This window comes from Myotis daubentonii, chromosome X (assembly GCF_963259705.1).
Source record: "Myotis daubentonii chromosome X, mMyoDau2.1, whole genome shotgun sequence".
NCBI lineage: Eukaryota > Metazoa > Chordata > Mammalia > Chiroptera > Vespertilionidae > Myotis > Myotis daubentonii.
The window spans coordinates 7763847-8339373 of record NC_081861.1 but is presented as its reverse complement, the minus strand read 5'-3'; the positions used below and the strand labels follow the sequence as shown (position 1 = coordinate 8339373).

Below are 575527 nucleotides of genomic sequence, written 5' to 3'. Positions count from 1 at the left end.
GCTGGTAGAGACAATGGGACCAGATATTGCTACACAGGTACACACAGACACTGGGATACACAGGCAGAAGGACACATAGAACCTGGAACAGACATACACACACACACTGGGATACACACCACTGGGACACAGGAAACTGGGGTAAAGAGGCTAAAGCACACAAAAACGAAGCTTAGAAACATACAGTAATATGCTGACACTGGGAAACGAACAATAGATTCAGACACTGAGGCACACAGACACTGGGCTACAGATACTGAGGTACATGGAAACACTGAAACTAAGAGACACATGCAACATGCAAATGGCTACGGGGGTACACAAATGCTAAGACATATAGAAACTGAGGAACACAGATAATAGGACACCCAGGCATCAAAGTACAGAGAGGCTATGATCTACAACAGCGGTCACCAACCTTTCGGACCTCACGGACCACCAGTGGTCCATGGACCACCAGTTGGCGGCCACTGATCTACATTATAGATACTGGGAAATACACAGACACTGTGACTCACAGTCTTTTCAACACACAGATACTGGTGCACAGTTGAGGTAGACACAGAAATTGGGACTTATAGTGAGGTTCAAATACACTTGGATACATAAGCATTGAGATACACAGACACTTGGGTATATAGACATTGGGAGAAAGCCCCTGAGACGCATAGACACTTGGAGGTACAGACACTGGGATACCCCGTCACTGAAACACCCAGGCAGAGGAAAACAGGGTGCACAGACACTGATACAAACAACCACTTGGACATGCAGACACTGAGACACATAGATATTGACACATACAAATGTTGTACACAGATAATGGAACACACAAACACTCGAGTCCTCAGAAATTGGGACATACTAGTACAGACTGAAAAGCACAAACACTGAAAACCACAGGCACTTGTAGCCAACACTTAAAACTACAGATACTGGGACACACAAACACTGGGAAATAGTTTCTGAGGCACAGAAACACTGGACTAGGGCAGTGACAATGGGTTAAAGAGGGCAGATTGTCCTGGCCAGCGTGGCACAATGATTGAGCATCCACCTATGAACCAGGGTATCGTGGTTTAATTCCAGTCAAAGGCACATGCCTGGGTTGTGGGTTCGATCCCCAGTGGGGAGCGTGCAGGAGGCAGCCGATCAATGATTCTCTCTCATCATTGATGTTTCTCTCTTTCCCTCTCCCTTCCTCTCTGAAATCAATAAAATATTTTGTAAAGAGGGCAGATTACAGAGATAATAAAGATGTAGAAGGGAGAAATCATGACAACTGATTTAATTGCAGGTGAGAGAGAAAAGAGTCTAGCATGACTTCCATGTTTATTTCTACCGTGGACAACTAGGTGAATGATGCAGCTATTTCTTAAGATGAGGGAACATAGGAAAAGAGGTAGGCTTTGGTGGGGAGCCTACGTTAGTTTAAGGTGTCTGTAAGCTTCCCAAATATCTATTCATTAATTAATCTCACCTCTTTCTCCCAATGTCTTGAGATTTCATAGATTTCTTTGTTAGGATGATTTTGGTTACAAGCAGTAGGAAATCCAACTCAATTGCCTTAATAAAAGGAAGTTGTTGGCTCAACAACTGGAAAAAAAAATCAGCAGGGTAGATTTTAATCCGGCTGGCGTGGCTCAGTGGTTGAGTGTCAACCTATACACCAGGAAGTCAAGGTTCAATTCCCAGTCAGGGCATATGCCTGGGTTGCAGGCTCGATCTCCAGTGTGGGGCATGCAGCCGATCAATGATTCTCTCTCATCGTTGATGTTTCTATCTCTCTACCCCTTTCCCTTCCTTTCTGAAATCAATAAAAAATATATTTATTTTTTAAAAATAAAAAGAAGTAGGGTAGGTTTCAGATGAATACTGAAGCAGTTTACCAAGGCAACATCCAGCTTCTTTCTATCTCTCTACTCTGCCTTCCACAGAGTCACTCTACCCTAAGCTTGGCTCCCCTAATCACAGGATGACTGCAGCAGCAATGATCACTAAACAAAAGTCCTGAGCTTCACTCTAACTTGGTTCCATACCCACTTTAGAACCAATCATTGTGTCTTGGGATACAGGGTGTGTGCTACCTGGCTTAAGCCAAATCTGGGCCCATTCTTGGATGTAAGGGTTGGGGCAGCTCCACAAGACTACATGGCAGCTCCTTATTGGATTAGGGGTGAAATGGCTGCAGGAAAAATCACCAGTCACATCACTACATTAGAATAAATGGTATGGCTATCATAAACACTATAAACCAGGTCAAAGGAATAAGGACCCAGTAGTAATTGTACCAGAAGACCTATGCAGGATAAAGCTACTGCAATGCAAGCAAAAAGCTAGAGCTTCCTAGAAGCCATGACACAAAATGACAACAGTGGTGAGCTCTGAAGGTGATCATCATGTAGCTGTTTCTTTGTAGTAGCAAACGACTGCTGTCATAACACTCAATCCACTCTATCCTTTATGTAAGTTGGGTAGAATCAACAATTTGGCAATGCTGCTATTAACAGAGGATAAAAGTGAGACCAATAGAGTGTGCATGATTTACTCTGAAGGACAAAGCAAGTCAATGGCAGAGCCAGGACCAAAACTCCCAATGTGTCTTAGCTGTAAGGAATAGAAATAAACTCTGGCTGATCTGAGTAGAAAGGAATTTGTTAAACAGGTATTAAATAGCTTACAGAGTCTGAGAGAGCTGGAAAACCAGATACAGAGACAACATAGCCAGGAATGATGCCCAGAATACCACCTCAGAATTTTCCCAGGGGAGACACTTCTCATGACACCAACGAAACTGGATACCACCGTTTGCACTTCCCACCCAACTGACCCGTCCACTGCCTCTGGAAACAAGATGTAGCTACTGAGACGGCACTAACCCATCACCAGAATAGATTCCATGCAGCTCCTTAAGCATTAACTCCTGATTACAAGTCTAGGGTGAGCCTATGCAATTGGTGGAGCCTAGCCATGTGTCCAAGACCTAATTGCAAAGGAGGCTAGGCAAGTGAGTAGGTGGCTTTTACAGCTTTCATGGTGGCAGGTGGGTTCTGCTCATAAGGCAGGGAACAGGAAAGGAAGTGGTAACCAAAAATAGTGGTAAATACCCATTATGCCTGGCTTACTGCCACCCTACCCAGGGCTTCTACAATGGAGCCCCTTATTCTGCAACTAATTGCTCAATAAGTATTTCCCAAGAATGGTAAGCTAGCAGCACTAGAAAGAAAGCGTAGTGGGTGGGAGAGAGATTTCTTCCCTGCCCTCCTTCCAGGCTGGTTGTAGTGCTTCCCAAACACAAGAGCCCTTTGGAAAACAGCACCAAAAACCCTAGAACAAGGTTTAAGGATGAGAGGGATTTGAGAGGAAGTGAAGCTTGGTCTGTACCTTCAAAGATGGGTAAACTTCAGAGGGAAAGACCAGGAAGAGAAAATTGCATTTAGTCTCTACCCTTAACTCAGCTTTCTTATCTGGTTCTTACCTGGTCACTGGCTGTCTGAGTACCTATTCACATTGGAGCCAGAAAACCCTTGAGATGTCTAGAGGGTAGCTGACCATCACCAGTGTCTCTGGGATCCCAGACTAGAACTCGAGGGCCACTCTGAGGTCAGCAGCAGACAGACACCTAGTACAAATGGCTGGACAGTGCAGATTGATTGAGGTCTTGCAAGGGTTTCCTCCACGGTTACCCACTTGAGGGGTGATCACACACACCATTTCCTTCTCCCATGTTCTATGACCTCAAGTCAGTCAGTTCCTCCTTCTAAGTTTCAGTCTCTACTCTGTACATTGGATGGAATTAATCCTATTTTGCAGGGCTATGTGATTAAAAAAATAAGTATTTCTGTATGTGTGTGTGTATTTACATGTATATTACACACACTTTTAGTGCCCAGCTCAAGGCTTGACACATACATGGTACCCGATGTTATTATTTTTCCCCACAGAAAGGCAAATGTAGAAATAACTTTTGAGATTACCCTCTCCACACTTCAAAGGAATAAAATTATAGGACAATATCTCCAATGAACATAGAGATGCAAAAATTGTCAACAAAATATTAGCAAACTGAATTCAGCAAATACATTAAAAATATCATGTACCATGACCAAGTGGGATTTATTCCTAGGATATAATATATATAAATCAATGAACATGATATATCTCATAAGCAAAATAAAAGATAAAAATAATATGATCATATCAATAGATTCAGAAAAACATTTAACAAAATTCCCCTATTTATGATAAAAACTCTGAGCAATATAAATAAATGGGACTACATCAAACTAAAGAGTTTTTGCACAGCAAAGGAAACCATCAAAAACTGAAAAGATGACCTACTGACTGGGAGAATACTCACCATGATACATTTGATAAGGGGTTAATACCCAACTTTTATAAAGAACTCTGACTACTCAACACCAGAAAAACAAACAACCCAATTAAAAAGTGGGAAAAAGACCTGAATAGACCCTTCTCCCAAGCGAACATACAAATGGCCAACAGACATACGAAAGATGCTCAACTTCACTAATCATAAGAGAAATACAAATTAAAACCACAATGAGATATCACCTGACTGCTGTCAGAATGGCTATCATCAATAAATCCTCAAACAACAACTGTTGGCAAGGATGTGGAGAAAAGGGAAGCCTCGTGCACTGTTGGTGGGAATGCATATTTGGTGCAGCCACTAGGGAAAACAATGTGGAGCATCCTCAAAAAATTAAAAATTAGCTTGCTTTATGCCCCAACAATTCCACTTCTAGATATGTATGAGTGGGTAAAGAAGAGATGGTACATATATACAATGAAATATTACTGGGCCATAAAAATGATTGAAAACTTACCATTTCCAACAGCATGGATAGACCTAGACCCTAGGTCCTAGAGCAGTGATGGCAAACCTATGACACGCGTGTCAAAGGTGACACGCGAACTCATTTTTTTCAATATATTTTATTTATTTTTTACAGAGAGGAAGGGAGAGAGGGATAGAGAGTTAGAAACATCGATGAGAGAGAAACTTCGATCAGCTGCCTCCTGCACACCCCCTACTCAGTATGTGCCTGCAACCAAGGTACATGCCCTTGACCGGAATCGAACCTGGGAACCTTGAGTCTGCAAGCCAACGCTCTATCCACTGAGCCAAACCAGTTAGGGCGCAAACTCATTTTTTGGGTTGACTTTTCTTTGTTAAATGGCATTTAAATATATAAAATAAGTATCAAAAATATGTCTTTGTTTTACTATGGTTGCAAATATCAAAAAATTTCTATATGTGACACGGCACCAGAATTAAGTTAGGGTTTTTCAAAATGCTGACATGCCGAGCTCAAAAGGTTCGCCATCACTGTCCTAGAGGGTATTATACTAAATGAAAAAAGCCAGCCAGGTGCCCTAACCGGTTTGGCTCAGTAGATAGAGCGTTGGCCTGCACACTCAAGGGTCCCAGGTTCGATTCCAGTCAAGGGCATGTACCTTGGTTGTGGGCACATCCCCAGTGGGGAGTGTGCAAGAGGCAGCTGATTGATGTTTCTCTCTCATCAATGGTTATAACTCTCTATCCCTATCCCTTCCTCTCTATAAAAAATCAATTAAAAATATATTTTTTAAATTCAGTCAGGGAAACACAAGTACCATATGCTTACACTTATATGGGGAATCTACAGAACAAAACAAAATAAATGAGCAAACAAAACAGAAACAGACTCGTAGATAGAGAACGGACTGATTGATGGTAGCCAGGGGGGAAGATGTTTGGGGGGCCAGGTGAAAAAATGAAGGGATTAAGCAGTATGAATTGGTAATTATAAAATAGTCAGGGGATGTAAGTATAGCATAGGGAATACTATCAATAATATTGTAATAACTAAGCATGTTGCCAGTTGGGTACTGGGAACATCAGGGGGTGTTGCTTTGGAGAGTATATAATTGTTTAAGCAGTATACGGTACACTTGAAACTAATGCAAGTTAATATTGAATGTAACCTGTAATTAAAAAATAATATTTTAAAAAAAGAACTGCCCAGTCAATGTGGCTTAGTAGTTGAGCATCGACCCATGAATCAAGAAGTCTCTGGTTCAATTCCGGGTCAGGGCATATGCCCAGGTTACAGGCTGGATCCCCAGTAGGGGGCGTGCAGGAGGCAGCCAATTAAAGTTTCTCTGTCATTGATGTTTCTCTTTCTTAGTTTTTTATCTTTATTGTTGAAAGTATTACATATGTCCCCTTTCTCTCATTGATGTGTCTATCTCGCTATCCCACTCCCTTCCTCTCTCTCTAAAATGAATAAAAATATAGTTTAAGAGAACTGAGTTTTCATCTTAAGTATTTACTTGTGTATCTGTATTGTTCTCTATTTGTGGCATTTAGTCCTATACCTATACCTATATTCATTTGTCCATTCCAGTTGATTGAGGAATGGACAGAAAGTTCTTTTGAATGTAATCAATGTCAATATGGATTATCAAGAAAGGATCATCTAAGGCTGGTAAATCAAGCCTGAAATTGTGCCTCTTGGACTGGATCATTTTTGCTTGTTTCCCACCCTTCTTATATCTGCTCACTGGATAATGAAGACAGGTTTGAGGTTTGAAATGCTGAATATATCCCATTTCTACGGGAAATTAGAGTTAAGGGCCAAATAGACTAGCTTGAGAAATTAAAACTATCCTCAATGGCATAAAGTTGTTTAACATTAACATGTCTCAGTATAACAAGATTCTCCTGGTTAATCAAATATTTTTTAATATATTTTATTGATTTTTTACAGAGAGGAAGGGAGAGGGATAGAGAGTTAAAAACATCGATGAGAGAGAAACATCAATCAGCTGCCTCCTGCACACTCCCTACTGGGGATATGCCCGCAACCAAAGTACCTGCCCTTGACCGGAACCAAACTTGGGACCCTTCAGTCCACAGGCTGACACTCTATCCACTGAGCCAAATCGGTTAGGGCTTAATCAAATATTGATGATACACTCACTCTCTTTTTCCAGATAAACAAAATGCTCACTTGTATCTCATGTTCAGGACTTCTCACTTACTATTCCACAGACAGTTGCTTGCAACAGTAAGCAACATTTGCATAGCAAGAATACCCCAAGGGATAAAGTTGAATTCAATTGAATCTGAAGAACAACAAAACTTTCTATAATTTTTCACTTAGTTTGATTTACAGGCTGGCCTTTTTATCATTCTCATACCAACCATACATGGGAATGCAAATTAAGGTAGAACTTATAAAATAGAGAATCTAATAAATTCAGAGAAACACTAAATTCCCAATTCAGCATTTTTCTCACTATAACTGTTATTATATTTTCCCAACATTTTTGTGCTCTCTTTGAGCATCAGCATCATTCCTTGACTCAACTTTAGTAACCTATCCTTGTCAGGCACTCTGCTAGGCGCTGCAGTTGCAGAAGTTGATTGGACCCACTGCCTACCCAAGACAACTGAGCATGACAAATATCATTCCCAGGACCAGTGAGCTCTTCAAAGGGCCCTGAGAGCATTTGAGACCTGAAAATAAGTGTGTTGGTTCTAATATATAAAAAGGAAAAGTGCAGCTCTAGCCAGTTTGGCTCAGTGGATAGAACGCTGAATGTCGGCCTGCGGACTGAAAGGTCCCAGGTTTGATTCCAGTCAAGGGCACAGGCCCAGGTTGTAGACTCGATCCCCAGTAGGGGATGGGCAGGAGGCAGCCGATCAATGATTCTCTCATTGTTGATGTTTCTATCTCCCTTTCTCCCTCTCCCTTCCTCTCTGAAATCAATAAAAATATTTTTTTTAAAAAAAGAAAAGTGCAAAATTGAAAATAGTTCATGTGAACTCGAATGTCTACAAAATACAGTATTTGGTCAATTTTATTAACTATTTAATTCAGAATTCATAAAATTTGGAGTATCCATTACATTTGAAAACAACTTTTAGATTAGACTTTCTCACATCACAAAAGTTCCCAAGTCAGCAGAATTTATTGCTGGGAAATCTAACCCAATTATAAATTGAATGAGTTACTTACAGTCAAATGTTTTCAAAAAGCAAAACTATATCAATCCTTTCAAAATGTGTTACAGAAGGAACATATATTTAACTAGAGGCCCAATGCACAAAATTTGTGTAAGAGTTGGCCTTCTTTCTCTGCTGCAGGCACTGGCTTCCCTCCGGCCACCAGCAAACACCCAGGACTTGGGCTTCCCTCACAGCCCGGGCTTCATCTGGAAGGTTGTCCGGAAGGACATCTGGAAGGATGTCCGTTCTAATTAGCATATTCTGCTTTTATTATTATAGAGGAGAGATGTGGAGGCATTTTAGTTTGTTTGAAAAGTTATGCAGTGAAGTCTCCAAAAGTAAGAGAGCACAAAGTCCTCTGTAGAGATCTTAGGGCCTGGCACTAACCTTCAAAAGAATCACGGGCCTCAGGCAAGCATGACGGCCTTTTATCTTTTTGCTTACATCCCATTTAAAAGGATCTTGGAAAACTCTATCGCCTTGTATATTTTTCAGTTGACATCTGAAATGTTTTCATCATATTTAACAGCTTTCAAAGGCTGTCATTTTCAGCTCACTGTACACATTTCCATTCAACTGTCGCATCATTCTTTTAAATCTATCCAATGGACTCTAAATACCATAGCCATGTGACTATCAGAAATTTTATAGCATTTCTCCTTCAACTGGATTTACATTCCACTTCCCCCATAGAATTTTATCTTCCTAAAATATTTTTATGTTTTAACATTATTTCTTGATCACCCTGTCACCACATATCTCAGCAGCAACAATGACAACAACTACTATAACATTTTTTATCTTCTGGGACTATAAGTCTCAAAGTATTAAATTTTTCCTTCAAGACTGAGTTGTTATTTCTGTGGACACAGACAATGGGGTGGTGAGGGCCTGGGGCAGGGGAGAACAGGAGGTTAAAAGAAGGACCTATGAAATACTTTCAACAATAAAGAGTTTTTTAAAAAGACTGAGTTGTTACTATGATGATAATTGTTAGTATATAATTGATTTAAAAATAACATAAATTACCATTTAAAATAGCATAAAAGGTAAAAATAATTTGGACATGCATCCCTTAATGAGATAAATGGAGCTTTTTAAAAATTAGTTCATGTATCCACGGATCAATATAATTTACTGCTAGAATGAAACAGCATTAAGCAACACTCCTATTCCTGTTTTTAATTTATACAGATTTAAGCACTGATAAGTAAGTAAGTAGACGGAAATGGAAGAGGCTGTGTTATAACAATGTCACTCAATTCTTTGAACTCCTTATAATTATATGCTAAAAATTACATACTGATCCACCATCAAAATCATTTAGAATGATTTACCAACTGCCAAATCCATTAGGTTCTTCTTTTCCATTTTGTTGAAAGTAAAGAATTGGAAAACATCTGGTTCACAAAAAGATGTATTTCCTAGTAGTACAGTAACTCAGTTTCTCAACACTAAAACAAGTATTTGGAATTCCCCCTTTATTGGATACCCAGAAGCTTTTTGACACTCCAGGGATAGGGCCCTAGGGTAAGAGTTTGGATGTGTGTGAGATCTGCCCTTCTTTGTAAAGAGAGAGAAAGAGGATTGTTAAAGGAGAGGGAATGAAGAAGAACTGGTACTCAGGAAGATCAGTGCTAGAAAACAGGAAATATTGAAGTTGAGGATCTGAAAATTAATTCTCTTAAAACTATGTGCTTCTATGAGCCCCTTATAAGGCCTTTGTGTGACACCAGGAGTAATTTTATCCATTTAATGGCTGTTGGCCTAATAGCCTCAATGTAATTCCCAGATAATCAATACACTGTTAAAGAAAATGCATTTGGCTTTCCAAAGCAATCTCTCAAATAGTTGCTTTACCACTGCTCAGGGAGCTGCAGATGGCCGGAAGGATTGTGATTGCCTATGGTAGATAAAGAAGCTGTGGCCTAGTCCGGCCAGTATGGCTCAGTGGTTGAGTGTTGACCCATGAACCAGGAGGTCATGATTCGATTCCCAGTCAGAGCACATGCCTGGGTTACAAGCTCAATCCCCAGTAGGGGGAGTGCAGGAGGCAGCCAATCAATAGTTCTCTCTCATCATTGATGTTTCTATCTCTCTCTTTCTCTCCCTTACTCTCTGAAATCAATAAAAATATTTTTTAAAAAGAGCCTGTGGTCCAGAGAGAAGGAAGCCTTATTTGTACAAGAGGCACAGCCAATGATTCTAGTTCCCTATCGCCAGCATCAGAGCTGAGCCACTCCACATTGCCTCTCAAGCTCATGTCCTAATCAGTTGGGCATCAGTAACTACTTATTAAAGGCTTATTGGGTGCCCAACATTATGCCCCGCAGCCCCATCTCTGTCTTTTTATTCCCCGCTAAACCTTTTACTCTGGGTGACTAACTCATCCTAAGTTAATTTGCTGACATTTATTGAGCATTCATTGCCAGTCAATAGTGCTTATAAAATCTCATTAGCAAAATCTCTTAGCAAATCTCATTTAATCCTCATAAAATCACAATGGAGTAGGCACTACTTTTAGAGTGTTTTAAAGGTCAGTCCTTATCAATGGGGCTGCCTTGGGTGAGATAATATTTAATTGTTTTCACCACCGTAAAACAGAAATGACAAGATATCAGGAGACCAAGGCTGGGTAGTGGTTTTCAGTCACGTCTCTTCTCTATTTTGGCAATTCCAGGTATTACCTTTATTCAAGCCCTTTGCCTTGAGATAGTCTCAGGCCCCAGACCTGGATTAGATACAGAGAACACATTTTCATATTCAACCTGTGTCTGAACCCCAGCTGACCCAAAGGGGAGATGTTCAGGGCGGCCACATAGGGCTGTGAAATTGGTGCACAGCACGAGGCGGGGGCGGGGGTGTGCGGGGGGAGGGGAGATAAGAGATCAACCAAAGGACTTTTTTGCATGCATATAAGCATAACCAATGGACACAGACAGTAAGGGGATGAGGGCCTGTGCTGGGGGGTGGGAGCAGGCTGGGAGAGGTCAATGGGGGGAAAAGGAGACTCATGTAATACTTTCAACAATAAAGAATTTAAATGAAAAAAGAAAGAAATTGGTGCACAGCACAAAGTTGCTGAGTCAAAAGAGCAAGTGGGGGCTATAATCCAGGACATGCTCACTTGTCAAGTCCCAACTACAGGACTGCAGCCACCCAGTAACTGCTTGAATGGATCACCTCTCTCTCATGTACACAGGGCATCCTATAGGCTGCCATATGTCCTGAACATGTTCTCTCTGTTGATTCACTTAGTCACAATAATGTAAATAGTGTGTAGTAATTTTCAGTTTTAGAATCAATCTATATGCAAAGCCTGGAAGACTTAGTCATGCTTTTGGATCAGAAGAGACATGTCTTCAACATTGAAAATGTAACAACAGAGCATAACAAAATGCGGAGACAAAGAAACAGGACAAAATTGTCAATGGAAGAAATAGAGTTCAGAACCACACTTTTAAGGTCTCTCAAGAACTGTTTAGAAGCTGCCGATAAACTTAATGAGCTCTACACAAAAACTAATAAGACCCTCGATCTTATATTGGGGAACCAACTAGAAATTAAGCATACACGGACTGAAATAACGAACATTATACAGACGCCCGACAGCAGACCAGAGGAGCGCAAGAATCAAGTCAATGATTTGAAATGCGAGGAAGCAAAAAACATCCAACCGGAAAAGCAAAATGAAAAAAGAATCCAAAAATGCGAGGATAGTGTAAGGAGCCTCTGAGACAGCTTCAAGCGTACCAACATCAGAATTATAGGGGTGCCAGAAGATGAGAGAGAGCAAGATATTGAAAACCTATTTGAAGAAATAATGACAGAAAACTTCCCCCACCTGGTGAAAGAAATGGACTTACAGGTCCAAGAAGCGCGGAGAACCCCAAACAAAAGGAATCCAAAGAGGACCACACCAAGACACATCATAATTAAAATGCCAAGAGCAAAAGATAAAGAGAGAATCTTAAAAACAGCAAGAGAAAGAAACTCAGTTACCTACAAGGGAATACCCATACGACTGTCCGCTGATTTCTCAACAGAAACTTTGCAGGCCAGAAGGGAGTGGCAAGAAATATTCAAAGTGATGAATAGCAAGAACCTACAACCAAGATTACTTTATCCAGCAAAGCTATCATTCAGAATTGAAGGTCAGATAAAGAGCTTCACAGATAAGGAAAAGCTAAAGGAGTTCATCACCACCAAACCAGGATTATATGAAATGCTGAAAGGTATCCTTTAAGAAGAGGAAGAGGAAGAAAAAGGTAAAGATACAAATTATGAACAACAAATATGCATCTATCAACAAGTGAATCTAAGAATCAAGTGAATAAATAATCTGATGAACAGAATGAACTGGTGATTATAATAGAATCAGGGACATAGAAAGGGAATGGACTGACTATTCTTGGGGGGGAAAGGGGTGTGGGAGATGTGGGAAGAGACTGGACAAAAATCGTGCACCTATGGATGAGGACAGTGGGTGGGGAGTGAGGGCGGAGGGTGGGGCGGGAACTGGGAGGAGGGGAGTTATGGGGGGAAAAAAAAGGAACAAATGTAATAATCTGAACAATAAAGATTTAATTAAAAAAAATAAAAAAATAAATGTTATATATACAAAAAAAAAAAAGAAAAGAAAATGTAACAACAGCCTGGCCAGCATGGCTCAGTGGTTGAGTGTTGACCTATGAACCAAGGGGTCATGGTTCGATTCCCAGTCAGAGCACATGCCTGGGTTGCGGGCTGGATCCTCAGTGGGAGTCCTGCAGGAGGCAGCCGACCCATGATTCCCTCTCATCATTGAGTTTCTATGTCTCTCTCCCTCTCCCTTTCTCTCTCTAAACCTCAATTTTTTAAAATGTAACAAGAAAAGAATGCCTGCCGGTAGGTGGGAGGTAGAAGAAAAAATAAATTGCGTAGTTAGGGTGGAGATATTAAATACAGGTAATGGAACAAACATAATCAAATTAGGCTTTTAACTCAAGAAGTTAGAAAACAGAGCCAAAAAATAAATGAGGAAGCAGAACAGACTGGTGAAAACCACAGCATAAATTACTTACTTGAAAAATGAAGAAATAGAGCTATAGAATCCATTGTTACAAAGGTAACCAGAAGAAAAATGAAAAATAATAGTATAACCAGGCTACCGCCACTCCTCTGTGCAGCCTGGGCCCCAGGGCACATCTCTCCACTGGCTCTCTGACACCCTCCTCCCCTCCCCAAAGTCTCTCCAGCCTCCTGGGGAGGGGATGAGCCCAAACAATGCAGACAGGGCCCCTCTCCCTGTTTTGCTCTAATTCTCTATCATCCATCTTAGACTCTGACTCTAAATCTTTTTATCACTCTTTATATCTCTGTCACTCTTTCCATTTCCCTCTGTCCTTCTGTAACTGGCTCTGCTCCCCTGGCTCCTTCCCCATACATTTCAAACCTGCACAAGTCTATCGTATTAGTAAAAAGAAAATACTTCTCCCTGGACTATGCATACCACACCAGCATTTTCCCCTCCTCCAACCTCAACCCACAGCACAGCCAAGCTTCTCACAAGAGGAATGTACACTCTGGGGACTGGCCTGCTCATCTCATCTCCCCTTCGACCCTCACCCCCACTGCAAGCAGGCTCACCCTGGTCCCTTGCTCAGTCTATTCTAGGACTGGTAAGAAGGGCTCCTTGCTCTCATCTCCAGAATCCTGTCTTCCTGAATGACCCTCTCCTCCTACCCCTTCTCCCTAACTCTGTCCTCTCCCCACCCTTCCTTCTTCCCCCTCTTTTTTTGTTTTGTTTTGTTAATCCTCACCCAAGGATTTTTTTCCCCATTGATTTTTAGAGAGAGTGGAAAGGAGGGGGAGAGACACAGAGAGAGAAACATCGATATGAGAGAGACACATCGATTGGTTGCCTCCTGCACACACCCTGGTGCCTCCCACACATGCCTCGACCTGGATGGGGGATTGAGCCTGCAACCAAGGTACGTGCCCTTGACCGGAAATGAACATGGAACCCTTCAATCCTCAGGCCAATGCTCTAACCACTGAACCAAACCAGCTATCCCTTCTTTCCCTTCTACCCACTCCACCTTGCTCTGTCTCCCCAGCCCCTCTCATCTGTACAGCCCTGTTGCTAAAGTTCCTCAGGGCCAGGCCGGAGCCCCTTTTCTTCTTTGTTTTCCTTACTCTGCACAATTCCCCGGGGTAATCTCATTTGCCCTTGTGGTCTCAACCACCAGTCCCAGCCAGATTCTTACTCTTCCCGAATCTGAGGAAGCTAAACCCCAGTCCTCCCCTGAAATGTACACAATGGGACATTCTCCTCACAATTTGAGGGGATCATGACCTCCTGGACGTCTGTCTGTCCATGGCCACAGAACCACTTTGCCAGCTACTTCCTCAAAACCCTGTGTCCCTCCGGTTGCTGAAACACCATTCATTTCTGCCCTTCTCCCACTTTTCTGGTCGCTCCTTCTCAGACTCAGAGCTGGCACACTCCTCTGCCTCTCTTTCACCCTTGCCCACCTGAATCTTCAGGGCCCTGACCTCTCCCTCTCCAAACACCCTCTGAGAGAGGTATTGCCATCTATGCCCCTGTCTTGGTAGAGGAGGAGTCCTTGGGGTGGGTCTTGGGAGATGAGCAGGAAATTCCTGTGGCAGCTGTAAGACTCCAGAGTATAGGCAGATGACCTTGCTGGGAAGAAGGCCTAGTTGCTGCCTCCTGGGCTTCAGACATTGGACATTAAATACATGCTCTGCACTTAACGATTTTATAGTCTTCATCCTGTACTGACTTTATCAGGATGCCCTAAATGTGCCATTTTAGCTTTTTTTTCTCTTTTTATATATATATATATAGGATGTGTGACTTTATTTTATTTTATTATTGTCTAAAGTTTTACATATGTCTCCTTCCCCCCCCCCCCTTAAACCACCACACCCCCAGCCATTCCCACCCCAGGCAAGCCCCCACCGCCCCAGTGTCTGTGTCCATTGGTTATGCTAATATGCTTGCATACAAGTCCTTTGGTTGCTCTCTAAACCCCCCCCCCTCCCCTGCCATTTGTCTCTGGATCTATTCTTGTTCATTAAATTATGTTGATCATTATATCCCACATATGAGTGAGATCATGTGATATTTATCTTTCTCCGACTGGCTTTCAGCAGTCACTGATATTTTTCCACAACAGTCATTGGCTCATAAATCATCTGAATGGTGTCGGGGGAAAGCCTCAGAAGTTTAAATTCAGGATTGACTCCAAAGAACTGACACGTAGCCTTATTCAAATTCATAAGAGTTTTAATAGGAGAAACTTACATACACAGGCAAAGCAGCTGCACTCCCAGTGGTGGCCAGCCAGGAATTACCCACACCCCTCCCAGGACGGGGTCTCTTTTTTACAGGGGTAATAGTAAAACCATATGGTGGGTAGTCACGTAGACCACCAGAAAGAACAATGCATTCCTAAGTTAACAGTTTCAGGCAGTTATCATACTCTATACATTCATTAACGTCCTTCCTAGGGGTATGACGTTTATCTTGAGGCGGCTGTGTGGGTAGTCAGCCAAGCCTGAGGCTACAGAGAGTCAAACAGTCACAGGAAGGTTAAACAGAGAGGCCAACATTTCCCAGACGCCTTTCCTGATGAAGCCATGTTGCGTTTCTGAGTTTCCCTACAAATGGTAACAGTTACTAAAAATCCTACCTCCACAGATACAGACAAATCCACAAATTGTCCAGAAAATTTCTTGTGCAGGTTTGGCTGAGGAAAGACCAAAAAGGGTGACACCATGAACGGGAATGTTTCCACAGCAACAGGATCATGTACTGGGCAAGAGTTAAACAGAATGAGATAGATCTACACATACCGACAAGATTAGAACTCAAGTCTATTGCTGACTGAAGCTGCAGATAGATATGTAAAGTGGGATTCCTGTAATGAGAAGGGACTGAGGATGGAGCATATAGAAAAGGGAAGAATTGCATTGTGGAAGGGACTGAGCAGAGGAAAGCCTAAAGAGAACACTAAGAGTGGGCAGGACAGAGAGACCCAGGTGTGGGTAGGACTTCTTAGATCAGCCTATTGGGAAAAGAAGGTCTTGATGTGGGTGGGACTCAGCAGGTCACAGGTCTATAGAGGAGAATGTCCCTAATGAAGGTGGAACTGAGTAGAGGCCTACGGATAAAATGATGGCCCCCTCTGCCTGACTTGAGGCTTGCTTACAGAGAAGATAAGAGCCCTGTGTTAGGAAAAACTAGTGAGAGAAGTATTGTTGAGAAGATCACCAGTATAGACAATGCTGAATATAAAACTACCTGTAGAGACTAGAAGACTCCCACCTGTATATTGGGAAGGACCCTGACCTGGACGTACTAGTAGAGGATTCTGGGCTGGCTTCCTAGAATGGAAAGGATCCTAATGTGGGTCAAGGTAACCATAGTTATTCCTATTCTGTCTGTAGGGGAGAAACAGATCTGGACTAGAGCATGGCTGACCAGACGCTTGAGAGTAATGAGGAAGACTCTGGGTTCTGGGTAAGGGTTTCTGCTTAAATAAGTGGGGGAATGGCAGGTGGTGTGGCCCAGGATGCACCAAGCAACATCAGGTTGGAGGTTGTCCTCACATGTACTGAGTAGATTAAAGGTCTTGGTGTTTGACAGGCATGAATGCGTCTCTGAGTGTGACTTGAATAGGTATAGAAATGAGCAGAGCAGAAGCGGGGGGCTCCTGATATGAGAAAGGACTGTCCTAATGCATGTGAAGAGCACTTCAGGGTCAGATTTGTATTGATGAGAGCCAGCTCAGGGACTGAGTGATGGGAAGGAGGGTTCTGTCCTGGGCAAGGCATTACCAAAAACGTCTACTGTCTGGAATGGAGATTTTTTTCAAAGATCTCTGTAGGTCGATGATATGGTGTAAGTCCCAATAGTAACCAAAGCCAAGAAATTAATCACAATCAGTAGTGAACTGTGGCTTTCTCTCTCCACAGTTCACTACAGTTGCCTTACAAAGACCTTTATTACTACCTGTAGGGCTGAACCTTTGTAAGCCAATGCTTCTCAAACTCCCAGGTAAAGAACTCTTTGTGACAGGATTTAGTAAATAGTACATAATATTTTCCAAGATTATAAGCATGTTATGCAAGCTGTGTTTTCATAAATGATTGAATGCTATTTATATGGGTAATCATATTACTATGGTACTAAATCTCTGGTGTGTGAAACAATTCTGTGCCTGTGTCATCCAACCTGGTGGAAAGTGAGGAACCACATCTGGCCCAGCCCTATTCACATGCAGCTCAAAGACATTTAAAACAGCATAGCAATGATCACAATGCAGCAAATTTAACTTTCTGTGTAAATGAGGTTGCTATCAACATAGCCACATGATCAGTTTCCATAGAAATACAGGATGTCAGAGTTGCAAAGAACCACCAGCTTGAATTCCCTGAGTTTTCAGATGAAGAGATGCGCCTGTTTCAGCTTTGCTTATAAGCATTTACTGACATCTCCTGTGTTCTGGGTGCTGTTCAGGATATATGGGGGAACACAGATGATGCAGACAGGGTCCCTGCCCTTGAGTGGCTCACAATGTTGAGGGGGAGACACATGCACAGACCATCTGAATCAAACCTCTCTATGTGGTGCATGTGTCACTCCACAAAGACCCCACGACATAGGTCAAATCCCTTTATATCAATGCAGACAAGGCTGATGGTGGTTTGGTAACTCATCTAGTAAATGGTAGAGCTTGGAATATACACTCAGGTTTGCAGTCCTCTTCCCATTCATCATGGTAACACTTCACTTGTTTTGTAGATGCTGGGGGGCAGGCGTCATTCCTAATGACACAGCCACTCCTTCCCAACATGGTTCACAGCAGGACAATCCACGCATCCATCAATGCAGGGAATCCCTGTAAAGTGCTAGGTCTGGGCACTGGGTCAGATCTAAGAAGATCTGTGTGAAAACAATGGGACTGGGGTACTGCTTTCTAATCATTTATTAATCTGTAGGACAGGCATCTTAGAAAGTGACAGATTCAGGAAAGATGGAATCTTTAACAGCATGAAGGGTTACCCTACTGTCCCTGCCCTTTAAATGGAACCTATTCCTAAGATAGTGCAGCTTCCCAGAAACTGCTGTTACCCTAGAAAGAAGAAGCGAAAGGCCTGCCTCAGATCTCTGTACCTCTCTCAGCTGGGCAATTTCATCTTCTAGGGTCCCTTGTGGGGTGGAAAATACTAAAAGACATCTAGTAATCTTTCCCTAGAAGTTGTCTCCTGGTAACAGTCTGGACAGTATTTCACAGATTTTAAGAATAGAGAGGCAGCCCGACCAGCATGGCTCAGTGATTGAGCATCAACCTATGAACCAGGTCACGGTTCGATTCCTGGTCAGGGCACATGCCCAGGTTGTAGGCTCGATCCCCAGTGGGGGTGTATAGGAGGCAGCCAATTGATGATTCTCTCTCATCATCTCTCTCTCCCTCTCCTTTACTCTCTGAAATCAATAAAAATATTTTTTTTAACAAAAAAAGAATATAGGGGCAAATAGAGCCACAAGAAAAGAAGGTGGAGTCTGTGAAATAAAATACACAATATCATTATGAGAGAACTTGGTTTAATGAAAATAGCATGGGACTGAGGAATCAGACATACCTAGGACCTTGTGACCTTGAGCAAGTAATTTAACCTCTCTGACTCTCAGTTTTCTCATTTGTAAAATGGAGCTAAGGAGTTTAAATTTGTAATTGGGACCAAATATTAATCAAAGGCTGCATAAATGTTGATTGCCAACATTTGCTAGACTTATGCATAGTATAATAAGATTTGTTGACTGACTTTAAAAGCTTAAGGGAGAACTAGGACTTGACACTTTAATAATTTAAGTATTAATCTTTAAAAAGTAATCTTTGAATAAGCTTTTCTAAGCCCCCCATCCACTCTGAAGGCACCAAAATAATTAGTGAACATTCATTTCTCACCCAATCCAAACAAACCCTTTCAATCTTCATCTTACTTGATATTTCAGCATCATTTAACACTATTAGCCACTCCCTCTTACTTACAACCTTCTATTCCTTTGTTTGCAGAACAAACATCTTCAGGTTTTTCTCTGACCCTGCTACTTTTTTCTTCATACCTTTGTGGGGTAATCTTCCTTAACTTGACCATTAAATGTGGTTCCTCAAGACTCAGTTCTAGTCTTCCTCTTACACTCTCTTTTCTTAGGAATTTTATTACTACTGATGACTTCAATCACCACCTATTTCTATGTTTGTCACTGTGTCAAGAGTCCTTAAGATGATCTCCAAATTCAGTAACATTAGGAGGACTCATAGACTCAGCATATAGTCATACTTTGGGCTAAAATTTGTTACAGTAAATGGATACAAACAAAAGAAGCAAACAGAAAGGCGGATGGGACAAAGTCTGGAGGAAACCAGGCACAATCTTCCAAGATTCTTCTACTGGTGTCACACAGAACATGCTTAATTCCTCTAGCAACCGGTGTGACAAGCCATGTGAAATCTTGTCTACCAGAGTGGTTCATCGTAGACTCAGCACCCAGGATTTTTTACTGGGACTAGTCATGTAGATACCTTCTCCATAGGTCCCCTCTGCCTAGCACAGTGATAGCAAACCTTTTGAGCTCGGTGTGTCAGCATTTTGAAAAACCCTAACTTAACTCTGGTGCCGTGTCACATATAGAAATTTTTTGATATTTGAAACCATAGTAAAACAAAATATTTTTGATATTTATTTTATATATTTAAATGCCATTTAACAAAGAAAAACCAACCAAAAAATGAGTTTGCATGTCACCTCTGACACGCGTGTCATAGGTTCGCCATCACTGGCCTAGCATGTACCAAAATTCCAGACTCCCAGAATGAAAGCAAGTGTTCAGAATAAATTACATGGTTTATTACAGACATTTTAGGCACAGTGAGCCACTCATGTCAGTTCTGGGAATGGTAACAACCCTCCTGAGAGCCAAGTTACAGCCAACAGCCAACCTTGCAATCAGGCACTTCAAAGGATAGCTGCCAAGCCTGCTATGTTAAATCTTCTCTGCACACTTATAAGCTGCATCTCCAGCCCTGATGCCTCCTCTGAACTCCAGACCTATATTTATAATTCCACTAAGCTTCCAGTTATTGAACATTTACTCTGACCCTGGCACCATTATAAGCACTTTAAATATACTAAGATACTTAATCTTCATAACAACCATATGAAGTAGCATAATTATCTGCATTTTATAAGTAAGGAAATCAAGGCACAGAGAGGGTTAAGAACTGACTTCTAGATTATGGAGTTAGTAATTCAATCCCAGTCACTATGACTTCAGAACCCATTTCTTAATAACTACTCAGTATTGCCTCAACATACCCAAACGAAACTCAACTTCATTTCTCTTCCAGGTTCCCTTATCTCTATGACAGTCATCATCATCTATCCCACCAGGTAGGACACATACTTGGTAACTTTCCCTCTCTCACATCAACATTCCCTATAACCAACTTATCACTAATTTATGTCTATCTTTCTTTTACACATTTCCTGAATCTATCCAGGTTTCTCAATCTTTGCCTTCACTAGGTTAATCTGAACTCCCATCAGGTGGATCACTGCAATAGCCTCTGCATTGATCGCTAATCCTATGGAGCATATGGATGTAAGCAACCACTGAGTGATTGTGGAGTAACAAGATGGAAGAAGCCCGGGCTGTGGACAGAATTCACAAAGCCAATCTGACATATCAGCTTGGAACTTGTATATAAAGAGAAGTCCATTTCTGTCTTTTTTAAATGACTTATTTTGAGTCTTTATAAAATACAGCCATATTATAACTGATATAAAGTGTTTCTTCCTTATGGAACATATGCTAAGGACAGACCAGAACACTGTACATTGGGAGTCATTAGAAATATTATTTTACTTGAAAATACTGGTAACAGATATATTATGGAGAATACAAAACTCAAATGAATTTTTAAATATGTTTTTATTGACTTTAGAGAGAGAGGAAGGAAGAAAGAGAGAGAGGGGAAAAAAGTGATCAGCTGCCTTCAGCATGCCCCCTACTGGGGATCAAGCCTGCAACCCAGGCATGTGCCCTGACGGGGAATAGAACCAGTGACCTCTCAGTGCATGGGGCGACACCCAACCAACTGAGTCACACCAGCCAGGGCAAAACTCAAATGATTTTTTAAGATAAAGCATAGGATGTCTAAGAAATCTAACTTCCCACTTGCAGCAGGTTTATTCTAGCCCTGTCCCCTAGATTCTCCTAAATATCAATTTACTCTCCTCACCCACTATGTTAATAAAATGTGAGCACCCCTTTCTGGGGTACATACCTGAAGGCCACATAGTCTTCTCCTTCTACTCACTGATTTGGAGAATAGCAAGCCACTCAGATAAGTATGGTAACAAAGGGTTTTCATGGGTAATACTGCTCGGGAAGGAAAATATCATATTAAAGTCAGGAGAAATTGTTAGAAACATGTATGCAATGAATACTTGTAAGATATTCTATGTAGTCAAGGATTTTGAGAATATTTTGTACATTATGTGTTGCTGGTAGAAGGATTTGATTAATATTATTTTGATCAAGAGGATTAGATTAATATTATTTTGTCACCAAAAACATGTATCAATATAATAATATGTTTGGAAATATAGGAATAATAAAAAATAAGAACCAGTCTATTATGCAAGGAGCTTGGAAGTCTTCACTCAATCCTAACAAGTAAAAAGCAAAACATTTTGTCAAATCAGTACCTCTTCTTAGATCCATTAGAAAGGTTAGGTTACAGAGTAAACCACTGCCCCCCAGACTGGAGACAGACAGGCAAATACAATCACAACTTACTAAAGCAGAAACCCATGAGCAGAAAACTGGGTAGTTCAGGGTAGGAAAACCTGACCTATAATTTATAAATTGCTGGAGGCTCAGTATGGCTCAGTCTGAGAGATAAAACTTCAGGGGGAGGCAGTCAGAGGGACCTCACACATTTGTGAGTTTTACTTTCAAAAGCTCAACCAAGCTCTTACAGTGAGTATCAAAGTCCCCTCACTTCCAGCAAGGGGGAGGGAAAAGGAACCATGTTGAAATATGCCAAAGAATGTGGATCTTTTCAACAAGGCCTGCTCTCAAGAGAATCTCTTTTACCTGAGCCTAAACTATTGGGGTTTTATTAGAGCCTAACCAAACTAGGACAAAAGAAATACCCAACTCCATCTGCCTCTAGACATCCCATCCCACCTAAGGGGAGAGAAAAAAACTGAGAAACACTTGTTAAGTTCACAGTCTAGAAGTACAGGCTCGCTAAAAAACTTAGACCTAGTCATAGACCTACTAGAGGCCCAGTGCATGAAATTCGTGCATGGGTAGGGTCCCTAGGCCTGGCCAGCGATCAGGACCGATCAGATTCCCTGCCTCCCTGCCTCCTCACCTCCCCACCTCCTCCTTCCCTTGCTCCCTCAGCACCACACCACCGCTACTGGTGGCCCACCATGTTCCGTGCCGCCCCCTGGTGGTCAGTGCATGTCATAGCAAGTAATCAAACTCCCGGTCTCCTGGTCAAACTCCCAAAGGGACACTTTGCATATTAGCCTTTTATACTAGTATAGATAGATAGTTTCCCCTCCCCACACCTTACTACCACATTACTAAAGGCCTATTTACAGCAGTTCATTTCACCCAGTACATGATGTCTGGCTATTTTTTTAAAACCTATAAGGCAGTGGTTCTCCACCATCCTGATGCCGCGACCCTTTAATACAGTCCCTCATGTTGTGGTGACCCCCAACCATAAAATTATTTTCATTGTTATTTCATAACTGTAATTTTGCTACTGTTATGAATCATAATGTAAATATCTGATATGCAGGATGTATTTTCATTGTTACAAATTGAACATAATTAAAGCATAGTGATTAATCACAAAAACAATATGTAATTATATATGTGTTTTCTGATGGTCTTAGGCGACCCCTGTGAAAGGGTCATTCGACCCCCAAAGGGGTCGCGACCCACAGGTTGAGAACCACTGCTATAAGGCATACTAAAAGTAAAAAAAAAAAAACAGTTTGAAGAAATAAAGCAAGCATCAGAACCAGACTCAGATATGGCCATCAGACCAGGAATTTAAAACAACTATAATTAAGACTTTCAGTCAAGCTGTAACCGATTTGGCTCAGTGGATAGAGCATCGGCCTGCGGACTGAAGGATCCCAGGTTCGATTCCGGTCAAGGACATGTACCATGGTTACGGGCACATCCCCAGTAGGGGGTGTGCAGGAGGCAGCTGATCGATGTTTCTCTCTCATCGATGTTTCTAACTCTATCCCTCTTCCTTCCTCTCTGTAAAAAAATCAATAAAAATTTTTTTTTAAAAAAAAAGACTTCCAGTCAAGGTGGCAGAGTACATAAATGCTGTGCTTGCCTCCTCCTAGGACCACATCAAAATTACAATTAAATTATAGAACAACCATCATTAAGAACCACCTGAAGGATAGCTGAACAGAAGTCATGTAACTGAGGATATAAAGAAGCCATGTCAAGACTGGTAGGAGGGGCAGAGATACAATGTGGTGATTAAGAATCTGGAAGGATTCCTGACCGATTTGGCTCAGTGGATAGAGCGTCAGCCCCATGGACTGAAGGGTATTGGGTTCAATTCTGATCAAGGGCATGTACCTTGGTTGCGGGCTCAATCCCCAGTAGGGGGCATACAGGAGGCAGCTGATCAATGTTTCTCTGTCATTGATGTTTCTAACTCTCTATACCTCTCCCTTCCTCTATGTAAAAATCAATCATATATCTATATATCTATCTATATACACACACACACACACACACACACACACACACACACACACACACACACTAGAGGCCCGTTGCAGGAAGATTCCTGCAAGAATAGGGTTTCCTGAGACCACAGCGAAGCAGAGAAGGGAGCTCCCGTCTCCGCTGCCTCGCTCCCTCCCTTCGCCGCTTAGCCCTCGGCTCCCTCCCTTCTCTGCCACCTGGGCTCTCTCCCTTCTCCGCCGCTTTGCTCCCTCGCCAGGTCACGGATCCAAGGCCCAGATACCCTGGGCAGCGTCAGGCGCTACAGGCCCTGCCTCGCCGGGTCAGGGGTCCAGGGCCCGGGGCCCACGGGCAGCATCGTGTGCTGCCAGCCCCGCCTGCAGTATACAAATTAGCTGCCATCTTTGTTGGCTGTTAATTTGCATATCGTGCTGATTAGCCAATGGGAGGTGTAGTGAAGGTATGGTCAATTGCCATATTTGTCTATTATTAGATAGGATTTTTTTTTAAGAATCAGGAAGAAGCCTGGCCGGTGTTGCTCAGTGGTTGAGCATCAACCTATGAACCAGGAGGTCATGGTTTATTTCCTGGTCAGGGCACATGTCTGGGTTGCAGGTTCAATCCCCAGTAGGGGGCATGCAGGAGGGAGCCGATCAATGATTCTCTCTCATCATTGATGTTTCTATCTCTTCTCTCCCTTCTTCTCTGAAATCAATAAAAATATATTTTTAAAAGAGAGACAAAGGAGGACATTGCATAATGATAAAGGAGTCAATGAAAGAAGAGGATATAATAATGGCCAACATCTATACACCCGAATGGAAACACTTAAATATATAAAACAAAAATTAGCAGCCATAAAGGGAGAAATCGACGATCTACAATAATAGTAGGGGACTTGAACCTACTTAAATCAATGGACAAACCATCTGGACAGAAAATCAAGGCAACAATGCCCTTTACCCTCACATTAGCCGAAATTGACTGAATAGATATTTATAGAACATGTCTTTCAAAAACTGCGGAATACACATTCTTTTCAAATCTCAATAAAATTTTTAAAAAAACTGAAATCACGTCATGCATCTTTTACAACCACAAGGCTATGAAACGAGAAATCAATTACAAGAAGAAAACTGGGAAAAAACAAATGCACTTGAAGACTAAACAACATGCCACTAAAGAACCAAAGGATCAAAGAGTAAATCAAACAGGAAATCCCAAAATACCTTGAGACAAATGAAAATGAAAACACAACTCCCCAAAATTTATGGGATGCAGAGAAAGCATTTCTGAGAGGAAGTTCGTAGCTATACAAGCCTACCTCAACAAACAAGAAAATCCAAAATAAACAACCTAACATTATGCCTAAACGAACTAGAAAAAAAGCCAAAGTAAGTAGAAGGAAGGAAATAGTAAAGATCAGAGCAGAAATAAACAAAATAGAAATTAAAACAAAAGAAAAAATCAATGAAACAAAGAGCTGGTTCTTTAAAAAAATAAGAAAATTTGACAAACTTGTAGCCAGAATCATCAAGAAAAAAAAGAGAGAGTGCCCAAAATATATAAAATCATAAATAAAAGAAAAGTTACAACTGATACCACAGAAATATAAAGGATTATTAAAGAATACTATGAATGCCCTGGCAGGTAGTTGAGCAGTGGTTAGAGCATAGGCCAACAAACAATTTAAAATGATTGCACTTCAGAAGATACAATTAAGGAAATAAAAAGACAAGCCATTGACTATGAGAAAATACTCGCAAATCGTATTTCAGATAAAGGACTTATATCTGCAATATATACATAATGCTTACAATTCAATAATATGAAGACAAACAACCCCACTATATAAATAAACAAACTATTTGCATAGACATTACACCAAAGACAAGAATGGCTAATAAGCACATATGAAAATTCTCAACATCATTAGTCATAAGGGTGATGCAAATTAACCACAATGAGATACTACTGCACAGCTGCTAGAGTTGCTATAATAAAAAAATAGAGCCTGGCTACAGTCACTCAGTGGTTGAGCATCGACCTATTATGGTTCAATTCCCGGTCAGGACACATGCCCTGGTTGCAGGCTCGATTCCCAGTAGGGGACGAGCAGGAGGCAGCCGATCTATGATTCTCTCTCATCATTGATGTTTCTGTCTCTCTCTTTCCCTTCCTCTCTGAAATCAATAAAAATATATATTTTTTAAAACAGACAATAATAAAAGTTTAATATAAATTGAAGAAATTTTCATTCATTGCTGGTGGAAACGTAAAATAATGCAGGCCCTGGAAAATGGCCTGGCCATTTCCTAACAAGTTAAAGAAAACAATTTTATCATATTATGCAGCAACTCCACTCTTAGTAGCAAAGCATGGAAAATGGAAACATATGTTCACTCAAATTTTGGGCATAAATGTTTATAGCAACATCACAATAGACATGCTATGGAAAAAATTCAAGTATACATCATCCAGTGGCTAAATAAGCAAAATGTCATAGGGCCCTAAAATGGAGCATTATTCCATATTAAAAGGAAAGGACTACTGAAATATGCAACTTTATGGAGGAACCTCAAAAACATTATGCTGAGAGAGTCCAAAGGCAAAAGACTCCATATCATATGATTTTCTTTATATGAAACGTTTGGAAAAGGCAAATATATTAGAGACAGAAACTAGGTTAATGGTTGCTTAGAGCTCAGGATGGGAATTGGGATTAAGGGTCTATGACCGAGAATAATATAACTGTTCTAAAAATAGATTGAGGTGATGAAACCACAATTCTGTAAACTTACTAAAAATCATGGTATTAGACATTTTATTTAAGTTGATATACAATATCACATTCATTTGAGGTATACAAAAGAGTGATTTAATGTTTTATATTCCTTATATATGAGTTATGATCACCATACTAAGTCTAGTAATCATCTGTCACCTTGAAAAGTTATCACAAGATGGACTATATTTCCCTCTCCTCTGGCAACCATCAGTTTCTATGAGTCTGTCTTTTTGTTTCTTTTGTTTTTAGATTCCACATATAAATGAAATCATATGGTATTTGTCTTTCTCTGTCTGGCTTATTTCACTTAGCATAATAGCCTCTAGATCCATCCATGCTATTGCAAATGGCAACATTTTGTTCTTTTTATTGCAGAGTAATATTCCATTGTATTCTATTAATGAATACCTAAGTTGCTTTCATATCTTGGCTATTGTAAACAATGCTGCAATGAACATGGGAGTGCGTATATCTTTTGAATTAGTGTTTTTGTTTCTTTGGATAAACACCCAGAAGTGGAATTGCTGGGTCAAATGGTAGTTCTATTTGAGTTTTTCGAAGGAATCTACATACTGTTTTTCATAGTGGCTATAGCAGTCTGCATTCCCACCAATAGTACAAGGGTTCCCTTTTCTCCACATACTCACCAACACTTGTTAGTTCTTGACTTTTTGATAATAGCTATTCTGACTGGTACAAGGTGGCATCTCCTTGTGGTTTTAACTTGCATTTCACTGATAATTAGTGCTGTCAAGCATCTTTTCATATGTCTATTTGCCATCTGTATATCTTCTTTAGAGAAATGGCTCTTCATGTCCTCTGCCCATTTTTTTTTACCAGATTGTTTATTTTCTGGTTATTGGAATACATGAGTCCCTTATATATTTTGGTTACCAACCCCTTATCAGATATATCATTGACAAATATATTCTCCCATTCAGTAGGTTGTAGGGTTATTTTCATTTTGTTGATGGTTTCCTTCACTGTGCAGAAGAATTCTAGTTTGATGTAGTCCCATTTGGTTTTATTTTTGTTGCCCTTGCTTGAGGGGACATATCCAGAAAGATAATACTAAGATTGATGTCAAAGAGTTTACTTCCTTTATTTTCTTCTAGGAGTTTCATGGTTTCAGGTTATAAGTCTTTAAATCCATTGAGTTTATTATTGTAAATGGTTTAAGACAGTGATCCAGTTTCATTTTTTTGCATGTATTTCTGGGCTCTCTGTTCTGTTCCATTGATCTATGTGTCTGTTTTTCCTTCCAGTACCATACTGATTTGATTATTATAGCTTTGTTATGTAGCTTTAAATCCAGGAGCATGATAGTTCCAACTTTCTTCTTTCTCAAGATTGCTTTGGCTAGTCATGGACATTTGTAGTTCCATATAAATTTTAACATTGTATTTTCTAGTTCTGAGTAGAAAGCCACTGGTATTTTTTAGGGATTGTATTGACTGTAGATTGCTTTGGGTAGTATGAATATTTAAATGATATTTATCTTTCCTATCCAAGAGCACAATATATCCATCCATTTATTTATGTCCTCTTCAAATTCTTTCTTTAGTGACCTATCGTTTTCAGAGCAAAGGCCTTTCACCTCCTTTGGTAAGTGTATTCCTAGGTACTTTATTCTTTTTCATGTGATTATAAACGTAGTCTGAATTTCTCCTTGTTATAAGTGAATAAAAATGTGACAGATTTCTGTATATTAATTTTGTATCCTGCTACTTTGCTGAATTCATTTATTCTTATAATTTTTTGTGCAGTTTTTAGGGTTTTCTATATATAGTATATGTCATCTACATAGAGTGGCAGTTTTATAGCTTCCTTTCCAATTTGAATGCCTCTTATTGCTTTTTCTTGTCGGAATGTATTGAATAAGAGTGATGGGAGTGGGCAACTTTTTCTTGTTCCTGATTTTAGAGGAAAAGCTTTCAAGTTTTCACCACTGAATGCAATGTTAAGTGTGGGTTTCACATATTATGTTGAAGTAAGTTTCCTCTGTACCCACTTTGTTGAGAGTTTTCATTACAAATGAATGTTGAATTTTGCCAAATGCTCTTTCTGCATCTATTTAGATAATCATATGAAATTTTTCCCTGGTTTTGTTGATGTGGTGTATCACATTTATTGATTTGTGGATACTAAAACATCCTTGCATCTCTGGGATAAATCCTACCTGATCATGGTATATAATCTTTTTAGTGTATTGTTGAATTCGGTTTGCTCATATTTTGTTGAGAATTTTTGCATCGATGTTCATCAATCATACTGGGTTGTAATTTTTTTTGTAGTGTCTATATCTGATTTTGGTATCAGGGTAATGCTGGCCTTATAGAATGAGTTTGGAAGCATTCCTGTCGTTTTAATATTTTGGAATATTTTGAGAAGGATAGGTATTAATTCTTCTTTAAATGATCGAATTCAACTCTGAAGCCATCTGATTCTGCACTTTTGTTTGTTGGGAGCTTTTGTTTTATTACTGCTTCAATTTTGTTGCTAGTAATCCATCTGTTTAGGTTCTCTGTTCCTGCCTGATCCCATATTGGAAGGTTGCATTGATCAGCTGCCTTCTATACTCCCCACACTGGGGATAGAGCCTGCAACCTGGGCATGTGCCCCCTGACTGGAATTGAACCTGGAACTCTTCAGTCCACAGGCTGATGCTCTATCCACTGAGCAACACTGGCCGGGCTGGAGCTTAGTATGTTTAGAGCAGAGTCAGAGGAGCTGACTGAGGGTCAAATACATCATGTCTATATTGATTATTTTTCTTTTATTTTTTTATAACAAGTTTATGGTGATTTTTTTTTAATATATTTTATTGATTTTTTACAGAGAGGAAGGGAGAGAGACAGAGAGTTAGAAACATCAATGAGAGAGAAACATTGATCAGCTGCCTCCTGCACATCTCCCACTGGGGATATGCCCGCAACCCAGGCACATGCCCCTGACCGGAATCGAACCCGGGACCCTTCAGTCCGCAGGCCGACGCTCTATCCACTGAGCCAAACCGGTTTCGGCAGTTTATGGTGATTTTTTAAAAAATAACATATTAATGTCTTAAAAAGACCGTAAGAGAATCAATAGACTAGCTCCATCACCTACTGGTTATGTTACCCTTAGTCAACTTAATCTCACTTAGCTTCAGTTTCTTCATTTATAAAATGAGGGAAAGTATACTCACCTCAGAGAGCCAAAGTGCAAACCTATATAAAGGGTTGTTTGGATTAGGGCTCTTTTTGATTCAAGGAACAGAAACCTAGTCGAGCTAGATCAAAAGTCAGAAATGCAAGGGCAGGAAGTCAAGCATGTAAGAGCTCATTAAGCCTGGAGCTGCAAGAAAATTCTGGATGAGCCATGGACCTCTGCTCTAGAGCTTTATCATTAACATGGCTCATCTACACTACATGTCTGCTTCTCTCTGCGCATTTCCCCCATGCTCCTCACTCAACTCAGAATGTCAGCTTGCACTTCACCTGGTCCATAATGGCCACTTCTCATCAGCACCCTGGTCTACTGGACCTGTTGGCGCAACTCTCCACAACTAACTGGCAACTTCCCTCTGGAGCTCTTATTTCACAATCCCAAAAGAGCAATCTGATTGGCCCACCTCATCCTTTCAAGTGGGTCATAAAACTCACCGGTTGTGGGGCTGGTCTTGGATCAGGTGCAATTGGCTGTACCCATAGTTAGGCCTAGCTTGACCATTCAGCAGAAGCTGTAAGTAGAACAGATTATCCCAGAGCGGGTGTAAGGATGGCAGGCAAGAAGTGACATTTCTGGTGCGTGCATGTGGCAGAGGGATTGGCACATAGTAGGTGTTCAACAAATGGTCATAATTATTAACAGTAACATTATTCCACCTCTTACAGGAAGTCTTCTCAGAGCTCTCAAGCTTCCCAAACTTTCCCCTCAGAACAGAACATAGACTGCAGGAATCATCATCCAATTAAGAAATCAATGAAATTCCTCCATTCAAGATAGACTTTTAAGGCCTCATAATTATGAAGTACTATGCTGGGCACTGGCAAGAGAGATACACAAATGAATCAGGCCCTTATCCTGGCCTCAAGGATCTTCCAGGACAGTGCAAGAGAAAAGGGAACCTAAGGCATGAGATATTCAAAGATAGGGAGATCTGGGAGTTCAGAGAAGGGCAGGCTATTGTTTATCCATATGTATGCCTGTCTCCTGGATACCTCCCCTTAGATGTCCCAAAGGCACCTCCAACTAAACATATTTAAAACTGATCTCATCTGTCCCCTCCCAAACATGTTCCTCTTCTCTGATTCCTTGTCTCAGTGAGGCAAGTTCATCCACTCCAGTTGCCCAAGCTTGAAACCTGAGCTGCACCCGCTTACAATGTCAGCTGTTGCAGTTGCTAAAGTTGTCCCTGAACCTTTGGTGCGAGTTTGTCTTGCCCCAAAGGTCAGAACTAATAATAAACTTGAGCATTGCTGCAGGATGGAGACAGACAAGACCCGGAGTTCGCTAGGGTTGATTTCGGATTTGGCCTCTGGTGTCAATGGGTACCTTTCAGGAAAGCGGGTGGACAAGAGCCTAAAATATGTTCGTGCCATTCTCCCAGTAATTCTGCTCCTAAATCAATAGTCACCCGCTCTCGCTCAGAAACAAGAAAATCTCTAAGCACAAAAGTATTCTTTGCAGGATTATTTTCTGATGGCCAAACACAAGGAAGTCGTCTTAATATCCAAAAAGAGGGAAGGGTTAAGTGAATCGTGGCACAGCTGTCTGATGGAACATTCTACAACCATTACTGAGGGATGACGGCTGTGGAGATTCTATAGCAACAGGGAAAAATTATTATGCTGTAACTAAGGATACAGGGTTATGTGTACATTCCAATTGTAACAACGTAAAAACTGTGTGGGCTCAGGATCTGCTGGTGGACACTTATGTCTTATCTATGAAAAAAAAAATCCTAAACTTTCTTTATGTAAACTATGACCATCTCTCAGCTTTTTTTTTTTTTTTTTTGCTTGCTTTTTTTCATCTTTTCCGTCAATCAGTCAACCGTCTTAATGATGTGTCTTTTTTGTACCAGGCCCTACGTTAGGTGCTGGGATTCAAAGGTGAATCGCCCACGGTCCTTTTTCGCTTGTAGGTTAGGGCAAAAGAGGAAAGAGGTACAAAAATAAACGGTTTCAAAATTTACAGGCCAGACTGTGGGTCCACTTGAGGACGTGCAGGCACGGTCACCCCCTGGCGGCCACCTGACTACCTGCCCTGGGGTGGCGCTAACTACTTTCTAGGCAGCGACCTCCATTCCAGGGGGCCCAAGCCCAGGCTAAGTTCCCAGCTCGTCCTAAACTCCTCCCTCTCCCCTCTTCTGGGACTCTCCATCTCTGAGTAGGCGCTTCAGTCCGGAATGGATCCAGCTCTATCCCATATTCTACACTCGCCCAAGCTCCTCCCTCCCCCAAAGCCTCGCTCCCGCTCAGATCTGCAAGATTATGTCATTCTCACTGGTTCGCATGCGCCCCCACCACTGGCCAATTGGAGCGCCTCTGCAACAAGTAGGGCGGGGCTTCGGGCTCCGGAGTTGTCTCTCTTCCCTTTTCCAGTGTGGTAAAAAGTGGCAACATACTACTCGTAAGAGACAGATGGAGGCAAACTCGTGGTTCTGAGATGGCAAAACCCCAGAAAAACTTCGGACCCCAAAGCTCCGCTTTTGTCCCACCTACTCCCGAGATAGACACCGCCCCTTTCTGGCTCCGCCTCCCGCCTTGGAGCGTGGGAATTGAAGCCCCGCCCCGTGTGCGTCTTATTCGTCCACAGACACACAGCGCACGTACCCCGGGGCGGGGCCAGCGGAAGGCTGATGCAATCTAGCGGGGCAGGAGGGCGTGTTGGATGAGAGAGGACCTGCGATGGGAGAGGGATATTTCAGCCTGCTTCATAATGCTAGTCACAGTGAAACCCTAATATATTAGTAGAAATTTGTGCCCTTTTGTGGACGGCTGGTTGACTGTGTCTATTAAAATTTTTAAATGCGTACTCGTACATCCTATTGACTCAGCCATCCCATTTCTATACATACTAGTACACCCAGGACTCCTAGAACAGTGCATTAGAATCACCTAGGGGGCTTGTTAAAAATGTGGTTGTTATAAAAATTATTTTTTTAAAAAAATGTGGTTGTTGCAACCCACACACAGAGTTTCTCATTCAGTAGGTTTGGAATGGGGCCCGAGAGTTTGCATTTCTAACAAGTCTAGGGTAATGCTGATGCTAATTGGTTGGGGGAACGCACACTTCAAGAACCTTTGATCTCCAGTGATAGCGAACCTATGACACGCGTGTCAGAGGTGACACACGAACTCATTTTTTGGGTTGATTTTTCTTTGTTAAATGGCATTTAAATATATAAAATAAATATCAAAAATGTAAGTCTTTGTTTTACTATGGTTGCAAATATCAAAAAATTTCTATATGTGACACGGCACCAGCATTAAGTTAGGGTTTTTCAAAATGCTGACACGCCGAGCTCAAAAGGTTCGCCATCACTGATAGACAGTAAAAAAAAAAATGTGCAAGGAAGCATGTATGAACAAGTATAAGCCTTGCTAGTTGTTTGCAAGAATGAAAAATTTAAAACATCTCTAGGAGGGCGATTTCATTACTTTAAAAATGGGCTATAACTCACCCTGGTTGGTTTTGCTCAGTGGTTAGAGCATTGGCCCTAGGACTGAAGGGTTGTGGGTTTGATTCCTAGTCAAGGACACATACCTCTGTTAGCAGGTTCCATGCTCAGGGTTGTAGGTTTGATCCTGGCCCTGGTCAGAGAGGCAACCAATCCATGTGTCTCTCACCTCTTGTTTCTCTTTCTCCTCCACCTCCTCTCTCCCTTCTACTCTCTCTGAAAATCAATGGGGGAAAATATCCTCCGGTGAGGACTTTTTTTTTGTAATGCACTATGTATTTATAAACTGATGTGGAAAGATATTGATGATGGTAGTGATGATAATGATTATAGCTAATATTTATTAAGCACTTACACTGTCCCAGGCACTGTGCAAAGGATGTTATACTCATTTACTTCTGCAGCAATGCTCGCTGGTATGTACCATGTCTAATTAACCCTATATTTCCAGTCCAGAACCAGTTCTGGCACCAAAGATCTTGTCAGTAAATGTGTGTGGCCTCATATAATCAGACCCACCCCCAGTTTGATGGATGAGACAACAATACAGGCAAAAGAAGGATCTAAGGCAGTGATGGTGAACCTTTTGAGCTCGGCGTGTCAGCATTTTGAAAAGCCCTAACTTAACTCTGGTGCCGTGTCACATATAGAAATTTTTTGATATTTGCAACCATAGTAAAACAAAGATTTATATTTTTGATATTTATTTTATATACTTAAATGCCATTTAACAAAGAAAAATCAACCCAAAAAAATGAGTTCGCGTGTCACCTCTGACACGCGTGTCATAGGTTCGCCATCACTGATCTAGGACAAATATGTCACAGGCCAAAGAAATGAGGCATGCGGCCAGCAGGCTGCAAGTTTAACATACTTGCTCTAGGAGCTCAGGGGAATGTATCAGTCAGGATTTCAGGAGGAGATAGAACTTGAAAGGTATGTAAGAGTTTGCCAAACGAGAGGAAAAGGTCATCTCAGACAAAATGCGTAAGTGGCGAAACATCCCATTCCAGACTTTAGAACTTCAAAGGCAAAAAAACATTTTAAAACATTGTGAGGTGACCGCAAATGCTGGCGAGAATGTGGAGTAACAGGAACTCTCAGTCATTACTTGTAGGAATGCAAATGGTACAGCCACTTTGAAAGATAGTTTAGCTATTTCTTACAAAACTGGAGATGAGTGGAGGGGCAAAGGGTGAGGAATGGGAGACATCTGTAATACTCTCAACAACAAAAAATAAATTTTAAAAAACTAAACACCCCTGGCCAGTAGCTCAGTGGTTGGAGCATTAGCCCATGGACCAAAGGGTCACAGGTTCAATTTCTGGTCAAGGGCACCTACCTCAGTTGCAGGTTCCCCAGCCCTAGTAGGGGCGCATGCAGGAGGCAACCAATTGATCCCTCTCTCTCTCTTACCCTCCCTCTCACTCTCTCTAGAAACCAATGGAAAAAAAATATCTTCAACTCAGGATTAAAACAAAACAACAACAACAAAAACTAAACATACTCTTACCATATGAGCCAGCAATCACATTCCTTGGTATTTACCCAAAGGAGCTGAAAACTCAATGTCACTGACAAAGAGTCGTTGCTCAACGAAACTTCAGCCAGGCTCCCTGAACTCCCTCTCCAACAAGGCCCATCCATGTAAGTCCTTGAAGAAACCAGTTCTAACAAGAATCCTGATGGGTCACTTTAGTGTTAATTCCCCACCCTTAATATCTGACCAACTCCTTATCCCCACTATCCCACAAGTGATAACAACACACTGGCCTGCCTTCAGTAAGAATCTTTTACGTCAGTTCACCCAGAATCCTCCCAGACTTGATGTTTCCTCTTAGTAAATTTCTATGCACCTCTCCCCTCAACTTGCTACTTAGCTATACATAAATCCCCACTTGTTCTGGTTGTATTCAGAATTGAGCCCAGTTCTCTACTGAAGTCTCTCTTCCCATATTACAATAACTTATTGAATAAAATCTATCTTCACTGCTTTAACTTCTGTCTGGCTCTGGTTCTCATTAACAGATTTTTTTGCCACAACTCGATCACAACCACCATCAGACCCTCAGGTGAGGCAACCAGGCCTCCCACCTCCCACCAGTTTGTCTCCAGTCTGCTTGCTCATTTGGGTATCCAGTGGTGAGTCTGACACCAACCAAAATCCAGTGTTCCAGATAAATGTCCACTGAAGCACAATCAGGATTTATTTTGACTCTTGAGATTCTGCATATACTTTAGAAGCCGGGTTTACAATCCCAGTCAAGCCGAGGCCAGTTAGAGTCCTAAGTCTCTCTGTCTGTAACAAGCTGGGTTAGGAAAGTACCTGTTTCTAAGTAGCTGGGTTAGAGTCTATTTGTAAGAGGCTAGTCTCTGTAAGGAACAGAGCCTCGGTTAGAATCTCCAGTATAAAGCTGCCATTACTCAATAACATAGGAGTTTTTCTATCGTTGCCTATATGCTTCCCCATCAAGGCCCTAATACTGTCCATTCTTGTTCTCACTGGCAAAACTTCACTAAAAACTCTATTTTTTATTGATTTTTAGAGAGAGAGGATAGAAGAGAAACATCAACTTGTTCTATTTATTTATGCATTCATTGAGTGGGGATTGAACCCACAACACTCTAACCAACTGAGCTACTCAGCCAGAGCTACTAAAAACTCTCTTGAGTTGCATTGGCCCTCTGGGGTTCCTGGAATATGCCCAAATTAGTCCACCTACAGGAAGTGCTAGAGCAAAAAGGAACAAAAATCTCAGATGCACGATGGTCTATTCTATTCTTTTGGTATGAAAAACCCAAAAAGCTGCTAATAATTCAAACCTCATTCAAGCTATTGAGGTTCTTAAACAATGTCTTCAGAAAAATTCTTATGACCCAGTGAACCTCCTAACATTCTCCATAGCATCTTCATATTCTCCTCCAAGCTCACTTTTACTTTTTTTTTATTTCAGAGAGGAAGGGAGAGGGGGAGAGGAAGGGAGAGAGGGAGGGAGGGAGGGAAGAGAGAGATAGGAACATCAATGATGAGAGAGAATCATTAATCAGCTGCCTCCTGCAGGACTCCCTACTGGGGATTGAGCCTGCAACCGGGGCATGTGCCCTAACCAGGAATCAAATCGTGATCTCCTAGTTCACAGGTCAACGCTCAACTATTGGCAACACATTCTATTCTTAACACCTCCTTGTTTCCTGATATACTTCCTTGGAGTCACCAAACTTTGCCAGTGGTGGGTTTTGGTAATACACTTCATGATTTGCCTCTATCACAGCTCCTTAAAATTTCTACAAGACCTCTCAGTTTTACCACTTTCATAAACCTCTTAGGAAGGGATCTCATAAATTGGGGCATTAAAATTCACTGTACCCCTGAAGTACTCCTTCTACAAGCCTCTGACTCCTCCCTTTCACATCCATGTAATGTTGTCTGACTTCTCTGAGTTCCTTTACTCCCTTCAACCTACTTTCTATTTCTCTGAAGATTTAAATAAACTATTAAATAGAATTCCCTCTTTTTTGTGGACAAAAAACTCCACAGATATTAGATGCATATGGGAGGCAGAACCCTTTAAGGCAGTGGTCCTCAACCTTGGCTGCACATTAGAATCACCTGGGAATCTTTTTAAAATCCTGATTTCTGGGCCTCATCCTCCGGAAATTCTGTTTCTTTGTTATGGGGTGGAGCCACAACATTAGTAACAAAGACACAGGATGAGGCCCAGAAATCAGGATTGATTTTTAAAAGATTCCCAGGTTATTCTAATGTGCAGCCAAGGTTGAGAACCACTGTTTTAAGGTAAAAGTAGATCCTTCCATGATTCTCCCCAGGATTTCTCAATATCATTAAAGCCAGAAGTATTTTTTTTAATTTTGTTTTATTGCTTAAAGTATTACAAAGAGTATTACATATGTCTCCTTTAAGCCAGAAGTATTTGAAGGGCTCTGCTAAATAATTCATTTTATAAAACAAAACCTTCTAGTCCCCACCACTAGTCCATGCAATAATCCCATTTTGACCATCTAAAAAGCAAAGTGGAAAGGAAATCAGGCCAAGATCCAGCAACAAAATTGTCAAATCCAGATTTCCCTTGGTGCCGAATCCTAATGCTATCCTGTCTGCTATCCCTTCCAACATCCAATATTTCACAGTCATCTCTTTGCATTTGACTTTTTAAATATTCCCCTTTGTAGGTAATCCCAATACTTCTTTGCCTACACCTGGGATAACCAGCAATACACCTGGACTGTTGAACCCCAAGGATTTACCAAGACATTTAGCTACTTCTTGTGCACCCCAGATGCCAATTTGAGGCAACTTAAAATTACCAGGAGAGCCCTGGCCAGCGTGGCTGAGTTGGTTTCTCTCTCTCTCTCTCTCTCTCTCTCTCTCTCTCTCTCTCTCTCTTCCTCTCTTTCAAAAAAAATCAATAAAAAATAATTTCCAGGAGACTCCACTTTAATCCAATATGTAGATGACTTCCTTCTATGTTGCGACAGTTAAGGCCATTTTGACACTGAATACCTTCTTAATGCACTAGCAGGAAAGGGCCACAAGGTGGCTAGAGAGAAAATTCAATTATGTTCTCTGAGTCATGATATTTCAGCCAAAAATAAAACTATCTCCACAGACTGAGACTTTACTATCAACATTTTCCTCTCCCTGAAACAACACGACAAGTGGGAGGTCTCAGGGTCTTGTGTGGCATTGTAGGATATAGATACCTAATTTCTCAGGGATTGCTTCACTTCTCTATGCCCTGACTGAGACACCCTCAAACCCAGTAGTCTGGAGCCCCCATCCAAAGAGGCTTTTGATTACCTAAGAGCTCTCTACTTTCATTTCCCACCCTTGGACATCGCAAATCCTCCCTCTCTTGTTCCTTATTTTTACGTGAATGAGAGGATAATGTCCTTGGAGTGTTATCTCAGAAGCATAATGGATACCAAAGACCTCCAGGATGTTATAATTGGGCCTTAGACACTGTAGCTGAAGCATATCCCCCTTGCCTGTGATCTGTTGCTGTAAATGCTAAACTTGTCCAGGCTACTTCTGATTTAGTAGTAGGTCATCTGCTTAACATACATGTTTCTTGTGCTGTGCAGACCCTATTGCTTAATGAAAACACAGCACTTTTCTGTGTCTCGACTTACTTCATACCACTCTCTCCCTCTTGTTAAAACCTTAACCTTGCCCCCTTTACCCACTAATGGAACTTCCCACAATTGTGTCATTAGTGCTAGATAATTCTCCTCTTAGGCTAGATTTGTCAGACAACCTCTCCCCCAAGTTAACCTCACTCTTTGTGTTGATGGCTCCTACCTCTGAAAGGAAGATGGGAGATTCCAGATTGGATATGTGTCACTAATCAATATGAAGCTCTAGAATAGCAAGCCCTGTCAAAAGTTATACCAGCCCAGGTAACCAAGTGCATTGCTATTGCTGCGACTTGCTTGCATAAGAGCAGAGGAAATGAAGGTTAACATTCATGTGTCTTTCGGGTAGTACATGATTGTGGCATGTATGGAAACAGAGAAGATTCATGGTAGCAGCTGGTACCCCAGTCAAAAATGGTCCCCAAATAGCAGAACTTCTACAGGCATTGTTATTACTCCAGCATATTATTATACTTAAAACTGGGGGACAGATTATATAAAAATGTAGACGAGGACCAGGGAACTAAATTTGTTGATAAATATGCTAAATTAGCAGCTTGTTTCCCAGCCACCCAAGTAGTTTCTGAGCCTTGGACTATACCCCTTGATCAGAGGTCTATAGTTTTTACTGTCTCCATAGTTTTGCATTTCCTAGAATGTTATATAGTTGGAATCACACAGTATGTAGCCTTTTCAGATTGGCTTTTTTCACTTAGCAATATACATTTAAGGTTTTTTCTATGTCTTTTTATAGCTTGATAGCTCATTTTTTATTATTGAATAATTTTCCATTATTTGGATATAGTACAGGTTGTTTATCCATTCACCTACTAAAGGACATCATGGTTGCTTCCAAGTTTTGGTAATTATTAATAAAGCTTCTATAAACATCCATGTACAAGTTTTTGTGTGAACATAGATTTTCAACTCCTTTGAGTAAATACCAAGGAGTGTGATTGCTGGATCATATGGTCAGAGTATGTTTGGTTTTGTAAGAAACCACCAAACTGTCTTCCAAAGTGGCTGTACCATTTTGCATTTCCACTAGCAATGAACAAGTATTTCTGCTCCACATCTTCACAAGTATTCAGTGTTTTCATTGTTCAAGGTTTTAGTCATCCTAATAGATGTGAAGTGGTATCTCATCATTGTTTTAATTTGCATTTCCCTGATAACATATGATATGGAGCATCATTTCACGTTCTTATTTCATAGATTTATTTACTTTCTTTGGTGAGGTGTCTGTCAAGGTCTTTGGACCATTTTTTAATCAGGTAGTATGTTTTCTTCTTGGTAAGTTTTAAGAATTCATTGTATATGTTGGATAACAGTCCTTTATTAGATGTCTTTTGCAAATATTTTCTCTCAGTCTATGGTTTGTCTTCTAATTCTCTTGACATTTTCTTTCACAGACCAGAAGATTTTAATTTTAATGAGGTCCATCTTATTATTTCTTTTATAGATCATTCCTTTAATGTTGTATCTAAAAAGTTATTAGCATACTTAAGATCATCAAGGTTTTTTGTTATCTTCAAAATTTTTATTTTTATATTATACATTTAGGTCTATAATCAATATTGAGTTTATTTTTATGAAGGGTGTAAGGTCTGTATCTAGATTCATTTTTCTGTATGTGGATGTCCAGTTGTTCCAGCACCATTAGTTGAAGAGAATATCTTTTGCTCCATTGTGTCAAATATCAATTGACTGTATTTATGGGGGTCTATTTTGGGCTCTCCATTCTGTTCCATTGATCTACTTGTCTGTTCTTTCTCACTGTCTTGAGTACTGTAGCTATATAGTAGGTCTTGAAATCAGATAATACCAATCCCCCAGTTTTTGTCTTCTCTTTCAATGTCTTGGCTCCTCATATCAACTTCTGAATTACTTTGTTGATATCCACAAAGTAACTTGCTGGGATTCCATTGAATCTATAGATCAATTTGGAACATCTTGAAACTATGGAGTCTTTCTATCCATGAATATGAACTATCTCTCCATTGATTTTGCTCTTCTTTGATTTCATTCATCAGAGTTTTATTGTTTTCATCAGAGATCGTATACACATTTTGTTAGAATTATACCTAAATATTTACTTTGGGGGGGGGGTAACAAGGTAAATAATATTGTATTGAATCTTTGTATTAGGATTGTATCCTGCAACCTTGCAATAATCACTTATTAATTTCAGGTTTTTTGCTAATTCTTTCTGATTTTCTGCATAGGTAATCATGTCATCTGTGAACAAAGAGTTTTATTTTATCCTTCCCAATCTGTATACGTTTTTTCCTTTTTTTTTTCTTATTGTATTAGTAAGGACTTTCAGTATTATGTTTAAATGGAGTGGTAAAAGAGAACATCCTTGCCTTGTAGCTGATCTTAATGGGAAAGCTTAAAGATTCCCAGCATTAACTAGCTGTAAATTTTTCATAGGGAGTCTTTATCAAGTTGAGAATGACCCCCTGTATTCCTGGTTTACTGAGTGTTTGTCATGAATCAGTTATGAATTTTGTCAAATGCTTTTTCTGCACCTTTTGATATGATCAGATGATATTTCTTGTTTAGGTAGTTGAAGTAATGGGTTTCATTTATTGATTTTCAAATGTTGAAACAGCTTTCATGATTGAGATAATTCCCACTTAGTCATGGTATATAATTCTTTTTATACATTGTTGGATTCGATTTGCTAATATTTCATTGAGGATTTGTATATCTGATAACCTAATTTTAAAAATAAAATTTAGGTGACATCAGCATCATGGTTGATAGGAAGACCTCTCTTTGCATCTCCTTTTAAATTTACAAGTTGAACAAAGATAATCCAACAAAGGTTTCTCTGTTCAACACATAAACATGAATGAGAGATACATGCATTGGTACATTTGAAGATAGGGATATCTGAATGAGTAGAAGCAGGGTGGGGGGAAGGAAAGGGTTGATGTCCAGACGCTTTTCGGCACCTGGAGCAGCCCAAGCTAACAAGGTAGCAATTGGAGGCGTTAGGTTGTTGCCTTAACACTCTAGCTTGGTGGAAGGTAAGAAGGGCAAAATCAGCCTCTATGCCTGAGAAGCTGGCTCCCTTCGCCCACCTGTAGCAGCAGCATAGCTGCATCAAAAAGCATAACAGTACCAGCAAGCCATTAGTAACAAGGAGGCAGTGTTACAGGCTCACAAACCTGACTTCCCCACACGCCATATCCCCCTATCATGGTGGTGGTGACCCAAGATCAAGGCAACCAAGACACAGCAAGGACACCCACCCCAGGGTATGCAGCAATTTCAAAAACCAAAGCAACGTCCCTACCACCATGACCCTAGGGGTATGACCAGAATAAGTAAGACAAAATCTTGTACTATAGCACCATCTACTGGAAAACAAAAGAAGGCCACATCTTATCAACCCACTGATATAAGAGCAAAACTGCATCTAAACAATAAAAGAAATCAGTACCTCAAATTCACAGGCAAAGAAACAATCCATCAGTTACCATGCATAACCAAGGTAACATGATAACTCAGAAAGGAAAAATCTCCAGAAACCAAACTCAGAGTCATGAAAGACTGTGATTTAAGTAATAGTGAATTCAAAATTTGAGTTATGAAGAAATTCAATGAGATATAAGAAAACTCAGAAAGACAGTTCAAGGAGCTCAGGAATAACAAAAGGAATGCTTTACAAAACAGATGGAAACTATTTAAAAAAAGGAACCAAACAAATTCTGGAGCTGAAGAATTCAACAAATAAGATAAAGAATACACTGTAGAGCATTGAAAATAGAGAAGAGAGAATTAGCAAGCTCAAAGATAGAAACCTAGAATTATTCAAATAGAAGAAGAGAGCGTGCTAAGAACTTTTTTAAATGAAAGAACGCTATGGGAACTATCAACCCCATTACAAAGAGCAATACAAGAATAATGAGTACCCCAGAAGGAGAAAAGAGGGAGAAAGGAACAGAGAGTCTATTCATACAAATAATTGATGAGAACTTCCCAAACCTAGGGAAGGAGCTGGACGTTCAAATGTAAGAAGCTAACAGAACACCTAATTATCTCAAGGCAAAAAGACCTTCTCCAAGACACATACTAAAATTATCAGATTTCATGATAAACAAGAATTCTCAAGTCATTGGGGGGAGGGGACTAAGACAGCAAACTACAAAGAAAATATCATGATTATCATCAGATGTTTCAGTAAAAACCCTACAAGCCAGGAGAGTGGAATGACATGATTATCTATGTAGAAAGTTCAATTAAAACTACAAAAAAAGCTAATAGAAATAAATTTATCAAAGTTTCAGGATATAATATCCATATACAGAAATCAATTGTATTTTTATACACTAGCAGTGAATGATCAGAAATAGAAATTTTTTTTAAATATATTTTATCGATTTTTTACAGAGAGGAAGGGAGAGAGATAGTTAGAAACATCGATGAGAGAGAAACATCGATCAGCTGTCTCCTGCACATCTCCCACTGGGGATGTGCCTGCAACCCAGGTACATGCCCTTGACCGGAATCGAACCTGGGACCTTTCAGTCCGCAGGCCGACGCTCTATCCACTGAGCCAAACCTGTTTCGGCAGAAATTGAAATTTTTAAAAGTTTTTATCTATTTTAGAGAGAGTGGAACATAGAGGGAGAAAGAAAAACATCGATCAGTTGCTTCCTATATGCACCCCAACCCCAGAGACCAAACTTGTAATCTGGGCATGTGCCTTAACCAGGAATCAAACCAGCGACCTTTTGGTGCATGGGACAACACTCAACCAACTGAGCCATACTGGCCAGGATAGACGTTGAAAGTTTTAAAATATCATTTATAATAGCATTCAAAATATAAAATATTTAGAGATAAATATGAAAAATGTGAAAGACCTTTACAAAATATTGCTAAGAAAATTAAAGAAGGCCTAAATAAATGAAGAAATATATCTTGGTCATGAGTCAATGACTCAATATTGTTGTCAATCCTCCCCATGCACTGATCTATAAATTCAATGCAATCTTAGTCAAAATACCAATAAGCTCCTTCGTGGAAATAGACAAGCTGACTCTAAAATTCACGTGGAAATGCAAAAGACCCCCCAAAGAGGTGAAACAACTCTGAAAAAGAAGAAAATTGAAGGGCTAAGACTATCTGGTTTCAAAAATTATGAAGTTACAATAATCAAAACATTGTGGAATACAGTCATGGGGATATAAAGTATAGCATAGGAAATATAGTTAATAATATTATAATAACTATATATTGTGCCAGGCCGGTACTGGAAATATTGGGGGGAACACTTTGTAAAGTATGATTGTCTAACCACTATACTGTATACCTGAAAGTAATACAAAATAATATTGCATGTAAACTGTAATCGAAATAAAATAAAACATTGTGGTATTGGCATAAAGACAGACAAATACATCAATGGGACAGAACAAAGATTCCAGAAATAAACTCACACATATATTGACAACTGATTTTTTACAAAAGCACAAAGGCAATGTAATAGAGAAAGAACAGCCTTCTCAACTCATACTACTGGAACAAGTGAGTAACTAAATGCTAAAAACAAAACAAAACAAAAAAACACTGATCCATACCTTGTGCAATATACAAAAATTAACCCAAAGACCTAAATGTAAAGCCTAAAAGTATAAAAACCTCATAAAAGGAAACATAGAAAACCTTTGTAATCTTATGATAGCTAAGATTCAATAGATAGGACACCAAAAGCATGATTCATAAAAGAATAAAGTAAGTTAAATTTTATCAAAATTTTAAAAAATTTCTCTTCAGAAGACACTATTAGATCAACAAATAGTGTTGTGAAAACTGGATATCCGTATGCAAAAGAATGAAGCTGAACCCTCACCTTACACCATATATAAAAATTAATCCAAAATAGATCACAGACCTAAATGTAAGAGCTAAAACTATGTATAAAACTCTTAGTAGAAAAAAAAACATGGGGAAAGCTTCATGACATTGAATTTGGCAATGATTTCTTGGATATGACAGTAAAAGTACAGGTAACAAAAGAAAAAAACTGGACTACATCAAAATCAAAAATTATTCATTAAAGGACAAAATCAACAGAATGAAAAAGCAACCCACAAGTGGGAGGAAATGTTTGCAAATCATGTATCTAATAAAGGGTTAATATGCAGAATATATGAAGAACTTCAACTAAACAACAAAAATCAAACAACTCAACTTAAAAATGGGCAAAAATACATTACTTGAGATTTGAAGATGGCGGCATAGGTAAAAGCCTGTACTCACTGCCTCCAACCACATAAAAATTACAACTAAAATACAGAATAATCATCATTCAGAACCACTGGAATGCTGGCTGAATGGAAGCCCTAAAACTAGAGAAATAAAGAAGAAAGCACACTGAGACTGGTAGGAGGTGCAGAGGCACTGAACAGGCTGGTCTGGCACCCATGTGGGCCGCTTTTTTAATCAGGAAGGAGATAGTCTCTGTGGAGGCCGTCTGGAGGAGCAAGGGGTCCCAGCCCCACACTGGAAGCCCAGCCCAGGGTCCCAGAACTGGGAAAAGAAGTCTCTACAGGCAGTAAGAACAACGGGCTGTAAAAACCAGTGCGGATTGGGGCTGAGTGACACAGAAGCTGCTGGAAACCCAGCTGTTCCTCTTAAAAGGCCAGCAAAAAACTGAACTTACAAGGTCCTGCTCCCTCTGAGCTCCAGCATCAGGGTGAGGCTCTGTGGAATACAGACACCAGGGCAAGGAGGAACTAGATTTTCTGGCATCAGGGCAGGAATTCATGGGGTGGATTTCTTCCAGATAAAGGTGCTTGCAGGGATCATTGTTCCTATGCTGGGATCTCCCCAGTCGCAGAGCTGACTGGCAGCCATTTCTGTTTGCTCCACCCTGGTGATTCCCTAAGACCCAAGCTCATCCAATTTACAACCCCACCGAAGCTGTTAACTATTATGGCCTGACCTCGCACAAGCTAAAATCTCTCAAACAAGCTTCAGCTGGGTCAGGAGGCCCCAAGCCTATCAATAAAAGGCTCAACACCTGGCACGTGCACCAGCCTGCCTTGCTTCATAGATGGGCCTCATCTGGGCACTTCCAAACGTGATACAAAGAGGAGGAATCTGCAGATCTCTCTATAGCTCCTGCTGGGTGGCCCCAGGCAGTGGCTGACTTTGCACCTCCCTGGAGTCCCAAGAGCCAGTGTTCCCAGTGGTAAGTGTCAGACCATACCAGATTACAACTCTACACATCCATAAGCAACACACTCAAGGGGCAGACTCAGTGAGCATGAAAGCCCCACTGAAGCAAGTCCTGCTCCATAGGAGTGTCTCCTGCACAGCAGCTCTCCCACTGTAGTCACAGCTGGTCCTCACAGCTAATTGGCCTGGTGGGGGGTAAATTCCTCCCACTGACACCAACAGCAATCAAGTCTCAACTACAAGACTATGCTTACAGCCCATAAAGGGGTGCACTAGAGCTTCCAGCTCAGGTGACTGGGGAGGTTGGGCCATTGGAACCTCTACAACACCTACTACACAAGGCCACTCTACCAACTCAAGGAGACATAGCAGCTCTACCCAATACATAGAAACAAACACAGGGAAGCAGCCAAAATGTGGAGACAAAGAAACAGGTCACAAATGAAAGAAATGGAAGAAAGCAAACTACTGGATATAGAGTTCAAAACCACAGTTATAAGGTTACTCAAGAATCTTCTAGAAACCTCCAAAAAGATGGAAAAGGACCAGTCAGAAATTAAGCATACACTGACCAAAATAAAGAATAATATACAGGGATTCAAAGTAGAGTAGAGGATTCTGAGAAATCAATGATTTGAACTATGAGGAAGCAAAAAACACCCAACCAGAAGAGCAAAAAGAAAAAAACAATAAAAAAATATGAAGATAATGTAAGGGGGCCTCTGGAACAATTTCAAGTGTACCAACATTCACATTATGGGGGTGCCAGAAGAGATAGAGCAAGATATTGAAAACCTATTTGAAGAAATAATGACAGAAAACTTACCATACCTGGTGAAAGAATAGACTTACAAGTCCAGGAAGTGCAGAGAACCACACCAAGAGAAAAGCAGCGAGTTACCTACAAGGGAATGCCCATATGACTGTCAGATGATTTCTCAACAGAAACTATGCAGGCCAGAGGGAGTGGCAAGAAATATTCAAAGTGATGAATAGCAAGGACCTACAACCGAGATTACTCTACCCAGCAAAGGTATCATTTAGAATTGAAGGTCAGATAAAGAGCTTCACAGATAAGAACAAGCTAAAGAAGCTTTAATATAATATCAAACCAGTATTATATGAATTGTTGAAGGGTATTCATTAAGAGGAAGAAGAAAAAGAAAAAAATATAAACAACAGGGCAACAAATACATACCTATCAACAATTGAGTTAAACAAATAAGAAATCTAATGAACAGAATAAACTGGTGAATAAAATAGAATCAGAGGCATGGAAATGGAACAGACTGATGATTCTCAGAGGGAAGGGGGATGGGGGGCCAAGAAGAGATTAAACAAAGATCTTATATGCATATATGCATTACCTATGGATACAGACAATAGGGTGGCGAAGGCCTGGGGTGGGGTGGGGCAGGAACTGGGTAAAGGGGGAAAATGGGGGGGAAAGAGGGACATCTGTAATAATCTCAATAAAGGTTTTTTTAAGAAGACATTACTCAAAGAAGATATACAGGTGACAAATAAGCACATGAAAAATATGCTCAAATCGTTAGAAGGGAAATGCAAATCAAAACAATGAGCCCTGGCTCATTGATTCCATCTCCAGCCCTGGTCTGGGAGTGGAAGGTAACCAATTGATGTGTCTCTCTCACGTTGATGTTTCTTCCTCTTCCCCGCCCCCCCCCCCCCCCCGCCATCCCTTCCACTCTGTCTAAAAATCAATGGAAAAAAATATCCTTGGGTGCCTGGTCAGCATGGCGCTGTTGTTGAGCACCAACCTATGAACCAGGAGGTCACGGTTCAATTCCCGGTCAGGGTACATGCCAGGGTTGCATGCTCGATCCCCTGTGTGGGGTGTGCAGGAGGCAACCTAACAGTGATTCTTTCTCATCATTGATGTTCCTCTCTCTCTCTCCTTTCCTGAAATCAATAAAAATATTTTTTTAAAATATCCTTGGGTGAGAATTTTAAAACACACAATGAGATAACATTGCATCCTACTAAGAATAGCTCATGTCAAAAACCTGACGATGCCAAGAGCTGCAAAAGATGGGGAGCAAGTGGAATGTTCACATACTGATGGGAATGCCAAATGGTAGAGCTTCTTTAAGAAACAGGTTAGCAGTTTCTGAGAATGTTAAACATATACTTACCATATAGCCCAGCAATCCAACTGCATGTATTAACTCTAGAGAAATGAAAACACAAAAGATTCGCATGCAGATGTTTGTAGCAGCTTTATTTGTAATCATTCAAAACTGGAAGCAATCCAATGTGACTTCCACTGAGAAATGGATATACAAACAGTGTTACATCCATACAATAAAGTACAACTCAGAAACATGATGAACCTCAAATGTATTATGCTTAGTGAAAAAAGTCAGTATCAGAAGGCTATAGATGGTAAAATTCCACTTACATGACATTCTCTACAAGACAAAACTATAAGGACAAAGAACAAATCAGGGCTGCCAGGAGTCAGGGGTAGGGAGGCTTTTACTATAAAGCAGCAGGAATGAATTTGGCGGTGATCAGAGGGTAAGAGAACTGTTCTATACCTTGTGTTGGTTCCATAATTATATGCATTTGTCAAAACCTATAGACCTGTACACCAGAGCAAATTTTATTCTATGTAAAATTTTTTAAAATGTAAAACCTATAGATAAAATCAGCCTACATGCCGTATGATTCTTTTTGCGTGACATTCATGCTAAAGCAAAACTATAGGGACAGAAAACAATCAGTGGTTCCCAGGATCTGAGGGTGAGAGTGGGGGTTGACTACAAAGGGGCCTGAAAATTTGGGGGGCGATGTTAACTATTGCGTATCTCAATTGTGATGCTAGTTCACTACTGTGTATATTGTTCAAACTCACAGAAGTTATAAAGAGTAAACTTCTAAATATCTTTAAATTTTGTTTTTCTATTACAGTTGACATATAATACTAGATTAGTTTCAGGTGTATAACACCATGATTAGACATTTATATAACTTAAGAAGTGATTACCCTTATAAACCTCATACCCATCTGACACCATACATAAGTTAATCACAATATTATTGAGTCTATTCCCTGTGCTGTACTTTACATCCCCGTGACTATTTTTATATTGGCAATTCACTTATTGAATGTAAATTATATATATTCTAAAGGTAAAGGGGGAACTCAAGAAATGGGTTTTTTTTAAAAAACTTGATATGCTGTAGAGAATCAGGAGTCCCATATTCTTACCTCGACAATGACTATAGTTCTTCTGTCTGATTTTGGCCAATTTCTGTTCCCATGCTGTTTCTTAATCAAGATACCGCCTATTTCTAGTACTTAGTAACCAGCATCTCCTAGGAGTACTAGAAAATATTTTAAATGCTAAATTATGAAATGCCATATAGTTGTAAAATGGCCTTAGCTGTCCTGACACCCCAATTTTTCATTGTAACATACATCTACCAGGAGATGACAGTGTGAAATAAGCTGTACCTCATCCAAGACTCAGTGAAACGATAGAAGGGCCCTATTTTTTTAAAACCAAAAAAGATAGAATATATTTAAAGGGTTGATATCAAAGGCTGGCACACAGCAGGTGCTTAATGGATGCTGAGGAGGCAGAACAATGTAGAGAACGTGGCCTGCTGCAGGTTATCACACCTGGGTTCCAATGGCACTACTACTTAATGTCATGGGTGTCCTGACAACTACATGAGACTGTTTATTTTTCCTACACGGGGAGACTAATCCCTTCCTGGCAGAGTGGTACTGAGGGTTGATGGAGGTGAACAGGTTTCCAGGGTTTGGGGGTTTGTGCTCAAGCAGTACATAATTCTCTGCCCTGGCTGCTCCAGGACTTGGGAGCGGCCCGCGCTTCCCTATTAATCAGCCTGCAGCCAAGGGCTCGCCAATCCTTCCTATGGTTACTAGGATTTGAAGAGGTAAATTTTGGGGTGACAACATGAGAGGCAAGGCTAAGATATGGCTCTGGGTCCAGAGATGGTATGGAAGTTTGAGGTGGGGGGGAGGGGCAAAGACTGAAGCAATCTAATGCCCACTCCCTTCAAATGTGTCTAGTCTCAGGTAGATGGCTAGGAACTGAAGTCATGTGCTTAACCCAACACATGGAGTAAAGATGGTGTTTCTGCTGCCATCATCCACCCAGTCCCTTTGCAAGGGCCCCTGACACTAACTGGGCTTCTCTGTCCTTGTCTGTCCCCAAAGGAGGTGGCTTATTATATTTTAATGGGATATAATGACTTTGGACACCAGAAAAGGAGTTGGATGGTGTACCCCCAATTGACACCTGTCTTGAGGATGCAGCCTGTGAATAAATGGTACTAGAACCCTTTTGAATCACAAATTCAAATGCTGGTGCTGGGTGAGCCATGGTCATACAAGGAAGGGCGCCCCCCCCCCCCAAGAATGCTTCAGTCCAAAGGATTCCTCCAACTCAGTCTGCCCAAATATGCCCTACGGTGAGGTTTGCCCCTAACACACCTAACAGCCCCCCCAATTGGTGCCTTGTTTTCCCTTTGTGTGAACAAGGTGGCACTTACACTTCAGCACTAGCCAGGCTTGTGTGTTGTCTCCTTCCTGTCCTATCCCCAGAGCCTTCCAGACACACAAGGCTCATCGCTGTTCACTCTACTCCCAGTGCAACCCAGGTGAAGAGCTGTGCATTTGGGTGAAAGATGCGTGGTCTGCAGCCCATGTGGGAAATGTCCTGCAGCCAAGCTCTGTTGTGGACTGGTAAAGAAATCATCACCCTCCAGGGACCACCAGGTCTACCAGCAGCCTAGCCTCTAGTTGCATGCTTAGCTGTCCAAGAGAATTTGGTGAGGGGTTGGTCCCCCTCTATCCTCAAGCAGCCCAACCTATAGGGTGGGGGATAAACTGTTAGCATCAGATGTTATGATAATTTATGTCTCTTGTCAAATATGATGGGGGTTAAATAAAAGGCATTGGGCTGGTCAGTTCCAGCCACTTGGGACCCTTTTTATTCCCTGGAGAATGAAGGGAACAATGTGGGGGAGGTATGGTGGAGGGATTCTTTTCATGTGTGTGTGCTTCAAGGAGAAGCAAACCATTTTATTTCATCTGTATCCCCCATCCCACTGGAACCAGTACTTGGAGAGTGGAGGGGGTGAGATCAGCCGATCAGTCACCAGCACTGTCATCAGTGTTGCCAGAGAGGTCGAGGGCAGACATCATGGAATCGGACAGCTTACTGGCGAGTTTATCTGCAGATGGAGAAATACAGGCAGTCATTTGGTGGCTGGCTTGCCAACAGGAGGCCTGCAGGAGCTAGCCTACATTGACCTTGGTCTGCACCAAACTCCAAAACTGGCTCACTTACCCCCTAACACTACACAAAACACCCGGTGGGCTGCAAGCAGCCACTGCTCAACCTCTGAGGCAGACCCGTTTGTCTACATGTGAAATGATCACTCCAACACATCTTCCATCTTAGAATGTCAGACTCACTGGGCTCTAAGAATTTTTATTCCTTCCCAGTATCAAAATATCAATTTCCTTTTACTGTGTTGAACTTATTAGCACTCTGTCATCACCCTCAAAGTTCTCACAGCAAAGGGACACTAGGTACACTGAGCCTGAATTCTCACCTCCCATCCTCGTCACACCCTATTGTTCTCTGGAAAGCCTTCTCTGACCACCCTTACCCCACTACCACCTCGAGACTGGGTGTCTTCACAGTGGTCACCCTGTGTTGCCAATGTCTGTTTTCCTGTTTCCTCCTCACTCCCCAGTAAGACCAGGAGTTCCAGGGCAATCCATCTCTGGATTCCCAGGCCTCAGTGTGGAACCAGGCCAAGAGTGAATGGTTAGGGACACAGTCTGGTTCAAAGAAAAGAGCTTATGGGGTCAATGAATCCTAGGTTTTCATTTTGGCTCCATTAAATACTAGTTGTCTTGCCTTGAGTGTGTCACTTCATGTCTCTGGGGCTCAGTTTCCTCACTGACCAAATGTGGGTAAGACTATTACAAAGGGTTAGTGAAGGCTGGCATAGCATGAAGACAAAAATGGGCCAGCCACACAACAGACCACCACTAAAATGAAGGAGTTCTTTTGTGAATTGACATGGAAATAATCTCTAATATGTATTAAATGGAAAATGAAGTATTTGTATAGAAAAAGAGAATAAAGAATATATAGATATTTTCCTGTGTACCTAGCTCAGGAACGAGATACAAGGAATTAACTGGGCCCGGCTGGTGTGGCTCAGGGGTTGAGCGTAGACCCATGCACCAAGAGGTCACCAGTTCAATTCCCAGTCAGAGCACAGGCCTGGGTTATGGGCTTGATCCCCAATAGGGGGCATGCAGGAGGCAGCCAATCAATGTCTCTCTCTTTGATGTTTCTGTATCATTGAAGTTTCTATCTCTCTTTCTCCCTCTCCTTTCCTCTCTAAAATCTATAAAACATTTTTTTAAAAGAAATTAATTGGTTGCTGCTGGGAGGAGGCCTGGCTGCTAGGGGATTGGTAAGACATTTTATTGTATATTCTTTTATGCCTTTTGGATTTTGAGTACAATGCCTATTGATAAAGTAACCATTATATATAGCCTATAAGCTTCCTAATACATAAAAAGCAGCTGATAAATAAATGGTGGTTATTTGATACACAAACTAGGCCAGTGTTCTCCAAGTGTGGTCCCCAGACGAGTACTAAAAGCATTTTGGAAGCAGTTAGAATCACAAATTCTCAGTCCCCATGGCCAACCTATTCAATTAGAAACTCTGGAGACAGGTCCCCAGAAATATGTTTTTTAACAAGCCCCCTGGCAGTTCTGAGCTAGACTTTGAGAACCACTGTGCCTATAGGTGAGCCTCCTAACCCATCCCTGGCCCTAACCCTTGCCTAGGGCTGGACACATGGAGGTGCTCACTTAGGAGCCCCTAATCAAGGCCCCAGGTGAGCCCTTTTAAGACACGGGGGATGGTCAGGTATCCCCACCTGTACGCTTCTGCATCTTCTTCTTATTCTTCAAAGCACATGCCAGAGCCTGGCCCTGCTGCAGGGGGTCTGTCTCCATGATCTTCTGTACCATCGGGCGGCGGTCCACTGGGCAGATGTTCCTGGGATAGGAGTCCGCATTGCGCTTAGCCCACTCCTTCTGATGACCATTCGAATTCATGCAATACTCAGTGAACTCTCCATTCTGGTGAGACAGAGGACAGCAGTGAGTTCTGGACCCCCCAAAGTTACCTGCAAAGACTTCTGCAGAAGAGGCAAGGTAAGAACAAGGAGCCTGGAGCCACTCCACCACTGACTAGCAGGTTCTTAGTTAACCTCTCAGCCACAGCCTGATCATCCGTCAAATGGGGGTGGATAATGAGTAGCTTGCATGGCTTTCACAGGGAGAAAATGAAAAAGTAGAGGTACTTGATCAGTGACAATTGTGTTACAATGATTCTTTGCTCAAGTGACCCTTCAAGGTCTTAGTCAATGTAACAAATATTTTCTGATACCTATTTTGTGCCCAGCTCTGTGTAGGGACATGCTGGAGAAATGAGCCAGATGCAGTTCCATCCTTGGGAAACAATCAGACTAAAAAGGTTACAACCAACCATGCAAGACAGAGTGTGTTAAGTGCCCACCAGAGAGACACAGTGTAAATGACAGAGGTTGAGGGAATAGTGGTGGTCAACATACTTCTGATAGGAGTCATTCCAGAATGAACACTGGAAAAGCACAGAGTATAACTGGGCACCCAAAAGGGTGTCTGTTGGCTAGAATTGAAGATACATGTGGGGGGAGGAGGCTGGAGGAGGTCAGTGGGTGAAAAGGGGGACATATATAATAGTTTTCAACAATAAAGAATTACTCAATAATAAAATAAAGGACGATACATGTGGCCCTAGCTGGTTTAGCTCAGTGGATAGAGCGTCGGCCTTCGGACTGAAGGGTCCCAGGTTCGATTCCGGTCAAGGGCATGTACCTGGGTTGCGGGCACACCCCCAGTAGGTGGCGTGCCAGAGGCAGCTGATCAATGTTTCTCTCTCATCGATGTTCCTAACTCTCTATCTCTCTCCCTTCCTCTCTGTAAAAAATCAATAAAATTTTTTTTTTTTTTTAAAAAGAAGATACATGTGGGTAGTAAAAGCTAATGACAGAAAGCTCACTATGTGTCAGGCAGGCACCATTCTAAGCACACATATTATGTGTATGTGTACAACAGATATATGTACATGTACACATACCTATTAACCCATTTAATCCTTACAACAATGCTATGAAAAACAAGGGCATGTATGACTACCTGCTACACTACAACGGGGAAAAGGCCAGGCTATCGGGCACACTGTGCAACTCTGGGGTTGTGGGGGCGGGGGGCACCATTCACAGTATAACACACCCAAATGGCATCTCCCTGAGTCAGGCAATAGAGTGGCCCTGCTCAAGAGCCTGAGCCTGAGTCTGGAGGTTATAGTAAAGAATGGGGACCTACTATAGGTCTCCGAAGGAAAATGCTATGTTATGGGGCTTATGGGCTCAGTGGGAAACATTATCAGGGGATGGCCTTAAACACACAACTTGATACTAATTTTCCTGTAAGCACCAGGGGAACCTAAGTGAGGATGGGAATGGTGTGAAACCCTGCCGCTGCCCCAGTGCAGGCCTCACCATCTCTTAAGAGTCCAGGTGACAGCTTCCTTCCTGGACTCCTTGCCTCCACCCTGGCCCCTTGCTTTCTAATCTGATTTTTACCCCAGCTGCCAGAGTAATGTTCTAATATACAAACCTGGCCATGTTGCTTAAGAAACCCTTCCAGATATTATGTAGCCATCAAAAAAAAGGACAGCTCTTGGCCCTGGCCGGTATGGTTCAGTTGGTTGGAGTACAGTCCCGTACAACTAAAGGTGGCAGCTTCCATTCCCATCAAGGCGCATATCTAGGTTGAGGGTTCAATCCCCGATCGGTCATGGTGCATACGGGAGGCAACTGATTGATGTTTCTCTGTCATCCCTCTCTCTCTCTCTTCCTCCCTCCCTCTCTCTAAAAAAAATCAATAAAAACATATCCTCAGGTGAGGATTAAAAATAAATAAATGATAGTTCTATGAAGTAATCATGTGGGACAATCTATATGATGAATTTGTAAGTGAAATAAGCGAAGTGGAAAGCAATATGAATAGCATACGACTATATGAATTAAAATAGATCTCTGTACCTGCTTGTATGTATATATGTGTGTATATGAAGCTGAAATAGCTCTGAAAGGACACTCAAATCTGCTAATGGTGACTGCCTCCAAGGAGGAGACAGAGTGGCTGGGAGATAGAAGCAGGAGAGAGATTTACTTGTCACTGGAGACCTTGTAGTTCCTTTTAAATTTTACCATGTACATGCATTACCTAGTCAAAAAAATAATAAGAAAAAAGAATTTTTAAAAATATACTTTATTTATTGATTTCAGAGAGGAAGGGAGAGGGAGAAACAGACAGAAACATCAATGATGAGAGAGAATCACTGCTAGGCTGCCTCCTGTACATCCCACACTGGGGATTGAGCCCGCAACCCAGGCATGTGCCCTTGACCGCAATCGAACCTGGGACCCTTTAGTCCGCAGGCCAACGCTCTACCCACTGAGCCAAGTCAGCCAGGGCAGAAAAAAGATTTTAAATAAACAAAATGGGGGAAAACAAAACCCCTTGACCAACCCGCATCTCCCCACCATTATAGGCAGACGTCATGAGGGGCCAGGCAAAAGGGACTGACCACTTCCCAGAGCCGTGGGTAGAGAGGGTTGCCATAAAGAAAAGGGACAGGTACCTTATACACGGTGGTTTTATTTTCCAAGGCATCTACTATTTTCATCACTGGAGAATGGAGCCATTTGATCTCTGTTTGAAGCGAATCGATGTCACCCAAGAGCTGATCAGATTCTCCATTGGCCAAGCCTTTAACATAAGCAACAGCACTGTCAGGGCCCTGGCTCCTTCCTGCTGCTAGGCTCCTGGTCAGGCCTCAGTGGATAAGATATGTGGACACCGCCCAGGGGAGTTGGGAGGGAAGGCTCTTTCATTCCTTCTGGGAGGCCCCAGGACAAAAGATTAAAGGCATGGGTTTTGCAGGAGGGCACTCACCTGCCTGAAGCTGGCCTCCCCTGCAAACCACAAATGTGCCCAATGCCTGGGCCCACACCACCCTCACACCTGCTTCTCAACTTCCCTTCTATCCCCTTCCCTGAGCCTATAATCCCTATTCACTCTTCAAGATCCAACACTAGGGCCAACTCCTTTAGTAGAAAACTCTCACTGGGAACCTCCCCCTCTTCTCAATTTCCCAGACCTCCAACTTTTGCTCAGTGCATTCTCAGTGACGGAGCCCCTGTTGCCCTCACATGCAGCTAGGGCCAAGCATCATCCTCAGAATGAGAGTGGCAATTCCTCCCAACTGCCCACGTGATACAAGAGGAAAGTAACGTTCAGAAAGGGGGCTGACTTGCCCGAAGCCACGTGGGAAATAAACTCTAAAGCAGGCAAGTTCTCTTATCCTCATTTGGAATCCAAGGACACCAAAAGGCCCAGAGAAGGACTACCAGTCCTCCAAAAAACAACAACAGAGAACTAGAAGGCAGGCCATCCAGGGCTTTCTCTACTACCGAAAGTGTCCACAGACTGATCCAGAGAGCACTGGGTACCTTTCTAGGGTAAGATAGAGAAGAGAGGAGGAGCCATAAGCCAGGGCTGCAGATGGTAGTATCTGAAGACAACAAACTTCCAGAGTTTTGGAAAACCATAACAGCTCATAGTTACCAAAAATTACTACAGCCCAGCCAGTGTGGCTCAGTGGTTGAGCATCAACCTATGAATCAGGAGGTCAGTTTGATGCCCAGGTTGTGGACTCCATCCCCAGTAGGGGGTGTGCAGGAGGCAGCCAATCAATGATTCTCTATCATCATTGACTAGAGGCCCAGTGCATGAAATTCGTACGGGGGGGGGGGGTCCCTCAGCCTAGCCTATTGAGGGTCCTTCACCCTCTCCAATCCAGGACCCCTCAGGGGATCCCTGCGGGATCAGGTCTAAACCGGTAGTCAGACATTCCTCTCGCATTCTGGGACCACTGGCTCCTAACCGCTTGCCTACCTGCCTGTCAGCCTGATCGCCCCCTAACTGCTCCCCTGTTGGCCTGATTGCCCCCTAACTGCCCTCTCCTGCCAGCCTGATTGCCCCCTAACTGTTCCCCCCTGCCTGCCTGATCACCCCTAACCACCTCTGCCTGCTGGTCTGATGCCCTTAACTGCTCCCCTTTTGGCCTGATTGCCCCTAACCACCTCAGCCTGCCGACCTGATTGCTCCTAACCATCTCTGCCTACCAGCCTGATCGCCCCCTAACTGCTTCCCTGCCCCACCGGCCTGATCGCCTCCTAACTGCTCCCCCCTAACAGCCGGATCAGCGCCTAACTGCTCCCCCCTGCTAGCCTGATTGCCCCTAACTGCCCCTGCCTCAGCCCCTGCCACCGTGGCTTTGTCTGGAAGATGTCTGGTCTAATTAGCATATTACCCTTTTATTAGTATAGATGTTTCTCTCTCTCCCTCTCCCATCCTCTCTGAAATCAATAAAAACATATATAAAAAAGAGAAAGCACTATATACATGCCAGTCACTGTTCTCAGTGCTTTTATGTATTAAATAACAGGTGGATGCTATAGTCCAGTGGTCGGCAAACTGCGGCTCAGCAAACCACGGCTCACGAGCCACATGCGGCTCTTTGGCCCCATGAGTGTGGTTCTTCCACAAAATACCAACTTCTGCGCATGGGCCACGAAGTTTCTATCGCACTGTACATGCGTGCCTGCACGTATGGAAGAGCCACACTCAAGGGGCCAAAGAGCCGCATGTGGCTCGCGAGCCGCAGTTTGCTGACCATGGCTATAGTCCGTCTTACAAATGATGTCGAGACATGGAGAAGTTAAGGAACATGTGCAACATCACACAGCTAACAAGAAACAAAATTTGGATTTGAATCTGGATGGTCCCTTCTTTTAACCACTCTGAAGTGGGAGAGTCTTCGACAACAGCAGAGGAGAGCTGCTTTGAATGCCACCTCTGCCTCCACTGACTATGCATCATTCAGCAAATGTCACCCTTCTGTGTCTCAGATGCCTCACCCATCAATGGAGGTAAGAATGAAAATCTAGGAGTGGACATGCAGTGGCTGAGGCGAAGCCTAGGGCATGAGAGGAGAGGTTTTTGAGAGAAGTGTCTCCATCCTCGCCAGGTCCCAAGAGACGGAGGAAGGAAGCTTACATTTCCTGAACACCTCATGGTGTATAGTACTTTGCAGATTTTCTTCCTATCTACCAAGAGTCACAACCAGCCCCATGGCCCAGATGAGAACTCTCCACCTTGTGGGTGAAAAGCAAACTTGGAGCTGGTTAACTAATTTTCTCAAAGCCAGAGCAGGGCCAGGGAAGGGGGAGGTCAAACATGGAATTTGTTGTCAGGTCCCTGTGGCTCCACTAGGGCAGGACCAAGTGCGGTCAGGCCAGTCCCCTCGCCCTCACTTACATTCCATGGTGTCTTCATTGGCCTGCTCGGTGTCCTCAATGTCAAAGACTTCGGTCATCTCCTTAACAATCTCAGCGCTAAGATGGGTGGGCAGAGTGTGCGTGGCGGGTGGAAGTGTGTAGAAGCTGATCTTCCCACTACATTGGGAGGTTGGAGGAAATTGGTGGTGATGCCACTGAGAGAACAATTGACCAATCACAGAAAGAATGAGTTCCCGAGTCAGCAACAGTGAGGGACAATGAGCAAACCCAGCCAGTGGCTTCTGAATAAGACGTTGAGTTGCTAGATAATCACTGACCCAGGGTCCTATAGCCCAGTCCCCTTTGTGGAGCCTCACCCCTACCCCTACCCTCTCCTCACCTCACCCAGTCAGACAGGACTGCTTTGGCTGCCTCCTCCTGATTATAGATGCCTCCCTTCTTCTTTTTACCCAATCGCTGGGCCACCGCCATCAGAAAGTGCTCAGTGGTCTGGAAGCCAGAGACGCCGTAATAGTTGGAAATCTGGTGACGAGAGGAAGAGGAGAAATCAGGAAAGAGAATGAAGGGTCCTTGGAATGGGTTAGGGCATAAGCAAAAGCCCTACGCACCTCCTCCAGGTTACAGCGTTGCAGGATGGTCTCCACCGGGGTCACGGGGTCCGCCAGCTTCTGCACGTGGATGCAATTGCGCAGGATGGTGCCCACCTCCGAGTTGGGGCCTGGGACAATGCCTGGGGCATCCAGCAGCCTGATAAACTTGTCCAGGTGGACCTCCTGCATGAACCTGGGCAGGAGAGGAGAAGATGCAGGACACTGATGAGGCCAGATGTGTCTGGCATCCTCTAGGCTCCAGGCACACAGCTGAGAGAAGGGGTGAGGGGGTGGGGGGGCAGATGGCACACAGATGAAGGTGGAGAGATGTAGGGCCAGGGGTTCGGAGTCCTACAGAGCTGGGACTGATCTAGTCTAGCCTCTGCCATTGGGGACTGAGCTGCAGGACCATGGTCAGCTTTTAACTCTCTGAGCCTCAGATGCTTCATCTAGGAAGCTAAGCTGCTTATTCATAGCCCAATCCTGCATGGCTTCAAGGAAGCTTCAAGGAGCTAATGGAGGTGAGAGGGGACACCCAGCTGGGAGCCTAGACCACACCTAGGGTGTACCAGGTAAACGCAGGCTGTTAATGAGACGCCCATGCCCAGGGAAGAATCAGAGGCTGCTCCGATATAAGGAAAGGAGCAGGGGCTGAAGGAGTGAGAGTAGAGGGAATGGTGAGTCAGTGGAAGTGGGAGAGCAGGCAGATGCTTACTTGGTGATCCCAGGAACAGCTCCCACACTGCAAGCACGGCTGCGTTTCAGACTGTTGATCAGGCTGCTCTTCCCAACATTAGGAAGGCCTACAAAAGAGCAGCAGGTGGCTCAGGGCAGGAGGGGCCCTTAGAAACATTTGGGCCACCCTGTATGGGGGAGGCCCAGGTAGGGACAGTGACCAGGCCACGAGGAAGCAAAAATCAAGAGCCTGGCCTTTTGCCTTCCCACCCCCAGGCCCTGACCAATTCCCTGCATGGCCTTTTTACCCCTCCCCTCAATATGTAAGCACACTGGGTAGATATGTCCCTCTCTCTAGATGTGACAGTCACCTCCCATCTACAACCAGCCTGGGAAAGGTGCTCAATGCAAGTACTCTGCAACATGATCCAACAGAAATGGACAACGGGAAGCGTCCATAAAACAGACAACCGTCTATCCTGGTGTGTAACTAACCAGGATGGGGGACTCATCTCCAGCTGTCCCTCTCTCTGAGCAGCTGTCAACTTGTGTTTTTCTGTTTGGGCATCCATGAGCACCTCTAGGTTTGTGGATATCTTTGTATTTCTCCCTCCCTGGCTCTCTCATTATCACCATTTTCCTTCTGTGTCCTAGACGTTACATATCTACTGCTCTTTTTTAAAAAAAATATATTTTTATTGATTTCAGAGAAGAAGGGAGAGGGAGATAGAAACATCAATGATGAGAGAATCATTGATTGACTGCCTCCTGCAAGCCCCACACTGGGGATCGAGCCTGTAATCTGGCATATGCCCTGAGCAGGAATCGAACTGTGACCTCCTGGTTCATAGGTTATCGCTCAACCACTGAGTCATGCCGGCCGGACTATGTATACTGCTTTCACAGATATGCCTGTGTGTGTGTGAGTGCACATGTGTGAGTGCATGCGCATATGCATGTATGTGTATGTTGGTTATTCTCATTCTAAATATTACTGCTTTTGCCATGTTTTTACTTTCCTCAGTCTTTCTATCACATCTCTTTCTCTGTACATCTCTGTATCTAAGCATCTTTCTTTGCCGGTTTGTCTCACTGTCTCTCACTCTAGCCATTGTTATTTCTTTTTTTCACCCCACCCCACCAATTCTGCCTCTTTGTAATCACATTCCTTCCCGCAGTGGGCACCTCTGCACATGTTTCACAGTGTCCCCTTTTCTCTCTCCCAGTCTGTTTCTCCCAAACCACCTCCCTCCTTCCCCCGTCTCTACCCCTCTCTCTATGCATATATATCTCACTGCCGGGGTCCAACCCCAGCAGGTCCAGGGGTCCCCAAAGGCGTGGACGGAGTCGGCGAAGAAGGAACGATACAGAGATAGTGTTCAGTTGATCATCATAGCCGGGTTCGCTTGTCAGGGTCTCCAGCCAGGTTCTGTACAGGTACTCCAGTCAGGTTCAGTGTCCAGGTTCCAGTCAGGTTCTCCTGCCAATCTCTGTAGTCAGGTTCAGTCCAGGATCCCTTGCCATGTTCTCCCGCTAGGCTCTGTCTCTAGGCTCCGAGGCCAGTCCCTCTCCAGGATCCTCCGGCATGCTCTCTCCAGCAAAGTTCTTCTGTCTCTAGGCTCCGTGTAGATTCTGTCTTCTTGATTCTGTTCTAATTTCTGAGTGTTTCTGTCTTGTTACAACTGTATTTATACCAGTTGATTGAATCCTATCAATCTCTATTACAAAGGTTAGGGCGTTTCTTATCTCCATTCCAGGGAGAAAAGATTATGTAGTTTAAGCATGATTGTTTGTAGTTAAAGGGATTAATTACCCGCCTGGCACTTAGTTGAGGGGTTTTATTCCCTCCCTAACTTCAGGGGAAAATCCCTACCTGGGGATTCAACCTTTCTCGGAGAGGTGACTTTGGTTAAAACACAGCGCCAAGAAGGTGAGCAAACATATTAAGAACCGTATGCCATATATGCCAGGTCCCTTGAAACAGCAAGGATGGACCGGCTCCCGGCATCTCACTATAGACATGTCTATATATCTGTCTCTGTGTGAACCAGGGTGTGTGCCTGTGTCTGAGAGTCTAGTGGATCTGGGCACATGTGTCTCTCTTTGGCTCTATATGTGTGAAAGAAGCAGAGTTAGGGTAAGCGTGTAGGAAGGGCTTGGTTTGCGTGTAATCTGCCCCTGGGTCTGTCTGCCTCTAAAGGTGCCTTCTCTGGGTCTATACATGTCTCCACACATGCACATCTGCACTTGTTTATGGATCTGTATGTGTGCATAGGCCTGTGTGTGTGTGTGTGTGTGTGTGTGTGTGTGTGTTCCTCCGTGTCTCCATATTTGTTACTGCTTGTTTCTATGTGTCTCTCTAAATCTGTCTCTCCAGCCCTGTGTTCATTTCTCTCATTCTTTCTTTGGGTATGTACACAGGTCTGCCTCTCCATATACATGGGTGCCTCTAGTCCTCTTGTTTCTCTCTGCAGGACTCCGTGCATGTCTGTCTCTATGCCCATTTGGTATTTCTTTCTCATCACATATCCATCTCTCCACATGCCTCTATCATTTAAATGTCTCTCCTCTCCACTGCCCACCAACTCCACCCCTTGGCTTTCCAGTTCCTTTTCTGTCTATTCAGATATGTGTATCTACACCCTTTTCTCAATGTCCACTCTCTCTGTCAATGTCTTTCTCTGCTGGCTTCACTTCCTCTCCCTGCTGCTCCACCTCTGCCTCTCTCAATTCCCCTGTTCCAAACCCACCATCCTCCCCTCGGTGCCCTGAGATACAGACAGGCCCAGGTTTGAGCCTCAGCTCTGCCTTGTCTCACACAGAGCTGAGGCCCTCAAGTCTCCTTCCCATCTCTGGGCCTCAGTGTTCTTATCTGTGAAAGGGAGATGTTCACCACTCCTTCTCGCAGCTTGGGTAGGATAAGATGGTACCAACTCCAAGCCTAGCCCTATGCATTTGGTCCATGGTTCTAAAATGCAGCACATGGCCTGGCTGTGTGGCTCAGTGACTGGGCAGCGCGACCCGTGGACCAAGAGGTCCTGGGATCGATTCCCAATCAGAGCACATACCTGCATTGCAGCTTGATCCCCAGTAGGGGGCGTGCAGGAAGCAGCCAATCTATGTCTCTGGGGGATGTTTCTATCCCTGTATCCCTCTCCATTCCTCTCTCTCTAAAATCAATAAAAACATATTTAAAAAATAAAATAAGATGCAGCGTATGGTGATGTTTCTGAGTATGTGTTCCCACGCCCACCAATCCAAATTACAAAGCACAAAACCCTTCCCCCCCAAAAAGGTGACACCAAGTTCCCAGGATCCTTTCCCACAATGAAGCCCCTGTCCAAAGGAGAGCCTGAGCCCTGTGACCTCTTCCCAGGGGCGCCTTACCCACAACACCCACACGGATATGGGTGCGCACTTCACCGAGGCGGCAATAGTTCCCCAGAACCCTCATGAGGTTTTCAGCTCCAAAGCAGGCTTTGCTCTTCAGCAGTGACTCGGAGGCCTGCTCCACGGGCACACTGCAGCGGTTCTAGAAAATGAGGAATAGTACAGCAGAGGCATCAGGAGGGAGATGTGATTTGAGCCCTGAGTTTCAATTTTCAGGGCCTGCCTGTGATCAAGGAGATCCTCAGGCCAAAGTGGGAGACTTCTCACACAGGCTCCAAACCTGCCGTTTCTCTGCCCGCCTTGGAGACGCGCGGTTCTGGTTTTCCAGTCTTCTTTGTCCCTGTCTCTGCCTACATGTCTCAGCAGGGACAGTATGGCATCCTAGCCTCGAGACAGGCCAGACTGGACTTCCAACTCTTCCTCTCACAGGTGTGTGCCTAGCAAATCCTGCTTCCCTTCTCAGGACCTTGGTGCCCTCGTGTGCACAACAGGGATGCCCGCCATCCCAGCCTGCAAAGGGAAAGATAATGCCTGGCCCACACACAACCCACCTTCCCTTGATTCCTCACACAGAACAAGGCCATTCCAGCCTCTCTTTTTCTTAAATATGCTTTTATTGATTTTTAGAGAGAGAGGAAAGGAGAGGGATAGAGAGAGAGAAACAAAGATGAGAGAGAAACATCATTGATCGGCTGCCTCCTGCATGCCCCTCACTGGGGATTGAGCCTACAACCCGGGCATGTACTCTGACTGGGAATCGAACCTTGACCCCTTGGCTCATGGGTTGATGCTGAATCAACTGAGCCACGCCGGCCGGGCCAGCCTCTATCTCTTTATTCCTGATGCTACCTACTCTACCCAGTATACCCTTCCATCTCTTCCTCTTTCCTTACTTACCCACCACACTATTGCAAAATAGAAATTAACCTAAATATCCATCAACAAGAAGCAGGTTAATGAGATATACCCTTAAAGTGGAATACAAATGAAAGAGAGCTAATAGCAAAGGATTCTTACCACATTTCTGCCATGAAAAAGGTCAAAACATTTTTAAATAAGATATCATGTGTCTTCCAGATTAGCAAAGATGAAAACATTCAATGATATCAAATGTTAGCAAAGGTGGAGGGAAATAGGCCCTGTCACACATTCATTACCCCATTGGCGGGAAGATAAATGGTGCAGCCCCTTGGTGGTGGGGGGGGGGTGCAATTTGTCTGTGTCTAGGAAAATATAAAATGCATCAAGCCTATGACACAGCCACTCTACCTCTCAATTCCTAACCTACACAAACATGTGCAAGAGTGTGTGTTGAAGTACTGGTTATAACAATAAAAAATTGGAAACTAATTTTACTTATCATCAGAAGATAGATCTCAGTAAAAAGATATCCAAGAGGGGAAAAAAGCAAGCCGCAGGATAAGATATGATACCCACAAACACAGTTTTCTCTTTATATACACTTCCCTGTGTATATATAAAGTACAGAAAAACATCTGGATCCTTCCATACTTACAATGATGGTTACTTCTGGTTAGATGTGGATAAAAGAGACTGGAATTAAGGGTATTGGTGAAAGAGTAATTAAGCTTTATATGCAATTGTTTTTATTTTGGTTTTTTTTTACTTTATTTTTTAATAAAATTTATGCTGGTGCAAAATTGAAAAAATATCCCCAGCACCAGTTTCTCTCCCTAGAAGCAACCAATGTTTCTATATACTTTAATATTTTATGATGAAAATGTATTTCTATGTTAATGATCTATTAGAAAGTAGTGTGATGTTTTAAAGAGAAAAACAGAGGCATGTATTTTAAAATGGAACAGTTCTCTATATTTTCCAATATGTATTACCCTTACATCTGGAGAAAATGCTTCCTAAAGAGCAGTAATATAGGAAGAAATGAAATGAATATTAAGTCATCCAGTAAAGCAAAAAGCTCAAAGCTGAAGGCCTAATTCAATTACCAAAGAGTTGGAGACCCAGTCCGAGGCATCCCTGGCCCCAGGCTATCCTGAGTCTAGATGCCCCTTGCCTCTGCTTACCAGGTTTTTGACCTGATGCTGGGTGCTGGCCTTGAAAGCCACAGTTGGCAGCTCATTCCGAAGGTAATCCAGCCACTTTTCTACAATGTCCTTGGGGACCAGGTCTGGGGGAAACAGGAACGGATAGAACAGGTAAGGAGAACATAACTTTGACAGCTCACTCGGAAGATGCATCTACCCATACCCGAGGCTAGGCCCACCTCCTGACAAAGACAGCTCCCTGGCCCTGGCAGTCCCTGTACAGTCCCTAAGTTAGAGTTAGAAAGGACACTGTATTCTAGGGGAGCAGTTGGCCCTCCCTGAGGCGATCTCTATTCCCTCAGGGAGAATGGGAAAACTAGCTATTAGGTCCCAGGTCTCCCAAAGATTATGTTTCCAATCCCCTCTCTGGATCATTCTAATTTGAACCAAATGTCAAGAATAACGTGGGCAAAATGGCTACCATTTGTGAGGTACTGACCACACATATACCAAGCACTTTATTATTAATTCTCACAACAACACTGTGAGTTGGGACAATCACAGCCCATTTTAAAGCTAGAGAAATGGAAGCTCTTAGGTGATAGGACTTGTCCAAGATCCCAGACAAAAGAGCACAAGTGAGATGAGAGCCAGACCCGAGTGACTTCTGAGTCCATGTGCTTTTGTGCCCTAGTCTCTGGGTTCCAGCTTGGAGAAGACACTCTCCAGGGATGGCCAGTCACAGATAAGGCTTAAAATAGCAAGAATGGAGGAATCAAAGGCAGCCGGGCTTGCACACCATTCCAACTTCTGCTGCACTGTGTCTTTAGACCAGGGGTGGGGAACCTTTTTTCTGCCAAGGGCTATTTGGATATTTATAACATCATTCTCGGGCCATGCAAAATTATCAACTTAAACATCAGCCTGATTTATTTGGTCAAACATTTAATTAACTCACCCCTAATGCCTTGGCAGGGCCAGACCAAATGACTTGTTGGACCTTGTACAGACGTTCCCCACCCCTGCTTTAGACAAATGATTTCACCTCTCAGATTCCTGGCTAGAAAGACTGTAACAAGAATTCCTACGTTGCACAAACTGTTAGGAATACCACTGAAGTTGCTGCATCTCAGGATCTGGTCAGAGCTGGTCTTTCAAGAAGGCCTGCCCCCTGCCATGCCCCCCCCAATGCTTCTCAATACTCACCAATCTTGTTCAAGACCAGGACCAGCTTCTTGTTGCCCTCTGCCCGCAGGACAGTCTCCTCCATCTGGAAGCAGCGGCAGCCCAACGGGTCCCTGGCGTCCAGAACTTCCAGAATCACATCAGAGTATTCCACTACCTGCAGGGCAGAAGGTGAGGGATGGAGGCAGGCAGAGGACTGGGTAGCAATCGCAGAGGCCCATGAATGAAAAGGCCTCCATCTCCGTCAGGGAAAACAGAAATGGAGAGGAGATGGGACTGGATTGGTACCCTCCCTGAAGGGCCTTAAGAAGAGTCCCACCCTAGCTGGTTTGGTTCAGTGGACAGAGCATCGGCCTGTGGACTGAAAGGTCCTGGGTTTGATTCCAGTCAAGGGCACATGCCTGGGTTTCGGGCTCAATCCCCAGTGGAGGGTGTGCAGGAGGCAGCCAATCAATGATTCTCTCTCATCATTGATGTTTCTATCTCTCTCTCCCTCTTCCTTCCTCTCTGAAGTCAATAAAAATGTATTCTTTTTTTAAAAAAAGAAAAGAGTCCCCATACCTTACGGAACTCCTTGTAATAGGCCTTTCTTGTGGCCTCATCATCCAGCTGAGGAAACATATTTAATTCCTGTAAAGCTTCCTCCTAAAGGAAAAAAGAAGAGAATGGTCCATGGGAGGAAATAGAGCGAGAAAGAGCCAGGGCATTGGAGACCATGTGAAGCTGGGGGAGCCACGTGAGTCCCAGCCACCAGAGCTGGGAAGTGGAAGAACACACGGGCCCAGGTGGTACCTATGTGTGCCTATGTGTATGTGTGTATTCGAGCACCAGAGAGAGGCCTGAGTGTGCATATGGGTGTGTAAAAATTAGCCTGCTATATTTAGTCAAACACTTAAGTAACTCACCCCTAATGCCTTGGCAGGGCCAGACGAAATAATTTCGCGGGACTTTTATGGCCTGCGGGCCAGAAGTTCCTCACCCCTGCCTTAGTCCTCCCAACCCCACTCCACCCCCCGTCTTTGGGTTCTAGCTTGGGAGAAAGGACCTATCCAGGGTTGTCCAGTCACACACAAGGCTCAAAATGGCTTTTTACCTCCCTCTCACCCTCCATCCCTCTGTCCTGTCTTCCCATCCTTTCTCCACAGATTGCCTACTTCCCTTCCAACCATCTCACATCGTTTCTGTTTCTCTCCCTTTCGTTTCTCTCCCTTTCACAGAGCAACGGCAAAGATGCTATTGAGCAAACCCGCACCAGGGGCAAAATTACTCTCTTACCTTGGACTCAAACTCCTCCTGGCGTCGCAGGACATCCTGACAGTAGCTCTCCATGGTTCTGCGTCTGTGTCTCTCTTGCTCCCTGGCAGCCTGCTGCTTCTCCCTCATCTCCTCAATCTAACAAGGGAACACACACCAGGACTGCAGCTGACTAGGTCTGCAGCCTAAGGGAGGGACAGGAGACGGAGAGGAACAGGGAACGGGTGACAGTGGGAGGGAACAGCGTGGCATGGCAGAGGTGGAAGGAGCAAGGATACAGGGGGAAAGCAGATATGACAGCAGGATATAAGGGGTTTGAGAGAAAGAAAAAAAAACAAAACAGAGCCCTGCAGGAAGGGAAAGTGGGGCAGAGAACAATAAAAGAAGGTCAAGGGGACCCAGCCAGTGTGGCTCAGTGGCTGACCATCAACCTGTGAACCAGGAGGTCAGTTCATTCCCGGTCAGGTCACATGCCCGGTTTGTGGGCTCGATCCTCGGTGTGGGGCCTGCAGGAGACAGCCGATCAATGATTCTCACCATTGATGTTTCTTTCTCTCTCTTTCTTTCTTTTTTCCTTTCTTTCTCTCTCCCCCCCCCTCTCTCTCTTCCTCTCTGAAATCAATAAGTATATAAGAAAGCTATGGGAAGCTGAGAGAGAATATGTTCCTGGCAGAGGAAACAAGAACAGAGGGAGAAGAGGACAAAGTCGTGGGATGCCCCACCATTTAGAGAGCAGGGAGACCGGCAGAGAGGAAGGAGGACATTTAGGAGTAAGATGACAAGAAAGTCACAGTGAGAGTATTTCAAGGAAAGCAGGTCTCAAATGCAGAGAATTCAGATCAAATTAGATGAGAACTCTCCATCAGAGAATGCACTGGTGAGGCTGGCAAAGACCATTTCGGTGGAGCCGTGGGAACACAAGCCAGACAGCAATGGACTGGGAGGTGAGCAAATGGAGACACTAAGTCCAATAGCAACCCTAACCATTCTGGCCTTTGCCCTTCCATTCACCACTCCTGAGGAACTGGCAGTCCAGGCAAGCCCTCTCCCCCCCATGGTACAGGGCTTACCCTCTTCTTCTTTAATTCAGCCTCCCGGTTGGTATGATCATTGGAGTGAACCAACTGGGGGGTGGAGACCAGCTTGAAGGCTGCTTTCTTCCCACTCTGCTTTACAGGATGGTCACCACACGAGAGGAAAAAAAAAAATCAAACAGAGCTAGTGAACCCATGAAAATCACCCTCCAGGGAGGGGTTAGAGCTTCTTAGAAGTGTTGTTGCCAAGGGAAAGGGAGGAGAAAAAAAGGGCTTGCCCCAAAGGTATGCCCATCTTGCTAAAGAGAGACCCTCCCTCCACTACCCAGGCAGGAACTGACTGAAGAGCCCCAGGAAAGGGAGATGCAACTCGGAAGGTTTCCCAAGTAAAGGCAAAGGGAAAAGCTAAGTAGTTCTCAAAGTGTGGTCCTTAGGCCAGCAGCATCATCACTTGGCAACTTGTTAGAAATACAAATTCTCAGAAGCCACGACAGACCCATGAATCAGAAACTCAGGAGTCGGGGCCCAGTAATCTGTGTTTTAACCAGCCCTCCAGAATTATCTAGGCGGGTTAAACATGTCCAAAGTGTGAGAACTTTGCCTGGCTGGTTTGGCTCAGTGGTTGAGCGTCGACCTATAACCAGGTCAGTTTGATTCCCAGTCAGGGCACATGCCTGGGTTGCGGGCTCCATCCTCAGTAGGAGGTGTGCAGGAGGCAACCAGTCAATGATTCTCTCATCACTGATGTTTCTATCTCTCTGTTTCCCTCTCCCTTCCTCTCTGATATCAATAAAAATATTTTTTAAAAATAAAATAAAGTGTGAGAACTTTAACCATCTGCTACAATCTGACAACCACTGCTTTGGCCCAAGTCTGACTTGTCCATATCTTTCCTAGCAGGGCCAGGAGATCCAGGAGCTGGAGCCAATCATTATGTTTCAGCCTTTCTCCAACCCATGAGTGACAGGGACTGGGACTCAGACAGACTCAAGTCCCAGCTGCACTACCCCGAATCTAGGAACTTTCTCACTGAGCTCAGTTTCTCCATCTAAAAAATGGGACCACAGCAATCCCTGCCAAGGTAAATCAAGCACTAAGGAGCGTGTGGCTTGTGGTATAAACTTAATAAACGCTGCTGATTCTCTGCTGCGGCCACCCAGACAGAGAAGGAAAGCCAGCTACACTGAGTCCGATGTATTACTCTGTCTAGAGCAGCGGTTCTCAACCTGTGGGTCTCCAATCTGTGGGTCGCGACCCCTCTGGGGGTCCAATGACCCTTTCACAGGGGTCGCCTAAGATTATAGGAAAACACATATATAAATACATATTGTTTTTGTGATTAATCACTATGCTTTAATTATGTTCAATGTGTAACAATGAAAATACATCCTGCATATCAGATATTTACATTACGATTCATAACAGTAGCAAAATTACAGTTATGAAGTAGCAACGAAAATAATTTTATGGTTGGGGGTCACCACAACATGAGGAACTGTATTAAAGGGTTGCGGCATCAGGAAGGTTGAGAACCACTGGTCTAGAGTCACCCACCATCTCTACTGGGTTTTATGGGCTTCTTCTAGGGCAGGTAACCCGTTCCTAGCCTTACCCCAACAGTGGGCACACCTTACCTGAGGGTTGGGCCAACTTACCTTCTTGCAGCCTTTGGAACCTTTACCTGGTTTCTTATTTTCTACAAAAAAAAAGAAAAAGAAACAGGCATCACTCACCTACACAACATTTCTTGATACCTTAAGGTCTGGTCGCATTGGGACCTAAGGATGCCTATGACACCATGTTTGTCTAGGCCAGTGTTCGGCAAACCGTGGCTCACGAGCCACGTGTGGCTCTTCCACAAAATACCACATGCGGGCGCGCACGTACAGTGTGATTGAAACCTCGTGGCCCATGCGCAGAAGTCGGTTTTTGGCCTGGGCGAGTCTATTTTGAAGAAGTGGAGTTAGAAGAAGTGGGGGGGTGTCAGGCGGGCCGCAGGATACGCAGTGCGGGGGGGGGGTACATTGTTTTGAGGTACGTTCGCTGAGGTCGACCCCTTCCACCTCTCCCATCCACACTGGTCTATCTGAAACAAGTATACAAGACGAGTGTAGATGGGAGAGGTGGAAGGGGTCGACCTCAGCGACCGTACCTCAATCAGGCTGAGGACGTTTTTAGCAAAGGCCAGCTTAGGAGTACCCTAATTAAGTTAATAACAATGTACCTACCTATATAGTTTAAGTTTAAAAAATCTGGCTCTCAAAAGAAATTTCAGTCGTTGTACTGTTGATATTTGGCTCCGCTGACTAATGAGTCTGCCGACCACTGGTCTAGGCCAGTGGCCGGCAACCTGCAGCTCGCGAGCCAGATGCGGCTTTTTGGCTCCTTGAGTGTGGCTCTTCCACAAAATACCACATGCGGGTGTGCATGCACAGTGCAGTTGAAACTTCGTGGCCCATGCACAGAAGTTGGCATTTTGTGGAAGAGCCACACTCAAGGGGCCAAAGAGCCACATGTGGCTCGCGAGACATGTGGCTCCCTAGCCGCAGTTTGCCTACCACTGGTAGGCCCAGGACAAAACAGACAGGGATATGGCATCAACACTGTTAGAAAGACTACTGAATATAATGCTCAGGGCATCGTTTCAATGCAAATTGAAACAATTGTTAAGGAATCCTGTGAAGAGAGTGAGCTGAATATCTCCTTGTAACTCCTCCCCCACCCCAACTTCTGGTAGGAGGAAACTCAACAACAAAATTTTTTTTTTAGTTAATCCTCACCTGAGGATACTTTTCCATTGATTTTTAGAGAGAGTGGGAGAGAGAGGGATAGACAGAGAGACACATCGATTAATTGCCTCCCACACACGCCTCGACCAGGGCTGGGGATCCAGCCTGCAATGGAGGTACATGCCCTTGACCGGAATTGAATCCGGGACCCTTCAGTCTGCCTGCCAATGCTCTAACTGCTTTGCGAAACTGGCTAGTGCCGGGGTTCATGTCCCAGCATCAAGAAGGGTTCAGGAATCTGGAAAAGGCACTGTGCGTAGATGACATTAGGAATCCAGAGACTAATAAAGAGTCCGGAGATGAGATATAATTTTGAAAGGCATTGGGGGTCAGAGGACCTTCAGCTAAGGAACTGAAGACTCCCTCCTAGTCTAGGACCCTTGCTTTTACTAACACAATTTGTCCTAAGGCAAGGTGGAGATAATACACTTCAAAGGGTAAGGTTTCAAAGGGTACAGAAGCATTGTCAGTTTGGGGAATAGCCTACGGCTGTTCAGGTGTTTGGCCAGTAGGAGGCAATAACATGTAGATTAAGATGCCCTTTAGCTGTCTGGCAGCCACAATCAGTTTCCTATTCAGGTTTGGGGAAATGCCTTTAGCCATTCCCAACAGGTGACTCCATGTGTGACTCAACCCTGTTGAGTCCCAAAGTTTCATCAACCTTTTGATGAAACTCTTGAAATGATGACATGCTGGCATTGGTTCCCGGCAGGCTAGGGCTCAACACTTTCAGCTCCAGGCTGAGGTGGGGGCTGGCAGCATGGGAAGGTGATCTGAGGAGTCCCAGCTGGTTAAGCCAGGATAGATGGCCTCAGCACATAAAGAGAGAACTAACTGCCCCTTCCTGCCCACCCTGCTCAGGCCATTGCCTCCAAAGGGACTTGCCCTATTCAGCTAAACTGCAGCCACCGCTGCACCCCTCCCCCCCCCCCATTTACAAGGAGGAGAGAGCTCACCTGCCTCAATCCCACCTTAACAAAGCCCAGGAATTTAAGAGGCCTCTCCACTGTCAACGAGAAGTCCCACCTGCCATCCCATTCACAGCTGAGCTCTTAGGGAAGAATGACTTTCCTTAATTCTCACCACCTGCAAGAGGGCTAAAGGAATTCCTAGAGGGGGTGATTCTGGAAGTTCAGGGCACAAATATAGGAGCAGCTTGAGATTACCACCACGGGGGGGGGGGGGGGGGGGCACTCCCATCGCAAGTGGTTTTGCACCGAAGCAGAGTTAATGTAGAAAACAAGAAAATTTTTTAAAATATATTTTTATGGATTTCAGAGAGGAAGGGAGAGAAAAAGAGAGATAGAAACATCAATGATGAGAGAGAACCATTAATCCGCTGACGCCTGCACACCCCCCCACCAGGGATCGAGGCCACAACCCAAGCATGTGTCCTTGATCAGAATCGAACCGAGGACACTTCAGTCCGCAGGCCAATGCTCTATCCACTGAGCGAAACCAGCTAGGGTGGAAACAAGAGAATTTAAACACTACAGTAGTCCTCCCCTTATCTGCAAGGTATTTGTTCCAAGACCCACAGTGGATGCCTGTAACCACTAATAGAATCGAGCCCTATATAATACTATGTTTTGTCCTTTACACACATACCTTTCCAACTGAAGGAAACATTTTTGGGGTATTATTAAGTAAAATAATGGTTACTTAAGTACAAGCACTGTGATACTGGGATAGTGGATTCAATTCCTGGTCAAGGCACAAGGCTCAATCCCCAGTAGGGGGCGTGCAGAAGACATCTGATCTGATGTTCTCATTGATGTTTCTATCTATCCCTCTCCTTTTCTCTCTCTCAAATCAATAAAAACATTTTAAAATGTGGTATTTCCTAATGAAAAAACCCACAAGTTCAAAAACAATAAAAATAATAGATAAAAAGTTCCTTTAGTTGAAAACAGGCTTGAGGTTTCAGATTAGAAAGGCTCATGTAGCGCCAAGATTAACACAAAAGATATCCTGGGCAGATCCTGGTGAAATTTCTGAACTCCAAGGGTAAAGAGAAAATCTTATAAACTTCCAAACAGAACAAGTTTCCAACAAAGGCCAGAGCAGAGGACAGCCTTCTCAAATCTACAACTCTGGACACTGAAGACAGAAGAATAACCATTACAAGTTCTGAGACAAGGGACTGTGTTCCAAGCTAAATGCCTATACCTGACCAATAGATTACTCTGAAGTTTAAAATAAAAATAGATGTGTGGAGATTACCACTGCTCTTCTCTTTCATTTTTTAAATTTTATTTATTTATTTTAGAGAGAGAAAGAAGGGGAGAGGGAGAGGGGGAAGAAGGGGAGGGGAGGGGAGGGGAGGGGAGGGGAGGGGAGGGGAGGGGAGGGGAGGGGAGGGGAGGGGAGGGGAGGGGAGGAGGAGACTGATTTGTTGTTCCACTTACTTCTGCAATCACTGCTTGATTCTTGTAAGGTTCCCTGACTGGGAATCAAATCCACAACCTTGGCATATTGGGACAGTGCTCCCAATTGAGCTACGTGGATAGGGCACCACCTCTATTCCCTTTCTGGTAAAACTACTTGAGGAAGTACACCAGCTAAAAATTAAATCAGAATAGAGATCTCAAGCTGCCCTGGCTGGCTGTTCAGTGGTTAGAGCATCAGCCCGAAAACTGAAGAGTCTCGGGTTTGACTCTAGGTCAAGGGCACATCCCTCGGTCGCAGGTTCAATCCCAGGCCCCAGTCAGAGTGCAAGCAGGAGGCAACCAATTGATGTGTCTCTCTCACACAGATGTTTCTCTCTCTCCCCCTTCTCCCCCCTCCCTTCCACTCTCTAAAAATCAATGGAAAAAATATCCTCACTCCTCAAGTGAGGATTAAAAACACACGCACACACACAAAGACCTCAAGCTAATGGAAACAAATAATGGTGGGCAGGAAACCTAGTCCCCCCTTATGTGCAAGATATTCATTAAATCTCTTTTAAAATGCTAGTAATGTAGCTAAGAATTATGATACATTATTAAGAAAGGATTTTTTAAAATCCAGGAAGCATAATAGCTCAGAACTAAAATACCAAATTATTTCAACAAAATCTAGGAATCAAAGCAACAGGGGTTGGAAAAGCAAAAGCACAAAAGCATGCTAAAAGTCTCACTTTGAAAGAGTAAGATAAACAGAGTCATTATTTAACTTTGGTAAAGTGATAGAGAAATTTGAGTTTAATTATGTTTGCTATCAGTATAAATGCAACTACCAACATAACTTAATTACCGGTAGATTTTTTTTAGACTTGATCAATTTCTTCAAAGTAAATAAATAAGGGAATAAGAAGAAATAAACAGAAAATATACAATAAGATGGCAGAAATTAGACCAAGCATATTAGTTCTCATAATGACTGTGAATGGGTCGAATTTCCCAGTAACAAAAAACAAAACACACACACACAAATAAACAAAAAACAGACCCCTGTGTCTCCTTTTCTTCCAAAGCACTCATGTCGCAATGAAAAGAATGTGAGGTCTGGAATGAACCAGGTCTGGCCATTTTACTCAACAATTTCCATCTGCCTAACTTCCCTGGAAACAGAGCTTGCACTGGATACAGGCACACATTGAAAGAAAATACATCACGTAGAGAGGGGGGAAAAACATCTGCTTCAGAGGGAGGGAGGGGAGAAGGGGAAGGAGAGACGTGGGGTAGAGTACGGCCATCACTTGCAGCACTGCAACACCCAGGAGTCACTGTTAATCTGTGTGGGAGGGGTTTTAACAGCCTGAGAGAGAAAACAGCTTCCATTTTGTTGCCAGCCACACGTAGATTCCTATTCTGGCTCCATAACTGCCTACCTATATGACCTTAAAGAATTTTCTCAAATCTCTCTGAGCCTCAATGTCTCCACTCACCAGCTGTGACATCAATCAATATTCAAAGGCAGAGCTCTCCATTCACCCATCATCTCCCACACTCTCACCCTGCTATATCCCTGTACATCCAGCCTGGCACTGACTCTACCACCATCCTCCCTTTGTCTCTGCTTAAAATTTCCCACAATGCCCTCTGACGCTCCCATTGGGGAGCTCAGCACCCCTAATTCTTCCATCTCTCCTCGGGAACAATTCCCAAACCTCTTGCCTTGGTGGAGACACCTGTGAGGACACTGCTTCACCTGCAGGCCTCTGGAAAGGTGGCTGTCGTTTTCTCTGGCACATGAATGAAGACCTTGGGGCCAGTAGGTAGAGATGTTCTCTGGACTCATCATTGCCAAACCAAGACTATTTCTCCCTCTTGTTAAAAAAGAAAAATAGCCCAGCTGGCATGGCTCAGTGGTTGAGCATCGAGCTATGAACCAGATCAGTATGTTTATTGATTTCAGAGAGAGGACGGGAAAGGGAGAGATTAGAAACATTAATGATGAAAATCACTGATCGGCTGCCTCGGGCACACCCCCCACTTGGGATTGAGTCCACAACCCAGGCATGCGCCCCCGACTGGAATGGAACCCAGGACCCTTCAGTCCACAGGCTGACGCTCTATCCACTGAGCCAAACTGGCTAGGGCAATAAAATATGTTTTTTGACAAGAAAAATAAAGAGGGAGGAAAATCCTGCTCTTTAAACTGTTGCTATGCCTGTCACCTATAAGTCACTTTTCCTCATTTATGGAAGCACAGGGCTCAGAGCATTACTTTCAACCCAACTCCTGCCACCATCAATCTGGGTAACTTTGGCAATTTCTGGGCCCCTTCCAACACTCCAGTTTCCCACTTCCTCAACATTCTCACCTCCAGGAACCAGCACTCCATGCAGCCACCTGCTCATCCACTATGGTGACATCTATGATCATCTCCTCTAACTGCTTCAGAAAGCAGTCTCAGACACCCCTCTCAACTATCCTCAAGCTCATTTGTTCAGCCTCCGTTCTGTTTCTTATCCATCAGCCACCCCCTTCCCTTCCTGTGCAGCTTACATTCACAGTCTGTCATTACAATGGATTATATATCTGTGCCACCAGTCACTGATTGGTGTAAATCTTTTCAGTGACAAAACACACCTTCCTTTTTCTTTTTTAAATATATTTTTATTGATATCAGAAAGGAAGGGAGAGGGAGAGAAAGAGAGAAACATCAATGATGAGAGAGAATCATTGATCAGCTGCTTCCTGCACACCCCCCACTGGGGATGGAGCCTGCAACCTGGCATATGCCTTGACCAGGAATCGAACTGTGACCTCCTGGTTCATAGGTCAATGCGCAACCACTGAGCCACACCAGGCTGGGTGCACTGTGGGAAACTGTTTATTGCCTTCACTATCTGATAAGCATAGACAGAGAACCCCCCGAAGGCTGGGTGCCTTTGAAGCCCTCCCAAAAGTCAGAGCTAGGCGCCACCTCTGTTTGTCCAGACAGTGGTAGCTGAAACTACTCCCCCATTTATTATTATGTAAATCCTTGCTGATGGGCTAGTCTGCCTGTTGCAGGGGGTCACCTGCCTAGGGCTATGCTATGGGTGCATCCCAGATCAATAAAAGCTTGGTGAGGCCTGAGCACAGAAGAGGAAGTCCTTCGGGACTTGTCGCCTGGTCCCCCAATATTGCAAAATTATCTCGGTGTCTTTTTCTCTCATTTGTTGTGCGGCTCCTCTTTCAGATACTGAACCCTACTCCACGCGAGTCGTGGAAGGAAACACTCGACAGTGCACCTTCCTTTTTCTTAACCATTCAAAAACATACAACATAAACAAAACATAAACACAAAAAATGTACAACAGCTGAAACCTTATTTGAACACTCTTTGTAGGGCTCCTCAATAACATTCCCAGATTTAATCACTATAATCATAGTGATTTGGATCCATGGTATCTCTAGCTACACCACCCAGCATTGCCCCATCTACCACTGTAATTGTCCAAGTTACTCATTACATACTTTATTGCCAATTCACCACTGAAAGCCTTTGTGTTGTGTGCACATGTGAAGTTTTTCTATTCAATTTAATATTCACCATTTCCCCCACTAATATAAATGTGTATGATTGCTCTTAAACAGGTCATAACATTCCAAAATAAAAAGGTGCACTTTGAGAGGTCTTCCTCCCAAACTTGGCCCTAGCCACTGTAGTCCCCTCACTGTAATAAGAAACCACTGTATGCCCTAGCCGGTTTTCCCAGTGGTTAGAGTGTTGGCCAGTGGATTGAAGAGTCGAGCATTTGATTCCAGTCAAGGGCACATACCTCAGTTGCAGGGTCGATCCCTGGCCCGTCAAGGAGTGTGTGGAAGACAACCAATTGATGTGTCTCTCTCACATTGATGTTTCTCTCTCTGTCTCTCCCCCGCTTCCACTCTCACTAAAAATCAATGGAAAAAAATATCCTCCAGTGAGGATTAACAACAAAAAGAAACCACTGCCTAGCCCGTGTGGCTCAGTGGTTGAGCGTCGACCCATGAACCAAGAGGTTACCAGTTCAATTCCCGGTCAAGGCACATGCTGGGGTTGCAGGCTTGATCCCCAGTAGAGGGTGTGGAGGAGGCAGCCAATCTTTGATGTTTCTCTCATCTTTGTTTCTATCTCTCTATCCCTCTCCCTTACTCGCTCTCTCTACAAAAAAAATCAATAAAAATATATTTAAAAAAGAAACCACTGCATGAGTTTATCATGCATCATTGTTTCTTTATGCAAATACATATTATTTCCCCCTATTTTCTCCCAAGAAGGTAACATACTCTTGTCAGCAACTTGCTTTTTCACTTAACAAATTCTGGAGATCTTTTCATCTAATGGTTTTTCCATACACTACAGTCTTTCCACATAATATTCCCATATACTACTTCCTCATTATTTTAAACTGCCAGGGTTCTTTTGTATGCATATACTCTCTTTAACTATCTAATTATGATCTTTATCACTACCGATAATTTTATTATAACCTGGTATTTGATGTTCTTAAATATAGTTGATTTTGTTCATTTTTCTGGTGTTACTTGAGAAAATGATTATTTGCTTTTGGTATTAACATACACATTTTAGGATTATATAAAGTAAATGTACTGACATTTTTTTCATCAAGCCCCACATAGGCAGGGCCACCATTCACACAGAATACGGGGCTCCTGGGGTGGTACAATTCTCACCCAGTCTATCCAGTGTGCTATCCACAGTGCCAGACACTGTTCTAAGTATCTTACCTATTTTAACGCATTAAATCCTCATAAAAACACTATTAGGGAGATACTATTTTTTTTAATCCTCACCCGAGGGTATGATTTTATTGATTTGAGAGAGAAAGGGGGCCAGAGAAAGAGAGAGAAAAACATCGATCACTTGCCTCCCTTATGCACCCTGATGGGGGATTCAACCTGCAATTTGGGTATGTGCCCTGACTGGAAATCAAATCCACCACACCTTTTAGTGTAGGGGATAACGGTCCAACCAACTGGCCAGGGCTAGGTAGATACTATTATGCTATTAGATAAATACTATTATTATCCCACTGTGAAACTAGAGACTGAAGTTAAGTATCTTGCCTAAGACTACACAACTAGTAAGTGGAAGAGCTAAGATTCAAACTCAGTCTGACTCCAGAGTCCATTCTTTTAGCCACGGGTACAATATATGGTACCAACTTAAAGGTACAACTTAAAAAGAAAAATGTTAGGGTTCCAGACAGTGTGATACAGTATTTACTGCTATCCAACTCAGATCAAGTCACTTAACTTTGCTGACCCTGTTTGTCATCTGTAAAATGGGAATGGGAGATAAGGGGAATCTTACCTCACAAGGAAGTTGAGAGACAACACTGATCCTATATAATAAAAGCCTACGTGGCATCACACGCAACATCAGCACAAGATGGCCACCACAAGATGGCCACCACAAGATGGCCAGCACGGGAGGGCAGTTGTGGGCAATCAGGCAAGCAGGGAAGTTGGGGGCGAACAGGCCAGCAGGGGAGGGCAGTTGGGGTGATCAGGTCAGCAGGGGAGGGTAGTTGGGGGTGATCAGGCCGGCAGGGGAGGGCAGTTGGGGCAACCAGCCTGGCATGGGAGGGCAGTTGGGGGGGACCGGACCGGTAGGGGAGGGCAGTTAGGGGCGATCAGGCCAGCAGAGGGGGGAAGCTGGGTGCAACTAGGTCGGCAGGGAAAGGCAGTTAGGGGTGATTGGGCCAGCAGGGGAGGGCAGTTGGGGGTGACCAGCCAGCAGAAGAGGGCAGTTGGGAGAGACAAAATGGAAGCGGTATAGACGGACGTGTCCCGTGCCTTGTCCCAGAGCAGATAGGGTGAGCAGCTGAAACGAGTAATATCCAGCCTGAATTGGCAGAGGAAATTCAGCTGGGAGACAGTTTGCAGTCAGGAAAGGCAGAGGACTCCCGGAGAAAGGGAAGTGTTGGAGACTGCTGGATCAGGCTCCCCTAACCGGGCAGCCTCCACTGCTGCTGAAATCTCTCCCAGAGCAGCCAGCTCAGCCACAGAGACCGCGCCATCTTGAGTGGCTGTTATCAGAAGCATATATATCCAGAGACCCTGCAACCATGGCACCCAGGGACTAGCTACGAACCCACGAACACCGATCTCAAGCAGCGCAAATACGTGGACTCAGACGAGCCCTCCTCCTCCTCACAGAAAGGTCAGATTTCACCTAAAGGTGCGGTTTGTAATTCAGGTTGGAGAGAGGAATGCGCGCGGGAGAAGTCTGCGCCCCACAAAGTCCGCAGCCATTGGGGCCAGCGTGATCTGCGAGTGTGGAAGGGGTCCTACAGGGCTGCTGGCAGAAGGGAACTCTAAAAACAGCCCATAGCTGGACTGGGTGCACAAAGGTAGCCTCGGATTTTGCCAGTGCGCCGGCTGCTTGGTGCCAGGGGAGAGAGGAGTGCGGAAGAGACTTTGGGAGATTTGTGCACAGAGCTGGGTGGTGCAGGGTTGCGAGCTCACGCACCTACTCAGGCTCTTTTTTTTTCCTCCTTAAATCTTTGCGTTTGATTATTAAACCCAATACATAGGATTGCCCAATTGGGTTCACTCACAGAGACTGCAGGGAAAAGTTGTTTTTGTGGAACCTGAGAATCAGAGCGGGGAGTAATGATCAAGGAACCGGCTCTGGGGCAGTCAACTCTCCCAAACCAGTATTAAGTGCGATAGGAAAAACAAAACCTAAATACTGGCTAAAGAGGACTTATAGCCTCGGAGGTCAATCCAGAAACACTGCCAAGCAGGGGCTGAACCACAAACTGACTCTTCTGTAAACACAAATAAAGGCAGTCTGGGAAACAAAGAAATACCGCATGCTTTAAAATTAGGACTGTGGTTTACAACACGGAGGAACAGTGTATCGCAGGGAACTTCAACACTCTCCTGAATACCTGACAGGACTAAGGCGTGCCAAACAGAAGAGTAGAGGAAATGAAGGACCTTCACTACTGCACAGTTTTATTTTTTTCACCTTTTACTTAAGAAACTAAATTTTTTTCTTTTTTCATCACCTGATTTTTCCTTTTTAATTACTGCATTTTTATTTTTAACCAGTATTATTACTACTACCATTTTACCTTTTTTTAAAGTGTCATTTTATTTTCTCTTTATTTTATTTTGGGATTAGTGTTCTACATTCTATTTTTATCTTTCCTTTAGCATCATTTTACTCCATCTCAACTTTACCTTTATGCCAAAACTCTCTTCCTCACTTTTCCCCTTTTGTTGTCCTGTTTCTCCTACCCTATTCCTGCTTTAGATTTTCCTAATTCCTTCTTTTTACCCCCTTAAAATTTCACCCTACTTATATATCTAATTTCCAATCCCCTGCTCTAAGTCCATATACACCTCTCTCTTCTCTTTCTTCACTATCCAAATTTTTTTTCTTTTTTCTCTCTGCCGTTTTGTTGTTGTTTGCTTGATTGTTGATTATATTGGGGTTTTTTATGCTTGTTTGTTTCGCTTTTTCTTTTTATTTTTTGTTGCGTTTTTTTTTTTCCGGTTATTTTTTTGCTTCTGTTTTCCCTCGCCTCGCTTGATATTAGTTGTTGTTTGTAGTTTGCATTCATCTCTAGGTATCTGTTCCTGAGATTTGTTGGGATTAGTGGCTGCTCTATTGGAGTTTTCTCCCCATATAAGTAGTTTCTTCCCCTCTTCTATTTCATTCTCTTTCTTTCCTCTCTTCTTTTTTTTTCCTTTTCCCAATTTCATTTTTGCACTCCTTTTTTTTTTCTTTTTCTCTTTTTTCTTCCTTATCCCCTAATTCTCTTTGCTCTGGTGGTCACCTTTATTTGGGGTTATTAGTATGGTGAATACATTTGTGTTCAGTGCCTTGTGCGTTGTGACTTGTTGTGTTGTATTTTGTGCCTTTAAATCAACGCAGCAGAGAGAACTACATAACCAAACACCTGGAGAAGAGAGATCATGGAGAGACAAAGAAACAGCCTGCGTATGAAAGATAAACAGGCAAAACCAAAAAAGGAAGTAAACGAAATGGAGGCAATGGAGGCAAGCAACCTGTCAGAGAAAGAATTCAGAGAAATGGTCATAAGGTGGATGAAAAGAATGGAAGACAAATTCAACAATGTGTGTAAGAACCAAGAGGAAATGAAGAAGAACCAAGAAAAAATGAAAAATGACATCACTGCTATAAAGAAGTCAATAGAAAGCATCAACAGTAGACTAGAAGAAGCAGAAGACCGCATCAGTGAGCTGTAAGACAAGGTAGGAAAAAATACCCAAGCAGAGCAGCTTCTAGAAAAGAAAATTAAAAAGCAGGAGGAGAGCCTAAGAGAACTTTGGGACAACATCTGCATAATAGGGGTGTCAGAAGGAGAGGAAACTGAGCAAGGAATAGAAAACCTGTTTGAAAAAATGACAGAAAACTTCCCTGATATAGGGAAGAAAAAACTCACACAAATCCAAGAAGCTCACAGAGTCCCAAACAAAATGAACCCCAAAAGACCGACGCCAAGGCACATTATAATTAAATTGGCAAACACCAACGACAAAGCAAGAATCTTAAAAGTGGCCAGAGAGAGACAGAAAGTTACCTACAAAGGATCCCCCATCAAACTAGCAACTGATTTCTCAGCAGAAACACATCGGGCAAGAAGGGAATGGAATGAAATATACAAAGTCATGCAAAGGAAGGGTCTGAATCCAAGAATACTGTACACAGCAAGGCTATCAATCAAAATTGAGGGTGAAATCAGGAGCTTCACAGACAAAAAAGGACTACGGGAGTTTATTACCACCAAACCAGCAATGCAAGGAATGCTAAAGGGTCTGCTGTAAAAAGAAAAAATAGGAAACGAAGAAGGAACACAGGGGTAAAGAATAAAAATGGCGACAAACAAGTATCAATCAATAATAACTTTAAATTTAAATGGATTAAATGCCCCAATCAAAAGACACAGGGTAACTGAGTGGATAAGAAAACATGACCCATATATCTCCTGTCTACAGGAAACCCACCTCAGAAAAAAAGACACACACAGATTGATGGTGAAGGGATGGAAAAAGGTTTTTCAGGCGAATGGAATGAAAAAAAGCTGGGGTAGCAATACTTATATCTGACAAATTAGATCTCAAAGTGAAGGACATAAAAAGAGATAAGGAAGGCTACTTCATAATACTAAAGGGAGCAATCCAACAAGAAGAAATAACTCTGGTAAACATATACGCACCCAATATAGGAGCACCCAAATACATAAGAAAACTTCTGGAGAAGATCAAGTGAGAGATTGACAGCAATACAATCATAGTAGGGGACTTTAATACCCCATTATCACCATTGGAAAAATCTTCTAAACAAAAAATCAGCAAAGAAACATCAATCCTAGATGACTCACTAGATCAGATGGAATTAATTGACATCTTCAGAACATTTCACCCCAAAGCCACAGAATATACATTCTTCTCAAGTGCACATGGGTCAATTTCAAAGATAGACCTTATATTGGGTCACAGGCAAAGTCTCTTCAAATTCAAGAAGACAGAAATCATATCAAGCATCTTCTCAGATCAAAATGGCATAAAACTGGAAATCAACTACAATAAAAGCAATCCAAAAAAATCAAACACATGAAGACTAAATAGCATGCTATTAAACAATGACTGGGTTACCAGAGAGATCAAAGAAGAAATAAAAAACATCATGGCAACAAACAACAATGAAAACACAACCCAAAACCTATGGGACACAGCGAAAGCAGTCTTGAGAGGGAAGTTCATAGCTCTACAAGCCTACTGCAAAAAAACAAGAAACAATGATAATAAATTACCTAACCCTACAACTCAAAGAGTTAGAAAGAGAGCAACAAGAAAAGCCCAGTGTAAGCAGAAGGAAGGAAATAATAAAGATCAGAGCGGAGATAAACGACATAGAGACCAAAAAGCAATACAAAAGATCAACAAAGCCAAGAGCTGGTTCTTTGAAAGGATAAACAAGATTGATGAACCTCTAGCCAGGCTCACCAAGAAACAAAGAGGACCCAAATAAACAAAATCAGAAATGAAAGAGGAGAAATAACAACAGACCCCACAGAAATACAAAGGATTGTTAAAAAATACTATGAACAACTCTACACCAACAAACTAGACAACCTGGAGGAAATGGACATATTCCTAGAAAAATACAACCTTCCAAAACTTAATCAGTAAGAATCTAAAAATCTCAACAGGCCAATAACTATGGAAGAAATAGAAGCAATCATCAAAAAGCTTCCAGCAAACAAAAATCCGGGGCCAGGCGGCTTCACAGGGGAGTTTTACCAAACATTAAAGGTAGAACTAGAACCTATCCTCCTCAGACTACTACAAAAAATTCAAGAGGAAGGAACACTTCCAAGCTCATTCTATGAAGCCAGCATCACCCTCATACCAAAACCAGATAAAGACAACACAATGAAAGAGAATTACAGGCCAATATCCCTCATGAACATAGATGCCAAAATCCTAGCAAATCGGATCCAGCAGTACATCAAAAAGATCATACACCATGACCAAGTAGGATTTATCCCAGGGATGCAAGGATGGTACAATATCCGCAAATCAATAAATGTGATACATCACATAAACAAATTGAGAGAAAAAAACCACATAGCCATATCAATTGATGCAGAAAAGGCATCACCCATTTCTGATAAAAACTCTCAGCAAGGTGGGAATAGAAGGATCATACCTCAACATAATAAAAGCCATATATGACAAACTCACAGCCAACATCATACTCAATGGGCAAAAACTAAAACCATTTCCCCTAAGAACAGGAACAAGACAGGGATGCCCACTCTCACCACTCCTGTTCAACATAGTACTGGAAGTATTAGCCATTGCGATTAGGCAAGAAGAAGAAATAAAAGGCATCCAAATTGGAAATGAAGTAAAACTGTCCTTATTTGCAGATGACATAATATTGTACATAAAAAACCCTAAAGACTCCATAAAAAAACTATTAGACTTAATAAATGAATTCGGCAATGTAGCAGGATACAAAATTAATGCCAAGAAATCTATGGCATTTCTATACACCAATAATGAACTTACAGAAAGAGAGACTAAAAAAGCAATCCCATTTACCATCACACCAAAAAATTAAGATACCTAGGAATAACCCTAACTAAAGAGGTAAAAGACCTCTACTCAGAAAACTACAGGGCATTGAAAAAAGAGATAGAGGAAGACATAAACAGATGGAAGAACATACCATGTTCTTGGATTGGTAGAATCAACATCATTAAAATGTCCATACTACCGAAAGCAATCTATAAATTCAACACACTCCCCATTAAAATACCAATGGCATATTTCACAGACCTAGAACGAACTCTCCAAAAATTCATCTGGAATAAAAAAAGACCCCGAATAGCTGCAGCAATCCTGAGAAAGAAGAACAAAGTAGGTGGGATCTCAATACCAGATATCAAGCTGTATTACAAAGCCACTGTTCTCAAAACTGCCTGGTACTGGCACGAGAACAGACATATAGATTAATGGAATAGAATAGAGAACCCAGAAATCGACCCAAACCACTATGCTCAATATTTGACAAAGGAGGCAAGAACATACAATGGAGTCAAGACAGTCTCTTCAATAAATGGTGCTGGGAAAATTGGACAGATACATGAAAAAAAATGAAAGAAACTAGACCACCAACTTTTCACCATACACAAAAATAAACTCAAAATGGATAAAGGACTTAAATGTAAGACGGGATACCATAAAAATACTAGAGGAATCCCAAGGCAACAAAACCTCAGACATATGCCAAAGCAATTTCTTCACCGATACATCTCCTAGGGCAGTGGTTGGCAAACTCATTAGTTAACAGAGCCAAATATCAACAGTACAACGATTGAAATTTCTTTTGAGAGCCCAATTTTTTAAAATTAAATTATATAGGTAGGTACATTGTTATTAACTTAATTAGGGTACACCTAAGGCTTAGGAAGAGCCACACTCAAGGGGCCAAAGAGCCGCATGTGGCTAGCAAGCCCCAGTTTGCCGACCACAGTCCTAGGACATTGGAAATTAGAGAAAATAAGCAAATGGGACTACATCAAAATAAAAAGCTTCTGCACAGCAAAAGAAACCATCAACAAAACAACAAGAAAGCCCACTGCATGGGAGAACATATTTGCCAATGTTATCACCGATAAGGGTTTAATCTCCAACATTTATAGGGAACTCATACAACAAAAGGAAGATAAATAATCTAATCAAAAAATGGGCAAAGGACCTAAATAGACACTTTTCAAAAGAGGACATTCAGAAAGCCAAGAGACATATGAAAACATGCTCAAAGTCACTAATCATCCGAGAGATGCAAATCAAAACAACAATGAGGTGCCATCTCACACCTATCAGAATGGCTATAATCAACAAATCAACAAACAACAAGTGTTGGAGGGGATGTGGAGAAAAAGGAACCCTCGTGCACTGCTGGTGGGAATGCAGACTGGTGCAGCCACTGTGGAGAACAGGATGGAGTTTCCTCAAAAACTTAAAAATGGAACTCCCATTTGATCCAGTGATCCCACTTCTAGGAATATATCCCAAGAAACCAGAAACACCAATCAGAAAGGATATATGCATTCCTATGTTCATAGCAGCACAATTCACCATAGCTAAGATCTGGAAACAGCCTAAGTGCCCATCAGCAGATGAATGGATTAGAAAACTGTGGTACATCTACACAATGGAATACTACACTGCGGTATAAAAGAAAGAATTCTTACCATTTGCAACAGCATGGATGGAACTGGAGAGCATTATGCTAAGTGAAATAAGCCAGTCAGTGAAAGAAATATACCACATGATCTCACTCCTTTATGGATAATAAAGACCATTATAAACTGATGAACAAAAATAGATACAGAGGCAGAGCAGCATTAAACAGACTGTCAAGCTACAGCAGGAAGACTGGGGGAGGGTTGGGAGTGGGGGTAAGAGATCAACCAAAGGACTTGTACGCATGCATATAAGCATAACCAATGGACATAAGACACTGGGAGGTAGGCGAGGCTGGGGAAGGTCAAGGGGGAAAAAAAGAGACAAATGTACTACTCTTTGTAATATTTTAAGCAATAAAAAAATAGTTAAAAAAATAAATAAATAAAATAGGTAAAGCAGTCAAAAAAAAAAAAAAGAAGAGGGTAGTTGGAGGTGACCAGGCCTGCAGGGGAGGGCAGTTGGGGGTGATCAGGCCAGCAGGGGAGCAGTTAGGCATCAATCAGGCAGGCAGGGGAGTGGTAGGGGGCAATCAGGCTGGCAAGTAGAAGCAGTTAGGGGCAATCAGGCAGGTGAGCAGTTGGGAGCCAGCAGTCCCAGATTGTGAGAGGGATGTCCGACTACCGGTCTAGTCCCAATCCCACAAGGGGTCCCAGATTGGAGAGGGTGCAGGCTGGCCTGAGGGACACCCCTGCGCTGTGCACGAATTTTGTGCACCAGTCCTCTAGTACCATATATAAAAGACATTCAGCCCTAGCTGGTTTTGCTCAGTGGATAGAACATCAGCCTGGGGACCAAAGGATCCCAGGTTTGATTCCAGTCAAGGGCACATGCACAGGGTTGCAGGCTCGATACCCAGTATGGGACATGCAGGAGGCAGCCGATCAAGATTCTCTCTCATCATTGATGTTTCTATCTCTCTCTCCCTCTCCCTTCCTCTCTGAAATCAATAAAAATATATTTTTTTTAAAAAGACATTCAGCCGAAACCGGTTTGGCTCAGTGGATAGAGCATCAGCCTGCGGACTGAAAGGTCCCAGGTTCGAGTCCGGTCAAGGGCATGTACCTGGGTTGCAGGCACATCCCCAGTAGGAGATGTGCAGGAGGCAGCTAATCGATGTTTCCCTCTCATTGATGTTTCTAACTCTCTATCTCTCTCCCTTCCTCTCTGTAAAAAATCAATAAAATATATTTTTAAAAAAAAGACATTCAGAGTGATCTGGTACATTCTGGGCAATTTTTTAAAGTTGCCATGAAACATTATGAATATTCACTACAATTTAGAATTGGGAGGGGTGATCAAAGAAACTCACTGTGTCTAAGTTTCATCATGATGAGCAGCTTAGGAGATAGGTTCAAATCTGCAGGCTTTCTTCCTGTCAGAATGGAAGCAGAACCAATTTGAAGACAGGAGTTGGGAACCACAATGCCACAAGCCTCCTCTGAGCCTCCAAAAGGCAAAATGAAACGTTAAAGAACATAAGGAAGCCTTCACAATTTGAGGAAGGGACTACACTGAAGCTGGGGCCTGGTATGGCTGAGTCCGCACAGGGAAGGCAGGGTCATACTACCCAAAGGAAGACTCAGTCTAAACCTTTCTTCCTGGGTGGAGTCAATGACACAATGCATTGGATGGGGTCCTTGGTCCTTACCACTCTACCCTGTAGGTAAGGGAGCAGCACTAAGCATTTCTACACTGAGGGAAGGAGTATGCAAGAACAATTTAGTTCTACATTAGGTGTTTATAGTACTTCTTTTCCCAAGTAGGGGGTTCTGTGTCTCATCTACCCTAAACAGGTTGGTAAAAACAAGTCCCAGGAAAAGGGGCCCCAGAATAGGTTTTATATGTCTATGTGGGCTGAGGTCAGTGCAAAACCTTGGGGGAGGGGAGAAAATCTGCTTGCATGTGTGGTTGGGGGTCTGTTTCTTGGTGACTGGGGTGGACAGAATGTCTTCTGTCCCTCAACTCCCGGGTGCAGAGGAAATGGGGAAACTGGTACTGTGGCTGCATCTCTGCAGCCTGGGGGAGAAGGGTGGGTCTGATCATCTCTAAGTTGTACAAAGGGTGGTCCTGGGCCTCTTTGCCCTAGGGTGGCCTGTGGGGTGGGACTGATATGCCTGTCTTTACTACAAGGTGACATTATTGCCACACTAACAAAGGGGGGACTTATGCTGCTTTGCATGAGTGGGGTCTGTACCTTGCCTGCTGTGGGCTATTCCAGACCTTTCTATGGGAGGTGGAATGGGGAAGATCTATTTATCAGTGTACTAACATTGAAGGGAATAGGACATGTTTCCCAGCAGGGGGGTTGCAACCCAGCTATAAATTCAATGGACTGGCCCTTACTCTTGGGAGGCAGGGGGTGTTCCTGTGTTTTAAACTTGGGTGGTCCTGTGTTTTCACCCAGGATGGAGATTACACTCCTCTACCTTGGGTAAGTGGGGAACCCATATGCACGAACTGTGGGTGATTGATCAGTGGTGTCATTGCCTCTCAACACTACAGAGAAGGGGAGCTCTCTGGTCCCTTGGAGGCTCTTCTTGCTACATGATGATTCTAAATCCTTGGGTGGGGGGTGATCTCTGTCTACCTCAAAAGGAGAACAAATCTAAACCCCTCTACCCTGGGAGCCCCACAAGAGACAGATCTGACAGTCTCTTCATGGTGTATTGCAGTTTGTTGTGGGGCATTTTGGGGGTCCTTACAAATTCAGTAAATTGGCACCTCCTTCAAGAGTGGTCTGATTTTCCACAATGGGTACTGACGCTAGCCTAGGAGGAGGAAATCTGCAAGGTTCGGTTCCCCCGTAGGCTGAAACTTGTGCCTCCCATCATTTGGGGAGGGGTGATCTACAATCTCTGCAGAAGTGGGGGCGGGCGTTCCATCAATTAGCTACACCGGAGCGAGGTTAGGGCGGAGCGAGGTTAGGGCGGAGCGAGGTTAGGGCGTCTCCAGGTCTTGCCTGGAAGGGAAGGATTGTTCCCCCCGCCTCGGTATATTAAGTTCCACTTTACTGGTGGTCGGGCGGGGGTAGGGGGGGAAAACATCAAAGTCCCTCTCCTAAGGGAAGAGGTGCGTTGAGGCGGATCTGTGTGCCTTAGTGCCCATAGAGGTTAGCGCCGGTCAGCCCCATGAGGTCTCTACAGGGGTGAGGTCGATGTCGCCACACCTTCGGGCAGGGAGACACCTGTCTACACCCGGAGAGTGCGGAATGGAGCCTCCCTATCGTGAAGGGAGGAGAGCCCTCGACGCTTTTCCCCACAAGCGGGGTCTATGACTCTACACAGTGTGTACCGTGTCCACAGCAGTCTAAACGGGGCGGGGCCATGCTCGTCTGGCCCGCACGAGTGCATTGGGCGCACGTCCACGTGCGCAGCGATCCCTGACTGCATCCGGGCCCTTTACCCTGAAGGGAGCCGGCTGTTTACCTCTCTATTCCCGGGTGGAGGGCACCTCTTGCTTCACCTCACACAGCCAACCCTTACCGCGCGGCCGGCTGGGCGCGTGCTCAGCGCTAAGAAAGAGAATCGTCCCTTACCTCCACTTCCGGCGGGGAGCTGAGAGGAGAGGCTGGAAAGACAACGCAGTTGGCCCAGAGGCTGCGCTCGCGCCGCTGGGTTCCGACTTCCGGTTCCCAGGCTCCCGCCTCCAGCCCCGCCCGCCGCGCGCTGCGAGGGGCGGAGCTTCAGATTGACAGCTCGCGCCCGCCCGTCCCTTCCCCGCGGCCGGGATGGCCCCGCCCTCCGGCTGCCCCGAAAGGAAAGGAAACAGGCTGAGGGGGAGGAGGGAGGAGGGGATGCGGAAGGGGACGGCGGGAGGGGCTCGCGGCGGCCGGACTGGTGTGGTCACCTAACGAACTTGGAAGCCCAGGTTTTCCCCGCGGTCCTCGGCCGAGGCCAGAGACGCGTGTTCCCGAATCGTGGAGGCCAGGCGAGAACCAGGACGGCATCAGACGAGGGTGGAGAGCCGTGCCTTTGTCTTCAGTGGAAGATGGCGACGGGCAGGGTGTGAGAAAATGGCCGCCTGAGTCACATGTCTTCCCGAGTATTCCCCACCTGGAGCGACTTGGTTAGCTGTTTGCAGCACCCTTCCAGACTTGTAGGGCCCGGACAGACCCGTTGGCAGCCATTGCCAGCTCTCTCTGCAAAAGCTAAGATCCATGGTCAGGCCCAAGAGCCAAACAATTGGAAAAGCCTCTCCCACCCGTTTGCCCTCTTCCTCCCCTTTCCCCGCTTCCCTCAGACCCCGGAGCCGTGTCTGCAGAATTCATTAATTTATATCTCGAGTTGGGGCAGGTTAGGGTTTCTCCAGAAACTCTCTCTAGAGGAGCTCCTGACCTGGCTGGAGAATGTCTACCCCTAAAATACGTAAATGTCAGTCTGAAAATGTCTTCTGACTATTTTATTGCAGCCCCTCCTCTTCCTGTAGCCTACCTAAACTTTACCCCGAGGATATGTCCCTCCACCTCCACCTAGTCCTACTCCTTAAACACAAAGGACTCGCTGCCCCAGCAGGGGTGGGAAACCTTTTCCTGCCAAGGGCCATTTGGATATTTATAACATCATTCAAGGGCCATACAAAATTATCAACATAAAAATTAGCCTGCTATATTTGGTCAAACATTTCATTAACTCGCCCCTAATGCCCAGACCAAATGATTTCCGGGGCCTTATCGGCTGCAGACTGGACGTTCCCCACCCCTGCCCTACATCATGGAAGGATTCTAATCTCTCACCATAGACACACACAAAACTCCTTTGGACCTCAAACCAGCCCTGGTCACCTTCACCTTTACCCCAGCATTAGCAAATCCTTGCTGTTTCTTTAATACCCGACCCTTGTCACGTCTAAGAACTTCCCCAGCTGAGTGAGAAACCCAGGACACTTTCTTACATATCACTTAATACTGTTATTGTTTACTTGGATATATCTCAACAGACTATGGGCCATATAGCTTCGAACCCTCAACAAGACTGGTACAAGCAGGCTTGGGCAAATGTTTGTTAAATGGGTGAAATTTTAGGCCTGTACCACAAAACAATGGGGAATGGACATTTTGGTAGATAGCATTGGGAAATTTGGCTCACCATAAGGAGAAAAATAAAACTGGGTACCTACTTATTTCCCCATAAGAAGGTGGGAAATATTTTTGTAACCTAGGACAGGTATGGGCTTTTTTAAAATTGATTTTAGAGGGGGAGAGAGAAAAAAACATCGATTTGTTGTTCCACTTATTTATGCATTCATTGGTTGATTCTTGTATGTGCCCTGACCCGGGATGGAACCTGCAACCTTGGTGTATCTGGACAACACTCTAATCAAATGAGCTACCCAGCCAGAGCCCAGGTATGGACTTTTTAAACAAAGTTTCAAATGAACAAACTATAAGGAAAAAAATTTTAATGAAATATTTGATAGAAGTGAAAATTGGTTTTACTACTTTGGAAAACAATTAGGAAGTATCCAGACCCTGGGATCCAGCAATTCCACTATCATAGATGTATATTTGTGTGTGTATATAAATGTATATCCATCCCCTAGACCAGCCGTGGGCAAACTACGGCCCGCGGGCCGGATCCGGCCCGTTTGAAATGAATAAAACTAAAAAAAAAAAAAAAAAAAAAAAAAGACCGTACCCTTTTATGTAATGATGTTTACTTTGAATTTATATTAGTTCATACAAACTCTCCATCCATGCTTTTGTTCCGGCCCTCCGGTCCAGTTTAAGAACCCATTGTGGCCCTCGAGTCAAAAAGTTTGCCCACCCCTGCACTAGACTTTTACATTCTAGAGAAATTCTTATACATATACACAAGGAGGCATGTGCAAGAATGTTCATTGCAGAGCTGTTTGTAATAGAGAAAATATATGAACAATCTAAAAGTTCAACAGGAGAATGAAAAAACAAATAGTGGTACAGCCTATAATGGAATACTATACAGCAATGAAAAGTGAATCAGCATTGCATGTATCAACCCAGATAAATTTCAAAAACAATGCTGAAATAAAATACAAGTTGTAAAAGGGTACATGAAGTATGAGACCATTTATTCGTGTAGATTTTTAAATCTAGAAAATAATGCACTAGATTACATAAAACTATAAACAATGTTTTTAAAACAAGGGAAGTAAATACCAAATATAGAATGGTGATTACCTCTGGGGTAGAAAACAAAGGAACTATTTGTCTAATAGTTTCTCTGGGTAGTAGGTAGATGGGTGTGTCTTATATTATTCTATATACTTATTTGCATGCCTAAAAGATTTCATAATATTTTTAGGAAGACTACAAGGATCTACAACAAAATTAACAGTGGTTAAGTCTAGATCACTGGTCCTCAAACTTTGGCCAGTAGCAGAATCACCGGGCTTGTGAAAATACCAATTGCTGGGCCCCAGAGCCAGAGTTGTATTTTGGTAAGTCTGGCTTAGGAATTTGCATTTCTAACAAGTTCACAAGTGATGATGATAATGGTGATAGTGATGATGATGGTGATGAAGCTGCTGCTGCTAATTCAGGTGCTACATTTTATTTTTATTTTTTAATATTTTATTGATTTTTTACAGAGAGGAAGGGAGAGAGATAGAGAGTTAGAAACATCGATGAGAGAGAAACATCGATCAGCCGCCTCCTGCACATCTCCCACTGGGGATATGCCCGCAACCCAGGTACATGCCCCTGACCGGAACCGAACCTGGGACCCTTCAGTCCGCAGGCCGACACTCTATCCACTGAGCCAAACCGGTTTCGGAAGGTGCTACATTTTAAGAACTGACAGAGAAAATGAGAATATCAGTGAATTTCGGGGTTTTTTATTGTGCCTTTCTGTGTTTTCACATATTCAATGAATATCTATTACTTTAGGGAGGTTTTTGTTATTTGTTTAATTCATTTTCATCTCTACTTTCCAGTCTTATTTCCCTAATGTACGCAACCATTCTAAAGTATATTATGCTTCTCTTTTGTGTATATGTGTCCTTGCAAAGTATGCACTGTTGTTTTATGTGCAAGTATTTCCCCCAAATTTTTATTTTTCAATTTTTCGAAATTCAGAACAGCTGAAAGAATAGTACAATGAAAACCCATTTACCCTTAATATTTTGCAAAATTTGCTCTACTTCTATTGATATGTGTATGTATACATTTCCTTTTTAATGAACCAATTGAAAGTTGCAGGCAGTATAACACTTTACCCCTAAATTCTTCAGCACACATCTATTAGAATAAGGACATTCTCCTACAAAAACACAATACCATTACTACACCTAAGAAAATGCAACAACAATTCAATAATACAATAAGAAATGCCCTATATTCAAATTTTACAGTTGTACCCAAAATGTTTTTAGACCTGCTCTTATTTTTAATCCAATGATCTAATCAAGGTTTATGCATTATGTGTGGTGGTTGTATTGCTTTAACCTTTTCAATCTAGAACAATACCCCTGTATTTTTTGAGTTTTTTATATTACACTGATTTTTTTTTTCAAATATATCTTATTGATTTTTACAGAGAGGAAGGGAGAGGAATAGAGAATTAGAAATATCAATGAGAGAGAAACATCTAACAGCTGCCCCCTGAACGCCCCCTACTGAGGACCAAGCCTGCAACCAAGGTACATGCCCTTGACCAGAATCAAACCCAGGACCCTTCAGTCTGAGGGCCGACACTCTATCCACTGAGCAACACTGGCTAAGACTACACTTATATTTTTGACAAGTTTTTTTGTAAACTATCCCCCATTCTGGATTTATCTGCTCTTTCCACATGATTAGATTCAGATTAAATATTTTCAGCAATAATAGTACATAGAGGATATTGTTTACTTCATACTATATCCCCTCAGGAGGCACATAAGATCAGGTTGTCCCACGCTGAAGGATGCTTTGTGTGTGTGCAATTGTATTTCATATAAATGGTATCTCATTATGTTTCTCACTTTTTTCATTCAGCCATGTGTTTTCAAGTCTGTCCACATTGCTATGCATACATCTAATCTATTGCTCCTGACTGCCCATGCTAACCAGTGTGCCTTCACCACATTTTCCCTGAATTTCCATAATGACTGACAGCAGGATTACTTCTAGCTCCCAGATACCACAAATAATACTATGATGCAAAGTCTTGTTCCTGTCCCCTTAGTGGCCTATATGAGAATTTCCTTTGGCACATGTACCCATGAAGAGAATGATTGCATCATAAAGTATGCACAGCCCTAGCCGGTTTGGCCTGTGGACTGAAGGGTCCCAGGTTTGATTCTGGTTGAGGGCCCCTCCCCTGGGTTGTGGGCCCGATCCCCAGTAGGGGCATGTAGGAGGCAGCCGATCAATGATTCTCTCTCATCATTGATGTTTCTATCTCTCTCACCCTCTGCCTTCCTTTCTGAAATCAATAAAAATATGTTTTTAAAAAGTGTACACATACTTAGTCTGACTAAGAACACTAATACTGCTAGATGGCTCTCTGAGATGGCTACACCAGTCCAGTTTTACCATCAGTGTACAAGGATTCCTGTACCTCTACATCCTCACTGACACTTGACATCTTCCAGATTTCTAGTTTTTGCCAGTCTAACAGGTATAAAGTGATATTTTGTTTCAGTTTGCATTTCTCTAATTACTAATGAATTTTTGAGCATCTCTTCATATGCATGTTAAACACCTCTGTATAAATTGCCTGTTTGTATAGTTGGCCCATTTTTTTTCTATTGGGGTCCCTCTTTCCTGTTGATTTGCTAGAGTTCCTTATATAGTCCAGCTATTAGTCCAGTCAGTTTCAGACATAGTGAATATCCTCTCCCTCTTTTTTTTAAAATATATTTTATTGATTTTTTACAGAGAGGAAGGGAGAGAGATAGAGAGTTAGAAACATCGATGAGAGAGAAACATCGATCAGCTGCCTCCTGCACATCTCCTACTGGGGATATGCCCGCAACCCAGGTACATGCCCTTGACCGGAATCGAACCTGGGACCTTTCAGTCCGCAGGCCGACGCTCTATCCACTGAGCCAAACTGGTTTCGGCCTCTCCCTCTTTTAACTTTACCCATGATACACTTCTTTGAAAAGAAATTGTTAAGAAAAAGAAAGAAAGTTGTTAATTTTATTGTATTCAAATTCATAAAATGTTTGATCTATGGTTTCTGGTTTGGGCAATTTTATTTAAAAGTAGTTTCCTCTTCCTGGGTCACAAAGAGGTTTGCCTAATTTTATCTGTTAACTTTAGAGTTTACCTTTCACCTTTTGGTTTTAATCCATCTAGAATCCACTCTCATATGTGGTAATAGGTAAGGATACAATTTTATTGTTTCCACACACTGAGCCACATTTCCTACCAACAAATACTAAACAGTACTTCCTTTTTTGTTGATTTGCCATACTACCTTTATCATATACTAGAAGCCTGGTGCAATTCACTGTTGGGGTCCCTCGGCCTGGCCTGCGGGGATGGAGCGGAAACAAGCTCTCTGACATCCCCCAAGGGGTCCCAGATTGCAAGAGGGTGCAGGCCAGGCTGAGGGACCCCACCTGTGCACGATTCGAGGCCGGGGAGGGACTGCAGGAGGGCTGCAGGGCGTGTCCGGCCCTTCTCACCCAGTCCAGATCAGCTGACCCTAGCAGCAAGCTAATCTACTGGTCAGAGCATCTGCCCCCTGGTGGTCAGTGCACATCATAGTGACTGGTTGAATGGTTGGACACTTAGCATATTAGGCTTTTATTATATAGGATTATGAAACACACACACACGTCTGTTTGTGTTCTTGCACTTACACCACCTTGTTTTTACTTTGTAATGTATCTGTGTGTGTGTGTGTGTGTGTGTGTGTGTGTGTGTGTGTGTGTGTTTCAAATGTCATACTTTAACACTTTGAAACAGAATCCAAAGATAAGGGCTATACAGAGAGATTAGTTGCTATGTCTTTTATGTCTCTTTTAATCTCTAAATCTCCCTCCCTCCCCACCTGATCAGTTTAGTTGTGGAAAAAAACACATTGTCCTGCGGAGTTTTCCACTGTGCGGATTTTTCATCATTCTGTTATAGTTTAAAAAGTTCCTTGGTCATATATATAACTTGTAAGTTAGTATCTAAAGCAGGGGTGGGGAACCTTTTTTCTGCCAAGGGCCATTTAGATATTTATAACATCATTATTGGGCCATACAAAATTATCCACTTAAAAATTAGCCTGCTAGGAGGCAGCCAATCAATGATTCTCTCTCATTGTTGATGTTTCTATCTCTCTCTCCCTCTCTCTTCCTCTCTGAAATTAATAAAAATATATTTTTAAAAATTAGCCTGCTATATTTGGGCAAGCATTTAATTAACTCACCCCTAATGCCTTGGCAGGGCCAGACCAAATGATTTCAACAGCCCTCGGGCCAGGCATTCCCCACCCCTGATCTAGAGGCTTGATCAGATTCAGGTTTTTGCTTTGTTTTCATGACCACTTCATAGGTTTTGGTGTGTTCTCTCATCAAGAGGCTCATAGGCCCTGGCCGGTTTGGCTCAGTGGATAGAGCGTCAGCCTGTGGACTGAAGGGTCCCGGGTTCGATTCCAGTCGAGGGCACATGCCTGGGCTGTGCGGGAGGTAGCCGATCTCTCCCTTCCTCACTGAAATCAATAACAATACATTTTTTTAAAAAAGAGGCTCAGAGTGTATAGATGTCCCTCCTTTTGTGATGTTAGCAGCCATGGAATTTCCTTTTCATTCTCATCTTACTGGACTTCAGTATGTCTCCCATTCTTGAGTATATTCTCTGTAACATCTTTCTTTGTCTACTATGATATCACTTTCCTTGTTTGCCTCATACCTCTGACCATTCCTCAGTTTATTTTGTCGACTTTTTATATCTCAATTTTATTTTATTTAAATCTTTATTGCTGAGAGTATTACAAATGTTTCCCCCTTTCCCCCATTGCCCCCCTCCACCCAGATCCCGCCCTGTCCCCCGCTCCAGGCCTTCACCACTGGATTGTTTGTATCTTAACATCTGATAGGGCAAGTCCCTCCTCTTTAGTCTTCTTTTAGGCTTGTCTTAGTGACATCTCCACATAAATTTGAGAAAATTTTTCAATCTCTTCAAAAATCCAACTGTAGCATTGGTTAGGATTGCACTGAATCTATAGATTAATTTGGGGGATTTAACATCATCAAAATATTAACTCATACCATCCAAGGACATGGAATAGCTCTTTATTGTTCAGTTCACCTTCTATCTGTGTTTTCTTTTTAAATATATTTTTGTTAATTTCAAAGAAGAAGGGAAAGGGAGAAAGAGAGAGAGAAACATCACTGATGAGAGAGAATCATTGATCGGCTGCCTCCTGCATGCCTACTACTAGAGATCGAGCCCACAACCCAGGCATGTATCCTTGATAGGAATCAAACCCAGGATCCTTCAGTCTGCAGGCCAACGCTGTATCTACTGAGCCAAACCAGCTAGGGCTGTGTTCTTTATTTAGAGTTTAAAGTTTTGCCCAGCCGAAATGACCCTAATTTTTCATGTGTCTCAGTATCCATACCCTTTGGTAATTCCTTCCCATACTGACTCTGAATTTGACCATATAACTTGCTTTAACCAACAAAATACTATCAAACTATAAGCAGAGACTTGAAAAAGCTCTTGCATATTCTGCTTCCTCTCTTGGATCCCTGCCACTGCTATGAGAACATACCCAGGCTAGCCTGCTGGAGGGATGGGAGACACATGTAGAAATGAGCCTGGCCCTCCCAGCCAAGGCGTCCTATAGCAGCCAACCTCCAGCCAGGCCACCAACTCATGAGCTAGCCACTTGGGATCAACAGAGCCTGATCCAGATTGTAGACCCTCCTAGGTGACCCACTGACTCGATAAGTTACATAAATATTTGTTTTCTGTGTTTTGTTTTGTTTTGTTTTGTTTTGTTTTGTTTTGTTTTACATAGCATATTGTGGCAATAGTCCCCCATCATTGTTCTTCCTTTTCGGAACTATTCTGGCTGTGCTTACTTGTTATGTTTCCATTTGAACTTGAATTCAGCTTGTCTAGTTTCAGAAAAGAAAAAAGTGATATTTTTAATGAGCTTATATTAAATTTCTAAATTATTTTGACATCTTCATAATTTTGGGTTTTCCTATTTAAGAATGTGAAATGGCAGGCGCTATTTTGAGGCTCAGCCCATTTGGTTTTCCAGATGACCTAATAAATTTATAATCCCTTAAAAAAAAAAAAAGAATGTGAAATGCCTTTCCATTTGTCCCTTCAGAGTTTTATAAATGTTTTCTCTTAAAGATTTTGGACATTTCTTGTTAAGTTTGTTTCTAGGTATTTGCTATAAACTGAATGTGTGCCCCCAAAATTCATACGTTGAAATCTAATCTCCAATGTGATAGTAATTGGTGGGCCTTTTGTGAGGGGATTAGGTATTGAGGGTGAAGCCTTCATGAATGGGATTAGTGCCCTTGAAGAGTTCCCAGAGAGCTCTCTAGCCGTTTCCACCATGTGAGAACACAGCTAGAAGAAGGCAGTCTGTGAACCAGGAAGCAGGCTCTCAACAGACAGTGGATCTGCCAACACCTTGATTTTGGACTTCCTAGCCCCTAGAACTGTGAGAAATAAATTTCTGTTGTTTATAAGCCACCCAGTCTATGGTATTCTGTTACAGCAGCCCTAGGAGATGAAGATAGCATTTTTATCTTTTTTGTGGCTCTAATAAATGGAGCCGTCTCTTCCATGATTCTTATATATTAACTAGAGGCCTGGTGCATGAAATCATGCACTTGGTGAGGGGGGGGGGTTCCCCTCAGCCCGCCTGCACTCTCTCGCAGTCCAGGAGCCCTTGGGGGATGTCTGATTGCCAGCTTAGTGCTGCTGCGGAGGCAGGAACAGCTCCCACCACCGCCACTGCGCTTACCAGCAGTGAGCCTGGCTTCTGGCTGAGCAGTGCTCCCCCTGTAGGAGCACACTGACCACCACAGGGCAGCTCCTGCATTGAGCGTCTGCCCCCTGGTGGTCAGTGTGCATCATAGTGGCCAGTTCCACCATTTGGTCGATTTGCATATTAGCCTTTTATTATATAGGATTTTATATCCTGCTACCTTACTGAATTATCTTCTTTATAGTAATTTTTCACTTGGTTTGCTTGGGTTTTATAGCTATACAATCTTATCTACAAATAATGATAGCCCTAGCCAGTTTGGTTCAGTGGATAGAGCATTGGCCCAAGGACTGAAGGGTCCCAAGTTCGATTCTGGTCAAGGGCACATACCTTGGCAGGCTCGATCCTCAGGCCTGGTCCAGAGACGTGCAGGAGGCAATCAAATAAATGTGTTTCTCTCTCTCTCTGTGACTCTCTCCCTCCCTTCCATTCTCTCTAAAAAAAATAAAATAAAAAATCATAGCTTTACCTCCTCCATTACAGTTGTATACTTCTAATTTCTTTGTCCTTGCTACCTCCAATATGAATGTTAAATTGTAGTGGAGAGGAGATACATCCTTACCTGGTATCTGTTTTAGCATCTAGTGTTTCCTGGTTAAGTTAAATGCTGAATAACTGGATTTGAAGACATGTAAAAACATGCACACACACGCATAATTATATCAAGTGACAAACTATGTATTTTTCTTTTGCACTTTAAAAATAACAGCTGTTGAATTTTGTCAAGTGATTCTTTTGCATCTCTGAAGATGATTTTTTTGATTTAATGATATGTTAGATTTTATTAATAGACTAGAGGCCTGGTGCACGAATTTGTGCACTGGTAGGAAACCCCAGCCTAGCCAGCAATCAGGGTCAATCAGGGCCAGCTGGCCAGGGGGAAGGACCATGGGAGATTGGCTGTGGGAGTGCACTGACCACCAGGGGTCAGCTCCTACATTGAGCATCTGCCCCCTGGTGGTCATTGTGCATCATAGTGACTGGTTGTTCTGCCATTTGGTCACTGGGCTTTTATATATATAGATTCATACTATTGAATGAGTCTTTTAAGGGGATTTTATTTTTTATATATTTTTATGTTTTTATTACAGTTGACATTCAATATTATTTTATATTTGTTTCAATATTGAATGCTTCTTGCATTCTTGTAATAAACCCCACACAGTCATGGATTCTGTTTGCTAATATTTATATGGAATTTTGCATTAATACTCACAAGTGAAGCCCTAACTGGTTTGGCTCAGTGGATAGAGCGTCAGCCTGCGGACTCAAGGGTTCCAGGTTCGATTCCGGTCAAGAGCATGTACCTTGGTTGCAGGCATATCCTCAGTAGGGGGTGTGCAGGAGGCAGCTGATCGATGTTTCTCTCTCATTGATGTTTCTAACTCTCTATCCCTCGCCCTTCCTCTCTGTAAAAAAATTAATAAAATATATTTTTTAAAAAATACTCACAAGTGAAGATTGGTCTATATCACTTTCTTTTTCTTGTGGAATCCTTATCAGATCTTGGTATCAATGTTATACTCATTTTATAAAAAGAATTTGAAAGTGTTCCTACTTTATCCAAGCTTAGGAAAATAGAAATAACATCCAGATTATCTACTTTTTAGTACTTTCCCCTGTGAAAGCATCATGGTATGGTGCTTTAGGGAGGAAGTAGATCTTTATAACTATTTCTGTTTCTTCCTTGGAAATTGGTCTATATCAGTGGGTCTCAACTTTCCTAATGCCGCGACCCTTTAATACAGTTCCTTATGTTGTGGTGACCCCCAACCATAAAATTATTTTTGTTGCTACTTCATAACTGTAATTTTGCTACTGTTATGAATCGTAATGTAAATATCTGATATGCAGGATGTATTTTCATTGTTACAAATTGAACAGAATTAAAGCCATAGTGATTAATCAAAAAACAATATGTAATTATATATGTGTTTTCTGATGGTCTTAGGCAACCCCTGTGAAAGGGTCGTTCGACCCCCAAAGGGGTCGTGACCCACAGGTTGAGAACCGCTGGTCTATATGAACTTTTCTCCTTTTTTCTTTAAACGTTTGTATTTTATTCATTTTTTAAAATATGCTTTTATTGGTTTCAGGGAGAGGGAGAGAGAAAGATAGAAACATCAATGATGAGAGAGAATCATTGATCAGCTGCCTCCTGCACGCCCCCTACTGGGGATCGAGCCTCAACTCAGGCATGTGCCCTGAATGGGAATCGAACCGTGACCTCCTGGTTCATAGGTAAACACTCAACCGCTGAGCTAAACCAGCAGGGTGCAGGCTAATTTTTAAGTTGAGAATTTTCTATAGCCTGAGAATGATGTTATAAATATCCAAATGGCCCTTGGCAGAAAAAAGGTTCCCATGAAATTTGGCAATTTTGGTTTGAGTTTCCCCTTTGACCCAAGAGCTGTTTGATAGAGACTTTTTAACATACTCAGATGGAAGATCCATTTTACACTGATTTCTAGTTTTATTCAGTCATATCAAAGAACATTGTATTAGTTCCACTTTTGGGAATTTTCTGAGATTTTCTTTTGGCCTAATATTGATTTTGTTGTTTAGGGTTTCTATATTCTTAGTAGTTTGTTGTTGTTGACGTGACCTGTCCTGGAATGAGAAAGGTGAGTTAAATTTCTCCTGCTTGTAGTATGTTTCAATCTATTCTGTATTTCTCCTTGTACCTTTTCTATTTTTATTTTATTTTTTCCATTACCATTTGTCCCTTCTATGCCCTCTTCTACCTCCACTCACTCCCCTCATCCCTTCAATCACCACACTGTTGTCCATGTCCATGAGCTCTCTCTCTCTTTTTTTCCTTTCTGCTCAATCCCTTCTTGTACCTTTAAACATTTCACCTTTGGGAAAGTTACTGTTATTTGGTACAAAAATGGTCATGCTTGGCTGGCATGGCTCAGTGGTTGAGCGTCAGCTTATGAACCAGGAGGTCATGGCTCAATTCCCGGTCAGGGCAATTCCCGACCCTTAGTTTCGGGCTCGATCCCCAGTGTGGGGCATGCAGGAGGCAGCTGATCAGTGATTCTCATCATTGATGTTTCTATCTCTCTCTCCCTCTCCCTTCCTCTCTGAAATCAATAAAAACAATTTTTTAATGGTCATAACTTTATATTCTCATTGTGAATCATGGCGTTTTTTGCCTCCATTAATGCCTTTTTTATAATAAGCTATTTATTTTGGAATAATTTTAGATTTACAGAACAGTTACAAAGATATATCCTTCACCTAATTGCCCCTCATGTAAATATATAACTTCAAAACTAAGAGATTAGTTTTGGTACATTGCTATTAACTAAACACCAGACTTTATTCAGATTTTACCTTTTTTTTTTCCTGTTCCAGTTTCCAACCCAGGATCCCACATTGCATTTAGTCATCATATCTCCTCCTGACAGTTGCTCAGTCTTTCCTTGTTTTTAAGGACCTTGACAGTTAATTAATGCCTTTCATTCTGAGGTTTTAACTTGTCTGATAATTAAGATTGCAGCCTCTGCTTTGTTTATTTGCATTTGACTAGTATCCCTTTTCCCTTTCTTAAATTTTTAATCTTTCTGAATAAATTTGTTTTATTTTTTTAAAAATATTCTTTATTGATTTAAAAGAGAAAGGGAGAGGGAGAGAAAGAGAGAGAGACATCAGTGATGAGAGAGTATCATTGATCAGCTGCCTTCTGCATTACCCACACTGGGGATCAAGCCCACAACCCAGGCATATGCCCTAACCAGGAATGGAACCGTGACTTCCTGGGCTGAATAAATTTGTTTTAGTTGAGTCTTTTGAATACAGCAGTTTTGCTCAGTGATCAAATGGAAAATATTTTTCTTCAAATAGATGAGGTAAGACCATTTATATTTATTGATACAAAAGCAGTTCTGTTATTAATATAGTCTTAATTTTGTTTTTTTCTTTTTTCATTATATGTTTATATATGAAAAGCATTTGACTATGCAGTCTGAGTTTCTGTTTGTTTTTAGTTAACCTGACATTTAAAAAAGTTTTTATTTTGGTCTAGTGATTCATTTTAGGTATTCTAAAAATATATTTTTTTAATTTAAATATATTTTATTGACTTTTTTCAGAGAGGTAGGGAGAGGGATAGAGAGTCAGAAACATCGATCAGCTACCTCCTGCACACCCCCCACTGGGGATGTGCCTGCAACCAAGGTACATGCCCCTGACCGGAACCGAACCTGGGACCCTTGAGTCCACAGGCTGACGCTCTCTCCACTAAGCCAAACTGGTTAGGGCTCCAAAAATATTTTTATTGATTTTTAGAGAGAGAAGAAGGGAGAGGGAGAGAGAAACATGGAGGTGAGAGTGAAATATCAATCAGCTGCCTCTTGCACACCCACTGCCCACAACACAGGCATGTGCCCTGACTGGGAATTGAACTGGCAACCATGTGATGCACAGGAGGACGCCCAACCAACTGAGCCACACCAGCCAGGTTGGTATTTTAAATTTTATTACTTTTTTCTAGTTGTTTATTGCTATTGTAAAGAAATACTGTTGAGCCCGGTCGGCGAGGCTCAGTGGTTCAGCGTCAACCTGTGAACCAGAGGTCACGGTTCGATTCCGGATCAGGGTACATGCCCGGGTTGAAGTCTCAGTCCCCAGTGTAGGGCATGTGGGAGGCAGCCGACTGATGATTCTTTCTCATCATTGATGTTTCTATCTCTCCCTCCCTCTCCCTTCCTCTCTGGAATCAATAAAAATATTTTTTAAAGAAAAAGAAATACTGTTGATTCCTATAATCAACCTTGCCGAATTCTTTAATTCTAATAAAATGTCTGTTCAATCTGATTCATTTTATTTCTTCTCTTCTAATTCTTACACTTCTCATTTCTTTTTCTCCTTTTATGGCATTGACCAAGACTTCCAGTCGTATGTTAAACAGTAGTTGGGGAAAGTAAATATCTACTTTCACTCTCAGTCCTCAAGGAAATGCTGTAAAGTTTGGGTATGTAAACTTCACCAAGTTAAGAAATTTGCCCTCTATTCCTAGTTTTCTAAGAGTTTTTTTTATAAGTAGGCATGTAACAAACTTTTTCTAAATTAATTGAGATAATCATATGATTATTCTCTTTTAGTCCCTTAATGTGGTAAACTACATTAATAGATTTTCTGAGGTTGAACAAATCATCTTTACATTCTTAGAATAAACTCCCTTTGATTATGATGTATGTTTAATATACTTTTGGATTTGATTAGCTAATATTTTATTTAATATTTGTACATCTATATTAGTAAGTGAAATGAGCTTATAATTTTATTTTCTTTCCTTGTCCTTATTTGGTTTTAGAATCAAGATTTCAGGATTATACCAGACCTATAAAATGAGCTGGACAGCTTCCCCTCTTTTTCTATTTTCTGCAATAATGTGCATAAGAAAAGTAACTGTTCCTTGAGAGTCTGGCAAAATACACCTGTAAATCCATCTGGGCCTGGATTTGGGGGGGAGGCAAGGTGCTTGCCTACTATTTCCATTTCATTAATACTTAGTATTCACCCATCCAGCGTGGCTCAGAGGTTGAGCGTCAATCTATGAACCAGGAGGTCACAGTTAGATTGCTGGTCAAGGCACATGCCTAGGTAGTGGGCTCGATCCTCAGTGGGGGGTGTGCAGGAAGCAGCTGATCAATGATTCTCTCTCATTCATGTTTCTCTCTCCCCCTGCCTTTTCTCTGAAATCAATAAAAATAAAATAACAGTCAAGTTTCTAGTTTGAGTACGTGGTGGTACCTTCACAGAGAGTGGGTGCTGGGAGACAACGGCATGTCTGTCATTTGGGGGCCAGAAAGAGCTTGCCCTTCCAGCAAAGCGATGGCTACGTGCGATTCTGTTGCTTTGGATATTTGTGATTGTATATGAATGTGCACACTTCTATAAATATGTGTTTATACATGATGTTCTGGTATGCTTCTGTTTATACCAAAATATCAGACTGAAAAAGCAGTTTCTCAAAGGGGATTTAGCTGGATGATTCTCTGTGTAACTATTTTTCTGTGTCTGTTTTCCTGAGCCCCTGAGCTATGAGGGGGTCATTCCATGGGTCTTGCAGTGTCCCTGTGTACATCTGCATCTCTGCCGGGGGTGATTCGTGCTGTGCGCTTTTTCACGTCTTGGAGTATCTGCAACTGTGAAGGTTGGTGATTCTCTGTGTCTCCGTGGGTCTCTGCACAGGTCTGCATCTCTAAGGACAGCAGATTCTGTATGCATCTGTGTTTCACTGTAGAAATATATGCATAGACTGCACATGCTACGTGGCAAGTTCAGACTTTCCAAGTCTGGAAGAAGCATTACAACAGGAAATGCTCTGGATTCCAGCTTCCGGATGGAATTTCACTCAGAAAAATACCCCTTCCTGGTCCTCCCAATAACTGCAGCATTCTTTGTCTTTCTTCAGGAGGCTGAGTTGAGAGGGTTTATGTTAACCTTGACCTCAGAGGCCACGTCGTTCAGGAGGAATTGGCAGAGCCATGAAATTCCACACCCTGCCACTCGCTTCTTGCCAGGCCCACTTCTTCCCCCTAAACCTTTTTATAGCTCCACATTATCTACCAGACCAATTCCGATCTAAATAGTCCAGGGAGGCCAGAGGAAGACCCAGGGAGATGAGGGCGAAGAAACAGTGTAAGATTTTTTAAAGGGAATAAATGAATAAAGATAGATATGGGGACAGAGGAACAGATAGAGACATGGGAACAAAGAGAGACCAAGAAATAGGGCCTGAAAGGTGAGAGCAGAAAAATCAGAAACGGGGATAAAGAAACAAAGAAGCCCTACCTGGTTTGGCTCAGTGGATAGAGCGACAGCCTGCCTGCGGACTGAAAGGTCCTCGGTTCCATTCCAGTCAAGAGCACATGCCCCGGTTGCGGGCTCGATCCCCAGTGGGGGGCTTGCAGGAGGCAGCCGATCAATGACTCTCTCTCATCCTTGATGTGTCTATCTCTCTCTCCCTCTCCCTTCCTCTCTTGAAATAAATTTTAAAAATACATTAAAAATAGATAGAACGACTGTCTTTTTAAAAAAAGAAAGAATGAATGATAGGACTGAGCAATATAGACAGAAAGACGGAGTGGACAGTGTAGAGCAGAGGGAATGACAGAAATAAGACAAGAATGTAGGGAGGAAGAGAGAGAGAGAGAGGAGATGGGGATGGAGACAGACAGATTGGGGCCACACAGGCAGCTACATAAAAGATGAGGAGAGCCCTGGCTGGTTTGGCTCAGTGGATAGAGTATCAACCTGCTGACTGAAGGATTCCAGGTTCGATTCCGGTCAAGGGCACATACCTCGGTTGCAGGCTTCATCCCCAGTCCTGGTCAGGGGAGGCAACCAATATATATATATACATACATACATATATATAAAGATTCTGTCTTTAAAAAAAAAAGATGAGGGAAGAGAGAGACAGAGATGATAACAGCTGGGTGGAGGGGGGGGGATGACTGCGATTATATAGACAAAGAAAAGAGAAGGTGATGAAGATTAGGAGGAAGAGATTAATGATGTAGAAACTAAGACTTCTAAGCATTTGTTGTGTCTGAGGCATGGTTCTAGGAGCTGTACACGTGTTAGCTCATGGAATGCTCAGACACATGAGGAGAGCAACCCAACAAGATGGTAGCAAAGATATAAAAGGGTGGTAGGGCCCTAGCCAGTTTGGCACAGTGGATAGAGTGTCAGCCTGTGGACCTAAGGGTTCAAGGTTCGATTCCGGTCAAGGGCATGTACCTGGGTTGCAGAATCCTCCCCAGCCCAGGCCCTGGTCAGAGCTCGTGCAGGAGGCAACCAGTTGATGTGTTTCTCTCATATCGATGTTTCTCTCTGTCTTTCCCTCTCTCTCCCACTCTCTCTAAAAATTAATGGGAAAATATCCTCAGGTGAGGATTAAATACTTAATAATAATTAAAATAAATAAAATATTTAAAAAAGAAAAGGGCTGGTAGAGAAATGAGAATCAAATAGGGGAAAGGCAGAAAGAAGACCAACGTATGGATGTGTGTGTGAGAGAGAAAAAGAGACAAAGAATGTAAATATTGAGGGGGGGGGGGCGCATAAGGACAGAGGTAGAATAGAAAGGTGAGCATAGAGCAAGATAGGTGAGGAGCAGAGACAGATAAACGCAGCAACGCAGATCGAGGAGGCCTGGGAGATAGCCAGAGATCAAATAAATAGGAGTTGAGTGATGAAGACAGAGAGGCAGACAGAACAGAGGCCAAGGAGCCAAAGGAAATTAAAAGAGAAACAGACAAGACAAATTCTGGAACACACAAATTCAAAAACAAATGAGTTCATGTGGTCTTACATATGTGAGGACGGAGACACGGACCAAATGAGAACTATAAATTAGATGCAAACATAGGCAACGTGGTGAAAGTGAGAGCGGGATCAAGAAGGGCAGAGCTAGCCCAGCTGATGTGGCTCAGTGGTTGAGCATCGACCTATGAACCAGGAGGTCACGGTTCAATTCCTGGCCAGGGCACATGCCCAGATTACAGACTCGATCCCCAGTGTGGGGTGTGAAGAGGCAGCCAATCAGTGATTCTTTCTCATCATTGATGTTTCCCTCCCCCTCCCTTCCTCTCTGAAATCAATAAAAAAGTATCTTAAAAAAGAAAACGTGATCTTAAGTGAAAGAAGGCAGGCACAAAAAGATACATATCGTATGATTCCATTTATATGAACTGTCCAGAAGAGGCAAATCTATAGAAAGTGGATCAGCTCTAACTGGTTTGGCTCAGTGGATAGAGTGTTGGCCAACAGACTGAAGGGTTGATTCCAGCCAAGGGCACATGCCCTGGATTGCGGGCTGGATCCCCAGTGTGGGGTGTGCAGAAGGCAGCCGATCAATGATTCTCTCTCATCATTGATGTTTCTCTCTCTCTCTCCCTTCCTCTCTCTGAAATCAATAGAAATATATTTTAAAAAAGGACACACAAATGTCTATCAACCATGCTATTAAGAAAGGCTAATATTTCTGTTCTCTCTATAGAAAATGACATTACCTCATGCTTCAGTGATACAAATAGAAGCCCTCACACTTTGAGAATTGTCGCAAGGCCCTCATCTACTCACCACCGCATCTCTAAACCTCCTAGTGTCTGCAGGGCTCCTTGCCTCTTTCCTTCCTGTTACAAGGAGAGGCCCCAGGACCTCTGCTCCTCTGAGGCCCAGTGCCCCAGATCCCAGCCCTTCCTTTCCTTGGTGTTAGTCCCTTTCTCTTCTGGGCCTTCATCCTCTACCTCTCTACTGGATTGTTCCCAGCAGCAAACAAATGTGGTCTAGTACCTCCCATCTTTTTTTAAAATATGTTTCCATTGATTTTAGAGAGAGAAGAAGGGAGAGGGAGAGAGAGATGAAACATCAAGAGCCCTAGCCAGTTTGGCTCAGTGGATAGTGTCGGCACACGGACTGAAGAGTTCCGGGTTCGATTCCAGTGAAGGGCACATACCTAAGTTGCAGGCTCAATCCCCACCCCCACATCGGGTGTATTCGGAAGGCAACCAACCTATGTGAGAGAGACACATGGATGTTTTTCTCTCTCTGTCTCTCCTCCTCCCTTCCACTCTCTCTAAAAACCATCAATGGAAAAATGTCCCTGGGTGAGGGTAAACCAAAAAAAAAGAAAGAGAGGAAGGAAGGAAGGAAGGAAGGAAGGAAGGAAGGAAGGAAGGAAGGAAGGAAGGAAGGAAGGAAGGAAGGAAGGAAAAAGGAAAGAAAGAAAAGAAAGAAAGGAAGGAAGGAAGGAAGGAAGGAAGGAAGGAAGGAAGGAAGGAAGAAAGGAAGGAAGGAAGGAAGGAAGAAGGAAGGAAAGAAACATCAACGAGAGAAACACCAATCGGCTGCCTCCTACAAGCTCTCATTGGGGATGGAGCCTGCAACAGGGCATGTGCTGGGATTGATGCTCAACCACTGAGACACACCGGTCGGGCAAGTATCTCCCATCATTTAAAATATTATTCTTTGACCATCCTCCTATCATCACGTTATCTCTCTGAACTCTGTGCCCGTGCCCAGCCAGGTTCTCAAGGGCACTGCCTACACACCTGGCTGCACTAAAGTGGGGCGGGTGGAGTGTTCTGTTCCCTCTGACTTTGGGGAGGGACCTTAACAAACTACACTCCCACCCGCACTCTAACCAATTCTTCCTATCTTTTAAATTGATTTTATTTTTTTCTCATCATATACATTATGCATTTTAGAATACACACACACACACACACACACACACACAGTTTGAGTAAATAATAAAGGATAACCGGTATACCCATCACCCAGCCACAAAAACTGATCATTTCCAAGTGGCAAACCCCCCTGTGTAGTCAGCTCAAACCAGTCACACCTCCTTTCCCTCCCTGAAGAACCATTATCCTAAAATATTTTATTAAATATATTTTTATTTATTTCAGAGTGGAAGGGAGAGAGAGAGAGAACATCAGTGATGAGAGAAAATCATTGATCACCTGCCTCCTGCATGCCGCCCCACCCTGGGGATCGAGCCCGCAACCCAGGCATGTGCCCTTGACCAGAATCGAACCTGGGACCCTTCAGTCTGCAGGCTGATGCTCTATCCACTGAGCCAAACTGGCTAGGGCTTTATTTCATTTTTTAAAATCCTTATCCGAGGATATTTTTCCATTGATTTTTTAGAGAGTGGAAGAGAGAGGGAAAGACAGAGAGAAACATAGATGTGAGAGAAACACATCAATTGGTTGCCTCCTTCATGCGCCCTGACCAGGGTGGGGCCAGGAGGAGCCTTCAACCAAGGTACATGCCCTTGACCGGAATTGAACCTGGGACCCTTCAGTCTGCAGGCCAACGCTCTATCCACTGAGCCAAACAGGCAAGGGCATTCATATTTTATTTTTCATTCCTTGCTTTTCTCTATAGTTTTACAACATATGACTGCATCCATAAATTGTGTAATTTTACTCGTTTTTCCACTTTAAACATTTTAATGACTTTTTTGCATCAGCATTGGGTTTTCTGAGTTTCATCCATGTTGATACATATAGCTACAGTTCATTCATTATTTCCATACAGTATTCCATATATGTCTCAATTTATTCATCCCATACTCTTGCTTGCATTTCTTGCAGTTAAAAACAGGCTTTGGTGAATATTCTTATAGTGTCTCCCAGTAAACACGTGCAAGATTTCTCTAGGGAAGTGTTTCTCAGACTTCTTAGTCCAGGACTTCCTTTAAGGACATTCTTAAAAATCATTGCAGCCCTAGCTGATTTGGCTCAGTGGATAGATGGTCAGTCCGTGGACTGAAGTGTCCTGGCTTCGATGTATCTTGGTTGCAGGCTCCCAATTGATGTCTGTCTGTCTGTCTGTCTGTCTGTCTGTCTGTCTGTCTGTCTGTCTCTCTCTCTCTCTCTCTCTCTTTCTCTCTTTCTCTCTCTTTTTCCCCCTCCCTTCCACTCTCTAAAAATCAATGGAATAATATTCTTGGGTGAGGATCGACACACAACAAAAAAATACTGTAGAACCCACAGAGCTTTGGTCTTTGTGGATTATATCAATTGATATTTGCTGTATTAGAAATGAAAACTGAGAAAGCTTAAACATATTTAAACATTTTAAAATATATTTTATTGATTTTTTACAGAGAGGAAGGGAGAGGGATAGAGAGTTAGACACATCGATGAGAGAGAAACATCGATCAGCTGCCTCCTGCATACCCCCTACTGGGGATGTACCCACAACCAAGGTACGTGCCCTTCACCAGAATCGAACCTGGGACCCTTCAGCCCGCAGGCCGGCGCTCTATCCACTGAGCCAAACCGGTTAGGGCTGTATTAAATTTTTAATAACAATAAAGCCTGTTACATTTAACACAAATAACACGTTCATGAAAAATAACTATATTTTCCAAAATGAAAATAATTTAGTGAGAAGAGTGGCAATGTTTTACATTTTTTGCAAATCTCTACTGTATTGCTTAATAGAAGGCAGCTGGACTCTCATATCTGCTTCTGCATTCGATCTGTTGTGCTGTCACATGCCATAGCAGTCTCTGGAAAACTCCACTCCACATTCTTGAGAAAATGAGAGTAAAAGAAACAAATAACATCTTACCAGTATCATGGTTTGAGCTCCCTGCCTTACCACCCCTTCCTCGTTCCCAGGATCCCCAGACCGCACTGTGAGGACTACTGCTCTGTGGTTTATACCTATAATTGCTGGCTCATAGCGTACGTGCATCATTCAACTTTACTAGAAAACATCCAACTATTTCTAAAATGGTTGTATCAATTTACACTCCCATCAATGGTGCATCTGTTCGGTCTTCATTCATTCTGGTGTTTACCCTACCACTCCTCCAAAACTACTTCTATCAAGATCATTACCAATATCCATACTGCCATATCCAATGGACCCTTTTTTAAAATATATTTTTTTATTGATTTCAGAGAGGAAGGGAAAGAGAGAGAGAGAAACGTCAATGATGAGAGAGAATCATTGATCAGCTGCCTCCTGCGCACCCCAAACTGGGGACCGAGCCCGAAATCTGGGCATGTGTCCTGACCGGTAATAGAACTGTGACCTCTGGTTCACAGGTCAACGCTCAACCACGGAGCCACGCTGGTTGGGCCCAATGGACCCTTTTTAATTCATCTTGTTGACTTCTCAGCACTCTTGAAACATCACCAACATACCCTCCAGTGCAGCAGTCGCCAACCTTTCGGACCTCAAGGACCACCGGTTGGCAACTGCTGCGTCCAGTGTGTCCTTATCTCTTTACCTCTTTCTCAGTCCCTTTGCCACCTCTTGCTTCTCCGCCCAACTTCTAACGTTTGAGTTCCTTGGAGCTCAGTCAAGGATCCTCATCCTTTCTCTGTCGTCTGTTTCCGACTAACCTCTCATTAATATATGAAACCCTGACCACTCTTCTGGGATGTACTGTTACTGGCTTGACTTCCCCACTTGGCTATCTCAACAGCATGTGGAACTAAACTCTTGGTCTTCTCTGAAAACCTGTCCCTCTTTCTCTCTTACTCACCTCAGTGAATGACCTGGCTCCACGTGACCAGAATCCTGGGTGGCATCTTTCATTTCTCCCTTTCTCTCCCACCCCCAAGTCACCACACCAAGCCCTTTCAATTCTAAATAGCTCTCAAATCTGTTTATCCCTCTCCATCTCCACCAACCCACCTTATTCCACTCACCATCATCTGGTTGCAGTAGGGTCCCAATGTTGTCCACTTCCAGTGCATTTCACAGCAGCCAAAGTAATTTTTTAAAAATATATTTTTATTGATTTCAGAGAGGAAGGAAGAAGGAGAGATAGAAACATCAATGATAAGAGAGAATCATGGATCAGCTGCCTCCTGCACACCCCACACTGGGGGTCAAGCCTGCAACCTGAGCATATGCCCCAACCGGAAATCGAACCATGATCTCCTGGTTCATAGGTCGACGCTCAACCACCGAGCCACGCTAGCCGGGCCAAAGTAATTTTTTTAAACATTAACTATACCATGTCAATCCCAAGCTTAAAACCTTTCAGTGTAGTGTATTCGGCATTTATCTATAAAAGAGATACTATTTCATTGTGATTCACTTCACCTATGATACAAACTGAAACAAAAGTTTCATAAAACATACCCTTCCTGAGAAGACTATGATACATTTTGATATTTTCTCAAATTGACTTAAGTACCTTCTGCAAATTGATCCACATTTAAAAGCACTGTTTGTCTTTTTAAATATATTTTTATGGATTTCAGAGAGGAAGGGAGAAGGAGAGGGAGACAGGAACATCGATGAGAGAGAATCATTGATTGGCTGCCTCCTGCATGCCTCACACTGGGGATCCAGCCCACAACCCAGGCATGTGCACTTGCCTGGAATTGAACCCAGGACCCTCTAATTCGCAGGCTGTCGCTCTATCCACTGAGCCAAATAAGCTAAGGCTAAAAGCACTGTTTTAATAGCTTTTGGTTGCTCATAGAATAAGACCCCTTCTTCTTTACCATGTCAATAAAGCCCTATGTAATCTGGCTCCCGCCTACCTCTTCTACCTCATATCCTACCCCTCTTGGCCTCAGCTCACTATGCTCCAGACACACTGGCCTTCCTACAGTTCCTAAGTATACCATTCCCCAGGGCCTTCCCACTTGCTTTGTCCTCTGCCTGCAACACTCTTGCCTCCACTCATCATCTGCTAACTCCCACTCCTTCGTGTCTCAGCTTAACTATCTCTTTCCTATCACCTTGTTCTGTCCCTTTATAGCCTTACCAGAGGCCGGCGCACGAAATTTGTGCACGGGTACCGTCCCTAGGGCTGGCCTGCGATCAGGGCCATCTTGCCCAGCTGCTGGCAGCTGGCCCTGCCCCCTGCCACCACCCCCCTTCCCCATTCACCACGGGGCAATTGGAGCCTGCCAGCCAGGAGGAGGGACTGAGATGTTGGCCATTCCCACCCACTCACCAGCCCATCCCCCGACACCAGTTGCCCTCTGTGTGTGGGGCAACCAGCAGGGCGGGGTCCTTCTGCCACCACCCACCCCTGGTTCCCCGTTCCTCATTGGGCAATCAGAGCCTGCCTGCCAGGGGAAGGGGCTGAGAGGTTGGCCAGCAGGCTTCAATCAGGCAATTGGGGCCTGCAGGCTGGGGGCAGATCCTGCATTGAGCATCTGCCCCATGATGGTCAGTACATGTCATAGCGATTGGTCATTCTGCCGTTCAGTCAATTTGCATATTACCCTTTTATTATATAGGATCACAATTGGTAATTATGCATGTTTATGTGTTATCACTATGTGTGTTTACTTCATGGTCCCTCCAGCACCAGACTGTAAAATGCAAGGGCCAAGTTTGTTCACCACAGTCTTTTTTTAAAATATATTTTTATTGATTTCAGAGAGGAAGGGAGAGGGAGAGGAAGACAGAAACATCTATGATGAGAGAGGATCTCCGAGCCCACAACCCGGGCACATGCCCCTGACCTGAATCAAACCTGGGACCCCGATGCTCTGTCCATTGAGCCTAACCTGCCAGGGCTTACCACAGCCTTTTAAAATTTTATTTTATTTATTGATTTTAGAGAGAGATGAAGGGAGAGAGAGAGAGACATCAATTTGTTGTCCCACTTATTTATACATTCATTGGTTGATTCTTGCATGTGCCCTGACCAAGGATCGAACCCACAACCTTGTATTGGGACGATGCTCCTATCAAATGAGCTATCCATCTGACCAGGGCTATTCACCACAGTCTTATTCATGTCTGTCTTATTCACTACCGTGTAACTAGCACTACACATGGTTCCTGGCCCATACTGTGTGCTCAAAAGACACTCATAAAATGAGTGGTGCCCAGTCAACATGACTCAGTGGTTCAGCATTGACCTATGAACCAGGAGGTCATGGTTCAATTCCCGCTCAGGGCACATGGCTGGGTTGCGGGCTCGATCCCCAGTGTGGGGCGTGCAAGAGGCAGACTATCAGTGATTCTTTCTCATCATTGATGTTTCTCTCTCTCTCCCTCCCTCTCCCTTCCTCTCTGAAATCAATACAAAGATATTTTTAAAAATGAGTGGAGATCTGAAGAACAAATGAAGTGGAGATGTGGAGAGAGTTTCACGCCGAGGCAACAGCATACACAAAGACCCAGAGGCTAGGGAGACTAAGGCAGTCTGAGAATTTTAGCTTTCACTTGCTTGGAGTCTAGACAGCCTGGCAGAGGCCAGACCATGCAGGGCACAGCTTAACCTTCCCTGTTGTGGAAGGTAACTTTCCTTTTGAGTCAAAGGGGATCATTGAAAGGTTCTCAACATCAAAGTGATATGATTTGGTTTAACTTTTCAAAATATCAACTGCCTACAGTGTAGAGAATAGATTGCAGGCAACAGGCGTGCAATGGGAAGGCAGGGACAGCATTGCAGGTTAGAAATGATGCTGGCCTAGCCTCGGGAAGTGGCAGCAGAAATGAAGAGAACTATGGAAATAAATTTGGGAGATATTCAGGAGGTTAAAATGATGAGACTTGCCATTGCCAGTTTGGCTCAGTGCATAGAGAATTGGCCTGTGGACTGAAGGGTCCCGGGTTCCATTCCCGTCAAGGGCACCTACCTCAGTTGCAGAATCCATCCCTGGCCCAGGTCCCAGTCCAGGTGCGTGCGGAAGGCAACCAATTGATGTTTCTCTCTCTGTCTCTCCCCCTCCCTTACACACTCTCTAAAAATCAATGGAAAAGATATCCTCAGGGAGGATTTAAAAGAAAAGGTGGGACTTGGTGATTGCAGCAGATGGAGCAGAGAGAAGAATCAGGAGTATAGCTCAGGTTTTTGCTTTGACTAGGATCAGTCACTAAGGCAAAATACAAAGAAGGACAAAGGTTGGGAAGAGAATGCGTTAAGTTGGGGAGAAACTAAGGTTTGGGGTGTCCCTGAGGTATCAGGTAGAGTTGTCTAGTAACTAGTTAAATGCATAGGTCAAGAGAAATATCTGAGACAAATATCACATGATCTCACTTATTTGTGGAATCTAATGAACAAAAGGAATTGACCAACAAAATAAGACCCAAAGCAGGGAGGTATAGGACAGACTGACATACCTCAATGTGGGTTTGGGAGAACAAGAAGAGATAAACCAAAGAACTTCTATACATAGCCCATGGACACCAGCAATTGGGTGGTGAAGACCTGGGGTGGGGAGGGGCTGGGAGCAGGGGAGGGGAGGGGGAGAAAATGGGAGATATCTGTAATACTATTGACAATAAAAATATTTTTTTTTAAAAAAAGAGAAATATCTGGCCCTAACTGGTTTGGCTCAGTGGCTAGAGCGTTGACCTGCGGACTGAAGGGTCCCAGGTTCGATTCCAGTCAAGGGCATGTACCTTGGTTGCAAGCACATCCCCAGTAGTGGCTGTGTAGGAGGCATCTGATCGATGTTTCTAACTCTATTCCTCTCCCTTCTTCTCTGTAAAAAAATAAAATATGTATTTTTAAAATTGACTATCACTGGGTATTGAAAGAAAAAATGAGTTAAAAAAAAGAAAGATCTGCACTTGGGGCATCAATTTGGGAGTCATCTACAAAGAGATGATCATTGAAGCCATGGGAGCCGATGTGAAAGAAGACAAGAGCGCTCAAGCCAAAGCCCTAAAGAGCACCATCATTTCAAGGGTAGACGAAGAAGATCCTAGAAAGTAAAAAGGAATTACAAAAAAGTAGGAGAAAAAATGAGACTGTGGTGTCATGGAAGTGGCTTAAGGAGGAAGGAGTGGTCACCAGGGTCAAATGCTACCAAAAAGTCAAGTAGGATTACCTCTGAAAAGATTGTTGGGACCCAGCGGGTGTGTCTCAGTGGTTGAGCGTTGACCTATGAACCAGGAGGTCACGGTTCGATTCCTGGTCAGGGCACATGCCTGGGTTGTGGGCTCGATCCCCAGTGTGGGTCATGCAGGAGGCAGCCGATCCATGATTCTCTCTCATCATTGATGTTTCTATCTCTCTCTCTCCCTCTCCCTTCCTCTCTGAAATGAATAAAGATACATATTTTTAAAAAGATTCTGTTGGGTTTAGTGACACAGGCCACACAGACCTTGATGAGAGAGCAGTATCAGGCAAGTAGTGGAGGCAGATTGGAGTGGGTTGAAAGATAAGTGGGAAGTGGGAAAATTAAGACAGTTAAGTGTAGGCGACTCTTGAGAGAAGAGAGGGAGGTTGTTGGAGAGGGAGACTTTGTGGTAATTTATTTGTTTTGAGATGGAAGAGACCTGGGAGGTTGTTGGAGAGGGAGACTTTGTGGTAATTTATTTGTTTTGAGATGGAAGAGACCTGGGTATGTTTAGATGCTGATGGGAAGGAGCAAGGGACAGACTCGGTAGGTTTGGTGGCAAAAAGTCAAAAAATTCCTTTTTGGTGACTCTGCGAAGAAGGAGGGGTGGTCATCTGCTGAGAGTCAGGGGGCTGATGAAGAACTTGGGTGTGTGAGGAGGGGAGGTTTGAAATGGCTGCTACAGAAAGGGAGGGAGAGCTGCCTAGGGACACAGAGTTGTAGGTCAGCACTGAGGGCCTACTGGAAGCTAGGGACCAAGAGTTTATAGTGGCGCAAATTTATGAGGTTGGATGCTTTTCTCCAGCAGTGTTTAGCTGCCTGGGCACAGACATGGAAAAGGCGGATAGTTGGACTGACCCAAGGTTGGGATGTTGCCAGGCGTATGCGACAATCCTGGGAACTGAGGCTATTGGCAAGAAAGGGGCGAAGTAATCGACCATGAGGTCCGGTCCTCTAAGCAGAGTGAAGAGTATCAAAGACAAGCCCTCTATGAGCCAAGCCATAGGGAAACTCTGGAACATGTGGCAAAGCTTCTGGAAAAGACATTGAAGGACAAGTGGAGGGGAGGAAGACCTGAGATGGGACAGAAAGGCAGATTTGGGGGGTTGAGCCAGGAGACTTGCCTGTGTGGGACCAGGAGCGGATGGGGAAGACAGGCAGAGGGGGGAATTTTCAAGGGGGGGGAGGAACTTGGAGGCGGTCTCTGCGAGAAGTGAGGCGGCCCCCAGTGAGGGGGCGTGGCCAAGAGCCAATCCCAGCGAGGGGGCGGGGCCCGGGTAACTGGGTCCCAGCGCCGCTGTGCCTGCGGCTGCCTCAGACGCTGCTCCCGCCTCCCCACCCCCCTTCCCCGGGCTCCTTCCCGCCCGCCGCCGCGGAGACCCAGGTCGAGGCTGGGGAGGACGGTGGAGCCAGGCCCTGGCCTCTCCCCTGCCCCCGCGGCTGGAGCATCTTCCGGACGGATTGGCCGAGGGCGAGCCCCGCAGCCTGAGCGCGAGGCGCACACGCGCGCCCCCCGCCTCCGCCGTCCTCCTCCCCCTCCCTCCCTCCCCCTGCCCGCCCCTCCGCCCCCCAGCCTCCGCTGCGGCGGGAGGAAGAACCCTCTCCGACCAGCCAGGGGAGCCCAGATCGATTCCCATTCGGGGAGAAAGAAGAGACCCCGCTCTCCAACCAGCCCGACTCGCCCCGGGGCCTCGGAAGTGGCTCGCCGCCTGCGGGGGAGCCCGCGCCCCGCGCAGCCCCGACCCTCGCCCGGCCGCTGCCGCATAGACAGCGCTCCCCCGCGGGCCCCCGGCCCCGCCGAGCCCACTCCCAGCGCGGGGCCCGGGCCGGCGATGCCAGGCACGGCAGCGGCGGTGGCCGCGGCTGCTGCTGGTACTGCCACCGCTGCCACGGCCGCTGGCCCGGGCCCGGGCTGGGGACTCGAGGCTCCGCAGTGGGGCTGAACCCGCAGCCCCGCCCCCCGAGCCTGAAGCCGCTGCTTTGCCGGGCGCCGGGCCTCCTCAGCCCGCGCCTCCACCCCAGGAGCTGGAGCCAAGCGGGGAGCCCGGGCCCCGCGCCCAGGCCCGGACCATGCACGGCCACCGAGCCCTGGGGGGCGCCGGGCCTTCTGAGCCCGAACACCCGGCCGTGAACCCCCCCGGCGCCGCTCCACCGGCCTGTGCCGACTCGGACCCCGGAGTCTCGGAGCCTGGACCGCCGGTGCTCAGGGACTCGGGCTTGGCTCTCGGCGGAGCCCTGGAGCCCCCGTTTGCCGGACCCTCGGACGCTGGCCTCGGCGCGACTCCAGGCCCCCGGGTCTTGCCCTGCGGCCCCAGCCCGCAGCACCACCGGGCCCTGCGCTTCTCCTACCACCTGGAGGGCTCGCAGCCCCGGCCTGGTGAGTGATCGAGAGAGCATGGGAGCCCGGCCGCGGGCCTGGTGCTGGGAGGGGGTTCTCGTTCTCGGGCTCTCCAAGCTCCACCTCGGGGCCGGCCCGCTCACCCTAAGCCCTTGGAGTCTTCTCAACCTCCAACCCCTTCCCTCCCTCCTAGGCCTTCATCCAGTCCTTTCAACCTCTGTCTCCAGTCTTTTCTCTGGCCCCTGTGCCCCCTCAACCCCTCGGACTCCCTTCTGTTTTATCTGGTGAGGCTAATGGGAGAGGGAGCACACCAAGAAAAAGGGGCAGGATGGCAAGGCAGTAAGGGGGGTTGGTTGGGGAACCGGGGTTTGGGGGAACAGGAGAAAAGGAGTCTCCCATTTGCCAAGCGCCTATATTGTGCCAGGCACCGGGCTGGGTGCTTTACATGGATTCGCATTTCATCTTCAGGAGCCTCCTGTGAAGTAAGTATCATTAGCCCCATTTCGTAGGCGAGGCTCAGAGAAGTTTAAGTAACTTGCCCAAGGTCACACAGCTAGTACGGGGCCAGGATTCCAAACCAGATCTATTTGAGTCCAAAGTCTGTGCTCTTTCTGCTTCCCCCAAACTGAGGTTGGAGACCATGTAAGTAATGCCAAGCCTTCTGCTTATGTGATTTTCTCCTGTACTGTTAGAGCTCTGGAGTATGAGTGGAAAAAAAAAAAAAAGGATGGCGGATTGATCCAGGGTTGGGGTTTTGCCAGGTGTGTGTGGCGGGAGGACAGGGGAAGGAGGGAATGGAAGGTGCTGATGAGAGAGAAAGGTGTACGAGGTGAGCCTGGGGCTCGGGTTGGAGGGGCTGGTGGGTAGGGAAACAGCAGAAAGGTAAGGGCAGGAATGAGCCAGTTGCACCCAGCTGGAGAGCTGCAAGGCTCCAAGGTTGTTTGTGAGGAGAAATCAGGATGCTTGAACTTGGATTTTCGGCAGTGGAGCAGCTCTTGGGTAGGTCACAGACCACTGCCTGGGGATGCCTTTGCACTGCCCAGAACTCAGTGCCCGAGGAGTCCAGCAGGGCCTCCCCATCTGGGAACATCCCCGTAGGAACCTGAGTTTCCAGGCTCCACAGGTCTCTGGGATTGCGACCCAGCACCAGGTAGCAGTAGCGAAGCATCAGAACCCAGGCAAGAGCCCTTAGGCGATTTGGCTCAGTGCATAGAGCAGCGGTTCTCAACCTGTGGGTCGAGACCCCTTTGGGGGTCGAACGACCCTCTCACAGGGGTCGCCTAAGACCATCGGAAAACACATATATAATTACATATTGTTTTTGTGATTAATCAGTACGCTTTCATTATGTTCAATGTGTAACAATGAAAATACATCCTGCATATCAGATATTTACATGATGATTCATAACAGTAGCAACATGACAGTTATGAAGTAGCAACGAAAATAATTTTATGGTTGGGGGTCACCACAACATGAGGAACTGTATGAAAGGGTCGCGGCATTAGGAAGGTTGAGAACCACTGGCATAGAGCATCAGTCTGTGGTCGAAGGGTCCCAGGTTCAATTCCTGTCAAGGGCTTGTACCTCCCTCGGTTGCAGGCTCCTTCCTGGCCCGGGTCCTTCAGGGTGCATGCAGAAGGCAACCAGTTGATGTGTTTCTCTCACATCGATGTTTCTCTGTCTTTCCCTCTCTCTCCACTCTCTAAAATCTGTGGAAAAATATCCTCAGGTGAGGATTTAAAAAAACAAACAAAAAAACCCAGGCAAGTTGGAGTCCTTGCTACTGTTATGACCTTGGGCTAGTCATGGAACCTCTGGTATTTTTCAGGGGCTCCCTGGGTGTGGGCTAGAGATATCCAGCTGACAATGGCCTTTAACCCCCTTCCCTACATGTGGCTCCTGCCACTTTCCAAACTCCCCCGATACACTGGGTGGAGCAGGCTACTCACCCACTTTACTGCAGCACCTTCTTTCCAATCCCAAAACGTGCCACAAGCACTCCCACCTCAGGACCTTTGCATCTGCTTTTCCCTCTGCCTGGCAGCTCTTACCCCTGCTTTCCACCTGGCTTGTTCCTCATCTTTCAGGTCTCAGCTCAGATGTCACCTCCTCCGAGAGACCTTCCCTGACCACTTAAGTAGGGGCACTTGTGAGTCTCCATTGCCGTTGCCAGCGCACTCCCGTCCCTGTACTCAGTACAGTCCGCGGTGATCTCATTGTACTACTTGTTTATTGTCCATCTCCCTCCACTAGAATGTGAGCTCCGTGAGGGCAAGGGGATCGGATCTATTTTGTTCACACTTGTAGCCCCAAGACTAGTGCAGTGCCTGGCACACAGTAGGCGCTCAATAAATCCTTGTTGAACAAATGACAACAAATTCCAAGGGAGCACATGGAAGACCCTCAGTAACTATTGTCTAAGAGAAGGACAACGGAATTCCTGCCCTTCAGATATGCTTGGTCTGCAAGTCAGTAGCTGGGCGGCGTCTAGAATGCTGGTCCCTGACCTCTGATCAGTACACAGTGGTGATTCTGAGTTGCCTTCACCCTCCACCAGTCCTTCCAAATTACCCATCGTGATACCCACCCTGAACTGCTCCCTTCCCCCCCCCCCAAAAGTTTCCAGGATCCTTTTCCCAGTGAAGTCCCTGCCTCTGTCTTTGGTGGGTGTCTTTTTTTTTAACTCCAAGATGAGGATTGGGATTAAGAAGGGTGTCAGGGAAGGACCTAGCCTCCCAGCCAGCCATCCATAACTGACTCACTGTGTGGCCCTGGGTGAGTGACTTCCTTTATCTGAGCCTCGGTTTCTTCATGTAGAGCAGCGGTTCTCAACCTGTGGGTCGCGACCCCTTTGGCGGTCGAACGGCCCTTTCACAGGGGTCGCCTAAGACCATCCTGCATATCAGATATTCCATGACAGTAGCAACATGACAGTGATGAAGTAGCAACGAAAATAATCTTATGGTTGGGTCACAACATGAGGAACTGTATTTAAAGAGCCAGAAGGTTGAGAAGCACTGATGTAGAGAATGCCATGAGGCATCTAGGAGATACTGGTTTGCAAGGCCTGCAGAATGAAATTTATTTTTTTTTAAATAAGAGGAAAACCTAAAGAGGAGGCGGAGGAATTACTCAGGCCCTGGCAAGGCGGGTGCTGGGCCATGTGATTCACAGCAGCATGAGGCGTGAGAGGCCCGCCTCCACTGCCCAGCCGGCTCAGGGGTAGGCACAAGTGACTTGCTTCTCTTTGCATAGTACTCGCCTATAATTGGCCCAGAGAGGACAGGGTTGGTAGTTGTCAGGGGAGTGTGTGTGTGTGTGAGAAAAGGGGGGGTGGAGAGTCCTGAGCTTCAATTAAAGCGTTGAAACATTTTAGTCCACATGTTAAGACTTCTGTGTGCCCTTCTGTGTGCCTGTCAACTTCCTCAGACGGCTGAGGCCTTTATTGAATCAGCATCCTTAGGACCCAGTGGCCCATTCTGGGCAGAGGGGTTTTAAAAAAATATCTGTATCATCCATGTGAAGAGGCTTGAATTGCTTCGAAGTGCTTTCTCTTTTAGCTATCCGGGTTCCTGGTCGGGGTGGGGCCATTGTTTATGTGCCCATTTCCCAGATTGATAAAACCTACAGCCTCCCCAGTGAGATGCCAGAAAGGGCTTTGAGAGAGTCAGAGAGGAGTTCCCAGGTGTAGGATTGCTCATAGAGATTTGGGGGGAAACCTACCCTATTTCTCAGGCCTAGAATATCCTTCCAGATGCTGGGGACGGGGTGGCGCTTGGGACCGGACTCTCCCTCAGTGGAAAGAGTTGCACCTGATGATTTTTTGTGGGTAGTGCAAGGACTGAGCCAGTTGAAGGGGCAGCAAGTGGAGCTGGCTCTCTCGGATTTGGAGCCTGGGGCACCCTCAGAGACCCTAGGGCAGTGATGGTGAACCTTTTTTTAAAAAAATATATTTTATTGAATTTTTACAGAGAGGAGGGGAGAGGGATAGAGAGTCAGAAACATTGATGAGAGAGAAACATCGACCAGCTGCCTCCTGCACACTCCCCACTGGGGATGTGCCCGCAACTAAGGTACATGCCCTTGACCGGAATCGAACCTGGGACCCCCTCAGTCCTCAGGCCAACGCTCTATCCACTGAGCCAAACCAGCCAGGGTGATGGTGAACCTTTTGAGCTCGGTGTGTCAGCATTTTGAAAAACCCTAACTTAACTCTGGTGCCATGTCACATATAGAAATTTTTTGATATTTGCAACCATAGTAAAACAAAGATTTATATTTTGATATTTATTTTATATATTTAAATGCCATTTAACGAAGAAAAAATCAACCCAAAAAATGAGTTCGCATGTCACCTCTGACACACGTGTCATAGGTTCGCCATCACTGCCCTAGGACTTAGGATTAGAACTGGAAAGGCTCTAGATACATTTCCTGGGTTTCCCAAACTGGGTGAGTGTCAGAATCTCTTGTGGACTTTGAAAAAATAAATGTTTCCCAGACTCCACCCCAGAGCTCCAGAATCCTGGGGTTGCAACTCAGGAATATATTTTCAAAACTCCCTCAAGTGATTCTGATGCACAGCCTAGACTAGGAACCTCTGGGCAAGCCCATTTCCCAGTTGGAGCAGTGGAGGCCCAGAGAGGCAGTTTACCCATGGTCCTACAGGGAGTCGGCATCATTAGGACCAGAATGCGCCGGGCTCCCCTCTGAGGTCTTCTCCCTGGGGCCTCTGTGGGCTTCCCTCACTCCTCCCAACCCCAAAAGAAGGCATGGACCCTGGCCGGTGGGACTGAGTTAGTTGAGTATCATCCTGTGCACCAAAAGGTCGCCGGTTTGATTCTAGGTCAAAGCACATGCCCAAGTTGTGGGTTCGATCCCTGGTCAGGGCGCATACCAGAGGCAACCCGTCCATGATCATTGTTTCTCACATGGATGTTCTGTTCTCTCTCTCTCTGCCCCCCCCCTCTCTTTCAAAATCAATAAAAACATTTTCAATAAAAGGAGGTATAAGATCTAAGCTACAAAACTTGAGTCAGCCCCTCACCCACATACACACAAACCCTGGCTGCCTCGGTTTACCCCCTGTGCCTGCCATTTGGCAGTTCAGGCTGGAAGGCACTTGCACTTCTGGGACTCTAGGCATCAGCAGCGCCCAGCACAGGGCCTGGTCCTAAGGAAAGGCTCTGGAGGGGTGTCAGCAAGGTTTGTAGAGCTGGGAGGAGCAAGGAGGGCGTTTAGGTAGGATGTTCAGTGGGAGCAAAGGCACTGAGACATGGGGCATCCTGGGCACGGGGGCTGGTATTGAGAGGAGCGGACAGATAAAGCTGGCAAAGGGACTTTATGCTGAGGGCAAGAGGGGGCCCTTGGGGGTTTACCAAGCAAGGGAATGATGCGCTCAGATGGGAGTGTTTGAGAGATTCCCACAACTGTATGTGCAGAGTGGGTGGTAAGGGTGCAAGAGTGGGAGCAGGGAGAAAAGCAGGTAGCTTCGGTTTGAGCAGTGGCAGGTGAGGAGGGTAAGATCTGAGAGATGTTTTGGCGCTAACCTGGGCAGGCCCTGGTGGTGACTTGGGTATAGAGGCTGAGGAAGAGGGAGAGGTCAGAATCCTCTGGTGGGTGGTGGTGGAACCATCTAGAACAGCGGTTCTCAACCTGTGGGTCGCGACCCCTTTGGGGGTCGAACGACCCTTTCACAGGGGTCGCCTAAGACCATCGGAAAACATATATCATTACATACTGTTTTTGTGATTAATCACTATGCTTTAATGATGTTCAATTTGTAACCATGAACTGTATTAAAGGGTGGCGGCATTAGGAAGGTTGAGAATCACTGATCTAGAAGTAGGTGCAGGTGGGGGGGGGAAGACCTGAGTTGTGTTTGAGATATGTTGAGTCTGAGAAGCCTGGGCGGGGGGCTGGCATCGAGATGGAGGTGGCCAGTCGGGTTGGGAAGCTCAGAAGAGAGATATTGGCCAGAGATATTTGAGCGTTCTCACCACCAGCGCTTACCCCGGACCACACAACCGCTCATGGTTTTGGGGGCAAGTCCCAGCCTTGTAGACATGGATAGCGAGGTGGCAGTCATGCTTGCTTGGGTACATCTTGCACTACCTGCCCAGACTTTGCTTCAGCGATGCCTTTAGAGGTCCGTTTTTAAAGCATATTTGCATAAAGCAAAGACCATTTCGCAGACACCCAGGGTAGTGGCTACTGCCAAGAACTGAGGGGGTACTCCTGAATTCCTGTGGCTCTGTAGGGGTTCTCTCTGTGGAGGGCCTTCTGAGAGGCATAGAAGGAGGCTGCTTTTGGTAAGGAGAAGGGGGGACTCAGCACAGGAGGGGGTGGGCTCTGCTGGGATTTTTGGAGAGCAGCAGTTGGAGATTCCAGGGGAGTGTCTTGAGAAAAGACCAACAGCCGGGGCCTTCCAAACACACAACAAAATGGAAAGCCTCTGGGTAGCTGGGAGAAGGACTTCCCGGGACGAGACTAAGAGAATTGAAGTGTCCAAGTTGCAGGTGGTTCGCACCCCCATTCCTCCGCCCCTTCAGGTGCCTCTGTCCCCGGGGCAGGGCCCAGCTGGTGCTACCTGCTGCCCCCACAGGGAGTGGCAGCTAACAGTTCCCCAGAGGGACTCAAACCGGGCCTTTCTGGGGGCCAGGCCGCTAAATGCCTTAGGCAGATGTGGAGCTGGCCAGACGCTGGCTGGGTGGGGCTAAGACCTGTCTGGAATGGGGGCAGGAAGCACAATCTGCCACTGGCCTGCCCCTCAGAGCTCAGTTCCCGCATCTGGAGAGAGCAGATACCCTTGGGGCCGTGAGTCCAGCTGCTCCCGTCTCCAATACCCAGTTCTTTGGACCCAGGAGGTATCACACCTCCAAAAGGTGCCTCAAACACACACGCAGGGCTGGAGACAAGGCTGCAGGGCAGCAGGGAAAAAACCTCAGTGCTCCTGGCTCTGCCATGGATTCGCTGCGCCCCCAGGCTTCCCTTCTCCCCTCGGGGCCTTCGTTTCCCCATTTGTAAGCCTTGCACCCGGTCATCGACTCTGATTGGCATAACAGTGTGTGTGTATGTGTATATATATACACACACACACTTGGGGAGTGGTTAAGCAAGAGTGACAGAGGGGAGCAAGGAGGGCATGGCTTCATTTAACAAGCGTTTATTGAGCACCTACTATTTGCTTGGTCCTGGGAGAGGTAATGGATGGGCAACGAAGGCAGGCGCGGATCCCTAGCCTGGTGGAGCTCTTCTCTAGCAGGGACGACAGACACCACGACTAATGGCAAGCGCAAATGCTGCAGGAACGTAGGAGGGGGCAGGCCAGGACACAGGACACTTGTATGCGACCTGAAGGGAAAGTAGGGGTCCAGAGGTAAGGAGAGGCAGAAACTGCTGCTCGCTTGGGCCACGGGAGCCACATGTGCCAAAGCCCCAGGCGGAAGAGAGCACTTTCGAGGAACAGACAAGAGGCCATTGTGGCTGGAGGGTGGGGGTGGGGAATGTTCCTGAACTGGGCCTTACTGGTCCCCAAGCTCAGGAGTTTGGAGTTCACCCTGGAGGCGAAGCAAAGGGAGCCCTTCGCGGGGGGCTGCAGAAACGGGAGAGGGCCTTTTGCACAAACTGGCTGTGGTGTTGAGTGCCTTGCAGAGGGCTCTAAGGATGGGAGGGAAAAGTGAGTTAGGCTGGAGTGAAAGAATATGTATGGATTGTTAGAGTGAGGCGAAGTCCGGTCTCCAGGGTTGGGGTCTCCAGGTTGGGGTCGGGCTGGATGTATGACTAGAGGGAGAGGGAGGAGTCATGGAGAAAGCCAGCCTGTGGCTTGGGGAGCTGGGTGGATGGAGGTGCCATCCCAGGATGGGGCAAGCCATCCAGGGGCTGGGGCAGGGCTGGGGCTTAGGGTGCAGAGCCTGCCGAGCCTGGAGATGGGCATTTAGGTGTCAGTGTCCAGTGGGCATCAGCTGTGCCCATTGGGGCCCCGGAGTCAGGCAGTGAGGGGCACAGGTGTGTGGCAGAGGCCCAGACAGGGAGCTGCAGGTTCCGCCTGGTGCTGGGAGCGTCTAGCCATCGGGGCGCTTCCCCGTGGCCCGTGCACGGAAGGGGTTAAGTCATGGACGGAAGGCGTCTGGAGAAAGCGGGAAAGGCAGGACTGGCAGGGCTGGCCCCAAGGAGCCGCAGCTGGCATGGGAGCCCTTCCGCCCGGGCCGGCCTGCTAGGCCCGCGCAGCCGCCCACGCCGCCGCCGCCCTCGCCTCTACCTCCACCTTCCCTGCTCCCCCTCCAGCTCCGCCGGCTCCCTGAGGCGGGGCCTCCGCCTAATGCATTCCAGGTGTGGACCCGGCCCCTCCCCCACCCGGGCAGCCGGGAGGGGGCAGGGACGGTGTGGGTCTCGCTGTGCATCTCTCAGGGCCTCCAGCTTGCACACCTCGTAGCTTGCTGTCTCGGGGAGAGTCCCTTCAGAGATCTCTGTGTGCGCCCCGTGGGTCTGGCAGGGTCAGGCAGTGGGGAGAGCCCCCCAGGTCCGGCCCTGCCACTTTCTTTCCAGCTTCATGGGACCTCACCTCTCTGCGCCTCAGTTTTCTCATCTAGAAAATGGGGTGATCATCCCCACCACCTAGGTGTTGTAAGGATTAAATGCACACTGTAGCCACCACGTTCAACAGATGGCCCCCCGTCTCCCTCCGACTTGCCCCTGTGATGCCTGTCTCCCTCTCTAGCTGTCCGGTTCTATGGTTCTCTAGTTTTCCTATCTTTTCCCTCCTTGTCTTTGTCCCAGTCTCTTGCCTTCATAATCTCTCTTTCGCCAACTCTCAAGTCCGACCAGGCCTCTGGTGACAGGGGAAGGAGGGAGGGAATGGGTGGGGGTTGGGGTCCCTGGGGTCACACACAGCTGGGGTCACAGGGGCCATCCCCTAGTGGCTTTGTCCTCACTGGGAGGGAAATCCCAGCCAGCGTGGCAGCCCCAGCACTGGGTAATTACTGCCCCCAGTGCTCCCAGCTGCAGCTCCACTCCCTTCCCTTCCTGTCCTCTGAAGTCCCCAGCCCCTCCCGGGGGTGGAGCAACCACCCCCATGCTGCTCTGGCCTTAGGTCCAGGGACACTGGGAGGAGGTAGCCAGGCCCTCACAGCAATCAAGGAACTGGAAGAGGGAAGGGCGGCCTATATTCCCATGTGGTTGTGGCGTGTGCGTGCGCGCGCGCATGTGCCTGGCTGTTCGGTCCCTGTGGGTCTGTGTTTTGTGCATCTTAATGTTCTTGTTTCTGTTTGCCCCCGTGTATGTTTCAGTGTGTGTCTGCATATCCATGTGTCTCTTTGAGTCTGTATGTGTTGTATGTTGCTGTGTGCCTGGGTGTGTGTCACCTTGGCTCTGTCTAAGCCCCTGGGGGTTTCTAGATGTGTCTGCATGTGGGTGTCTGTATGTAGATCATGTGTGTGTGTGTGTGTGTGTGTGTGTGCTGTTGTCCATCTCTGTATGCCCCCTAGTACCTTAGCTGGTTGATGTGTGTGTGTGGCAGGGGCCTTTTGGCCTTTCCTGACCCTTTCTCCTGCTCTGGAACCTTCTTGCAAACCCAGCTTCTCTGTTCACTGTGCCCTCAAACACTCTCTTCTCCTCCCCACCGCGAGTATCTGCACATTTGCTCACTTTTCTTCCCTTGCCTGCATCCCCATGCTCAGTCCGGCTACACCTGTAAAAACACACCCATCCTGGACAGCTGAACTCAAAACCACCTCCTTTAGAAAGTCTCCCCCCACCCAAGTGTGATTTCTTTCCCAACTCAGCAGACATTGACTGAGGGTGTGCTCTGTGGCTCTGGACATAAGCACACTTGGGATCATGTCCCAGCTCAAACACTTCTAGCTGTGTGTCCTCAGGCAGGTTTTTTTGCTTCTCTGTGCCTTGGTTTCCTCATCTGTAACATGGAACCAATGGGCTTGTTAGGGGGGTGCCACACAGGAAAGCGTCAACACAATGCCTGGCCCAGAGTAGGTGCGCATCGAACAGTTGCATCCCCATACCTTATATCCTCCACTAAAAAGTGAACACCTTCAGTTCTGAAAGTACCTCCTGGACCAGACAGAACAAAAGGCAGATTCTAGTTCAGGGAACTGCTGACAGGTATTGCATGAGCCAGCACTCTGAGCCTTCTCGGGTCCAAAGGAGACTGGGCCTTCCAGTGGCTGGAAGAGGGGACCTCCAAGGCTGCCACCCAAGAGCCACAACACATAAGATAGAGCAGGAGATAAACAGCAGAAATGGAAGGGGCTTTAAGGACCATCTAACTGAGGTCTTGCAAAGTGGTGGCCCACAAGTGGAATTTGACTTACAAGTTTCATTTGGCCTAGTCACTGTTTTTAAAATTGGGGTATTTCACATAACAGTCTGGATTTCTGATTCTCTCAAAATATTGGAAGATCTGAAAATAAATAGAGGGCCCCGTTAATTCAATGCAACAATTAAATGGATGGGAGGAGGAGCTGCGGTTCCCATTTTAGGAGAGGCATGTGCTGTCTAGTTTACCCCAGTCCTCACCATTCCCTATTGCCCTACACTCTCCCATTTGACAGAGATGTCCTCACTTTACACAAGGGTCCACACTTTACAGAAACATCCTTCACTTTAAGAAGGTGTCTCACTTTGCTAAGAAAGTTCCTCCATTTTACAGAAGAGTCTTCTACTTTGTCAAAGAGTCTTTCATTTATAGACAGGGCATCCATTTTACACAAGGATCTTTTTTTAAATATGTTTTTATTGATTTTTTAGAGAGAGGAAGGGAGAGGGATAAACACATCAATGAGAGAGAAACATCATCCATTGTCTGCCTCCTGCACGCCCCCTACTGGGGATCAAGCCCGCAGCTCAGGCATGTGCCCTGACTGAGAATCAAACTGACCTCCTGGTTCATGGGTGGATGCTCAACCACTGAGCCACACTGGCCAGGCTACACCAGGGTCTTCATAGAACTCTTTCTCACCTTGCAGAATGCCCTTCCACTTTGAGGAAAGTGCCTCCATTTTCTAGAAACTTCTTCCCTTTACTGAAGGGACCTTCTTTTTATCAAAGAGACTCCGTTTTTTTTGTGTGTGTGTTTTTTTTTTAATATATTTTATTGATTTTTTATAGAGAGGAAGGGAGAGAGATAGAGAGTTAGAAACATCAATGAGAGAGAAACATCGATCAGCCGCCTCCTGCACATCTCCTACTGGAGATATGCCCGCAACCCAGGTATATGCCCTTGACCGGAATCGAACCTGGGACCTTCCAGTCCGCAGGCCGACGCTCTATCCACTGAGCCAAACCGGTTTTGGCAAAGAGACTCCGTTTTAAAGAAAATGTCTCCATTTTACAGGCGGGATCACCCGGGTAAGCTCCTTATTCAATAGCTCCCATTTTCCAAAGGTGCCTTCACTCTGAGGAAGGTGCCCCCGTTTTTATGCAGAGTCTTTATGTTTCAAAAGACCCATCTGCTTCAGGGAAGGGACCTTCCAGCTACCCACAGCCCCCCCCCCCCCCCGGCTCACACTTGACAGAGCTTTGTGATTGAACTTGCAGAGGACATCTGCCAGGTCCAGCGAAGCTGGGTGCAGTCTGGCCACAAAGGTGGAATGGATGTCATGTGCAAAGGGCCAGTGGGAAGAGGTGGGGGAATGCTGCCTGTATCCTGCTTTTTTCTCAAGCTGGGGAACTCCTCTGCCCCACATGGAGCTGGCTTCCCAAAAGGCACTTTCTTATTTACTGCTGTTCTTACTTCTCCACTCCCTCTGTTCCCTCTCCCCCACCCCACCTCAGGAATTCCAGCAGTCCCAGGGGCCTACCTCTCAGCCTGGAGAGGCCAAGATCTGGGCGTGCATTGGGGATCAGGAGGCCTGAGCGCTGGGGCCGGCTACTTTCTAGCATCTCACCAGTTCCTCACATCGCACATCTTCTCAACATTTTGCAAATGGAGAAATTGGGGTCCAGGGCAGTGACTCCCCAGGTCACCAGGGAGTTAATGGCCTGGCCAAGGTCCAGTCCGAGGCCCTATTAGCTGTCTTGAGATTAAGCCAAGGCTCCAGCTGGGAAAAGGAGCAGGGGGTGCTTTTGGCCAGGGAGGGGGAAGGCTGAGAGCTAAAGTTCCCCGAAAGAGATGAGGGAGAGTCCAGCCCGTGTGGCTCATTGGTTGAGTGTCGACCTATGAACCAGGAGGTCATGCTTCGATTCCCAGTCAGGGCACATGCCCGGGTTGCCAGCTCAATCCCCAGTAGGGGGTGTGCAGGATGCAGCTGATCAATGATTCTCATTGATGTTTCTATCTCTCCCTCCCTTTCCCTTCCTCTCTGAAATCAATAAAATATATATTTGAGCCCTGGCCAGTTTGGCTCAGTGGATAAAGAATTGGCCCACAGACAGAAGGGTCCTGGGCCTGGGTTTGATTCCGGGCAAGGACACGCACCTCGGTTGCAGGCTCCATCCCATTCCTGGTCCGGGCACGTGTGGGAGGCAACCAATTGATGTGTCTCTCACATCGATGTGTCTCTCTGTCTCTTCCCTTCCTTTTCTCTCTTCCTGCTTCCCTTGGGAATGGGCAACCGAGGAGTCCTGATCCTCAAACTCAGTTGGAGGGCAGACCTGCTCTGCCTGTAAGCCAGAAGCATGTGCTCAGGGCCCCTACCAAGCCTGGACTTGCAGCAACCAGAAACAATTTTTGGAATGATTCTGCTATTTCAATAACAATAAGGTGTCATGGGAAAATTCAGACTTCTGTTTTAACACTTACTTCACTGTGGTTTACAGCTTGAGTTGAATTTGAATGGAGTGGGGATGGGGCACCATAGTCTTTTCATTGCCACCTGACTCTAGTGGGAATCCAGGCTGATCTGAGGAGCTGTCGGTAGAGAGTGGGGCTGGATTCCGAATCCATCTCTGGCTGGTTTGCTTGTGTTTGCAGTATCTCCATAGCTTTGTGGCCTGTGGGTCTGCGTATCTGTGTGTGCAGTTTCGTGTCTGTGATGTGCAGTTCTGTTGGCTTTTTAAAAATATATGTTTTATTGATTTTTAGAGAGAAAGGGAGGGAGAGGGATAGATAGAAATAGAAACATGGATGAGAGAGAAACATCATCGATCGGCTGCCTCCTGCACACATCCCTACTGGGGATCGAGCCCAAAACCCCGGGCATGTGCCCTGACCGGGAATCGAACTGGCGACCTCTTGGTTACTGGGTCGACACTCAACCACTGAGCCACACCAGCTGGGCAGTTCTGTTGGCTGTTAAGCCCAACACACCCACATTGCTCGGTGGGTGGGGGACACTATGCCCTTTCCCTTCATTGTTTCACAGACTCCCCAAACCAGGGAGTTGTGGTTATTATCCTATTCTTCCGATGAAACTGAGGCTCAGATAGCTGGCGAGGCTTGCTTAGGGTCACACAGCTAGTGAATGGGGGTATTGGGATTTAACTGCCACGCGACCCCTGAACCAGCTGTTCCTAAGGTGTTGCGACACCTTAACTCATGCCGTGCGCTCGGCAAGTGTGGTCACACCACCCTTCTTCGGAATCACCAAGTACCACAGGTTTCTAATATTGACTTTGGTTTTTAATAAATAAAATGAGCCCGGCTGGCTTAGCTCAGTGGTTGAGTGTTGAGGTCACAGTTCGATTCCCGGTCAGGGCACATGCCTGGTTGCAGGCTCGATCCCCAGTGTGGGGCGTGCAGGAGGCAGCCAATCAACGATTCTCTCATCACTGATGTGTCTATCTCTCTCTCTCTCTCCCTTCCTCTCTGAAAGCAATAAAAATATAAAGCAATCAAAATAAATAAATGAATAAATAAGACAAGATTTAAGGCAATGCCTGAAATAACGGCACTGTCGCAAGCATTCAGAGCCGGCTGCTGGGTCATAGGGTAGGGAGGGGGCTGGCTCCCAGGTACCACCTTGGAGGCCTGGCTCTGCTTCATTCACCGGAAGCCCTCCTTGTCTGGGGTGGCTGGAATTCACCCCCAAAAGTCCCCTTAGGTTTGCATTTCAGGTAGACAACCAATACTTTTTTTTGTATAGCATAGTTAAGTTTTTAGTAAAAGGATGCATGAGCCACACTTCCACTCAGAAATTATTCATTGTTTTTCTGAAATTCAAATACAGCTGGGCAGCCTGTATTTTATCTGGCCACCCTGTGGCTGGCCTCTCCCTCCCCAGTCCCGACTGGCTGACTCCCTTGCACTTCCTGAGCCGCACTGAGCTCCTCCTGAATGAGAGTCTCTTGTCTTTGAGATCCGGATCCTCCCTGAAGGTCAGGGTCAAGACTGCCCTCCAGCCTGTCCGCCTGTCCGGGTGCAAACCCCCACCGCCGCCCCACAGCAGTGGCGGGGCAGTGCCAGGGTGTGCTTCCCATGCATAGCAGCAGCGTGGCTGTGTGTGTGTGTGTGTGTGTGTGTGTGTGTGTGTGTGTGCGTGCACATGCCAAGCCTGCCACACACGGACATGTGAACAGCTCTGAGGTTCTCACTCGGTCTTGGAGGACAGTGCACACTGCTGAGTGGCTGGGTGCATTTTCACAGAGAGCGATGAGGTTTAGTGGTGTGACAGTGTGGGGGTGGCCTTTTTGATCTCTGCTTCAGGGGACACTGGGGACTCCGGCGGGCGAGCCCAGTGGTGGAGGGGCCAGTGCTGGTGGAGGACCTAGTCAGGTGTGGAGATGTGGATGTGCTTATGTGTGTGGGAGAAAATGTTGTGGATTATTTAAAAAACAGGCCAGTGCTAGCCGGTTTGGCTCCGTGGATAGAGCATGGGCCTGCAGACTGAAGGGTCCTGGGTTTGATTCTAGTCAAGGGCACGTACCTGGGTTGCAGGCTTGATCCCTGGCCCTAATCAGAGCGACCAATCCATGTGACTCTCTCACATGGATGTTTCTCTCTGTGTCTCCCCCCCTCCCTTCCATTCTCTAAAAATCAATGGGAAAATATCCTCGGGTGAGGATTCACAACAACAACAATTTTTTTAAAAAAATAAAATAAAATAAAGTTTAAGACAGAAAGGAAAAAAAGTACAAAAACAAGCCAGAGAAAAGCAATGCAGGCTGCTCCTAGCTGGGTGGGGAGGAGATGGAGCAGTGGGCAGGGCTGTGGTATCTAGGAAGGGGAGGGCCTCCAGCTGGAGCTCCCATAGCGCAGGGATGGGATTTTTTTATCCTCCGGTTCCAACTCCACCAGGCTCAGAGCAGAGCTCAGAAATATTTAGGGGATTAAATGAACCCAAGGGAAGCCAGAAAGTCCAGCAGGTCATGAGGGGCCACCGAGGCCTAGCTGAGAAGTTGCTATTCTCCCCGTGGGAGCCACAGAAGGTTCTTGAGCAGGTAAGTGGCAAGACCTGGGACCAAGGAGCCACTGAGGGAAAACAGGAGACAGGGACATGTAGGCAGAGGGACAGGGAGGGGAGCACTGAAATGGGGGAGGGGGATGTTCAACCTTTCCCTCAATGGAGCCTTGCCTGGTTCTTGGTCAGGCTGAGGCTCCTGAACTGGAACCCCATTGTTCATCTCCGCATGGGCGGGTTTGGGGGTGTTGCTCTCTCCCTAGCCACACTGCAGCTCACCTGTCTCTGAAGCACCAAGGTACACCCCTCTCCCCCTGGCTCCCCTCTTCTCCAGCCTCACCTTAGAGAGCATGCTTAAGGAAGGAGTCCAGTCTGTGGAAAGTCTGCATGGACTTGCTGTGTGATCTTGGGCAAGTCATTGCCCCTCTTTTTTGTGTGTGTGTGTGGGGGGGGATTAATCCTCACCCAAGGATATTGTTTCTATTGACTTTTAGTTAGTTAGTTAGTTTTTCCATTGACTTTTTTTAGAGAGTGGAAGGGAGGGAAGGAGGGCGGGGGGAGAGAGAGAGAGAGAAACACCAATGTGAGAGAGACCCATGGATGGGATCAATAGAACTTGCAACCCAGGTCAGTTCCCTTGTCTGGGAATCAAACCTGAGACTCTTTGGTGCATGGGCTGATGCTCTAACCACTGAGAACACCAGCCAGGCCTTTTTTATTTTTCCTGTTAACCCTCACCGGAGAATATCTTTTTCCATTAATTTGTACAGAGAGTAGAAGGGAGGGAGTGAGGAAGAGGAAGAAACATCAATGTGAGAGACACATCAATTGGTTGCGTCTCGCGCACGCACCCTGACAGGGGCTGGGCACAAACCTACGACACTTCTGTGTGGGGGGCGATGCTCTAACCACTGAGCTACAGACCATGGCTCATTGCCCCTCCCTCTGTCTTCATCTCCTCATTAGAACCTGGGCTGAAAATCCCTGCCCCTCTTCACCTGGGAAGCCAAGATGCCCCAGAACAGCTGAATTTCATTCAGCTTCCCATGCTGTAGGGCTGCCAGCACAGTGGCTGAGAAAAAGGAGAGGCTGGGCCACAGCAGAGCCTTGGAGGGTGGTATGGTCACCCTATCCCCAGGATAAGCAAAGGGAGAGGACCCCCAGCGAGGGCCCCGCTGCCCTGTGCAGAGTGGGTGGGGGGGACTTACCCAGGGAGGCCTGCCTGCTTTGAGGTGGAGACAGGGCCAGGTCCTCCAGGCCAGAGGAGGCAGACAAGGGGCGCCTGGGACCCCAGCACCTACATGTGTACCTCCAATCGGGGTCTCCGCATGGCAGAGCGCCCGGCTTTACTCTCTGGATCCCTGGCCCTGATAGCAGCTCCTGTCTGTGTCTCTCACTTTCTCTGGCCATGTGTTTCTCGAACTGTGTCTCTGCGTGTGCCACCCTCCAGGTGATTCATCCTTCTCAACCCCACACCCAGGGGGAGGGGAGGGCAGGGCAGGACCAGGCCAGGATGTGCTGAGCAGGGCAGGGTGAGCAGCCCAGCTGAGCTAGAGGAGCGCCTCCCCCCTCCCAGCCAGGGCCCTGCCTGCCCAGGTGGGAAAGGAAGTGAGGAAACTGCACCCAAAGCAAGGTACGGGGTGGGGGTGGGGGGCTCAATCTGGGCCCTGGGGCACCACGTTCCCTCAGGACTGGGAGGGCACCGTGGCCTCAGTCCCCTGGGGCCTATCTAGCTGGATGGACTGTGGCCAGGGTGGTGTCAGGGACTCCGGGAAGCTGCGGGAACCCCGGGGGTTGGGCTAGTCCTTCTCTCCAGGACCCGGAGACCTAAAATTCCCTGGGACTCCTTTATGCCAGTGTGACCCTGTAGGCTGTCTCTGTGTGTGTCTAGCTGTGTTTTTGTAACACAGGCCACATGACCCATTAGACCAGGAGGCAAGTGTTGTGTGTGTGTGTGTGTGTGTGTGTGTGTGTGTGTGTGTGTGGCTGAGCCCCTAAGAGCCGGGGACATCATGGACATGCTTGTTTCATGTGTATGACCTAGTAAGTTATGATATATGTGTGTGTGTGTGTGTCTGTGTTTCTGGGCACATGGCAGTGTGTGACTGTGTTGAGGTTGTGTCTCACATGGGATACTGACCCTGTGTGGCTGTCGTCTTTGGGACACCATGTTACCATGTGGCCCTGCAATTGTGAAACACGGTGTGAGTGACACTGCGTATGTTCGAGACTCAGTGGAGCCATGTTCGAGGAGTGTATGCGCAGGTATATGATGAGGAGTGTTTGGGTAACTGTTGTGCAAGGCTGTTTGTGAAATAGCAGGCTTGCAAAGTGTGACTGCGTGATCATATGTGACGCTGTGACTGGGGGTCTTTGTGGCTGTATGTGACCGGGTTTTCAGGAGCGTGATGGCATGTGATTGGACGTTTGAATTTATGTGGCTCTGCAGTCATGTGACACAGTAAATAACACCTGTGTCTCTGCGACAGGGTGGGCCCATTGGTGACCGAGATGGTGTGACACAGGGTAACAGACCCTCCATGGCTGTGAGAGGCCACGTGGCTGTGGCATAGACACGCTGACACCCTGTGTGTGGGTGGTAGCTCTTTTTATTTTTTTAAATATATTTTTATTGATTTCAGAGAGGAAGGGAGAGGGAGAGAGAGAGAGAAACATCAGTGATGAGAGAGAATCGTTATCCACTGCCTCCTGCACACCCCACACTGGGGAGCAAGCCCACAACCTGGGCATGTGCCCTTGACCGGAATTGACCCCGGGACCCTCAAGTCCGCAGGCCGACGCTCTATTGGGTGGTAGCTCTTTGACTGCCGCTCTCTTGTCCTCAAACCCTTCTGCCCACAGGATGGTCATCCGGCCCCTCAGCCTGCCATCCAGCCTTGCCCTCTCTGCTCCGGCCTCCACTGACTTCTGGATCATCTGAGACCCCCCCCCCCACACACACACACATTCCTTCCCTGAGGGCATGTCATCTCTAGGGGGTCCCTTGATACCAGACAGACCAAATCTTCTCTGCCAAGTGTGACCATCATCTCGCCCAGGGCCAAAGGCAGAGGTGGGTTTAGGGAGCCCACTTCGAGGCAAGAGGGACAGTACAAAAAGGCCTCCCATTTTCTGAATGTGTTACTGTCTTAAAGCTGTTCACATGACCTGAACTCTGGGTGCTGGGTATGTGGATGTGGGTGTGGGTGTATGTAAGTGGAGGAAAGTAGTGCAGATTAGTGAGAATCTGGAATTTTAAGAAGCAAAACTTTTGCTCATGAAATACAATCTTATCATTTGCCAGACACTTAGCTATATAAAGTTGTCGGCAAGGAAGTCCTTAGATCCTTAGAAAAAGGGTTAAGAATGGTTTATGGCCCTAACCGGTTTGGCTCAGTGGATAGAGCATCAGCCTGCGGACTGAAGGATCCCAGGTTCGATTCCGGTCAAGGGCATGTACCTGGGTTGCAGGCACATCCCCAGTAGGGGGTGTGCAGGAGGCAGCTGATCGATGTTTCTCTCTCATGGATGTTTCTAACTCTCTATCCCTCTCCCTTCCTCTCTGTAAAAAATCAATAGAATATATTTTAAAAAATAAAAAAAGAATGGTTTATGCTCAGCCCTAGCTGGTTTGGCTCAGCGGACCAAAGAGTCCCAGATTCAATTCCAGTCATGGGCATGTACTTCAGTTGCAAACTCAATCCCCAGCCCTGGTCGGGGGCATGTGGGAGGCAACAGATCGATGTGTCTCTCTCACATCGATGTTTCTCTCTCTGTCTCTCCCCCTCCCTTCCACTCTCTCTAAAAATCAATGGAAAAAATATCCTTGGGTGAGGATTAACAAAAAAAGAGAATGGTTTAGGCTCAATGTACCCACTTTGGTCAAATAAACCAGGACTACAGCTAAGCAAACTATAGGGTGCTCGCTCCCACCCCCACCTGGGTAAACTCCCAAGTAAATAATGACATGCAAGGGATCGATGTATTGATCACAAAGAACTCTTATCCTGTTGCCAAAGGTCTTCTCTAGTGGTGAAAACTCCCAGCCCCAGCTCTGGGCCTGGCTCCCTGCCTGAGGGCTGGGATAGGGGCTTCCCAGGATGGCAGTGTGGCCAAGAAAGGGGTGCAGGGAAACCTGACACCCCAGACACCTGCTAAGATGTGCTACGCCCCAGCCCCCTTTGCAGTAACATCAGTTGCTTCACACCCAGTCTCTCCCTTCCTGCAGGGCTGCACCAGGGAAACCGGATCCTGGTGAAAAGTTTGTCCCTTGACCCTGGCCAGAACATTGAGCCTCATCCAGAAGGTCCCCAGCGGCTTCGCTCAGACCCTGGCCCCCCCACCGAAACCCCCAGCCAGCGTCCTTCGCCACTGAAGCGGGCACCAGGCCCAAAGCCACAGGGTAAGTTGTTCCAGAGAGTGGCAGGGAAATGGCCCAGGAGAGGGGAAGGAGGAAGGGAAAGGCTGGCCAGGGGCAGAGGAGAGGTGTGTTAGGAGAACACGAAGCACCATGGTCTCGGGGCAGAGGCTGTGGCTTGGAGCTAAAGAGCACACACTGGGATCTCACCCCGGGCCTGCTCGGTGCCTACCTCAGGGGGTGTGGAGGGGCTGGTGGCTTGGCTGTGACAGCCCCATCCAAACCCAACACATTGGGATCTCCTCTCTTTGTCCCCTGTCATCCAGTCCCCCCAAAGCCCAGCTACCTGCAGATGCCCCGGATGCCCCCTCCACCTGAGCCCATCCCCCCTCCACCATCACGCCCGCTGCCTGCAGATCCCCGAGTGGCCAAGGGCCTGGCTCCCAGGGCAGAGGCCAGCCCTAGTTCCGCAGCCGTATCCTCACTGATCGAGAAATTTGAAAGGTGAGTGTGGTGCCTGGGGGACCCTCTAGGGGTGGGGGTGAGGGTGAGGGTGAGGGTAGGCCCAGGGTAGGCAGGACAGTCGTAAGACAGGCCTCGCAGTCAAGCTCACACCTGCCTCCATGTGTGTCCACCACCCGCCTCAGGGAGCCTGTGATTGTCGCCTCGGACAGGCCAGCCCCTGGCCCCAGCCCAGGTCCCACAGAGCCAGCCATGCTGCCACAGCCACCCCCGCAGCCTCCGGTGCCCCAGCTTCCCGAGGGTGAGGCCTCCCGCTGCCTCTTCCTGCTGGCTCCTGGGCCCCGGGATGGCGAGAAGGTACCCAACCGGGACAGCGGCATTGACAGCATCAGCTCACCGTCCAACAGTGAGGAGACCTGCTTCGTCAGCGATGACGGACCCCCCAGCCACAGCCTCTGCCCCGGGCCCCCTGCCCTGGCCAGTGTCCCCGCGGCCTTGGCTGACCCCCACCGGCCCAGCTCTCAGGAGGTGGATAGTGACCTGGAGGAGGAGGACGAGGAGGAGGAGGAGGAGAAGGACAGAGAAATCCCAGTGCCCCTGATGGAAAGACAGGAGTCTGTGGAGGTACTGACCTGTGTTCGCTGACCGGCAGGACCCTTTGGAGAAACCAGGAGCCTGGCTGGTTCGCTGGGTTCTTTCTCTAGCTCAGTACTTCTCCAAAGAGTGTGTTTCCACTTTGGATGTTGGGCTTCCCTGGTCCCCTGGTACTAACTATGAGTAGCAACACCCTGTCCCATCACCACTGTGACTACCAGCCTGACCGTGCACAGTTCCAAATGCCCACTTGGAAAATGGTTCCGCCCTCATTGGAGAAACACTAGTGGGGCCTCAGTTTTTCTTTCTTAAAAAAATATTGTTATTGATTTCAGAGAGGAAGGGGGAGGGAGAGAGAGAGAGAAGCATCAATGATGAGAGAGAATCATGGATTGGCTGCCTCCTGCACGCCCCACACTGGAGATTGAGCCCGCAACCTGGGCATGTGCCCTGACTGGGAATTGAACCGTGACCTCCTGGTTCATAGGTCGATGCCCAACCACTGAGCCATGCCGGCTGGGCTGTGTCTCAGTTTTTCCATCTTGAAGATGGCCATCCTAGTTGGGGACCTTCAGAGTCTTGTTCTAGCTCAAAAATCCCATGACTTAACAGCTGGCCTCCAGAGGGGCACAGGGGCTGGAGTGCCCCAGGTACCCGAGGCTCTGGGGACGAGGGCTCTCGGCCACAGGAACCTCTTTCTGGGCATCCTTAGGTTGCAGCCAGAAGTTGGGTCGTGGCCAGGATGCCTGCTCCACCAGAATCCAGCTCAAATGTGGGAGCTGAGGCCAGGGACTCTCCAAATATATGTCCAGTGAATAGGAAACTGGGCCAACAGGCAATGCGTTTTATACATTTTTAGATTTCTGTCTTTTCCTCCCACGCCAGGTACTCAGCAAGCCTTTGCTGACAGTGAACTGAGTGGGTGAATAAATACTAACATTTATAGACTACTTAATCTGCAGTCTGCTCTGTTTCACTTATATGAAATCATTTGTCTCGATTACAAATGGACGTAGGCGCTATTATTAGCTGTATATGTAGATAACGGCACTTAAATACAAAGCAGTTACACAATTTATATAAGCTAACGAGTGGCACAGCTAGGATTTGAACCCGGGAAGTCTGACTTCCTGACCCACAGGCCTAACCACTGCACTATGTAAATGAATGGAGAGAGCCGACCGCTGTGTGAATGACTGGCCTAGTGAAGGAGTGCATGGCATCTGGATTGTGGGGTGGCTTTTTTAAAATATTTTTATTGGTTTCAGAGAGGAAGGGAGAGGGAGAGATAGAAACATCAATGATGAGACAGAATCATGGATCGGCTGCCTCCTGCACGCCCCCTACTGGGGATTGAGCCTGCAACCTGGGCATGTGCCCTGACCGGGAATCGAACCGTGACCTCCTAGTTCATAGGTCGACGAGCAACCACTGAGCCATGCCAGCCGGGTGAGGGGTGGCTTTTATGATATATTGAAGAGTCATGGATGAAACTAGGGGGCTTAAAGGTCTAGAAATGGGATGGAGGGTTATCTCTGACATTAGACTTAGACTAGCCTTTGAGGTATTCTGAGAATTCTGGGGGCTTGGGTAAAGGTTAGAGTACAAGACTGTGGGTCAGGTTGCCTCTTCTCCTTTCCAGTTGACCGTGCAGCAGAAGGTGTTCCACATTGCCAATGAGCTCCTGCAGACCGAGAAGGCCTACGTTTCCAGGCTCCACCTCCTGGATCAGGTGACTAGCCCCTCGGGGTCCCGGGGCCCTGGGATCTGGTAGGTGGATGCCCAGGAGGAAGAGATAGGACCTGAGCCCAACCCTTCCATTGGGGCTAGAATCTAGAGGTGGTAAGGCTCCTCTCTGACCTTGACCCCCATCCTGTCCCTAAAGTCTACTTTGATTATGACCCCAAACTTGATTTTTATACCAACCTTCATCCCTAACCCTGGGTGGGTACACCAGCCCTAACTGCAACTCTGACCCAGATCCTGAATTGACCCCTGCCTGTAAACCAGACCTTGAACCTCATTCTAACACTGACCCCAAATCCACTAGAATCACTAAGGGCAGGGACTTTTAACTGCTTTCTTCACCGCCTGGCACACAGTAGGCACTCAAAAATATTTGCAAAATGAACAGATCTAATTCCAACCTTCTCTCTGACCCTGAATCTAATTCTGACCTTGACCCTGATTCTGACTTTTCATTGTTCCAGTGCCTACCTCTAGGTCCTAACCTTGACCACCTGATCCAACCCCACATGGAAATCTAATGCCATTCCCTCTCTCCTCAGTCTCAAGACCATGCTGATTCTAAAGGTCCACAGTGCTACCCACAAACACTGCCCTCACCTGCGAGCCACCCCTCCCCTAGCCAAACCCCAGGCCCAGCTGGGCTGAGCCTTCTGCCCTGCTCCACAGGTGTTCTGTGCCCGGCTGCTGGAAGAAGCCCGGAACCGCAGTTCCTTCCCGGCCGATGTTGTCCATGGCATCTTCTCTAACATCTGCTCCATCTATTGCTTCCACCAGCAATTCCTGCTGCCTGAGCTAGAGAAGCGCATGGAAGAATGGTGAGGGGCCCCAGATCTAGGCTTCTGTCCTCCTGTCCACTTGCCTGTTGACACTCAGGCCAGATGTGTGCACAAGTTCATTGCTGCCTGCCCTCTGCCCTTACCACCTGTCACAGAAAGAATCAAGCCCAAGCTCTGCCTTCTGGGCCTTCCCAGACTAATAGGAAACACAGTCCAGGACTCAGAAAATTAGAACTAGAGGCCTGGTGCACGAATTCGTGCACCAGTGAGGTCCCTCGGCCTGGTCTGTGGGATCAGGCCAAAACCAGCTCTCTGACATCCCCTGAGGGGTCCCGTATTGCAGGAGGGTGCAGGCCAGGCTGAGGGACTCCACCAGTGCACGATTGGGGCAAGGAAGGGACACGGGAGGTTGGCCAGCCGGGGAAGGACCACGAGAGGGCTCCAGGGTGTGCCTGGCCCATCTCGCTCAGTCCTAATTGGCCAGACCCCAGCAGCAAGCTAACCTACTAGTCAGAGCGTCTACTGCCTGGTGGTCAGTGCACATCATAGCAACTGGTCAATCGGTCAACTGTCTGCCCCCTGGTGGTCAGTGCACGTCATAGTGAGCGGTTGAGTGGCCTTAGCATATTATGCTTTGATTGGTTGAACAGCCGACAGGATGACCGGACACTTGGCATATTAGGCTTTTATTGTATAGGGTAGCAAAGCCCTTAAGATTATGAGGTTAAGAGCCAAACGGGCTGGGTTCATATTCTAGCTCTGTCATGTGTAGATTTGTGACATTAAGTTTCTTAAATTACTGTGGTTCAGTTTCCTCTCTGTGGAATAAAAGTAGTAAGAATAGGCTCACTTGTAATGCTTTAAGGATTAAATTAGCTCATTCATGTAGAGAACAGTACCTGGTATATAAGAATTGCTCAATGAATGTGAGCAGTTGATATTTTTCACCGGTGCTATGACAGAGCTCAGAATGGGAGGCTGCGGGAATCCAGACAAACGGACCAAACCAAGCCTAGCGGGGAGGGGTTAGAGAAGGGTCTAGGGAGGAGGTGAGGCCTGAGGTAGGAGGGCAGGGGTGATAGTCTCCCAACCTCCAGGCTCTCCTCTTCCAATCCATCCTTTAGAGCAGGAGTGGGGAACCTTTTTTCTGCCAAGGGCCATTGGATATTTATAACATCATTTGCGGCCATACAAAATAATTAACTTAAAAATTAGCCTGCTATAGGCTCAATCCCCAGCTCTGGTCGGGAGACAACCAATCAGTGTGTCGCCCTCACACCAATGTTTCTCTCTCTCTGTCTCTCTTCCTCCCTTCCACTCTTTCTAAAAATCAATGGAAAAAAATATACTTGGGTGAGTATTAACCACAACAACAAAAAAATTAGCCTGCTACGCCCTAGCCGGTTTGGCTCAGTAGATGGAGCCTGCAGACGGAAGGGTCCCGGGTTCGATTCTGGTCAAGAGCACATGCCTCCATGGCAGGTTCTTCCCAGGCCCAGGTCCTGGTCAGGCACATGCAGGAGGCAACCAATTGGTGTGTTTCTCTCACATCGATGTTTCTCTCTCTGTCCTTCCCTCTCTCTTCTACTCTCTCTTAAAAAAAAAAATCAATGGAAAAATACCCTCAAGTGAGGAGTAAAAACAACAACAAAAAACAAAAAAAATCACCTGCTATATTTGGTTAAACATTTAATTAACGCACCCCTAAATGATTTTCCCCACCCTTGCTCTAGAGCAGCGGTTCTCAACCTGTGGGTCGCGACCCCTTTGGGGGTCGAACAACCCTTTCACAGGGGTTGCCTAAGACCATCGGAAAACACATATATAATTACATATTGTTTTTGTGATTAATCACTATGCTTTCATTATGTTCAATTTGTAACAATGAAATTGTGGGTCACCACAACATGAGGAACTGTATTAAATGGTTGCAGCATTAGGAAGGTTGAGAACCACTGATCTAGAGTCTACACCAACTGCCAGAATGGTCTTTCTGAAGGATAATCAGACCATGTCACTTCCTGTTTAAAATCATCTCTACACTCCCCACAACCACAGGATAAAATATATCCCCCTCACCAGACAGGGACCAAAGAGGGCTGGCTGAAGCCAATTTCCTCAACTGGCTGTGACCCTTGAAGGCTGAACCAGGCATCATCCTGTGTGTCCCCTAGCTGATAGAGACTACTGAGGAGTGCTACCAGGCCTGGTCACTTTGCCTCCCCTACTAGACCATTCCCATCTTGGGGCTCCACTAAATTTGACTCATTTGTATCCCCAGAATCACCCAGCACAAGACTGGGTGCAGAATCAATAATCATTGTATTTCCCAGCCAGTGGGGGGCATGCAGGAGGCAGCTCATCCATGATTCTCTCTCATCATTGATGTTTCTATCTCTCTGTCCCTCTTCCCTTCCTCTCTGAAATCAATAAAAATATATTTAAAAAAATAATCATCACTGTATGAAGTGGCCCTTGCACTGAGGCCAGGGCAGTTATCCAGGGCATGTCACTCCTGGTGTTGAGCAGGGCAGCATTGGGGTAGGTGGCAGCCCAGGCCAAAGTTTCACATCAAGCTGAGTGTCTTGGCCTAATTAGCTGATAATAGAAGCAGAACTTCCAAAGGAGCAGACTGGCCCGGCCGGTGTGGCTCAGTGATTGAGCGTCAACCTATGACCCAGGAGGTCACGGTTCGATTCCCGTTCAGGGCACATGCCCGGGTTGCGGGCTCGATCCCCAGTGTGCAGCATGCAGGAGGCAGCGAGTAATGATTCTCTTTCCTCACTGATGTTTCTCTCTCTCCCCCTCCCTTCCTCTCTGAAATCAATAAAAAATATATTTACAAAACAACAACAAAGGAGCAGACTGGCTGAGAAGTAGATGTCCAGGACCAAGAGACCCCATGGGTCTCTGCCTGAGGCTGGTAGGGGGCAGCGGGAGGGCTGGGGACAAGGATCAACAGGACCATGCCAACCCCTGCCTCCGTCCCAGGGACCGCTACCCACGCATCGGAGACATCCTGCAGAAGTTGGCACCCTTCCTCAAGATGTACGGCGAGTATGTGAAAAACTTCGACCGCGCCGTGGAGCTGGTCAACACCTGGACAGAGCGCTCCACCCAGTTTAAAGTGATCATCCACGAGGTGCAGGTACGGCCGAGAGGGATGGGGCAGGTGGGAGGAGAGGTCTGTGGGGGCCCAGTGTGGGGTCTGGCCGGTCCTGAGCCCCTGTGCCTCTGCCCATCACAGAAGGAGGAAGCCTGTGGCAACCTGACGCTGCAGCACCACATGCTGGAGCCCGTGCAGCGCATCCCCCGCTACGAGCTGCTTCTCAAGGACTATCTTCTAAAGCTACCCCACGGCTCCCCGGACAGCAAGGATGCCCAAAGTGAGTGCACACATCCGGGCCCAGCCCCCTGCCAAGACTTCATTCATGGGCCAGCCTTCCTTTGCCACATAGTGGAAATCCCAGAATGGGATCTCCAAGCCGAAAGGCCCACCTGGAAGCTCTGGAGTGAGGCCCGGGTGAACCTCCAGGTTGAGGACTCTGCCTGAGGACACACACAGAACATTCAAGAGTCCCCACGTCTGAAGTTGCCAACTGGAATGCCAGAGTTGGAGGCGCATGCCCAGAATGATCCCCTAAAGGCAGACACCTGCTTCCTAGGCCAAGACCCCAAAGCTGACCCTTAGACTTGTCCTCAAAGGAAGTTGTCCAAGTCCAGAGGCACTGAGCCACTAGGCCAGCGGTTCTCAACCTGTGGGTTGCGACCCCTTTGGCGGTCGAACGACCCTTTCACTGGGGTCGCCTAAGACCATCCTGCATATCAGATATTTACATGACGATTCATAACAGTAGCAACATGACAGTTATGAAGTAGCAACGAAAATAGTTTTATGGTTGGGTCACACCATGAGGAACTGTATTTAAAGGGCCAGAAGGTTGAGAACCACTGGGCTAGGCTGAGAGTCCAGACTGACCCGCAGGTCGGTCTCCACAGCTGAGCTGAGATTTGTCGGATTGTCCATCCTCCACGTTTAGAGCTCCACTCCCTGTCGGCCAGCCCCCACCCAGAATGAACCTCCCCAAACAGCCTCCGAGTCTGATCGGAGCCCCCAAGCATAAGCTCTCCAGAATGGAGCCTCCCAGACTGAACTCGTGTTTTCTGCCTCCAAGATTTAGATCTCTAGGCTGAGATGCTGCCTCCCCACATTGAACCACTAGAAAGTGTTTCATTCTGATTCCTCCAGTATGAGACCCACCCCCCGGGTCACACCCCCAAAAGTGCTCCCCAGAGTCTCCCCTGCTTTCTCCCAGTCTAGTCTCCTTGTTCACCATTCTATAGAAGGGTATTGCCAAACTGAGCACCCTGGATGAATCTCTCCATTTACTGCCCCTCAGACTGAGCGCAAAAGACTGACACTCAAGATCCATCCCGCCGACCAAGACCACTGAGTCCTCAGACTGGATTCCTAAAGTTCCCCAGTGTGAACCCCAGAGAGAAGCCTGAGACTGAGCTACCCAGACTGAGCTCCAGACAGAAACTCAGACTCTCTTCTCCCTAGCCCAGGTCCCCCAAATTAGGCTACTTATGCCAAGCTCCAAGTCTGACCTTCTGTCTCAACTCCCAGACTAACTTGCCCAAGACCAAGCTCCCCCATTTTCTTTTTTAAATATATTTTTATTAATTTCAGAGAGGAAGGGAGAGAGAGAGAAAAATATCGATGAGAAAGAATCATTGATCAGCTGCCTCCTGCAAGCTCCCCACTGGGGATCGAGGCTGAAACCCAGGCATGTGCTCTGACTGGGAATCGAACTGAGACCTCTTGGTTCATGGGTCAATGCTCAACCACTGAGCCACACTGGCCAGGCTGTTGTGGTTCTTTTTAATGGTAATAATTATCTTGTTAAGCTTGCATTGTATAGGCCGCCAGCTATCCCATGTATTACGATTCTGCATTGAGACAGTTTCTGATTTTGTGTGATGTTGCTATGGACATCTTTGAGGCTGGTGCTTTCTGGGATGGGGAGGGTGTAGGCAGGCCAGGAGGAGGTATTCAGGAAGCAAAGGAGCTCCCAAGAGCCTCTTCTCTGCTAGGCCTTTCTCCATCTGACTTCCCACTCTGCCCACAGAGTCTCTGGAGCTGATAGCCACCGCCGCGGAGCACTCTAACGCTGCCATCCGCAAAATGGTGAGTGGCCTCTCACCCTGCCCTTCCTTGGCCACCACCCGCCTGTGCTGTCTCTGTCCTGGAGGGCTTGCTCCTCGAGGACATCGGTGGGGAGTCCAGCACCCCAACCCTGCCTTTTGCTCACTGTCTCTTGCCAGGAGCGAATGCACAAGCTGTTGAAAGTATATGAGCTGTTAGGGGGTGAGGAAGACATCGTCAGCCCCACCAAAGAGCTCATCAAAGAAGGCCACATCCTTAAGCTGTCAGCGAAGAATGGGACCACTCAAGACCGATACCTCATATTAGTAAGTGCCAGGTGTGGGGTTGCGGGTGGGCCAGGCCCTCCATACATGTTGGCCTGGTACTCACTCAAGACTCTACCTCCTGCTAGTCAGTCTTTCCTCCATTGACTCATTGCACTTTCACTACCTACACTAGGAATGGTTTTCCCTCTACTTTACAGATGATATAACTAAGACCAAGAGAAGTGACTTGCCCAAGGTCACTCACCTAGGAAGTGACTCCCATGCCTAGACTCTTCCTTGCAACCTTTATCTCTCTATCTATTTATCTAATCTATCTATCTATCTATTTATTGTTAATCCTCACCTGAGGATATTTTTCCATTGATTTTTAGGGAGAGTGGAAGGGAGAGGAAAAGACAGAGAGAAACATCATGTGAGAGAAATACATCCTGCATGGGCCAGGGAGAAGCCTGCAACCAATGTACTTGCCCTTGACAGAAATCAAACCTGGGATCCTTTGGTCTGCAGGTCGACGCTCTGTCTACCGAGCCAAACCGGCTAGGGCTCCTTGCGACCTTTGTGTCCTGTCTAGGCCATTGTCTCCATCTGTTGCCTTGACTCCCCAGTCATAAAGCTTCGGGAGTCCTATAAGATTGTAAGGATCTGGGCACAGCTCTCCTGGGTCCTGCGCTCCTACAGCCCAATGTTTTCCTTCCTAGTTCAATGACCGCCTCCTCTACTGCGTGCCCAGGCTGCGGCTCCTTGGCCAGAAGTTTAGCGTGCGGGCACGCATCGATGTAGATGGCATGGAGGTAAGTGCCAGGGCGTGGGAAATGGGGCCTTGGTGCTGGGAGGTTGTAACAGAGGCGTCTGACTTTGCCCCCCAAGTCTGTGTGCGCATGCGTGCAAAGGATGAGGGATTCAATAGCCCTCACAAAGCTGCTTTCTCCCTCCATTTCAGCTAAAGGAAAGCTCCAACCTCAATCTGCCTCGGACCTTCCTGGTGTCAGGAAAGCAGCGCTCCCTGGAGCTCCAGGCCAGGTACCTGCCCTTGCCTGTACCTTCCCTTCAGATAGGCTGAGGCATTCTCTGCCTAGGGCCATGCGCAACAGGCTGCCTCCCAAGGGCGGGGATGTTCCTGGGAAAGGGTGGGGGATGTTCCTGGTGGGTTTGAATAACAACACAGAGAGTTTATTGTAGATTCAGAGATTCAAGAGAAATACCAACTACAATGCTTGATCCCTGGTGTGAGAAAAACAGCCCTAAAAGATATTTGCAAGACAATTGGGAAAATGTAAATGTGAATTGAGCTTTTGGGAAATGACTGCTAAATTCCTCAGGGAGTGGATGAGAGAATGGTCTTGTTTTCTGATGGTGCATGCTGAGGAGTTCCTATCATATGTGTAATTTCTTTTTAAATGACTTATCAACCAAAAATACATACATATATACGCTTTTACACACACACACATATCAATAAAAATGGAGCAAATATAGCAAAATATTTTAAATTTTTGCATCTATATAGTGGGTAGATATTTAATGTACTTGTGCTGTACTGTGTTTTTCAGTATGCTTGAAATTTTTCTTTTTTATTTTCTTTTTAAAATATATTTTTATTGATTTCAGAGAGGAAGGGAGAGGGAGAGACAGATAGAAACATCAATGATGAGAGAGAATCATTGATTGGCTGCCTCCTGCACACCCCCTACTGGGGATTGAGCCCTGATTGGAATCAAATCCAGGACCCTTCAGTCAGCAGGCCGATACTCTATCCACATTGAGCCAAACCAGCTAGGATGAAATTTTTCTTCCTTTTTATTGAATTTATTGGGGTGACACTGGTTAAAATGATAGGAGTTTCAGGTCCACAGTTCCACAACAGATCATCTCTACACTGTGTTGTTTGTTCACCACCCCAAGTCAAGTCTCCATCTATCACCATTTATCCCCCCCATATCCTCTTCCACCTCCCTCCACTCCCCCCTCCCCCCAGCAATCCCACACTGTTGTCCATGACTTTTGACATTTTTCAAACAGGAAAACAAATTTAAATAATAAAGTTAAAAGTAATGTCCAGCCATTAAACAAAGAGGCTTCTTTCTTATCTATCCTCTACTTGGATGGTTATAATAGTAGCTCACATTTAATGAAGACTTATTTGCTCTTACGCCAGGCACTGTTTTAACTTAATTTTAGCTTCAACGATTTAAGTGTAATCAATCCTTAAAACAACCCCTTGCCTGGCGGGTGTGTCTCAGTAGTTGAGTGTTGACCTCTGAACCAGGTCATGGTTCCATTCCCATGGGTGCAGGAGGCAGCCAATCAATGATTCTCTCTCATCATTGATGTTTCTATCTCTCCCTCTCCCTTCCTCTCTGAAATCAGTAAAAATATGTTTTAAAAAATAAAACAGTCCTTGAAACTGTTACCATCTACCCCATTTTACAGATGAGAAAACTGAGGCACAGAAGAGTTAGGCACCTTGCCCAAGATCCCACAGCTAGAAAGGAGCAGAGTTGGGATTGGAGCTCCTGCTGCCTTCTGAGGGCCCAGGTGATAGGTACCAAGGTCATGGTCGAGGTCAGAGAATGGATGCATATGGCTAGATCCATGGCCGGCAAACTGCGGTTCACGAGCCACATGTGGCTCTTTGGCCCCTTGAGTGTGGCTCTTCCACAAAATACCGACTTCTGTGCATGGGCCACGAAGTTTCAATCGCACTGTACGTGCGCGCCTGCACGTGGTATTTTGTGGAAGAGCCACAAAGAGTCGCATGTGGCTTGCGAGCCACGGTTTGCCGACCACTGGGCTAGATGATCTGCTTCTGGCAGACTGCAAAGAAGTGAGAAATGAGAGTCAGAACCCTCATTGCTGGGGCTGCTGAGAGGCAGGAGAGAGAGAGAGGTGAATGTGGGCTAGAGGGTGTTTGAAGCTCTGGGAGACAAAGCATCCTGGAGGCCTGCGGCCAGGAAAAGAAGAACAAAGCCTACTGGTGGGGGGGGGGGCAGGTGTGGGGCCCTGCAGGGTGTATAGTCTACTGGGGAAGAGAGGGGGCTGCTGAGGAAAGCTGGGCGAAGAATGGCGCGCTGAGCAGTGCAGGGTTTCCTCCTAGTGGCGGGAGGAAAGCATGGAGGGTTTGCTTTGCAATCCTGCCCTTAAAAATATATATTTTAATGAAAAATGTCAAATATGGAGAAAAGTCAAAATAAAACAAACACCCATATGCCCACCATTTATTTTTTTTTAAATATATTTTATTGATTTTTACAGAGAGGAAGGGAGAGAGAGAGTCAGAAACATCGATGAGAGAGAAACATCGATCAGCTGCCTCCTGCACATCTCCTACTGGGGATGTGCCCACAACCCAGGTACATGCCCTTGGCCGGAATCGAACCTGGGACCTTTCAGTCCGCAGGCCGACGCTCTATCCACTGAGCCAAACAGGTTTCGGCATATGCCCACCAAGGTTTAGAATCTCAACCTTGGTGCCAACCTCACCTGGGGAGCTTTTAAAAAACCTGATGTTTGGCACCCTGCCCCCCAGAGACCCTGATGTAATTTGTGTGGGGTGTAGCCTGAACATGGGGAGTTTTAACAGCTCCCCAGGTGTAGTAGTGTGTGCAAAAGGGTTTAGAACCACTGACTTAGAAGTCAACAACTATTGACATTTTGCTTTATCTTTTACTGAATCATTTCTTTAAATGTCTTTTTTTTCTTATTTCGGGGGGGGGCGAGTGAGATAGAAACATCAAAGATGAGAGAATCATTGATAGGCTGCCTCCTGCACGCCCCCTATTGGGGATTGAGCCTGCAACCCAGGCATGTGCCCTGACCAAGAATCAAATAGGTTGACACTCAACCACTGAGTCATGCTGGCCAGGCTTACTAAACCATTTAATTAATTAATTAATTTATTTTTTAATCCTCACCTGAGGATATTTTTCCATTGATGGAAAAGAGAGGGAAAGACAGAGAGAAACATGGATGTGAGAGAAACACATCAATTAGTTGCCTCCTGCATGCGCCCTGACAAGGGTGGAGCCTGCAACCGAGGTACATACCCTTGACCGAAATCAAACCCGGAACCCTTCAGTCCACGGGCCAATGCTCTATCCACTGAGCCAAACCGGCTTACTAAACCATTTTAAAGTAAATTACAGACATGGCACTTCACCCCTATATACTTCAGCATGCATTGCCAAAAACACTATTGTGGCTCTTAAAAATCAAAAGCAATCTTTTCTATTGCAAAAAATTAGAAAATATAAACAAAGTAGAATTTTAAAAAATAGTACAATCAGAATAAAGTAAAATTCCCTAGAATTGTACCACCTAGAGAAAACCAGTGCTGCTGTGTTGGCAGATCCCCTCTGAGGCCTTTCCTCTATTCACATATGTGCGTGCGCACGTATATGTGTGTGTGTGTGTGTGTGTGTGTGTGTGTGTGTGTATGCATACTCACATATAAGCACACAATGTTTTCTTTCTGTATTTAACTATGAAAAATTTCCAAGATACAGAAAAGTTTAAAGAATTGTACAATGAACACCTAGAAGCCCACTGTATAGATTCTGCAAATCTTTTTATCCATCTACCAATCCATCTGATTTTTAAAATGCATTTCAAAGTCATTTGTAGACATTGCTACACCTCACCCCTAAAGACGTTCATGGGCATATAATCAACTAAAGTTCAATATTTGTTTTAGGTACCCTCCTTCTCCTGAGGCAAAATTTTCAAACAGTTAAATGCATACGCTTTAAGGGGGTCAAATGCATTGATGAGTTTTGACAAATGTAAACACTCATGTCACATATATATTTTTTAAATATTTATATTGGTGTTTAGAAAGAAAGGAAGGGAGAGAGAGAACCATTGATGTAAGAGAGAGAAACATCGATTGGCTACCTCCTGCTCGTTCCCCACTGAGGATCAAGCCAGAAACCTGGGCATGTGCCCTGACTGGGAATTGAACTGCAACTTTTTGGTGCATGAGACAACTTCCAACCAACTGAGCCACACTGGCCAGGGCTCACATATAATTTTTAAACAAAAATAGAATGCTGGCCCTGGCTGGTGTTCAGTAGTGATGTACTTTTTTTTTTCTTTTTCTTTTTTTACCTGATTCCCTATTGTCAGAGACTTAGGCCACTTCCAGTTTTTTCACTAGCATAAACAGCATTGCAGTGAACATACTTGTAGCTAAATATTGGCTCACATCCTTAATTTTTCATGAAGTGGTTCTAAAAATATAATCACACTTTCATACTAGAAAAGCGCTTTTTAAAAAATTTGTTTATTGATTTCAGAGAGGAAAGGAGAGAGAGAGAGAGAGATAGAAACATCAATGATGAGAGAGAATCATTGATTGGCTGCCTCCTGCCTCCTACTGGGGATCAAGCCCGCAACCCGGGCATGTGCCCTTGACTGGAATATAACCTGGGACCCTTCAGTCTACAGGCTGATGCTCTATCCACTGAGCCAAACCAGCTAGGGTTAGAAGAGCACTTTTGATGTCTGGAGTATGCATATGAAGGTCATTAGAAGAGACCAGGAGGAAATCAGCCAAGAAGCTGGGCTGAGTCCTAGTGAGCACATGATGGGGCTGCAACCAGGGCAGAGGCCTGGGAAACTGCGGGGCAGACAGGAGAGTCAGGGGAGAAAGGCAAAGGGAGGGAGGAATCCACATTAATTGAGCATCTAGTGTACCAGGGATTGTGCTGGGCATGTAAATGTCACCCCAGTTAAGTAATGATCATCTCCATTTTCCAAGTGAAGAAAAAGAAACTGCTCTTCTGTCTCAAACTTGACATTCCTGCAAGAGGGAACTTGCTGGGGTCCAACCCCAGCAGGTCCAGGGGTCCCCAAAGGTGTGGACGGAGTCAGCGAAGAAGGAATGACACGGAGACAGTGTTCAGTTGATCAGCAACCTAGCCAGGATCTCTAGCCAGGATCTCCAGCCAAGTTCTGGTCTGGATCTCCAGCGAAGTTCTGCCTCTTATTGTCTTGTTACATCCGTATTTATACCAGTTGATTTTAATCCTGTCAATTTCTATTGCAAAGGTTAGGGCATTTCTTATCTCCATTCCAGGGAGTAAAGATTATGTAGCTTAATCGTGATTGTTTGTAGTTAAAGTGATTAACTACCGGCCTGGCACTTAGTTAAGGAGTTTTATCCCCTCCCTGACTTCAGGGAAAAATCCCTACCTGGGGAAACAACCTTTCTCGGAGAGGTGACCTTGGTTAAAACACACAGCGCTAAGGGGAGCAAACATATTAAGAACAGTATGCTATATACGCCAGGTCCCTTGAAACATATGCTGTGCAGATGTTTCTTTCCTGCAGCGACTGTGTCAAGCAGCAAGGATGGACCGGCTTCCGGCAGGAACTATTTATGGTTCTTTGTATATCCCTACTGTCACACACATCTCATCTTTACCTGAAGCTTAGCACCTCCTTAAGGGAAGCCCTTCCTTAGCAACCCCCACCCAAACTGCAGACGGGGCTGGTCTCCTCTTCTGGACTCCTCAGCCCGATTTCACTGTCGCAGCACTAATACCCTTGTATTGTCCCTGTTTGTCCCCCCCACCCCCACCCCACCCCGCAGGCCACTAGTTCCTTGAGGGTAGGGTCCCCTCTGGGGCCCAAGTCCCTAGCACCAAGTCTGGAAGGTATTAGTAATTACTGGATAAATAGCTCAGACAGGTTAAAGGATGTGCCTAAGGTCACATGCGTTATAAGTGAAGGAGTAGAGGGTCAAACCCAGGTCTGACTCCAAAACATCTGCTCTTTACCTCTCTGATCGCTTTTGCTTGGCCTGCCTAACCCAACATCTTTCTTTTTTTGCCCCCAAGGACTGAGGAGGAGAAGAAAGACTGGGTCCAGGTAACATCCAAGAAGGCTTTGTGGTAGGGGCAGGAAGAGTATTCACAGGCTCCCAAGGGGTTGGTGAACTCTCCCCTAAAACTGACATCTGACCACTATGAGCCTGGACAACAAACTTTCCCAGCCCCATTTTACAGATAAGCTCACTGAGGTCAAGGTAAAAACTCACAAATTCTTCCTTTAGAGACCTGCCTCCTCTGGGAGTGTGAGCCCAGTGAGTTAAGCCCTGTAAAAGCGTAATTAAGCCCAGACAGTGGCTAGGAAGGCCTTTTGAGGTTTTTCAGCCACTGATACCCACCCTCATTTCACAAATATAAGAACTGAGACACCTAGCAAGGGGCAGAGCTGTGCCTAGAACGCAACTTTTCTGACCTCGGGCTAGGTCATAGGAAAGTGAGGTGAGGGTGGAAATGGACGGTTGTGAGGTGATCTGACCTTCTTCTTACACCTCCTCCACAGGCCATCAACTCCACCCTTCTGAAGCATGAACAGACGCTGGAGACCTTCAAACTGTTGAACTCAACAAACAGGGAAGATGAAGACACACCCCCTAACTCTCCAGTAAGAGTCCCACCCCCTCCCTCTATACTGGACCTCCAAGTCCCACCTTACCCAGGGAGACCGGAAGCACAGTCTTGTTGGTAGGGCCGCAGATATCACTGGGGAAATGCAGGCCCAGAGAATAGAAATGACTTGTGTTCAGTAGCACAATAAGGTAGGGATACAGCCGGGACTCAAAGGCAGGTCTTTTATTTTTTCAGCAATGTCTTTAACATGCATACATGTAACATGTAATACAGTAGCAGAAAAACGGGAGTTAACAAAACTATATAGCAATATTAATTCTATATCTCCCGGAATTTATTTCGTATAAATCAGAAGCATATACTAAAGAGTAACTATGCTGATTATGGCACAACACTCTGAACTATTACCACTGACTAGTCATTGAATATGGGAATATTTTACAATACTATGTTAGGTTTTTTTAAATATATTTTTATTGATTTCAGAGAGGAAGGGAGAGGGAGAGAGAGATAGAAACATCAATGATGAGACAGAATCATTGATTAGCTGCCTCCTGCACACCCCCCACTGGGGATCGAGCCTGCAACCTGGGCATATGCCCTGACTGGGAATTGAACTGGTGACCTCTTGGTTCCTGGGTCGACGCTAAACCACTGAGCCACACCCAGCTAGGCTGTTTATTTTCTTTATATATTTTTATGGATTCAGAGAGGAAGGGAGAGGGAGAGCTAGACACATCAATGATGACAGAGAATTACTGGCCGGCTGCCTCCTGCACACCCCCCACTGGGGATGGAGCCCGCAACCCAGGCATGTGCCCTTGACTGGAATCGAACCCAGGACCCTTCAATCTGCAGGCCAATGCTCTATTCACTGAGCCAAACCAGCTAGGGTTGTTATATGTGTTTTAAAAAACAGCTTAGGTAGCTTTAAGAAGGATGGGATTTTTTTAAATGCTTAACAGCTCTGATAGGATTTTGTGAAATAAGAAAATTATGAAAGGCAGGTCTTCTGAATGTGTCTGCTGCCTCCCAGTGATGATCCAGGCCTTGGGGCAGGGGTGAGGGTTGGCTGGGCTGGCTGGGCTGGGCCTAGAGAGTAGCTGCCTCTGAACCAGGACCTGGCCCTCTCTCCAGAACGTGGATCTTGGGAAGCGTGCACCGACACCCATCCGAGAAAAGGAAGTCACCATGTGCATGCGCTGCCAGGAGCCCTTCAATTCCATCACCAAGCGCAGGCACCACTGCAAGGCCTGCGGGCACGTGAGTGTTGGGAGGCTGGGCAGAGCCAGGGAGGGGCCAGGCTGGCCACCAGAAGGCCCACTTCTGAGAGGGCAGGGTGAGGAAAGGCCGGGAGTCCATCATGGGAGTTGGGACACTGAAGGGGAAGGCTTTCTGGAAATCAGGCATCTCTTGCCCATTTGCCACTTCAGGTGGTTTGTGGGAAGTGCTCCGAGTTCCGGGCCCGCCTCATCTATGACAACAACCGCTCCAACCGTGTGTGTACTGACTGCTATGTGGCCTTGCACGGGGTGCCTGGGAGTAGCCCAGCCTGCAGCCAGCATACACCCCAGCGCCGGAGGTCCATCCTGGAGGTAAGAGCCAGGCCTATGAGCACTGACCCTCACACGCCAAGCACATGGGTCCCAGCCACCCACCCAGTGATTGAGGCCTGGGTAGCTCTGAAACTGTAGTGCCACGTGCATCCACTGAACAAGTGACTGAAGCCTGGAGCTCGTAAAATGAATGCAACTGGATGAAAGCCAGTTGGGTCCTTTCGGCCACCTGGCAAAACCACCTGGCTTTTTATTTCAGTGCTTTAGGCATTTATCTTCATAGTAACGAATCTATCCATGCTGTTACTATCCCTGTTTTACAAATGAGGAAACTGAGGCCCAAGGAAGTTACTTAACCAAGTGACACAACCAGTGAGTGGCAGAACTTGCATGTTTTTTAATTAACAAATGATCTCTTCTTATTACAAAGTCGGATATGTGCACTGAAGAAAACTCGACAATCTAAACAAGTAATAAAAACACCCTATTTCTTCTACCCACTAGAGTATCACTAACACTTATGCTTCCTATCTTTCTAGGCGCGTGCACATTTTGGTTTTGTTTCTTAGCCAAATCGAGGTATTTATTTTATTTAACATTTAAAGAACTCTTACTCTGTGCCAGGCACTATTCTAAGCGCTTTGCATCTATTAATTCATTTAATCCTTACAATAGCTCTATCTGTTTTCCTTCCGAGTCAATACATCATCAAGAGCTGGAATTCTGAGCCTTACCCACCCCCCCACCCCCCCATCCCCTTAACCACAATGCCAGGTCGCCTCTTGCTGAGTGTAGGGGATGGATATGACAAAAGATGGAAAAAATAAAAAGGTGAGGTACAAATGCATAAAAGGACTTGAGGAATAAATGAACTGAGGGAAGAACGCCTGACTGGCATTTAGGTGCCTCTCCCACCAGCTCTTAGAGGTAGTAGCCATGGCCTGTCTGACTCACTACCGCCGCCTGAGCTTCAGCGTCCTCATCTGAAGTATGGGCACAGCAATACCTCCGCTGAGGGGTACTGAAGCCCAGAGGAGCCCGGCCAGGCCTTCTATCAACACTGATGCCCTCTATGTCTCTGGCCACAGAAGCAGGCCTCAGTGGCTGCGGAGAACAGCGTCATCTGCAGCTTCCTGCACTACATGGAGAAGGGCGGGAAAGGCTGGCACAAGGCATGGTTTGTGGTCCCTGAGAATGAGCCCTTGGTGCTGTACATCTATGGAGCCCCTCAGGTGTGCATCCTCCTTCGGGTCCCTTCAACCACCTGGCAGAGCCAGGCTACCCCCCTTCCCCTTCAGTCCTTGGCCTTGGGGATTGCGTGAACCTAAGTAGAAATCAGAACCCCCACCCTTGTGAGACAGACTGGCCAGAAACAAGGATTGTGGGCCAATGTGAGGGGTGGGGGTGGGGGGAGGGGCTAGCTTCCCAGAGAAAGCCAGGGTGCAGGTGGGGCACTACTAGATCCAATCTGGATGGGGAAGAATGTGTAAATGGGGGCAACAGCCTAGACAGAGGCCTGAAGACATTACTTGGTATACACTAAGGAAACTAGCCCGGCTGGCTTGGGGTGTAGGAGGAAACGGGTATTTGAACCCAGCCTGCGTGCCAGCCCCAGACAAGTTTCTGTTGCTACCAGTAGAGCCTTGGAAGGTTCTTGAGCAGGGGAAGGAAAAGAGGGGGGTTAGCAGATGAAAAAGCAGTGAGAAGCGCAGCCTCCGGTGACCCTGGCTCTATCCGTTCCCCAGGATGTGAAAGCCCAGCGCAGCCTGCCCCTCATTGGCTTTGAGGTGGGGCCTCCTGAGGCCGGGGAGCGGCCCGACAGACGGCATGTCTTCAAGATCACCCAGAGCCACCTGAGCTGGTACTTCAGCCCCGAGACAGAGGAGCTGCAGCGGCGCTGGATGGCTGTGCTCGGCCGGGCGGGCCGTGGGGACACGTTCTGCCCGGGGCCCACACTGTCTGAGGACAGGGAGATGGAAGAGGCACAGGTGGCAGCTTCAGGAGCCACCGCTGAACCCTCTGAAGCCCCCCAGACCCGAGACAAGACCTAGAGGGTTTGGGGGGACTTGGGGCCCCCTGCCCCACACTCTAGCTGCCCATGTCCGACTGGGGGCCCCAGCCCCCTCCCTCCCAGCTCAGTCAATACTTGAACTCCCATCATGGGCACTTTCAATCCCGAATGCTGGGTCTTGGGTTTTTTAATTCATCTTTTCACAAAATGGGGGCTTTTAAAAGAAATATTCCTACAGTGATGTTCATTTTTTTTAATCCCCGTCCCCAGGGAGGGTGGGAGCTGTTGCTAGACCTGCCTGAACTAGGCCGTTTCCCCATCCCCTCAATACCCCACAGATCCTGCCTCTACCCCATCCCCCTAAAAGCACCAGAGGCAGGAGAGACCTGGATTCAAGTGCCAGTTCACCCACTGGGGCCCTGGCCCACCCCCGTCCCCTCACCCAGTGTCTTCACACGTACGATGCGAGGTGGGGCAGTGACCAGATCCTTCCTGCCTCTCCATAGCTTACAGCTTCTACCCAACCCCAAGGCTACCCAGTATTTTATCGTCCAGACCCATGGCAGGGCCACCGGGCAGGACAGGGGAACAGGGGGGAAGAACAATGGATACTCTCGGTTTTGTTTTGTTTTTTAAAGAAAAAAAAATACAGTTTATTTCAGGCTTACGGAAACTTTCAGGGCACTGCTGTGCTCTGTTCGCCCATCTGTGTGTTTGTCCAAAGTACCAGGCTGCTCGGGTGGGCCCAGAACCTGCTCCCTCGCCGAGCTCGGTGTCTCAGCTCCCCAAAGAATGATGCCAAGGCTACTCACAACAGACCAAGTGACAGGTTCAACGTTAAGGTGTTATTTATTCTTGTCTTTTAAGCCTCATCCCTGGACATGGATGGAATTGGATGAAGAGTTTGGAAAGAGGTTGCAGGAGACAGAAAACAAAGCCCAGGTCCCCCAAGCTCACCACCTTGCCAATGTCTTAGACTTCCTGAAGGAACCAGGGCTGGAGGCTGGGCTGCAGGATGGGGCGGGCTGAGCTGCTGTGTGTGTGTGTGTGTGTGTGTGTTTACGGGCAGCAGAAAAGTGGGAGAGGTAACACAGCTACTTCCGTTCACATTGTCAATGACTCTCTTCCAGCTGCCATGTTCACCTCACCGTTCCTGACCCAGCAGAAGTATTGGTTCTGCTGGTCCTCTCTCCCTTCATAAATCTACCTGCCCACTGTCAACCAGCATTCAGCGTTTCCAACTGCACCCACACCCACTCATCCTACTCTTCACACTGACTGCACCCAAGGCACTGTGCTGGGAAACCAGGCCTCTCCGTTCAGATAATAACTTACGGCCCAAGGGGGTGTGGTCAACCAGGTCCTACCACCCCAAGGCCAAGGACCCTAGGGCTCTTCTTTCCCCTGGAGGGAGCTAGACAGGGGAATAGGGAGAGGATGGAGATGGGATAACCAGTCCAAAGATCCACAATCCTCCAAAATAATCCTTAAAACAAGGGCCCAAACCATTGGCAGCCCCACTCATTTCTTTCTCCGGACAATGGTCCAACCATCCTCCACTATATCTTCTTCCTTAATAGTCTGGGGGTCTGGACCAGAGGGTTCAGGCTGGGGGCAGACCCCACCATTAGCTGTCCCATCATTCGTAGCTGTGACCTGCAGGAGAAACACAGGAGAGAGCTAAATACAACGCCTCCCAGTTGTGGCCATTGGGAGACCCAGGCTCTCCTGCTTTGCAAAGATTGGCTGTGTGACCTTAGGAAAGTTCCTTCCCCTCTCTGGATAATACAGCCACTACCACCCCACCCCCCATCATTTCCCTAGAAAAGTAGCTGATCTCCCAGAAAATTGAAAATATCTACATCTTGACCAGCCAGCATGGCTCAGTCATTGGGTGCTGACCTATGGACCAGGAGATCACCGTTCGATTCTCGGTCAGGGCATACGCCCAGGTTGCAGCTCAATACCCAGTGTGGGGCGTGCAGGAGGCAGCCAATCAATGATTCCCTTTCATCACTGATGTTTCTATTTCTCTCTCCCTCTCCCTTCCTCTCAAATCATTAATAATCCTACCTAATAAAACAGAAACATGGTAATTGGCGTATGACCGCTACCCTTCCCATTGGCTAATCAGCGAGATATGCAAATTAACTGACAGCCAAGATGGTGGCCGGCAGCCAGGCAGCTGGAAACTAACATGAGGCTTGCTTGCTTTAGTGACTGAGGAAGCCAAAGCTTCCCCGCCTGCCTTGCCGGCCTCTCAGCTGCACTCTAAGCAACTATGTTACAAAAATAGTATGTTACAAAAATAGAAGCTAAACAAAACCCCGGGCTTCAGCCAGCAGGACCGCAACATTGTTTCAGCAGGACCGCAACATTGTTTCAAATACAGAAGGGTAAACAAAGGCCAGAAACCTGCTTTCAGGAAGTCTCATAGCTGGAGCTGAGCCTCAGAGCTAAAGCTGGCCCAGAATGAAAAAAAAAGGAAAAAAGGACAGGTTGGGAGCTTCAGTCACCCGTCAGCCTGAAAACAGCCCTCAGCCCCTCACCCAGGCTGGCCAGACACCCCAGTGGGGACCCCCACCCTGATCCAGGACACCCTTCAGGGCAAACCAGCCGGCCCCCACCCGTGCACCAGGCCTCTACCCTATATAGTAAAAGGGTAATATGCCTCCCAGCACCGGGATCAGCGGAGCCTCGAGGCCTCCCAGCACCAGGATCAGCAGTGCAGCGAGGCCTCCTGGCACCGGGATCAGCGTGACAGGGAGCAGCGACCAAACCCCCCTGATCGGCCCTGCTCTGTGTGTGACAAGGTGCGGCACCCCAATCCCCCCTGACCCCCACGGGCCCTGCTGTGTGTGTGATGGGGTAGAGCCATAACCTCCCCATCGGCCCTGCCCTGAGTGTGACAGTGGCAGTGCCCCAACCCCCTGATCCGCCCTGCTCTGTGTGTGACAGGGGGAGCTCCTCAACCCCCTGATCAGCCCTGCTCTGTGCGTGACAGGGGGGAGCTCCCCAACCCCCGATCGACCCTGCTCTGTGCGTGACGGGGGGCAGCGGCCCAACTCCCCAATCGGCCCTGCTCTGAGCCCGACCAGGGGCTGCACCTAGGGATTGGGCCTGCCCTCTGCCACCCGGGAGCAGGCCTAAGCCAGCAGGTCGTTATCTCCCGAGGGGTCCCAGACTGCGAGAGGGCACAGGCCGGGCTGAGGGACTCCCCTCCCCCCCGAGTGCACAAATTTTTGTGCACTGGGCCTCTAGTAATAATAATAAAAGTTTTTTGAAAATCTACATCTCCCCCACCCAAGGGCACCCCTCTCACCTCCATCTCGTCCGCGCTGTCCGCATTATCATCATCCGTCTGTCTGTCTGTCGAAAGTGCAGTGGCTCTAACCCTGCGCTTTCTTTGGGTGATGTGGGAGGCCAACTCCTTCATAGTGGCCCCATCCCCCCTCTGGAAGTGGTAGAACATGGTCTGCAGCTGCTGGCTCACCTATCAAGAAAACATTCAACCAGCTTGGGTTTTCTAGAGAAGCTACAATACAACAGGCCATGTTTGCAGCAAGAGTGGGGAAGGGTTTGGAATTTCCCAGAGGAGAATGGGGCTCTTTCCTCCCCCAAGGAGTTCACTAATGAAGGAACCACATATGAAAAGCTCGGGTAATGGCCTGAAGCATTGAAGGAAGGCCTCCTAGCTGGGAAGGCACTAAAACTGGGTTTGAAAGATGGAAGATGTAAAAGGGAAGGCAATCCCAGCAGGGGAGTGATGTTAACCAGGGGAGGGGCGGAAATGTACCTGGCCTGACCTGCCCTTGCGATGGGGGTGAGGAACAGACCTGGCTGGGAATGGCATCTCAAGAGAAAAGAGAAGCCCTAGCTGGTTTGGCTCAGTGGATAGAGCGTCGGCCTGTGAACTGAAGGGTCCCAGGTTCAATTCTGGTCAAGGGCACATGCCTGGGATGCATGCTCGATTCCCAGTAGGGGGCATGCAGGAGGCAGCCGATCAGTGATTCTCATTGATGTTTCTCTCTCTCCCTCTCCATCTCTGAAATCAATAAAAAATTTATTTAAAAAAGAAGAGGTAGGATTTGGAAAGGCCTTGGAAGACTAGGCAATAGGGAGTCATAAAAAGTTCTTGTGCAAGGCTCAATGGTTAGAGCCAAGAGTCTTGGCCTAAAATAGACACTTGGGGAAAAGAAAAACTATAGGCAAGGAGGAGGCAGCTGTGCCCATGACATGCTCACCTGCGGCAGACTCCCATCCTCCACAACTGTATCAAACTCGTTGGTCATGAGCTCCCCTAGGAAGTCCTCCACCTCATCTAGCTCCAAGTCAGCTGAATAGGAAAGGACAGAACCCTTTGGTCAGAGACAAGCCAACTTCACCACTCCTGCCTGCTACTCTTCAATGCCTACTAGCTGGGGCCACATCTGGTTGGTGGGTAAGGGTCCACACAGTGAGCCTTTTATTCACTGATGTGCTCTGCATTCTGGGTTTGAACATCCCTTTTTTTGAAATGGAGAAACCCTTCATATAACTGTGGCTCCCTGGATACAGGAGGCCACACACCAATGGGATAGGTAAGAAATGGATATAAATACTTGCAATGATGAAATATCATAGCCTTGACATCAACATCCTATTGCGTGGCTTTGGCTAAGCTCTCCTCTGGGTTTCTGTTACCTTATGGGCCCGTCCTCTTGTTCTGAATTGGAGAATTACTCAGTCTTCCACAAAGCTCCTCCCTCTCCCGCTACCTACCCCCCACCCCCCAAGGAGACTTCATTCACCCCCTTGGCTTTCTCAACCACTCTAATCTAATATCCTCCCAATCTGTCTCCAACTCAGACTGCTTCACCTATTTCACAGGTGCCTCAGACCCTCCATATCTAAAGCCAGACTCATCACCTTACTTACCCTCCAAACGTACTTCTCACCCTCCAGGGTTCCTCTGTACCATGAAAGGCACCTAATCCACCAGGTCACTCATACCAGAAACCTGCCTCCTTTTCCTTCCCCCTCTACAGCCAAGCAATCTCCAAGTCCCTAACCCACCCCTTATTTTCCATGACTATCACCACTGCCCTAGTCCAGGCCTCATCACTTTCTAGAGACAGCCTCCCATTAGTCAGCAAATCCCATCCTATTACTCACCTTAGAACCTGCCCATGAATTTCTCACCTACTGCAGTGTTCACATTGTGCTTTTGAGAAATAACTGTCCTGCTCGGTTTTAAAGGAATCTATTGCAGAAAGCTAATGGGAAACAAAGGTAAACAGGCTTCTTTTTACTAGTTCTTATCTTTATCCTGGCCCAGTGATGGCGAACCTTTTTAGCTCGGCGTGTCAGCATTTTGAAAAACCCTAACTTAACTCTGGTGCCATGTCACATATAGAAATTTTTTGATATTTGCAATCATAGTAAAACAAAGACTTATATTTTTGATATTTATTTTACATATTTAAATGCCATTTAACCAAGAAAAATCAACCAAAAAAATGAGTTGACACGCGTGTCAGAGGTTCGCCATCACTGTCCTAGCCTCTACTATGTTCATGATTATTGTGACTCTTAAGGAGGAGCTAAAGAAAAGAGCTTTTCTTACATAATTTGGCTGGAGAAGTTTTTTCTTCACTGAACATCTAACAGAACTATGCTTCCATAGCATGCATTTTGGTGAACACTGGCCTAAAGGACAAAATCAAAGGCATGTAAGGCCATCAGCGTCCTACCCTTTTCCAGGGCCTCCCCACCCGCCCCAGCTTCTCCCTGCCACTCCTCCACACACCCACAAGCAAGCATATGAACACACACACACACACACACACACACACACACACACACACACTTACTCCAATGCTGAGCACCCTACCACTTTCCAAATATAACACATAATCTCCTCATACCACAGAATTTATGTGTTGCTCTCCCTGCCTCCTCCACCTAGTAGTTAACTCTTTCTCATCTCTTCAGACTCAGCTCAACCACCCCCAAAGAAGCCTCCTCCCAAGTTTCCTGTTACCCACGCACCGAGCTCCTCTTTATTAGAACACCTACCACCCAGTGTGTGAATGTCTATTTAATCATCTGGATCCCTCGCTAGACTGTAAATTTCCTTGAGAGAAAGTCTCTGCCTACTGTCATCTCGAAGACTAAAAAACTGAGTGAAGAATTTTCTAAAAATCTTACTATGCAAAAGGCCGTCTGCAGGGCCCCTTATTCTTCTATGCCCTGAAGGCACAACAAAGGTGTAGATCCCTGTTGTTCAAACAGCCAGATGTGGTTATTGAGCACTTAAAATGTGGCTAGGCCAAACTGAAATTTGCTAAAACTGGCCCTAGCAGGTTTGGCTCAGTGGATAGAGCATACGTCTGGGTTGATTCCGGTCAAGGGCACGTAACTCAATTGCAGGCTCCTCCCTGGCTCAGGCCCTGGTTGGGGCGCCTGCAGGAGGCAACCAATCAATGTGTTTCTCACATCATGTCTTTCTCTGTCTCTCCCCCTCCCTTCCACTCTCCCTAAAAATCAATGGGAAAATATCCTCAGGTGAGGATTTAAAAAAAAAAATTTTTTTTGGAAAAACTAAAATACCCAGATTTTGAAAACGTAATGTTAAAAATGATGTAAAACAACTGCAGAATTTTATTTAACGTAATGAGACGTGACTCGCATTATATTTCTATTGGACAGCTCGGGGGTGGCTACTTTGATGCCCATTTTAGGAAACTGAGTCTCAGGGAGAGAAAATGACTTGCCCAGAGTGATACCATGAGTAACACCCTCCCGTAAGGCATCTGACCTCAGGATTCTGACTCCAAAGCTGGTAATTCATTCCACCTTGCCCTCAGGTACCAGCCGACAAATTGCTCAAGAGGAAGTGCGGACTCTCCACCCCCCAGCCTTCTGCTCCCCACCCTCCGCCCCCTCGTCCCCTCCCCCATCGACCCCACTCCACAGTCGCAGCACCTGACATTCGCTCACCATTGCGGAAGAAGTACTCCTCCACTGCACCTCCCAGCCACTCGGCCTTTTCCTGGCTGTGCACACCCCCGAAGCCATTCTCCACCGCGATCTGCGAACACAGGCCCAAGCCGACCACGTCAGCCTGACAGCCCGACAGCCCGACAGCCGGCTGGAGGTGACGCAGGAGTCCGCCACCGAGGCCGCCAAGCCGCAGCGCCAATGCCGGCCGATCCCTGGTCTGTTCCAGGCCCTAACCATTCCCGTCCCGGACCCCACTCACCTGCAAGGCCGGCCAGGCCTCCAGCGCTGCGTGGATGCCGGCCCTGAAGAGAGCTCTCAAATCTTCCCTAGCCCCCGCCATCATCGGGCTGCTGAGCACATGATGCGTAGGCGGACCAATTGGGTCGCAGTGCGGACCAATCGGGGCGCAGGACGGCCCAGGCAGAACGAGCCGATACCTGAGCCTGAGAACTCAGATTCAGCTTTCCGCTGACCTGGCACAAGACTAGAGCAATAGAGAAGTCTGTCAGAGCAACAGATGACACCATCACAGATACTGGCCTGCAGTAATTAAACCAAAGGAAGCCAGAAGTGGAGGAGGATGGCGTGCGGCAGAAGGTTCTGAGCCCCTGGGTTCGGGGCCAGGGCCATGTATACCGCTCAGAAAAGATGTGGAGAGCCCTGGCTGGGTAGCTCAGTTGGTTAGAGCGTGGCCCCAATATGCCAAGGTTGTGGGTTTCATCCTGGTCAGGGCACATACAAGTATCAACCAATGAATGCATAAACACGTGAAACAGGAAATCGGTGTTTGTTTCAAATCCTTATCTAATAAAAGAGAAACATGGTAATTGGCGTACGACCGCTACCCTTCCCATTGGCTAATCAGGGGCGATATGCAAATTAACTGTCAGCCAAGATGGCAGCAGGCAGCCAGACAGCTTAAACTGAACATGAGGCTTGCTTGCTTCAGTGACGGAGGACTGCAACGTTCCCGCCTGCCTTGCCGGCCTCTCAGCCTGCAGTTTAGGAAACATTGTAACAAATAGAAGCTAAAAAAAAAACAACCCAGAAACCAGCTTTCAGGGAGCTGGGATCTCAGAGCTGGAGTTGATACAGAGTTTCCATTGTAGTACCGAAACAAACCAGATACATGCTTTCAGAAGCGGAAGCCTCAGAGCTGGAGCCAGGCTAAAGCTGGCCCAGAATAAAAATAAAAAAAATTAAAAAAGGAGCAGTTGGGAGCTTCAGTCACCTGTCAGCCTGAAAACAGCCCTCAGCCCCTCACCCAGGCTGGCCAGGCACTCCAGTGGGGACCCCCACCCTGAAGGGTGTGTGACCAGCTGCAAAGAGCCATCATCCCCTCACCCAGGCTGGCCAGGCACCCCAGTGGGGACCCCCACCCTGATCCAGGACACCCTTCAGGGCAAACCAGCCAGCCCCAACCCATGCACCAGGCCTCTATTCTATATAGTAAAAGGGTAATATGCCTCCCGGCACCGGGATCAGCGTGACAGGGGGCAGCGCCCAAACCCCCTGATTGCCCTGTGGCTCTGTGTGTTACAAGGGGCAGGGCCACAACCTCCCTATCGGCCCTGCTCTGTTCCTGACAGGAGAAGGCGCCCCAACCCCCTGATTGGCCCTGCTCTGTGCCTGATAGGGGGGAGGTCCCCAACCCCCTGATTGCCCTGCGGCTCTGTGTGTGACAGGGTGTGGCGCCCCAACCCCCCCCACCCCACAGGCCCTGCTCTGTGTGTGACGGGGTAGAGCCATAACCTCCCCATCGGCCCTGCCCTGAGTGTGAGAGTGGCAGCGCCCCAACCCCCCGATCGGCCCTGCTCTGTGGGTGATAGAGGGCAGCGCCCCAACCCCCCCCCCATGGGCCCTGCTCTGTGTGTGATGGGGTAGAGCCATAACCTCCCCATCGGCCCTGCCCTGAGTGTGAGAGTGGCGGCGCCCCAACCCCCCTGATGGGCCCTGCTCTGTGTGTGACAGGGGGCAGTGCCCCAACTCCCCTATCGGCCCTACTCTGTGAGCGACAGGGGGGAGCTCCCCAACCCCCTGATGGGCCCTGCTCTGTGCGTGACAGCGGGTGGCGCCACAACCTCCCTATCGACCCTGCCTTGAGTGTGACAGGGGGCGGTGCCCCAACCCCCCAATCGGCCCTACCCTGAGTGTGACTGAGGGTGGCATCGCAACCTCCAAATCTGCCCTGCTCTGTGCATGACAGGGGAAGGCGCCCCAACTCCCCAATCGGCCCTGCTCTGAGCCTGACCAGGGGCTGCACCTAAGGATTAGGCCTGCCCTCTGCCACCTGGGAGCAGGCCTAAGCCAGCAGGTCGTTATCTCCCGAGGGGTCCCAGACTGCGAGAGGGCACAGGCCGGGCTGAGGGACCCTCCCTCCCCCCCCTCCCCCCCCAGTGCACATGCACCGGGCCTCTAGTAGATAAATAAATAAATAAATGTCTCAAACATAACCTAACCTCCACTCGAGGAAACTAGAAAAAGAACAAAATAATCGCAAAGCAAGCAGAAAGCAGATAAAAATTGGAGAGGAAATAAGTAGAATAGAAAAACAATGGAGAAAATCAGTGAAACCAAAAGTTGGTTATTTGAAAAGATCAACAACATTGACAAACTTTTAGCTAGAGTGGCTAATGGGGGGGGGGGGGACTCAACTTTATGGAAATCAGGAATGAAAAAGGTGGTATTACTTCTGACTAGTCAAAAAAGACCACTTTGTATGATACCATTTTTTTGTGCTTTTTTTGTATGATACCATTTATAAGAAATGTAAAGAACAGGCAAATCTATAGAGATAAAAAATAGATTAATGATTATCCAGGGCTTAGGGAAGGGAGAAATGAGGTCTGACTCCTAATAGGTACAAGCTTTCTTTTGGGGGTGATGAAAATGTTCTACAATTACATGCTATAGGGGCTAATTTGTAACACACACACCCCCAATTCATATGTTGAAGACCTAACTCCCAATACCTCAAAATGTAGAACTATATTTGGAGATACAGCCTTGAAAGTGATAATTAAGGTAAAATGAAGCCATATTAGTACATTCTAATCTAATATGATTGGTGTAATTGTAAGAAGAGATTAGGACACACAGAGAGACACTAGACACAAGCATGCATGGAGAGATGACCATTGAACACAGAGAGAAAGTGGACATCTGTGAGCCAAGGAGTAAGGCCTCAAAAGAAACCACACCTGCTAACACCTTGATCTTGAACCTCTAGCTTCTAGACTTTGGAGAAAATAATTTTTTGTTGTTAAAGACATCAATCTATGGTATTTTGTTATGACAGCCCTAGCAAACTAATACAGTTACACAACACTGTGAATATACTAAAAACCATTGAATTGTACACTTTAAATAAGTGAAACAAATATTTCAATAAAGCTGTTCTTGGAAGGGTATTGTAGATGACTTTCTCTCACAACAAAGATTGTTAACTTAGGACTAGATCCTTGTTAACAGTCTGATGATTCTGTGCCTGGCCCTGTGCTGAATGCATTGGGTCATAAAGTTTGGTCAGATGCTCAGGGACCATAGAGTATGATCAGTGCTCAGGGTGAATCTAGGTTTTGAAGGTTGAAGCAGATAGAATTTTGCAAGCTCTGTTTAAGAAAAATAGTACAGCCCTGGCCAGTGTGGCTCAGTTGGTTGTCACCCCATGCACCAAGAGGTCCCTCCTGGTCAGGGCATATGCCCAGGTTGCAGGCTCAATCCCCAGTAGGGGGCGTGCAGAAGGTAGCCAACAGATGTTTTGATCACCTGAATAGAATTGAATTCTTTTTAGACTCTCTAGGAAATGTTATTATAAAATAGATGTTTCTCTCTCCCTCTCCTTTCCTCTCTCTAAAATCAATAAAAGCATATTTTTTAAAATATGTTTTATTGATTTTTTACAGAGAGGAAGGGAGAGAGATAGAGAGTTAGAAACATCAATGAGAGAGAGAAACATCGATCAGCTGCCTCCTGCACATCTCCCACTGGGGATGTGCCCACAACCAAGGTACATGCCCTTGACTGGAATCGAACCTGGGACCCTTCAGTCTGCAGGCCGACGCTCTATCCACTGAGCCAAACCGGTTTCGGCAATAAAAGCATATTTTAAAAAAAGAAAAATAGTACCAGTTTAGGTATGATAGTAAACATTGCTTTAGATTTACAAAGAAATCACAAATGATACAAATACAATTTTTAAACTGCATTTATTAAATAAACATCCTCAAATCCAGAAAAACAAAAGACTCTTATCAATTGCCTTATTCACCCCTCTACTAATGTTTCCATTTTTATATTCTCTTATAAATAAATAGGACAATTATTTTAATAATATCATTTCCTAGAGAGAATAAAAAGAATCTAATTCCATTCAAGTGATCAAAACTTTTATTATTGGTAGTTTAGAAAAGTTTCAGCCTTGCAACTCATTATAAGTAATGTGAATGTTAAGATTGTTGTCAAATTTGGGGAAACCTCTAGTTTCTTTTACATGTGAGCTGTAAAATTTCAGGGTATTTTAACTATTCTTGTGCCGTGACAAATCTTAGATACGTTTCAAATTGACGATGCTCAATAAAACAACGAGGGACTTGGAACTGGGCTGTGTCAGTGCGGGGCGCTGAGGCTGAAGCTTGATTAGTTCTCCAGCTCTGGGCAAAGCCATAGGAGAAAGGAGGCCAAGAGAAACCAGCAGGGGGGGTCCCTGACCCAGTCGTGGGGGTTGTGGCAACCCTCTCAGAGATGATACCAGCGGTGATACAAAGTTTGAGTGGCATTTTGCCAGGCGATGGGCAGTTTGTGCTTATGAGGGTGGGAATGTCACTAAAAGAAAGAAAGAACCTTTCATGCTGTGGCAACAATGTATATACAAAGACTCGAGGCAGGAAACAGCATGGTAAGTGATAAGAAGAGTGAACATTCCAAGACTGATAAACTCAGGAGGCATAAACTCCTACCAAGCTCCAGACACTCATTCCAGCAGATGGAGCAATTTAAACTCGGCAATTTAGATAGAGTTCAAAGAGGCCCAAATGAAGAAACATTAGGCACTTCTGCCTGAGTTCCTAGGGTCTGAGACCTCAAAGGTATATGGAGGGAGTAGATTAGATTCTGGTCACCAGTCCCAGTGTGTGCATGGGCGGGGGGTGGATTTCCCTCACCACCAAGCAATTCTCCAACATCAACTGGATGTTCTACAATTCAGCTCAATTCTGACACTATCTAGGTAGTGTCAGATCCCATAGGTTAAGGGCTCAGTCCTACAAAACTCACCGCCCCCCCACAACACACATTTCAGATTCCAATAGCAAATATATATATATATATAATCCTTGACCACTCGTGCTTGAATTCAATCTCCAGCCTCTCTCCCCTCCCAGGGGCTTGTGGGATAAGACTGAAAGTCCCAACCCTCTAATCACGTGGTTGGCTCCACAGGCAACCAACCCCTTTCCATATGGAGGGAATTTCCCAAAGTGACCTCATTAACATGGCAAAAGAACCTTTACCACAGTCTTCCTTAGGAAACTCTAAAGGGGACTTAGGGGTGCTTTGCTAGAAAAGGGGCTGGAGATTTAGCCTGCAACTGAGGCACGTGCCCTTGACTGGAATCGAACCCGGGACCCTTCAGTCCTTGGGCCGATGCTCTATCCACTGAACCAAACCAGCTAGGACACATTTTTTATTTTTTATTTTTTTTAATATATTTTATTGATTTTTTACAGAGAGGAAGGGAGAGAGATAGAGAGTCAGAAACATCGATGAGAGAGAAACATCGATCAGCTGCCTCCTGCACATCCCCCACTGGAGATATGCCCGCAACCCAGGTACATGCCCTTGACCGGAATCGAACCTGGGACCTTCCAGTCCGCAGGCCGACGCTCTATCCACTGAGCCAAACCGGTTTCGGCAGGACACATTTTTTAAAGTATGTAGTTAATCTGTGCTTCCTTTTCACAGGTCACAAACTTGTATGAGTTACATTATGTAATACCAGCAGCAGCAAGAAAATCAAAATGACAAATTAAAAATAGATTCCCGCCTGGCCAGCATGGCTCAGTGGTTGAGTGTCATGATTTGATTCCCGGTCAGGGTGCATGCCTGGGTTGCAGGCTTGATCCTCAGTTAGGGGCATGCAGGAGGCAGCATTGATGTTTCTTTCTTATCAATGTTTCTAGCTCTCTCTCCCTCTCCCTTCCTCTCTGAAATCAATAAAAACATATTTAAAAAAAAAAAGATATTAGTAGCCCTAGTTGGTTTGGCTCAGTGGATAGAGCGTTGACCTGCGGACTGAAAGGTCCTGGGTTTGATTCCGGTCAAGGGCACATGCCCGGGTTATGGTCTCGATCCCCAGTAGGGGTGTGCAGGAGGTAGCTGGTCAATGATTCTCTCTTATCATTGATGTTTCTATCTCTCTCTCCCTCTCCCTTCCTCTTCAAAATCAATAAAAAATTATATATATATATATATATATATATATATATATATAAAGATATCAGTGCCTGAGCCCTCTAGAAGCAACCATGAAATACAGGGTCCAATTTCTGGACTAAACTCCCAAAATGATACCCCCAGAGCAAACACCCTGCCTGAGCCCCAGGCTGTGTACAAGAGACTCCATCTGCAGAATGAAATTTCAGATCTCCATACTCAGGGCATACTCTGAGCCTCCCGGAATGAAACTCATGGCCCTGTCCCGCACCCTCACAATGAAGCCCTGGATGAAAAAGTGCCAGTATGTCACAGCCAGAGTGAGCCATACAACTGTGCTAGTAGGCAGAAACCCATTGGAGGTCCAAGCTGAGTTCTGCAGGGTGAAATTCCTAGCTGGAACTCCCTGAAACGGATCTACCAAATGGAGGTCCCGAGACTGAGTCCCTCAGGCTAAGACTCCAGACTGACTTCCCTGCAGTGATAGCCATAGGCGAGCCACTCAGATTGAACACACATATAGGCCCCCAGAGGGAATGCCTAGACCAGGCCTCTGAACTGATTCCTCAGATTGAAATCTTCAACTCAAGCCCCTATACTGAAACTGAGATTACCAGTGACAATTTTTTGTTTTTGCTCATCCTCACCCAAGGATATTTTTTCCATTGTGTGTTGTTGTATTTTTAATATGGAATGCTTCACAAATTTGTGTGTCATCCTTGCACAGGGGCCATGCTAATCTTCTCTGTATCGTCCCAATGTTAGTATATGTGCTGCCAAAGTGAGCACTACATTGATTTTTAGAGTCAAAGGAAGGGAGGAGGGAGGAAGAAGGAGAGAGGGGGAGAGAGAGAGAGAGAGAGAGAGAGAGAGAGAGAGAGAGAGAGAGAGGAATAGCAATGTGAAAGAGACTTTGATTGGTTGCCTCAACCTGGGCTAAGAATTGAACTTGCAAACTAGGTACATGCCCTTGATCAGGAATCGGCCAGAGCTGCCAGTGACAATTTTGAAACTTTTGTGAGCCCTGTGTTCTTGGAAAACAGCCATGGTCAGAAATCTTCCCATCCTTTTGTGCTCTGAGAAAGGGCTAACTGCAAAGGACCTCCTGCTCCCACATATTGCAAGATAAAATGCAGTTCCAGCCCTGGCTGGTGTGGCTCAGTTGGTTGGCCGTTGTCTAATGCACCAAAAGGCTGCTGGTTGGATTCCTGGTCAAGGGCACATGCCCAGGTTTCAGGCTCAATCAATCCTTGGTAGGGGGCATGCAGGAGGCAGCCAATTGATGTTATGTTCTCACGTCGTTGTTTCTCTCCCTCTCCCTTCCTCTCTCTCTAAAATTCAATAAACTTTTTTAAAAATAAAATGCAGCTCCACCTTTCTTCAAAGACTCAGATAAGACCTGCCTCTATCTTTCCTCATCACAGCATAAGACTCTGAAAATGTCTACCCTTATCTGCTTGCCTCCATAAAAGCCCACTCTTCCTTCTTTTTCTTCAAGGTAGTTAAAATCACCCCCTTGCCCTGATTGGTTTGGCTCAGCGAATAGAGCATCGGCCTGCGAACTCAAGGGTCCCAGGTTCGATTCCAGTCAAGGGCATGTACCTTGGTTGCGGGCACATCCCCAGTGGGGAGTGTGCAGGGGGCAGCTGATCGATGTTTCTCTCTCATCAATGTTTCTAACTCTCTATCCCTCTCCCTTCCTCTCTGTAAAAACTCAATAAAATATATTTTTTAAAAAAATAAATAAAATCACCCCCTTAATTGTCTACTGCATTTGGTCTTTCACACCAATCTCAGTCCTCCCATCAATGAACATTAACCTCAGATCCTCAGAGAAACTGCCTCATTCATTCATTCATTCATTCATTCACCAAATATTGGTGGAGTGCTGCATATGTGCCAGGCACTGCGCTAAGCACTAGGGAGCTAACAAGACAGATAAAGGCTCTACTGTCACAGGGTTTACATTTGAGTAAACATAATAGGAGAGAGAGGGACAGTTTTTAATAGGGCAACCAGGGAAAGTACTTCTAAGGATGGAACATTTAAGCTGTACTCATAAGGAGGAAATGGAGGGCTGGAGGAAGAAGGTTCCAAGAGAAGAGAATGACAAATGCAAAGGCCAGGGTAACAGAAATTATTATGAAAGGAAAAGAGCTGGAGGAGATGATTGTGTGACACAGACAAGGGCCTTGTTAGTCTTGGCAAGAAGCTTGAATTTTACTTGAAATACAATGGAAAATGTTCTATGCAGGGGAATGAAATGACTTGGTTCACTTTTTTTGAAAGACCACTCTGGCTACTGTATGGAAAAGGAAATATAGAGGGGCAAAGTGGAAGCAGGGAGACCATTGGGAAGCTATTATAATAGTTCAGACAAGAGACAATGGTGGTTTGGTGTAGGTTAGTGATAGTGGAGAGAGGGAGATGTAAACAAATTCAAGAAAATTTTAGAGATAAAACTAATCATGTTTTGTAATAAGTACTACTGAGTGTGGAAGAGGTGAGGGGGAGGGATGATTCTCAGTTTTCTAGTTTAGGAACTGTTATAGAGGAAGGTGGCAGGAGAACAGACTTGGAAATATTAGGATTTCTGTTTTAGACATGTTCAACCTGGGGGGCCTGTGAGATATTAAAGTGGAGATGACAAGGGGCAAATAGGTCTACAAGTTTAGAGAATGCCAACATTTGGAGGTCAGCAAAGGAAAGTGAGAAGAAATAGACATGTTTCAAGAAGGAGGGACTGCTCTGGCGGGCATGGCTCAGTGGTTGAGCATCGACCTATGAACCAGGAGGTCACAGTTTGATTCCCCGCCAGGTTGCAGGCTCCATCCCCAGTGTGGGGCGTGCAGGAGGCAGCCGATCAACAATTCTCTCTCATCATTGATGTTTCTTTCTTTCTTTTTAAAATATATTTTATTGCTTTTTTTTACAGAGAGGAAGGGAGAAGGATAGAGAGTTAGAAACATCGATGAGAGAGAGAGAAGCATTGATCAGCTGCCTCCCACACACCCTCTACTGGGGATGTGCCTGCAACCAAGGTACATGCCCTTGACCAGAATTGAACCTGGGACCCTTCAGTCCACAGGCCGACGTTCTATCCAGTGAGCCAAACCAGCTAGGGCCATCATTGATGTTTCTATCTCTCCTCCCTTCCTCTCTGAAATCAATAAAAGTATTTTTTTTAAAAAAAAGGAGGGACTGGTTGTGTCAGATGCTACTGATAGGACAAGTAGGATGAGAAAAGTAAAGGACCTGTCGGTTGGATTTGACAACATGAAGTCTTTAGTGATTTTAGCAAGATCAGATTGCATGGAGTGGTACTAAACTAGACTGAAATTGGTTGAAGAGTGACTGCGAGGTGGAGAAAGAAATGTGTAACCTATGTCTTGAAATAGGCAGTAGCAGGAAGAGCTCCTGGAATTCACAGGGCACTCTTAAAGATGGCAGTCAGTAAAGCATATGCATGCACTGATGGGAATAGCCCAAAAGAGGAGAAACTGGTGAGGCAGGAGAGGTGGGAGTAACTGAAGGAGTGAAGTCCTGGAGTAGATGGGAGGTGTCTAAAGCAGAAGTCAAGGCACTGGCCTTCAATATGAGGAGGGACAGTTCTTCCATATGACAAATCAGAAGAGGTTGGGTCCAAAGAGGATTGTAGATCTGGTGGTGAGATAGGGAAATTCCCATTTGAATTCATCTATCTTCTCAATGAATAGGTGACAGTTGAGGGTGGGACCGAGGCTGAGATGTGGGAGGTTTGGGAAGAGAGGAGAAGGTATAAAATAATTAACTCTGAGAGGGTGAAAGTGAGCATCGCAGGATTGCTATGTTATTAAGGCCCATTTGAGGTCTGCCATCAATAATTTAGAGTGAAATCAATTGACTTGTGTGGTTTTTGGTTTTCTCTAATAACATTCAGCTGCTCTGATACATGTGGAGTAGGTGGGCATTGTGATTCGTCTGGGTTGTGCTTGGCCAGGCCAGTATAGAGATGGGGGTCACTTTATGTCCTGTCGGCCACAAGAGCTAGAATAGTTCAGGCTCTCACAGGCTGCAGTCAGGGTGTTGGCCAGGGCTGCAGTCTCATATGAGGCCATCTATTACTTCTTTTTTAAAAATATATATTTTGCCCTAACCGGTTTGGCTCAGTGGATAGAGCGTAGGCCTGTGAACTCCAGGGTCCCAGGTTCGATTCCGGTCAAGGGCATGTACCTTGGCTGCTGGCACATCCCCAGTGGGAGGTGTACAGGAGGCAGCTGATCAATGTTTCTCTCTCATCGATGTTTCTAACTTTCTATCCCTCTCCCTTCCCCTCTGTAAAAAAATCAATAAAAAATATATTAAAAAAATAAAAAAATATATTTTTATTGATTTTTTACAGAGAGGAAGGGAGAGGGATAGAGAGTTAGAAACATCAATCAGCTGCCTCCTGCACAGCCCCCAGCCCCCACCAGGGATGTACCCGCAACCAAGGTGCTTGCCCTTAACCAGAATCGAACCTGGGACCCTTCAGTCCGCAGGCCGACACTCTATCCACTGAGCCAAACCGGTTAGGGCCATCTATTATTTCTTACTCTCTTCCAAGCTCATGTGGTTGTTGGCAGAATTTAGTTCTTTGTGATTATAGAACTGAGGCTCTCCGATCCTAGGGTTTGCCTCCAGTTCCCTGCCATGTGGCCCTCTCCATAGGCAGCTCACAGCCTATTCGGTTAGTTAAAAGCAAGTCACAAGCCCATACTCCAGGGAAGGGGATTACACAGCATAACACCAGCGTGGAGCCTCAGCTCTGCCAGCTCCTAGCTAGCCACCTCCCTCTCTGAGCCTCAGTTTTGTGTTGTGTGGTTTTTTCTTTGTTTTTTACAAATGGGGCATAATCATACCTATTTTATAGGGTTGTTATGAGGGTTACAGGAGCTAATTTATGCAAAGCATTTGATGGGAACCCCTAAAGAGGAAAGTGGGACCGGGGTCCTGCCCTAGGGAAGAGTCAGCCTGATAGTGTATGTGCCCTGCTGTGGGCAGGGACCACCTCTGTTCATCTAACACTCATTCCTCCGCTGTGTTTTCTTTTCTGTGAAGGGTCTGTTCAAATTCCATCCTTATTTTTTTTAATATTTTTATTGATTTCAGAGAGGAAGGAAGAGGGAGAGAGAGATAGAAACATTAATGATGAGAGAGAATCATCGATCGACCGCCTCTTGCACACCCCACACTGGGGATCAAGCCCACAACCTGGGCCACAACCTGGGCATATGCCCTGACAGGGAATCGAACCGTGACCTCCTGGTTCATAGGTCAATGCTCAACCACTGAGCCACACTGGCCGGGCCCATCCTTTTTTTTTTAAAATTGGGATGTCAGGGCTTTGTATCCAGCAATGCAAAGATGGAAATGATTATTGATATTCACTTATTTATTCACTTGTTCATTCCAGAAGTACTGTCTGGGAGAACCTGTTAATCATTTTCTGCTATTATCAAGTTCCCTTGGGAGCTGAGGGACTTCTGTCTGTCCAGCCTTCCTTTCAATCCTGTGAGTTCTCCCCCAACCACTTTCCGTTACTTGCAACCAAAGAATCCTGATCAAAACCCACAGTTATAAGTAAGGAGATGAGGTTGAGCTGGCCTTTTGCCAACCTTATAAGAATGATTTTGAAGGGATACCCTCAAAAAGCACTCTGAATACTAATGAATGAAGTCTCAGGGACTCAAGTTTTGCTTTCTATGTGCAGGCTCTAATACATTACTACGTGATAGGTGATAAGCCTGTTGTAAACCAAAGTGTGAGTAGACATAACACCCCGGGCTATTTGCTGTTGGAAAATTTCTGGAGCCTTGAAGACTTGAGTCATTTGGTCAAAAGGTTGGGCAGGCTGGGACCACCACTTGTGAGAATAGTGTGGACAAGCAAAGCTCACTCAAATTTTTGCTTTCTCCATTATGGAATCTGCTCCATACCAAATATGACCCTGGCGGGAAATCCCATAAGAGTGTTTCATTACCTTGCCTGGGAGAAACCAGAGCTGAATAGTTCCTGAAATTCCCAGCTGCTGGGCCTCATCCACAATAATGTCTATGTCCTCAGGCATTCATTCCATCTCTGGAAACCAGGGCTTCAGATGAGGGCTTTATTCAAAGATTAACCCTCACAGAGATGTGAAGTCTTTTTTTAAAAACATAATTATCTATTCTTACTTGGCTGGCGTGGCTCAGAGGTTGAGCATCGACCTATGAACCAGGAGGTCACGGTTCAATTCCTGGTCAGGGCACATGCCCAGGTTGTAGGCTTGATCCCCCCTGTGGGGTGTGCAGGAGGCGGCCGCTCAATGATTCTCTCTCATCACTGATGTTCCTATCTCTCTCTCCCTCTCCCTTCCTCTCTGAAATCAATAAAAATATATTTTTAAAATTATTATCTAGTCTTTAAAGGAGGAGCTTTCCAAGCTGTCCTTACCAGCCTGATTAAATCTCCCGGTACACCCTGAGAAACTTGTACTTTGTGTTGCATCTGTAATCGTGAGAACACTGGGTTTGGGACATCAAGCTCAGATCACCCATAACCGCATCTCCCTCCTACCTCCCAGACTTTAATAAAGTTCTGCATTTGTTATGCCAAATCTTTTGAACATGGCCTTCCAGCAACTTGATGAGCCAGAATAATTATTAAAGGAGACTTTGGCATCAATGCAAAGACTCACAGTGATGTGCTGACCTTCTTTCTTTATGAACGTAATAAAACTTGATGAACAGTCAAACATCTGTGCACATTGTTCCCCCAAAGATTTTTCCAGTTGTTGCTGGACAAAGAAACTTTCTTTATTTTTTTTCCAATGTTTTTCGTGATTTTATTTATTTTTCTTTTTTCTTAAATATATTTTTATTGATTTCAGAGAGGAAGGGAGAGGCAGAGAGAGATAGAAACATCAATGATGAGAGAGAATTATTGATCAGCTGCCTCCTGCACGCCCCCTACAGGGATCAAGCCCAAAACCCAGGCATGTACCCCTGACTGACGTCAAACCTGGGAACCTTTAGTTGGCAGGCCGACGCTCTATCCACTGAGCCAAACCAGCCAGGGAGAAACTTTCTTTTTTAAAAAAAATATTTTTTTAATTGATTTCAGAAAGGGAGGAAGAGGGAGAGAGGTAGAAACATCAATGATGAGCGGGAATCACTGATGGGCTGCCTCCTGCACACACCCACACTGGGTATGGAGCCTGCAACCCAGGAATGTGTCCTGACCAGGAATCAAACCATGACTTCTGGTTCATAGGTTCCATGCTCAACCACTGAACCATGTCGGCCGGGCAAGACCTTCTATCACTTTGAAGATGCCCAAGAGCTGGAAACCTAGAACTAAAGCTGAGAGACTGAAAAAATGCAGACTACAGGGGCCCTACTCATCCCCCTGGCTCTGATCCGCTGTTGTACCACGGGTCTAATCAGGCCTGTCTCTGCCTCCTTCCTGAGAAGGCCAGAGATCCCATCTGAACAGCCTTCCTACAGCAGCTCCCCACTCCGGGTGGCCAGACCCAGACCAGAGCTCCAGACCAGTGGCGTCTCCTGGGACATTGCCACAGCGGCCAAGTTTATTGGTGCTGGGGTTGCTACAGTGGGTGTGGTTGGTTCAGGGCCTGGAATTGATCATTGGCTATGCCAAGAACCTGTCTTTCAAGCAGCAGCTCTTCTCCTATGCCATTCTGGACTTTGCCCTGTCTGAGACCATGGGGCTCTTCTGTTTGATGGTTGCTTTCCTCTTCTTAGTCATGTGAGGCTCTGGGGGATCACCTACCCATCCCTGCTGCTTCGTCTCCAGGCCATGCCCGGTGCTGGAATGTGCTAAGCTTTACCAGTAAACACAACATTTCTCTAAAAAAAGAAAGAGGCCTTGGCCCGGTAGCTCAGTTGGTTAGACAGTTGTCCTGATACACCAAGGCTGCAGGTTCGATTCCTGGTTAGGGCACATACAAGAAGCAACCAATGAGCCCAGCTGGTGTGGCTTAGTGATTGTCAACCCATGAACCAAGCGGTCACCGGTTCAATTCTTGACCAGGGCACATGCCTGGGTTGTGGGCTCAATCTCCAGTGGGGGGCATGCAGGAGGCAACCAATCAATTATTTTCTCTCATCATTGGTGTTTCTATCTCTCCCTCCCCCTTCCTCTCTCTCTAAAATCAATAAAAATATTTTTTTTTTTAAAAAAAGAAGCAACCAATGAATGTGTGGAACAACAAACCAAATGTTTCCCCCCTCTCCCCCTCTCTCCCCTCCCTTTTCCTCTCCCTTTCTCTACTTCTGAAATAAATAAGTAAAAATAAATTTTAAAACATGCCTATGAGCCTTATTAGTCTCACAAAGGGGCTTACAAAATAGAATGTCTTTGATGACATCAGCAGCATATAAAGGCTGAAAACTAGGTGCTGGCTATATGGAGACAATAGTACTTTGACCCAGTTGTATACTGAAGGGAAATTTCTCTCTTTTCCACCCACCCTCCCTACCTCTCTCCCTTTCTCCTTTTTCCCCTCCCTCTCCTCCTACCTTCCTCTGGTTGCAAGCAATAGAAATCAAGTCTGTCACCTTGAATACTAAAAATAATTTACTGTAAGTATGTAGGGAACTTGCAGAATGGAGGGAAAGGCTAAAGATTCTGGTCAGAGGACAGGATCCAGAGCAGCTCTAGACTGATGATGGTCTTTTAAAAAATATATTTTTTAATTGATTTCAGAGAGGAAGGAAGAGGGAGAGAGAGACAGAAACATCAATGATGAGAGAGAATTATTGATCAGCTGCCTCCTGCACACCCCCTACTGGGGATCAAGCCCCAAACCCAGGCATGTAACCCTGACTGTCATCAAAACTGGGAACCTTCAGTTGGCAGGCCGATGCTCTATCCATTGAGCAAAACCGGCCAGGGAGAAACTTTCTTTTTTTTAAAAAATTTTTTTTTATTGATTTCAGAAAGGGAGGGAATCATTGATCAGCTGCCTCCTGCACACCCACACTGGGTATGGAGCCTGCAACCCGGGCATGTGCCCTGATTGGGAATTGAACCATGACCTCCTGGTTCATAGGTCGATGTTCAACCACTGAGCCTTGCCAGATCAGGCTGATGATGGTCTTTTAAGGTTGTGCCATCTGGATCAAAGTACTTCAGATGTTTGCTCACTCTACTGCCTTTCTACTTAGAACAGTGGTTCTCAACCTTGGCTGCACATTGGAATCACCTGGGAATCTTTTAAAAATCCTGATTTCTGGGCCTCATCCTGTTTCTTTGTGACTAATGTTGTGGCTCCACCCCATAAGAAAGAAACAGAATTTCCGGAGGATGAGGCCCAGAAATCAGGATTTTAAAAAGATTCCCAGGTGATTCTAATGTGCAGCCAAGGTTGAGAAACAATGACTTAGAGGGTGGTGGTCTGTGGATCAACAGCAATGGTATCATCCAGGAGATACAGGCTTTTAGGTCTCACTGACTCAGAATCTCCATAGTAACAAGACTCCCAGGTGATTCATACATACGCACATTCGAGTGCAGAGAGGCACTGCCCTATTCAAGATCAAGCTGATCTAGTTTGGGTCACATGTCCATCCCTTGACTAAAGGAGGTATGATACCAACATTGACAGTCCTGTCAGACTGTACCCAATGGAGGAAGATCATTCAAATCTCCTGTCAGGGTGCTATTACCAAAAGAATGGGAAATGAATATTGGGTGGCCAAGTGTGCAATAAATATCCACTTCAACCCTTGGTCCTGTTTGGAAAGGTGAGGTTTGGAAGGTATTTCCCCCCAGGAAGGGGTAACAAAGCTTTGTGTATTCATTAGATCTGGGCCCTCCTTTGAGGCCATGGAGTTATTAGCCCACGAAAGGGAATTTCAGGGGCTGGAAAAAGAAAGCCTCTCAAAGCCTGGCAGAAATCCCTAGGGAATGGAAAGAAGGAGGGTCTGTGATGGACAAATTCCTGATTCAATATGAACCCTGTACCTCTGAGGCAGTGAGGTCTTGAAGGAGAAGAGCTGGGTGTATGCCCAGAAACACTGGCCCCTTAGAGCTGCAATTTGGGAACTCTTTGAAGGACCACGCTGACACACGCTGGAAGGTGCAGTCAGCAAGGCTTTGCTCCGGAGTAGACCAGCAGTGCCAGATGGAAGCAGGCCAGTGTTCAGGAATGACACATTGTAGCAATGAAACACAAGGAAGGCTTGGAAGTAGAAGCTTTTCTCTACTGAGGAGTGGACATCAGGTCAACTTCCTTTGAGGACTATGTAAGCTCCTGGATAAGCCAGAGGAGGACAAGAGCCAAAGAGGGTGGCATTAAACTTCTTGCTAATCTGGTCCATGAGGCTCAAGCCACTTTGGATTTAATTTGAAGAACTACAAAAGATGTGACTATACTTGCACCTCAAGAGTTGTAAAGTTGACCATATTTCCCATGCTGCACTGCAGCCCCCCTCTTCTCTTCTGGTCCCAGGCACTTTGGGAGCCATGGGTTTTAGTGCAGACATGGCAAAGTCCAAGAACCATACCAGACATAACCACTCCCCAAAATGGCACAGAAATAGCATCAAGAAACCCTAAGCAGCCCAGCTGGCATAGCTCACTGGTTAAGCATCAACCAATGAACCAGGAGGTCACGGTTCGATTCCTAGTCAGGGCACATGCCTGGGTTGTGGGTTTGATCCCTAGTAAGGGACGTGCAGGAGGCAACTGATCAATTATTCTCTCTCATCATTGATGTTTATATCTCTCCCTCTCCCTCTCTGAAATATATATATATATATATATATATATATATATATATATATATATATCCTAAACCACAAAGATATGAATGTCTTAAGGGTGTGGGACCCAAGTTCCTGACGAATATGCTCTTTGCCAAGAAGCACAAGAAGGCCCTGAAGAAGATGCAGGCCAACAACACAAGGCCGTGAGTGCACATGAGGAGGCTACCAAGGCCCTCATAAGGCCCAAGGAGGCCAACCCCAAGATTCCAAAGGGCAGTAGCCACATACAGAGTCAACTTGCCTACGTTGCTCACTCCAAACTTGGGAGACATGCTCATGGATATAGCCAAGGGTCTCATCTTGGGCTCTGCAGTCCAAAGTCCAAGTCCAAGTCTCAAACCAAGGCCCAGGCTATGGCTGTGGCTGCAGCTCCAGCTCAGGCTCCCAAAGGTACCGAGGCCCCCACAGAGACTTCAGAGTAGAGCCCTCTGTTTGCCGATGTGGGGACGAAGGAATGGTGTGAGCCCTGGGCTACTGTTTGCATGGGGCTGGTTTCCTCCTGTGCTGTTTGTACAAAAAACCTGAGGCAGGAGCTGTCAAAAAAATTGTCAAATTATTCATATAGTCTACATCCTATTTGTATGTAATTATTAGTTCAGTGTCTCTCTTCCCAACCAGAAAACACCAGGAGGACAGGGACTTTGCCTGCCTTATTTATCCCTGCATTTCCAGAACCTAACACATAGGTGCCCAACAAACGTTTGTTGAATAAATGAATGTGATAGGGGTGCCAATGTTGTAGTGGCTTGAAGGCAAGGCATTGATATTGGACAAATCCAAAAGGCATCTACATGCCTTCTACCTGGATGCACCCAAAAAGTACAATCTGATATGGTCTCCTAGTTCTTTAACATTCACATCAGATGGCTCAAATCCTAGCCACCTGGAAAATTCAGTATCTCCCATAATATCTTTGAAGATTCTTGGCAGAATCTCATTTATCCTGACCAGACTTCCTACTTATTCTGGGGCCTTCTGCTACTATACACTGCGCTGCTAGGTGTCATGGCCGCATTTGTTGCTACATACACCAGGGGCAGTTCTTTTCACTGGGGGCTTTACTAGGCTGCCATCAACAGTGCTTGGTCCTGTTTTCCCCCTGCTCCTGCTCCTCTTCATGATCCCCTTATTCAATCCTTTCTTTTCAGGTCTCTTGACCTCCTCTAAGGTCACTGTCACTACTCTTTCCTCCCTCTTATCAGATCAAGTGACTCTCAAGCAGTAATTGGTGGTCTCTATTTTCTTCCCTCTCTTTCCAATATTTATTACTAGAGGCCCAGCGTGCACGAATCATACGAGAGTAGCTCAGCTGGCCGCCCTGCCCATCATCGCTCGTAGCTCTTCACCTCTAGTAGTTCGTGCCCCACCCCGCCCACCACGAGAACCGCTGCTCTTTTGGTCATGACGGTGTTACAGCGTGATGGCCACAGACCTTTTATATAAGAGATAATACTAGTGCCCCAGTGCACAGATTCATGCACATTGAAAGGAAATTAATTATAAGGTGGCCGGTGGGGTGGGGCTGGGTGAGATGGGCTGGACACGCCCTGGAGCCAGCCTCCCTCGGTTCCTCCCTGGATGGCTGTAACTGGGGCAGCAATGCGGCTCGAAGGGTGTCTGCGAAGTGAGCGGGTCCCTCTAGCATGTGGTGTCCCTCCGCCTGGCCTGTGGGGATCGTGCTGAAACCAGCTCTCTGACATCCTTTGAGGGGTCCCAGGGCACTCTGCAAAGTTGTTGTCGTACAGGGTGTGTAACACAAACACAAGTGTGCAGTAACCAGATTTGGGGCCGACAGTGCCCCAGCAACAACATAACCCATGGTCAAAGGTGGAATCACAAGGCCCACAAGGAATTGGGATCCCTCCTCTCTGGTTTCAGGGTGCATCACTGTAGCTTGGCAGCTCCTGCATTGAGCATCTGCCCCCTGATGGTCAGTGCACGTCATAGCAACCAGTCAGACGGGTGGAGGGACACTTAGCATATTAGCCTTTTATATATATAGATATTCTGCTCCAATTGAGGATTTCTTTTTAATTTTTTTTTATTATTTTTGTTGCTGAATCAAAGATTTCTCTTTTTTAAAAAAATACATTTTTTTTATTGATTTCAGAGAGGAAGGAAGAGGGAGAGATAGAAACATCAATGATGAGAGAAAACCATTGATTGGCTGCCTCCTGCACGCCCCCTACTGAAGATCAAGCCCACAAACCTGGGCATGTTCCCTGACCAGGAATCGAACTGTGACCTCCTGATTCATAGGTCGATGCTCAACCACTGAGCCATGCTGGCCAGGCAAGGATTTCCCTTTTTCACAGTCAAAGTGCATTAAATAGGGAGCAAAACAAACCAAAAAAATTGAACATTATCTTCTCTTTATGTTCTTTCTCTAACAATCCTAACTGTAAATTCCTTTAGAAACAATGTACTGCATTGAATAGCGTCCTCCCCCCAAATTTATGTTCACCTAGCACCTATGAATGTCACCTTATTTGGAAATATGGTCTTTGCAGATGTAATCAAGTTAAGAAGAGGTCACACTGGATTACGATGGGTCCTAAATCCAATGACTGGTTTCCTTATAAGACAAGGGAAGTTTAGACACAGAGATATAGAGACAGACACACAGGGAGAAGGCCACGTGAAGATGCAAGCGAAGATTGGAGTGATGGATTTACAAGCCTAGAAACACCAAAGATAGCCAGAAACCTCCAGAAACTAGGAGAGAAGCCTGGATCAGACTCTCCCCCAGAGCCTCCTGAAGGAACTAACTTACCAACACACTGATTTTGGACTTCTGGCCTCCTGGACTGTGAGAGGATAAATTTCTGTTGTCCAGCCATCCCGTTTATGGTATTTTGTTCTGACAGCCCTAGGAAACTAATACAGATATGTATACTCTTGTTTCCTAGTGGAAGAGTTAGGAAATGTAAGGCAAATAAGAAAAGCACAAAAATTAAGAATTCAAGATCTTATTCTGAGATTTTGAGCATGGCCTGCAACCTTGCTAATCAAAGTGGGTCCAAGAAGCAGTAGGATCACAGTTTAAGAAGGGCTGCCCAAGGAAATTCTGACACATACTATAGCTGGATGAACCTTGAGGACATTCAGCTAAGTGAAATAAGCCAGTCACAAAAAGACAAATACTGTATAATTCCACTAATATGAGGCACATAGAACAGCTAAATTCATAGAGACAGAAAGTAGAATGTGGGTGCCAGGGGCTAGAGAGGGCGGGGGAATGAAAAGTTACTTTTTAGCCTGTCCAGTGTGTGTCAGTGGTTGAGCATCCATCTATGAACCAGGAGGCCACGGTTCGATTCCCAGTCAGGGCACATGCCCTGGTTGGGTCTCGATCCCCAGTGTGGGGTGGTCAGGAGGCGACCAATCAATGATTCTCTCTCATCATTGATGTTTCTCTCTCTCTCTCTTTCTCTCTCTCTCTCTCTCTCTCTCTCCCTTCCTCTCTCTGAAATCAATAAAAGCATAATTTTAAAAGTTACTGTTTAATGAGTACAGAGTTTCAGTTTTGCAAGATGAAAAGAGTTCTGGAGATAGATGGTGGTGATGGTTGCCCAACAATGTGAATGTACTTAATGCCACTAAACTGTACATCTAACTTAGTGGTTAAGATGGTAAATTTTGTTATGTGTGTCTTACCACAATTAAAAATTTTAAAAAAGAAGGGCTAGCTCAGCCGGTGTGGCTCAGTGGTTGAGCGGTCAACCCAAGAGCCAAGAGGTCAAGGCACATGCCTGGGTTGCAGGCTTGATCCCCAGTGTGGGGCACGCAGGAGGCACTAATCAGTGTTCCTCTCTCATCAGTGTTATCTCTCTATCCCTCTCCCTTCCTCTCTCTCTAAAAATCAATAAAAAACATTTAAAAAGCCTTAACTGGTTTGGCTCAGTGGATAGAGCGTCGGCCTGTGGACTGAAGGGTCCCAGGTTCGATTCCGGTCAAGGGTATGTACCTTGGTTGCGGGCACAACCCCCCAGGGGGTGTGTGCAGGAGGCAGCTGATCCATGTATCTCTCTCATCGATGTTTCTAACTCTCTATCCCTCTCCCTTCCTCTCTGTAAAAAATCAATAAAATATATTTTTTAAAAATATTTTTAAAAAGAAGGGCTAGCCTACAAAGTCATTTCTGGCCCCTGCCACCACTCTATTCTCTTTTGGCCCCATTCTTCTCCTCCTTTTGTGGTCCAATAACCAGGCATTTCTTTCTGTTCCCTTAAAGTACCAATATGGACCTTGACAAGATGTTGTTCTCTCTGCCTGGAACACTTCCCCCACCCTTTTGCCTAATGTTGAATGCCCCTTTCTCACAGCAAACTATCCCTGACAAAACAGGACAGCTTGAGGCCTAGCTGCACATTCTCAGGGCGCCCTGTACTTTTCCCTCCTAGTGTTGATTGCAATTAAATGCCTTTACAATTGATTGTTTCACATCTGTCTCCAATTAGAATGTCAACTCCACAAGGACATGCGTTCCGCTGCAATCAAGGAGTGTCTGTTTTGTTTACCGCCCTATCCCTAGCCTAGAACAGTTAGATATTCAGTAAACACTTGCTGACTGTCTGAATGAATGACCCACTCATTGCTGATTCAAGCGCCTCACCTTCTACAGTTTAAGGCCCCCGAGCCTCAGTCATGCTGGTCTAGAAAGCTTACTTTGAAGAGCACACAAGAGTTGATCGAGCTCAGAGCTGGATGACACAAGCAAATAGGGCACTCAATTATTCCACAAAACAGATGCCATTTAATTAATTTATGGAGCAGCTGCCTGGTTGAGCAGAGGACCAGTGCCAAGAGAGATGGAGAGTCTTTTTTAAAAAATATTTTTATTAGTTTCATAGAGGAAGGGAGAGAGAGAGAGAGAGACAGAGAGAGAGAGACAGAGAGACAGAGAGAGAGAGAAATACCAATGATGAAAGAGAATCATTGATCAGCTGCCTCCTGCACGTATCACACTGGGGAGAAAGCTCGCAACCCCGGACATGTGCCTTGACCTAGAATTGAACCCGTGACCTCTTGGTTCATGGGTTGACTCTCAACCACTGAGCCACACCGGCCGGGCGAAATAGAGAGTCTTGAGAGATATTTGCCTGATGAAATAAAATGAGGCAGAGAGCACCTCTTAGTGAATGGCATTTTTCTCTCTTTGACTTTGTGTCTCTGTGAAAGTTGTTGGTCAGGAACAAAAGAAATCCCCTCTGGGTTAGTACAATCATTGAGTGACTGGAGGATCAGGCTGAGGACAGGGCAGAAAATAATGGAGCCACAGGAATGCTGGGGAGTGGACAATTACATGCTCTTCTCTCATCCTTGTATTCTTTGCTTATAATTCAAAGACTGCATCCGGCTGGCTAAGCTTAGGTAGCCCGTTCAGGTTTTCACAGTGGGTTTCATTGTCCTACCAAGATGATATACCATGGGTATATTAATTAATTATTAAGCTGCAAATAACTTCGAGCCATACTCAACTGGCTTAAATAACAAAGATATGTATGATTTTACAAAACACAAAGTCCTAAGGTAAGGGGGATCCCGGGTTGGTTAATTCAGGACCACAAGGACCCGGTCCTTTTCACCTTACCATTCTGTGAAACTCAGTGCATTGACTTTGCTTTAATTAATTAATTAATTAAATTTTAATTTTTTCCATTGATTTCAGAGAGGGAGAGGGAGAGAGAGATAGAAACACCAATGAGAGAGAATCATTGATTGGCTGCCTCCTGCAGGCCCCACACTGGGGATCCAGCCTGCAATTCAGGCATGTGCCTTGACCGGGAATCAAACCGTGACCTCTTGGTTCATAGGTCGACACTTAAGCACTGAGCCACACCACCCAGGCTGCATGCCTCCTTTGGAAGGCTGGGCACACTTGCCTGTGGAACCATTTTTCCTTCAGATGTGTTGTTCACCGCCTTGATGAATTTGTGTAGACATTTGTCAACCTCCCATTACATATTGATTTCATTTAGATCAGTGTTTCCTAAACAGCAGCCACCGGAGAACCACCTTAGAATGTTTGCCAAGACCAAGTACCACCTTGGCTATTATTTACTTAATCTTCATCGTTAAATCAAGTCAATTTATTTCTAAAAGAACATTTTATTCACTATCCGCCCCATTGATTGAAAGTCTCTTTAAGCTTCTCCAAGGAGTCGCAGGGAAAATGATCCACCAGACTATTGATTCTTCCTCAGAATTACATTTGTGTGTGGGTTAAATTGGTTTTAAAAGCCTTTTCTGTTTTCATTGTCTTATCAGATGCTGTGGTCCAGGCAAACCTAGTGTTTAAATGATGTGGTTTCTTAGAGGAGTTTTCTTTCCTAGAAAGTCAAACCAAGCTCTTAGACCATCACTAATTGCATGTGGGGCAAGACAAAAGAGGAAGTTTTAAATCCCTCGTTGTTGTTTTTTTTTCACCTGTCCCCTCCAAAATGAAGGGCAGAAAAGGAGACCAAAAGTGTAACAACGCCCCCTTTTTCCTGCTACCCCTCCCCCTTGGCCCTTCCTGAGGGTCAGCCTTACTAAGGCCTGGGAAGGGGGAGGCCCCAGTGGCTCAGAACAGATGCGGAAGCTGCGGACTCTCAAAGGTTGGTCATCCTTAAGCCCGGGAGGAGGGAGGAAGGATAGAATGGGGGGAGGGGCGGACACAGAAGACAGAGCTGGGGATGGGGTGGGGTGGGGGTGGGGGTGGGGGTGGGGATGGGGGGATGGGTGGAGACTTAGATTGACCCAAAGAGCAACCCACTGAAGAGAAGAGAGAGACTGAGAAAGCGAAAAGGAGAAATTTGAATCACAGAAAAGAGAAAGGGGCAACACAAAGGGAGGCTGGGAAGGAGAAAAGGTCTGAGATAGACAGAGGGAAGGAGAGACAGAAATAAAGGAAGACCAGAAAGAGTAAAGAAAGGTGGGTAGAACCTGCTCCTCTGACCCCCTTCTCCCCCTGGGGGAATGATGACCATTTCCTGAGTACCACTCCACTACATGTTTAGGGCAATCTCGTTTACGTCATGTCCAAGACCTTGCAAGGCGCCTAGCTGTCGCCTCCCCCTGCAGATCCAGTGGGCTTTAGGGAGCCAATGTAGGCTTGGAACAAGGGCAGACATACCTACAGCTGAGGTTCAGGCAGCAAGGAGATCAGAGGTAGAGTAACAAGCGAGGTTTTTTCAGAAGTCCTGGCAAAGGGGGCAAGAACCAGACTTTGTGGGACAGTGAGGAGAGAAAGAAGGGCTGCGACATCAGGATGCCACCAGGGAGCACACAGCCAGCTTGCCAAGAGCTTCCCTCACACACAGGATTTGGTTCTCTCGGCTCCATCAGCTTCCTCGTTGCAGGGAATATTCATTGTACACATGAAGAAGCTGAGTTTTAGGAAGGGAAGTGATTTGTCTAAGATTCCAGCTTAGGACTACTTAGTCCTGGTACCTACTGAGTGCCAGGTCCAGGTTAGCTGCTTTGAATATGTATTTGATCCTCGCAACAACCTTATAACATTAAAGGAATTCATATCCTCATGTCTTCCTTTTTTTTTTTTTTTTGGTCTCATCATTTTATTTATTTTTTATAATATATTTTTATTGCTTTCAGAGAGGAAGGCAGGGGAGAGAGAGATAGAAACATCAATCATGAGAGAGAATCATGGATCGGCTGCCTCCTGCACGCCCCCAACTGGGGATTGAGCCTGCAACCCAACCCAGGCATATGCCCTTGCCCAGAATTGAACCTGGGACCTTTCAGTTCACAGGCCAAGGCTCTATGCACTGAGACAAACCAGCTAGGGCACTTGATTTATTTCTTAATATATTTTTTCTTGTTGATAGTATTACAGATATCTCCCATTCTCCCACTCCATTCCCCCCCCTCCTACCAGTCCCTACCCACCTCCCACCCCCGGCCTTCACCACCCTATTGGCCGTGTCCATGGGCTATGCATATAAGTATATAAGTTCTTTGGTTTATCTCTTCTCGTCTCTCTCACACACACACACACACACACACACACACACACACACACACACACACATTGAGGGATGTCAGTCTCATTTCTCAAAATTTGCACACACAACTGCTCCTGGACTCCCTTGGGAGGACAGCCTATTGGCTGTCATCCTTCCTGGGGGCCATAGCTCCTCCCTCCCTCACAGTAACCACCCCCACCCCTGCCTTGGGGGAGTCAGTTAGGGCTGGAATGAGTCTGAGCCCACATGTTTGGTGGACATTAGAGCTGCTCTTAGAAAAGCAATCACATTCAAATTCTTGCTAGGGCTCGGGCTGGGAACCAGGGCAAAGGATGTCCTCAGTGTATGCCTTGTGCATTTTTGTCCCCCTACCCTGCACTCCCTGATCCAAGCCATCACCATCCCTCCTCTGGATTACCGCAACAGCCTCTTCCCAGTCTCTTTGATCTGGGCTGTGGACAGTTGTGTGGTTTGTGCACCGAACAAGAGTATCTGGCTGAGGGGCCCAGGAGGGCTGAAGTCCAGCCTGAATTCTGGTGCTGTTGTGCACTCTCGTGTGGGGCTGCACCTGCAGGAAGAAGGGGCATCTTTCTCTTTGTTTTTTTAGAAAGACTCCTAGATACATACCCTTGAGCAGAATCAAACCTGGGACCCTTCAGTCCGCAGGCCGACACTCTATCCACTGAGCCATACCACTCAGGGCTCTGTTTTTTTTAAATCTTTTTATTGATTTCAGAGAGGGAATGAGAGATAAAAACATAATGATGAGAGAAAAATCATTGATTAGCCGGCCACCTCCTGCATGCCCCACACAGGAGGTTGAGCCTGCAACCCCTGTGCCCTGACCAGGAATCGAACCGTGACCTCCTGGTTCGCAGGGAGGTGCTCCACCACTGAGCCAGGCCGGCCAGGCACATGTTTCTCTTTAGATAAAGGTCCTTTTCCCCCAAGCCAAGTGCCATGGGGCTATGCCTACTTGGAGGAGGCAAATGTTTTCAGTCATACAGCCCAGCTGGTGTGGCTTAGTGGTTGAGCATCGACCTATAAACCAGGAGGTCACGGTTCGATTCCAGGTCAGGGCACATGCCCGGGTTGTGGGCTCGATCCCAAGTGTGGGGCGTGCAAGAGGCAGCTGATCAATGATTCTCTCTCATCATGGATGCTTCTATCTCTCTCTCCCTCTCCCTTCCTCTCTCTGAAATCAATAAAAATATTTTTTAAAAATCCTCCCACTTGCCAAAACCGGTTTGGCTCAGTGGATAGAGCGTGGCCTGCGGACTGAAAGGTCCCAGGTTCGATTCCGGTCAAGGGCATGTACCTGGGTTGCGGGCACATCCCCAGTAGGAGATGTGCAGGAGGCAGCTGATCAATGTTTCTCATCGATGTTTCTAACTCTCTATCCCTCTCCCTTCCTCTCTGTAAAAAATCAATAAAATATATTAATAATGAAAAAATCCTCCCACAGCTCCCCCTTCACTCAGCATTAAAACCAAAGTCCTTAAAGGAGCCTAGGAGGACCTGCATGAGCTGGCCTCCCAACTCCTCCTCCTCCGCCATCACTCTATCCCAGCTGCACTGGCTTTCTTTCAGTTTCTTAAACACACCAAGCCCATCTCATCTCAGGGTCTTTGTACTTGCTATTCCCCCCTGCCTGGAATTCTTTGCCTCCAGGTACCCGCATCACCAATCCCTCATCCTTTAGGTCTCAGCTCAAATGTCATCTCCTTAAAGAGGCCTTTCCTGACTACCTTACCTGATGTGATCCTTCCTACTGCAAATAGGAACCAGTCTCATGTTATTACATTTTTCTGTTTTATTTTCTTTAGCATGCAGATGAGTGTGTGTGTGTGTGTGTGTGTGTTGAAATATATTTTTATTGATTTCAGAGAGGAAGGGAGAGGGACAGATAGAAACATCAATGATGAGAGAGAAGCATTGATTGGCTGCCTCCTCCTGCACGCCCCACACTGGGGACTGAGCCCACAGCCCAGGCATGTGCCCTGACTGGGAATCGAACCATGACCTCTTAGTTCATAGGTGGACACTCAACCACTGAGCCATGCCAAATGGGTGTTTTAAATTCACTGACTTTAGAGAGAAAGGAAGGGAAGGGAGAGAGAGAGGGGTGGGGGGTAGAAAAAGAGAGCGAAAGAGAGAGAGAGAGAAACATAGGCCCATTGTTCCACCCATCCATGCATCTAACAGTTGGCTCCTTTGTGCACCTGATCAGTGATCGAACCCACAAGCAGAATGATGCTCCAACCAACTGAGGTACCTGGCCAGGGCAACATTTTTCTGTTTTATTTTCATTATGTAACTTGTTACTCTGAACTTATCTTGTTTAGGAAGTATCTGTCTTGCCCCACTGATAAGCAACCTAATTTGAGCTGGGCCCCATGTCTGCCTTGTACTTCATTGTATCTCCAGCATCTAGAACAGTGCCTGGCCCAAAGCAGATGCTGAACAAATGTATGTTGAATGAATTAATCTATGATTTTCCTTTGGCCAGAGGGTCGCATATAATATCCTCACCCCTACAGGGGAACAAAGCTGATATTTAGGGAACAGACTTGGGATATTCTCAGTACCCAGAGCACAAGTTTCTTTGCTTATTGATTCTGAGGAGTGGAAAGAAAAAGATTTGTGACAACAGACAACAGGGGGGTGAGGGCATGAGTGGGGGGGATGGGGGTAATGTGGGGATAAGGACACATATATAATAACTTAATCAATAAAAAAATTAAAAAAATAAACATGTAAAATAAAGATTTGTGACATCATTTGAGTTGCAGCAAACACTCTCCCTTGATCATTGCATTACTTATTCAGGATTCAAAGTCCTAAAAGAGACTCAAATTCGGGTCAAATGCCTACATGGTGTCTATACCAAGGGGGGGGGGGGGTAAAAAAAAATAGATCTGGCCCCACTGGCTTTTGTAACAGGAGCCAGCAGTGGGAAGCAGGTGTTGGGAATTCCCCTCCTGCCAGGGCTACACACAGTGGAAAGTATGAAACTGGATAGCCCTAAAAACAACAACTGTCATGTTTTTAGGCAATGACGTAGGAGACTCTTGCTGAAGCAATCACTTAACAATTGCCATGAGGAAGTGGAAGGGAGGTGGTGAGGTCCTTAAAGCACTGGCTGGTGGGGCTATGTTGGCAGGAAATGCCACGCCCAAACCAGAGCAAGTATTAAAAAGTGTGCTCAGTGGTTAGAGCACTGGCCCAAGGACCCACCTGGGGACCAAAGGGTCTCTGGTTCGATCCCCAGTCGAGGGCATGCACCTAGGTTGCAGGTTAGATTTCCCAGCCCTATTAGGGAGGCAACTAAGCAATGTGTCTCTCTCATATAGATATTCCTCTCTCTATCCCTCTCCCCCTCCCTCCCTCCCTTCCACTCTCTCTAAAAATCAATGGGGAAAAGTATGCTCAGGTGAGGATTAACAGCAACAAAAAGTGGTCAAGGAAGCAATGTGCCTACAGAGTCCTCCTGCCACCACACTGAAGACAGGTCTCCTCAGGGGAATTTTTTTACATAAAATTTTAATTTTCAAAATCCTGTTAAGTCTTGGCTCTCTGAGGCCCAGAATTGGATTGGTTTACTCAATCGTTGTAGCAGATAGACTCAAGGATAATCCCCACAAATCCCCACCTCCTGCTGTCTGTGCATTTGTTCAGGCAGAACTTAGAACTCGCTTCTAACCAACGGGACATGGCAGAGGATGGGTTGTCACTCCCGTGGAGATGTTACCCAGGCCGCTGCCTTAGAAGACTGAAGCCAGAGAGATTCTCCCTGTTGGTTCCGGAGAAGCCAGCACCTGCAGGGCAGCCTGGGGAGACTGAGGCAGAGAGCCCAGCTTAGCTGTGCTGCGACTCCCACCCACAGACACTGGAAGATAAATTCATGGGTTGTTTTAAGCCACTAAATGTATGGTCATTTGTTACAGAGAAACAGAAAACGAATGCAGTCCAGCCAGCGGGGCTCAGTGATAGAGCGTTGACCTATGAACCAGGAGGTCACGGTTCAATTCCCGGTCAGGGCACATGCCCAGGTTGTGGGCTCGATCCACAGTGTGGGGTGTGCAGGTGGCAGCCGATCAATGATTCTCTCTCATCATGGATGTTTCTATCTCTCTCTCCCTCTCCCTTCCTCTCTGAAATCAATAAAAATATATTTAAAAACAAAACAAATGCAATTCTACTCCTTAGTGGCTTCATCATCAATCCAGATATGGAGATAAAAACAGCACTTTCCTCATAAGGTTGTTATAAGGTACCACGAGTTTAATTTTGTTAAGGGTTTGGAACAGTTCCTGACACATACATATATCAGTGTTTTTATTTTTATTTTTTATTTTATTTTTTTAAATATTTTTATTGATTTCAGAGAGGAAGGGAGAGGGAGAGAGAGATAGAAACATCAATGATGAAAGAGAATCATTGATTGGCTGCCTCCTGCACACCCCCTACTGGGGATCGAGCCCGCAACCCAGGCATGTGTCCTTGACCAGAATTGAACCCAGAACCTTTTAGTACATGTAGATTCACAGGCCAACACCCTATCCACTGAGCAAAACCAGCTAGGGCAAGTGTGTTGTTTTTTTTCCAATCCTCACCTGAGGATATGTTCACTGAATTTTAAAAGGAGGGAAAGAAAGAGAGAGAGAGAGAGAGAGAGAGAGAGAGAGAGAGAGAGAGAGAGAGAGAGAAACATCAATCGGTTGTCTCCCATAAGTGCCCAGACCAGGGATTGAACCGGGGGTTGAACGCCAACCTTCCTATGCTCTGAACTCCACTCCAACCAACTGAGCAACAGCAGTCAAGACTATGAGTGTTTTTTGGTGGTTACTTCTTCCAGATAGCCTTAAAAATTGAAACATGAAGTTACAATAAGACTTCATTTATCTGAGCAACACAGGACATGATGTAACCTGAATTCAACAAAAAGCTGGGAGAAGCTGCTTTCTCTTGACAACATTCTCATCTAGCAAACCGAGCTGGGGGAGCCCTGATCTGTTTGTTATATATGTAACCAGGCTTCTATTTTTCTTCTTGGGAAAAAAAAGTTAGAATGGCTTGCCATGTCGAAGATCACTCCATAATTTGACAAATAACAGCAGCGGCATTGTTATTAATTTTATTTTAAATATTTTAAAATTGAAGAATGTTTTTACATGATTGTAGATTCACATGCAACTGTGAGGAATAATACAGAGAGACCCCTCATACACTTTGCCTAGTTTCCCCCAATGGTAAGTAACATTTTGCAAAACTATAGTATAATAACATCACATTCAAGATATTGATATTGATACAATCCATTGATTTTTATTCAGATTTTCTCAGTTTTGCTAATACTCACTTGTGTGTGCGGGCATATTAAATTCTATACAATGTTGCCCAGCCAGCATGGCTCAGTGGTTGAGCATCAACCCATGAACCAGGAGGTCAGGGCACATGCCAGGATTGTGGGCTCAATCCCCAGTGTGGGATGTGTAGGAGGCAGCCGATCCATGATTCTTTCGCATCATTGATGTTTCTCTCTCTCTCCCTCTCCCTTCCTCTCTGAAATCAATAAAAATAGTTTTTGAAATTCTATACAATCTTATTACCTGTGTAGGTTCATGTGACTACCACCACAAAGTACAGAACAGTTCCATCACAGGACCTCTCATGTTCTCTTTTATAACCACCCCCACCTCCCTACCGTGCCCTTCTCCACTCCCTCAACCACTAACCTGTCCTCCAATGATAAAATGTTGTCATTTGAAAAATGTTTTATATTGATCAAATCACACAGTATGTAATTTTTGGGGATGGACTATTTTCACTCATCATAATTCCATGGAGATTCATCAAAGTTGTTGCATGCATCAATGGTTCATTCCTTTTTATTGTCCCACAGTTAGGGTAACCATTGACCTATTGAAAGACATCTGGACTCATTCTAGTTTTTGGCTTTTACACATAAAATTGCTATGAACATTCATGTACAGGTTTTGGTGTGAACATAAATTTTTATTTCTCTGGGATAAATGCCCAGAAGTACAATTGCTGGGTCATATGGTTATTGTCTATGTAGTTTTGTTAAGAGATGGCCAAACTCTTTTCCTGGGTGACTGTAACATTTCACATTCACACAAGCAATGTAGGAGTGATCCAGCTCCCTCTGCATTCTCACACCACTTGGTATTGTCACCATTTTTATTTTAGACCTTTAATAAGTCTGCAGTGAAACCTGACAGTGGCTTTAATTTGCATTTCTCTAATGGCTAATGATGTTGAGCATCTTTTCATGTGCTTCTCTCTTATCTCCATGTCCTTTAAGTGAACTGTCTCCTCGCATCTTTTGTCCATTTTCTAGTTCAATGTTTTTTATTGTTTTTTTTTTAACTATTGAGTTTTGAGAGCTCATTACTATATTCTACATACTAGTCCTTTGTTGCATATGTGGATGACAAATATTTTCTTCCAGTCTATAACGTGTCTTTTCATATTCTTTATTATTATTTTTCAATGTTTTTTTCTTGATTTCAGAGAGAGGGAGAGAGGGATAGAAACATGAATGATGAGAGAGAACCATTGATCTGCTGCCTCCTGCAGGTCCCACACTGATTCCCAAGATTTCTCCGTGCAGATGGTGAGATGTTGACAGATTTAGGATATATTTGGGGGATGGGGCTGAGAGGACTTGATAATGGATTTGATGTAGACTGTGAAGGAAAGGGAGGTATCAAGGATGACTCTTGGGTTTTTAGTCAGAAAAACTGGGAAAGTAGGGTTGTCATTAACCAAGCTGGAGAAGACTACAGGAGGAGAAGGGTTGTGGTGGTGGGAAAACCAAAATTCTATTTTAGATATGCTCAATTAGAAACATCCAAGTGGGAAGTTCAAGTAGGCAGCTGAATTTACAAGTGTGGAGTTTAGGATATGAGGCAAGAAATGTCTATTTGGGAGTAATTAGTATAGATGATGGTAGTTAAAGCGTGAGGAACAGATGTGATTATCTGGAGAAATGTCTGAGGACATTTGGAGGCTGGGGGAAAAACTGGAGTCAGCAAAAGGTAATGTGAAGGAGCGGCCAGTGAGATTAAGAGGAACACTATGAACTTTCAGTGTCATGAAGACTAAGAAAAAAAGTATTGTGAGAATGGAAGGGTTAACTCTGTTGAATGTTGGTGTTTTAGTTCCAACTGCTATAACAGAATACCATAGACTGGGGGACTTATAAACAACAAAAATTTGTTTCTTTTAAAATATATATTATTGATTTCAGAGAGGAAAGGAGACGAGCGAGAAATATCAATGATGAGAGAGAATCAATGATCAGCTGCCTCCTGCACACCCCCTACTGGGGATCAAGCCCACAACCCAGGTATGTGCCCTTGACTGGAATCGAACTCAGGACCCTTCAGTCCGCAGGCCGATGCTCTATCCACTGAGCGAAACCAGCTAGAGCAGAAATTTGTTTCTCACAGCTTTGGAGGTGTAAGTCCAAGATCAGAGTGCCAGCATAGTTGGGTCTGGTGAGGCTCCTCTTCCAGGTCACAGATAGCCATTTTCCCCTTACATACTTAGATGGCTGAGAGGGCAAGAGCGTTCTCTGGGGTTTCTTTCACGAGGGCATAAATCCATTTATGAGGGCTCATAGCCTAATCACCTCCCAAAGGCCTATCTCCTAATATCATCACATTGGAGATTAGGATTTCAACATATGAATTTTGGGAGGACACCAATATTCAGCCCATAGCAGTTGATAAGTTATTGAATACAATGAGGATAAAGAAATCTGGTTTGATAATTTGATGAACAAGAATAGATCCAGAGCCCTAGCCGGCTTGGCTCAGTGGATAGAGCGTCAGCCTCTGGACTGAAGGGTCTCAGATTGGATTCTGGCCAAGGGCACATGCCTAGGTTGCGGGCTTGATCCCCAGTCGGGAGCGTGCAGGAGGCAGCCGATCAATGATTCTCTCTCATCATTGATGTTTCTATCTCTCTCTCCTACTCCCTTCCTCTCTGAAATCAATAAATACATTTTAAAAAAAGAGAATAGATCCAGAGACAAATGGTAGGGGAGGGGGGTTTAGAGAGCAAACAAAGGACTTGTATGCATGCATATTAACATAAGCAATGAACACAGACACTGGGGTGGTGAGGGCTTGCCTGGGTGGGAATGACTGGGGAGGTCAACTGGGGAAAAATAGACATATGTAAAACTTTAGACAATAAAAAAAATTGAAGAAAAAAATAAATAAATATGGTTTGGCCCAGCTGGCATGGCTCAGTGGTTGAGCATCAACCTATGAACTGGAAGTCACAGTTTGATTCCTGGTCAGGGCACATGCCCGGGTTGTGGACTTGATCCCCAGTGGGGGGCGTGTAGGAAGCAGTTGATCAATGATTCTCTCATCATTGATGTTTCTATCTCTCTCTCCCTATCGCACCCTCTCTGAAATCAATAAAAATATAAAAAGAAAAAAGAGATATGGTGTGCAGTTGGCAACCTAGAGTTCACTAGTGACTTCGCCAAGGACAATTTCACTGGATAGGTGGGGACTAACACCTACTTGCAATAAGATGAGGAGAGAAAAGAGTGTGACATCAGCTCTACAGTCCCACATGGCAGCATATGAGATCAGTGCATATTAACCAAGATCTTGCTTCTTCTTGAGAGACAATGCATAATGCCATACAGATTAAGAAGACAGATTTTCAAGTCAGATTGCCTGGTTCTGACTTAGCCAATTGCTAAGTAGTGGGATATTCCTAACATATCACACTCAAGCATTAGTAAAATAATCAACCCATAACAACATTCACTGAAAGCTCTCAAAACAGGGAGTTAAAGACCAGAAATTTGGCAGTAAATAACAGTGAGACAACTGGTTATACATAAGAAAAAATAAAATTGGAGGCTTATATCTCATTTGCCATATAGAAAACCCAACTCAAGGTTTATTAGACACTTGCCGAAACCGGTTTGGCTCAGTGGAAAGAGCGTCGGCCTGCGGACTGAAAGGTCCCAGGTTCGATTCCGGTCAAGGGCATGTACCTGGGTTGTGGGCATATCCCCAGTAGGAGATGTGCAGGAGGCAGCTGATCGATGTTTCTCTCTCATTGATGTTTCTAACTCTCTATCTCTCTCCCTTCCTCTCTGTAAAAATCAATAAAATATATTTTTAAAAAAGGTTTATTAGACACTTAAAAATAAAGGCAAAACTTTGAGAAAGGAAAAAAAAAAGCAGCCCCTGACATTCCGAAGTTGACCTGGCACTCACATCTAGGCCATGTTATTCTCTTATTTAGACATAAACACAGAATACCAACCTCAGACAAGGTTACTCTGAGACCATAATAAATTGAGACAAAACAAGGTCACTTCATAATTTTGTCTAAGCACTGTGCCACCCACAAAGTACCAAACACCACCTCTCGTGGCCAAAATAAATGACTTCTACTTCTTTACCAATTACAGCTTTAGCCTTATATTTTTCTCTCCTTCCCATAAATAAGATTTATTGAGATACCCAATCATAGAATTGTCCCCACTTCTAATGGCATCCAATCTAGACCAAACTTCCACTTTCTCAGACCCTCTTCCAAATCTCTCAGCCAAGGTTCAATTCCAATAAAAGGCCTTTCTATGCAGTCTTACTTAGACACCCCTTGGTTCCTCTTGGTGTGTGTTCTCCCTTGTACAATGAGTAATGAACCCAACTTGTTCAATTACAGGTGTGTTACCGGTGGTCTTTGGCTGGAGAGCACTGATAACTTACTAGTAAAAACATTTAGAGGAGCCTGGTCAGGTGGCTTGGTTGGTGGGAGCATCGTTCTGATCCCCAAAAGGTTGCAGGTTTGATTCCCGGTCAGGGCACATACCCAGATTGTGGGTTTGATTCCTGGTAGTGGCATGTATGGGGAGGCAACTGATCAATGTCTCTCTCTCTCTCTCTCTCTCTCTCTCTCTCTCTCTCTCTCCCTCCTCCCCTCCCTCCCTCAAATCAATAAAAACATATCCTCAGGTGAGGCTTAAAAAAACATTTAGAAGAAAATATTAAAGAATATATTTTTACTTTGGGGTAGGGAAGTATTTCTTAATACTAGATCCAGAGACAAATGGTAGGGGAGGGGGGTAAAATAATCTGCTAACCATATAAGATCAAATTGATATATTTGAATGTGTGGTAAGCAGCCTCTGAGGGTCCCAATGATCCCTCCCCACGGTTTTTACACACTTGTAGAATCTCCCTCCTTGGGCCTGGTTGGTGTGGCTCAGTGGTTGAGCATTGAACTATGAATCAGGAGGTCAGAGTTCAATTCCCGGTCAGGGCACATACCAGGGTTGTGGGCTTGATCCCCAGTCGGTGGTGTGCAGGAGGCAGCCGATCAATGATTCTCTCCCTCTCCCTTCTTCTCTGAAATCAATAAAAATATGTTTAAAAGAAGGAGGAGGAGGGGGAGGAGGAGGAGGAGGACAAGAAGAAGGAGAAGGAGAAGGAGAAGGAGAAGGAGAAGGAGAAGGAGAAGGAGAAGGAGAAGAAGAGGCATTCATGACAAGACACCAACGTCCATTGAGCACCACAAAAATGAGTTTGGAAGTGCATCCTCCCTTAGTCAATCCTTCACCTGAGCCCCAGTCCACAGCTTCACTGCAACCTCCAGAGAGACCTTAGCCAGAGGCTAAACCATGTGTAAATTCCTGACTCTCAGAAAATGCAAGATAAAAGTTTGTTGTTTTAAACTGTTACATCTTGAAGTAATTTGTTACATGTTGATAAATAACTAATACAACCCACATTAAAATTAAGAACTTTGGTTCATCAAAAGACATGTAAGCCAGCACCGGTTTGGCTCAATGGATAGCTGCGGACTGAAAGGTCCCAGGTTCGATTCCGGTCAAGGGCATGTACCTGGGTTGTGGGCACATCCCCAGTGGGGGATGTGCAGGAGGCAGCTGATCGATGTTTCTCTCTCATTGATGTTTCTAACTCTCTATTCCTCTCCCTTCCTCTCTGTAAAAAAAAAAATCAATAAAATATATATTTTTTAAAAAGACATGTAAATTAAAGTGAAATCACAATGCTGTAAATGGTGAAGAGAATATTTGCCAAATACACACTTGATAAAGGACTGGTAGCTAGAATATCAATCAACAACTGCACAGATCAAAATGGAAAAAAAGGAGTCAGTAGAAAAATGGGCAAAAGACAAGGACAAGCATTTCAGAGTATGGGGAACAGAAATGTCAAATAAATGTATGAAAGAACACTCAACCTCATTAGTTATGAGAAGGTGGTGAATTCAGACCTTAATGAGATATCACTTTTACTCATTAGATTGCCAAAAGTTAAGAAGTCCACCAATACAAAATGACGGGGAGGGGAATGCTTATACACTGCTGGTGGGAAGGTAAACTGGGACAATCACTTATCAGAACACTGGTATTACCTAACTAATAAAGTTGAGCGTACCCATATCCTACAACCTGAACATTCCAACCTTACGTATATGCCCTGGAAAGTCTTTTATGTGTGCACTATGGGACATGTTCATAGCCACATTTTTGGTGAGAGCAAAAACAAGGAAACAAGTCAAATGTCCCCTGAGAGAAAGATAAATTGTGATAGGTTCACAGTAAAAACTATTACATATCTTTGGAAATGAGTGAACTACAACTATATATAACAAAATAGTTGAATCTTAGAAACATAATGCTGAGTGAAAAGAGCAAGATGCAGAAGACTTAGCTAGAGCACATTATATTTATAAAGTTAAAAATAAATATAACTTTATAAATTCAAAATAAGAAAATATTAAGCAATGTATATATTTTAAAAACTTGTTATTTATTGATGAGAGAGAGAGATCAATTTATCATTCCATCGATGCTCAACCACTGAGCTGGGCAGAACTTTTTAAACAAATGACAAATATAAAATTCAACACAGTGGTTAGTTATGTAAAGAGGCAAGATATGGGATAGACAGAAACAGTCAGATAAATGCAAGTTACTAATAATATTCTAGTTTTTAAGTTGGGTGGTAGATTCATGGTTATTTATTTTATTGTTAAGCTTTACAACAAACATAAAGTTACAAATATTATTCTGTATGCATCAAATGTTACTTCATTTAAAATATTTTACAGATGAATTAGTATTTTAATCTGTTATAATGGAAAATTAAGAGCATTTTTTTTTTACATCTAAAGAAAGCAACAAAGTTCATTTTGTAATCGAAAGGAAAAACACAGGAGGAAGAAAAGTTTGGTGAGCTCCTAAGAGGATCAAGAAAAGGAAAAGAATTCAGGGAAAAAGAAAAAAATATCTCCCATTTTAAGCCATGTTATTATTTTAATCCTAGATCATTCAGGAAGCTATGCTGGCTAAAACTGGAATTTATTAAGAAGATTATACTTTCACCTGCAGTTCACTTCAAGTCATTTCCATCCATGTTCTGTATCTAGATCTTTAAATAGTTCATAATGCTCTCCATTCTCAAATTAATCTCAAACTTCAGAAACTGCCATATAAGGAAGTAGATAGAGCTACTTCTGTGGGGGCTAGAGCGGGGGTCAGTCTAAGTTATACTCTTGGTCTTCCTTGACTGGCTCTGGGGTCTTATGCAATGCCAAGCCTTGGGGAGGAATTGAGGAGGATTCTCACAGTTACTACTGAGGAACATTGTCCAATGGGCAGCTACAATCTATAGCTTCTGTGGCAGCCTTGGGACACAGAAATTTCTTATAATGTTTGAAACCCCAGGTCTTACATCCCTGTCCCTCAAGTTCATTAAAGCAGCCATTCCTCTCTAGGGCCTCACCAGGAAGGAGGCTGTGGGAAGCAAGGCCCAGGTCCCAGCTGACTTCTCTCACCTTCTCTCCCCGCAGCTCAAGGGACATTTCTTTTGAATTTGGTCAGAGTCCCATTTGGTGGAAGAACATAATTCTCCTCTATGTGCTTGGGCTTTTAGAAAAGAAAATTCAAATATATGTATATATATTTTTTATTTTTAAATATATTTTATTGATTTTTTACAGAGAGGAAGGGAGAGGGATAGAGAGTTTGAAACATTGATGAGAGAGAAACATCGATCAGCTGCCTCCTGCACACCCTCTACTGGGGATGTGCCTGAAACCAAGGTACATGCCCTTGACAGGAATCGAACCTGGGACCCTTCAGTCCGCAGGCCGATGCTCTATCCACTGAGCAAATCGGTTAGGGCTCAAATATATTTAAAAAAAAAAAAAAATATATATATATATATATATATATATATATATATATATATTTTTTTTTAATTGATTTCCGAGAGGAAGGGAGAGGAAGAGAGAATCACTGATCAGCTGCTTCCTGCACGCCCCACAATGCGGATTGAGTCCACAACCCGGGCATATGCCCTGACCAGGAATCGAAGCGTAACCTCCTGGTTCATAGGGCGACGCTTAACCACTTAGCCATGCCGGCCAGACAAGTTCAAATATCTTGCAAGCTTATCTGCTTTCAGCTCAGCCACATACTTCCTAGAAAGCAATGAAGCACAGAGTCTGCTATTTGTCAGAAAGGGAGAAAAGGAACGGGTGACATTCAGGGAGAAAAAAATCCCAATACTTCAAACTATTATCTAGAAATGAGCAAAAGTTTTAAAAATAGGACTCAATATGTGCTGACCATAGAGGCAAAAGTAATTGTTACACTTAAGATATGTGTACTTTTAATATTTATGTAATACTTCAATAAAATTTACCTAAAAACTTTTACCTGCCGTAACTGGTTTGGCTCAGTGGATAGAGCATTGGAGGTTCCCAGGTTCGATTCCAGTCAAGGGCATGTACTTTGGTTGAGGGCACATCCCCAGTAGGGGGTGTGCGGGAGGCAGCTGATCCATGTTTCTCTCTCATCGATGTTTCTAATTCTCTACCCCTCTCACTTTCTTCCTGTAAAAAATCAATAAAAAATATATTACAACAAAAACAAAAAACTTTTACCTAAAATTTATTCAACCACATTGAACTGCAAGTCTTGAGGGCCAGACTCTGAAATGTGATTCACCAAGGGAACCAATGTCACCAAGAAGCTTCTTTTTTTTTTTTTTAAATCCTCACCTGAGGATATTTTCCCATTGATTTTCAGGGAGAGTGGAAGAGACAGGGAAAGACAGAGAGCAAGAAACATCGATGTGAGAGAAACACATTGATTGGTTGCCTCCCACACGTGCCCCGACCAGGGCCCAGACCTGGGAGGAGCCTGCAACTGAGGTACGTGCCCTTGACTGGAATCGAACCCGGGACCCTTCGGTCATCAGGTCGATGCTCTATCCACTGAGTCAAACTGGCTGGGGCACCCCTGAAGCTTAAGTACTGCCCTTCCACTTGTCCTGGTGATATCCCTGTTCAGGTTTTCCTGGAACAGAGAGGGCTCAGCAAAATTTCTTCTATAGGTTCTGTTACCAGAATCCTGAATAAAGTAATCTAAGTACATATGTAGATTTTTATTAAACATGGTGGGCTGTCACCCATGGGAAACTTGCTCCATACCTACCTCAGCTGAGGGGCAGCAGTTCATGAGCCTACTTGTCCAACTTTACTTGAAGGCAAATCTTACCCAGTCCCCAACACAAATTGAAAATATCTTTCTTTTTTCCTTCTCTAGATTCTCAATTCACACCTTCAACTAAATAGGAGAAGTAAACTTTATTGCTTTTACAAAAATCATGTGTACTTTTAATTTATTTTTTTGTTAATCCTCACCCAAGGATATTTTTTCTGTTGATTTTTAGAGAGAGGAAGGGAGGGGTAGAGACAGAGAGAAACATTGATATGAGAGAGACACATCGATTGGTTGCATCCCACATGTGCCCCAACCAGGGCCAGAGATCGAGCCTGCAACCAAGGCACATGCCCTTGACTGGAATCGAACCCGTGACCCTTCAGTATGCGGGCCGATGTTCTATCCACTCAGCAAAACAGCTAGAGCTCATGTATGCTTTTTTCTTTCCAGATTTTTTTTAAAAATATTTTTATTGATTTCAGAGAGGAAGGGAGAAGGAGAGAGAGATAGAAACATCAATGATGAGAGAATCACTGATTGGCTGCCTCCTACATGCCCCTACTGGAGATGGAGCCCACAACCCAGGCATGTGCTCTTGACTGGAATCAAACCCTTCAGTCTGCAGGCCGACGCTCTATCCACTAAGCCAAACTGGCTAGGGCTCATGTGTGCTTTTTCTAGAAAAGTTAAGCAATAGAGACAAGGACAAAGAAGAAAGCAACAAGTGCTCTAAAATCCCACCAACTAGGAATAACCAGAGTTGACAGATTAATGAGTCCCTCTACAGGATATATTCAAACAGCAAGAAGGATATACTAGTATAAATGAGTAGATGGGTAGTGAAAGGATGGAGATAATTTTGTGAGCATTTAAGCCACAAATTGGGAGAAGAGAAGTTGTCATAAATATAGTAGCAAAAGATTAATATCCAGTGTATATAAAAAAAACTCTTATAAATAAAAAATAAACAACTCAATTAAAAAGTGGGAAACTGCCTGGCCGGCATGGCTCAGTGGTTGAGCATCGACCTATGAACCAGGAGGTCATGGTTTGACTCCCATTCAGGGCACATGCCCGGGTTGTGGGCTCGATCCCTAGTGGGGGTCATGCTGGAAGCAGCCCATCAATGATTCTCTCTCATCATTGATGTTTCTCTCTCTCTCTCTCTCTCTCTCTCTCTCTCTCTCTCTCTCTCTGTCTGTCTCTCTCTCTCTCTCCCTTCCTCTCTGTAATCAATAAAAATATCTTTTTTAAAAAAAGTGGGAAGCTAATATGAAGACAATTCACACAAAGTGAATCACAAAAGAGGCAATAAACATGAAAAGACAGCAAATATTACCAGTAATCAGGAAAATTAAAAGTAGAGTGACACAAGTGAAAGAGATGGGACTTATTCCCACATCTGTGCAATCTGGTTTGTAATACTTTACACCCACAAGGTTGGCAAATTTAATTAAATTAAAAAAATTAATTAGGTCTGGTAATATCAAGTATTGGTAAGAATGAGAATAAAAGGGATCTCAGACATGAATGGTTGGAGTATAACTCAGTACAAGTACTTTGCAGATTAATTTGAAACAGAAAATGGAACTTATCCCTACTATAATAACATAACCTCCTAGTATCTCTTTAGCACCTCAAAGACTGGAAGTAGCAAGAGACACACCCATAATACAGATGTTGTTCTCATGATGTGTTAGCCTCTCTTGTGAGTTGAATTGTATGCCCCAAAAGGATATGTTTAAGTCCTAGCCCCCAGTACCTGTAAATGTGACCTTATTTGGAAATAGGGTGTTTGCAGATTCATTCAAGCTAAGATGAGGTCACACTGGATACTCCTCTCTCTTGCCCTTGCATGTTGCTAGGCATGTCAGAGAACAGTCAGAACTCTGATGACCCAAAATCCTTGGCTTACTACCTCTGCAGGCTCCTAAAAGAGTTATGCTAAAAGCCCATTCCAAGTAACTGTACCTCTATGTGCTCTTTTATAGCCATATACCTAATGCAGTGAAATTAAAAAAAATTATCCCCATCTCTTTGATGTCATGAAAACTGTGACTCACTCTGGGCAGATTTTTTATTCTAGAAAAAATAATTTGGCTAGTTCCCTAAGTCATAGACATGAAAGGCAGGAAGGCACTCTTAGCCAAGGAACAACGGGATCTTTTTTCTGTGTTTTCGCAATGTTATTCAGAGTTCTGGAGAGTCCTGGGGAAGGGGCAGATCAATTTGCATAAGAAGACAAGAGGATTTCTAAGAATCCAATCAGTGCTTTCTTCCCTAGATTTAAAGTTTTAAAATGCTGTTGGAGTGGCAAGAAAGGATGCCAGTGGTCCCCAAAGAAAAATTACCTGCCTGGAAGGCAGCAAGGAGCTGGGCAGCTTATCCGGACTCAACACCAGAGCCTAAGGGTTCTTGGGGGTTGGGCTGGTTCTAAGGTTTAAAGCCCCACTACTGAACCTGGAAGGCATAGTGGTATGTTTTGAGGGTCAACAGCTAAACATAAAGAATTAACTCAAAGAATCCTGGCTGGCATGGACCAGGAGGTCAAGGTCCGATTCCTGGTCAGAGCATATTCCTGGGTTGCAGTGGGGGTGGGTGGGTGGGTGGTGGTGGTGGTGGTGGTGGTGGTGGAGCATGCAGGAGGCAGCCGATCAATGATTCTCTCTCATCACTGATGTGTCTATCTCTCTCTCCCTCTCCCTTCCTCTCTGAAATCAATAAAAAATATAATTTTTTAAAAAAGAATTAACTCAAAGAGCCATAACCTTGGTACTCTGAACTCTTGCATTGCGCAGGACCAAAGAAGATGGCAAGGGAGCTATAGGGCTAGTGGACTGACTGGTATTTCCAGTTCTCTCTCCCTCTGCCTAGAGTTTTGAAATAGGACTCATCACCAGGGAATGAATAGCTACCTAGGTTATTTACCAAGTTAGGGGGGAACAGGGACTTCCTATTAATAAAGGCAGATGATGCCTTACACGGTTAATTGAGAGAGAAGACAGCCATTATTTATTCTCTTAAGTGGTAAAGCTGGCCATAACTTCACTAGATGACTATTTATTGACTTCTATTATGCACCAGGTACTACCAGAGTCTAGGACTACTGTGGTGTGCAAAGGAGACATGGTTCCTGTGCTCTTTGACTTTATAATCTTGTAGAGGAGACAGATACTAAACAGACCAGATGAAGACTCAGTACCTCTGGCAGCTCATCAGTCAGTCCATGTAGCCCAAATGTGGGCTGTAAAACTCCAAATGTATATCCTTATCAGTCCAGAACCTGTAGCTAGCTAACTGGAGTGTCTGAGTTCCCTTCCAAAATCTTAGGGAAGAGAAGCTGATCAGCTCAGCTTAGGTTAGGTGTCTACCATAGTCTAATCAGCTGCAGCCTGGAATGAGGTGACAGTGGCCTACTGCCCACTCAGTGGGGCTGTTAGAAAGTTCTGTGAGGAGCATGGGGGGGGAGGGCAATGGAAAACAATGGACATGGAACAGAGTGTGGAATCTCAGAGGGAAGGTGGGGGAGGGTGGATGGTAGGAGGTAATCAACCAAGGACCTTGTACGCATATATGCATGGCCCATGGACACAGATGAGGCCATGCATATATGGGACAGTGAGGGCCTGGGGCGGGGGGCGGGCTGGAAAGGGTCAATGGGGGGAAAAGGGGGACATGTATAATACTTTCAACAATAAAGAATTATTAAAAAAAGAAAAAGAAAACAAGGACATGTTGCCTAACTCTAAAACGCAGCTCTACATATTGGATTTCACAATGTGCATCAAGTGATTACAATGACCTATACAGTGCTCAGCATAATTTAATAATATCAAGTCCTTTCCATCAGCAAGAGAAAACTTTCTTCCCAAGGAAAAATTAAAGCCCAAATATATCCAAAACATCTTATCTCTTCTCTCTCACTTTTTTTCACTTAGAGGAAACTCACATGGGTACCTGGTGGGGGCCTGAATTCCTAAGTCTGTTGCTCTGGCCTGGGCTTTCTCCCACTGTAGCTGTGTTGTTTGGCTTTGGGAAGAAGTCCTCAGGAAGAGGATAGGTCTGGCTCTTGTTGAAATGAAGCTGGGGTTGCCCTGGTCTTCCCCACCCTGATATGTGCCAGATGGCAAGATCCATAAACTGGCCAGTGAGAGGTCATCACACCCCTTTCCATGATCTCTGCCCACCCTCTACACCTCCACAGGATACTGAGAGGCATTCACTTACCATTTCCCAGACAGTAAGCAGAAATATTGACATCACCACATTGCATGTATATGTACTTACCACAGGTGGCTGAGTCACATTATATGTTAATTGTGCTCTATGAGTAGAAACTTTGCAATGCAAGATCAGGAAGATCTCTAGATATAACTCCAATAAGAGGAACTAGAGTATGTATGAGCAACAAGGAGTCTAAAAGGAATGATTCTTTCCAGGTTAAAATCTAAACTAGATACTGGCCTGTTATGTTCCTTGGTCCTTCCCTCTGGACTCATACTCTAGGTTCTGTGCCTCTCAATCGTACTAACCAGACTATGAGCAGTAAGAGGCATAAAAAAACTTTCAGAAGTCAACCGGGGGCAATTTTGTCCCTTTCCCCCATGTCCAGAGGACGTGGGGTAATGCCTGGAGATATTTTTGTTTGTCACAATTGTGTGTGTGTGTGGGGGGGGTGGGGGGGCGGGGGTTGATACTGGCATCTACTAAGTAGAGGCCAGGATGCTGCTAAACATCCTACAATGCAAAGAATAGTCTCTACAACAACAAAAAATGTCCATAGTACTGAAGTTGAGAAACCCTGGCTTATCTCTTTAGAGCAGAAGATGCCTCACTTCCACTCCCCATTAACAGGCCTCCAATCTCTTGGAATCCATCTGAATTCCCACTTAGTTTGCTCAGTGAAGGATAATAGTCTAGGAATGGACATTTCTGTCCCACGACCTGCACAGAAAAAAAAGCACAATCCAACAACTTAACTAGAGAGAGAAAGATGTCCAAGCAAGGGGAAGATCAAGATATGCCAAAGGAGCCCTAGCCGGTTTGGCTCAGTGGATGGAGCCTGCGGACTGAGGGGTCCCAGGTTCGATTCCAGTCAAGGGCATGTACCTTGATTGTGGGCACAACCCCAGTGGAGGGTGTGCAGGAGGCAGCTGATCGATGTTTCTCTCTCATCGATGTTTCTAACTCTCTATCCCTCTCCCTTACTCTCTGTAAAAAATCAATAAAATATATTTTTAAAAAAGATATGCCAAAGGAGAGATCTCCACAGCAACATCTTTTAACCTTTCAGTTCTTACCCCATAAAGTTCCACCCTCAAGAGAGTGATTGACTAATGTGTCCTTGACTCTTATCACAAGACCTTCATTTTGGAAGTCGGTATGCATAAAGAAAATGTGAATGCTTCCCACTAACCCAAGTCAGTTGCAAACTCTCAATATCCAAGTCTTTGCTTCCACCTAGAATGTCTTTTCCCAGCATCTTGGCCTGTCTAAAGCTTATCAATCTTTCAAGGCCCACATCAATGTTGCCTCTACCTAATCCCCCACAACTCCCCTTGCTCTCTTAAGCTACATATCTTTTTATAGCACACATTATTTTCTACTTTGTATTAGGGTTATTTGATTTCACAGGAGGTTTTCAGCTTTTATACATTCGACTTTTATAAAATATCCAAACCATCTTTGGATATATTAATATATCTGAACCATCTTTTTGGGGCTGAATTTTGACTTGAATACACCAGACAACAAACATTTCAAGCTGTTGCCTGCTGGCCAACCCTCCAGTTCCTACAATGAAGCCATCTTGATAGAGTAGATTTTGTGATTCAAACATTTTATTACATTTTTCTTGTCCTATATAATAAAAGGCTAATATGCAAATTTTCCCCACTGGCAGGAGTTTGACTGACTAGGAGTTAGATGTGAGCTGACCGCCAGGATGGAGCGCAGAACATGGCATGGGAAGGGAGGCCCTGCCTGGTGGCGGCAGCAGGCAACCAGCAGCTGCTAGGGATCCTACCCGTGGATGAATTTTGTGCATTAGGCCTCTAGTTATTTTATAAAAATCCAAATGGGAAGCCAAACAAAGTGAAAGGGCTAATACTATAATTTAGACAAAGACCAATAACATTAAATGTATCAAAAGCAGTGACTCTTGATATAAGCATACTAGAGCAGCTGGTCAACAGGAGATTGAATTGGGAAGAAAAAAAGGTAAAGGAATATGTACAGATGACTGAAAATACATCAGTGAAAAATGAGTCAATATATCTTTATGAATATATATTTCCATCACTTCTTGGCCTTTTGGCTAAGATCAAGTGTAGTATCTGTTCTGATCAGTTTAATATATATTTCCAAATTTTTCAGGTAGATACCCCAAAGAGGGATTTCTAGGTTATATGGTAGCTCTATTCTCAATTTTTTTTTTTTGAGGAACTTTCATACTGTTAACATAGCGGCTGTAACAATTTACATTCCCACTAGCAGTGCATGAGGGTTCCCTTTTCTCCACAACCTTGTCTCATTGAGAATAGACATTCTAAGAGATGTGAGGTGGTATCCCATTGTAGTTTTGATTTGCATTTCCCTAATAGCTAGGGAAGTTGAGAATCTTTTCAAATACCTGTTAGCCATTTGTATGTCTTCTTGGGAGAAGTGTCTGTTTAGGTCCTCTGGCCATTTTTTAATTGGGTTGTTTGGGTTTTGTTGTTGTTGAGTTGTATGAGTTCCTTATATATTTTGAATGAGGGATTGTTTGCAAATATCTTCTTCCATTCAGTAGGTGGTCTTTTTGTCTTGTTGATGGTTTCTTTTACTGTATGGAAGCTTTTTAGTTTGATGTAGTCCCATTCATTTGTTTTTCTTTTACTTCCCTTGCTTTTGGGGTCAAATTCATAAAATCATTTCTGAGACCAAGTTCCATAAGTTCAGTATCTATGGTTTTTTTTCTATGTAATTTATTGTTTCAGGTCTTATATTTAGGTCTTTGATACATTTTTGAGTTAATTTTTGTGTAAGCTATCAAATAGCAGTCTAGTTTCAATCTTTTGCATGTGGCTTCCCAATTTTCCCAGCACTATTTATTGAAGAGGTTTTCTTTTCTCCACTATATGTACCCCTATGTTTATTGCAGCATTATTCATGGCAGCCAGGACATGAACATAACCTAAGTGCTCTTTGATGAATGATTAGATAAAAAAAGACATAGTACATATATAAAATGGAATAATACTCAGCCATAAGAAAAGATGAAATACTGCCATTTGTGACAACATGGATGGATCTTTAGAATAATCAAAGTAAGTCAAATGGAAAAGGACAAGAACCATATGATTTCACTCATATGTCGGATATATAACAGAAAGCAACAAATGAATAAACAAAACTCATAGACACAGACAACAAAAGGGAAGGAGAGTTGGTAGAGATTGAAGAGGGTAATGAGGGTCAAATATATAGTGATGGAAGGAGACTAAATTTTGGGTGGTGAGCATACATTGCAATATACAGATGGTGTATTATAGAACTGTGCACTTGAAACTTATATAATCTTATTAAACAATGTCACCCCAATTAATTAAAAATTGAGTCAAAAGTTATAGTGTAATGACAAAGGAAACGGAGTAATTTTGTTTAGATTTTGGACTGATATATATATTTCCAGAATCAGAGAAGCTCACAGCTTCACGAGTATTGATTGGGGTACAATTTATACTACGCTATCAAACGAAAAAGAAGGATGGTGTCAGACTTCCTTTGGACAAATTTGTCAAGAAAGTTGAAAAGATACCTCAAAATCAACATAAAAATGTCCTGTTTAATCTTTTGAAAGCCATCATCTAACAAATCCTTCTTCCCAACATTAAACTAAAAAACATTTGAAGAACAGTGCTCGCTTCGGCAGCACAGATACTAAAATTGGAATGTTACAGAGAAGAAAAAGAAGCTTGAAGAACTAATTGCCAACATTTTTCAAAATATGTTGAAAATTATAAAATCACAGATCTTTTTGGGAGGCCCCTGACTAAACTGCAAGGTCAAATGTTGGGACTTGGATTAACTTAGCCTTCTGTCCTGGCTTCTCACTTTAGTTGAGCACAGAATGTGTTAAATTAATGAATGTAATAAATAAATGAACTTCATTGTTTTCCAACAAATATTTGCTAGGTCTATAGAAGAGAGAGCACAGTTCTTGAAAGTAGAAAATGTAAGGCTTACTGGGAAGGGAGCTTCTGTTCCCAACAGGTTTTATTGTTTGAAACAAGAAGTCTGCTAACATCCTTATCATTGTTCTTTACCTAAAGAGCAATGTTTAAAAACAAACTTCCTGGGCCCTGTCCCTCCCAGGAGCACACCCTCACTTTTCCCCTCCCCCTCTCCCACCCTTCTCTCTCCAGAGCTCCAAGGAGCCTTCTTTTGCCTCTGTAACTGGTTTCCTGAGCTTATGTCTTCTACAGCTCATTTCTACCCCTGTGACTTTCTAAATAAACTTTCTCTTATAGTTTGAAAAATATTAAAATATAAAATAAAAACAAGCTTCCTGGATCTCCTCTTTCCCAATTTTCAACAAATTTTGAAAAATTTCAGCCAATAGTTCTTTTTTTTTTTTTAAATATATTTTATTGATTTTTCACAGAGAGGAAGGGAGAGAGATAGAGAGTCAGAAACATCGATGAGAGAGAAGCATCGATCAGCTGCCTCCTGCACATCTCCCATCGGGGATGTGCCCGCAACCCAGGTACATGCCCTTGACTGGAATCGAACCTGGGACCCTTCAGTCCGCAGGCCGACGCTCTATCCACTGAGCCAAACCGGTTTTGGCTCAGCCAATAGTTCTTGAATTTTTTTTATGTCTCTCTTTCTGGGACTCCAATTATATGTATATTAAGGCCTCCTGAAGGTTTCTCACAACTCACTAATACTCTGCTCATATTTTTCAGTCTTTCAGTGTGTTTAACTCTGGATAGTTTCGCCCAGTTGGTATGCTCACCTGTGAACCAGGAGATCAAGGTTCGATTCCTGGTCGGGACATATGCCCAGGTTGCAGGCTCGATCCCCAGTGTGGGGCATTCAGGAGGCAGCCGATCAATGATTCTCTCTCATCATTGATGTTTCTATCTCCCTCTCCTCCCTTCCTTTCTGAAATCAATAAAAAAATATATTTTTAAAAATTCTGGATAGTTTCTATGACTGTGTTTCCTAAGTTCATTTATCTTTCTTCTGCAATGTCCAAGAAAATCTTAAAGCAGCTTGTTTTTAACAATATTTATGAACAGAACAACGATAAGGGTGGTAGGAGACTTCTGATTGAAAAGAATATAACCTACTGGGAACAGAAGCTCCCTACACAAGTAAACCTTACAATGAAAAGCATTCTACTTTCAAGAACTCTGTTATCTCTCCTATGGACTTTAGCAAATATTTGTTGGAAAATAATGGGGTTATTAATCCCATCTACTGTATTTTTCATCTCAGACAATGAATTTTTTATCTTTAGAAGTTTAAGGGGTCTTTAAAAAATATCGTTAATCTTTCTCCTTAACATGCTCACTCTCTCCTCTACCTCCTTCAACATATAGAATATATTTATAATAGCTGTTTTAATGTTCTTTTCAATTAATTTTATCTTCTGTGTCTATTGATTAATTTTTTCCCCTTTTTGGTTGCATTTTTCTGCCATTGTGCATGCCTGATAATTTTTTTGTTTTGTTAATCCTCACCCAAGGATATTTTTCCATTGATTTTTTTAGAGAGAGTGGAAGGGAGAGAGAGAGAGAGAGAGAGAGAGATGGAGAGAAAGAAACATTGATGTGAGAGAGACCGTGCCCCGACCACGGCTGGGGATTGAGCCTTCAACCGAGGTATGTGCCCTTGATCAGAATTGAACCATGCCTGATAATTAAAAAAAAATATATATATATATATTATATAATTTTATTGATTTTTTACAGAGAGGAAGGGAGAGGGATAGAGAGTTAGAAACATCCATGAGAGAGAAACACCAATCAGCTGCCTCCTGCACACCTCCTACTGGGTATGTGCCTGCAACCAAGGTACATGCCCTTGACCTGAATGGAACCTGGGACCTTTCAGTCTGCAGGCTGATGATCTATCCAGAGCCAAACCGGTTAGGGCATGCCTGATAATTTTTTATTGGACCACAGACATTGTGAATTTTACCAAGCTGGGTTCTGGATTTTATTTTTTTACTAGTTTAAGTGATTTTGAGCTTTGTCTTAGGATACAGGTAAGTTACTTGGAAACAATTTTATCCTTTTGAGGCTTGCTTTCAAACACTGTAGATGGGACCAGCATAGTTTTTAGTCCAGGGCTAATTTTACCTTACTATTGAGGCAATATGCCTCTTAGTACTTTTCCTGATGTCCCATGTATTTAAAGTTTTCTCCGCTCTGACCGTAGGGAATGCAAATGATTCCAGCTCTATGTGAGCACCAGGAATTTTCCCCTATGCTCTTTTCAGGTGATTCTTTACTCAGCCTTGGGTAATCTCTTCACATGCATGTGCTGACTAGTAGTCCGTTGAAGATTAGAGAGGAATCCTCTGCAGATCTCTGGAGTTCTTCCTCCATGCAGCTCTTTACTCTCTATGCAGCCCCCCCTTCTCTGGTATTTTGTTCTGTAAATTCTAGCCATCCTGTTTACCTGAATCCTCAGCTCCGCCCCCTCAGCTTAAGGAAAAGAACATCCAGCTCCATTTGAATCCCCTTTCTCTGTACTGTGGTCTGGAAGCTCTCTTCAGGGGTAAGCTGGGGCAATTGCAGAACTCATCTCATTTGTTTCCCATCTCTCAGGGCTTACTTCTCTGTCCTGCTTATTGTGGAACACCTGAAAACCTTTTTGTCATATATTGTGTGTGTGTTTTTAGTTGTTTTAGGCAGAGGGTAAATCTGGTCCTTGTTATTTTATTGTGGGTGGAAGTCGATTGAAGGGTTTTAAGCGGGTTAAATGACATGGATGGGTCTGTGGGTTAGAAAGATCACTGATGGCTGATGTGAGATGGGCTTGGTGGTAATGGAACATAGGCAGAGATATGTACCCCTACGTTCATTGCAGTGTTATTTACAATAGCTGAGATATGGAAGCTATTAGGTTTAATAGCCCATTGATAGACTATTGGGTAAAGAAGATGCACAGCCCTGGCTGGGTAGCTTAGTTGGTTGGAGCATCATCCTGACAGGCCAGGGTTTTGGATTTGATCCTGGGTCAGGGCACATACAAGAAGCAACCAATGAATGCATAAATAAGTAGAATTGATCTCTCTCTTTCTAAAATCAATATATCAAAAAAATGATTTGGGACATATATACAATGGAATATTACTTGGCCTTAAAACACAATGAAATCTTACCATTTACAATAGCATAAATGGACCTAGTCAAATAACGGGCTAAGTAAAATAAGTCAGTCGGAGAAAGACAAATACCATATGAATTTCATTCATATGTGGAATCTAAGTAACAAAAATAAATGAACAAACAAAACAGAAACAGACTCATAGACCCAGAGAACAGGCTGGGGAAGGAGGGGAAGGAGGGTTGGGTGACTGGGTGAAAGAGGTGAAGGGATTAAGAAGCACAAATTAGTAGTTACCCAGTAGTCATGGGGATATAGAATACAGCACAAGGAATATAGTTAATAATATTGCAATAACTATGTAAGGTGCCAGGTGGGGACTGGAAATATTGGGGGAACACTTGGTAAAGTATATGATTGTCTAACCACTATGCTGTACACCTGGAACTAATAGAAAATAATACTGAATGCAAACTGTAATCGAAAATAAATAAATAAAATTAAATGGAATCATAGACAACAAAGAAAGATCTAGCAAATGGTTAAGAGCATGAACTTTCAATTAAACTAACTGGATTCAATTCTAGCTCTGCCATGTAGTTGCTGTGCTACTCTGGGCAAGTTATTTAACCTCTTTCTGCCTTGGTTTACCAATTTTAAAAATGGTGTTAATAATCGTACTTACCCCACAGGGTTCAATGAGTTTGTATAAAGCACATAGTAAATGTTACTTAATTATTAGCTATTATTATTAATTTTTTATTATTCGATATCTTAGTGGTAGACTCTGATTCATTTCCGCTACATGAAGGATTTGTAGCAAGACTGTTTTGAAAGATTATTATGGAATGTTGGAACAGATTCAGAGGGATTAGTGGAAGGGAGGGAGAGAAGGAGAGATAAGGAAAGAGAGGCAGGCAAAAGCAGCCTGTTGCTATCCCAGGTGACTGAATTCTCTAATTCCCAGAAGAATATACTATGTTAGACTGCATATTTCTTAAAGAACTGATCTTCTGGAGAGGGGAAGGGCTGTTCTAGCAACCCCAACTCAGGCTCTGTATTCTGTCCACACAGGGACTTGGAACAGGAACCAAAATTCCATACACTTAGCAAGTTTTAGAGAAATGATGTGTGTTTACTCTTTTAATGTTTTTATTCTTTTAAATATGTTTTTATTGATTTTTTAAAGAGAGAGTGGACAGGAAAGGGAGAGAAACATTTGATGTGAGAGAGAGAAACATCAGTCGGTTGCCTCCTGCACCCATCTTGACTGGGGACCGAACCCACAACCTGGGCGTGCCCTGACTGGAAATTGAACTAGCGCTCGCTGGATGCTCAGGACAACATTCAGCTGACTGAGCCACACTGGCTGGGGCATGGGCTTACTCTTTGTAGGCTCCCCAAGATTCAGTTGCCCCCTACAGCACATGAGAAAAGACTGTCTAGGAAGAGGAGATCAGACTCCATAGTAAGGCTTGAGAAATTCCACTGTACTATCTGAAAGGTGAAGTGTCTCTGAGTCAGTCACTAAACCAAAGGCAGTGGCGCACTTCTGAGGTAGGAGATACTAATTCTTACTCAGGGGGCACTCATGTTGGAGGAGAGAGCCTCCTGGGAAGACATTAACAGCCCATAGGTGATACAGGTGGAAGTTCCCCCAGTGCCAAGTCTTGACTGGAAAAAAGATCACCCAGGTACCTGAGCCCTGGGAGTGACTGTCTTGAACAGGGGAATCTGGATGAGAGGTACATTTTCTTTGCTGAGATGCTAAGACTTAATAGAGGGAGAATGTGGCTGCCATATTACTTCGAGATAGAAATGGATTTTTGTCTTTCCTGTCTTTCCCCCTTTTCCCTGCACCCCCCCCACCATCTCAAAGTAGTCAGCTTATGGTGTATCTCAGGAAAAGGAGGTGGCAAGTCAGGAAAACAAATACACAGCCAGGCTCTTGCTTTTGTTTTCCAAAAGTATAAGCCTGCCCGGCTAGCATGGTTCAGTGGTTGAGCCTCGACCTATGAACCAGGAGGTCACAGTTCAATTCCCAGTCAGGGCACATGCCAGGACTGAGGGTTCAATCCCCAGTGTGGGGTGTGCAGGAGGCAGCAGATGAATGATTCTCTCTCATCATTGATGTTTCTATCTCCCCCTTCCTCTCCCTTCCTCTCTGAAATCGATACAAATAGATATATTTAAAAGTATAAGCCTTAGGGAAGGGGGATTAGGGTGCAGGGGCAGAGACAAAGTATCTGGGCCAGAAAACTAAAAGGAAGAAAGATTTGCAAAGCCTAAAAAGAGATTCTTGTCTTTATCACTCCCCTCCCCTTTGAGAAAAGAGGCAGAGAGAGTTCTGTGGGATCCCAAGTGGCATATACTCCTAAAAGTTACCCTTGGCTGGCAGGAAGACTCAAGAGAGGAACGGCTGTGGGGAATGTCTAGGTAGTTGGACCAACAGGTGACCTTGGCAATGAGTTCCATACCCTAAGTGTGGTAGAGATGTTAAAGAGGACCACAGCACTTGAAAATACCCATGTGGGCAGAGGGCTCAGCAGTAACTGACAGAATCTAAGGACCTGTAAATAGATACTTTTAATCCACCCACATGCCTGAGCACTACATAAGATCCCCCAAATATGGCATCACCTGGGATAAGGGAAATGAACATCAAGAATGACTTACATTTTTCTTGAAATATTAATGTTTATTGCATGTAAGTGGCTAATTATTTTGTATCTACAATTTGGTAATAAATTTATTTTGTATATTGTAAAAATAATAATAAAGAATGACTTACATTGTTTTCCCAGTAGCTTAGTCCAAGGAGGGATCAAGGTCACAAACTGAGTTCTAGAAATAGTCACAACTCTACTGATGGCTGCGGTAGTCAGCTAATTGTAAACTTTGAGGTTCATCTTGATCGAAGGAGTTACTATCCTGTGGGGTAAGGAAAAGATCAACAGCTAGCAGGGCCATGAAACTACCCCCATCCCCACTCCTGCAGAATATGGGGTCTAAAAATGGATCCAGTGCCAGGGTAGCATGGCTCAGCAGTTGAGTGTCAACCCAGGAACCAAGAGGTCACAGATTCGATTCCCAGTCAGGGCTCATGCCCGGGTTTCAGGCTCCATCCCCAGTGTGGGGTGTGCAGGAGGCAGCCAATCCATGATTCTCTCTCATCATTGATGTTCCTATCTCTCTCTCCCTCTCCCTTCCTCTCTGAAATCAATAAAAATATATTTAAAAAGAATACATAAAAAATAAAAATGGATCCAATGAAGGCTTTTGTAATTTCTTGGCACCAGAGCCTTCAGATAAGTTGAAGTCGATTATTGGAAGGATGTTTTCCTGGAATAATGTAAAGCCAAATATAACTGGTTAATATAAGTCAAATTTTCTATTTGATGAATAGAAACAGTACACAAATTCCATTTGAGAGTCAGGGGAAACCAGTGGGTAAGAAGGAATGTTCTCTGTTTTATGTTTGTTGTTGACTAGATATAATTGCCCATGCCCTTTTCTGCCTATAGTGGCATTTGTGGTGAGTTATGGACAGGTTGTTTCAAATAGAAGAGCACATATGTCAATAAAAGGCCTACATTGAGAAGGGCCTTTACTTAGATGGGGAGCAGACTTGTTTGATTTTCTAATTTCTAAAGTTTATAAAAGTCACATGACTTTAGATTTATTTAGTAAATGTTTGACTGTCAAAGAGGGACTTCTTAGATGGGTTCACATCTGAGCAGATTGAGGGGCTCATACTTCCAAGTACTGATCTGTGTTGATTAGATCTTCAGGCTCAGAGACAAAGAAAGGAACCGGTGACACCTGAGGGAGGTACCTGTTGCATTTCCTAAAGGTAGGCTGTATGTGGTGGTGGTGGTGGGAGTAGAGTGACATTGAAAAATAAAAATGGCAGACAGTTTCTAGTTACTATCTCAGTGGGAGTCAGGACTTATAAAGACTTCAAATAACGTGGTAACCTTTGATATTGTCCTTAAGTGGTTATTGGGCTATGCATTCCATTTTCCCCACAGTAGTCAATAATTTAACAGGGAAAAGGGACTATCTTCAGGGGCAAATGAGTAAAGAAGGATTTGGGGAGACTTCATCCATTCTACAGCTAATTTGGAATGTAGAGACCTCTAAGGTAGGGAGGTGGCACTATCTGGAGAAACTTGTTCTTTCAAATTTATCCAGGAAGATCTCCATAGGTGGAATAGCTGGACCTTATAACCCTGAATTTCATTCCCTCAGTTTCCCTCCATTGTCAAAATTGGGATATGGGGATTTGAATTTATTAAGGGCAAGGTCTGGTTTCCTTGCATGTCTGGCAATATTGGGATTAAAATACAACCTTGGAGAGGAAAGGTGCAGAGACAAGATGCAGGCCCATCATTCCACTCCATTTGGACTTGAAAGTTACATTTATTGATAGTTCTTTAAAGAGCTGAAAAAGGCTGAGGTTCTGAGGGCTACAATAGGAAAAGAAAAAAAGTGTTGGAGATAAGAGGTTGGTATGTCTTAGTGATAGGGCCCTTAGGCTGTGCAGTTGAACATATTAGCTCCGCATTTTCCTGCCTCCTGCCCTCAAGGCATCCTAAGGCTTAAGGTGCCTTGAGAAAGCAATCCTGCCCTTAGGAGCTTTCAGTCTAGGTCTGTGCCGCCAGACGCACCTTGAGGGGTTGAAAAATGCATTCTACCCCTGAGCACACTTGGGTTCAAGTTCTGACTTATAGTTGTGTGAACTTGAGCAAGTCATATACATTCTCCCCCCCCCCCCCCCCATCCCAGCCTTCGTTTCCTCTTCTGTGGAGCCAGGATTGTTCATGTAAGAATGACAGAAACAATTTTGATACAGTGCAACAAGCAGTTCTTAAACAAAGTAGCTGCCCCGAGGTTAACATATAGCGAATGCTCTAAGGAGACAGTATTCATACCAACTAGACTAGAGGATCTGGGAGGTGGATGGTGGGAGATGGTGAGAACAAGTCTCAGGGGGGGGGGGTGGAATGTGGTCTTTCCGCATGCGCACAGGCTAGGAGCCCTGCGGAGCAGCGAGGGGGGCGGGGCCAGGTTCTGAAAAGGTTGCTATGGCACCGTGGGGCCAGGGGAGGTTAACCGAACCCTTAAAACCATACTCCCTCCCCCACTCGCCACCGCCTGGGCCAAGGGCCATTGTTCTTGGCAAAATGGCGTCGGTAATCCCCCTCCCGGCCTGAGGCCTAAGTAAGGCAGAGGGTGGGAGTGGATCTGAAGGTGGGAACAAAAACTACAATTCCCAGAGTACCCTGCACCTGCCCGCGAGGCGCAGGGCACGTGCCCAGGCCTAGCGGTTACATGCCGTCAAAAATCCCTTTCATAGCTTCTCTTTCCCATCCCAGCTTTTGCTGTTGCTCAGCCCCCGCGCGCGCGCACTGCAGTCACCGGGGGTGGGGGGTACATGCCGTGGCCGTTGCCCTCGCAACGTAACCGGGAGACCGGTATTTGTAAATCTGTGCTTCGACTTCTAATTCCAAAGCCGGCAGGTATGGGTCTCGCGAGAAAAGACGGGAGTTGGAAAAAGGGAGTTAAGGGTGGTAGTTGGAAAGGTGCGGGCGGGTACCACATCTCAGCGGAGCTCCCGCATTTACAGTCATGTGAAAAACACAGTGGATGGAGGGCGGCTAGGAAGTTGTGTGTGCTTGGACCTTTTTTTTTTTTTTCTCGGAAAGCAGCCGTGGAGAGAGAGCTTTTGAACACCCGGGAGGTGTCACGCGTGGCCCCTCTGAGATTTTTTTCTGGGAGCCTTTCTCCTCGACGCGCATCCCTGTCTCCCGCTGCGCCGAAAAGGGCGGGGGAGGAGCGCGCACTCTCCAGTTGGCCAGCCACTCGGCACCTACCGCGTTCGGAGCCGATCGGAGCTGGGGCTGCTCCTTCGGCTTTCTCCGCCCCTCCCCCTCCACTGTCCTCCCCTCCCTTCCCCGCCCCCTCCGCCCCTCTCTCCGCTCCAACTGAATTCCCTGGCTGGAGTACGCGTGCGCTTGCTCAGCTCCCGGGCGAGCGCGAGCTCGGGCTCGCACCCCGCTCTCCGAACCCCGCCCGCTCCATACCTACCGGCGGTAGCTGGCCCGGTGGGCTCGCGGGGAGACGCTCGCGCGCGCACGCGCACACGCCGCGGAGCGGAGCGCGAGACACCGAGGAGGGGAGTAAGTAGCATCGGAGGAGGCGTTAGAGGAGGAGGCGGTGTGTGCGTATGTGTATGTTCTATGGTGTGGCTCATCGAGGGGCGAACCGAGGCTTGGAAGAGGACGGAGGAGAAGCGCAAAGAGTCAGAGTCTCCATCTGCTAGAACCTCTAATCTGGTGAGGGTCCCGGGCCGGGCAGAGCGCTGGGAGAGAGGGAGGAGGCCGGGGGGCGTGTCTGGGATCGGGCTGAGAGATGAATGGGCCGGGGATGAATGGAGGGAGGCAGCGGCGGCCAGGAGTCTGTTAGGAGTAAGCGCCCTAGTGGGGGGCGCGTTGACCGAGACGAGGTGATTGCCGTCCCCAAGAGGTATGGGACGAGGCCGGGCTTGGATCTTCGGGGTTGTCGGAGCCGTTGTCGGTATGAGCGAACAGGCGGAGAGGAGAATTAAGAGGGTAAAAGTGGGGAAGGGCAGGTCTGAGGTTGAGGTGCGTTTTTTTGTCTTTTTTGTTTTTCTTGGGGGGGTGGCAACTTTGGGAGTTGATGGAAGACTAGGGGACGGGGAAGGTGAGGAGGATACACGGTGGGGCGGGAGACGGTTGACAAAGGGACTGAGTGATCATTTAAGTTAGATTGAGGCTACTGAAAGGGGAGATCGCTTCAGGTATGGGAAGTTGGGTTTTAGTGGGTAATGGGGTGGTGGAAAGCGGATTTCATTTAGAGATTCAGTTGATGCGGGCAGGTCGATAGGACTGGATCGGGGCGAGGGATACCGCGGGCTCGTTGTGTAAGTGGGTTAGGTTCAAAGAGATTGAAAGGTGTTACTTGGGACCGGGTGGTGGGTTCTGTAACTGACAGGTTGGGGATGTGGAAGAGACGGTATAATGGGGTTAGGATAAAGTGGCGAGCTGGCTTCACTGTACTGGGAGAGGTTTTGTTTGACTAGTTAAGAGTGGTGAAACATTTATGTAGTGGGGTATGGCTGGAAATCCTGCACGTGTGTCTCCGTGTCTTGGGAGTTGATAGACCTTGTTAAAATGAAATTGAACCCTCAAAACAGATGCGAATGGTATGGCTAGTCCTTTAGAGTTACTGTTGACTGAAGCAGTTATACGAATAATAGCCTTTAAAGTTGTGAAAATGTTCTGTACAATACTGATTGCATCCAATATTGGGAGGCATTGTTACCTGTTTTTTCATCTCTAGTAAGTTGTAATACCAAGAGAACTTTTGAAGAGGTCTCAGTATATGACACAGAGCAGCAGGTGTCTTTTACACAGTCTCTATACTCAGGATTTACCAGTTTAAAAATTGTTTAAAACTCAACAGTGCAAAGGAAAGTTACCCTGCATTAAAGAGTAGCTAAAAGGCACTAAAGCTGATTTTGAGCGCTAAAATACTTTATATATGATTTTTGGTATCATTTTGAATTTACCTTGGTTGCAAAATAGGAACTTGATTTTTTGATGGGAGTTTAAATTACAGAAGATTACTTGAACATTTTGTTCTGGGAATACATTACTTATCTGGTAAGGATGTCTTGTGATGGTCTCATTCTGTTCTGGGTCAAGATGAATAGTTTATGGATTTTTAACTTTTCATGATTACTTTTTACAAACTTTACTGACACACATCCATTTATCTTGGAAATGTTGCAAATTTGAGAACATTCTTTCATTCTGCTTTGATGTAAATACAATGTTCATACTCTCTTAGATTAAAATGAATACTACTTACTTATTAAGTGGCAGCCTGGAAATGTTGCACTCACTCTGGCAGGCCAAGGTAGTGTTCCCATTTTGAGCTAGATGTTCCTGGAGTGGAAGAACATTCAAGTATTGAGGCTGGAAAGAATAAGCATTGTATATTTGGGGAGTGGAATGAGATAAGGCTAGAATCTTACATTGCGGTTAGGGTGAAGGGACTACTCTGAAGAGTTAGGAGCCCTTGACTCTTAAAGAAAGGAAATAACATAAGCAGACTTGTGGTGTTCATCTCACCACCTTTGCTTCTGAGCCTCCCCCCCCCCCCCCCCCCCCCCCGACCCCCTAGTTTGGAATGCTCTCTCTCCATTTCCCTTTGAATTTGAATTTGAATTCAATAGCTATTTCTGAAACTCTTTCCTGCTCCCATCTTTTTTCCTTTTCTCAGCATCCTACACCAAGCTAGGTTAGGTGCCCCTCTTTAGTGGGACCAACCACCTTGTACATATTTTTATTACTGTACTTCTGTTGGGAGACAAGCAGGAAAGTTTTCCTTTTTATACCTGAGAGAGAAAATAAAGCTCAGAAAATAAGACTTGTCCTAGTAAAGTAAGTGGTAGACCCTGGAGTTTTGACTTCTAGACCAATGTTGATCCTCATATCACAAGTCTACATTCATTGATATAATTATTATGTAGTGTTTTAGGAGTTAAATTTCTGTAATGTGGACTTTAACTTTCTTCTGTAAAGTAGAGGGATTTCTTTTCATTAAGATGTCCTATCATTTAGCCAGTAAATGATAAAGGCAATGGTTGCAGTGAACCAGAATCAGAAGTAAAGAAAATAGTCATAAGGCCCTGACTGAATAGCTCAGTAGGTTAGAGCGTTTTCCCCATATGCCAAGGTTGCAGGTTCAATCCCCTGTCAGGGCACATACAAGAATCAACCAATGAATGCATAAATAAGTGGAACAACAAATCGATGCTTCTCTCCCTCTCTATAAATCAATCAATACTTTAAAAAAATTTTAATAAAAAAGAAAGAAAATAGTCAAGTAAAAAAAAGAAAACATGTTACTATCAGATTTCTAATCAGATAATTTACATAAAAGTAATGGAGGGCCAAAATTTTTGCATTGTATATGTTTGGGGGGGGGGTTGTGTATAAAAAAATTCCTTCCTTTCTCAGTCTCCCATCATAGTATAAGTAGACCAGCTCTATTTGCATATACTTTATTGTGTCTGTTGGCTAAAAGCCAGAATACAACAGAAGGGTGGGTCTTTTCCATTTGGTTTGAAATCATAAAATTTATGGTGCTGTTAGGAGATATTTGATGACTGGAAAGGACATCTGTAAGGCATTCTTTCAGAAATTCTCTGGGCTTCAAAAGTAGAATCTGATGCCATTTTTTAATTGTTTTGATTGAGCTTGTCGTGAGATTGTTGGATTTGAAAACATGTTGAGATTAACTTCCTACAGAAATGAGCCTTTAATGCCCCCTTTTTTTCAGGATTATATAATTTTTTCATGAATTTTTTTTAAATCCTCACCTGAGGATATGCTTCCATTGATTTTTATTGATTTTATATTTATTTTATACTTTTGTTGATTTCAGAGAGGAAGGGAGAGGGGGAGAGAGAGAGAATCATTTGATAGGCTGCTGACTCCTGCACACCCCCTACTGGGGATTGACCCCCCCTTCCCCCACACATACACAACCTGGGCACGTGCCCTTGACTTGAATCAAACCCCGGACCCTTCAATTCACAGACCAACACTCTATCAAGTAAGCCAAACCAGCTAGGGCATTTTTAGAGACAGAAGAAGGGACGGAGGGTGTGCGTGTGGGGGGGGGGGGGTGGGGGGGCGAGAGAGAGAGAGAGAGAGAGAGAGAGAGAGGAGAGAAATAATAATAATTGATATGAAACATCAATCCATTGCCTCCCACAGGGACCCCAACTGGGCATACAACCTGAAGCTTTTTGGTCTGTGGGATAACCTTTAAACCAACTGAGCCACACTGTCTAGGGTTCATGAACTTTTTTTTTTTTTACAAAGAACATCCCTGTCTTTTTTTTTTATATATACATTTTATTGATTTTTTACAGAGAGGAAGGGAGAGAGACAGAGAGTTAGAAACATCGATGGGAGAGAAACATCGATCAGCTGCCTCCTGCACATCTCCTACTGGGGATGTGCCCGCAACCCAGGTACATGCTCTTGACCGGAATCGAACCTGGGACCTTTCAGTCTGCAGGCTGACGCTCTATCCACTGAGCCAAACTGGTTTCGGCTCATGCACTTTTAAAAATAGAAATGAAGCAACATTGTTTCCTGTGTTTTTGCCTGGTAACTTTTTACTGTGATAAAATCCACATAGTATAAAAGTTACCATTTAGAGCCTACAGTCTGTGGCATTAAGTAACTTCATGATGTTGCATATCTAGTTCCAAACGCTTTTATCACTCCAAAAGCAAACCCTGTACCCATTAAGCAGTCGCTCCCTGATGCTCTTTTCTCCCAGTCCCAGGCAACCACTAATATGCTATCTCTATGGATTTGCCTATTCTGGATATTTTGTACAAATGAAATCATATAATACATGGCTTTTTGTGTCTGGCTTCTTTCACTTTGCATGTTTTTGAGAGTGGCATATATCAATACTTCATTCCTTTTTTTAAAATATATTTTATTGATTTTTTTTACAGAGAGGAAGGGAGAGGGACAGAGAGCCAGAAACGTCGATGAGAGAGAAACATTTATTCAGCTGCCTCCTGCACACTCCCCACTGGGGACGCTCCCGCAACCAAGGTACATGCCCCTGACCGGAATTGAACCTGGGACCCTTCAGTCCGCAGGCCGATGCTCCATCCACTGAGCCAAACCGGCCAGGGCTCATTCCTTTTTTGTTGAATAATATTGTATTGTATGTGTATACTGCATTTTGCTTATTCATCAGTTCATAGGCATTTGGGGTCTTAACATCTTTTGACTTTTTTTGTTTGTTTCCAAGTATCTTCATTTCAAAGTTTTAAGTTGTTATTTGCATAAAATCATTAAAATACATAGAAATATGTTCTTTTCTTTTTTTTGGAAATATGTCATTTTCATTGGATTTTGTATATTTGATTAAAAACTATTATATTTATTTGTTTACTTGTGAATTTAAATATCTTATATATATATATATATATATATATATATATATTTTAAAAATCTTCATTGTTGAAAGTATTACATTTGTCCCCCTTTCCCCCCATTGACCTCTCCTAGCCTGCCCCCACCCCCTGCCCCAGGCCTTTACTACCCTACTGTCTGTGTCCATGGGTTATGCATGTATGCATACAAGTTCTTTGGTTGATCTTTTCCCACCCACCCACCTTCCTCCACCTTCCCTCTGAGATTCTGCAGTCTGTTCCATGCTTCTGTGTCCCTGGATCTATTTTGTTCATCAGTTTATTTTGTTCATTAGATTCCTTATATGAGTGAGATCATGTGACACTTGTCATTGACTGACTTATTTCACTTAGCATGATAGTCTGCAGGTCCTTCCATGCTGTCTCAAAGAGTAAGAAATCCTTCTTTTTTTAAATATATTTTTTATTGATTTCAGAGAAGAAGGGAGAGGGAGAGATAGAAACATCAATGATGAGAGAAAATGATTGATTGGCTGCCTCCTGCACGCCCCCCACCGGGACCGAGCTTGCAACCCGGGCATGTGTTCTTGACTGGAATCCAACCCAGGACCTTTCAGTCCCCAGGCCAACTCTCTATCCACTGAGCCAAACCAGTCCGAGTGAGATCCTTTTTTACTGCTGTATACTATTCCATGGTGTAGATGTACCACACCTTTTTTATCCACTCATCTACTGATAGAAAAAACGATTTTATATTATGAATTGTTACCAGATTAGGGAAGCTTTCCATCAGTTGTTCAGATAGGTTTTTTTTTTTTTTTTTAAATATGGAACGCTTCACGAATTTGCGTGTCATCCTTGCGCAGGGGCCATGATAATCTTCTCTGTATCGTTCCAATTTTAGTATATGTGCTGCTGAAGCGAGCACTCAGATAGGTTTTAAATTCCTTGCTCTCTCTCTTCTTCTGGCACCACCCCCCGCCATGATGTGAATGATGGTATCCTTGAAGTTGTCCCAGAGGTTCCTATTTATAATATCCTCATTTTTTCCCTTTTTATTGAAATGTATTGGGGTGATACTGGTTAACAAAATTATGTAGGTTTCAGGTGCACAATTCTACCACACATCATCTGTACACTGTATTGTGTGTTCACTATCCCAAGTCAAGTCTCTGTCCATCACCATTTATATCCCCTATACCCTCCTGCACTCCTACCCTGCTACTATTCTCATTTTTTTTATTTTTCTTTTCACTGTTCTGATTGGGTGTTTTCTGTTTTCTTATTTTCCTAATCACTAATTTGTCCTCTGCTTCATCTACTCTACTGTAGATTCCCTGTAATGTATTCTTCATTTCATTATTGTGTTCTTCATTTCTGACTGGTTCTTTTTTATGTTTTTTTTTTTAATATGTTTTATTGATTTTTCACAGAGAGGAAGGGAGAGAGACAGAGAGCCAGAAACATCGATGAGAGAGAAACATCGATCAGCTGCCTCCTGCACATCTCCCACTGGGGATGTGCCCACAACCAAGGTACATGCTCTTGACCGGAATCGAACCCGGGACCCCTCAGTCCGCAGGCCGACGCTCTATCCACTGAGCCAAACCGGTTTCGGCTATGTTTTTTTTTAAAATCTCCATTTTTACGTTTCCTATCTCTTTGTTGAAGTTCTCACTGAGATCATTGACTATCTGTATAACCAGTGTTTTGAACTCTGCATTTGGTAGATTGCTTATCTATTTTGGTTAATTCTTTTTTTTTAATTTTTTTTTTATTTATTGCTTAAAGTATTACAAAGGGTATTACATATGTGTCCATTTTATCCCCCCGCCCTAGACAGTCCCCTAGCCTCCCCTATCCCCCAGTGTCTTATGTCATTTGGTTATGCTTATATGCATGCATACAAGTCCTTTAGTTGATCTCTTACCCCCCTACCTCCTGCCCCCCAACCCTCCCCTGCCTTCCCGCTGCAGTTTGACAATCTGTTTGAGGCAGCTCTGCCTCTGTATCTATTATTGTTCAAAAGTTTATAATGGTCTCTATTATCCATGAATGAGTGTGGTTAATTCTTTTTCTGGAATTTTGTTCTTTTCTTTCATTCGGGACATGTATCTTTGTCTCCTCATTTTAACTGCCTTCCTGTAGAGTTCCTATGTCTCCTGGTCTTGGTAGAGTGGTCTTATGTAGTAGGCGTCCTCTAGGGCTCAGTGGTGCAGCTTCCCTGGTCACCTGAGCTGGGTGCTCCAGGTGTTTTCCCCATGTGGGCTGTGTGCACCCTCCTGTTGCAGTTGAGCCTTGATTGATGTTGGTGCACCAATGGGAGGGATTTACCCCCAGGCTCATTGGCTGCAAGCACGGGTCATGACCACCGGGAAGCACGTGCTGTGTAGGGTTCAAACCCATGAAGCAGGACTGGCTTTAGTGAGACTGGGGCCTGCTGAGTCAGCCCCTTGAGTGTGTCACTTGTGGAGGTGGTTGGGTGGTGGTTTGGCATGGTCTGAAGCTGTCCACTGTGTGCACTGGGTCTGGGGCCTCATGGAAGGTACAGGCTAAGGTCAGCCACCACCTGTGTTCTGCCTAGGGCCACCAGGCATGAGCTAGATAGCAGTCTGCAGATGGCTACTATTTGTGCTGGGCTTGTAGTTGACTGGGAGTGGTGTAGCTGCTAATCAAGGCTGGCTACCCACTAGTACCGGGCCAGGGGCCACTTAGCAAGAGGTACTGGGCATGCCAAGCCCAGATGCTGCTTGTTTGAGACATTTTAGGAAAGTACAGGCCATTTATATGGAAAAGCCACTGGAAATGGCTTGGGTGGGTCCACAAGTTGGGTGGGGCAGGGCCTCAGGGAACCACCAATGCAGGGCTAACAGTGTTATCCAGGTTAATAGAGACTCACATATGGCACCCACCTGCCAGCTCTATGTGAGGAGGGCTCAGCAAAGGGGCAATGGCTTCTGCCAGTACTTCTGTCTGGGCGAAAGCTGCTCCTCCAATCCTCGCTGGACAATTCAGTTGTTCCCTGTATGTTCCTGGCACCTTTTGAGTTACTGTGAGTCCAAGTACATCCTTGTGGCAGGCCCCCTTTAAGAGGAATGCCTGGACTCCAGCAGCCTCCATCTCACAGTCAGAGTTAAAGGGACTTCCTGACACTGGAACCCTGGGCTGGGGGACCTGGTGAGGGCTTGGGACCCCTGGCTCCTTAGAGGGGATCTCTACAGCCAAGTTATCCATCCTGATTTTTTAAAAATTTTTTCTTTTTAATCCTCACCTGAGGATATATTTATTGATGGGAGGGAGGGAGGGAGGGAGGGAGGGAGGGAAGGAGGGAGGAATGAGGGAGGGGAGAGAGAGGGGGGAAGAGGGAAAGAGAAACATAAATGTGAGAGAGTAACATCGATCAGTTGCCTCTTGTAGGTGCCCCAACTGTAATCTGCAACCTAGGTATGTGCCCTGTCCAGGAATAGAACCTGCAGCCTTTTCGGTGCACAGAACAATGCTCCAACCCATTGAGCAACCCAGCCAGGACCTCCCTCCTGATTTTTAAATTTCACACGTGAGTGTGGGACTCGCCCATTCCGAGTCTCGCCCGTCCTATAAGTCTCAAAAGTGGCTTCTTTATATACTTAGTTATAGGACTTACAGTTCAGCTCAACTTCAGGTGGTGCTGAATGATGGTTCTGTAGCTTTCTTTTTCTTTTTTTAAAATATATTTTTATTGATTTTTTACCGAGGGGAAGGGAGAGAGATAGAGAGTTAGAAACATTGATGAGAGAGAAACATCGATCTGCTGCCTTCTGCACATCACCCACTGGGAATGTGCCCGCAACCAAGGTACATGCCCTTGACTGGAATCGAACCTGGGACCTTTCAGTCCACAGGCCAACGCTCTATCCACTGAGCCAAACCGGCTTCGGCTGTTCTGTAGTTTTCATTGTAATTTTGATGTGGTTGTAAGATGGGGCAAGGACAATGTTTACCTACCCTGCCATCTTGACTGGAAGCCCTCTCTTTTGGCTTTTGTGAATAATTCTGGTATGAATATTTGTCCAAAGTTTGTTTTAAACTTTTTGGGGTACGTACCTAGGAGTGGAATTTCTGGTTCATATAGTAATTCTATAATTAACTTGTTCAGGAATCACCAAACTGTTTTCCACAGTGGCTGTACCATTTTACATTGCAAATAGCAATGTATGAGAGTTCCAATTTCACCAGCATTTGTTACTCTGTGTGTGTGTGTGTGTGTGTGTGTGTGTGTGTGTGTGTGTGTGTGTTTTGTGGCCATGCTAGTAGGTGTGAAGTGATATTTCATTGTGGTTTTGATTTGTAATTCTTTAATGACTAATGATGTTGAGCATCTTTACATATGCTTGTTGACTATTTGAATTTCTGTTTTGGAGAAATGTTTATTTAAGTCATTTTCCCATTTTTAAATCTGGTTGTTCATCTTTTTATTGTTATTTAAGGAATTGTTGCCAAATCTGAGATTATGAAGACTTACTCCTATTTTCTTTGCAGATTTTTATAGTTTTAGCTTTAATATTTAGTTCTTTGCTCTGTTTTGAGTTCATTTTTGTATATGGTGTGTATAAAGGTCCAGCTTCATTGCTTTGCAAGTGGATTAACTTAAAGTTTTTAAACTATAAAATACAGAGTATGCAATACTATATGTGTGTATTAGTTAAATGGAGCTATTTTGTGGTATCTACTCTTTGGGCATTTGTGGGAGAGAAATGCATTTTTTAAGGTCATACCTGATATTTGAAGAGAGGGATATTCTAAAGCTTTTTATGTGTCAGTGAGACTTTTATGATCAGGAAGCTTCCATACAGCAAATGAGACAATCTTTATGTTAAAATTACATAAGTGATTTTTAAATAAAGAATATTATTTTTGTTTTCAAATTGTTTGTGAAGGGTGAAATCCTTGCTTAAAACAAGGAAAAAACCCTGGCCAGCGTGGCTCTTTGGTTGAGCGTCGATTTATGAACCAGGAAGGAGGTCACAGTTTGATTTCCTGTCAGGGCACATGCCCGGGTTGCAGGCTGGATCCCCCTTAGGGGACGTGTAGGAGGCAGCTGATCAATGATTCTCTCTCTTCACTAATGTTTCTATCTCTCGCTCCCTGTCCCTTCTCTGAAATCAATAATTTTTTTTTAAAGTTCGTTTGGAAACTGTAAAGCAAGGTTTGATAAACTTTTTCCTATAAAGGACCAGGTAGTAAATATTTTAGGCTTTGCGTGCCATGGAGTCTCTGTTGCAAGGACTCAGCGGCTGTTGTAGCAGCCTTAGGCAATATGTAAATGAATGAGTATGGCTATATTCCAATAAAACTATTTATGAACACTGAAATAATTAGTTTTGAATAATTTTCCTGTGTCATAAAATATTCTTCTTTTTATTTTTCCCAACCATTAAAAGTGTAAAAATCTTTCTCAGCTCATCTACTGCACAGAAACAGTCAGTGAGGTGAGGTGGTTTTGGCCTGGGTGCTATATGTAGTTTGGCTGCCACGTTTTATTTTTTATTTTTTAAAAAAACTGGATTCTTAAGTCCTCATATGATTTTGATGGGTCAAAGGAGAGAGGGGATACACACTGTTCCTTACATATGTTCTACCATGTTTCTATGCTCTTAGATTTCCTAAGAATTTAGGTTTCTCTGATTGCTCCTTTTAGTGAAAGTCATGACTATCACTTTATCTATAGCCCCTGCTTCAGTGATCTCATATAGTCTTATGGCATAAAATACCATTTCACACCAAATTCACACCTCCAGCTTAGACCTACCTCATGAACTCCAGCCGTGTTCCTGACATTGGGCCTTTGCAACTAGCTGTTCCTTTAGACATTCTACACCATTACTTCCTCATGTTGCCTTTTTACTGAAGCCTATCCTGACCATGCTACTTAATGTTGTAACCTGTTTCTTACCCACAAACTGCAAATACTAGATATTTTATATATTTACCAGGGGCCCAGTGCATGAATTCGTGCACCTTGAAAGGAACTGTGGGCTGCAAGGCTGTGGTAGGCACAGGGGCAGGTTTCAGCTCATCCTCCACGTCCCGCCCGGCCCCTCCCAACTTGGCCCCGGTCCCCTGTCTGCTAGCAGCCATGCTCCTGCCGCATCTGCTCCCATGTGCTGATGGTGCTGGCCCTGCTTGCACCCACTGAAGGAGCAGAGCAATTGGGGCCCATGCCAGCAGCGGGTGCGAGCGGGGCTGGCGCTGTCAGTGGGTGTGAGTGGCAGCCCCAATTGCCCCTCAGGAGCAGGGAGAGGTGGAGAAGCCCTCAGGGATGATCAGGGCCGGCAGTTGCCACTTGCCTGTTGATGGCGCCGAGTGATCGGGACCAGTACCGGGCACCAGCAGCGGGTGCGAGTGGGGCCAGTGCTGGCAGTGGGTGCGAGTGGCGGCTTTGGCACCGGCAGTGAGTGTGAGTGGGACTGTCACCGGAGGCAGGTGTGAGAGGTGGCTGATGGCCCCGATCTCCCCTCAGGAGTAGGGGGAGGTGGAGAAGCCCTGAAGGGCAATTGGGGCTGGCAGCCGCCACTCGCACCCGCCTATGGTGCCGAGCGATCGGGGCTGGCGCTGGGTGCCGGCAGTGGGTGCAAGTGGGGCCAGCGCCTGCAGCAGGTGCAAGCACTGGGTGGGACCGTGGCACATGGGAGCAAAGAATTTTCAGTTACCACCAGAGGCTCGCCCCAATGACAGCTACTGGCACCCCACCTTGGTCTGACACCCCCACTCACCTGCTCCACCATCCCGCCGTGGCCTACACCTGCCATGTTCCACACACAACTCCCCCTGCCCCTCTGGTGGTCAGCTCACATCATAGCGACCTGTTGTTCAGTTGTCCTGCCATTTGGTCTATTTGCATATTAGCCTTTTATTATATAGGATTATGCTTATTGTTTACTATTGTTTCCCCTTACTAGTATTTAAGCTCCATGAGGGTAGGGATCTATTTTTTAAAATAATTCTTTTTTTAAAAAAATATATTTTATTGATTTTTTACAGAGAGGAAGGGAGAGGGATAGAGAGTCAGAAACATCGATGAGAGAGAAACATCAATCAGCTGCCTCTTGCACATCTCCTACTGGGGATGTGCCCGCAACCCAAGTACATGCCCTTGACCGGAATCGAACCCGGGACCTTTCAGTCCGCAGGCCAACGCTCTATCCACTGAGCCAAACTGGTTTCGGCTAAAATAATTCTTTATTGTTGAAAGTATTACATATGTCCCCTTTTTCCCCCATTGACCCCTTCCAGCCTGCCCCCCCCAGGCCCTCACTGCCTCATTGTCTGTGGCCATGGGCCATGCATATTCACATACAAGGTTCTTGGTTGATTACTTCCCACAACCCCTCCTTCCCTCTGAGATTCCTAACTCTGTTCCATGCTTGCATGTCTCTGGATACACTCCATTCATCAGTTTATTTTGTTACTTAGATTCTGCATAAGTGGGATCATGTGATACTTGTCTTTCTCTGACTGACTTATTTCACTTAGCATGATACTCTCCAGGTCCCTCCATGCTGTCTCAAAGGGGAAGACATCCTTTTTCACTGCTGCATAGTATTCCATTGTGTAAATGTACCACAGCTTTTTTATTCACTCATCTGCTGGTGGGCACTTGGGCTGTTTCCAGATCTTAACTATTGTAAAGTGTGCTGCTGTGAACATAGGGGTGCATACATTCTTTCTGATTGGTGCTTTGGGTTTCTTAGGATATATTCCTAGAAGTTGGCTGCCACGCTTTAAAGGGTTAGGCAGAGTAAGGTGTTAAGTAAGGATTTGAGGGTAGATGATTGATAAATAGAGAAATTGTTTAATTTTGATGATGAAAGAAGATAGAGATGATTTCAACCCCCTTTCTAATTTGGACCCAGACATTTTTTCACATAAAATGGGCATCTTTAATTGAAGAAATGACCTTGCCAAATCAAAGCTGGAGGATGGAAGTGAGGAAGAAGATAGTTTTAGTGTTATAAACTCCCAAGGACTGTGATGGGGTTGTGCAGTATATGTACCCATGAGTGTGCATCTGGCTCCAAGTGATACATGGCCTCATATTAGAAGAAGTTAAGATTGGACTTCAGAGTCAAATGCCAGGGTTGAATTCTGGCCCTGGTGTTTACTAGCTGTGTAATCTCAGGCAAGTTAACTTAATTTTTTGAGCTTAGTTTCCTCATTTGTAAAATGAGAATAAAAATATTTACCTCAAGATTCTTGTGATGATTATATGAGAAAATGATTACAGTGTTTGGCACAAAGCATTCAATACATGTTAACTGATAGTAGTCATTTGAATATATTTGTACATAATTATTAGTTTTGTCTTTCCTTTAGTTATTGTAAGAAATTATAATATCCGGAACTGGTTCTTTTGTACACATTGTTGATGGACAGTTCTGCTTTAAAGGGTTAAAATAATGTAGAAGTAGATTAAAACCTTAAGATTCCCCTTTACCCAATGTCCTGCCCTCCCAGCGGGTAACTCTTAAGAGTTGACTATGAACTTGTACAGTCTTTTTTCTCTGTATTTACATATATATGTCAGTATGTATATGCTCACTTTATTCTTTTTAATGGATACACAGTATTTCATACTACATGCTTCTCTAACTACTAGGATCAGTTTAGAGCATATCCTGTCAGTCTTTTTTATATGTATGTACACATAATATGAGTACATATAGAAATATAAAGTTTTGGGGGGGATTTTTACATAAATATATATAGATGCAATGTATACATAGTACTACAACTTGTTTTTCTCAGTACATATATGTAGAAGATTTTTATTTATCAATATATATCCATCTCTCATTTTTTAAACAAGTGCATATTATTACACAGTACAGATATACCACTGTTTATTTCACTATTCTCTTAAAGATAGATATTTAAGGTGTTTTTCTTTAATTCTTTATTGTTGAAATTATTATATATGTCTCCTTATTTAAGGGTTTTTTTCAGGTTTTTTTCAATTTCAAACAATGCTTCATTAAAAAAAATCCGTGTACATATATATTTGTACATATATAGGAATATTTCTCAGGTAAATACTAAGAAGTGGAATTGCTGGGTGACAAGTTTGCACTAGCTACTCGCAATTGGAATTGCCATATGAAAAGGCTATTCCAGTTTACCTGCTAACAGTCCAGTATTTCTCACATACTTCTTAAAACATGATATTAGCATATTTTATTATTCTGCTCATCTGATGGACAAGAATGACATTGAATTTTTTGAATTTACATCTCTCTGCTTACTAATTAGTTTGAGCCATCCTTCTACCATACATGTATTGGTCATTAGTATTTCTTCCTGATTTTTTTAGTTCTTTATATATTTTAGATATTAATGCTTTGCTATACATGTGGCAAATGCTGGCTCCCAGTCTGTTTCTTATCTTTTAACCTTGTTCATGGTCAAATGACAAAATGTGTTAGCTTTTTCGTTAATGATCTCTGCATTTTGTCTTTTTAGGGAGGCCTTTCTTCAGGTTAGAAATATATTGTCATCTTTTCTTTTAATAGTTGTAGTTTTGCTTTTTATGTTTAGCTCTTTAATCTACCTGGAATTTATTTTTGTGACTGAGTTTTAAGTAGGGCTTTGACCCCCTTCCCCGCAAAATGGGTAGCCAGTTATTCTGATACCATTTGGTATGCTAGATGTTCCTCACAAATTTGAAATGCCATCTTTATCATGGACTACATCCCCATATATAATGTGTCTGTTTCTGTACTGATTCTTTTTTTTTTTAATTAAAAAAATTTTAAATATTTTTTTATTGATTTCAGAGAGGGAGAAGGAGAGAGATATCGAAACATCAATGATGAGAGAGAATCATTGATCGGCTGCCTCCTGTACACCCCCTACTAGGAACTGAACCTGTAACCTGGGCATGTGCCCTTGACTGGAATCAAACCCGGGTCCCTTTAGTTCACAGGCTGATGCTCTATCCACTGAGCCAAACCAGCGAGGGCTGATTTTTTTGTTTTAGTTTTCATTGGAGGATATGGTCATTGACCCTAGAGAGAAGGGAAGGAGATGGGGGGGAGAGAAACATAGATGTGAGAGACAACATCAATTGGTTGCCTTCTGAATGTACCCTGACTGAGGATCAAACCCACAACCTTTTGGTGTATGGGACAACACTCCAACCAACTGAGCCACAGGGCCAGGACTCTGTATTGATTTTTCTACTCTAGTAGTCCATTTGTCTGTTTCTGTGCCGAAACTACACTGTTTAATTTACTATAGCTGTATGTAATACCTGGTAAGGCAAGTTCTCATTGTTTTTCAAGATTTTCTTGGATTTCCTTGTATTCTTTTAGAATCAGCTTTTCAATATTGGACAAAAAATATATTTGAGATTTTGATTGGGTTTGCATTGAATTTGGAATAATCTGGCGGGGGATATGAAGATGCTGATATTGAATCTTTGGACCAAGTAAAAGTGTTTTTCATGTACTGCAGTAAAAATGTACAGCTTTCTTTATATGTGTTGCATACTTCTTCTTGAGTTCATTCCCAGATGAATACTTTATAGCTTTGCGGCTCTTATGAACAGGATAGTTTAAAAAAATTTTTTTTTAAAAAAATCAACTGGCTTGCCTTCCTTCCAGGGTATCGAGCCCTTCCTGCCCCACTCGTGGGGTTGCCTACCCCCCTGCTCTAGCCCTCAAGTTAGGATAGTTGTCTTTTAAATTCCATTTTGTAATTGATTATTGCTGATGTCTAGCAAAGCTGTTGATTTGTTTGTTGATTTTGTCTTTGGTTTTTCTGCTGAGTTCTGCTGTTTAGTCCTTATTATAGCTTTGTAGTTATTTTGCTTGGATTTTCTAGATAGATAATCATGTAGTCTGCAAGTTTTGAGTTTTGTCTCCTACTTTCCAATATTTGTAGGTCTTGTTTTATTTCCTTAAGTGGTAGCAACGATAATAGGAATTCCTGCCTTATTCTTGACTTTAATTATTGTTTATGTGAGAGATGTTTAAGCTCACTCATAAGATAAATGCTAATTGAAACCATACAGAGATTCCTTTATTAAACCTATCAGAGCGTTAAAAATCAAAACATTTGATAACACCTTTTTTATTGTGAAGGATGTGGGGTAAAAGATACTCTCACACATTGCAGGTGGGAGTTTAAATTGGTACAATGCCTGTGGAAAGGCAGTTTGGCAGCATTATATAAAGATACACTTGGATTATGTGTACTCTTCTGGATATATTAGTATGTTTCAATACAAGTTAAATATACAAATTTATTTTGATCCAGCAATCCTATTTCAGGGTATTTACATATATGTGTACACACATAGGCAAAATGAAATATGCAATGTTATCTAGCATAGCAAATAACTGAATACTATATAAGTAGTAAAAATAAGAATGAGGAACATTTATGTATGGACAGGGAAAAACGTATCCTAAAATATTGTGACTACTAGGGGCCCAGTGCACAAATTTGTGCATCTTGAAAGGAACTGTGGGCCACAAGGCTGCAGTAGGCACAGGGGCAGGTCTCTGCCCATCCTCCACACCCCCACCCGGCCCTTCCCTCCGGTCCCCCCCATCCCCTGTCTGCCGGCAGCCCTGCTATCACTGCCGTTCCCAGGTGCTGACGGTGCCGGTCCCACTTGCACCCACTGATAGCGTGGAGCAATTGAGGCCTGCACCAGCAGCGGGTGTGAGAAGGGCTGGTGCTGTCAGTGGGTGCGAGCAGCAGCTGCTGCCCCGATTGCCCCTCAGGAGCAGGGGGAGGTGGGGAAGCCCTTAGGGACCGGCACTGGGCAGCAGGTGTGAACGGCAGCTCCGGCTGCGGGTGTGAGTGGTGGTGCCAGCGCTGGCAGTGGCTGCAAGCGGGGCTGGTGCTGGCAGTGGCTCTGAACGCTGGGTGGGACCATGGTGCATGGGAGCAAAGAATTTTCAGTAACCACCAGAGGCTCGCCCCAATGACAGCGACTGGTGCCCTGCCTTGGTCTGGCATCCCGCTCACCTGCTCCACCTTCCTGCAGAAGCCGATGCCCACCATGTTCCACACATGCCCCCTGGTGGTCAGCACACCTCATAGCGATCGGTTGTTCAGTTGTTCCAACATTTGGTCTATTTGCATATTAGCCTTTTATTATATAGGATAGCCTGGGTAGCAGAGTTGATTAGAGCATCGTCCCCATACACCAAGGTTGCATGTTCCATTCCCGGTCAGGACACACACAAAAATCAACCAATTAAGTTATAAATAAGTGGAATAACAACTCTTTCTCTCTCCCTTTCTCTCTTTCAAATAAATTAATAAAAATATTGTAACTATAAAAAAATTTAGTACATACTATGCTACTTTTTGTGTAGAAAGGGAGAGAGAACATGTATTTATATTCACTTATTTTTTCCTAAAGAAACTCTGGAGGGCTATAAGAATTGAATAAGTGGTTACATGTTGGAGTAGTGATAATTAAATGGCAAACAGCCAAAGCCGGTTTGGCTCAGTGGATAGAGCGTCAGCCTGCGGACTGAAAGGTCCCAGGTTCGATTCGGTCAAGGGCATGTGCCTGGGTTGCAGGCACTTCCCCATTGGGGGATGTGCGGGAGGCAGCTGATCGATGTTTCTCTCTCATCGATGTTTCTAACTCTCTATCTCTCTCCCTTCCTCTCTGTGAAAAATCAATAAAATATATTAAAAATAAATAAATAAATGGCAAACAGGGTTACCTCCCTCTTTGATTTTTGAATCATATTTATTTATTTGTTCATTTATTTTATTTTTTAAAAAATATATTTTATTGATTTTTCACAGAGAGGAAGGGAGAGGGATAGAGAGTTAGAAACATCGATGAGAGAGAAACATCGATCAGCTGCCTCCTGCACACTCCCCACTGGGGATGTGCCCACAACCAAGGTACATGCCCTTGACCGGAATCGAACCTGGGACCCTTGAGTCCGCAGGCCGACGCTCTATCCACTAAGCCAAACCGGTCAGGGCGAATCTTATATATATATTTAAACTTTTTTCTTTTTTATTGATTTCAGAGAGAGGAATGGAGAGAAAGAGGGAGAGAAGGAGAGAAAGAGAGAGAGAGAGAGAGAGAGAGAGAGAGAGAGAGAGAGAGAGAGACATCAATGTGAAGCATCTATCGTTTGCCTTCTACACGCACCCTGACTGGGGATAGAACTTGTGACCTGGCTATGTGCCCTGACTGGGAATTGAACCATGACCTCCTGGTTCATAGGTGAATACTAAATCATTGAGCCACACTGGTGGGGCTCAGGCCTGATTTTTGTAGACTATTTCAATGCACTGTGTTTCTGTATTGCTGAATGTAGAAGAGATACTATCGTGGTCACTGAAGTATACCCCAGTAGCAATGCAACTGGAAAGCTTTAAACGAATGCATCATATACTTTCTGGCCTTATTGAAAATAAATATAATCCCCTGAAAATAATTTACTATTTTGAGTATTGTTTAATAGTGCTTTAATATAGGGCTGCCACTAGGGTTTATTAAGAGATAGAGAATAAAAACCTCCATTTATTGATTATTATATTGTGCCAGGCACTATGCTAAATAGTTTATATGTATATTTCCATATCAGTCCTGTGAGATTTCACAAATGAAACCAAAGATGAATGAGGTTAAGTAATTTGCCTCAGATCTACTCTGAGAAGTGAGAGGTAGAACCAATATTGATTCCAGGTTTCTCGCAACCCAAAACCTGTGTTCTGAAACTGTTTTATGTTCAAGAAAGCTAGTGGATCCACAATGAAAAGGCCCCAGATATACTATGCTTAGTGAAGTTCTTGGCCTAGTTAAATTTTTTTCTTATTCATTGTTTACCCTAAGGCTCCCAGCTATTACATTTTATTGTTGTCAGTAGTTTCCCTTCAGAACAGTGATTCTCAACCCAGGAGGCCAGGCTGAAGATAAGGAGAGTGGACAGAAGGGGGGTGGGTAGAGAGTATGGTTTTAAAAAGACATATTTGATATTACAATGGCTTTGATTTTAGTCAAAATATTTTAGGATCTTAAACAGGGACATCATATTTTATTGAGATATAATTTACATACCATAAAATTCACCAATATAAATGTCAGTGATTTTTTAGTAAATTTATGGAGTTGCATATTCTTGATTACAATCTAATTTTAGAACATTTCCATCACCCCAGAAGATCCCCTGTGCTGGTTTGCTGTCAGTACTATTCCTGTGCCCCAGCCCCAGCCCCAGCCCCAGCCCCAGCCCCAGCCCACAGGCAACAACTAATCTATTTTCTGTCTCTGTAGATTGGCATATTCTAAACATTTCATATAAATGGAACTATACAGTGTATGGTCTTCTCCTCTGGCTTCTTTCTCTTAGCATAACGTTTTCAAGGTTCATCCTTGCAGCAGGTATTGATATCTCATTCCCTTCTATTGTGTGAATACTGTTCTATTGCATGGATATGGCACATTTTGTTTAGCCATCAATTGATAGACATTTGGATCATTTCCACTTTTTTGCTATTGTGAATAGAGCTGCTGTGAACACTTGTGTACAAGTTTTTGTGTGGACATGTGTTTTCATTTCACTTGGGTAGATGGTATCATATAGTAACTCTATGTTGGCTTGTTGAATAACTGCCAGATTATGTTCCAGAGCAGCTGCAATGTTTTACATTCCCACCAGCAATGCATGAGGGGCCCATTTTCTCTACATCTTTACCAACAACGTGTTGCTGTTCATCTTTTTGATTGTAGCCATCCTCATGGGTATGAAGTAGTATTTCATTTTAGTTTTTGATTGGCATTTACCTAATGAGTGATGATGTGGAACATTTTTTTCAGGTTGATTGGCCATTCGTATATCTTCTTTAGAGAATGTCTATTCAGATCCTCAGCCCATTGGATTATTTATCTTTTCATTATTGACTTGTAAGAATTTTTTGTATGTTCTGAATATTTTGTATGTTCTGAATACTAGTCTCTCTTTTTTTTTTTAAATATATTTTATTGATTTTTTACAGAGAGGAAGGGAGAGAGATAGAGAGTTAGAAACATCGATGAAAGAGAAACATCGATTAGCTGCCTCCTGCACATCTCCTACTGGGGATGTGCCCGCAACCCAGGTACATGCCCTTGACCGGAATCGAACCTGGGACCTTTCAGTTCGCAGGCCGACGCTCTATCCACTGAGCCAAACCGGTTTCGGCTGAATACTAGTCTCTTATCAGATAAATGATTTGCACATATTTCCTCCAAGGCTTTTTGTGTATCACTTTCTTGGTGGCAACTTTTATTTTTTTAATATGTCTTTATTGATTTCAGAGAGAGCAAGAAAGAGGGAGAGAGAGAGAAAAAAACATGAAAGATAAAAGAGAATCATTGGCCATAACCGGTTTGGCTCAGTGGATAGAGCGTCGGCCTGCGGACTGAAAGGTCCCAGGTTTGATTCTGGTCAAGGGCATGTACCTTGGTTGTGGGCACATCCCCAGTAGGAGGTGTGCAGGAGGCGGCTGATCGATGTTTCTCTCTCATCGATGTTTCTAACTCTCTATCCCTCTCCCTTCCTCTCTGTAAAAAATCAATAAAATATATATAAAAGAAAAAGAAAAAGAGAATCATTGATTGGCTGCCTTCTGCATGCCCCCTACTGGGGATTGAGCCTGCAACCCAGGCATGTGCCCTGACTGGGAATTGAACCCGGCAACCTCCTGGTGCATGGGACAAAGCTCAACCTACTAAGCCACACCAGTCAGGCTCTTGTCAGTTTTAACTTAACACGTTAAGCGCCCAGTCAGTCACCGGTGACTGACACTATACTTTCCTTCCGGAAGACAAAACAGGCTGGGCGCTTAACGTGTTAATGTATTATGGGGCTCTCTTGTTAGATGTATATAATTCTATTGTTCTAATGAGTTAATCTTTTCATACTTATAAAATATCTTCTTTGTCTCTATAACATTTTTTTGTCTTAAGGTTGTTTTTTAAAAGGCTGAGGGAACATTCCTTTCCCCATCCCTCTGATTTTCTGCTTCTTATCCTATAGTTTGGAAAACCAGGTGACCAAACATGTTAGAGCTATACTAGAGCAGGACTACTTGCCCCTCTATTTTTATGTTAGGGTTCCGAGTAAGATTTCACTTTTTAAAAAGAATTTCTGCAGTTACTTAAATTCTCTTATTTTACCTATTTTTGTCTTTTTACAAGTCCTTTTGGCTTATGGATCTCTGTTCTTGAGGCTTTTGGATAGCTGACCTTTAGTTAAGTGAAGTGAATAATATTTTTAAGAATATCTCACCTAAAATGTTAACATTTGGGGGATTCGAGTGAAGGGTATATTGGATTCTTTGTATACTTTTTTTCCAAGTCCAAATTGTGTCAAAATAAGTTAAAGAAAAAAATCTGCACCTAAGTGAGGTGTTATTAGTTACCTTTTCTTACTTGCAGGTAATACTAGTCTTATTCATTGACTTTTGAAATTGATTTGGCAATGTAACCTCATAAAGTGGTTCATGAGTCCTTAGTTTGCAGTCATGCACCATTTAACAATAGAGATAGGCTCTGAGAAATGCATTGTTAGGTAATTTCATCTATGTGAACATCATAGAGTATACTTACACAAGCCTAAATGGTATAGCCTACTAGACACCGAGGCTATATGGTACATGTGGTCCGTTTTTGACCAAAATGTCATTGTGTGGTACATGACTGTAATTCTTATCTCTGGTATTTACACAGCTATGTCTTAGTAGTGTCATCTGATAGGCAAATTTCTGGGAGTTATCATAGATTCTTTCCCTTTAAAACCATATTCACTCAGGCAATAAACCTTGAATTTAGAACTTAGTTTAATGTATCTTGAATCTATCCCTCTTGCCAATATTTTCATTCACACCTCAGCATCTCTTTCCTGGATTATTGCAGTAGATTTCTAACTGGTCTTATTTTATATCTGCTCTCTGTCTTCATCTGCCTGCTTCTAAAGTATGCAGTAAACTATTCACGGTACCATTCATACACTTAATCCATGCTGTCTCATGACTTTGCTTGTGATCTTCCTTCTGCTTGGATCAGGTAATTTTCTTTCTTTGAGACTCAGGTCCAGCATCTCTTCCAGTAAACCTTCCTTCGAGTGTCCAACTTCATTCTTTTTGCATATAGTTAACCAGTTGTCCCAACACCATTTATTGAAAAGAGGGTCCCTTCCCCATTGAAATGTCTTGGCACCCTTATTGAGAATCGACCATAAATATGTGGGTTTGCCAAAACCGGTTTGGCTCAGTGGATAGAGCGTCGGCCTGCGGACTGAAGGGTCCCAGGTTCGATTCCGGTCAGGGGCATGTGCGTGGGTTGCGGGCACATCCCCAGTGGGAGATGTGCAGGAGGCAGCTGATCGATGTTTCTCTCTCATCGATGTTTCTAACTCTCTATCTCTCTCCCTTCCTCTCTGTAAAAAATCAATAAAATATATTTAAAAAAAAATATGTGGGTTTATTTCTGGGTTCTCTGTTTTCATTCCATTTATTTTTACATCTATCCTTATGACAGTACCACGCTATCTTAATACTATAGCTTTGTGGTAAGTTTTAAAATTCGGAAGGATGAGTCCTCCAGCTTTTTTCTCTCTTCAAGATTGTTTTGCCTTTGGCTATTCTGGTCCCTCAAAGTTTTATGAGTTTTAGGATCAGTTTGTTAATTTCTGCAAATAAACTAGGTGGATGTTGATAGGATTTATGTTTAATATGTAGAGCAATTTGGGATATTTCTCTCCATTTTGTCTTAGTTAAGGATTGTGATTCTCAGGTTTTCAAATTTGATATTTCTGCATATTTTTTTGATTGTGACAAAAAGTGCCTTCTAAGGTACATAACATAATAGTTAGACAGTACTTAATTTTGTGATGCATGTTTGTGGTGAGAAGAGAAGAATTTTTTTATTGGTAGTACAACCATTTATTTGAAAAACTTTTTCCTTACATGATCATATACTTTACAAAGTGGTCCCTGAAATATTTTGCTATACACCTGAAACTAATGCAAAATAATATTGAATGTAAACTATAATTTTAAAATAAAATTAAAAAAATAACTTTTTCCTTATATGTTCCACATATTTCCACATGTTCTTTGTGGAAAAGTGTAAAAAATACAGAAAAGCAGAAAGTCCATAATTATACCATTCAGAATTAATATCATATATGTATCTATGTGTGTATATATGAAGGCTTATTGTATATATTTCATTTAACCATATAATATATAGATGTCTTTTAATCTCATTAAAAGCTAGTGGATTTTTAAAAATATTGTATCCATCTCATTTTGAGATATTTAATTAAATCCCTATTAGGCTTATGTTTAGTTACAGTTTTTTCCAAATTTTAAGTGCTGTAATGAATGTCTTTATAATTAAATCTTTGCACAAATTGACTATTTTTCTAAGGCAAGTTCCTATAAGTAGAATTGCTAGTTTAAGAGGATACATATTTTAAAGTGTTTCTTAAAAGATTTTGTATAGTGTTTTAATATTTTTGTATTGTATGTTAATATTTTACAGTAGTTTATGCTAAAATCTGAGGCAAACTCATAAACAAGTATTTTGTGTACCTCAAAAGTACAATTGGATGTTCATAGCAGCATTATTCATAGTATTCAAAAGGTGGAAACAACCCCAATCCATTGACCAGATGAATGGATAAACAAAATGTGGTATATATATACAATGTAATATTGTTCAACCTTAAAAAGGAATGAAATTCTGATAACATGTTACAACATCAGTGAACCTTGCAAACATTTTGTTGAGTGAAATAAGCCAGACACAAAAGGGCAACTACTGTATGATTCCACTTAGATGTGGTACCTAGAATAAACAAATTCATAGAGACAGAAAGTAGGATAGAGATTACTAGGGACTGGGGAGATGAAGAGTTATAGTTTAATGGGTACAGAATTTCAGTTTGGGATGATGAAGTGATCCAGGAAGGAGAGTTCTGGAAATAGATCATGGTGATGATTGCGCAACATTGTGGCTATACTTAAAGCCACTGAAGTGTATGCTTAAAAATGGTTAAAATAGTAAACTTAATATTAGGTATATTTTACCACAATAAAAAAGACTACCATCAGATTCCAGAATTTTAGACCAAAAACAATTACTGAGAAACAGTGTGCTTGTTTTAATTATTGTGTGTTACCTTTTACCTTGTAGCTAAGTGAACTCAGGTTTAGATACTTGTTTTAGATATGATGGATTGATAGATGGGACTGAGAAACTAGGTTCCTAACCAACATTCATTCAATATGAAGACTTACTGAGCTATATGCCAAGTAGCCTGCTAGGCACTGAGGGTTACAGTGGTAAACAAGATAAGACATAGTCCCTGGAGTCTGCTGGTTGCTAAGCTTGGACAGAAAAAAGAACAAACTTCTTATTAAGAAAAAATGGATTAAACAATCAGGTGACTTGTTTTCTCCTTAATGATTTCCTTTGTGAGGTAATTTTAAAATATCCTTTTTTTCCCTTTCAGGTTACTATGGAAACATGACCACATAAAAAGGAAGTCCATTCTGATAATTCTGATACCTGAGATGTAACTGGTCTGAAGGGTAGAACCGGGAAATTTTTAGTGCCAACCTTAATTACAATGGCTACTGATTCAGGGGAGCCAGCTAGCACAGAAGATTCTGAGAAACCTGATGGAGTTTCACTGGAAAACAGAGTTCATCAGATGGCAGCCACTTTGACAGTGGAAGCTAGACTGAAGGAAAATGACAGTACCATCTCTGCTGGGGGGGAAACTGTCGAAAGGAAGAGATTCTTCCGAAAGAGTGTTGATGACAAAGTTATTGATTCTTCCTCCAAAGATGAGAGAACGAAGGCTACAACAGAGATTCCAGGCGGAGAAAAGCTTCCTGCAAATGTGCTAAGAGGTGAAAAAGAAGTCAAATTCTCACAATGTTCAAAGGCAACTTCCGAATCCTCCAAAGATTGTCTCAAGGAGAAAAATGAGAAGGAAATGGAAGAAGAAGCGGAAATGAAGGCTGTAGCTACTTCTCCTAGTGGCAGGTTCCTGAAATTCGACATAGAGCTGGGAAGAGGAGCCTTTAAAACAGTGTATAAAGGACTGGACACTGAAACATGGGTTGAGGTTGCTTGGTGTGAGTTGCAGGTCGGTATATAATCTTCCTGGTTTTAATAAATTCCAGTTTTAGTTGACTTGGTCTTCTGAGTGATCCAGGATTAAAACGCATCCTAGATTATAATAAAATTAATCGCTTGTCCCCCCCACCCCCCAACCTCCCAGAAATTATGCCCCTTTCCTAGATCCTCTTAGGATAGTGGTTCTCAACCTTCCTAATGCCGCGACCCTTTAATACAGTTCCTCATGTTGTGGTGACCCTCAACCATAAAATTATTTTCGTTGCTACTTCATAACTAATTTTGCAACTGTTATGAATCATAATGTAAATATCTGATATGCAGGATGTATTTTCATTGTTACAAATTGAACATAATTAAAGCACAGTGATTAATCACAAAAACAATATGTAATTATATATGTGTTTTGCGATGGTCTTAGGCGACCCCAGTGAAAGGGTCGTTCAGTCCCCAAAGGGGTCGCAACCCACAGGTTGAGAACCGCTGTCTTAGGACCTCACGCCAGCTATTTTTTTTCCTGTTGCTTTCCCCTCTGGTTTAAGAGGGGGAAACTCTATGGCAGTGGTTCTCAACCATGGCTGCACATTAGAATCACCTGGGAATCTTTTTAAAATCCTGATTTCTGGGCCTCATCCTCCAGAAATTCTGTTTCTTTGTTACTAATGTTGTGGCTCCACCCCATAACAAAGAAACAGAATTTCTGGAGGATGACGCCCAGAAATCAGAATTTTAAAAAGATTCCCAGGTGATTCTAATGTGCAGCCAAGGTTGAGAACCACTGCTCTATGGTGTCGTTGGGAAAATGCTCTAAATTTATTAATGTTAGGAAATTTCTGAAACTCTTAACGTCTCATTTTTAAAACTTTCACTAAATTTGTGCTTTAAGACTTGATATAATAAGTGCTTAAGACTGATATATTAGTCATATGTCCTGTGATATCTCCCTTTTCTCTTAACAAATTTTTGGGGGTTCGTGTACTGTTTTTTAGAACAGGAAATGCTTTTCTTGATTCCTTGTGGATTTCTATTAGTATAAACTCACACATGCCTTTGTGTTTACCTTGAAGAGGATCTCTGGAAGAAATAATCAGCAGAATTTACTGAGGTTAGTCAAATGTAATGTGCTTAGAAAGGAGAAATGAAAGCAACAGGACTGTAGTTGCATCAACTGGATACCTGGTTCCATAATAAATGTTTATGTGAACTTCTAACTAATGAATGACTACATAGGGGGTCAAGTATCATAGAAGGAGTTATAATAATAGTTTCAGACAGATGTAGGTTAAATATAAGGAAAAACCTTTGTGACCTCAGTCAGCTCAAGAGAAATGGTCAGTTTTCACAGGAGATGCTTAAAATTAACATAGAATAAAGCCAGTACTTCTAGGCAGGTGATTATTGTTCAAATTCCAGTAGTCTCTGTGCCTGTGGGTGTATCTGATTTCACCCTTTCTGAATATGCTACAGGTTGCCATTTAGATAGGTTTGAAATTTAGTGCAAGTCCCTGCATTTCTAGGAAGCTTCTTTGTTTAACACCAAGTTTCCAAACTTTGCTCTCTGTAAAAGTCAATGATTGCTTCATATGCACATTCAGGAGTTTATTGTCAGAGATTCAAATTCAGCAAGTCTGGGTGGAGTGCAAGACAACAGTTTTGGTTCTAGGTTGCAGGTTCAATCCCTAGCCCTGGGGCCCTGGTTGGGGCGGCGGTGACAGTAAATGTGTATCACTTAGGTCTCTCCATCCCTCCCTTCCACTCTTTAAAAAAGCAATGGACTGGTTGAGGTGGCTGGGACAGTAGATATGTCTATCACATAGATGTATATCTATTTCTCTCTCTCCCCTCTCCCTCCCTTTACCTCCCTCTTTCCCCCCCTCTCTCTTCCTCCCTCCCTTCCTCTCTCTGTAAAAACAGCTATGGAAAAAATATCCTGGGTGAGGATTAACAAAAACAAAACAAAAAACAAAGTGTTTTGAATGTGGGAAATCCCTTGATGACTCTTTGGAATGCAAATAACTTAGCAGTAGAGCCATTATAGTAGTTCTTGAAAAGTGTATGCAGGTATGGGGTTTGCTTGATTTTCTTCTCATCCTCTTTATTTAAGAATTTTATAAGGCCTGTGTCACAGTAGAAATATTAGATAATGCAAGGAAACAAACATGAAAACCACCTGAGGCCCTTGCCGGTGTTGCTCAATTGGTTGAGGATCCTCCTATGCACCCAGAGTCTGGTCAGGACATTCCCCATCGCCCCCCAAAAAACACCTTAAATTCTAGTACTTTGAGGACGCTTTAAACAATTTAGTATATCTTTCTGGACCCTTTTGCATAAATGTATATATGACTTTGTGTATTTTCTCCCCCACAAAATGGAATCAAACTATAAGTTTTTACAAAACCTTTTTAAAAACGTATCACTAACATCTTTTCATTACCAGTAATTGTACATTTACATCATTATTTTACTACATGCCCTTATAAGTTATTTAACTAGTCCTCTATTATTGGACATTTAGATTTTTCTCCAATGTTTTACCATTATAATTATGTTGTGGTCATCCTTATATATCTATTGAATATTTTGTACATTTTAATTTCACCTCTGCATCATGACATTGGTAACGCTCATCTTGCAGTGATACTCTGTAAATGGGGGAATTAATTTCCATTCCCTTGGGAGGCTATATAGTAAAGATAGGTCAAGTTATTTTGCAAATTGTGCACTCTAACTATGCTAAAGGATGTTTAGGTAAAAGTTGAAGAAAATATTCTAGCAGTAGGACCTGCCTCCTATCATTCGCCTGGGGAAAGATTGAAAGATCCTATAAGGCAGGGGTCCTCAAACTACGGCCCGCAGGCCACATGCAAATACAAATATTGTATTTGTTCCCGTTTTGTTTTTTTACTTCAAAATAAGATACGTGCAGTGTGCATAGGAATTTGTTCATAGTTTTTTTTAAACTATAGCCCGGCCCTCCAATGGTCTGAGGGACAGTGAACTGGCCCCCTGTTTAACAAGTTTGAGGACCCCTGCTATAAGGTCTTCCTAGCAAAGCTTGTTGGAATTGCATGTTCCCAGGCCTCATTCCAGACCAATGAATCAGAATCTGCCGCTTAGTAACATCTGCAAATGATGAACAGCAGAGTTTGAAAAGCACTAAAATAAGGGACCAGTTCCAAGAACTAGCTGAATCAGAGGAGGAAATCCCCTAATACACTTAACATGAGCTTTATATTTTATCATATACTAGAGGCCCAGTGCACAATATTTGTGCACTTGGGGGGGGGTGTTCCTCAGCCTGGACTGCGCCCACTCACAGTCTGGGACCCCTCGGGGGATGTCCACCTGCCAGCTTAGGGAGCAGGCCTAAGCTGGCAGGCGGACATCCCCCGAGGGGTCCTTAGAGCTGCCACAGAGGCAGGAGAGGCTCCTGCCACCGCCACTGCGTTCCCCAGCTGTGATCCTGGCTTCTGGCTGAGCGGCGCACCCCCTGTGGGAGCGTACTGACCACCAGGGGGCAGCTCCTGCATTGAGCATCTGCCCCCTTGTGGTCAGTGCGTGTCATAGCAACTGGTTGTTTTGCCATTCAGTCTATTTGCATATTAGCCTTTTATTATATAGGATACTGACTCCTGGCACTCACTCCAGACTTTCCAAATCAAAATCTCCAGGAGATGGGACCTAGGAACTTATTTTTTTTAAATATGTTTTTATTGATTTTTAGAGAGAGAGGAAGGGAGAGAGAGACAAACATTGATGAGAAACATGGATCAGCTGCCTCCTATACACCCTTACTGGGGGTGAGCGCACAACCCAGTTATGTGCCCTGACTGGGAATTGAATCTTTGACCTCTGAAGTACATGGGATGATTCTCAACCAACTGAGCCACATGGCCAAGGTCCAGGAACTTATTTTTAAAATGTTCCCCAGGTGCCCTAACCAGTTTGTCTCAGTGGATAGAGCGTTGGCCTGCGGACTGAAGGGTCCCAGGTTCGATTCCGGTCAAGGGCATGTACCTTGGTTGTGGGCACATACCCAGTAGGGGGCGTGCAGGAGGCAGCTGATTGATGTTTCTCTCTCATTGATGTTTCTAACTCTCTATCCCTCTCCCTTCCTTTCTTTAAAAAATCAATAAAATATATTTAAAAAAATGTTCTCCAGGTGCAATAAAGATTTAAAAAATAAATAAAAAGTTCCCTAGGTAATTGGATACAAAGCCAGATTTGGGACTCTCTCATGTGCAGCAAATGTTATAAATGATATAAACTACATTTTAATTTATACAGAGAACAATTGCAATTTTCAATTATGAAAGGAATGTCAGAATGAGTGAACTTAGTTGATATAATTTTGGGGTATCATTTCATTTTCTACATATTTGGAACTAAGAAAAACTAACTTATTTAGAATATCAGAAGGATATGCGTAATGATTTTAGAGAGAGAGAGAGAGAGAGAGAGAGAGAGAGAGAGAGAGAAACAGAGAAACAGAGAAACATCAATGTGCGTTGGTTGCCTTTCATACGTGCCTAGACCAGGGATTGAACCCACAACCTAGGTATGTGCCCTGACTGGGAATTGAACCCACAACCTTTTAGTTCACAGGTCGATGCCCTCACACTGGCCAGGGCAGGGCATCGCCTTTTAATTACTTTCCTGTGTGTACTATGCAGTTTGTAATGGACGATTTCTCATATTTTAAAAAAATAAAGTGTTCTTTATTATGTAATTACACAATTTTATAGAAAAACATCCCAGTTAACAGTTTAAATTATTCTAGATTCTTTCCAATCTTTGTTTATATGTGTATGTAATATAAAAAATTGGTATGTCCACTAACAACGTGATATATATATATATATATATATATATATTCTATTTACTAACATCATTTAAATTGTAAACTATATTGCATTCACACCACCTCTTGCTTACTCTTCTCCCCTGAAATTAGGCAATTCTGTTCTTTTTAAAATTTTTTATCTTTTACATGTTTAATTTGAAATGCACAGCTCAACAAAAAGTTTTTGTACCTTTTCTCTTGATGGCATTTCCCCTCCATTGTAGACATTTGAGCCTTGTGTACAAATTCTTAAAAGCACCAATCACATCCATTTGTTTAGATAACGTGGACTTTATGGCAGTGCAAAGGACCTGGAGAGAGATTTTACTGCTGATACTTGACTTTGAGAATGTTAAGAACAAACAAGCAAACAAACAAAAACCCTTTGATGTAAGTCTGATTTAGGAGTAGGCCATAAACATCTGAACTTCAATAGTTTGTCATATTTTAGGGTTTCCATTCTTGACTTTTTATGCATTAGTGGAGAAACTTTGACCTATTGTTCTTTGTAAAGAACTTGGTAATTCCTTGGTAAATTGGTAATTTACTGTGAGTGAGGGCTTTAAGACCTACTTCCTGTTTAGAATACTATTTATTTTAGTTCATGATGTTGAACGACCTGGTCAGATGTTACTGAAAAGCCTGTTTAATAACTCTCAGGTGGAGTCAATCACAGATGTTTTTAATAGTTTCTTTCCTCTTCCACTGACCACTTCAGAATCAGCAGCACTCTGCTTTTACACCTGGAAACGTAACCAGATTTTGCTTTGCTATAACTTGGAAAAATATTTCCACTAGTACATTTGTCATTTGTTTTTTTGATGGAAGTGAGTTTTCATCTAATGGGGCTATTTTCCAAATGAAGGAACATAGCTATCTGAAAATCTTTATTATTTATGCCTAAAATGTATTTGAATGTGCTTCGCTTTGGGGTCACATGTGATTGTGTGCTTCTCAGGGTAATTAAACAGGCCTCCTTTCAGTAGCATCTCACAAATAGACATCAAAAAGTCTACCTGTAGTCTCTGAACTCAAGCAAAATGTCACTGAAAAAACATATTAAAATAAAAGACACAATCGACTTTAGCAGGATGACATGTTGAGTGAGCCTTCTCATACACTTTCATTATAGTAGCGAATATATTCAAAGCAATGCAATGGAAATAACAGTTTAAAAGTCCATACCTCTATACTGAAAGCTTGTATCAAAATTGTGGAGCCCTGACTGGGTGGCTCAGTTGGTTGGAGCATAGTCCTGTACACCAAAAGGTTTCAGGTTCGATTCCCTGTCAGGGCACATGGCCGGTTGTGGGCTTGATCCCCAGTGTGGGGCGTGCAAGAGGCACCCACCCAATCAATGATTCTCTCTCATCATTGATGTTTCTATCTCTCACTCTCTCCCTTCCTCTGTGAAATCAATAAAAATATATTTTTCAAAAGTAAAAATCAAAGGCAGATGCTTTCATAAAATGACAGGTTGAGAGCAGCAGGAGACAGACAGACTTGGTCTGTGAAATATTCATTTTCCCAGTTATGTCAAAGGGTTAGTTTTGAGCTATCTGCTTGATAGATAACAAATTGATACATGTATTAAGCTGAATAATTGCACCTGAAAGATGTCTGTGTCCTAATCCCTGGAACCTTTGAATATGTTACCTTACAATGCAAAAAGGAATTTGCAGAGGCAGTTAAATTAAAGATCTTGGTAGATTTTCCTGAATTATCTGCGTTGGTCCCGTGTAATAACAAGGGTCCTTATAAGAGAGTAGGAAGGGTGGCCATAGTCAGAAGGAGATCTCATGATGGAAGTGATGCAATTGTTGGAAGTAGGCAATGAGCCGAGGAATGTGGGCAACCTCTAAAAGCTGGAAAAGGCAAGGAAACAGATTCATTCTTCCCTAAGGCATCCAATAGGAATGCAGCCTTGCCAACAACTTGACTTTAGTGAGATTCATTTTAGACTTCTGATCTACACAACTGGAAGGTAATACATTTGCGTTGTTTTAAGCATCCGAATTTGTGGTAATTTATTACAACAGCCATAGGAAATGAATACAATACACACCGCAGCCATTCATTCATTTGTTCATTCATTCATCAAATAAATATTTAGTGTCTATAATGTACCAAGATTGTGCTAAGTGCTAGAGGCATAATGAAGAAAACCAGACACAGGCCCCATTTTTATAAAGTATAAGTAGAGGGAGTTTATAATTGGTACAAAGAAGATTTGGAGATTGGAATTAGTGAAAATCAGATGAAAGGGCTGTTAAAATATAGGTTTGTTTGATGGGAATGGTAGGGTTGGGAGTAGCAGGCAACAGGATACCACTCCATTACTACTTGGTTTTCCCTTTTTAACTTTTTATTCTGAGATAATTTGCTACTAACAGAGGAGTTGCAAAGATAGTCTAGAACAGTGATGGCGAACCTATGACACGTATGTCAGAGGTGACACACGAACTCATTTTTTCTGGTTGATTTTTCTTTGTTAAATGGCATTTAAATATATAAAATAAATATCAAAAATATAAGTCTTTGTTTTACTATGGTTGCAAATATCAAAAAATTTCTATGTGTGACATGGCACCAGCGTTAAGTTAGGGTTTTTCAAAATGCTGACATGCCGAGCTCAAAAGGTTCGCCATCACTGGTCTAGAAAGTTCCAGTATGCCCTTCATTCAGTTTTCCCTTGCGTTAATATCTTAACCAGAGACTGAAGAAATTATTGTTAGTACAATACTATTAACTAAAGTTAGGACTTACTTGGATTTCACCAGGTTTTCCACTGATGACCTTTTGCAATGCTATGATTCAATCCAGGATCCCACATTGCTTTTATTTTTAAATATATTTTTACTGATTTCGGAGAGGAAGGGAAAGGGAGAGAGAGATGGAAACATAAATGATGAGAGAGAATCATTGGTTGGCTGCCTCCTGCACACCCCATGCTAGGGATCGAGCCCGCAACCTGGGCATGTGCCCTGACTGAGAATAGAGCCTCCTGGTTCATAACCATGCCAGCTGGACCCACATTGCATTTAGTTATGTCTCCTTAGTCTCTTCCAAGATGTAGTAGTTCTTTAGTCTTTCCTTGTGTTTCATGATCTTGAGCTTTTGAAGAGTATTGTTCAGTTATTTTGTAGAATGTCCCTTAATTTGGGTTTGTCTTATGGTTTCTCATGATTACATAGATACAGGCTATGAATTTTGGCATGGATACCACAAGAGTGGTAATGCCATTCTCTGCATTATAGTAAGGGGTATATGATGTCGACTTGGATTACTGGTGATGATAACCTTGATCACTTGGGTAGGGTAGCATATGATAGGTTTTCTATACTATTAAATACATATTTTTATATTAATATGTTGGGGGTAGATACTTTGAGACTATGCAGAGATCTGTTTCTCCTCAAACTTTCCTGCATTGTTTTGGCACTCATTGGTGTATTTTCCCTCTAGTGAGTATTACTGTGGTGTTATAATGCTGATTTTCTATTTTCCATATTCCTTTTACATTTATTAATTGGAATTACCTCTTAGTTTTATGTGGTCTCTTCCTAAATATGACTGTTGAATTTCTGAAAACCCCCCAAATTGGGGAATTTGTGGTTGAGGAATTTTAATATATCTTAAGTTATTAAGATACTTTCCTTTTCTCATATATAGCCAGTCTCCATTATATGCTGATTTCTTGATTAATTCTTTGGCGTTACCACTTACAAATTGCCATTGCCCTTGTGTGTGTTTATTTCATTTTGCTGTAGTTTGGGGTACTACTCCGTCTCTCCATGGAAAGTGGCTTGGGAGTGAGGCATCTGCAGTCCTTGCTGTGAATATTGTTTCTGAGAGGCAGAGTGATGACCTGGAAAGTGCTTGGGTTTCAGAATACGGCAGACCTGGTTCCAGTGTTGCCTGTTCCTGTTAGGTACCCTGGGCAAGCTAAGCTACCTAACATTTTGAAGCCTTAGTTTTTCACTTAAAAATAACGAATATTTCTGATACACAAAAATAATAAAGAATAACACAATGGAGCTTGTGTACTTACTACTCAGCTTGAGAAACAAAATCTTGAAGGTTAGAGATAATGCTTATAAAGCATGTGATACATATCTGAGTGTTCATTAAATGATAGTGATAAAATACTGAGCAATGTTCCAGGCTAGTCATTGATAGACTACTTTGTAAAGTGAGCAGTGTTTTTATGTTTTTGTTTTTAATATATTTTATTGATTTTTTTACAGAGAGGAAGGGAGAAGGAGAGGGATAGAGAGTTAGAAATATCGATGAGAGAGAAACATCGATTCAGCTGCTTCCTGCACACTCCCTACTGGGGATGTTCCCGCAACCAAGGTACATGCCCTTGACCAGAATCGAACCTGGGACCCTTCAGTCCGCAGGCCAACGCTCTATCCACTGAGCCAAACTGGTCAGGGCAAGTGAGCAGTGTTTTGAAGCCTTCATAGTGTTCATCTTTATTTGAACAAGTTCTTTTATAGTATAGTTTTTAGGATATGTTGATTTCTTCCTCCTCGCGTTTGCAGAAACAGATCCATGTACCCTCTGACCTGGTTCTGTACTTCATTGTTGGTGTTTGCATTAAGAGACATAGCTGATAAGGCCAGCGTTTACCTTTTGGAAATGAAATGCTTCTTATCTTGAGTAAATACATATGCAGGTTACTCATGTTGGTATTGTGCCTTGCCTCAGGAAAGGTTTTGTGTACATTTTAAGCATGCCATATATTATGATAGATTAAGTGTTTAGTTAACATTCATAGAAGGACAGTAATTCTTTTTAAAGTAGTGTTGGAGTAGTTGAAATCTATTCGGTGAATTTGTATTTGACCTCTTATTATATTTATCAGCCATATAAATTAATATCTATAACACTAAAACATTGTTATTTGATGCTTTTGGGGGGGTGACCTTACCTAGAGACAGTAAGATTAAAGGATCATTTTTGTAGACTGTAATTTTCCTGGCTTCTGACTATGTCAACTCCATTATCTATCAGTGATCTCTAGTTTGCCATTTGTGGGTCATCCTTCCTTTCTTGTGTAAGAACTCTAATTGGCAAGGTGTGAAAGTTACTGATTAATATAATCGTGTGTGTGTGTGTGTGTGTGTGTGTGTGTGTGTGTGTGTGTGTGTGTTTAAAGGAGAATAATTATAGTAGCTGAAAGCTCTCCTCTGGATTTGGGTGCAAATTTGACAGGTTTACTTTCGACTCTGAATTAGAATGGACCTTTTTTTTTTTAAAAAAAAAAAAATAGATTTTATTGATTTCTTACAGAGAGGAAGGGAGAGGGATAGAGAGCCAGAAACATCCATGAGAGAGAAACATGGATCAGCTGCTTCCTGCACGCCCCCCACTGGGGATGTGCCCGCAACCAAGGTACATGCCCTTGACCGGAATCGAACCCGGGACCCCTTGGTCTGCAGGCCGACGCTCTATCCACTGAGCTAAACCGGTTCTGGCATAGAATGGACCTTTGAAGACCTTGGCCATACCTTTTTTAAAAATATTTTTAAATTGATTTTTAGAGAGAGGAAGGGAGACACAGAGAGAGAAACATCGATGTGAGAGCAGAAAATGAACACCCCCTACCTAGGATCAAGCCCATAACCCGGGCACATGCCATGACTGGAAATCGAACTGGCAACCTCTCCTTGCATGGGAGGATGCCCAACCAACTGAGCTATACTGGCCAGGGTTTGGCCATACCTTTTTAGTGGAATTTTACCTTTAGCAATATGTCTGAGACAGCAGTTATAACTTTGTAAAGTTGTTTACTCTGAATGCTGACTACTTTTAATCCATAGGATCATAGGATAAAGTGAAGTATGTAGCTTATCTTGGCACATGACTTGTGCTTGCTAATTTCATCAGAGGGCATCAAAACTAATTCATTATTCTTCAGAGCAGATCTGCTGACCTATCACAATGGAAAGACTTCTAGCTAATTATAGGGACATTTAGGACTTATTCGTCGTCTTGGGTTAGAGAGAAAATCATAAACACTTGTTTTTAGATATCTTCTAAGTTTAGCATTTCTTACTTTTGTTCTTTTGTTTCTTACTTTTGTTCCTTAACTCTTTTTAAGCCCTTTTTACAGAAATACAATTGAAATATAATATTGATATGTAATAAGCTTAAAGTGTACAGTGTATTGACGTGATACATTTATCTATTGTAGTATGATTGCCACCATAGCATTAGCTAGTACCTCCATCATGTCACATAATTATCATTTTACTAAAGGCCTAATGCACGAAATTTGTGCAAGAGTAGGCCTTCCTTCCCCCAGCTGCTGGCACCGGCTTCCCTCTGGTACCCGGGACCCAGGCTTCCCTTCAGCCACTGGCAGGCACCTTGCTTCCCTGGCGTCATCCAGAAGGATGTCTGGTCTAATTATCATATTACACTTTTATTATTATAGATTATGTTGACAACAGTTAAGATTTAGTCTCTTACAACTTTATTTTAAAAATATTTAAGGAAGCCCTAACTGGTTTGGCTCAGTGGATAGAGTGTCGGCCTGCGGACTCAAGGGTCGCAGGTTCAATTCCAGTCAAGGGCATGTACCTTGGTTGTGGGCACATACCCAGTAGGGAGTGTGCAGGAAGCAACTGATTGATGTTTTTCTCTCATTGATGTTTCTAACTATCCCTCTCCCTTCCTCTCTGTAAAAAATCAATAAAATATATTTTTAAAAAATATTTAAGGAACTCGTATAGTATTTGTCTATGTCTGTCTTATTTATCTCACTTAGCATGCCTTCAAGATCTATCCCTATTGTTACAAATGGCAGGATTTCCTTATTTCTTTTACAGCAACAGTAATTTTATTTATTTTTCTAGTTTTATTGAGATGTGACATAATGTATAAGTTAAAAGTGTACAACGATTTGATATCTACATTAATAAAAGATAAACATGCAAATTGACCATACCTTTGCTATGCCTTAAGCCATGCCCACCAGCCAATCAGAGTGACTATATGCAAATTAACCCAACCAAGATGGCAGCCTGCAGCCACGGAGCTGGAGCAAGCAGGAGGCTTGGTTGCCCCAGTGATGGAGGAAGCCAAGCTTCCCGCCTGCCGCGGCGGCTCTAAGTTCCACTCAAGGCAACAAAGTTTCAATTATAGAAGATAAATAAACCCCAGATACCTGCTTTCAGCCGGCCGTGGCCACAGAGCTGGAGCAAGCAGGAGGCTTGGATTGGCCCTGGCGATGGAGGAAGCCAAGCTTCCTGCCCGCACTGGCCGGCTCTGAGCTCCACTCAAGGCTACAAAGTTTCAATTATAGAAGGTAAATAAATCCCAGAATAAAAAAGAAAAAGAAAAAAGGAGAGGATGGGAGCTTCCGTCGCCGGGGGGCTTGGCCAGCCTGAAAACAGCCCTCAGCCCCTCACCCAGACTGGCCAGGCACCCCAGTGGGGACCTCCCACCCTGAAGGGGGGTGTGACCAGCTGCAAACACCCATCAGCCTCTCACCCAGGCTGGCCAGGCACCCCAGTGGGGACCTCCACCCTGAAGGGGGTGTGGCCAGCCATCAGCCCCTCACCCAGGCTGGTCAAACCTCCATGGGGTGAGGGCCCCCACTGGGGAGGGGCTTGATCAGGCTGGCCAGGCACCCCAGCAGGACCCCCACCCTGATCTGGGACACCCTTCAGGGCAAACCAGCCGGCCCCCACCTGTGCACCAGGCCTCTATCCTATATAATAAAAAGGTAATATGCAGAACGACTGGGAATGACTGGCCACTATGATACACACCACCAGGGGGCAGATGCTCAATGCAGGAGCTGTCCCCTAGTGGTCAGTGCACTCCCACAGGGGGAGCTCTGCTCAGCCACAAGCCAGGCTGATGGCTACCAGCACAGCGGTGGTGGTGGGAGCCTCTCCCACCTCCTCAGCAGCACTAAGAATGTCCGACTGCAGCTTGGGTCTGCTCCCTGCTGGTAAGAGGACATCCCCCGAGGGCTGCCGGGCTGCCAGAGGGATGTCTGACTGCCAGCTTGGGCCTGATCCCCCAGGAAGCGGGCCTAAGCCAGCAGGTGGACATCCTCTGAGGGGTCCCAGACTGCAAGTGGGCATAGGCTGGGCTGAGGGACCCCCCCGAGTGCACAATTTTTTGTGCACTGGGCCTCTAGTATGTATGTATTACAAAATGATTACCATGAAAAGTTAACTTCCAATATATGTTTTTCAAGGTGTTGGTTTATTATGCAGGTGGGTTTATAACAGTTATGAAATGTAGCAACTGCTGCATTGCTGTATGGGAGGAGTCAAAATCACTAACAAGGGATATCTGTCAGTGATTATATAGAAAAGAATTGTCAGGCAAAAATAAATACATATATAAATAAGTACAATAAAGTGAAGCACTCATTTGACTGGTATTAGAAATGTGCATGAGAATTTCTACGCTTTAATTTGGAATTTGATTCTTCATTCAGGATCGGAAATTAACTAAAGCTGAGCAGCAAAGATTTAAGGAAGAAGCAGAGATGTTAAAGGGTCTCCAACATCCCAATATAGTTCGATTTTATGATTCCTGGGAGTCTACATTGAAAGGAAAGAAATGCATTGTATTGGTGACTGAACTTATGACATCAGGGACATTAAAGACGTAAGTTGACCCTGATAGTGTTAATGGAGTTCTTTTTGGAAATAATTTTCAGTGTCATAAAAGTTGCTTGTAAAATAACAGTAATTGATTAAAGAATTTGTAGAATCTGAATCTAGAGACTATGTTTCAGAGCAGGTTAAAAATTATGATGTTAATGAATGTTGTTAGAAAATAGTGTTGTGAAATTATTATTTGTGGGATAGCATAGGAGTTTAGAATTAGAAATCATAGAGATAATATAATGTTGTGTAAAAGATACTGAAAAGTTAGGGGTGTGGTCAGGTTCACATAGCTAGTGAGCTATATACTATGTGATTATAGTCCATTGCTTTGTTTCTGACTAGTTTTTCATTTGATGGTTTAATCACTTATTTGTAGCTATTAAATGTGGGGCACACTTTCTGTTTCCTAGCATCCTTACACTAAAATTTTACATAGTTAAAGCCTCTAGTGATCTATATAAGTAGTTATTAAGAAGTAGAGGTGGACTTTTTAAAAAATATATATTTTTATTGATTTTAGAGAGGAAGGGAGAGGGAGAGAGAAACATCAATGATGAGAGAGAGAATCATTGATCAGCTGCCTCCTGCACACCCCCTACTGGGGGTCGAGCCCACAACCCTGGCATGTGCCCTTGACTGGAATCGAACCTGGGACCGTTCATTCCACAGGCCAAAACTTTATCCACTGAGCCAAACAGCTAGGGTGAGATCTACTTTCTTTTTAAAATTGTGCTGCCATTTCACAAAAGGCCACTCTAATTGGAATGATTCTTGTTTTGAATTCAAAATACTAAACTTGGTAGGATGTCTTTTCTAAGAATGCAGCCTTAGATTTAGTATTTTCTTCATAACATTTTCTTTCCATAACAGACAATAAAAAACAACTTAATGCCCAGCCAGCATGGCTCAGTGGTTGAGCATTGACCTATGAATGCAGGAGATCACGGTTTGATTCCCAGGCAGGGCACATGCCCGGGTTGTGGGCTCAATCCCCATGCAGGAGGCAGCCAATCAATGATTCTCTCTCATCATTGATGATTCTATCTCTCTTCCTATCCTTTCCTCTCTGAAATAAAAAAATACATATTTAAAAGAAACAAATAAAAAACCCCAACAACTTAGTGATGGTAATAGTAGTTATTGACATGTGGTCTTTTGTTTCTTTATATAGGTACTTAAAACGATTTAAAGTCATGAAACCAAAGGTCCTAAGGAGCTGGTGCAGGCAAATTTTAAAGGGGTTGCAGTTCTTGCACACTAGGACTCCTCCTATTATTCACCGGGATCTCAAGTGTGACAATATTTTCATCACGGGACCTACTGGATCTGTGAAGATTGGTGATCTAGGCCTCGCTACCTTAATGCGCACATCATTTGCTAAGAGTGTCATTGGTGATTAACATTTTATAGTTGATTGGTTGGGTAAAGAGAGTTGTTGATTGTATTTGTCTAGAACAGGGAGCAGCAAACTACAGCCCATGGGCCAAATTTGGCCCTGCTGCCTATTTTTATAAATAAAGCTTTATTGGAGCACAGCTATACCCACTTGTTCGTGTATTGTCCATGGCTGCTTTTGTACTACAATGGCAGCGTTAAGTAGTTGTGACAGAGACCATATGATGGCAGAGCCTGAAATATTTACCATTTGTGTCTTAATGGAGAAGTTTGCTGACCTCTGGCCTAGTATGTGAATTTGCTTTGAAATATTATATCTTGCCTTATTTTTGAGATATCCTAGTGTATTTCTTTTGTGGGGTATATTTTAAATTATTGAAAGTTTCTAAGGACTTAAGAAAGCTGATTTACTAATTTAATTATGAAAAATTTCAATAACTAAAAAGGATAGAAATAAAAACAAATTTTAGTGATCATGACCTAATCTTGAGCATTACAGATTGTACTTTATCAGAACAGAAAGTTAATGAAATTCTTTAAGTGCTTTATATAGATATAGCAAGTATTCAACAAATTTTAGATGTATAAATTTCTTTTAGGAAGCACAAATTAACTCAAGTAATTCTTATGGAAAAGGGAAAGTAAATTTTGTGAATACATTTTTCTTTTTAATAAAAGTGTGGTTGTGGTGTTACCTTGTAGGGACTCCTGAGTTCATGGCCCCCGAGATGTATGAAGAGCACTATGATGAGTCTGTAGATGTCTATGCTTTTGGAATGTGTATGCTGGAAATGGCTACTTCGGAGTACCCTTATTCTGAGTGCCAAAATGCAGCTCAAATATACCGTAAAGTAACTAGTGTAGGTATAACTTCATTCTTTTTACTTCACAAACTGCCATATTTCATGCTGAAGTTGGTTTAAGTAAACTGAGTAAAACCTAATTTTGGTTTAGTTCTGTATAGCAGTGCTAAATTAAATATAATTGTAACGAAACAAGTTTTAGATATATGTTGTATACCTGTATCCTATTGGGGTCATATAAAATGCTCTGTATTCGTATCCTTGGGAAAACATAGACATATCATCACTATCTATTTGTTTGTAAAGAATTTTTAGATACTTATTAGATGGTTCTTATTTTCCAAACCTGAATAATAAAGATTGGCTAAATAGTTTTGAGGGTCTCTTTTAGTGCTAAAAGCCTGATTAAGAAAGGGCATTCAAAATATAGTTCAACAGATACAGTATTTGATTCTTACTATGAATAATTTTTTAGAAATTGCAAGGAATGCAAAGATGTATAAGAAGTGTCTGTTACCCACAAAGAGCTTACATTTTTAGCAGGAGAGTGATATAAATTCACAAATAATTATACAAATAAGTGCATGGGAGTATTTATTGTAAGGGACATAAGGGAGGTAGAAGCAAAGTGTTAGGATTGTTCAAAAGAGGTCTACATCATACCCAATTAGGTGACTCAGGCCAGGAAGGCGATCGTTAGACTGTTTCCAGTAACTAATGCTAATAGGTGCTGTTTTTAAATGTGTATGCTGTATGCCACATGCCTTCATCTTTATATCTCTACAAGATGGTGCTATCTTCAGTTTATAAATGATAAGACTGAGTATCAGAGATTGTGACTTATCCACATTCACATTGCTACTACTAATGGATCTTGACCCTAAGTCTGACTTCAGAGGCTTGTGTTAGATAGACAATAAGAAATAAGGCCAGCCCTGCTGGTAGCTCAGTTGGTTTGAGCATCATCCCATACACCAAAAGGTGGCAGGTTCCATTCCCGGTCAGGGCACATACCCAGGTTGCTAGATCAATCCCCAGTTGGGGGGTGTGTAGGAGGCAACTGATTGATGTTTCTCACTCCTTTCCTCTCTCTGAAAAAGTCAATTAAAAAAAGGAAATAGGCCAATGTCCAGAATATGGGATTTTCTATAGCAGTGGTTCTCAACCTTCCTAATACAGTTCCTCATGTTGTTGTGACCCCCAACCATAAAATTATTTTCGTTGCTATTGCATAACTATAATTTTGCTACTGTTATGAATCGTAATGTAAATATCTGATATGCAGGATGTATTTTCATTGTTACAAATTGAACATAATCAAAGCATAGTGATTAATTACAAAAACAATATGTAATCATATATGTGTTTTTCGATGGTCTTAGGCGACCCCTGTGAAAGGGTTGTTCGACCCCCAAAGGGGTTGCGACCCACAGGTTGAGAACCGCTGTTCTATAGGAAAAATGACCTAGTTTCTCCAACAAATCATCAATTTAATTGTTTATTTCACCTAGCCATTCTAGAAGACTTTGAAATAATATTGATTTCGAATATTTGCAATAAAGCAGTCCTTCTTAGGAATTTTCATAAGTGTTCTTTAATAACATTGAATTTTTTTCTGATTTCAAAAAATATTTGTTTATTATATTTTGCTAATTGGGGTGGTACTGTTTGTACATTTTGGGGTCTTGTTTTTTTTTTTACTTAATGTTACAGTATGAGAATTTCCCATGTTAATAATTACTTTGAGAACATTTTTAATTTCTACATAATATTGGCACATATATATTACATAATATGCAATTTTGGCTCTATTATTGTTGATTTAGATTATTTACAACCTTCACTGTTATCTGTAGAACGAGGACAAAATCCCTGTCAAAAAGTTGTTAAAGACACACTGTATGTATATATTTATCTCATTTAAAACTTGAATATAGTTTAGGGTAAAAACCATTATTGTAATAAAAGTCATGTTGATTTGGGCTTTCAGTTGCTTCATTTGTAACTAGAAACCATTTTCTCCTCCCAGGGCATAAAACCAGCCAGTTTCAATAAAGTCACTGATCCTGAAGTGAAAGAAATCATCGAAGGTTGTATTCGTCAAAACAAATCTGAAAGGTGGGTGCTGATGTAGTGAAATGACATAACTGATGGATGCATTTTTCTCTTACCTTGCACCCGGTCATTTTCTGACCTTTGCATGGAAGCGAAACCCAAACCATACTGTCTTTAGTAAAGTTTATCAGTACATCTTGTTTGCCATTTTAGACTTGGGTATCATCTGCTAAATTTTCCTTGAAGCAACATTTGAGTTGTGTGTGTGTGTTGTGACAAGCTTTCATCACCTTGAGGCATCAATTTAAGTCAGTGGGTTCCCCCTCCCCCATTAACTTACTTCTGACAGTTGATTAAGTAGAGAGCTTCTGTGGGTCACCTTCATGTAAGTACTTAAATGGTTTTTTAATGATAGTTTTTTAAAAATGTAACCATCAACTCACCAGGTTTTTTAAATTTAACCCTATGTCCTTATATTATGACTAGAGGCCCGGTGCATGGATTTCGTGCACATTGAAAGGAAACTAATTAGAAGAAATATTTTAATATCACTATTTGCCCTTTCTCTATAATAAAAGTGTCAACCAAATTCACAATGGACAATGACAGATCAAAACACACGTGTGTGATTGGCACCAGCAAGAGCTTTATATGTATCGCGCATGCGCGAGTCAACTTAGCTATATATAAATATATATATTAAACTTGCTTAATTAGACCTGCTTTCTGATTTAGCTAAACTTTTTCCAGCCCACTGAAGCACCCCAACTTCTCTTTCAGGTAATTGTCAGCAACACAGCAAATTATTATTGTAGATCATGCAGGGAGAGCAAAGGGTAAAATATTTAACTGCAGCAGTGTTTTTTTTTACTATATTCTGTGCAGTGAGTAAACCTGAAGTTATTTTTCAAGGTCCACCATTTCTTACTTCTTCTCAGTTGGGTCAAGTTTCTAAACTTTCTAAATCTCCATTTTCCAGCTAATGAAAAGAAAATAGGATTCCACCAAGTCTCCTACCTACCTACTCCAGGACTTCTGTGAGGATCAAATGAAATGAGGCAGAGGAAAACGCTTCACAGACATTTGGTTAAAGTGTAAAATGTTTGCATCTGGCTATAAAGCAAGTCATCTTCCTGGGCTGAAGAAACTTCAAGGAGGCTAGTCGCTAGGGAGAGGAAGCTGGGCGTTGCTACGTGATGTCATTACCTGGCCCCCACAGCAGCCGTTTCCGGTCTGAGCTGGGCTGGGGGCCACATTTTGCACCATGGGGTCTTGGCAGTGTTTTGCTGCGATTCGGTGGGCTGTTGCTCTGGGGTGGTGGTGGGGCTTCTGTCCCACTTGGGGGAAGCTGAGTGTTGCTTTGTGGGTGCCAGGTCCTCAGTGCCATTTCTTTGTAAATGGCCAGTGCGCATCATGACAGCTCCTGTGTTGAGCGTCTGCCCCCTGGTGGTCAGTGCACATCATAGCGACTGGTTGGATGGTTGGAGGGACACTTAGCCTATTAGCCTTTTATATATATAGATGGTAAAGTTGATAGGGCTGTTTTTATTCAAGAATTGGTATTCTAGATTATTTGTATCACAATTTCTGTTTTTCTTGTGGACAACTCCTTTTAGTTTTAGCTTATATTTCCCTTTCATTTGAGCTTTGGACAGTTGCTGACTTAAATTGAAGGATTAGTCATTTGATTTTTACCTCCTTATTGATTTTGGTTAATAAAGTTGACAGGTCCTGCCCTGGCTGGTGTGGCTCAGTGGTTGAGCATCAACCTATGAACCAGGAGATCATGGTTCAGTTCCCAGTCAGGGCGCATGCCCAGGTTGTGGGCTCGATCTCCAGTGGGGGGGGGGGGCATGCAGGAGGCAGCTGATCAATGATTTTCTCTCATCATTGATGTTTCTTCCCCTCTCTCTCCCTTCCTCTCTGAAATCAATAAAAATATGTTTTTTAAAAAGGTCCTTTATAGAAAGTATTTCCACCAGCATTTGATTGACTGTTACCTACACTTTTATTATTTTTCTATCTAAATTTAATGTTGCTTATCTAAGAATACATAAAGCCACTAAGGTAAGGCCTGTGTAATTATAGCTTTATTACAGAATATTCTTTGTGTTTGTACCAACAGGCCATATCTAGGTATATATTTGTTTTCATTATGGTAAAATTTATATAACATAAGATTTACCATTTTAGTCCTTTTTGTGCGTTATAATTTAGTGGTATTAAGTACATTCACATTGTTGTACAACTGTCACCACTATCTTTTTCCAGAACTTTTTCAGCATCCCAACAGAAGCTCTGTACCCATTAAACAACTCCTCATTCCCTCTTTCCCTCAACCCTTTGTAATCTCTCTTCTACTCTCTAGCTCTATTTGCTTATTCTAGTTACCTCCTATAAATGAAATCATACAGTATTTCTCCTTTTGTTTCTGGCTTATTTCAGTTAGCATAGTTTTCAAATTGTAGCATGTATCAGAATTTCCTTCCTTTTTAAGGCTGAATAATATAACACACATATATACATACATACACACACATAAATATGCCACATTTTGTTTATTCATGTTTCTGCTAATGGACACTGGTTATTTCTACATTTTGTCTGTTATGAATACTTCATGAAAATTGGGGTACAAATATTTGCTTGAATCTCTGTTTTCAATTCTTTTCGGTATAAACCTAGGAGTGGAATTACTGGATGATATGGTAATACTACATTTAATTTTTTAAAAATATTTTTATTGATTTCAGAGAGGAAGGGAGAGGGATAGAGAGATAGAAACATCAATGATGAGAGAGAATCATTGATCGGCTACCTCCTGCCCTCCCCCTACTTGGGGGAGATCGAGCCTGCAACCCAGCCATATGCCCTTGCTGGAATCGAACCTGGGACCCTTTAGTCCACAGGCCGATGCTCTATCCACTGAGCCAAACTAGCTAGGGCTACATTTAATTTTTTTTAAGAACCATCCAACTGTTTTCCGCAGCAGCCACACCATTTTGCATTCCCTACAGCAATGTAGGAAGGTTGTAATTTCTCAACATCCTCACCAACCCTTGTTATTTTCTGTTTGTTTGTTTGTATGATTTTTGGTAATAGCCATCCTAGTGGGTGTGAAGTGGTATTTCATTGTGGTTTTGATTTGCATTTTCCTAATGACTGATGATGTTGAGTATGTTTTCATGTGCTTATTGGCCATTTGCATATCTTTGGAAAATTGTCTATTTAAGTCCTTTGCCCTTTTTTAAATTGAGTTGTCTATTTTTGTTCTTTTTGAGCTGTAGGAGTTTAGGCCTGCTCTTTTTAAGCAAGGCTAAAAATACTATGTTGAAGTAGCCATTTTAGTTTGGATTCTGATTATTGTTTGTACAGCATTTTAATTACGATTTATTAAGAACACTGGAATATTCAAAAGGATTCATGGCATATTTATTGGAAAGAGCACAGGTTTCAGTGTGAGCCTAAAATTCAAATCTGGACTCACTTAATCAGTGTGATATTGATTTAACTGTTACTCAAAACAGGCATTGTTTTGATGATTAAAAAGATAATGAATGCATATAAAATCCCTAACAGAATGATATGTATTTAATGAATGGTATCTTTTGCGATTGCTATAATTATTCTTTAGTCAAATAGGCAAAATTTTCATTGAAGGTAGAGGGTTTAACTTGGTTGCGCTTTCTTAAACACATCTCACCTTAACCTTAAAACTAATTAGTCTGAGCAAGATTATTCTTTGTATATCACTGCCTTAGTTAAATATTTGTCTTTTTTTCTTCTATTTCTTTTTTTTCTTTATTGATTAAGGGTTATTTGTCTTTTGATCACTAAATATGTAGAGGGTTTAAATCCTTAACTTACAGGATAACGCTTTGTCAATATGCTTTGTCTGTTTTAAATAGCACAGGAGGGGCTTTCTACATAGACATTATGGAATACATCAATTTTAGTGCTCCCTGGCCTGTAATACAGATAGATTAGATATTATATCTCTATTTTGGAAGTTGGTCAAAGGAAAGGAAATTAATTTCCCAGCTTGTAAAAGAATCTTTAGAACCCCTGTACTTTTTTTTTTTCTTCAAAGATGGTTAATCCCTGATACTAGGCTAGTCTTTTATCCATTGTATGTATACTTTGGCCTAAAACACTAGACATAAATACTTCAAGAAAACCATGGGACTTTACTGAACTAAACTGTAAATTAGCTTCACCTATGGTATGCTCTAAAGAGTGACATACACTGACTAGATTATGGCTAATGAAGTCTACAAGTTCTATTTTTTTAAATGTTTTTATTATTCTTAGAGAGAAACATCAATGATGAGAGAGAATCATTGATTGGTTGCCTCCTGCATGACACCTACTGGGGATCGAGCCCGCAACCCGGGATGTGCCCTGACCAGGAATCGAACCAGCGATCTTTTGGTGCCACACTGGCCAGGGCTACAAGTTCTATTTATAACATTTGCAAAGAATTTGAACTTCTAATTTAATTTAGAGTTTACATATCTGGAAGAGTTTTTCATTTCCTTGGCAGGCAATATGTTGCTTGAGTCTTAACACATTGCGGACCAGTAGTTTTATTGCTAGCTTTACCAGTGGGCAGATAAGTTTCTATTGAATGAGTACAAAAAACGTTTTACATAAATGTTAAAGGCACGACTTAAAATTAAATACCCATTGCATTTTGAAGTTATTACATGTTCTTACAAGCTATGATCTTTTTAAAGTAAAATACTGTGTAATATGAAAACACGAGAATTCGTGTGATCTGTCTGCAATGTGTTTTAATAACCTAAGCCAGTGGTTTAGGGAAACTACTCAATTCACATAACATGAAGTGCAGCACTTCTCCAAATCTCTCTCTCTCTTTTTAATAATTCTTTATTGTCGAAAGTATTACATATGTCCCCCCTTTCCCCCCATTCACCCCCTCCAGCCTGCCCCTCTCACCCTCTCCCCTCCACCTGCCAGTTGTCTGTGTCGGTGGGCCATGCATAAATGCATACAAGGTCCTTGGTTGATTACCTCCCATTCACCCTCCCTCTGAGATTCCGTCTCCAACTTTCTTTAAGGCATACTTTTAGGTATGTTAAACTTCAGTATCTAGATATGTTGCTAGTAATAATCTTTAATTAAGATCCCTACAGATGCATGTTAGTTGGAAATTTTTTTGCATTCTTGGTAATAATAAGAGAAAATATTTTGTTTTTATGACAAGGCAGATTAATAGTTTAATTAATAGAAATTTTAAAATAGATTGTTACTTTGATACAATTAATTTTAAAGGTTCTATGTGTTGTTTATGATTGGAAGGATTGATAATGAACTCTATGTATTTTGTTTATTAGGTTGTCTATCAAGAACCTACTAAACCACGCATTTTTTGCTGAGGATACAGGACTGAGGGTGGAGTTAGCAGAGGAAGATGATTGTTCAAATTCATCTCTGGCTTTACGACTCTGGGTTGAAGACCCTAAAAAATTGAAAGGCAAGCACAAAGACAATGAAGCTATTGAATTCAGTTTCAATTTAGAAAAAGATACCCCTGAGGAAGTAGCCTATGAAATGGTAAGTGAATGCTACTGCTATCCCCCCCCCCTCCTTTAGAAGTATCAGCATTGATTTCCTTTCTCATTGCTTTCTTTTTTCATTTTCTCCTTTTCTTTGTTTAAATTGATATTGTACTATGAAACGTATTGCTACAGCAGAGTATATTAAATTTGTACACACTATAAAGACTGATAATATACTACCTTTGTTAAGAAACAGAACACAATTGGTATCTTAGAAGCCATCTGTGTGCCCCTCCAGGTTGCATTTCCCTCGCTCATCACCACCAGCAATATCTATTCTGACTCTTGTGTCGTTCATTCCTTTGCTTTTCATTGTAGTTTACCTAAGGAACATATGGTTTTGTTTTGAAAACCTGAGTGGCGAGCACACACCCCACTGGTTACTGAAGTTACTCCTGGGTGAAGCTGCCCAGGAGAGGAGGAGCTGAACAGAACCTCTCAGTCACTGTCTGGCTTCAGCTTCCCGAAGAGGTTACAGAGCCCCTTCTGGGGAAGTCAGTGGGTGAGGTCACACAGGAGTCCAGGGAACTACGTGGCTCCCCTCAGTCAATGCACCGGCAGGGCTGTTGTGTGGACCAGAATGAGTTGTCTGGGTCCCCAACCTGGGCTGTTGCAGTGCTTGGAGGGAGAGCTTGCAGGAGCTTCATTCCGCAGCATGTGGTCATAGTTAGTGAAGTACAGATACTGTGAAGCAGGCTCATCTGGGCATTCTGTCCGGTTAAAAAGAAGAATGGGCCCTGGCCAGTTTCTCAATGGTTAGAGCATCAGCCGCTTCTGGTCAAGGGCACGCATTCCTCGGTTTCAGGCTTGATCCCTGGCCACAGTCGTGGTGTGTGTTGGAGGCAACCAACCGATGTGTCTCTCTCACATCGATGTTTCTGTCTCTTCCCCTCCCTTCCACTCTATTAAAATCAATGGAAAAAATATCCTCGGCTGAGGATTTACCAAAAAAAAAAAAAGAAGAAAAAGAAGAATGGGACAGTGACAGTGGAGATCTTGGAGACAACAGGTCTTTCTTTCTAGTCACACTCTTCTAAGCTGGAATGATTGCCTTGAACTTATGGCACACAGCTCTCATCCTGGTATCTCCCTTCACTGTCTTCATAGACTTCTCTGCCTTTCTCCTGTATTGGACTTCATGTTCCTAAATCCCACATCTTTCTCTTCCGTGGATTACTCTTTTGTTATGGCGCCATACTTCCTCTATTAGCGTCTTAAGAAAAGGTACATGGGAGGTAAATTCTTTGAGACTTGCATATATAAAAAGTGTCTTTATTCTATCTTCATATTTAACCGATTATTTGGCTGGCTAAGGCATTTTAGGTTGTGCAGTTAAAAAAAATTAAGAGTCATTGCTTTTCTAGCTTTCAGTATTGATATTAAGAAGTGCAAAGTTGTTCTGTTTTCTGGATCTTTTGCACGTGATCCATTTTTCCTCTTTGGAAGCTTATAATAATATCTTGGCATTCTCAATATTCTAAAATTTCACAGTGATGTGTCTTGATTTGGTTCTATTTTAATTTACTGCCTTGGATACTCAGTGGACCCTCCCAATCTGTCAACTCATAACCTTTATTTATTTATTTTTAAACTTATTTATGTATTGTTAATCCTCACCTGAGGATGTTTTTCCATCAGTTTTTAGAGAGAGTGGAAGGGAGGGGGAGAGACACAGAGAAAGAAACATCGATGTGAGAGAGACACATCGATTGATTGCCTCCTGCATGCTCCCGGTCCAGGGCTGGGGATCGAGCCTGCAACCGAGGTACATGCCCTTGACCAGAATCGAACTCAGGACCTTTCAGTCCGAGGGCCGACGCTCTATCCACTGAGCCAAACTGGCTAGGTCCAACTCATACCCTTTAGTTTCTGGGAGATTTCTTGAAGTATTTTTTTTTAATATATTTTATTGATTTTCCACAGAGAGGAAGGGAGAGGGGTAGAGAGTTAGAAACATCAATGGGAGAGAAACATTGATCAGCTGCCTCCTGCACACCTCCCACTGGGGATGTGCCTGCAACCAAGGTACATGCCCTTGACTGGAATCAAACCTGGGACCTTTCATTCCGCAGACCGACGCTCTATCCACTGAGCCAAACCAGCCAGGGCTATCTTGAAGTATTTTATTGATGTGTTCTTCCCCCTTGTTTTCTCTTTCTGGAACTGTTATTATTTGGATGTCAGACCTCTTGAACTGTTTCTCCAATTTTCTTATCTTTTCTATGTTCCATCTTTTTGTCTTTTTATTTTCCTTTCTGGCAGATATTATCAACTTTATCTTCTAACCCTTCCATTGAGTTTTTCATTTCTGCTATCATGTTTTTAATTTTAAGAGTTCCTTTATACTTTGGTCTGTTTCTTTTTTAGAGTAAAAATCGTGTTCTTTGTGGTGTTGATGCAATATTATTGCATCTTTCTGTAACCTTAGTAAAGGGAGTGCTTTTGACATTTTTTTTCTCCCTGCATAGTCTCTTTACTCCAATTTGCTGGGTTTTTTCCTTTGTTAGCTTTGTGCTCCATCTTCTTGTTAGAGGCTTTTCTCATATTTCTGGTAATTCTTGGCTGGCTGCTGGCTGTTCATGATTAATAGTGGAAGAGTGTATTAGTTTTCTATTGCTGTGTGACAAATGATCACAAACGTCTTAGTGGCTTAAAACAACACTCATTTATTATCTCAGTTCTGTAGGTCAGAAGTCCTAGTGGGCTTCGCTGGATTCTCTGCTTGGGGTTTCGCAGGTTGAGGTCAAGGTGTTGGCCACCAAGGCTCTACTCTGGAGGCTCTGGGAAAGAATCTGCTTCCAGGCTCATCCAGGTTGTTGGCAGAATGTAATGCTGTGCAGTTGCAAGACTAAGGTCCCCATTTTCTTGCTGGCTGTTAGCCAGGGGCCACTTGCAGTTCTTACAGTCCCTTCACATGCCCCCACGTCTCCTTTAAGTTAGCAATGGCATGTTAAATCCTTCTAGTGTCACCAGCTGGTAAAAGGCTCAACCAGATCATCTCCCTACCTTCATGTCAACTGTGCCTAGCACAGTGACATCTCATCATTTGCTCAGGTTTGAGGATCAGGATGGGACATTTTCCAGGGGCCATCATTTGCCTACCACAGAGACTGACATGACAAGCTGATAGGACCGTATGACTGCTTGTATCAGACTTATTAACTTTGACCTCTACCACAGGGTATCTGGGTGAGCCGTTAATTGGGGAATCTCTGACATCAATATTTGTTGGTTTTTCTTCTTGGATTGGTCAGATCCCTAGAGAGGAATCTTTCATTGTCCTTCCTGGAGGGTAAGGGTCTGGTTACTGGTATTTTGGTAGCCAAGTGGAGAAGAGGGCTGGAAGTTTCTGCATATGGCATTCAGCACGCATATGGTCGCTTAATTTTTTGTTTTCCACTTGGAAGCCATATCCTCAACTGTGCCTGGTGTTCCATAGTCCAGAGAACTAAACTGCAGACTCCTTGGGTAGGGGAGAAGCAGTCACTGAAAGGAGTGGAATGGAGGGTGGGGCACAGGATCCTACATACCTGTTTCTCAAAACCCTTTCCCTTAGTCTTCCTTATTTTAGTCATCTCTTTTGATTTTACCCAGTTTTGGAAGTACCTGGCACTACCAGTCCCTGCACCTTGTGAGTAGTGTTGAGCGTGAATGGGAATCTCAGCTTTCTCTAGTTCACCTCTTTTAGGTTTGCTGAGTCAATTATTATCTACTTGTTTTACATATTCAAAAGAGTCCCAACTATTGTTGCTGTTGTCTTTCTCTTATTCTCCCTGTCCTTATGGGCTTATAACTTAAAAATGCATTTACTATGGGTTTTGGGGGTTTGTTTTTTTTTTAGCTTTCAAAGGGAGTGAACTTAAATATATGAGCTTTGTCTCACATTTTAATCATCTTTCAACTACCAGGAAATTTCCCCAAGTCAGCAGACTCCCAAGACATACTCTAAAATGCAGATTGTAGGACTGAGAATGATAGGCTATAGCACCTCCCCAAGTCTTTTCTACTCCTCAGCCCTGGTCCTCTCAGACGGCAAGTCCTTAACTTCTCCTCACTCCTCTAACACCTAGCACGTGTAGTACTTTGCTGTTAGCATACTTTCCTCTGCCTAGAGTGTTGATCTGTAAACGTCATCTACACTCAGTAGCCTGCCAAGTTCCTTTTTCTGTTTGTTTTAATCCAGGTCAGAGTTTATCTTCTTCTGTGATACTTTCTCTACTTCCTCCAGAGAGGCATGTGCTCCTTTAGGGCTTTTCCAGCAGCTCATTTCTACCTCATTTCATTTTCAGCTTGTATCTGTCCCTCAGCATCGGATTGTGTACTCATATAGGACAAAGGGCCAACTTAATCACCTCTACGTCTCTAGAGCCTATTGTAGGCACTTAATGTTGCTGAGTGTGCAAACCCTTTTAATGTCACAAAACAGGGCAGTCATAAATACCCTATAATAAGACTGCATGTACTGAAACATCAAGTTATTTGCTTGTTTGATTTAAGACCAGAATTCTTTTAACAATGCTTGGTGATAGTATTGTTTTCCTTTTGTTGATTAAAGACTCTGACATTTACCTATGTCTAATTAAGAAAGAACATAGAAACTGTTATTTAATAGCATTTGGGATTTGGGGTCACTAAATAACTCCACTAGTTTAAAAAAAGAAGTTAAAATCTTAAATGTTAGATGTGAGGGCGGACCTTGCTGCAAACATCTATCACCCCATTGATCCCCAGGGTTAAATGTTAAAGATATAGTTTGCTGTTTATGTTTTGTTTGTAGGTCAAGTCAGGATTCTTCCATGAAAGTGATTCCAAAGCTGTTGCTAAGTCCATTAGAGACCGGGTGACCCTGATAAAGAAGACAAGAGAGAAGAAGCCAGCTGGCTCTTTAGAAGAACGCAGGGATTCGCAGTGCAAGTCTGTGGGGAGTGTTCTCCCTCCACCCCAGAATACAACTCTGCCCCCTGCTCCTGCTCAGCACACTGCGGCTGAGTGTGAAGAAACTGAAGTCGAACAACAAGTTCGACAACAGCTTCTACAAAGAAAACCACAGCAGCAATGCTCCTCTGTTACAGGTAACGTAGTTATAACTTATAAAAATAAACAATGCCTGGCTGGTGTGCCTCAATTTTTTTGGCCTCGTCTCATGCACCGAAAGGTTGCTGGTTCGATTCCGTCAGGACACATACCTGGGTTTCGGGCTTGATCCCTGTAGTGGGGGTATGCAGGGATCAAGCCCGAAACCCGGGTATGTTATGCGCTTACATCGATGTTTCTCTTCCTCTCCCTTAAAAAAAAAGTAAAAAAATAAAAGCAAATAAATGTGTAATTATATTCCCTTATCTTTAGATAATACTTTTTTATTTTTCAATGTATTATCTATCATTTTATCAGTCCTTTTACAAATTCCCTGAAATAGATAAGCCAGCTAGTTTTATTTGAAACTGTTCTGTTACATGACTTGCCCAAGGTACTAGTGGCATAAGGATCATAATCTTTCTACCATTTTAAGGGTCTAAAATAAGTCCTTTAATATAGAAAACTAGGAACTAAAGGGTATGATTTTCTTTAAGAAGGAATTTTCTAAACTTTAAGACCCTTTGTATTTTGTACTCAAGTATAAAATTAACACAGTGCCTCTAAATTTTCTATTGTCATGCATTCTCTTTTCTAGAAGGATACAGCATTTTCATAGTAATAGCTAATTGTTGTATAATGACAGTATTATTCTCTGGCTAGCTTCTAGGAGAATAAAAAAGAATATGACATTTAGATTTTACTGAAACCCTATTGACAAGTATAGGTTAGTTAAGGATATATGTGAAATGGCCAGCAAATGGATTTGATTTTTATGTGATTCTTTGTTTTCAGCTTTTGCTTTACTAAGAAAATTTTTGCCATTCTATCATGTCAGCACAGAGTTTACACTGAGAGTTTTTGATTAATTCTGCATTGTACATATTTTATTTGAAGATGTCTCAGGTTGTCAGTGTAAAAAAAATGAAACACTATTTCCAATGCCATTTGGACCTGGTGCTTCAAGTTTTCACTTCTACCTGTTGCTTATTTTCTTTGTTCTAGGTGACAATTTATCCGAGTCCGGAGCTGGATCAGTTACACACTCAGATGCAAGTCAGCCCAGCACAGGCTATTCCTCGGACCAGGTGATGGGCTCTCAAATGGTTTCTAGCATCCCACAGGCCGAAATGAATGTTCCAGGGAAGATTTATCCACCCCAGCAGCTAGTAGGACATTACCAGCAGATTTCAGGGGTAAGATGATCTGTTATATTTTTAAATATATAATCAGTATATTTACTGTAAATGGGAGGGTTTATCTTTAATTGTTTTTGGGGATTTTTTCTTATTTGACTGTTACAGAAGCAGCCACAGCTGGCTCAGCCCCAGATTTTGCCTTTGGCTCAAGGTCAGTCCACTGTTTTGCCTGTACATGTCCTTGGACCGCCAGTCTCACAACCCCTGGTGTCCCCATTAACTGTCCAGAAGGTCTCACAGACAAAGGTAAGATACATTTTAGAAGCCCTGTATTCAGTTAAACATATCTAACACTGCCTCGATTTTCTGCTAGGCAAAGGCTCTCTTTCATAAATTCATCATGGTTTTTATAAAAGTCACTGAAAGCTGAAAGTTTCTGCTTTCCTTCACCTATGGCATTCTTCTTGAGGATGCACCTAAACTAACATTGTATAACTAGAATCTTGAGACATTGCTCATATAATTGGAAAAGAAACCACCCTTAAGCTTTGTCAAGCCATTCTTCTGCTCAGTATGTGAGTACAGCACAGCTCCCTTTTGGTTCCATTGAATGCCATTCAGGGGCCCATTGGGCTTCACAAAAGATACACTCAGTACGCCAGCCATACCCAAGTGGCACATCAGGAGTCCATATCTCCAGGTTCTTCAGTGCCACAAAATCAGATTATGCATTTGAAGAAGCCTTTTTTCCAAGCCTGTATTCAGCAGCAGCCATTAGCTTGACAACCTAAGATTATGGCATCACCACAGAAAAATGTTCAGCAGGGTTGTATTCTGCAAGAATCTGAAGCTCATGCAAGTCAGTGGCAGCCAGAGGGTGGTATTGAAAGTGTGATTCAGCCTCTGGAACAGCCATCTTATTCTGTTCAACACACTTATCCAGGACCATCACAGAACTTCCATCCTTCCCTTAAAGGCTCCCGAGCAGCTGCTCTTTGGGATACATCCCCGGAACAAGCTTATTACCCATCATAGTCAGCTCACCCAATCCAGGCTCCAGCACAGCCTATTTATATACTGCCAGCCGGAGAGCATCCTCTTTACACTGTACAACCATCGGGATCACAACCAACTCATTCTTTGCAGACTTCTTATCCAGTCTCACCTACTGGTACAACCCTCTTATTCAGCCCCAGGCCAAGGGAAGCCTGCTTTTCCACTGCAACTTCCAGTTCAGTCACCTTTTCCAGACCAGGGAGCATATAGGATCCAAGCAGCTTACCCTGTGCAACCTATGGAACAGCCCACTTACCAGGCACTATCTCTATAGCATGCCCCTTATGCAGGACAAACTTATTACACCATCCAGACAACTGAACAGGCAACCTTTATAACCCAGCATGTATACGCTGGAAACCCTTCTAATAGCAAGAAAACACATATTACAAACTGCAGGTCAGAAATTATACTCAGTACCACCTTTGTAGCACAGACATCTGAACAACAAGCCTATTTAACACAACCTTAAGGTAATAATTCTTCAACAAAAGACATTTAACATCAACCTTAGATACACAGACATATTCTTTTATATATATACTAGAGGCCCGGTGCACAAAAATTTGTGCACTCGGAAGGGTCCCTCAGCCCAGCCTGTGCCCTCTCGCAGTCTGGGACCCCTCAGGGGATGACCACATGCTGGCTTAGGCCCACTCCCTGGGGGATTGGGCCCAAGCTGGCAGTCAGACTTCCCTCTGGCAGCCCGGGAGCCCTCAGGGGATGTCCACTTGCCAGCAGGGAGCAGGCCTAGCTGCAGTCGGATATCCTTAGCACTGCTGAGGAGGCGGGAGAGGCTCCCACCACCACCGCTGAACTGGCAGCTATCATCCTGGCTTGTGGCTGAGCAGAGCTCCCCCTTTGGGAGCACACTGACCACCCGGGGGCAGCTCCTGCATTGAGCGCCTGCCCCCTGGTGGTCAGTGTGTGTCATAGTGACCAGTGATTCCCAGTCACTCTGCTGTTAAGATCAATTTGCATATTACCCTTTTATTATATAGGACTAGTGACCCGGTGCATGGATTTGTGCACATTGAAAGGAAATTAATTAGAAGGTGGCCATTGGGGCAGGGCGGGACTGGGCGAGAAGGGCAGGACACGCCCTGGAGCCAACCTCCTGCAGTCCCTTTCTGGCTGTCCATACCTGGGGTGGCACTGTGGCTCAAAGGGCGTCTGTGGAGTGAGCGGGGTCCCTCTGGCAGGTTGGGGCCCCTCGACCTGGCCTGTGGGGATCACCTTCAGGGATCGGGCCAAAACTGGCTCTCCGACATCTCCCAAGTGGTCCCGGAGTGTGAGAGGGCATGCTGCAAAGTTGCTGTCGTACAGGGTGTGGAATGCAAATGCAAGTGTTCAGTAAACCAGATTTGGGGCCGACAGTGCCCCAGCAGCAACATAACCCATGGCTGAAGGTGGAATCACGTGGTCCCCCGCGAGGAATTCGGCTCCCTCTTCTCTGGTTTCGGGGTCACCACTCAAGAACTGCCGCTGCCAAGTCACTGCAGCTCGGCAGCTCCTTTGTTGAGCGTCTGCCCCCTGGTAGTCAGTGAGCGTCATAGCAGCCGGTCAGTTGGACACTTAGCATATTAGCCGTGTGTGTGTGTGTGTGTGTGTGTGTGTGTGTGTGTGTGTGAGAGAGAGAGAGAGAGAGAGAGAGAGAGACACCATTGATGAGAGAGAATCACTGATTGGCTGCCTCCTTCACACCCTCCACTGGGGATCGAGCCCACAGCCCCGGCATGTGCCCTAACTGGGAATCGAACTGTGATTTTCTGGTTCATAGGTTGATGCTCAACCACTGAGCACACTGGCTGGGCCACAGACACTTTCTACTGAGCCTTTACTTAGTGTCCAGCATTCAGAAGCTCCATCCCAGATAGATGTCAATTTTGGACACCAGCAGCTAAAAGCCCAGTCAACTAGCATTCCATCTCAGAGGGCCGTGGAAGGACAGTTTCAACACCCTGTGTAGATGTCCTTCATTCAGCAGGCCTCCTCACTGGCCCACATCCAGCCCTGTACTTCTCTGCACAGCTTTCTGCCTCACATCTAACACCAAGCCAGGTTTCTCACTCAGCTTTCATTCAGAATCAACAGATCATTCATTCATCTCATAGACAAAAACACAAAAGCCATCAGCAGTCTACTCAAGAAGGTCACATCTGCAGCAGCATTCTTTTTTTAAAAAAGAATATTGCCTATTTAATCCTCACACCCAGGTTTTAAAATATATTTTTATTGATTTCAGGGAGGAAGGGAGAGGGAGAGAGAGATTGAAACATCAATGATGAGAGAATAATTGATCGGCTGGCTCCTGCACGCCCCCAACTGGGGATTGAGCCCATAACCTGGGCATGTGCCCAGCATGTGCCCTTGACTGGAATCGAACCTGGGACCCTTCAGTCTGCAGCCCGACACTCTATCCGCTGAGCCAAACCAGCTAGGGAAGCAGCAGCATTCTTTGCGTAGCCAACATGCTGCTTTTCCACAGCAGGCACCTAACCAAGGTCAGCCATTACTAGGTATTCCAAGGGCCATTCCAAACACAGTCTAGATTACACGTCCTTTGCAAGAACAGTTGCAACCAGCAGCAATGGGACAACATGTAATACAACCTTTAGAGCAGCCTTAAGTGCTTCAGGCATTAGGCAGCAGTCAGACTTTTCCCCTTCAGAAACACCTAGCACGGCACCAGCCAGCATGGACTCGGCAGTGGCCTGCTGTCCAGCCACGGTGGCAGCCAGCTTCTAGCTCAGCACTTGTTTCTGGGTCATCAGAAACACAATCACAACAGCAGACCCTCTATCAAAGTGCTGGGATAGCCCTTCCAAATTGGCCATCTTCTTCTGTTTATCTGTCACCACTTGGTCTCCCAGTACAGGCTTCCACTGCCTTTCAGAGCATTTTCCTGTTAACAGATACAGCAGCATTTGGAAAGCCAAGAATTTCCAAAGGTAAATCCTCCTGGGAGAAGATAGTGGATGATTGTGATTTTTCTGTAATGTTCCAGGGTCAGGGAGATAGTGAGCTGTAGTAGAAATGGCACTGAACTGGGAGTCACAGTCCCTCTTTTAGCTCTTTTCCTTCCTGAGTGGCCTTGACCCAAGTCTCTTTGGGTTTTCCTTATCTGTAAAGTGAAGGGATGAGACCTGATGATGATAACAACAATTACTTGAGCACCAACTTGGGATATGTCAGTTAATAAAAAACAAAAATGTTTTCTGTCACTGAGTTTTGTTGCCTAATCGAGGGAAGACTCAATTACCATAATAAAAAGTAAATTATATAATGCAGTACAAAGCGATCAGGAAATTTAGAGCAGGGTAAGGAGGAAAATGGGTTGCAATTTTCAGTAAGGTGGCGATCAAGGTAGGCCTCATTGAGAGGGTGACATTTGAGGAGGCGAGGGAGTCCACAGTGTACATTCCAGGCAGAGGGAATAAGCCGTGGAAAGGCTCTAAAGGAGTGTGTCTGGCATGTTTGAAAAATAGCAAGGAGGCCAGAGTAGTTGTTACTCCTAAAATGTTAGGAGCCTATCTTACTGTTCTACATTTATTATAAAGCATTGCCTTTATGAAATGAAACTAACGATCACCAATGAGTGATTCCTAGGTACCAAATGCTGTTTTCTAACAGCCTAACATATACTGTCCTAACAACCCTATGAATAGTAGCTGTCATTACCCCCATTTTACAGGTGAGAAAACTGAGGCGCAGAGAGGTTGAGTTACTTTCCCAATGACATACAGGAGGGCCAGGGTTTGAACCCTGATTACCTGGCTGCAGAGGCTGAGCCCTTAATCATGACACCATTCAGCCTCTTTGTAGGATAGCTGTCTTCTCTACTGGAAAGGAGAAAAAAGGGTATGATGACTTCAGTGAGATTTATTTAACATAGGGATTGATTGAAATCATTGAAGGAAGGAACTGAGAATCCAGTTTATTCTTTTCTTACTCTTCTGTTCTGCTTTAGATATCTCTAACATCCCTGAATTTGTTGAGTTTGGCTAATAAAAATGCTTTGAGCTTCTTAGATAAAATGTACGCTGCACTGTAAGACTTTTCTAATTATGATATATTACTGTTCCAAAGAGCTATTATCTCAAGTATTACGTGTTTTATAAAATTCTCTCTTTATCAAGGGCATATATCAGTGATTTTCAACCTTTTTCATCTCATGGCACGCAAAAACTAATTACTAAAATTCTGCAGCACACCAAAATTGTATTCTTTGCCAGTCTGACAAAAAGTAGATATAATTTTTATTTGTTCACACTGGATGGCTATTATTGTGTTAGCTGTTGTCATTTTTTAATTTGACAATCTAAGGGAAAAGAGGTCAGTGTCCCTGACTAAACAGTCAGGTATTGCATGTTTTAAAAATTCTTGTGCACACCACACCAGTTGTTGCCGACATAAATTATAAAGAACTAGAGGCCCAGTGCACAGATTCACGCACATTGAAAGTAAATGAATTAGAAGGTGGCCGACGGGGCTGGACTAGGCAAGACGGGCTGGACACACCCTGGAGCCAACCTCCGCGGTCCTTCCCCAGCTGGCCACACCTGGGGTGGCGCTGGGGCTCTAAGGGCATCTGCAGAGTGACTGGGGTCCCTCCAGCAAGTGGGGTACCTTGGCCTGGCCTGTGAGGATCTGGCCAAAACTGGCAGTCCAACATCCCCCAAGGGGTCCCGGAGTGCAAGAGGGCACTCTGCAAAGTTGCTGTCACTCGGCAGCTCCTGCATTGAGCATCTGCCCCCTGGTGGTCAGTGTGTGTCATAGCTACTGGCCATCGCTTAGGCTTTTATATATATATAGAATAGATATAGATTCCTATGTGTGCATGCTGACTCCTAGCAGGAATGATCAAGGATTAATAAAGATCTTTGCAGCTGAAGTTTCTTCAGGCAAAGCATGATTCTGAGATTTATTTCTTTAGAATAGAGTTTTTCACAGAGTATTTTGGTTTGGAATATCCATTTTTGTGACCATGTGTTGTATACTTTCCTTGTATACATACCTAATTAAAATAATTTCCCCCAAAATTTTATTAAGAAAAATTTCAACGATACAGAAAAGTTGAAAAAATTGTAGAGTGAATACCCATATCTGTACCAGCTAGATTCTGTAGTTAGCTTTTTGCTATATTTGCTCTACGACTCTTTATGTTTTTATCAATTCATCCTATTTTTCTGGTACATTTCAAAATTAAAGTTGCTGACATCGGTATACTTTATGCAGAAATACTTTAGCATGCATATCATTGACTAGAACTTAGTATTTGTTTATATTTTTTAGTTTACATTTATGTGCAGTGAAATACACAGATTATTATTCAGTGACTTTTAAAAAAATATTCTTGAAACTATTACATTTGTTCCCCCTTTTCTCCCATTGACCTCTTATAACTCCCCTCCAGCCCCTACCCTTATGACAGCCCTTTTTTTTGGTTAATCCTCACCCAAGGAAATTTTCCCATTGATTTTTAGAGAGAGTGGAAGGGAGGGAGAGAGACAGAGAGAAGCATTGATGTGAGAGAGACACATTGATTGGTTGCCTCCTGCACATGCCCCGAGCAGGGCCAGGGATTGAGCTTGCAACCAAGGTATGTGCCCTTGGCAAACCTTTTTTTGTTTGTTTGTTTTTTAGTTAATCCTTACCCGACGATATTTTTCCATTGATTTTTAGAGAAAGTAGAAAAGAGAGGGAGAGACAGAGAAACATCAATTGGTTGCCTCCTGCACATGCCCTGACCAGAACCTGGATGGAGCTTGCAACTGAGGTACATGCCCTTGACCGGAATCAAACCCCAACCCTTTAGTCCATGGGCCAAAGCTCTATCCACTGAGCCAAACCAGCTAAGGCGGCAAACCTTTTCTGTAAAGTTCTAGATAGTAACTATTTTAACCTTTGTGGGCTATTGAGTCTCTGTTGCAACAACTCAACTTTCATATTGCATGCATGAAAACATCCATAGACAATAATGCAAAAGAATAGTCATGGCCATGTTTCAATAAAACTTTATTCACAAAAACATGTGGTGTACCAGCTTTGGCCTACAGGCTGTATGTAGCTTGCTCACCCAATATAAAATACTGCCATTACTGCAGAAAGTTCCAAATGACCCTTCCCAGTCAGTCCTCATTACATCTCCCCACAGTCCACCACTGTTGATTTTTTCCACCACAGATTAGCCTGTTTTAGACCTTTATATAAGTGGAACCATACAGTATGTACTCTTGTGTAAGTCTTCTGTTACTTGACATGTTTTTTAGAGTAATCTATATTGTGTGTATCAGTAGGTTGTTCTTTTTATTTTTTTTACTGCAGAGTAATATTCCATTTATTCATTCATTTTACTATTCTTGAATACCAGAGTTTTCTAGATTTCTGCTATTATGAATCAAACTGATATGAACATTCTTATATAAATCTTTTTGTTAGTATATGTTTTCATTTCTCCTGGATAATACCTAGGACTAGACTTCCTGGGTCTTAGGATTGTGTTGGTTTAGCTTTTTAAGAAATGGTCAGTTCTCCAAATTAGCTGCGCCATTTACACTATAAAACCAGCATTCTATAAGAGTTCCACACCCTTACCAACATTAATTTTAGCTATGTTGCTGGGTGTGTAGTGGTATCTCATTATGGCTTTAATTTGCATTTCCTTGATGACTATGATGCTGAGCGAGCATATATTTTTATATATTTATTGGCCTTTGTATATTTTTCTCTGTGTAGTGTCTGTTCAGGGCATTTGCCCATTTTATTTTGCTTGTTGTTATTTGCCTTGCTATTATTGACTTACAGGAGTTCTTATATATTCTGGATGATACTAGTCCTTTGTCAAATATATACTTTACAAATACATTCTCCAGTCTGTGGGTTGCTCATTCATTTTGTAATGGTTTCATTTGATGATACAAAGTATTTAATCTTGGTGAAGTCTAATTCATCAAAAAATTTTTTGTGGTTATTGCTTTCTGTGGCTTCAGAAACCTTTGACTGCACACACATTACAAAGATACTCTCCTGTTTTATGGTTTTAGTGTTATGTTCAGATCTATAGTCCATTTTGAATTAATTTTTATGAATGATGTAGGGGATCAAATTTCCTTTTTTATTTCTCCGCATGAACATCCCATTGTTCAAGCTCTATTTGTTGAAAAGATTTCATTTTCCCATTGGATTGTTTTGGTACTTTTGTCAACAGTAAAATCTATATATAAAAGCCTAATATGCAAATTGTCCCCTCAGGAGTTTGACCTGGAGACCGGGAGTTCAATCGCTCACTATGATGTGCGCTGACCACCAGGGGGTGGCGCGGAACAAAGGAAGGCCCCAGCCAGCAGCTGGAAGGCCCCAATCAGCCATAATCGCCAGCCAGGCCTAGGGATCCTACCCGTGCATGAATTTGGTCTACCAGGCCTCTAGTAACCATATAGATGTGCATCTGTTTCTGGGCTGTATATCCTATTGCATTGATCTAGTTGTCTATCCATAAGCCAAACCACAATGTCATGATTAACATAGCTTTATAGTATGTCTTGAGGTTAGGTCTTATAAATCTTTCTACTTTGTAATGCTTTTCAAAATTTTTTGTATATTCTAGGTCTTTCGCATTTCCACATAAATCTTAGAGTCATATGGACAATTTCTACCAAAAAATGTCTAGCAAAATTTTAATAAGGATTCTATAAAATTTTTATGGTTTTTCATTTATGATCCATGTGACCTATGTTATTTTGTAATTTTTGTATAAGGTGTGAGGTTTAATTGAGGGTTTTTCTTTTTCTTTTGCTTGTCCATGTACAGTTACTCTAGTGCCATAATATTTGTTGAAAAGACTATCCTGTTGAATTCTTTTTATACCTTTGTCAAAAATCAGTTTGGCATATTTGTGTGGGTTGTGTTCTGGCTCTTTATTTTGTTTAGTTCATTTGTGTCTATCCCTCTCTAAATTACAAATGGTCTTGATTACAGTAGTTGTATAGAAAGTCTTAACATTGGTAAAGTGATTCCTCCCACTGTCTTCTTTTTTAAAAGATTACTTTAACTATTCTAGGACTGCTACCTTTCCATATAAATTTTAGTATAAGATTGTCTACAACAAATCCTGCTGGGATTTTGATAGGAATTTGATTAACTCTATATATAAATTGGGGAGAATGGACATCTTTGTTATGTTTAGTCTTCCAGTATATGGACGCGGTATGTTTCTCCATTTATTTAGGTCTACTTTGATTGCTTTTATTGGCTAAGTATATCCCTAAGTATTTAATTTTCTTCGGAGAGATTGTAAAATGGTATTTTTTATTTTAGTTTCTACATGTTTGTTGTTAGTACATAGAAAGCAAATTTATTTGTATGTGTCTGTGTGTATCTTGTATCCTATGACCTTGCTGAACTTATTATTAGTTCTAGGAGGGTTCTTTATACAATCCTTGAAACTTGTTTTTGTAGACAATCATATAATCTCCAAACTAGAGACAGTTTAAACTTCTTTCTAAACTCTGCCATTTAGTTCTTACTTTTTCCTTTTATTGTGCTGGCTAGAATTTCGAGTGTTGTGTAGAATAAGGGTGATAAGAATGAATATGCTTACTTTGTTCCAGACTTAGGGGAAAACATTAAGTCTTTCGCCATTAGGTATATAAGGTATAGATTTTTTATACATGCTCTTTATCAAGTTGAGGTGTTGCTCCATTATTCCGACTCCTGTGTTAATTAGTATGATCATACTATTTTTATTTCACCTATTGATAAATGTGTTATATTGACTGATTTTGAATTTTGAAACACCCTTGCATCCTTGGAATAAACCCAATTGGTCATGATATATCATCCTTTGTGTACATTATTGGATTCAATTTACTAATATTTTGTTGAGGATTTTTTGAATCTTAAGTTCATGAGAAACATTAGTTGGTAGTTCAGTTCTTCCATATCTTTGCTAATTTTCTGTCTAGAAGAGGTTCGAGCAATTGCTGAGAATAGGGTTGATGTTCCTTACTAACTGTGGATTTATGTATTTCTCCTTTTAGGTCAGTTGTTTTCCCCCCATTTGTTTGAAGGCCTCTTGTTTGGTGCATCCATATTTAGGATGCAGTGCCTTCTTGGTGGATGATCTTTTTGTCATTATATTATGCCCCTCTTCATCCCTAGCAATCTTCTTTTTTCTGAAGTCTACATTATCTGATATTACAGATCTACTCCTGCTTTCTTTTGATTAATGTCAGCATATCTTTTTCTATCCTCCTTTCAACCTATTTATCTTGTGTTTGAAGTGAGTTTCTTGTAGAAAGCATATAATTGGTTTTTTATCCACTCTGCCAATGTCTCCCTTTTAATTGATATATTTAAACCATTTCTATTTAAAATAATTTTTGGTACCTTAGTATTTGCTTATGTTTCCCTTTTCTCTGTTTCCCTTTCCTTGTCTTCCTGTGAGCTACTTGCAAGTTTTTTAGGATTCTTTCTTGTTATATTTATACTGTTTTGAGTATATTGTAAGAATATGGGTTTTCAGACTTATAAGAATATGGGTTTTTTTTCTGAGTTTTAGCTTCTGTAGGGCCCTCCCTCAGAGGAAAAGCCAAAAAATGGCAAACTCATCCATCCACTCACTGTCCTTCCTTTCTTCCAAGTGGCACCTTCCTATCAGTTTCTACCTGCTTTGGGTTCTCTTATTCCTTCAGGCAGTTGTTTTTTTATATTTGTCCAGCACTTTTTGTTGGTATTCACAGGGTTCTGATGGGGTCCTTCCAGAAGTAGAACCTCTCTTTCCTCATTTTTGTTGTTGCAAAATAGCATCCCTGACTTAATTGAGGTAAGTAACCACTATATGCCCATCAGTAAACCCTGAAGAGTTAATGACAGAGGAGTGGAGTGAATTTCTGATGTTTGGCAGTTTTCCTTACTGCCTAGGCCAGTGGTCGGCAAACTCATTAGTCAACAGAGCCAAATATCAACAGTACAACGATTGAAATTTCTTTTGAGAGCCTAATTTTTTAAACAAACTATATAGGTAGGTACATTGTTATTAACTTATTTAGGGTACTCCTAAGCTGGCCTTTGCTAAAAACGTCCTCAATCTGATTGAGGTACGTTCGCTGAGGTCGACCCCTCCCAACTCTCCCATCCACACTTGTCTTGTATACTTGTTTCGTCTATCTCCTTTCGTTCATCCTCTCTATATGTCCAAACCATCTCAACGTGTACCTTTCTCAATCCTCGACACTACATCTTCTTTCACTCCACAACGTTCCCTGTACATGCGCGCCTGCACGTGGTATTTTGTGGAAGAGCCACACTCAAGGGGCCAAAGAGCCGCATGTGGTTCGCGAGCCGTGGTTTGCCGACCACTGGCCTAGGCAAAGGGGAGAAGGCTCTTCAGCTGGGTCAAATTGCAGGCAGTGCTTATATTTTGTGTCTGTGCCCCCAATAAAACTGAAAATTCTTTACAGTGAGATCTGTACCTGATTTATCTCTATTCCTAGCACCCAGCACAGTGTTGGACATAAATAGTTGCTTGTTAACATGTTTGTTGAATAAATTAATAAATAAGAATGGCTGTAGATATAGCTATCAGCCTGCTCTCAATGGGAGAACAATCCTTTGTTTATGTTCATCATTCTTGTTGCCTAATCAGGACTTTTAAGTTGATAATGAACTTGTATTGATGGACAACCTAAGATCTGTTCTTATTTCTCCATTTTATTTCCCCATGTAGCAACAGGGCATATGAGAGGCAAAGCAGATCATGAGTTCAGGTGTGTCAACTGTGCTTTTGATTGTTTTAGCCAGTAATAGGGAAAACCACTTATTCTGATTTTTATCTATCGCTGAGGTCAGCACTTTTTACCTCCTGTTCTGTGATGTGATAGTATTAGTGCATTAGTACTTTGGTGGTTGACATTGGTTCCTTTTCAGTTGACATTGTGGTCTAATCAAACATTTGTTTAGATGGTTTTATTTTAAGCCCCTGGAGAGAAATACTAAACCTCAGCATTTTTCTATGCAGTTTTATTTCTCTTCAGTACAGTGTTTGAATATCATTTTGATTCTCTACCACAATATTTGCATTATTTTTTAAAAAATCTTTTTCTGATTAATTTAATTACTTAGGTAATAAGCCAATATATACTCCTGCTAAAAATGTAAAACAAGGCAGAGAAGTCGCGTTTGACCTCCCTATGTCCTTTTCCCTTCTGTTTTCAGTTTGGTGTGTATCCTTCCAGATTAAAAATTTTTAAAAAATACGTTTTTATTTATTTTAGAGAGTAAGGGTGAGGGAGAGATATGGAAACATCAGTGATGAGAAAGAATCATTTATCGGCTGCCTCCTACACACCCCACACTGGGGATCGAGCCCACCACTCAGGCATGTACTCTGATCACCCGGGCATGTACCCTGACTGGTAATTGCACTGTGACCTCCTGATTCATGGTTCGATGCTCAACCACTGAATCATGCCGGCTGGGCATCCTTCCAGATTTTTTTCAGTGTAGTTACATACATAGATATGTACCATTAGATCGTATAGTACTGTTTTCTTGTTTGGAATGGTTTTAAGCACATAAAAGAGATCCTACCTCTGTGTCACTTTGTATTTTTTTACTCAATTATGTGTCCTGGAGATATGTCTCTGTTATTACATAGAGATATACTTGCTTTTCTGTAATTGCCCTATAGTATTCATTTGTAAGACCACACTGCAGTTTATTTAGTTCTTCCTCCTACTGACGGACATTTTGGCTGTTTCCAATTTTTCACTATTTGAACTAGTGTTATAATAGTAGATCATACTAGATGAGGCACTGGAGCAAAAATACTGGACCATAAGTTCTACACATTTTTTATTTTAATACATACTAGAGGCCTGGTGCATGGGATTCATGCACAGGTGGGGGCGTGGCCTGCGGGAATCGGCCCGCTGTGGGAGCACCACTCATCCCGGTATGCTGAGCGGCTGTGGACCTGCCCTCTCAGTGGCGCTTCCTGGTCTGGCATCTTCTGTGGAGCCGGAGCACTTGCCTCTTCAGAGGAACTGGTCGGGGCTGGGCCCAGGGACAATAGCACTGAGAGGCAGTGGAGTAGGCCTCGGTCCTGCGGCGGGCATGAACCCACCTCCCAACCTCTGGGGTGCGGGCATCTGGAGGAGGTGGCAGGGAGTAAGGAGCAGCCTGGGGCAAGGAGGCAATGATTGCAGCCCAGGTTCCTGCCCATCAGCCCAGAGTTCACAGTGGGAGCAGCCTCATCCCAGTCAGCCAAGCGGCACTCACACTGTGGTAGTGCACTGACCACCAGGGGGCAGCTCCTGCATTGATTGTCTGCCCCCTAGTGGTCAGTGCGAGTCATAAGGACTGGTCAACCAGTCGTTCTGCCGTTCTGTCGCTGGGGTTTTATTATATAGGATTACCAAATTGCTTTCCCAAGGGACCACTAGACCAATTTAAAATTTCAAAAGCCAGTGGTATAATCTTACTGTCAATGTTTGATAATTCAGATGTTTTTTGATAAGCTGATAAGTGAAAAACAATATATTATTTTACTTTGAATTTCCTGAGTACTAGAGATGATGAGCATATCTTCATATGTTTATTTTTTTAACTTTTTATTTTGAAATGATTTTAGACTCACATAGAGATTGCTAAGAGTACAGAGTTCCTGTGTACCCTTTACTCAGCTTTCCCCAAAATATATATATATATATCTCCATAGTACAATAATTAAAACCAGGAAATTGCCGAAACCGGTTTGGCTCAGTGGATAGAGCGTCGGCCTGTGGACTGAAAGGTCCCAGGTTCGATTCCGGTCAAGGGCATGTACCTGGGTTGCGGGCATATCCCCAGTAGGAGATGTGCAGGAGGCAGCTGATCGATGTTTCTCTCTCATCGATGTTTCTAACTCTCTATCTCTTTCCCTTCCTCTCTGTAAAAAATCAATAAAATATATTTTAAAAAAAAACAAAAAACCAGGAAATTAACATTGGTACAATACTATTAACTAAACTATAAACCTTATTTGGCTTTTATCAATTTCCACATGCATTCATTTATTTTGTGTGTCTGTAGTTCTATGAATTTATTTCATGTATAGATTTATAGAATAATCACCACAATTAGGATATAGAACAGTTTCATCACACCTAAAAACTCCTTGGAGCTATCCATTTATAGTCACACCCTCCCTCCCTACCTCTAACTCCTGTTCTCCATCATGATAATTGTGTCTTTTCAAGAATCCTATATAATAAAAGCCTAATATGCTAATTGTCCAACTGTTCGACCAGTCATTATGACGCTCACTAACCACCAGGGGATAGACACTCCGACCAGTAGGTTAACTTGCTGGTGGGGTCTGGCGGATCAGGTCTGGGCGAGATGGGCCAGACACACCAGACACGCCCCCCCCCCCCCCCCCCCCAGCCTGGCGTGCACCCTCTTGCAATCTGGGACCCCTCAGGAGATGTCAGAGAGCTGGTTTCGGCCCGATCCCTGCAGGCCAGGCCAAGGGACTCCACCAATGCACGAATCCGTGCACCAGGCCTCTAAGGTTATATAAATGGAATCATACAATATGCAAACTTTTGAGATTGACTTGAGATCCATTCAAGTTGTTATGTGTATCAGTAGTTGCTTACTTTTTTACCTTTTTTTATTGTTGACACTATTACAGATGCTTACATCCCCTCCTCTTTTGCCCACCTCCACCCAGCCTCCACCTCAGTAGTTTTACTTCGTCATATGTTTATTGAAAATTCACTATTCTTTGTAAATGCCATTCATATATTTTTGTCCATTTGTCTATTGAGGTCCTCCTCTTTTTCTCTTTGATTTCTTTATACATTCTAATACTAATCCTTTGTTAATTATATCACAATTACTTTCTCTAATTGTGTCCCTATTTGTTTATAGAGTCCTTTGTCACACAGAAGCATTTATCCTTTATACAATCAACTCTATTACCCCCACACACACACTTTTTTCTTTTTTTGCTTTTGGATTTTGCATTTGGCTTAGGAAGGCTCATGAGCATAAAATATTCTTCTGTATTTTCTTCTGATACTGAAAATATTTTGTCTTTGTTTAGATCTATATTCCATTTGGATTTTGTTTTTTGAGGACTGTGTGAGGTAGAGATCTAGCTGTGTTTTTTGAAAGTTAATAGACATTTCCCCCAACATTTTTATTAAATAGTCCATCAGTTTCACACTGATCTGAAATGCCATCTCTATCATATCATACATTCTTGGGTTATTTCTCAACTACCTGTTTTGTTCCTTTGACCTTTATCCATTCATATAACAATACTCATGCTCTATTTACTTTATTTATAAGAAGTTTAAAAGTTTTGATTTCCACTTAAATAAAAGCGATTTTTAAATGATTATGAGTTTATTTATTTTTATCCACCATCTATCTCAGATTTGTCTAGTGTGTGTGATCCTCTTCAAGCAGGTTCCTTTGTCCTTTTGACATGTCCCCATCATTCTTTGAACTTATCTTTTACACAACAAGACATTCCAGGCATATCCTATTTGTCACTGCCCCAGCTTCATAATCGGTCATATCTCAACAAGCCTTGGTGGCGATTTGTTTTAATGGAGATACAATCTCATATTTAGAAGAGGAATGATTTAAGAGCATGGGGAAAAATGGTGAGATAGGAGAATTACTGGAATAATGTCCTTGAAAAGGTGAGAGGAGCTAAAGTTTAGTTTCTAAATAGAGGGGTTGGCCTTAGCATGGGAGCCCAGACAGGTTTTTTCCATAAAAAGGCAAAGGTAGAGAATATGGTCACAAATGCTATTAGGTGAGCATATCTGGTGGTGGGAGCTTATGGAAATGCTCTTCCTTGTTGCTTTTTATTTTCTCATTGAAATAGATAGAAAGCCGTAAACTGAGCATGAGTTTGGGGAGGAAGTGGTTATTAAAGGTTTGAGGAAAGCCCACCTGGCGTGGCTTAGTGGTTGAGTGTAGACCTATGAACCAGGAGGTCATGGTTCAATTCCCGGTCAGGGCACATGCCTGGGTTGCCAGCTCCAATCCCCAGTGTGGGACGTGCAGGAGGCAGCCGATCAATGATTCTCTCTCATCATTGATGTTTCCATCTCTCTCTCCCTCTCCCTTCCTCTCTGAAATCAATAAAATATATTTAAAAAAGAAAAGTTTGAAGAAAGAGGCAAAGCTATAAAATAAGTTTCTAGGAGAATGGTAGAATGAACAGTAGTAAGATTGCCAGGCAGCATTAAGTACCTATTTGAAATTCGTTGTTCTAAAGAACTAATCTCTTTGTTGAATTTGGTGATTATCTTTTCCTAAACTTTAGTTTTTTCATAGATTTTTGTTTCCCTGTAGATGTGACCCATTGGTTTCTGTTCCTTTGGAGATTCTCCACCATTTATGGTTTGTGGATGGCACTCTTTTTTTTTTTAGTTTTACTGTAGTATTAGAGCGGATGTATATGTTCCTTGTTATCATGTTGATTTAGTCTCTTAGAATTTTTTATCTGCATGAATAATGCGGATTAACATTATAAGAGAAAGGTGACTGAGTGATTTTTGTTGTTGTTAATGTTTAGCATTGACAAGGAGGAGAAGGGGTTTTTGTTGATACGTCTTTAGAAGCAGTGACAGAACTATAGAGATCTCAGACTTTGAATGCATCAGTAGTCAATAAATCTACATAGTAGCATATCTGAGTTGTCTATTCATAAAATCACTCTGCAGATTGTGGCTCTTAGCAATTCTTATTTTCCTACTGTTTCTTAGCTGATCTCAGTGAAATAATTTTCAACTCTACTTTCTTTTTTAATAAATACATTTTTATTAAAGAGAGAAGAAGGGAGGAGAGATAGAAGCATCAGTGAGAAACATCATCAACCGGCTGCCTCCTGCACGCCCCCCACTGGGCATCAAGCCCACAACCCGGGCATGTGCCCTGACTGGGAATCAAACAGGGACCTTCTGGTTCATGGGTCGACAATGCTCAACCACTGAGCTACACTGGCTGGGCAGCTCCACTTTCTTAATCAGTGAAATACTTAATATATTTACACTTCAGACTTGGTGATTTTAATTCTAACCATGGAAAGGTAGTTACTGAAGATAACAGTGCCTTTTAGATGTTTACTTTGTCTCTGCCTATGTTTCTATTCTTCTGTGTATTTTAATATATTGATTTCAGAGAGAAAGGGAGAGGGAGAGAGAGATACAAACATCAGTGATGAGAGAGACACATCGTTTGGTTGCCTCCTGCATGCACCCTGACTAGGGCTGGGGTTCAAGCCTGCAACTTAGGTATGTGCCCTAGACTGTAATTGAACCCTGGACCTTTAAGTCCTCAGGCCAACTCTCTATCCACTGAGCCAAACCAGCCAGGGCTCTTCTACTGTTTTTAAGACAGTACAGAAACTATATGAAGAATAGACTTCGTTTTGTTGATATATATAATGCTGATATTAATTGGCCAAAGAATCTGCAAGTTCAGTTTATTGAGAAACATCTGTGGGCTTACTGTGTGTGAATATGATTAAAACAATCAAATTTATTCTGATAAAGAAGGTTTTAATATAATGAGATCATTTTTCTGAAGCATTCTAGCAGAGTAAATCTTACAGTTGGTGAACTGACACTGAGGACCAAGCAAGCCACCTCATTTCATTTTCACTGTAACTTCCTCTATAAAGTAGTTAATTCCATTAAATGAAAATCTTTTTTTTTTTTTTTTTTTTTTTAGGATTAGGAAGAGACTTTATTTCAGGAAGAAGATGAAATATAATGGGTTTATGAACAAGCTATTTTATACTTTTCATCCAATGATAGAAAAATTAATAGGAGACCTCTGTAAGTGCTGGAAAAACAAAAAATTAAATTACCAATCTCATAATTTTCACCAATACATTCCTGAATAAGCAATAATTCATGTTTTTTAATGCATTATGAGTTTTTAAGAAGGTACTTAGAACAGAATCTTTATTGATCAGTTCTATATTTAATGTAAGAAAAGCAATGAATGTATCTATGGGTTTTTTAGAAAGTTTATTATGGATATTGAGAAAGTCTCCAAATCACCCACCTCTCACCCACACCAGCTAAAGAACAAACATGTTTGCACATGTGACCTGGATCAACTTGGTACAAAATTTCAGTTTTTGAAAGCGTTAATGGCAAATCTCAATAAAAATTCACTGTGAAAGTATCCAATGCTATTAAGAAATACGGAGCTCATATTTATCATTTTTTAAAGTTACTTGATTTTTTTATATGACTTTGTGTGTATATTTTGATTTTAAAACTTGCCAGATGAGTGGCAATGCTTTCAGGTAATGATCATAGGGATGCTATCATGGCATAAGGCAGTTTTAAAAGCCTCTTTTGAGGTTACTTTCAGAAAAATACAAGTCTCAGAATTTAATCATTAATTTGCCTTGGTCCCCAATAATATTCCAATAAATCATCCTTTATTTCACCAGTCCTGGCAATGTGGAAAAATAAAATTAATATTTGAGTGAAGTTTTGTCATCTATGAAGATATTTAAATGAATGTTAATTCAGGTTCTTATAGTAATCCTGAAATTTGAGCATTTCATACTTTTAAGATGTGTAAATTGTAGTAACTACTCACATCATAGACATCATTTGTGTAAGTTATCATTTTGGAATAATGAGATTTCTAAAACAAAAGCAATGCATAACATTAAAATAGGATTCTACAGTTCACAATGATAAGAATAATTCTATACTGTGTAACAATACTCATGTTAGACAACATATTGAAAGTTTATAGCTGAGAGAGAACCAAGATGGCGGCATAGGTTAACGCCGGAGTTTGCTGCTTTGAACAACTACTTCAAAAGTGTAACCAAAAAACGGAAGGGACATCACCCAGAACCACAGGAACGCTGGCTGAGTGGAAGTCCTACAACTAGGAGGAAAGAGAAACGCACACGGACACTCAGAGGAGGCGCAGTGCTGAAGTCAAATTCTGAGGTGCGGAGTGCGCGGAGCGGGCTGGCGGCGGAGGGCGCGGTTGGCGTTTTCAATCCGGAGGGAGTCGCAGACTCTGAGCACCAGATCCGGGCGAGTCTTTAGGGACCCAGACTCAAACGGCAGAAGCGGGTCTGTCTGGCTTCGGTCAGAGCGAGTGCAGCTTTCTCTCCGAGCTTTGCAGCGGGTGCTGGGGCTCAGAGAGGCAGAGCCCCTGGGGACAGGACTGAGAGTCGCCATAACTGCTCTCTCCAGCCCACCCTGTTGATCCTGTTCGACCCGCCCCGCCCAAGCCCTGCACAGAGGCATTTGCCGGATAGCCTCAGGCAAAGGCTAGATTAGCACCTCCATAGAGGACAGAAGTTCTCTCACTACTGACACAGCTGATTCTCATAGCCACTTGGCCTGGAGGTCAAACCCTCCCTGGAATTAGCTACAACAATCAAGATTTATCTATAAGACTGCGAACAAAGACCACTAGGGGGTGCACCAAGGAAGCATAACAAAATGCGGAGACAAAGAAACAGGACAAAATTGTCAATGGAAGAAATAGAGTTCAGAACCACACTTTTAAGGTCTCTCAAGAACTGTTTAGAAGCTGCCGATAAACTTAATGAGCTCTACACGAAAACTAATAAGACCCTCGATCTTATATTGGGGAACCAACTAGAAATTAAGCATACACGGACTGAAATAAAGAATATTATACAGACGCCCGACAGCAGACCAGAGGAGCGCAAGAATCAAGTCAATGATTTGAAATGTGAGGAAGCAAAAAACATCCAACCAGAAAAGCAAAATGAAAAAAGAATCCAAAAATGCGAGGATAGTGTAAGGAGCCTCTGGGACAGCTTCAAGCGTACCAACATCAGAATTATAGGGGTGCCAGAAGATGAGAGAGAGCAAGATATTGAAAACCTATTTGAAGAAATAATGACAGAAAACTTCCCCCACCTGGTGAAAGAAATGGACTTACAGGTCCAAGAAGCGTGGAGAACCCCAAACAAAAGGAATCCAAAGAGGACCACACCAAGACACATCATCATTAAAATGCCAAGAGCAAAAGATAAAGAGAGAATCTTAAAAACAGCAAGAGAAAAAAACTCAGTTACCTACAAGGGAATACCCATACGACTGTCAGCTGATTTCTCAACAGAAACTTTGCAGGCCAGAAGGGAGTGGCAAGAAATATTCAAAGTGATGAATACCAAGAACCTACAACCAAGATTACTTTATCCAGCAAAGCTATCATTCAGAATTGAAGGTCAGATAAAGAGCTTCACAGATAAGGAAAAGCTAAAGGAGTTCATCACCACCAAACCAGGATTATATGAAATGCTGAAAGGTATCCTTTAAGAAGAGGAAGAGGAAGAAAAAGGTAAAGATACAAATTATGAACAACAAATATGCATCTATCAACAAGTGAATCTAAGAATCAAGTGAATAAATAATCTGATGAACAGAATGAACTGTTGATTATAATAGAATCAGGGACATAGAAAGGGAATGGACTGACTATTCTTGGGGGGGAAAGGGGTGTGGGAGATGTGGGAAGAGACTGGACAAAAATCGTGCACCTATGGATGAGGACAGTGGGTGGGGAGTGAGGGCGGAGGGTGGGGCGGGAACTGGGAGGAGGGGAGTTATGGGGGGGAAAAAAAGGAACAAATGTAATAATGTGAACAATAAAGATTTAATTAAAAAAAAAAAAAAAAAAAAAAAAAAAAAAGAAAGTTTATAGCTGTCAGTGTTTAATTTATAAATAATAGCTCAGTAGCATGGACCCAACAAATTGACAAATTTCTTGGAAGTCTCTCTACATGAATCACTGTGATACTTAAGTATAAGAAATAGGCTTTATTGTAAAATGTTATTAAATAGCACCAATATTACTTGAAGGTAAAGTGAAACATTAATAGGAATGCAGCATACTGGTTTAATTTCTAACCAAAAGAGAGAAAGCATATCCTAAACAAAATAAGAATTGGATACAGATTATTTTAAGATAAACATTACTTATAAAACATTTCAGGGTTTTGCTTGTAAAGTTAGAAAAAAAAAGCCAGTACACTGGTCTTTTACATTCTATTCCCAAAGAAGATATATATGCTTACATATTCACGACAGTGCAACCTCAGCAGTAAAATTCCGGCTCATTCTATATAGTTACTCATTCTATATATTAGCTCAACAAGAACACAAATATAATAAAAGTGCTTTAAAGCAATCTGATTAGAGCAACATTTACATTAAGTACAAAATATACAGTAAAATGAAATTTCTTGTTAAATAGGATTATAGATTAACAATACCTTATTTAAAGGAACACACTTGCATGAATCAATTTTCACATTTGTTTTATTATATTTGATAGCCCCTATCACTACTGTATGCTTTCATTTCTGCAATTTCTAGAATCTTTGTATATCTTATTGCTAAGAATCCCTCTGACTTTATCTGCAAAGGTAACTTAAAAGTATTACTCCCGAAGTAAGAAAATAAGAAATCCCAAATTTTTATGGCAGTTGTGCAAAAAAAAACACACTGTAGTATTTGAGAGAAATGTATCTTGATCATTATAAATTCATCATGATAAAAGATATACTTTTGTACTAAAGCAAAAAGTGTTTGCCTTTTAAAATAGTGTTGTCAACCTATTGTGTAATTCTGGATATAAAGTTAGATATGAAATCCATGGTTATTAATTATAAAAGCATTATTTGAAAAAAAAATTGCCAATAAACATTTCTAAATGTGGCTGTCCATCTTAATGAGCACAGTTGCGGAATGAACAGAACAGTAGTCGCTTTATGCTGTAACAACAAAGAAGTAGGACAGTATCCAAATCTGCAGACCTGGGACCACGTGTTCAGTCGCGGCTCAGCTGCACGCTGACAGAAGAGAGGAGGCGCCCTGCGCTCACACACAATGGGGCAATGACAACGTCTGTCATGCTCTTCCATATTGTCTGCACCGAAGGCTGGACCATTAGGCAGGTCTTTACAAAAGGCATTATAATCCAGATGTGCAGACAGCTGAGGGTGGCAAAGAGAATCCCCGCGGCAAAGGCCAGGGGGCTCGCCAGGAACAGGGTCAGGAACTTGTAAACCACGAATTTGCTGACCTCGAAGAGGGCATGGCTGCAGATCCACACGTTGTCGAAGGAGTGCGTGGACTCGGGCTCTGCGATCACATCCTGGAAGTCCAGCTTGAGATGCTCGTTGAGCTGGTTTGGATCCCGATCCGGGTCCGAGTCCGCGCACTTGGCAGGGTGGGTGTAGTCGAGGCCGCTGTGGTGGCTGTAGGCGTCCTCGTCCATGAAGAGCTGGACGTCCGCCTTCTCGGTCTCCAGCCCCATCGTGGCGCTCGCTCGGCGCGCGGCGGCTGCACCCGGCTGGCGAGGCGCGGCTCCGGAAAATGAAAATCTTTGTGTAAAAATTGAGAAAGTTATGACTAGTTTCTTTAAAAAGCGTGATTCTGGCTTTCAGGGTATTAAACCATTTATGTAAAAATGCTATTTAGCACAATAGTGGTTTTATGTGAAATTACTGTAATTGAAGGGAAATTGGTCTAAGTAGTGGGTGTGTTCCCTGAACATTGTCAAAAAAAATGTTCGCAAAAGGCACACACTGCTTTGTATAGTTTCATAATGTCCAAGGACATTAGTCATTTGGATTGATTTACAGGGACATTATTCAGCCTTCTCCCCTTTGAATGTAAATTAGGGAAAGCATGGAGTATGTTGAAAGAATGGGGACCTTTCTTGTTGATCTCATTCTCCAGGAAGGAACCAGCCTATAAAATAGCACAGTTGAAATCTTCAATTTGGAAAATTGGTGGAATGAGATAAGAGAATGATTACTTGTGGGTTACTACTACTATATAAGGTATTTAAGGAAAAGGCAAACTGTTGTTTTCAGGGGACAGTATGAAAGGTATTTTTTATTTTATCACTAGTCGCTCATCGGGCGATATCATAGGCCACCCGCCGCTTCCGCTTCCACTTCCGCAGGAGCCGGCGGGAACTGCAGCGTGCCGCGGGGAGCCATGTCGCTTCCACGGGAGGCAAAAGCGAGCCGCTGGCGCCTACGGGAGCCAGAAGGGAGCCACCCTGCTGCCGCGGTAGGCGGGCCCACTGTCTCCTCTCCTGGCCTACACTCGGCCACGGAGGCTGCAGGCCAGCCCTCTGCCCCTGTCTGTCCGCTCGTCTGTGTCCGCTCGGGCTCCGGGGGCCTGGCCCTCCTGTGTCTGTCTCCGTCTCCCGCTGGGGGCCTCACATGCTCAACCTCCTCCTGTAGGGTCGTAATCCGTTACGACATCCCGTAATTTGCATATTTCCTGTTTTTATAGATATAGATATATAGATATAAAGATATTGTACATTTGCCCTGACCGGTTTGGCTCAGTGGTAGAGCGTAGGCCTGCGGACTGAAGGGTCCCGGTTTCGATTCCGGTCAAGGGCATGTACCTCGGTTGCGGGCACATCCCCAGTGGGGGGGGGTGCAGGAGGCAGCTGATCGATGTTTCTCTCTCATCGATGTTTCTGACTCTAGCCCTCTCCCTTCCTCTCTGTAAAAAATCAATAAAATATATTTTAGGGGGAAAAAAGATATTGTACATTTGACATTTTCAGTTTTTATGTGTACAGCCAATTTTGAAATGGAATTTTAATAATTTGGACTTAATACTGATTGCTGGTGTTAATACATAGAACCAGTTTTTATACCACAACTTAATTACTCTGGATTGTTAAATTTTGCTAAGTGCCTCTGTAGTTAGGAAAATGGGTTTGTGTAATTTTTCAATGTTAATTTGGTGTGCTATTTTTGATCCTTTGGGTATGTGAAACTTACCTTTCACTTACATTCATACATAAAATATAATTTGGGTAGGAAAAAAAATATCAGATTGCAACCTTTTCTTTTTTTTCTACAAGATATTTTGTTCTGCCCTGGCCAGGTAGTCCAGTTGGTTAGAGAGTTGTCCAGTACGATAGTTGTGGGTTTGGTCCCTGGTCAGGGCACATACAAGAATCAATCAATGAATCCTATATAATAAAAGTTTAATATGCTAAGTGTCCAGTCGTCCGGTCATCTGTTCAACCAATCAAAGCATAATATGCTAAGGCTGCTCAACCGCTCACTATGATGTGCACTGACCACCATGGGGCAGACACTCTGACCAGTAGGTTAGCTTGCTGCTGGGGTCTGGCCTATCGGGACTGAGCAAAGACTGGTTTGACATGCCCTGGAGCCCCCCCTCTGCCCCTCCCCGGGCCCAATTGTTCACTGGTGGGGTCCCTTGGCCTGGCATGCACCCTCTCACAATCCGGGCCCCCAAGAGGGATGTCAGAGAGCCGGTTTCGGCCCGATCCTGCAGGCCAGGCCAAGGGACCCCACTGGTGCATGAATTCATGCCCCGGACCTCTATTACATAAATAAGTAGAACAACAAATTGATGTTTCTCTCTCTCCATCTCTTTCTTAAAGCAATCAGTCCTTTTTTTTAACTATAAAAAATACATATTCTGACTCGACCAGCATGGCTCAGTGGTTGAGCATCAACCTGTGAACTAGGAGGTCACGGTTCAATTCCTGGTCAAGGAACATGCCCTGGTTTCGGGCCATTCCTCAGTAGGGGGTGTGCAGAAGGCAGCCAATTGATGATTCTCTCTCATCATTGATGTTTCTACGTCTGTCCCTATCTCCCTTCTTCTCTGAAATAAATAAAAATATATTTTAAATTTTTTGAGGTAAACATACAAAAGTGTAGATATTCTTCCTGGATATTGAATTAACCAAAATATGAAATATAACATGTATATTTTCTGAAATAATACCAAATTTCATCTTTAGCCTGAAGTTTGCTATTATAACAAATCTTATTTCTATACTGTTTACAGCCTATATCCCAACCAGCTGCAGTTGAACAACAAGCAGTGCTTCTAAAACCAGATTTAGTTAGAAGGTGAGTACCTTCAAATTTAATAGCATGGAAATGATAAGGGTATGTTGAAGTATTTTCATTCATTAGGGGCCTGTTGTATCATGACTGAAGATTTTGTGTTCTTGAATTTATGTGTGTGTTCAATAAAAATAGTAGGTATAGTTTTTTACTTTTTTATTTTAATGAAGCTCATATATATTGTGAAATTATTGACCATTTTCTTGTTCTCATTATAACATTTCTGTTTCTGAGAAAAGCTTAGAAGAATTAATAAAGAAAATAATATAATTTAGAGTAAATTTTCTAAAGAAATAAGTTATAATGATATATATATAATTGTGCTATTATTTGGTAGTTGTAAATTAATGTTTTACTCTGTGTTATTCAGATTGGCTAATTCCTATTACTTTTTTCAAGTTCACTGATTCTTTCCTTTGTCCTATTCATTCTGCTATTATGCCCATTGCAATGCATTGTTTTTTGTCATTGTACTTATAGTTCTATAATTTTCATTTGGTTCTTTTTAAATATCTTCTATTTTTAATGAGATTTTTCAATTTTTTTAATGTGCTTCAAGAGTATTTGTAATTATTGAATCGTTTTGATGATGGCTGCTTTAAAATACTTGTCAGTTACTTCCAATTTCTTATTCATTCTGGTGTTGGTATCTGTTGACTGTCTTTCCACATTCAAAGTGTGATTTTTCCAGGTTTTTGGTATGACAGGGAATTTTCATTTGTCTCCTGGACCTTTGGATATTATGTCAGGGACTCTGGACCCTACTTAAATATTGTAGTTGATCAGGAAGTTACCCTGTTCTGATGACCACTTAGTTTTCACAGTCCTTGGAGAGTGATTCTGGTCTCCTTGGATCACCTGCCGATCCTGGCCCCACCTCTGGGTGGAAGAATTGGGAGTACTCTCTAGGCCCGCTGTCCCAGGCCAGATCTCTAGGTCACATGCTGCTGGTGGTGTGGCCACCAGTGTCATCAGGGGGAGGAAAGGGCTTACCTGAACCACTTTCTGCTGCCAGGTTGGGGGTCAGGAGACCACTGAACTTGGGCTGCCTCTGCCTTTGGGCTTTGAGTTAAGAAACACTAAACATGGACAGCCTTGTGTCACTGGGTAGGTAGATAGCAAGTTGTAGTCTTTTTCCTTAAGTTCTGGGAAGTCCCACAGGAAGTCCTGTGATTGTCTACTGTATTATTTCTAGATTTTTTTAGTTGTACTTTGAGGGGAGATGCAGGGAGAATTGAGTTTCTGTCATCTTGTCCCAAACCCTATACTAGTTTTTTAAAGTTAACTCTGCAGCCCTGGCTAGTGTGGTTCAGTGGTTGGAGCATCGACCTGCACATGGTTCTCCGGTTCGTTTCCTGGTCAAGGGCACTTACCTGGGTTGCAGGTTCCATCCCTGGCCCCAATAAATCAATGTATGTCTCTCACGTGGATCTCTCTCTCTCTCCCTCTCTCCCTCACCCCCTCTCCCCCTCTCTCCCTCTCTCTCTCTTCTCCCCCCATCCCTACCTTCCACTCTCTAAAAACCAATAGAAACGAATATCCTGGAGTAACCCATCTGGCTTGGCTCAGTGGTTGAGCATCGACCTATGAACTAGGAGGTCACGGTTCAATTCCTGGTCAGGGCATATGCCCGGGTTGCAGACTCAATCCCCAGTAGGGGACATGCAGGAGGCAGCCGATCAATGATTCTCTCTCATCATTGATATTTCCATCTCTCTCTCCCTCTCAGGAATCAAAAATATATTTTCTAAAACTTACCCATTTAAAATATACAGTTCAATCTCTTTTAGTACATTCACAGGATTGTAAAGTCATAACTTTTTAAAAGATATTATACTACTTATTTATTTTCCATAACTCATTATTTATGATTTTAAATTGGGAGGTTTTCTTAGAATTTTAATATCATGCTGAACCGGTTTGGCTCAGTGGATAGAGCGTCGGCCTGCGGACTGAAGGGTCCCGGGTTCGGTTCCGGTCAAGGGCATGTGCCTGGGTTGCGGGCACATCCCCAGTGGGAGATGTGCAGGAGGCAGCTGATCTATGTTTCTCTCTCATCGATGTTTCTAACTCTCTATCTCTCTCCCTTCCTCTCTGTAAAAAATCAATAAAATATATTTTTTTAAAAAAAGAATTTTAATATCAGGATGAAATGATTCTAGCCATGAAGAAAGTTTATTTGGTAAGTCTGATTGGGGTTAAATATTGGGTTTTGAGAATCACAGAATGTCTATTCTGAGAAATTGAATAGAAGTTGCTTCTGTATTTTTAATTACTAGTTTGCACCATGATGTGGCAGCTGTGAAGGAAAACAACAACACCCCTGATAATCCAAGTGGAAATGGCAAACAGGATCGGATCAAACAGAGAAGAGTGTCCTGTCCTCGACCAGAGAAGGGGACCAGGTTCCAGCTTACTGTCCTGCAGGTCAGTGTGTGAACATGGGTGGGCTAAGTGCGCATAGAGGTCTGGGGAGTCAGGGAGGGGCAATGTTACTGTGCAAGTAGGGTATTGTGAGACTCTCTAAATTAACTTTTCCTTCATTAGAAGTTTTTAATGATAAGAGTAATATGTATTGATTGTTAAACATAGGAAATAGAAGGAAAATAAAAATCACTTGTACTGCCCTAGCTGGTTTTGCTCAGTGGCTAGAGCATCGGCCTGTGGAGTGAAGAGTCCTGGATTCGATTTCAGTCAAGGGCACATGCCCGGGTTGGGGGCTCAATTCCCAGCGTGGGGCGTGCAGGAGACAGCCGATCAATGATTCTCTCTCATCATTGATGTTTTTATCTCTTTCTCTCTCCCTTCCTCTCAAACCAATAAAGAAATATATTTTAAAAAATAAAAATAAAATAATAAAATGGCTGCCTTGGATAGTTCCTTGTATAGAGATAAAATAATTTAATCATGCATTCTGTGTTTTTTTTTTCCATTTAGGTTGTTTCTTTCTGTTTGTCTCTCTCCATCTCTGTCTTTGCAGCAAACACCCTTGAACCACAAACCTTTGTACATATCCCTGATTTTTTTCCTTGTGTTAGATTCCTAGAAGTAGAATTAGTGGGTCAAGCATTATGAAGATTACATGTTGCTAGATCACTGTTTTAGCAACATGTTGGACCAGTTTCCATTTTCATTAGCAGTGCCAACATTGCTCAGTGATTGAACATCCATCTATGAACCAGGAAGTCATGGTTCTATTCCTGGTCAGGGCACATGCCCGGGTTGCAGGTTCGATCTCCAGGAAGATGTGTGCAGGAGGCAGCCAATCAATGATTCTCTCTCATCATTGATACTTCTGTCTCTCTCTTCCTCTCTGAAATCAATGAAAAAAATATTTTTTTAAAGAGAATTTTGGAAATCAATGACCAAATTTAGGTCTTTGCATTGCAGATAGTGATATTGACTATTATAACTTGTTTTTGCCTTGTTATAAAAGTTCGGTTTCCACCTGGCCAGGGTGGGTCAGTGGTTGAGTGTCAACCCATGAACCAAGAGGTCACCGGTTCAAGTCCTGATCAGGGCATGCCATAGTTGTGGGCTTGATCCTCTGTAGGGGGTGTGCAGGAAACAGCTCATCGATGTCCCTTCTCAAATTGATGTTTCTCTCCCTCTCTCTTTCTTTCTCTAAAAATCAACTTTAAAATCTTTTAAAATATATAATTATTTTTTGCCCTAGCCAGTTTGGTTCAATGGATACCTAGGTTCAATCTAGTAAAGGGCATGTAGCTTGGTTGCAGGCTCAATCCACAGCCTTGGTCAGGGCACATGTGGTAGGCAACCAGTCGATGAGTCTCTCTCACATCAATGTTTCTCTCGGGTGAGTATTAGCAATATATGTATAATTTTTTTAAATGCCATTGGCATTTTGATGGAGATCACATTAAATCTGTATATTGCTCTGGGTAAGATAGTCATTTTAACTATGTTGATTCTTCCGACAATGATTGATTCTTAATCTGGTGGTGAAATGTTTGTACCCAGGTGTCAACCTCTGGAGACAACATGGTAGAGTGTCAGCTGGAGACACACAATAACAAGATGGTCACCTTCAAGTTTGATGTTGATGGTGATGCACCCGAGGATATTGCAGACTATATGGTAAGTACAATAAAACCAAATGATTCTCCTTTCAGTGTTCTCTCTTTTTTCCCTGTAACTCTTCCCCCATTTATTCAGAGTCATCTTTTTCTTACGATACTGTTTTTAAAATTTGTGCAGATCTAAATTGGTTATGATCAAGAGGAAACCAGTGTGCCTCCTCTGGTTTCAGTTTATTTATCTGCAAAATATGAAGGTGTTTCATTAAGAGATGTTTTAGGTCAGTGGTTCTTTATCCCAGGCTGCATGTTAAAATGACCTGAAGAGGTTTTTTAAAAAACAATTCCCTAGGTCCTTAATTAAATCAGAGTCTTTGGAGATGAGGCCTAAGCATCAATCCTCCTATTTAATAAAACCCTAATATGCAAATTGACAGAACGACTGGTCGCTATGATGCACACTGACCACTAGGGGGCAGACGCTCAACACAGGAGCTGCCCCCTGTTGGTAAGTGCGCTCCCACAGGGGCTGCGTTGCTCAGCCAGAATCCAGACTCACAGCTGGCGAGCGCAGTGGTGGTGGCAGGAGCCTCTCCTTCCTCCTCAGCAGTGCTAAGGACCTCTCAAGGGATGTCCACCTGCCAGGGAACAGGCCTAACCCAGCAGACAGACATCCCCCGAGGGGTCCCAGACTGCGAGAGGGCACAGGCCAGGCTGAGGGCCCCCCCCCCCCCAGTGCATGAATGTCCTGCACCGGGCCTCTAGTAGTTTATAAAGTTCACCAGGATTTGCTCTCCTTCCCAGGAGCATGCCTATGAACACAACACATGCCCACCCCAGCTTCTTTCCCCACAGGCATGCATCTCCTGAACTTTAAGGGGCCCCAGAAGGTTTGCAACCAGGGCAGCAATGGGCAGTGGCAGTTCATCCCCGGCAAACACCCTGAGCCTGTCCCCAAGGTCGTCTTTTCTCTAACTTCTTAGTGAGCCTAAGTAACCCAGTCTAGGCTCATTTTCCCAGCCCTTCCTTGTTCCACTGTCCCCAGCTTAAATAAATAAATAAAAGTTCACCAGTTACTTTTGATGTGTTAGCTACTGCTGTAACATGTTATATTTCAGTGTTTAAGTAATATTCATTATGTCATTTAGTTTTCATATTTTTCTTGAATTGTTAGGCTTAAGTTAGTATTTTCCCGTTTATTTGTTTGTTTATTATTTTTTAAAAGAATAATTTATTGATTTTTAAAGAGAGAGGAAGGGAGAAGAGAGAAACAGAGCACAACATTAATCAGCTGCCTCCTGTACACAACTCGGACGTGTGCCCTGACCAGGAATTGAACCAGAAACCTCTCGGTGCTTGCAATGACACTCCACTGTGTCACACTGTCCAGGGCATATTTTTCCATTTTTTAAAAATGGGGATGACCCCAGCTGGTTGTGGCTCAATGGAGCAGGAGGTCAGGGTTCATTTCTGGTCAAGGCACATGCACAGTTGCAGGCTCGATCCCCAGAAGGGGATGTGCAGGAGGCATGATCAATGATTCTCTCTCATTATTGATGTTTCTATCTCTCTCTCCCTCTCCCTTCCTTTCTGAAATCAATAAAAATACATTTTAAAAAAGTAGAAATAAAAACCTATTTTTAAAAATGGGAATGGGCTAGGGTGGCAGGAAGAGTACACAATGCTTTTGTTTTTGCCAGTTTTCTTTAGAGATATATTCCTGGCCATTGCCTCAGTTATGTCCTTCAAATGACAATCAATTTATAGAATGCCAGATCGTTTTTCAAATGCTGGCTTCTTCTCTGGTGGGTAATGCCAACCTGACAAATGGTAGTGGTCTCAAAATAGACCTAATAATTTAATATCTGGTCTTTGTTAATTCTGTTGTGGCATTTGGATGTAAATAATTAATTTTAATTTAGTTTTCTTTAAGGTAGTAACCATTGATAGACATAATTATAATTTTGAAGACACTGAATTCATTTTCGTAAATAGACTTACTTTTACTTTTGGACAGGTTGAAGATAACTTTGTGCTGGATAGTGAGAAAGAAAAATTTGTAGAAGAATTGAGGGCTATTGTAGGTCAAGCCCAGGAGATTCTACATGTCCACTGTGCTGCAGAAAGAGCCACTGGAGTTGACTCTGTCGCTGTAGAACCCAACAGTGGCCAAGTAAGAACAATTATTTAGCAAATAGGTCTTCTGGGATATGTATCAGGAACTTCTTTATTTACCTATTCATTTTTAATTCAGACAGGGTCATCTGAACAAGCACAGATAAATTCTGCATCCACTCAAACCAGCAGTAAGTATATTTAATAAAATTTACCATTTGGCATTTGAAACGACATTTGGAGACTTCAGTTTACACATCTTCATTGAGAAAGATGTTAGCCAATAAAGGAATTAGTTGTTAATAAGTTGTTAATGTAGGATTTCCCACAGTCTGAAAGAACTTTATAGCCCAGAAGAAAATAGAATAAGTAAAACCATGCTCCAAATTTCCTTCAAGTGTTGGTTGTTTACCTGATTAATTTATTTCTGAGCTGCTGTATGGTATGCTACCAGAAAAGCAGTCATGGTAGTGATGATTTTTAACGGCTTTATTATTTGAACTTGACTGCCAAGTCCCCCCCCATCCCTAATTTGAGATGTACAGAAACGTTGTTAACTAAAATCATTATGTTCAAAGTCTGCCTTGTGTTTTAATAGTCACTGATATGATTTCATTCCTCTAGTGACAAGCTTCTCCTTGCTCTGATCACTAAGTTTTTGTAAATCAGATACCAGATAAACTTCCAGGGACTAAAAAGGGGGTCCTCTGTTTTCTCTGATGACTTTATCTCTCCATTCTTCTCAGCTCTGGTCATGGGTATATTTAGAGTATCTGGGAGGGGGAGAAAAGCCATAGACAAATGAGGACCTCTGAAGGAATTATAACGACACGAAGAAGCAACAGGTGGTGTGCAAGTCATGGAACCAGATACCATTACCCTGAAATTCAATTTGTGTTGGAATGCCAGGGTCCTTCTCTATCTACTTTTTCTCATTAGCAAGAGTCTGAACAGATTTCTGGCTGGCAAACTAGGGAAACGTTTAATAGAGAATTACTTATTTCAGTAAGTTTACAAAGGCTTATTTTACTTATTTTTTTAAAGTTGTCATACAGTAAAATTGACTTTTTTCTTTTGGTGTACAGTCCTGGAAGCTGTACTACTCAGTGTAGATTTCTGTAAGCACCATAATCAGGATGCAGAACAGGAAATGTAGGCCTTAATGGTAAAAGTGCTTTCTTCCTCCCCTACCCCCCTCCCAAAAAAAAGTGCTTGGCTTCTAACTGCTATTGATATGCTTCTTTCAGAAGAATCTAAAATCTTTCTCTAAAGTCATCTTATGCTTAATTCTTTTTAAAAAATTTTTTAAGTTTTTGATTTGAGAGAGAGAGGAAGGGAGAGGGAGATTGAACTATAAATGATAGAGAAACATCGGTCAGCTGCCTCCTGCTCAACCACTACTGGGGATTGAGCTTTCAACCCGGGCATGTGCCCTGACCGGGAAATGACCTCTTAATGCATGGGACGAAGCTCAACCAACTGAGCCACACCGGCTGTGCTATTCTTTTTTTGTTGTTGTTAATCCTCACCCGAGAATATTTTTCCATTGCTTTTTGAGAGAGTGGACGGGTGGGGGGAGAGACAAAGAGAACATCAATGTGAAAGAGACAAATTGGTTGCCTCCAGCACACCCCCCGACCAGGACTGGGGATCTAGCCTGCAACCGCGGTATGTGCCTTTGACTGGAATCAAACCCGGGACCCTTCAGTCTGAGGGCCCATGGTTCAACCACTGTGCCAGACCAGCTGGGTCAGGGCCGGGCTATTCTTAATTCTTTAGAGTATTTTTCAGGATTGGGGAGGAGGTCTGGTCTCATAAATTGCACGCATCCTAATGTTGTTGGAAATGGAGGTACAAGAAAAATTGGTGTTTTAACCTGGTTTCCTTAGTCAATAAGGTAAACATGCTGACAGTTGCTTAGCATATTAAATTCTCCACAGATGAATCTGCTCCTCAGTCATCCCCAGTTGGTCGGTGGCGATTCTGTATCAATCAAACGATAAGAAACCGTGAGGCTCAATCTCCTCCTTCTCTTCAACAGTCCATATCTACAGTGCCTGGGCTCTATCCACTTTCCAGTAAGCATTCATTCTCTGCCAACTTTATCCAGACTTGGAGGATAGGAGTGTGAAATATGGACCGTATCTCTTTTTTTAAGGTTTTTTTTTTATTTTCTTTTTAGAGAGAGAAAGGGAGAGGGAAAGAGAGAGAAAGAAATTTCAGTGTGAGAGTGAAGCATCAACCAGCTGCCTCGTGTACAATCCCTACCGGGGATCAAGCCTGCAACCCAGGCATGTGCCCTGACCAGTAATCAAACCTGCAACCTTTCGGTGCACAGGATGACGTCCAATGAACTGAGCCACACTGGCCAGGGCTGGACCATATTTTTAACTTCTTTTCATGGGTATTTTGTGCTTATGAGAATTTTCATAATCATTTTGGAAGATGTTAATACCAGGGTGTAACTTAAGCCATTTTTTTTTAATATATTTTATTGATTTTTTACAGAGAGGAAGGGAGAGAGAGAGAGAGTTAGAAACATCGATGAGAGAGAAACATCGATCAGCCGCCTCCTGCACATCTCCCACCGGGGATGTGCCCACAACCCAGGTACATGCCCTTGACCGGAATCGAACCTGGGACCCTTCAGTCTGCAGGCCGACGCTCTATCCACTGAGCCAAACCAGTTTCGGCATTTTTTATTTAATATTTATGGGGGGGGGAGGTTTTCTTTTCCTTCACAGGTAGAATTGTGTATTTCGAGTCTTTTTTACAAAAGTACTTTCACACAAGTTCTCATTTGCCCCTTGATCTACCTGTCCCCTTTGAGTTTGGGTAGTAGTTCATGCTTTGTGCTTACCAATACATGCTTACCCATTCTTTGTTATTGTTCCAGGTCCAAGAAAAACAAATAATAAGGAAATGTCACAGGACACACTGCTCACTCTAGAAAATAATCCATGCCAGCATGCACTTTTCACCTCCCAGTCAGAACACAAGGATGTGGCTGATGGTAAGATTTCTGAATGTGCCAGTGTAGAAACTCAGCAGTCAGCTGTAATTTATCAAGTGGAAGATGACAGGCAGAGAATGGCACCAGTTGTTAGTAGTTCCGCTTACTCTGCTACTTCAGTTTGTACAGTTCCAGTGAAATGTGAGGGACCCACCAACCAAGCAGGGACATTTCTACCTGTGCTTCCCTGTCACCAAGCTGCCACTCAGGCTAATGTACTTACTGCACCTTCTGGCGAGTCAACTCAGATTGCTGGTAACTCTCTTAAAACTTCAGCATTTATTTCTGATCAAAGGCCTCAATCCTTATCAGTGCAGCAGCCAACTGTGGATGCAGAGTTTATTTCCCAAGAAGGAGAGAAAACCACAGTGAACACTGAAGCAAGTTCTCCTAAGAAGGTCATCCCCACTCAGACCCCCGGCCTTGAACCGTCTGCCCTTCTACCTACTACTGTCCTGGAATCAGATGGGGAAAGACCTCCAAAAATGGAGTTTGCAGATAACCGAATTAAAACTCTAGATGAAAAACTAAGAAACTTGCTCTATCAGGAGCATAGCATGACTAGCATCTACCCTGACAGCCAGAAGGACACCCAAAGCATAGACTCTCCATTTTCTTCCTGTGCTGAAGATACACTCTCGTGTCCAGTGCCAGAAGTCATAGCCATCAGTCACTGTGGAATTCAAGACAGTCCTGCACAGTCCCCCAGTTTTCAGCAGACAGGCTCTAAGGTTCTGTCCAATGTGGCTGCCAGTCAGCCTGCTAACGTGTCCGTGTTCAAAAGGGACCTGAATGTGATTACTTCTGTACCCAGCGAATTATGTTTACATGTAAGTATGATTCTTTCTAAATAATTCCTTATCCCTGTGCTTTTAAAAAATGCATTCTTTATAAATGTATGTTTTTATTGATTTCTGAGAGGAAGGGACTGGGAGAGAGAGATAGGAACTTCAATGATGAGAGAGAATCATTGATCAGCTACCTCCTGCTTAGCTCCTACTGAGAACCAATCGAACGAACCGTGATTTCCTGGTTCATAAGTCAACGCTCAACCACTGAGCTACACCAGCCAGACAGAACATTCTTTGCTAAAGTTCTATCCTTCATAATGTAGTTAATTGTCTGTGTCACAAGATTCCGAAGGCACAGATATTTCAGAAGACCATCTTACTTGCAGGTGTCCAGAGCTTCTCAAGAGATGGCAGACCTATTTATGGTAAGCGCGCCCTCTGGTGAATTAGTTAGGAACTTGCAAGCCAAGTCTGTTTTGAATTAATAACAAGAACAGGACTAATTTATTGATTTTGTGGGTAGGAAGAACTTACTTTTAGATTTACAGTTAAAAATGTTTGTTGTTAGTTTCCTTTTCAATAATTTTATGGTATTAATGTAATCTTGTTTTTGTGGGTTTTAATTTATTTGAAATTTTTCTTTATGAAGAAAGTAAAAATCATCCACAATCTCATGACTTTCTTTTTTAAGTTACATAATGTAGCAATTTAATTTCCCTTTTCTGTCTCTTTAAATCATGGAAGTAATCATTATGTGGTATTCATCTTCTATTTGGTACTTAACCCTTCTTTTTTTAAAAATCATTATTGTTGAAAATATTACATATGTCCCCCCCCCCCCATTGACTCCTTCCCACCCACCACCCACCCCACTGCTCCAGGCCTTCACCACCCTATTGTCTGTATCCATGGGAAAGTTCTTTGGGTACTTAACCCTTCTTGACTTGAGCTTAAACAGATCTATTTACATAACTGCAATTTTTCATTCACAAAAATAGGATTGTGCTATATACATATTGATCTGCAACTTTATTTTTTCAATTTATAGTATATTATAGTCACCTTTCTAAATCTTTACCACTGTATCTCTATTATTATTATTATATTTAAGTAGTATTTGTGTATACAGTAGGTCCTCAGATTACGTCAGAGATCTGTTCCTACAGCATGACGTAACGCGATTTTCGCCATAAGTCGGAACCCACCTACATAAGCACCTATGTCACTCACATGGAGCACATACATAGCAGTAATGAAGTGAAACAGTAAAAAAAATTTAAAAGATAATTCCTGACCTTTACTTGTGGTAAATAAATAATAAAAAACATAAAGCAGCCCTAACCGGTTTGGCTCAGTGAATAGTGCGTCAGCCTGCAGACTGAAGGGTCCCAGGTTCGATTCTGGTCAAGGGCATGTACCTTGGTTGCGGGCACATCCCCAGTAGGGGGGTGTGCAGGAGGCAGCTGATCGATGCTTCTCTCTCATCGATGTTTCTAGCTCTCTATCCCTCTCCCTTCCTCTCTGTAAAAAATCAATAAAATATATTTTAAAAATAAATAAATAAAATAAACATAAAGCACATATGTACATATGTCGAAATGACAGAACTTTTTTTTTTAAATAAGTAAATGAGAGATGGTGATGTAACCACGAAACGACGTATGTCAAGGCCGACGTAACGCGAGGACTGCCTGTATATAAAGTAAAATCCATCCCACTTCCAAACCTATAGACATAGCTGTTAATAAATCTTTCCAGACATGGTTTTAACTGACATAAACATATTTATCTAGATATATTTCTTTATATGTGCTATATATTTACAAGGCATGGATACATATTATGTATTTATTTACATACTAGAGGTCTGGTGCACGGATTTGTACACCGGTGGGGTCCCTCGGCCTGGCCTGCACCCTCTCACAATCTAGGACCACTTAGGGCAGTGGTTCTCAACCTTCCTAATGCCATGACCCTTTAATACAGTTCCTCATGTTGTGGTGACCCCCAATTTCATTGCTACAAGTTGAACATAATTAAAGCATAGTGATTAATCACGAAAACAATATGTAATTATATATGTGTTTTCCAATGGTCTTAGGCGACCCCTGTGAAAGGGTTGTTCGACCCCCAAAGGGTTCGCGACCCACAGGTTGAGAACCACTGCCTTAGGGGATGTCAGAGAGCCAGTTTCAGCCTGATCCCCACAGACCAGGCCGAGGGACCCCACCAGTATACGAATCCGTGCACCGGGCCTCTAGTATGCATATAAGATCTTTGGTTAATCTCTTCCCACCTCCCTCCCTCCCCTCTTCCCTCTGAGATTCATCAGTCTGTTCCATGTTTCCATGCCTATGCATTGAGCGTCTGCCCCCTGGTGGTCATTGTGCATCATAGCTACTGGCCAGTTGAACAGTCGCTTAGGCTTTTATATATAGAGACGCTTCTTTTTTTAATGTTTTTATTGATGAGAGAGAGAGAGAGAAACATGGATCGGCTGCCTCCTGCACCCGCTACTAGGGACCAAGCCCGAAACCCAGGCTTGTGTCCTGACCTAGAATCAAACTGGTGGCTATTTGGTGTCATACCATCCAGGGCTACATATACTTCTTTACATAGGTGGACTGGTTTGCATTTTTTAACAATATATTTTTATTGATTTCAGAGAGTAAGGGAGAGAGAGATAGAAACATCAGTCATGAGAGAGAATCATTGATTGGCTGCCTCATACATGCCCCACACTGGGGATTGAGCCCGCAACCCAGGCATGTGTCCTGACCAGGAATCAAACTATGACTTCCTGATTCACCAGTCGATGCTCAACCACTGAGCCACACCGGCCGGGTGGATTGCATTTTTTCCCACTTATTTTGTACTATTCATGTCAGTACACACAGTTCCACCTCACTTAAATTTTTAGAACAACAGTAAAATATTTTATTGAATAGATATAATTTAAATATTTGTTTTTTGGTAAATAGCACTTTTAAATTATTCAATTAATACATAAACATGAAAGCAATTCAGAAGAATATTTAAAGTAATTGTTTCGTTAACACCCTCCCCCCCCCCAATTGCACTTCCAACACGGTTAAGTTCCTGATTTGGGGGTTTTGTTTTGTTTTTAAATATATTTCTATTGATTTCAAAGAGGAAGGGAAAGGGAGAGAGAGTTAGAAACATCAGTGATGAGAGAAAGCCATCTATGGGCTGCCTCCTGTACGCCCCATACACACACTGGGGATCGAGCCCGCAACCTGGGTACGTGCCCTTCCTGGGAATCGAACCCTGAACTCCTGGTTCATAGACTGATGCTCAAAAACTGAGCCACACCGGCCGTTCTAAGATCCTGTTTTATTTTTTTTGTTTATTTATTTTTAATATATTTTTATGTATTTCAGAGAGGAAAGGAGAGGAAAAGAGATAGAAACATCAATGATGAGAGTGAACCATTGATTGGCTGCCTCCTGCACGCCCCCTACTGGGGATCAAGCCCACAACATGGGCATGTGCCCTTGACTGGAATCCCAGTCCACAGGCTGACGCTCTATCCACTGAGCCAAAATGGCTAGGACCTAAGTTTCTGTTTTAATTCTTGTGCTCATTGCCATTAATAACTAGTAAATAATATACTTATTTATTTTTTTATTTAGTAATTTCAGACAATACCTATTGGCTCACTGCTATGAAGGGTGAGGAAATTATACTTTTTCTTTCCTCCACTTGCACATCTTCCAATTTTTATTAATTATATTACTTTTTAATTTTGGTAAAGTTTAGCATCTATATATTGTCTGTAACTATTGGCTGTACTTTGTCTACAGTTTGATTTAAAGAATTGGAAATCAATAAACAGCATTTATATTATAAATGTTATCTAATGATCATATAATGTAATTAGAACTATAAAAAAATGAAATATAATTCTCTGTCATTTACACTTTGTTATTTGAAGGAGACTTCTTCCAAGTCAGGGGTCCTCAAACTTTTTAAACAGGGGGCCAGTTTACTGTCCCTCAGACCGTTGGAGGGCCGGACTGTAGTTTAAAAAAAAACTATGAACAAATTCCTATGCACACAGCACATATCTTATTTTGAAGTAAAAAAACAAAACGGGAACAAATACAATATTTGTATTTGCATGTGGCCTGCGGGCCGTAGTTTGAGGACCCCTGTTCCAAGTGTTACTGTCAAATGGATTCTTTTGCTTCCTTTAAGTGTCCATTGCTGCATCTTGATCAAACTTACCTGTCATTGTTTCTGGTGTCCTAAAATTCCTCCCTCCTGAAATGTTTCTATGACTGATATTTTAAAATATGTTGCATGAGAGGTGTGTGTGTGTGTGTGTGTGTGTGTGTGTGTGTGTGTGTGTGTAATGGGTGCACAATAAATTCAGTTTTTAAAAACCCACTAAACTGTATAGTTTAAATGGCTGAACTTTAGAATATCTGAAACACGTTTTTCAAAGAAAACAATACCATGTTGGAATAGTAATTTTTTTTTAGTAATTTTTTAATGTCCAAATATGTCTTTATTTTACTTCACACTTGATTAATTATATATGGTAGGATCATTTTGAGTTAATTTTTGTATATTGTATTAGAGAAGGGTCCAGCTTCAATATTTTGTATGTGGACATCCAGTTCCAGCACCACTTCTCATTCTTTGTTATTACAAATGGAATTGTTTTCTTAATTTTCTTTTCAGATTTTTTTATTGCTAGTGTATAGAAATTCAACTGATTTTTTGGGGGGTGTTGTATTCTACAAGTTTGCTGAGTTTATTAGCTCTAACAGCTTTGGGTGTATTATTTAGGATTTTCTATATAGTATATAAGATCATATCATCTGTAAATAGAGAGTTTTATTTCATTTCCTGTTTTTCTTATTTATTAACTTTTCATTTCACGCTTTCATCTCTGTCCCTTTGCTTTCTGTACTGGGATAATTTCTCTATTTTTAGGCTGTTTCCAATGTCCTATTCAGCTATTTTTTGTTTGTTTGTTTGTTTTTATTTATTTTATGGTTCTTTTTTTTTTAATTGCTTAAAGCAGGGGTCCTCAAACTACGGCCCGCGGGCCACATGCAAATATAAATATTGTATTTGTTCCCGTTTTGTTTTTTTACTTCAAAATAAGATATGTGCTGTGTGCATACGAATTTGTTCATAGTTTTTTTTTTAAACTACAGTCCGGCCCTCCAACGGTCTGAGGGACAGTAAACTGGCCCCCTGTTTAAAAAGTTTGAAGACCCCTGGCTTAAAGTATTACAAAGAGTATTACATAGGTCTCCTTTTTTTTTTTCTCCCCTTCACATTCCCCCGGCCTCCCCTACCCCCCAGTGTCTTGTGTTCATTGGTTATGCTTATATGCATGCATACAAGTCCTCATCTCTTACCCCCCTTCCCACCACCCAACCCTCCCCAGCTTTCCCACTGTACTTTGACAGTCTGTTTGATGCTGCTCTGCCTCCATATCTATTTTTGCTCATCGGTTTATAATGGTCTTTATTATCCATGAATGAGTGAGATCATGTGGTATTTTTCCTTCATTGACTGGCTTATTTCACTTAGCATAATGCTCTCCAGTTCCATCCATGCTGTTGCAAATGGTAAGAATTCCTTCTTTTTTACAGCAGCGTAGTATTCCATCGTGTAGATGGACCACAGTTTTCTAATCCATTCATCTGCTGATGGGCACTTAGGCTGTTTCCAGATCTTAGCTATGGTGAATTGTGCTGCTATGAACATAGGAATGCATATATCCTTTCTGATTGGTGTTTCTGGTTTCTTGGGATATATTCCTAGAAGTGGGATCACTGGGTCAAATGGGAGTTCCATTTTTAACTTTTTGAGGAAACTCCATACTGTCTTCCATAGTGGCTGCACCAGTCTGCATTCCCACCAGCAGTGCACGAGTGTTCCTTTTTCTCCACATCCTTTCCAGCACTTGTCGTTTGTTGATTTGTTGATGATTGCCATTCTGACAGGTGTGAGATGGTACCTCATTGTTATTTTGATTTGCATCTCTCGGATGATTAGTGACTTTGAGCATGTTTTCATGTCTCTTGGCTTTCTGAATGTCCTCTTTTAAAAAAGTGTCTGTTTAGGTCCTTTGCCCATTTTTTTGATTGGATTGTTTATCTTCCTTTTGTTAAGTTGTATGAGTTCCCTATAAATGTTGGAGATTAAACCCTTATCGGTGATTACATTGGCAAATATGTTCTCCCATGCAGTGGGCTTTTTTGTTGTTTTGTTGATGGTTTCTTTTGCTGTGCAGAAGCTTTTTATTTTGATGTAGTCCCATTTGTTTATTTTCTCTTTAGTTTCCAATGCCCTAGGAGATGTATCGGTGAAGAAACTGCTTTGGCATATGTCTGAGATTTTCTTGCCTTTGGATTCCTCTAGTATTTTTATGGTTTCCCGTCTTACATTTAAGTCCTTTATCCATTTTGAGTTTATTTTTGTGTATGGTGTAAGTTGGTGGTCTAGTTTCATTTTTTTGCATGTATCTATCCAATTTTCCCAACGCCATTTATTGAAGAGACTATCTTGACTCCATTGTATGTTCTTGTCTCCTTTATCAAATATTAATTGAGCATATTGGTTCGGGTCGATTTCTGGGCTTATTGAGCTATTTAATATCGATGGTTATGTTTTAGTAATTATATGTAGTTCATTGTTTTTTTCTTGTGGATGTTGTATATTCATACATCTCTTGAAGATATTAGTCTTATTTTATATTTTTAATGGTATTTCCTTGGCTATTCTTCTGTTTGTTGAGTTTAGTGGTTTTTTTATTGTGTTGATTTCCCTTAAGTGTTTGGTGATTCTTAGTTGTGTACTCATCTTTTCTTCCCCCCCATAACATGTTTTGTTGGTCGCCTCATAAATACTATGCGTCATTATTGTAAGCTTCCTCCAGTAATTTGGAGAAAGGCATGGGCCATGCTTCCTGGCACTGAATTACACCTTGTTTCTAATGCTGCCTAGGGCAGTGGTCGCCAACTGGTGGTCCAAGGACCACTGGTGGTCTGTGAGGTCCGAAAGGTTGGCACCCGCTGGCCTAGAGGGTGGCCCAGTAAACAAGCTTCCCCTTTTTCCTGGATGTTGTCTCCTCCCTATATTGCTGACCTTTCTTTTGGCCACACACATTTTCCTCTTCCCACTCTTAATTTGGGAGCAGATGTCTCCCGCTGTCTTTTCCTTGCTGTGGAGGTGGAGAGAGAAGGACCAGACTGCCTGGCTGTTCCTTTTTTGCTACCCCAAGCAGTTTACTCTTCCACTCAGTGAGCATTGAATAAGTCAAGATCTCTGTTTTTGTGCTGTTCACATTCCAGTGGGGGAAGATAGACCCTAAAAAGATAAATAATTAAGTAAAGGTGTGTGATAGCAAGACTCAGGATGACTTTATGTAGGGTGGTCAAGGAAGGACTTGTATTTGGCGGTGACATTCATAGATGGAGACCTGTGCCAGGAACCAAAAGAAGGCCAGCGTGTAGGAGGGAGGGTGTTATGATATGATGTTGAAGAGGCAAAGAGAAGACAGATCGTGTGGAACTTTATAAGTGTTCTAGCCAACCACTAATTATCTTGGTCGGCCAGGACTCTCTCCCACTGCCCATATCCGCCACTCAAATTTGCAACATTTTGTAACAGTTCCTGCATATGTCATGGGCTGCCTTTTCCTCCTTTAATTATATATGCATATGTCTACATCTGTTTTTCCTGTCGTGTCTGTGAATTTGGATTGGTAAAGGAGGCTAGAACTTGTATGTGATTTACCACATTGATCCAGTTATTACTTATGAAAAGTCTTGTCTGTAATTTCAGTGGGACCAATGCAACACTTTCTACATTATAATATCATTGAGAATATTTTCCTCTTTTTAAAAAATATTTTTTATTGATTTCAGAGAGGAAGGGAGAGGGAGAGAAAGATAGAAACATCAATGATGAGAGAGAATCCTTGATTGGCTGCCTCCTACACGCCCCATACTGGGGATTGAGCCCACAACCCGGACATGTGCTCTGACCAGGACTCGAACCAGGACCCTTCAGTCTGCAGGCCAATGCTCTATCCGCTGAGCCAAACCAGCTAGGGCTATTTTTCCTCTTCATGAAGGTAGTATTATTACCATTCCAAATGGGATTTTGGAAAATAAAAACTGATTGTTTAGAATTTTATTTTCAATCACTGCTAACCTGCCCCAAGTGTTAATTCTTACCCAGGACTGCAATATACTTAGTACCACTTAGGCTGTCTTCCTTCAGACAAATGCTAAATTCCATTCCTTGAGCTTTTAAATACTCCTTTAACTTTCTTAATTTTTTTTAAAATATATTTTATTGATTTTTTACAGAGAGGAAGGGAGAGGGATAGAGAGCCAGAAACATCGATGAGAGAGAAACATCGATCAGCTGCCTCCTACACGCCCCCTACTGGGGATGTGCCCGCAACCAAGGTACATGCCCTTGACCGGAATCGAACCTGGGACCTTTCAGTCCGCAGGCCGACGCTCTATCCACTGAGCCAAACCGGTTCTGGCTCCTTTAACTTTCTAGATTAGTAGTGACCATTCTCATGTTTCCGAAAGTATTTTTGATTGTGTATATTAATTTTTGTGTTAATTATTGTAGGAAACTTATTTTTAAAGTGCTTATTTAGAATACAACAGTTAGTTCTGGCTTTTTTAGGAGAGGGATAGGAGGTCAAGAACAGGGAAGAGTGATTTTATTGCCAGCCGTGCGTGGCTTGATGGTAACAGTTTTTAGAGCATGAATTTGAAATAATTTTGAGATCCATTGTAAATTTCTGTGTGCTTACATAAAGTAAGAAATTTGATTTGGTAATATTTTCCGGTAAATCTACATGTTTAGATAACAAGCATAAATAAAAATGTTCAGTTTAAAAATATAGGGTTTCAAAAAAAAATATATATATAGGGTTTCGCACAGCCAGTGTGGCTCAGTGGTTGAGCATCAACCTATGAACTAGGAGGTCTCAGTTAGTTTCCTGGTCAGGGCACATGCCCGGGTTGTGGGCTTGATCCCCAGTAGGGGTCATGCAGGAGGCAGCCAATTGATGGTTTTCTCTCATTATTGACGTTTCTGTCGCTCTCTCTCCCTCTCCCTTCCTCTCTGAAATCAATTTAAAAAACATTTTTAAAAACTTAAAAAGAAGAAAAAGAGTATAGGGTTTCAGTAACCATTTTTAGTAAATTAGTGCATATGAAGGAAATAATTTTAATTTTCAAAGTTGCTATAAGGGAAAATATTCTAGGGTGGAAGATTCATATTCTGTTCTTGTCTAAATAATATATATTTTTTATTTACTGATTTTAGACAGAAAAAGGGAGGGGGGGGAGAGAAGGAGAGACAACCATTTGTTCCACTTATTTATGCACTCATTGGTTGATTTTTATATATGCCATGACCTGGCATTGAACCCACAGCCTTGGTTGGATGGGGACGACACTCTAACCAACTGAGCTCTGCCAGGGCCTGATGTCTAAATAATATTTTTAAAGAAAGGGGAAGGCTTCATTCTATAACTTGAATACTTCAGGTTCTGTCTAAAATGGTACTATTAATGCAAGTATACATGGCATTCTATTTTTGATTACAGATTAGTCCATACAAGAAACTGCAATGGTATAACCAACTGCTACACCATATCTAAATTATTACCATTTTGATGTTTGTCTCTTTGTCTCCATTAGGAGATGTCCCCAGATGCCTCACTTCCAGGGGATCCAGAGGCCCATCCTGCTGCTGTGCCAAGCGGTGGAGCCACTCGTCTGCACACAGGAGGTGGATATTTTGGCCTAAGCTTTACTTGTCCTAGTCTCAAAAATCCTATTAGCAAGAAATCCTGGACTCGCAAATTAAAAAGCTGGGCATACAGGCTACGGCAGTCAACCAGCTTTTTCAAGAGATCAAAAGTCCGTCAAGGTAGTGTGCTTACAGTCAGGGACCTAGACTAGGTAACATCACTTTTCATTTACTTCTGTTTGGTTTTTGGTTTTTTTCTTCATACACAAATGTTGCCACTTTTTCCACATAGCCCATGTATGTGACACATCCCATTAATGTCATTGCCACTTTATTTTTCCTTCTGTAAGAAATTTGATTTTGTAGTTTTTCATTTCATATAGATACTAAGTCGGGATAAATCTTGCAATGTCTGGTTGAGAGTTAGGGTAACACTTTTTAATTGTCTAGCCGGAGTTAAGCTTTTTCTGCTTTTCTTCATTTTTTGGTAATGTAAACAAATTTAGTCTTACCCAATTTTCTCTTTTCTCCTTACAATTTGGCGAAACTTACAGTGGAAACAGATGATGTGATATCCACAGTTGCTCCTGATCCCATTCCTCTGGCAGTAGAGTCCACAGCTAATAGTAGGCCTTTGAGTAGATGCAAATTGATGAGTGCATCCTTTCAGCGGGGACGGTTCCAGGTTTGTGCTTTTCATTAAATCCTTATCTACAGTGCATTATAATAGGCAACAGCATTGAAGACAGTGTAGATCAGTGGTTCTCAACCTTCCTAATGCTGCAACCCTTTAATACAGTCCCTCATGTTGTGGTGACCCCCAACCATAAAATTATTTTCGTTGCTACTTCATAACTGTAATTTTGCTACTGTTATGAATCATAATGTAAATATCTGATATGCAGGATGTATTTTCATTGCTACAAATTGAACATAATTAAAGCATAGTGATTAATCACAAAAACAATATGTAATTATATATGTGTTTTGCGATGGTTCTTGGCCATCCCTGTGAAAGGGTCGTTCGACCCCCAAAGGGGTCTCGACTCGCAGGTTGAGAACTGCTGGTGTAGATCATTGTCATATTTAATTTGCATCCCTTAATCTTTTGAAGCCATCCAGTAAAAGTGTCTAAAGAAATGGGGATTTATATAGGGGGATAAATAGTGGAAAATGAATGAGTGAATGAATGAATGGCATCCTTTAAAAAAAAATGGATTTTAGTAGCTGGAAGAGAACACAGAAAGGGTTCATTATTTTGTGGTGGGAGGTTGGGTCACCTGTTTTTATAATTCCCATTTCATGTCTTTTAGAATCTTGGCATCTTTAATTTTGGACTTTCTTAAAATTGTGGAATTTTATTTGAGCAATCAGTGCCAAGGTTCTTTACCCAAGGGGACCATTTGAAAGCCTTTGAAGCTTTGGTGGGGTAGCTCAGTTGGTTAGAGCCTCGTCCCCATACATCAGGGTTGTAGGGTAAATCTGTCAGAGCACCCACAAGAATCAACCAATGGATGCATGAATAAGTGAAACAATGTTTCTCTCTCCCTCCCTTCTTCCCTCCCCCCCTCTCTTCTTCCGTCCCTCTCCCTCCCCCCCTTGTCTCTTTAAAATCAACAAATAATAAAATTAAAAAGAAAGACTTGCAATGTGGGGAGATGCATGGGATTTTAACGCTTTGGTATTATCAATATATGTACATCACAAGCAGAACAGCCACTTGTCTGTGCCACATGTTGATCCTGAATTTCTTTGTGGGTTTGCTCTTTATCTTTAGTTAGGCAGAGCCAGCCACTTTTGCCTTTTTGTGTCTCAGGTGATTACAATCCCTCAGCAGCAGTCCGAGAAAGTGACATGCACTGGAATACAACACGAGTCAGCCTTCAATGACATGCCAAGCCATTCTAGTGAAGAAGCTCCAGCCTTCACTGAAACAGCAAAGGCTCAGGTAGTAGAACTAGAACCTGCCACGCACAGTCCAGAGACTGTATTTTCTCCTCAGAACCTAGAAGCTCCTCATGAAACCTTTCAGGAAGTTAAACCAATTCCTAAACCAGGAGACAGCTCATCTTTCAGCACAGCTGGTGAGACTGATGGATCTTCTATAACCCCGGAAAAGGAATTGGAAGAAAACTCAGCGACAGGAAATAGCATGCAGTCTGGCTCTGAACTGCCACTCAAAGGGAGAGAGAGACTTACTGTTGAGAAACAGCTTTGCTCTGATGGTGAATTTTCAGCCACTCTTACTGACACAGGGAACTCTGTGGCAGAGAGTCATCCAGAGAGCGATCAGTGCTTATCACTCGAAGCAGAAAGAACCTGTGCTGAGACAGAGAACTCAGTCTTCTATTCACCATCTTCCCCAATGAGCAGTGATGATGAATCCGAAATAGAGGATGAGGACTTGAAGATGGAGCTTCAGAAATTACGAGAAAAGTAAGAACTGTTTCTCTTTTGTCACCTAGCTAGTTGCCCTGGGTTTGGTTTGTTTTTGTTTGTTTGTTTGTTTGTTTGTTTGTTTAATGTATTGTTATTGATTTCAGAGAAGAAGGGAGCAGGAGAGAGAGATAGAAACATCAATGATGAGAGAATCATTGATCAGCTGCCTCCTGCACGCCTCCTACTGGGGATTGAGCCCGTAACCCAGGCATGTGCCCTGACTGAAATCGGGACCTTTCAGTCTGCAGGCTGACACTGTATCCACTGAGCCAAACCAGCTAGGGCTGCCCTGGGTTTTATACAACTGTTAGGTTGCTAACTAATTTAGGACTGGTGGCATTTTAAAATATATTTATTTTTATTGATTTCAGAAAGGAAAGTGTGTGTGGGGGGGAGAGAAAGACATCGATGTGAGAGTGGGACATGGATCTGCTGCCTCCTGCATGCCCCACACTGGGGACTGAGCCCACTATCCGGGCATGTGCCCTGACTAGGAATTGAACCATGAATTCCTGGTTCATAGGTCAACGCTCAACCAGTGAGCCATGCCGGCTGGGCAGGACTGATGACCTTGTAATGATTGAAAACTACAAAGACAGCATCAGATCCCACTAGTTATGAACTCAGTCCTACAAGACTTCCCCCCCACCCCGCCCCAGATGCCAATCACAAGTCCAGGTGGTATTACCTATGCTTCTGACTAGCCTGTTATAAATTGGAGGTTCCCACCAAAGGATGCAACTCAAGAACAGCCAAATGGCAAGGTATGGGGGTAGGAACATGGAACTTCATGCACTCTCATGAGTGCCACTCTCCGACCATCCTAGAAACTCTCCGAACCTTGTAATACAGGAATTTTTATGGGATCTTCATCTAGATAGGTGTGACTAAGAAAATCATTGACCATAGGTGATTAATTTGATCTCCAGCCGCACCCCTCACCAGAGGTGGAGGGCCGGGGAAAGCTGAAAATTCTCATCCTATAATCACTTGGCTGGTTCCCCTGGGATTTTTACAGAAGTCACTTGATTGACCTAGACACCAGTATGAGGTTGTGCATCGTTTCTCATTATGAATAACAAGACACTCCTTTCATCTTTCTTACTCTGGAGCTATTTCAGGAACTGGAGCTATTTGAAGACACAAGAACAAATAATATAACAAACGATTCTCCCGTTGCTCTTATCACTTCGGAAATTACAAAAATCCACCTCCTATTTCTCATGCCCTAATATAACTTCTCAACCACTATGACCTGTTTCATTTACAAATATATAGTTTTTGCTTTTGACAAAAGTGTTATCATAATACACGTTATGCTGCAATTTTTTACTTAACTTTGTCACCAATGTATATTCATGTTTGCACAAATAATCTCTATTCCATACACTGAAATAGCTTATCACCATTGAAAGTTTAATCTCTCCTTAATAGACATTTCAGTTTTATCCCATGTTTTGCTTGAAGTGAACATCCTTATTTTTTATACAGTTATGCAAGTATTTTTGTAGGATCAATACCTAAAAGTAGAATTGATGTGTTAAAAGATATGCACATTTTAAATTCATAGATATTGCTATTGTTATCAAATGTAGCTATACCGTTTTGCACACCAAACAAAAGCATATGAAAGTGCCTATTTTCCCACTTCTTAACAACATTGGGCTGGATATTGTTGATCCTTTTAGTTTTATTCCAATCAGATGAATTCATTTTTTTTAAATTGTATTAACTAAAAGTGAGGTTGGCATCATCTCATTTATTTGTTATTTATATTTTTCTTTGGAGTCACCTTTTCATATTCTTTCCCTCTTTTCTAAAAGATAGTTTCTTTTTTTCTTACTGATTTTTAAGAATTATTTACATATTCTAAATAGTAACCTTTTCTATATAATGCAGATACTTTTTTTCTTGTTTATACCTGCATCATATAATAAAGAAAAATTTGATATTATCAATGCTCTGTGACTTTAAATTTTCTTTTGCCATTTTTCACTATATTGAAGTTTTAGAAATTTATTCCTGTCAGTTTGTTGACCTTTCTTCTTTATGTCTGATTAGTTTAAGGGTATGCTTAAGAAGACATTTCCCTGCCCTGGCTGGTTTGGCTCACTGGATAGAGCGTCGGCCTGTGGACTGAAGGGTCCCAGGTTTGATTCCGGTCAAGGGCATGTACCTGGGTTGTGGACACATCCCCAGTAGGGGGTGTGCAGGAGGCAGCTGATCGATGCTTCTCTTTCATTGATGTTTCTAACTCTCTATCCCTCTCCCTTCCTCTCTGTAAAAAATCAATAAAATTATTTTTTTTTAAAAGACATTTCCCATTTTAAAATTGTGAAAACATTCTGTATATCCACATTCTTCATCTAAATTCCTTGTTAAACTTTACTTGTACTGGTGTGGCATTTTTTAGCTCATCTGTATGGAACCAGCACCATTAAAACGCTTTCTGCCTCATTTTTATGTAGACATATTCAGGAGGTAATAAATCTTCAAACCCAGCAGAATAAGGAGCTTCAGGATCTCTATGATCGCCTCCGGGCAATTAAAGATAACAAACATCAGTCATCTGTGGTTTCTCTGCCATCCGCATCCCCATCGCGTCGACCAAGATCTTTAAGAAGCAAACTTCGAAGCCGCCCCCAGTCCTTGACACAGGTGGACAGTGATTCAGCTGCTACAGGTAAATCAATTTTAAAAAATGGTTTTTAAAACTGGTCAAAGATCAGCAAAATGAGGAAAATAATGATCATGTATTTTTTATTAAGCTAAGATGATTTGAGGATGTGCACAATCTGAGATTCTTTTCTACTTTTTTTGGTGTTAAATGTTCTTTTATGAAATAATGATGAGGATAGATGAGAGATTCTGGAGAGCAGATTAATGTATTTCATGTTTTTATTTGGAAAACAAATACCTGAAGGCCCAATTTCAGTCCCCAAGTACTTTTTGAAATTTTAGCAATTAATGGGAATTGCTGGTCTAACATTTAGAGTTTGTTGTGTGTTGCCAACAAAATTAATCTTAAAATTATAGTCATGTTCTATCTGATACAAGATCTTTATTACTTATGAGAATATTAGAAAATGTACTTTTTTTTGTTAAGCCTCACTTGATATTTTTTCCATTGATTTTTAGAGAGCATGGAAGAAAGGGAGAGAGAAACAGAGGAACATGAACATGAGAGACACACCAACTGGTTGCCTCTAGCACCCTCCCAGACCAGGGCTGGGGATGGAGCCGACAACCGAGGTATGTACCCTTGACCAGAATCAAACCCATGACCCTTCAGTTGGAGGGCCAACACTCTAACCCAGGGGTGGGCAAACTTTTTAACTCGAGGGCCACAATGGGTTCTTAAACTGGACCGGAGGGCTGGAACAAAAGCATGGATGGAGTGTTTGTGTGAACTAATATAAATTCAAAGTAAACATCACTACATAAAAGGGTACGGTCTTTTTTTTTTTTTTTTTTTTTTTAGTTTTATTCATTTCAAGCGGGCCGTAGTTTGCCCACGGCTGCTCTAACCACTGAGCAAACCCAGCTAGGGGTGTACTTTTTTTTTAAAGATCAGTCTCTATTTAATTAATAAAGAAGTTGTTAGTGAAGTCAGACTTCCTTGGTTATATGTGCAAAGTCAAGGTGGAAGTTGAAGGTGTACGTTAAGGATGTATGTGAGATTTCAATAGAATTTGTGGTAGATGGAATGATGATCACTCCCCACCCAAGACATCTGTGTGTAAATCCCTGGAACGTGTGACTATGTTCATTTATATGGCAAAGTGGAATTGAGGATGTAGATGGAATGAAGGGTGTTAATCAGTGGATTTTATTTATTTATTTTTTGTTAATCCTCACCCAAGTATATTTTTCCATTGGTTTTCAGAGAAAGTGGAAGGGAGGGGGAGCGACAGAGAGAGAGAGAGAGAGAGAGAGAGAGAGAGAGAGAGAGAGAGAAACATTGATGTGAATTGAAAGAGGCACATTGATTAGTTGCCTCCTGCACGTGGTAGCATGGGAACAAGCCTGCAACTGAAGTACATGCCCTTGACCAGAATTGAACCTAGGACCCTTCAGTTTGCGGGCCAATGCTCTATCTACTGAGCTAAACAAGCCAGGGCTCAACGAACTTTAAAATAGGGAGATTTTCGCCCTAGCTGGTATACTGAAAAGAGAGTTCCTGTCTCAGCTTCCTATTTCCAGGCCTGGCTCTATGGTAACTAACTGCGTTAACCCAGGCATGTCAATTAATTTTTCTGGACCTCTTCTCCCCATTATAAAACTACTGGTTTAGATTAGACTTCTAAGATTCTTTCTACTTTTGACATTCTGTGATTGTTTTTTTAACTCTTCTAAGTATCTATCTGAGGAAACTGATGAAAAGATTAGGGTTGATGCTAATTTTTTAAGCAACATTACTATTTATTGTACTTGATTTATCCCTAAGGTGAACATATCATTTGCAATCCAGACAAGAGGAAATGTTTGAGAATGAAAGGAGTATTGTTAGTAATTACTTCAGGACAACAGCTTTAAACCAGAACTGCCCCAGCTAAACTGAAATGTCTGCTTACTCTGTCAATTGCATTGGTGTTCAAATAAGAGTATTTATCATTTTTAATTCCTTTTCATGGTTTCCCTGGTTTTCCTTATAGATCCACCATGTGCGGAGAGTAATATAGCATCAAGCCAGCAATCTCCAGCTAGTAAAAAAGGGATGTTCACAGATGACTTACACAAATTGGTAGATGACTGGACAAAGGAAACAGTTGGAAATTCTCTTATTAAGCCAAGTTTAAACCAACTTAAACAGAGTCAACACAAATTAGAGACTGACAACTGGAACAAAGTACATGAAGTAAGTTGTTTATACCCAATTCTCTTTATTTATAAGAATTAAAACCCTGGCTGGTGTGGCTCAGTTGGTTGAGAGTCATCTTGTACATCTAGGGGTCCTAGTCAGGGCACATGCCTGGGTGTGTTTGATATTTAGAGAGTGGAAGGGATGGGGAAGAGAGAGAAACATTGATGTGAGAGAGACATATCCATCAATTGCCTCTGCATGTGCCCCAACTGGGGCCAGGGATCGAACCTACAACCCAGTTACGTGCCCTTGATCAGGAATCCAACCTGCGACCCTTTGGTGCGCAGGTCAACACTAACCATTGAGCAACACCGGCCAGGGCCTGAGATGCTTTTGAAATATCCAATTCAGTCTTTTAAAAATAAAGTCACCTTATTGTTCATAAAGTGCTTGTTACAGAATTTAATCAATGCGGAAAAGTACAAAATTTAAAATACTGCCTTCAAATCCCACCACCTAAATATAATTGTCACTAGCTTTAGATAAACACCATTTTAGGTATCTTTCTATGTCTGTATATGGATACATGGAAATCCTATATAATAAAAGCATAGTATGCAAATTGTCCCCTCAACCTAGAGTTGTCGGGGAATTTGACCAGGGGGCAGGGCCAGCCAGGGGAAGGAAAGGAGGCCCCAGCCTGCAGCCGCTAGAGACCCTACCAGTGCACAAATTTTGTGCACTGGGCCTCAAGTATATGTATAAAAAATGCAATCATACTGTATGTGCTTATTTGAATCAGAAGTGTTAAATTCAGTTTTACTTTAACAGAACAAAAACACTGATATGAAAAGGGATTGCTGAAACTTAAGCAAATGTCTGGGGGTTTTTTCACCTCAAAGAGATATTGTCATTCTTTTTTTTTTTAATATATATTTTATTGATTTTTTACGGAGAGAAAGGAAGAGGGATAGAGAGTTAGAAACATCGATGAGAGAGAAACATCCATCATCTGCCTCCTGCACACCTCCTACTGGGGATGTGCCAACAGCCAAGGTACATGCCCTTGACCGGAATCGAACCTGGGACCCTTGAGTCCACAGGCTGACGCTCTATCCACTGAGCCAAACCAGTTAGGGCTATTGTCATTTTTGAGTCAAGCTCAAAACCTTTACCCTAACTTTAGCTTGAAACTTTCAGTTTAGTTGAAATGGTTTTAGCTTGACCATTCACTTTATAAGAACTAAGCATTTGGAACTGATACCAATCTTGCCTTTGAGTGAGAATTATTTACTTCCATTAGACTTATTAGTCCCATGTGCATAAGATTTCAGTAATCTATATACATATGCTTAATCATAATACAATATGATAAGAAGAGTCAGACAGGAATATATTTCCTCAATATTGCCAAAAGCATAATTGTCTTGAGTTTAAATTTCCAAAAATGTAACAGAAATGTCAGACTTTATTTAAAGACAATGAGTAGAAGGGGGTAGGGAGGTGACATTTATTGAGCACCTACTGTATCCTAGGCTCTTTCCCCCATGCCATACTAAATCATGCTCTCCTGTCTTCAAAGAATTATGTAATTTAGTAAGATGGGCTATTGTGTGTGGTGCTGAATAAGGAAATGCCCGAGACTGGCAGAAGGAAATAAAAATAGAAGAGTAATGCTAGCATGAGGGCAGGAGACACTAAACTGAACAGAGATTTAGCAGGGCCCTTAGAGTTAGCTGGAACATTGTTCAAATCCTCAGCTCACTATGAATTTGCTTAGTGTGTCAGCTGTTATCAATTTTGAGCTTCTTTTTCCACATCTGAAAATGCCTACCTTGCAGGGCAGTTATGAAGATTAAATAGACAAGGTATGTAACTATGCTTAGCACACAGAAGGTGCTGCAAAAATGGTAGCCACTCATAGTAATCATGGAAGCAGTAAACCAAAAAGAATAGGAAGGAACATAGATGGGTAAAAGCTTCTGCCAAATAAACTGATCTTTTGTTTTTATTTTTGTTTTCATTAGAATACTCCATCTGCTCTGGGCTACACACCAACATGGATTTCTTCTCTGCCCCAAATCCGTGGAGCTGTTCCCACCTCCTCACCACAAGGACTCCCACTCCCTTCGTTTCCGGGGCCATTACCATCATATGGAGTGTCCCATGTCTGTCAGTATAATGCTGTGGGGGGGCCTGGTTATCCAGTACAGTGGGTAGGAATTCCCGGACCAGCTCAACAGCCTGTGGTCATACCTACCCAACCAGGGCCACCGTTCCAGCCAGGAATGAATTTGCCTGCGTTTTCATCGTCTTCAGTGCAGAATCCATCCACGAACCCTCCGGGTCCCAAATGAATCAGAGTAAATGATGAATGAAGAAAAGGGAGCTTTTCTTCAAAGTTATTTCCGGGACACCTAAGATATTAAACTTTCTTCTTCTTGGGTTCTGCCATCTTTTCCTCTTTTGAGTTTACTTTCCACTGTATTTTTTGGGGTTCCGATGTAGTCTTTGATATAGCTCGTCATTCTGTAGAACTGTGCAGTTTGTACATAGAACACTGCGCACAGAAATGTTTTTCACTTCAAATCCTATCCTCTTTGATACTTGATTTTTTAAAAATACTGTTCAGAATGCTTTAAATGAGCTCGGCTTGAGCATTACCATTTCCAGGACACTTACCATGAATTGCTGAAAAGCCTCCATTTTTTTACTGCTGCCAACCGCAGCTGGATGATACTTTTCTTTAAAATGTATAAATACTGTTTAAATTGATATTCCCCCAATGTGGACAGAGTGAGATCCTCCGACAACCGGAGTCTTATGGGATTCTTCACATGTTTGTCTTAGGTTTACCTCTCCCAGAAGGCAGGGTAATGCTGCAGGAAATGTTTTGGTGTATAAAATTAGAATAACTTTTGTCAACTAATATAGAACATGAGCCCTTTTTAATGTGATTTTCTTCCCGTCTTCACAGCTGTAGGAGTGAAGCCTTGTTCTAGGTGAGGCGGAAAGAAAGGATAAAAACAGAACTGTAACAGTTCCTTGATTCTGCAGATAATGTAGCTGTTTTAGGATTTCCATAGTAATTCAAAGCAGCTGTCTCCTTGTTTCTCATGTGCACACTGCGTTGTTTTTGAGCATCTGAGAGGCATTGGTTTGGCTTGCATTCTTTTGCAAGGGATATATTGCAGCTGATATGAATCTCATTTGGGGGGAATCTTTGTATTCCTGACAAAGAGGATTCAAGTCACACCTCTATTGACCCATTCTTCCGACGTGAAATTTACTTGACACAGTAGGTTTTGTAGGTTTCAAGACTTACACATGAAACACTGGCTTTACAGGGTTCTAAGAGATGTGGGGTATACACTGTCCTGCAGTGAAATAGTAGATCCTCGAAGTATACTATTTAATTGCCCTTAGCTTTTTTTATTGCCTTTTTTTTAGTTGTTATAATTTCTAGTTAGTATCTGTAGCCTCTTATATTATTTTTGCATCATCTTTAGAATCTGTGAGAGGTCACTGTCAAGTTGCACTTTACTGGGTTTTATCCAGTTTAAGGAGGAGGGGAGGCAATGTCAAAATGTACACTTTTGGTTTTCAAAGAAGGTTAACTATAATCATCTTAAAAGGCTGGTCGCAGAGTTACCTAATACTCAGTCTGTGAAACCCGAGTCAAAATTCGTAAATGGTATTTACCCACCGCCACATACACATGTTTAAAATACTTTTCACTCTTGACAATTTCAAGGTGGTGTCTAGTGCACATTTACCTTAAGAACAAGTTCTGTCTACTGGTAAACATTCTAAATTATCACCCAATATTTCTGTTAACAGATTTTCTTCCATATTCCACTACAAATTTTAGCCCATGAGCCTGCCAGGTAATGAAGCAAACTTAATGGGTGTACTTTTTTTTTTTTTTTTGCACCGTTTACTTTGTGACATTCAGTGCCCTTTCTAAATAGATACATGTCTTATACTGCTTACCTGAGGATTGCCCTCGCCATTGTGAAGATTCTGTCACTATCATTTGGGGCATATAGGGTAGCATTTTGAGAATTGCTGTTGGTAAGAGCCAAAGTTTCTTTTCATATGACATGCTAGTTTGGATGAGTCTTCCTAAATCTTATGGACAAATTCTTCAAATTCCTTACACAGTATTGCTTTGCGAGTTGAAGTGATTTTAGGACAGTAGTGTAATGCAAATGCTTGCATTGCAGTGTTTACCATGTATACAAAAACAATGTGCCTAAAATTTGTAATTCTTTCAAACTGCTCGTGTTTCATTAGATGATTTGGATTTGTGTGATTGCATTGAGGCTTATAACTTAGAACAGCGGTCGCCAACCTTTCAGACCTCGCGGACCGCTGGTTAGTGACTGCTGATCCAGAAAGTGAAAATACTGCAGGTTTTAAGGTCCCTTCTTCTCTAGTCAAAATCCTTTTTTTTTTCTTTTTAAAAATTGATTTTTGGAGGGAGGAAGGGAGAAAGAGAGATGGAGAGTGACAGACATCTATGGGCTGCCTCCTGTATGCACCCTGACTGCAGATGGAACCCGGGTATGTGCCCTGACCGGGACTCAAACCTGCCACCTTTCAGGGTCCAGGACAGCTCTCCAACCAACTGAGCCACACTAGCCAGGGCTCTAGTCACAATTCTTTTAAACAGTGTACCTACCCCAAGATGAAAAAAGCTCCATGGATAATATGCACAATTACATTTATTAATGGCTGCTCTATATCACATGCCCCACGTTTTGCCACCACCTCTGTTTTATGTCTGATTCATCATTTGTTTGCCTGCAGACTTTTGCAGTGCCTTGTAGTATTTAGAATCTTTTCAGATTTTTTGCTGGAAAGAAAAGTAGTCTTCTAAAGTTTGAAGATGGTGAATAGTGTACTGCCGAGTCCATGCTGACTGCAGTGGTTGGGTTAACATATATGTTATGTATACATTGTGTATATGTAACGTGTGTGTAAGTTTAAAAATGCAAAAAAAGTGACTTTGTGTGGAAATGAAGAAAACAGTGTTATTCACGTCACTGTGGGGTTTTTATTTATTTTTTCCATTACTTAAATGTTTGATTCAGCTTATAGTCACTTTGACTGTAAATATTGGCTAGTTTTCTATATAGGGATTTTGCATTATTTCCTAACTTTTTGCTAAATCATATAATAGTGCTGTTTGCATCCTTGCTGAGGTACTTTTCCAACCCAGAAATAATTAATTATTGAGGTAAAGCTCAGAAATTCCCTTCTTACTTAACCAAGAGCCTACTGTATAACAAGGGCCTTCTACCCACTTCCCAAAAACAAACTGTCCTTTTCATTTTCCTTCTTGTGGGAGAGAAAAGGGTTGTATTATGTCATCTGCTTGTACCGTTTATTTGGGGGGGAGTCTGAATGTCCAGCCACCATGTTTACTTCTCAAAATGCAAGTCTGACGAATAGTACTGTACCTCCATATGTGCTAATGTGAGCATCTCTTCATGAATTACCTGCTGCTATGTTTGTGAAGTTGGGTGTAACATCTTAAGAATATGAAACCAGTATTGGTGTAAATCTAATGAAATTACCCTATGTATATTTGTAGCAGTCTTGATTCTCTGTTTAAGGTAATTTGCTGTAATATAACCAATATCCATTCTGTTTCTCATCCTCTTCTTACCAGTTTTATATCGAGCATGAATTCTAATGGTTTGACAGCAAAATTATCTGTGGAAGTTTAAAAGGCACTTTTCCGCTGCGATTTTTAGATTGAGTGTAGAATGTTTTGAGTGTAGAGTATGATGGGATGTATCATTTTAGAACCCCAGGTTTAATTCCAGTCCAGTTGCTTTTGTTAATCTACCTCGTTTTCAGTGCTGTTTGGGGGTGCACAAGTAAACACTGCCTGTGAAACTTGCTTTTTTTTTTTTTTTTGCCTTGATTCTCAGTATTCTTTCAGGTTATTAATGTAGCCTGCCTCTTTGTCCCAGCGTTAACTCTGAATTAGTGATGAGGAGGACTATCACTCTGCCACCAATCTGTGTTTAAGTGATGAGAGCCACGTGCATCTCTGAAATAAGCTTTGGGGATTTGGGAGTGGAGAGCAGATAAATAAATCCAGCTTGTGGCAGTATAGAAATTAGTTGTAAAATGAGCAAATGATAAGAAAGTACCCAAATTAGACAGTTCAGTGCCTGTAACTTTGCGTCTTTTATTAGAGATGCGTTTCTTATCTGTGTGCCTAAAGGGCTATGGGTGAAACTGTTTTAACTACCACAGTGAAATAGCTTGACAAATCCTACATCGGTGGCCTGTCATTCAGCATATTAGCATCTGCGAGATATTTGCAGTGATGTTTTGTTACCTGGAAATAGCTGTATGCTTTCACTTGAATTGTAGTTGGTGATAACTTGTTCCAGTCTCTAAAGTTTATTGGAGGCATTGACTTTCTTTGCTGTCTTTTCCAAGTGTTGAAAATGATGCATTCCTTTTTCCCAAAAAAAACTCAGCAAATGTTTGTAAACCACATGGTCCTTGTTCCACATGTTTACTGTGTGCAACACTACAGCATATTTCATGGTAGCAAATACTGTATTTCAGGCTTTGTGCACAAGTACATTCCTGAGGTATATGTGCCATTGGTTTGGGATTCAGTTTTTTCATCTTTTTGGTTCAGAAAAATTTGTGGTGACATGTGGGCCGTTTTCTGGAATAGATTGTTCACATTTCATTGTTTATTGATGAATTGTTTCTCCACCCGATGAACCAGAAGGGGCGGGGGACATAGAAAAGATAATTAATTGATTTGGTAAATGTAATTTCTGGGATTGACATTGTTTTCTTAAAAAAAAACACCAGACTATAAAATGGTGACAGTCAAACTTGCTAAAATCCTTTGAAGTGAAATTAGCATGAAACTTTAATGGAGCCAAATGCTTTCAGGTCACCCCGGAGATAGTTTTACATGTGAAGGATGAACACAAACATTGGTCAGGTCTTGACAGCCGACATAGGCAGGGGCCTGGGATAGTGACTGGGTTACACTGAAGTTATTTTTAACTGAGATAGCTAACAGAGTGTACACACCACCAGCTCCCATTCTGGTAGGTTTTCTTTTCATTTTCAACAAGTTAAAAAGGCTGAAAGTCAAGCAAGAAGGGAAGAGAGAAACTGGGCTCTTGAGAAAAGAAAGTGCCAGTGTAAAATAAATTCCTAATTGTGTGCTTGTCATCCTTCCAGTTTTTTTTTTAAGTTGCATTTCTTTTTTACTATGTTTTAAGATTTCAGATTGAGATTTGTGGTCCAGAACATACCCTCAGCAGAAATAGTGACTGATCGGAAAGTGCAGTTGTTCAAGGTCTGCCATGCTCAATCACATAAAGCTTCGTTTGATATGAATATTAAGCATGTAGACCTAGTTCAGCATGGGAGCCACTCAGGAAGTTTATGCAATTAATGAACTTTCATGCATAATTTACTATGAATTATACAGAATTTCAGTCACATCTCTACATTTAACATTTAGTTGTATATGTGAACTCTTTTTTTTCATCGATTTTTTTTTTTTTAAGAGAGGGGAAGGGGAAGAGAGAGAGAGGAACATTTATCGGTTGCCTCCTGTACACTCCCCAACCGGGGATTGAACCCGCAACCTGGATATGTGCCCTGACCCGGAATCCAACTTACCACCTGTTAGTGTACAGGACAATGCTCCAACTAACTGAGCCACACCGGCCAGGGCTGAACTCTCTTTTCTTAATTGGGGAATGTAGCATTATATAGAATGTTGTTAAACTTCATTTTAATCCTTGACCTTAACTTTTCTTTTCTTTTTTGGGGTAAACCAAGTGATCTGCCTTTAAGCAGCTGTCTTATTTTGGTTATTTGAAACTGTGATTTTTATTTCATTTGTACCCAACCATTGTAAGTATTTTGTTTCCTGGAAATTTTGTTTTCAAACAGAAAATAAAGGCTGTGTTAAAATGAGTATGTCATCTTATTAAAATGCTATCGGAGTCACTGCAGTCATCTGGCTTAAACTAGTTCTTCACTTACCAAATTTAACTTGGCAGATTTTTAAAAATTGAGTCCTATAGATTATGCTGGCTGATCAGACCAACCAAGCTGTGTTATCTCTTGATTTATAGCCCCAACAAATTTTGAGTTGGACCTCTTTTCCACACTTGTCAATCAGCAATAACTGTCAGACTCACTATGATTTACTGAGCACCTACTATGTTAGGTAGGCTTTTATCTGTGATATCTTAATTCCTAAAACAATCCTATAAACTAGGTTTGTTACTATCTACACTTGACAGAGAAAATTGGAAAATCAAAGAGATTAAAAAATTTACCAAGGTAACAAGAGCTAGTAAATGGTGAAGCCTGGGTCCAAACCCAGGTCTGTCTGACTCCAAAGCTCACAGAAAAAATCCCGAGCCATACTGTCAGATGTACTACATGAAACATAATCCAAATACATTTACAGTAGGTTTTCATCAAATTAGAGGATTAGTATGCTTTTACACATCTTAACATGAAGTTATATCTAGTACTTGTTTCATAATTTCAGCTGTAGTGTATGTAGTACAAAAAAGAATTCAAAATATGCCCTCTGCACATACTTAGTATTTCTTTTCATATTGACTGATTATGGTCCACCTTTAGAAAAAAGTGCATTTGGGTATGTCCCTCCCACATCTCTTATCACCACAATACTGTGACTTTAGGAGACTATCAGTGATGTCAGATCACTTGTTCATTTGATAATTTAGGTAGAAAAATCATGCATATGTTTATACAAACAGTCATAGAGGAAGAGGCCATTCAGGAATATTCAAGATTAAGTAGGGATTATTTTTTGTATTAAAAATTGGCACCTTTTTATTTCAAGTATGAGAGATTGCCAGTGAAATTAAAGTTGTTTTCCTTTAGAAAATAAATATAAACCACAAAAATCAGTATAAATTGTATCCCTTACATATTTTCCCAGATAATACTTTATAGGCAGGGATTTTTTTTAATTTTTTAAATTGATTTTAGAGAGGAAGGGAGAGGGACAGAGAAACATCAATGATGAGAAAGAATCATCCCTCAGCTGCCTCCTGCACGTCCCACACTGGGGATGGAGCCCAAAACCCAGGCATGTGCCCTGACTGGGAATCAAATCGACCTCCTGAGTCATAGGTCAATGCTCAACCACTGAGCCATGCTGGCTGGGCAAAGCACACACTTTTTAAAAAATTATATCTTTATTGAAGGTATTACATATGTCCCCCTTTCTCCCCCATTGACTCCTTTTAGCCTGCCCCCACCCCTGCCCCAGGCCTTCACCTTCCTATTGTCTGTATCCATGGGTTATGCAAATATGCATACAAGTTCTTTGCTTGATCTCTTCCCACCCACCCTGATGCACCTTCCCTCTGAGATTCTGCAGTCTGTTCCAATCTTCTATGTCTCTGGATCTATTTTGTTCATTAGATTCCACATATGAGTGAGATCATGCAAAGCACACACTTTTGCCCGATCGGTGTGCTTCAGTAGTTGAGCATCAACTTATGAACCAAGAGGTCACAGTTCAATTCCCGGTCAGGGCAGTTGCCTGGGTTGCAGGCTCTATCCCTAGTGTGGGTGTGCAGGAGGTAGCCAATCAGTGATTCTCATCATTGATGTTTCTATCTCTCCCTCCCTCTCCCTTCCTCTCTGAAATCAATAAAAATATATATTTTTTAAAATGCACACACTTTTAACCACTATTCTGTGACATCTGTCCCTTTCTGCTTTCAGGGCTTTAGCTTGTTATCTCTACCCTCTCTAGAACCTATGTGCAACATAACGTTTCTCCATAGTATATATGTTAAGATTCATGTTTGTAAGTAATAGAAACCCAATTTGAACAAGCTTAAGCAAAATGACGCAAATTTCTTATAAAAAGTTGGCGGTGTCTCACAAAACCCCAGGATGATGCAGATGGACTTTAGGAACAAGGAAGTCAGGTACTTGAATGAAGCAGGATTTTTAAAATATATTATTTTTATTGATTTCAGAGAGGGAGAGAGAGAAAAACATCATTGATGACAGAGAATCATCATTCGGCTGCCTTCTGTGTGCCTCACACGGGGGATTGAGCCCGCAACCTGGGCATGTGCCCTGATTGGGAATCGAACCGTGACCTGCTGGTTGCCGCTCAACCACTGAGCCACACCGGCCGGGCTCCAGCAGGCTTTTTCATCTCTCCTTCAGCTCAACCCCAAATTCTCTGGAAAGGTATATAAAAGTTGGCTCCTGCTGCAACCATGAGGATAACTTAGCAAAGAGGTTCTGGGGAGACAAAGCAATAGATGTTTACCCATAGTCCTCCCTTTTACAGCCAAAAACACATATGCCATTTCCCCCTTATCTACAATTTCAAAAATGCCCACACCTGACATAACCCTGGGACAACTGCAAGTCACATGCAACTACTGTATCCAGAAGCAACGGCATCGCATGTCTAAGTCAGTGATAAACTCAATGTAACTCCTCTTGATTCTAAAACTTAACTGCCACCAGTAGATCTAATGTGCAATAGTAGAGAGATAATTAAATTAACCATGATAAACATTCTCTTTCAAGAAAGGAGAGGGGCACACTATTATCAACCACCAGGTCTGAATATGCACCGTTTCCACCTGCGTAGGAAAAAGGAACTAAATCACAGCATAGAAAAGTGTATGGGAGTCCATTTATTTATTTTTTTAAATATATTTTATTGACTTTTTACAGAGAGGAGGGGAGAGGGATAGAGAGTTAGAAACATCGATGAGAGAGAAAAATCAATTCAGCTGCCTCCTACACACCCCCCGCTGGGGATGTGCCCGCAACCAAGGTACATGCCCTTGACCGGAATCGAACCTGGGACTCTTGAGTCCGCAGGCCGACGCTCTATCCACTGAGCCAAACTGGTTAGGGCAAGAGTCCATTTATTGATGTGCCTTTTTTGTTATTCTCATCAGAGGGTATTTTTTCCACTGACTTTTAGAGTAAGAAGGGAGGGAGGATAGGGGGAGAGAGAGAGAGAGAGAGAGAGAGAGAGAGAGAGTAAAACACTGATGTGAGACACTGATTGGTTGCCTCCTGCACACAACCTGACCCAGGCCAGGGATCAAAACTGCAACCCAGGTACATGCCTTTGATTTGAGAATCGAACCTGCAACCCTTTGGTGCATGGGCTGATGCTCTAACCACTGAGCAACCCCAGCCTGTGCTTGATGTACCTCCTCGCTTAAGTAGTCTGTACTTGGACCAGGGCATGCCCTACAAGAGCAGTGATTCTCAAATGTGAGAGTGCACCTGGAGGGCTAGTGAGACCTGCAAAAACTCAACACAAACACTCTGTTCAAACACCTGCTTTAAGAGACTTGACCAAATTTTAGTGGGGCTTCTAGCAGCCTAAGGCAGAGTTCTCACCTGGAAAAGCTCAGCACAGTCAACAGTGCTTTAACTGAACCCAATTAACCTTTCCCCTGTCCCTTTGAGATGTAGATGTCTCTCCCACAGCTCCAGGGCGTTCTCTCCTCAGGGCCATTCCCTTGAACTGCAATCATCAGGAAGCCTAAGGCCTCTTATCTCCCAGCCTCGGTGGGAGGATAGACTCCTCACTTCCACAATGGACAGCTCGCAGCCGCAGCCGGCCGAACTGCACCTACACTGACCAACCCGTTGTAGTTTTTCACTTCCCTGACACCACCGAGCCCCTGCTTGCTCCTCTCCCTCTGCACAAATGGGAATGGGGCTCAGCTTTCCCCCTACTGTCAGGAGTGACTGAGTAAAATCTGTCTTCACTGCTTTACTGCCCTATCTTTGACGATACTTAAACCACAGATTGCTCCGCACTTGCACCGCCAGAGTTTCTGATTCTGGAGGTCTGGAGTGAGGCCTGACAATGTACATTTCCAGCAGTTTGTAGGTGATAGTGATACGCTGGTCGAGGGAGAATCGCTGCTCTGGCTCATGGTCCCTGTTCACCTGAGAGGGTAGAGATATGATCTTCTAGTGATACTTCAACACTTCATTTGCCTGCCTGTATATTTCATTGGAGGGGATTCAGAATGCTAATAAGTGCCAAGAATCTTGTCAAGTTCTGCTCCGTTACCTCTTCAGATCTGTTGAAGGGAATAACCCCGTTCATCTTGTTGCAAATTCTATTTCTTAGCACTTTACCTAAGGACTTGGCTCCTTCTCCCTGGCTTTCTGCTCCACGTTTGCAGTTCAGAGCTTGGATGGCAAATCATAGGCTGAGTTCAGGGCTGTGAAGCTTCTCTTTTCTGATCTTAGTCTTGCCTCCTTGCTTTCCAGCTGACTGCATTTACAGAGACATCATCACATTAGGGGGCCTGAAGAACAAGGCAATACTATGGACCTTTATACAGATAACCCCATTCCAATTGCCTGTGCCAGTTTCCTAATCAGTGAGACATTTTAAGTGTGAGTTCTACTGTTAAGTCAGCGAAACCCATGATTATCTGACCCTCAGCAACTGCATATCTCTTAATACAAGCACAAGGGCTACTGTGTTTTGAGTCCCAAGGACAATAAGCAACTGATTTATTGCCAAATAACATAGAATGCCAACTTTTTTTTTAAATTGTCATCTGAGGACATGCTTAGAGAGAAGAGAGAGAGAAAAAATCAATGGAAAAACGTATCCTCGGGTGAGGATTGAATGAATATGTATCTATATGTATCTATATCTATCTATATAATTTGGAATTGGAGTCCTTGTAGTTATTTTACCAGACTTCCCTGACAGATTGCTTCACAATAAGGTGTAAAAACATAGGTCCTAATCATAGGACATTGCAACTCAGTGAATACCAGAAAGGTACAACTTGTAGTTTAATTTGTGTTGGTGCTTACGTCCCTGCCCAAAGAGATCCCGAGGACAATGGATAGTTAATTTCACTTTTTCTCTACATTGCCTTGGGCAAAAAATAATGTAAGGTTCACTATTCATTAACTGGGGCCACCAACTCTTCTTGAAAAAATTGCAGTTGCTCAAAGTTAAATGAATTGCTTCAGAAATGGTGGTGGTGATTATTTTTTATGTTCCACAGCGTCCATCCTTCTCAAGCATTAAAAGCTACACATATGCCGAAACCGGTTTGGCTCAGTGGATAGAGCGTCGGCCTGCGGACTGAAAGGTCCCAGGTTCGATTCCGGTCGAGGGCGTGTACCTGGGTTGCGGGCACATCCCCAGTGGGAGATGTGCAGGAGGCGGCTGATCGATGTTTCTCTCTCATCGATGTTTCTAACTCTCTATCTCTCTCCCTTCCTCTCTGTAAAAAATCAATAAAATATATTTAAAAAATAAATAAATAAAATAAAATAAAAGCTACCCATATTAGCCCCGGCCGGTGCCACTCAGTGGAGTGTCCACCCGCGTACTCAAGGGTCGAGGGTTCACATTGGGCACGGACCAGGACTGCAGGTTCAGTCTCGCCCTCGGTGTGGATGCCTACAGGAGGCAACCAATGGATGTGTTTCTCTCACATCGATGCTTTTTTTCTCTCTCCCTCCCTCCCTTCCACTCTCTCTGGGAAATCAATAGAAAAAAAATGTCCTCAGGTGAGGATTACCAACAACAACAAAAGAGCTACACGTATTATTTTTTCCCCCTGAAATGAAAATTCCACCTCCCAGAGAATTTTAGCGTACTTTAACTTAATCCAATTAATCCACGCCGCTTCCTTTCCCATGATGCCTCGCTCCTCCCTCTTTCCTGGGAAAGCCAGTAAAAACCATGAAGCAACTCGGTGGATGCTAGGAGTTGAGGTGAAAATCCTAAACATATATCATCACGCCCCGCCGCTGGTGATCCTGTGAGACTAAGGGCTGACGGGGTGGGAATCTTGTTCCTCGCCGGTATACCGAGGCCACGGAGAAAACTCTAACTCCCAGGATGCCTCTCTGCCCCGCCCCGCCCCGCCCCCACTCCTCAGCTAGACAGTGTGTACCATCAATACTAGGCAACATGGCTTCCGGAAGTGGAAGGAAGAGGCTTCACCACTTTCGAAGCGGTGAGGAGCGGTAGGGGAGGAAAAAAGAAAGAGAGCGAAGTGACCGGAGCCCGTCATTGCTTTTCTCCTCCCAATCTCTCCGAAATCCCGTTGGCCTCAGCCCTCCTCTCCCCCCAAATCCAGTCAGTGGTCTCTTCCCACCCCGCCCTCGCTCCCGCGCTCCCGCCCCTCGGGAATCCTTTTCCCACCCCCTCGCCCCCCGCGGAGTGCGCACGCGCTCGCCCCCAGCTTCGCGCCCAGATCGCCGCTCCGCTCGCTCGCGCGCGCAGCCGCCGTCTCGTCTGCCCGCCGAGGAAGCATGGGTGTCCAGGGCTTCCAGGAGTTCCTGGAGAAGCGCTGTCCCGGGGCCGTGGTCCCCGTGGACCTGCTCAAACTCGCACGCACGGTCTCGCGCCAGCAGCAGCAGTTCCAGCATTGCCAGCTGCCACCTCAGGTGGCCCTAGCGCCCGGGGCTCCGCGCGTCGCCAGGGGACCCGGTCCTCTACAGCCGCCGCTCCCGCCCCCTGGCTTGGGCGCCTTCGCCGGGGGCGCGGGGCCGACTCGGCACCATCACCCGCCTCACCACTTCCACCACCATGGCCCGGGGCATCCCGGCCTGCACCCGCCGCCCCCGCCGCCGCCGCCCCCTCCCCCTCCGCTTCCAGGGGCTCGAGTGCTGGTAGACGCGGGCTCGGCGCTGCAGCGGCTCTATGGCGGCTACCAGACGGATTGGGTGTGTGGCGGCCAGTGGAACGCCATGCTGGGCTACTTGTCAGCGCTGTGCCAGGCTTGTGCCTATCCCGGCGGCGAGGGCCTGGAGCTGGTCGTCATGTTCCCCGGGGGCCTGGGCAAGGACCGGCTAGCCGAGTGGGGCCGTCGGTGCCAGACTGAGCGGCAGACAGCGCAACTGATCGTGGGACACGTGGGCAACAAGGGCACCCCTCCTCCACGGGCCTGGTTCCTGCCACCGGCCTGCCTGAGCCACTGCGTGAGGCTGGCACTCATCCGTTTCCGGGTCAAGGTGAGGGAAGGGCCCTCTTAATATGCCCCACACCTGTTCCCTCCTAACTAAACACCTACCCACCCACCCATCACCCATTTAACTGCCTCCCCTCCACCCATTTACCGCCCAGCTAACCCATTTGCCTACCTACCCTCGATCATTTTATCCATCTACCCACCCCTTCAAACCATCCCTTGTCCATTCGCTCACCTCCTTAACCACATTTCTACCTATGTCATCCCAATAACTCCCTTTACCTTCCATTTATCCAGTTGGCCTATCCCTGGGTTGTAGAAAAATTTCTTTTGTATCCTCAAGTTATTCCTGCTGTTTTCTGCCTAAAGCTGAAATGCCTTTTTCCAAATTTTTCCACTTGGCATCTCTCTTCTGTATGTCTCTTTCCAATCTTGAAGCAAATCAGTTAAACATGTTAATTGAACACCTTCTACAATATATTTCCCCATTTTCACCTAGTGCTTCTCCCTCCCCCACCTGTATGTCCGTTCAAGCTTTTTTTCATTTCAACAGGTACCTCCTCCCTAGCCAAAACACACAAGCAAAAAACAACAACAACAACAAAAAACAACAAAAAACACCCCACTGATTCAGTTACTGTTCAACAAGTATTACCTCAACTCACTGAGAATGAGAGATTGAAAAAACATGAGACATGGTCCTACCCTTGGAAAATCAAATCTGTATACATGAAATATGTATTTAGTGGTATAAATGAGTACGTGATTATGCTTTATGGTACATATTGCAAGTACAGTACCTGTTTTGTGTGTTGGGGGGATAGCTGTGGGCTAAAATGGTCAGAGGAGGTTTCCTTGAAGAAGTTGGACCTCGCCTGGGTTTTCAAAGATGGGTTGGATTTGAATTGGTTGCTGGTTTGGGAGGAGGCTGCTTTAAGTGGGAGAAAGAAAAGAGCAGAAGCAAATGGAATATGAAGCGTGTGAGGCCCCACGGGCAGTTAAGTCTAATCTCCCCATGTAGTTGGTCACTGCATATGGGGCCCGGGGAAGAGCTTGGCAACATCCCCAGTTCTTGGCACTGCTATTGCTCTGTTGCTTTCCCATGCTCTTAGGTTTCAAGTTCCTACGTGTGGGGAATAGCAAGGCTTGAGAAGTAAATGAGGTGGGCAGGAAGAAGAAAAAAGTAGTGCAGGATTGGATAGGACAAAACCTCAAATCCATTCAGCCACTACGGCTCTGAGGGATGTGCTCACAGTCAGAAGACAGGACAGGAAATTGTGGGAATCATAAACTAAAGAAATGGTGCTGCAGGGAGTAATGAAAAAAAAAATCGCAGCTGAGACACTGAAAGACCCGCATAGAGAAGCTTACAGTGGTCATAGAGCTTGTGGCTAGAGTTTGGTCATACTAGACTCCTTGTGCTCGGCTTCAAATCTGTGCCTACACGGGGGAAGTTATAGCTGCTTTTAATAATGAAAAATCCAATCATGAGCTATGTCAAATGTACAAAGCCGGAAAAAAATATAACAAGCTCATTTTGCTTGCCTTCCTGACTGAACATTTTTCAGTAGATTCATCATTCATAGCTGTTCTTTCCAATTTGTTTTCACCGCTACCGCCCAAGCTTTTTTTTTTAATACATTTTTTAAAATTGATTTTAGGGAGACAGGAAGAAGAGAGAGAGAAAAAAACATGGATCAGTTGCCTCCCATATACTCCTGATTGTAGGCTCCTGACCTGGGAATCAAACCCCGCAACCTAGGTATGTGCCCTGACCTGGAATACATCCTGCTACCTTTTGGTGCCCAGGACAATGTTCAACCAACTGAGCCACACCGGCCAGGGCCCACCCAAGCTTGAAGGACTTTTTTTTTCTTTTAATATATATTTTTATTGATTTCAGAGAGGAAGGGAGAGAGAGAGAGAGAGAGAGAGAGAAACATCAATGATGAAAGAGAATCATTGATTGGCCATCCCCTGAATGCCCCCCACTGGGGATCGAGCCCAAACCTGGGCATGTGCCCTTGACCAGAATCGAACCTGGAACCTTTCAGTTTGGCTCTATCCACTGAGCCAAATCAGCCAGGTCATTGAAGGACTTTTTACCTCATTGTCATTATTAACTGGGTTGCTGGCAACAATGGCTAACATTGATAGAATGCTTAGTATGTGCCAGGTACTAATTTATGTGCTTTAACAAAACATAAATAAAATTCTCTCATTTGATCATCACAATAACCCATGAAACAGTCATTCCTTTTCCAAATCAGGAAACTGAGGCAAAGGAAGTTTAGAAACTTGCCTGGAATCACCCAGCAATAAATGGCAGAGCTGGGATTCTGGGACTCATGCCCAGGCTGTCTGGCTCCAAAGCTCATCCTCTTAACAACGGTGCTCTCTAAGAGGAATCTTTCTAAAGTGCCAGTGTGATTAGGTCATTCCCACACTCGACTAAAATCTTCCCTGGCTCCTGGGTAAAGACAGGTCTGGGTTTTTCATTTATATAGGGTGTGCCCCCCCCCCCCAAATGCATACACGCTTTGAATAATTATAAAGGCAGTGTTTATTAAAATACATTTCATTTTCATAATGTAATAGAATCAGCTGTTAAAGTGTATACATTTTTGGGGGAAACCCTTGTACTATTTATTGCGTGCTTGCTATATAGGCTGGGTACTGTGCTGGTTGCTGAGGATTCAGAGATGAATAAGGTGACCCCTGCCCTCAATGAGGTCAGGTTAGTAAAAGAGCCAGACTGAAAGCAGAATTGCAGATACTGTGGGCTAATTGCAAAAGATGACGCATGTGCCTAGGCTGGGGAAATGATAGCTGCTTTTAATAACATGGCCCTTATCCAGGGGGTAATGGGGGGCATGCGTAATTCTGAGTGAGGGTGTGAAAGTTGGAGGCGGCTTCCCAGGCTGATGCTGAGCCTTGAAGGAGGCTGGGAAGAATAGATCAGATACTGCCCAAGGGTATGGAGACCTAAAATGGCCTGTTGTGAGCTCTGAATAAATTTTGATTGGAGGTTGGCAGAAGAGTTGAACATAGGTTTGTGTTTTCCAGACTTTTTGGTACCCCAACAATAAAAATTTTTTAAAAATAGATTGTTATTGATTTCAGAGAGGAAGGGAGCGGGAGAGAGAGGTAGAAACATCAATGCTGAGAGAGCATCATTGATCGGCTGCCTCTTGCACACCCTACACTGGGGATCTAGCCCATAACCAGGGCCTGTGCCCTGACCAGGAATCGAACCTGGGACTCTTCAGTCTGCAAGCCAATGCTCTATCCTGTGAGCCAAACTGGCTAGGGCTCAGTCAAAATTTTTGAGATGCAACCCTAAGGTGGGGCTACCAAGTTCATCAAAAAATAAGATGTATGGATGGATGTGTGAGAAAGCAGATATAGTAAAAATGGTAGAACCTTGGTGGTATCTGCATGTTCAGTGTAAAATTATTTCAGCTGTGCCATATATTTGCAATTTTTCATAATAAAATGTTCAGGGAGGGAAAATTCCAGCAGCTCTCTTGTATCCGAGAAACACCATTTAGGGAATATATAAATTTTATTCCCCAAGCTAAATTATAAACAAGCTCTTCGATCTTTTCAGATTCTTAATAGTGTCTTGTATATTTTAGGTGCAGGATAAATTTTTTCCCTGAATTAAATAGGCCTGTGATCCTAAGAGAATGAAATGTAAGAGTAACTTAAAAAGTGTGGAATGTGGTTCTTAATATAGTGGATTTAAGACCGGCTCCAAAATTGCATAGGTGAAGTTCTCTCTCCTGGTTCTGGTCAATGATTTCTGTGGTAGTGCTTGTTGTTATTGTTATAGAGAACTTCCTGGTTTATAGCCCAGATTTGAAAAGTGTTGGTTAAGAATTGATTGTGGTTTGCCTTTTTATTTTTATTTTTATTTTATTTTATTGATTTTTTACAGAGAGGAAGGGAGAGGGATAGAGAGCTAGAAACATCGATGAGAGAGAGAAACATCGATCAGCTGCCTCCTGCACACCTCCCACTGGGGATGTCCCCGCAACCAAGGTACATGCCCTTGACTGGAATCGAACCTGGGACCTTTCAGTCCGCAGGCCTACGCTCTGTCCACTGAGCCAAACTGGTTAGGGCATGTGGTTTGCCTTTTGAAAGCTTTCTTTTTTGAAGTTGAAACTGGATTATTTAATTTATGATAATAAAGACAACTTTAAGTTATAGAAAAATGAATGTGGTTGGTATATGCTGCTCATGTCTTTTCAGATACATACTAGTTTTCACAGAACGATACAAGTAGGTCTTTTTCGGTAGTGCGTGGACCCTGATGTGATAGCACCTTCCTGGGCCAAGACGTCCGCTTCAGTTTTTGTTGTTGTTAAATATGTTTTTATTGCTTTTTTAGAGAGAGGGGAAGAGAGAGAGAGATAGAAACATGGATCCGCTGCCTCCTGCACGCCACACAGTAGGGATCGAGCCCGGGACCCCTCTGTCCGCAGGCCGACGCTCTAGCCACTGAGCCGAACCGGCTAGGACTCCGCTTCGGTTTTGATCGTCCCTGCAGGGATCAGAGTGGCTAGGTCTTCATGTCTATTCAGCCCCAGGATTTCTCGACAGATTTGCAAATTGTGATGTTCTGCCTACCCTTCCCCCTTACGTGAACGCGCATGCAGTCAGAACTCAGCTAAAAGTACTGACTTTGAGAAGCGATCCAGCGAGGGCCAGCCTGTCACCCCGGATAGGGAGTTCCAAATCCGTGGCTTCTCCGTGGAGACGTGCGCTCCACTGGTGAACCGATGCCGTTTTGTACCTTTGCCTCAATGACGCAGCGGGCTCTAGCTTTCGGAGGGAGTAGCTCAGACGGATTTGAGATATTTTCGAAAACGGCCTACGCAGGGAGAGTGACGGCGTCGTTTCAAATTGTCTAGGGGTGGGCAAACTTTTTGACTCGAGGGCCACAATGGGTTCTTAAACTGGACCGGATGGACCGGAACAAAAGCATGGATGGAGTGTTTGTGTGAACTAATATAAATTCAAAGTAAACATCATTACATAAAAGGGTACGGTCTTTTTTTAGTTTTATTCATTTCAAACTGGCCGGATCTGGCCCGCGGGCCATAGTTTGCCCACGGCTGGCACTGCGCTGCCATTTTAGAAACGCTCTCCACCATCTTGAAGATAACAGTTTTCACTTGCATGGTCAGAATGATCGGCGTGCTTACCGGTTTTTTAAAAAAATGTATTCTAGGTTATGTGTATATATATATATATTCGATTAAAGTTTATATTCAATATGATTTTCTATTAGTTTCGAGTGTACAGCATAGTTACTGAAATGCTAATGCTTCTAAACAAAACCCACTACTGTATTTCTCCTCTTGGTGGTGTTCTTCAGACCAGGCCTCGAAACGGGCCTTTGTTCTCATCTCACTTTCATATGTGATAGAGAAAAGAGAGCTAGAGGGATAAATAAAAGATAAAATAAGGGGTTGGATGTTGAATTTTAGACAAGGTAGGACTTCTTGTGAAAACATTCAGTGTATTTAATTGAGATAAATTTTGTGATTTGGTTAGTTTCACTTGTACCTTCTACAAACCTTTGTAAGTGGTAAGCGCCAGTAGCAGAAAAATTCAGTAAACCTGCAAATTGCCAACCTGATCTCTTCCTAAGGGTTTCAGAAGCAGAGCAACCTAAAGCAGTTTTAGAATATAATTTGGGAGAAGATACTGGGCGGTTAGGGAATGAATACTTGGTTTTAATGGTTAATATATACAGTAAACCCTTGATTTTGCAGAACTCAATATGCTTTTAACTAAGATTTGCTTATAATTAAATTAGCAGGTTATTTTGTGTTATTAATACACTGTTATTTTCAACAAATTTTAGGGAATAGGCTATATGTTGTAAAAAAAACACTATAGTAATTTCGCCAAAATAAGTAAATATTACATCTGTACAACTATAGTCTACATATTTAAATCCAAGTGTCACTGTTAGTAAACAGTATTTGGCAAATGATTAGCACATGATCACACCACCTCATAATTGGTTCTGTTGTTGTCACCTGGTGTGACTTTCTGCAGCAGTTTTTGTTTTGTTTTGTTTTGTTTTAATCCTCACCAGACAATATTTATCCATTGATTTTTAGAGAGAGTGGAAGAGAGAGGGAAAGAGAGAAATATTGAGGTGAGAGAGAGATACATTGATTGGTTACTTGTGCCTGGATCTGGGCCTGGGCTGGAGAGGAGCCTTGCAATCAAGGTACGTGGCCTTGACTGGAATCGAATCCCGGACCCTTTGGTCCACAGGATGACCACTGAGCCAAACCAGCTAGGTCTCTGCAGCAGTTTTAACTTGGCCGTCTGATGTTCCTATGTGCGCATTCATTTGCTTTCAGTGACTGGTGATTGTACACATTTACTAGACTATACAGTATAAATTTAAAATTACAGTAATACATATAGAAAACTTTTCTGTGAAATTAAACTTCGCATGCATAATTTTACACAAACGTTTATGTAAGTAAAAACAGGTAAACTAATTTGTCAATTTTTTAACAATTTAGAAAACTTACTGTGTTATGTAACAGACTTTTGGCTTCAGACACCCCTCACCCAAATTATAAAAACCTCTGTTGTATTGAGGTTTTATTGTATTCGAAAAAAAGATAATCACATGAAACCCACCATTTCACAGCTATGCTATTTTAAAATTGAGAGAAAGAGAAACATCATGTGAGGGAGAGATGTCGATCAGTTGCCTCCTGCATGCACCCCAACTAGGAATGGAACCTGCCACCTCTTGGTGTACAGGACGATGTTCCAACCAACTGAGCAACACTAGCCAGGCCTCACAGGTATGCTTCTTTAGAACAGGGCAATTAGAGAAGTGTGAGCTGATTAAAATAAACTTATTAAGGTGCAGTACAGTGGAACCTTGGTTCTTGAACTTAATCCATTCCAGAAAGCTGTTCAAAAACAGAATCATTTTTTCACATTAGAATTTAAATTGAATTAATCCACTCCATACCCCCAAATGATTCCGTTTTAATCTTTCTTTTTTTTCTTTTTTAAATATATTTTATTGATTTTTTACAGAGAGGAAGGGAGAGAGATAGAGAGTTAGAAACATCGATGAGAGAGAAACATCGATCAGCTGCCTCCTGCACATCTCCTACTGGGGATGTGCCCGCAACCCAGGTACATGCCCTTGACCGGAATCGAAACTGGGACCTTTCAGTCCGCAGGCCAACGCTCTATCCACTGAGCCAAACCGGTTCTGGCCGTTTTAATCTTTCTTATATGCAGTACATCTCTAATGTACTGTTTAACCTATAAATAAACACTTGAAAAACAAAAATGACAAAAAATGTAAATGAATATTGAACAAAAAGGAAGTGAAATATACAGTAAAACATGAAAATTTAATAATCATCAGCAAAAACAAAAGAACACCAAAATATTCACAACACAATTTCCTAAGATGTTAACAACATGAGGTTTAGTGGTAAACTGACTCATACTCATGCATTCTCTCCTTTGTCACCTTTGAGAGACGTGTGAATGATCATGCAGGTATCAGTATGAAGGGGTTGTTGAATTTCTCAAACTTCTCCCATCTCAATTGGGTTCTAGTCCAAGTTGTTCACAGAAAAAATGTCTTGATTCTTGAACCAAACTTCAGTTTTCTACCTGACAACCCTTTCTTGCTGATACCTCAGCATGACAAAAAGTATCTCTCAGGCAAGAAACAAAGGAGCCAATGCTTTTGTGGTTGGTGAAATCAACAAATTAGTACAATGTAAAAAAAAAAGAGGCCCCCAAGAGTGTCAATGTTGCTAAGGATGTGAAAGAAACTGATCACAGGCAATGGGAGAGGTAGAAAAACTGTTGTTGATTTGGATAAAGGGAAAGCAGTTAGCCAGGGACAGCCCTTGGGAGGCAGTGATATGTGAACAAGCAAAGATGCTGCATGCTGGCCCTAAAGACATCCCTGGACCAAATGCTAAAAGTGATTCCTTTAAGGCTAGTAGGGGTGGTTCAATAAACTTAAGAAAAGAAGTGTTTATTTACACCTTAAACAGTACGTTAGGTATGCACTGTATGTAAGAAAGGTTACAACAATCATTTGGGGGTCTGCAACTGATTAATTCAATTTACATTATTTCTAATGGGAAAAAATGATTCGGTTCTCAAACAAATCACTTCTCGAACAGCCCTCTGAAGCAAATTAAGTTGGAGAACTGAGGTTCCACTGTATTACTATGTGAGCACTAAGTTGTATATAAAGTGCTTTTAAAATATCTTGTTTAATCCTCACAAGCTTGCAAGAGCTTCCCATTTACCAATTGAATAACTGAGGTGCATAGAGGTGAAATGATTTTTTCTTTGTCTGGATACTAGTCAGTGGTGGATAAAATCCTTGTTCTGGGTCTGTATCGCTCCGAGTATCTTTGAACACTCTCACCATACAGTTTCCTTTGTTTCATACATCTTGTGTAAGATTGTGTACTTTTATTAGCCAGATAATATGCATAGATACATGTAGAAAAGCAATAATTAGATTTATTGAGCACTTAGTTTGTGCCAGCATTGCTAAATGTGTGGTACTGCTAGTACAAGGCAAATGTGTAAGCTAAATGCCAAGTGAAAGAGTAAGATAGTGAGGTTATAAGAATTCAAAAGTAATCATCTCTTTTCTGCATTTTCAGTCTCTCCATCTCTGGTTTCTTTCACTTACAGTGTATGTGAATAACTTAAAAAAGCAAAACTTCCCATTTATTTTTTCATAATTGAGATTTTATTGTTTGTTTTGAGGGTCAGAACACAGACATATCAATTTGTGCATAATTCTTAACTTAGTACCAAAAATGTAAAGTCATGTAGTTGTGATTCTTTTCTAAACAGTTATTCCAGCGACTTTCCAGCTTAAAATTTAGACTTTCCTTAAGAGTATCAAGTACCAATATCTTCAGATGTTGATAACGCTGTTACATCAAAGTCCCACTAATTCACAATTTAATAGCACATATACTACATAATCAAATTTTCAATTTTTCACAGCACATCGACAAATTTACTAGGAAAACTGGACTACCACAGCAAAGATGTTACAGATGCACAAAATTCTGACAGGGAGAGCCAAGATCAAGGAGTGGTTTTCTTTCTTTTTTTTTTTAATTGCTTAAAGTATTACAAAGAGTATTACATATGTCTCCTTTTTTTCCCCCCCGCCCTTGACAATCCCCTGGCCTCCCCTACCCCCCAGTGTCTTATGTCCATTGGTTATGCTTATATGCATGCATACAAGTCCTTTGGTTGATCTCTTACCCACCCCCCAGGAGTGGTTTTCTTTAGGAAACAATTCTACCAAAAGCATGTGAATAGAAGTAATTTAAAATGTTCAAGACATAGCAAATGCACGACTGACTCCAAATTGTCATTTAGTATGCTTTGTATTATAGGGTATAAAAACTCCCCTATCTATGGAATGTTAAGCTGACACCCAAGACAATCAAAGTCTCCCATATTGAATATCTCACTATTTTCTGGTTGTAATAACCAGCAAATGATCTCACCTCTTTAAAAAAAGCATTTACACTTTAAAAAATGGGATGAGGTGGAATTCCCTCCTTAAAAATATTTCTAGAGCTACTAAAAATTTGCATTTACAAAATAGTTGATAAAATTATTCCTCTGGATTGTACAAGAAGGGAGACAGGGGCCACTGATAAGACATGGCATATAACATTAATCAGACTTGGCTTCTTTTTCTCCTGCTTCATCTGAGGTTGGACTCTCCTGGTTTTTAGTTTCCGTTTTTCGCAGGTAGATCTTTAGGTTCTTAGTGAGCCACTTAGGCCTGCTTTCCCTTTGCTCCCCTTTTCCCTTTCGTTTGCACTTTTTTGTCTGCAGATTTATCCTTTCCTGCCGCCATTTTGGGCTTCGTTTTCACTTTTGCAGGAGCAGGTTTGGCTGACAAGCTGGCCGACCTCCTCTTGGCTTCCTCCTTGGCCACGCCCTCTGCAGAGCTGACCTTCCTCTTGGGCATCCTGGTGGCAGGCTGGGTGCCTGAGGGCCGCGGGGAACCTAGTGGCTTGGCGAACCTGGGCTGCCTGGCTGCTGCCATGTCTCCCACTGCCCAAGTTGCTGGGGCCCCCCCATTTACTTTTTTTTAAAATATATTTTTATTGATTTCAGAGAGGAAGGGAGAAGGAGAGGGAGATGGAAACATCAAAGATGAGAATCATTGACCCCTTCCTGAGGATCAAACCTGCAACCTGAGCATGTGCCCTTGACCAGAATTGAACCTGGGACCCTTCAGTCCATAGGCCGATGCTCTGTCCACTGAGCCAAACCAGCTAGGGCTCATCCATTATTGTAATTTTAAATAGTAACTATATTCTGATGATTCCTAGAGCTCTTTCTTTACTCCCAACCTCTCTCATGAACTTTTGGCACAATTTAGGTCACTTAATCCAGTGGTCGCCAACCTTTCGGAACTCAGGGACCACCAGTGGTCCACAGACCACCGGTTGGTGACCGCTGACTTAATCTAAAAAATATCCAAGATGGAACTCAATAGTTGCCCCTCAAATTTATTCTACTTTCTGTATTCTCTTTTTCTATTTAATCCTCACCTGAAGATATGTTTTTATTGATTTGAGAGAGAGAGAGAGAGAGAGAGAGAGAGAGAGAGAGAGAGAGAAACAAACATCGACCAGCTGCCTCCCTTATGTGCCCCGACTGGGAATCAAACCCACAACCTCTTGGTTCATGGGACAACGCTCCAACCAACTGAGCCACCCGGCCATGGCTGTATTTTCTTTTCCTATGAATCTTGTCTCATCCATTTCAAGCCAGATACTCTGAGATAATAAATATTTTTTAAGCCACTAAGTTTTGGGGGTGATGTGTTATATGAAAATAGATAACAAAAATAGCATTGATTGTTGCGCTTGTACTTTTTTAGCAGTTTTGAAGAACATGAAATATTTTTTGTGCCCACATCTAAGAAAAGTAAACAAAAAGAAGGTTATATAAGAAAGTCACATATTTAAAGGAAAATTGGAGAGAGCCTATTTCTTGTTGGAAGTTGTAAGAAATAAGGCGAGCCACCAAATTCAGGGGTCCTGGTAGAACACAAAGCATACTTGGGGGCCAGGCAGCAAGGCAACTATATTTACTTCTGCGCAGAAGGGTGCACATGCACATGATCTGGGAGCAAAGGCACACTGAGCAGGTGGTCTGCTGGGCTTTTTAGTCCTGATGCACATGACCTGTCCCTTACTTTTGACGAGCTCAGGCGCAGTCTTTCGTGATTGGCTAATTCAAAGGAAGGGGCTGGCCTTTTGTGCATTTCAAGATGGCGGCCCCCAGGGGATCTGCAAGCCATGCGGCCAACATGGTGGCTGCCAAGTCACATAGTCCAAAATGGTGGCTGTCTAAACCAGCGGTGGGCAAACTACGGCCCGTTTGAAATGAATAAAACTAAAAAAAAAAGACCGTACCCTTTTATGTAATGATGTTTACTTTGAATTTATATTAGTTCACACAAACACTCCATCCATGCTTTTGTTCCGGCCCTCCGGTCCAGTTTAAGAACCCATTGTGGCCCTCCAGTCAAAAAGTTTGCCCACCCCTGGAACTGTTATTTGACAGAAAAGATGACTTGTTTATTCTCACAAAGTCATGAGTATTCCTCTATACCTAAATAAAATGTGTCTATTGAAAGACTATAGTTTAAGACACCATTTAAAAATAAACCATTATAAGAAATACAACCATGACAAAGTGTACAAAAATGACAAGTGCTGAAACAAAATGAACTTCAAGCCCTCACCGGTTTCTCTGTAGTTAGAGCACCAGCCTGCAGACTGGAGGGTCATGGATTTGTTTCTGGTCAAGGGCATGTAACTTAGTTGCAGGCTCAATTCCTGGCCCTGGTTGGGGTGCGTGTGGAGGGCAAGCAGTCAATGTTTCTGTGTGTCTCTCACCTCCCTTCCATTCTTTCAAAAACTTCAATGGAAAAAAATGCCTTTGGGTGAGGATTAACAACAACAAAAAGCGATTGAAATTTCAATAGACGGTGTTTTTGCCTATCCCGCCATCTTGGTTTCTCCTTCTGTTGTCCCACTTATTTATCAGGTTTTTTCTAGACTGTGTTTTTGAATACAGACAGAATAAGTGATACTAGCATGAAATGCAATTACATAGTAAGTAAAACATTGCTAGGCCTTGAAAGCCTTTTGTAGGTAGTAGTTTGAGAAAAGAGTGAGTATAGCAGAAATTAAATCATAAACCAGCATTTGCAAGAGTAGGAAATACTGTTGCTCCAGATGTTAAAAATTGGGGGCCGAACATTTTGGTGACAACTTGGGTCAAGAAGTTATTTGTGAAGTTTTAGATTGCAACTATTTACAACAGATATAAACGCTGCCCCATATAGTTATACACTTGGTATATGCCTAGCTAGTAGTTCTCACAGTATGCTCCCTGACCAACAGCACTGTACCAGCTGGACACTTGTTAGAAATGCAAATTCTCAGGCCCTGTCCCAGACCTACTGAATCAGAATCTGGAGATGGGGCTTGTCAGTCTGTTTTAAGAAGCCATCTACCGTAGAGTTCGAGAACCACTGCACCTAAATATAATTCATGTTAAAATTTTTGATGCAGCCTGGCTAGTGTGGCTCAGTGGTTGAGTGTCAACCTATGAACCAGGAGGTCATGGTTCAATTACCGGTCAGGGCACATGACTGGGTTGCAGCTCCATCCTCAGTGGGGGTCGTGCAGGAGACAGCCAATCTATGATTCTCTTTTTTTTTTTTTTTTTTTTAAATTAAATCTTTATTGTTCAGATTATTACATTTGTTCCTTTTTTTCCCCCCCCATAACTCCCCTCCTCCCAGTTCCCGCCCCACCCTCCGCCCTCACTCCCCACCCACTGTCCTCATCCATAGGTGCACGATTTTTGTCCAGTCTCTTCCCACATCTCCCACACCCCTTTCCCCCCCAAGAATAGTCAGTCCATTCCCTTTCTATGTCCCTGATTCTATTATAATCACCAGTTCATTCTGTTCATCAGATTATTTATTCACTTGATTCTTAGATTCACTTGTTGATAGATGCATATTTGTTGTTCATAATTTGTATCTTTACCTTTTTCTTCCTCTTCCTCTTCTTAAAGGATACCTTTCAGCATTTCATATAATCCTGGTTTGGTGGTGATGAACTCCTTTAGCTTTTCCTCATCTGTGAAGCTCTTTATCTGACCTTCAATTCTGAATGATAGCTTTGCTGGATAAAGTAATCTTGGTTGTAGGTTCTTGGTATTCATCACTTTGAATATTTCTTGCCACTCCCTTCTGGCCTGCAGAGTTTCTGTTGAGAAATCAGCTGACAGTCGTATGGGTATTCCCTTGTAGGTAACTGAGTTTCTTTCTCTTGCTGTTTTTAAGATTCTCTCTTTATCTTTTGCTCTTGGCATTTTAATTATGATGTGTCTTGGTGTGGTCCTCTTTGGATTCCTTTTGTTTGGGGTTCTCCGCGCTTCTTGGACCTGTAAGTCCATTTCTTTCACCAGGTGGGGGAAGTTTTCTGTCATTATTTCTTCAAATAGGTTTTCAATATCTTGCTCTCTCTCATCTTCTGGCACCCCTATAATTCTGATGTTGGTACGCTTGAAGCTGTCCCAGAGGCTCCTTACACTATCCTCGCATTTTTGGATTCTTTTTTCATTTTGCTTTTCCGGTTGGATGTTTTTTGCTTCCTCGCATTTCAAATCATTGACTTGATTCTTGCGCTCCTCTGGTCTGCTGTCGGGCGTCTGTATAATATTCATTATTTCAGTCCGTGTATGCTTAATTTCTAGTTGGTTCCCCAATATAAGATCGAGGGTCTTATTAGTTTTCGTGTAGATCTCATTAAGTTTATCGGCAGCTTCTAAACAGTTCTTGAGAGACCTTAAAAGTGTGGTTCTGAACTCTATTTCTTCCATTGACAATTTTGTCCTGTTTCTTTGTCTCTGCATTTTGTTATGCTTCCTTGGTGCACCCCCTAGTGGTCTTTGTTCGCAGTCTTATAGATAAATCTTGATTGTTGTAGCTAATTCCAGGGAGGGTTTGACCTCCAGGCCAAGTGGCTATGAGAATCAGCTGTGTCAGTAGTGAGAGAACTTCTGTCCTCTAGGGAGGTGCTAATCTAGCCTTTGCCTGAGGCTATCCGGCAAATGCCTCTGTGCAGGGCTTGGGTAGGGCGGGCCACACAGGATCAACAGGGTGGGCCGGAGAGAGCAGTTATGGCGGCTCTCAGTCCTGTCCCCAGGGGCTCTGCCTCTCTGAGTCCCAGCACCCGCTGCAAAGCTCGGAGAGAAAGCTGCACTCGCTCTGACCGAAGCCAGACAGTCCGCTTCTCCCGTTTGAGCCTGGGTCCCTAAAGACTCGCCTGTATCTGGAGCTCAGAGTCTGCGACTCCCTCCCGATTGAAAACAACAACCGCGCCCTCCGCTGCCAGCCCGCTCCGCGCACTCCGCACCTCAGAATTTGACTTCAGCACTGCGCCTCCTCTGAGTGTCCGTATGCGTTTCTCTTTCCTCCTAGTTGTAGGACTTCCACTCAGCCAGCGTTCCTGTGGTTCTGGGTGATGTCCGTTCCGTGTTTTAGTTTCACTTTTGAAGTAGTTGTTCAAAGCAGCAAACTCCGGCGTTAACCTATGCCGCCATCTTGGTTCTTCTATGATTCTCTTTCATCATTGATGTTTCTCTCCCTCTCTCCTCCCTTCCTCACTGAAATCAATAAAAAAAAATATTAAAACATTTTTTATGCAATCTAACTCTTTTGGTCTTGTAGCCTGTGACAGGTGCATACAGAAATAACTGGACTTTGTATGTTGAGAAAGTCTTGAAATTTTTAGTATAAATTGGTCAAAATTAGTGAATATGACTACACGTGTGCTTCTGCAAAAGCAATACTGTTGGACTTAGGGAGCTTTCATTTGAAATAAACATTTTACAAGGGCTTAAAGCTGTTTATTATGCCACTCCTTAGGAGTCATTGTGCAAAAATGTTCAAAATGAAACATGTCAGGAGCTAGTAATTAGCATGGTGATTTGCACCAACCACAGTTGAATATTTTGCATAGTGACTTACTAGATTCATGTTTTGGAAATCTGCCCTATCATATGGAGATTGGTTGGCGTGGTACTGAAGATACTGAAAAATACAATTTCTTATTTGGCATTTAAAGGGCATTCAGCACTCCAGAAATGATTGAAATAAAATATTTAACCTGTTTAGTTGGCATTTCAACTTTGAATTAAACCGGGGTTGTTCAGAAATACCTTCACAAATGCATGATTGTATTTGCTTTTTACTAGCATAATTATGCCTTTAGGAAACTCATTTGCCAGGAGATGAAGGGTCCTGGGTTCGATTCTGGTCAAAGACGCATGTGTCAGTTGCAGGCTCAATCCTTGGCCCTGGTTGGGGCGCCTGTGGGAGACAACCAGTAGATGTCTCTCTCTCTCTCACATCGATGTTTCTCTCTGTCTCTCCCACTCCCTTCCATTCTCTCTAAAATTCAATGGAAAAATATCCTCTGGTGAGGATTAACAAGAACAACAAAAAAATTTTTTTAAATGTAAATGCCAAGACTTTGCATATTTATATTGTTAACACCCACAGTATCCGTTAGTAAAAAAGATTACATTCCTGGCGGTTGATTTTTATTTTCTTTTTTTCTTTATTGATTAAGGTATTACATGTGCCCTTATCCCCACATTACCCCCCACCCCCCCACTCATGCCCTCACCCCCCTGTTGTCTGTGTCCATTGGTTAGGCTTATGTGCATGCATACAAGTCCTTTGGTTGATCTCTCCTCCTTACCCCCACCCTCCCCTACCTTCCCTCTGAGGTTTGATGGTTTGATTGATGCTTCTTGTCTCTGATTCTGTTTTTGTTCATCAGTGTATGTTGATCATTGTATTCCACAAATGTGTGAGATCATGTGGTATTTGTCTTTCTCTGACTGGCTTATTTCGCTTAGCATAATGCTCTCCAAGTCCATTCATGCTGTTGCAAATGGTAAGAATCCCTTCTTTTTTACAGCGGCATAGTATTCCATTGTGTAGATGTACCACAGTTTTTTAATCCACTCATTTGCTGATGGGCACTTAGGCTGTTTCCAAATCTTAGCTATTATAAATTGTGCTGCTATGAACATAGGGGTGCATATATCCTTTCTGATTGGTGTTTCTGGTTTCTTGGGATACAGTCCTAAAAGTGGGATCACTGGGTCAAATGGGAGTTCCATTTTTAGTTTTTTGAGGAAATGCTATACTGTTTTCCACAGTGGCTGCACCAGTCTGCATTCCCACCAGCAGTGCACGAGGGTTCCTTTTTCTCCGCATCCTCTCCAGCACTTGTTTGTTGATTTGTTGATGATAGCCATTCTGACAGGTGTGAGATGGTACCGCGTTGCCATTTTGATTTGCATCTCTTGGCGGTTGATTTTTTCTTAACTCAACCCCCTTCATTCATTTGCTAGCTTCCCAGCCCCTGGAAGCATTTGCAGCCCCTGGTTCAAGGATTCCTAGAAATTTCTTGCTGTCATTTTCCTCTGCAGTTCCTGTCTTCCTCCCTGAGGTAACCCCAAAGCTCCCTTGGACCTTTGTATGCTTCTTATTTCCAAGGATGGCTTTCATCAGGCCTTCTGAGTTTTCAATCCTGAAGGTTTTCTTTGGGCAGAACAAGTGCCTGTTCTGGTATCTACTTACCTCAAGTGATTTCTGAAGACCTGCAGATAGTAGTTTGTACCACAGACTTCATCTCTGCAGAATTAACAGGCTGTGACTTACTTAATAAGCACTTTCTCAGAGCTTGTGTGCCAGGTATTTTATATAAATAATTGCTAAATCTCACAATCAGGTAGGAATTAGTGAAATCTCCATTGTATAGATAAGAAGCTAAGTGACTTGCACGACCACTTGAATTTGAGCGTAGATTCATTCGATGTCACAGATCCTGTGAACAATGAGGAGAAATAAAGAAGAAAACAATCCCATCTCAATTGCATCAATAGCATAAAAATACTTAGGAATAAATTTAACCAATGAGGTGAAAGACCTGTATTCTGAAAGCTATAAGATATTGAAGAAGGAAATTGAAGAGGATACAAATACATGGAAGGATATACCATGCTTATGGATTGGATATAATAATATTGTTAAAATGTCCTTACTACCTAAAGCAATAGATATATTCCAGCCAATCCCTATTAAAAAATACCTATGGCATTCTCAGAACTAAAAACTAATGGAACAACAAAAGACCCTTAATAGCCAAAGAAATCAAAGAACAAAGTGGGAGGTATCATGCTCCCTGGTTTCAAAGTATAATATAATGCTATTTTGACAACAATCAAAATAGCATTATACTAGCATAAAAACAAACAGATCAATGGAACAGAATAGAGCCCAGAAATAAATCTTTGTTTATATGGTCAATTAACCCACCTCAAAGGAGGCAAGGATATACAATGGGGTAAACAGTACCTTCAATAAGTGGTGCTGGGAAAACTGGACAGATACACGCAAAAAAAAAAAAAGCATTGTTTTGAAGTCAGTCCTGAGTTCAAATCCAAGTGTTGCTATATGGTCAGCCATGTGATTTGGGGCGAGATGAGATATTTACATTTTTCTGCTAACAAAAAGGAATATATAGGGAGGTTAATGATACTTATTTCACAGGGTTAGAAGAATAAATATGTCTTACATTGCTTAGCCCAGTGCTTATTGTGAAATATTAATCACTAGAATGTCAGCTCCATGAAGATAAAAATTTGGGGCTCTTGTTCCCTATATCCCCACACCTAGATCAGTGCCTGGCACATATCAGTTCCTGGCTCAATAAATATTGGTGGAGCCCTAGGTGATGTTTGGCTCAGTGGATTGAGTGTCAGCTTGCAGAATGAAGGGTCTCGGTTTCCATTCTGGTCAAGGGCACATGTTGAGTTGGGGGCTCGATCCCCAGTAGGGGGCATGCAGGAGGCAGCCAATAAATGGTTCTCTCTCATCATTGATGTTTCTCTCTATCCCTCTCCCTTCCTCTCTCAAATCAATAAAAAAATGCATTTTTTAAAAATCTAGAAGTATTTGTCACTAAAATGTAAGCTCCAAGAAGGCCGGGATTTTTTTGGTCTGTTTTGTTTATTGCTGTCTCTCTCATGCATAGAACACGTGGCACAGAGTAGGGGACCAATTTTGACTTTCAACCAATATTTTTTTATTGATTTCAGAGAGGAAGGGAGAGGGAGAGAGAGATGGAAACATCAATGATGAGAGAGAATCACTGATCAGCTGCCTACTGCATGCCCTCCACTGGGGATCAAGCCCACAACCCAGGCATGTGCCCTGATCAGGAATCAAATCTCCACCTCCTGGTTCATAGGTCGACGCTCAACCACTGAGCCCCACCAGCCGGGCTACTTCTAGTTTTTTTTTCTCTCTAGTTGTTTTTTAACAACAAATGTTATTCAATAAAATAAAATATTTCTGAAAGAGCCAAAATATAAAATAGGTAATATGGTAAATATGAGCTCAGTTTGAAGAGAAAGTAGGAGCATCTATCCTGTCTGGTTATTTGATCCAGTTTCCCACTTACCCAATTCCTGGTTTGGGAAGCACAATTTAAAACCCACTGCTTTGCGCTGGCTTGGCTCAGTGGATAGAGCGTCGGCCTTTGGACTGAAAGGTCCCAGGTTCGATTCCTGTCAAGGGCATGTACCTTGGTTGCAGGCACATCCCCAGTGGGGGGTGTGCAGGAGGCGGCTGGTCGATGTTTCTCTCTCATCGATGTTTCTAGCTCTCTATCCCACTCCCTTCCTCTCTGTAAAAAACCAATAAAATATATTTAAAAAAATAAAACCCACTGCTTTGGACTACTTAGATTGGAAATTAAACATTAAACTTCTCTCAGGGAGCTGTTTTCCCCTGAGTTTTATTCTTCTTTATATTCATGCCACTCTGTGCTGTCTGCATCCTAGCACTTAGTAGGCTCTCAATTCATATTCATTGGACTAAAATTGAGTCAGTGATTAAAAGATAGACAGCCCTAGCTGGTTAGAGCGTCGACCTGCGGACCAAAGGGTCCCAGGTTCAATTCCGGTCAAGGGCATGTACCTTGATTGCAGGATTGCAGGCTTCTCCTGGGCCAAGGCCCTGATCAGGGCTCAGGCAGGAGTCAACCAGTCGTGCAGGAGGCAATCAATCCATGTGTTTCTCTCACATGGATATTTCTGTCTTTCCCTCTCTCATCCACTCTCCTTAAAAATCAATCGAAAAATATCCTCAGGTGAGGATTAACAAGAATAAAAAGCTATGGACAATTCAGAATCTCAACTCTTGCTTTCTTTATAGCTCAAATGTACTTCTTTTCTGCTTAGTCGTTTGGGTATGTTGTTTAATTTCGCCTGAATCATTTTAGTCTCCTGGAAAATTGCACGGTTGCCAAGGAAACTGGATCAGTTTGGACCAGGGCCTGTAAGTCATTCTGCATAGGTGGTAGTAATCATCAGAGATGTGGAAATGGAGCCAGGGTGCTCAGCTGTTCTCTAAGAGGCATTGTGGCTGGAAGGCTTTTTCCTTGCCCGTCAGGGTTTCATTGTTATCAGCTGATCTGAAGCACAGGTTTGTATATTTTGAAGATGCTCTCCAGTCATTGTGATTTACCCTCCTGGTGTTATAAGAGCCACCAGATTAGTTAAAAACCTCTAGTCCTTGGCTTTCTGGAATTGAAATCACTTCGATAGTGGCGTAATCTGCTTTAGACCAGATAAAAGTAATGTGTTGTCGTTGAAAGGGCAGTATGACCCAGGTTTCTGTTTCCCAGTTCTGTGGCCCTGAGTATGGCACCTCATTTCTCTAAGCCTCAGTTTCCTCAATTGTAAAATGGGGCTTATGAAGCTTACATGGTTAGGTTGTGATGATCGGGGAGAATATATCAGACATAGCCTTATGATGGTACAAGGTAGAAGGATGCTCCATCAGTGACTTGTATATGAGAGATGTGCTGGAAGAAATGATCACCCGGGGGGGCAGCATAAAACTGTACTACCCTGACCCAAATGGAGTTTATTATAGCTCTAGGCTTAAATATGTTACAGTGTAAAGTAAGGAATTTTGGTTCTTTGCCTGAATATCAAATACTACAGACCTTGCTTTGCTATCTGTTTACCAGTGTCCCTCCCCTTGAATGACTAATGTGTGACATGACTATCTACTGTGACTAGTCTCCCTTTCCAAAGGCTAGCAAAAGCTTAATGCATTGAAACTCCAGTCAGAATTCAGAAAACTACCATTCCCTTACAACTTAAATGAAGGAATAGATCAGTTGGGTTCAACAAAATTATTGAGCTCCACAGGCTCTAGAGACAAAATCCAGGCTTCGTTCCTTCCAGCCATGTGACCTTAAGGATAGTAATGTAAAATGGGTATAACAGTAATAGTTATGGCCTCTGAAGATTGTTTTTGTGTATTGAGTTGTTGCATATAAAGTACTTGGGACATTACTTAGCACATAGTGCATGTTTCAGTATCTGTTAGCCATTACTATTCTTATTACTGTGTTCTAGGTCTTATGTGGGAGCTAGGAATACAGAGATAAAGTCTCTGAAATCAAGGACGTTAGTGTGGTGGATCCAGTGTGCCTAAGTGCAGCTATAGAGGGATGCACAGGAAGGGCACTTAATGGTATGTCTCATAAAATATAGTGCTCTCCAGGAGGAAGCCTGGTATAATGGAAAGTATGCGTGTTGGCATCAGATGAGCTTGGGTTTGAATCCTGTCTTCACTCACTCATTATGTAACTTTGGGGGCAGCCAATTTCTTGCAGCATTAGTTTTCCCATTTTTAGAAATGGGGTTAAGTTGCCCTGGCCAGGTTGCTCAATTGGTTGGAGAATCATCTCATGCACCAAAAAGGTTGTGGGTTCGATTCCCAGTCAGGGCACCTACCTAGGTTGTGCATTTAATCAATCCCCAGTTGGGATGTATACTGGAGAAAACCTCATATCGATGTTTCCCTCTGTCTCTGTCCCTGTCCCTGTCTCTGTCTCTGTCTCTGTCTCCCTCTCCCTCTCTCTCAAAAGATCAATGAAAACATATCCTCAGGTGAGGACTAAAAAAATAAAATAAATGAAAATGGGGTGAAGTTTCTGATAACCTAGATGTTGTGAGTGTCCTTGGTGCTCTTAAGAAAGCAAGCAAGAATTTTTTAAATATACTTTATTGATTTTTTAGAGAGGAAGGGAGAGGGACAGAGACTTAGAAACATCGATGAGAGAGAAACATCGATCAGCTGCCTCCTGCACACCCCCACCGGGGATGTGCCCGCAACCAAGGTACATGCCCTTGACCGGAATCGAACCTGGGACCCTTCAGTCCGCAGGCTGATGCTCTATCCACTGAGCCAAACCCGTCAGGGCACAAGCAAGAATTTTTAAAAGGAAGTTAGATGAACTTGGGTTCAGGTTCTAGCTATATGTTGTTTAACCTTTCTATGTAAGTTTTTTTTAAAATATATATTTTATTGATTTTTCACAGAGAGGAAGGGAGAGAGAGAGTTAGAAACATCCGTGAGAGAGAAACATCGATCAGCCGCCTCCTGCACACCTCCCACTGGGGATGTGCCTGCAACCCAGGTACATGCCCCCGACCGGAATCGAACCTGGGACCTTTCAGTCCGCAGGCCGACGCTCTATCCACTGAGCCAAACCGGTTTCGGCTTCTATGTAAGTTTTGACATCCATATCTACCTCGCCCATGGTTGTTCTGATGATGACATAATTTATGTAAATATGCAGGGCATATAGAGGTGCTGAGCAATAAGTAATAGTTTTATTTTTCTAATATAGGTATAAAAACTTATATACCATGTTAATTTCTTTTAAAGAGGCTGGGCCTCTCGGTTTCATGAAAGGAGTATAAAAAGACTGGGCATTTGAACAAACCCAAAGATAATTCTGCCTGCATTTACAAGAGTGGCTTTATTTTTTTTTTAATTATTTTTATTGATTTCAGAGAGGAAGGGAGAGGGAGAGAGAGATAGAAACTCAATGATGAGAGAGAATCATTGATTGGCTGCCTCCTGCATGCCCCCCACTGGGGATCAAGCCTGCAACCCAGGCATGTGCCCCCGACCGGAATCAAACCCAGGACCCTTCAGTCCGCAGGCCGACGCTCTATCCACTGAGCCAAACCAGCTAGGGCTACAAGAGTGGCTTTAAATATATATATATGTATTGATTTCAGAGAGTAAGGGAGAGGGAGATAGAAACCTCAGTGATGAGAGAGAACTATTGATCGGCTGCCTCCTGCACGCCCCATACTGGGGAACGAGCCTGCAACCTGGGCATGTGTCCTGATTGGGAATCGAACCTTGAGTGACCTCCTGGTGTTCATGGGCCAGTACTCAACTGCTGAGCCACTTCGGCAGGCGAGAGAGACTTTTATTTTTTAACTCTTCCATTCAATCTCATGTAATCTTAAGTTTCAACAAACTGTAAAATTCAGTTACTAACTTTTCTGACCTCTAACCAAATGCAGCTCAGCTTCTGTTGCATGACCTTGTTCTTCTCTTCTTCCCTCCTAGGTCTTTCAGAGCCTCGAGGACCACCATTTGGAAGTGGTGGCTTTTTTCAGGGAAAACGGCTTTCATGGCCTTCTTGCCCATGACTCCGAGTATGCTCTCTACAATATTCCCTATTACTACAGTTCCCATGCTCTGAAGCTGAGCTGGAATGGGAAGAACCTCACTACCAACCAGTTCTTGATGCAGGAGGTGGCCAAGCAGCTGGGCCTGAAGCGGATGAGTTTTCCCATATTCGCTGCGCTGCTAGGTAGGTGGTTCAGAGAACAGATTCCAGTGATTAGTTACATTTCCCCTTCTAGTGCTAAGAGATGAAGACCAGAGCCATTTAACCAATCATTATTGGATTTATCTTCTGAAAATTCTCATGCCAAATACTATGCTTCTGAGCATATATATATATAACATATATATATATATATAATTTCAGAGAGGAAGGGAGAGAGAGAGAAACATCAATGATGAAAGAGGATCATTGATCGGCTGCCCCCTGCATGCCCCCCACTGGGGATCAAACCCGCAACCCGGGCATGTGCCCTTGACTGGAATCGTACCCTGGACCCTTCAGTCTGCAGGCCAACGCTCTATCTACTCAGCCAAACTTGCTAGGTCAGCTTTTTTAAAAATATATTTTTATTGATTTCATAGAGGAAGGGAGAAGGAGAAAGAGATAGAAACATCAATGATGAGAGAGAATCATTGATGGGCTGCCTCCTGCAAGCCCCATGCTGGGGATTGAGCCTGCAACCAGGACATGTACCCTGACTGGGAATCTAACCGTGACCTCTGGGGTCACAGGTCAATGCTCAACCATTGAACCACTCCAGACGGGCTTCTGAGCTTTTTTTTTTTTTTTTTTTTTTAAATATATTTTATTGATTTTTTACAGAGAGGAAGGGAGAGAGATAGAGAGTCAGAAACATCGATGGGAGAGAAACATCGATCAGCTGCCTCCTGCACATCTCCTACTGGGGATGTGCCCGCAACCCAGGTACATGCCCTTGACCGGAATCGAACCTGGGACCCCTCAGTCCGCAGGCCGACGCTCTATCCACTGAGCCAAACCGGTTTCGGCCTTCTGAGCTTCTTATTAAAAACTCGGCATGTTTGCCTTATGAATTCATGCATATTCCAGAACATTATTTTAACTCATGCACTCTTTTGTTATATTCCATAACTATTTTATGCAGAGTACTGTCTTGGGCCAAATGTTTTACTAGCCCTGGACAAGTTTAGTTTTCCACTCAGAGCATTCCCCCAGTGTCTAGATTTATCTATCTATCTATCTATCTATCTATCTATCTATCTATTTAATTAATTATTTAATTCATTCATTTATTTAAATCCTCACCTGAGGATATTTTTCCATTCATTTTTAGAGAGATTGGAAGGGAGAGGGAGAGAGCAAGCGAGAGAGAAACATTGATGTGAGAGAGACACATGAATTGGTTGTCTCCCACAGCACCCTGACCTGGGCCGGGAATCGAACTTGCATCTGAGGTACATGCCCTTGACTGGAATCGAACCAGGGACCCTTCAGTCCATGAGCTGACGCTTTATCCACTGAGCCAAACCAGTTAGGGCCCAGTGTCTAAATTTAGATCAACAACACAAATTGCTTTTTCCTTTTGCTTCTGTTGCACTAAGATTTTATAATGAAAATTTCCAAACATGAGCAAACTTGAAAGAATTTTATAGTGAATATCCTGTATCTACCTCCTGTTTTCTGCCATTAACATTTTACTATGCTTGCTATATATATATATATATATATATATATATATCCATTCTAGCCTTCTATCCGTCTACCTTTTATTTTTTAATATTTTTTAAAACATATTTTATTGATTTTTCACAGAGAGGAAGGGAGATAGAGAGTTAGAAACATTGATGAGAGAAAAACATCGATCAGCTGCCTCCTGCACATCTCCCACTGGGGATGTGCCCGCAACCCAGGTACATGCCCGGTACATGCCCTTGACCGGAATCGAACCCGGGACCTTTCAGTCCGCAGGCCGACGCTCTATCCACTGAGCCAAACCGGTTTCGGCTATTTTTTAATATTTTATTGATTTCAAAGAGGAAGGGGGAGGGAGAGAGATAGAAACATCAATGATGAGAGAGTATCATTGATTGGCTGCCTCCTGCATGCCCCCCACCAGGGATCGAGCTCCAACCCCAGGCATGTACCCTGACTGGGAATCGAACAATGACCTCCTGGTTCATGGGTCACCTGATGCTCAACCAGTGAGCCACGCTGGCCAGGCTATCCATCTACCTTTTAAATGGCAGAGAGTTGATTAGGTTTCGAGTTGGTCTTCCATGTATTGGCAGCATAAAGATTAATATCTTGTCTTAGGTGTGAACTCTTGTTTATAATCCCAAAGGAGTTGAGCTTGGATGGATGATCTAGTGCAGTCAGCACAAGTTTTGCAATTAGGCCTTGGGCAAATCACTGAAGTTACAGGTAACTCCCTGGTTTCAGTCGCCTCCTCTGTGAAATGGAATATACCACATGGTGTTATTATAAAGTCAAGTGAAGTGAGATATAAAAATGTCCAGCACTTGGCAGACAGTAATTGGTGGCTGCTGTTATAAAAGACAGGGTTACTAGGTCATAGAAAATAGCATGAGCTTTGGAGTCAGACTGTCCTTAGGTTCTTATCCTGGTGTGGGCACTTAATTAACTATGCCACCTTAGGCTGTCATTAAACTTGTTCAAACCTCAATTTCCTTATGTGTGAAATGAGAGAAATAATACTATCATATATGGTTATTTTGAAGGTGAAACATATAATGTATGTGATGCATAGTAGGTAATCAACACATAACTACTGTATTCATTACATGTAGTATATCGATCTATGTGAATTATTTGATAATTTTCTCTCACAGCATCTTTGTCATGCCCTGGAGGCTCTAAGGAAACATTCGTACAGTCAATAAGTGATAAATGTATTTTATAGGTAACCACATTCTCCCAGATGAGGACCTGGCTGCTTTCCACTGGAGCCTCTTGGGACCAGAACATCCCCTTGCATCACTTAAGGTATTGTGCCCATTTCCTGCAGATACATCCATGCCTAGGGGACATCAGGTTTTGATTGGAGTTTTGATAGAACAATTATCTTTCATTAGGTTTAAACTATTCCAAATACTTAACAGCTAAAGATTTTTAATTATGATCAATACCCTTTAAAGAGGAAAAAGTTCGTTTTCCACCTTCTGTGTAGGAGAAAACCTAGCTCTTCTTTCCTATGTTTTTCTTTCCTATGTGTCTCCTTTACTTTCACACTTCTACCACACTCATCCAGAATACATCACTTCTGATACTCTGGTCACCAAATCAAGCACTTCTCTGCAGTAGCAGCTGGGTATTCTACAGTTGAACTCATTTAAAAAATACATCTATTTGATGACTACTTTCTCTATTTATTTATTTATTTTTAATATACTATATTTTGATTTTTTACAGGGAGGAAGGGAGAGGGATAGAGAGTTAGAAACATCAATCAGCTGCCTCCCACACACCTCTCACTGGGGATGTGCCCACAACCAAGGTACATGCCCCTGACTGGAATCGAACCTGGGACCCTTCAGTCCCCAGGTCGACGCTCTATCCCAGGGGTGGGCAAACTTTTTGACTCGAGGGCCACAATGGGTTCTTAAACTGGACTCAGAAGAAGGAACTGTGGCCATGTTTCCCGACGTTGCCATGTTAACACTGCTGCTGGTGAAGGAGCGGAGGGGAGAGCAAGAGAACCCTCCGCTCTTTCGGCTCCGCAGGCCGGATTCGGCCCGGGGGCCGTAGTTTGCCCACGGCTGCCTATCCACTGAGCCAAACCGGTTAGGGCTCTCTTTTTATTTTTAAATATATTTTTATTGATTTTTAGAAGAAGGGAGAGGGATAGAGTGCCGGGAGCCGGTCCATCCTTGCTGTTTCAAGGGACCTGGCATATATGGCATATGGTTCTTAATATGTTTGCTCACCTTCTTGGCGCTGTGTTTTAACCAAAGTCACCTCTCCGAGAAAGGTTGAATCCCCAGGTAGGGATTTCCCCTGAAGTTAGGGAGGGAATAAAACCCCTCAACTAAGTGCCAGGCGGGTAATTAATCCCTTTAACTACGAACAATCATGCTTAAACTACATAATCTTTTCTCCCTGGAATGGAGATAAGAAACGCCCTAACCTTTGTAATAGAGATTGATAGGATTGAATCAACTGGTATAAATACAGTTGTAACAAGACAGAAACACTCAGAACTTAGAACAGAATCAAGAAGACAGAACCTACACGGAGCCTGGAGACAGAAGAACTTTGCTGGAGAGAGCATGCCGGAGGATCCTGGAGAGGGACTGGCCTCGGAGCCTAGAGACAGAGCCTAGCGGGAGAACATGGCAAGGGATCCTGGACTGAACCTGACTACAGAGATTGGCAGGAGAACCTGACTGGAACCTGGACACTGAACCTGACTGGAGAGCCTGGACAGAACCTGGCTGGAGAACCTAGCGAGGGAACATGGCTACAGAACCTCGCTGGAGATCCGAAGCAGAACCTCTCTGGAGATCGAGACCAGAACTTGGCTGGAGATCCTGGTTAGGCTGCTGATCAACTGAACACTATCTCCGTGTCATTCCTTCTTCGCCGACTCCGTCTACACCTTTGGGGACCCCTGGACCTGCTGGGGTTGGACCCCGGCATCTGGCGCCCGAACAAATAGAGAGAGGAAGTCATCAATTGGCTGCCTCTTGCACAGCCCCCACTGGGGATTGAGCCCACAACCTGGGCATGTGCCCTGACTGGGAATCGAACCGTGACCTCCTGGTTCATAGGTCAACTCAACCACGCCGGCCAGGCACCTCACCCATTTTCTTTTTCTTTTTTTTTTATATTTTACTAGAGGCCCAGTGCACAAAAATTTGTGCACTTGGGGGGCAGGGTCCCTCAGCCCGGCCTGAGCCCTCTCGCATTCTGGGACCCCTCGGGGGATGTCCACCTGCTGGTTTAGGCCCGCTCCCCGGGGGATCAGGCCTAAGCTGGCAATCGGACATCCCTCTGGCAGCCCGGGAACCCTCAGGGGATGTCCACTTGCTAGTGGGGAGCAGGCCTAAGCTGCAGTCAGATATCCTTAGCACTCCTGAGGAGTCAGGAGGGGCTGAGGGCTGTTTGCAGGCTGGCCACACCCTCTTCAAGGTGGGGGTCCCACTTGGGGTGCCTGGCCAGCCTGGGTGAGGGGCTGATAGTTGTTTGCAAGCTGGCCAAGCCCCCCATCAGGGACCCTCACCCCATGGGGGTGTGGCCAGCCTGGGTGAGGGACTGAGGGCTGTTTTCAGGCTGCCCACAGCTCCTTCAGGTTGGGGGGGGGGTCCCGCTGGGGGTGCCTGGCCAGCCTGGGTGAGGGACTGATGGCCATTTTCAGGCTGGCCATGCCCCCTGGTGACCCAAGCTCCCAGCCTCTCCTTTTTTTCCTTTTTCTTTTTTTCTGGGATTTATTTATCTTCTATAATTGAAACTTTGTAGCCTTGAGCGGAGCCCAGGGCCAGCCAGGGCAGGCAGGAAACTTGGCTTCCTCCATTACCAGGGGCAACCCAAGCCTCCTGCTCACTCCAGCTCTGTGGCCGCCACCATCTTAGTTGGGTTAATTTGCATACTCACTCCTGATTGGCTGGTGGGCATGGCTGGTGGGTGTGGTGGAGGGACAGTTAATTTGCATGTTTCTCTTTTATTATATAGGACTAGAGGCCCGGTGCACAAAAATTTGTGCACTCGGGGGGAAAGGGGGGTCCCTCAGCCCGGCCTGTGCCCTCTCGCAGTCTGGGGCCCCTCGGGAGATAGTGCCCTGCTGGCTTAGGCCTGCTCCCGGGTGGCAGAGGGCAGGCCCAACCCCTAGGTGCAGCCCCTGGTCAGGCAGAGAGCAGGGCCGATTGGGGAGTTGGGGCGCCGCCCCCTGTCATGCACAGAGCAGGGCAGATTGGGAGGTTGCGATGCCACCCTCAGTCACGCTCAGGGTAGGGCTGATTGGGGGGTTGGGGCACCGCCCCCTGTCATGCACAGAGCAGGGCCCATCAGGGTGGTTGGGGCTCCGTACCCTGTCACGCACAGAACAGGGCCCATCAGGGGGTTGAGGAGCTCCCCCGTGTCACTCACAGAGTAGGGCCGATAGGGGAGTTGGGGCACCGCCCCCTGTCACACACAGATCAGGGCAGATCAGGGGGTTGGGGCGCCTCCCTCTATCACCCACAGAGCAGGGCCGATCAGGGGGTTGGGGCACCGCCACTGTCACACTCAGGGCAGGGCCGATGGGGAGGTTATGGCTCTACCCTATCACACACAGCAGGGCCCATGGGGGGGTGTTGGGGCGCTGCACCCTGTCACACACAGAGCCACAGGGCAATCGGGGTTTGGGCTCTGCCCCGTCACGCTGATCCCGGTGCTGGGAGGCCTCGCGGCTCCGCTGATCCCGGTGCTGGGAGGCATATTACCCTTTTACTATATAGGGTAGAGGCCTGGTGCATGGGTGGGTGCCGGCTGGTTTGCCTTGAAGGGTGTCCTGGATCAGGGTGGGGGTCCCCACTGGGGTGCCTGGCCAGCCTGGGTGAGGGGATGATGGCTGTTTGCAGCTGGTCACACACCCTTTAGGGTGGGGGTCCCCACTGGGGTGCCTGGCCAGTCTGGGTGAGGGGCTGAGGGCTGTTTTCAGGCTGGGGGTGACTGAAGCTCCCAACTGCTCCTTTTTTTCTTTTTTTTTTTTTTATTCTGGGCCAGCTTTAGCTTTGAGGCTTGACTCCAGCTCTTAGGCCTCAGCTGCTGAAAGTAGGTTTCTGGCCTTTGCTTACAATGTTGCGATCCTGCTGGCTGAAGACTGGTGGACTAAACAGGTTTCTGGGGTTTTGTTTAGCTTCTATATTTGTTACATAGTTGCTTAGAGTTGCAGCTCAGAGGCCTGCAGCGGCAGGCGGGGAACGTTGGAGTCCTCCGTCACTGAAGCAAGCGAGCCTCATGTTAGTTTCAAGCTGCCTGGCTGCAGACCGCCATCCTCGCTGGCAGTTAATTTGCATATCTCGCTGATTAGCCAATGGGAAGAGTAGCGGTTGTACGCCAGTTACCATGTTTTTTTTTTATTAGATAGGATTGTTTTTTTACAGAGAGGAAGGGAGAGGGATAGAGAGTTAGAAACATCGATGAGAGAGAAACATCAATCAGCTGCCTCTAGCACACCTCCCACTGGGGATGTGCCCGCAACCAAGGTACATGCCCTTGACCAGAATGGAACCTGGGACCCTTCAGTCCGCAGGCCGATGCTCTATCCACTGAGCCAAACTGGTTAGGGCTCACCCTTTTTCTTAACGACCCATGTCTGATGCCAGTGTTTCTTGTTTATATTAACTCTTTTAGGTTCGAGCTCATCAACTGGTTCTTCCTCCTTGTGATGTGGTGATCAAGGCTGTTTCTGAGTATGTTAGTGCCATCAAAGACCCCTCTGACCTGGATGTGGTTGGGAAGGATGTTTTCAAACAGTCTCAGGTGAGCTAGCCTTCCCCTTCCTAAGAGTAGCCAGTTTTCTTACCTTCACCAGTACCACCAGCAGATCTGATCTTTCCTGTGTTGGCTACCTTCTCTCCTCCTAGCTGCTTGTCTTCTCCATGCATACAGACCAGAGCCCCAGAGTTTCCTTGAGAAAACATTACTAGGACTAGATTGAAAGGATTCTTTAACTTTTTCCCACAAAGCTATGCAAGCTCATTCTGGAAAATTTAGAAAATAAACAAGCAAAAAAGAGAAGTCACTTAAAATCTCATTACCCAGAAACAACTTGCTATATTATCACTAGCATATATCCTCCTACTCTTTTATTATTTTTTTAATCCTCACCCAAGGATATTTTTCCATTGATTTTTAGAGTGGAAGAGAGAGGGAAAGAAAGAGAGAAATGTCAATGTGAGAGAAACACATTGATTGGTTGCCTCCTACACAAGCCCCGACCAGGGCCCAGGCTGGGGAGGAGCCTGCAACCAAGGTACGTGCCCTTGACCAGAATCGAACCCGGGACCCTTTGGTCTACAGGCTGACACACTATCTACTGAGCCAAACTGGCTAGGGTTCTTCTTTATTTCATTGTGTATATATATATATTTTTTAAAAAATATATTTTTATTGATTTTTTACAGAGAGTAAGGGAGAGGGATAGAGAGTTAGAAACATTGATGAGAGAGAAACATCGATGAGCTGCCTCCTGCACACCCCCCACTGGGGATGTGCCCGCAATCAAGGTACATGCCCTTGACCAGAATGGAATCTGGGACCCTTCAGTCTACAGGCTGATGGTCTATCCATTGAGCCAAACCAGTTAGGGCTCATTGTATATTTTAATATAAAGGCAGTCTTGCTTACTAGAGGATAATGGGTAATGAGAAAGACTACTTAAAGTAGGTTCACATAAAACAAGAATTAATATTTCATTGTTAATAGTGACAAAAGAGCTTGACTGTGATTTTGTCTTGTGAAACGAAGTTAGGAAAATAAGTTACTTTTACTTTTAAATATATTTTTATTGATTTCAGAAAGGAAGGGAGAGGAAGAGAGAGATAGAAACATCAATGATGAGGGAGAATCATTGATCAGCTGCCTCCTGCACACTGCACACTGAGGATTGAGTCCGCAACCCAGACATGTGCCCTGACTGGGAATTGAACTGCGACTTCCTGGTTCATAGGTCAACGCTCAACCTCTGAGCTACCCCAGCGGGACCAGTTCTATGAATTTTTAACACTTGTATAGATTTATGTAATCACTATCACAATTAGGATCAGAGCAGTTGAACCACCCCAAAATCTCTCGTGCTATCCCTTTGCAGTCACACCCAAACTTATCCCTAACTCCTGGCAACTACCAGTCTATTCTCTGTTACTATAGTTATATCTTTTAGAGAACAGCATATGACTGGAATCATATAGTATATAATCTTTTGAGAATGACATTTTCATTCAAGTCTTCTAAGTTGTTGCATGTTGCATCCAGCAATAATTTATTCATTTTTATTGCCAAGTAGTATATATTATGTGGGTATACTGTTTGTTTATGCATTTATCCCTAGAGGATATTTGAGTTTCCAGTTTTTGGTAGAGCTGCTGTAAACATTTGTGTATAGGTTTTTGTATGAACATACGATTTCATTTCCCTAGGAGTGGGATTTCTGGGTCAAGTGGTAAGTATATGGTTAACTATATAAGACTCTGCCAAACCATTTTCCACAGTGGCTATTTCATTCTTCATCAGCACATGTTACTGTCAGTATTTTTATAGCCATTCTAATAGGTATATTGTGATAGCCCATCATAATTTTAATTTGCATTTATCAAATTATTAATGATGAACAGTTTTTTTCTTCTGTTTATTTGCTGTCCATATGTCTTCTTTGGTGAATGGTCTGTTTGTTAACAGTCTTGCTCATTTTTTTTAATTGGGTTGTTCGTTTACTTCCTGTTGAGTTTTGAGAGTTCTTTATATGTTCTGTATACAAGTCCCTTGTCAGATATCTGGTTTGTAAATATTTTTCCCAGTCTGTAGTTTGTCTTTGCATTCTTTCTTTTTTTATGAAACTATGGTTCTTTATTTTCACATGGACAGTTCAAAGAAAGTCATCAGTAGCTTTTTTTTTCTTCTTTTGCTGGGTTTTAAAAAATTTTTATTGATTTATTTTTTTTTGAGAGAGAAGGAAACATCAATTTGTTGTTCCACTTGTTGATGCACTCATTGGTTGCTTCTTGTATGTGCTGTAACCAAGGATCAAACCCGCAACCTTGGTGTATGGGACAATGCTCCAATCAACTGACCTACCTGGCCAGGGCCTACTTTTGTTTAATGTAATAAAAAGAAGAAAACCCACACATAAAAAGAAAACCTTGGGCTTAAAGGAAACCCATCTGTCACTAGGAGCCTGGTTGAAGGATTCATACTTTTAGAAGGGAAATACAGTGCAGAATTCTCTAGAGAGCAAAGCTGTTTTGAAGCTAGTTGGGGGCCTCATTTCCCAGGCTCAAAGCGATTTGGGGGAGGTGTTATAGTGCTCGGCACAGGGTGATGGGATAGTGATCACTGACCAGGGCCTTGGAATGGATCTTGCTGTCACACAATGCAGTTAACAGAGAGTGAGACACCAAAAAGTAATTAAGGTGCCAACCAACATTTTTGAATCGAGCATTTATCATGTAGGTCCAGAAAATGTAGGCATAGATTGTGTTGGGGTGGAGGTGCCGGAAACTGTCAGCCAGTGGAACAGCCTCTATCAATTCCCCAAAGTTGTGCAACTCCTTTTTTTAATTTTTTTAAAATATATTTTTATTGCCGTAGCCGGTTTGGCTCAGTGGATGGAGCGTCGGCCTGCGAACTGAAAGGTCCCAGGTTTGATTCCGGTCAAGGGCATGTACCTTGGTTGCGGGCACATTCCTAGTGGGAGGTGTGCAGGAGGCAGCTGGTCGATGTTTCTCTCTAATCGATGTTTCTAACTCTCTATCTCTCTCTCCCTTCCTCTCTGTAAAAAATCAATAAAATATATTTTTAAAAAATATTTTTATTGATTTTAGAGAGGAAGGGAGAGGGAGAAAGATAGAAACATCAGTGATGAGAGGGAATCACTGATCAGCTGCCTCCTACATACCCTTTACTGGGCATCAAGCCCACAACCCAGGCATGTACCCTTGGCCGGAATCAAACCCAGGACCCTTCAGTCCGCAGGCCAACACTCTATCAACTGAGCCAAACCAGCTAGGGCTGTGCCACTCTTTTTTAAAAATATATTTTTACTGATTTCAGAGAGGAAGGGAGAGGGAGAGGGAGATAGAAACATCAATTATGAGAGAGCATCATTGATCAGCTGCCTCCTGCATGCCCCCTACTGGGGATCGAACCCGCAACCTTGGAATCGAACCGTGACCTCCTGGTTCATAGATAGAATGCTCAAACACTGAGCGACACAGGCCAGGCAAGTTTTGCCACTCTTTCGGAATGAAGGCAGCATTCTTTTTTGTTTACCTTGGGGTTGCGAAGGTCAGTTTCTTTTTCTTTTTCTTTTTTTAAATATATTTTATTGATTTTTTACAGAGAGGAAGGGAGAGGGATAGAGAGTTAGAAACATCAATGAGAGAGAAACATCGACCAGCTGCCTCCTGCACGCCTCCCACTGGGGACGTGCCCGCAGCCAAGGCACATGCCCTTGACCTGAATCGAACCTGGGACCCTTGAGTCCACAGGCCGACACTCCATCCACTGAGCCAAACCAGTCAGGGCGAAGGTCAGTTTCTTAATGAGCCACATCGAGGTTCCCATATAGCACAAGGAGCTTGCGGGAAGCCAGGCCCTTCAGGAACTTGGAAAAGGCTTTATCCCAGGGCTGCTGGTACTCCAGGCACACCAGATCTTGGCCTACATTAGGTACATAGTCTGTTACCAGCACAAATGTGTCAAATTCAGCAGCCAATACCATGGGAGATATTGAGTGGGCGCTGGTGGGAGAATAGGCCTGCGCCACTGTACCCTTCATAGTCTGAAGGAGCTGACCAGTACTGATGGGGTAGTCCATACAGCTCTTGAAGTTCAGCTCGTAGTTTATTCTCGGAACATTTGGTCTACTGCAGGCACGGGATCTCTGGGGCTTCTTCCTTTATCCAGTCTAAACCTTTCTCCTTAATCCAGGCCTGAAGCCCAGCCACATTCCAGGACTGTGCCTCATTTGCCTGTGGGTGAAGTGTTCTGATCTGGGGATGTCCTCATACAGGGTTGGCCCCTTTCCTGCTGCCTCTTTCTCATTTTTCTTTGCTCCTGCTCCCAACTTATTCTTCCTGACCCCTCTGGCTCAAACTTGGGCTCTTCCTTATCTTCTGCCACCGAACCCCTTTCCCTCAACTCCCCACCCTTTTCACCACGTGGCCCAGTGAAGCAGTATTTCTTCAGCATTGCCTACTCAAGACCTTGTCTGGTTCCTCCTTATCTGAGCACAAAGAATAGATCCCCTGTGTCTACTTTCTTTTGTAGAACAAAAGTTTTAAATTCTTACCAGTTTTTATCTTTATGGAGCATGCTCTTGGTGTCATGTCTAAGAACTCTGCATAACTGCAGGCATGACAAATTCTGTTTCCTTCTAAAAATTATACAGTTTTATATTTAGAATAAATAATTTGTTTTGAGTTCATTTTTGTATAAAGTGTGAGGTGTTTTGTTTTGGTTTTGCATATGGCAATCTAATTGTTTTCAACACACTTCATTGAAAAGGGTGTCTTTTCTCCTTTGAATTGCCTTTGTCAAAAATCATTTGTCCATATTTGTGTGCATCTATTTCTGGACTCTTTTCTGTTCCTTTGACCTATGTGTCTGTCCCTTTACAATAGCACATTGTCTTAAATACTGTAGCTTTATGATAAGTCTTAACATTGGGCAGTGATTTCTCCAATTTTATTCTTTTTCAAAATTATTGTGTCTGTTTTATTATTTTTAATTCTCACATGAGGATATGGTTTTGTTTGATTCTAGAGAGAGAGGAAAGGGGGAGAGAGACGTCCGATCGCCTGTTTTCCATACTCTCCCCACCTGGGGATCGAACCCACAACCCTTTGGTGCACAGGATGATGCTCTAACCAACTGAGCAACACTGGCCAGGGGTCCTGCTGGGATTTTAATTGGAATTCCTTTAAATATATAGATGAATTTGGTGAATATTCAAATCCATGAATACAGTATGCCTCTCCATTTGTTTAGATCATCCTTGATTTCTTTCGTCAGTGTTTTATAGGTTTTAGTCCTGTTGATACTTTCGTTTTTGGAGGCAATCAACCCATTTAGGTTCAGATCACAAATTCTCACCATCCTTTTGTGGGCTGTGGTTTCAATGTCTGTAATTTTCAAGGCCTTTGCAAACCTATTTGGATCAGTCCAGCATGTGTGCCACCCAGTGGCCAGTCTGGGACTTGGGCTGTGATTTACCTCTTTGGGTCTCAGAGTCTGTGCTGTACTGTTTGCTAATGTCAAATCCATGTGTGTGCTGCTCCCCCTCTGCAATCTCTTCAGCCACGTCACAGTTCATTGGAACAACCTTGTTCAGCATCTGGGGCCAAGTAGCAGAGGGGTGGGGTAGGTGGGATGGGAGGGGGTGAAAGAGAGAGAGAGAGAGAGAGAGAGAGAGAGAGAGAGAGAGAGAGAGAGAGAGAGAGAGAGAGAGAGAGAGAAGGCATAGAAGACTCACTCCACCTCTTCAAACTTCTTCTCTGATTGGAAGGAAGCTTCCTGTCATTCAGTTTTAGATTTTTGCTGTTCCCCTCTTGTCACTTCTTCCACCACAAGTTTGCTTTGGGCTGGCACACAGGAGAACAGAAAAAAGAAAAAGAAGGAAAAATGGGCTGTTTCTATACACTTCCTTGAGTTTTTGGAGACCCCTTTCCCAGTATTCAAGCCAGAACAAGACAAGGGTTTTTTTCTGGAGTTTTCTCTGTCTACATCAATGGATGCTTCCAGATGTCAGGCTGTGTTGTGTCCACACCAGGAGATACCAGAGGAAAAAAATGTTAAACTCATCCTTGGTTCAGTGGTACTTTGAATTCTGGTCTTCTCCCCGATCATCCTGCTTCACTTTTCAGAGTCGTTAAATAGTTGCTCTTGCTTATTATAGCTACCTTTAGTGGGAACAAGGTGAGGTATGCTTGGTCCATCTTATCCAGGACAGAAACCTCTCTATAGATTTCTTTAGATGAATGAAGAATGAAATCAGTGTTTGGTATTGGAGGCATACATTTTCCTAATAACATTTTATTATATTCATTACTTCACATTTAACTTTCTGTTTTTTAAAATATATTTTTATTGATTTCAGAGAGGAAGGGAGAGAGAGACAGAAACATGATGAGGGAGAATCATTGATCGGCTGCCTCCTGCACGGCCCCTACTGGAGATAGAGCTCACAACCTGGGCATGTTCCCTGACCAGGAATCGAACCGTGACTTCCTGGTTTGTAGGTCAATGCTCAACCACTGAGCCAAAATATATTAATTTATTTATTTCAGAGAGGAAGAGAGAGGGAGGGAAAGATAGAAACATCAATGATAGAGAATCCTTGATCAGCTGCCTCCTGCACGCCCCCTTCTGGGGATCGAACCTGCAACCTGGGCATGTGCCCTGACCAGGAATCGAACCATGACCTCTTGGTTCATAGGTTGATGCTCAACCACTGAGGCATGCTGGCTGGGCAAGGCCATAAAATTTTTTAAATTGGGGTGACACTGGTTAATAAACTTTTACAGGTTCAGGTGCATAATTCCACAACACATCATCTGTACACTGTATTGTGTTCACCAACCCAAGTCAAGTCTCTCTCCATCACCATTTATCCCCCCGTATCCTCCTCTACCTCTCCCATATCCCTCTCCTCCCCCCAGCAATCATCACACTTTTATTCCTTTTTAATAAAAAAATCCAAAAAACTAAAATAGACACTCTGCTCCTAATTCCATCCTAAGTTGCTTACAATGTTTCATGTCTCCTTATATGTGTGTTTTGATGTGGTATGGTAGTCATGTCAGTGTAAAAAATTTTAACCTGCTTTTTTTCACTTAATTTTATGACTTCACCACTTTTCATTGTTGCTATAGCATTTTCATAAATATCACCTTTGTAGATCTATAAAAGAAAAGGATAGAACTTTACTAAATGCAATCATATATCAGATACTAAATCAGCATTTCTCAACCTGTGGGTCGCGACCCCTTTGGGAGTCGAACGACCCTTTCACAGGGATCGCCTAAATACATCCTGCATATCAGATATTTACATTACGATTCATAACAGTAGCAAAATTACAGTTATGAAGTAGCAATGAAAATAATCTTATGGTTGGGGTCACCACAACATGAGGAACTGTATTCAAGAGTCGTGGCATTAGGAAGGTTGAGAACCACTGTACTAAATGAACCTATATAGACAAGGTCCCATGCTAGATACTAGGACATATATGTGAGTAAACCATTCTTTGTCTTCACGGAACCTGAGATTAAATTGGGAGGCAGAAGCAAATAAATGAGCACAACAAAGAAAAACCCCAATAAAGGTTTCATCGAGAGGATAGGTTTCATACAACTGGTGTGTGCCCCTTGAAGGAAGAGTAAATATCTGTCAGGACTCAGTACAGAGTGATGCGTTGCGGGAAGTATGCATAATTCGTATTTCAGGGGATTGCATCATAGACCTATACTCACTGGCAATGAATAGTTTATAAGACGTATTGTTAAGTACAAAAACAGGTTAAAAACATGTTGATATGACTTTATTTATGTGGGGGGGAAAACTTGGTGTACATACAGCAAGAGTTATGACAGAACATACACCCAGCTGGTAACAGTGGTCACTTCTGGGGAGGGGAGTGAGCGCAGAGGTAGAGCTAGTAGGGGAGAGACTGTATAGCTTTTATCTTGTAAGAGATTGTTTTCAATTATTATGTGTATTATTGAATATACCAATGAAATTATAATGCATAGAAATGAAATTTTGATTCAAAGGAACATTATTCAACCATGTAGATATTCTGTAAATCAGTATAATTTGCAAACATTCTTTAGACATGGAACCCTTTTTTCAGACAATTATAGTAAGTCCACTTTTTAAATTGTTTATTGATTTTAGAGAAGAAAGGAGAAAGAGAGAGAGATAAAAACATCGATAAAAAAGAAACATCGATCAGCTGCCTCCTACACACCCAACACTGGGGATCGAGCCTGCAACCCGGGCACGTGCCCTGACGGGGAATTGAACTGGCAACTGCATGATTCATAGGTTGATGCTCAACCACTGAACCACAGAGGCCTTCTCAAGTCCAATTTTTTTAGTAAGCAGAGTGATTTTGTGTCCAAGTGAGGCTAGTGGACTTGGAGATCTTGATTTCCGTGTTTGTGTGCTTGCGTGCATGCCCATAAAAACTTCTAGAATGCTGTGTAGATCCTGGGGTGTTAATAGTTACAACTCTGAGATAAGATTATGCATATTTTAAGTTTTCCTTTTTTATTATGTATTTTAATTTTTTATAAGAAACAGATGGATTGTTACAGTTAGTAGGTGGGTTTTTTGTAGAAAATATTCAACACTTGGGGCTACATGGTGAATTGGGCACTCTCATGTATTGAGGATGAAAATATAACTTGTGACACTATTCTGGAAAGAAATTTAGTATCATGTGTCAAGAGTCTATGAACATGACCATATCCTTTGACCTAGTAAACTTATTTCCAAGAATTTGCCATATGAAATAACCCAAGAAACTTGTTAACAATATGCTTATTAGAGCATTATTTATAATGAGAAATTAAAAATGACTTTAATATCTTATGTTCCATTTGATGAAATATGAAGACCATAAAATTATGTTCAAGGGGATCTTGATAAAGAAAAGCCCCTTCTCAGTCAGCCCCAACCCCACAGAGGGAAACAACCATTTTACTTCTATTGCCATAGATTAGTTTTGCTTCTACTTGAACTTTATATGTACCCTTTTGTGTCTGTCTGTCTTTCACTCAGTATATCTTTGAGATTTATCCATAGCTTTGCATGTATCAGCACTTTGCTCTTCTTTATCACTATATTGTATTCTGTTGTATGAATATACCACAATTGATCCATTCTTCTGTTAATATGCATTTGAGTTATTTCCAGTTTAGGGCTATTATGAATAAAGCTGTTGTTAGTTTGTTCATATTTTTTTGGTGGACAAATGTACTCATTTTCCCTAGGTAAATTACTTAGGAGAAGAATTACTGTGCCATGCGGTAAATAATGTTTAGGTTTATAAGAAACTGCCAAACTGTTTTCCAAGCTGTACCTAGATATACCCACCAGCAATCTACTGGTAATTCCAGTTACTCCATATCCTTGCCTTGCCAGTGCTGATATTTATAATTTTGAATTTTCGCCATTCTGTGGATATATAGTGATGTCACATTGTGGTTTTATATATGTTTAAGTGCTTTTGTGTGTTTTAAAAATATTTTTATTGATTTTGGAGAGGAAGGGAGACGGGGAAAGAGAGAGAGAGAGAGAGAGAGAGAGAGAGAGAGAGAGAGATCAATGATGAGAGAAAATCATGGATCAGCTGCCTCCTGCATACCCCACACTGAGGATCAAGCTTGCAAAACCAGGCATGTGCCCTGACCAGGAATTGAACCGTGACCTCCTGGTTCATAGGTCAGCCATGGGCCACGCTGGCTGGGCTGCTTTTGGTTTTAATGTTCATGGCTTTTGAACCAATAATTTCACTTTGGGGACATTTTCCTAAGGACATAATCTAAAATCCAGAAAATCTTATATGATGTGTCTTTGCTGTATAACTTATAAAAGCCAAATGTGAGAAATAACCTAAATGTCAGGTATTAGGGAAGTAGATGCATAATTTATGATATATTTATAATGATAAAATATGCAGCCATTCAAAATTATCTTAAAAATATAATAAAAGCAGGATACAATATTATTATAGAGTAAGGTATTAACTGTAGCAAATATGTGTATTAAAATAGTACAGCTATATACATCAACAAAAAAGTTTATTTTTAAGTAACAATTTTTATTTATTTTTAATTCATTGTTGCCACTATCACAGATGTCCCCCATTCCTCTCCTTACCTACCTCCACCCAGCCGCACCCCCCTCCTTCTGGCCATCACCACACTTCTCTGTGTCCATGCGATATTCATATATGTTCTCTGGCTAATCTCTTCACCTTATTTCATCCAGTGCCCCCCATTCTCCTCCTCTCTGACCTCTGTTGGTCTGTTCCGTGTATCCATGCCTCTGCTTCGATTTTGTCCAAAGAGGACATACAGATGGCCAATACATATATGAAAAATGCTCAACGTCACTAATCATCAAAGAGATGCGAACTAAAACTACCATGAGGTATCACCTCACACCTGCCAGAATGGCTACCATCAATAAATCCACAAACAACATGTGTTGACAAGGATGTGGAGAAAAGGGAACCCTAGTGCACAGCTGGTGGGAATGCAGATTGGTACAGCTACTGTTGAAAATAGTATGGAGTTTCCTCAAAATGTTAAAAATGGAGCTGCCTTTTGACCCAGCAATCCCACTTCTGGGAATATATGCTAAGAAGCCTGAAACACCAATCAGAAAGAATATATGCAACCCCTATGTTCATAGCAGCATTATTTATAATAGCCAATATCTGGAAAAAAGTTTATTTAAAAAAATACTAGGAGAAAACACACCAAAATATCTTTCGGTGGTGGTACTCTGTAATTTTCCCCTATCCTTATGTGTTTTTCTAATGATCATGTGACCATTTTAGAAGAATACAAAATTTAAACTTTTATTTATTTTTAAACTTAATTTTAAAACTTTCCCCAGATTTTATGTTCTATAATGCTTTCGCCTTATCTAATCTTTCCTGCAACATGAAAAATTACTCTCTTGGGTTTCTTTAAATATTTGATTTCTGCTACTGTTTTGACTCTCAAATTATAAATTGCATGAAAAAGACACTCTTGTGTTGTTTCTTCTTCTGAACATCTGATGTTGCAACATCCAGTCCAGGACGGAAGATAAAATAGAGCGATTCAAGAAAGCAGTTGAGTACTATTCAGTCACAACCAAAATCTCTTCGATGCCAGTGGGTTCCTCCTCCTTTCTAGGTAAGGCTTCCACCTGACCCAGAGCTGCTCTGCCCATAGAGGACACTGAGGTGGCCCCTCAGAAACTCCTGGGCCAGAGTAGAATCACTTGTTTGTATTGCATCCTCCTAGAAGCCATTCCTGTTCGGTAGACATTTTCCTTTGGATTTCCATGTAATAAGAGAGGTGACACGAGACAGGGCCCCGATTGCTCAAAACTTTAGCTGGGGTCCTATGCCATTCTCTTAGCTTGGGCTTCTCCTGGTGCTACCCTCCATTGTGGCCTAGTATACGTAAGACAGCCCTCTCAATGGTGTCAGGCCTGAGTTTGAATCCCACCTCTGCTGTCTACTAGTTGTGTGATCTTGGCAAGTCACATCTGTATGAAAGGTGGATCATGATACCTATTGTATAAGGTTGTTATCAGATGCAGTAATTTATGTAAGATTCCTGGCATGATGCATAATAGCTGTTCAGTAAAATGTGACTTACTTATAATTAATAATAATTTTTCAGGTGATGTGGGGTTAGCAGAATGTAACATGGTAGAATTATTACGTTTGCCTAAAATGTAGCCCTTTCTCTTGGCTTCAGGTTTTCGTAATAACCGGCTGGGAAATCCTCCCCTTCCACGAAGTCAAATGAGCAGTATTTCTGGGAAGCCAGTGGTAAGTATCTTTTAAAGGGCCTCAGACTGTTAGCATTAGACACTGGTGGCTTCCTGATTTTTATAATCTCAGTTAGGGTGTCTCAGTGTAATCAGTATGTTAAGACTGGTATATGCCAATGTCACATTCTCAGCTGGAGGCCAACAGACTATGTAAAGAAAACATCCAAATCAGTAACCACTAGGGCCTGGCGAAGGTAGATTTGCTAATGTTGGAAAGTGTTCTAGGAGACCATGGTTTGGTTCATTGTCCTGCCTCTGGAGAATTCTATCCATACATCACTGTTAGAATTATTTCTTGTTACTCTCAGTAGATTCTTTGTATCCCAATAACCCTTGCTACAGCCATCATCTGCTATGTCACAACTTTTTGAGGAAACCACCTTGGAGCATGGTAAAATGTTAAAGAGCTTTTCTGTCTGTTTTATCCTTCAGTTTTCTCACCATGTGCCCCAGAAAATGAAATATCCACCACCATTCCCATTGGGACCCAACTCCTCTCTTCTCTTCTCCCCCCATACTTTGGGGGAATCCCATGCTTTTTCTGAGAATCCCCTGCTGGAGGACAACCCCCTTGCCACTTGGGGTATCTCTTATGACTCATCACAGTTTCCCAATTACCTGACTTCCAAAGCCTCACCTCCTCTGGGACCAGACTCTTCCCACTCTTCTTCCTCTGGTGATGAGCCAAACGGAGTCAGCTCTGAGTAAGTATCTATATAGGCACCCAAGGAAACAGACTTCTGAAGCATCTCTATTCTTTTGCTGCTAACCTGGGCAGGGGCGTGGGGAAGCGTATGCTCCTGGCTTCTCTCTGTGGCTCTTTGCTCCTAAGCAAAGTAAGAAAACTCTCTCTCTGCTTGGCCACTTCATGCTCAATTTTCAGATACTCAAGCCATGGAGGTAAAAGGCAGCATAGCAGCTAGTTAGGGGAGCTCTGGTATGGCTGTGCCACATGTCATGGCTGCCATTTCTCAATTAGTGAGAGGAATAGACTGAATGTTAAAAAAAATGAGAAGAATTTTTAGAGTTGAGCTATTGGAACGGTTGTGTAGGCTGTTATATTCTTAGTGACTCAGACAGGGTGCTGATGATTAAAATAGTGGCATTTTGTATTTGCTCATTTGTTCTTAGATTGTTCTCTAAGCAGATTACCCCTGGGAAGCAGGACTGCTTTGAGGTTTCAATTGCAGTCATTTTCTTACAGCATATGCAGACTCTAAATGTGATCTCTTATGTGTTGGGAAGGATTCAGAATGGTTCCCACAACTTTTGATCACGTTGGTTTGTGTCAGATGGAAGAAGCTAGGAGGGTGGTGATGGCCACTGAGTGGAAACAGGCCCACTGCTAACCCAGTGTCCAAACTTCCAGAGGGTTTGTAAGATTCCTTGAGATCAGAACAGACATTTGCGTTGGAATATCTTTATCAACCTCCTTTCTCTTTCTACATTGTCTTTCTCAATCTTTTAGTCATGTCACAGAAACATTTCATCGGCAGCCTAGATGGGAGGATCCCAGTGGTAACAGAGGTCCCTGGGTACAGCCTGGTGATGCTGGAGTTTCAGATGCTGCCCTGGGAGATGGTGAGCCCCACATCCCATCTCTGCTCTCTATGTCTACGAGGAACCACATGGACATCACCATTCCGCCCTTACCACCAGTAGCCCCAGAAGTTTTGCGGGTGGCCGAACACAGACACCGAAGAGGTCTTATGTACCCATATATCTACCACGTCCTCACTAAGGTGAGAGAGCACCTCAGTACTTCTGTCCCTCCTTGCTCTTGACAGTACACTTCACACTTCCTAGAACTGGAAGTCACCAGAGAAAATGATGATTAATGGTGTCTGAAGGGAGATGAAAGGAGACCAAGTGTGCTGGGGCTTCTCATTGTATTAAGGGTTTTAGGTGAGGTGAAACCAGTAAGAGATGGGACTGTGCAGTAAATGAGGCCCCAAGAAGTGTAATTGTGAGATTTCAAAGAAGAAACTTGGTACATTCTGGTCTAGGGGAGGACATTAGAAGAAGAGGCTTATGTCCTTGTTTTTTGTCTCTTTCTCTACTTCTCCAGAGCTTTTACCCTCCATCATCTTATCATCCAAATCCACCCCCCAGCAAAAGGTCTAAGATGGACTTTCCCCATTTAGTCAGCTAGTCAGTTACAGCAAAGACTTTAAAAACAGAACATAGCTTTGAAGCTGGCTGTGGTCATCTGGGCTTGTTACTGCTTTTTATTTAATTTTTATGAATCATCTTGCATTCTTTTTTAAAATTTTTAAAAAATCTTTTTATTTTGGAGAGCAAGGGAGGGGAAGAGAGAGAAACATCAATGATGAGAGAGAATTATTGATCGGCTGCCTCCTGCATGCCCTACACGGGGGATGGGAACCTGCATCCCGGGCATGTGCCCTGACCGGGAATTGAACCCTGACCTCTGGGTCCATAGGTCGACACAACCACTGAGCCACATCAGCTGGGCTATGGCTTCTTTTAAGTCTGAAACTAAGTACAAGAAGAAAATTTAGTGGCTAGGCTACATACAGTTCTTTACTGGTTCTTCTCAGCTCAATTCCAAACCTTGAGGCAACTAATTTTCTCCTTCTCTCTGGCCCATTTTCTTATTAGGGTGAGATTAAGATCCCTGTATGTATTGAGGATGAGTGTAACATGGATCTGCCACCAGCTGCTCTTCTGTTCCGGTCAGCTCGTCAATATGTGTACGGGGTGCTTTTCAGTCTAGCAGAGACACAGCGGAAATTAGAACGCCTGGCTGTACGGCGACGGCTGCCTGTGGAACGTAAGCATAGTTCTGGCTTTGACAAATCTCTCAAAGTTTGATGCAGAGCAAAAATGTATCTGCAAACACATGATACTTTTGGCTATGGAACAGTTTTTGAGAAAATGTATAATTCACCAGGGTACTTATTGGTATGGGGAATGCATTAACTTAAGCTCCAATTCTTTTTTTTTTATATTTTATTGATTTTTCACAGAGAGGAAGGGAGAGAGACAGAGAGAGCCAGAAACATCTATGAGAGAGAAACATCGATCAGCCACCTCCTGCACATCCCCCACCGGGGACGCGCCCGCAACCCAGGCACATGCCCACGACCGGAACCGAACCCGGGACCTCTCAGTCCGCAGGCTGACGCTCCATCCACTGAGCCAAACCGGTCTCGGCTCCAATTCTTTTTTTTTTAAATTATATTTTTATTGATTTTAGAGAGGAAGGGAGAGAGAGAAACATCAATGATAAGAGAGAATCATTGATTGGCTGCCTCCTGCACGCCCCCTATTGGGGGTTGAGCCTGCAACCCGAGCATGTGCCCTTGACTGGAGTTGAACCCGGGACCCTTCAGTGTGCAGGCCAACGCTCTATCCACTGAGCCAAATCGGGTAGGGCTAAGCCCCGATTCTATAACCATTAAGCATTCAGAGTGAGTTCTGTTTACAAGAATCATGCTGGGCCTTGAGAATGCAGAGGTGTATCTGACACAGTCTCTCCTCCTCAGTGAAGTTTTTGTTTTGGAACTTAATCCTATAGGTAATTGGAGCCATTGAAATGTGTTTTGTTTTCTTTTATTGTTTTCAGAGGGGAAGGGAAAGGGGATAGAGAGATAGAAACATCAATGATGAGAGAGAAACATCAATTAGCTGCCTCCTGCACGCCCCACACTGGGGATTGAGCCCAAAACCCAGGCATGTGCCCTGACTGGGAGTCTAACTGTGACCTCCTGGTTTCTAGGTTAATGCTCAACCACTGAGCCATACCGGCCGGGCGAGCCTTGATTTTTTTCATCTGTAAAATAAGCACTACATTTTGTGATAATGTAGGCATAATCTCTCTCAGGATTGTTCTGAAGAGTAAATGAGATATACTTTTATATGCAAAGTACTTAACACATATCAAGCATATAGTAAATGCTTACTACTGCTAACAATAAATATTATAGCAACAAAAATAAAAAAAGGTGTTGAAATGTGATTGATCTTGTCCAATGTGGCCAGCTGCAGAAATACTCAGAAATTCTCTACATCCTGGTTTTCCTCAATTTCTGTTTTCCAGTTCCTGCAGTGATCCTTAAAGAGTGGTCTGCCTATAAAGGGAAGTCACCTCAAACCCCCGAACTGGTGTCTGCACTGACATTTCGGGAATGGACTTGCCCAAACCTCAAGAGGCTCTGGCTAGGCAAAGCAGTTGAGGACAAGAACAGAAGGATGAGGGCCTTCCTGGCCTGTATGAAGTCAGATACACCCAGTATGCTCAACCCAGCTAATGTGCCCACCCATCTGCTGCTCATGTGCTGTGTGCTCCGGTAAGCCATGGGACAGGGAGGCAGCCAGTTCATTTCTCTTTTACTTTTTGAACATTTCTTTCATCAGGTGTTTTATGGTGTTTGGGGTGGGGAGGCTTTTGTTTTATACAGACACTCCTTGGGTTATGTCAGACTTGACATACGTCGTTTCATGATTATGTTGCCATCTCCCATCCTATATAATAAAAAGGTAATATGAGATGGCTGCCTACGACCAGGCCAGCAGGGGGGTTAAGTGAGGGACAACCAAACGACTGAACAGCAGGCTGCGTGGGGCGACCAGGCCAGTGTGGGGGCTCTGAGGGGCAACCAGGCTGGCGGGGCGAGGCAGTTGGGGGCGACCAGGCCGACAGGAGGGGAAGTAAGAGGCAACCAGGCTGGCGGGGGGAGCAATTATGGATGACCAGGCCGGCGGGGGTTGTAGTTGGGGGTGATGAAGCCCGCAGGGGCGGGCAGTTGGGGGCAATTAGGCCAGCAGTGGGGGCAGTGAGGGGCTACTAGGCCAGTGGGGGGGCAGTTGGGGGCGACCAGGCTGGTGGGAGGGGCAGTTAGGGGTGATCAGGCTGGCAGGCAGAGGCAGTTAGGGGTGATCAGGCTGGTGGGGGAGCGCAGTTAGGGGTGATCAGGCTGGTGGGGGGGCGCACATAGGGGCGATCAGGCAGGCAGGTGAGCAGTTAGGAGCCAGCGGTCCCGGATTATGAGAGGGATGTCTGACTTCTGGTTTAGTCCTGATCCCCAGGATTGGGCCTAAACCGGCAGTTGGACATCCCCCGCACGGTCCCGGACTGGAGATGGTACAGGCTGGGCTGAGGAGACCCCCCCCCTCCTCCGAGCACTAATTTTGTGCACTGGGCCTCTAGTTTATTTATTTAAAAAAAAATTTCCGTCATTTTGATGTATGTACATATGTGCTTTATGTTTTTTATTATTTATTTACCACAAGTAAAGGTCAGGAATTGTTACCTTTCTTTTAAATTTTTTTTACTGTTTCACTTCATTACTGCTGTGTATGTGCTCCATGTGAGTGACGTAGGTGCTTATGTAGGTGGGTTCCGACCTAGAGTGAAATCGCATTATGTCGTGCCGTAGGAACAGATCTCTGATGTAACCTGAGGACCTACTGTATTGAGCTTAGACTTCAGAAACACTGACATTGATTGCTTTGATAGTCTCCTCGGTTTATGATCTCTGTCATCATCAGTCCATGCACGACCTCTCTTTTTTTAAAATATATTTTTATTGATTTCCAAGAGGAAGGGAGAGAGAAAGATAGAAACATCAATGTTGTCAGGATCATCGATTGGCTGCCTCTTGCACACCCCCTACTGGGGATCAAGCCTTCAACCCGGGCATGTGCCCTGACCAGGAAATGACCTCCTTGTTCATAGGTCCTTAACCATTGAGCTGCAAAGCCAGGCATGACCTCTCTTTTTATTCGGTTTTATATTTGTTTTTTTTGTCCCTTTTATTCTTTATTCCTGATCCAATTCCCTTTTTCTCCCTATAGTTATCTCCTCTGGGATATTTGATGTGTGTCTTCCAAGCCATCTCCTATATATTTATTTAAATACTAGAGGCCCAGTGCACGAAATCATGCACTGTGGCGGGCAGGGGGGGGGGGGTTGTTGGACATCCTTAGCACTGCCGTGGAGGCGAGAGAGGCTCCCGCCACCGCCGCTGCGCTCGCCAGCCGTGAGCCCGGCTTCTGGCTGAGCGGTGCTCCCCCTGTTGGAGTACACTGACCACCAGGGAGCAGCTGTTGTGTTGAGCATCTGCCTCCTGGTCAGTGTGCGTCATAGTGACAGTGACCAGTCATTGCACTTGTCAGTTGATTTGCATATTAGCCTTTTATTATATAGGATAACCTTTTGTTTTCTCATTTTCTGAGGTGCCTATTTATCTTGTACATTTATTTTAGGTTACTTGTCTTGCTGATTACAGAAACTTTTTTGTCAGATATGTGTGTATACACATACATATATAGCAGATATCTTTTCTATATCTGTGGGTGTATAATATCTTTTCCAACCAGTCACATTTAAAAAAATTATGTACAGTATCTTTGTTGAATGAAAGTATTAAAGTTTCACCAACCTTTTATTATTTCACACATAAAAGCTGGGAAATTAGTATGGTGAACACCCCATATGCCCACCACTTAGATTCTACAATTAATATTTTACTATACTTACTTTATTCCATATAACTATCCATCTGTAGCCATCCATTTATGCATCCACTTTGATGCATTTCAAAGTAAATTGCAGATATTGGTATACTTCACCCCTAACCAAAAAGTACTTAATTTTGGTTTTGTCAAACCCATCAAATTGTAGCTTTATGATGTGTGCATTTGGAATCTTATTCAGTGGGTCTTCTCTATCCCTGGGTCAAAAATATTTTTTTACATTTTTATATATTTTTATAATGTTGCCTTCTATGTCAGGTCTTTAAATATACTGGGTATTTCTTCTGTATATGCTATAAGAAAAGATCTAATTTTGTTTTCTCTACAAAATAAGCCAGTTTTCCCAATTCTGCTTATTAAACAATTTCTCCTTTCTCCACTGATATGTATCACCACGTTCCACATATATCGTGTTCCTGTATGTACACGAGTTTTTTCCTGGTTTCTATTTTGTTCCATTGCCTATTTGATGCCTCATCAGGACCACATTGTTTTCATTATTAAGGGTTTACAGTTTGCCTTAATATCAGGTCAGACAAACCTCTGCTCTTTGCTTTTCATGTTTCATACTTGTGGCTGTTCCTGAACCATGTGAACCTTTATTCTTCCAAATATAATTTAGAATTAGTCCACTTTCCACAAAAATTTTATTGGGGTTTTTTCCCAATAAGTTGAATTTATAGATTAATTTGACAGCTTTATAATATTAAGTCTTCTCATCTAAAGATCATAGTTTACTTTTTCCTTTTTTTAGGTCTCTTCCTTTATCTCTTAATAGAGTTAATTTTTTTCCATAGAGGTTTGCTGTGTTTTAAATTAATTCCTTGGCACTTGATACATACTATTGTGATTATGGATAGTATTCTGTTTTCTTTCTTTTTTAAAAAATATATTTTTTTGATTTTTTACAGAGAGGAAGGGAGAGGGATAGAGAGTTAGAAACATTGATGAAAGAGAAACATTGATCAGCTGCCTCCTGCACACTCCCCGCAACCAAGGTACATGCCCTTGACCAGAATCGAACCTGGGACCTTTCAGTCCGCAGGCCGATGCTCTATCCACTGAGCCAAACCAGTTAGGGCAGTATTCTGTTTTTTATTATACTTTCTTGTTGTTTATTTGCTGATGTATAGGAAGTAAGTTTTTGTGCAAAGAAGTCAGTCCCTATAAGTCACCAGAGGGTTACAGAGCACTGAGCTTTGAAACTAGACAGACCTCAGTTTGAATTCTGGTTCTGGTGTTCTGCAGCTTGGATAAGTCACCTTAACCTACTAAACTCATCCATTTCTGCCCAGCTGGCATGGCTCAGTGGTTGAGCGTCAACCTATGAACCAGGAGCTCATAGCTTGATTCCTAGTTTAGGGGCATGCCCGGGTTATGGGCTTGGTCCCCAGTAGGGGGCATGCAGGAGGCAGCCAATCTCTCTCTCTCTCTCTCTCCCTCTCCCTCTCTTCCTTTCTCTAAAATCAATTAAAAAACATTTAAAAAAATAAAGTCGCCTTAGCTGGGTTGGCTCACTGGATAGAGCCTCGGCCTGGGGACTAAAGAGTCCTGGGTTTGATTCCGGTCAAGGGCATGTTATATTAATCCTTCTACAGAGCCGTTTGAGGATTTAAATAATACATGCAGGGGGCCCTATAACATAAGAGAGACTTAATATGTATTTTCCAACTACCTTGAGATTAAGATTGGTGACTTAAGAAGTCTGGTTGCAGGCACATCCCCAGTAGGAGGTGTGCAGGAGGTAGCTGATCGATGCTTCTCTCTCATTGATGTTTCTAACTCTCTATCCCTCTCCCTTCCTCTCTGTAAAAAATCAATAAAATATATTAAATAAATAAATAAAGTCATCTATTAACCTCATTATAAACCGTTATATTAATCCTTCTACAGAGCCGTTTGAGGATTTAAATAATACATGCAGGGGGCCCTATAACATAAGAGAGACTTAATCTTAATATGTATTAATTTTCTAACTACCTTGAGATTAAGATTGGTGACTTAAGAAGTCTTCCTATTGCCCTGGTTGGTTTCGCTCAGTGGATAGAGCGTTCACCTGCAGACTGGAGGATCCCAGGTTCAATTCTGGTCAAGGGCACATGCCTGAGTTGCATGCTCGATCCCCAGCAGGGGGCATGCAGGAGGCAGCCAGTCAATGATTCTCTTTCATCATTGATGTTTCTGTCTCTCTTTTCCCTCTCCCTTCCTCTCTGAAATAAATAAAAATAAATTTTTTAAAAAAGAAATCTTGCCCTGACTGGTTTGGCTCAGTGGATAGAGTGTCGGCCTACGGACTGAGGGTGTCCCAGGTTCGATTCCAGTCAAGGGCATGTACCTTGGTTGCGGGCACATTCCCAGTGGGGGGTGTGCAGGAGGCAGCTGATCGATGTTTCTAACTCTCTATCCCTCTCCCTTCCTCTCTGTAAAAAATCAATAAAATACATTTAAAAAAAAAAGAGGAAATCTTCCCATTAAGAGTAATAGATAAGCTCGGCTGGCATGGCTCAGAGGTTGAGCGTCAGCCTATGAACCAGGAGGTCAAGGTTCAATTCCAGGTCAGGGCACATGCCTAGGTTGCAGGCTAAATCCCTAGTGTGGGGTGTACAGGAGGCAGCCAATAAATGATTCTCATCGTTGATGTGTCTTTCTCTTCCTCTCTGAAATTAAGAAAAATAATATATTTAAAACAAAGAATAATAGATAAGATTTATACCTCCTAGTTTCTAATATATTCCTGGGCTACAGCCCTATATTGTCTCATATTAACTCTGGAATTACATGTTTTGTTTATCTTTTCTCTCAAAAGTATAGTAGTAGTTCATTTTCTCATTTATTTGATTCTCTGGGTTTTGTTTTTAAAGTAGAATGCAACCCCCTTTTTTGTAATTTTTTTTTTTCAGAGAGAAGAAGGGAGAGGGAGAGAGATAGAAATATCAGTAATGAGAGAGAATCATTGATGGGCTGCCCCTGCACACTCCCTACTGGGGATCGAGCCTGCAACCTGGGCATGTGTCCAGACCAGGAATCGAATTTTGACCTCCTGGTTCATAGGTCAGTGCTCAACCACTGAGCTACACTGGCTAGGCAATTCTCTGGGTGTGTTTTTTAAAAAAACACATCCAGGAACATGAAAATAAGTAAAAATTGTTCATGAACAACTATAAACTATCACTTAGACTGTGTTCTAATAGTTTCTGTTTGCTTCTGCTGAAGAGAACCTTAGCCTCCTGTTCAACCTATTTATTCTTAATTTAGACACATTTCTGACAATTTGGTCATCTGATTACCCAGTGTACAACAAATCAGAAGTAGCCAATTGTAACAGAGGTGACTCAGGGAATAGGAACTATTCTTAGAACCAGCCCCAGTGATAGCAATGATAAGCCCCCAAACCGGGGAAAAAATATAAAGTTTACTTTTAAAAAGACCTAAGAACCGAAAAAGAAGTAACATCATCTGGAGTCATTTATCATGGGGGAAACTGACCTGCATAAATCAGTACCCTGTATAAGCTCATTATTAAAGCATGAGGCAATAATCAATGTTTGGAAAATCAAGAACAGGTTTTATAATATTACATATATGTACCTGGCAATATGCTAAGTCAGCCCTTTGTGTGTGATACCACTAAATCCTCATAGTAGCGCTAAAAAGTATTATTTATCTCTGTTTATAGATGAGGAAATAAAGGTTCAAAGGTTGCATAGCTAGTAAGGGGTAGTGAAAGAGTTTGAACCCAATTCTCTCCAGCTCCCAATCCCTATGCTTTTTTCCCCCCTATGCTTTTTAAAAGATAAAATGGGCCCAGCTGGTGTGGCTGTTGTTGAACGTCAACCTATGAGGTAAATGTTTTTTAAAAAAGATAAAAAGCAGAATAAAAACCAAGCAGCAATTTAACTGATCTTGAGACAAGAAAGGGATTTTAAAAATAAAAATAAATAAGACTCAAGTTGTAGCCCTCTTCTGTGCTCTTATAGCTCCCTGTGCATTCTTCTATCTTGGTATTTAACACACTGTCCTGTCTTTTACTTTATTTCATTAGAATCACCAAAACCAAGCCTAGGATCTGGCCCATGATCAGTATCTTAGCTTAAATGAGCTTTTATAACTTAATAGTGATGCTTTTATTTTCTAGGTACATGGTTCAGTGGCCTGGTGGTCGAATCCTGTATCGCCATGAGCTAGACACCTTCCTTGCCCAGGCTGTATCTTCCCAGCTTTATGAACCAGATCAACTTCAAGAACTCAAGGTGATTTGATCTTTCCTCCTTTAAATTTTCTTTCATGAGCTCATAGCTTTAGGTCTTTTTTTCTTTTCTTTCTGGAGCTGGGGAGAAGAGTAAGTTCTACAGGTAAATGTTTTATTTACATTAGCCAAATATGTCTATTAATAAAATCAAGAGGTGCCTATAGCGCAGCCAGTGTGGTTCAGTGGTTGAGCATTGACCTATGAACCAGGAGGTCACGGTTCGATTCCTGGTCAGGGCACATGCCTGGGTTGTGGGCTCCATCCCCATGTGTGAGGTTTGCAGGAGGCAGCCAATCAATGATTTTTCTCTCATCACTGATGTTTCTCTCTCCCTCTTCTTCCCTCTCTGAAATCAATAAAAATATATTTTTTTTAAATAAAAGAGGTGCACTGCCCCCATACTGATGGGTGAGGATGGACAGAAAAGGTGAATATTATACAAGACTAATAAGCTGTGGCCCATAGACCATGATAAAGTTTCTAACTCTTTAAGATACACTTTAGAGACTGATCCTGGTGTCTCTTTTTTGTCTCTGAGTAAATGTCCACCTTCCATCCTTTTATTCTAGGTTTATTGAGATGTAATTGACATATAGCACTGTATAAGTTTAGGTGGTATAGCACAAATGGTATATACATCGTGGAATGATTACTACAATAAGTTTAGCTAACATCTGTCATCTCATACAGATACTATATATACAAGGCAAAAATAGGCTTATAGTTGTTCATATGGAAAAGAATAAATAACACAAGAATAAACTGTGTTTCATGTACTCATAAGTGCAAATCTACTTTTGCCCACCCTAATTTTTTCCTCATGGTGAGAACTCTTAAGATTTATTCTCTTAACTTTCCTATTATCATACAGCAGTGTTAGGTATAGTCATCCTGCTGTACATTACATCCCTAGTATTATTTACCTTACAACTGGAAGTTTTTACCTTTGGCCACTTTTATCCACCCCCACCTCTGATAATATCAAATCTGATCTTTTTTTCTATGACTTTTTTGGGTTTTAGTTTGTTTTTTAGATTCCACATATAAATGAGATCATACAATATTTGTCTTTCTCTGTCTGACTTATTTCCTATAGCATAATACCCTCAAGGTCCATCCATGTTATCGTAAATGGCAGAATTTCCTTCTTTCTTGAGGCTGAATATGCCACACTCTAACCACTGATCCACATGGGCCAGGGCTCTTCCAGTCTTTTGTCATGCATTTTTTACATAGTGAAGATACTGTTTATGTAATATATATTATTTTTTTAATATAGCATATATTTTATGTCTTAAAATTTTTAGTAAATAATATTTTATCATATAGATGTATCATTTAATTATTAGAGTGTTGGCTGTTTGGTTTCCAGTTTTCCCCCTATTATATATAATATTACAATTAACATTTTTATGCATAGAGCTTTATTCACATCCCTACTTCCTTAGAATAGATTCCTAAAAGTAGAATTTCTGAGTCAACAAATGTGAACATTTTCAAAGTTCTTGATACATGTTGCTTGTCATACCCCTTCCTCGTCAGCTCTTTATGAGCATGCCCATTTATTTCACTGCATGCTCACCAGCAGACTGCTGCTGGTGTTCCCTTTTTGTCTTTGAATAAGTATCCACCTTCCATGCTTTTATTCTAGTTTTATTGAGATGTAATTGACATATCGCACTGACATATTTTGGTCTTTAGTTTTTTAATTTTTTCTAATTTGACAAGCAAAAGAAGCTGGTATCTCAAGTTGGTTCTTTTTAAAGCTTCAAAGCTGATGTCGTTGTTGTTGTTGTAATGAGTGTCTTTCAAACTGTCTCAGGGAAAGATGTGGATAGAAGCTGCTTGTGCAGCCAGATGTCTATATTGAAAGATAACATGTTCAGATTTAACTGGAATAATCAGCATAATGGGAATAAGATTAAATGTAACCAATAACATGAATTTCCTAATAGGTTTTCCTTTGTGGTGGTTTCAGATTGAGAAACTGGATGCCCGAGGGATCCAGCTTGCTGCCCTCTTCATGAGTGGGGTGGACACAGCTCTGTTTGCTAATGATGCCTGTGGCCAGCCAGTCCCCTGGGAGCACTGCTGCCCCTGGATTTACTTCGATGGCAAGCTGTTCCAGAGCAAGCTCATTAAAGCGGGCCGAGAGCGAGTGTCCCTGGTGGAGCTCTGTGATGGCCAGGTACCAGCATTGCGGGCAGTCGCTGAGAACCTTCCCTGATCTGCTGTGGGGATGAATGGGTGGGGTAGGAGCAGCGCAGAGACATGGGGAGGGAGGTAGCAGAAATGGCAGAATGTGTCTGACCTTGACCAAACTTGGTCAGTGTTAGTCCCAGAGGCCCAGAGCCTGATGTGCATGTTACAGAGTCATGCTGGAAAGCTTTATGAACTTCACATTTTCATATTACTTTTCTTACTCTGAGTATTTTTCCTCATGGAATCCTCAGATATACTATGTCTTTCCTGCAATTCTTAGAACGTCATCTTCCTTATTATTTACAAAAACTAAGTCACTTCTGCAAGTGATAATATTTTTGTAAAGGAACTATGTTTAGAAGTAGAAGAAAGTAATGAAGCAATTAACAGAGTAGAAGAAGGGGATTTTTTTTTGCAGTGAAATTTTGGGAAAGGTGAGAGATGCAGGGAAAGGAACCCTTAATTGCTCCTGTATCCATTCAGGGGTGGGGTGCTTGAGCTCAAGGACTAGAGCAGGGGTCAGCAAAGTACCCCAAATTCCAAAATTGAGGTTTTTAGTTTCATAAAGTTTTATTGGAGCACATCCATGTTCATTCATTTATGGCAGAGTAGAATGGTTGTAACAGACCATGTGGCCCACAGAGCCTCAAATATTTACCATGAGGCCCTTTTCAGAGCAAGTTCATCAAGCTCTGTGCTAGAGGCATGGACCTACCTTTGACAGGTCAGGGTCTCTGATCCTGGGGATGGAAGAGAAGGTTGAAAGGCTTTGTTTTGTATATATCAGGGTTTGGTTCTCTCTTTTACCTAATTCTGTTATCTCCCGTTTGCCCTGTAATGGACCATCAGTGAATACTTATTATCATATTTGTCTATTTGTCTTTCTTGTCCTAGTCAATGTGCCTCACAAGTCCTCAACCAGAACTAGTATGCTGGCAGTGCAGTGTCATATGAAAAGTGGGGGCTTTGGTGCCAGACAGGCTTTTCTGAGTGTGTCACCTTGGCCATTTTACTCCAGGCCTCGATTCCCTTGATGGGAACAGACTTATGAGACTATGCCTAGAGTGCCCAATAAATACTGTATTTGAAACAGAGAAGTTCAAAGAATGGCAGCTATTATTATTCTGTTCCTCATTTTAAAGGCTGAGTTGGCAACCAAAGTGGAAAAGATGAGACAGAGTATCCTTGAAGGAGTCAACATGAACTATCCACCGCCTTCTGCTCTACTTCCGTCACCTGCTTTTGTGCCTCCCATGATGCCACCTCTCTATCCTGTTTCATTTTATCCCCGAGCCATGGGCTCAATGCCACCTCCCCCTCATGGAAGGAGCCGGGGGTTTGCAGGTCAGTACCTAAGAATGAGGCATTTGAGATCCTCAACCTATTTCACAATAGCCAATCCAGTAATTATTGCCAGTTACAGAATTAGCGGTGCCACATACGTCTTATCTCATTTAACACCTGTGCTGTGTTGTGGTCGTTTGAAGAGGAGCTTACTGAGCTAGAGGGCTGTAACCCAGCCGGTATGGCTCAGTGGTTGAGCATTGACCAATGAACCAGGAGGTCACGGTTCGATTCCCAGTCAGGGCACATGCCTGGGCTGCAGACTTGATTCCCAATAGGGGGCATGCAGGAAGCCTCCAATCAATTATTTCCTCTCATCATTGATGTTTCTATACCTCTCTATCTCTCCCTTCCTTTCTGAAATAAATAAAAAATATACATATTTTAAAAAGATAGAGCATATATATAAAAAGGAGAGCAACAATAAAAAGGAGAGAGAGAGAGAGAGGGCTGTAGCTTAGGGAAGCAAGTCCCCTGACTTCCCAGACCACTCTCCATAGAGGTGGTTGATCCCAAAGAATTTGACTCACCAACCAAACTCCTGAAGTAACTGGTGCAGAAACCAGGAGCCACTTAATTACCTTTGAGAACTATAATTCATATGAGTGGGATCTTCATGGTTGCTGGTTTGATCTCTCAGTCCTCATTAGGCAGATATACAAGGTGCTTACAGGTAGAGCGAGCAGTGACAAGTAAGTGACCAGTGTCGGCAGATGACCGTAGCGTGATGTACCCATTTCCACTCCGGGGGAGATCTGATACATTTCCAGAAGCACAGAGCGAAGTAAGTTACTGACCATGCCCTACCGGGTAGCAATTTAATGGGGAAAACATACACCCACACCCACAAACATGTATAAATTATTAAATTATGCTGACACCTGAGCTGCAGCTTAATGATGAATAGACTGTCATGCTTAGGTAGCTCAGAAAGCTGATCCTGATCATGTAAACAACCTGTCCCCTGGTAAAACAGGATATTTTAATGGGGACATTTTAACATGAAATATGGAGATTCTATGATCAGGTGGGAAGTCATTGCTGTGGTTGAAGGTGTTTGTTGTCTGTTGCTCATTATTTTAAAAGTAAAGCTGGAGCCGAAACCGGTTTGGCTCAGTGGATAGAGCGTCGGCCTGCGGACTGAAGGGTCCCAGGTTCAATTCCGGTCAGGGGCATGTGCCTGGATTGCGGGCTCATCCCCAGTGGGGGATGTGTAGGAGGCAGCTGATCGATGTTTCTCTCTCATCGGTGTTTCTAACTCTCTATCCCTCTCCCTTCCTCTCTGTAAAAAACCAATAAAATATATAAAAAAATAAAAAGTAAAGCTGGAGCCTGGCCAGTGTTGCTCAGTGGTTGAACATTGACCTATGAACCAGGAGGTCATGGTTCAGTTTCCTGTCAGGGCACATGCCCGGGTTGTGGGCTCCATCCCCAGTAGGGGACGTGCAGGAGGCAGCCGATCAATGATTCTCTCTCATCATTGATGTTTCTATCTCTCTCTCCCTCTTCCTTTTTTTCTGAAATCATTAAATATATAGTAAAAATAAAACCGTAAGTTGAAGTTTGTGTTAAATTGAGGGTCACAGAATTCAGTATGGATGTTTAGCTTAAGGCTCTGCTTAGATGAGCAGTGTGATATCTGCTGTGGTAACTAACTCCCTGTTCAGTGAGGTAGTGATCAAATCTTAGAAACAGGAAGGCACCCATTCATTTCATCCTTTGAAGGTGACACTATGGCTCTGATCTCTCTCTCTCATTCTTTGCTTGTTGATCAGAAGACAGAGTTAAGTCCAGCTTCTCAGGAGGTCCGTGCCATTGCCCCAGGTTACAGCGATGCTTAGTCTCCAGTCACGAGTGGTTCATGAGGAGCCTCCTGCCTCCTGAAGGGCCACAAGATCCCCCAAATGCAAGTTTTCCTGCCCTCTTAGGACTAGCTAGCACCCTAGTCCCTTAGAATTCCACTTTTATGTAAATGAAGGGCTCTTTACTAATGACCTGCTAAATGAGAGAAGGGTTATTAATATTAGGGTTTTATCCATGAATTAAACTTTTAAAAATGTATTTTGTAATTTCAGAGAGGGAGAGAACAGATAGAAACATCAGTGATGAGAGAGAATCATTGGTTGGCTGCCTTCTGCATGCCCCCTTCTTGGTATTGAGCCTGCAACCCGGGCATGTGCACTGACTAGAATTGAACTGTGACCTCCTGGTTCATAAGTAGACACTCAACCACTGAGCCATACCGGCTAGGCTCAATGAACGAAAATTTAAGTTTTACCAGAACTCTATTTTTTTTTAAATATATTTTTATTGATTTTTTACAGAGAGGAAGGGAGAGAGATAGAGAGTCAGAAACATCGATGAGAGAGAAACATCAATCAGCTGCCTCCTGCACATCCCCCACCGGGGATGTGCCCGCAACCCAGGCACATGCCCTTGACCGGAATCGAACCTGGGACCCTTCAGTCCGCAGGCCGACGCTCCATCCACTGAGCCAAACCGGTTTCGGCCCAGAACTCTATTTTATGAATGATTCCTTTAGTGCCAAATTACAAAGTTCTGTGCCAGTAGGCTCCCACAACATGGAGTTGGAATTTCCTGTTTTAAGAAGATATGCTATCTTGTCTTGAATTTGTTCTGGTTTTCAACTGTTGCTATCCTTGCTTTTTAGTGATAAATTACTGTTAGTTTAGTTTCATTATTTTCAGCTTCATTTGGTTGCTTGGCTAATCCTCCAGGGAATAATGATACATATTTAAATCAAAAGTGGTTTTGGCCTATAATTCTCCTATAATGAGATTCTAAGATATTCATTCCCTCAATAAATATTGAATGCCTGCTATTTGCCAGGCTCTGTAGTTGAGAAAAAATGAATCATCCACAGCCCACTTGCTAAAGTGGATGTGTACAGGTCTTCAACCCTCCGTCCCTAAATTTGCTTTCACCAGGACCCTTTGTTATCATGGAGTCTTTATCATAGAGAAATGGAAATAAGCCAAGTAGGTGGGCTGTAGGATCTTTTGTTACATGTCTTATCTAAGCTACCTTCTACTTATCGCTCCTTACTGCATTCTTCCTCTCTCTAGGTCTCCATCCAATCCCACCCCAAGGAGGAAAACTGGAGATTGCTGGCATGGTTGTGGGCCAATGGGCTGGCAGCAGACCCTCCAGGGGCCGAGGCTTTGGCATGCAAGTGGTTTCTGTTGGTGGACCAGGAAAGGGGTATGTACTCAAATAGGTTGGTATGAGGTAGTGTCAATCAAGGGACCCTTAGGGAAATGCCCAGCTATTGAATTGTTCTAATAAGGTAAGGGGCATTAAGTACCTTTCCATTTTTAAAGCCAGCTTTCAGTTTAGTTCAGGAAACATAGACTAAATGCCCTGCCTTGATGAAAAGTTTTTGCACCTAGAGGAGGACATGGGACACAGAATAATTTGGTATAACATAGAAATGAAAGCGATAGAGATTTACAGTGAGAGCACAGAGGAGGGGCATCTAACTTATGAGGGTCAAACTTCTGAGAGGAAATGAGTTGTCAATAAGTAAAAATGGGGGTATGGGCTTTCTATGTTTCTCATGGTCACTTTCCTCCCACTTTCTAAAGGCATGGAAAAGAACAGACTGGTAGAGGATTCAAAGGATCTAAAAAAGGAAATAAACAAGTAAGTACCTTTTTGAGATTACTTTGCTTCTGTTTGATACCCCTTACCTTTTCAGCGAAATTGCAAGAGATCAGAAACCTGGGACCTTTCACAGCTTCTCCTGGCATTTGATGTCATTCCCTTGCTCTCTAGCTGTCTAGTGAGCGTTAACTGCCCAGGCTGATTCCACAGGGCTGCAGGGTGTCATCCTTTTCACTGAGCGAGGCCACAAGACAAAAACCAGTGTATTCTCCTGAAGACCTCTAGGTACCATGATATGTGCTACCAGAGTGAAGTTAACATTAGGATTGCTAGCAATATGCCTGAGCTCCTCGAAGGCTACAAGGGATGCTTAGAAAACTGGACTTTGGCCTTTGCTGAATATGTGAGGGGAGGAGCTGAAACCATTCTGCTGATTCTTTTTTATTTTTTTACAATATAATTTTTATTGATTTTAGAGAGGAAGGGAGAGGGAAATAAATATCAATTATGAGAGGAAACGATGGATCGGCTGCCTCCTGCACGCCCCACATGGGATTGAGCCTGCAACCTGGGCATGTGCCCCGACCAGGAATCGAACCGTGGCCTCCTGGTTCATAGATCGATCCTCAACCACTGAGCCAAGCCAGTCGGGCTGCTGATTCTTATTTTAAAATATATTTTATTGATTTCAGAGAGGAAGGGAGAGGGAGAGAGAGATAGAAACATCAGTGATGAGAGGGAATCATTGATTGGCCCCCTCCTGCACGCCCCACACTGGGGATTGAGCCCACAACCTAGGTATGTGCCCTGACCAGGAATTGAATCGCAACCTCGTGGTTCATAGGTCGACGCTCAACCACTGAGCCACAAGGGCTGGGCAGCAGCTCCCTTTTCTCGAGTGCATACTTCCTACCACACCCTCTACTAAACATGTTACATGCAGTCTCTAATCCTCACAAGGGTCACTGCCTAAACCATACTGCAAGGCCACTTTATTGCCAGTTCTCAATCTCAAATGAGCTCTCCATTATACAGCCAACCCTCACTGTATCCATATTCACCCCCATTGTCTGACGTTTTCTCAAAGAATACAGATTTTCTTTAATGTTACTTTGAGCCAAAAATGGAACGAGAATGGTAAAGCCCCCCCCCAACACACACATACACACAAAGCATTTTGTAATGCACTCCAAAGCCAGAGAGCAATAACTTTGGATATTTCCAAAGTTTCTCAACTTTTTCCAGAAGCTTTTCCGTAAAGTGAAAGGGATTACACCTACAAGGAAAACTGGGCACTAGGATAGGCTCCCATAAGGTAATACAGCCTTGGGGAACTGGCTATGGTTCAGGATCTGATCATTGGGTATATAGTCTGAAAAACCTATTTTTGCTACAATAATAGTGAGTCCATCTCTCAGTGGTTGACTCACATTAATGAGGATCACAGAAATAATATGTGGGCCCTGGCCGGCATGGCTCTATGGTTGAGCATCAACCCATGAACCAAGAAGTCACCAGTTTGATTCCCTGTCAGGGCACATGCCTGGGTTGCAGGCTTGATTCCCAGTAGGGGGCGTGCAGGAGGCAGTGGATCAATGATTCTCTCTCATTGATGTTTCTATCTCTCTCTTCCTCTCTCTCTAAAATAAAATTTTAAAATACTTTTAAAAAGAAGTTTGCTTGAGGACCTGAGATCAGAACAATAAAAGTAGCTGGCATTTAATGAGTTCTCACAGTGCCAGCTACCACATGTCCAAGTACTTTACAATGAGTGCTTCATTGAACCCTTACAGAAACCTATCAAATAGATATTATTCTATTTCACACATGAGAAAACGGGGAAAACAAGGAGTGCTAGGTCACACTATGTTTCTCTTGACTAAGATTGCTGGGGGCACTGTTATCTACTGCAGTAGTAGCCTGGTCCAGGAAGCCTTCTTACTGACCTTGTTTTTAGGTGAGGCATCTTCCCTGGCAGAGCTGCTGCTGCTTGCCTTGCTACCTCTCCTTTTTCTGTTTGGTCACCCTTTCTACAGAGGGTTATATAATTTATTGTTCCAGCTTATTAAATCTGCTTACATTATAGACCTGTCTTCTTGAGAGTATTCCTAGGCTACTGGAGTTTTGTGTGTTTTCAAATTCTTAAGTCACTTATTTGTAATGGTTTGCTTTTTTTGTTGGCTCCCACGGGTGGTTAATTCCATTCATTGTGTGGATTTTTTACTACAGTGGAACCTTGGTTCTCGAACTTAATTCATTCCGGAAGGCTGTTAGAGAAGCAATTTGTTTGAAAACCGAATCATTTTTCCCATTAGAAATAATGTAAAATGAATTAATCCATTCCAGACCCTCAAATGATTCCATTTTACTCTTTCTTAGATACAGTGCATGCCTAATGAACTGTTTAATCTATAAATAAACAGTTCTTAAATTTATCGAACCACCCCTACTAGCCTTACTAGTAAAGGAATCACTTTTAGCATTTGGTCCAGGGATGTCTTTAGGGCCAGCATGCAGCATCTTTGCTTGTTCACATATCACTGCCTCCCAAGGGCTGTCCCTGGCTAACTGCTTTTCCTTTATCCAAATCAACAACAGTTTTTCTACCTCTCCCATTGCCTGTGATCAGTTTCTTTCACATCCTTAGCAACATTGGCACTCTTGGGGGCCTCATTATGTTTTAAAATTGTGCAAGTCCTTGGTGCTGATTTCGGCAGAAACAAAAAAGCGTTCTCCTTGTTTGTTGCCTGAGAGATGCTTTTTGTCATGCTGAGCTATCAGCTTAAAAGGGTTGTCAATTTGAAACTGAAATTTTGTTCCACAGCTGAGACATTTTTTCTGTAAACAATGTGATCGAGAACCGAATTGTTCAAGATGGGAGACGGTCAAGAATCAGGGTTTGACTGTAGTTTCATCTTTCTTTCCAGGTTCTTGAGCAATAATTCACAGTAGCCCCCATGTTGTATAGGCCTTGGAGCCAAATGATCTAGCTTTGAATCTGACTCTGCCACTTGCCAGTTCTGTGACCTTGGACAAGTTATTTAACCTCTCTGTGCCTTAGTTTTCTCAACTGTGAAATGGAGAAATTGTTATCTACCTCAGAGAGTTGTTATGAGTGTTAAATGAGATGATATATATAAAGTGTTTAGCCCTAACCGGTTTGGCTCAGTGGATAGAGCGTCGGCCTGCGGACTGAAGGGTCCCAGGTTCAATTCCGGTTGGGGGCATGTACCTTGATAACAGGCACATCCCCAGTGGGGAGTGTGCAGGGGGCAACTGAATCGATGTTTCTCATCGATGTTTCTAGCTCTCTATCCCTCTCCCTTCCTCTCTGTGAAAAATCAGTAAAATACATATTTTTAAAATAAATAAATAAATAATGTGTTTAGCGCAGAGCCTGGAACATGGGCAGTACTCAATAAAAATTAGTAGTTATTATTTCTGTCTGACCACTAATTCAACAGGAATTAGATTTCTACTGTGTATTGTTTCCTAGTGGAAAGAACACTCTTGGATGCAAGTCTAGGCATGCCAGTGATCTTGGGCAAGTCATTTTACTTTTTAAGCCTCATTGGTCTTATATGTAAAATGAACAGAGCATCTGACATGCCCAACCACTTAGTAATTAAATTGTTATTATTTCCTAATAACATTCATTGAGAGCCAGCACTGCACTGAAAGGTAATGCAATTCATGTCATTAGCATTTCAGTAACAGTCACATTCCTGGAATTAGAAGAAAAACCAGTGATGTCTTTAGTTATGAAAGGTTCTGAGGAATATTGCACATAGATCTCATGGTTTGTTTTGCTTTCCTTTTATTTACATGTCCAGCTGTCAGCATGGACAGCATCTCATGGCAGTTAGAATAGACTTGCAGTGGTTCTCAACCTTCTGGCCCTTTAAATACAGTTCCTCATGTTGTGACCCAACCATAAAATTATTTTCGTTGCTACCTCATAACTGTAATGTTGCTACTGTTATGAATCGTCATGTAAATATCTGATATGCAGGATGGTCTTAGGAGACCCCTGTGAAAGGGTTGTTCGACTGCCAAAGGGGTTGCGACCCACGGGTTGAGAACCGCTGCTTTAGAGGCTAGCTGACTTGCAGTGGAATCCTGGGCCCACAACTTTGTTTTTTTATAATATATTTTATTGATTTTTTACAGAGAGGAAGGGAGAGGGATAGAGAGTTAGAAACATTGATGAGAGAGAAACATCGATCAGCTGCCTCCTGCACACCCCCTACTGGGGTTGTGCCTGCAACCAAGGTACATGCCCTTGACCGGAATCAAACCCGGGACCCCTCAGTCCACAGGCCGACGCTCTGTCCACTGAGCCAAACCGGTTAGGGCACAATTTTCTTTTTTTTTAAATATATTTTTATTGATTTCAGAGAGGAAGGGAAAGGAAGAGAGAGATAGAAACATCAATGATGAGAATCATCGATTGGCTGCCTCCTGCATGCCTCCTACAGGGGATTAAACCCGCAACCCAGGCATATGCCCTGACTGGGAATCAAACTGTGATCTCCTGGTTCATAGGTCGATGCTCAACCGCTGAGGCACATCAGCCTGGCCTGATCCCACCACTTCCTAACTCTTTCTATCTGGGTGTCCTTGAGCAAGTTACATTACTCTCTCTGAGCCTCAGCTTCCTCATCTCTAAGTGGGACATGATAATATCTACCATTTATTGTCCCCATTAGTATCAGAAAAATATATTGTAAAACTTGTAAATGGTAGTTGTGTCATTATTATGTGCTGTCATTGCCATTGGATTTTAGTCAGATCCATGCGTTGTCACCCTAAGTTCTCAGGACAGTAGCAGAGCGCATTAGATGTTACGCTTTGGGCTCTGTGGCGTTTCGGATGAACTGAAGCAGCGTTGAGTTCCTTATGAGTATGCTCGGGAAGGGTCAGCCAGTCTGGGATTGCCATTTCCACTGAGCATCTCTGTTGATACAGGGCACTTCAGATGGAGTCTTTAAATCCCTGGAGCCTCCTCAAAGTCTGCCCCGCTCACAGGTAAATGGAAACAATGGCGCATTGACCAAGGAGGAGAAGAGCGATCGCCATCTTCCAGCTCCATCACAGTGTGCCTTATCCAGCGAGAACAGCGTGTGCGACAGCGAGAGCCGCTACTTCCCCGTGAAGAACGGCGAGCAGAGCCTCCTGGGAGAGCAAAGCCTCTTGGGAGAGCAAAGCCTGGGAACTGTGGCTCGACAGAAAGAGGAGTGAGAAGCTACCGATGGCTTTACCAGATCAGGAAGAGGGGAAAACATATACTTGTCTGATTTTAGGCCCACGTTAGAGGAGCACCTCAATGCTTACCCTAGATTTACCCAGGACTTTGTGGCAACGTCCTATTGTATCCATCCTTCTCCCTACCCGGTCTTTTTCTGGGCCTCCAGACCTAGCGGTCTGCTCCTGGGGAAGGTCTGGTCAAAAATGAATGGCAACAGGACTGGCTCCTGTTGTCAGCTTTAATACAAAATGCCAGTATTCTCTTGACCTCTCCTGGGAGCCTAGTAAAGTAGTGACCATCAGAAATTAATGTCATCACATAAGGCCCTATGTAGGAAAGTTCCAGCTTTGGTTTGCTGAGTCTTCAACATGACACTCATCTATGAAACCCACGGGGTGGTAGGGACAGCTGCCTATATGGCTTCCTAACTTCCTGTTTGCTCTCTGAAGTAGTGAGGCCTTTGTATGTAACCAGTATCCACCCCCTCACTCTTTTTCCCCAGTCACCAACCCCAGGTTCTTGTATGATTGCCTCTAGTGCTGGCCTGACAATCAGATAAGTAGATGTTTTCAGGGAAGTGAGGTAGTGTTGGCTATTTTATTTTATTTTATGTTTTATTTTATTTTGTATACTTTTGAAAAACACAAAAACTACCAATGGCCTTTGTACTAGGGGATTCAAGTGAGTCAGAAAAGTACTGGGCAGATTTTTCCTGCCTGTGAACTAATGCGTTCTTTGTAAAATAGAAGATGTGGTGCAGTCCACCCACTCCCTGCTGCCCACGCCCTGAAGGGGTGGGAATCAGTGTAATGAAACTGAGTACGAAAGGGAACTCAGAAGACTGTGTCTGTATGTGTGTGCGCACGCGCGCGTGTATGTGTGAGTGCATGTGCACCTTGTGTATGGGTGTGTGTGGATGTACATATGAATATGTGTATCTATATGCATACACATACCGTTTATATAAAGAGACAGATCTATTTATCTATACGTATTTTATATATAAGTATATGTATATGTGTGTGCATATATCTGTATATCTATTGATCTGTCTATGTAAATAGACAGATCAATAGATATAGAGATATGTGTATGCATGCATACATACGTGGTGATGTCCCAGAGGATTTACTGAATTTCCCAGAAATGCTTCCACTGCTATGGAGTGGTGGGTTTCAAAAGACCACACTTGAAAATCCTTACTAAGTCACAGCCCATCACAATTATAAGGAGATGGGCTTTTCTCTAAAGCAGACAAAAAGTACTTTCCGGAGATTGCCTGTTCAGAACAACAAACAGTTGGGTTGTCACAAGCTTAATCTTGAACCGAGCCCTCACATCCCATATGGTGAAAAGAGGAGGTTGGAATAGGATTGGGAAGATTCGGGCATTTCCTCATGTGAAGGAGCAGCCTGGATTGGAGACCAAGAGGGGGTGGGAGGTGATGACCAGAGCTTGCAGCCAATTTAGAGGAAGTCTCATCTGGAACTCCACTATCAAACTGGCCTCAGGCTAGAATCAATTGCCAGGACTAGCTGAGGGAGAGAGGACTGGCATTGGAAAGGTGGTATAGGAAAGTGTGATGAAATTGACAATTTGATTTTACATGCCTAGATTATTTCATTTGTTCATTGATATTTTGACTACGGGAATCTTTTCATTTGCTTTGCAAGGAAGACTTCAGAGGACTCTGGCCTGGGCCTTTAGGAAGGAGTATTCTGGAAAAGGTTGCCAGCCCTGCGCAAGGCCAGAATCTACCCAGGACAAAGAGGCTGTTCCTCCTTGTCAGAGATACCCTTGAGACAACCTTGCACTTCCAGTTTCCCTCCTCAGCAGTCTGAGTCTGAGGGATGGGAACGTGGCTTGCTACAGATTAGCGTTCTATCTTCATTCAAGAATTGAGGCCTTCAGCCTCACACACCTCCTTTTGGGCTTTGTGATATCCTTGCCCAAGAAGTACTTTTTCTATAGGAATTCACCTGACTAGACTTCGATCAGGGTTCTCTCTTTTTGAAAAACCCCATGCACTTTAACCCACTGCAGGTCCTTGATGATTTTTTCCCAGACAACCAGAAGGCTATTTGCTCACTGCCCACTTACAATTGGTGTATCATGAGAGATTGAAGTCCGTTTCAGACTGTTTAATCCTAGTCTGGCCCAATTTAAGAGAACCTACAATCTGCAAGGGGAGGGAGCCCTAAAATGCCTCTCCCCCTGCCCAGACACTTCTGACATAAACCAAAGCAGGATGACAAGAGTGCACACCAAGCCAGATTTAACCAGGAACAAAGCGTACAAAAAACACTCTCTTTGAAATCAGCTCCCCTAATTTGGTGCCCCCTCTTCTCCTGGACCTGCCTAACCTGTAACAACATCGTGAAGGTTGGGACTTCTATATCCAGCAGGAGAGGGATTTAGTAGTGAATGGCTTGGAAATTTCTTTCTGGAGCCACAGGGGGAGGTATCCTTAGGAGCTCGGGAAGTAACCAGAGTCACTGAGCTGTGTTAAATTAAATCTGTCTAGATCTCCATTATCTAATAGGAAGTATTTGCAGTTACATGGAAAGGTATTTTCTTCTGTTGCTGTTTCTGCTCATCTTGAATCTATTTGATACAATCAAACGACAGTATTGTAAACTCTTACAGCATGAAGGACATTTCTTATTTTGTAGGCATTCACTGTGAGAATTGCTGCTTTGACGGGTGATTCCAGTTTGCCAAAAGGCTTGCTTTTCTCCCTTCCACAGACCTCTTCTTGCTCCTAGGCTGGCCCAGGGTGAAGCAAGTGGCTCAATTCCAACCTTGATTTTTATTTACATTCAGCGTTTGGGGTTTGGAAGGTTACCAAAAAAGAACCATAAAGAGTCATATTCATACGTTTTCATTTATCTGCCAAAATACACAATTTGGAAGCCAGAAAGACTAAGGTTCATTACTGGGAGATGAACTTTTTTTCTAATTGGAGGACAAATTGGAGAAGGCAGATTTGATCTTTGCCATGAGTACCACTTTAAGAGGCGGTCATCCTTCATTTGAGGTTCCTTTTTTGACGATAATGTGGCTTAAACAGTCATAAAGGAACCCCCAGGAATGACCCCTTTACCTTATAGGGCCACAAGCAAAAGCCCCCCTGGTTAGTTATAGACACTGATCCCCAAGAACTTGCAGTTCTGATTGCTGCAGGTGAGCCTTGGGATCAACCTATGACTCCCACCCTTACTGAGTGGCCAGTCTGATCTAGACCAGGTCTGACAAACTTCTGCTCACTTGCATCATTTCATTCTGAACCAGTAGAACTTGGGGTAGACTCTAAAGCCCAAGAAATGGCACTTGCTTTAGCTAGTGACATTTTATTTTTGTCTCCATCTTGATTTTCTGGCATTGTTGGCCAAGTCACACTAACTTTTTTTGATCACTGTGGAAAAAACAGCCAGACAAGGCATTAGGGAGGATGATTAAGGTAGGGGGAGGGGAGAAGTGTTTATGTAGGCTAGAAAGAATGTGGAAGTCACTGGTTCTAGTGATCCAGTCCATGGGACCCACAGAAGGCTCCTTTAAGACCCCCTCCTTTGAAATGACAATACAAGTAGACCACAGTTTAAAGTAGTTAGTATAATCCTACTAAGGTTTAATCATTGTACTTGTTCACTTCCTGATGCATATTTGCTAAATATGCTTGGGGTTTGGGGGCGGGGGGGTAAGTTTTCACTGTTCCATTGTGTGTCGCCCTATATTTTCCTCCCTCTCGTGACTTTGGCATTTTCTTGGATTCGGCTTTCCAATTCTCTCTTTCCTTGGCTTATTGCAGTAGTCTGCTGGTGCAGGTAGAGCTCAGTGTACCTATTCCCCCGTACTGATTATTATCTTCAGTATTGCCACAGGTTGTTTTGATGTTCTAAGAAGATAACTTCATTTTTTTACAAAAGCATTTTTCCCAAGTTAAAAGCAAAATAAAATTCCCCTCGTGCTAGGGTGCCCATTGCAGCTTCTGATGTTGCCATTGTATTTCTATTGATGTTCTTTTTGTCCGTGTTGGTAGTAACTAATGACTAGTGAATTTTCATGTAAATGAAGCAAATTAAACACTTCAGATTTTCTCTCGATAAACCCTGCCAAATCTGATGACTTCGTTTTAGTTACTTCCCAGAAGATACCTCCCCTCCTGTCTTTTATTTTATTCTGTTCTATTTTTAGAATAACATACTTGGTAAAAAAAAAAAAAAACGTAACCACAAGGAGCCAATGTGTTTTTTTGTGTGTGTGCTCCCTGATAAATGATGTTATTGACAAAAGTAAGAAATTCTTTCATTGTTTTTTTCCTGTGTTAATATCTCTTCTCCTGTGCTCTTGACAGTGTGATTAGTGGATGGATAATATGTATTTCTCTTTCCCACTTCCAGATTCCAAATTCCCTGCCTTTTTGGCCCACCTCACCACAAAAGCTCCATAGTTTATTAATGTAAGTTCGAATGGATGCTTCTTAGGGGAAACTAGAGGAGGTAATGGAAGTGTTTCAGAAAGGAACGAAAATGTCTCAGGAGTTGTTCTGTGATGGAAATTGGTCTGTTGTTCTGTTAATTGCGATGGAAAGAAACTTACAGTGCTTAATAAAAGTTTATTCTTTTAGTAAAAAATTGTTAAATAATTTTGGCTGTGTGAAGTTTCTTTTTTTCTCCCACTACTGGATCCTTTTCTTCTTTTTTTTTCTTTCTTTTTTTTTTTTTTCAGGTCCATTAGTAATCTTTATTTATTTATTTTTTTGATTTTCTTTTTTTTATTTATTTATTTTTATTTTAGTAAATCTTTATTGTTCAGATTATTACATTTGTTCCTCTTTTTTCCCCCCCATAGCTCCCCTCCACCCAGTTCCCACCCCACCCTCTGCCCTTACCCCCCCACTGTCCTCATCCCTAGGTGCACAATTTTTGTCCAGTCTCTTCCCGCATCTCCCACACCCCTTTCCCCATCAAGAATAGTGAGTCCATTCCCTTTCTATGTCCCTGATTCTATTATAATCACCAGTTCATTCTGTTCATCAGGTTATTTATTCACTTGATTCTTAGATTCACTTGTTGATAGATGCATATTTGATGTTCATAATTAGTATCTTTACCTTTTTCTTCTTCCTCCTCTTCTTAAAGGATACCTTTCAGCATTTCATATAATACTGGTTTGGTGGTGATGAACTCCTTTAGCTTTTCCTTATCTGTGAAGCTCTTTATCTGACCTTCAATTCTGAATAATAGCTTTGCTGGATAAAGTAATCTTGGTTGTAGGTTCTTGGCATTCATCACTTTGAATATTTCTTGCCACTCCCTTCTGGCCTGCAAAGTTTCTGTTGAGAAATCGGCTGACAGTCGTAAGGGTATTCCCTTGTAGGTAACTGAGTTTCTTTCTCTTGCTGCTTTTAAGATTCTCTTTGTCTTTTGCTCTTGGCATTTTAATGATGATGTGTCTTGGTGTGGTCCTCTTTGGATTCCTTTTGTTTGGGGTTCTCTGTGCTTCCTGGACTTGTAAGTCTATTTCTTTCACCAGGTAGGGGAAGTTTTCTGTCATTATTTCTTCAAATAGGTTTTCAATATCTTGCTCTCTCTCATCTTCTGGCACCCCTATAATTCTGATGTTGGTACGCTTGAAGCTGTCCCAGAGGCTCCTTACACTATCTTCGTATTTTCGGATTCTTTTTTCATTTTGCTTTTCCGGTTGGGTGTTTTTTGCTTTTTCGCATTTCAAATCTTTGCCTTGATTCTTGCGCTCCTCTGGTCTGCTGTTGGGAGTCTGTATAATATTCGTTATTTCAGTCCGTGTATGCTTAATTTCTAGTTGGTTCTTTATCATAACATCGAGGGTCTCATTAGAGTTCTTGAGGATCTCAGTAACTTTATCGGCGGCTTCTAGACAGTTCTTGAGAGACCTTAAAAGTGTGGTTCTGAACCTGGATCCTTTTCTGCAAATGGAGGATATACTTGTCTCAATGCAGAAGCGTTGCTCAGAGATTTGGAGCCTATTTGTAGTTGAATATCAGGGCAACCGAACCAGTAGAGAATCATCAAAAGGAAAGGCATATTTTGCTTCCTGCTAAACTTATTTATTTCCCTGGCCGGTGTTGCTCAGTGGTTGAGCATCGACCTATGAACCAAGAGGTCGCTGATTTAATTCCTGATCAGGGCACATGCCAGGGTTGCTGGTTTGATCCCCAGCTGACCGATGATGTTTTTCTCTCATCAATGTTTCTATCTCTCTCCCTTTCCCTTTCCCTTCCTCTCTAAAAATTAGTAAAAATATTTTTTTGAGATTTCCTTTTTTATTTTGTTAATCCTCATCTGAGGATATTTTACCATTGACTTTTAGAGAGAGTGGAAGAAAGGGAGAGAGAGAGAGAGAAACATTGATGTGAGAGAGACACATGAATTGGTTGCCTCCAGCACTCACCCTGACCAGGGCCAGGGATTGAGCCTGCAATGAGGTGCATGCCCTTGACTGGAATCGAACCTGGGACCCTTCAGTATGCAGGCCAGTGCTCTATCCACTGAGCCAAACCAGCTAGGGCAGTGGTCAGCAAACTCATTAGTCAATAGAGCCAAATATCAACAGTACAACGATTGAAATTTCTTTTGAGAGCCAATTTTTAAAACAAACTATATAGGTAGGTACATTGTGATTAACTTAATTAGGGTACTCCTAAGCTGGCCTTTGCTAAAAACGTCCTCAATCTGATTGAGGTACGTTCACTGAGGTCCACCCCTTCCAACTCTCCCATCCACACTCCTCTATCTGAAACAAGTATACAAGAAGAGTAGACGAGTGTGGATGGGAGAGTTGGAAGGGGTCGACCTCAGCGAACATACCTCAAAACAATGTACCTGCTCGCGCTGCGTATCCCGCGGCCCACCTGCTCCGCGTCTCCCATTGCCCCACTGACCAACACCCCCCACTTCTTCTAACGCCACTTCTTCAAAATAGACTCGCCCAGGCCGAAAACTGATTTCTGCTCATGGGCCATGAAGTTTCAGTTGCATTGTATGTGCGTGCCTGCACGGGGTATTTTGTGGAAGAGCCACACTCAAGGGTCCAAAGAGCCGCATGTGGCTCACGAGCCGCGGTTTGCGGACCACTGGGCTAGGGCAATAAAAACATATTTTAAACTTCTTTATTTGGATGTTCTAAAGGCAATTTTGACATTTTCTAAACTGAACCCATCCTTTCTTCTGAAACCTAATCCACGAGTGGCACTACCTTCTGCTCAGTTGTCTGAACTGCAAACCAATGGAATTCTCCCAGACTCATGCCTTTTCCTCATTTCTCAAATCGTGACCAGATCTGTTAATAACAATCAACCGTCTTTCTATTTCTCATATCTGTATCTTTTCTGTTCCTGCGGCTGAGGCTTAGTTTGGGCCTCCTCATGTGTCCCCTGAATTGTTGCAGTTGCTCCCCGTCTTCCTATCCAGGTGATTGTTATCAACATTTTGTGTCTGAGTGTATGTACCCTCTCTCGGTGAAAGAAGGTCCCATGTCCTTTTTCAGGTTCTTAAAGTCTATGACCGCCCTAGCTGGTTTGGCTCAGTGGGCAGAGCACTGACCTGCAGACTGAAGGGTCCTGGGTTCGATTCCAGTCAAGAGCACATGCCCGGGTTGTGGGCTTAATCCCCAGTAGGGGGCGTGCAGGAGGCAGCTAATCAATGATTCTCATGGATGTTTCTATCTCTCCCTCTCCCTCAGATCAATAAAATTATATTTTAAAAAAAAGAAGTCTAGCCCTAACCGGTTTGGCTCAATGGACAGAGCATCGGCCTGCGGACTGAAGGGTCCCAGGTTCAATTCCGGTCAAGGGCATGTACCTTGGTTACGGGCACATCCCCAGTGGGGAGTGTGCAGGAGGCAGCTGATCGATGTTTCTCTCTCATCGACGTTTCTCTCTATTCCTCTCCCTTCCTCTCTATAAGAAATCAATAAAATATATTTTTTAAAGAGAAGTCTATGACCATAAAGACATTAGAACAATTGCTTTAATCCATCATGCTTATCAGCTTCCAGAATAATCTGTTCTAACATGCTGCACTCCCACCTCCATGGTCCTTATATGATGTGCCCCTTGACTACTTTTCTAGCCTCATTTCCAACCATCCCTAGCTCCCTCCAGTGACACTAAAGTGCATTCCGTAAACATTAAGCTGTTAATACCCATTTCTTCTCTTTTGCTATACCACTACCTAGAATGTCCCCTCTCATCTCTTTTTGATGCATTCTTGATTCCCCCCCCCACCAAGATTAATCTCCATATATTTTAAAAATTATTTTGTTAATCCTCACTTAAGGATATTTTTACACTGATTAATAGAATATAAGGAAGGGGGAGAGACACTAAGAGAAACATCAATGTGAGAGAGATGCATCCATTGGTTGCCTCCCACACATGACCCCGACCCAGGCCAGGGTTCAAGCCTGCAACCGAGGTACGTGCCCTTAACCAGAATCAAACCCAGGAACCTTCAGTCCTAGGGCTGATGCTCTATCCACTGCACCAAACCGGCTGGGGCCATCTCCGTATCTTTATGATTCTTTTCCTAATCCTTGACTAAAGGATCCCTGTACAGACTCCTCACAGCCAGTCCCTATAGCATTTTGCTACATCTGCCCCACAATTAAACGTGATCATCTCTCTCTTTTTTGTTGTTCTTGTCTTCATAACACCTGCCACCCAGCATGTACTTAGTAAATATCTGATGACTAAATCAAGGCCAGCTAAAACACCTTTGAAAATGTTTCCCCGCCCTAGCCGGTTTCGCTCAGGGGATAGTGTTGGCCTGCAGATTGAAGGGTCCTGGGTTCGGTTGCGGTCAAGGACAGGTATCTGTTGCAGGTTCCCCGGTACTGGTTGGGGTGCGTGCTGAAGGCAACCAATCGATGTGTCTCTCTTGCATCAGTGTTCCTCTCTGTCTCTCCCTCTCCCTTCCAGTCTCTCTAAAAATCAATGGAAAATATCCTCGGGGGAAGTTTAACAAAAAAGAAAGAAAATGTTGCCTGGTGCAAAGCAGATTGAAGACTTCTGAGGTAGAAGATATGTTGTTGGCAAAAACACAAGATTGAATACGAGGGTTCAGCGCTGGGGATCGAGCCCACAACCTGGGCATGTGCCCTTGACCAGAACTGAACCTGAGACCTTTCAGTTCGCAGGCCAACGCTCTAGCCACTGAGCAAAACCAGCTAAGGCTAAGTATGTTTTTAAATGGGACTCTGAAAAAACATCGAGCTCTGAGTCCACCTTTGAACAACAGGGATGCATGGAGTAGAGTCTGAAGCCAGGACTCGAGGGCATTCTTACCTTACGGCTTCTGCTGAGGCTACTGCTGAGTGATGCCAGCTGGGTTTGGCCTCCCTTACTGCTCTGTGCTTCGTATGTGCAGATTACAAAAGGAACAGCTGAGCCTAAAGGTGAGCGTTAGAGGCTTACTGAAGCTTATAAACACTTGACCCTTAAACGAAACTATTATTTGTAACATACTTTGTTTTATATTCAGATCATTACGGCTGTGGTTGTCTTTTCTAGCCTTTGATCTTTGGGTGTTGGGACTCAGAATTTAATAGTAGGAGATTTTGAATATTTGGCTTTTAAAAATTACCATATATTGAGGACCCATAAGGTACTAGGCTCTTGTACATTATTTCTAATCCACAAACAACTCTACAAAGTAAATATTATCCCCACTTTACACATGAGCAAACTGATTCAAGTTCCCACCAGCTAATAAGTGGTAAAACCAGGGTTCTAAATCCAAGTTCATTTTGACTAAGTAGATAACTTTTATTTCTGCCTGCCCAGCATTCTTTCCTCTTTCTGGCAGTAAAGCCAAGTGTTTTTCCTTTGGGGAACTGCTCCTCCCTGTCTTGGGGTAGAGTTGGGTTGACCATCAGTCACATGGCTTTTCTTCTAAAATCACAAGCATTAGTAATAATGTGAGCCTTCTATTTGTACCTTCTACAATTAGTCTTTATTTGTGTGTGAGAAATATAAAAATTCTGTAATCATTAGGATCAGATACAGGAAGTGATCTATGTGTCAGAGAGAGGTCTAGGCATTTTATTTTTTTTAATATATTTTTATTGATTTCAGAGAGGAAGGGAGAGAGAGAGAGAGAGAGAGAGAGAGAGAGAGAGAGAGAGAGAGAGAGATACATCAATGATGAGAGAGAATCATGGATTGGCTGCCTCCTGCACGCCCCACAATGAGGATCGAGTCCACAACCCAGCCATGTGCTCTTGACCGGAATCGAACCTGGGACCTTTCAGTCGCAGGTAGACACACTCTATCCACTGAGCCAAACCAGCTAGGGCTAGGCACCTTATTTTACATGTTGTATACATTTTCATTTCATTCAGTCGTTATACATTCATAATTTCCAACTCTAGAAAAGGGGAGTGTATCAGTCAGGATAGGCTAGATTTTGCTGCAATAGTAACTCCCAAATCTTAATAACATAACTAAAATATACCTGTTGCTCATATATGTCCACCATGAATTGGCAGGGGGATTTTGTCATTCATAGTCACTTGGAAACTCAGACTAACAAGCCTCATCACTGAGTTAGGGGAAGGCAGGTGACCAAAATGCACACTGACTTTTAAAGCTTAAAATGTCACACACCATTTCTCTCTTTTCACTGCCCGAAGCAAGTCACATGATTGCACCTAATTTCATAGAGGTAGAATAGTACAATTCTGTGTGCCTGGAACAAGGGAGATGTAAGCTTGGTGAGTTGCAGTAATAGCATCAATGATTCCCTCTCATCATTGATGTTTCTAGCTCTCTCTCCCTCTCCATTCCTCTCTGAAATCAATAAAAATATATTTTTAAAAAAGATGCTCAACTTCACCAGTGATTGGAGAATACAAGTTAAAAAAAAAACAAACAAAACAACCAAATACAAGCTACCATTTTTTCCACCTATCAGATTGGCAAACAATTTAAAGGTCAGAGCCTTAGGAAATGTGAAGATGCACTGCTGATGGGAGTGAAAATTGGCATACTGCTTTTGAAATTTAATTGGGCAGTATGTATTTAAAATTGAAAATATCCATACCTGTTTCGGAGTGTCTGACTAGAGAAACAAGGAGGCCCCTGCGGGTGTATTCACTGCAGCTCTGTATTCATGAAAAAATAAAACCACTTAAAAAATCCATTAGGGGACTGGAGAAATAAATCAAGACCCATCTGAATTATGTAATTACCTGAACAAGAATTTTTTTTTTTAAAGAACAAGGTTAATTTATTTTGGTAGAAAGATCTCCAAGACATATTGCCAAGTGAAGAATGCAGTTGGCCAAATAGTATGGACAGTGTGATCCTGTTCAGTTGAAAATGATAAATCTCTTCACTAACCTTAATATCTCTGTGTTGTCATCTTGTCTCTGCCCACCCTCCCCCACTCCTAGTGGAGAGGAGTTTGGTTAGAGCAGGGAGGCTGTTTGACTAGCTATAATTCCCTCAAATCACCTCTTGATTACCATCCCGCAGTAGTGGGAGCCTCCTACATAATTTGTGGGGCCCAGTGCAAAATGAAAATGGAAGACTCCTTGTTCAAAAACCAGGTGAGAGGCAGGAAATGCAGTTAAAGGTAATAAAATATTAAGTTTTTTCCTTTAAAATATTTTATTACTTATAAAACAGTATAGGGATAATAGTGAAACCTGATTAACAACATAAATGTACAAATGGCAGAACAATATTTTTGGGATAATTTTATAGAACAAAATTCATAATTTTTCTGGCTTGCTTTTCTGCAAATTCAATTATTCAGTCATCAAAACATATTTTTAGCAACTTCATTTTTAACCAATATAATCAAAAGCGACATCAGTCACAAGAGGTCAGGTAATATTTGATAAATTTTCATTTTGAGAAGGAGTTTTCTACTGAAGCAGCTATTACCGGCTGTGACAACATTGTGATAGATATATGATAAATTATTTCAAAATAGAAATTTTAGTTCTAGCCGGTTTGGCCCAGTGGATAGAGCTGCGGTCTGAAGGGTCTCGGGTTCAATTCTGGTCAAGGGCACATGCCTGGGTTGTGGGCTCGATCCCCAATAGGGGGCGTGCAGGAGGCAGCCAATCAATGAATCTCTCTCATGGATGTTCCTCTCCCTCTCCCTTCCTCTCTGAAATCAATAATATATATATATATATTAATGCATCTAGAGCTGATGATTCTTGTGGAACAATTTTTCTAAAAAGATTTAACTCTTGCCCTAACCAGTTTGGCTCAGTGGATAGAGCGTCAGCCTGTGGACTGAAGGTCCCAGGTTCGATTCTAGTCAAGGGCATGTACCTTGGTTGCAGGCCCATCCCCAGTAGGAGGTGTGCAGGAGGCAGCTGATCGATGTTTCTCTCTCATCTGTTTCTAACTCTCTATTCCTCTCCCTTCCTCTCTGTAAAAACATCAATAAAATATATTTTTAAAAAGATTTAACTCTTCATACAAATCTATTCATACAAATCTAATTTTTGTGTAAATCTAATTTTAAATATAATATAAATTTCTATAATGACATTCAATGTTTCCTCTGACATTTCCTGCAATTTGTGGAGATCTACTATACAGAAATCCCCCCCCCCCCCCCGCCACCGTGATTAGGTTTTGAGGGTGGAGATTAGTGCCCTTAAGAAATAGAACCCAAAGAGGTCCTTCACCCCTTCCAGATGCAGCAAGAAGCTGTGCATTTACGACCAGAAAGTAGGCTCTCACTAGACATGTCATCTGCCACCACTTTGATCTTAGACTCTTCAGCCTCCAGAATTGGGAAAAATAAATTTTTCTTACTAGCCACCCAATCTATGGCATTTTCATTATAGCAGCCTGAATAGACTAAGACAAGGTCATAAAAGAAATAAAAGAATGGCTCCATGATTTATTCATAATTCAAAATGTCTGTTTATTCATTCTACTACTGTATCTTCAACTATAAGGAAACAACAATTTTTTTAAAAGATATTTTTATTGAATTCAGAGAGGAAGCGAGAGGGAGAGAGAGAGAAACATCAATGAGAGAAAATCATTGATTGCCTCCTGCATGCCTCCCACTTGGGATCGAGCCCGCAACCTGGGTATGTGCCCTGACTGGGAATTCAACCATGACCTCCTGGTTCATAGGTTGATGCCCAACCACTGAGCAACATCAATGAGACCAATTTTTAATCTCAACAATTATATGTACATACTAGAGGCCCGGTGCATGAAATTCGTGAACAGGGCAGGGAGGGTCCCCTCAGACCAGCCTGCACCCTCTCCAATCCAGGACCCCTTGGGGGATGTCTGGCTGCCGGTTTAGCCCTGATTCTGGGGATCAGGCCTAAACCGGCAGTCAGACATCCCTCTCACAATCCCGGACCACTGGCTGCTAACCACTCACCTGCCTGCCTGCCTGATTGCTCCTAACTGCCCCCCCACCAGCCTGATCACCCCTAACCACCTCTGCCTGCTGGCCTGATTGCCCCCAACTGTCTCCCCCTGCTGGTCTGGTCACCCCCAACTGCCCCCCTTGGGCCTGGTCACCCCTAACTGCCCCCCCTTGGGCCTGGTCACCCTCAACTGCCCCCCATGGCCTGGTCACCCCTCACTGCACCCCCTGCTGGCTTGGTCTCCCCTACTGCCCCCCCCCCCCCCCCCCCCGTGAGCCTGGTTGCCCCATGCAGCCTGTTATTTGGTTGTTTGATCCTTCCTCACTAACCCCCCTGCCGGCCTGGTCACCCCACATAGCCTGCTGTTCGGTTGTCCATCTGGTTGTTTCGTTATGGCCCCTGGCTTTTTATATATTAGGACTAGAGGCCCGGTGCACAAAAATTTGTGCACTGGGGGGGGGGGAAGGGGTGGTCCCTCAGCCTGGCCTGTCCCCTCTCGCAGTCTGGGACCCCTCGGGAGATAACGACCTGCTGGCTTAGGCCTGCTCCCGCGTGGCAGAGGGCAGGCCCAACCCCTAGGTGCAGCCCCTGGTCGGGCTCAGAGCAGGGCCGATTGGGGAGTTGGGGCGCTGCCCCCTGTCATGCACAGAGCAGGATGGATTGGGAGGTTGCGATGCCACCCTCAGTCACACTCAGGGTAGGGCCGATTGGGGGATTGGGGCACCGCCCCCTGTCACACTCAAGGCAGGGTCGATGGGGAGGTTGCGGCGCCACTCCCTGTCACGCACAGAGCAGGGCCAATCGGGGTTGGGGCGCTGCCCCCTGTCATGCACAGAGCAGGGCCCATCAGGGTGGTTGGGGCTCCTTACCCTGTCACGCACAGAGCAGGGTCGATCAGGGGGTTGGGGAGCTCCCCCCTGTCACGCACAGAGTAGGGCCAATAGGGGAGTTGGGGCACCGCCCCCTGTCACACACAGAGCAGGGCAGATCAGGGGGTTGGGGCGCTGCTCTCTATCACCCACAGAACAGGGCCGATCAGGGGGTTGGGGCAGCGCCACTGTCACACTCAGGGCAGGGCCGATGGGGAGGTTATGGCTCTACCCCATCACACACAGAGCAGGGCCTGTGGGGGGCGGGGGTTGGTGCGCCGCCCTCTATCACCCACAGAGCAGGGCCAATCAGGGAGTTGGGGCGCCACCACTCTCACACTCAGGGCAGGGCTGATGGGGAGGTTATGGCTCTACCCCATCACACACAGAGCAGGGCCTGTGGGGGGCGGGGGTTGGTGCGCCGCCCTCTATCACCCACAGAGCAGGGCCAATCAGGGGGTTGGGGCGCCACCACTCTCACACTCAGGGCAGGGCTGATGGGGAGGTTATGGCTCTACCCTGTCACACACAGAGCAGGGCCAATCAGGGGGTTGGGGCGCCGCACCCTGTCACACACACAGCCGCAGGGTGATCAGGGGGTTGGGGCACCTTCCCCTGTCACCAACAGAGCAGGACGGATAGGGAGGTTGTGGCCCCACCCCCTGTCACACACAGAGCCGCAGGGCGATCAGGGGGTTTGGGTGCTTCCCCCTGTCACGCTGATCCCGGTGCCGGGAGGCCTCGCGGCTCCACTGATCCCGGTGCTGGGAGGCATATTACCCTTTTACTATATAGGGTAGAGGCCTGGTGCATGGGTGGGGCTGGCTGGTTTGCCCTGAAGGGTGTCCTGGATCAGGGTGGGGGTCCCCACTGGGGTGCCTGGCCAGCCTGGGTGAGGGGATGATGTCTGTTTGCAGCAGGTCACATACCCTTCAGGGTGGGGGTCCCCACTGGGGTGCCTGGCCAGTCTGGGTGAGGGGCTGAGGGCTGTTTTCAGGCTGGGGGTGACTGAAGCTCCCAACCGCTCCTTTTTTTTATTTTTATTTTTTATTCTGGGCCAGCTTTAGCTCTGAGGCTCCAGCTCTTAGGCCTCTGCTCCTGAAACCAGGTATCTGGTTTGTTTGGGGTCTATAATCGAAACAATGTATAACTCCAACTCTGAGATCCCGGCTCGCTGAAAGCAGGTTTCTGGGGTTTTGTTTAGCTTCTATATTTGTTACAATGTTTGAAACTGCAGACTCAGAGGCCTGCAAGGCAGGTGGGGAACGTTGGTTTCCTCTGTCACTGAAGCAAGCAAGCCTCATGTTAGTTTCCAGCTGCCTGGCTGCCGGCCGCCATCTTGGCTGGCAGTTAATTTGCATATCGCCCTGATTAGCCAATGGGAAGGGTAGCAGTCGTACGCCAATTACCATGTTTCTCTTTTATTAGATAGGACATGCAGAGATGAATCAGAATAGAGCCCCCTGAGGTGGTCTGCAGGGATCTGCAGTCTGTCTGAATGTATACAATTGGAATGCATTTACTCTTGTCTGTGTAATTAAAAATAAATGTTTACAATTGTTAAGCAGAGGTGGGGTAGGGGAGGGGTTTCCAGGGCAGTCTCATACCATAGCAGCCAGTTCAGATCCTGCACTGATGCTGTGAGAGCACACACTTCCAGGGCAGCAGCCAGCTGACCCCAATCCATCGCAGTACCAAAAATTCCTTTGCCAACAAATCTAACTGCCTCAGATTCAGACTCCTGACAGCTTTGCCTTCCCCATTATCCTTCAGTGCCCCCACCTCACCTCCCAAGAACACTGTGGAGGAACTGCTCAGGGTGGGTACCAATGTCACTGGGTCAAATGCCACCTCCTATGAAGCCTTCCATGACACACCCACTGAACATATTTGAATTACTTGTGGCTCCCTTTGTTCCCACACATGTTGCTCAATCGTCTAGTTAGCACTTAGAGTTTGACCTCTTTCAAACTAGTTATTGTTCATTGACCCTTGCCTCCCTCATTAGATGGTATGCACACTCCTTTAGGATACACACATGGTCTCTTATTCATGTCTTCAAACCCACCCCAACTCCCACCTGTACTCCACCCAGCCCATCATAAATGCTCAGGAGGTATTATTGGGAGGGTGCTCTGAACTGACCCTCCCACCACAATAGGTCTTTCTCTTTTGCACTTTTTCTTCCTCCTAGCTTTTCCCTGGCCAACTCTTCTTGTTATTCCGGTCTCAGCTCACTTGGCACCTTCAAGAGACGTTCCTTAACTACCCTATCTAAAAGAGACTGGATTTCATCCAAATCTATTTCATAACTTGTTTTATTTTCCTCATAGCACTCACTGCAGCCTGAAATTCTCTTATTTGGCTCACTTTATTGTCAGTCTCCCTCACTAGAATGTGAATCACAGGTAGGCAGGGACCATTCCTGTTTTGTTTACCTTGAATTCCCAGTGCATAGAACAGTGCCTGGTATCTAGTGGGTGCTCAATAAATAGATGAATGAAACTGTATTTGTTTAATTATTGACTGATCCCCCAGTAGAATGTCAGCTCCATGAAGGCCCAGACCTTATTTTTGTTACTGCTACATCCTCAGCACCCAGCACTCTGCCTGGTGTGTAGTAGATGCTCAATAAAGAATTGTGCAGTGAGTTACTGTTCCACATACACCTTAACTCTACATACTCCAAACTAAACTTAAGTCTCTTCTTCCCTACCAAACCTGCTTTTCCCCTGTGTACTCTCACTCAGTCAATGGTATCACCATTCACTCTGACACGCAACCCAGAAATGAACACACACTCTTTTCACTCACTCATCCACTCCTGTTTTTTTTTCTTTTTTAAATTTTCTTTTTAAAATATTGAACATATATATGTGAATGAAACTATTTTGTTTAATTAAAGTATTACATATGTCCCCGTTTTCCCCCATTGACCCCCTTCCAGCCCGCCCCCTGCTCCCCTCACTAGCTATTTTCAATCAGTCCCCAAGCCCTGCCTATTTAATCTCTACATATCTGGTCCTTTTCTATCCCTGCTACAACTATCCTGACTTAGGCCACATCTTTTTTTTTTCATGACTAATGCAACAGTCTCTTACCTCATTCTTTTTTTAAAAAAATATGTTACTGATTTTTTTAAAAAAATATATTTTATTGATTTTTTTACAGAGAGGAAGGGAGAGGGATAGAGAGTTAGAAACATTGATCAGCTGCCTCCTGCACACCCCCTACTGGGGATATGCCCACAACCAAGGTACATGCCCTTGACTGGAATTGAACCTGGGACCCTTCAGTCTGCAGGCCGACGCTCTATCCACTGAGCCAAACCGGTTAGGGCTGTTATTGATTTTTTACAGAGAGGAAGGGAGAGGGATAGAGAGAAACATCAATCAGCTGCCTCTGGTGTGCCCGCAATCAAGGTACATGCCCTTGATCAGAATCGAACCTAGGACCCTTCAGTCTGTAGGCTGACTCTCTATCCACTGAGCCAAACCGGCTAGGGCTCTTACTTCATTCTTTTTTTGTGTGTGAAAACTTCATGAATTTGCATGTCATCCTTGTGTAGGGGCCATGCTAATCTTCTCTGTCTTCCCAATTTAATACACGTGCTGTTGAAGTGAACGCCTTTTTGCATCCTTGTGAAGCTAAGAAAGCTTAGTAAAGTTTCTTGATAAACTTGCCATATGGTCACATGGTCATGTGTTTTATAAAGTTTGTAAAATATACTTAAATCACAATTGGTTAAAACTGCTGTCCCTTCTGGTTGAGTGTCAACTCAGGAACCAAGAGGTCACTGGATCGATTCCCGGTTAGGGCACAAGCCCGGGTTGTGGGCTTGATCCCCAGTGGGGGGGCGTGCAGGAGGCAGCCGACTGATGATGTTTCTATCTCTCTATCCTTTTTCCTTCCTTTCTCTCTAAAAATTAATAAAAACATTAAAAAAAACTGCTGTCAGAGAAAGGCAAATATCACATGACCTCACTCATATGTGGAATCTAATGAACAAAATAAACTGACAAAATAGATCCAGAGACAGAGAAGCATAGTAAGACTGCAGAATCTCAGAGGGAAGGCAGGGTAGGTGGGAAGAGATCAACCAAAGAACTTGTATGCATATATGCATGACCCATGGACACAGACAGCAGGGTGGTGAGGGCCTTGGTGGGAGGTGGGGGTGGGTGGGTGTGGGTTAGAAGGGGTCAATGGGGGAAAAAGGGGACCTATGTAATACTTTTGACAATAAAGATTTAAAACAACTGCTATCCCTTCCCACTGAGTTTCCCTGGTGTTGGAGTTACCTCAGACATTTTTGAGATCCAGCTAAGTGGAAGTTGATTTGGGGCACATATTTAGTTTGGGTTTACTGGAACATTTATATGTGGTCTATATAACTTCTATTCATAGTTATTACTCAGGAATGGCTTCTGGAAATATTCTTACTGTCTACCCTTTGAACCTAATTTTGTATTCACAAGTGTACTATTTTTTTAAAAATTATTTTCTTTTTTTTTAAAAAATATATTTTATTGATTTTTTACAGAGAGGAAGGGAGAGGGATAGTTAGAAACATCGATGAGAGAGAAACATCAACCAGCTGCCTCCTGCACACTCCCCACTGGGGATGTGCCCGCAACCAAGGTACATGCCCTTGACCAGAATCGAACCTGGGACCTTTCAGTGCGCAGGCTGACGCTCTATCCACTGAGCCAAACCGGTTTCGGCGACAAGTGTACTATTTTTTTAAAAAAAATATTTTTTTATTGATTTCAGAGAGGTAGGGAGAGGGAGAGAGAGAGAGAGACATCAATGATGAGAGGGAATCATGGATCGGTTGCCTCTTGCACACCCCACACGGGGGATTGAGCCCGCAACCTGGGCATGTGCCCCGACCAGGAATCAAACCGTGGTCTCCTGGTTCATAGATCGATCTGCAACCACTGAGCCACGCCAGTTGGGCACAAGTGTATATTCTTTTCTTAAAGTCCCACCACCTCACAAACTGTATAAGCTTCAGGTGCCAGTAAACCTGGCATTTCCTGTGCCTAAGACACAAATGTCACTCAGCTGTTCTTGCTCAAAAACCTTTAGTGTTTTTTTATTGCTTGCAGGATAAAATCTAATATTCATTTTGCAAATGTTTCCCCAGGTGTCTGCATGCATTTATATTTGATGATCCTTTTATCTGCAATGTTAAGTGAAATTTTATGTATCCAAGTCTCCCTGAAATCTTCCTTGACAGCAGCAAGCAGCTGCTGAGGTACTTTCTTAGCTCTATTTCGCACCTTGCAAGAGGTATCTGCGTGCTTACTGGACTTGGATTCCAATTGTTGATTTGCAAGCTTGTCTCCTGCACTAGCTGGCAATTTCTCTCTGCACAGTCCCTCTTTCTATCATCGTACCCCCAGGGCCTAAGCCACTATCATTGATAAAACTGATGCACACACTCCCATTTTTTTTTTAAAGCGTGGGACCCTTTAAGAAAATCAAATAGTAAGGGGATTCCTGGAGACTATTCTAAATTGCCTGAGCAAACCAGCGCCATCTTGAAGCAGGTGTGTGGCGCTCCATTCATTCAACCTCTTCTCCCACCTCACTCTCAGGCTGGAGTCAGAAAATCGTGGGAAGGGGGCAGGGAAATATTTGTATATATGTATTTTCTGCAGGGAAATATTTGAACCGGATCTGAACTGCATTGAAGCGAAGCAATAAGGTTAGAGGAGAGAGGTCCCAGGGAGCTAGGAAATGGACAAAAACGAACAGGAAAGGGACCGAGAACAGAACGCGGGGGTAGTAGAGGGCGTAAGGTTGCTTCCCAGCTCCAAAATGCAAGTCACGTCTAAAACTGTAGCCTCCTTTTGGGGATCACAACGGAGCTTCCTTACAGGGTGAAAAACACTCGCCTCAGAGAGCCTGTGAAAGGGCTTCTAGCGGTTCTCAACCTGTGGGTCGGGACCCCTTTGGCGGTCCTACGACCCTTTCACAGGGGTCGCCTAAGACCATCCCGCGTATCAGATATTTCCATAACGATTCATAACAGTAGCAACATGACAGTTACGAAGTAGCCACGAAAATAATTTTATGGTTGGGTCACAACATGAGGAACTGTATTTAAAGGGCCAGAAGGTTGAGAACCACTGGCTTAGCCTGAACGGAAGGCTGGATGAAGACTCCGCCTCCGTCCTGGCCCCAACCCCCCCGCCCCCCGCCCCCACCTCTTCATTTTGCAGTTTGCAGTCAGAGTCTACCTCCTCTCACAGGAGGAGAGGCTGGGAAGAGTGTTGTGTGGTCGCGGTGAAGTGCTTCCCTCCCTCATGGCCCCGAGGGGGAAGGCTTGGAAGGTTCTGACCCCTCTCAAAATGGAGCCAAGCGACCGCCTCGTCTAAGATGGCGGCTCCCCCCCCTCTCCGCTCCAGGCCCTCGGCGTCCATTGGGAACCGGCAGGAGGAGAGCGGAGCCCCAGGTAGCCGAGCCCCGCCCCCTTTCTCAAGACCGGCTCCGCCCCGTGGCGTCACGCGGGAGCCGACCGTCCGCCCTCCCCCCTCCCGCCCCTCGCGTCCGCCGCGGGGTGTTCGCGTGCGGGGCCCTCTTAAGATGGCTGTCGGGCCACCTCCTTGTGTCCGCGCCGCCACTCTCAGTATGGTAGCTGTTTACCCCGTATTTCTCCTCCCCTCTCCGCTTCAACTTCCTCGTTGTTTTGAATAAACTTTATTGACTCCGAATTGCCTCCCACCGCCACCGGGCTTCTCCCGGCGGCTTTTCGGGCCATCTTCCTCGCAATTCGGCCGCCGGGTCCTCCCCTTCCTCGTCGCTTTGCTCGCAGCGAGCTCCGGCCGGGCCAGCGACGACGCGAGTGGCGGCCCCCGGACTAGGCCCGAGCCGCGGTCTCCAGTAGGCCCTGGCGGCCGCCCCCGGGGCCGAGCCGTGGAGAGAGCTGCCCGGAAGCCTCGCTGGGCGGCGGGGGCCGAGCGACCAGCGGGTGGTCGCGGGGGCCGACGAGCAAGGTTCGCTGCGCGACAGGGAAAATCCCAGAATTCGGCGCGCGCCGCCGGTGGGGCCGGAACTACCGGCCGAGCCTCCGCCGAGCGACGCCAACGGCTCCTGAGCGAGCCCGGCGGCCGGCGCGTCAGGGGAGACGGAGCTTCGCCAGCGGGAGCGATCCTGGCGGCTCGGCGGATGCGGAGGTCCCCGTAGAGCTCGGGACCGCAGACATTGTTGTCAGCTCAGGGGTGTGAGGAGGTTCCTGTCAGGCTGGGAGGTGTGAAGACATTCTCGTAAGTTTCGGGGCTGTGAGGATATTCCTGTCAGTTGGGGGGATCTCTCGGGAGATCTTGGTCAGTTTGAAGGGGATGAGGAGACCTCGTCATTGGGAAGGGGTTGGGGGGAGATGCCTGCCAGGGTCCGAGCGGCGAGAAGAAAACAAATCCTTGCTCAGTTGCGGGAGTGTGAGGAAATTGTCGTCAGTTACGGGGGGGTTTGGAGCGTCCCTTTTTAGTTTCAGGGGTGCGACGGGAACCCGGTCGTGTTCGAAATAGACGACGAGCTGACGAGTTGTGAGGTTGTGATTTATTTCGGTTGTGGGGCTGCTGGGGCTCCCACTAGTCGGGGTGGGATGACGGGGAGAGTTCTCACAAGACCCCACAACTGTGATTTGAGTTGGGCGCCTCTGCCTTGCTCCTGAAGGCAGCGAGGGTAATTTGCGAGGGAGTGAGCCCATGTCCGTGGGTTCCCCATCTCTCGCCAGTTGCCCCTATTTGGGGGCAGAGAGAGAAGGGTCTTCTGCTGGGCTCTCCCAGTCTCATAATAAAGAGCGCTCTGGGAAGCAAGAAGAGGGTGCAGTGAGGGATCAAAGGAGCTCCCTTAAAGGCATCAGATATTTTCCTGAACCACAGAAAGAAGTTCTCACTCACTTGGGGTGAGGGGTGGAGGGGGGAGCTGAGGAGATGCGCGGGGGGGGGGGGGGGCGGCGAGAAAGCCTCCTGGGCATAGCGTCGGTCTTTATTTGTTAAAGCTGTTCTGGAGGCGGGTGGACTTTCTCAGATTGCCCCCTACAGCCACACCCCTGTGTTGCACCCCGGCTGTGGTCACTCCCCATTTGTGAACTGAGGGTTGGTACCCTGGGGCACCAGATTCACTGTGTGAAAAGTGTTGTTTGTGTCCAGTCCTGGTCCAGGAAGGACGTGTGCTTCTGCCTCCCACTCCTCGGGACGCTGCGAACCTGGCTTGCCACACACCGCTCCAAGGCCAGCTGAAGATGGCCACGGTGCCAGTGTACTGCCTTTGCCGGCTGCCTTACGATGTGACCCGCTTCATGATCGAGTGTGACATGTGCCAGGACTGGTTTCATGGCAGGTAAGGAAGGCAGGCCAGGTGGGACAGGGTGCAGGGGTCAGGTGTTTCGCTCGCTTTGCTCTTAACTCTGGTTTAGATTCCCACTCAAACTGTATTCCCCTCACTCTAGGACAGTGGTTCTCAACCTTCCTAATGCTGCGACCCTCAAGTTGTGGTGACCCCCAATTTCATTGTTACAAATTTAACATAATTAAAGCATAGTGATTAATCACAAAAACAATAGGTAATTATAAATGTGTTTTCCGATGGTCTTAGGCGACCCCTGTGAAAGGGTCATTGGACCCCCAAAGGGGTCCGGACCCCCAGGTTGAGAACCACTGCTCTAGGAGAATTAACTCCAACCCACCTCCCAGGTTCCTCCGTCCCTCCTTGCAGACTAGGGTCTAGCTGACATTGGCCTCTGGTTTCTCCTCTTTTTTTCTCTTTCTCCCTATGTATTTTTTCTTTGCACTCTTCTTTTGATTTTTTTTTAATTTAGAAAATATTTTCTTTCCAACCACAAAGTACCATTTTTGTATACTGATAATTGTATCTCAGATCCAGGCTTTGGAGGAGACAATATTACATTTTTGGATATTTGAGTCCAATAAACACAGATTTGAGTTCTGGCTTTGCAATTTATTGTGGCAAGTTGTCCTTGGGTGAGTTGCTTTGCTTCTCTGAGCCTCATTGTCTTTACCTACAAAATATATCTAATACATCCTTCCTGATTATTTAAAGTATTTTGCATGCACTCAGTTAATGGAGGCAGAAATGCAGCAGTATTTTATTTCTATAGCATTTATCTGCAGAATCATCTAACTAGATTGAATTAAGCAGAAGAGATATTGGGTAAAACAGGAGTAAAACCACTAATGAACTCCCTCCAGTTTACCATTTGTGCACGTAAGCACCTGTCATCCCGGATTCTACAGAGGTTAGTGTGTGGAATAAAACTGTAATATTATCCCATTATTGGGATTTAAATCCCAGGTATAGAAAGAAAACTGTGAGAGGGCTGTGTACACTGGAGTACAACAAAACAGTATATGGCACCCTCCTCCTGTTGCATGTTGTTAGATTTTAGAATTTTCAGTCACTAGTCCCTTCCAAAGAACTGTTCCTGTTATTATACCCAAGACCAAACAAGGTGCTGGTGTTGCTAAAATTCTGCTCTCAGTAGGGACTGCTTCATGTAACACATCCAAATTCATATTCAACTGATTTTTATTGACTGTTCACTTTGGGCCAGGTGCAGAGTTCTGTTTACTGCCTCATGTTATGTCATTTCAGAGGGGACAGACATAGAGGGTGGGACCTTTTCCTTCCCTTGCAAAGTAAGTGGGGATTAAGATGTTTTTCAGGACTCCTGGTGTCTTTGCCAGTGCTGATCAAGTCACTCCACTGGTAAAGATTTTTTCGTTAGTTCCATTACAGAATAAAATTCTTTTTTTCCCTAAATTTTTAAATTGATTTCAGAGAGTAAGGGAGAGGGAGAGAGAGAGAGAAACATCAGTATCAATGATGAGAGAGAATCATTGATCGGCTGCCTACCACATTTTCCACATTGGGGATCAAGCCCGCAACCCAGGCATGTGCCCTGATCAGGAATCAAACTGTGACCTCCTGGTTTATAGGTCAATGCTCAACCACTGAGCCACGCCAGCTGGGCATAAAATTCTTTTTTTAAAAGAATATTTTTATTGATTTCAGAAAGGAAAGAAGAGGGAGAGAGAGATAAAAACATCAATGATGAGACAGAATCATTGATCGGCTACACATCCCACGCTGGGGATGGAGCCCATAACCGAGGCATGTGCCCTGACTGGTAATCTAACCTTGAGCTCCTGGTTGATAGGTCGACACTCAACCACTGAGCGACACTAGCTGGGCCAGAATAAAGTTCTTCAGCCTTCTTTGTGTGACAGACAAGACCTTTTGTGATCTGTTTGTTCAATCTCAGTTCCTGCCACTCGTCCTCCCTTGTTCTTTATGTCCTAGCATGACTTGAACTACTTAGAGTCCTTTTTTTTTCTTTTTTTTTTAAATCTTTTAATTTTTATTCTTTGGACAAGGGAGATACTTTTTTCCTTTCAATTACTTTTATTTATTTATTATAATTTTTTTATTGTCTAAAGTTTTACATATGTCTTTTTTCCCCCAATTAACCCCCCCCCCCGCCCCAGCCATTCCCACCCCCAGCAAGCTACTTAGAGTTCTAATACAAATTTTCTGTGACTGTATCTTTGCACATTCTATTTTGACTAATGCCCTGTCTTTTACAACTCACGATATACTGTAAAAGGCCTTCTTCTACTGGCTTCCCCTTGCACTTGTGTACATCCTTACCAAAAGTAATTATTTCATCATATCATGGTTATAAATACATCTGTGTCGCTTATTAGCTGGAACTACCTGAGGGCAGAGATGTCATCTTTTGGTATCCCCAGAACCTATTTCAGACCTAAACATATAATAGATGCTGAGTACATTTTTTATTCTTTTTTGTTTGTTTGTTTTTTAATATATTTTTTATTGATTTCAGAGAGGAAGGGAGAAGGAGAGAGAGATAGAAACATCAGTGAAGAGAGAGTCATCAATTGGCTGCCTCCTGCATACCTCACATCGGGGATTGAGCCCACAACCCAGGCATGTGCCCTGACAGGGAATCGAACTGTGTCCTCCTTGTTCATAGGTAGATGTTCAACCACTGAGCTGCACTGGCTGGGCTGCCTTAATTTTTAAAATTTTATTTTTTATTTAAAAAAATGTATTTTATTGATTTTTTTACAGAGAGGAAGGGAGAGGGATAGAGAATTTGAAACATCAGTGAGAGAGAAATATCGATCAGGTGCCTCCTGCACACCCCCAACTGGGGATGTGCCCGCAACCAAGGTACATGCCGTTGACCAGAATCGAACCCAGGACCCTTCAGTCCACAGGCGATGCTCTATCTACTGAGCCAAACCGGTTAGGGCTGCCTTAATTTTTTTTAACGAAAGTTTTTATTTCTTCTCATGCATGTCTTTATGGGCTGCCAGAGAACAAGAAGGCCAGCTAAGAATCACTCCCTTGGTGCATGGCTGCTCTTGCTTGCTCAGTACATTGCTTTTGCGTGTGCGTGTGCGCGTGCGCACACGCACATGCACACACACCTTCCTTTTAAGTTTGTACTTCAGCACAATTGAAAATTACTAAATAGTGTGGCCTTTTCATAGTTGCTCACGATAGTTAAACCCACACACACAGGTGATTTAAATCTGTTCACATCTCTGAAGACTTCCATAGGCTAGATTTCTTTTTTGAATTTAAATTTTTTTATTGTTGAAAGTATTACATATGTCTCCTTTTCCCCCCATTGACCTCTCCCCGCCTGCTCCCACCCCCCAGCACATGCCCTTACCCCCTTACTATCTGTGTCCATTGGTTATGCTTATATGCATGCAAAAAAGTCCTTTGATTGATCTTTTAACTCCCCACCCTCCCCTGCCTGCCTTCTGAGGTTTGACGGTCTGTTCGATGCTTCTATGTCTCTGTCTTTGTTCATCAGTTTATGTTGTTCTTTGTATTCCACAAATGAGTGAGATCCTGTGATATTTATCTTTCTCCAACTGGTTTATTGTGCTTAGCATAATGCTCTTCAGGTCCATCCATGCTGTTGCAAATGGTAAGAGTTCTTTCTTTTTTTGCACCTGCATAGTATTCCATTGTGTAGATGTACCACAGTTTTCTAATCCACTCATCTGCTAATGGGCGCTTAGGCTCTTTCCAAATCTTAGCTATTGTAAATTGTGCTGCTATGAACATAGGGGTGCATATATTCTTTCTAATTGGTGTTTCTAGTTTCTTGGGATATAGTCCTAGAAGTGGGTCAAATGGGAGTTCCATTTTTAGTTTTTTGAGGAAATGCTATACTGTTTTCCACAATGGCTGCACCAGTCTGCATTCCCACCACTAGTGAAGGAGGGTTCCTTTTTCTCCGCATCCTCGCCAGCACTTGTTGTTTGTTGATTTGTTGATGATAGCCAGTCTGACAGGTGTGAGATGGTATCGTATTGCTGTTTTGATTTGCATCTCTCGGATTAGTGACTTTGAGCATGTTTTCATATGTCTCTTGGCTTTCTGTATGTCCTCTTTGGAGAAGTGTCTATGTAGGTCCTTTGCCCATTTTTTGATTGGGTTGTTTATCTTCCTTTTGTTAAGTTGTATGAGTTCCCTGTGAATTTTGGAAATTAAACCCTTATTAGATATAACATATGTATTGGCAAATATGTTCTCCCATGCAGTGGGCTCTCTTGTTTTGTTGATGGTTTCTTTTGCTGTGCAGAAGGTAGGCTAGATTTCTTAAAGTCCAGTTAGGGGTTAATAATGCCAAATTACTTCCCAGTAACTTTATAGTAAGGAAGGTGGCTGTTCATTCCATTTTGGTGATGAGAATCTGGAATTCATGGAGATTAATTTAAACTTCTTTCTGAGCCTGGATTTGAATTTAGAATTATTTGGCTCCAAAGCCTAGGTTCCCAAAAGTAGGGAAAAGATGGTATAGCTCCATTCCTGCTACTATAAAGGGCTGGGTTTTTCGAAACACTTTGATTTGTAAAGCAGTAGTTCTCAAAGTTTAGTGTGCATTAGAATCATTTGGAAGACCTATTAAAAGGCAGATAGCCCTAGCCAGCTTGGCTCAGTGGATAGAGTGTCAGCCTGTGGACCGAAGGGTCCCAGGTTCGATTCCCATCATGGGCAGGTACCTCGGTTGCAGGCTCTTCCCCAGCCTGGGCCCTGTTTGGGGCTCGTGCAGGAGGCAACTGTTATGGGTTGGCTCAGCGAGATAGACCACCGACTCAGAATTTAAATTTAGGAACCTTTATTAAGCTGGCCAGCTGTCTGCAGTCCCAGCACTCCGCCAAAGCAAAGGCTGAACTGCAGCAATGACTGCAAGCATTACAGCCTATTTGTTTGCAAAAACTACAAAGTTACAAAGCCTTGTTTACGCAAATAAATAGGCTGTAACACTTGCAGTCATTGCTGCAGTTCAGCCTTTGCTTTGGCGGAGTGCTGGGACTGCAGACAGCTGGCCAGCTTAATAAAAGTTCCTAAATTTAAATTCTGAGTCGGTGGTCTATCTCGCTGAGCCAATCCATAACATTTGGAGGCCCGCAGCGAGATACCCGGCAGGGAGGAGAGGGACCCCTTATTTAGGGCTGGAGGCTCTCCCCCGGCAGGGCGGAGAGGGACCCCCTATTCAAGGCAGGAGGCTCTCCCCCACAGGAGGCACTCAGCGAGTTACCCCACACCTGTGGAGAACAACACGTAACAGCAACCAATATCTCTTACATTGATATTTCTCTCTGTCTTTCCCTCTCTCTTCCCCTTTCTCTAAAAATCAATGGAAAAATATTCTTGGGTGAGGATTAAAAAGAAAAGAAGACAGATAGATAGGCTCCACCCTCAGGGTTTCTGATACAGTGGGTGAGTGGGGGCCACCTTCATAACCACTGTTTTAGAGCATTATTCTGTCTCACTTCCTTCCCTTTCTATGAAATGTGAGAGCTTCTGATGTTGGGGGTTTGGTGGGCTAACATATTATTACTATACATAGTCATTCTCAGAGTGTGGTTCATTAACTGGGAATTTGTTAAAAATGCAAATTTTTGGACTAGGACACAGCCATCTGTATTTTAACAAACATACGTTCTGATGCACTCTAACTTTTGAGAATCATTGCTCTATACTGGTGGAGAAGTTAGTTAGCCAGTATTCATTGATGCCTGGGGCTTGAGCAAAACCTCACCCCTTTACAGTTTTCCTTTTTATGAAGGAAGTATTGGTTGGCACATCCCTAAGGGTGGTAGCTGTGGCGTGGACTATAAACTCTGGAGGAAATGACTCTGTCTTCAGATCTAGGTTCAAATTCTGACTCTGTTACATTTTATTAAAGGATTTCATCTCTGTGAAACCTCATTTTTCCTGAGAGTGGTTATGATGATTTAAATAAAATGGTAATGACCCTTGTTTATTGCATACTAGCTAATGTGCCAATCAATATGCCAAACACTTCACCTAATTATCTTTATTTAATCTTGTTTTGAGTTTTAAAATTATGAACTTAATTTATTTAATAGTTAAACTATTCAGATTATCTATTTTATATTGGGTATGTTGTGATAGTTTTTACTTTCCAAGGAATTTATCCATTTCACGTGTGTTGTTAAATTTAAGTATTTTCATATTATGCCCTTATTATCCTTTTGATATCTGCAGGCTGGGTAGCTTATCGTTTTTCTTTGTCAGACTTGTTAGAGGTTTGTCAGTTTCATTAATCTATTCAAAGAATATTTTTTTTTAAAATTAAAGAACTACTAAACATTATTCACATACACACAATTTTTTAAAATTGATTTTTAGGGAGGGAGGAGGAGAGAGAGAGCAAGAAGGAGAGAGGGAGAGGAAGGAAAGAGAAACAAACCTTGCTGTGAGAGAGATACATCATTCTATTGTCTCCTGCATGTGCCCCCACCTGGGATTGAAACTGGCAACCTAGGTATATGCCCTGACCAGGAATCAAACCCACCACCTTTTGGTGCATAGGATGATGCTTCAACCAACTGAACCACACAGGCCAGGCCTCATAGAACAAGTTTTATGTTTCATTGACTTTATCATCGTTCTGTTTTTAATTTCATTGATTTCTGCACTTAATTATTTCTTCCTCTGCTTGCTTTGTGTTTATTTTGCCCCTCTTTATCTAATATCTGGAGATGGGAGTTTAGGCTATTGATTTGAGACTATTCCTGTGTTGTTATTTTTTGTTAGTTTCTTCACCCAAGGATATTTTTTCCATTGATTTTTTTTAAAAATATATTTTATTGATTGTTTACAGAGAGGAGGGGAGAGGGATAGAGAGTTAGAAACATCGATGAGAGAGAAACATAGATCAGCTGCCTCCTGCACACCCCCCACTGGTTATGTGCCTGCAACCAAGGTACATGCCCTTGACCGGAATCGAACCTGGGACCCTTCAGTCCGCAGGGCGACGCTCTATCCACTGAGCCAAACCGGTTAGGGCTCCATTGATTTTTTAGAGAGAATGGAAGGGAGGGAAGGGGGGGGAGAGAGAGAGAGAGAGAGAGAGAGAGAGAGAGAGAGAGAGAGAGAGAGAGAGAAGAAAGAAAGAAAGAAAGAAACATCGATGTGAGAGAGACATATCGGTTGGTTGCCTCCAGCATATGCCCCGACCAGGGCTGGGAACCTGAAACCCAGATATGTGCTCTTGAATGGGAATCGAACCCTCGACCCTTTGGTGTGGGGGCCAATGCTGCAACCACTGAGCACACCAGAGACTATTCCTGTTTTCTAATGTGTTTAGTGCTATTAGTTTCCCTCTTTGTATTGATTTAGCTATCTTGCAACTTTTAAAAAATATATATATTTTATTGATTTCAGAGAGGAAGGGAGAGGAAGAGAAAGATAGAAACATCAATGATGAGAGAGAATCATTGATCAGCTGCCTCCTGCATGCCCCCTACTGGGGATTGAGCCTGCAACCCTGGCATGTGCCCTTGACCGGAATCGAACCCAGGACTCTTTAGTCCACAGGTTGATGCTCTATCCATTGTGCCAAACTAGCTAGGGCTCTTGCAACTTTTGATGTTTTCCTTTCCATGTAGTTCACTGTAATTTTTAATTTCCTTAGAGACTTTTTGTTTGACCTATGAATTATATAGACTGTGTTGTTTACTTTCCAAGTATTAGGAAAATGTCTTGATTTCCCTTGAATTCCTGAAGGGTCTTTTCCTTTGATATCAAATCCTGGGTTTCCAGTTCTTTTCTTTCAGCACTGAAAACTAGTGTGCTACTTCCATTTGGTCTCTACAATTTCTTATGAGAGATCCTCTGTCATTTGAATTGGTGTTCTCTTTTAGGTAATGTGTCATTTCTTTCTCACTGCTTTCAAGATTTTTCCTTAGTCTTTTGTGTTTAGGAGTGTGACTATGCTATTCATTTTATTTTATTTTTTTAAATTTACTGGGATGACATTGGTTAACATGAACATACAGGTTTCTGGTGTAGGTTTCGGTGTTACAAGATCTGTATATTGCACTGTGTGCCCACTACCCAAAGTCAAATCTTCTCCTGTTACCATATATTAGGACCCCCTTCCCTCTGGCAACCACCACACTGCTGTTTGTTCACAAGTTTCACTTTTATATCCAACATATGAGTGAAATCATATGGTTCTTAGCTTTTTCTGACAGACTTATTTCACTTAGCATAATGTTCTCAAGGTCCATCCATGTTGTTGCAAATGGCACTGTTTTATCCTTTCTTATGGCTGAGCAGTATTCCACTGTGTATATGTACCACATCTTTATCCAGTCCTCTATCGCAGGGCACTTTGGTTGTTTCCATGTCTTAACCACCATGAATAATGCTGCATTGAACATAGGGGAGGATTACACTATTTCTCAGTGTGGATTTCTTTGGGTTTGTCTTTGTTTTAATCTTTTCTTGTTTGTTTGTTAATCCTCACCCGAGGATATTTTCCCCTATATGTTAATTTTATATCCCGCAACTTTACTGAATTTGTTGATTTAATCTAAACTTTTTTTTTTTTGGTGGTGTCTTTAGGATTTTCTCAATATAAAATCATGTCATCTGAAAGTAGAGACAGTTTTACTTTTTTCTTTGCAAATTGGATGTCTTTTATTTCTTTTTTCCTTTTTCTTTTCTTTCTTTTTTTTTTTTTTTTTGCCAAATTGCTCTGGCAGGGATTTCCATACTATGTTGAGTAGGAGTGGTGAGAGTGGGCACTCTTGTCTTGCTCCTGACCTTGGAGGAAAAGCTTTCAACTTTTCATCATTGACTATATTGAGTTAGCTGTGTGCTTGTCATATATGGTCTTTATTATGTTGAAGTACATTCCTTTTATACCCCATTTTTTGAGAATTTTTATCATGATTGGATGCTGCATTTTGTCAGATGGTTTTTCGGCATCTTAGATAATCATATGATTTTTTTCTTTCATTCTGTTAATGTGATGTATCACCTTTATTATTTTTGAAAATTTATTATTTTTTTGTTGTTAATCCTCTCTGAGGATATTTTTTCCATTGCTTTTTTTTTTGGTGAGAGAGTGGAAGGGAGGGGAGAGAGAGAGAGAGACATTGATCTGAGAGAGACATTGATTAGTTGCCTCCTGCACGCTCCCCCACGGGGGGTGGCGGGGGGCAGGTATTAAACCTGCAACCCAGGTACCTGCCCTTGACCCTTCGGTGTACAGGCTGATGCTCTAAACCACTGAACAACACCAGCCAGGGCTATCACCTTTATTGATTTGCTTATGTTGAATCATCCTTGCATCCTAAGGATAAATTCTAGTTGATCATGGTAACTGCTCCTTTTGTGTTGCTGAATTTGGTTTGCTAGTATTTTATTGAGAATTTTTGCATCTATATTCATCAGGGATATTAGCCTGTAGTTTTCTTTCCATGTACTTATCTAGCTTTTTTGAAAATCAGGGTAATGCTGATCTCATGTAATGAGTTTGGGAGTATTGCCTCGTCTTTGAGATTTTTGTTGTTGTTGTTGTTGTTTTAAGTTACCATAAGACCCAGCAATCCTCTTTGCATTTTTTGAAGAGTTAGCCAAGAATTGGTGTTAAATCTTCTTTAAATGTTTGGTAAAAATCACTAGTGAAGCCACCTGGTCCTGGGTTTTTCTTTGTTGGGAAATTTGTGTGTTTTTTTAAATTATTCTTTTTATTGACTTCAGAGAGGAAGAGAGAGGGAGAGAGAGATAGAAACATCAGTGATGAGAGGATCATTGATCAGCTGCCTTCTGCATGCCCCATACTGGGGATTGAGCCTGCAGCCCAGGCATGTACTCTGACAAGGAATCGAACCGTGAACTGGTTCATAGGTTGATGCCCAACCACTGAGCCATGCCAGCCGGGTGGGAAGTTTTTTTATTACTGATCCAATCTCCGTACTAATAATTGGTCTGTTCAGGTTGTATTTTCTTCTTGATTTAGGGTGGGTATATATATATATATTTTTTTTTAAAAATATATTTTATTGATTTTTTACAGAGAGGAAGGGAGAGGGATAGAGAGTCAGAAACATCGATGAGAGAGAAACATCGATCAGCTGCCTCCTGCACACCCCCTACTGGGGATGTGCCCGCAACCCAGGTACATGCCCTTGACCGGAATCAAACCTGGGACCCTTGAGTCCGCAGGCCGACGCTCTATCCACTGAGCCAAACCGGCTAGGGCTAGGGTGGGTATATTTTATGTTTCTAAGAATTAATCAATTTCTTCTAGGTTGTCCAGTTTTTTGGCAGATAGTTGCTCATAGTTTAGTCTACTTTCTTTCTTCTGTTCAGTTTAGGTAATTTCTATTGTTCTAGCTTCAAGTTTACTTTTTTTTTTCCTGTATTTTCCATTCTGCTGTTGAGTTCATTGAATGACTTTTTATTTAAGTTATTATAATTTTAATTTCTAAAAGTGCCATTGTTTCTTTTCTATATCTTCTAGTTCTTTGTGGAGACTCTCTTCTTTTTTATTGATTAAGGTATTACATGTGCCCTTAGCCCCCATTTCCCCCCACCACCCCCCGCTCATGCCCTCACTCCCTGGTGTCTGTGTCCATTGGTTATGCTTATATGCATGCATACAAGTCCTTTGGTTGATCTCTCCCCCTTACCCCCACCCTCCCCTACCTTCCCTCTGAGGTTTGAGCATCTGATCGATGCTTCTCTGTCTCTGGATCTGTTTTTGTTCATCAGTTTATGTTGTTGCCCCTTTCTATTTTATTTGTTTCATGCATGTTCATAATTGTTCATTGAAACATTTTATGATTGCTCCTTTAAAGTCGTCAGATAATTTCAACATTTGTGTCATCTCAATGTTGAGATTGATTTTTCTTGCTCATTCAAGTTGTGATTTTCTTTGTTCTTGATAGGATATGTGATTATTTTCATTATGTTCTGGATATTTTGGGTATTGTGCTATGAGATTCTGGATATTATATCTTCTATTTTCACAGGTCCCTTCAAAAACTGCACTTCAGTGGCAGGGAAAATGGGTACCACTTTGTTATACCAGGTGGGACTGGAAGTCCATGTTCCCCATTTGGTCTGTGTTTACACCTACTACCTCTGGTTCTGCTGTCCTTAGTCAGGTTGCCTTCTCCTCTCCATCTTTCAGAGTTGCCTTACTTTTTTGTATGTAATGTCCAAGACTTTTAGCTGTACTTAGTGGGAGGAATAAGGAGAGGTGTGTCTATTCCATATTGTTCCAGAACCAGAAGTGACCAATCAATCTTTACAGTAGCTCTTTTGATCTATTTTCTCCCATAATAACTTGCCCAAAGTTACACAGCCAGTTAGTTGCTCGACCATCAGTCCAACCTAGGTCTCTTGGACTCTTGCTATTATATATAGTACTGTAGAAAATATAAAGCACTGTTCAAGTTAAGCTATTTTCAAGACGTTGTGTGAGATAGAGAAAATCAGGCTTATGAACTCACATACAGCCCACATTTTTGTTCCAATTGAAATCAGGTTTAAGTGTACACTACTTTTTACTTTGAAGTGGTAGAAGGCTAACCCATAGCTTTAGGAATGTGTGTGTGTGTGTGTGTGTGTGTGTGTGTGTAAAAGTATGTGACAAAGGGAAGAGAGGTCCTGGCATTTATATCTAGGGCTTACTAGATATAATAAATGGGCTGTAGAATCCCTGCCTTGGAGAAGGTCTTGTAGGGTATAGAGTTGGAAGGATCAAAGGACAGCCTGATCTATAAAGGTTCTTGGGATGTCTCTTGGAGTGGCATACTTTTTAAATAAGTTTTTATTTTTAATAATTATAGAATCACACAAAGTTGTAAAAAATTTATGGAGCATGCCTGTGTACTTTAACCCAGATTTCCTTATATCTTATGTAACTATAGTACAATATCAAAACCAGGAAACTGGCATTGGTTTAAGCAATCTTCATTATTACCAGTTTTATATGTACTCATAATTGTGTGTATGTGTGTTTAGTTCCACACAATTTTATCACATTTGTAGATTTGTTTAATCACAACAATCAACATACAGAACTATTCCTTTATCACTGGGGTAGCATTTTTGTCCCAGGTCACCTGGAAAGAGTTTGGAATGGCAAATGTACCAAAGAATGGGTGGTCAGTGTCTCCAGGAGGAGTGTCCTGAAAATTTAGAATACAGTGGAAGGTCTGATAGGAATAATGCCCAGGACTGTGTTATGGGAGCCAAATGAAAATATGCTTTGGAAACAGAAGCATAGTGGTGAAAGCATGGCTTGGGAGTCAAGGTAACCTGACCTGGAATTTTAGTTCTTCCATTTACTAGTTCTGTTGCTTTGGGCAGGTCATTTGACCTCTTTACGCATCTGCTTTCTTAGCTTTAAAACAAAAAGAATCCATATTTCATGTGGTTGTTGTGAGGATTAATGAGTGAATGTCTGTAAAGCATCTAGCATAGTCCCTGGCACATGGTAGATACTCAATTTTGGCTATTGCCTAGAACAGTGGTCGGCAAACTCATTAGTCAATAGAGCCAAATATCAACAGTACAATGATTGAAATTTCTTTTGAGAGCCAAATTTTTTAAACTTAAACTATATAGGTAGGTACATTGTTAATAAATTAGGGTACTCCTAAGCTGGCGTTTGCAAAAAACGTCCTCAATCTGATTGAGGTACGTTCGCTGAGGTCGACCCCTTCCAACTCTCCCATCCACACTTGTCTTGTATACTTGTTTCAGATAGAGGAGTGTGGATGGGAGAGTTGGAAGGGGTCGACCTCAGTGAACATAGCTAAAAACAATGTACCTCCCCCGTGCTGCATATCCCACAGCCCGCCTGCCTGCTCCGCATCTCCCGTCGCCCCACTGACCAACACCCCCCACTTCTTCTAACGCCACTTCTTCAAAATAGACTCGCCCAGGCCGAAAACCGACTTTGCGCATGGGCCATGAAGTTTCAATTGCACTGTACGTGCATGCCTGCACATGGTATTTTGTGGAAGAGCCACACTCAAGGAGCCAAAATGCCGCATGTGGCTCGAGAGCCTCAGTTTGACGACCATAGGCTTAGAACATTCACACAATAAATATTTATTGAATATTTACTGTTCGCCAAGCAGTGAGCTAAGAACCATGGACATAGAGATGAAGACATGGGCTATCTAGATTATTTCAAGCTAGAAAATAAGAGGGATTCGTTTATTCACTCATTTATGTACTCATTTACTGGACAGTGCAGTTCCAGGCATTGTTCTAGACACCAGAAAGGGTAGGATACAATAGTGAACATGAGACCGTAAACTAGCAGTTAAATATATAATGTGTCAAGTTATAATAAGTGGCATAGAGGTAAAGCACGGTGAGCAAAAGCTGGAGTGCCACCCCCAGGGCTTGAGGCATGGTTATTTTTTTATTTTTATTTTTTTAAATATATTTTATTGATTTTTTACAGAGAGGAAGGGAGAGAGATAGAGAGTTAGAAACATCGATGAGAGAGAAACATCGATCAGCTGCCTCCTGCACATCTCCTACTGGGGATGTGCCTGCAACCAAGGTACAGAGGCATGGTTATTTTATACAGGGTGATTCTGCATGGGTAACACATGAGCAGAGAGCTGAAGGAAAGTGAGGGAGGAAACCATGCTGGTAAGTGGGGGAAGAGTGTTCCAGGTAGAGGAAATACAGTAGGTCCTCGGGTTATGTCGGAGATCTGTTCCTACGCGAGACATAACGCATATGTCGGAACCCACCTACATAAGCACCTACGTCACTCACATGGAGCACATACACAGCAGTAATGAAGTGAAACAGTAAAAAAAATTAAAAGAAAGTTAACAATTCCTGACCTTTACTTGTGGTAAATAAATAATAAAAAACATAAAGCACATATGTACATACATTGAAATGACGGAACTTTTCTTTATAAATAAATGGGAGATGGTGATGCAACTATGTAACCCGAGGACTGCCTGTAAATGGCATGCTGCCATTTCAGTTATAGCAAGGAGGCCAATGGACAGAGTGAGTGAAGAGAGAATAGGAGGAGCTGATGATAGGGGCTTGACAGGTTGGAGCACATCAAGTGTGGTCCCTGGACAAGCAGGGATCAGCATCACCTGGGAACTGGTTAAGCAAATGTTTGCATCCCATCCCAGACCTACCAAATCAGAAACTCTGGAGGTGGGATGTAAGAATCTTTCCTGTAATAAACCCTCCAGGTGATTCTGATGCACTCTAAAGTTTGAGAACCACTGGTATAGGGCCCTGTGGGCCATTGAAAGAACTTGGTTTTTACTCCAGGTGGGATGGGAACACAAGAGTTTTGAGCAAAGGAGAACTGTGGTCTGCTTTAGACTTTGGCTGTTTTGAGGACACAAGGGTGGAAGTTAGGAGAGTTGTTTGGGGGTTACTTTAGATCATTATTCATTAAAGCAGTGGTTCTCAACCTTGGCTGCACATTAGAATCACCTGGGAATCTTTTTAAAATCCTGATTTCTGGGCCTCATCCTCCGGAAATTCTGTTTCTTTCTTATGGGGTGGGGCCACAACATTAGTCACAAAGAAACAGAATTTCCGGAGGATGAGGCCCAGAAATCAGGATTTTAAAAAGATTCCCAGGTGATTCTAATGTGCAGCCAAGGTTGAGAACCACTGCCTTAAAGTATGGTCCCTGGACCAACAGCATCTGCATCACCTGGAAGCTTGTTAGAAATGCACATGTATGGGCCCCACTCCAGACCTACTGAGTCAGGATCTCTGGGGATGAGGCCCACGAATCTAGCTTAACAAGCTTTCCAAGTGTTTCCAATGTCTCCTAATATTTGAGAAACGCTGGTGTAGTTAGGCAATGGTGGCTGGGACCAGAGCCAGTGGTGGTTGGATTTTGAATCTCTGTTGATTATAGGATTTGCTGATGGATTGGAATGGGGCTGTGAAAGAAAGGATTCAAGGATACTCCATTTTGAGGGGTTTTGGTATATAGCAGTGGTTCTCAACCTTCTGGCCCTTTAAATACAGTTCCTCATGTTGTGACCCAACCATAAAATTATTTTTGTTGCTACTTCATAATTTAATGTTGCTACTGTTATGAATCGTAATGTAAATATCTGATATGCAGGATGGTCTTAGGCGACCCCTGTGAAAGGGTCGTTCGACTGCCAAAGGGGTCTCAACCCATAGGTTGAGAACCCCTGCTATATAGGGAAACTGAGTAATGAGGCAGTGACTGAAGGGGTCACAAGAGGATTTTTTGTTTGGGTGAATTTTTTGAAGATAGAGATTACAACCTGTTTGTGTGCATGTGAGTGAGTGTGTTGGTGCATCCAGAATTTAGTGACACCTGTTATTGGCAAATTTATGTCCCAGGGACTAGGTAGATAAAAAAAAAAAAAAACCCAAAAAACTTCCCTAGTGCACTAGCTTTTGCTCACTGTCCTTTGTACTCCTTCAAGTCCTGTGTGCCAGGAGGCAGGGGGGGCCACTGGTGAGAATGATGGGTGTCTCAGCTTCTAGGGATGGTCCATCCCTGTTTTTATAGATTGTGCTTGGCCTGGTTAAGGTTGTTGCAAAAAAACAGAAATTGACCTGTATTTTTGTTATGTTTTGAATAATGAAAAATGGTAAAATATGCTCTTTTCCCTCTTTATTTGTGAATGAAGTTACTCTTTTTCCAGGGCACAGGTAGTGACAGAACCTGGCTCTTTGGCCACTCTCAGAGAGCAAAGGTTGAACAGATAAGCCAGACAGGTTTCTGAGCAGCCTTGTCACCCCTCTAGCTTCTCCAATTGTCAGCTTCCAGTCAATTCCACACTCTTGGAAGAATTGAGTGCCCATTTTGTGTTCTCATAGTACTTGACTGTGTTAACAACCCCACACTACATTCTAGTTACATATTGTTGTGATATAGTGGAGTCACACAGATCTGGATTTTTATCCTGCTCTGCTATTTACTAGTTTCTTGGGATTTTTTTTTAATCCCCAAGGATATTTTTCCATTGATTTTTAGAGAGTGGAAGGGAAAGGGCGAGACAGAGAGAAACACTGATGTGAGAGAGACACATCGATTATTTTCTGTACACACTCTGACCTGGGCCAGAGATCAAGCTGGCAACTGAAGTACGTGTCCTTGACCGGAATAAAACCCAAGACCCTCATTCTGTGGGCCAGCACTCTATCTAATGAGCCAAACCAGCTAGGGTGGAAGGATAGTTATTTTGTTGTAACAGGAGGAAAGGATGGGTGCAGAAGGTGGTAGATCTGGTGTGGGAAGTTGAGATATTACCCATCTGATGACTTCATTTTGTCAAAGAAGTAGGAGGCAGAGTTATTTGCTGAGATAAACGAGAGATTTGAAATAGCCACGAATGGACAAGAGAACTGAGCAGGGAAATATGGGAGGATTGTCAGGCAGCATGACCCAGATATTTTTTAATAGACTTTATTTTTTACAGTAGTTTTAGGTTCACAGCCAAATTAAGTGGAATTTACAGAGATTTCCCATGTGCCTCCTGTTCCCATGTACATAGACTCCCCCATCATCAGCATCCCCCACCAGAATGGTACATTTGTTATAATTGATGGACCTACATTAACACATCATAATCACCCAAAGCCCATAGTTTACATCAGCATTTACACTTGGTATACATCCTATGGGTTTGGACAAATACATAATGACATTTACCTACCACTGTAACATTTTATTATTATACTAGAGGCCCAGTGCATGACATTTGTGCAGTGGGTGGAGGGGGGAGTCCCTCAGCCCAGCCAGCGTCCTCTCGCAGTCTGGGTAGTGGGCCTAAGCTGGCAGTCGGACATCCTTAGCATGAGCCCGGCTTCTGGCTGAGTGGTGCTCCCCCTGTGGGAGCGCACTGACCACCAAGGGGCAGCTCCTGCATTGAGTGTCTGTGGTCAGTGTGTGTCATAGTGAACCGTCCTTCCTCCATTTGGTCGATTTGCATATTAGCCTTTTATTATATAGGATAGAATGAGAGGCCCAGTGTACGAAATTCGTGCACTTGGATGGGGGGAGGTCCCTCAGCCTGCCCTGTGCCCTCTCACAGTCTGGGAGCCCTATGATCGATCGCCCCAAAGAGGTAGGCCCCGCCCACCTGGCTGGGGCTCCACGATGGATCGCCCCCCACAGAGGGAGGCTCTGCGCACCTGCCACAGCCTGCTGGTCGGTGGCCTGGGCCTCCCTCTGCAGGGCGATCATGGGGTGATGGCTGGCCCCCGACCAATCGCATCACACCCACCTTGGCTGGCCTGGCGCTAGTGGGTGTCATAGCGTGGTCATCTGGAAGGTCGTCTGGACGGCCATTCTGCTGTTTGGTTGATTTGCATATTATGCTTTTATTATTATAGATTATTATTATAGATTGTTTTACTGCCCTAAATATTATCTATGCTCTACTACTTCTTCATCTCTTTCTCCCTCACTAACCCCTGACAACCACTGATCTCTGTCCCCATAGTTGGAATCATATGATATGTAGCCTTTTGGGATTGGCTTTTTCACTTAGTAATATGTGTTTAAGTTTCCTCCATGTCTTTTCATGGCTTGATGGCTCATTTCTTTTTAGCACCAAGTAATATTCAATTGTCTGAATGTACCTCAGTTTATGTGTCCATTCACCTATCAAAGGACATCTTGGTTGCTTCCAAATTTTAGCAATTGCGAATAAAGCTGATTATAAACATCTGTGTGCATGTTTTTGCATGGATGTAATTTTCAGTTCCTTTGAGTAAATGCCAAGGAGCATGGTTGCTCTATTGTATGGTAAGAATATGGTTAGTTTTGTAAGAAACTGCCAAGCTGTCTTCCAAAGTGGCTATACCATTTTGCATTCCCACCTGCAAAGAATGAGAGTTCCTGTTGCTACACCTCTCCTCTAGCATTTGGTGTTGTCAGTATTCTGGATTTTGGCTATTCTGGTATGTATATAGTGATCTCTTGTTGTTTTAATTTGCATTTTTCTAATGACATACGATGTAGAGCACCTTTCCATATGCTTATTTGCCATCTGTTTATTTTCTTTGATGACATGTCTATTCAGATCTTTTGAGCATTTAAAAATATATGTTTTTATTGATTTCAGAGTGGAAGGGGAGGGAGGGAGGGAGGGAGGGAGGGAGGGAGGAGAGAGAGAGAGAGAGAGAGAGAGAGAGAGAGAGAGAACCTGCATAGCCCCCACTGGGGATCAAGCCCACAACCCGGGCATGTGCCATGACTGGGAATTGAACTGTGACCTCCTGGTTCATAGATAGACACTGAACCACTGAGCCACACACCAGCTAGGGCAATTACTGTAGTTTTAGAGTAAGTCTTAAAGTCAGGTAGCATCAGTCTTCCAACTTAATTCTCCTTCAATATTGTATTGGGCATTCTGTGATTCAGATATTTTGGACAATGACTTTATTGTGGCACCAGATCCATTGGGTGATTCTTCTCCAGCCATGCATGCCCAGTGGTTCAGTGTTATGTAGTTTGATTGAGCCAGGGTTGGTATTTGCATATGGGGGTATGGAGAGGCTGTGGGGCAAGTGAGTTGAGGATATCTATAAGAGAATGGTTGAAGTGAAGAAGGGCGAAGTCAAGAATCAGTGAATATTTTTTCACGCTTAAAAGTAGTATCAAAGGGATTTTGCAGGCAAAGAACAGGTGTAATGAATGAGAGCTGAATGGATATACTTGTGGTCAGAGAGTGTGATGTGTGAATTTCACATTTCATAGGTGGAGCAACTGCAAGTGTTGACTATAGGAGTTGGTAGCTGAAATGGAAGTGGAGGTAGCAGTCTCCAAAGATGAGGAGGTCAGAGAGCTAAGAGGCCAAGATATTGGGCCTCTACATTGATAACAATGTCATGTGGAAAATTGGGAGGAGTTAGTTGAAGAGGAATCTGAGTAGGTTCTTCAGTGAAGAGGTAATGTTGGGGAGATGAGTAGCTGACAGTGAAGAGGAGTAGGAAGGGGTATGGTTAGATGATATGAAACTGAGGAATAGGAGATCATACAAAAGGGTAGAGGAGAGATGATTCAAAGTCTCACTGGAGAATGAGGGGGATGTCTATCTCCAGCCCAGCCCTGAGTTATAAGGGTCTGGGAGAATATGCAACTTCTACCTGACAGGGCTCTACCAAAGTGTTTCTTTGACTCTTTAATTTCCAATCCATAATGGACCAATCCCCCCTTTTTTTTCTTGGACCAGTCCTTTTTAAAATAACATATGAATTGCTAGAAAAGTTGTCGGAATAAAAAAGCTATACAAAAGAAAAGCCCCAATTTTTTATTATTAGATTCAACAGATGTAAAATTCCTCAGCCAAATTGCCATTAAAATTTTTGTGCTCTTTCTGTATTTACACAGCATTAGTGCATGGGTTATACTTCGAGTGGCACTGATATAGAGAAAATGGTGAGAAACTGCATTCAGTTAAACCAGAAAGGTGAAGAGAAGGGGTTTGTTGAAAGGGATGTGAATATAGAGGGATTTGTTTACCAAGAAATAGGATTTCTGGGGGTACAGTAGAAAAGTCAAGAAAGTTGATGAGCCGTGGATGTTTGGGGTAGAGAAAGCACATAGCTATGTGGGATGAAAGTTCAGGAGAGAGATACTCGAGGGGTCCTTCTTGAGCAGTGTGCAAAGGTAACAGGGGTGTGAGACAGAAAGGATGTAGTCCAGGGAAATGAGTTAATGCTATAAGTTTGGGGAATATATTTAAAGAAAGTTTAAGCAGGTTAAGGGTGAGGTCTAGGCTGGATGGAAAAATATTAGCTATTACTTACTGACTACTTACTGTGTACCAGACTCTGTCCTCACTGTGCGAGGTACTTTATGTACATTATCTGAGTCCTTTTAAAAATCCTACCAACTTGATGGTGATATCCTCAGTTTATTGATATGCAGTAGGTTTATAGACATTAGGATTAGCACTTGAGAAAGTGATGGGGCCCTAGCCAGTTTGGCTCAGTTGATAGAACGTCAGTCTGCGGATTGGGGGTCCCGGGTTTGATTCTGGCCAAGGGCACATGCGTGGGTTGCGGTCTCGATCCCCAGTAGGGGGCGTGCAGGGGGCGGCCAATCACTGATTCTCTCTCATCATTGATGTTTCTCTCTCTCCCTCTCCCTTCCTCTCTGAAATCAATAAAGAAATATACATATATATATATAGAAAGTGATGGGGTCCTGATCCCAGGAAGTCAGTTTATGAGCATGATCTTGGCTGAAATAGTTGGAGCTCTGCCCTATTCTTATTCTCCCTGCTGTGTGTGGCCGACTAAAAGATTTTAGGAGTTTGATCTTAGCCGGAGTTACTTGGAGGACTGCTGATGACTTCTTTGGTGAAGAAGGGTTTAATTTTGTGAGATTTCTACCTCATATACATGCAAACTCAAATTTTCAAAATTAAATATCTTTTAGAAATTATAATATGAAGTAAATAACATGTTCACTATAGGAAATTAGAAAACACAGATAAGAGGAAAATGATTACCTGTAATCCTTCACTCAGAACCACCGTTGACAATAAAATACCCTTTTAATCTTTTGCATTTAATAAAGTACAATGATCAATAAAGTTTAAATTTTATTATATGTTGAAATGATAATATTTTGGATATATTGGTTAAATAAAATATTAAAATTTCACCTGTTTCTTTTAAAAAAATATTTTTATTGATTTCAGAGAGGAAGGGAGAGAGAGAGAGAGAGATAGAAACATCCATGATGAGAGCGAATCATTGATCAGCTGCCTTCTGCATGAACCCTACTGGGGATCGAGCCTGCAATCCGGGCATATGCCCTTGACCGTAATTGAACCCAGGATGCTTCAGTCCGCAGGCCAATGCTCTATCCACTGAGCCAAACTGGCTAGGGCTCACCTGTTTCTTTTTACCTTTTTCATGTGGCTACTAGAACATTTAAAATTACCTATTTGGCTCACATTATATTTCTATTGGATAACACTGCTCTAGAGTCTCTTTCTGCTTTGACCATTCTGAGTCTTTTTTAAAAATATATATATTTTTATTGATATTTAGAGAGAAAGGAAGGGAGAAGGAAAGGGAGAGAGAGAAACTTTGATGTGAGAGCAGAACATTGATTGCTGCTTCCTGCACACCCCATACTAGGGATTGGGGATCCAGGCCTGACCAGAATCAAACCACCAACCTTTTGGTGCATGGGATAACACCCAACCAACTGAGCTGAACTGGCCAGGGCCATTCTGAGTCTTAATGAAGTTTTACTGTCTTCATTTTTAACTCTGTCATAATTGTTTAAGGCCAGTGTAGTCCACTAGAACTTTTTGCACTGATGAAAATGTTTGATAATCTTGCCAAAACCGGTTTGGCTCAGTGGATAGAGCGTCAGCCTGCGGACTGAGGGGTCCCGGGTTTGATTCCGGTCGGGGGCTTGTGCCTGGGTTGCGGGCACATCCCCAGTGGGAGATGTGTGGGAGGCGGCTGATCGGTGTTTCTCTCTCATCGATGTTTCTGGCTCTCTGTCTCTCTCCCTTCCTCTCTGTAAAAAAATCAATAAAAATATATTTAAAAAAAAAAGAAAATATTTGATAATCTGCCCAATATGGTAACCTCTAGCCACATGTGGGTATTTTTTTTTTAACCAGAAATTTATTTTTATTTTTTTAAAATATATTTTATTGATTTTTTTATAGAGAGGAATGGAGAGGGATAGAGTTAGAAACATCGATGAGAGAGTTGATCAGCTGCCTCCTGCACACCTCCCACTGGGGATGTGCCCGCAACCAAGGCACATGCCCTTGACTGGAATCAAACCTGGGACCTTTCAGTCCGAAGGCCGATGCTCTATCCACTGAGCCAAACCGGTTAGGCCAGAAGTTGTTTTTTTTGTTTGTTTTTTTTAAAATATATTTTATTGATTTTTTTACAGAGAGGAAGGGAGAGGGATAGCGAGTTAGAAACATCAGTGAGAGAGAAACATCGATTCAGCTGCCTCTTGCACGCCCCCCACTGGGGATGTGCCTGCAACCCAGGTACATGCCCCTGACCGGAATCGAACCTGGGACCCTTGAGTCCACAGGCTGACGCTCTATCCACTGAGCCAAACCAGCTAGGGCAGAAATTGTTTTTTAATTGATTGGTTTCAGAGAGAAAGGAAGACAGACAGAGAGAGAGAGAGAGAGAGAGAGAGAGAGAGAAAGAAACATCAATGATGAGGAAATCATTGATCGGCTGCCTCCTGGGATCCAAGCCCGCAACCCGGGCATGTACCCTTGACCGGAATCAAACCTGGGACCTTTCAGTCCGAAGGCCAATGCTCTGTCCACTGATCCAAACTGGCTAGGGTACATGTGGCTATTGATCACTTGAATTATAGCTAGTGTGATGGAGGAACTGCTTTTAAAATTTTAATTTGAATTAATTTAAACGTAAATAGTCATGTATACTGGACAGCACAGTTATAGGCCTTATAAAAAATAAAATTTCCATAAACCCTGGCTGATTTTGTCTTTTCTAGTTGTGTTGGTGTTGAAGAGGAGAAGGCTGCTGACATTGACCTCTACCACTGCCCCAACTGTGAGGTCTTACATGGGCCTTCCATTAGTAAGTAGATCTTGGGATTTCCACGAGAACATGGGCCAGAGGAAAGACAAAACAAAGGAAGCTTGGAAGGGCGATTGCCTTTGTGTGGGTGCTTCAGATTCATCTCCCTTGGGAAATAGCAGAGACTATATAGGCCCTGCAGGACAGCAGCTGCCCCACGGAGAGGGCAGACTGCAGAGCTTCACCTCCTTCCCTCCCTCCCTTCCTCCCTCCCTCCCTGGGGATTTCTCAGAAGAAGCACCTATCCTCACTAAGAACTTTCCTGAGTTTGTGAGGGCCTTGTTGACTCCTGGTGCTCTAAGGAGTTATTCAATTGGAAGAGGAGCAGGGTCTGCCGAGGCCTTTGCTCTTGGAAACATAGCTCACAGCCATTCTGATTCATGGTCTCATGTCTTTTTCTGGCTTAGTGAAAAAACGCCGTGTGTCTTCAAAAGGGCATGATGCACACAAGGGGAAGCCGGTGAAAACTGGAAGCCCTACATTCATTCGAGAGCTCCGCAGTCGGACCTTTGACAGGTGAGTACTTGTACCCCAAGGGCTGGTGAACTCTATGGCTCCGGGAAGCTGGGACCTTCTTCTTTCCAGCTTTCCCGCTGGCTGTCCCATTAGGGCTTCCCCCACTTGGAGGTGTCTACAGGGCTCTGTGAGTTCCCTCTGCAGAGGGATCTTCTGTTTTAGTTCCTGAGAAACATTGCTAGAGTTTCATTTGATGTACACAGAGTACATTAAGGTCCACTTCTGGAAACTTTTGATAGATTGGGAGGCAGTTTTGCTCAAGTCAGACGAGGATATTTACATGTACCCACAGATTGTGACAGCTAAGAGTCTTAAAGATCCAAAAGTTTAATTCTCATTGTAAAGATGATGAATCTCTTTTAAAAAATAAAGAAAAATATGAGGGATCATGTCTGTCTTTTGCAATCAAAGCAAAGTTTCCTTTAAAAAAATTAAGATGGGCTTATTAAAAATAAATTACATCAATTGTGCAAAAATAATGAGTTAAAAAAGTTAATGAATGAAGGTACTCTCTTTTGCTTAGTTTTTAATTCATTTGATCATTTTCAGCTTTCCTGTAACTAAAGTGTTGTTTAGAATTATAACTTTTTCTTTAACTTAATATTTTTTGTTTTGTTTATGTAAAGGCAGTGAGTCTCCTTTTTACTTCAGACCCCTCAGATCTCTTCTCCAAATTTAACCAATTTCTTGTGCATTCTTTCAGAAGTAGTTTTTTACTTATACAAGAATGCGGTCCTGACTGGTTGCTCAGTGGTTAGAGTTTCGGCCTGTGGATCGAGGCGGCTCAAATTTGATTTCCAGTCAAGGGCATGTACCTTAGTTGCCGGTTCAATCCCTGGCTCCAGTCAGGGGGTGTGTGCAGGAGGCAACCAGTTAATGTTTCTCTTATGTTGATGTTTCTCTCTCTCTCTTCTCCCCTCCTCCCTCCCTCCCACTCTCTCTCAAAATCTATGGGGGAAAAAATCCTCGGGTGAGGAGTAAATAAAACTGCATACTTAAAAAAAAAGAATGTATGTGTTTGTATTAATTATTCTTTTAAAAAATACAAATAGAAACACTCTATATTCTTCATCTTGCTTTTTTTAAAATTTACAGTCTTAACCATTTTAATTAGTTTTTTTAAAATATACTTTATTGATTTTTTACAGAGAGGAAGAGAGAGGGATAGAGAGTTAGAAACATCTATGAGAGAGAAACATTGATCAGCTGCTTCCTGCACACCTCCTACTGGGGATGTGCCCGCAACCAAGGTACATGCCCTTGACCTGAACCGAACCTGGGACCTTTCAGTCTGCAGGTTGACGCTCTATCCACTGAGCGAAACCGGTTAGGGCTGCATCTTGCTTTTTTAACCTAAAATTATATACCTTTAAAAATTCTTTTTATTGATTTTTAGAGAGAGGAAGGGAGAGTGGAAGAGGGAGAAACATCTATTAGTTGCCTCTCGAACACACTCTTACTGGAGATTGAACCCGCAACCTGGGTATGTGCCCTGACCAGGAATTAAACTCATAACCTTTGGTCCATGGAACAATTCTCCAACCAACTGAGCCACACCAGCCAGGCCTAAAATTATATATCTCGAAGATCAGTCCATATTAACACATGCACATGTATTTATTATTTTTCATGGATGTTTACTGTTCCACTGTGTGAATATATAATTTATTTAACCAATCCTCTACTGATGAACATTTAAATTGATTCTAGTACTTTGCTGTTAGAAAAAAACCTGCAGTAAATGTCTTTATAATCAAGTTTTTGCATATGTGGATAAGTTTATTTATAGATTTATTACCTAAAAGTGAAATTGCTAGGTCAAAGAGTATGTGCTTTAAAATTTTTTACAGATATTGCCAAATTATTTGCAAAGTGACTATATTTCACACTCCCACTAGACAATGTGTGAAAGTATCTAATTCCTGTATACTGGCCAGCACTGTTTACTATCAAACTTTTTTTTGCTTGTTTGTTTATTTATTTATTTAATTTTTGTTGATTTCAGAGAGGAAAGGAGAGGGAGAGAGAGAGAGAGAGAGAGAAACATCAGTGATGAGAGAGAATCATTGATTGGCTGCCACCTGCACGCCCCCTACTGGGGATTGAGCCTACAACCTGGGCATGTACCCTTCACCGGAATTGAACCTGGGACCCTTCAGTCTGCAGGCTCACACTCTATTCACTGAGCGAAACCGGCTAGAACTTTTTTGCTTTTCTGATAAGATAAAAAATGAAATGTTCCCACTTGATTTCTTTAATTATGAAGGAGACACATATATTTTTGTATGTTTATAAATTGTCCTATTCCTTTCTGTTACTGCTTGCTTATGTTGTTTGACAATTTTTCTGTTGGGTTGCTGCCTATTTCTTACTGATTTATAATAGCTTTCCTTGAAGAAAATTTTAATTTTATGTAATTAAATTTATTTTTACTATTTTTAGTAGGTGCTGTGCCTTGTCTCTCATGTTTTTTGTACTACTCCATGTATTTATTTTTTCCAATTTAATCTTTGAATTGTCTAGAGTTATGTAAACAGTGCGGTAGACATTGAGCATAATATTTTTCCAGATGTTTGTCTCAACACAACTTACCAAATAGTCCCATCTTTTCTCCAGCATGATTTTTTTTTAAAAAAAACACAACCTCCTGTTTTCTAGTTACCTAAATATGTGTGTTGAGTAAGTTATTGTAAAAATTGTTTTTGTTTTTTGTTAGTATTTTCTCTTTATCTGCCAATATTTTAAATGGGATACTACTGCTCTGAGTTAGAATAAATTAGCTAAACTTGTCAGCTATGTCTTTTCTTCGTGGGCAGGCTGTTGATTGATGTCTTCCTTTGACATCCAGAGAATAGCACACTATTGACAGGATATCCTGGGTTAAGCTTTCCACCTCTGCCAGTGACCTGGCTTCTTACCTTGGATAGGTCCTTTCTTCCCTAGCACATGAAGTTTATGCCATTAGTTGCCAGCCTACCTTAGATCCCCTCAGCAAGATCCCACCCCATAAGTGAGTGGTAGCATCTAGTGAGGTCTTCAGTGGCAGGGCCTCTGGGGCTCAGAGTTTCTCTCCTATGGCCCACAGCTCAGATGAAGTGATTCTGAAACCCACTGGAAGTCAGCTGACTGTGGAATTCCTGGAAGAGAATAGCTTCAGTGTGCCCATCCTAGTCTTGAAGAAGGATGGATTGGGGATGACCCTACCCTCACCATCATTCACTGTGAGGGACGTGGAACACTATGTTGGTAAGCAACACAGACTATCTTAACTGTAATATTGTTCACTCTCATTAAGACCTGTGACCCCTCCAATCTATCTTTTGCATTTCCTTTCTAACCATCTCGGGAATCTCAGGTGAAGTGCTTGCTCAGAGTCATTATTTGGCAAAGCTAGAACCAAAATCCTGTCCTTCTCCTCCTCCTTTTTCCTAACAGATCACAAAACCCCAGGTGGAGCCCCATTTTTTTTAACCTGGGCAGTACCAGAAATTGTAATGGTCTCTCTGTCCTTGCTTGAGATGAGAAAGCTTTTGATTTTTTGCCCTCACATGCCAATTTTCTTCTGAGCATGCGTCTTGGGGGAGAGGAAAAGAAAAAGTGAGGAAGCAGGGCCCAGGCAGGAGGATTGTACTGTGAGAGGCTGTGTGTCAGGTATTTCTGTTGCCCTAGTAGTCCTGGATCTAGCACATAGGAGAGTGTGAGGGATTCCTACACTCACCTCTCAGATACGCACATACAAATACAATGTCTGAGGAGAGAGGTTTTGAGTGCAGGCCGTTCTAGGGACTGGTAAGAGGATGAGAGATACTTCCCCGGTCTCTGAGACCACTTGGTACAGAACCCATCTCTTTACTCCAGGCTCTGACAAAGAGATTGATGTGATTGATGTGGCGCGCCAGGCCGACTGCAAGATGAAGCTCGGTGATTTTGTGAAATATTACTACAGTGGGAAGAGGGAGAAAGTCCTCAATGTCATTAGTTTGGAATTCTCTGATACCAGGTAGGAGGGACAGGGGTGAGTAAAAAGCCTGACAAATGCCTGGAACTTATATACTGAGTATTTATTAGTGTTCCTTTCCCTTCCTCCTGGTGGTTACTTCCTTTGGGATGGGGAGCTGGTTTATACTTTTCTAGGTTTGATGCTCACATAACAACCAAATCATATTTCTCCTTCACAGTTTCTAGCATTGGATAGATTATATAGTAGCTAATTTAATTAATTTTTATCTCCTTCAAGACCAGGATAGCTTTCTTAGACCTTCTGATATTTAGAATGTGGCATGGCCACTTGTTTAACTCCCAGGATAGGTCCTCTGTCCCTGGAAATAGACTTACTAAAATTACCCCCAAATAGTTTCTCTAAGGATAAGGTTTCTTAGATTTAAAAAAGAAGAAAAAAAAGCTTATGATCTTTAAATGATTTTGTCTGGACTCATATACTCAATAAATATATGTAGTCTTCTCTGTGCTCAAAACCATGGGAGATCCCGAAAATCATAACATATCCTTTTGCACTTAGAAAGAGTACTGTCTGATTGTTTACTTCTTTAACCTTTAATTTTGACATAATTATAGATTCACAGGCAATTGTGAAAAAATGTACAGGGGGGTCCTGTGTATTTTGATCCAGTTTCCCTCAATGGCAACATCTTACAATAACTATAGTACAATATTGAAACCCTTGCTATTGGTTTTAACATACAAAGTTAATCTGAAGGTGTTTAAAAAAAACCCTACGTTTGTTTATACCTCACTTCATTTTGAAAGACTATTTCAAGCAGCTTACAGAGATGCAAAGAGGGGCGGGGGAAGAGAAAATTGGAATAAAAGGAAAAAAAAGGTGGGGAGATAAGATACATCTGGTGGGTCATCTGCCCACAAAATGCATGTATGAATGTCTGTATAGTTGATGGAGAAGGACTTTAGAGCTTTCACTGAATTCCCTGAAGTTCAGAACAAAGAAGGGAATGTAATAGTACAGGATTTGTGGTTTTCACATAGGATAAAAACAACCAGATGTTTGGGAGAAACACTTCTTTACCTGGAACTCAGCCCAGAGAGGTTTCTCTAATGGTTCCTCATAAAGAAGACACCATGAGATGGGGACGATACAATTAACTGTTATAAACCAAGGGCCAAGTGAGTGGTCCGGGGTGAGGGGGTATGAACATTTGGTAGAGACATGATTGCCTTTGATTGAAGAAGGCTGTGGAGCTGGGCCTTGGGACCTCTAGAGCTGAGTGGAATGAGGATGCTGACCAGATTTACAGAAATAAGTGTCCTATGTACCCTTGGGGATTCTGTGGAGAGAACAACTTTGTCTTTATCTGACTCTCACTGGAACGGAGGGCATTTTATTCAGACTTCAACTTCAATTCCTAATCAGCTGACATCTGTTCTCCATCCCTTCCTTGCTAGGCTTTCTAACCTCGTGGAGACACCCAAGATTGTTCGGAAGCTCTCATGGGTGGAGAACTTGTGGCCCGAGGAGTGTATCTTTGAGAGGCCCAATGTGCAGAAGTACTGCCTCATGAGCGTGCGGGATAGCTATACAGACTTCCACATTGACTTTGGCGGCACCTCGGTCTGGTACCATGTGCTCAAGGTAGGAATGTGTACGGCTTCTGTAGGCAGTCAGGCCTTGCACCACTCTTTTTTTCAGGTGGCAGCACAAAACAGGCTGCTGAGGCCTTCCTGCCTCCCAGATTCTATTTGGGTGACATTTCCATGTAACTACTCTGCCAGGATTGGGTACTTAGTGAGTATGCCATGTAAACTGTCTCTACTTCACAGTTGGTGCTTAACATTTTTTTCACTAATAGCAGATGCCTAAAATTTTTTCCAACTATTATCTTCTTAATTGAACCAATATATACTACCACTGTATGCAAATGTCCATATTTACTGCTGAAATTCCTGGTAACTTGCGAAACTTCCCTTCCCCCTAACTTTATTTAGGCATACTTTATCCTATCCTATATAATAAAGATCTAATATGCTAATTAGACTGAACAGCAGAACGACCGTCTATATGAGCTTCTGGACAAAGCTGGGGCTGTGAGGGCTGACCGGGGTTGCGAGGGGCTGCGAGGGCCGAGCCCCTTGCACGAATATCATGCATCAGGCCTCTAGTATACCATAAAATTAATGTTTTAAGTGTATAGTATGATGAGTTTTGACACTTGTATATACAAGTAGTTGTATAACTTCCACCACTATCAAGACAGAGAATATATGAGTTTTGTTTTAATGTCAGCCTTCCTATAGATAATTTTCCTTTTAGTTGTTATAATTAGATTATCAATTGGTAATGACTACAAAGGATTTTTGAGGTCTAGAAAACATTTCTTAAATAATTTTGATTGTTTTCCACCATTGTTCATACTATTTAGTTTTCAGAAATGTCAAGGATAGAGCAGAAAACGGATATGGCTCTTGTTCAACTGATCACCAATCCTGAACTAATTGTTTCCATTGTTTTCTCATGACGAAATTGTAGCATTTATTTATTTATTTTAAAATATATTTTCATTGATTTTAGAGAGGAAGAGAGAGACAGAGAGAGATAGAAATATCAATGATGAGAGAGAATCATAGATCGTCTGCCTTCTCCCTCCCGTGCAGGATTGAGCCTGCAATCTGGGCATATGCCCTGACGAGGAATCGAACCGTGACCTCTTGGTTCATGGGCCAATGCTCAACCATAGAGCCACACTGGATGGACTGGAGCATTTTTTTTCTTTTGATTTTTATTGTTGAAAGTATTACATAGGTCCTCCCCCCCCCCCATTAACCTCTTCCAGCCCTCTCCTGTCGGGATGGAGCATTTAAATGAAGAGCTATCATGCAAATGTTACATTTAACTTTTTAATTTTTATTTATTTTATTTTTTAATATATATATATTTTTTTATTTCAGAGAAGAACGGAAAGGGAGAGATAGAAACATCAGTGATGAAAGAGTATCATTGATCGTCTGCCTTCTGCACAGCCCCCATTAGGGATTGAGCCTGCAACCTGGGCATGTGCCCTGACCAGGAACCAAACTGCAACCTCCTGGTTCATAGGTCAATGCTCAACCACTGAGCCATGCCAGCCAGGCAAACTTTTTATTTTTAAATAATTTTTTATTGAAAAAAATACAAAAATAACAGGAAGAATTTCTGTGTCCTTTATTCAGATTCTCCAAAGGTCACCATTTTATTACATTCTTTCTTTCTTTAAAGCAAACATAATAAAATGATTTTATATGTAGATTTTTTTCTGAAACATTTGAGAGTAGTTGCAGACATGGTGTCCTTTTATCTCATAATAATTCAGTGTGTATTTCTTTTTAAAATATAATTTATTGATATTTTACAGAGAGGAAGGGAGAGGGATAGAGAGTTAGAAACATCGGATGAGAGAGAAACATCGATCAGCTGCCTCCTGCACATCTGGGATGTGCCCGCAACCAAGGTACATGCCCTTGACTGGAATCGAACCTGGGACCCTTCAGTCCGCAGGCCGACTCTCTATCCACTGAACCAAACTGGTTAGGGCCAGTGTGTATTTCTTAAACACAAGGGCAATATATTATAGTTATCAAAATCAGGAAATTAATACTGATATAATACTATTATTTAATCTACAGATCTGATTCAAATTTCTCTAATTGTATAATAGATAATTTTTAAAGATAATTTCTACTGTTGCTTTTCTTCATTGAAATTTATCATGAAATACTGGTTAAAGTAATAAAGCTGTGGGTTGGGATATTTTTGTGCTAGTGGGTTTTTGTGTCTTTTCTGCCAAATTATGTATCTGGTGATTATCCAGGCAAAATATAATTAGGAAATAAAATGTTCTTTTAACAGATAATCACCTAACATAAAATCTTTCAGAAGTCCTTAGGCGATTACTGAACTTTTAAACTTTTATTAGCTTTGATTGTAGGTGTGAGAAGGAATACTCTCTGTAAATGGCATTTAAAGGCAAATTCAATTTCTTCTCATTGGTAATGTGGCCTTAAATTCTCCTAGGGTTAGTAATATTGATCTTTTTATCCAATAGAGGCCATTTTTCATTTGGCATTGCATGAAAAATAGGAGCCTTTGGTGTACATTTGTGCTAAGTTGAACAATTTTGTTTGAAATACCCTTTTAAAATTATTTTTGTCAATATCATAGAAGCTTAAAAGTGAAAAAGTACCTTTTGAAGTTTTCCAAATTCAAATAAAATGATCTTTGGATGGGTTTGGAAAAGAATTCTGGCATACCGTGTGGTCTTAGAGCATGGGAGAGTGAATATCCTTTTGGAGAACCCATTGAGGACTTTTCTGGAAACCCTTGATGTTTTTGGCATTTCAACCTCTTTTTGTTTCAGGGTGAGAAGATCTTCTACTTGATCCGCCCAACAAATGCCAACCTGACTCTCTTTGAGTGCTGGAGCAGCTCCTCTAACCAGGATGAGATGTTCTTTGGGGACCAGGTGGAAAAGTGCTACAAGTGTTCTGTGAAGCAAGGACAGACACTTTTCATTCCCACAGGTCTTTTCTGGGCCCCTCTGGGAGCATTTGAGGAGGGCAGGGAGAGGAGAGCTTGTGGCATCAGAGCCAGCCCCTTGCTATAATATGTTTATGTGATTATGTGGGATATCCTTTCATATCAGCTGAAGGCTCAGAACTGGACATCAAGAAAATTCACATGGTGGCCAGTGAGCAGCATAGCCACTTGGGAAGGCTAATGGTGGGGAGGCCCAGGAGGAGGTTGATAGACTTCTTTGCACTGGGCTACTTGGTGATAGAGAGCAGAACTCTCAGCCCTATGACTCTAATGATGGTGACTGGGAGGCTGGCATTGCAGGCTATAAATCAGAATGATGTGGGGGGAAGGTGGGGCTTTTCTCCTAAACAACACATGCCTAAGCTTCACCCCTAGAAATACGAATTTGTAGGTCTTTTTTTTTTTAATATATTTTATTGATTTTTTACAGAGAGGAAGGGAGAGAGAGAGAGAGCTAGAAACATCGATGAGAGAGAAACATCGATCAGCCGCCTCCTGCACATCTCCTACTGGGGATGTGCCTGCAACCCAGGTACATGCCCTTGACCGGAATCGAACCTGGGACCCTTGAGTCCGCAGGCCGACGCTCTATCCACTTGAGCCAAACCGGTTTTGGCAAATTTGTAGGTCTTGAGTGGGATCTGAGTGTGTGTATTTTGAAAAAGTCCTCCCAGTTGTCTCAATTTGGGAAAAGTTGACATCTTTCCTATGTTGAGTCTCCCATTAACACAGAAAGTCTCTCCATTTAGATTTTCTTGATTTCTTAATTTCAGAATTAGTGTTAAATTTCCTGAAAACATTTGGTAGAATTCTCAAGTCCAATTTCATGTACCTAGGGATTTCTTTTGGGGGAAGTTTTTAATGAGCATTCAATTTTCTTGAACTTTATTAGGGTATTCAAATTATTTCATAATGGGTGAGTTGTGATAGTTTGTACTTCTAAGGAGAATTGGTCCATTTTTTCTAAGTTGTGAAATTTGTGTGTGTAGAGTTGTTCATAGTATTTCCTTATTATCCATTTGATGTCTTCCAATTCTCTAGTGAAACCCTGTTTCATTCCTGATATTAGTTATTTGTGCCTTCTCTTTTCTTCTGTGTGAATATTGATGGAAGTTTATCAATTTTATTGAACTTTAAAAAACACTCATTTCATTGATTTTTCTCTGTTTTTCTGTTTTCATTTTCACTGATTTCTGCTTTTATCTTTGTTTTTCTTCCTTCTGCTTGCTTTGGGTTTTTTGCTTTCTCTTTTCCAGTCTTGAGACAAGAGCTTAGTAATCAATTTCAGACTTTCCCTGTTTTATATCTCTATATTAATTTATTTCAGAGAGGAAGGGAGAGGGAGAGATAGAAACATCAATGGTGAGAGAGAATCATTGATCAGCTGCCTCCTGCACGCCCCCTACTGGGAATTGAGCCTGCAACCCTGGCATGTGCCCTGACCTGGAATCAAACCATGACCTCCTGGTTCATAGGTCAATGCTCAACCACTCATCCACGCTGGCTGAGCTGTATCATGTTTATTGATTTGTGGATATTATACCAACCTCACATCCTACTGGATCATGGTGTGCAATCTTTTTTTATGTATTGCTGGATCCGGTTTACTAATATTTTGTTGAGGATTTTAGCATCTATGTTCATAAGGGATATTTGCCTATAATTTTCTTTCTTTGTAGTGTCTTTATCTGGTTTTGGCATTAGGATAATGCTGGTCTTGTAAAATGAGCTTGGGAGTCCTCCCTCCTCTTGAATTTTTTGGAATAGTTTGAGAAGGATAGGTTTTAGTTCTCTGAATGTTTGGGAAATTCACCTGTGAAGCCATTCAGTCCAGGACTTCTGTTTGTTGGGAGTTTTTTTTATTACTGCTTCAGTTTCACTAATTGTCATCTGTCTATTCAGGTTCTCTGATTCTTTCTGATTCAGTTTTGGAAGAGTATATGTTTTTAGGAATTTGTGCATTTCTTCCAGATTGTCCAATTTGTTGGCATATAGTTTTTCATAATATTTTGTTTTTTTTTTTTAAAGGTTTGAGTTTTTTTGTTTGTTTGTTTGTTTGTTTTAATGTAGTTTATTGACTTATTTATTTTTTTACAGAGAGGAAGGGAGAGGGATAGAGAGTTGGAAACATTGATCAGCTGCCTCCTGCACACCCCCCACTGGGGATCTGCCCGCAACCAAGGCACATGCCCTTGACCGGAATCGAACCTGGGACCCTTCAGTCCACAGGCAGACGCTCTATCCACTGAGCCAAACCGGTTAGGGCTTTCATAATATTTTGTTACAATCCTTTTTATTTCTTTCATGTCAGTTGTTACTTCTCTTTCATTTCTGATTTTATTTATTTGGGTCCTCTCTCTTTTTTTCTTGATGAGTCAGGTTAAAGGTTTGTCAATTGTGTTTGTGTTTTCTAAGAACCAGCTCTTGGTTACATTGATCTTTTGTATTGTTGTTTTTTATGACTGTTTCTTTTATTTCTGCTCTGATCTTTATTATTTCCTTCCTTACTCACGTTGGGCTTTATTTATTGTACTTTTTCAAGTTCCTTTAAGTGTAAAGTTAAATTGTTTATTTGAGATTTTCGTTTCTTGAGATAGGCCTGTAATGCTATGAATTTCTTCTTAGGACTGCTTTCACAGTGTCCCATAGGTTTTGGGTGGTTGTGTTCTCATTTTCATTTATTTCAAGATAGCTTTTGATTCTTCTTGATCTCATTGTTACCTTATTCATTGTTTAGTAACATGTTATTTAGCCTTCATGTCTTTGTGTGTGCTTTTCCATTTTTTTCTTGCGATTGATTTCTAGTTTCATACCATTATGATCAGAGAAGATGCTTGATATGATTTCAGTTTTCTTAAATTTATTGAGACTTGTTTTGCATCCTAACATGTGGTCTGTCCTAGAAAATGTTGGATGTGCACTTTGAAAATAATGTATATTCTGCTTCTTTGGAGTGAAATGCTCTGAAGATGTCAGTTAAATCCATCTGATCTAGTGTGCCATTTAAGTTCCTCGTTTCTTTGTTGATTTTCTGTCTGAATATCTATCCATCCATGTCAATGGGGCATTAAAATCCCCTACGATGACAGTATTACTGTTAGTCTCTCCCTTTATATCCATCAAGATTTGCTTTATATATTTAGGTGCTCCCATGTTGGGTAATTATTATAAATATATTTGAAACCTCCTGTATGCTTTCAATTACATTCACATTTTTCCCTCTCAGAGCTAGCCATTGTCCTGAAGTTGGTGATTATCATTCTTATGCATTTTGATCCTTTTATTACATAGGATGCCTCATTAAGCCATGTATGATAGTGTCTTACATGTCTTTAATGTTCTATTAATGGAATCATCATATTAGAGATAATATTCTTTTTAACCTGCTTTCCCCCCCCCTGGACATTGTGATTGTGAGATCCATGTTGCATCAAGTAGCTGAAATTAATTTATTTTACTTGCTTTCTAGTGTTCTGTTGTATGAGTATATGGCAGTTTATTTATTCTTCTGTAGATGAACATTTCACTGATGAATTATGAGCAGGGGATGACATGGGCAGATTTGTATTTTAGATATATCACTTTGGGTTGGGTTCTGAAAGATAGACTTCAGAAGTTGAGATTGGTGTAGAGCAGTGGCTTGCAAACACTTTGCACTCAGGACCCCTCTATACTCTTAAATATTATTGAGGACCCAAAAGAGCATTTACTTTTTGGTTTATATTAATAATTTCTCATATTATAAATTAAAACAAAATGCAAAGATATATATTAATCCATTCAGAGATAATAGTAATAAGCTCATTACATCAATGTTTATGAAAAATAACTATTTTCAAACCAAAACAAAATTTAGTGAGAAGATTGACATTTACATTTCACAAATATTTTAATGTTTGGGCTAATAGAAAACAATTGGGTCCTCAAATCTGCTTCTGCATGTGGTGATATCATGTCATATACCCTTTGGAAAAATTCCACTGTATACTCGTGAGAGAATGAGGATGAAGTGAAAAAGACAAATCACATCTCAGTATTATCATGAGCATAGTTTTAATCTTGGATATGCTCTGAAAAAGTTCCAGGGATCCCCTAGCGTTTACTGGACCACAACTTAAAAACTGCTGATGTAGAGGAGCCAGTTTCAAGGCTGTTGTAAGTAGCCTAGTTGTGAGATAATGAGGGTTCTGATCACAACATTGGTAGGATGTGTGGATGTATGGATGGATGTGTGGATGGAGAAGGGGAGGTGAATATGAGAGAGATTTAAGGAGAAAAATCAGAAGTTTTTCAGAAGGTGGTATAGTGTTACACGCAAGGAGAATAGATTTCCAACTTAGGTGCATGCTTCACAACCAACCTGTGAGGTGGACATTTAGCTAGAAATGGCAGAATTTTAACCCAGATCTGTCCAAGACAAGAACTCTTTGTTTTGTCTAGAGCAGAGTTAGAAGTGGTAGTCATGGCAAGGAGGTAATGCCCTTCTCAGAGACAACAGAGAGGATGGGTGAGGCAACCAAGAGATTTTGAAGAGGAGAGGAGGGAAGTAGGAGTTTATTAACCCCATAGATTGTTCCAGTTCAGGGTTATAATGATGGCAGACTTTGCCAGGATGTGTATTGGGAGAATGGAGGAACCTAAAATGCTCAGAACCAGAGGAACTTAGAATGTTCTGAGTCACTGCCAAGCTTTCTGTTATAAGGAGTTGTGTTTGAGCTGAGTGGGTAGTGGAGATGTCTTCCAGCTCTGATTTTGCCATATTGCACTGCAGGATGGATCCATGCTGTGCTGACCCCTGTGGACTGCCTTGCCTTCGGAGGAAACTTCTTACACAGCCTTAACATCGAAATGCAGCTCAAGTGAGTCCTGAGGCTGTGGTCCCAAGTTGGCCATTCCCAATTGCTAGAGTCTTTGGGTTCTCCTGTATAGTGAGGAGTGCAGCATCCAAGGAGGCAAGATGATCAGAAAGAAATGGATACTGGTTCCTCGTGCTCTTCAGTCTGAGGATGAATACCTCTTCCTCACTTTGTAGTTATGTGACTTTGGGCAAGTCACATAACCTTTTTTTAAAATCCTCACCTGAGGATATATTTATTGATTTTTAGAGAAAGAGGGAATGAAGGAGAGACACAGACAGGCAGACAGACACATTAATGTGAGAGAGAAACATCAATCAGTTGCCTCTTGTACACACCCTACTGGGGATGTGCCCGCAACCAAGGCACATGCCCTTGACCAGAATCGAACCTGGGATCCTTCAGTCCGCAGACCGACGCTCTATCCACTGAGCCAAACCGATTAGGGCCATCGATGTTTCTATTTCTCTCTCTCCCTTCCTCTCTGAAATCAATAAAAATATATTTAAAAAAGAATTTTTAAATTAACATATTTGGTCAAACATTTAACTCACTCTTAATGCCTTTGCAGGGCCAGACCAAATGATTTTATGGGCCTTATACGGCCCGTGGGCCTGACATTCCCCACCCAGGCCCACGGGCCGTATATATATGTCCTGGTATAAAGCATCCAGACAGTAGCTGATACATAGTAGATGCTCAGTAAACAGGATCCTTATCACTGTTGTGCCTGTTTTCCCCAGAGCCTATGAAATTGAAAAGCGGCTGAGCACTGCAGACCTCTTCAAGTTCCCCAACTTTGAAACCATCTGTTGGTATGTGGGAAAGCACATCCTGGACATCTTTCGAGGTATCAAGCCCTTTGCCAACTGTCCCTTTTATCTTAATCTCCTGAGCATGTGTGTGCGCCTATATGCATGTAACTATCACCTCAACTGAAATACAGTACTATTCCATCACCACAGAGATCTCCCTGGTGTTACCCGTGTGTAGTCTCACCCACTCTCTTCCCTGCACTAACCATAACTTCTGGAAATCATTGTTCTGTTTTCCATCTCTATAATTTTGCATTATAGAATGTTATAAAACTGGATTCATACAGTATGTGATCTTTTGTGATTGGCTTTTTTACTAAGCATAATGTAGGGTAGAGCATAGATTTAAACATTTTTATTTAGCAAAGGTAGCTGAGAAAATTGGATAACAGTGAAATTATTCCTATTTCCTACCAATTAAAGTAAGAAACTCAGTCTGGATAGTCTGTTTCCTGAGAAATTCTGCTTCCCATGGGGACAAGGCCCAGTCCTGACCATCCTGGTATCATCGTGTTGGTTCCGGATCTCAGCCCAGGTGGAAGCTAACCTGCTGGGTGTCTTGTCCACTCTGCTCTGAAATCGAGTAGTTCCCTTGATTAGACCTGAGATTCTTCAAGGTGACTTGGCCAGGAGGAATCAGTAACTCAGAGTTATGAAGAACCTCAAAGACCAATGAGTAGTCTCCTATCCAATACCTCAAGCCCTTATTCTGCCACCTAGACAAACTGTCACTTAAGTGTTCAGAGGGTAAATGACTCACTGCATCTCTTGTTCTGAAAAGCTCAGTTTAGTAGAAAATTCTGTATTGCACCTAACTAAATCTGGCATTGCCATAACCTCCTCCTGGAGTAACTCAGAACAAGGGCATTAAATGGCCCTTCAGATCTGTGTAGAGGGGGGCCAATCATGGTCGTCCTGAGTGTTACATTTTGGAACCCAAGAGGGAGAGTAGTGTCGTGAGAGAAGCACAGGCCTCGGATTCAGAAAGACATGGTTTCAGTCTTGGCTTTGGCAATTTGCTAGGTGTATGCCCTTGGTTAAATCTCTTTGCCTCTCTGAGCCTCAGTTTCCTAAACTGCCGGGGTCCAGCCCCAGCAGGTCCAGGGGTCCCCAAAGGTGTGGACGGAGTCAGCGAAGAAGGAAGGACACGGAGGCAGCGTTCAGTTGATCAGCAGCCTAGCCAGGATCTCTAGCCAGGATCTCCGGCCAAGTTCTGGTCTGGATCTCCAGCGAAGTTCTGGTTCGGATCTCCAGCCAGGTTCTGTGTCTATGTTCTCTTGCTAGGTTCTCCAGGTTCTCCAGTCAGGTTCTGTAGCCATGTTCCCTCGCTAGTTTCTCCAGCCAGGTTCTGTCCAGGTTCTCCAGCCAGGTTCAGTCACCAGGTTCTAGTCAGGTTCTCTTGCCATGTTCTATAGTCAGGTTCAGTCCAGGATCTTTTGCCATGTTCTCTCGCTAGGTTCTGTCTCTAGGTTCTGAGGCCAGTTTCTGTCCAGGATCTTTTGCCATGTTCTCTCCAGCGAAGTTCTTCTGTCTCTAGAGAACGTTCTGTGTAGGTTCTGTGTGTAGGTTCTGTGTGTAGGTTCTGTCTTCTAAGTTCTGTGTTCTAAGTTCTGTGTCTTTCTGTCTTGTTACATCTGTATTTATACCAGTTGATTCAATCCTATCAATCTCTATTACAAAGGTTAGGGCGTTTCTTATCTCCATTCCAGGAAGTAAAGATTATGTAGCTTAAGCATGATTGTTCGTAGTTAAAGTGATTAATTACCCGCCTGGCACTTAGTTAAGAGGTTTTATTCCCTCCCTAACTTCAGGGGAAAATCCCTACCTGGGGAAACAACCTTTCTCAGAGACCTTGGTTAAAACACATAGTGCCAAGAAGGTGAGCAAACATATTAAGAACAGTATGCCATATATGCCAGGTCCCTTGAAACAGCAAGCATGGACCGGCTCCCGGCACTAAACTACAAAATGAAGATAGTGATACTTGGTTTACAGGGTTGGGTATAAAGATTAAATGAGAATGTAGATGTCAGATGCCTGGCACATAGTAGGTACTCATTAAATGAACAACATTATTAGAACTGAGATCTGGAGTTGTGTTTAGAACCTCGAGCATTTTCTCTGGTTGCCTGAAAAAAGTAAGAAGCCTTTCACTTCTCTGCATGGCTTTGCTCACACTCTGCCTTCCTCTTTCACCCTTTAGGTTTGCGAGAGAACAGGAGACATCCTGCCTCCTACCTGATCCATGGCGGCAAAGCTCTGAACTTGGCCTTTAGAGCCTGGACAAGGAAAGAAGTAAATATGCTTATTTCTCTACTTCTCTAGAGTTCTGCCCTTCATGGGCACTGGATTTGGGTAGATTCTTTGGGGGCGGCAGAAGAGACCAGGGAGGCCTGTGGGCTCGCGGCGTTAGAGTGGGGGACTGGGCTAGGACTGTTTAGATTATGTTTCCAAACTTTTCTTTCTGATTATAAAAAAGTAATACATGCCTACTCTAGAGAATTAAAAAATACAGAAGAGTATAAAGAAGGAAAATATCACCTATAATTTTAATACTCAAAGGGAATTAACATTAGCATTTGGGTATACAGTCAAACCTCATTTCTCAAACATCTGCCATCACGAACAATTCAGTTTTTGACCAAGAAAGTTGTTCACAGAAAAGTCTCCCTTGTAGACCAAAACTTCAGTTTTCGACCTGACAACCCTTTCATGCTGTTATCTCAACATGACAAAGTGTATGGAAGGCAACAAGCAAAGGAGAGAATGCTTTTGTTGCTGGATTAGCACAATTTTAAAACACAAAGAGGCCATCAAGAGTGCTGATGTTGCTAAGGGTGTGAAAGTGCTCACAAAACAGCAAACACAAGCAATTGAATAGGTAGAAAAACTGTTGTTTATTGGATAAAGGAAAAGCAGGTAGCCCAGTGATAAAACTTCTGAGGCAGTGATATATGAAAAATTCCTTTAAGGCTAGTAGGAGGTGGTTCTATACAGTTAAGAAAAGAAGTGTTTATAAATTAAACAGTACATTACACATGTACTGTATATAAGAAAGGTTGAAACAATCATTTGGGGGTCTGGAATGTATTAATTCAATTTACATTATTTTTAATGGGGAAAAATGATGCAGTTTTTGAACAAATCGCTTCTCGAACAGCCTTCTGGAATGAATTAGGTTCAAGAAACGAGGTTCCACAGTATTTTCTTCTGACCTTTCTTATATGCATTTAAAAAACATAATTGCTGTCACCCTGTACATACAATTTTATATCTGAATTGGTTGGCTTATCTTAATTTTCCTGTGTCACCAAAGTTCTCCGTAAACATTTAATAGTTACATGATATTCTTTTGCAGGTATGTATCATCCTTACCTAACCACTTGTGTATTGTTCCTTTCTTTTTATTTACCCATGTATTTTGGGGGCAGTTGTAGAAAATCATGCAATGTATATCTGTTTGTATTAGTTTTTGTCCCGTGTGTCTTTTAAAAAAATGTTTTTATTGATTTCAGAGAGAGGATGGGAGAGGGACATAGAAACATCAATGATGAGAGAGAAACATCAACATCCATCAGCTATTTCTTGCATGCCCCCTACTGGGGATCGAGCCCAAAACCCAGGCATGTGCCCTGACCAGGAATCCTGGTTCATGGATTGATGTTCAGCCACTGAACCACAACAGCTGGGCTGTCCCTGCTCTCTTGATTGAAGTTTCTTCAGGATAGATTCCTAGAAGAGCAATTGATCAAAGTATATGGGAAAAAATGTATGACTCTTGATGCATACTGCCAAAATGGCTTTTTAGAAATATGTCAATTTCCATCTAGCCAGTTGAATATTAAATAGCTATAGAAGAGAGTCAGTAAGTTCTCTATGTACTGATTTGGAAAGACCTCTAGAATTTGTCAAGTAAACGTATAGGACCGTGTGTATAGTGTGTTACCTTACGCATAAAAAGGGGGGAAACAATAGTTATATTTGTACGTGCTTAATGTTTGCCTTAAGACACAATCTGGAGAGATGCAGAAAAAACTAATAAAAGTGGCATATGGGGGTGGCCTAATGGAGCTGATGACCTAATGGGGCTGATGAGGCTTTTCAGTATATATCTTTTTATATTGTTTGATTTTTTAAAATTTTGTAAATGGATTATCTACTCAAAATACTGAATTTTAAAAAAAGCAATTTTAAGAAATGCAAAAATAGAAGACATATCAATATTTTTTATGCTTTTGATATATATGTATGTATGTGTATGTACATACATATATACACACACACACACATCCTATATAATAAAAGGCTAATATGCAAATTGTCCCCTCGACCAGGGGGGCGGGGTGGGGCCAGCTGGCCAACCACCCACTGCCCCTCCCCCCAGCCAGCCCATCCCAATTAGCCCTGATTGGGGCAGGCCCGCCATACCTCACCCGTGCACGAATTCCTGCACCGGGCCTCTAGTATATCTATATTTGTTAATCCTCACCCAAGGATATTTTTTCATTGATTTTTAGAGGGAGTGGAAGAGAGGAGGAGAGACAGAGAGAGAGAGAGGCATTAATGTGAGAGAGACAAATGGATTGGTTGCCTCCGCATGCACCCCAACCGGGGTTGGTATATGCCCTTGACTGGATTCAAACCCGGTACCCTTCAGTCTGCAGGCCGATGCTCTGTCCACTGAGCCAAAACAGCTAGAGTGCTTCTGATATTTTTATAGACTTCTCTTCCTACATACAGTGGCCTAAGGAGATCTCCCTATTTCCTGTTGCCGAACTTCCCCTATTGAATTTAAAAAATTCAATATTCAGATATCCTCAGACTTCATGTTTTGTGCCCTCTCTTGTTCCCTAGACACATCTACAAGGCTTGGGCCTTAGCCTACAATTCTGTTTCTTTACATCTTTACATCATTCAGGTATAGCTACCTTGAGTTTCATCTCTGACCCTCCTGCCCCCCGTTTAGTGAACTTTAGTGTGACTCTCTCCCAGAAACACCAAAAGGGAGGGAAGTGGATAGGTTCTAAGCACTCATGCCTTGGGCCAGCATTGCCCCAGGGACCAAGGGATGGCCCCAAGTAGTGTGGCCAAAGGGAGAGTAGGACAGAGATCTGAGGAGCCATGCTTATGGAACAAGTCTTTTGTGAAGTGCAGATGACTGACTTCTGTGAGAAACACTTGCTCCCCACGTTTCCAGAGCCCCTGGGCTGGGTGGGAGGAGGAGGCTGTTAAGGTTATCCAGCTGGTCATATGGGTTTTAGGCATCAGCCCCTGCCCAGCCATCAAAATAAATTCCAGATGGATTAAAAGAGTTAAAGGAAAAAAGAATCAAAGCATGGGAAACAAGTAAATGCTGAGGAATTTTTATCAATCCTCTGGATACTGAAGTGAAGTGAAAACTGATGGAAGAAATCACAAAGGAAAAGCTTGACAGATCTGGCTACATAAACATGTAAATCTTGAGGACTCAAAAAGATTGCAAAGGAATTAAGAGAGGCAACTAACAGCTCTCAGCCTGGGTTGCTGTTGAGCTAGCTGTGGGCCAGTAACTATTCAGCACTGAGTTCTGGGGAGGAAGGAATGTTCCCAGGGATCTCCCTGAGGTCCTTGACTTTTTGAGGGGTGTGGCCCAAGCCTTCATCTGAGTTCCTCACACTTCTTGACACTGTCCTTTATCAGATATATGTTTTGTAAATATTTTCTCTGAGCCTATGGTTTGTCTTAACAGTGTTTTTTCCCAGAGATGTTTTTCTTTTTTTATTAAGTCCAGTTTATCAGTTTTTTCTTTTATGGTTCATGCTTTTTGTGTCCTAACAGATCTTTGCCTTACCCAAGGTCATAAAGATTTTCTCCTCCACTTTCTTCTAAATGGTTTATAGTTTTAGATGTTATGTTTAGGCCTGTGATCCATTTTGAGTTTGTATGTGTGTCTTTGTGTATGGTGCCGGGTATGGGTTAAGGTTCTTTTGGGGCATATGGATATCTAATCGGTCCAGTACCATGTGTTACTACCCTTTCTTTTGAATTACCTTGGAACCTTTGTCAAAAATCAGTTATTCATTTACGTGTGGGTCTGTCCTAATGCTTTTTGTTTGACAGGCTCTGCCAGAACATGAGGAGGAGATCCCAGACACAGTACGGACTGTACAGCTCATTAAAGATCTGGCTAGGGAGATCCGCCTGGTGGAAGTAAGAAGCATGGGAGCAGGGGAGGTGTTTGGGAAGGGCTTGAGGCTCAAGTGGCAGGTCAGGCCTCTGCACTTGGCATAAGGGATTAGGGGAAGGGTTGGGAAGGCCCAACCAAGGACTCTATTCATTCATTTATTTGTTAATTCAAACATATTATGTGCTTTAAGTGTGTGACACATTGGGTTAGGTGCTTAGGATACATAATACAATGCCTGCCCACAAAGAACTCACAGTCTAGTAGGAGACCCGGCAAAGTTAACTTGTCTAAGCCTCGTTTCCTCATCTCTAAAGTGAGTATAATTATACCTACTCAGGGGTTGTTAAAAGGATTAAATAAGGTCATATAGGTTGATCATTAGTTATAGTGTTTGGCACACAGTTGGTTCTCAGTAAATTCTGATGGTGGGTCATAGTGATATTGGGTGGTGGAAGTCATAATAGTAGTTATTGTTGTTATTAATATTTTGATTCAGTCTCTGCATTCTACAAAATGACAGTTCTCCCTGGTTGAAGATGATTACAAAGCCATGTTTCAACAGGTGGCATATACCACGAGGCAGTAAGGTGTAGTGGTAAGAGACTCAGAGAAACTTGGGTTCTGGTTCCTGCTCTGTCACTTGCAAGCCTTTCAGAGCCTCAGTATCCTTATCTGTAAGGTTGAGATAACTCCACCTTTTCAGAGTTTTGTTAGAATTAAGAGCTTATGTATGTAGAGCCCCTCGCACAGTGCCTGGCAGAGTAAGTACTCAATAAATGTGAGCCATTGTTATTAGTAGATTTTGCAGCAAAGAGAGAACTCAGTGTGGGCTGTTGAAGTAGCAGAGGCACCAGAGGAGAATGGGACTTGAGGAAATTTAAATTTTCCTTCAGCTCAGAAGCTGTAAAGTTCCATTTAGCACTAAATCCATGCTGAAGGGTAGTCAGAGTGAGCTACTGGGAACTTGGGCTTCTAGCCTCACCAATTACAGCATGTTTCACTGCCTAGAGCATACCTTACATGGTCTACCTCCTACCTCATTTTCCTTCACTCCCTTTTGTCAGAATCCTTCGGGTTTAATTAAAAGGCCTACCCTTTCCCCAACTCTTTCGACTTAAATCAATTTTGTATACACAGAACTTTGGAGTTCTTGGAAGAGGACTTAGTGATGGATCATATCTGATCCATTGGCTTTCAAATATTTTAAATAAGATTTTACTTGGAAGTCTAATATATACAATCAGTCAAAGCACAGCTGCTGTGAATAAGTTGAAGGTGAGAGGCTTAGAGCTCCACTAGGTCCTCTTGTTTGCCTCCCATCTCCCTCCAATCCTCAGGGCTCCTCCCAATAAGCTGAAAGGAGCCACAGAAAAGATCTTTGCAAACCACCTATTTCGTCTAATTATTTAATTTTACAGCTGAGTAGACAGAGCCCTGAGTGGTCAGATTACTATCTGAGGCCACAGAAGTAGCTAGTACCAGAATTAAGACTAGAACCTCTCTCTCTCAAATCCTGCAGTCCTTAGAGTTGGAACTACCAGTTTAGTACTCAGTTATTTTGTCTCATATCAGCTGCTCTTGGAGTCTTTTCTCTCCAGTTTTTAAATATATTTTTATTGTTGATAGTATTACAGATATCTCCCATTTTCCCCACTTTTGTCCCCCTCCTCCCAGCCCCTACCCACTTATCTCCAGTTTTGACAATAATGCTGGGCTTTTCCTCTGCTCGTCTTCTTCATATTCAATGAAGGGTCAACGGCTGGGTAAAGAAATGCCACCCAAATTTTTGATGACTCATTGTGCAAAAACTAAGGTGTGCATATGTGGAGCATTTGTAAGCCACTTCCGTTGGCTGTGCCACCAGTGCCATGAATGGATCTCTGCTCTTAGCAGAGAGAACCCTTGAGTAAGCTCTAACCCCCTTGTGTACTAACACTCTTGTAGGATATCTTCCAACAGAAGGTTGGGAATACGAGCAATATCTTTGGGATGCAGAGGATCTTCCCAGGCGGCTCCACTCCCTTAACCAGGCCAGCCCATCCCACTTCAATAGCCATATCCAGGCTGTCAATGCCCTCCAAAACTGATTCAAAGAAGAAAGGCCTGAAGCCCAAGGAACTCTTCAAGAAGGCTGAGCGAAAGGGCAAGGAGAGCTCAGCCTTGGGGCCTGCTGGCCAATTGAGCTATAATCTCATGGACATATACACTCATCAGGCACTGAAGACAGGCTCTTCCCAGAAAGAAAAGGTGGGTGCTGGCCCATGGGTTCAGCCCAACCCTTTTGTGTCCCTTGGAAGAGCAGAGCTTCAAAAGGACATGATATCCTGTTTTCCCATGTCCCTTAGGGCCCCTGGTGTTTGGCTACCAGTCCCACTAATTTAATAGGCATTTATTGAGACCTTGTCTATGCTGGGCACTGTGATAGGTGCTATAGATGTAACCTTCAAGAGGCTGACAGGTTAGTGAGAAATACAGGCATAAAAAATGAGTGCAATGAAGTGTTGTAGATACCACAGTTGGGTGTGTGTGGGACCCTAGGACTCAGAGGGTGATGATTCTATCTGGGTAGGGGCAATGATCAGGAGCTCTTCTCAGAAAACATGACACAAGCTGAATCTTGAAATGCTTGGATGAGAATGACATTTGAGAACATGCTCTGTGAGTGCCAGGTTGAAGTCTCGAACAGGTCCTTGAGAAAAGCTCTCGTCCAGGGCGCCGACTTGCTTCAAGATTGTGGTGCCTTCTATGGGTATGTGAAGGTGCTCCCCCCCTCTTTTTAGGGAACATGCTTTATAAGATTGATAGGGTTCCCTCTGAGCCAGCCATTCTCAACCTCCTACTCCTGTGATCATTTGGGGTGCAAAGTGGGGAGTGGCACAGTGTAGTAGAAGGCCTTCAGGTGGTTTTGACAGTGAACTAAACCAGTGAAACTGGAGGGAACTGGCCATGGGAGACCCATGGCCTGTTACTGATTCACATGGGAGACCCAGACAGGTGACAACTGAGCATCCTCCTCCTGCAGTTCAACATCACCGGTACCTGCTTGAATGACTCAGATGATGACTCGCCAGACTTGGACGTTGATGGGAATGAGGGCCCGCTGGCCTTATTGATGTCTAATGGCAGGTGAGATGGGAAGAATGAACACAGATACTGGGACTGTTGGTGGCAACATGCCACTAACACAGGGCATGGAATTGGGATCTGGGACTGTAACGGTCGGGGAGGGACTGCATTTGGAGAAATATCCGGATATTATCAGATATCATTACTTCGTTCAGAGAATCATGATTGCGTTTATGGGTAGGGAGGGGAGAGGTCTAGAATCTAATTGGCAATCCTGAGAAAAATCTTGTGTAAGTTCTAGAAATTCCAGCCAGTCAGTGGGTCAGAACTGCTGGCAGGTATAAGAGGTAGTATAGCATACCGGTTAAGAGCATTAGTTTTGTATATTCCTTTTGCGATTCAATTTTTAGGAATTTGTTTTGCAGAATTATTTGCACAGGTGTATACAAAGAAATGCTCACATCATTGTTCATAATAGTAATTGGAAACATGTTCATCAATTAGGGTTGGATAAATTATGGTACATCTGTAGAATAGAATACCATGCAGCTGTTAAAAAGGAATGAGTTTAATATCTATTGACATGATGAACCATCCAAGGTTAAATCCTTAAGTGAAAAAATCAGTTTATAAAATAATATATAGGGATAGTTCCATTTTAATTAAAAAAAATGCATGTGCCCTGACCGGTTTGGCTCAGTGGATAGAGCGTCCACCTGCGGACTGAAGGGTCCCAGGTTCGATTCCGGCCAAGGGCATGTACCTTGGTTGTGGGCACATCCCCAGTAGGAGGTGTGCAGGGGGCAGCTGATCGATGTTTCTCTCCCATCGATGTTTCTAACTCTCTATCCCTCTCCCTTCCTCTCTGTAAAAAAACAATAAAATATATTTTTAAAAAATGCATGTGTGTAGAAAAGCAATATACAGACTTTCCCCTTTATTTTTTAAATTAAATTTATTGTGGTGACATTAGTTGACATGATCATATATTCCTTTATTTTTAATTTAACTTGTTTGAAGAGGTTTACATTTTAATTTATACAGTTTAAAATTCAAAAAGCGTGAAAGAATACATAGTGAAAAATTTTGCTCCCACTCCTCTCTGTTCCCCAATCCCCCTCCCTATGGACAATCAGTGTCAATGATTTCCTTCCAGAGATATTTTATGCACATTCACACAAATAAATATATTTATTATTTTACACTTGTCAACCAAACTTATAACAGTAGTTACTTCTGGTAAGTAGGATAGGGGAGACAGGAGAGGAAATTTTCACTTCAGTAGCATTTTAATTTTGTACAATGAGCATGTGTGCCTTTTCTTAAAATAATTGTTAACAGAACATTTTCCAAAAGAATAAAACAATAGCTGTTCACAACAGAAAGCATGAACTTGGGAATCAGACAATCCCAAGTTCGAATCTCAGCTCTGACATGTGTTTATGTGTGACCATGGCAAGTTAACCTGTCTGCCTCAGTGTCCTTATTAGATCTATCCTATAGATAAAACTTAGGATTGTTGGAGGACTAAATGAGTTAGTGTATGTAAAGTGCTTATCAAAGGGCCTGCCACATAGTAAATGCTTAATTAATGGTAGCTCTTACAAATAATGATCAAGTTGAAGTGAAAGGTGGTGATGGTGGTGATAATGGCATGGGTATGAACAGAAGCTGAGTAGGTCATCAGAAATCCTGTGGGCAGGCAGAGGAAGATAGTAAGAGTTATCATTTGGGCACTCAGAACACCAGACAGGAGCAGTAAAGAGCCAAATACAGAGTATGTACATTGTGAGAACACAAGTGACAAGGATACTAAAGGTTGTCTTCAGATCCCAAGGGTGGGTGTGGTAGGTCCACCTGGTGAGAAATAAGGAAAAAGAGAGACTGAGAGTAGGGCACATTCTGAAAGCAGCAGAGTTATCCTTGGGATTTGAGAACCTAGTTAATTAAGGAATAAGATTAGAGAGACTGTTGAGCATTGCCTTTGTCCAGAACCAATGGTTGGTCTCCGGGGAAGAGAAAATTGAGAGTCCTAGAGTCCAGCCTGTAATGGCTATAGAGGACATGATGAGACATTTTCCCCTTCTCTACTTCTATCACCTCCTGAAGCTGCCAGAGGCAGCTGTTAAGTTACCTACAGAGTCAAGGTATAGAAATATTTAGAAACCAGATGATATTACGTCTGGGCTTTTCTCCAAAGTAATCCAGTGTTTTGCGGAGGGTGAGGTGTAAATGAAACAAGATTGGCTATGAAACAAGATTGACAATTGCTGGAACTTAACTGGGTGATAGGTACATGGGAATTTGGTATACTTTTACATTTTTTGAATATGTTTGACATTTTTCATAATTAGATGTTAATAAAAGATCTGGGTATAAACAGCTACCATTTACAGAGCACCCACTCTGTATTAACTTCTATCTTAGCTATTTACATACATTATTTTATTTAGTCCTCACAACAACCCTGAGGACCAGGGTTGCTATCCCTATTTTACTAATGTGGAAACAGGCCCCAAGAACTTCATTAGCTACATTGGGCACTCACCATGTGTCAGTCTCTGCATTAGCTAATTTAATTCTCCCAACAACTCTATGAGGTAGAAAACAGGCCAATTTAATGAGAGCCAATTAACTGAAAGCTAGTTCACCAAATGACTATTCGCTGAATATGGCAAGTATACAAATTTACCAAAAATGTGTTTCTTTTTAATAATAAGGTTTATTTTAGCAGTTTGTACTGGTTAATATTGTTTACCATGTGTAATAGGATTATTTAAGCTATTTTTGAGTTTTTTTAACTATATATTTTAACAGCTTTTTTAGGTATAATTTAGTTAGCATATAGTTAACCTGTTTTAAGTGTACTATTAAATGATTTTTAATAAATTTAAAGAATATGCAACCATCACTACCATCCAATTTTAGAATATTTCTATCCCCCAAAAGATCCCTTATACCCACTTATAGTCAGCCCTGGTTCCCTCCCCCCAGACCCAGCAACCACTAATCCACTTTCTGTCTGTATAGATCTGCCTTTTCCAGACACGTCCTATAAACGGAGTCACACAGTATGTGTGTTTTTGTGTCTGGCTTCTTTCACTTAGGATAATGTTTTTTAGGTTCATCCATGATGTAGTATGTATCATTAATTCCTTTTTATTGCTGAATAGTATTCCATTGTATGGATATACCACATTTTGTTTATCTGCTCACTAGTTGGTGGTCATTGGATTGATTCCACTTTGGGTTATGAATAATGGTGCTATGAGCATTTTGCATACAAATATTTGTGTGGCTATATTTTTCTGTTTCTTACTTAGGAGTAAAGTTTTGGTTCATATGGTAACTTTCTAACTTTTTAAGAAACTACCAAAACTTTATTCCGAAATGTACCATTTTATATTCCCACCAGCAATTACAAGTTACTCCATATACTGATTAACACCTGTTATTCTCTCTCTTTTTAATTATAGCCATTCTGATGGATATAAAGTGGTATCTTATTGTGGCTTAATTTTCATTTCCTTTAAGACTTAACAATGTTGAACATCTTTTTGTGTGATTATTAGCCATTTGTATATCATCTTTAGAAAAAAGATATCCTGTGCATTCAATGACTAAGGTCTATTCATATCTTTTGCTCATTTTAATTAGTGTATGTGTCTTATTATAGAGTTCTAAGAGTTATTTAAATATTCTGAATACAAATACTTCCCCAGATAAGTGATTTGCAAGTATTTCTTCTCAGTCTGTGGTTTGTCTTTTCATTTTCTTAATAGTGTCTTTTTAAAAAAATATATTTTATTGATTTTTTTTACAGAGAGAAAAGAAGAGAGATAGAGAGTTAGAAACATCGATGAGAGAGAAACATCAGTCAGCTGCCTCCTGCACACCCCCTACTGGGGATGTGCCCACAACCAAGGTACATGCCCTTGGCCGGAATCGAACCCGGGATCCTTCAGTCCGCTGGCCGACGCTCTATCCACTGAGCCAAACCAGTTATCTAATAGTGTCTTTTGAAGCACAAACATTTTGAATTTTACCTAATCCCAGGTCACAAAGATATTTTCCATTTTCTTCTAGAAGTTTTATAGTTTTAGATTTTACATGTAGACCTATGATCCACTTTGAATTAATCTTTGAGTATCATGGGAGGTACGAATCCATATTTCTTTGCATGTGATAGCCAGTTATTTCAGCACCTTTGTTGAAAAGACCATCCTTTCCCGACTGAATTGTCTTGGGACCTTTATCAGAAATCAACTGACCATAAACTTAAGAGTTTATTTCTAGACTTGCAGTACAGTTTCAATGACATGTCTGTCCTTATGTCAGTATCTCACTACCTGGATTACTGTAGCTTTATAGTAAATTTTGAAATTGAGTAGTATAAGTCTTCCAACTTTGTTCTTTTTCCTAATTGTTTTGGCCAGTTGAGACCTTTGTATGCTTGTATACATTTTAGTATTAGTTTACTAATTTCTTTAAAAAATCTAGCTGTATTTTGATAGGAATTGCATTGAATCTATAGATCAATTTGGAGAGAATTGCCACCATAACAATATCGAGTGTGACTAATTTTATGTTCTGTTTTCCTCTAGTACCAAGAGGGTAAAGAGCTTATCCAAGTCTCGGCGAGCCAAGATCGCAAGGAAGGCAGACAAAGCTAGGCTAATGGCAGAACACATGATGGATGATGAATTTGACTTGGATTCGGATGATGAACTGCAGATTGATGAGAGATTGGGAAAGGATAAGACGACTCTGATAATAAGACCAAGTGTGTACCTGTTCTTTCTCTTTCCTGCTTCTTGGGCTATTATGAATTTTTTGTGCCCTTGATAGACTCCAGACATTAGTCCTGAGCTTGTTGACATTCTGATTTACCTGCTCTGTAGGCCTCCATGTCACCTTTGCTCTAGAGATTTATTTGTAAGCTAATTCCTAACCTTTCTAAATCAGTCGTCTGTGGTCATTACTTTTAGGAATACTATAGTCTTATTTTCTTTCCCCTGGGTGTTTGGTTTAGATGTTAATCTTAGCTTCATGATCAGTGCATACCTTTGTTTTCTAGAATTTCCCCGAAAGCTGCCCCGTGCAAAGCCTTGCTCTGACCCCAACCGAGTTCGAGAACCAGGAGAAGTTGAGTTTGATATTGAGGTAGGAGCCTGCCCTGTGTTTAGTCTTCTGCTCATTCTGGTTATAGAGACAGAAGGCAGATACTGTCATTCTACTTGTGGAAGGGGGGGGGGAGTTACCTGTGTATTCAATGGCTACGGTATTTATTAAGTGAAAGATTGTGTACTAAGTGTTGCTGAGCATATAAATGGAAGATTATAATTTAGTTAAAATATTTAAAAGTCTTTAATACAGAGTAGAATAAAAGCAGTGTGAGGTAGCAGAAAGAGCATCTGATTTGGAATATCTTTTTGTGATCTTGCACAAACTAACTTCACTGAGCCTTAGTTTCACTATCTATAAAATGGGAGTTATACTACCTACCTCACAAAGATGCTGTGAGAATGAAGATGAAAGAATGAATATTCTGTTTATAGTGGTCTATACTTGGTGCTGAGAAGATACTAGTTCAGCTGTGGGCAAACTACGGCCCACGGGCCAGATCCGGCCCGTTTGAAATGAATAAAACTAAAAAAGAAAAAGACCGTACCCTTTTATGTAATGATGTTTACTTTGAATTTATATTAGTTCACACAAACACTCCATCCATGCTTTTGTTCCGGCCCTCCGGTCCAGTTTAAGAACCCATTGTGGCCCTCGAGTCAAAAAGTTTGCCCACTCCTGTACTAGTTTCAGGAGTGAGACTATCATTGGGCACTTATCTGACCAACCCTGGGCAGCTAAGGTGATATCCTTTTTCCCCAACAGGAGGACTATACAACAGATGAGGACATGGTAGAAGGGGTTGAAGGCAAGCTTGGGAATGGGAGTGGAGCTGGTGGAATTCTTGATCTGCTCAAGGCCAGCCGGCAGGTGGGGGGACCTGACTATGCTGCCCTCACGTGAGTACTGGCTTTGATCTCCCCTTCCAAGGCAGTCAAACAACATACCCTCACCTCCCACTCAAAGGGCTAAGGCAGCCAGTCAGCAAACATTTATCAAGCTATTATTTAAAGGGACAAAGAATTAGCCAGGGCATTTGGACTGAAAGAATAAAGTAGACATGAAATCTGTCCTAAGAAACTTAAGGTCTGAGAGAGAGAGGGAGACTATATAGACATCAAGGGGAATCAGTTTTGTGTTTTGGGAAGTTGGAAGAGGGGCTGGAAGAGACAAGGAAGGAGAACTGGGTCTTTTAAAAAACAAAGAAAGAATTCAGCATGGATGAACATGGAGGGAGATGCGCCCCTCTTTTTGCCATCTTGTGTGCTGTCTGTGGAGAGACTTGAAGCAAGAAGGACTGGCCTTTTGATGAAAACAGTCTGTGGTACTATCTGGATCCTTTATTGATTTCTGGTTTTTCACCTGGGATAATTCTCTTCCTTCTCTCACCCTGACCCCTCAGCTGTTGGCCCTCCTCCCTGACGATTCTGATGACTCATTTCCATTGACAACTAAAGAAACTACCTAAGCATTTCTCCTCTGTCCCTTGCAGCGAGGCCCCTGCCTCTCCCAGCACTCAGGAGGCCATCCAGGGCATGCTGTGCATGGCCAACCTGCAGTCCTCATCGTCCTCCCCAGCTACCTCCAGCCTGCAGGCCTGGTGGACCGGGGGGCAGGACCGAAGCAGTACGAGCTCCAGCAGTGGTTTGGGTACAGTGTCGAGCAGTCCTGCTTCCCAGCGCACCCCAGGAAAGCGGCCCATCAAGCGGCCAGCATACTGGAGAACCGAGAGCGAAGAGGAGGAGGAGAACGCCAGTCTGGATGAACAGGACAGCTTGGGAGCATGCTTCAAGGATGCAGAGTATAGTAAGGGCAGCTGAGCACTTGAGTGCCAGCTACAAGGGTTCCCCCACCCCAGTCTCAATCCCAATCTCAGTCCAGGACAGCCGAGCCATATTTTCTTAATTTGTAAAATGGGGCTATCTCACAGGTTGATTTAAGAATTAGAGATGATGCTTGTACAAAGCACCTGACTACTGTCTTGCTCATGGGTGGTCCTCAGAAATTGGTAGCTGTTATAATTAGTTATCATTCACTTTTAGTCCAACCTTCCCTGCTGGTGACCTTTTTCCCTCTTGCCTATTTCACTTCCATCACCTGTATTTTTTGTGTTCTATGTCATTCCGTTCATCCCTGGCAAAAGTATTTATAATAACCTTTTGGTGGGCTTTTTACATTTAAGAGATGACTCTTTTTTGTAAGCTAAGATTTATTGAGTACTTCAGTGTATAAAGCACTTTTTTGTATAGTATAGCTGACATTGAGCTTTTGTTTTAATACTATTTTTTTTAAAAATTAGTGCTATTGACCCAAATTAGAACAAGACAGAGAAAGTAAAAGTTACTTTTTAAAAAAATATATATTTTATTGATTTTTAAAAAATATTTTATTGATTTTTTACAGAGAGGAAGGGAGAGGAATAGAGAGTCAGAAACATCGATGAGAGAGAAACATTGATCAGCTGCCTCCTGCACACCCCCTACTGGGGATGTGCCCATAACTGAGGTACATGCCCTTGACTGGAATCGAACCTTGGACCCTTCAGTCCGCAGGCTCTTATCAACTGAGCCAACCTGGTTAGGGCTAAAAGTTACTTTTGACTAACACTCATCCACCTCTGAGGTTATCTGAGGCAGGTGACCTTTGTTATCAGTTTGATTTACACCTTTCATTTTCTTGTGTTTATACCTGCATGTAGCTATAAATAGATAAAGGTGTAGTGCTGTTTAGTGTCTGTGGTTCTAAAGCTTGCTTGGATATCTTTCAGTATCAGTTCCTAGAGATATACTTCATCAACAATATTGAGATATACTTCCTGCATAGTAGTCTGATAGCATAGCTGTACCATAATTTGTTTAGCCATTTCCTACTGATTAACATTCAGGTTATTTCTAATATTTTACTATTTCTAACAAAGCTTCAATGAAAATTCGTATAAATAACCTTTAGAGCCCATGTGCCAGCTAACATTTCTCTAGGGTGGCTAGACATGCTGGGTTGAAGGGTATGTACAAAATAAATGTTAAGAGTGCCAAATCCCCCTCCAAAATGGCCAGTATATGAGTAGTGTATGACCAAAACCTGTCTCTACACAGCCTTACCAGTAGTGGATGTTACCAGCCTTTTTTATTTTTGCCAATCAGATGGCAAAAAATGGTGTCTCAGTTTGTTTTATGTTTATTGGCTCTTCTTTATTTCTTTTCTGTGAATTATCTAATCAGTCTTTTACCCATTTTTCTATTAGGATGTTTGTTTTTCTTAATTGATTTGTGAGTTCTTTATTCTACATTTCTTGGAGTGTTTTTAATATGTTCTTGAAGTGTTGAAAAATATTTTTCTTGTCGTCTGTTGCTTGTATTTTAATTTATTTATGGTATCCTTTAAGCATATAGAAGATTTCAGTTTTTACATAGTCATCTTTAGCATTTTTTTGTATTTTATGGCTTGTGTAAGAAGACTTTCTTATATTTTCACCTAAAACTTGTATAGAAGTTAAAATTTTAGCTTTTTTTCTGGAATCAAGTTTTGTGAATTGTGGGAGTTAAAAATGTAACTTATTTTTTTCCCATATGGGTAGTCATTTGCCCCAACACCATTTATTGGCTAGTTCATCATTATCCCCCTGATTTGAAGTTCTACTTTTGTCATAAACTGAATTCCCATGTAAATCTAGATATTTTTTCTACGCTTTATTCCAAGTTCTGTTCCTTAATAGCTATGTGACCTTTGGCAAGCTAGTTAGCCTCTCTGTACCTACCTCATATAGGTTGCTGTGGGGTTAAAATGAATTAATATACATAAAGCACTTATAACATTGCCTAGCACGTGGTAAGTGCTGTGTAAGTGTTAGATATTATAATTATTCTGTTCCATAAAATCATTTTGTTTGTTCCTGTGGCAGTAACACGTAGATTAGTTACTATAGGTCTTGTGTCTTGTCATGCAAATCCCTTTTGCAGAACTTGCTTTGCACCTGAGGAGACCACAGAAGCTCATCAAGCCCATCATCTCTGTTCTGAGCTGTGATTGGTCTTGGGGGTGTGACAAGTTCCTTGGCCATCCATTCTACTTTCAGCAGATAGTTACATCCACCTACAGCCAAGACATCCAGGGCTGGTCTTACTGGTCCCCTCAGAACAAACAGCTCAGTCAGCCTCTGCTTTCCCATACCTTCCCTGCTCCTGCTTTGCCCAGCAACACTAGAAAGGCAGTTTAACAAGGAGATACCAACCTACTTGTTCTTATTTTTCCAGAATTTCTAGGCCATTATTGAGCTTTTTCTATTCCAGATGGATTTTAGAATCAGCTTGTCAAATTTTATTAGGATTTTTTATTAGGATTGCGTAGTATTTGTGGATTAATTATGGAGACTGACATCTTTCATCAGAGACTTTTCTGCTACAATGGGATGTATGCAACCACTACCCCTCTCTGTTTCCTGAAAAACACCACATTCTGAAAATTTGTAAAAATAATAGAGCTTGCAGGAAAAAGAGGGCTAAGGGCACACCCCTCAAAATCTCTTTGGCTTTGAAGCCAAAACACTGACCCAGATAATGAGGATCCTAATACTAATCCTTGCTCAGTTAGAGCCCATTGGAATTTGCACCCAGCATCAGGGTCAGTGGATCTTTTGAAGCCTTAAACCCTGGGCTTGGACTTCTTTCTTCCAGGCGTAGGTTCTTGAGGGCATTTGCTTAAGGTAGATACCAGCTTCATCAAATTAAAATGTGATCCAGGGCCTAGTCTTCAGCAGTCTTTTTTTAAACACAGGGAAGTGTCTTCACTTCTTCATCTGCTCTCGCAGCCATCCTTATTTCTTACCAGAGCTTAATTTTGTAGAAAACAGAGCCACCACTTGCTCTTTTATGATGGGAGGCACTATTGCATGATTTTTGTCACTTGTCTGTAGGTCATCTGTTCTTAGGGCTTTATCTGTAATTGTGAGAAAATTCACCACTGATTGACTATTTTAAAGTGTTTAGTGCATTCACAGTGTGGTACAACTACTACCCCTCTCTATTTACAGGACATTTTCTTTTTGATTGATTCATTGGTTGATTTTTAGTGAGAGAGAGAAATATTGATTTGTTGTTCCATTTATTTATGCATTCATTGGTTGCTTCTTGTATGTGCCCTGACTGGGGATCAAACCTATAACCTTAGCGTATTGGGATGGTGCTCTAATCACCTGAGCTACCTGGCCAGGGCCCAAGATATTTTCATCATCCCAGAAAACACCATGTATTCATTAAGTAATTGTTCCCCATGTCCCTTTCCCTTCATTCCCTAGTAACCACTAATCTGCTTTCTGTCTATCAGTATTTACCTATTATGAATATATCATATAAAAGTAATCATATAATATGTAACCTTTTGTGTCTGGCTTCTTTAACTTAGCATAATGTTTTCAAGGTTCATCTAAGTTGTGGCATGAGTCAGCATTTTGTTCCTTTCTATGGCTGAATAGTATTCCATTGTATGGATATGCCACAATTTAATTATTTATTCATCTGCTGATGGACATTTGGATTTTTACCTTTCGGCTATTAATAATACTGCTAAAACACAATTGTGTGTATTTTTCTGTGTGGACATATGTTTTCATTTTTCTTGGGAATATACCTAGGATAGAATTCCTAGGTCATATGGTAATTCTATATTTTACTCTTTGAGGAACCACCAAACTATTTTTTACAATGACTGCAAGAGAATTGTCACCTTAGATATATTGAGTTTTCTAATCTATATACATGGTATGTCCCTCCATATTTAGTTGTTTAAACATTTATTGCATCAGTTTTTTTTTGGCTGCTTTATTATTTTTATTTTATTTTATATTTTATTTTATTTTTTTTTAAAATTAAATCTTTATTGTTCAGATTATTACATTTGTTCCTCTTTTTTCCCCCCATAACTCCCCTCCTCCTAGTTCCCACCCCACCCTCCGCCCTCACTCCCCACCCATTGTCCTCATCCATAGGTGCACGATTTTTGTCCAGTCTCTTCCCGCATCTCCCACACCCCTTTCCCCCCCAAGAATTATTTTATTTTATTTTATTTTATTGTTTTATTGCTTAAAGTGTTACAAAGAGTATTACATATGTATCCTTTTTTTCCCCCACCCTTGACAATCCCCTGGCCTCCCCTACCCCCCAGTGTCTTATGTCTGTTGGTTATGCTTATATGCATATTGCATCAGTTTTTTATAGTTTTCAGCATATAGATCCTGCACATGTTTTGTTATCTTTATCCCTAAGCTCTGTATTCTTTGGTGATATTGGAAATGGTATATTTTTTAAACCTTGGTTCCCAATTGATTATCGCGAACGCGCGCACGTGTGTGTGTGTGTGTGTGTGTGTGTGTGTGTGTGTGTGTGTATCATTGATTTTTGTGTGTTTTCCGTATATCTTTTTTTTTAAATATATATTTTATTGATTTTTTTTACCGAGAGGAAGGGAGAGAGATAGAGAGCCAGAAACATTGATGAGAGAGAAACATCGATCAGCCGCCTCCTGCACACCTCCCACTGGGGATGTGCCCACAACCAACGTACATGCCCTTGACCGGAATCGAACCTGGGACCTTTCAGTCCGCAGGCCAACGCTCTATCTATCCACTGAGCCAAACCGGTTACGGCTTCCTTATATCTTGAAAACTTGGTAAACTCAATCTAGTTGTTTTGGTGTATTCTTTTTTCTTTTGTATAGATTATCATGTCATGTGCCAGTAGGGACAAATTTTTTTTATTATTGACACTATTACAGTTGTTGCTCATTTCCCCCTTTTTGTCCCCCTCCACCTAGCCTCTGCTTAAGTAGGGACAGTTTTATTCCTTTCTTTCCAATCTGTATGTAACTTCTTCTTTTTGCCTTTTTGTTCTAGCTAGCATTTCAAACACAGTGTGGTAAGAAAGTGAACACCCTTGCCTTGTTCCCAATCTAAGAGGAAAGCATTCAGTCTTTGCACTATTATGATGTTAGCTATAGGTTATGAGGTTAAGAAAGGTCACTTCTATTCTTATTTTGCTGAGTATTTTTTCTGAGAGTAGTTTTTAATCTTTATTGTTGAGAGTATTACAGATATCCCCCATTCACCCCCTTTGTCTCCCTCCACCTGGCTCCCTCCCTACCCCAGGCCTTCCCCACATTATTGTCTGTGTCCATGGCTATGCATATAAGTTCTTTGGTTCATCTCTTCCTCCCCTTCTTCCCCCCTTCCCTCTGAGATCTGGCAGTCTATTCTATGCATCCATGCCTCAGGACCTGCTTTGTTCATTAGATTCCACATGTAAGTAAGATCATATGGTATTTATCTTTCTCTGACTGGCTTATTTCACTTAGCATAATAATTTCCAGGTCCATCCATGCTGTCCCAAAGGGTAAGAGTGCCTTCTTTTTTTTTTTTTTTAAATCCTCACCCGAGGATATTTTTTCATTGATTTTTAGAGAGAGGAAGGGAGGGGAAGAGACAGAGAGAAAAACATCAATGTGAGAGAGACACACATCGATTGGTTGCCTCCCATATGAGCCTGACCAGGGCCCAGTTGAGCCTGTAACTGAGGTACATGCCCTTGACCAGAATCGAACCCAGGACCCTTCAGTTCACAGGCTGATGCTCTATCCACTGAGCCAAACTTGCCAGGACCATTTTTTATTTTTAGAGGAAACTCCATACTGTTTTCTACAGTGGCTGCACCAGTCTGCATTCCCACCAACGGTGCACTAGGGTTCCTTTTTCTCCACATCCTCTCCAGCACTTGTTTGTTGACTTATTGATGATAGCTATTCTGACAGCTGTGAGGTGATACCTCATTGTTGTTTTAATTAGAATCTCTCTGGTGATTAGTGACTTTGAGTATCTTTTCATATGTCTACTAGAGGCCCGATGCACGAAATTTGTGCAAGGGGCTCGGCCCTCGCAGCCGCAGCTTCATCCAGAAGGTCGACTGGAAGGACGCCTGGAAGGTCGTTTGGCTGTCCGATCTAATTAGCATAATTAGATCTATAATTATTATTATAGATTGGCCAACTCTTTGTTCTAGAAAGAGGTGGGAGACTGAATTTCTCTGATGAAGTAAAATTCTAGAGAAATTTGAAGCTAGTCATTAAGAGGAAGTTTTCAATCTCACTTTGCTTCTCTCTTAGGTTTAGCCACAGCAGCAGAGTTTGACCTCATCATAGGACCTTTATAGACCACTTTCCCCTTAAATTCTATAAGTGTTGCATGTGGATTGTAAGGGGAATGTGATAAAACTGGATGTTTGTGTGTATTTGTATAGTATGAGATGCTCTTATATGTGTGTTTTGATATCCAGAACATTCAGTTCCAGTAATCTTGTTCCTAATTCAGCCAAGTAGTCTTTTGGTTCCCTTTTTTGTGTGAATAATATGTATACTATTCTTTTTTCATTAATTCAACATTTTCTGAACACCTACTCTGCATTATGTTAGGCTCCCTTTGTTTGAAATCACACAGTACATTTCCCTGTCTTCCTGGTAAATTGGGGGTGACAGATTTACTAATTATCTCTTAAGCACTATATAATAAATAATTACAGTTAGGGTATGCACAGGATACTATGAAGAGCTGTGAAGGCACCTGAATCAGATTACGAGAGTGAGGAAAGGCTTTAGGGAATGAAATCTAAAGCTGAATTTTGCAGGGTCAGTAAAGTATCTCATGAAATTACTCACTAAATTGATGGGTGAGTGAGTCAGAATTAGATGATCATTAGATGAATTAGACATTTGCAGCAGGGGTGCAAAGGTAGAAAGGCATGAAAACTATGTGGCTCATTCAGGGACTCCTGTAGTTGAATATGGATTAAGTAAAGGGTCCGCTTTTGGGGGCGTGGTAGGAGCTGAGTTGTAGGTATCCTTCTGTTTTCACCCTTCTGGATGAGATCTCAGTTTACCTTGCTTTTCCCTCTCACTACAGTTTACCCTTCCCTGGAATCTGATGATGACGACCCTGCATTGAAATCTCGACCCAAGAAAAAGAAGAATTCAGATGATGCTCCATGGAGTCCTAAAGGTGACCTAGTGTTCTGTCCTTAAACTGTGTGGGGGTGGTTAGGGGACAAATAGGCTGGAGGTAGGTGGGATATTAATTATAGGAAGACATGATTCAGTCATTCATTTATTTAGCAAACTGCCTGTTGGGTGCCAGGTATTAGGTGCTGGAGCAAAAATGATCAATTCGTGCACTCAGTTCAGCAAAGCCAGAGGTAATGGAGCACTTTGCTTCTGATATTATATGGCTTAAAATGAGATGAAGAAGACCTTGAACAGATTTTAGCAAGCAGTCTAAGGCTTCTGAGAATATTTTACTACCATCGTCATAGCCCTTTGGTAATACTAATGTCAAAGGAGGGAAATTATGCTGACTATTGAGCTCTGCAAGGCCCAAGACTCCTTAGTCTGTCACCTGTACTCGCTGAGAGGCCATCTTTGAAAAAAGAAGATGATCATTGGGTTGGACATGGAATTTAGAGGATAATAAAATAATTTTTTTTAAGAATTTTATTCATCTTATTGGCCGGGTGGTTTTCACATTGGAGGGTGTGTCAGTTAGCTTTTGCTGCTTATCCAGCTACTCAAAACTTAGTGGCTTAGAACAACAGCAGGTAATCATTTCTCATCATTCTCTAGATTGATCTGCTGTTCTGGACCAGCTTGACTGGGGCTGGATGATCTGCAGAGGTCTTCCTCAAGTGTCTGGGACCTAACTTGGGTTGGACTGGGGCCTCTTTCTGTGTGGTCTTTCATTGACAAATTTTTTTTCACAAGGTAGCAAGCACGAGGGTATCCAGCATCGAGAGGACAAGCCCCAATGTGCAAAGTCTCTTCAAGTCTCGGCTTGTGTCATGTTTTCTATTGTTCCATTGAACAAAGCAAGTTACATGGCCAAGCCTTGATTCCAGGAGAAGTATATTCCATCTCCTGAAAGGGAGCTGCAAAATTCTCATGAATGCAAGGAGATGTGAGCAAATTGAGGTCTTTACTACAGCAGACCATCACAGAGGGTGCTGGCATCTCAGTACCTATGTTTCCCCAGTAAATAAAGGGCCTGCTCTCCTCATCCAGCCTTATTTGGGTCTGGTGTTTACTTCGCTTTGGGGGTATGAAGTGGCAAGGCAGCCCTGGAAAGTGTTCTCTTAGTGCATCAGTCAGCAAGTATTTCTTTTTTCTTTCCTCAGGCCTATTTTCTGATTTTATTTTCCCCTATAGCTTCTGACTTATGAGCATAATAGAAAATTTGGAAACTACAGAACATAGAGAAAAGTATAAAAAGAAACTACTCATGATTCTTCCACCCAGAAGCAACCACTATTAATGTGTTGATATATTTCTTTCTAGTCTTTTTTCTTGTGCATTTTTCTTTTTATGATTGAAATCATATTATATATACAATCATATATCCTACTTTAAAATTATTTTGTCCTTTATTCAAAATAATTTGTGTGTCTGGTAGCAAAATAAATAATAGAGGAGTTTAGGAGGAAATGCAGTCGTCATCTTCCTGTTTTTCCCACCTACAATCCCATGCCTGTGAGGGCCTCATAGTTTTCATTTTTGTTGTGGTTACCTTCAAAACTCAATATTATAGAGTTTATAACATAATTTCTTGATTTATTAACTTAACCTGTTTCTCCTTCCATCAGTTTCTGACGATCTCTCTTGATTATCCACTCTCTAAGATATAGACATTACAGCTGCTTTTTTTTTTTTTACAACTGCTTTTAAAAATATTTTTTATTGATTTCAGAGAGGAAGGGCAAGGGAGAAAGAGATAGAAACATCAATGATAAGAATCATTGATTGCCTGCCTTCTGCACGCCCCCCACTGGGGATCGAGCCTGCAACCTGGGCATATGCCCTAACCAGGAATCAATCCACGACCTCCTGGTTCATAGGCCGACACTCAACCACTGACCAACACTGGCTGGGCTGTCTGCTACTTTTTCCTTCCTTCCTCCAACCTTCTATGAGCCACATTTTTTCATTTACATTGTCAAGGTTATTTACATTGTCTTGAGAATGATAACTCTACATTGACTAGAAGTTGAGTGTAAAAGTTTAAAGCCAGTGAATATATCTGGTCTTTTAAGTTAACATTATATCTTAAGCACATCCCTATGCCATCATTTATAAATAATATATTAGTGGTTACAAAGCATTCTATTTCATTGATATATCTAATTTACCTAACTTCTCCTTTGATGTGGGGCATTTAGCTTAGTCCCAAGTTTTCACAATTAGTGATAACATTTGGGGTGCACATCTTTTTATGTGTTTGTATCTCTGATTATTTACTTAGGATGGATCTCCATGTGACTAGATGGGCCAAAGAAAAAAAATATAATTGTATACAGTGAAAAGTTCCTCCAGTCCCTGTTCCACAGCTTTCCAGTTTCTTATCTGGAGCCAGCTACTGTTACCAGTTTCATGTTTATTCTTTCAGAGGTAGTTGATGCATATACGAGCAAACACATATATATTTCCCCCCTCTTTTTTTCCCATTCAATTGGAAGCATACTTTATGCACTGTTATGTGCCTTTCTTACTTAATAATTATATCTTAGAGACTGTTTACACACCCACAAGCAATGCATGAGAGTGCTTATTTCCCTACACCCTTGCCAATACAATTTGTTAATATGAGTGTTTAAAAGCTCTTTGTATGTATTGCCAAATTGCTTTTCAGAAAGGTTGTACTAGTGTACAGTCTCACCAGCCATGTGTGAGGATATTGTTTATAATTCTTTACAGGCATTGAGCATATCAGTTAGGAGTAGTATTTGCCTGTGAGTAACAGTAACCTATCAGGCATCCTTAGTGAGTGCTTATCCCCTCAGGGTCACAAGATGGCTGCTTTACTTCTGCAGAGGTCTCTGAGTTACAGTTTTGTGGGTTTTGTGGGTTTTTTTTACAGTCTTTTTTTAATATCATCTTTGCTGAAATTATGTCACATGGCCAAGATTATCTGTCAGGCCAGGAAATGCAGTCTTTAGCTATGTACATTTCTGTTCCACAAAGTCATGTGTTTTGTCATAAAGCAAGGAAGGGCCCAGCCCGTGTTGCTCAGTGGTTGAGCATTGACCTATGAACCAGGAGGTCACGGTTTGATTCCTGGTCAGGGCACATGCCTAACTTGCGGACTTGATTCCCAATAGGAGGCATGCAGGAAGCAGCTGATCAATAATTATCTCTCATCATTGATGTTTCTATTCCTCTCTCCCTCTCCCTGCTATCAATAAAAACATATTTTTTTAAAAAAAGAAAGCAAGAAAGGGAAAATGATACTGGGTGAGAACAAGCAGTCTCCACCATGATATTTTTTTGATCTTTGGTAATTTACAAGCAAACAACAGTATCCTTTTTTTAAAAAAAAATACATTTCACTGATTTTTTACAGAGAGGAAGGGAGAGGGATAGAGAAACATCGATGAGAGAGAAACACCAATCAGCTGCCCCCTACACACCCGCTACTGGGGATGTGCCTGCAACCAAGATACATGCTCTTGACTGGAATCGAACCCGGGACCCTTCAGTCTGCAGGCCGATGCTCTATCCACTGAGCCAAACCAGTCAGGGCGCAAACAACAGTATCTTACTAATTTTTATTTCCTTGATGTTCATAGTAGCATAAGAATTTTTTCTTTTGTAAATTTTATTTCTGACCTTTGCCCTTTTATCCATGTATGTCTCCAGGCTTTTCAAATTGCCCTTTTTATGTAGTAAGGAAATAGTTATTTTTTGTATACATATGTAATTTTGTTTGTGGTACTTTCCCCTCATTCTACATAAAAAAACCTGAATATTTCTATATAAAAAGTTGATCTTATCCATTGTTTCCCTATTCAGACAGCAGATAATGAACACCTCTGTAGTTTTAATTTAAATGTGTACATATATGCATGTATATTTCTGTAAATAGAAAGCTAATTTTTATCATATTTTCAAAGTGGATTCTTTTTTTAAAAAAATATATTTTATTGATTTTTTACAGAGAGAAAGGGAGAGGGATAGAGAGTTAGAAACATCGATGAGAGAGAAACGTTGATCAGCTGCCTCCTGTACACTCCCTACCGGGGATGTGCCTGCAACCAAGGTACATGCCCTTGACCAGAATCGAACCTGGGACTCTTCAGTCCCTAGGCCGATGCTCTATCCAGTGAGCCAAACCAGCCAGGGCCAAAGTGGATTTTTAATCCCAAAAGACCGAGGCATTCTACCAAGGGTATTCCCCTTATGCCCATCATCACTGTTACTAGCATTGTTCTAGAAGTTCTAGACAGCATAATTAGGAATGAAGCAGAAATAACCCTAACTATTGGAAATTAAGAAGTCAAATTATCATGATATGAGGCTCCCTGGCGGTAGGAACCTTACTAGTATTTATTTTAGTCCTTTATTGTATCTATAGCATCTTGTACAGTGCCTGGCACATGTGAGATGTTTAATAAGTATTTGACAAGTGAAAGAAATAATATGATTGTATAATTAGGAAATGCAAGAGAATCAACTGAAAAACCTTTAAAACTAATATAAGAATTCAATACATTGGGTAATTACTGAATGTAAACCAGATATCCAAAAAAACAAGAATTGTTATATATCATTAATAAAACCATAATGCACTGAGAAAAAATATTCTATTGGTAATAACAATTGTATAAAATACCGAAGAATAATTTTAAGATCCTATGTGGAACCTACATGAACTTTACTAAGGAACATATAAGAAGTTACAAATAAATAAAGGTGTACCGTTTGCCTGGTTACAAAGACTGAGTATTTTAAAAGGTCATTAATTAGCCCTTACCGGTTTGGCTCAGTGGATAGAGCATCGGCCTGTGGACTGAAGGGTCCCGGGTTCGATTGTGGTCAAGGGCATGTACCTTGGTTGCGGGCACATCCCCAGCAGGGGGTGTGCAGGAGGCGACTCATTGATGTTTCTCTCTCATCCATGTTTCTGACTCTCTATGCCTCTCCCCTCCTCTCTGTAAAAAATCAATAAAGTATATTTAAAAAAAATTAAAAATAAATAAATAAAAGGTCATTAATTAAATGTATATGTCTAACACTATCTCAGATCAAAATCCTAATGGAATTTAGTGGTGAACTCATTCTGAAATTAATTTAAAAGAGTAAACAGGTATTAGTTTAAAGCATTTTGAAATTAAAAAGTAAATGAAAAGGAATTAGCTTTATAAGATTTAAATATGCTACAGTGCTGCAATAATCAAGTTACTGTGGTTACGAGAACTAGAATAATCAGTAAATATTTTTCCTTTTTTATGTTTAAAATGTTTTATTGTGAAAAATTTTAAATATACACAAGATTAGAAAGGTTAGTATGATGGGCACCCAAAGATTTATCACCCATATTTAATGATGAACATTTTGCTCTATTTGCATATCCTTTTTTAAGGCATTTTAGTGAAGTCTTGAGATATCATAAGTGTATATTTTCTTGCTGTTCTTCTAATTGTCCTATCCATTATTGAAAGTGGTGGGAATTGAAGTCTCCAACTGTTGTTTAATTATGTTTCTCCCTTCAATTCAGTCAGTTTTTGCTTCATGTATTTTGGGACTCTTTTGTTAGGTGCACATATGTTTATAACTTATATCTTATTGATAAATTGACCCTTTTTTCATTATAAAATGTTCCTCCTAGGTCTCTAACAACAATTTTTGTTTTAAAGTCTATTTTGTCTGATATTAGTATAGCCATTTAGTTTCTCATTTGGATAATGTCTTTATGGTATGTCTTTTTTCATCCTTTTGTTTTTATCCGTTTGTGTCTAGAGTGTGTGTCTTGTAAACACATAGAGCAGGATTATGAGTTTTTATCTATTTTGCCAATCTCTGCCTTTTAATTGGAGAACTTAATCCATTTATACTAAATTTAATAACTGGCAAAGTAGGGTTTACATTGTTCTTTTTTTCTATTTTCTCTGTGTCTTATTTCTTTTTGTTCATTAATTTTTCCATTAATGCCTTCTTTTGAGTTTTTCTACTTTCTAGTGTACCATTTTAATTCCTTTTTAAATATATATATTTGAGTTATTTTTTTTAGTAATTGTCCCGGGTTTTAACATTAATATCTTAATCATATCATTTTAGTTCAGATTAATATCAACTTAATTTCAATAGTGTACAAGAACTTTGCTTCTCTGTAATCCCATTCCCTTTCTTCTTTATGCTATTACTGTCACAAATTACATCTTTACACACAGCTGCCTTTTTAATTAAATAGAAAAAAAATGAGATACAAAAAAAATGTTTTTAGTTTTTAAAAATATTGACCTATATAGTTGTTGCCTTACTAGTGCTCATTTTTCATGTGAATTTGCTTTACTGTATACTGTCCTTTCATTTTAATCTGGAGTTTCTTCTAGCATTTCTTATAGGACAATGAAATTGTTTTGCTGGCTTTAGAATTCTTGGTTGACAGTGTTTTTCTTTAAATACTTTGACTATGAAACCCCACTGCTTTTTATCCTTCAGGTTTCTGTTGATAAATAAGCTGTAAATCTTACTAAGAATCCTTTGTATGATATATATCACTTCTGTCTTGCTGATTTCAAGATCTTCCCTTTGTCTTTGGTTTGGTTATGGTATATAGTCTCTTAGAGTTTATTGCAACTTATAGTTTGTTGAACTTCTTGGGTATATAGATTAATGTTTTTCATAAAATTTGGAAAAGCTTCAGTGATTAATTCTACAAATAGTCTTTCTTCCCCATTCATTCTCTTTTAGGAATCTCATATGCATGTGTTTTTAAATTGATTGCATCCCATAGATCCCTTTGTCTCTGCTCATAATCCTCATTTATTTTACTTGCTGTGGATCAGAATGGAAAAATCTCAAGCTACTAATTCTTTCTTCTACCAGCTCAAATCTGATGTTGAAACCCTTAAGTGAAATTTTCATTTCAGTTATTTTACTTTAAAACTTCAAAATGTCTATTTGATTCATTCTTTACATTTCTGTCTATTGGTATTCTCTGTTTGCTGGAACATAATTCTCATACTTAATTTTAAAAAAATATATTTTATTGATTTCAGAGAGGAAGGGAGAGGGAGAGAGAGAAACATCAGTGATGAGAGAGAATCATCGATCGGCTGCCTCCTGCACACCCCACATTGGGGATCGAGCCCACAACCCAGGCATGTGTCCTTGACCAGAATCGAACCCAGGACCCCCGAGTTCACAGGCTGATGGTCTATCCACTGAGCCAAACTGGCCAGGGCATACTTTTAATTCTTTATACATGGTCTACGTTATGTCTTTGAAGATGCTTCGAATAGCTGGTATAAAGTCCTTGTCTAGTAAATCCAACTTTCTTTAGGAAATCAGGGACAGTGTTTATTTGTTACTTGTTTTCCTGTGTATGCCTACACTTTCTTAGTTATTTGCATATCTTGTAATTTTTTTGTTGAAATCTGAACTTTTCAATAATGTGGCAACTCTGGAAATCAGATATGCCCCATTCTACTTTCCAGGATTTGTTTTGTTGCTTCTTGTAATTTGTTTTTTTATAGCATTGGTTCAGAAAAGTCATTAAAGTATGTATTCTTTTTATTCAGTATATACTACTGAAGTCTCTACTCATTTAGTTTAGTGGTCATTTAATGATTGGGCATTGATTTCCTTAAATGCCTGGAGTCAGTAAGTCTCCCAGTGCTAGATAAAGGGGCACTATGTGTCTTCAACATCCAGGCAGGCAGTTTACAACTTTCCTAAGGCTTCACTTCCTGCTTTTCAGAGCCTCAGCGTCAGCCACAGTGAGTGCTTAGGGCTTTCTCAAGTCTTTCCTGAGCATACGCTATGAATGCTTATGGCCTTCTAGATTCCCAAAAATGTGTGGGAACTTTTTAAATCCCCAGTGGATAGCTCATTGCTCAGCTTTTCTTTTTAAGCCTTTGGGTTAGTCTTGTTTGCCACAACTATTATCCATCCTCTTAAGGGCTGTGACATTAAGCACTTTCCTTTAAATACCGGTGATAAATACCCCCTGGGGAGAAGCTTTAGAGCACTAGGCTTTCAAAGAAAGCTCCAGCTCCTTTATGTTCCCAGTATTACTGGGAATGTAAGCTTTTATCTTTCGAGGCTACTTCTGAGCTGAGCAGACTTGGATGGGTCTAGGACAAGTTAAAATGCCACAAAGCTCACTGCCCTCATTAAGATTTAGCACTTTTTCTTTTTATGTGTGTTTGTTTAAATTTTATTTTTCAATTACAGTTTACAATCAGTATTATTTTGTATTAGGTTCAAGTGTACAGCATAGGGGGTTAGACAATCATAAACTTTACAAATTGTTCCCCCCCCATACTTCAAGTACTCACCTAGCACCATACAGAGTTATTACAGTATTATTGTCTATATTCCCTGTGCTGTATTTTACATCCCTGCAACTATTTCATGACTAATGATCTGTAGTTCTTCATCCCTTCACCCTTTTCACCCAACCTCCTTCCCCTCTGGCAACTGTCAGTTTGTTATCTGTATCTATGAGTCTGTTTCTATATTTTATTTATTTTATTATAATTTTAAAATATATTTTTATTGATTTCAGAGAGGAAGGGAGAAGGAAAGAGAGCTAGAGACAGCAATGATAAGAGAGAATCATTGATCGGCTGCCTCCTACACGCCTAACACTGGGATCAAGCCTGCAACCTGGGCATGTGCTCTTGACCCGAATTGAATCCGGGACCTTTCCAGTCTGCAGGCCAACGCTCTATCCACTGAGCCAAGCTGGCTCAGGCTGTTTCTATATTTTAAATAGTTTTATTGATTTCAGAGAGGAAGGGAGAGAGAGAGAAACATCAATGTGAGAGAATCTGATTGGCTGCCTCCTGCATGTTCCCTACTTCTCAGATGATACTGTAAATTTCCTATTGCATTGCATCAGGAGATGCATGAAGTTGTCTGTCTCCCTGTTAGTGACAATAAGATTAATACTGAGTCAAGGGGTTAATTTCCTGACCTCACCCTTGTAAAGATGTGGGGTTTTTTTCCTTCTTGAGACTAGCAAATAACATGTGAGGTAATACTCTGGTGCTGTGTGAATATCCAGTGCCCTAGAATCAGTTGTTTCATTAGGGCTTGCAAACCTGTGATTTCCTAATTCTGTCATTCATTCTGCATTTATCAGCTGGCATTCTTCTGTAAAGAGCTTTTCTCGTCATCTGATGCTGTTTGGTTATACTGAAATACAATTCCTATGTAAAATGTGAGATGAGTAACTATTTTTTGATTCAAGATGGTTCATTATAAAAGGGTTGTACAAGAAGCTGATCTTCAGTAGCTCATAGCTTGGCTAAGTGGACAAAATAACACACATCAACATTAGGGAACAAGACAAGATGGTGAAATTAATATATTAAGAGACGTGTACATATTATACATTCAGGGGAAAGGAGCCAGAAAGGTCTTAGAGGCTTGCATAGAAGGTTAGTTTTGGCTTACCTTTGAAGGTTGTGAAGATGTGGACAAAAGGGAAGAGGGTACTCCAGGCAGTGTGGATGATAAGGAAGAAGGCACAGGGAGAGAAGATGAACTGTACATATTCTGAAGGTGTAATGAGGAAGCCATTTTGTCTGGAGAATCTGAGAATATGGGTGCAGAAATAAGGTTGGTGTGATAGGTAGGCCTGGAGCAGAAGATGGACAACCTTAACTGCCAATTTAAGGAGATTAACTTTTATCCTTTAATAAGTATGTGCTCTGTGTACTTTAGGCATCTGTGAGTTATTTTCTTACATGATGGGAAGCAAAATCTGGCTTTGTTAAAGCCAAAAGTACAAAGACCAGTGTGATCATCTTTGGGGAGCTCAGAAGTAGGGGATATGGTTAGCATTCAGATAAATGTCTTCATCCTCTTTCCTCTGCAGCCCGTGTGACCCCAACTCTGCCAAAGCAGGATCGTCCTGTGCGGGAGGGGACCCGGGTAGCTTCCATTGAGACAGGTTTGGCTGCAGCAGCTGCAAAGCTGGCCCAGCAGGTAGGTGCTGACACTCAAGCAATGGCCCTGCTATGATCCTAGTTTCACTTAGAGCCTCAAAGCTCAGACCTTCAAGCTGATAGGCTCCCATTGTTGTCTCACTGGGGAGTGGGAATTCTTTGATCTTTACCCATGACTGTATTCTAGTCCCTCCTGTATCCTTCCCATCCCAGCTCAATGAGAAGCTCATTGCACAGGTTACACAGTTGACATGAAAGAAAATAGGGGACCAGAGAAAAGCCCTTGCTTTTCTGGGTGTGTAAAAACCTCTCAGATGGGAAGGACCAGGTCTGTCCTTGAGTAAGAACATTTGCCTTCACATGAAATTCCAAGAAGGTGACTCAATTGAGTATACTCAAGTTCTTAGCCATTTACCAGTACTGGAATTTGCTTTTTTTTGGGGGGGGGGGTGTTTCTTGTCCTCTATATCAAGAATATTTAAAAAAACTTTTAAAAATACATTTTTTAATTGATTTCAGAGAGGAAGGGAGAGGGAGAGAGAGAAACATCAATGATGAGAGGATCATTGATTGGCTGCTTCTTGCACACCCCACACTGGGGATCAAGCCCCCAGCCTGGGCATGTGCTCTGACCGAGAATTGAACTGTGAACTTCTAGTTCATAGATGAGTGCTCAACCACTGAGTCACACCGGCCAGGCCCAAAAATTGGATCTTAATCTTGTCCCCTTGCTTCCCAAGAAAACATCACCCACTGATTTTTTTTAAAGTATCACTTCACTACAATCAAGTTGACCTTTAAGCATGTTAAAGTTTACAAAGTTGTTTAATATGTATAATGTGCTCAGCAACCATCGGAGTAGTTAGAGGGGAGTCTTATGTTTATCTCCTTATCGACATCCCCCTAGTGCCTCGTGCCACTTCCTGTAGCTTAGGACATTTATTATTGAGCATCTGTTTTATGTTAGGTGCTGCGTTTGTACAGTGTCTCATGTAATCTTCCCAGTGCCCCTTTTCAATAGGTTATATTTTCATCATTTTACAGGTGAAGAAAATGAGGCTGTCTTTAAGTGACTAGTCCAGGATAATACAGCCAGTAAATGGAGGAGACAAGATGCAAACTCATATCCTCTAATTTTTATTTAAATAAAAATGAAATTGTTATTTAAATTGCTATTTAAATAAAATGAAATTGTTAAGTATTTATATATTTAAGTAATTATACCCTATTTAAATAAAATTTAATAGATTTATGTTTTTAATATGATGGTTGATGGCACGCTGGAGTTGCTTGCAAGTGTTTTGATGGTTATTGTTGGGAGCCAGGAGACCACGCAGGCCAGGTGGCTCTTCTTTGATCAGAACTTTTCTCTGTAATGTATATCCTAGTGCCATGTAAAATGTAATTGAAAAGAAAAGGAATTCTGCTTTAAATAAACAGATTAAGTTCATTAAAAGTGTGAAAACTACTCTTAGTACCTTCTAAGGAGCTTATTTCTATTTCGGTTATCAGGGATGGCCTTAAAGAAGAGGTTTTGAAATTGGGGAGGGGCTTTGCAGACTAAGCATTTGGAGGACACAGGGAGGCATTCCAGAAGAGAACTTGATACATATACAAGGCCCTCTTGATCTGGTGGTCTCTGGTCACCTCTTCTTCCTGAGTTCCTGCTGGCCCCTCATGCAGGCCCTTTATACCAGCCACACTGTTGCACTGTGGTACTCATAGTTCACTCAGTGTATCAGATGCCTCTGTGCCTTTGCACAAGCTATTCCCTCTGCCCATTGGGAATCACACCATCTTCTGAGATGCTTTACCTAATACCACCTACCACCAATTTATTTCAATATCCTTCTGTGCTTTCATAGCATCCTCCCAGGGTACTTATAAGTATAATTTTCTGTGGCTTATTAAACTATAAGGGCCTCAAGGGTGGGGATATATCTAATTTAACTTTGATCCCCACTGTGTTAAACATGTGTTTACTCAGTGTTGAGTGAGTGAATGAATGAATGAGCAGATCTTTTTGGATTGGAGGACTCATGTTGAGGAATGGGGTAAGATAAATGGAAGTTAAAAAATGGATTCCAGCCCTAGCTGCTTTGGCTCAGTGGATAAAGCTATGGCCCGTGGACTGAAGAGTCTTGGGTTCGATTCCGGTAAAAGACACGTACCTCGGTTGCAGGCTGGATCTCCCAGGGCCACGTGCAGGAGGCAAGCAATCAATCTGTCTCTCTCACATCGATGTTTTTCTCTCTCTCTGTCTCTCCCCCTCCTTTCCACTCTTTCTAAAAATCAATAGAAAAAGTATCCTCGGGTGAGGATTAAGAAAAATAAATATAATGGATCTGGAGCCAGCCTGCCTAAGTTTGAATCCTCTATCACTGAGCAAATTACTTAATTACCTGTGCATCAGCCTTCTTGTAGACTTTGAGGATTAGATGAGGTAATATATGCAAACACTCTGAGAAATAGCACTTGCCACAGAGTATAATTACTGTAGACATGTTAGATTTTCATTGTTATCATTATGGGTTAGGTAAGTGTAAGTGGTCAGACTGTGGAAGACCATGAATGTCAGGCCAGGGAATTTGAACTTGGATGTGGACCTGCTAGGCTTTTTGAGCAAAAGAATTGTCACAGTGAAAGTGGCCTTGTCATATGACAGTCTAGTCTTCTGTGGGGAAATCTGGATTAATTATATGAGAAAAAAATAGGCATTAGAGGTAGAAAAAATTGGCTGTATGATCTAGGTGTGAACAGATAACTTCTGGATTCAGTAGAGAAAAATAGGGGTAGAAATACAGTTCCTGATGTGGGTGGAATAGCAGTGTGGCTGAGAAAAGAGAGGTCCCGTAACCTTGGGAAAATGACAACCTCTCGGTGCCATAGTTTCTTCTACTAAAAATGGGATTATAATTCTCCTAATACTTTATATTAGTAGTAAATGAGTTAAATTCGAGACTAGTGCCTGGCATGTATTACTAATATTATTATTCTTATCTCTCAGAAATTCGTATGGTAGCCACAGCCTGTCAGATCCTCCAAAGGCAGGCGTAGGCCTGTGTTGCCAGGAGAAGGCAAAGAAATGTAATCACTGAGGTGGTCTTTCTGGCTGTGTAGCATTTCAGAAGGTGAAGTCATTCACATGCTCTCAGCATCACCTTTCCAGGTTCTCAGGGCTCCAGATGCCCACTCTACAGGTACCCACTACCCAGTGGATAGTAAATCAATAGAGCCATAGATGGATGAAATCCAAGGTATTGGGAGAAGTGGCACAACTCCTTATTCATCCCTCCATCCCAGATCAAGGTTTTAACATTGGTGAACTAGAGGATTGTCAAGTCCTCTATTAAAAGAAAAAGACCAGCAAGAGGAAGAGACACCATTTTTAGGGATGAAGCTAGAGTAATAGTTCACCACTTCCTGAGTACCTATTATCTACTATGTTTTTAATATTATTTAATCTTTTTGACAACCCTGAAAAACATATTATTTTGCCCATTTTACAGATGAGGCAATTGAGATTCAGAAAGGTTAGTAACTTGAACAAGGTCATCCAACTTAGGAAGCACAAATCTAGATTTGAACCCAAGTTTATCTTATTCAAACCTGCCACTACTCTTACTTTCAGACGTCCCATGTTGAGAAGTGTGCAGGGTGGGTGTTCAAATACACAACATCTCTTTAGCTATAAGGCTTTAGGCTCAAGATACTTACTCCCTGCACCTCAGTTTTCTCATCTGTAAATAGGGATTTTTTTCCTCAGGGCTGCTCTGTGGAGTAAATGGGATAGAGTATATAAAGTGTCTCAGCTGCTGGCATAAATTTAGCTATTTTTATAAGTTTCCTGATCCACCTCATAATTGGCAATGTTCGTACCAAAACCCCAAGTCTCGGAACTCGTTTGCCTTTCTGTTGCCACTGTACTGATTAGTGGCAGTGATGACTTAAGGGTAGATAGTGCCAGATGACCTCAGGTACTGGAAGGCCTGTCAGCGTGTACATATATCCAGGCTAGATGTGGGCTGGGGGCGGGGCGCAGAACCACACTGACCATTGTCCAGTTTTCTTTCTGGGAAATTCTCTTTTTTCTCCATTCCTGATTTCTCCCCTCCCACTTGGCTTGTGTTTCAGGAGCTGCAGAAGGCCCAAAAGAAGAAATGTATCAAGAAGAAGCCTTTGTTGAAGGAGGTAGAACAACCTCGCCCTCAAGAGTCCAATGTCAGCGTGGCAGCACCAGCCCCAGCTTTGCCTACTGCACCCCAGCTTCTCACCTCCTCCTCACCTGTACCTCCTCCTGAGCCTAAACAAGAGGCCCTCTCAGGAAGCCTTGCTGACCACGAGTATACTGCTCGTCCCAATGCCTTTGGCATGGCCCAGGCGAACCGCAGCACCACACCCATGGCCCCTGGCGTCTTCTTGACCCAGCGGCGCCCTTCAGTTGGCTCTCAGAGCAATCAAGCAGGACAAGGTACAACTGCCATACAATTATAGAATTGAAGACTTTAGGGCCACAGCTCCAAACACTATGCACTCTGGTAGATGACAGTACAGGAAGGGACACTGGCAGCTGACCTAGGGTGCTTGGACTTGATGTCATAGGCCATGAAATGACTTCGACTGGTGTTAAGCAGAGACAAGCTCAAATGTGGGTTTACAAAGAGCTTCTGGTGGCCAGAGTGGAGGATGGGCTGAAGGTGGGAAGTCTAAGAAGGAGGCACACACATTCTCTAAGCTGCAGAGAAGAGAGGCAGAGGCTCTGGCAGAGGGAATGGAGAGGGTGGAATACATGGATTAAATATGGAGGTGGTCACATGGGATGTGGGAGGTGATTTGATGTGGGGAGAGGGGAGGAGGCAAGGGTCAGGGACTCGAGCCCTCCTTTTCCTCATTTTGGCCCTCAAAGCCCAGTCTCTAGAGTACGTAGCTCAAGGGGGTGAGGCATTGGGTGATGAAGATAGGGGGTTTGAATGAAACAAGCCTCTGGGGGTAGCAACATTAGGGACACTGAGCTATAATCACTAACCAGGTACTTGGCTAATACTGGTGGGCAAGATAAGGGGACTGGGAAACACAATCATCTCCCCAAAGAATATAGGAAGGAAAATGGGACCAAAAAACAGTGGAGAAAAGGAACCAGACAGACTAACCAGGGAGTCTGTGGCAGAAGGTCATAGGAGGAAGAGCAAAGGCATGTGGTATTGGGCCTGGAGTAGGTGGAAGGATGGGGAAACTGTGGGCAGAGGTACAGGAGGGGGGTGGCCTGAGAACAATTGGTACTGATGTTGCTTCTGGAGCCCTTGCCATAGTGTTTGCTTACCTCTTGGTTGCCCCACAGGAAAGCGTCCCAAAAAGGGCCTGGCCACAGCAAAGCAGAGACTCGGCCGTATCCTGAAAATCCACAGAAATGGCAAACTACTTCTGTGAGCTCCCTGGCATCCTGCCCCTCCCCCTTTCACCCCCATTGCCTTCTCCATGGTCAACTCTCGGGGCACTCCTGGATCCTGTCTGCCCCCGACAAGGTGCTGAGGCACATCGTCCTGCTTTCTTGGAACTGACCAAAGGCAGGGACTCCCCACAGGCCTCTTCACTGACCCCCCCAACTCCCTCCCCCATTTCCTCTAGAGCACCCTGCCTTCCTCCTCCATACCTCTGAGTAGCAGGTAAATGGCAGAGGTTTCCAGCTGACTAGAACTCTCCTTTCTGCTGCTCTAACCCATTTCCCTCTCACCAGCCTTGTCAACCCTTGACTCTTGTCCCCACCTAGAGCCAGAAGGCAGGGTGAGGAGAGGCATGAGGAGAGCCTGGGCCCTCAGTATTGCCATGGTCCTGAAGGGGGAGGCCCAGCGCTTATTACTTCCCACAACTCCAGCCTGTCTCCAGAAGCCTGGCCCCTCTGCCCTTCCTTCCTTCCCCTTCCTCCCCCCAGCCCAGGGGACATTTCCCACTCGAGACTTGTTCCTGGGAGAAGGGGCTGGCCTCTGCTCTTCCTTGCCCAATTGTTCATGGAAATAAAGAGAGGGGATTGGAGCCTCTTCACTGCCCCACCATGGGCCATTTCCAGAGGGAGCCTAGAAAGGTCATGGGCTGACTTCTTGCGTCCTTGGGAAGAGGAGAGATTCCTGTCACTTCTCAAGGTGGGGAGAGCCTTTGACCATGATGTTGACCACGACTTTATAGCCCATTGGAGGAAACTACTTTGGAGTGGCTACAGATGAAGTCCCCAGGCTGGGCTCCAGGGATTTGCCTGGATTTTGATCCCATGCGGCTGTGGCTGAGTCCCAGCAGGTGAAAAACCATCTCCTAAAGCCTCAAAGCACCTGCCGCCGAAGCAGATGACCCGGGGCTCTAGGGCCCGCTTTCTTCACCTGCATCCCAGCACGCAGCGTGGACCTTCCAGGGAGGATGTGGCAGGACAGCTCAGCCCTGCTTCTCCATCGGGAACCTCCCTGCTTCTTTCCTCACCTGACATCTGGATCAGAAGACCATGGAACTCACACCTTCACTCCTGGGCCGCCGCACTCCCAGGTGCCAGATGGACGCTTGAGCTGAGTGCAGAGGCCACAGGGCCGGAGCCTGGGAGAGGAGGCACTCATGTATACAGGAGCTGGTTGTCTGATCCCCCTCCCCTTCTTTTCTTTGTGGATGTCTATTGTCCAGACAGTGCCCACCATCTCCCTCCCTGTCCCCCAACTCCCTCCACCTCCACCTGTCCTGCCTTCTTTGGCAACCTGGACTGGATGGAGAATGCCCCCCCTCCCTCCATGTTGGCACTGCCCAAGTGGAGTGCATCTGTACCCTCCACCCCTCTCCAACCTCACCCCAGTTGGCCCAGTGCTTCTGGGGAACTTAACAGCTTATCATGCAGGCCACAGGGAATATGTGAGACCTCCTTGTCATCTTGGTGTCTCCAGTTCATTCTTTCTCCACAGCCCACATCGACTCCCCTTCCTTGGAATCAGGGGTCCCTTAGCCCAATTTGCTTTTTCTACCTTGGGGACCCCAGGGGGCCAAGCAGTCCTCCATCTAGTCACACCAAAGGCAAAAAGCCTGGCTACCTCCCCCTTTGCACGTGAGGTCCCCACTCCCCTCCTCTCTGTTTCTGCCCAGCTTTGCTTTTCTTGGGGATTTCAAGGCAGCAGAGGGTGGTGAGGGGAGGGAAGGGGGGCAGCCTGTGTCCCTGCGTAGGCAACTGCCTGACTAGGCCCTGACTGCTATAACCAAGACCAGGACCCCAGCCCTTCTGCTCATTAACAACCCCCCTTGATCTTTCAAAGGCAGCTAATTGCTAGCAAATCCCCCTAGTTCCAGGCCTCTTTCCCCTCTGTTTCTTTGTTAGAAGTTTCTGTGGAGCTGAAACCCAACCTCCACATGACGGTTTCCATTTAGTTTAGTTGGACTGTCAGAGCTTCCTGTTTGTTGTTTTGTGTTTCCAATGAAAAGCAAGTTTACCCTCAGAGTTATGCTTTTCCAAAGAGGCTAGTGTGCTTTTTTTTTTTTTTTAATGTTTCAGGTTCTAAGTGAAGTGAGTTGGGGAGGGGTTAGGAGTGGTAGGAACCAAGGGTTAGAACATGGTGAGAGTTACCTCTGGTCTCCTACCCCCAGTACAGAGCTGGGGGTCAGATAGGGGGCAGGGAGAGAGGATTTCTATTCACCTTTAATATATTTTTACAAAAAAGCAAACAATTTAAAAACAAGCCCACCGCTTCTGTACATGTTTAAATATATTTTTAGAAGTGGGTAGGATTGTGAATTTCTGATGCAGGGCCTTTTTATAAACAGGTTAGAATAGCATCATACAGACTTCTCTTGTTTTTTTCCCCTCCCCCCTGTTTTTTTCTTATGTTGTGTTACTAATGTAATTTATATTTTTTTTAGGTCCTCCCTTTCCTATAGAGATAAAAGTGATTTATCTTGGCAATTGATTTGATTGGCATTCTTTTTTGGTGGTGGTGGTGGTGGTGGTGGTGGTGGCTGCGGCGGTTGTTCCAGGAATGTCGCCTTCTATAGCTACTTTCCAGCTCTTCCTCCCGTCAACCTAGCATTTCACTGGTGCCTGACTGTATACTCAAGGTGGGGAGAGGACAGGGTCCCTGCCCTCGCGAGAGACACAGTTGACATATGTGAAACAGATACTCAGAAGGATAGTGAGCAGAAAAGAAAGGGTACAGCAATTCAAAGGGGCCTAACAAGTGTGTTGGGAAGGCTTTCCATGGCTTCCATGGGCTGTTGTTAGTGTTGACACCTGTATCTTTTTTTCTATCAATGTAAAGTTTTGGGATCTCTCTCTCATTTTTCTCTTGCTGTCTCCCTCTCCCTCTCTCACTCCTCCAGGCTGAACTGGATTACTGTGCTTAGGGCCAATGCAAGGGATAGAATATAATTATTTGAGCTAACATATCATCCCAGACACACTGCTCTTAATGTTCTATGTATATTGATTTATTTTATCCTCACCAACATTCTCATCCTACTGATGAGGAAAGAGAGGCAAAATAACTTTCTGTATCATATATCACAAGTTCTGGTGCCAGCCTGGTTTCAGAATCTGTGTTTTTTTTGTTTTGTTTTGTTTTTTGAGAGAGAGAGGAAGGGAGAGGGAGAGTGATAGAAATATCAATGATGAGAGAGAATCATTGATTGGCTGCCTCCTGCACGCTCCCCACTGAGGATCGAGCCTGCAACCCAGGCATGTGCCCTTGACCGGAATCAAACCTGGGACCCTTAAGTCTGAAGGCTGACACTCCATCCACTAAGCCAAGCCAGCTAGGACCAGAATCTGTGTTTTTATCACAGTTCTACCACCTCTCACTGATAACCACTACCATTTATTAAGTGCCTTTCCTGCGCCGGACATTGGGCTAGGGGTTTCTCATTTAGTCTTCACTGACAACTGTGGGAGAGAGTTAATGGCCTATTATATTTTTTAAAGATATGTTTTTATTGATTTCAGAGTGGAAGGGAGAGGGAGAGAGTTAGAAACATCAATGATGAGAGAGAATCACTGATTGGCTGCCTTTTGCTTGCCCTACACTGGGGATCGAGCCTGCAACCCAGGCACGGGAATCGAACCTCGACCTCCAGGTTCATAGGTTGACGCTCAGCCACTGAGCCATACTGGTGAGGTTAATGGCCTATTTTACAGTGAAGGAGGCTGAAGCTGGCCAGTGGTCTTTCACAACAGGATCTGCCTGACTTCCAAACTCATGTTCTTTCCCCTCACCATGTTAGAAAATCTTTTTTAACTCTGACCCAACATATGTTTACTGAGCATCTGTTTTATGCAAGAAGCAGCATTGAGAGGTGTGTCCTGAGGAGAGCCCCCAGAGTGATGTTGGGAGCCTCAGTTCCAAATTTCCCACCACCCTGACTGTGTGCCTAGGGAAGGGCTACTTACTGTCTGAGGGTCACTGTAAAAGGAATTTGAACCCAATCAGGATTTCTTCATCCTGGAGATTCTGGTTCTGTGGGTCTGGGGTAAAGCAGTCTGGGTTTGTCATCTACTGGCTAAAGGACCCTCTCCAGCTCTCCCAACTTGAATTGGTTTTAGGCAGGGTTTGGATAGAGAAAGTGCTTATCTGGGGCATGGGGAACTGTCTCCTGGTAGAAAGGCAACAAGAAAGGGGGAGGGATTTCAGAGCCCTTGTAGGAATGATGGGCTGGATTCACTTTATCACCAACTCTCATTCCACCCCTTCCCAGTGAGGGGCCAAAACACCATCACCAAACACTGTCACCAGCTGAAGTTTAGAGCAGGGGTGGGCAACCTTTTTTCTGCCAAGGGCCATTTGGATATTTATAACATCACTAGAGGCCCAGTGCATGAAATTTGTGCACCTGATTGGTGTGGGGGGCTCAGCCTGGCCTGTGCCCTCTCGCAGTCTGGGACCCCTTGGGGGATATCCACCTGCTGGATTAGGCCTGATCCCCTTGGGAGATTGGGCCTAAATTGGCAGGTGGATAACCCTCTCATAGTCTGGGGCTCTCACAGTCTGGGACCCCTTGGTCTTTACTGCCTGCCTGCTGCGGAGGCAGGAGAGGCTCCCGCCACCGCCACTGTGCTCGCCAGCCATGAGCCCAGCTTCTGGCTGAGCGGCACTCCCCCTGTGGGAGTGCACGGGGCAGCTGCTGCGTTGAGTGTGTGCCCCCTGGTGGTCAATGCACATCATAGTGACCATTCTGCCCTTGGGTCGATTTGCATATTAGGGTTTTATTATATAGGATTTGCAGGCCATACAAAATTACCCGCTTAAAAATTAGCCTGCTATATTTCGTCAAACATATAACTAACCCCTAATGCCTTGGCAGGGCCAGACCAATTGATTTTGTGGGCCTTATATGGCCCGCAGGCCGGACGGTCCCCACCCCTGCTTTAGCAGATAAGCTAGTCTTGGTGACCTTACTCCTCATCTAGGCAGGAGGTGCCAGCAGATCAGAGGCTCCTGTCTAAAAATTAGAAGAGAACAAGGGCACCCAATTTCAGTTTTCTTTCCAGTATGGAGTAGACAAGTATACACGGCTTGTCACTAAGAGCTCACCTTTTCAATAACTACCCAAGTCATTTGGGAGAGATTACTTGTCCAGGACTAAGTTTCTACATTTGCCAGATGGAATTACTTCAACTATGTACCTCCCTAGAGACGGCGAGTGTTGGAGGAGGAATCACCCCTGGATGCTATTGATCCCTGAATTGAACCCTCTAACCCTGAACTACCCTTAGTACAGATCCCACATTTCTGTTTGCTCGTGTGGCGTTCCCTGCCTCGAGCACACAGGCCCCCCCTTTCCTTTTTATTTTTAAGTATAGTTTTATTGATTTGAGAGAGAATCACTGATCAGTGGCCTCCTGTACATCCCCTACTGGGGATCAAGCCCGCAACCCAGGCATGTGACCTGACCGGAAATCAAACCATGACCTCTTGGTTCATAGGTCGACGCTCAAACACTGAGCCACGCCGGCTGGGCTGTCCCCCCCCCTTCTGTCAGGACCCTGATCATGCCAAGTTGGCTGGAATGGCACTTGCCCTCCAGTAAGCTGAGTGAAGGAGAAGAGCAAGGGATGCTGGTCAGGGAATCTATCCCTGGGAAGCAGGGAATTCAGGTCAGGTTTCCTGTCAGGGTGATGTCTGAGCTGAAGGGTGGAAAGTAATTAGCCAGTCAGGCTGAGAACAGTAGGAAGAGTATTCCAAGCCAAGGCAATAGCATGACTTAAGAATTTTGGGGTGGAGGTGGGGGAACCCATGTTTGTATAAGGCAAGCAATTTAGTATAACTGCTGCTGTGACTTCTACCTGAAGGTACATATGCAGAGTCTCCAAGAGGGAATGTTTAGTTTGAGTAGGCATATGATAAGAATCCATTAGTTTTTAGGCATAATATTTATTTTAAAACCTCAGATAATGGAGGATATATCATTTTGATGTCTGTCAAAGACTTAACTTTATCCCATGAATGACAGAGAACCATTAAAGGGTTTTAAGCAGAAAATGGCTTTAAAAAGATCCCTTTGCAAGTCATAGAGTGGATTAGGAGGGAGAGAGATTGAGCCAGGGAGACCAGTGAGGAAGTTACTGAAGGAGGGAAGGGGAGGGTACCATTGCATCTTCTAAAGCTCCATTCAATGCCACTTCCCTAAGGAAGCCTTTATCCAACTTTCCAGTCAATTCTGACCTTTTTCTGGACTTCTATACCTCATAGAAGGTGGAAATCTCAGGCAATTTCCAGGAGGCAGACCTATGGAGTTGGCCTTTCATACAACCTAAGAGACACACTTGTGCTCCTCTATCCCCTTTTTAGGTTTTTAACTCAAAATAGCTCACCTTTCCAGGCCCTCTCTTTCCCCATAGGACCCTAACATAATGCCAGCACTCACCAATGAATGTGGGAAGAGAAATACAATACCCATTTTATATTCTCAGAAGTCTACCAAGCCTCTCTCGCATTTTGTTCCATTCCATTCTATCATACACAGCCTTTCAGGGTTATTTTCCCAAAGTCCTATTTTCATCATTCCTTCCTGCTTAAGAACATCTGTGGTATTCCACTGCTTTATGATATCTTCTGGCTTTCCAGGCTTTCCAGGGCCTGCTCCAACCTGGAGTCAATGGGCTGTGGTGGAAAGAGGATTATGTCCAGGAGTTGAGTACACCAATGATTCCAATTCAGCTCTGACACCTATGTGATATTGAGCTGGCTACTTCATATTTTCTTGATTCAGTTTTGTCATCTGTGGAGTGAAGATATAATTCCTACCTCATAGCTTTGTTGGGGGGGGGGGATTATAGTAGCTATTGTCTTTAAAGAACTTCATTCAATTCTGACAGTCAGGTAATCAGTGAATCCATTTAAATTTTTCTCAGCTAATAATTGACCAACCAGGCCTATAATCTCATAAAGGCTACAGAGGAAAAGTAAGCTTTAAAGGAATGGAGAGAATATTTCAAACCAGGGCAGGAAATCGAGTTGACTTCATGGGGAAAGTGAAGGACACACGTGGCTGAATCAATAGGTGTGGTGAGCCTTATGCTCTTGTAGAGAGGAGATACAACTAAATCTGTGACACAAAGTTGCTGGAAGATGCCAGAGTATCATCTATAGCAGTTCAATATCGCTGATTCAATTCTATAGTGGTTTATCAGGCCCTGTGTATGCTATTAGAAGGCTTGATCCTCAAGGAGCATGTAGTTTAGTACACAGACATGGAAAGTATAGCACGCTGAGATAAATGCAGTAAGTCTGCACAACATTGCTGATAGGTCCTGCAACTTTAAGCAAAATGACATATGTGGAAACCAATTTTACCATAGGCTAATAATTTTGCCGCTAATTGATATAAACAAAAGGTAAGCCCAGCTGGCATGACTCAGTGGTTGAGTGTCAACCTACGAACCAGGAGGTCATGGTTTGATTCCCAATTCTGGGTCAGGGCACATGACCGGGTTGCAGGTTTGATTCCCAGTAGGGGATGTGCAGGAGGCAGCCAATCAATGATTCTCATCATTGATGTTTCTATCTCTCCCTCCCTCTCCCTTCCTCTCTGAAATCAATAAACATATTTTAAAAATAGAATAAAAGTAAAATACACACACAAAAACAACAAAAGTTAAGTTCCCATAATATCTCATCAATGAAATGGCATGGAAGGAAACAATATTTGAGGACCTGCTGTACTATATTACAAATAAGTATGGGGTGCTGTGGAAGGAAGGTGATGGGACCCAGTCTGAGGAGCAGAAAAGTTGTCTAGGAAGAAACAACACCCGAGTTGAATACTAAAGGACAGTCACTAGGAAATGGAAGGCAGAGGATGTGTTGGAATAAAGCATTCCAATCAAAAGGGACAGCATAAGCAAAAGAAAGTTGAGGCAGCCTTGTGAGAGTGGAATTATTAGCCCTTGAATTGGGCTGGTGTGCAGGCTACAGTAAGACAGCAAGTGTTGGAGGATGAAGATTAAGAGGTTGGCAGGGACCCAGTCATGGAGGTTCAATTTATGTTTCAGAATGATTTTTCTGGTCATCCTTAGGGTGGGGAGAGACAGAAGGGGGTTACAAGATTCCAGTAAGAAGCAATGAGGTCTAAACCAGGGCAGTGGCTGTGAAGATACCAGAGATATTAACCCATCCACCCCTTTTTCATGACATTTTACTATGGACAGTTCCAAACATTCAGAAAGTCAAAGTAATTATACTGTGAATACTCATGTATCCACCATCTACATTCTACAATTAGCTTTTTACTATACTTGCTCTGTCACACGTATCTATTCATCCCTCTGTCCCTCCATCAACCCATCTTAGTTTTATACATTTCAAAATTAGATACCTGTACACACACCCTTAAAACACTTCTGTGTGCACACCATTAACTAGAGTTTAGTTTATGTTTTGACTATTTTAACTAAAATTTCCATATAATAAAAGGTACCTATTTTAAGAGTATAATTTCATGTATATAATAGTAACCCACACCTCTATCAAAGATACAGAACAGCCGAAACCGGTTTGGCTCAGTGGATAGAGCGTTGGCTTGTGGACTGAAAGGTCCCAGGTTCAATTCCGGTCAAGGGCATGTACCTGGGTTGCGGGCACATCCCCAGTGGGGGATGTGCAGGAGGCAGCGGATAGATGTTTCTAACTCTCTATCTCTCTCCCTTCCTCTCTGTAAAAAAATCAATAAAATATTTTTAAAAAAGATACAGAACATTATCATCAACCCAGAAAGTTTCCATTGTCCCTTCCCAGTCAATCACAGTCCTACCCCCTTCCAGAGGAGGCCTTGAGTTTGGAAGGGTAGGACTTGGAATGTGTGAAAACAGCAAGGTGACCCAGGTAGAGAGAACCTGGATGGCTCCCTCTCCAGCAAAGTCATGAAGGCAGGTAACCCTGGGGGACGCACAAGCATTAGTAAACAAGCTTGAATGGATGCCTTTCAGTCTCCCCCCCCCCCCATGGGTCCTCATCTTTATGGGTCAAGGCATGGAACAATGAAGTAGAGAAGAGTTGAGTCAAAGGCCCTCAGGAGCTGAAACCGGTTTGGCTCAGTGGATAGAGCGTTGGCTTGTGGACTGAAAGGTCCCAGGTTCAATTCCGGTCAAGGGCATGTACCTGGGTTGCGGGCACATCCCCAGTGGGAGGTGTGCAGGAGGCAGTTGATCGATGTTTCTCTCTCATTGATGTTTCTAACTCTCTATCTCTCTCCCTTCCTCTCTGTAAAAAAATCAATAAAATATATTTTTAAAAAAAAAGAGAGAGAGAAAAAAAAGGCCCTCAGGAGCTAAAAGTCTTGGGGGGGGGGGGAAACAGACAGTCACAATTCAGCCTAACAAATATTGAATGTTGCATTGTACAAGGGTCAGTGCTATATCAGGAAAAAAATGGAAAATGAGGTGAAACAATACAAAAGTGTCACAAGGGTATGTGGTGTGTGTGTGTGTGTGTGTGTGAGAGAGACAGAGGGGGGAGCGAGAAAAGGAGGGGAGAAGGAGAGTGGAGAAGTGATAAGGTGAATGACTTAGACTGTTGGGACTGGAGAAGTTCAAAGGAAAAAGGGGGAAAGATCATTGAGCAGCCATGAAAAATTTCCTGGAGGTGAGAGGAGTTGTCTTGAAGGATGTTGATTTTGATAATAAATGTGCTAGACATAAAAATGTTTTAAGTAGAAAATAACAGAAAATGCAAATCAGGCATGGGACATTGGCTTATGTAATTGAAAAGTCTAGAAGTCTGTGGATTTCAAGCACAATTTAATCAGAGCTTTGATTCTGATTATCTCAGTTCTGCGTGTGTGTGTGTGTGTGTGTGTGTGTGTGTGTGTGTGTGTGTTAGCTTTGTATTCAGGATACGTCTTCATGGTTATAAGATGGCTGCACACAGCATAATGTAACCACTTGTGCTTATTTGCCGTCTGAACATCCTCTTTGGTGAAGTGCCTGTTCAAATCTTTTGATATTTTAAGTGGGTTGTTAGTTTTCTTACAATTGAACTTTGAGAGCTTTTTATATATTTAAGGATCTTAAATTCTATGTTGGATGTGTGACTTGCAAATATTTTCTCCCAGTCTGTAGCAGTCTCTTTCATAGAACAAGTTTTTAATTTTGATGAATGTCAATGTATCAGTTTTATTTTGTGGATTATCATGTTTAAGAATTATTTGACTAGCCCTGACTGGGCATGGCACAGTGATTAGAGTGTTGGCCTGCACACCAGAGGGTCTGTGGTTTGATTCCCAGTCAAGGGCACATACCTGGGTTGTAGGTTCGATCCCTGGCCCTAGTCAGGGAATGAGTGGGAGGCAGCCAATCAATGTGTCTCTCTCATATCAATGTTTCTCTTTCTCCCCTTCCCTCCTCCCTTCCACTCTCTCTAAAAATTAATGGGAAAACTACCTTCACTCAGGTGAGGACTAAAAAAATTTATTTGAGTAACCCTACATCATGAAAATGGTCTCTTCTAAAAGTTTTATAGTTTTATGTTTTACATTTAGATCCATGACCCACTGTGAGATAATTTTTGTATACTGTAAGAGGTTTAGGTCAAGGCTTTTTTTTTTTTTGCCTGTGAAATTTCCAATTGTACAAACATCACTTGTAGAAAAAAAAGGCTTTTCTCTATTGAATTGCCTTTGCTCCTTTGTCAAAAATCAGGTAGCTGTACTAATATGAGTCTAATTCTGGAATCTCTATTCTGTTCTATTAATCTCATATTTCTATACTTCCACTAATATCACCCTGTTTTGATTACTATCGCTATATAATGACCCTTAATGTCAAATAGAGTGATTCCTCCCACTTTATTCTTATTTTTCAAGATTGTTTAGCTATTCTAGGGCCTCAGCCTTTTCATATAAATTTTAGAATAAGCTTTTCTGTGCCTACACATACCTTGCTGGTATTTTGAAAGGAATTGCATTAAATCTGTAGATCAATTTGGAGATAATTGACATGTTGAGGGTTTTAAAATATTTTTAGATTTTATAAAATATTTGATTGAAGTATAATATACTAGAATTTGTGAAGAACACAAATTCTAAATGTACATATTAAAGAATTGTCCCATTACCCAGTTCAAGAAATATAATAAATAGCACCTAGGGGATTGAGTCTTAACATAAAAGCAATAGGAGATGAACTCATGGGCCCACTTCAGATGAGGAGGTCCTTAAAAAGACTAGAAAATAGCTTTCCTACTGCCATAGGGATACAATGAGAAATCTTGTCTATCTTGGCTTGGGCTTTGGATTGCGGGGGGCAGAGGGGGGCAAAAGTCTCCCTTTTACAAATTAAAAAAAAATCATTATTGCTTCAGGCCCAGCTCTGAAGCAGGGCAGGCTGGTGATGGTGCTGGGTCTTGGACCTTTTATTGATAGGTTTTGGGCTCCCTGACCCAGCTGCAGCTTTTTTGACAGATTTTAACCTGAGTGAGGTCAGGCCATTCATATGCAAAAGCTGCTACACACAGCTTGGGTGGGGCTGCAAATTGGAAGAAGCCGGCTCTTAGGGAATAACCAGTGCGGAGCAAACAGAAATGGCTGCCAGTCAGCCCGGCAACCCAGGAGGTCCCAGCATAGGAACAATGATCCCTGCAAGCACCTCCATCTGGGAGAAAGCCGCCACCAAGTTCCTGCCCTGGTGCCAGACAACCCAGTTCCTCCTCGTAAGTGTCTGTGTTTGTCAGAGCTTTGCCCTGGTGCTGGAGCTCAGAGGAAGCGGGGCCTTGTAAGTTCAGTTGTGTGCCAGCCTTTTAAGAGGAACAGCTGGGTCTCCAGCAGCCTCTGTGTCACTAAGCCCCAATCTGCACTAGTCTTTACAGCCTGGAGTTCTTACTGCCTGTAGGGACTTCTTTTCCCAGCTCTGGGGCCGGGGCCCCTTGCTCCTCCAGGTGGCCTCCACAGAGGCAATCTCCCTCCTGTGCCGGACCAGCCCGTCAGTGCCTCCACACCTCTTACCAGTCTCAGTGTGCTTTCTTCCTTACTTCTCTAGTTGAAGGGCTTCCGTTCAGCCAGTCCTGGATGATGGTTGTTCTGTATTTTAGTTGTAATTTTGATGTAGTTGTGGGAGGTGGCAAGTACAGGCATTTACCTACACTGCCATTTTCCCTTTCCCCTTTACAAATTCTTAACCATGTAACTGAGCTTCATAAGAGTTTGTGGTTCAAACCTGTACTACTTATATCAGTGGTTCTCAACCTTGGCTGCACATTAGAATCACCTGGGAATCTTTTTAAAATCCTGATTTCTGGTCCTCATCCTCTGGAAATTCTGTTTCTTTGTTATTAATGTTGTGGCCCCACCCCATAACAAAGAAACAGAATTTCCGGAGGATGAGGCCCAGATATCAGGATTTTAAAAAGATTCCCAGGCCCTCACTGGTTTGGCTCAGTGGATAGAGCAGCCGTGGGCAAACTACGGCCCGCGGGCCAGATCCGGCCCGTTTGAAATGAATAAAACTAAAAAAAAAAGACCGTACCCTTTTATGTAATGATGTTTACTTTGAATTTATATTAGTTCACACAAACACTCCATCCATGCTTTTGTTCCGGCCCTCCCGTCCAGTTTAAGAACCCACTGTGGCCCTCGAGTCAAAAAGTTTGCCCACCCCTGGAGAGCGTCGGCTGCAGACTGAAGGGTCCCAGGTTCGATTCCGGTCAAGGGCATGTACCTTGGTTGTGGGCATATCCCCAGTAGGGAGTGTGTAGGGGCACCTGATTGATGTTTCTCTCTCATCGGTGTTTCTAACTGTCTCTCCCTCTCCCTTCCTCTCTTAAAAAAATCAATAAAATATATTTAAAAAAAAGATTCGCAGGTGATTCTAATGTGCAGCCAAGGTTGAGAACAACTGAATATGATCCCAGAACCTACAACTTGTGAAGTTAACAGAAAAATTGATCTCTCTGGCATCTGGCAAAGACAAATACCAAACCTCTCAGTATTAACATGCCTTCAAGTGAGGATGAACAATATTTTCATAGATAAAACCCATTTGAACTTGAACAAAATAATTCACAATAAACAGGAATCAGCAAGCACAAGCCTCCATGAAAAGATAATGGAAAAATTCAATAGAGTTAATAAAAATAAGTACTTAAAATTAAGGACATAAAAAAGAAACTAAAAAAAACCCATAAAATATATTGGGGGGCAAAAAGAACAGGCAGATTTGAAAAGAGAACCAAAGTAGATTTCTAGAAATAAAAAACGTAGTAATTGAAATAAAAAACTCAATGAATGAGTTAAACAGATTAGACACTGTTAAAGAGAAAATTTAACTCGAGACAGATATTAGGAGATTACTCAGCAAATAGTACATAGAGTTAAAAAGAGGAAAAGAGGCTAGAATATATGGAGGACAGAAAGAGAAGGTCTCACAAATGAGTAATTGGAGTTACAGAAGGAATAAATATGGGTAAAAGAAGAGAAAAAACTATTACTCAACTGCCTCCATAACATTTTCACTGGAAATATATCCGAAATGTAACTCCTAATCTTTCCCCTCCAATCCTGCTTCTTCCCTGGTGTCTGTCTTATTAGTAGATGGCAACTTCATCCTTCCAGTTGCTGAAGCCAAAAACCTTAGGTAATCCTTGATACATCTTTTTCTGTCACACCCCATATCCAAGCTATAGGCAAATCCTGTTGGATTTCCTCCAAAATATTCCCAGAATCTGACCACTTTTCACCATCTCAACTGCTACCACCTTGGCCAGAACCATCATCATTTTCTCACTTGGAAAATTACAATAGCCTCCTAAACTATTTTACTGTTTCCTCCATTGCTTCCTTAGAGTCTAATCTCAACACAACACCAAGAAAGATCTTGTAAAAAATGTCAGAGACTTCCACTTCGGAGAAGATGGAGAGGACTTTTTCTTATTCTGTCCGCTAAGTACAACTATAAACCCTGGATATTATATATAAAACAAATACAAGACTTTGAGATGTAGAGAGAAGGAAAATAAGCACTGAGACCTGAGAAACAACACAGTGGTAAATTCCTTGGTTTTCTTTTGGGCTCATACATCCTAAACTGGATACTGGAGAAGCTGGAAACCTACAAATATCAACAGATGCATACAAAAGTCAAAGAAAAGCCTGTTTTCTCTATCCAGAGGATCAATAAAGGAGTAACCTAGGAACACAGAAAACTTTTAGACAATAACTGTTCTATTCCAGCCAACCACAGAAAAACTATGACTACCAATAAAGACTTAGGAAAGAGCCTACCAGCCGTGGGCAAACTACGGCCCGTGGGCCGGATCCAGCCCGTTTGAAATGAGTAAAACTAAAAAAAAAAAAAAAAAAAAAAGACCGTACCCTTTTATGTAATGATGTTTACTTTGAATTTATATTAGTTCACACAAACACTCCATCCATGCTTTTGTTCCGGCCCTCCAGTCCAGTTTAAGAACCCATTGTGGCCCTCGAGTCAAAAAGTTTGCCCACCCCTGGCCTAGACTCTTTTCTGGGCTGTGATGAGAGGCTCCAACCTCCCTCCACGCACCACGGAAGTGGTGTTAGAGAAGGTGAAGTGGAGAACCTGGATTTCCACCTCAACCTTGCAGTAATGAAATGGCACCATATCTTTCCCTGCCAGAGCCTTTTCAGAAGATGCCAGCTCAAATATATTTAATTATAGTCCAAAGTCTCACAATATAATATCCAAAATGTCCAGGTTTCAATTTTAAAAAATCACAGATTGTACTAAGAATCCGGAAAAATCTCAAATTTAATGAGAAAAGATCACAGATGCTAACACCAAGATGATACAGATGAAAGTAATATCCAACACGTATTGTAAAGGAGCCATTATAAAAATGCTTCAACAAGCAATTGCAAACTGATTTGAAACAAATGGGAAAAAAAATACATCTCAGCAGAGCAACAGAAGATATGAAGAAGAACCAAATGGAAATTTTAGAACTAAAATATAAAATAATGAAAATAAACTCCATAGATGACACAATGAAGACAAATGAAAAAAATAATTTTAAAAACTTGAAGATATAACAATAGAAATGACTCAATCTGAACACAGTTCCTAGAACGGATATAGACTTCAACAAGGCTACAGGATATAAGATCAACATACAAAAAAATCTATTGTATTTCTCTATACTAGCTAGCAACCTCTGGAAGCTGAAATTAAGATAATATATATTAAAATATGTAAATTAAAAATGTACAATCATATGCAGGGTGGAGGCAGTCAGTGAGGGTGGGAAAGGGAACATTTGCAATACTTTCAACAATAAAGATAAATTTTAAAATAGTACATTTTATTAATGCCCTAACCGGTTTGGCTCAGTGGATAGAGCAGCGGTTTTCAACCTGTGGGTCGCGACCGCTTTGGCGGGCGAACGACCCTTTCACAGGGGTCGCCTAAGACCATCCTGCATATCAGATATTTACATTACGATTCATAACAGAAGCAACATTACAGTTTTGAAGTAGCAATGAAAATAATTTTATGGTTGGGTCACAACATGAGGAACTGTATTTAAAGGGCCAGAAAGTTGAGAACCACTGGGAGAGAGCAGCCTGCAGACTGAAGAGTCCCAGGTTTGATTCCAGTCATAGGGCATATACCTTGGTTGCGGGCAAATCCCCAGTAAGGGGTGTGCAGGAGGCAGCTGATTGATGTTTCTCTCTCATCGATGTTTTTAACTCTCTATCCCTCTCCCTTCCTCTCTGTAAAAAAATCGATAAAATATATTATTTAAAAAAATAGTACAATCACTAAAAAATGCAGTGCTTATATGTAAATCTAACAAAACATGTATAGGATTTGTATGCTGAAAACTACAAAATGCTGATCTAAATAAACAGATGTCTGTGCTCTTTGATTAGAAGACACAACGTAGTAAGGATATCAGTTCTTCCAAATTGATATATGTTTAATGTAATTCCTAAGTTTAAAGCTTCCAGCAAGATGTTTTTGTAGATAGACAAGATTATTTTATTTTATTTTATTTTTATTGTTTTATTGCTTAAAGTTTTATAAAGGGTATTACATATGTGTCCTTCCCCCCCCCCCCCCGGCCCTTGACAATCCCCTGGCCTCCCCTACCCCCCAGTGTCTTATGTCCATTGGTTGTGCTTATATGCATGCACACAAGTCCTTCGGTTGATCTCTTACCCCACTCCCTCCTGCCCCCCAACCCTCCCTGGCCTTCCTGCTGCAGTTTGACAATCGACAAGGTTATTTTAATATTTGTATGGGAAGGCAAAGGGACTAGAATAACTCTAATGGGTTGAATGTTGGTCCTTCAAAAGATATTTTCAGCCCTAACCGGTTTGGCTCAGTGGATAGAGCGTTGGCCTGCAGACTGAAGGGTCCTAGGTTCGATTCCAGTCAAGGGCATGTACCTTGGTTGTGGGCACATCCTCAGTAGGGGGTGTGCAGGAGGCAGCTGATCGATGTTTCTCTCTCATTGATGTTTCTGGCTCTCTATCCCTCTCCCTTCCTCTCTGTAAAAAATAAAAATATATTAAAAAAACAAAAATACCCCTCCACCATCGTGTTCATAAGTGGAGTCTAAAAAATTTTAAAAAAAGATACGTTCACTTCCTAACCCCAGAAACCTGTGACTTAATTATTCAGTAAAAGGATTCTTGCAAATGTGATGCAGTTAAGGATGCTGAGATAAGATCATCCTGGATTATCTCAGTGAACTCTAAATGCAATGACAACTGTCCTTATAAGAGACAGAAGAGAAGGCAGAGAAAGGATATGCCATATGAAGATGGAGGCAGAGATTGGAGTTATACAGCCACAAGCCAAGGAACACCTGCAGCCACCAGAAGCTAAAGGAGGAAAGAAAGATTTTCCCTAGAGTCTTGGAGGAGGACGACCCCACCATCATTTTGATTTCAGACTTCTGGCCTTCAGAACTATAAGAGAATCCATTTCTGTTGTTTTAAGCCTCCAAGTTTGTGATAATTTGTTATGGAAACTCTAGGAAATGAATAAAACAGCTAAAGCACTTTTGGAAAAGAAAGTGGGAAGAACCACTCTAATTGACTTCAACACACTGTATAGCAACAGTGATCAAAACTGTGGTTTTCTTGGCTCTGGAGGTCCCTCCTGAGGAACAAGCAGTCCAAGCCCCCACCAGACTCCCCAGCCCAGCGTTCCAGTGCCAGGGAGAGAAGTCCCCACAACTTCTGGCTGCAAAAACTAGCGCAGACTGTGGCTGAGTGAGATGGAGTCCCAGATGTTCCCCTAAAAGGGCCTGCACACTGACTTATTTGCACTCACTTGCTCTGAGCTCCTGGGCTGGGGTGGCAGGGACTTATAGGGAGGAACGGAATTGTCTGGCATCAGGGTAAGCGCTGGAATAGCAGCTTTCTCTTAGAAGTGCTGGCAGAAGCCATTGTTCCTTTGCTAACTCTTCCCACTGAAGGCACAGGTGGGGGCCATATCTGAGTCTCCATTAACATGTCTAACACCAATTGCCCCACCTTGGTGATTCCTTGTGACACCATCCCACCCAACGTGTGGGCCCACCCACGCCGGTTCCAGTGGCTTTTCCATAAAAACATCCTGTCTTGGCTCCTGCAGTGAACTTACCTAAAATTTCTCAAAAGTCCAAAAACTACAAACAAGCAGCATCTGGCCTCAGCATGCCCCCTACCCCTTGATAAGCAGCCCCAGGCCCAGCGCTGTCAGCAGCTGGCCTCGGTTTGCAGTTGGTCTCTCCCAGGTACCTCTAAGTCCGGCACAAGTGGAAATCATTTGTAGATCACTTTGTAGCTCATGCTGGGTGGCATGGGCAGGGCACAGATAGTGGCTGACCTTGGCATGTACCTTTTTGGAGGCCCCAGAGCCAGTGCACCCAACGGACAGCTTCAAACCACACCAGACCACTAACCAACAACCTCCATGAGAGACACACTTAAGGTGTGAACTTGGCGGGCACCAGAGCCCCACTGAAGCAAGTCCTGCTCCATGGGGTAGGGCCCTGCACAGCAGCTCCTCTGCTGTAGTTGTGGCCTGTCCTTTAAGCTGATGGGCCTGGGGGTCAATCCCCTTTGATTTGCCAACAGCAATCAAGGCTCAACTACAACAGGAGGGTGCACACAACTTACACAGGAGGCACACCTGGATTGCCCCCTTAGGTGATCCCACTTCTAGGAATATATCCTAAGAAACCTAAAACACCAGTTGGAAAAAAATATATGCACCCCAATGTTCATAGCAGCACTATTTACAATAGCTAAGATCTGAAAACAGTCCAAGTGCCCATCATCAGATGAGTGGATAAAAAAAACAAACGGTGGAAGCCCGTTTCCGTAGTGTAGTGGTCATCACGTTCACCTAACAAACGGTGGTACATTTACACAATGGAATACTATACAGCTATAAAAAAACAAAGAGCTCTTACCATTTGCAACAGCATGGGTAAACCTGAAGAGTATTATGCTAAGTGAAATAAGTCAGTCAGAGAAAGTACCACATGATCTCATTCATATGTGGAATATAATGAACAAAATAAACTGATGAACAAAAATAGATCCAGAGACATAGAAGCATGGAACAGACTGTTGAACCTCAGAGGGAAAGGAAGGAAGGCAGGGGAGGGTGGGTGGGTGGGAAGAGATCAACCAAAGAACTTGTATGCATATATGTATAACCCATGGACACAGACAGCAGGGTGGTAAAGGCCTGGGGCAGGGGGTGGGGGGTAGGGTGGGCTAGAAGAGGTCAATGGGGGGGGGGAAGGGGACATAAGTAATACTTTCAACAATAAATATTTTTTAAAAAGAAAAGAGTATGGCATTTTCTTAAAAATTTAAACATAGAACTACCATATGACTAAGCAATTCCACTCATAGGTATATACCACCCAAATTGAACACAGGTACTTAAACAAATACCTGTACATGAATATTCATAGCAGCACTGTTCACAATGACCAAATGTCCATCAACAGATGAATTAAAAATGTGTTAAATCAATACAATGGAATATTATTCAGCCATAACAAGGGATGAAGCACTAACACATACATACTACAACATAGATGAACATCACCTACCACCACTAAATATATAAACCTGTCCTCATTTGCCAAGCCTACTCTCTTTCCCTCCTGTTATCTAAACTTCACCCACTACCTGCACTTAGTTTCCTTCCTTCATTTTGAAATCTTGCTTTAATGATTATCCCCTTGTGTTGCTATATTAAAAACCTTTCCACCTCTAATGGCTCCATCTCATGAGCATTTAAAAAAATAGTCAATGTAGAACTATCCTCATTTCATCACTATTCATGCATTTTCAAACCATGTTAGTCTGTTTGGGTCTCCAGCACTCCTAAAAGTGCTCTATATAAGATACTAATGACCAATCTCTCTCTCTCTCTCTATATATAAAGAGGTAATATGCAAATTAGGCTGGAATGCTGTAATGGGTCGACTAGACAGGCAGAGGTTGCATGAGCAGCATCGGGGGTGGGGAGGCAGGGGCCTCCGTGCGCCTGCACTGGGGGAGTGCCTGATCAGCAGTGGCCGCATCTGCTTCAAGGGCCGGAGAGGGAGGCAGGGCCAGACCAGGAGCGGCTGCAGGGGCTGCTGCGCTGTGGGCCCAGGCCAGGGCTCATGCAGCAGGCAATCGATGTGTCCCTCTCACATTGATGTTTTTCTTTGTCTTTCCCTCTCTCTTCCATGCTCTCTAAAAATCAATGGGAAATATCCCCAGGTGACTCGAGGGTGGGCAGCACCACACGATTTCGAATCATGCGCTGGGCTCCTAGTAGGTTAATAAACTCAAACCTTTTTAGTCTTCATCTCATTGATCTCTCATCAGCATTCAACATAAAGCTAATTACTTCCATTTTTTATTTTCTTCTTTTATTTAATGTATTAGAGACCCGGTGCATGACATTTGTGCACTGGGGGTAGGGGGGGGTCCCTCAGCCTGACCTGCACCCTCTCACAGTCTGGGACACCTCAGGGGATGTCTACAGTGGAGCGGGCCTAAGCCGGCAGTAGGACATCCCCAAAGGGGTCTTTAGCACTGCTGCGGAGGTGGGAGAGGCTCCCACCACCGCCACTGCGCTCACTACCCACGAGCCTGGCTTCTGGCTGAGTGGCACACCCCCTGTGGGAGTGCACTGATCACCAGGGGGCAGCTCCTGCATTAAGCGTCTGCCCCTGGTGGTCAGTGCACATCATAGAGACCAGTTGTTCTGCCTTTTGGTCAATTTGCATATTAGGGTTTTATTATATAGGATATTTTTTATTGCTGATAGTATTACAGATGTCTCCGTTTACCCCTACCCTGTCACCTCACTCCTCCCAGCAAAAAATCTTAGAAGAAAAAAAGTAAAATCTCAGACATTTCACATAGCAAAATATTATTTCCAGTTTAACCACATTCTGGTTTTATTTTAATTGATATAACATTCATACATTTTCTTCCAATCCTTTGGATACACTTCTGAGTCTATTTTGCCAGCAAGATTTTACTATATGCAATCATTAAATACAAAAATTCATTTGACATATCTTCTAAAGCTTGTCTGTATTTTATGCTTTCTTCCTAAGACATCTTTCACACACCTATGCATCTAAGTACCACCTGAGTGCTGATTTTTAAAAATGTTCATTATATGAAATTCAAGCAATACAGAATACAGAGAAGTACAAAGAAGAAAGCAAAAAAAAAAAAAATTCACCTTACAATGCCACACTCCAAAACAGCTGTCATTAACATTAGGTGAACATCATTTCAGACATCTCCCAATGCATGAGAAAACGTTGTTATTAAGTCATTCTGAAAGAAGATGAACTGGTGAGCAATTTTCTTCTGTCCCTTGGGTTGTGATTTCCTTCAAATTGCGTTGTAAACCTGTCTTTGCATATCAAGTTCCTGTTTACATTTTTGCTTTGCTGCATTTGCATAATAGCCCACTTCTTTTCATCTTGCTCATACTTAAATGGAAAGCCGTGTTCAGTCTGCTATTTTCTCTGACATGGAGTGGGTGAATTCTCCCACCTTCATACTTATCATCTGAACGTTTTTTGCCCCCTTCTCACGACTACACTGTAAGCATTGTGTCTAGCTGTCCATCTCGCTGTACCTTAGGGGTCACAGGATGGTGGTAGTAGTGGTGGTGGTAAGTAGTCGCTGGAAGGGGCTGGGCTCCACCACTTTTCACATTTATGGCGCGAGGTTCCTTCCTTGTTTTGTTGTGGCTTGGTGTGCTTTGTGCTGGATTTTACTGTTTTTTCTTTGGGTTCATTTTAGCTGGCATTGGAGGAGGGAACTTCTGTGATTTGACTTCATGCCACCATGCTTTTCCCTGGCAGCTGGCAGCATAATTTTTATTTCCAGTCTGGACTTCCCTTTTGCTCTCTAGGTCCATGTAACCAAAAGAGTCATGGGCATCCCCTTTTTATGTTGTGACAATCACTGTCCTTGTCCTACCCAATTACAATGGCCTGCCCAGCCTTTCCCATGTAGGTATTTCATAGATTTCTTGTTTTCAAAAATCATATATGAGCATTTATTCCAATACTGCTGGCAGTGTGGAAGAGCAGCAGGTCATCCACAAAAATTTGCTCTCCCTTCCCCATAAGCCAGCTGATTGTATTGGGTAGAAGGAAAAGATCACGTGGAAAAGTCAGAATTACAGGCATGGGAGAGTAGGCAGGTATAATGGTTGCAGGCAATAGGGCTGGGGGTTGCAAAGGGCGGGCGCCGCTGGGACTAGAATGTTTCAGCACGAGGTTGTAAATCTTTCCATAATGATAGGCAGTTCTTGGGAAAGAAGGGTGGATTGCATTCCGATGTTAGCTCCCATGTCCCAGGGCATACAACTCTCAGCCAGGCTACAATGTGCTTTTTCTAATCAGAACAGCACCATCACAGTTAACAGAGCATGATTCACATTTCTTTTTGTTTTTGCTTCTGTTAAGCCTCACCCGAGAATATTTTTCCATTGATTTTCAGGGAGAGTGGAAGAGAGAGGGAAAGACAGAGAGAAACATCGATGTGAGAAAAACACATCGATTGGTTGCCTCCTGCATGAGCCCCGACCAGGACCCCGGGCCGGGGAGGAGCCTGCACCGAGGTAAATGCCCTTGACCAGAATCAAACCCTGGACCCCTTGGTCCGCAGGCTGACACTCTATCCATTGAGCCAAACTGGCTAGGGCTAAGATTAATATTTCTTATCATTATAGGTAGTCCCTAATATTGTAGTTTTGCCCCTAACATTCCCCACTGCTATTTCTGTTATCTCATATCTATGAGATTAGTTTTAGGTGAAAAGTCTCAACCTGATGGACTGCATTTGCTTCTGTCTTGAAAGCAGTTCATGGGGTGGAATATAGGGAATGCAGGATCTAAAAAGAGGAAGACATTGAATACTGCAGCAAGCAATCAGACTACAATAATACACAGAAGAAAAATCAAACCTGATTCTTGCCCTAGCCAGTTTTGCTCAGTGGGTAGAGTGTCGGCCTGCAGACCAAAGGGTCCCAGGTTCGATTCCAGTCAAGGGCACATACTTTGGTTGCAGGCTCCTTCCTGGCCTGGGCCCTGGTCAGGTCTCGTGCAGGAGGCAACCAATCAATGTATTTCTCTCACATTGATGTTTCTCTCTGTCTTTCCCTCTCTCTAAAAAGACAATGGAAAAATATCCTTGGGTAAGGATAAAATAAAATAAAAAATAAATAAATAAAATCGTTATTATTTTTATTATTTTTTAATATATTTTTATTGATTTTTTACAGAGAGGAAGGGAGAGAGATAGAGAGTTAGAAACATCGATGAGAGAGAAACATCGATCAGCTGCCTCCTGCACATCTCCCACTGGGGATGTGCCCGCAACCCTGGTACATGCCCTTGACCGGAATCGAACCCGGGACCATTCAGTCCGCAGGCCGATGCTCTATCCACTGAGCCAAACCGGTTTCGGCAAAAATCGTTATTATTAAAAAAAAATCATCAAGCCTGATTCTCTAGAACTGCCTCCCTGACCTGGCTCAGCTCTAGATTTATCCCATGTACAGACTTGGATGTGGCAGTCAGGGCTTATACCATGCTACAAGCCAGCTGGGTCACTTGTATATTAAGGGAGCCTACCATTACAGCATAACACAAACACTTAAAGCCATAAGTTCAGCAGGCTCCACAGGTGGAGATTGTCATTGCAGTCCAGTGCCACAGCCGTGAGAAAGTCTCTTTTGGTTCAGACCTTGTGACGTTTCTGGGGCATAAGGATGGTCAGTCCTCCTAAGAAACAAAGCCTCCTGTTGCTGTTGGCAAGGATATATGAATAAACAGTTACCCACATATCAGAAGCCGACCAGCCAGCAGCTTAGTATGTCCATTAATGTAAGGCAGGGTGACATTATCAGAAGAGTTTATATGGTTGTTATTAGATACTCAAAGACAATAACTAGAACACCTGGTAAAAGTCAGACATTCACCAAGGGAAGCTATTGTAGCAACTTTTAGAGAAAACATCCCTGCATCCTTTTCCCGGACAGTGGGTCCCAACGCATAAAGCTCCCCAGATGTGCCTTCCTTCCCAAAATGAATAGAATGTGTATAATTCTATAAATTAGCAATTGGTGTCCCAACTCCTACTAGGTAAGCTATAAAGGTCTGTTCTACATAGGTTCCTCCTGAAAGGCAGAACTCAGAGATAAGAAATTTTTTTGCTAAATACCCCCAAATATTTTCATCTCTTCTGGACGAAATTAGTTGTTTTTCAGCCAGACCAACAGTGGTCAAGAGCACAGTGATAATAAATGTTGCCTTCGAAAGAGGATCTTGAGGTGTTCCTTCGGTTCAGTCACCTGAGATTTCTTGATTTCATGGAGGAAATGAAAACTGTTCTAAATGAGCAATCGTGTTCACAATCCTCTTAGTTATTGATTGGCTTAAGGGTGGGCGTGCAAGGGAGGCTAATGTGGTAGAACAGGAATCCTACTAGGGAGAAGCTTGTCTTTCTAAACAAAATGATAAAGCCTCCAAAAGAAACAGCCTTTTCTGTTTCCCCCTTTTTCCTGTAGTGGACTTGGACGCCTTGAACAGGATTTGTGACCATGAGGGGGAAAAGCCAAGAGAATTATGGGAATGTCAGCACTGACATTTTAATTTGCTGAACCAACAACCACCTTCATCTAGGCCTTTGGTTTTATGAAAGTTTAAGCCCCTTTTATGTAAACTACCCCTAATTAGGCATTCTGTTGCCATCTGCATTGGTATCAGCAGCCAAAAGAATTAAATGAGGTGTGTGCACACAATTATTGCACACACCTCAAAATAAGCACAAGTGAACTCATGATCCTCTCCACTAAATTTGATTGTCTTCCAGTCTCTTCCACCTTACTAACTTTTTTAAAAATATATTTTATTGATTTTATTACAGAGAGGAAGGGAGAGGGATAGAGAGCTAGAAACATCGATGAGAGAGAAACATCGATCAGCTGCCTCTTGCACACTCCCCACTGGGGATGTGCCCGCAACCAAGGTACATGCCCTTGACTGGAATCGAACCCGGGACCCTTCAGTCTGCAGGCCGACGCTCCATCCACTGAGCCAAACCGTCCAGGGCCACCTTACTAACTTTTACACCATCCACCCAGCTGTAAAAACACATGAGTTTAACTAGAATCCGCCCCCCCTCACCACATACCCCAACATTCTATTAGCAAATGCTGTGAATTCTGTCTCTTAAATATCTCTTCAGTATTTTCATACCTGCTGCAACCACTCCAGTCCAACTCAGCAGCATCTGTTGCCTGGACTACTGAAAATGATTCTTACCACATCTCCTCTGGCCCATCTCCAATACGTTCTCCAAAACCACCAATGGTCATGTTTTTTAAAGAAACATATCTGATCTAGTCAGTTGCCATGCTTAACATTCTCTGATGGTTTCCCACTTAACTTAAAGTTAATCTAAGCTCGGTACAAGACCTAAAAGACCTTAAGTGATGTGAACCTTGCCTACCTCTATAGATTGCTTGCCTCCATTTCTTTTAGTTCTTTTTCTGGAGATTTCACTGATTCTTTCATTTGGGGCATGCTTCTTTGTCTCCCCATTTTGGCTGCGTCTCTGAGTTTGTTTCTGAGTGTTAGGTATATCTGCTATGTTTTCCAGTCTTGGAAAGGTTGCCTTATGTAGTAGGTGTCCTGTGGGACCCAGTGGCGCAGCCTCCTTAATCACCTGATCTGGGTGCTCCAGGAATGTATCTTGTGTGGGTTATGAGAGCCCTCCTGTTGTAGTTGAGACTTGACAGCTGTTGGCCTGTCCCTGCATAGGGTTGACCCTCTGGCTGGCTGACTATGAGGATCGAATCCAACCAGAGTGTAGGAGATGCTGTGTAGGTGCTGACCACCTGAAGCAGAATTTGCCTGAGCAGGGTCTAGTGCCTGCCCAAATCCCCCTTTGGGTATGCTTCTTGTGAAGGTAATTGAATCCTGTTCTGATGTTGTCTGAAGCCTGCCACTAGTGGTGTTGCTTCTGGGGCCTCTTGGGAGGGACTCCACTGCAGGTCCATGTCAGATGCTACCTTTGAGTGGCCCTGGGCAGCCTGTTTGGAGCTATAAAGGGATCCACAGTTTGTGGCTCCCTCTATTGGGACTGGGTGTGCGTGGGCAGGCCATTGTAATTGGGTAGGACAAGGACAGTTATTGTCACAACATAAAAAGGGGATGCCCATGACTCTTTTGGTTACATGGACCTAGAGAGCAAAGGGGAAGTCCAGACTGGAAATAAAAATTATGCTGCCAGCTGCCAGGGAAAAGCATGGTGGCATAAAGTCAAATCACAGAAGTTCCCTCCTCCAATGCCAGCTAAAATGAACCCAAAGGAAAAACAGTAAAATCCAGCACAAAGCACACCAAGCCACAACAAAACAAGGAAGGAACCTCGCGCCATAAATGTGAAAAGTGGTGGAGCCCAGCCCCTTCCAGCGACTACTTACCACCACCACTACTACCACCATCCTGTGACCCCTAAGGTACAGCGAGATGGACAGCTAGACACAATGCTTACAGTGTAGTCGTGAGAAGGGGGCAAAAAACGTTCAGATGATAAGTATGAAGGTGGGAGAATTCACCCACTCCATGTCAGAGAAAATAGCAGACTGAACACGGCTTTCCATTTAAGTATGAGCAAGATGAAAAGAAGTGGGCTATTATGCAAACGTAGTAAAGCATAAAAGTAAACAGAAACATCATATGCAAAGACAGTTTTACAACGCAATTTGAAAGAAATCACAGCTCAAGGAACAGAAGAAAATTGCTCACCAGTTCATCTTCTTTCAGAATGACTTAATAACAACGTTTTCTCATGCATTGGGAGATGTCTGAAATGATGTTCACCTAATGTTAATGACAGCTGTTTTGGAGTGTGGCATTGTAAGGTGATTATTTTTCTTCTTCTTGGTACTTTTTTGTATTGCTTGAATTTTTTATAATGAGCATTTTAAAAAATCATCACTCAGATGATACTAAGATGCATAGGTGTGTGAGAGATATCCTAGGAAGAAAGCATAGGAAAAAACAAGAAGAGCATTAGGGGAATATTTCAAGAATTCTCATAGTTAATGTTTGCATATATTCAAGTTTCTAGTAAAATGGTAGGAATTTGTTAGGAGAAATTTAAGACCCCGTGTTCAAAATGGGAGAGGGTAATTAATTCTGTGATAAATGCTATTGACATATCAATCATATGAGGACTTAGAAGTGGCCATTGAGCTTAGTAATTTTTTTGCATTGATGATCTGAGCAAGAGCACGTTTAGGAGTGGTTGAGATTCAAACCAGAATGAAGGAGGTTGAGAAGTGCATGAATGAGGACAGTGCCATATAGACTATTCTTTTAATACATTTAAGTTGAAAATACAGCAGCCCAAAGGGATAATTAATACTTCAAGATACTGAAAATGCTGGAAGGAGAAAGACATTACAGGTGGTGATTGAGGTTTACATAAGAGGATGGGAGGAGGCAGGTTTGGTGCAAATAGAGATAGTCATACATTTAGTGGGGAAAAGGTGAAGTTGTTATTAGTTGAGAGCTTCTACTTTCTCTGTGAAGGAGAAGACAATAACATTTGCTGAGTGTGAGGGGATAGGCAATGGAAATAGAGAGTTTATGATAATGGAGAAGTGAGTTCACAAGAGAAGTATGTTACGGTTCTTGGGCAGTTTAAAGGGTTCATTTGTCACCATTTATCTAGAGTGGTAGTGATGTGCCACATGGTATGACTTTATGTAGCTATGCTTGACAGCTGTGTGCAAGAAGTGAGGAGACAGTCATCCATGGATGGGATTTGTCTAATGGTTGCAAAGAAATGTCAATGGGGAATGGGATTGGGGGTGTTTGTACGACAGTCATTGAAAACATGAACCATGGAAAAAAGGACACAGAAGTGAGGGGAAAAAAAGAAAGGACAAAAGTATATGGGTCAGTTCTTTAAATCATGATGAAATCTAAAAGGGGGAGTGAAAGCAGGGGAGTATCAAAGTCTAAGAGAAGGCTTTGATCAGAGTAGGATATTTAAATAGGAGTTTCTGAAGTGGAGAGATTTTACTTTATGATAAAATTGAGAATGTTATGGAAGTATAAACAACTGAGATGAGTGGAGGAAAGGGACTTTAGAGGGAAAGGATCATGGAAAGAGCACCAGGCTATTTGATCTGTTGAATGTTGAATTTATCCATGATGATGGCAGGAGTTGAGATGAAGAGGACTGTGAGCCAAGTGCCAAAGTTATAAATGTATGAAGGGGGTGTGTCTTATAGGTTTGTAGGTGACAGTGATGAAGAACGGTAGAGCCAAATGGCAGAGGCCTCAAAGGCCCATGGCCCTTTTATGATAGAGGGGGTGTGTTGGTTGGCAGTAGTGCTGTGGAGTCATAATGACACCATCTGTATGTCTCCCTTCTGCTATATACGTGGAGTATAAGAATGAGCAGCCTCTCTACAGAAGGCTGAAATATAAGTAGGGTGACTGGGCATAGCTGGGGTTGAGTTCAGGCAGGAAGAGAAAGCATATTGAGCAATGTTGAGAATGTAAGGGAGTCTGTGCATCACAGAGCAGAAGTTCCAGGGAGCATGTTTTAAGGATCTGAGAGAGCAAGGAGAAGGGGTATAAAGCAGTACATGAAGGGAGAGGCATCCAGAGCATTCAAGAGGAAAAATGAGAAAATGTATTGATCTGGGCAGTGGAGAGGAAAACAGGGATTGGAGGCAGGTCAGTAGATTGTGAAGATAGTAAATCCTGACCATGGGTTAATGGATACTAATACTCAATTCTGTTGCAGACTGGTGGAGAAACTCTAAAGCCAGCATAATGGACCATGTGTTTCTGGCCCTAGAAACTTCAAGGACCCTCATGTTGTAGGGACAGATGCAATGGTATTGCCTAGTGCACTGGGTCTGGGGTAGTGGAGAGGCTGCTGGATGATCAGGTATTGTTTCTGATAGATACTTCTGTGGATGGGGATCAATGTTGGCAAGTACATGGTCCTGGGAGTTTAATTTATTTTGGTATAACTCTTATGGTATTAAGAGGATATGATTGTCAGAAGACCCAGGGATAATGGAATCTTTCCCCAGACCACTGTTAACATTTCCTATGAAGTTCTAAATGGAGCAAAATATACAAGGGAAAATAACAAATGGAAAAAAAATGATGCAGCTGCAAATGTCTGCTAGCTTGATAGCACCTACTCCTGTAATGATAGGGTCCCAGTTCTATCTCAAAGTATTACCCAGTTATTTCTCTTTCTAAGGCTCCCTATCATGCTCCATCTTGGTCACTAAGTCTCTCCAAATATTATCCAATATTCTAACTTTTAACATTTTAGATGAGTTTTGCCTGTTTTGAACTTTATATATATAATGACATAGTGTTTTGTCTCTGTCTTCTTTTGATAAACATTATTTGTGAGATTCAACCTTGTTGTGTCTAACTAGTTCATTTATTATCACTATTATAGAGTTTTACATATTGTAATACATTCTTCGGTTAAAATAAGAAACATTTCAAAGGGAACTTTAAAAAAAAATCATTGGTATGCGAGGGGAAGAAAATGCCAATGATTGAGTTCTGACTTCATAGAGCAAACTTACAAGCAATTATTTGAAGTCTTTAGTAACACAGAGATGTCAATTGCAACATTATTACAAGGGCAAAAATTTATCAAATAAGACATCCAATCAGAATTACAGGTTTATTTTAGAGCCTGTTTTCACAGGACATGGCAACAATTTCTCAAGTTTTGGAATCTTACAAGACAATGGTTGTACACATGGTATTTCCAAGGCTAGATTAATATGAGAGAGAATGTAACAATTTATAACAGCAATGTAATTCATAGAAGTCTATTTTGCACAGAGAAACAAAATTTAGATTCTTGTGAATGTTTTCAACCTAACAATTTTTCAAATTAGTTTCTTTTAAATAGTTTGGGCTGAAGAATAGTAACTCTGTAGCTACAGAGGGAAGGGGACAACTTCTACATTTCTGAGATTCTCTTTTTAAAAATAATATTTTTAAAACAATATATTTTATTGATTTTTTAGAGAGGAAGGGAGAGGGATAGAGAGTTAGAAGCATTGATGATAGAGAAACATCGATCAGCTGCCTCCTGCACACCCCCCACTGGGGATGTGCCTGCAACCAAAGTACATGCCCCTTACCAGAACCTGGGACCCTTCAGTCTGCAGGCCAAGGCTCTATCCACTGAGCCAAACCAGTCAGGGCTTAAAAATAATATTTTTATTGTAAAATAAAACATAGATAATCATACAAGTATGAACTAGAACTTTGCAGGTCACTCCAGAAGCCCCTTTCCTGTGACACACTCCATTCACAGATCCTCCTATCCCCAATAAGAAACCATTATCCTGAATTATATAATAACTAGGGGCCCGGTGCACGAAATTCGTGCACTGGGTGTGTGTGTGGGGGAGTGTCCCTCAGCCCAGCCTGCCCCCTCTCACATACTGGGAGCCCTCAGGCGTTGACCCCCATCACCCTCCAATCGCAGGATCGGCCCCTTGCCCAGGCCTGACGCCTCTGGCCTAGGCGTCCGGCCTGGGCAGCGGGGACCTGCAGTGGCAGCGGGGGGTTCCGCGATGGCGCGGGCTCGGCCCCTGCCCCTGCAGGAAACCTCTGGCTGAGGCGTCCGGCCCGGGCTGCGGGGACCCCCAGCTGCAGTGGCCCCGCGATCATGGGCTTCGCTTTAGGCCCAGGCAAGGGGTCCCTAGCTCCTGGGACTACCAGCTTCAACCGTGCCCAGCTCCCATCGCTGGCTCCACCCCTACTTCCTGCTATCACTGGACAGGGCGGAAAAGGCGCCTGATTCTCTGATAATGGCTGGGGGGCAGGGCAAAGGCGGCCCCAGGGCCGCCTTTGCCCTGCCCCCCAGCTCTTAGCTCCCCCCTGGGTTTCCAATCACTGTCAGTGGCAGGGGGCTTCTTCCTGCTTTCCCTTTCGCCTCCCTGCATTGTGCCTACATATGCAAATTAACCGCCATCTTGTTGGCAGTTAACTGCCAATCTTAGTTGGCAGCTAATTTGCATATAGCCCTGATTAGCCAATGAAAAGGGTATCGTCGTACGCCAATTACCATTTTTCTCTTTTATTAGATAGGATTACTTCCATGTAATTTTGTTTTTAGTTTTATCACCCAAATGTGAGTTCCTAGACATGATGGTTGCATATTGTCCACAAATCTATAGATTTTTCTCCTTCATCTTTTTCACTTTTTTATCATTTATGTTTAAACTAATAATACTACCGTTGTCATTGCTGGATATATTAAAGCATTTTTGGCACATTTTCCTCTAACACTAATTTTAAAAAATAGAGCATGTTGCCTACATATTACTCTCTCCCACTCAACCCATGCTGATTTTTAGTTCTACAATAGTTACATAGTTAATGCTCACAACCAGTCCTTTTATCTGGTTATAAACATATATCTAGAGTTGATTCTCTGGTAGCTTCTTCTTCAAAAAGGGCTCATGGGAATGATATTCTCTGAGTCATGCATATTGATAACAGTTTCTCTGTGTCATTAACACTTGAATGTCAATTTTACTGGATATAAAATCCTTAGTTCATATTTATTTCTTTAATACTTTAAATGTAACTCCATTTTCCTTTGGTATAAAATGTTTGTGTTGGAAAATCTGATGATAATTTAAATTTCTTTTTTTTTCTTAGGCTTGGGGCCTTGGCATGGTGGCACATGGAAGTGTTCTGGTTCCCCAGTGTGGAAGCTCTCCAAAAAGATCTAAATTTCTTAACTTCGTAAGTCACAAATTATTTTTATTAATAAATGCACAAAATATTTTACTTAAAAAAAGGTCCATTCCACATGATCTCACTCATTTATGGATAATTAAGACCATAAACTGATGAACAAAAATAGATACAGAGGCAGAGCAACATCGAACAGACTGTCAAACTACAGCGGGAAGGCCGGGGAGGATTGGTGGGAGGGTGGGGTAAGAGATCAACTGAAGGACTTGTATGCGTGCATATAAGCCTAACCAATGGACATAAGACACTGGGGGGTATGGGAGGCTAGGGGAAGGTCAAGGGGAGAAAAAAAAGGAGACATATATAATACTCTTTGTAATACTTTAAGCAATAAAACAATTTAAAAAAAAAATCCTGAAGGCATAAATTATCTGGAATTTCATAGTCAAATGAATTAGAAAACTTTCACATTTGTAGTTACATTTTTATAGATAAAATAAAGAAATATTAGCTAAATAAATAAAATTTAAAAAAGGTCCAATAATTTTGCTAGAATATCTTAATATTGGCCTCTCTGGGTCAACATTCTCTAGTACATAGTAAGCTCTTTTAATGTGTAAGGGGAGAGGCCAAATGGTACTACTCTTCCTCCTTCTTGTTAGTTGAATGTTGGGAAGATGCTCTAGAGCAGGGGTGGGCAAACTTTTTGACTCAAGGGCCACAATGGGTTCTTAAACTGGACCGGAGGGCCGGAACAAAAGCATGGATGGAGTGTTTGTGTGAACTAATATAAATTCAAAGTAAACATCATTACATAAAAGGGTAGGGTCTTTTTTTTTTTTAGTTTTATTCATTTCAAACGGGCCACATCCGGCCCGCAGGCCGTAGTTTGCCCATGGCTGCTCTAGACTCTTCCCCCCAGCTCTTGGCATTCAGGCCTTCTTTGATTTCTTTCATCAGTAATGCATAATTCTCATCATATAAATCTGATACACTTTTTGTTAGGTATATACATAAGTATTTCATTTCTTTTGGAGCATTTGTAACATGTATTGCTTTATATTTTGTTTGCCATTTGTTCATAGTGTATAGAAATGCAAATGACTTTTGTATGCTGATCCTGTACTGTGTGACCTTGCTAAACTCACTAGTCTAGGAGTTAGTTGGTAGATTCCTTTCATTTTCTACATAGACAGTCATCTTTGAATGAAGAGAGTTATTTCTTCCTTTCCAATTTGCATTACGTTTCTTTCCTTTTCTTGCCTAATTGCGGTGGCTAGATCCTTCATTACTATGATGAGTAGATATACTTGTCTTGCCCTCAATGTTAGAGGAAGAGCATTTAGCCTTTGTAGTGTAATTCCTGAAACTTGTTTTTTTCCCTTCTTTTTGTAATGCAAGCACCTGATATAGTCCATTTCAAGAGGCATCCATTTCAAAGATGATTATCTCCAATAAACAAATTGCCAGTCCCACTTCTAGATAAAGAGCCAGACTTTCTCCCTACCCTGAGGATCTTTTGTTTTAAAGATCTTGGTTGCTTTTTTTTCATTAAAAAAATTTTGTTGTTGAGATTATTACAGATGTCCCTTTCCCCCTCCCCCCATTTTCCCCCTCCACCCACTTCCCTCCCCACCCTAGGCCTTCACCACCCTATTGTCAGTGTCCATAGGTAATGCACATATGCATATAGGATCTTTGTTTAATCTATTTCTGCCCCCCACCCTCTTCCCTCTGAGAATCATCAATTTGTTCCATTTACATGCCTCTAATTCTATTTTATTCAGCAGTTTATTTTGTTCATTAGATTTCTTATTTGTTTATTTTGATTTTTAGATTCAATTGTTGATAGGTATGTATTTGTTGCCATTTTGTTGTTTATATTTTTTATCTTTTTCTTATTTTTCCTCTTCTTAAAGAATACCCTTCAACATTTCGTATAATACTAGTTTGGTGGTGATGAACTCCTTTAGTTTTTTCTTATCTGTGAAGCACTTTATCTGACTTTCAATTCTAAATGATAGCTTTGCTGGGTAGAGTAATCTTGGTTGTAGGTCCTTGCTATTCATCACTTTGAATATTTCTTGCCACTCTCTTCTGGCCTGCAAAGTTTCTGTTGAGAAATCAGCTGACAATGGTATGGGTACTCCCTTGTAGGTAACTGACTGTCTTTCTCTTGCTGCTTTTAAGATTCTCTCTTTGTCTTTTGCTCTTGGCATTTTAATTATGAGGTGTCTTGGTGTGGTCCTCTTTGGGTTCCTCTTGTTTGGGACTCTCTCTGCTTCCTGGACTTGTAAGTCTATTTCTTTCACCGGGTAGGGGAAGTTTTCTGTCATTATTTCTTCTAATAGGTTTTCAATATCTTGCCCTCTTTCTTCTTCTGGCACCCCCATAATGCGAATGTTGGTATGCTTGAAGTTGTCCCAGAAGGTCCTTACATTATCTTCATATTTTTTTCTTCTTCTTTCTTTTTGTTCTTCTGGTTGGGTGTTTTTTGCTTCCTCATATTTCAAAATCTTCTGGTCTACTGTTGAATCCCTGTATATCATTCGTTATTTCAGTCAGTGTATGCTTAATTTCTGACTGGTCCTTTCCCATCTTTTTGGAGGTTTCCAGAAGATTCTTGAGTAACCCTATAACCATGGTTTTGAACTCTATATCCAGTAGTTTGCTTTCTTTCATTTCTTTCATTTGTGACCTGTTTCTTTGTCTCCACATTTTGGCTGCTTCCCTGTGTTTGTTTCTATGTATTGGGTAGAGCTGCTATGTCTCCTTGAGTTGGTAGAGTGGCCTTGTGTAGTAGGTATTTTAGAGGTTCCAATGGCCCAACCTCCCCAGTAACCTGAGCTGGGAACTCTAGGTGCCCCCCTTTGTGGGCTGTGTGCACAGTCTTGTTGTAGTTGAGACTTGACTGCTGTGGTGTCAGTGGGAGGAATTGACCTCCAGGCAAATTGGCTGTGAGGACCAGCTGTGACTACAGTGGGAGAACTGCTGTGCAGGAGACATCCCTATGGAGCAGGACTTGCTTCAGTGGGGCTTTTATGCTCACTGATTCTGCCCCTTGAGTGTGTCACTTATGGATGTGAAGAGTTGTAATCTGGTATGGTCTGACACTGACCACTAGGTACACTGGCTTTTGGGTCTCCAGGGAGGTGCAAAGTCAGCCACTGCCTGGGGCCACACAGTACGAGCTACAGAGAGATCTGCAGGTTCTTCCTCTTTATATTGGGTTTGGAAGTGCCCAGATAAGGCCCATATCTGAAACAAGGCAGGCTGGTGCTGATGCTGGGTCTTGGGCCTTTTATTGATAGGTTTGGGGCTCCCTGACCCAGCTGCAGCTTGAGAGATTTTAGCTCGAACAAAGAAAGGCCATTCATATGCAAAAGCCACTGCACACAGCTTGGGTGGGGTTGTAAATTGGATTAGGTGGGATCTTAGGGAATCACCAGGGTGGAGCAAACAGAAATGGCTGCCAGTCAGCCCTGTGACCAGGGAGGCCCCAGCATAGGAACAATGATGCCTGCAAGCACTTCCATCTGGGAGAAAGCTGCCACTGAGTTCCTGCCTTGATGCCAGACAATCCAGTTCTTTCTGGTATGTATCTGTGTCCCCCAGAGCCTTGCCCTGGTGTTGGAGCTCAGAGAAAGCGGGACCTTGTAAGTTCAGTTCATAGTGCCAGTGTTTTAAGAGGAACAGCTGGGTCTCCAATAGCCTCTGTGTCACTGGTTTTTACATCCCGGAGTTCTTATTGCCTGTAGGGACTTCTTTTCCCGGTGCTGGGACCCTGGGATGGGCTTCTGGTGTGGAGCTTGGATGCCTTGCTCCTCACGGGTGGCCTCTGCAGAGATTAAAAAAGTGGCACACATGGGTGTCACACCAGCCCGTTCTGCGCTTCCGCACCTCCTACCAGTCTCAGTGTGCTTTCTTCCTTACTTCTCTAGTTGTAGGACTTCCATTCAGCCAGCTTTCTGGTGGTGCTGGACGATGGTTGTGCTTTCTTTTAGTTGTAATTTTGATGTGGTTGTGAGAGGCAGCAAATGTGGGCATTTACCTATGCTGCCATCTTCCTTTTTCTCAAGATCTTGGTTGATTTTAATAACTGACCATTTGGGCTATGTTTTTATACTCTTCCTATGCTTTAAATTGCAGCTCTTATGTTTTAAATTCACCAATAAAGAATGAGTCCATGAAACCCTAGGCCAGTGATGGCGAACCTTTTGAGCTCAGCGTGTCAGCATTTTGAAAAACCCTAACTTAACTCTGGTGCCGTGTCACATATAGAAATTTTTTGATATTTGCAACCATAGTAAAACAAAGACTTATATTTTTCATATTTATTTTATATATTTAAATGCCATTTAACAAAGAAAAATCAACCAAAAAAATGAGTTCGAGTGTCACCTCTGACATGCGTGTCATAGGTTTGCCATCACTGCCCTAGGCCCTCACCCTCAACTCAACCCCAATTAAAGCAGGACCTCACCCCAGACCTGTGTTCTCTCTCTCTCTCTCTCTCTCTCTCTCTCTCTCTCTCTCTCTCTCTCTCTTCTCTCTCTCTCTCTCTCTCCTCTCTATCCCATGACCTTGCTTTGCTTTGTGACCTTAGGTGTGCTATGTAATTTCCAGGACTTCTAAATAATAAACCTTTATCTTGTCAAAGTTTCCTGAAGGTTATTGCTAAAGAGTGTCTTGCAATCATAATATGAACCACAATTGCTGGTCCAGCTACAACATTAGTTACTGATAGGTTGAAACCAGCCCAAATAGTCTAAACATCATTAAGTATGATACTACCTGTAGTTTTTTTTAAAGATGCTCTTTTCAAGTTGAGGGAGTTCCTTGTGTAGTGAGAGTTTTTTCTTCTTGTAATCATGAATGGATGTTGGATTTTGTTGAATTTTTTTTCTGTGTAAATTCCACATATCAACAAGATAAAAAAGAAATATTATATGATGATAAATATTATTATTCTGTTAATATGCTGGGTTGCATTGACTGATTTTAAAATATTGAACTAGACTTGCATACCTGTAATAAATCCTATTTGCTTGTGGCATATTATCCTTTTTTACATGATTGAATTTCATTTGGTAAAGTTTGTGGGGGGATATTCTTGACTCTATATTCAGGAAGGATATTGGTTTATAGTTTATTTTAATGTAGTCTTTGTATTGTTTGGTGTCAGGATAATTCTGACTTCATTAAATGAATTGGGAAGTGTTCCCGCTCCTTCCATCCATGTTATTTTCTTTGAATGTTTGGTAAAATTACCCAGTGAAACCATCTGGTCCTAGAGTTTTGCTTTTTTCGGGTGGGTGGGGGTGGAATTTTAATAGTACATATTTATTTAATTTAATGATTATATGTGTTTTTGTGTGGTCTATATCTTCTTGGCTGTGTTTTGGTTGTTTGTGGTTTTTGAGGTTTTGGTCAATTTCTGCTCAGTTTTCAAATTAAATGAACATAAATTTATTTTTAGTATCTCTTATTTTTGAAATATTTATAATTGTGGTAAAATATACATGTCATAAAATTTACTATCTTAACCAATCTTAAGTGTACAGTTCCATAATGTTAAGTACATTTACAGTGTTGTACATGCAATCTCAAGAACTTTTTCATTTTGCAAAACTGAGACTCTATATCTATACCCATTAAACAACTCCCATTGCCATTCCCCCAGGCCTTGGCAACCACCACTCTATTGTTTGTCTCTATGAATTTGACTATTAGATACCTCCTATAAGTGGAGTAAAAAAGTATTTGTCTTTTTGTGACTGGCATATTTCATTTAGCGTAATATCCTTAAGGATCATCCACTGTGTAACATGTCAGAATTTTCTTCCTTTTTATGGCTGAATAATATTCCATTGTATGAATATACCATATTTTGTTTATTCATTCATCATTGATGGACACCTGGGTTGCTTCCACATTTTGGCTATTGTGAAAAATGCTCTATGAATATGGGTATACAAAATATCTCCTTGAGACCTTGATTTCAATTGTTTTAGATAAATACCCAGAAATGGAATTGCTGAATCACATGATAATTGTATTTTTTAATTTTTTTAGGAACTGCCATACTGTTTTTCATAGAGGCCGCACCATTTTACATTCTCACCACAGTGTACAGGGTTCCAGTTTTTTCATGTCCTTACCAACACGTGTCCTTTTCTTTAAAAAAGAAACAGTAGTCCTCCTAATGGCTGTGAGGTGGTATCTTGTGGTTTTGATTTGCATTTCCCTAGTTACTAGTGATGGTGTGCATCTTTTCCTGTGCTTGTTGGCCATTTTCATTCTTTAGAAAAAATGTCTATTCATCTCCTTTATCCATTTTTTAAATCATGTTTCTGTTGTCATTGAATTATAAGAGATCTTTATATATTCTGGATATTAACCTGTTATGGGAGTGTACCCCCCAGATATTCATGTTGAAGTCCTATCTCCCATATCTCAGAATGTGACTGTATTTTGGTGACAGGGCCTTTAAGGAGGTGATTAAATTAAGATGAAGGCATTAGTGTTGGTCCTAATTCAATTTTACTGGTGTCCTTATAAAAAGAGGTAATTTAGGCACGCAAAGACAAACCAGGGCTTCATGTACACAGAAGGGCAACCATGTGAAGAGGCAGCAAGGGGCTAGTCATCTGCAAGCTGAGGAGAGAGGCCTGAAAACAACCCAACCCGCCTGGCACCCTGATCTTTGACTTATACCCTCCAGAACTGTGAGAAAATACTATAAGTTTCTGTTATTTAAGCCCCCAACTATGGACTGAATTGCGTCCCTCAAAGTTAATATGTTGTAGTCCTAACCCCTACTATGATTGTATTTGGAGACAGGGCTTTTAGGGGGTAATTAAGGTAAAAAGAGGTCATAAGGTTGGGGTCCTAATCTGATAGGACTCAAAAAAAAGAGGGAGATTTTTCATTCTCACCATGTGAAGAGGAAAGGCCATGTGAGGACACAGTGAAAAAGCTATTTTGTTATGGTAGTTTGAGAAGACTAAGACATACCCAGTCATTGTAGACCCATTTTAGAAGGAAGTGAGGCTGAATTTGATTCTGAGACCTTAGTATGACAGCCACGCCAGAGCTGAGCAAAGGTATCAGGGACCTCACAGTCCCCTTGCCGAAGGAGAGGGAGTAAAGAAAAGGTTATAAGGAAGAGAAAAAACAGGTGCCTTGTGCCCCAGGATTAGGGGCCTTAGGTGTCTTATGCAATCTCCTGAAATTACTCTCCTTCATTAATTCATATATTCATTCATTCATGTATTCATCAGTTACATACTGAACACTCTCTATTTGTCAGACTTTATGCTAGGAGCTGAATCAGACATGATTTTTACCTTCTTATTAAGGAGCTGCAATGGATTCATGATTTTTCATGGTTTGTTTAATGTCACATGTATGGGTATTTGAGAAGAGGAAGATCACTGGTATTAGGCAAATATAAACAACCAATATTATCATAATTTTCGTTTGTAACTCCACTTGTTATTTTCTTTTTTTTTAAAAAAATATATATCTTTATTAATTTCAGAGAGGAAGGGAGAAGGAGAGAGAGATAGAAACATCAATGATGAGAAAGAATCATTGATTGGCTGCCTCCTGCACACCCCCCACCGGGGATAGAGCCCACAACCCAGGCATGTGCCCTTAACCAGAATCGAACCCGGGACCCCTCAGTCCGCAGGCTGACACTCTATCCACTGAGCCAAGCCAGCCAGGGCTCCACTTGTTATTTTCTACAAGATTTAAAATACATTATAAGTTACAAATGTATGATAGTGAGTACACAATGTATAAAGATGCAATTTGTGATGTCAATAACATAAAATGTGTATGTAAAACAGATTTGTATAGTAGAGTTTTTGCATGAAATTATAAGTTAAGTTGGTACCAATTCAAATTACATTATTATAACTTTAGGATGTTGTAATGTAAAATAATCACCATGATAACCACAAAAAAATCTATAGAATATAAACACATAAAATGAGAATGGTATAAAACTTGGCTCTACAAAACATTAACTGAATGCAAAGAAAGCTGTAATGGAAGAAATGACGGACAAGAAGTTATGAGACATACAGAGAACAAAGAACAAAATGGCAAAAGTAATACTTTTCTTATCAGTAATTACTTTAAAAGTATGTGGATTAGATTCCTAAATCAAAAGGCATAGATTGGCAGAATGGATTTTTAAAAGTATAAAGTTGTACATCTGAAATTTATGTTATTAAAAATTTAATAAAAATGAAGAAAACAAACCATGATCCACGAATGTGCTATATACAAGAGACTCACTTTAGATCTAAAAGAAATGTGTTGAAAGTGAAAGGATAGAAAAAGATATACTATGCAAATAGAAACCGAAAGAGCTGGAGTGGCTATAGTAATATCAGATAATATAGACTTTAAGGCAAAAATAGTTACAGAAGAAAAATAAAGACACTGTATATTGAAAAAAGTTTCAATTCACCAAAAAGATATAACAATTATAAGCATAAATTTACCAAATATAAGAGCATCAAAATATGTGAAGCAAATATCAACTGAACTGAAGGGAGAAGTACACAGTTCTACAATAATAGTTGGATACTTAATGCCCCACTTAAAATAATGGGCATAATCAGATAGTAGAACAATAAGGAAATAGAGGACTTGTACAACACTGTAGACTAATTAAATCTAATAGATACATACAGAGTACTCCACCCAACAAAAGAATACACCCTTTTCTTAAGTGTATATGAAACAATCTCCAAGATAGATCATATATTAGACCACAAAATAAGTCTCAGTAGATTTTAAAATATTGAAGTCATAGAAAGTATATTTTCTAATCATAATGGAGTGAAACTAGAAATCAATAAGAAAAGAAAACTGGAAAATTTACAAATATATAAAATTAAATATACTCTTCAACAACCATGAGCCAAAAAAGAAATCACAAAGTAAATTTGAAAATACCTTGAGACATATAAAATCCTATATAATAAAAGCCTAATATGCTAAGTGTCTGGTCATCGGGTCAGCCGTTCAACCAATCAAAGCATAATATGCTAATGATATGCTAAGGTCAGTCAACTTCTTGCTATGACGTGAACTGACTACCAGGGGTAGACAGTCGACTGGTTGACAAGTCGCTCTGATGTGCACTGACCACCAGGGGCCAGATGCTCCGACCAGTAGGTTAGCTTGCTGCTGGGGTCCAGCCAATCAGGACTGAGTGAGATAGGCCAGACATGCCCTGGAGCCCTCCCACGGTCCCTCTCTGGCTGGCCAACCTCCTGCATCCCTCCCGAGCCCCAATTGTGCACCAGTGGGGTCCCTCGGTCTGGCCTGTGCCATCTCGCAATCTGGGACCCCTCGGGCAATGTCAGTGAGCTGGATTCAGCCTGATCCCGCAGGCCAGGCCAAGGGACCCCACTGGTGCACGAATTTGTGCACCAGGCCTCTAGTTGAAAATATAACAAGCCAAAACTTAAGGAATATAGTGAGAGCCATGCTAAAAGGGAAAGTTATAGCTATAAATGCTTACATTAAAAACAAGAAAGACCTCAAATCAGTGTCTTAACTTTGTACCTTAAGGACCTAGAAATAGAAGAGCAAACTAAATTAAAAGTTACAAAAAGGAAAGAAATAATAATAGTGTGGAGATAAGTAAAATAAAGAAGAGAATAACCAACAAACCAACATTTGGTTCATTGAAAAGATGAACAAAATTGACAAAACTTTATCTTGATTAAATATGGAAAAAAGAGAGAAGACTCAAATTTCTAAAATCAGAAATGAAAGTGAAGACATTGCTGTTTTAAAGAAAAAAAGGGAATTATAAAAAAGCACCATTAACAATTGTACACCAACGGATTGGATAACTGGATGACATTGACAAATTCCTAGGAAAAAATAACACCTAGTGAGACTAAAACCTAAAGAAATAGAAAATCAAAATAGTTCTATAACTAAGAAGGAGATTGAATCAGTAACCAAAACCTTCTGAGAGCCTTAGCTGGTTTTGCTCAGTGGATAGAGCATCGACCGTTTGACTGAAAGGTCCCAGGTTCAATTTCGGTCAAGGTCACATGCCCGGGTTGTGGACTCGATCCCCAGTAGGGGGTGTGAAGGAGGCAGCCAATCAATGATTCTCTCTCATCGTTGATGTTTCTCTCTCCCTCTTCTTCTCCCTTCCTCTCTGAATCAATAAAAACATATTTAAAAAAAACAAAAAACAAAACCTTCTGAGAAAGAAAAGCATTGGACCAGATGGCTTCACTAGCTAATTTGCCAAACATTTAAAAAAGAATTAACACAAATCCTTCTCAAATTCACCCTAAAATTTGAAGGGGAAAGAATACCTCCTAAACTAATGATACTTCAAGAAAAGAAAATTCAGACCAATATCCTTATGAATATCAATGTAAAAATCCTGAACAAAATACTAGTGAACCAAATCCAGCAGCATTTTAAAAGAATTACACATCATGACAAAGTGGGACTTATTCCTGGAATGCAAGGATGATTCAACACATGAAAATCAATGTACCTCACCACATTAACAGAATGAAGGGGGTGGGGGGAACACACACACACACAGACACACACACACACACACACACACACACACACACACATATATATTTCAATTGATACAGTAAAAGCATTTGACAATATTCAACACCCTTTCATGATAACAATACTCAAGAAACTAGTAATAGAAAAAAGTTCCTTAACTTAATAAAGGCCATATATGAAAAGCTATAGCTAACGTCATAATCATTGAAGAAAGATTGAAAGTTATTCCCCTAAGATCAGGAATAAAAAAGGGATTCTGGCTTTCACCACTTCTGTTCAACATAAAAGTTGAGTAGTAAGTGTGGAAGTTTTGCCAGAGCAATCAGGCAATAAAAAGAAATAACAGGAGTAGTTTGAGATGGCAGTGGAGTAGGTGGCTCTTGCTCACGATGCCTCCTAGAACCAAACTGGAAGTTACAACTAAATTGGGAAACAATCACCCTGAATTACCAACTAAAAACTATCTGAAGAGGAGACTTTTAAGCAAAGACTGGCAGAAGAAGCCACCTCTAGACTGGTAGGAAGGGCAGAGACCCTAAAGGGGCTGGCCCTGCTCCTACAGGTCGCAGGCTGAGGTTATGGAGGGATATCTCAGCTGTGGGAGGTTCCCTCTGAGGGGCGTGAAGTCTAAACCCCAGACCAGGCTCCCCAACCTGGAACACAAGAGCCAGGAACAGGCACCCTCATAGCATTCAGCTGCGAAAGGCCGCAGGGTTTGTGTCCACCAAGGGGAGGCAGAGCCTGCTGGAGACAAAGCCACCCTTTTAAAGGGCCAGTACACAATTTTTCACAGCCACTTACCCTGGGCTCCTGCAGAGGAAGGGCGGTGCAGACTGGAGTTGCCTGAAGAGGGTCTGGGTGGCTCTGGGGAGAGATGTGGGAGAGCAGCCGCTAGGATCCCAGGGCTGGGTCATCCTCTACTACTGCAGCTGCCATTTTTCTTGGAAGAAACAATCCCCTCCAAGCAGCATCAGCCTGGAGAAAAGCAATTATCCCACCCTCTGGAATCCCACTTGCCCCACCCTGCATTTTGAACCCCACTGAGTAGTCAGCGGCATAAGCTGGAGCTTAGAAGGCTGGGCAGTCTCAAGGGTTATTGGTGACTGGCTGGGGCTGGGTCATTCTCCCCAACTTCCAATAGAAAAACTACCCCCCACCCCCAGCTTCTAGCAGATACAACCTCTGGGCTCCATAGACTCTACCCACCTGACTCCTAGGGTCTCTGCTCTGGCAACATCAGGGGAGAATCCGGGTCAGACTCAGACGTGTGGCTCAGGAGCAGAGAAAAATACCCACCATCTTCCTTGAAGTCTGAAAAGCACCTCCCCCTCACAGGAGATCCAGTGGCCTCATCCTCCAGATTCTGCCAGAGGCACTTTCAGGGACAGCCTTTTTAGTGACTATGCCTGGCAGATAGCCAGCAGGCAGAGACAGGTGGAGGCAGGCAGAGGCAGGGGGAGGCAGGCAGAGGCGGATCCCCCCAGGTGCCTTGGGACATTTGCTGACCCAGCCCTGGGCCTTGTGCTAGTAAAAGCTGGCTTTAGAGTACAGTTTTGTCCTTCCCCTGGGCAGCCAAGCCCAGCGGAAGCAGCCACAAACTGTGGATTGCTTGCAGCTTCAGACAAGTTGCCAAGGGCAAGCCATAGACATTGGTTTGCACCAGAGCACCTTCCAGGAGGTCTGGAACCAGTATACCAAGTGGCTGGTTTAGGACATCAAAGCAGGAACAACAAACTTCACTTTTTTCTATTTTATTCTTTTCTTTATTTTTTTCTTTTCTATTTTTTCTTGTTGTTCATTTTATTCTTATTTCCTTTATATTTCTTATGCTTCTCTTTCCTTTTCTAATTCTATTTTCTTATCTTATTCTTTTCCTCCATTTTTTTCTAATCTTTATTTTTTCCTTTCATAATTTCCCTTTTTTTCTTCTCTTATTCTTGCTTTTTATTGCCTTTTATATTCTTTTATTCTTTTTTCTTATTCTTTTTGTTGTTATTGTTTTTGTTGTTATTTTTTTGTTTTGTTTTGTTCTGTCAGCACCTGTACAATAGTTTGCATGATGTGGTTGAAGTTGAGTCTCACAGTCAGCCAGCCTGAGGGTCAATATCAACCATAAAAAGGCCAAAAGCAATCAAAACCCAATTAAAATAGGAGGGTCCACATAACCCACACAAGAGACATTCCTAGAGCATCCAACTCAGGATATCAAGGAGACTGCACCACTGGGTCCCACAGGACACTTACTACATAAGGCCACCCAACGAAATCTGAGAGTCATAGTAGATCTATCTATTACATAGAAACAAACACAAAGAGATATCCATAATAGGGAAACAAAGAAACAAGCCCTAAATGAAAGAACAGGAGGAAAAGAGCAAAATGAAATGGAGGCAAGCAATTTATCAGATATAGAGTTCAAAGTGATTGTTATAAGGATGCTCAAGGAACTTAGTGAGAATTACAAGGAACTTAATGGGAACTATAAGAGTATGAAAAATGACATAAACCATGAATTAAGAACCAGACAGAAATGAAGAACACCATATCTGTATAATACAATGGAAGGAATTAAAAGTAGGTTGGATGAAACAGAGGATCAAATCAGTGATTTGGGAGGCAAGGTAGAAAAAACACACCTAATGAGACCTGCAAAAAGAAAAACGAATTAGAATGAGGATAGTTTAAGGCAGTGGTTCTCAACCTTCCTAATGCTGCGGCCCTTTAATACAATTCCTCATGTTGTGGTGACCCCCAACCATAAAATTATTTTCGTTGCTACTTCATAACTGTAATGTTGCTACTGTTATGAATCGTAATGTAAATATCTGATATGCAGGATGTATTTTCATTGTTACAAATTGAACATAATTAAAGCATAGTGATTAATCACAAAAACAATATGTAATTATATATGTGTTTTCTGATGGTCTTAGGCGACCCCTGTGAAAGGGTCGTTTGACTCCCAAAGGGGTTGCGACCGACAGGTTGAGAACCTCTGGCTTAAGGGAACAGGGGTTAACATGAAACATAACAATATCCATATCATAGGAGTACAAGAAGGAGTTCAAAGCCATCAAGGAATAGAGAACCTGTTTGAAGAAATAATGACAGAAAATTTCTCTAATCAGGTGAAGGAAAAAGGCACAAGTTCTGGAAGCAAAGAGAGTCCCAATTAGGATGAATACAAGAGACCCATATCAAGACACATCATAATTAAAATGGCAAAGGCTAACGGTAAAGAGAGACTCTAAAAGCAGCAAGAGACAGTGAGTTACCTACAAGGGAATTTCCATAAGGGTGTCATCTGATTTCTCAACAGAAACACTTCAGGCCAGAAGGGATTGGCATGAAATATTCAAAGTAATGAAAAGCTATGACCTGAAACCAAGACTACTCTATCCACCAAAGCTATAATTTAAAAATTGAAGACGAAATAAAGTTTCCCAGAAGAAAAATAGCTAAAGGAGTACATTACCATCAAACCAGCATTGCAGGAAATATTTTTTTTTTTTTATTTTGGCAAATTTATTTATTTATTTTTTTATTGCTTAAAGTATTACAAAGGGTATTACATATGTATCCATTTTATCCCCCCGCCCTAGACAGTCCCCTAGCCTCCCCTATCACCCAGTGTCTTATGTCCATTGGTTATGCTTATATGCATGCATACAACTCCTTTAGTTGATCTCTTACCCCCCTACCTCCTGCCCCCCAACCCCCCCGCCCCGGCCTTTCCGCTGCAGTTTGACAATCTGTTTGAGGCAGCTCTGCCTCTGTATCTATTATTGTTCAAAAGTTTATAATGGTCTCTATTGTCCATGAATGAGTGAGATCATGTGGTATTTTTCCTTTATTGACTGGCTTATTTCACTTAGCATAATGCTCTCCAGTTCCATCCATGAAGTTGCAAATGGTAAGAGTTCCTTCCTTTTTACAGCAGCATAGTATTCCATCGTGTAGATGTACCACAGTTTTCTAATCCATTCATCTACTGATGGGCACTTAGGCTGTTTCCAGATCTTAGCTATGGTGAATTGTGCTGCTATGAACATAGGGGTGCATATATCCTTTCTGATTGGTGTTTCTGGTTTCTTGGGATATATTCCTAGAAGTGGGATCACAGGGTCAAATGGGAGTTCCATTTTCAGTTTTTTAAGGAAACTCCATACTGTCTTCCATAGTGGCTGCACCAGTCTGCATTCCCACCAGCAGTGCACAAGTGTTCCTTTTTCTCCACAACCTCTCCAGCACTTGTCGTTTGTTGATTTGTTGATGATAACCAGTCTGACAGGTGTGAGATGGTAACTCATTGTTGTTTTGATTTGCATCTCTCGGATGATTAGTGACTTTGAGCATGTTTTCATATGTCTCTTGGCTTTCTGAATGTCCTCTTTTGAAAGGTGTCTATTTAGGTCCTTTGCCCATTTTTTGATTGGATTGTTTATCTTCCTTTTGTTAAGTTGTATGAGTTCCCTATAAATTTTGGAGATTAGGCCCTTATCAGATATGTCATTGGCAAATATGTTTTCCCACACAGTGGGTTTTCTCGTTGTTTTGTTGATGGTTTCTTTTGCTGTGCAGAAGCTTTTTATTTTGATGTAGTCCCATTTGTTCATTTTTTCTTTAGTTTCAAGTGCCCTAGGAGCTGTATCAGTGAAGAAATTGCTTCGGCATATGTCTGAAATTTTCTTGCCTTTGGATTCTTCTAGAATTTTTATGGTATCCTGTCGTACATTTAAGTCCTTTATCCATTTTGAGTTTATTTTTGTATATGGTGTAAGTTGGTGGTCTAGTTTCATTTTCTTGCATATATCTGTCCAGTTTTCCCAACACCATTTATTGAAGAGACTATCTTGGCTCCATTGTATGTTCTTGCCTCCTTTGTCAAATATTAATTGAGCATATTGGTTCGGGCCGATTTCTGGGCTCTCTATTCTATTCCATTGATCTATATGCCTATTCTTGTGCCAGTACCAGGCAGTTTTGAGAACAGTGGCTTTGTAATACAACTTGATATCTGGTATTGAGATCCCACCTACTTTGTTCTTTTTCAGGATTGCTGCAGCTATTCGGGGTCTTCTTTTATTCCAGATGAATTTTTGGAAAGTTCGTTCTAGATCTCTGAAGTATGCTGTTGGTATTTTAATGGGAAGTGCGTTGAATTTATAGATTGCTTTGGGTAGTATGGACATTTTAATGATGTTGATTCTACCAATCCATGAACACGGTATGTTCTTCCATCTGTTTATGTCTTCCTCTATGTCTTTTTTCAATGTCCTGTAGTTTTCTGAGTAGAGGTCTTTTACCTCTTTAGTTAAGTTTATTCCTAGGTAGCTTAATTTTTTTGGTGCAATGGTAAACGGGATTGTTTTTATAATCTCTCTTTCTGAAAGTTCACTATTGGTGTATAGAAATGCCTCAGATTTCTTGGGGTTAATTTTGTATCCTGCTACATTGCCAAATTCATGTATTAAGTCTAGTAGCTTTTTGATGGAATCTCTAGGGTTTTGTATGTATAATATCATGTCATCTGCAAATAAGGACAGTTTTACTTCCTCTTTTCCAATTTGGATGCCTTTTATTTCTTCTTCTTGCCGAATTGCAATGGCTAACACTTCCAGAACTATGTTGAACAGGAGTGGTGAGAGGGGGCATCCCTGTCTTGTTCCTGTTCTTAGGGGAAATGGTGTTAGTTTTTGTCCGTTGAGTATGATGTTGGCTGTGGGCCTGTCATATATGGCTTTTATTATGTTGAGGTATGATCCTTCTACTCCCACCTTGCTGAGAGTTTTTATCAAAAATGGGTGTTGAATTTTGTCAAATGCTTTTTCTGCATCAATTGATATGACCATGTGGTTTTTTTCTTTCAATTTGTTTATGTGATGTATCACGTTTATTGATTTGCGGATATTGTACCATCCTTGCATCCCTGGGATAAATCCTACTTGGTCATGGTGTATGATCTTTCTGATGTACTGCTGGATCCGATTTGCTAAGATTTTGTTGAGGATTTTGGCATCTATGTTCATGAGGGATATTGGCCTATAATTCTCTTTCATTGTGTTGTCTTTACCTGGTTTTGGTATTAGGGTGATGCTGGCTTCATAGAATGAGCTTGGAAGTGTTCCTTCCTCTTGAATTTTTTGTAGTAGTCTGAGGAGGATAGGTTTTAGTTCTTCCTTGAATGTTTGGTAAAACTCCCCTGTGAAGCCGTCTGGTCCTGGGCTTTTGTTTGATGGAAGCTTTTTGATGACTGCTTCAATTTCTTCCATAGTTATTGGCCTGTTGAGGTTTTTAGATTCTTCCTGATTGAGTTTTGGAATGCTGTATTTTTCTAGGAATTTGTCCATTTGCTCCAGGTTGTCTAGTTTGTTGGAGTAGAGCTGCCCATAGTATTTTTTAACAATCATTTGTATTTCTGTGGGGTCTGTTGTTATTTCGCCTCTATCGTTTCTGATTTTATTTATTTGGGTCATTGCAGGAAATATTAAAGGGGCTGCTTTAAGAAGAATAAATTGAGAGAGAAACATAGATAAAGAAAAAGATGACAATAAGTAAGTACCTATCAATAATAACCTTAAATATAAATGGATTAAATACTCCAATCAAAACACAAAGGGTAGCTGAATGGATAAGAAAACATGGCCCATATTTATTCTGTCTATAAGAGCCCCACCTCAGAACAAAAGATTCACACAGATTGTAAGTGAAAGGATGCAAAAAATACTCCTTGCAATTGGAAATTTTTAAAAATTTGGGGTAGCAATACTTATATCTCACAAAATAGATTTCAAAGCAAAGACCATAACAAGAGACTAAGAAGGATTGATCCAATAAGAGGACATAACCCTAGTAAATATATATGCACCCAATATAGAAGCAATTAAATATAAAAAAAAAACCTTGGTGGACTTTAAGGGAGAGATTAACAGTAATACAGTCATAGTAGGGGACTTGGAAAACTTCACTGTCATCACTAGAGAGATCTTCCATACAAAAAAAAAACAAAACAAAGAAAAAGCGATCTTAAATAATACACTAGATCAGATGGATCTAATTGATATTTGCAGAACCAAAGAAGCAGCATATACATTCTTCTCAAGTGTACATGCAACATTCTCAAAGATAGAACATATGATAGGACACAAAATTAGTCTTAACAAATTCAAGAATATTGAAATCATATCAAACATCATCTTGGATCACAATGGCATGAAACTAGAAATCAACTACAATTAAAAAACTAAAAAACATTCAAACACATGGAGGTTAAATAGCATATTATTAAACAATAAATGGTTTACCAATGAGATCAAGGAAGAAATAAAAATTACTTGGAAACAAATGAAAATGAACACAAAACAACCCAAAATCTATGGGAAATAGGGAAAGCAGTCCTGAGAAGGAAGTTCAAAGTATTACAGGCCTACCTCAAGAAACAAGAAAAATTTCAAATAAATAATCTAAACCTACATCTAAAAGAACTAGGAAAAGATCAACAAAGCCCGTATTTTACAGATCTGGAACAAATACTCCAAAAATTTATATGGAACCAAAGAAGGCCCTGAATAGCCACAGCAATCTTGAGAAAGAAGAACAAAGTTGGACGGATCACAATACCAGATTTCAAGTTATATTACAAAGCCACTGTAATCAAACAGCCTGGTACTGGCACAAGAACAGACATATAGACCAACGGAACATAACAGAGACCCCAGAAATTGACCCAAGCCATTATGCTCAATTAATATTTGACAAAGGAGGCAAGAACACACAATGGAGTCAAGACAGTCTCTTCAATAAATGGTATTGGGAAAGTTGAACAGATACATGCAAAAAAATGAAAGTAGACCACCAACTTATACCATACACAAGAATAAACTCAAAATGGATAAAAGACTTAAATGTAAGTCATGAAACCATAAAAATCCTAGAAGAAACCATAAGCAGCAAAATCTCACACATCTCTCATAGCAATATGTTTACAGATATATCTCCTAGGACAAAGGAAACTAAGGTGAAAATAAACAAATGGAACTATAGTAAAATAAAAAGAAACCATCACAGCAAAAGAAACCATCAACAAAATGAAAAGGGAGCTCACTGTATGGGAGAACATATTTGCCAATGATACATCTGATAAGGGCTTAATTTCCAAAATATATAAGGAACTCATACAACTTAACACAAGAGGACAAACAATCCAATTTAAAAATGGGCAAAGGACCTAATTAGACACTTCTCGAAAGCAGACATACAGATGGCCAAGAGACATATGAAAAAATGCTCTAAGTCACTTATCATCAAAGAGATGCAAATTAAAACAACAATGAGCAATCACCTCACACCTGTCAGAATAGCTACCATAGCCAAAGCCGGTTTGGCTCAGTAGATAGAGTGTTGGCCTGTGGACCGAAGGGTCCCTGGTCAAGGGCACAAACCTGGGTTGCAGGCTCGATCTCCAGTAGGGGGCATGCAGGAGGCAGCCGATCAGTGATTCTCTCTCATCATTGATGTTTCTATCTTTCTCTCCCTCTCTCATCCTCTCTGAAATAAAAATTTAAAAAAAGAATGGCTACCATGAACAAATCAACAGATGACAAGTCCTGGCAAGGATGTGGAGAAAAGGAAGCCCTCGTACACTGCTGGTGGGAATGCAGACTGGTGCAGCCACTATGGAAAACAGTATGGAGTTTCCTAAAAATTTTTTTAAATGAAACTGCCATTTGACCCAGTAATCCCACTTCTAGGAATATATCCTAAGAAACCAGAAACACCAATCAGAAAGGATACATGCACTCCTATGTTCATAGCAGCACAATTTACAATAGCTAAGATCTGGAAACAGCCCAAATGCCCATCAGTAGATGAGTGGATCAAAAAGCTATGGTACATCTACACAATGGAATACAATGCAGCAGTGAAAAAGAAGGATCTCTTACCCTTTGAGACAGTGTGGAGGGACCTGGAGAAAATCATGCTAAGCGAAATAAGCCAGTCAGAGGAAGACAAGTATCACAAGATCTCACTCATATGTGGAATCTAATGAACAAAATAAACTGATTTGAAGCCTCAGAGCCTGGCTACAGAGTCCAGATTTATCTCCTGGGACAGTGTGGTTCCCAAAGTGGCTGCACACCAGAAACACCTGGGGCATCCTGCACCCAGCCTGTAAAGTTCAGTTTCACTAACTGGGGTGGCACCTCAGAATCCTGAGTGCAGATGAAGGTCAGCACATGACTTTAGGGTGCAGCCAGGTTAGAACTGTAGCCTAAGGCAGGGGGGGTGGGGGTGGGGGAGGGGCTGTGGAGTGGCTTTAAGCTGGGAGACTCTGGGTCAGATGTGAACTAGCAAACCCCTTTCTGGCCCATTAGATGCTCCTGCTGTAGGTTCCCATTGCTGCAGTTTCCCTGTTGTTCAGTTCTACAGTGGATGATATTTGCTTATTTTGTCTCTGAAGAAGCTGTGAGCTCAAGGATGGGCCTGAGGTTATCTTGCTATGGATATATTCTCAGCAAGAAGCCCAGAGCCTGACCCAAACCAGGCACCCAGTAGATAGTTTTTGAAAGAATGAATGCATCAATGAATGCACTTTCAAAGGAGATAATGGTGACAAGGAGAATATTTGGGAAATTACTGAAACTACCAGGAAAAGTATTAAGGAAGGAGTGTTGTCAGTAAACTGGCAGACTAGGAGATCCCAATGCACTGCCCTTCCATAAAGCAAGAAAAACAGTGAATAAACAACAGCATGCTGACAAAAATAGCTCTGGAATACAATAACAGAGCTGTAGATACTTTGTGGAGCACAGAAACCGAGAAAGGCAGCATAGAAAAGGAAGCACTTAGCCCGTCCAGCACAACTCATTGCCGAGAGGTACCCCCTTCATGTGAACCCCCAGGATTTTAATAGTTCCACATCTTACATTTAATTCTTTTATCCATTTTGAGTTCATTCTTATGTATGGTATAAATTGATGGTCTAGTTTCTTTTTTTTTTTTGCATGAATCTGTCCAATTTTCCCAGCACCATTTATTGAAGAGACTGTCTTGTCTTCATTGTGTGTTCTTGCCTCATTTGTCATCTGGGAACAGAGATAATTGTACTTCTTCCTTGCTTATTTGGATGCTTTCATTTCTTTTTCTTGCCTAATTGCTCTGGTTAGAACTTCCCCAATACTATCTTGAATAGAAGTGAAAGTGGACATTTTTGTTTGTTCCTGTCTTTCACCATTTAGTACCATTTTAGCTGTGAGCTTTTCATATATGGCCTTTATTATGTTGAGATAGTTTCCTTCTATTGCTAGTTTGTTGAGTGCTTTTCTCAGAAATGGGTGCTGAATTTTGTCATGTGTTTTTTCTCCATCAATCGAGATGATATGTGTGTTTTCATCATTCTATTAATGTGGTTTATTTATTGATTGATTTTTAAATGTTGTACCATCCTTATGTACTATAAATTAATTCCACTTGGCCATAGTGGATAGTGCTATTAATGTACTGTTGAATTCTGTTTGCCAGGATTTTGTTGAAATTTTTTTTGGCATTAATATTCATCGGTGATATTTGTCTGTAGTTTTATTTTCTTGTGGAGCCTTTGTCTGGCGTTGGACTCAGGATAAGTTTGGAAGTGTTCCTTCCTCTTCAATTTTTAGTAAGAGTTTGAGGAAGGTTAGTATCAGTTCTTTAAATGTTTGATAGACTTTACCTGTGAAGACTCCTGGTCCTGGGCTTTCCTTTTTTGGAATGTTTTTTTGTTTGTTTGTTTGTTTTAAAAATATATTTTATTGATTTTTTTACAGAGCGGAAGGGAGAGGGGTAGAGAGTTAGAAACATCAATCAGCTGCCTCCTGCACACTCCCCACTGGGGATGTGCCTGCAACCAAGGTAGATGCCCTTGACCGGAATCAAACCTGGGACCCTTGAGTCTGCAGGCTGACACTCCATCCACTGAGCCAAACTGGTTAGGGCTTGTTGGAATGTTTTTACTACTGATTCACTCTCCATACTAGTTATTATAGGTCTGTTCAGATTTTTTCTCTTTCTTCAGGATTCAGTCTTGATAGATTGTGTGTTTCTAGGAATTTTACCATTTAATCAAGGTTATCTGATGAGTTGATGTATAATTGTTCATAATATTCTCCATAATCCTTTTAATTTTAAAAAATGTATTGTAATATCCCCACTTTCATTTCTGATTGTAATTATTTGAATATTCTCTCTTTTTCTTAGTTAACTTAGCTTTAAAAGTTTGTCAGTCTTGTTGATCTTGTCAAGAACCAACTCTTGTTTTTGTTGATTTTCTTTATATTGTTTTTCTAGTCTCTATTTCATTTATCTCTTCTCTAATCTTTATTATTTCCTTCCTTCTGCTAGCTTTGGGCTCAGTTTTGTTTTTTGTTTTTTACTAGTCTCTTAAGGTCTAAAGTTACATTGTTGATTTGAGGTTATTCTTTTTATATGATTACAGCTATAAATTTCCATCTTAGCACTGCTTTTGCTACATCCTTTAAGGTGAGTTTTGTCATTTTCATTTGTCTCAAGGTATTTTCAAATTTCCCTAATAATTTCTTCTTTAAGCCATTGGTTGTTGAAGAATGAATTTTTAAAATTCCACATATTTGTGGATTTTCCAGTTTTCCTCTTCTGTTGATTTTTAATTTCATCCCATTGTGATTGGAAAAATATTTTGTATAATTTTAATATTTAAGATTTATTTATACTTGTTTTGTGGCCTCATATATGGTCTCTCTAGCAGAATATAACATATGCATCTAATAAAAATATGTATCCTGCTATTGTTGGATGAAGTGTTGTGTATATGTCTGTTAGGTTCAAGTGGTCTATAGTGCTGTGCAAGTTCTCTATTTCCTTATTCTTGAAAGTGGGTGTTAAAGTCTCCTACTGTTACTGTAGATGTGTGTATATCTTCAATTCTGTCAATGTTTGTTTTATATATTTAAAAACTAATGTTTGGTGCATACATATTTTAAAGTGTTATATCTTCTTGGTGAATTGACCAGTTTAATATTATATAATTTCCTTCTTTGTCTCTTGTAACAATTAATCCTGTAAAGTTTATTTTGTCTGATATTACTATAGCCACCCTCCTCTCTATTTGACTATTTCCATGGAATATCTTCTTCCTTTTTTTTTTTTTTTTTTACTTGCAATCTACATAAACTTACATCTAAAGTCAGTCTCTTAGGGAAACCTTTGGAGCAGTAGTTGCCAACTGGTGGTCTGCGGACCCCTGGTGGTTCATGAGGTCTGAAAGGTTGATGACTGCTGCTTAGGACAGCATATAATTGGATCCTGCTTTCTAAATCCATTCAGTCATGTATATATTTTTATTTCATACTTTAGTCCACTTACATATAAAGCAATTACTGATAGGGAAAGAGACATTATTGCCATTTTGTTTATTGTTTTCTTATATCATTTTTGTCCTTCCTATCCTCCCTTACTGTCTTTCTTTGTATTTAGTTGATATTTTGTAGTGATATGCTTTAATTCCCTTCCCATTTCCTTTTGTGTATATTCTAGATATATTTTCTTTGTGGTTACTACAGGGATTACATAAAACATCATAATTATAACTATATATTTTAAACTGATAAAAAATTAACTTCAATATAATACAAAAACTATTCTTACCGCTTACTCTCACTTTATGTTATTCATGTCATGAATTACATCTCCCATATTCTGTGCACATTAACATTGATTTATCGTAATTTTTATACTTTTGTCTTTTAAATCCTATAACAGAATTAAAAGTGGAATTACAAATCAAATTTACAATAATATGTATGTTACATTTGTCCATATATTAACTTTAACCGGAGAACTTTTTACTTTTTTTAAAAAATATATTTTATTGATTTTTTACAGAGAGGAAGGGAGAGAGATAGAGAGTTAGAAACATTGATCAGCTGCCTCCTGCACACTCGCCACTGGGGATGTGCCCACAACCAAGGTACATGCCCTTGACCGGAATCGAACCTGGGACCCTTCAATCCGCAGTCTGATGCTCTATCCACCGAGCCAAACCAGTTAGGGCAGAACTTTTTACTTTTAATAGCCTCAAGTTACTGTCTAGCATCTTTTAGTTTAAACTCTAAGGGAAGCATTCTTGCTTGATAGATATTTTTCTTTTTTTAAAATATATTTTATTGATTTTTTACAGAGAGGAAGGGAGAGAGATAGTTAGAAACATCGATGAGAGAGAAACATAGATCAGCCGCCTCCTGCACATCTCCCACTGGGGATGTGCCCGCAACCCAGGTACATGCCCTTGACCGGAATCGAACCCGGGACCCTTCAGTCCGCAGGCCGATGCTCTATCCACTGAGCCAAACCGGTTTTGGCAATAGATATTTTTCTTACAGCTCTATAAATATATCAGTCCACTGCCTTCTGGACTGTAAGGTTTATACGGAGAATTCTGCTTATGATCTTATGGAGGCTCCCTTGTATGTAACAAGTCACTTTTCTCCTGCTGCTCTCAAGATTCTCTCTTTTTCATTGACCTTACACAGCCTGATTATAATGTGTTTCAGTGTGGGTCTCTTTGGATCTATCCTACTTGGAATTAGTTGAGTTTCTTATGAGTATATTCATTTTTTGATCAAATTTGGGAAATATTCAGCCATTTTTCTTCAAACAAGATCTCTGCCTCTTTCGCTTTTCTCCTTTTGAGACTCCCAAATGCATACATGGGTTCACTTGATGATCTTTTCTAAGTCTCTTAGGGTCTGTTCACTTTTCTTTATTATTATTAGTCTTTTGCTCCTCTAATTTGATAATTGACTTTCTTCAAGTTCTCTGATCTTTGTTCTGTTTATTCAAGTCTGCTATTGAACCCCTCTAGTACATCTAGTTCCAGTCTGAGTCTGAAGCCCTGAGAACCAAGAGCACCAAAGGTATAAGTCCTAAAATAAGGGTTAAAGACAATGTCCCAGCTCAATAAGTCAGAGAGAGAGAGAGAGAGAGAGAGAGAGAGAGAGAGAGAGAGAGAGAGAGAGAGAGAGAGAAAATTCTCACTTCCTATGTCTTTTTGGTCTATTCACTGCTCAATAGATTGTATGATGCCCACACACAGTGAGAAGGGCAATCTGCTTTACTCAGTCTACCAACTCAAATGCTAATCTCTTTCAGAAACACCCTCACAGACACACTCAGAAATAATGTTTAAGCAAATATCTGACACTTCATGACCCAGTAAAGTTAACACATAAAATTAATAATCACAGTATTTTTTAGCTCTACAAATTTCTGTTTGGGAGAGACTTATGGTTAAGAGGGTGGAGTGGGTAAATGCTGTGCTCACCTCTTCCCCCAACTACATCAAAATCACAACTAAATTATAGAACAACCACCCTTGAGAACACCCTAATGACTGGCTGAACAGAAATCCACTAACTAAGGATATAAAGAAGAAGCTACTTTGAGACTGGTAGGAGGGGGAGATGCCAAATGGTCTGATGCCACAACAATGTGTGATGGTTAAGAATCAGGATAGTGCCCTAACCAGTTTGGCTCAGTGGATAGAGCATCAGCCTGCAGACTGAAGGGTCCCAGGTTCGATTCCGGTCAAGGGCATGTACCTTGGTTGCGGGCACATCCACAGTAGGAGGTGTGCGGGAGGCAGCTGATCGATGTTTCTCTCATCAATGTTTCTAACTATCTTTCTCCCTTCCTCTCTGTAAAAAAATCAATAATATAATATATATATTTTAAAGAATCAGGATAGATATATTGGCTGTAGATGCCCTCCCTGAGGAGCAAGGGGTCCCAGCCCCACAATGGGCTCCCTAGACTGGAGCACCAGTGCTGGGAACAGCAGTCCTCACAACATCTGGCTATGAAAATCAGTGGGGATTCTGTTTGGCTGAGACCAAGGAATGCTGTAGACCTAGGTATCATCTTAAAAAGCCTAAATACAGACTCACTCACTCACAAACATTCACCCTAATCTCCAGCAAAGGGACAGCAGCTAGAAAGGTACTAGGGATATATGGGGACAACTGAGTTGTCTCGCTTCAGGACAAGGGCTAGAGGAGCAACTCTCTCCAGGACATAAGTGCTGGCAGACACCATTATTTCTTTGTTCAGCCCTCCTCCCACCCAGCTTGTAGGCACCAAAACAGAGTTTCTATTATCATGACTAACACGCTTTCCCCACTCAGGTGATTCCCTGAGACCCTGTCCCACCCAACTAGTCCATTGAACTAAATATATTGTGCCCAGCAAAGAAAACCATCAACAAAATGAAAAGACAGCCTACGGAATGGAAAAACATATTTTCCAATGTATTTATAATAAGGGATTTACAACAAAAATATATAAAAGCTCACAAAACCTAACATCAAAAAGATAAGCTGATTAAAAAATGGGCAGAGGACATGAAAAGAAATTTCCCCAAGGAGGACTGCAAATGGTAATAGACATATGAAAACATGCTTAATGCCACTAATAATCAGAGAAATGCAAATTAAAACCACAATGAGATATCACCTCATACCTGTCAGAATGGCTATCAGCAATAAATCAATAAACAAGTGTTGCTGAGGATGTGGAGAAAAGGGAACCCTCGTGCATTGTTGTTGGAATTGCAAATTGGTGCAGCCACTATGGAAAACAGTATGGAGGATCCTCAAAATTTTAAAAATAAAACTACCATATGACCCAGCAAGCTCATTTTTGGGTATTTATCTGAAAAAATCCAAAATACTAATTCAAAAACATATGCACCCCTATGTTCATTGCGGCATTATTTATAATAGCCAAGATATGGAAGCAATCTAAGTGTCCATCAATAGAAGATTGAGTAAAGAAGATGTGGTACATATATACAATGAAATACTACTCAATCATAAAAAGAATAAAATCTTACCATTTGTGACAACATGGATGGATCTAGAAGGTATTATACTAGACTGAAATAAGCCATATAGAGAAAGAAATACCACATGATTGTACTTATATGTGGATTCTAAAAAACAAAATAAGCAAAAAGAAAAAACATAAGATGAGTGGATAAAAACACTATGGTACAAAAAAAAAAACCCCAAAACCTATGGTACATTTATACAATGAAGTACTACACAGCAATAAAAAAGAAAAAACTCTTACCATCTGCAACAGCATGGATGGACCTGGAGAGTATTACGCTGAGCAAAGCAAGCCAGTCAGAGAAAGACAAGTATCACAAGATCTCACTCATATGTGGAATCTAATAAACCAAATAAACTGATGATCAAAAATAGACCCAGAGACATAGAGGCATGAACAGACTGTTGAACCTCAGAGGGAAGACAGGGGAGGGTGGGTGTGAAGAGATCAACCAATGAACTCATATGCATATATGCATAACCCGTGGACACAGACAATAGGGTGGTGAGAGCCTTGGGGGGGGGCGGGAGTGGGCTGGAAGAGGTTAATGGGGGGGAGGGGAAGGAGGACCTATAAATAAATTAATAAAAAAATAAAATACCAAATTGTTAACAAAATCTACAACTTAGTGGGGAAAAAAAAAAGATAAAACAGAAACAAACTCATAGAAACAGAGAACAAACAAGTGTTTGCCAGATTGGAGGGAGTGTGGGGTAAAAAATATGAAGGGATTAAGAGGTACAAATTGGCAGTTACACAATAGTCATGGGAATGTAAAGTACAACATAGGGAATATAGACAATGATATTGTAATAACTATGTATAGTGTCAAGTGTGTACTAGACTTATCAGGGGGTCACATTGTAAGTTATATAAATGTCTAACCACTATGTTACACACTTGAAACTAATGTAATATTAAATGTCAACTGTAATTGAAAAATAAAATTTACTAGTAAAAAAGAAAGAACTTTGAGTCAGCCTCTGCTGGGCTGACAGTTGGGAATGTACATGGATGATAGAAAACAAAATTACATTCCAAATATGCTATTTCTGGTGGAGAGTAAACCTATTCAGCAAGACCAGGTTCAAAGTGAGGTCTGTATAACATCCACATGAAATATTGTTAAATAGCTGTGTATGATCTAAAAACCAAGTTTGAGGTCTTCACAAATTTGGGCTTAAAAGTTTCTCTCAGTAGCATACAAATCTGTATGTGGAACAAAGAAGTTTACCAGTTAGTCCCTTACTCTGCTCAGGCTGCTGTAGCAAAATACCCTAAGACTGGGTGGCTTAAACAACAGAAATGTGTGTCTTACAGTTCTGGATGCTGGGAAGTCCGAATCCAGGTGTAGATGACCACCATCTTGCTGTGGGTTGACAGGTCTTTCTTTGGTGGGTGCTCATGGAGAGAGAAAGGGCTCTCAAGTCTCTTGCTCTTCTTATAAGGGCACTACTCCCATCATGGAGCTCCACCCTCAAAATCTCATCTAAACCTAATAACCTCCCAAAGGCCCTACATCATCCAAACATCATCACATCAGTGGTTAGCACTTCACCATATGAATTTGAGGGAACACAAATATTTAGTCCATACAGTCTTCTTCTGTTATAAAGTGTCATAAACATTCTACTTGATCTTTAAGGCCTTCATCTTATAAACTTGTCACCATTATTGACATCCTGTAGTCCTTGGCATACGTCTGAGTGTGACATATTTGCTATAAGAGTATGCCCATGACTGAGACAGTGTGTGTGTCTCACATGTAGTGCTCTCTTGGAAGCCTTACTGCTAAATTCTTTTTTAGTCTCCTAAGACCTCGTATTTAATAAAGAACTAATTGTTGAGATTTTTTTAAAGAAGTTTCTCTCAGAAGTCATGTAAAAATTGAACTAAAAAAGATCCCAATGAAATGTTGTGGAAAAAAGTTGTGTACAACAGGTTGTGTTGGAGCAGAATTGTGATGGGGTCCCAATATTCTAGTCCTTGGTATAGACACTGTTATCCCCTCCCAGTGAATGTGTCAGGACTGCGGATGGATAAATATTTGCTCTTATGATAGGGTTACATGGTGTGATAAAATAATAGGACAGTCACTGCTGTGCTTATGTGACTTTATCTAAGATTTCACAACTCTGTGGCAGTCTACTGGCCTTGTAGAAGCACACAGTTATGAGGTGACCTAACGTCATGTCGTAAGAGGGTGGTATGGTTAGCAACTGAGTGAGGCCTCTCAGAGCTGACAGTTAAACCTGGTTGAAGGTCAGCAAGAGAAAACACAAGGCCTCAGCGCTGCAATCATCTGGTATTGGATTCTGCCAACAACCAGGTGAAGTTGAAACTCTCAGTCCTTTTCATGAGAACCACAGCCCCTCTAGTGACACCCTGAGCTCAGCCTGGTGAAACCCGGAGCAGAGAACCCATCTAGCCCATCTCTCACAAAAACTACATGATAATAAACATGTTGCTTCAAAATTTGTTCTTTGATTATGTTTATTAATATTCATTTTTTAATATTATCATTTTGTTTGTTCATCATTTTTTTCCTGATTTCATTTAGTCGTCTGTCCATGAGCTTTTAGTTCATTGAGCATCTTTGAAAGAGCTGTTTCAAATTTTTAGTAAACTAAAACAGAGGTCTACATTTCAAGGTCAGTTTCTGGATATTTATTGTGTTCCTTTGAATGGGCCATGTTTCCCTGGTTATTTTTTTTTTTTGTATGCCTTTTGAACTTTTATTGAAATTTGGGCATTGGAAAACAGCCACCTTTCCCAGTCTTTGCAGGCTGCCCTCCTCAGGGGAAGCCCTTCACAAATCAGCATGGTGTAGGAACCTTGGGTCCTTTCAAACTTTTTCTGGGGATGTGTCTTCCCTGGGCCTCTGCATGTGCTTTTATTTTAGTTCTCTGTATATATATGTATATATGTATATATGTATATATGTATGTATACATATATGTATATATGTGTATATATATAGCTACTTTTATTACTTTATTTTAGTTTATCTTGAATTGAATTTATTGGGGTGACATTGATTAATAAAATTATATAGGTTTCAGGTGTACAATTCTATAATACATCAAGTGGATATTGTATTGTGTGTTTACCATCGCAAATAAGTCTCCATCACCATTTATCCCCCCCATACCTTCTTTTTCTACCCTGGTACTATTTCCCACAGAGTTTTCTGCTTCTGGGCTTTTGCTCCAGTACGTTGTGATTTTCTTTACCTGTCCGGGTATCTCTTCAAATTGTGGGGCAGAAGATTGCTCTGTGACCACAGTTCTCTGAAATAGCTAAGAAGAGCTGTTGATTTTCAGTTTGTTCAGCTTCTTTCCTGTGTGTATGGAGTGATACATTTAAGCTCTTTACACGCCATACCTGAAACTAGAAGTATTACGTCTTTTTTTTGTATTTTGCCTTCTGGGACATTTTCTTGATTTTATCTTCTATTGAGCTTTTTACACAATTAATTTTAGAGAGAGGAAGGGGGGGAGAGAGAGAGAGAGAGAGAGAGAGAGAGAGAGAGAGAGAGAGAGAGAAATGAGATAGAAGCATTGATTGGCTGCCTCCAGCACATTCCCCACTGGGGATGAAACCTGAAACCCGGGCATATGCCCTGACCAGGAATCAAACCCGCCACTTTTTGGTGTATGGGGTGATGCTCCAATCAACTGAGCCACACCTACCGGGGCCTTCTATTGAACTTATTTTAAAAATTGTTTAAAGTAATAAGCACTCTTTATTCTTCAAAGTTGACTTTTCATAGCATCTTTTTCTTTTATTTGTGGGTGTAATATCTTATATGTGTGCTTAATAGAACTGTAATGAAGTTTTGGGCATAATAGAGAAAAACTACCAGGTCAGAAAGAGAAATTGCAAATAGATGTCCTATATTACCTGTCTAATAAAATATCAACCATACCCTTCTGAAAGGGGCGGCCTATTCTCTGTCCCTCTCCTTAGCCCCCTAGCCTGATACCATCTGTGGGAAGCGTAATTGCCCACCAACTGCACAGTTGTGTGTTTTTTTTGTTTTGTTTTGGGGGTTTTTAATTGGTCTCTGGCTGTCTCTTCTGGCTTTTGCCACTCCCAACCCCCTTCTCCCTGGCCATCTACCACTCAGAAGAAGAAGAGCCAGAGATACGTTCTCAGCCTCCCTTGCAGCTAGAGTTGGTTATGTGTCCCCGTGATGGCCGTGAGATGCTTTCTGGGCGCCTTCTGACAAGGCTTTGCCTTTCCTGAGACACACATCTCTCAAGAACAAATACTAAGAGGCCACACTGTCCTCTTCCTTCTTCTTTCTGCTGGGAATATAGTCGTGCTGCCTGGAGAGGTGGCAGCAATCTTGTGACCCTGAGGGGATGAGCATGAGGATGAAGCTCCACACATTAAGGAAGAAAAGGTTAGAAAGAGCCTGGGTTCTAGGCCTAACCGGTTTGGCTCAGTGGATAGAGCGTCGGACTGCGAACTCAAGGGTCCCAGGTTTGATTCCAGTCAAGGGCGTGTACCTTGGTTGTGGGCACATCCCCAGTGGGAGGTGTGCAGGAGGCAACTGATCGATGTTTCTAGCTCTCTATCCCTCTACCTTCCTCTCTGAAAAAAAACCCACAAACAAACAAACAAAACAACACACCAATAAGATGTATTTAATGAGCCTGGGTTCTTAATGGCATTGTTGAGCAGCAGAATGCATGCCACACTTTTGTTAGTAATAAATTAACTTCCTGAGAAAGTAAGAAAAAAGAAAGATGGAAAGAAAGAAAGGAAAGCCATATAAGTTTAAGCCACTGTCAGTGGGTTTTATGTTACTTGTACCTGAAAAAGTTTTTAACGAATCACCATGTTTCTATGTAGTATGTTCATGCTACTGTTTTGCAACTTAGCAATTTGCGACATTATCTCATGACATCTTGTTATGGTAGAAGATGATACACCTTTTTTTTCTATCCCCCCTCTACTAGTATACACACCCTGTTTTCCTTCCATTCTCCCACTATGTTTATGTCATAATTCCTAGTAAATCAGTAGTTGCTACAGAGTCAAGAAGTGTATTATAATTATCATTTTCTGCATTTAATATCATTTTTATATCCTGGTTTTAATCATTGCTTAGCTTTTTCCTTTGAAATGTGCCCAGCCTTACTTTTTCCAATTTGATTAATCAGTTCATTCATAAACCTATTCACACAATTTTTCACAAATATTCACACCACTCAGCTCATTGATTTAAGGAGAAACCAACACAAAGTTGATTGCTTGGGAACCTGTGTAAGGTGACCGGGTGGGGACCCGCGCATTCTGCCCGAGGACTCCTGAGTCCAGAAAGGAAAAGCTTTGCTCTGAGACTGATTTCTTTGGGGAACGCTCTGTAATTTGCTGAGTGTAGATGCTTGGCTCTTGTGATTTCTACCCAGGAGCACAGGGAAGGGCAGAGCGAGGTGGGACAATCAACCGTTCCGACACCTACTTTCAATTCTCCCTCCTCTGGGGCCTCTACATCTCACTCCCAGGTCAGGATACCTTTTGCACCAGAGCTCCACCCGGATTTTGCAAGGAAGACCAAGGTTCTTCACCCAGATCCCTCCCACGGGGGGCTGTCCTCTACCTCTCCAGGCCCTGCTTTCTCAGTTACCGCCCCGCTAGCCCCTTTCTGCCAGGAAGTTGAACTCTCTTCCCCATGGATGGATCTTCCTCCAGTTTCTTTGGAGATGTGGGTTTATACACATGATTCCTTTATTCTTATTTTATGGGGTGCTAGGAGTTAGGAGAGACATATGTATTCCACCCTTTTAAAATGATTTTTATTTTTTAGTAAATTTATTGGTGTGACATTGGTTGATAAGATTAAATGGGTATCAAGTGTACAATTCTAGGCAATCAACTGAATGGGAATAGATACTTGTAAACAATACCTTTTAGAAGGGTCTAATATCCAAAATATGTAAAGAACCCATGAAAATCATTAATAACACTAAAGAATCAATTAAAATTTGGCAGAGGACCTGAAGAAACACTTCTTCCAAGAAGACACGCATTGGCCAACAGATATATGAAAAGATGCTCAACATCACGACCTATAAGGGAAAATCAAATGAAAACCACAATAAGGTACCACCTCACACCTGTTAAATGGCTATTATCTGTAAGACAAGAAATAACAAGTTTTAGAGAGGTTGTGGAGAAAAAAGGAACCCTTATACACTGCTGGTGGGGATGTAAATTGGTAAGACCACTATGGAAAACAGTATGGAGGTTTCTAAAAAAATTAAGAATAGAGCTACCATATGACCCAGCAATCCTTCTTTTGGGTATCTACTCCAAAAATTTGAAAACATTTATTCATAAAGATATATGTACCCCTATATTCATTGCAGCATTATTTATAGTGGCTTAAGGATAGAAAGAACCTAAGTGTCCACCTTCCTGAATGGAAATTAGAATTAGAATTTTTAATGGCCTTAGAGTTCTTGGATAGGCCCCCAGTATATAGACCAACTTTTGTGAGCCATTGGCAATGGGAAATCCTGGGTTTGGGGTTCTGATGGATTTGAGTTTGAATTGTCATTCTCTGACCTCCTTACTCAAGTCACATCCATGGGCCTCAATTTTCTCCTCTACAAAGTGGGAATGACAAGGCCTATCTGATAGAGCTCTGGGAAGATTTCCTTAGAGGCTATATATAAGCATACAACACAGGGCTTGGCAGACAGTAGGTGCTCAGAATTGGAGTGATCACTGTTTAAGGCAGCAAGTGGGAAATGTGATTGAAAAGATCTGAAGCAGGTGTCAGGAGGGTCTCGGATGCCAGGACTTAGTCTTGTGACGCTGAGGAACCCTGGCAGGCTTGTGAACAAGGAAGTGACTTGATCTCAAAGAATTTGTCAGATTGTTCTGTCAGTCGGGTGTGGAGTGGGATTGGCCCAGCAGCTCTTGAGTTAAAATCTTCATCTGCATCTGAGTTATTTGTAACCGTTGTCATAGCAACAAGTTTGGCAAGTGAGCCAGTGCTACAAGCTCCTGGCAGTAGGGAGGGGAGGGCAGTGGGAGAAGACAGAAGATTTGGAAGGCGGGGGGCGGGGGGGTCATCTGTGACCAGCACTTCACTTTCCTCTTGTTTGTCTGAAGCGTGCAGCTGGAGATGAGGGTGAGTGTCCTTCAGGGAGAATCACTGGGGACTCCTGCCCAGTCTCCTGATATTCCAGATGTGACAATAGGTCCGAGAGGTCCAGTAGCTGGCTCAAGACCACACAGGACGTCAGGGACAGGGACAGGACTAGATGTTTTTAAAAAGTACTCGGGGTCATAGAGCTGAAACATAGTAAACCTGAGAGGACCTGTGGAAACATTTCAGTCACCTGTCTACCAACTCACATGCTTTATTGTGATTGTTGCTCATCTGGCAAACATGGGGCCCAGGTTGGGTTAGAACTGACTCAGGGTCACACAGCAACTCCAGTGCTGACTTGAGATCACAACCCAGAGGCCTCGGGCCTCCCAGGCCTGGGTACTTCCTGAGGAAGTGGCATCTAGGGTTCACAGCTCAGAGAAGCGCTCACTGCCGACTTCAGGTAGGGCCTCCCAAGGTAAAATTGATTTGACTTCCTTGGCCTCTGACCCTCCTCAAAGTCAACAGGCATGTATTCAGGTCACATCGTCCCTCCTCACACCCCTCTTTCTTTGCAAGTGTGTGTGTCCTCCTGCCCATGACAACGCTGTTGCACAAAGGATAGCCCAGCCTCACTCCACCCTGGACCAAACACACCTGCCACAGGTCTCCGCCTTCAAATCACCCACAAGGCTAAGCACTTCCCGGACACACTTTTATGTGATTCACTCCTCACAATTATCATTCTCTGTCTCCCCATTTACCAGGTGGAAACCTGAAGGACCAGAGGGCCCAAGGTCACACAGGGCGTCTTAGCCTGAACCCGTCCACTTCCAGGATAGTGCTTCTGCCCCTTCTATCCCGCACTGGTTCCCAGCACTCAGAGTCATCCGCCCCCAGCCCCGCCATTATCTTTGCCTTCATCACCCCCTGGGCACTTGTGCGATAGTTTCCTCTGTGTCCTCTGCCTTATGTGCAGCCCAAACTCCCCTTCTCTCCTCCTAGCCAGTCCCTCACCAAGTGCAGCTGATTCCCCTTTCTGTCCCTCAAATCCAGCTTCTTTCCTCATCCTCTGCCATTGCCCTGTTCCAGCCTCAACACCCCTCACATGAACGACCCCAAGTCCCCTTGCTGGCAAATCCCCTTCCTGGCTTCCGGCTTCTGGACTGGCCATCTTCAACCTACCCCTTTGCACAGCAGCAGTGAGAGGGGAGTCACTTCCTTCTGTGACTGCCCCCCCCCCCACATACACACACAAGGATAAAGTTCTACTCCTTTTTGGCAATTAAGGCTGCCCATAGATTCGGCCTCACCAAACCTCTCCAACTGCATCTCTTGCCACACCTGGTCCAACACACTGTGCTCTGCCCACTGAACTAACCACAAGTGGTTCCTACAATCTGCCAGCTCTCTCTTGTCTAGGTGACTTTGCAAGGTGCTCTGCCCTTCACAACTCCCCAGACCTTGTGAACTCACCAAGTGGCACTTCATCCAAGTACTACCTTGATCTTGTCCTCTGGGCTCACAGCCCCTAGACCTTCCTGCCCCTCCCCATGTGGATTTCATGTCCAGGGTTCCCTCTCCTGTCAGATCAGAAGTTCCCTAAAGTCAGGGCCTCTGTCTCCAGCAAAGCCCAGCACCTGGCCAGTCCCAGAGGAAGGGTCAGCAAATATTCATTGCATGGATTCAGGTGCATGAATGATTGAATAAAGAATGAAATTTGGGTTCAGCTCTGTCCTTGGGCACTCCTGCATGAAGTCAGTTGCTGTCTGGCAGGTTCTTACCTGCTCCCTGTGGTGCTTTCTCTGGGAGGGGCGTGGCTTGAGTCAGCTGACAGAGGGTGAGGCCCAACCAGCTGAGTTGAGAGCATGTAGGTGGATGAGAAGGGGTGCAGTGAGGGATAGAAAATGGGTGTGCCCACTGAGGTGGTGCTGTGCTTTTCCCTCCCCCTTATAGGTAAGTGACCTGAGGCACAGGGAGGCTTAGGTCACTTGCCAAAGCCACACAGCTAAGTAAGGTCGTGGTGGGACTCCAACTCTGATCAACTTCAAGGCACTTTCCACATTGTCCCAGCCTCTCTCACCTTCCCTTTGGATAACAGGCTTGTGGTAATTAATGGTGGAGTTATGCTTGGAACCAGGGTCTTAGAGTAACAATTGTCAAGGCAGAAGAGAGAGAGGGAAGGAATCACATTCTGAATTCGTACTATGACCTTGTGCTGTGCAGATAAGAGGATTGGGGGACAGTGGTTGGAACTTAAACATTTAATGGACTAATGAAACCCCTATAATACAGATTTTCCAAACAGTGCTTCTATTTTTCTTTTCCTACACTCTAATCTTTAGTCTTTTCATGGTGCTCCAATTTTATTGTATGGGATATTTCAGTGGTGTATAAAATGTATTATGTGTGATATTTCAATGCGTATAAAGTAATTACAAATCCAAAGATGATGGTGCTAGTTAAAGCACTGTAGGCAGGCGAGGCAAACCCATCCAAGAATGCGTGATTATTTCAGTAAGGATAAAATGGCAGAAAGGATCCAATGTAACCCCTCTGTCCCCCCTAGAACTTGCTGGCCTCCCCAGGGAATGGGGTCATATTGGGGTTTCTGCTGTTTAGAAACTGAGCAT

General features: G+C 42.8%; 7 protein-coding genes, 1 long non-coding RNA gene, 3 other non-coding genes and 5 pseudogenes across 28 annotated transcripts; 8 read left to right on the top strand and 8 right to left on the bottom strand.

The window, feature by feature from the left end:
* Positions 1–47866: 47866 nt before the first annotated feature.
* Positions 47867–89930, bottom strand: GNL3L (G protein nucleolar 3 like). 4 transcript variants are annotated; one of them, XM_059679696.1, is made up of 16 exons: positions 89776–89930; positions 87550–87612; positions 69943–69983; positions 68324–68419; positions 67275–67391; positions 66561–66644; positions 66021–66156; positions 64854–64957; positions 62806–62950; positions 59459–59546; positions 58762–58936; positions 58533–58675; positions 58173–58309; positions 55432–55559; positions 52613–52817; positions 47867–50875 (listed from the first exon to the last, which is right to left on the bottom strand). In XM_059679696.1, exons 2-16 carry the CDS (start codon positions 87566–87568, stop codon positions 50793–50795), a joined length of 1701 nt encoding a protein of 566 aa, XP_059535679.1. In that variant the 5' UTR covers positions 87569–87612; positions 89776–89930; the 3' UTR covers positions 47867–50792. The 4 variants fall into 4 exon arrangements, with proteins under 4 accessions (XP_059535679.1, XP_059535681.1, XP_059535678.1 ...); XM_059679698.1 differs by having other exon boundaries at positions 68324–68422; positions 89776–89908; XM_059679695.1 differs by having other exon boundaries at positions 68324–68422; positions 89666–89786.
* Positions 89931–117788: 27858 nt separating this feature from the next.
* On the top strand, positions 117789–159909 carry FGD1 (FYVE, RhoGEF and PH domain containing 1). 2 transcript variants are annotated; one of them, XM_059679979.1, is made up of 18 exons: positions 117789–118846; positions 138332–138505; positions 138787–138964; positions 139108–139546; positions 141159–141248; positions 141932–142080; positions 145033–145189; positions 145289–145427; positions 147174–147232; positions 147370–147516; positions 148176–148268; positions 148418–148497; positions 154314–154344; positions 154804–154905; positions 156009–156134; positions 156305–156466; positions 157516–157659; positions 158173–159909. In XM_059679979.1, exons 1-18 carry the CDS (start codon positions 118540–118542, stop codon positions 158476–158478), a joined length of 2883 nt encoding a protein of 960 aa, XP_059535962.1. In that variant the 5' UTR covers positions 117789–118539; the 3' UTR covers positions 158479–159909. The 2 variants fall into 2 exon arrangements, with proteins under 2 accessions (XP_059535962.1, XP_059535963.1); XM_059679980.1 differs by lacking the exon at positions 117789–118846 and adding an exon at positions 135612–135736.
* Positions 159269–165834, bottom strand: TSR2 (TSR2 ribosome maturation factor). Of its 3 annotated transcripts, XM_059679983.1 has the most exons (6): positions 165420–165489; positions 164044–164126; positions 163593–163693; positions 162683–162774; positions 161761–161931; positions 159269–160094 (listed from the first exon to the last, which is right to left on the bottom strand). In XM_059679983.1, exons 4-6 carry the CDS (start codon positions 162728–162730, stop codon positions 159960–159962), a joined length of 354 nt encoding a protein of 117 aa, XP_059535966.1. In that variant the 5' UTR covers positions 162731–162774; positions 163593–163693; positions 164044–164126; positions 165420–165489; the 3' UTR covers positions 159269–159959. The 3 variants fall into 3 exon arrangements, with proteins under 3 accessions (XP_059535966.1, XP_059535964.1, XP_059535965.1); XM_059679981.1 differs by lacking the exons at positions 163593–163693; positions 164044–164126 and adding an exon at positions 165682–165834 and having other exon boundaries at positions 165420–165510; XM_059679982.1 differs by lacking the exon at positions 164044–164126 and having other exon boundaries at positions 165420–165516.
* A 6702-nt stretch (positions 165835–172536) lies between these two features.
* Positions 172537–172643, bottom strand: LOC132225327 (U6 spliceosomal RNA). The gene has a single exon (XR_009450852.1). It is a non-coding gene; the product is annotated as a U6 spliceosomal RNA (small nuclear RNA).
* A 6561-nt stretch (positions 172644–179204) lies between these two features.
* Positions 179205–179625, top strand: LOC132224747 (ATP synthase F(0) complex subunit C1, mitochondrial-like; annotated as a pseudogene).
* Positions 179626–182360: 2735 nt separating this feature from the next.
* LOC132224504 (large ribosomal subunit protein eL29-like) lies at positions 182361–183066 on the top strand (annotated as a pseudogene).
* A 28389-nt stretch (positions 183067–211455) lies between these two features.
* LOC132225466 (U2 spliceosomal RNA) lies at positions 211456–211590 on the top strand (annotated as a pseudogene).
* Positions 211591–222476: 10886 nt separating this feature from the next.
* On the top strand, positions 222477–337126 carry WNK3 (WNK lysine deficient protein kinase 3). The gene is made up of 24 exons (XM_059680105.1): positions 222477–222819; positions 247004–247645; positions 260946–261118; positions 262292–262512; positions 263218–263375; positions 265348–265436; positions 270731–270950; positions 275733–276027; positions 277034–277224; positions 277333–277473; positions 302115–302179; positions 304456–304603; positions 306158–306274; positions 308231–308386; positions 308468–308519; positions 310269–310406; positions 311225–312171; positions 321852–321942; positions 322458–322588; positions 323720–324339; positions 326811–327025; positions 327481–327594; positions 328998–329200; positions 331174–337126. Exons 2-24 carry the CDS (start codon positions 247121–247123, stop codon positions 331501–331503), a joined length of 5340 nt encoding a protein of 1779 aa, XP_059536088.1. The 5' UTR covers positions 222477–222819; positions 247004–247120; the 3' UTR covers positions 331504–337126.
* On the bottom strand, positions 228302–228408 carry LOC132225317 (U6 spliceosomal RNA). The gene has a single exon (XR_009450843.1). It is a non-coding gene; the product is annotated as a U6 spliceosomal RNA (small nuclear RNA).
* Positions 294950–299621, bottom strand: LOC132224935 (caveolin-2-like). 3 transcript variants are annotated; one of them, XR_009450766.1, is made up of 3 exons: positions 299069–299621; positions 295852–295899; positions 294950–295077 (listed from the first exon to the last, which is right to left on the bottom strand). XR_009450766.1 is itself a non-coding variant. In XM_059680107.1 (2 exons), the coding sequence occupies exon 1, from the start codon at positions 299569–299571 to the stop codon at positions 299083–299085; it is 489 nt and encodes a 162-aa protein (XP_059536090.1). In that variant the 5' UTR covers positions 299572–299621; the 3' UTR covers positions 294974–295077; positions 299069–299082. The 3 variants fall into 3 exon arrangements, 2 of the variants coding, with proteins under 2 accessions (XP_059536090.1, XP_059536089.1); XM_059680107.1 differs by lacking the exon at positions 295852–295899 and having other exon boundaries at positions 294974–295077; XM_059680106.1 differs by lacking the exon at positions 294950–295077 and having other exon boundaries at positions 295108–295899.
* Positions 337127–343205: 6079 nt separating the features above from the next.
* On the top strand, positions 343206–413927 carry FAM120C (family with sequence similarity 120 member C). 7 transcript variants are annotated; one of them, XM_059679755.1, is made up of 16 exons: positions 343357–344197; positions 366791–367037; positions 369754–369836; positions 374184–374312; positions 385363–385465; positions 386039–386112; positions 386547–386818; positions 387583–387856; positions 388737–388908; positions 390178–390427; positions 396751–396865; positions 398843–399052; positions 400209–400410; positions 403497–403632; positions 404016–404073; positions 413683–413927. In XM_059679755.1, exons 1-16 carry the CDS (start codon positions 343496–343498, stop codon positions 413743–413745), a joined length of 3090 nt encoding a protein of 1029 aa, XP_059535738.1. In that variant the 5' UTR covers positions 343357–343495; the 3' UTR covers positions 413746–413927. The 7 variants fall into 7 exon arrangements, with proteins under 7 accessions (XP_059535743.1, XP_059535742.1, XP_059535741.1 ...); XM_059679754.1 differs by having other exon boundaries at positions 343366–344197; positions 409003–413927; XM_059679757.1 differs by lacking the exon at positions 400209–400410 and having other exon boundaries at positions 343228–344197.
* Positions 353808–354297, bottom strand: LOC132223779 (non-histone chromosomal protein HMG-14-like; annotated as a pseudogene).
* On the bottom strand, positions 378085–378740 carry LOC132224521 (DNA-(apurinic or apyrimidinic site) endonuclease-like; annotated as a pseudogene).
* A 13145-nt stretch (positions 413928–427072) lies between the features above and the next one.
* On the bottom strand, positions 427073–427174 carry LOC132225367 (U6 spliceosomal RNA). Its single transcript, XR_009450884.1, has one exon. It is a non-coding gene; the product is annotated as a U6 spliceosomal RNA (small nuclear RNA).
* Positions 427175–430121: 2947 nt separating this feature from the next.
* Positions 430122–510495, top strand: PHF8 (PHD finger protein 8). Of its 4 annotated transcripts, none has more exons than XR_009450639.1 (22): positions 430122–430823; positions 431712–431901; positions 454427–454512; positions 454920–455028; positions 458114–458274; positions 458887–459028; positions 460447–460633; positions 463392–463554; positions 468342–468429; positions 469170–469276; positions 471445–471536; positions 475341–475430; positions 477352–477654; positions 478430–478533; positions 483078–483256; positions 483551–483636; positions 484363–484496; positions 485090–485403; positions 492539–492634; positions 502505–502614; positions 503619–505774; positions 506709–506845. XR_009450639.1 is itself a non-coding variant. In XM_059679409.1 (22 exons), exons 2-22 carry the CDS (start codon positions 431804–431806, stop codon positions 507999–508001), a joined length of 3075 nt encoding a protein of 1024 aa, XP_059535392.1. In that variant the 5' UTR covers positions 430123–430823; positions 431723–431803; the 3' UTR covers positions 508002–510495. The 4 variants fall into 4 exon arrangements, 3 of the variants coding, with proteins under 3 accessions (XP_059535392.1, XP_059535391.1, XP_059535393.1); XM_059679409.1 differs by lacking the exon at positions 503619–505774 and adding an exon at positions 507913–510495 and having other exon boundaries at positions 430123–430823; positions 431723–431901; positions 506709–507045; XM_059679408.1 differs by lacking the exon at positions 503619–505774 and adding an exon at positions 507913–510495 and having other exon boundaries at positions 430124–430823; positions 506709–507045.
* LOC132224296 (uncharacterized) lies at positions 463563–468335 on the top strand. Its single transcript, XR_009450640.1, has 3 exons — positions 463563–463961; positions 464198–465564; positions 465834–468335. It is a non-coding gene; the product is annotated as an uncharacterized LOC132224296 (long non-coding RNA).
* Positions 510496–575527: the final 65032 nt, after the last annotated feature.

What these genes read in the sequence shown, in the direction of transcription:
- GNL3L (XM_059679698.1), bottom strand. An exon ending in AGGAGGAGTTTGAGTCCAAG is followed by an intron (nt 66,645 to 67,274) that starts GTAAGAGAGTAA and finishes TTTTTCCTTTAG; the next exon opens with GAGGAAGCTTTACAGGAATT. An exon ending in GCTGTTCCTGGGATCACCAA is followed by an intron (nt 58,937 to 59,458) that starts GTAAGCATCTGC and finishes TCTCCTGCCCAG; the next exon opens with GTTCATGCAGGAGGTCCACC.
- FGD1 (XM_059679979.1), top strand. Translation starts at nt 118,540, where the DNA reads ATGCACGGCCACCGAGCCCTGGGGGGCGCCGGGCCTTCTGAGCCCGAA. An exon ending in ACCAGGCCCAAAGCCACAGG is followed by an intron (nt 138,506 to 138,786) that starts GTAAGTTGTTCC and finishes CCTGTCATCCAG; the next exon opens with TCCCCCCAAAGCCCAGCTAC. An exon ending in CTGATCGAGAAATTTGAAAG is followed by an intron (nt 138,965 to 139,107) that starts GTGAGTGTGGTG and finishes CACCCGCCTCAG; the next exon opens with GGAGCCTGTGATTGTCGCCT.
- TSR2 (XM_059679981.1), bottom strand. Translation starts at nt 165,765, where the DNA reads ATGATGGCGGGGGCTAGGGAAGATTTGAGAGCTCTCTTCAGGGCCGGC. An exon ending in AGGCCTGGCCGGCCTTGCAG is followed by an intron (nt 165,511 to 165,681) that starts GTGAGTGGGGTC and finishes CTGTGTTCGCAG; the next exon opens with ATCGCGGTGGAGAATGGCTT. An exon ending in GGAGTACTTCTTCCGCAATG is followed by an intron (nt 162,775 to 165,419) that starts GTGAGCGAATGT and finishes TTTCCTATTCAG; the next exon opens with CTGACTTGGAGCTAGATGAG.
- WNK3 (XM_059680105.1), top strand. Translation starts at nt 247,121, where the DNA reads ATGGCTACTGATTCAGGGGAGCCAGCTAGCACAGAAGATTCTGAGAAA. An exon ending in CGTCAAAACAAATCTGAAAG is followed by an intron (nt 265,437 to 270,730) that starts GTGGGTGCTGAT and finishes TTTGTTTATTAG; the next exon opens with GTTGTCTATCAAGAACCTAC. An exon ending in CCAGCGAATTATGTTTACAT is followed by an intron (nt 312,172 to 321,851) that starts GTAAGTATGATT and finishes TGTCTCCATTAG; the next exon opens with GAGATGTCCCCAGATGCCTC.
- LOC132224935 (XM_059680107.1), bottom strand. Translation starts at nt 299,571, where the DNA reads ATGGGGCTGGAGACCGAGAAGGCGGACGTCCAGCTCTTCATGGACGAG.
- FAM120C (XM_059679754.1), top strand. Translation starts at nt 343,496, where the DNA reads ATGGGTGTCCAGGGCTTCCAGGAGTTCCTGGAGAAGCGCTGTCCCGGG. An exon ending in GTATTTCTGGGAAGCCAGTG is followed by an intron (nt 386,113 to 386,546) that starts GTAAGTATCTTT and finishes TTTATCCTTCAG; the next exon opens with TTTTCTCACCATGTGCCCCA. An exon ending in TGGAGCTCTGTGATGGCCAG is followed by an intron (nt 399,053 to 400,208) that starts GTACCAGCATTG and finishes CTCATTTTAAAG; the next exon opens with GCTGAGTTGGCAACCAAAGT.
- PHF8 (XM_059679409.1), top strand. Translation starts at nt 431,804, where the DNA reads ATGGCCACGGTGCCAGTGTACTGCCTTTGCCGGCTGCCTTACGATGTG. An exon ending in CGCAGTCGGACCTTTGACAG is followed by an intron (nt 455,029 to 458,113) that starts GTGAGTACTTGT and finishes TATGGCCCACAG; the next exon opens with CTCAGATGAAGTGATTCTGA. An exon ending in CCTGACTATGCTGCCCTCAC is followed by an intron (nt 484,497 to 485,089) that starts GTGAGTACTGGC and finishes TGTCCCTTGCAG; the next exon opens with CGAGGCCCCTGCCTCTCCCA.